This window comes from Mobula hypostoma, chromosome 1, assembly GCF_963921235.1.
Source record: "Mobula hypostoma chromosome 1, sMobHyp1.1, whole genome shotgun sequence".
Taxonomy (NCBI): domain Eukaryota; kingdom Metazoa; phylum Chordata; class Chondrichthyes; order Myliobatiformes; family Myliobatidae; genus Mobula; species Mobula hypostoma.
Genome location: NC_086097.1, coordinates 83,539,562 through 84,038,741, shown reverse-complemented (window position 1 = coordinate 84,038,741; position 499,180 = coordinate 83,539,562). Strand labels below are relative to the sequence as shown.

General features: G+C 42.0%; 4 protein-coding genes and 1 long non-coding RNA gene across 14 annotated transcripts; 1 reads left to right on the top strand and 4 right to left on the bottom strand.

Annotated features, from left to right (window-relative positions):
• Positions 1-42,360: 42,360 nt before the first annotated feature.
• Positions 42,361-52,457, bottom strand: LOC134348494 (serine/arginine-rich splicing factor 5-like). Of its 2 annotated transcripts, none has more exons than XM_063051964.1 (8): positions 52,364-52,457; positions 50,456-50,594; positions 49,514-49,584; positions 49,335-49,439; positions 48,412-48,481; positions 45,836-45,909; positions 44,616-44,726; positions 42,361-43,300 (listed from the first exon to the last, which is right to left on the bottom strand). In XM_063051964.1, the coding sequence occupies exons 2-8, from the start codon at positions 50,576-50,578 to the stop codon at positions 43,006-43,008; spliced, it is 849 nt and encodes a 282-aa protein (XP_062908034.1). In that variant the 5' UTR covers positions 50,579-50,594; positions 52,364-52,457; the 3' UTR covers positions 42,361-43,005. The 2 variants fall into 2 exon arrangements, 1 of the variants encoding a protein (XP_062908034.1); XR_010018436.1 differs by lacking the exon at positions 42,361-43,300 and adding an exon at positions 46,035-46,551 and having other exon boundaries at positions 44,664-44,726.
• Positions 52,458-59,961: 7,504 nt separating this feature from the next.
• LOC134348503 (serine/arginine-rich splicing factor 5-like) lies at positions 59,962-67,184 on the bottom strand. 4 transcript variants are annotated; one of them, XR_010018437.1, is made up of 9 exons: positions 67,033-67,184; positions 64,735-64,862; positions 64,558-64,628; positions 64,376-64,474; positions 63,371-63,440; positions 62,861-62,925; positions 61,610-62,108; positions 61,430-61,503; positions 61,004-61,068 (listed from the first exon to the last, which is right to left on the bottom strand). XR_010018437.1 is itself a non-coding variant. In XM_063051982.1 (8 exons), exons 2-8 carry the CDS (start codon positions 64,855-64,857, stop codon positions 60,287-60,289), a joined length of 819 nt encoding a protein of 272 aa, XP_062908052.1. In that variant the 5' UTR covers positions 64,858-64,862; positions 67,033-67,160; the 3' UTR covers positions 59,962-60,286. The 4 variants fall into 4 exon arrangements, 2 of the variants coding, with proteins under 2 accessions (XP_062908052.1, XP_062908065.1); XM_063051982.1 differs by lacking the exons at positions 61,610-62,108; positions 62,861-62,925 and adding an exon at positions 59,962-60,557 and having other exon boundaries at positions 60,958-61,068; positions 67,033-67,160; XR_010018440.1 differs by lacking the exon at positions 62,861-62,925.
• Positions 67,185-127,526: 60,342 nt separating this feature from the next.
• On the bottom strand, positions 127,527-388,178 carry actn1 (actinin, alpha 1). Of its 6 annotated transcripts, none has more exons than XM_063051909.1 (22): positions 387,933-388,178; positions 282,000-282,114; positions 278,053-278,172; positions 217,362-217,448; positions 212,929-213,016; positions 205,994-206,072; positions 199,795-199,876; positions 195,851-195,936; positions 186,375-186,467; positions 179,927-180,157; positions 174,586-174,733; positions 172,379-172,529; positions 166,752-166,860; positions 162,790-162,930; positions 158,118-158,300; positions 153,629-153,763; positions 151,270-151,449; positions 148,880-149,026; positions 146,275-146,355; positions 145,829-145,894; positions 138,459-138,617; positions 127,527-131,005 (listed from the first exon to the last, which is right to left on the bottom strand). In XM_063051909.1, exons 1-22 carry the CDS (start codon positions 388,041-388,043, stop codon positions 130,847-130,849), a joined length of 2,751 nt encoding a protein of 916 aa, XP_062907979.1. In that variant the 5' UTR covers positions 388,044-388,178; the 3' UTR covers positions 127,527-130,846. The 6 variants fall into 6 exon arrangements, with proteins under 6 accessions (XP_062907979.1, XP_062907996.1, XP_062908014.1 ...); XM_063051901.1 differs by lacking the exon at positions 195,851-195,936 and adding an exon at positions 196,142-196,227 and having other exon boundaries at positions 127,529-131,005; XM_063051926.1 differs by lacking the exon at positions 145,829-145,894 and having other exon boundaries at positions 127,528-131,005.
• Positions 386,980-426,708, top strand: LOC134348489 (uncharacterized). Its single transcript, XR_010018432.1, has 3 exons — positions 386,980-387,033; positions 424,022-424,087; positions 426,431-426,708. It is a non-coding gene; the product is annotated as an uncharacterized LOC134348489 (long non-coding RNA).
• Positions 412,372-485,333, bottom strand: dcaf5 (ddb1 and cul4 associated factor 5). The gene is made up of 9 exons (XM_063051888.1): positions 484,794-485,333; positions 473,429-473,572; positions 464,184-464,220; positions 461,413-461,549; positions 451,347-451,476; positions 441,917-442,130; positions 417,189-417,255; positions 416,405-416,532; positions 412,372-415,122 (listed from the first exon to the last, which is right to left on the bottom strand). The coding sequence occupies exons 1-9, from the start codon at positions 485,035-485,037 to the stop codon at positions 413,254-413,256; spliced, it is 2,970 nt and encodes a 989-aa protein (XP_062907958.1). The 5' UTR covers positions 485,038-485,333; the 3' UTR covers positions 412,372-413,253.
• Between the last annotated feature and the right edge of the window lie 13,847 nt (positions 485,334-499,180).

The window sequence follows — 499,180 nt, the reverse complement described above, 5'->3', positions numbered from 1 at the left end:
CACCCCAGGATGCTCAGAGGAGGACTGAAAGCAAATCATTCACAACCCTAAGGGACTGCCTAACATAATCCCACAGCTTTGCTATCAAAACATAACCACGCTTTATTTCAGGATTTACTAAGTGTTATGATGAGTAAACATGATAGCAGGAGAAGTGTGCTGTTACAAGAAGATGCACCTATTATCTTGGTGTACACCTCAGTCCACTCCTTAACCCAATAACATTATTGTTGATACTTCTCTTGTCTACAATTTTTACATCTTTCCCCTTCAATTTTTCAGAAGTGTTTTCTCACCACCTGTGACGCTGTTGCCTGTTGTTCTTTGTCCCAGTCCCTGAGCTGTCCCCTTTAACTCTCTTTCCTTGTGCCTCTCTCGGTGAAATTTTCACCTGATTTGTCCTTTCCTGACCTACCACTGTCGTCTCTCACTCTTCCTCATCCACCGTGTTGTTGCCTTAATCTCCACTGTTTTCCTAGTTCAGTTTTCTCTTCTATCCTTCATTATGTTTTGTATTCCAAACATTTTCCTCTCTCAATCTAACTTCCTACTGCTTTCTTTATTGATTGCAGTCTTGCCCCTCTCTATTCAGCCCCTAATCTATATGCAATGCTAGAAGCTAAGACTGAAGAGGGATCAGTTTAGATTTCAAAGAGGGAGGGGATTGTGAAAGGATGGGGAAAGGAAAAAAACCAGAGGGTAAACAGAAAAGAGAGAAATAAGAAAAGAGGATGAAAACAAAAGAGTGGGAAGTGATATGTATTGGCTTCACTCAGCTAAGTGGTGCTTAGTGGATGGTGGCAAGGGTCCAGATGTTGAAAACGTCATCATTGTTGAAAAGGGCATTCATTCTCCATTCCCATCAATGAGAGATTGTCCAGTTGTTCATTGACAAGATACAATAACATAGAACCCAGGAACTTGCGAGGGAGAGGCTGTTTTTTTTCTGAACCTTACACTGGTTCTGCTCAGAGGAAGAGGTATTGAGATGACAGGGGCAAACATTTATGTCATGGTCAACCTTTGGTAGGTGGATACTAGCTGAGGCTCTGTACTCCATTGTGAGCTTGTGAAGGGAGGATGGATATATGATTAGCACTGATATCTTCAGCGCAAAAGCCACTCGTTGCCTCTTTTGTTTTGCACCCTTAGATCCTTTAGAGTCATGTCCCACCGGTGACGCCCATACTCTGTGAGCCTGTAAATAAACTCTCAGGGTACCCTGTACAGCTTTATATTACCTTTGTGGTTTAAGTGTCTCTTGTGCATTTTCTCAGTGTTTTTGGCACCCTAATTCTTTAAAAAGAGTCAAGTCAAGTTTATTATCATGTGCACAAGTATGGTGAGATAGAGTACAATGAAGACTTGTTTGCAGTAACGTCACAAGCATATGGATTCAGACTGCACACAAAATATAAATGATCAATAAATTGTGCCATTTAGTGAAAAGAGGACTATGTAAACACAAGAGTTTAGTTAATAAAACAAAGGTAGGTCAAATAATCAAAGGTAGGTCCACAGTAGTGCAAGAAGTGGTCCATAATGTTCCATTGCTGAGGCAGGGTTAGGATTAAATGGGTGGCTTCAAGATCAGAAGGTGGTGAGCTGTTCTTTCTTGCCTGAGTGAGAGAGGGTAGCATCAACTTCTGCTGAAAGGGACTAATCAATCTTTATCTTTTCTGCTCTTTGCCAGTCTGTAACCACCACAATTATGTCAATAGGCTTCTGTTGTGTCACAACAGTTATTGGTACTAAGTGACATATTGCTGAGTGACAACAGCCATGACCCATATTTATTGGAGGCATCTCTTGCTTTTTCTTCAGGGAGGGAGGGTGTAGCCACAGTTTCTTCAACCTCCACCTGGTGATGTTAAAAGACTTGTTTATGCTGTTATTGCTCAGGTGCCATTTCTCATACGTCAGTGCAAAAGCCACTTGTTGCCTCTTTTGTTTTGCAGTCTTAGATCCTTCAGTGTCATGTCCCACCGGTGACGCCCATACTCTGTGAGCCTATGAATAAACTCTCAGGGCACCCTGTACGGCTTTATATTACCTTTGTGGTTTAAGTGTCTGTCATGAATTTTCTCAGTGTTCTTTGGCAAAGCTAACGAGTTTGGACTACACAAGTTGTATGTGCTATGTTGTCTGGTCAGGTTAACAATTCAAAGTTAAGTTTGGGGGCTGATCTGTCATATTAAGACCCTCCCCATTATTCTCAATTAGCCACACAATGTTCATGGACCAACTAAAGGCAAGAAATCCTATGAAATTCCAGAAAGGTTCATAATTTTAGGGAAACAATAGAAAAATATTATTCCTATAAAGATTAGCTTTATTTGTCACATGTACATCAAAAAATACAGTGAAACATGTTGTTTGCATCAGGGATCTACTGGGGGCAAACCACAAGTGTCTCCATGTTTCTAGCACCAACGTAGCATGCCCACAGCTTACTCATACGTCCTTGGAACGTGGGAGAGAAACTGGAGCACCCGGAGGAAACTCACACAGTCATGGGGAGAATGCACAGATTCCTTACAAACAGCAATATGAGATATAAAGTAAAGAGTATCACAATCTCTGTTTCACGCCCTCACAAACTTTCCAATAGGCACCACTGGGTAGCATAATTTAATCAACCATTGATCAGGGATGTTGAGGACTGCCAGTGTCATCTAACTCCAGAAAGTCAGTCTCTGTTTAAGGTTGCATTGTAAAGAAGGAAACATCCCTTTATGCAACATTGGTGTTGGTATTGATTTATTATTGTCATATGTACCAAGATACAGTGAAAAGTTTGTCTCGCACACTGGTATGCAGATCAATCATTACACTGTTAGAGTGAGTTTTTTTTTGGGTAGGTGATTTGTTTACACTTAAATGACTTTGGCCACCAGACTTCTATTTGACTATTTGACAAAGTACTGTGGATTGAGTCCGCAACAATGCGCTTCCTAAAAAGGTGCGAATACCAGATGCTTCTGGCGCCATTGTTTGACCTGATGCTGTAGTTTCGAAGACAGTATTATCTATACATTATAAATATTAATTGTCTTCTATGTTAGCACGTAAAATGCCGAATAAATGTATTGTGAATTTAATTGCATTCCTAAAGGCTGTGGATACCAACCCAGACATGTTGGCGTCGGAAGGAAAGGATGATGTTAGGTGGTGTGATAGTTTGTATGTCGCTTCAATAGGAACATTGTCTATGCATTGTCTATAGCTTTTTAAGTACCGATTGCCTTTGTGTTTAGTATATAAATATCGAGACCTCATTGGGCTAGCAGACCTTTCTAGGGAAAGCGTCTCCATCCGTAGATGCCTGCTGTACCTTGTGTCGAATAAAGAAGCTGCTTTGTATCTACCAGTGACTCTGTCTCTCCAGTGATTTCATCCACGTTACAACAACATCATGCATTGAAGGAGTACAAGATAAAACAATAATAATGCAGATTAAAGTGTAAGAGCTATAGAGAAAGTGCAGTACAGGTAAACAATAAAGTACAAGATCATAATGAAATAGATTTTGAGGTCAATAGTCTAATCGTACAAGAGATCCGTTCAAAAGTTTGATAACAGCTGGATAGAAGCTGTCCTTGATCCTGATAGTACATGATTTCAGGCTTTTGTATTTTCTGTCTGATGGGAGAGGGGAGAAGAGAGATTGTCCAGAGCAGGCGAGTTTTTAATTATGCTGGCTGCTTACTGAGGCAGTGAAATGTATAGACAGAGTCCATGGAGGGGACGCTGATTTCCATGATGTGCTGAGCTGTGTTTTGTAGTTTCTTGCGGTCACATGCAGAGCATTTACCACACCAAGGCATAATACTGTATGTACATCTAGATCGGATTCTTTCTATAGTGCATTGATAAAAATAGGTAAGGGTCAATGGGGACATGCCAAAACTCTTTAGCCTTCTGAGGAAGTAGAATTTTTCATATTGACAATAACCAGAATTTATTCCAGCATTCCAAAATAATAAGGACTTTATCGATCTCGAGTGGGAAATTATTTTGATGAATGCAGAAAATAACACATAAAGGACAAGTTTAAAAAATATATTAGGCTCCCCTTGTGAATATTTCAAAGTACATTTAGACCATAAGACCATAAGATATAGAAGCAGAATCAGGCCATTTGGCCCATTGAGTCTGCTCCGCAATTTCATCATGCTGATCCAATTTTCCTGTCAGCCCCATTCTCCTGCCTTCTTTTTGTATCCCTTCATGCCCTGACCATTCAAGAATCCATCAACCTCTGCCTTAAATATACAAAAAGACTTGGACTCCACAGCTGCCTGTGGCAAAGAATTCCACAGATTCACCACTCTGCCCAAAACTACTCTTAATACTCCAAGTTAGGCCTCACCAGTGCTTTATAAAGTCTCAACATTACATCACAATAGACAATAGGTGCAGGAGTAGGCCATTTGGCCCTTCGAGCCAGCACCGCCATTCACCGTGATTATGGCTGATCATCCACAATCAGTATCCAGTTCCTGCCTTCTCCCCATAACCTTTGATTCTGCTATCTTTAAGAGCTCTGTACATCTCTTTCTTGAAAGCATCCAGAGACTTGGCCTCCACTGCCTTCTGGGGCAGAGCATTCCACATATCCACCACTCTCTGGGTGAAAAAGTTTTTCCTCAACTCCATTCTGAATGGCCTACCCCTTATTCTTAAACTGTGGCCTCTGGTTCTAGACCCACCCATCAGCGGGAACATGCTTTCTGCTTCCAGCGTGTCCAATCCCTTAATAATCTTATATCCTTGCTTTTATATTCTAATTCACTTGATATAAATGCTAACATTGCATTTGCCTTCCTCAACACAGACTGAAACTGCAAATTAACCTATAGGGAATAGAAACATAGAAACATAGAAAATAGGTGCAGGAGTAGGCCATTCGGCCCTTCAAGCCTGCACCGCCATTTATTATGATCATGGCTGATCATCCAACTCAGAACCCCGCCCCAGCCTTCCCTCCATACCCCCTGACCCCTGTAGCCACAAGGGCCATATCTAACTCCCTCTTAAACATAGCCAATGAACTGGCCTCAACAGTTTCCTGTGGCAGAGAATTCCACAGATTCACCACTCTCTGTGTGAAGAAGTTTTTCCTAATCTCGGTCCTAAAAGGCTTCCCCTCTATCCTCAAACTGTGATCCCTCGTTCTGGACCTCCCCAACATCGGGAACAATCTTCCTGCATCTAGCCTGTCCAATCCCTTTAGGATCTTATACGTTTCAATCAGATCCCCCCTCAATCTTCTAAATTCCAACGAGTACAAGCCCAGTTCATCCAGTCTTTCTTCATATGAAAGTCCCGCCATCCCAGGAATCAATCTGGTGAACCTTCTTTCTACTCCCTCTATGGCAAAGATGCCTTTCCTCAGATTAGGGGACCAAAACTGCACACAATACTCCAGGTGTGGTGCACAAGGACTCCCAACTCCCCTTGTGTCACAGTCTGGTCCGTTGACTCCTCATTTCAGTTAATTTCCTTCTCCCCGTGTTCCACTGGGCTCCTTGATGAGGGCACCTGATCCTCATTTGAACTGGCAGCATAAAAACTCTGGTTTACATCTACCCGCTGCTGGTTCGTCACCTCAGCAGGGCGGCTATGCTCATTCCGGGCTGCCGAGAATGAGTTGAGTCGAGTCGAGTCGAGAGCCTGCTGTCCACAGTTCCTGGGTCAAGTCGAGAGCCTGCCATCCAGCTGAGTTTTGCCGGCCGTTTGGTGCTTCATGTGCTACCTGCAGTCGAGATACCAATAGACTGTCGTCGTTGATTTTTGTCGTCTCATGTCTGGCTGAGTATTGCAGGCCATTTGTCGCTACTCCAAGCTGCGATACGAATTGTCTGTCATTGTTTGTTTTTGTCGTCTTGTATTCAGCTGAGTATTACAGGCCGTTTGCTGCTGCTCCAAGCCGCGATATGAATTGTCTGTCATTGTTTGTTTTTGTCGTCTTGTGTCTGGCTGAGTATTGCAGGCCATTTGCGGCTGCTCCAAGCTGCAATATGAATTGTCTGTCATTGTTTGGTTTTGTCGTTCAGTGGCCAAGTCCAAGTCCAGGCTCAGAGTCCAGGTCAAGTCCAAGTCCAGGCTCCAAGTCCAAGTCAACGTTCAAGTCCACGTAAGAATCCTAACCCGCTCTCTGTGCCTGTGTCCTGCACTTGGGTCCACTTCCAATGCCCCTTGTAACAGAACGGACCAGCCAAACACAGACCCACCGGACACAGACACCGTCTTACAAACTCTTGCTAACCAGAGTCCCCTCCTGCCAAACCACCCCCCCCAACCCGCCCGGGTCATCAATAATCCATGCAAGCCTGTTGGATCGCCTGGAGGCTCCCATGGGGGGTGGTGGGGGGGGTGCTACTGTCAAGGTCCGGTCGGTTGACACCTCATTTCAGTTAATTTCATTTTCCCTGTGATCCACTGGGCTCCTTGATTAGGGCACCTGATCCTCATTCAAACCAGCGGCATAAAAACTCCAGCTTACATCTACTCGCTGCTGGTTCGTCACCTCAGCAGGGCGGCTATGCTCATTCTGGGCCCCCGAGAATGAGTCGAGTCGAGAGCCTGCCGTTCGCAGTTCCTGGGTCGAGTCCAGAGCCTGCCGTCCAGCTGAGTTTTACCGGCCATTTGCCGATTCATGTGCTACCTGGAGTCAAGATATGAATGGACTGTCATTGTTGATTTTTGTCGTCTTGTGTCCAGCTGAGTATTGCTGGCCATTTGCCACTGCTCCAAGCCGCGATACGAATTGTCTGTCATTGTTTGGTTTTGTCGCTCGGTGTCCAAGTCCAAGTCCAGGCTCGGTGGCCAAGTCAAGTCCAAGTCCAGGCTCTGGGTCCAAGTCAAGTCCAAGTCCAGGCTCTGAGTCCAAGTCAACGTTCAAGTCCGCATAAGAATCCTAACCCGCTCTCCGTGCCTGTGTCCTGCACTTGGGTCTGCTTCCAATGCCCTTTGTAACACCTTGCATTTCAGTTTTTTGTATTTTCTCTCCATTTAGAAAATAGTCAACCCTTTCATTTCTTCTACCAAAGTACATGACCATATACTTCCCAACACTATATTCCATCCGGCATTTCTTAGTCCATTCTCCTAATCTGTCTAAGTCCGTCTGTACCTCTCTACTTCCTCAAAACTACCTGCCCCTCCACCTATCTTCATATCATCTGCTGACTTTGCAACAAAGTAATCAATTCCACCATCCAAATCATTAACATATAACGTAAAAAGAATCTGTCCCAACACAGACCCCTGTGGAAGACCACTAGTCACTGGTATCCAGTCATAAAAGGCTCCCTTTATTCCCACTCTTTGCTTCCTGCCAGTCAGCCACTGTTTTATCCATGCTAGAATCTTTCCTGTAAGATCATGGGCTCATAGGTTATTAAGCAGCCTCATGTGTGGCACCTTGTCAAAGGCCTTCTGAAAATCCAAGTACACTACATCAGCAGATTCTCCTTTGTGCATCCTGCTTGTTACTTCTTCAAAGAATTCCAGCAGATTTGTCAGGCAAGATTTTCCTTTGGGAAAACCATGCTGACTATGGCCTATTTTATCATGTGCCTCCAAATATCTTGACTTCTCGTCCTTAATAATTGACTTCAACATCTTCACAACCACCACACACATAGATGCTGCCTGGCCTGGTGAGTTCCTCCAGCATTTTGTGTGTGTTGCTTGATTTTACAGCATCCGCAAGTTTTTTCTTGTTTGTGATCTTCCCAACCACTCTCCCTTCTTGAAGAGTGGGGTGACATTTGCAATTTTCCAGGCTTCCGGAACCATTCCAGAATCTAGTGACTCTTGAAAGATCATTACTAATGCCTCCACAATCTCTCCAGCCACCCCTTTCAGAACTCTGGGGTGTACACCATCTGGTGCAGGTGACGTGACTCATCTACCTTCAGACTTTTCAATGTCCCAAGAGTCTTCTCTGTAGTAATGGTAACTTCACACACTTTATGCCCCCTGACTCCTGGACTTCCTTCATACTGCTAGTGGCTTCCACAGTGAAGACTGACACAAAATACTTATTCAGTTTGTCTGCTATTTTGTTGTTCCCTGTTGCTACCTCTCCAGCATTGTTTTCCAGCAGCCTGATATCCACTCTTGCCTTTCCTTTACACTTTATGTATCTGAAGAAACTTTTGGTATCCTCTTTAATATTATTGGCTAGATTACTTTGGTATTTCATCTTTACCTTCTTAATAACTTTTTTAGTTGCCTTCTGTTGGTTTTGAAAATCTTCCCAATCCTATAACTTCCCAGTAATTTTTGCTCTATTATATGCCCTCTCTTTGGCTTTTATGTGGACTTTGACTTCTCTTGTTAGCCATGGTTGTGTCATCTTTTCTTTAGAACTCTTCTTCCTCTTTGGGATGTATATATCCTGTGCCTTCTGACTGCTTCCAGAAATTGCAGCCTTTGGTACTCTGCCATCATCCCTGCCAGTGTTCTTCTCCAATCAATTCTGGCCAACTTCTCTCATGGCTCTGTAATTCCCTTTATTCCATTGTATTACCGATACATCTAACTTTAGTTTCTCCTTCTCAAATTTCAGGGTGAATTTGATCATATTATGATCACTTTCCCCTAAGGGTTCTTTTACTTTAAGCCTATATTATCAAAGTACATATACATTATACAACCTTGAGACTCATCTCCTTACAGGCAGCCACAAAACAAAGAAGCCCAAAAGAACACATTATAAACAAGAAGACCGTCAATTTTTAAAAACAAAGACCATCAAATAGTGTACTACAGGTATGCGCCACTTAATGTCCATTCGGACAATGTCCAATCGCATATACGTCCGTAGTCCCGATCGGAGAACGTGACGTAGCGGACATAACCAATCTCGTGTATCGCATGTCTCTTGAGTGTAGTAGTGTTATCTCTCTGTTTAATTTTCTTTTGAAAATATTACCGTAAAGTGCATCATGGCTTCCAGATGCAGCAAAACCACTCCTTGTGATAGCAGCAGCAAGAGGCAAAGGAAAAGTATTGATTTGGAAGTGAAACAAGAGATTATTAAACAATATGAAGGTGGAAAACCAGTGAATGCTATTGCTCGGGATTTAGGCATGTCGCACTCAACAATCACGACGATCCTGAAAAGCAAAGAAAAAATTATCGAAGATGTTAAAGGATCAGCTTCTCTGAAAACTGCAAGGCTCACAAAAATGTGAGAAGGACTTATATCGGATATGGAGAAATTGCTAATGACATGAATTGAGGACCAAACACAAAACAGAATCCCTCTCAGCACATTGACGATCCCTGCTAGGGCATGGAGCTTGTTCCAAGTGCTTAAAGAAAATGCAGGACCAGACTAAGATATCGATAAATTGTGTGTGATATAGGCTAAGAAATTGTTTACATAAAAGTTTTAAAAGTGAAAAAAAATAAGAAGTTTAAAATGAAATAAAAAATTATAGTGTACGTATGTATGTATTGTAGTGTACAGTATACAGTTTTAGTGTAAGTTCTTGGCTATTTAGTCATACCACACTACAGTACTCCATATAAATTTGCTAAGTATATAATATGGTGTTCACACAACATCCAAATCACATAACGTCTGATTTCACAGAACGTATCATGGACGTTAAGCGATGCGTACCTGTATTATAAAGTTCTCTGCATTATTCAGTTATTATTTTGGAATTTTACCAACACAGCTCCAGATAGTTTCACAAGCCATAATTGTTAACTGAGATTGGAATAATCTTGATAAGCAAGTCAATTTACTAGTGACCTTTGGAGGTAAACTGCCTGATTTCAACTCTTGGCTTTCCTTTGTTTGGTTACCTTGGCCCATTATAACATTCTGTCTCTATCTCTCTATGTTACTAGGAGCAGCTTGAGAGGTTACAGCAAGTGAAAAGGACAGCATCTGATTTGAGATTTTTTTTCTCATTTTCTCGTGTAATGTGGACATTAATGACAGCATGGCTATATGTAACCATTCCTAAATTTTCTTGAGAAACCAATGATGAGTTACCCTTTTGAGCTGCTGCATTTTATAGAAACATAGAAACATAGAAAACCTACAGCACAATACAGGCCCTTCGGCCCACAAAGCTGTGCCGAATATGTCCTTACCTCAGAAATAACACATAGCCCGCTATTTTTTCTGAGCTCCATGTACCTGTCCAGGAGTCTCTTAAAAGACCCTATCATATCTGCCTGCAGGCAATTCCACATACTCACCGCTCTCTGCATAAAAAATTTACCCCTGACATCTCCTCTGTACCTACTTCCAAGCACCTTAAAACTGTGCCCTCGCATGCTAGCCTTTTCAGCTCTGGGGAAAGGCTTCTGACTATCCACATGATCAATGCCTCTCATCATCTTATACACCTCTATCAGGTCACCTCTCATCCTCTGTCACTCCAAGGAGAAAAGGCCGAATTCATGCAACCTATTATCATAAGGCATGCTCTCCAATCCAGGCAACATCCTTGTAAATCTCCTCTGCAGCCTTTCTATGGTTTCCACATCCTTCCTGTAGTGAGGCAACCAGAACTGAGCGCAGTACTCCAAGTGGGGTCTGCCCAGGGTCCTATATAGCTGCAACATTACCTCTTGGCGCTTGAACTCAGTCCCACGATTGATGAAGGCCAATGCACCATATGCTTTCTTAACCACCGAGTCAACCTGCATAGCAGCTTTGAGTGTCCTATGGACTCAGACCCCAAGATCCCTCTGATCTTCTACACTGCCAAGAGTCTGACCATTATTACTATATTCTGTCATCATATCTGACCTACCAAAATGAACTACCTCACACTTATCTGGGCTGAACTCCATCTGCCACTTCTCAGCCCAGTTTTGCATCCTATCAATGTCCCACTGTAACCTCTGACAGCCCTCCACACTATCCACAACACCTCCAACCTTTGTGTCATCAGCAAATTTACTAACCCATCTCTCCACTTCTTCATCCAGGTCATTTATAAAAATCACGAAGAGTAGGGGTCCCAGAACAGATCCCTGAGGCATGCAGGATATGACCCGTCTACAACCACTCTTTTACTCAAGAGGAGAAATACATGAAAAAGGTGTTGGAATTGTGTTAGATGAAGAACATGCAAAATCAATAAAAGGCCATTAGACAATATCAGATTGAATGCAACATGCAAAACCTTTTGACATTAACATCATTCAAGTTTATGCCCCAACAGCAGACAGCAGTGAAGAAAGCATCGATCAATTTTATGACAAACTACAAACAGCGTTAAGACAATGTAAAAGCTCAGAAAATACCATTATTCAAGGTGACTTCATCGCAAAAGTAGGCAAGACCACGGACGAGGACAATATTGGGCATCACGGCATAGGTGAGAGAAATGAGAGGTGAACGACTAGCTACATGGGTCACAGAAAAAGATTATATTGTTCCCGATGTTGGGGAAGTCCAGAACGAGGGGCCACAGTTTGAGGATAGAGGGGAAGCCTTTTAGGACCGAGATTAGGAAAAACTTCTTCACACAGAGAGTGGTGAATCTGTGGAATTCTCTGCCACAGGAAACAGTTGAGGCCAGTTCATTGGCTATATTTAAGAGGGAGTTAGATATGGCCCTTGTGGCTACGGGGGTCAGGGGGTATGGAGGGAAGGCTGGGGCGGGGTTCTGAGTTGGAGGATCAGCCATGATCATAATAAATGGCGGTGCAGGCTCGAAGGGCCGAATGGCCTACTCCTGCACCTATTTTCTATGTTTCTATGTTTCTATAATTGGTAATACCATCTTCAAGCAACACCCGAGAAAACTATGGACGTGGAAGAGCCCAGGGTATAACACCAGAAATCAGATTGATTACGTGTTTATAAGGAGAAGGTATAGAAATGCCCTGAAATCATGCAAGACCTATCTGGTGCAGACTGCTACAGTGATCACGTACCAATAATCAGCGTGATGTACCTGAGACTCAGAAAGCTTAAAAGACCAAGAGTAGAGCCAAAGCTGAATTTGGGACTTCTGAGATAAAAGAGTGACATCAAAGATGAATTCCAAATAACAGTGAAGAACAAATTCGAGGCTCTACAAAACATCACTATTATAGAACAGCGATGGGAAAACCTCAGAGAAAGGATAACACAAGCAGCACAAGAGGTGATTCCCAAACAACAGAAAAAAGCTAAAAAGAAATGGACGGCAGAAGAAATTCTGAACCTTATGGAACAAAGAAGAAAATGTAAGGAAAACAAAAAAGCCTACGTATCCTTGAATGCACAGATAACAACCAAGTGCAAGGAAGCAAAAGAAGAGTAGCTTAAGGACAAATGTGAGTTAATAGAACAATTGCAGAAGACCAACAACAGCAAGCGTATGCACAACAAGATCAAAGAGGTCACAAATCGGAAGAAAAGCAGGGTAACGACAGGATGTATAAAAGCAAAAGATGGCTCTACAATTATGGAAAAAGGAAAAATAATGCAAAGATGGTCAGAATGCATCAAAGACCTATACAACGACAAAGACCGAGAGGACAAGTTTGATATTGGCAACAACAACGAGGGCCCAGCAATACTGAAAGAAGAAGTGGAACATGTTATGAAGAAAATGCAAAATGGGAAATCATCAGGACCAGATAACATTCCGGTTGAACTGTATGAAGCGCTAGAAGATTTTGGTGTAGAGAGATTAACAATCTTATTGAATAGAATATACAACAGTGGCGAAGTACCAGAAGATCTTTTAAAGACAGTATTCATTGCACTGCCAAAGAAACCAGGTGCAACAGAGTGTGGACAACACAGAACAATTAGTTTAATAAGCCACCTCACAAAAATTCTGCTTAGAATCATCATGCTCAGAATAAGAAACAAAATTAAACTAGAGATCAGTGAAGAATAGTGCGGCTTTGTCGAAGGCAAGGGAACATCAAACGCTACTTATATTCTCAGGAATATTATCGAGAGGTCAATAGAAGTACAACAAGACCTATACTTCTGTTTCATTGACTACACAAAAGCCTTTGACACAGTGAAGCACCAAATCATCATGAAAATGCTTAAAGATATTAATATCAACAAAAAAGATCTAAGAATAATCAGGAATCTCCACTGGCAACAAAGTGCAGCCATACGGATAGACAACGAGATTGGTGACTATCAGCCAATAAAGCGAGGGGTCAGACAGGGTTGTGTTCTATCACCAGACCTGTTCTCCCTGTACAGTGAAAACATCATGAGAACCATACAAGACCTACCTGGAAAAATTATAGGAGGATACAATATCAACAACCTCCACTATGCGGATGATACAGTACTGAGTGCAAACAGTGAAGTAAATTTACAGAAACTAGTATCTACCATCAACACAGAGAGTGAAAGACTTGGCCTAACCTTAAACAAAAAGAAAACTGAAGTAATGATAATATCAAAGAAACCTGATATCCCAATCTGTAGGATTGTATTGGGAAATGAAATCCTGAAACAAGTTCGCAACTTCAAGTACCTTAGATCATGGGTAACATCTGATGGCAAATGCAAAACAGACATAAAAACAAGAATAGCAATGGCAAGAACAGCATTTATAGAAATGAGAAACATCCCAACAAACAAGAAAATAGCAATCGACATCCCCTTAGAACTCTCAGCGGCTACGTTTTTCCTATGTTGATGTATGGCTGTGAGTCATGGGCCATCACAAATGCAATGGAAAAAAGAATCAATGCAGCAGAGATGTGGTTCCTCAGAAGAATGCCATGCGTATCATACACGGACAGGATAACCAATGAAGAAGTTCTACAGAGAACAAAAACAAAATGTACATTACTTTAAAAAATCAGAAAACAGCAATCAAAATTCTTTGGACATATCATGCGAAGAGAGACATTAGAACATTTAGTTACAACTGGAAAGCTGGAAGGAAAAAGAAGCAGAGGCAGACAGAGAATGAAAATGATAGATGGAATAACATCATGGTTAGAAACAGGGGAGGCAACAACCACAATTTGGAAGGTCAGGGACAATGATGGATGGAGAGGTATGATCACCCATGCCAAATTGCAAGGCACCTGAATGAATAGTGTACCTTATCCTATGCCTTGCTGAAATCCATATATATCTACTGCTCTTCCTTCACCAATGTGTTTAGTCACATCCTCAAAAAATTCAATCAGGCTCGTAAGGCACAATCTGCCTTTCACAAAGCCATGCTGACTATTCCTAATCATATTATGCCTCTCCAAATATTCATAAATCCTGCCTCTCGGGATCTTCTCCATCAACATAACCACTGAAGTAAGATTCACTGGTCTATAATTTCCTGGGCTACCTCTACTCCCTTTCTTGAATAATGGAACAGCATCCTCAACCCTCCAATCCTCCAGAACCTCTCCCGTCCCCATTGATGATTCAAAGATCATTGCCAGATGCTCAGCAATCTCCTCCTTTGCCTCTCACAGTAGCCTGGGGTACATCTTGTCTGGTCCTGGTGACTTAACCAACTTGATGCTTTCCAAAAGCTCCAGCACATCCTCTTTCTTAATATCTATGTGCTCAAGCTTTTCAGTCCGCTCTAAGTCATCCCTACAATCGCCACAATCCTTTTCTGTACTGAACACTGAAGCAAAGTACTCATTAAGTACCTCCGCTATCTCCTCCAGTTCCATACACACTTTTCAACTGTTACACTTGATTGGTCCTATTCTCTCATGTCTTACCCTCTTGCTCTTCACATACTTGTAGAATGCCTTGGGGTTTTCCTTAATCCTGTCCGCCAAGGCCTTCTCAGGGCTCCTTCTGGCTCTCCTAATTTCTTTCTTAAGCACCTTCCTGCTAACCTTATAATCTTCTAGATCTCTATCATTACCTAGCTTTTTGAACCTTTTGTAAGCTCTTCTTTTCTTCTTGGCTAGATTTACAATCGCCATTGTACACCACGGTTCTTGTACCCTACCATCCTTTCCCTGTCTCATTGGAATGTACCTATGCAGAACTCCACACAAATATCCCCTGAACATTTGCCATATTTCTACCATACATTTCCCTGAGAACATCTGTTCCCAATTTATGCTTCGAAGTTCCTGCCTGATAGCCTCATATTTTCCCTTACTCCAATTGAACGCTTTCCTAACTTGTCTGTTTCTATCCCTCTCCAATGCTATGATAAAGGAGATAGAATTGTGATCACTATCTCCAAAATGCTCTCCAACTGACAGACCGGACACCTGACCAGGTTCATTTCCTAATACCAGATCAAGTACAGCCTCTCCTCTTGTAGGCTTATCTACATATTGCATCAAGAAACCTTCTTGAACACACCTAACAAACTACCCCCCATCTAAACCCCTCGCTCTAGGGACATGCCAATCGATATTTGTTAAAATCTCCCACCACGACAACCCTGTTATTATTACACCTTTCCCCATTCTGTCTCCCTGTCTGCTCCTCAATGTCCCTGTTACTAATGGGTGGTCTATAAAAAACATGCAGTAGAATTATTGACCCCTTCCTGTCCCTAACTTCCACCCACAGAGACTCCGTAGACAATCCCTCCACGTCCTCCTCCTTTTCTGCAGCCATGACACTATCTCTGATCAATAGCGCCTCGCCCCCACCTCTTTTGCCTCCTTCCCTGTCCTTTCTGAAATATCTAAAGCTTGGCACTCGAAGTAACTATTCCTGCCCCTGAGCCATCCAAGTCTTGTAATGGCCATAACATCATAGCTCCAAGTACTGATCCATGCTCTAAGCTCATCCACTTTGTTCATAATACTTCTTGAATTAAAATAAACATATCTCAAACCATCAGTCTGAATGCATCCCTTCTCGATCACCTGCCTATCCTCCCTTTCGCAGTGTCTCCAAGCTTTCTCTATTTGTGAGCCAATCACCTCCTCCTCCTTCTCTTCAGTTTGGTTCCCACTCCTCAGCAATCCTAGTTTAAACTCTCCCCAGTAGCCTTGGCAAACCTCCCCGCCAGGATATTGGTCCCCCTTGGATTCAAGTGCAACCCGTCTTTTTTGTACAGGACACTGCTGCCCCAAAAGAGGTCCCAATGATCCAGAAATCTGAATCCCTGCCCCCTGCTCCGATCCCTCAGCCACATATTTATCCTCCACCTCACTCTATTCCTATACTCTACTACGTGGCCTCCACTGTACTGCTGGGTAGGGAGTTCCATGATTTAGGCACAATGACTATGAAAGAATGGCAATATATGCCTAAGTCAGAATAGTGGGTGACTGAATCAGAAACACACAGATCTACTTGCCCTTTAAATGGTAGTGGATATAGATCTTACCAGGGAGCTATCAAGAAATCCAGACAGGCTGTGGTATGGATTATAGTTTTGGTTTTTGCGATACTTTTGGAATTGGTGTGATAAATCAAAGAATACCAATGAAATTCCAGTTGCAATATCATAACCATTTTGGGACACTAGACCTTAAGAAAGATGTCAAACCATAAAACATGGGAGATTTCAACTTTCCTAATATTGACTGGCATTTCCTTAGCGCAAGGAGTTTAGATGAGGTAGAGTTTGTTAGGTGTGTTCAGGAAGGTTTCCTGACACAATATGTAGATAGGCCAACTAGAGGAGAGGCTGTACTTGAAATGGTATTGAGAAATGAACCTGGTTGGGTGTCTCTCGGTGGAAGAGCATTTTGGAGGTAGTGACCACAACTCTATCTCCTTCACCATAGTGCTGGAGAAGGGTAGGGCAGACAATTTGGAAAAACATTTAATTGAGGTAGGGGAAATATTAGGCAGGAACTTGGGAACATAATTTGGGAGCAGATGTTCTCAGGAATATGCATGGTAGAAATGTGGTAAATGTTCAGGGAACATTTGCATGGAGTTCTGCATAGGTATGTTCCTGTCATGGTCCGGATCGGGGTCCCTTTAAATTTACCTTGTTTATGTTACGATCCAAACCATTGATTCCCTGTTTTCCCGTGTCCCTTGGCTTTGGTGATTAGAGGCAGTTAACGCTCGGCTGAACCAGTAGTTTATAGTCTCCAGCTTTCAGCTGTTCGGCGCAGGAGCGTCTGCAAAGTCATCAAAGGTACAGTGTGCCGATGTCATCTGGCCGGAGCGAGCCTAGTCTCTGCAGAAGCGAGTGCCGGTAATTCGCCCTTCCTCACTGGAGCAACCCTGTCCAGTTACCTCGCCAAAGCGAGCCTGCAAAGTTTCCTCATCAAGGTGGGTCCGTCAGTTAACCCGCTGGAGAGAATCAGGAGCCGCTGTCTACTGTTCCTGGGCCGAGTCGAGAGCTCGGCACTACCCGGAGGTTCCAAGTACCACGTCCTGGCTCCGGCGGCATCCAAGTACCAGGTCCAAGTCCTGGCCCCGGCGGCATCCGAGTACCAAGTCAAGTCCTGGCCCTGGTGGCATCCGAGTACCTAGTCAAGTCTTGGCCCTGGTGGTCTGTGATTCCTGTCCTACCCCCCTGTCTGAATCCCTTCTCTGCCCCTCTCGCCCCTAGCCCTCGTCTGTAGCTCTCGCCTGCACCTCGGTCTAGTTCTATCGCTGGAGCTAGATAGGAACTGTGTTGTTCTTTGGTGTTTGTCTTGTCTTGTCCTTGCCTCCGTAGGGTAAGTCAGACTGTCTTGCTGTTGCTCCGCGGGGGGGTCATGTCTTGTCTTGTCTTGTCTTATCCTCGCCTCCATGGGGTAAGTCAGGCCGTCTTGCTGTTGCTCCGCGGGGGGGTCATGAGTCCCGGCCTTATGTCCTGTTCCCAAGGAGGGGTCCCCAATTTGTGTTCTGTGTATGTGTCCATGGTTACATGTACCTGCTCTCCCGAGACCGAGGCTCTGTGTTCCCATGTTCCTCCTCTCCCTAGCCCATGTCATGTCCATGCCTGGTTCTGGGGTCCGAGCCTGAGGCAAGACCCAGGTACTGGGTCCTTGCCCAGTCTCTGGCTCAGAGTCCATACCCTAGCCTCTTCGTGTCTCCTCTAGTTCTGGGATCCAATTCCAAGTCCTAGCCCAGACCCTTGGCCCAGCCTAGTCATAGTCCTGAGTCCTTGTCCATTTCGCTACTCCTGCTCCTGCCTTGCTCTCCTGGTATCGAACAATAAACTAAATTTAATTAACCTCACAAGATGTGTCTTGCATTTGGGTCCACCCTTCCTCCCAATGCCCCACCACTGTGACAGTTCCATTGAGGCAGGGAAAGGATGGTAGGGTTAAAGATCCATGGTGTACAAATTATGTAGAAAATCTAGTTAAGAAGAAAAGAAAAGTTTACGAAAGTTTCAAGAAACTAGGTACAGTTAGAGCTCTAGAATATTGCAAGCTTGCTGGGGAGGAGCTTAAGAATGTAATTAGAAGAGCCAGAAGGGGTCATGAGAAGGCCTTGGTGAGCAGGATTAAGCAAAACCCCAAGGCATTCTACAAGTATGTGAAAAGCAAGAGGATGAGCTGTGTGAGAAAAGGACCAATTAAGTGCAATAGTGGAAACGTGTGCAAGGAGTTGGAGTAGGTAGTCGAGGTACTTAATGAATACTTTGCTTCAGTATTCACCAGGGAAAAAGACATTGGCAACTGTGGGGATGACTTACAGCGGACTGAAATGCTTGAGCATATAGACATTAAGAAAGACGATATGCTAGAGCTTTTGAAAAGCATTAAGTTAGATAAGTCACCTGGACCTGATGAGATATATCCCAGGTTACTGTGGGAAGCGAGCAAGGAGATTCCTGAGCCTCTAGCAATGATCTTTGTGTCATCAATAGGGACAGGAGAAGTACCGGAGGATTGGGGGACTGCAAATGTTGTTCCCTTGTTCAACAAAAGGAGTAGCGATAACTCAGGAAGTTATAGACCTGTGAGTCTGACTTCAATGGTGGGCAAGTTGTTGGATAAGATCCTGAGAGGCAGGATTTATGAGCATTTGGAGAGACATAATCTGATTAGGGATAGTCAAGGGTAGGTTGTGCCTTACGAGCATGGTTGAATTCTTTGAGGATGTAATAAAACACATTGATGAAGATAGAACAGTGGATGTAGTGTACATGGATTTCAGTAAGGCATTCGATAAGATGCTCCATGCAAGGCTCCTTCAGAAAGTAAGGAGGCATGGGATCAAAGGAGACATTGCTTTATAGATCGAGAATTGGCTTTCCTCACAGAAGGCAAAGGTGGTTGTAGATGGCTTGTATTCTGCCTGGAGATTGGAGACCAGTGGTGTTCCGCAGGGATCTGTTCTGGGACCCCTCCCCTTGGGATTTTTATAGATAACCTGGAAGAAGACGTAGAAGGGTGGGTTAGTAAGTTTGCTGATGACACAGAGGTTGAGGGTGTTGTGGATAGTCTGGAGGGTTGTCAGAGGTAAGATGCAAAACCGGGTTGGGAAGTGGCAGATGGTCTTCAACCTAGATAAGTGTGAGTGGTTCATTTTGGCAGGTCAAATTTGAAGACAGAATATAACATTAATGTTAAGACTCTTGGCAGTGTGGAGGATCTGAGAGATCTTGGGGTCCGTGACAATAGGACACACAAAGCTGCTGCGCATGTTGAAATTGTTGTTAAGAAGGCATATGGTGTGTTAGCATTCATCAACCATGGGACTGAGTTCAAGATCTGTGAGGTAATATTACAACTATATAAGACTTTGTTCAGACCCCACTTGGAGTACTATGTTCAGTTCTGGTCATCTCACTACAGGAAAGATATGGATACTATACAGAGAGTGCAGAGGAGATTTACAAGAATGTTTCCTAGATTGGAGGGCATATCTTATGAAAATTGGTTGAATGTACTTGGCCTTTTCTCGTGGAGTGATAGAGGATGAGAGGTGATCTGATAGAGGTGTATAAGGTGATGAGGGGAATTGATTGTGTGGACAGCCAGAGGCCTTTTCCCAAGGATGAAATGGTTAACACGAGGGGGCATAGTTTTAAAGTGCTTGGAAATAGTTACTGAGGGGATGTCAGGGGTAAAGTTTTTCACACAGAGAGTGGTGGGTGCATGGAATGCACTGCCAGCGGCAGTGGTGGAAGTGGATATAATCGGGACTTTCAAGAGCCTTGATGTTAGATAGGTACATGGAGCTTAGGAAAATAGAAGGCTATGCACTAGGGAAATTCTAGGCAGTCTCTAGAGTAGGTTACATGGTCGGCACAACATTGTGGGCCGAAGGCTCTGTAATGTGCTGTAAATTTCTATGTTCTGTGTAATTCACTAGTTCAAGTTTAATTGTCATTCAACCATACTTGAAAACCCATGAATGCAGTCAGATAAAACAACATCTTTCCAGGGCCAAGGTACAAAACACAGTGCCAACAGTCATACACAGCACAAGGCACATACTGTTTAGCACACATAAGATAGTAAGCACATACTATATAACAAAGCAGTAAGATAGAGTCTTACAAAAAAATATATATAATCCAAATCCCTGAGTCCATGAATGTTGCAGCAGTCTGCAGTCAAACTCCATACATATTGTCTTCTGCTGAGTGAACACTGGAGGGCAGTACTGGCTCCTGCATGGACACAGCACCACACCACCTCCATTGGAGTGCACCGACTCCGACACCTCTCTCCCGAGTGAGTGAACAGGCGACATCACAGCTTTAGGCCTAGTCCTTGCTACTACTGCTCCTCCACCATCCACCAATAAACCAATGAACTGGACTTGCAGCGTTCCGTGTTAACAATATCCAACAGGGTCTTACAGTCACAAAAAAAGCAAATAAGATGATTACTCACTGCTAGACTGCACATCACCTTCACACACTGACTCCTTCAGACTTATCGCCAATGAGCAACTCGCTGATGGTGTAGACCTGCAGTACCTTAAGTTCTTAATATCCAGCTGGGTCTTGCAATCCTAAAAAAATATTTTTAAAAAGACACTAACTCCTTTGGCAGGCCCCCTAGAAGCCGCTGCATCTGAGCATGTCACCATCTTACCAGAAGTCTCTCCAAAACTCACTGTGTTTCTGATCAAGGACTTTGGTTGTATGGAATAAGTAGAGAAACCAGTGTTTAACGGGCATGTTCAGACTCATGGAACTGTTTACTGCAGCAGAAAAGTCTGTACACAGGAGGCTCAGTTTCAGGTAATTGGTGAAGGAGACAGATGTGACTTCTTTAAAACTGCATATTATTATGATGAGAATTGCATCACTTGAACTTACATGTGCAAGAAGATTCAATAATAACTTTCAAAATAGAATTGGATAAATGCCCAGAGGGGAATATTTGTTCACCTAATGAAAAAGGACAGAAGAGAATATGTAGGAGTTTCTATGCACCTGTGAAAAGACCAATGTGAGTAAATGTGTGCCTGCAACCAACATGACTAACGACGACGTCCTGCAGATAGTTCATGAAACTACTTTTTCTACTCCTTCTTCTTTTAATTATACTTCTATTACTAATTTGTGTATGATCAGAGCCTGTAATTTACATTTTGATGACATGATTTTGGGCCGACTGAGCGATCAGGCGCTTTTGCTGTCTCCGAGAGAATATGGCGTGGTTGAGAATGGAGTATGCAGCGTAACAGCGCAGCACAAACCCATGACTGGCTCCATTACCCGCTGATCTCACGAATTAACGTGATGAGCAAGATTGAAATCAACGAGGATGAGAGAAGAAGGCGAGCGGGTGTTCAACATTTGCCCGGTCTCCCTCTACCTCTGGCTTGCTGCAGCTGGAAGAAGGTGCAGGTGTCTTGGGTCTTGGGCAAGATTTGATAGACACAGTTTGTGGCTTGGCCCCATTTTTAGAGGACTCTGCAGTTCATTTTATATGTGTTATAGGTGTCTGTACACCTTTGTTTTTTTGCTATTTTGCGTGATATTGATTGGGGCACTTCAACACGGGCTGGCTCTGCAGTCCGCGGTCAATGAACAACACAGCGCTAAATTAAACTGAATAAACTGAACATTTCTAGATTGTTTCAAGGACCCTGTGGTTTGACATTTAATATTCTGTGTGTTATTTGCTCGCTCTTTGCCATTTGCGCAATTTGTTCCTTTTTGCACGTTGGGCGTTTGATGTTTTCGTTGGATGTGTTTCCTTGTTTCATGGCTGCCTGCAGGAGGACAAATCTATGTATCTATCCATGTATACTGCATGCAAACTTTGATAATAAATATACCTTGAAACTTTGAATCTAGAGGTGGGAGAGTTTAAAGTATAAATAAGGAATAGGCAGAGGAAAATAATCAAAATTTCTGGTTGAAAAAAGTAAGTTTAAAAAATTAATATTGGTGAAGAAACATCATAGGTCAGCACCTCTCATTAATGCCTGTCAAATATGGAAAGGGCTAGATAGAATGGACATGGAGAGGATATTTCCAGAAGAGTGGGGATGTAGTCTTGGGCAAGGGGCACAACCTCAGAATGGAAGAACGTCCCTTTAGAACAGAGATAAGGAGCAATTTATTTAGTCAGAGAGTGGTAAATTTTTGGAATTCATTGTCATAGACAGCTGTGGAAGCCAAATAAATCATTGATTATACTTAGAAAAGAGGTTGTAAGGGTCTTAATTAGTAAGGGTGTGAAAGTTTATGGAGAGAAGGCAGGAGCAAGATTTTGAGAGGGATAATAAATCACCCATGATGGACGACATAGCAGACTCGATGGGCCAAATGGCCTAACTCTTCTCCTGTTGTTTTATGTTTTATATCTTAACATTGTGGTGTGAAGGGCATGTTCTGCACTGTACTATTCTATGTTCTGTTCAAATGAGAGCCAATAAAACTAATCATTCCTAAGGACCCAAAATCAATATCGGAGAGTTTTGAAATAATTGGCAATGGCTCTGGTTATCAGCTTCATTACTTCCATTAATTCTGAAGTGAATCCTGGAGTCTGGAGGATAGAAAATGTGGCTCCACCATATAAGAAAGGAGGGAGAGGGAAAACATGGAGCTACTGACTTCTTAGTTGACATCAGTTGGGAAGATGCTGGGATCTTTCAAAGATGTAATATAAAGAAAAGTAGAAAATTATAATATGATTTAATAGAGTTAAAATGGTCTTATGAAAAGTAAATAGCTTTTAACTGACCTATGGTGTTCTTTGAGGTTGATTTTTTGAATTTGGTCTATTTAGATTTTAAGAAGGCTTTCAATAAGTTCTGTCACAGGAGACTGCTGAACAAAGTTAGAGCCCATGGATTTGAGGGTAATATACTCATGTGGATTTAGATTGTTTAACAGTTAGAAAACAGAGAATAGCTATAAATGGGTCCTTCTATGGTTGCATGTGGGGTATTGCAGAGATTGGTGCTTAGGTCCAGATATTCATGATCTATTATCAATGATTAGGCTCAGGAATCAAACTTTACATTGCCACATTTGCACATTCGCACAGCAGGAATGTAAGTAGTGAAAACAGAGAAGCTAAGAAAACCTGCAACAACTTGGCAGAGAGCACAGTTTGGAGAAAAAATGTTGTTGTCCATTTAAGTGCAAAGATCAGAAATACTGAATTATGTTTAAATAGAGACAAACTGGGAAATGTTAATATTTAAAAGAGCTCAGTATCCTTGTACATTAGTCACTGAAAGCTAACGTGCCAGTGCAATAGGTAAGAAGGATAATGATATGTTAGCCCTTCTGCAAGAAATTTACGTGAAGGTATCTTAGTACAATATTATAGATCCAAAGTGAGAGGTGAGAGTTGTGTGCAGTTTTGATCTCCTCATCGAAAAGAGAGGATGTGCAAAGAAAATTCACATGTTGGCTTCTCAGGTACTGGTCTGTCATAGGAAGAAAGATGAATAAGTACAGCTTCTATTCCTTAGAGTTTAAAAGAAAGATGCATACTAAATTCTTCAAGGGTTCGGTAGGGTGGTTATGATGAGATGTTTCTGCTGGATGAGGAATCTAGATCTTGGGTCGTGTCAAAATGGGAGGTACGCTATTTTGGACAAAATTGAGGTGAGATTTCTTCATTCAAAGGAGGGTAAACTTTTGGAAACCTCTACTCTAGAGGGGGATATGTTCAGTCAATGGTTGCATTATAAACAGAAATGGATGTTAGAGGAACCAAAGGTTAGGGAGGAAAGAGCCGCTGAGGCAGAAAATGAACTGTGATGTTATTGAATAGCGGGACAGTGTGGAGGAGCTGAATGAACTACTTCTGCTACTGATTCTTATGTTTGTGAGAGTGGGAATAATTGGATATCTCTACCTAAGACGTGACTCACGCATGATTGGATGATTAGCCTCTGGTGTTACTTGAACTACTAAGAAGCTTTTTTTTTGTAATATAGCAGAGTAAATCTGCAAGGATGTTGCCAAAACTTGAAGACCTGAGTTATAAGGAAAGGTTGAATAGATTAGGACTTTATTTCCTGCAGCAAGAATGAGGGGAGATTTGAAAGAGGTATACAAAATTATGAGGTGTATAGATAGGGTAAATGCAAGCATGCTTTTTCTACTGAGGTTTGCAGAGACTAGAACTAGAGGTCATAGGATAAGGGTGAAAGATGAAATATTTAAGGGTAATCTCTTTATTCAGATGGAAGCGCGATTGTGGAATCAGCTGCCAACAGCAGTGGTGGGTGTAAGTTCATCTGCAACATTTAAGAGAAGTTTGGGTAAGTACATGGAGGACATGGCCCAGGTGTGTGTCAATGAGTAGAGTAACAGCTTGGCATGGATTAGATGTGCCAAAGAACCTATTTCTGTGTTATGATTCCATTAATATTTGGAGATACAGCAGGTATTAACCCTGATGTAAAAAATAATATTGTCTTCTTTGTGTTTGAAAATAGGTGGTATCTGTTGTGTATTTAACATTTCAGTAATATTTGAGTAATATTCTAAATATATCGTTTGATTAAGCATTGTTTGCTATTTCATAATCCATTACAAGTTTTATGTAAAGGTATGTGAATGGCATACGTCATTAGACCACCATGTCATACGTGCATACTTCACAAAAGTAAAATGAAGTAGCCACATTATTCCCAGGTTCCCATGTTTTTCTTTCAATTAGTTTCTGGAGTTACAAATCATAACAGTGGCATCGAAGAAACTTTAAAGCTATCCCAAGACAATTACCTGTCTGTTGAAGCACAGCGAGAAGCTCGAGTTTTAAAAAATAGTGCAGCACATTTTTTTTCTTCAGAAATGGGAGAGAAATGGTCAAGTTTAAAAAAAGTGTAGACAATGGATAAAATTCACTGGGTCATAAACAGTGAGTACCAGGTGATAATAATCATAATAATAAAAAACGCAGAAGTGGCTAGCTTCATTGGAAAGGTAGATGCATTCGATTACACAACAGATAAATGGCTAATTTATACTGAATGAATTGGGCAGTATTTTGAAGCAAATTAAATAGCCAATGAAAAGTGAATGCCAGTATTACTGAGTGTAATAGATGGAAAAGCATACAGTTTGCTTAGAAATTTAACTGTGCCAACCAAACCAGCCAGAATAAGCTTTGTTGATATCGTGAAAGCAATGCGGGAACATTTAGAACCATGTTGATTTCAGAATGCTTTAGGTTTCATAAGTGGATCAAAAGCAAGGGAAGTCCATTACCGCTTATTGGCTGAATTGAAGAAATTGTCTGAGGACTGTCAGTTCAGTAATGGGCTTAATGATGCACTGAGAGATCAAGTAGTTTGCATATCTTACAAGAAAGCATTCAAATACGGCTCCTAACTGACGCACAACTCACATTTAAAACAGCAGCTGAAATCACTGTATCAATGGAAACAGCAGCTAGAGATGCAATTGAGTTGCAGTCAGGAATGAAAGTGAGCATGAACAGAATTGCAAAGTCTACACATAAACCTACCCAGCTGAATAAGTTGTGTTACCATTGTATTAAGGATTCACATACACCAGACCAATGGAGGTTTAAAGGTGAATCTTATAGAAAATGCCACAAAATAGGATGCATTCAAAGCATGTCGGGCAGACAAAACTAATGGAATGCACAGGGAAAAGAAGGTAAGAAGTTGCAGTTTCAAAAAGAGCACTAATCTGCATGCTGTTGATAAAAAAAACTGACAGTGATGAGAGTAACAAAGGACTAAGTAGCCTTGAGATTTACAACATGAAAACTAACAAGAGATAAGCAATATGGTTTACACCAAAAGTGAACAGCAAGTTGATTAAAATTGAATTGGACACTGGCTTAGCTGATTTGCTCATTCCGTTTGAACGGCATTTCAAAGAATCTGAACTGAAAATATCCAACTAGGAACTTATACTGGAGAAAAGATAACTCCTGTGGGAATGTTATTGGTAACAGTGAAATACAACAACCATCAAGACAACTGGGCTTGTATCTGGTAAAACCAGGAGGGTCGGTATTCTGAGGAGGTGATTGGCTGAGACAACTTAATTGGTGATCCATCCACCACTTTCAATAGAGTAAATTGAAAGCAAACCAAGAAAGGTACTGGATGATGCCACAGCAGTGTTCAAGGATGGCACTGGGAAACTCAAACATATAAAGGGTAACATAGTGTTAAATGAAAATGCCATATGTAAGTTTTACAAAGCCCGGCCGGTTCCTTACACCATCTGTGATAAAGTAGCCGGTGAGCTAAGTCACATGGAGGCTGTAAGAATTCTTTCCATGGTTGAGTGGAACCCAAGAGTAATGTCAGTGATCTCAGTAACCAAGAAGGATAGGTCTGTCAGGATTTGTGGTGATTTTAAGGTCACCATCAACCCAGTTGTGAAAGTGGATCGATACCCTTTGCCCAGGAGAGAGGATATCTTTGCTATCCTTTCTGGAGGGAAACACTTCAGCAAAGTGGATGTAGTTGAAGCCTGCCTGTGGTGGAAGCGGAAGAAGAATCCAAAGTTTTTCTCACCATAAACATTCACATTGGGCTTTATCACTATAACAGGTTTCTTTTCGGAGTATCATCTACACTGCAGTCTGGCAGAAAGCTATGAACCAGGCATTCCGTGTTCCTGGAATGACATCATTATTACCAGTACGGATGACAAGGAACATCTCCAAAATCCCAAGACAGTGTTAAAAAAGATTATGGGTTCTGTGCACAACACGACAAGTGTGAATTCTTTAAACTAAGCATCATTTATTATGGTCAGGTCATTGACAAACAAGGATTACACAAGTGTTTTTCTGGCTTATGATGGCACTGGTGAAGCCTACTGACTACTTATCAGGAGAAAACAAAACAAAGGCTACAAGTAAACACTTTATTAATAACACTTCTTCTGGCAAAATTTCTAGTAAACAATCACCTCAAAAATGGAGGCAAGGTAGAGATGAGGTGAACAAAGGAGAGGTGGAGTTGAGGCAGAGACAAGTGAGTGAGTGCAAGGTCAAGGTAGAGTTGAGGTGAGCAGAGGTGAGGCCCATCCACTGAAACTGAGAGCGAGAAAAGACCCGAGGTTTGGTCGATATAAGCGCCAGGCCAATTTGTAAAGGTCAGGCACAGGCCGAAACATAGAAGCGAGATCCAGGACCAGAGTGTATCGAATCTACGGAGCCTGGGTCCTAGAGTGAGGAACAAACCAATGTTTGTACAACCAGATCAAAAAGGCAGGATGTCGGGACCAGAGCCAAGGGTCAGACCGGTTCTGCTTGCTGCTCCACAATGTTTACTTGGCTCTGCACTGAACTGAGCCTGTGGCCTGCTCCAGCTGCAGTGATGCCTGGCTTCATGTCTGCAGACTCACTTTCATTCTGGGAGCTGCTTGCTTTCTTTTGTTGTTGGTGTGATATTTTTTTCTTTGCACGTTGGGTATCTAACTCTCTTCTTTTTTTTAATGGGGTCTTTTGGGTTTCTTTGTTTTGTGGCTGCCTGTAAGAAGACAAATGTCAATGTTATATAATATATAAATACTTCGATAATAAATGTAACTAAACTTTTGAACTTTGAGAAAATTCAAGCAGTGATGGATACTTCAAGGCCAAAGGACGTGTCACAGTTGCGGTCCTTTTCAGGATTTGTCAGTTACTATAAAAGGTTCCTGCCAAACCTGGCTACTGTGTTCCACACCTTGAACTCATTACTACAGATTGGGAGGAAATGTCAATGGACAAAGCAGTGTGAAGTGGCTTTCCAAAAAGCATAGGAAATGGTGACATCAGAGACTATACTCACACATTATGATCCACACTGACCAGGGAAGCTTGCCTGTGATGCCTCTCCTTATGGTATCGGTGCAGTGATGTCACATGTTATGAGTGATGGAAGTGAACACTCCATAGTCTTTGCATCACATTCCCTTACTGCTGCAGAGAAAAATTACACATAGATTGACAGAGAGGCCTTTTCTGGTTTGGGGTGTAAAACTTTTCAATCAGTATCTGTATGGGAGAGCGTTTACCCTCATTACTGATCATCAACCACTAGTGTTCATTTTCAATCCACTGAGGGATGCCCCACTAGCAGCAACTGCCAAATGCAGAGATGGGCTCCATTTCTTGGAGGACACAATTACAAAATCGAATTCAAGAAGACCACTAATCATGGGAATGCTGGTGATTGTCCTGGTTACCCTTGGAAAAGGAAATACCTGAAAAATTTACAAAAGAAGACACTTCTCTTGACACGTTTTCTCTAATGCAAATCAAAAGTTTCCCTGTTATGGCAGAGATGACCCAGAGGGAAACCAGAAAAGACCCCACACTGTCTCCGGTCTACATGGCCACCCACAATGGCTGGAATGTGCAGCAGAAATTCCAGTTCCCCATTTTTACTAGTGCCAGGATGAACACCCTTGAAGGGGAATGGTCTGTGTGGAGATTGAGAGGTGTTGCACCATCTAAGCTAACAGCTAAAGTGTTGGACGAGCTAGATGCTGGTCATCTAGGAGTGATCAAAGTGAAAGTGGCTTGAAGCTTTGTCTGGTACCCTGGAATAGATCTGCAGATTAAGTACCTTGCCACACACTGTTTGGGATGCCAACATGTCCGGAAGATGCCAAGAGCAGTGTCTCTCCATCCCTGGGAATGACCTGCATTTCTCTGGCAAAGAATTCATATGGATTTTGTGGGACCATTCATGGAAACTAATTTGGTCATAGTGGTGGATGCAGCTACAAAGAGGCCAGAAATGTTCCCAGTAGCCTCCACTACCGCCTTGGACACTGCTGATGTGTTGAGAAGCCTCTTTGTATTGACTGGTGTTCCAGAACACTTAGTCAGTGACAATGGACCACAGTTTGTGGTGGAACAGTTTCAGTCATTCCTGAAAATGAATATTACCTCAGCACCATATCACCCAAATACAAATGGTTTGGCAGAAAGATATGTCCAGAATCTAAAGAACACGCTGCAAGCATTGTCAGCAGAACATACTGCACTAACATTGAATCAGAAACTCGCCAATTTCCTCCTTGCATATCACAATGCAGCACACTCCACAACCAACAACTCACCAGCTATGCTGCTCCTGGGTCACCCCTTGAGCTCACGTTTGGATCTGCTCAAACCCAATCTCAGAAGGAGTATGCAGGACAAATAGCTGAGACAAATTGAAGGCTCCAAAAGCAAGGAGTTTTAATATTTCACTCCTGGACAAGCGGTCCTGGTGAGGGACTATAGGTGATCAAAAGTGTGTACTTGGGAAGGTCAAGGACAGAATTGGACTGGTCTCCTGCACAGAGGAGATGTGTAAGAATCCCAGAGTCAACTCCTACAACCACCACGAAGGAGGCCCCAGAACCTGAGATTGTTTCACAGCCACAAGTCTCACCTGCCAACCAGAGTGACCACATCCCACCACCCCTGTCAGGAAAGACATTGTCGCACAAGAGTAAGAAATCCCCCACAGTGATTTGATCTTTAAGTCAGAATGGGACAATTTACATTTACTATGCTGTGAATGTGTATGTAGTAGTCGTATTATATAATACACTGTGTACAGTATATATATTGTATGTTCATATATAGTTGAGGTGCATTCTATATACTGGGCTGGGGTTTATAGTTAAATAGGGAGGAATGTTGTATATTTAGTATTTCAGCAATATTGTAAATATATTGTTTGATTAAGCATTCTTCGTTGTTTACATAAGTCATTATGGGTTATATTTAAAAGTACATGAATGGCATACCACGTCATAAATGTGCACCTCACTAAGGTTTCCATATTTTTCTTTCAATTAGTTTCTGGAGTTACAAAACATAACAGTACCCGCTTCTTTCCCTCTTACCCTCCCCCCCCTTTGCTTTCCGCAGGGATCACTCCCTACGCGATTCCCTTGTCCATTCGTCCCCCCCACTGATCTCCCTCCTGGCACTTATCCTTGTAAGCGGAACAAGTGCTACACATGCCCTTACACTTCCTCCCTTACCACCATTCAGGGCCCCAAACAGTCCTTCCAGGTGAGGCGACACTTCACCTGTGAGTCGACTGGGGTAATATACTGCGTCCAATACTCCCAATGCGGCCTTCTATATATTGGCGAGACCCGACGCAGACGGCAGACCGCTTTGCTGAACACCTACGCTCTGTCCGCCAGAGAAAGCAGGATCTCCCAGTGGCCACACATTTTAATTCCACATCCCATTCCATTCTGACATGTCTATCCACGGCCTCCTCTACTGTAAAGATGAAGCCACACTCAGGTTGGAGGAACAACACCTTATATTGCGTCTGGGTAGTCTCCAACCTGATGGCATGAACATCGACTTCTCTAACTTCTGCTAATGCCCCACCTCCCCCTCGTACCCCATCTGTTATTTATTTTTATACACACATTCTTTCTCTCACTCTCCTTTTTCTCCCTCTGTCCCTCTGACTATACCCCTTGCCCATCCTCTGGGTTCCCCCCTCCTTGTCTTTCTTCCCGGACCTCCTGTCCCATGATCCTCTCGTATCCCTTTTGCCAATCACCTGTCCAGCTCTTGGCTCCATCCCTCCCCCTCCTGTCTTCTCCTATCATTTTGGATCTCCCCCTCCCCCTCCCACTTTCAAATCTCTTACTAACTCTTCCTTCAGTTAGTCCTGACGAACGGTCTCGGCCTGAAACGTCGACTGTACCTCTTCCTAGAGATTCTGCCTGGCCTGCTGTGTTCACCAGCAACTTTGATGTGTGTTGCTTGAATTTCCAGCATCTGCAGAATTCCTGCTGTTTGCAGTACCTGCTTCAACTCTTTTATAATACTGTTAGATTCACTCAGGTTCGATTATTAATAATGACCATATCAATAGGTTCAATGGGTACATTTAATGTCAGAGAAATGTATACAATATACTTCCTGAAATTCTTCTTCTTTGCAAGCATCCACGAAAACAGAGGAGTGCCCTAAATAATGAATGACAGTTAAATGCTAGAATCCCACAGTCCCTTCTATGTTCAGGCAGCAATCCCCCCTCCCCCACCAGCAAGGCAATGACCCTCCCCTCCCCCACCAGCAAGGCAATGACACCCCCCCCCCACCAGCAAGGCAACGACCCCCCTCCCCCATCAGCACTCTTCACCAAGTACTCAAGCAGGCAACAAAGCATCAATACAGACACAGACTTGCAATACCCCAAAGGCAACTCGTTCACCCGGTAATTTGACATACCACAGGCTCTCTCTCTCTCCTTCACTCAAGTAAAATCGTCGGGTTTATTATCATATGCACAAGTATAAGTATGCACAGGTGCAATGTAAAACATATTTGCAGCAACATCACGGGTACATTACATTAAAGACAAATCATTCAAAAGAAATACATAAATTAAATGTAAATTGTACAAAAGTTATACAAGGAGTTATTTTCTGTACTGATTGCCCTAAGGAAAGATACATAAAGTTAGGCTCTCTTAACTGAGTAATTGATAAAGCATTTAAGGAATGAAATCATCTAACTGTAAATCTCCTTTTGAAAGGGTGACACTCTGTACATTGACACAGCCAGAATAAAGCATGTTGTAGCAGAACAAAGATCCCTAACTTATTAAGCAAGTCAGTGCTAACTTGTATAATTGAGCTGGCAGGCTTAGTAGTACAAACAATAATGACAGGTCCAGGGAATAAGGTTCCCATCACTAACGTCATAGGATTGCAGAAGTCTTTGTAGTTACTACACCCATGGCATTTAAGGCTTGGGTTAACATAACATGAAAAGCAGGACAATGCCTAAATCCTAAATGAACCTTACAAGAAGGCTATGGAATAGCAATGGATGAAAGGAGGTGGGGGGAGGGGATGCAGGAAATTAAAGATGTTTATTACCATTGGATACTGACTCAAGCTGGTCAAGAAGTGATAACTAAATTATTGTAGTTTGGTCAAAAGAATGTTCATCAGTCACGTGTAACCTTATAACTGGATGACTTCTGTCACATGACTATGAAACGTCGACTGTGCTTCTTCCTATGGATGCTGTCTGGCCTGCTGCGTTCCACCAGTATTTTGTGTATGTTGCTTGACCTATCTCACAGATAACTTTGCCTAGGGTATAATAATCATTGTTCACGTTGCGATTCTTGAATCATCCAGGATCTCTGTATGTGAGTGGGTTCTCTACATATGCTCGAATAGACCAGTAAATAAATAAAACTATGTCTCAACATTGCAATGGGAAGTGAAGGGTGACTGAACCCTCACACCTTCTTGTCTTCTTGGTTTATTATACTTGGAATAAATTCCATCCCTCAACTTATCTGTTTAACTATGGAAAACTTCACTCACGGTGAGGAAACTATTTAATGTGCTCAGCTCACGTAGAAGTGTAATCATTTTATTGTATCTTGACTTTGATTGCTGTGAGGCGGGCACCTATGACTATCAAATCCTTTAGTGAAGTCTGTTTATTTGAAGAGTTGCATTCAGGAATTTAAATTGGTCCACATTGGAAGATTCACTTTAAACAGGGACTTATTGTGCATATGTGCACAACCTCGATGTATATGATGTTTATACTGAGGGAAAGTTCAACATACACATGAAGAGCACACCAGAGATTTTGGAACACTTCCCCACATTCAATAACTTAAGAGAAAATGGTGTTGATGTTAGAACCAAACGAAAGGCTGGTTGGGTCACCCTGGAACTTTGAGAGCATTTCCATGCATAGCATTGTAGGAAGATTTTCACTAAGAAAATGCACTGTAGATTCATTGCCTGGATTATGAGCTATCTTATGAAGATATTTAGAAGATATAATGTATTAGAAGAACAAAATGGAGTTATATTCCTTGAAATGTAGTTAGGGAGGTTTCTTGAATTTAAGTATTAAAGACATAGGAAAAATTTGTTAACTTATATTCAGTTTTCAGGAATTGCTAATGAACACTTCAATTGCAAGGCATGTAAAACTGTTCCCCAAACTGCAAATGATCTAAACCCATTACAAATTTAAAATCTGAGACATTTCTGTTAACCAAAGGTATTACACTTTATGGTGGTATATCACAGAATACTCATGATTTAATTGAAAGGTGAATGGGAAGGCTTAAAAGACTGAATAACAAACCGAAGTTGCCAAAAAATGTCATAAATACAAGTGGGTATTTTGTCTTTCACTGTCTAGCGCATAATGCTGAAAACTAGTATTGAATCCACAGTATCATACAGTTTCTGCTACAGAAGTTTATTTTAGGACTGTATTGATAAAACCACATCTAAAAGATGTAACTACCAGATTTAAAAAAATAGCAAAGTAGTCAGACATATTGTATGTAAAAATATAAAAATATGTAAAATGTAAAAATATAATGTATATTATTAATGAAGATGAAAAATAACTTTCCTAACAATAACAAAATCATCTGATGAGTGAAGGTTTCTTTTTAACATAATAGAAAGCTGTGAGATTAATCTTTTAAAGGATTTTCATGTACAGTACCCTCAACTATCAGTTTTGAATCATGTTCATAGGGTATATCTCATAGCTTATCATAGGAGGCTTTTAAGACACAATCAAAAGCTGGAGACTGCAAATACTTTCTTTATACCGCTAGTGATTTTGAGATCACTTGTAAAAGTATGTGAAAATGTTTTAAATAATTTTCCACTTGATTCACATCAGAGCAATGCGAAGCACACTTTTCACCTTAACAAAAGTGCAAATGGCAAGTTTACTTATGTTTGGTCTTCATTTTCCCGATATATATTTTTTATTTTATATTGTGAAACTCCACAATATGTTACCCTCCCAGTGGATAACTGACTTTGCTTCACATTTCAACAGTCAATAAACCAAATTGCAGAGCACCATTACAATTTTAGTTCTACAAAGTTTCTCTGAAGTGTTGTAAAATCCAATTGTGAACCGACATTTCAAAGACTTACTTTTTCTTCTTCTGTAAAAGGTACTTCTTGAAATGTGGCAGTCTTTCTGGTAAATGATAGATCCAAGATGTAACTATACTTAGCTACCAGTAGGAACTTCATCATCAGTCACGGGTATGGTAGCTCCATGAAGTTACATGTGGTAGTTACATGCCCAATGCTTCACCCTATGAAAGTGAGTGGTTTCCACTGCAAAGTTCATCCACTGAGCTGTATTTGATCCATTCTTAGTGAAGCAAGCTACTTTTAGTCAGAACTGTAATACAACAACCTTTTTCACAACTGCTGGACGCAAAAACCTCAGTGAGATCAATAAGTGGGAGAATCCTATTATTATGCCCTTTGGAATGCACTATAAAGGACGAAATTACAAGTATGATAACATTCAACATTATCATCTTCAAGTGTAATCACTACGCTCCGAGACCTAGGCCTTGATACTTCCTTGTGCAACTGGATCCTCAATTTTCTCACTTGCAGACCCCAGTCAGTGCAGATTGGCAACTTCACCTCCTCCACAATCACCCTTAGCACAGGTGCACCATTAGGCTGTGTGCTTAGCCTGTCACTCTACTTACTTTATACTTACGACTGTGTGGTTAAGTATAGCTCCAATGTCACATATATAAGTTTGCTGACACCACCACTGTTGTTGGCTGAATCAAAGGTGGTAATGAATTGGCATATGGGAGGGAGATTGAAAATCTAGTCGAATGGTGCCACAATAGCTTCTCACTCAATGTCAGCAAAAGCAGTCTGGATTACTGACCGGAGAAAGAAACCGAAGGTCGATAAGCCGGTCCTCATTAGGGGATCAGAGGAGGAAGAGGGTCAGTAACTCTCAATTTCTTGGTATTATTGTATCTGAGGATCTGTCCTGAGACCAGCACGTAAGTGCCATAACAATGAAAGCACAACAGCACCTCCACTTTTTCAGAAGTTTGCACAGATTTGGCATGTCATCTACAACTTTGACAAAATTCTATAGATGCACAGTGGAGAGTATCCTGACTGGTTGCATCATGACCTGGTATGGAAACACTAATGCCCAGGAATGGAAAAGCCAACAGAAAGTAATGGACACAGCCCAGTCCATCAGAGGCAAAACCCTTCCCACTATAGATCACATCTACAGGAGCACTGCCATAAGGAAGCAGCATTGATCATCCAGGCTATGCTCTCTTCTCCTTGCTGCTATCTGAAGGACCCACACCATCACGTTCAGGAATGGTTATTATCCTTCAACCACTAGACTCCTGAACCAGCATGGATAATTTTACTCACCTCAACTCTGAAATGATTTCACAACCAAGCGACTCATTTTCAAGGACTACAGCTCATGTTCTCAGTATTATTTAATTACTTTATGTTTAATATACAGTGGACTCTATTGGGCCATCGGGTAATTGGGGCAGCCACTTATTGGGAACAACTCTTCAAGAACAAAGACTAATTGAGAAAATAGCTGTGATTTCCACCATTTGGGACAGGAGACTTTTTCTAACTAGCATCAACAGTGCTGCAATACTATCAAGTACTGTTTGCTGCTTCCCTAGCAACAGATTACCAGTGATCTGAAGGCTCTTCTCAACCACGGAAAGACAGCCGTTAAATCAGGAGACAGGGAGGAATTGAAACATGTGCAGAGGGAGCTAAAGGAAAAGATCAAGGTGGTTAGAGGGGAATACAGGGGAGACCTTGGGCAGAGTAACACACAGGAGATGTGGAGAGGCATGAAGAACATCACTGCCTTCAAATCAGCCTAGCTATAGAGCGTGGGAATGCAGCCGTGAATGGGTGAATGAGTTAAACCAATTCTTCAATAGGTTTGACAATTGCCCTCCTCTTCACACCCCCCCCCCCTCAGCACACCAGCCCAGGCTCCCTCAGAACCAATAGCCCCTCCCTCCAGAACAACACAGGCTACCACTGTCTACATCACCTCCTTGCCCTGCACCTACCATCCACACCTCCACATGCCAACTGCTAATGTCCCAATCTTCACCTCCCCTAGTCCCCGCCTTCCACCAACTCCCCAGTCATCACGGACTCACCGTCACTGCTAAGCAGGTGAAGTGGGCTCTGGGGAAACTCAAACATGGCAATGCCAGATGGTGTGAACCCCTGAGTCCTGAAGGAGTGTGCTGAGCAGCTGTGTGGAGTTCTCCAACGCAGTTTCAATCTGAGTCTCAGCCTGGAAAGGGTCCCAACTGTGTGGAAAACATCATGTGTAGTCCCAGTACACAAGAAGGGCCAACTGAAAGTCTTGAATGACTACCGTCCAGTGGCCCTGACGTCACACGTCATGAAGAGACGGTGGTCCTGGCTCACCTCCAACCCCTGGTCAGATCAGACCTCTATCCCCTACAGTTTGCCTACAAGGAGCACATTGGAGTCGACGATGCTGTCATCTACCTGCTGAACAGAGCCTACTCCCATTTGGATAAGCAGGGCAGCACTGTGAGGATCATGTATTTTTGATTTCTGAAGTGTCTTCAATACCATAAGCCCTCATTGTGGGGTTAAAGCTCCATTCAATGCATTCCATTGTATCCTGGATAATGGACTACCTGACTGGCAGGCCACAGTTTGTGTGGCTTCAGAGCTGTGTGTCGGACATGGCTATAAGCAGCACTGGGCCCCATAGGGGACTCTAGTGGATCCCTTCTTCTTTACCCTGTATATCTCGGACTTAAGATACAACACTGAGTAATGTCATCTGCAGAAATTCTTTCATGACTCAGCAATTGTTGGGTGTATAAAGGGAGGACCGGAGGATGAATACAGGGCCCTGGTGGAGGACTTTGTCAAATGGTGCAAGCTGAATCATCTGCAGAGCAACATCAGTAGCACAAAAGAGATGGTGATAGACTTCAGGAAGTCTAAGCCTTCACTGCTCCCTGTTACTATTGATGGTGAGGATGTGGATGTGATGAGGAATTTCAAGTACCCAGGGGTACACCCAGATGACAGACTTGAGCGGAGCACCAACTCAAAGGCTATGTACAAGAAGGGCCAGAGTTGCCTCTACTTCCTGAGGAAACTGAGATCCTTTGGAGTATGGAGGCCTCTCCTTCACATGTTCACCAGTCTGTTGTTGCCAGTGCAATCCTCTATATGATGATGTGGTGGGGCAATGACATCAACACGGGTGATGCCAAAAGGCTCAATAAACTGATTAGAAAGACTGGCTCTGTTATAGGAGTCAAACTGGACACACTGGAGGCTGTGGTAGAACAAAGGATCCTCTGGCAATTCTGGACAATGTTTCTCATGCTCTGCATGCCACCTTGGCTGAACAGAGCACTTTCAGTAATAGACTAAAACAACTGGGCTGCTCCAACGAGTGATATATGAGATCATTCTTACCCTTGGCAATTAGGCTCTATAATGAGCCAACCTATAGCCGGGGAAGTGATGACTCCCTCCTGTTAGACTGTTACTAACCTCTGTTGAAGCTCTGTTTATCACACCCTGCTATTGCGGAAACCCTGGGCAACACGACCATCACTTCTTACCTGGACAATGTGAATGTGCATCCTTTACTGTATAATATTACAGTAATTCTTGCATAATTCTTATCAGTGTGAACTTGGAAATATTGTAAATCATATAATTTTTGACTTGTACATATTTTTAAGATAACTTTTTTATTCTTTCTTACTTCTCTTCTAATATGTGTATATCTGTACACTTGTAATGCTACTTGACACTGTAATTTCTTTTGTGATCAATAAGCTACCTATCTAAATCTAATGTGCACTTGCTTGGCCATTAGACGCTACGCCATGCTTGTAAGTTTTAACGTAGTGTCAGCTGCAAGTGTTTGTGTTCAAAAACCAGTGAATGTGTCACTGATAGTTGGCGGAAAATAAGCAGTAAGACAATTCAGAACTGTATTGCTCAGTACGGTTTCGAGTATTCACGCCAGAAATGGCTGTAAGTGAAATTAAATATCATACTTCAACAAATTAGGAACTACTTAGAATTTGAAGGTTTTGACAATCATCATGAATGTTACAATGAAGATTTGGAAGATAGAGTGATCAAAAGCATTGTATGAAAGCACTCCATGCTACATTAGGTGTCTGTGCTGATTTTGTTCGTTTACTTTCAAAAGAACACTCAAGGATTGGGGTCATTGGTTGACATTTGCTTAGATGCTAAGAATATGAGTGAGGTACTTAATGAGTACTTTCCTTCAGTATTTACCAAGGAAAAGGGTATGGAGGACCAAGAGATCAGTGCTGAGTGTATTAATAGGTTAGGGTACTTAGAGCTCAAGTATGATGAAGTGTTGGGCCTCCTAATGAGTATTATCATGGGTAAATCCCCAAGGCCTGATTGGATTTTGCCCAGATTATTGAAGGAGGCTGAGACAAGATTGCTGGGCCCTTGACCGGTATCTTTACATCCTCCCTTGCCACAGGTAAGGTCCCGGAGGACTGGCAAGTGGCTAGTATTGCACCTCTATTTAAGAAGGGAATGAGGGGAAATCCTGAGAACTATAGACCAGTGAGTCTCATGTCAGTTGTAGGGGAATTGCAAGAGAAAATTCTTAGGGATAGGATATATGAGCATTTGTAAACCCCTGGCCTAATTAGGGAGAACCAGTGTGGTAGGTCATGCCTTACCAGACTGATTGACAAGGTGATTTGAGAGATTAGTAGGGGTAGGGCGGTGGATGTTGTGTACATGGACTTCAGTAAGGCTTTTGACAAAGTTCCTTTGGGAAGCTAATCCAGAAGATTAAGGTGCATGGGTTCTGCAGCGAATTGGCTGTTTGGATTCAAAACTGGCTTGCACAGAAAAGTCAGGGTAGTGGTCAAAGGGACTTATTTGAGCTGGAGGTCTGTAATTAGTGAAGTTCTGTGGGGATCTGTGCTAGGACCTCTGCTCTTTGTAACGTATATAAATGACCTGGATGAAAATGTGGATGGGTGTGTTAGTAATTTTGCAGGTGATACCAAGATTGGAGAAGTTGTGGATGGTGTAGAAAACTGGCAAAGAATACAGCACAATCTAGACCAGTTGCAGATATGGGCTGAGAAATGGCAGATAGAATTTAACCTAGATAAATGTGAAATGTTGCATCGTGGTAGGGAAAATGCAAGGAGACAGCACACTGTTAAGGGCAAGATCCTTAACAGTGTTGCTGATCAGAGATCTTGGGATCCAAGCTCATAGCTCCTTGACAGTGGCTGCACAGGTCAATAAGGTGGTTAGGTTAAGAAGGCTTAAAGAATCCTTGTTTTATTAGTCAAGACATTGAGTTCAAGTCAGGTTATGATTCAACTCCATAAAACTGGCTAGGCCATAACTGGATTATTGCATACATTTCTGGTTGTCCCATTATATAGGAAGCATGTTGAGGCTTTGGAGACAGTGCATAAGAGATTTACCAGGATGCTGTCTGGTTTAGAGTACATGTGCTACCATAAGAAGCCAGATGAACTTGGGTTGTTTTCTCTGGAGCTTCAGAGGCTGAGGGAAGATCTGATAGAGGTTTACTTTTCACTTGGACAACAAAGATTTTGCTTCCTCGATACCTTTAGGTGTATCTCATGAATTTTAGGCTACTGATCATGAAAATCACCATGAAATTTCCTATCACACGCCATTTTTTAAATAAACAAGTTTATTATTTCAATTCATAATTCAAGTCAATTAAAATGTTGCATACAATGTAAGCTGGAAAGTTTCCTATCTTGTCCAGGCAGCTTGGGCATGCTTAGGCGGCGTGGCTGCTGCATGGCAGGACGGGTTTTAGTAATAATTATTAGGTTTAGGACTATAAGGATGGAATTTGCTATCACCAGGCACAAAAATTTCTATGAAAGATTTTGATATTTGAGATAGATGCTTCCCAGAATAACTGATGCCAAGATTAAGGAAAGCATTTTTCTTGGTCCACAAATCAAACAGGTCATTGATGACTGGCAATTTGAAGAATTTCTAGTGGGACTGGAGAAAATCACATGGAAGACATTCAAGGAAGTTGTTGAAATTTTTCTTGGCATCTACAGAGCACCAAACTACATGCAGCTGGTTGAAAGCATGCTTCAAGCACATAAAACCATGAAATGCAACATGTCACTAAAGATTCATTTTCTTCATTCCCATTTAGACTTCTTCCCTGCAAATCTTGGTGCTGTTAGTGACAAGCATAGTGAAAGGTTTCACCAGGAAATTGCAATCATGGAGAAAAGATACCAGGGAAACTGGAATCTATCAATGCTGGTGAATTATTGTTGGACACTTAAGCGAAAAGACTCAAGACACTGAGTACAAATGAAAATCATTAACAAAGTATTTTTAACTTAGTTGAACTATTGCAAAGCATCAGCGCCATTATGCAATTAAACACATTATAGTCAATAAAAGTTAATTTGTTTCTCCAAATTCCTACATGATACAAGTAGCTTGAAATTAAATTTGTAATTAAATTTGTGTTCATCTTCAAGCAGTCTCTCATAAGCAAAAAAAAATTCTGAGGAAGCAACTCTTCCGAAAAAATTTGTTGTCCAGTGTTGAGAGGTATAGACAGAGTGGACAGAGATTATGTTTCCCAGGTTTGAAACGTCTAATACCAGAGGAGGTGCATTGAAGAGGGAGATGTGAGGGTTGAGTCATGAATGGCTGGAATGCACTGTACGGTATTGTGGTAGAGACAATTGGATAGGCACAAGAATGTAAGGAAGATGGAGGGATATGGACATCATGTAGCTAAGATGAGTTAGTGTTTGGGTATTGATTTGCTTTTTAGCTGATTCAGCACAACACTGGGCCAAAGAGGTTGCTTTTGTGCTGGTACTGTTCTATGTTTAACATGGTAGCACGTATTGGATAAATTCCTCAGTTGGTAATTATTAGTTTAGCTTTTTAGTACTATAGTATACTGTATTTTATTTAAATAATCTTTTACTCAATAATTTGTCTTTAATGCTTTTAATTACTCCCATGAAGCTTTGGCTAATTGGGCCAAAATGTAGTGGTCCCACTAACGAAAATCCACTGATTCTGCATTTTTTCATTAATCCTACTTTTTAAAAATTCCATTGCATTTCTCTTCTGCTGTGAATGTCCACAAGAAAATAAATCTCAAGGTAGTATATGGTGACATACACATACTTTTGATAATAAATTGACTGTAAGAAACTATCCCAGAAAGGTGCAATAGCAAGTGCCATGTGAATTTTACTTCAATTGGTACAAAATATTCAAATGAAGAAATCCTGTAAAAGTAGTCACCCAATCTGTATTTTGACCTCCCAACTATGGAATTTCTTTGGCTTCCTACTTTTCATAAGTCCAAGCCCTCAGCACTCAGAATTGAATTCAGTTTCAGGTAACCAGGCTTTTTCATTGGTCAGAACTGGATCCTTTTGACATTTTCTCATTCAGTTAATGTTGTTCTACTGTCTTTTCATTGATACTGCCGTTACTGCTGAGTATTTCCAGCATTCTCCTTCATTTCAGATTTAAAAGCAACAGCTTTCTTCTCTACAGCTTCATCAAAATCTCCACACTACCATGACTACTTTCCCCCCCACTGTTCTGCAGATGACCAGTTTTGTTTCTCTCTATATAAAAGCTGCCATGTATTTCCAGCTACTAAATTCTTTTATTGACTTTGCCAGAATACCTGCTACAAAGGCAACACTGAAATAATTTTTAAGTTAACCTCAAACACAAATTCTGGACCTCAATTTTAATTCCTTTCCATCTACATACATGTATCATAGAATTTACTAAGCCATAACACAACCAAAAGTGATGGTTCATCAGAGAGAAATCGAAAATGTTTGTACACTTGCAAATGATTATCATGATTGGCCAAAGCAGCTCAAAATATTAGACATCAGTTGAACACAATGATGGTCAGACTCACCCCAAGACCCCTTTTGAAAGATCAAAACTATGTCTAGGTTCACAGCTGTGAAAAGTATCTTGACCCTGGAGTCATACTACACCATATATCAGCTTCCTGGAAGAAAAAGTAGTTACCCAACAGTAGAATCAAATCTTGGGAATTATTGCTGATGTTAAAGCAGCAAATTTACTTCAAACCTGAGTTCTGAAATTGCCTCCATGAGATGTCAATGTTTGGCATTAGTAAATAGAGCAGAAATGCTGCATTGTATCATACAAAACATTAAGGACACATCCTGCAACTCCGCTCTGGAATACCATCTACCTTTATTCTTATTCCATGTTTTTCATGGACATAAAATAGTACAATTTACAATTCTACTGTAAATATATCAATGCTAAAGGCATTAGGGCCAGGTTATTCATAGCATGTAAATTTGCCCATTGCACAAATGCAAAAATTACAGCAAACCAAGGTAGATATTTAATGTACAAAATGGGTGTACACAACACATTCTTTCCCTGTATACTTCAAACACTAAGTGATACATTGAAGATTTGCTGCCAACAGAATTTCTAAAACATCCAGCAATTGGAAAATTATCTCAGACATATGAACCAAGGCAAAAAACTACAGAAACATGTTCACACAATCAATGTAAATGTACAATTCTGTGGGCTATTTGAAGCAATGTGTAAGAAAAAAAATGATGGAATTGTATTCACTATTATAGAAAGGCAAAAAAAAATTAGCTAATGATAGCATGTAAATTACTTTCTCTAAATAAAACTGAATTGCAAGTCAAAAGTACTGTATGTTAAACATATTGTGCCTTTTTAAAATGAAATTTGCAATCCTTTGACAGAAATTCACCGATTCCTACTTGGTTTATAGTTATAGTACACCAATTTTCACTTGGGGTAAGAGTCCAATTTATGAAGTAACAAACGATATTCATTCAGCACTCTCAGCAGAAGGTGATCTGGATCGGGATTTTGACCGTGAACAAGATCGGGATCGAGAATGAGATCTTGGGCGCTCTGCTGACTCTGGGGATTTAGCTGGTGAAGGAGATCGGCCTTTCTGCTCCTTAGCAGGCACAGGTGATCGGCTACGAGAACGCGTTTTACTGCGACTCCTGCTCTTTGATCTACTATAGGACTTGCGGCCTCTGGACCGAGATCGGCTACGTGTTCGGCTACGAGATCGTGATGAACTGCGGCTGCGGGATCTGGACCTGCTCCGAGACCTTAAAAAAAAAAGAAAATTAGAATTGTATGCACCAAGACAGAAGGAATTCAATTCTTAAACACATCAACTCACAAATCAAGGGAAATCTTGAATTTCCAGTTACATTAATTCTTTATCCTACCTCTGAATTTGACATAACACCATTCAAATGAAGCACAGAGAAACATCCGATCATATGACTTGGCACATAACTGCCTTCAGGATTCAACATTCAATTCAGTGGAGAAAGATATTGAGAGTTAAAGATTTTGATAGACAAAGGGTTAACACTGCCTTTTTGAGAATGGAAACCAGTTTGTAGCTCAGTCTGTTATAGATATGGCTTTGGCTTGCAGCAGAGAAGATTCTTAGAACACTTGCAGTTGCTTGTCTTGTAAGAATTAGATTCAAGGATATGAGATAAACTGTTTGTTAATAAAAAATTGTACACAGGACCGAATTTTTAATTTTTGGCTGTTGCTTTAGGTATAGTTTATCACAAGAGAACCGCATGTGAACCTAGCTTATCTTTTCTAATTCACAAGGCTAAATGAACGTTAGCATTAGCAATTTGTACACGCATAAAAGCAGTGCTCTCTAAACCCACTGTTCGAGGTTCCATTCCCCACAATACCATAAATAAAGCTCTTTACTTTGAAGTCCGTGTCTAATTTACTTGTGATCAACTTTAATCAAATTTCCTTAGCAAATTAATTTTCCTAACAGCCTTTCCAGTATGTTGCAGAACTGGACAATTTTGATAACAGGTCCATCTGTAACATTATCTCTTTCCCCATCTCAACAAATGCCACTGACAAGTTTTCCCTATTTCAGAATTCCATCATCTGCAGTATCTATGTTACAGATGTATGATAATCTCTATCCTGTTATTTATCCTCTATTCCTCTCTTACAGAAGTACCTATCAACAAGCCTTCACCACCTTTTCTCAGCTGCCAAGTTCAAAGCCTATCACAAGTTTCCATCCTACCGACATCTTTGTTCCCCAACTTCCCCTCTGCCACATGTTAAAATGTACATGCTTCCCAAATCTGTCTTATTCTGACGCACAATCACCAACCTGAAATTTTAAATCCCCCCGATGCCAAGAATGGTATTACCAAACCACCTACCTGCAATTCAAGACATTCTCTAATACCAAAATATTCAACTCGTTATCAAATATCCTCTTGAAAACTAGTGCTTATTACAAAATCAGCATCTCAAAATGCTAGTTTCCAACCAAAATTTCACAGCACACTCCAAAAGAATGCAATATGGTGTAACCAAACAGGGCTTTCTTTCCAATACCAGACAGCAGTCACCAGCATTTACCTGTATTGTTTACGTTCTTCAATCAGTCGGATCCTCCTTCCGTTAAGTTCTGTCCCAGACAACTTATCAAGTGCATTCTTCAAGTCACTATAGGAGGCAAATTCTACAACTCTGAATGAAAAATGAAATAAGTGAGCAAAAAACTGCTTAACGTATCAGAGAATGTAACTTAAATCAAGTGAAAATTTTAGTATGTGCACAAAATTGCTTCAAAAAATAGCTAAGCTGGGAGGAAGTGAGTAATTGAGGTGGGAGGAGAGCTAAATGGCAACATGCATAGACACCAGGCCAAAAAAAAAGTGAATACATAGCTTCCAAGAGAAGCTAGATCCGAAGTGTCATCGTAAGACTTAAATTTCAATATTTCATATTATAAATAGGAAAGGACCCAACCAGTAACAAAATTCTGATCAAATTAATCTAGTTTTGAAAACAGAACTTTAAAACCAGTCAAGCGATCACTGACATCTGCAGGAAGCAGAAAAAATGTTCAAAACCATACAAAAACTATAAGATAGTAATTCTGAAGTAATTTATATACATATAACTACAGTTCAAATTCTAGGTGTATAAGGTTCATCTGTCATCATCGATGAAGACCTCAACACCATTAGTACTTTTTTTTACGAGGTCGAGTTGCTAGCTCGACACTCAACCCAGCACGGATGGAAAGCGTGCCCGGGAGCGGCTCCACCTTTGCTCCCAGAGTCTGGAGCTGATGTCACTGCGCCACCAGCTGGCTTGATGGTGTCGAGATTTGTATTTAAGTGAGTGAGAGTTGCGCACTCTCTCTTCCCAATTCCCATCTGGATTCAGTGGCAAGACAAGAGTTGAGATGGCTGGAGATGGGACTAGGCGCAGTGGATGACCAGGACATCTTCTGTGTCTTGTTGTGCTCTACACGTTCCACGAAACTTGCAGAGACCGCCTTGACCGTTGGACCTTCCATTGGTCTCCTCCGCTCAATCCGCCAGAGTCTGTCTTCACATGCTGGGATAGACAACGCCCCATCTCACTGAGGGTTTGAGACTGGTTTAGCCAGCTTGTCGACGGTCAGCGGAAAACATTGTTTGCATTATTTTAGCTCTTAAATCAGACTATGAAAATTCCAATTCAATGTTTAATGTGTATGATCGCATTCACTGATTTTATCAACAAAAACTTTTCCTTCTGATCAACAGTTTCATGCTGTTACGATACCAATTCATCTTGTAACTTACCCTTCATTGAGTTTATGTCTGTGTGCATCTGCAAAAGTCACTTCACCGGCCTGTCTCATAAAGTCCTTCAGATCCTAAACAAGATCAGATCAATTATGTAAAAAGCAGCATATTGAAATACTTGTTCTGTTATTTTCCAATATACAAGATTATTGGAAAAATTGTTTAAAAACAATTCTAAATACAAAATTTGTATTACCTTCCTGTACCATTCCCTAGGCTATTCACCCAGCCAAATGCAACAATCACTTGGAGAGGTACCACCACGACCGCAGACAAGATGGTGCTCTTCACCACCCACTTGACCGATGCTATCATTCGATGCGAGCCTTCCCGGACATCACCCCACCTTTAAAGGCAGACGCTGACATAGCCATGGGAACAAACATTGCTACTCTTGCGCCGTACCAAGGACTCCTCACCTCACTCCAATCGAGCTTCCAACCAACCCTACTAGCGAATTTCTCCCACTTCTTTCAACCAAGGACCTCATCTTAGAGAGGGTGCCCAGAACGCTTGACTTTAGGAAGACACCATTTTCGGGGTGCAGCACGGAGCACTGGCATTAACCAAGTGCTCACCATACACAGATCTAGATCACCAAATGACAAACGAAGGAGCGGACTGGCATTTCAACTAGGCCCAAGAGACCAAGCCAAAGCGATTAGGAAAACCAACGGCACTCCTCGTCACAAGGCCCACGACATAACGAGAGGCTGGTAAATAAAGGTTTTAATATTTGGTTAAACTTTGTAAACATTAAGCATAAAAACCAAACAAATGTCATACTTAAGGCTTTCAAGGTTAACAAACAGGTTAAATTGACTGAACTTCCAGAAATCTATCTAAATAGTACTGCAAAGTAAACAGTTCATAAACTCCTCGATACCCCTATTTACTTGCACAAAAGGCAAGCATTTAATTAGCTTCCCCACTAATGCAGATAACAACATGCCCAGTACTTGCCTTCTTTGTGGGCAAGAATCTATTTCCCCTCCCCAGTCACCTGAAAGGAAGTCTTGTGAGAAGTCATGGGCATTAACCCACACCTCACTACAAATACTCCTGTTCCACCTCTTCTCACAATGGGGCTAACAGGATTGACATCACCTCAGACACTCAGCAAATACTCAAATTTAATGGTGCTGGAGCTCTGAGAATAATTCAGGTTCAGGCCTTCCAAAAAAAGTCAGCAAAACTAAACAGAAGATTAAAATTTGCACAATGGAATATGGAATTGCAACAGAAGAGCTTTCAAAAGTTAATACAAGGAATTGCAACAGCTATGACAGAGAGATATGCTGTATTTGACCAAGTCAATTTACAGTAAAGGAATGCAGATCTGCAATCACTAAGCATTGAGTTTGAAATAATATATAGACCAATGAAACAAATATAGATTGAGCACCCCTTATCTGAAATTCCAAAGCCAGAAAACCTCTGAAATCCTAAATTTTGTGTACTGACTTGACATCACAAATGGAAAATTCGACAAGATGCTGGGAAGATTCCCAGGCAATGGTCAGACCTCGGTACCAGATAGTTTTGAGAAACGACCTCATATATGTAATGAACAGAAGTTAAATAAAGATTATCTCAATCGTGTATTTGTTAGTGGATTTGTCAGCGTCAGAGTGAACATACAGTATGCTGACCATGAAACAAGCAACTATCACTACCAACTAAAAATTGAAGATAATTGTGAACATTCAACAGGCAGGTTGCAAAATTGGCAGAAAGAGAAGGCTTCACATTAAAAATTTTTTAAATTTGTGATGATAAAGCATCTGTTGATCACAAGGCAGCAGAGAAATTCATTGACGTGTTTGCCAAGATCGCTTCTGAAGATCTAACAATGTCTGCCATCAGTACACGTATGTGATGAACAAGCGCAAGACAAAGACAACTTACTGGTAGCACATAGAGTCGGGAATGATGCTGATGCCAAACAGCCACTGACTACCCACCTGAGCGGCCAAGCTACCTGCACCTATTAAAAATATTATATGAAACTACGTCAAGATATAGCTATTAAAGCAATGGATTTCGTATTTAGACTTGGAGCCCCATCCCCAAGGTGTCTTATTATATAGAATACATATCTAATATCTGAAGTTATTTCCAATATCTGAAATCTGAAACACTTTCAGCCCCAAGCATTTCAAATAAGGGGTGCTCAACCTGTATCACTACCCACAGCCTTGTTTACAACTCTGTGGCCAACTTCAACTAGCTAAGTAATTAGATGCAGGAAGGGTATAGCAACATCAATTTTTTCCATCTCCAAAGCCAATAGAGCAGTAGCATTTTAGCAGTAGTAAATTGAAGTTCCGCCCCGAATTATCTATGACTATATAACAATTGCTTGCTTGTTATCTTTACCTGTGGATTAATTAGAGTGAATGAGTGATTTGTTAAATGAGTGGGCCTCCAATCTAAGGCGTACCCTTCACTGTAAAGAGTCTTGACCAACCTTGAAAGCCCTATTCATACTTAATTCAAAAGGAATTAGCAGTTTCATTTTACAATTTGTGAGCAGTTTACAACACAAAAGACAACTGTTTTATGTAACATACCTGCCAGCTGACTCGTGAAGATAGATTTTCAACAATCACTCGGTTTTCTGTACGAATTGGAGGCCCATTTCTAAAAGAGAATTGATAAGAGGACGCCACTTATTGAAACTGACTGCTTGTGTCTTGGAGTTAATTTAAAGCAAACAAAATTCTGAAAACAATCAACTCATTGTACAATAGCACAGGCTTAAGCCTGATTTATACTTCTGCATTAACTGGACGCCGCAACCTACGCAAGTGACTTATGCGCATTGTGAGCATTTATACTTGTGTGTTGGGGTGTCTGCGTTGCTCTGCAATTCGCGCACGCGCACACACCTGCCCCCGCAAGGCTTCATGGTCATGGTAGTCTTTCTCAGGGTAAACAAGTGAACGTCTTTTTTCATAAAAGCGAAATGTGTCTTCCATATTTTCAGGGGTCTGTAAAGCTTTATGGAAAGTATTGCAGCCAGAGTTCCTTCCCTGCCCTTCAGTCGCCCAATGGGAAGCTACTGCAGCGTAGGAGGAAATGCGATGCTACCAAGTAGACCAATCGCGCAGTTACATTTTGGGAGAGGTGCGCGTCGCAGCAATGCAGGCTCTCGCATAGGGTTCCGCGTCAGCTTCAGGAGGACCATCAGTGGTTTAAAAATTATCGCTTAACTGTTTATAACTTCTCATACTAAACCACAAACAGTGGAAAGGTTTCACGATCAAGCTTAAGATTTAAAATTTCTAACTATGGGAAACAATCTGCCAGCACAGCCAGCTCCAGAAGTCATTAGAAAACTCATGTACAACCAATCTGTATTCTGTCTGGGTAGCCTCCAACCTGAATGCAAGAACATTGATTTATTGAAGTTCCTATAAGGAGCCTCCCCCCCCACCCCCAATCCCTTCTTGCTCTTATTTAAACTACGCAGAGCACAACACATTGGACTCACCTTCCCCCTCCACTACTACGGGACCACCGTGGACTAAAGCGACCTTGAAATCGTCCACCTCCACGTCCTCCTCTAGGGCGCGCTCTGGCATGTTCAACTGTAACTCTGAAGATATTAAACTATTAGTATTTATAAATATAATTGAAAATACACACAGACAATGACAAATATTTTTATACCTTTCATTGCACAGTTCTTTTCCATCCAGCTCATAAACAGCATCTTCTGCATCTCTGTAATCTTCAAACTCCTAAAAGAGATAAAATCTTTTTTCATTAAAGATCTTATGCAAAGCAGTTCATTATTGCTTTAACTATCTCTCTAGCTAACCTGCTGAGTATTTCTAGCAATACCTTGTTTCAATAGGATCATATACCAGCTTTCCAGGTTGTTTAAGTTATGGAGTAAAATATTTAAAGATGAGATCGCCTGGCTATCCAAAACCACAACGTTAACAGATATTTACAGGTTTAAACAAAAGACCTGTGATGTTGGACAGCAGGCATAAAACAAAACATAAATAAGAATGCAGCTTGGGAGTACTGTGAGAAGTTGAGCATCTGAATGTGCAGTGAAGCAATGTAGCCAGAGTGACAAGATTGGACATGAGCACAGATCATAGAGGATGAGCCAATTATAATTCAACAAAATATGGTATTCACTGAGCTTTTTAATCTAGTATCAAACTGCTGATACAGCCCCCAGAGATTAAACTACTGCACAAGAGAAATGTGGTTTCAGTTTTCACAAAGTTATACCAAGTGGATTTGCGCAATAGGAAATTAACTCCAAAGTCAAAATGTTATTGTACCCCACCATGCCCTAGAACATGGGTTCCAAACCATTTTTTTTTAATGCCATGAACCCTTTCCATTAACTGAGGGGTCCGTGGACCCCAGGTTGGGAACCTCTGCTCTAGAAGGTTGTCAGAGTAGAAAATGGATGAGATTATACATAGATGAGTGAGAATTACATGGGAGTTAAAGAAAGCATGAATGTGTTGAGTCAGATGGGGTTTTTTTGAGCTGAAAATGTGATTTCCATTTCATATACTGTTATTAAAAAGACTACTCTGGGTTAGACAGCAAGATAAATGTTACTTGCAAGAATGAGAAACATACCACAAATCCAAAACCATTCTTCAAATCAATTTCCTTAATTCGCCCATATCCTTTGAAAAACTTCTCCACATTTCTCTCAGTAGCATGAGGGCTCAGTCTCCCGATGAACACACGGCAACTCATCCTGAATAATGAACACCTAGGAAAAAACATGGGAGAAACACAAATTTGTTACGAATTAAAATATTTATACAGCAGTTTTATTTTTCAAGCCATTTAAAAATGGCAATTACTGAAACTTCACCTTCCTTACACAGAAATTGCCACAATAGGTAATATCAATGAAAGAGCAATATCTGATTTCAAATACATTAACACATGACTCTGCTTTTCATCAAGGGAGTACAAAGCCTGGATTAGGAAAATACAGTTTTAAAACATGGTACTAGCAATGCAATTTACTACTAGTGAAACGAATTACTAATGCAAAATGGGATATTTAAGTGTAGTCTGGATGATGTGCTTCTTCGGTGCTTTTGCACACATACTCAACCAGGAAGATATGTCCACTTGATTTCTGACATTACTGAGAAATCGTGGAAAATCTGAGGAAGTTGAGCAAGTTACTTGTGCAAAGATTTTGTTTCTGAAGCTCATCGAAGGTCCTAGGACTCAAAATTGCCTAACAGTCACTGCAAACTTTACTCCAGTGGCTATGCATTCAAGTACTTCGCTTTTATTGTTTGATACATGTCCAGCTTAGTCACATGCTACAAAAGGGGCAGGAGTTGACACGAGATTGACATCCCAACAGTTTGACTTCCATTATTTAGTTTTCGTTTTGATTGCCCTCAACATGAGAGCTACCAATGGTTCTGTTAATCAGAGGTGACGTGATTTACTTATGTCACCTGACAATCATCCCACCACTGAAAACAGACTAGCCCGTTGCCCAAATCAGTCACTAGTTCCGCAAAACACGAGAACTGGAGTAGATAACATCTACTGCTGCATCAGATAACAGCCAGTACCTCGCATGCCAACACTATTTTTTAAAAATAGCTAGAAAACAAGAAGGGGAAAAGCTGCTTAAGAGGAAAATCGCTTCACATCTGCAACTTATGAACGGGAAAAATAAAAGTGACTAGGTCTATTTTTAGACGCAGCATCTGTAGTCTGCATTTTATGTGGTGGAGCAGATTCTATTCGAGTCTTTAAGAAAATGGACAAGAGCACGAAGAAGGAGCGAAGGGCAAAAGTACGGAGCTGCTCTGGCACGAGCGGGCGCGGTCACAACGGGCGGAAAGCGCAGTTACCCGCACGGATCATATTAACACAGAGAACGGAAATAAAAACTACAACAAATCAGCCAAGCTGCTGCCTTCTGTTACAGAATATCCGCTCAGCTCAATCTGCGCCTTATTTTAAAGTCGACGTGGGACTCGGGTGAGGGGGTGGATGGGGAAGAGATAAAGAGAACAACAACGGCCCGGACTCTCACTAGTAGAGTTGAGGGAGTCAGGTGTAGGCAGGGTGGGGAAGGTGGTTTTCACTGGGCTCTTATTGCAGGCTCCACCTCGGAGCCGCCGCCGCGCTCAAAATGGCGGCGGAAGGCCGCGCCGCTTCAACAAACCTGGGCCTTAATCACCGAGCGCATTGGAAAGAGGAAGTCCCGCTCCCGGACACGGGCAGCAGCGGAGGGGAGTGAAGGCTTCTCAACCTTCACCTCACTGGAGCAAGTGGTAACCACAACTGAACACAGCCCCACATTCGCATCGTACACAAGGGCTGAACTCCACCCGCGCAGTAGCCTCGGCCTAAGCCTCTAATGAGCCACACGACTGAGGCTACGGGAGGTAATACCTTACCTTACCTTACCTTCCTTCACCCCACCCCCGTCTCAATCAAAGTAGAAAGAAACCGATTAAATTAATTTCAGATCTAAACACCTATTAGGCCCACTGTTACCTGCTCAGAGCCGCTGCGGGAAATGATGCAGCTTAAATAAAAGTCGACGACAAAATGGAGATCGCAAACTAATCCTCCGTTGAGTCATTTCCGGGGCGGGGCAGGGCAGGATTGCTCAAGTGACGACTTGCATCATCCTTAATTGGTGAGGGGTGGGGATGCAGCGGAACAGAAGCAGAAAGGTGTTATAAGTCACAGTGCAAGTGTAGGTAGACCCATTGCCTCTGCCTGTTCCTGCCCCATTGAGCTTGTGTCCTCATACCTTGACTTCATTCTATCTCCCTTGGTTCAGTCTTTTCCCTTCTACATCCGCGACACTTCTCATCTCCTCATTAACTTTCAATTCCCTGGCCCTGACCGTCTCATTCTCACCACGGATGTCCAGTCCCTATACTCTTCTATCCCCATCAATAAGGCTTTAAGGTTCTCTGCTTCTTTCTCCACTACCAGCTTCCTCCGTTTGGTAGAACTGGCCCACACCCTCAACAATTTTTCCTTAGGCTCCTCACTTTTTCTCCAGACTCGAGGGATAGCCATGGGCCCCATCTATGTCTTTTCGTAGGCTACGTAGAACAGTCCATGTTCCAAGCCATCCCCGGTAATGCTCCCCAATTCTTCCTCCGCTACACCACTACACTGGTGCTGCTATATGCTCCCATGCTGAGCTCATCAATTTCATCAGCTTTGCCTCCAACTTTACCCCACCCTCCAATGCTCACCCTTAAATTCATAGCCAATCTCTGACATCTTCCTTCCCTTTCTCAATCTTTCTATCTTCATCTCTGGAGACGAATTGTTTACCAACATCTTTTATATCCCTATGGTTATCTTGACTATATCTCTTTCCACCCTATCTCCTGTAAAAAAAAGTGCTATATCCTTTTCTCAGTTGCTTCATCTCCACCGCATCTGTTCTCAGGATGTGGCTTTCATTTCCAGAACATCTGAGGTGTCCTCCTCCTTCGAAGAACAGGGTTTCTCTTCCTCCACCATTGAAACTGCCCTCACCCGTGTCTCCTCCATTTATTTACCAAACATCCATGCTCACTCTGTATTCCTGCTGCCTTAACTGTGATAGAATTCTTCTTATCCTTACATACCACCCCATGAACTTCTGCATCCAATTTCTGCTATCTCCAAAGGGATCTTGCCACCAAATACATCTTTACTTCCCCCCCCACCTCCTGCTTTCCACAGGGATTGCTCCCTCCATGGTCCCCTTGTCCATTCATCCCTCCCCACTAATCTCCAAAGCAGCCGAGTTGCTACACCTGCCCTTTTACATCCTTACTTCTATTCAGGGCTCTCAACAGTCCTTCCAGGTGAGGCAACACTTCAGCTGTGAATTTGCTGGGGCTGTCTATTGTATCTGGTCTTCCCATTGCGGCTTCCTCTGCATTGGTGAGCCCTATTGTAAATTGGTGGACTGCTTTGTGGAGCACCTCTGCTCCATTCGCCAAAAGCGGAAACTCCTGGTGGCCAAACATTTTAATTCCTGTTCCAGTCCACAGCCTTCTCTTGTGCCACGATGGGTGGAGGAGTAACACCTTATATTCTATCTAGGATAGCCTCCAACCTGATGGCATGAATATTGATTTCTCCTTCCAGTAAAAAAAAATTGACTCCCTCCTCCCCTCTCCTCCTATTCCCCACTCAAACTTTGTACCTCTTTTCAGCTGCCTATCGACTCCCTCTGGGTGCTCTACTCATTCCCTTTCTCCTGTAGTCCACTGTCCTTTCCTATAAAATTCATTCTTCTCTAGCTGTTTATCTTTCCTACCTACCTGGCTTCACCTATCACCTTCTAGCTATCCTCCTTCTCCCCCCACCTTCTGGCATTTTCCCTGGTCCTTTCCAGTCCTGAAGAGGTGTTCCAGCCCGAAGCATCGACTGTTAATTCCATTCCATAGATGCTGCCTGACCTGAGTTCCTTAAGCATTTTGTGTGTATTGCTTCGGATTTTCAGCATCTGAAAATTTCTTGAATTGAAGATGTTAGTGTGGTTCCTTTAACTTCAGCTGAGTGATGGACACTTGGAGTAAACTCAAATTCATTGCCATGGTGTAAGATGAGTTATAAACACATTCCAAAACTTCGCTTGCAGAAACCTTATAGGTACACAGGTACAGACAGCACTCAATGATACAAGGCAGTAACAAGATAAAGTGCAAAAACAAAAGAGTGCAATTAAAAAAGGTAAGTCACTTCATGACACTGCAAGATTTGGTCTATAGTGATTGTGCAAGTCATTTCAAGAATCCTGATGTTTGTTCTTCAATCAGGTGGTGTGGGTCTATAGGTTTCTGTACATCCTGCCGAATGGACACAAGAAAATAGCAACATCCTCTTAAACATACGCCACCATTCAGTATTATTGTGACAAACTTGGGAGTGGCTTTAACTCCTGTGCTACTCAATCAGTCCTCAATACAGCAAGCTTTTTAAAAAGCTCTCTATTTCTTTAAATAACATCAGATGATCTGGCCACCACAACACTCCGAGGTAGAGAAGCCCAGAGATTGACCACCTTCTGCAAGAAGAAATTCCTATGAACCTCAGTTTTAAACGGCTGTCCCCATACCCTGTAATTATACCCCTTTGTTGGCGACTCTCCCATTGATGAAATAATCTCAACATCTATCCTGTCATGCCACTTTGGAGCTTGTTTGCTTCCATTAAAGTGCAAAAATACATCCCAGGGCAGAGACATTGTTATCCTCTGTGTCCTCTTCACTTCCCAACACTCCACCTTTAATACCTCACACCCTTTCATCCGTTTCCCCTAATCTCTTGGGAGTTCACTGAGATTATTAACTTCTTGTTTCTGCTGTCTGAGGTACCCAGACTCTTTTAAGAAAGCATGGTGGCATCTCTACTTTCTTAGGTATTTGTGAAGATTCTTCTACAATTCATCTGGGTCAAAGGTTACTTGGTTTTACATGCATTTTGTGGGTGCTGTGGTGACTGATGAGTTTATTGTGGATGGATAGGTGGGCAGTCTGGGAAATGGTGCACACCTTGTAATTTCACAGCCTCTGTAAGCTCTTAACAAATAGACTGTGGCGCTCAGTGCAATCTTGAATGCACCTTTTCCATTTTGAACTGTCTCAAGTTGAGGACATCTTTGAAAATGTTCTTGAATAGTTTTTTTGCTGTCTACCTGGTAATCTATTACTCTGATGAAGCTCAAAGTAGATTGCCTGTTTTGAAAATTGGTTCAGATCGGCAACATCTTCTCCATAATCTCCATCAGCACAGGTGCACCACAAGGCAGTATGCTTAGACCCCTATTCTACTCGCTTTATACTTATGACTGTGTGGCTAAGTACAGCTCTAATTACTTTTTCAGATTTGCTGATGATGTTGGAGGCCGAATCAAAGGTAGTGATGAATCAGCATATGAGAGATTGAAAATCTGGCACTTGGTGTCACAACAACCTGTTACTCAATGTCAGCGAGACCAAGGAGCTGATTATTGGATCTTGAACTGGGGGGGGGGGGGGGCGTAAACTTCACTCACCCCATCATTGAAATGTCCCCACAACCTATGACTCACTTACAAGGACTCTTCATCTCATCAATATTTATTGCTTATTTATTTATTTATTCTTTCTTGTATTGTGTTTGCACAGTGGTTGAACAAGACAAATGGTGTTTCATTTGCTCTATTCTAGTTAATATTCTACTATGGATTTATTGAATATGCTGCAAGAAAATGAATCTCAGGGTTGTATATGGTGACAAATGTACTTTGGTAATAAATTTACTCTTTGCACCTCAGATTTTTGAATTTTCTACCCATTTAGAAAATAGAGTATGCTCTTGTTCCTTCTACCAGTGTATGATCATACACTTCCTGATGTTTCATCTACCACTTCTTTGCCCGTTCTCTTCATTGAAGTCCTTCTGCAGACTCCCTGCTTCCTCAGCACTACCTGCCACTCCACTAATCTTTGTATCATCTATAGACTTGGCCACAAAGCCAACAATTTCATCATCCACATCACTGATGTATAACATTAAAAGCAGTCCCAACACGAACACCACTGGTCACTAGCAGCCAACCAGAAAAGGCTTCCTTTATTCCAACTCTTTGCCTGCTGCCAATTCTGCATCCATGTTGTCTTTCCTGTAATACCATGGGTTTTTAAAAATCTTTTTAAACAGCCTTATGTGCTGCACCTTGTCAAAGGCCTTCTGAAAATCAAAGTATACCTAGGTGTGTGCCATACAACCATGGTGTTCCATACAAGCAGCTGAATTCTGTTACTGTAAACCACAGAGAACTACACCATTCTTGGAGTTAAATTTGTACCATTTCCTTATAGTAAAAACGCACTATCTTTATCTTCCCATCCTTGCCTGATGTTTGTGTTCTCCTGTGAGTGGTATTGGTGAAACTTTGTCAGTCTGTAAACTGGAGCTAAAACTATCTCATTGAGAATATTGTTTTTGTGTTTAGCGTCAAGATTTCTTTCGAAACTGTCATTCCTCCACACTCTCAATATGGTGTGGCAACACAAATGCAATGTTACCAGCAGGCATCAGCAATAACTTTACTGGGCCATAATCAACCCAAGAAATCAGCAAATACTGCTTTGAACTTCTCAGCTGTCCACTTCCATGCTGTGATTCAGCAAATTACATAGAGACCTAACAAAGATATAACAGGGAATGTTAGGAATGATATTTTCAGTTGCCTTTAGTACCACACAATCGCAGCCCGAAACTTCAACTGTTTCCTCTTTTTCAGATGCTGCCTGGCTTGCTGAGTTCGTCCAGCATTTTGTGCATATTGCTAACAGCATAAAATGCTGGACAAACTCAGCAGTCAGGGAACGCCGATGGTGAGGAATAAACAATGATACCAGTGTTTACCGTCGACTCAGGACTAAACACTTACAAAAATGTCTAACTTCCCCTCAGTAAAATTAGTTTGTTATGAATTGTCATGGAATATCTTCTATGCAAAGATCATATACAAATAAAAACTGTTAGCTTTGGTCATTCTTAGAAAATCTTGAGATAATCACATCCAGATGCTGAAGCTGTTATGAAACCACCTCACAGCCCTCTAAAGCAGAGCACTGTTTCTGTTTCTTAGTAAAACATAATTGGCATTTTTTTAGCTGAATTACTAATATTTTTGACACATTTTTGAATTGCACGACAGTCTCACTTTCATAAATACTGAAGTGATATTGCTACATGTACAGTCAGGAAAAAAAAAACAAAGAATCAATTTTATAAGATCAAAGAGAAATTCCCCATTGATCAAATCCTTGTTCAATTTCTTTCTCATATCCACTACACAACTTACTTCTCTATACCATTGCCTATGTGCCATCAGAAATTTAGCAACCATAACCATGCCTCCCATCAAACATTTAGTTATAAAGAGGCCCCAGCACTGACACACCTTGGCCATCAAAAAAAGTCTACCATTTCCCTTCAGCTCACCACTCTACCCACTTCAATGTTACTTCACTACTCGTCTGCCAAGCTAATCTTTACTTTTCAATTTGAACTGTTTCTGGGCTACAGTAGTTACTGGAGACAAAGAAAATTGCAATAACATCTCTATAAACACATTCTAAATAGTAAAGTCTAAGGAGCTGGTGGTATACCCAAGGAGAGCCAAGGTACCGGCGACCCGTTTCCATCCAGGGGGTCAACGTGGACATGATGGAGGATTAAATACCTGGGGATACAAATTGACAATAAACTGGACTAGTCAAAGAACACTGAGGCTGTCTACAAGAAGGGTCAGAGCCATCTCTATTTCCTGAGGAGACTGAGGTCCTTTAACATCTGCCGGACGATGCTGAGGATGTTCTACGAGTCTGTGGTGGCCAGTGCGATCGTGTTTGCTGTTGTATGCTGGGGCAGCAGGCTGAGGGTAGCAGACACCAACAGAATCAACAAACTCATTCGTAAGGCCAGTGATGTTGTGGGGATGGAACTGGACTCTCTGATGGTGGTGTCTGAAAAGAGGATGCTGTCTAAGTTGCATGCCATCTTGGACAATGTCTCCCATCCACTACATAATGTACTGGTTGGGCACAGGAGTACATTCAGCCAGAGACTCATTACACCAAGATGCCACACAGAGCGTCATAGGAGGTCATTCCTGCCTGTGGCCATCAAACTTTACAACTCCTCCCTTGGAGGGTCAGACACCCTGAGCCAATAGGCTGGTCCTGGACTTATTTCCTGGCATAATTTACATATTACTATTTAACTATTTATGGTTTTATTACTATTTAATTATTTATGGTGCAACTGTAACAAAAACCAATTTCCCCCGGGATCAATAAAGTATGACTATGACTAAAAAGCCCATAGGAGAGCTGATTTCTACAATCTTTGTTCATTTGATTTAAATAAAAATCTAGTTCAATACTTCACTCCTGAAAATCTGGCATTATGAAAAATACCATGTTTAGTAATTTACATCTTCCTTTTCAAATCAAGCAACTTTGGGCGAAAATCTTCAGGATCAGACTTATTGTCACGGACATGTCATGAAATCTGATGTTTTATGCCAGCAGTGCAGTGCAAGATAAAAGTAAGCACTACACAAAATAATGAGGTAGTGTTCATGGACAGTTCAAAAATCTGACAGCAGAGAAACTATTCCTAAAACATTATGGGTCTTCAGTCTCCTTATTGGCACATACCTTCCCCCCTCAACACCTACCCCTTCAACCCTTCCATATGTAGTTCCTATCCCTTTCTTCCCCCCCCCAAATCCACCCATCCACTGAACCTTTCACATTGGGCCAGTGTGTGCAACACTACCAGACATGCTGAATACAGCACTAGTCCCATTCCCCCCAGTATTCCATCAGACACTTGATTCCTGCTCCAGGATATGCTCCATTGGAAGACCTGCCCAATGCCCAAATTTGTGGCTGTGCTCCGGCATCCATAACTGCCATTAAAGGCATAACAAACATGATTGGTCTAATGCTGAATTAAAAAATAAAACAAAGTAACATGCACACAAGATTCTTGCAACGAAGCCACATTCTCCATGACTGTAGACATCTTAAAGTTCTGCTTCTGGAGCACAGTTTTAGTGACAAAGCTGGAGTGAAGAAAAAAGATTTACTTTTGTGTTTGTAATCTTTTTACAACCCAAATATGTAGAATAAATTTCAGCTTAAACCAGCCTGAGTTTAGTTTCATGCTAAATATTGTTTATAAGTAGCCTAAATGATCCAAAATAGGTTTCCGCAACACACAGCAATCTGATAGGGCAAAGTCAATATTCACTTATCCATCTTCATTTTAGATCACTAATTCAGACCCCAATCTACTACATACTCTGCCCCAACTTCAAACAGGCAAGAATTCACTCAAACGTTTAAAATAGTAAAAAGACACATTTAAACTTGTGAACAAATCAAGAGGACTATAAATCATTATTCTTAGCTACTCCATTCCTAAAATAGAGTACTATTTGGAAGGTAAGTCACTACTGACTTCAGTTTTTTCGTAAATGAAGAACTGAACAAATTTCAGATTCAAGATCTTAGACCATGACATATCAATAAAATATCCACATAGTGGAAAAATGAGTAGTTTCAATGAACTAGGTTTGCAACTTTTATTCAAAGAAAAACATAATGTAATGAAATACACTATTTATCCAAGGAAAAGTGTGGTTTAATACAAATCAAGATACATCTTTAAATTCATTAATTGCACATTTTGGTGGAATAAATGGGCATACACAATTTTTTTGAAGGACTGCATATGTAAACAATACAATTCAAACATACTTTCAAGAATTGCAAGCACTCTGGTCCCAAGCAAACAAATTAAGTTTCATATTTTTTTTAACATGAACTACTTTCTATAACTTTCATTTACTTGGGTATACGTTCACATTAGTTATAACATACCCATCACCATTGCTTAATCTGCACTTGCACCAGAAGGTGACCTTGACAACGACCGAGAACGCGAGCGAGATTGAGAACGTGGCCGCTCCAACGACGCAGGCGATTTGGTTGGTGAAGGCGAACGAACTTTTTGTTCTCTGACCGAGGTACGGGATCTACTGCGAGAACGGGATTTACTGCGGCTTCTACTCTTTGACCTACTGTACGATTTTCGGCTCCTGGAGCGAGAACGACTACGAGACCTGGAGTACGTGCGGCTACGTGAACGTGACCTGCTGCGAGATCTAAGGGAAAAACGGTAACAATTAGTGCTATTTTGCGAAAGTCACTAAAAAAAAATGGGCATTTCAATTGACAACCAGATTATTCCTTGCAGAACTAGTTTTCAAAATATGTCACATCCTGAAAGTCACTATTGAAAAAAATTCTGAATTTGATTCTCTATTTGAAATATCAACTGAACACCGAACAATTCCTTCCTGGCTTTCAATATGATGTTACCTCTGCACTAACAGCTTCACAAGTTTTGCATGCACCCTATTTCTCCAGCAGTACTAATATAAAATCAATTGAAGTATGCCATCCTTCAGTAGCATTTTATGATTGAACTGCTTTAAGTCACTCTGTAAGTTCAAATCTAGTCAACATGGTATTGATATAAGTGAAAACTTGTTCAGCACTTACCTGTGATGTTTAGGTTCTTCAATCAATCTAATCTTTCTTCCATTTATTTCTGTGCCAGACAGTTTATCAATTGCATTCTTCATATCACTGTATGAGGCAAACTCAACCACCCTACGTAAAGAATATAAAATTGTTCAACAAAATTCTACTCGAAATGTAACAGGTAAACAGAACAAACAGCTTATGTTAAACTGCTCAAGTTATGGCTAAAAACTACAATACTATTTGAATATAATACTTTTAAAGATCTTTTAAGCAAGCAGCATAAATGTTGGTACCTTTAATGCCAAAGTGTAATCTAAATTCACTGATAGTTGACAGGTGGTCATCACCAAATGCAACTTTGTTCCTACTTTTGAGATCCATTTGGTAAAATGTTGTTCAACTATGTTCACACATATAATTTTACAAATTCTTCATGCTACCCAGTAATTTGGCTAACACAGAAACTAAGTTCCTTTATTTCACTCACCCTTCATTCATTTTGTGCCGGTGTGCATCTGCAAAGGTAACTTCTCCAGCCTGTCTCATGTAATCCTTCAGATCCTATATAAAATAAAATAAATTAGGTTAGAAAATCACATGCATTACCCATTGTCTTTTATAAAATCACTACAAATGAAACCAAAGCTAATTCATTAAAATTTATTACCTTCCCGCACAATTCCCTAGGCTATTCAACCAGCCAAATGCAAGAGAACTTGCAGAGGTATCATCACGACTGACGACACGATAGTGCTCTTCAGCACCTGCTCCACGTGAGCCCTCCCGGACATCACCCATCCTAAAGGTGGATTTTGGCGGCGCCATGGGAACAGGAATTGCTAAATCTTGTGTTGTTATCAAGAACGCCTCACTCACTCCAAATCGAGCTTCCAAACAAACCTACTAGCGAATTTCTTTCAATCAAGGACCTTAGTTTAGACAGCTCTCACACTTTGACTTTAGGACAATTCGTTACCAGCATTTTCAGAGGCGCAGGAACGAACCCGAGCACTTAAGCTAGTGCCCACCAATGTTGGTCAGACCAGCATAATACAGATCACCAACTGAATGAAACGTAGGACTGGCAATTCAACTAGGCCCACCAAGAGACCAAGCCAGAGCGATTAGGAAAACGTCACTCGTCACAAGGCCAACGATACGAGAGGCTGGTAAATAAAGGTTTTAATATTTGGTTAAAAGGTTTGTACACAATTCAACACAGAACCAAGCAAAAATGTCACACTAATGGCTTTCAAAGACAAATTACTTAAATCACAGAGTCATTGTTAAATATTCTTGAAGCTAGAGTACTTATGAAAATCTTGAAAATGGACTATTTAATAAGTTCAATATTGTACATATTTGTATCAATTTTCCTTGCTACCATTCCTTCCAGGAGTCAAGAATTCAGGCTTAGCTTTGGCTAATTGTCTGCACAAATGAACCTCACTGACCTTAATATTTAAAAACGACCAACCACTATTTCCAAAAAGGAAGTCATGGGCTCTTAACAGTACTATATTAGAGGATTTCAAATAGGTTGGCTTCAGCCAACCTTCGTCGCATTAATAAAGAAAGAAAATGCTAATCTACATTAGAGTTGAACCCTGACACTATTCAACAATTTCTAGTTGGCACATGCATATGGCCGAAACGACATCAAGATTGGCATTGGGTGCAATAATTTCCAAAGCAGAAATGTCCTTTAAATACCCAGCTTTATTTAAGATTCATAGGATTGTGGAGCAGGTGCTCACCGTGGAATCAAATCAAGTATTAAGTCATCAGCTTCAGAAAAATGGAAACTGAAGGACGTCTACAATAAAGGCTCGTTTCACTACAATAAATGTTTACGAATACTTTCACATACAGTTAAAAGGCAAATGTGGGAATGAGTAATTGTATTAAACAAGCACACCTGACAAGATTTTACATAAAAGGCAGGCCGAGGTTTTTGCAGTTTCCTAAAGATCCAAGATACCACTAGGAAGAAAACATAAATAACAGCACCATCTAAAAAAATTGCACCTTTGTGTGCCAATCAATTTGCTTAAAATTAAATTGAATTTTCATTATACACATTAATACCACCCCACTTCCTCCTTCCTCCTCCAAGTCCCCATAAACACACACATGCACACACAAACCCATTTTGCATTAAACTTTGTAATACCATTAACTAATTCCACTCATTTCAAAGGCAAGGCAAATTTGTTACATTTTTGCAGTGCATGCTTTTGCAGATTTTGGCTACCCTGTATGCAGATCTTCGCCAGCAATTTATAATATCATACCTACTTGCTTTACTTCCTGCTTGCAGCTAACCATTAGATCATTTGTCAGATTCATTATTTTTCATCTCAGAACAAATTTTAATTATGACAAATGAATTAACAGAATTAAGGAAGTATAGTTATATGCAACATACCTGCCAACTAACTCTTGAAGACAAATTCTCAACTATCAGTCTGTTGTCTGTGCGAACTGGAGGTCCATTCCTGAAACAAATTACATTAAATGAAATCCAGATCTGTGAAGATTTCCAGGTTTAAAATTTAAAGGCCTAATTACAAGATACAGATGTACTATTTCTACAGTTCAGCATTCAACACCATAAATCCCCCCCAGGCTCGGCAAGAAGCTCAAGAGACCCTGGCCTGCACCCCACACCAGTGCAGCTGGATCCTGGACTTGTCAGATCAGTGGCAGGTGGTAAGGACGGGCACCCCCTATCCCTCAACACAACTGTGTTGCCACGCACAGCTCCAACTAGATCAAATACTCCGAGTTACCATGTTAGTTAATTGGCTGGCTTTTGCACAACTCCTTAAGAAATATGTTACACCACAGCCTGGTCATAACAGCCATTCCAATAAGACTTGCTAAAATCTAAGATTAGGAACAGTGCATTTTCCCCCCTCTTTTAAAATGAAAACAGCAAATTAGTAGAATATTCAATCTTGGCCATTCAGCTAAACCAGCACATGCTGTACTAAAACCTCCTCCTAGCACTGGAACCTTGATTAGTTTCCTCATGTCTGCCACATAAGTGCATCTATTTGTTTCAACACTGAGGCAATGAGCTCCATATTCTCAATCATTGGGTAGATAAAAATAACAAGTATTGGATTTCTATTTTATAATAATGACCACTAGTTTTGTTCTCCAATCAATATTTTTTCATACTTGGAGTGTGAATTGAGGTTGTTTGTATGCCTTTTTTGGAGGCCCAGACTTTCCTCATACATAGGTCATCATATTCTTGGCATCATTCTTATTCCCTCAACCATGCCTCTGTAACTTTATTTAAAGCATATCAGTTGCTACTCTTCCCAAGTTGAGAATGAGGACACTCAATTTCTCATTGGATTGTCTTTATAAACCATCAATGTGTATAAATAGAAAATATGCTGTTCATCTAAGACAGTCTTACCTTGCCTCGCTACGTGGGCGCCGTGGGCTAAAGCGACCCTGGTATCGCCCTCCTCCACGCCCTCCTCTAGGTCGTGCTCTTGCATGTTCAACCGTAACTCTGCAGAAAAATTTTTCGTCAAACTCAACTCATTGTAATGTTAAATAAAAAAGAAAATAATATTCAGGGCAGTTTTCTTTTACCTTTCACTACACAGTTCTTTACCATCCAGTTCATAAACAGCATCATCTGCATCCCTGTGATCCTCAAATTCCTAGGAACAGTATCAGTATTAGTTTTCATATTTTGCAATGATTGAAGCACAAATTAATATACTTAAGTTGTTTTTTAAAAAAAAATCAACTGAAAAGCAATCTTACCACGAACCCAAACCCATTTTTCAGATCAATTTCTTTTATTCGCCCATATCCTTTGAAGAATTTCTCCACATCTCTCTCTCTGGCATGAGGGCTTAATCGACCAATGAATACACGGCAGCTCATTGTATCTGATAATATTCCAAAGAAAAAAATAATCACTACAAAGTAGTTTGAAAGTTGAATGCAGACCAAATCAGATCTACTGTGACATTACTTTCAGTGGAGCAAAAAACAAGCTGCTTTATAATCAAAACGGAGTCATATCATTCATAACAAAAAAAGTTACATAAAGTACACCTTAATTACCATGACAATCAAAAATCGAGTAGAAATTGAGATTAAAATGATCCAGAAGTAGCTGATTGGTAGATGGAAACTATCTCCAGTGAGAAAATCCAATATAAAGTGATGTTACAAAAAAAAACTTGCATGATCAATTAAATGTAAACAACAGGAATTCTGCAGATGCTGGAAATTCAAGCAACATACATCAAAGTTGCTGGTGAACGCAGCAGGCCAAGCAGCATCTATAGGAAGAGGCGCAGTCGACGTTTCAGGCCGAGACCCTTCAGGACGAAGGGTCTCGGCCTGAAACGTCGACTGCGCCTCTTCCTATAGATGCTGCTTGGCCTGCTGCGTTCACCAGCAACTTTGATGTATGTTGCATGATCAATTAGGTAGGTCTTCTTTACAGATTAGTTGTGACCATTCCTAATAGGTTGTTATGGCTTAAAGGAATGAAAAATAACACAGCTTTGGCATTAAGACCCAAAGAACTATATCAAAGACAAAATGACTAGACAGTTGTAATCAAATGAACAACAAAAAAAGCTTGAGGGTTATTCTTATTCCAGTTAGCCAGTGCTTAAAATGTAGATAGAGAGCAGTTAGTAAATACAATAACACAGAGGGTACGTGTTATTGAAACCAGTAGTATGGGAAAGGAGCTCAGGCTGTCATGCAGCAGCATACTCCTAAAAAGGAAACTGGGCCAGGAACATAGAATAGTACAGCACAGTGTGGTGCCGACCCTTAAACGCTGCCTCCCATATAACCCCCCCCCAACCTTAAATTCCTCCATACACCTCAGGAAGGACTGGAAGAAGACAATAGAACTTAGTACAGTTGACAGCAGTGTCAAATTGAGTATCAATGGAGGAATGTGTGAAATTACGGCCAGTAGGCATTAGAAAGCAATGCTTTTACAAACCAAGTACAAAGATGCTTGGTTCCTAATTAACAGAGGAATCAGAAGGATTTAGCTGCTTGGGTCAGATGGGTCCTCGAGTACTTTTTTATGACGTGAGCAACCAGACAAAGACGACCATGACAAAGTTCCAATACCTTTACGTGTAACAATCTGGCTTGAAAAAAAAACAATAGCATGCTGTTGGAACGAAAACCCACGATCAAATTACATATCCACTAGCCTGAGGAGCAATCATTGGACATTAGCTGCTGTGTCATAAGGTCTCAAATCCAAACTCAATTATATCAAACTGCTGAAATGCATGAACGTCCGCACTCAACTCAAAGGCAAAGTAGTACGAACTACTGCCTACAGCTCCAGCAATCCAAGTCTCCAGAGCTTATGCCTTGCCTTCACATTGTCTGCGACCACGAGTTCCTTTACACATCGCAGAGGTGCGAGTTAAGAGGTTCAAATGGACACTATCCATTGCCCTCAGCGCGTAGGCAAGCGTTGATTCCGGGAGCAAAAAGGAATGTGCCCAGAATGAAATCGTTCTCGGTAAAAATCATGCAGAATTATTGTATTTATTGTGGGCCGAAGGCTCGTTTCTATGCTGCCTGACTCTCTCGGAAAGGAATCGAGCAAACTTGGGAGAGGGGATTCTTCTTCTGACTTTTAGTGGCGGTTGGCGGGGGGGGGGGGGGAGGGTTGCACCTGGCCAGCCCGAGCCTCCACAAGGTACTGCGCCTTATTGTGGTTCATCAGCAGTAAGTAAGCCACAACATGAGAAACGGTTAAAACCGCCACCTCCAACCACCTCCCCCACCGAAAAAACTGGACATAAAAACAGCATTTCCCATTCCCAGTTAGATGCCCCACCACCACCATTCATTGGGCCATTTGGTGATGGGACAACATCTGAACGCAGTCGCTGAGCGCCCGAAGTCCCGGAGGCCGACCCTCCCGCCTGCGTTCCCGAGAAGGTGGAGAGGAAGGCCCTCACCGAAGATCTGTTTCTCTGTTCGCATCGACAAAACATCCAACCACCGGTGAGCCCACCCTCGCTCCCTCTGCCCCCCGATAACGGCCAGACCTCCCGACATTACCTACACACACGCTCCGTTCCTGTGACGCAGGCGAAATAAAAACCAGTGCACAAAATGGAGGCCGATGCCCAAGCGGCGGCCAATCACGGAGCGCGATGACGTCACGGGCGGGCGGCTCTTGCTTTCGCGGGCGGGCTGCTGGTGGAAGGGGGTGGTGGAGGGTACTGGATTACACCTCGGGTTTTGTGAGGAATGTTGAAACAAATGTCGATACCCTAGGCTATGTAGTAGTTGGACGATGGGGTTAGGGATGAGTTTGTGGGCCGGTAAGTCCCTTTCCTGTGGCTTCTGTATGCATGGATCGGCGTTCCTAGTGGCACCCCGAGTCTTCCTCCTCCATTTTATATGGTTCATGTTCAAGTTCTCTATTGTCATCTGACTGTCCTAGTGACAACATCTCGGTTGTAGCAGCCTGAGGGAAGAAACTTTTACCCAGTCCCGCAGCCCTATTCCTGATGCTCCTGTACCTCCTTCCTGACGGTAGTGGGTCAAAGAGATTGTGGGATGGGTGGTGGGGATCCTTTTCGGGCTCTTTGTACACAGTCGCTCCCGGTAAATATGGAGGGAGACCCTGCTGGTGATCCTCTTGGCGGCTTTTACTATCTTCTGTAGGGTGACTGTGGTCTTATGCCTTGCACCTTACGTAACACACAATGATAGAGCCGGTTAGGAAACAACAGCAGGCTGTGAGCCAGCCAGAGGTTCCCAGGAGTCAGTGGGGGTTGCCGCTTCATTTTATCAAGGGTTTTGAGCAATTTCTTGGGCCTTTTTCTGTTTGCCCAGTAGTCTTCTCCGATGTCGAGCTTGGAATTGAACGTTGATTTTGAAAAGTTAGTTTGGGCATCTGAACAACGTGTCCTTTCCAACACCAGCCTCAGTGCAGGGGATGTTGGCTTGAAAGAGTTTGATTGTTCTTTCTCAGAACTTGGAGGATTTTGTTGAGTTGAAGAAATTTGGAATGGCCCCATTGACCCTTAGCAATTTTTATTAATGCATCATGCCATAGTATGGCAACTGCTCTGCCTGTAACTTCAAGAAAACATAAAGTTATGCACACAACGCAGCATATCATGGAAACCTGCTTTCCCTCCATGGATTCTGCCTGCACTTGCTGCCTCAATATAGTAGCCAGCATAATCAATGATCTCACCCTCCGAGACGTTCTACCTTCTCACTCTCCCATTGGGCAGAAGGTACATGCCTCAACTACCTCAAAGTTGCTGGTGAACGCAGCAGGCCAAGCAGCATCTATAGGAAGAGGTGCAGTCGACGTTTCAGGCCTCGCAGGGTCTCGGCCTGAAACGTCGACTGCACCTCTTCCTATAGATGCTGCTTGGCCTGCTGCGTTCACCAGCAACTTTGATGTATGTTGCTTGAATTTCCAGCATCTGCAGAATTCCTGTTGTTTGCCTCAACTACACTTCTGTCCTGCTGTTATCAGACTCTTGAATGAACCTCTTGTATAAGATAGACTCAACCTCACAATCTGCCTCTTTATGATATTGCATTTCATTGTTTATGTGCACTGCAATTTATAGCTTTAGCGCTGTAGGAACAGTATGCAAGACAAGACTCATTGTATTTTGGTACATGTGATAATAATAAGCCTATTCTGATTAAACAGGTGAGATTCTGCAGATGTTGGAAATCTGGAGTAGTACATACAAAATGCTGTTGGAACTGAGCAGGAATAATCAGTCGAGGTTAAGTTTAATTGAGCAAGCATGAGCAAATCTTGTTCTCTATTAAGTCCTTTGAATTATAGGCATTTTTGTTTTCAAAGGCATGGTTACTAGTTGTTATTGTAGGGTCAAGTTCTGCGATAAGTAAGTTAAAATAGAAACCAGGAAAACAATGAAAGTGAGTGAATTTAATTATAGTCACACAACATGGAAACAGGTCCCTTGGACCATTGCTTTGCACAAACTATCAAGCACTAACTTGTGTTAATCATACACTAAATACACTACTCTAAACCTATTTTATTTCCTCGTCAGCTTTTCCAGATTCTGCTACATTACTGCCTTTGTGCTGTGGCCAACAAATCTACCAATCTGTATAATCCCTTTAGGATGTGGGATGAAACCAGAGTAGCTGGTGTTGGATCAGCTGGAGCTGCAAGGGAGCAAATCTAACAGCCATTTGCTGCCTTTGTCAGAGAAGACCTATTGGTAAAGTTGAGTACTGACAGTAACAGAAGTTAAGAGCCAGAGGAGATGAAATTGGAAATAAGTGTTAAATTGTGAAGCTACTAAGGAAGGACATGTCTTTTCTGCAGATTATCAAGGTGGTAGCTCTGGAGGAGGGTATGAATATGTGGACGAAAGTCTGTGATCTGACCAGCAATCATAACCTTTAGTGTGAGAACACTGAGAGAACAAGGCCAACTAAGAGCATGGATGAGATTGAGGGAGTAGGAGGGTAGCAATATCAGAGTTGAGTGGTTTAAATAAGTTTCCATAAAGAGCAGTGTATGTGTGTTACAAAAAAAGAGTGGATTCACCCATACAACACTATTTCCTCTAGCTCTTCAATGTGTACAACAGACCTACGTAACCAAAACCCTACCAAAGCATCTGTAGGAAGAGGTGCAGTCGACGTTTCAGGCCGAGACCCTTCGTCAGGACTAACTGAAGGAAGAGTGAGTAAGGGATTTGAAAGTTGGAGGGAGAGGGGGAGATCCAAAATGATAGGAGAAGACAGGAGGGGGAGGGATAGAGCCAAGAGCTGGACAGGTGATAGGCAAAAGGGGATACGAGGGGATCATGAGACAGGAGGTCCGGGAAGAAAGACAAGTGGGGGGGGGGTTTCAAAGAGAGGATCTAAACTTCTTCAGTGTATGCATCACCGGAAGAGGCTTCGCAGTAGTGAATTTAAATGCAAACAACAGGAATTCTGCAGATGCTGGAAATCCAAGCAACACACATCAAAGTTGTTGGTGAACACAGCAGGCCAGGCAGCATCTGTAGGAAGAGGAGCAGTCGACGTTTCAGGCCGAGACCCTTCGTCAGGACTAACTGAAGGAAGTGAGTTTCTTCCTGGACCTCCTGTCCCATGATCCTCTCGTATCCCCTTTTGCCTATCACCTGTCCAGCTCTTGGCTCTATCCCTCCCCCTCCTGTCTTCTCCTATCATTTTGGATCTCCCTCTGCCCCTCCAACTTTCAAATCCCTTACTCACTCTTCCTTCAGTTAGTCCTGACGAAGGGTCTCGGCCTGAAACGTCGACTGCACCTCTTCCTACAGATGCTGCCTGGCCTGCTGCGTTCACCAGCAACTTTGATGTGTGTTGCATGAATTTCCAGCATCTGCAGAATTCCTGTTGTGTGACAAGAATATTATTTTCTCAATATTGCTGATTGGAGCAGATCAATTTAGTGAACACAGGGCATAAAGCTACGAAATTCAACTCAATCTATCCTGACTCCTGAATTGTGCAATATCTAGTCTAGACATTCCCTGTTAACAAATGATACTGTAGCAACTATCAGTCCAGATACTGAAAGATAATGTGTTTCCTATACTGATCATGATGTCGTTTAGATGATCGTAGATTACCTTTTCTAGATTGGTTTGTATATAGCTGATGTAGACCATAAATTTCCTTGATCGTACATAATTTTTGCTAAGTGGCATGGTTACTGGCTCCCACATTTAGCTGATGCAAATGAAAACGGGAATTATAGAATAAAAGAGTTTGAATGGAAGGATTGAAAGTATTGAATTGATAAAGGTTGATGAATCAATATAGTTTAAGAAGTCCTGACGAAGGGTCTCGGCCTGAAACGTCGACTGTACCTCTTCCTAGAGATGCTGCCTGGCCTGCTGCGTTCACCAGCAACTTACACATCCCGTTCCCATTCTGACATGTCTATCCATGGCCTCCTCTACTGTAAAGATGAAGCCACACTCAGGTTGGAGGAACAACACTTTATACTCCGTCTGGGTAGCCTCCAACCTGGTGGCATGAACATCGACTTCTCTAACTTCCGCTAATGCCCCACCTCCCCCTCGTACCCCATCCGTTATTTATTTTTATACACACATTCTTTCTCTCACTCTCCTTTTTCTCCCTCTGTCCCTCTGACTATACCCCTTGCCCATCCTCTGGTTTCCCCCCCTCCTTGTCTTACTCCCCGGACCTCCTGTCCCATGATCCTCTCATATCCCCTTTGCCAATCACCTGTCCAGCTCTTGGCTCCATCCCTCCCCCTCCTACCTTCTCCTATCATTTTGGATCTCCCCTCCCCCTCCCACTTTCAAATCTTTTACTAACTTTTCCTTCAGTTAGTCCTGACGAAGGGTCTGGGCCTGAAACGTCGACTGTACCTCTTCCTAGAGATGCTGCCTGGCCTGCTGCGTTCACCAGCAAATTTGATGTGTGTTGTTAGTTTAAGAATGGTAGTTATAGTGATGAAATATATTTTTACCTACTGCTGTTCCTCTTAACTTGAAAAATCATCACAAAACTCATAGAAGTTCCAAGCAGTCTTTGTTACTACGTCCAAAATTTCTTTCATGTATAAATTAGCATTATTTCCACTCATAAACTGGGGTGTTATTATTGTTAGCCAGCTATTATTTTCCTTTATAATTTTTATTATTAAAAATTAACATTATTTTTCAAGGCCAGTCAAGACATTGCGAAGCTAAGAAAGGCAGGTTCATACAAATGTACACGTGAGTTAGGAACGAGTGACCCATGGCCCTATTTCACCATATGCTAAGATCTTCTCTGATTCAATTCGCTGCTCAGCTCCAGTTACCAAAGTAATTTTTCACTCCCCTTGCTTATCAAATACTTATCCATTACTGCCTTAAAAATCTTCAAATACATTGCTTCAACTGGCCTTTGAAAGAGTTCAGGAAGACTTGCAACCCTATGAGAGAAAATATATCACCTCATCTGTCCTAAGTGGTCATGCCTAGTTTTAGGTTATCCCACAAGAGGAAACATTTTCCACATCCACCTGTCCAAATCCTTTGTTTCAATTAATGTGAATTATTATACCAAAACATTTGATTGAGCAAACATCATTTAAAACCAAATAAAATGAGTCAACAGTGTAATAGGAGAGGGGTAATCACATGATCCCTTGAACCTATTTTGCCATCCATTGGGTTATTTCTGATTTGAGCTTTAACCACCTTTCTGGCCAATTTCCATCACCCTCAACTTTCTGCATTCTAAACATTATCTAAGACTTGAATATAATGAAAATCAGAAATAAAAGAAGAGAATGCCAGAAACAATCAACAGATCTGGTAACGCTTGTGAAAAGCAAAATAGTCAACATTTTGGGTCCAAGTCCCTTCATTAGAATTTGATGGAAAAAGTTAATAGTTCTTAACTCAGAGAAGAAATTACTCAAACTTGGTGCAGGTGTTCAGCCCAAATTCTGAGAATATGTTGCTTGTTTAAGACTCCGTTTTGAGAGAAATAACCTCATATATCTAACATGTCAATTTCCTCTAAATCATGTATTATAATTGTCTTAAACTTTGACTTCTCATAGTTATAGAAAACTACAGTGCAGAAACAGGCCCTTCAGCCCATCTAGTCCATGCTGAACCATTTAAACTGTCTAGCTAGTCCCATCAAACATAGCTCTCCATGTACCTATCCGAATGTCTCTTAAACGTTGAAATTGAAATCACATCCACCACTTGCGCTGGCAGCTCGTTCCACACACTCTCCACCCTCTGAGTGAAGAAGTTCCCCTCATGTTCTCTTTGAACATTTCACCTTTCATCCTTAACCAATCATCTCTATTGTAGTCTCACCCAACCTCAGCAGAAAAAGCATGCTTACATTTACCCTATCTATACCCCTCATAATTTTGTATACCTCTATCAAATCTTCCCTCAATCTTCAACGTTCTAGAAAATAAAGTTGTAACCTATTCAATTTTTCCTGATAACTGAAGTCCTCCAGTTCCAGCAACATCCTATAAATTTTCTCTGTCCCCTTCCAATCTTATTTACATCTTTCCTATACTGCACACAATACTCCAAATTAGGCCTCATCAATGTCTTATACAAATTCAAGATAACATCCCAACTCTTTTACTCAGTACTTTGATCTACAAAGGCCAAAGCTTTCTTTATGACTCCATCAATCTGTGACACCACTTTTAATGAATTATGGAACTGCATTCTCAGATCCCTTTGTTCTACTGAACCCGTCAGTGCCCTACCGCTTACTGTGTAGGACCTGCCCTGGTTTGTCCTCCCAAAGAGCACCACTTCACACTTGTCTGCTTTAAATTCCATATGCCATTTTCAGCCCATTTTTTCAGCTGGTCTAGATCCTGCCGCAAGCTTCGATAATCTTCCTCACTGTTCACTACAGCCCCAATCTTGGTCCACTACATCTTCAAATTTGCTGGTCCAGTGAATCACATTATCACCCAAATCATGTATGTAGATGACAAATAATAACCGACCCAGCACTGATCCCTGCGGCACTCCACTAGTCACAGGCCTCCAGTCAGAGAGGCAACCATCTACTACCACTCTCTGGCATCTCCCACGAAGCCAATGTCTAATACAATTTAGCACCTCATCTTGAATGCCAAGCAACTGAACCATCTTGACCAACCTCCCATGCAGGACCTTGTCAAGTGCCTTGCTGAAGTCCATGTAGACAACATCCATTACCTTGACTTTATCAGCTTTCCTGGTAGCATGTTCAAAAAACGCTGTAAGATTGGTTAGACATAACCTACCACGCACAAAGCCATGCTGACTATCCCTAATGAATTGCTGTCTGTCCATATATATCCTCCAGAATAACTTCCAATAGCTTTCATACTTCTAATGTAGTTCTGCTCAAATTTCACTGAAAATTCCTTTTATATCGGGAAACCATATAGCTTTTTGTTTTATTTTGTGGACATCTGTTTTATTTTTAGCGGACTTTTAATTTATTTCTCATATTTCACTTTTTTCCCATAATTCAGGAAAGAATTTGACAAAATCTGTGCTAAGCAATCCCATTTGTTAACCCACCTGATTTTCTTACCATCCAGCTAAACTATTATGTTCATTTCTGGTCACTTCATTGCAAAAGGGATGTGGAAGATTTAGAGTGGGTGCAGAAGAGATCTACCTAGGATGGTGCCTGGAATTAGAAAGCATGATTTATAAGGTTAGGTTGAGTAAACTAGGATTTTTCTCTTTGGAGAGAAGTTTGTTGAGAGGTTGCTTGATAGAGGTATACAAGAAGATGAGAGGCATAGATTGAGTGGACAGGCAAAGAAGACTTCTCAGGCCAGAATACAATGGGGCATAACTTTAAGGTGTAGGGAGGAAAATATAGTGGGGACGTCAAAGGTATTTTTTTTTACTCACAGTGTTAGGCACATAGAACATGCTGCCAGGGGTGGTGGTAGAGGCAGGTACATTACGAACTTTTAAGGGATTCTTAAATAGACATGTGTTTGAGAAAAAATAAAGGCCTATGTGGGAGGAAATGGTTAAATTGATCTTGGATTAGGTTAAAGGGTCGGCACAATATCGTGGGCTGAAGGGCCTATACTATGCTGTACAGTTCTATGTTCTAAACTATGGATATAGTAGCTGTAATTTATTGATCTATTTCTTTTAAAGCAATGACTCACCTTAGCACTGTATGGAGTGTTGTCTATGTCTGCGCATTGATGTTGTTTACGCATGTGCATTGATCTCTGTCTCTCTCACTGCAATGTGAATTCACCAGTTAAAGCCATCTCCTGCATGCATGCTTTTATTTAATTAATCTGTAGTTGCACAGACAGAACACATTGGTGATGAGTATGAAACTGAATGTCAGAAAATATTACCAACTGCACCCACATGAGATGAGATGAGACAGTGAGAGGAAAGAGTTAAACAGTACAGAGAAAGCCATTACAGACACTAACAAAGGGACATGTGAGTAACTGCAGAGTACACAGTGAAAGGCGCACAACTAGCAAAGTTAAAGTGAAAGTAACATAACGATGGGTTTAGCCGGGGATGTTGATGTATTTGATAGGGCTAATGAAGGCTGGGAGTCTTATATTGAGAGGGTTAAACTGTATTGAAACGCGAAACAATGCGGGTGAGGAAAAGAAAATTTCCACACTTCTTAGCTTAATGGCTGCTAAAATGTGCAGACTCTTACACAACCTGGTAACCCCTAAAAAGCCAGCAAGCAAGACGTTCGATGAAATTGTTACAATTTTACAAAGTCACTTGAGCCCTAAACCGCTGGTAATAGCTGCGAGATTTAGATTATACAAAAGGAACCAGTCAAAGGATAATAGATTTTCTGAATACATTGCAGGACTGAACAAGCTTTTCCAGTACTGTGACTTTAGATATGGACTTTCTGTTGCATTAAGGGACAGGTTTGTTTGTGCCATGCATAGTCAAAGTACTCAGAAGAAACTACTGTCAGAAAGAGACCTAACCTTAGAATGGGCATTGACCATTGCAATATTGTTAGAGACTGCAGCAAAGGATGCAGCAGAACTACAGAAAAGGAGCTTAGAATGTGAAAATATCCCTGAAAGGTGCAAAAAGCCAAAAATGTTATGGATATGGCAAATCCTCCCATTGTGCAAATTATTATTGGTTCAGAGAAAAAGTTTGCAGAAAGTGTCACAGTCAAGGTCAAATAGAGAGAGTGTACAAGGCAGACAAAAAGTACAAACAAAGAGAAGAACTACACCGAGTGAAAAGTTTCAAACCCAAAAGTAAGCAATGCATAAAGTGACCAAAGATGAAATAGAATCAGATAACACAGTGTCTGACAAAGGGGAGCTGTCATGCCTAGAACTGCATAGAATTATTGAAGTAGATGACAAAACCATATGGATCACAAAAGATGTGTCTAGGGTAAAACTGAAAATGGAGCTGCAAGCAGGGTCAGCTTTGTCTATAATTTCAGAGGCTGACCACAACAGACTGTTTTCTCAGCTACCTTTAGAGAATACTTCACTGATGCTAAAGAACTACACAGGTGAAAAAGTGTCCCCCAAAGGCAAACTGAAAGTGAGTGTGATGTACGGAGGCAAAACACTAGTTAGCGCTTAATGTGTAGAAAAGTGGAGGGTCAGCACTTTCCAGACATGAATGGTTGAGAAAAATCCAACTGGACTGGCACACTATCCCGAGACTGTCACAACTGCTTAATGTTAATGAGAAGATGTTTGAGAAGAGGATTGGTAAACTCAAAGGCATGAAGGCCAGAATTGAACTGGATGAAGCAGCAACACAAGGATTCCATAAAGTGTGTCCAGTGCCTTATGCACTACACCCTAAACTGGATGCTGAACTTAGCACCTGGAGACATCTGGAATTCTCACCAAGGTTGAGGGGAGCGATTGGGCCATGCCCATTGTCCCAGTGATCAAGAAAAGGAAGGCTGGAGTCGTTCATATATGTGAGGATACTGTGCAGTATCCCAAGCCATGAATAAAAGACATTTTTGCATCTTTGGCAGGTGGGGAGAGGTCTTCAAAGATTGGCTTGTCACAAGCCTATCTGCCAATGGAGATTGAGGAGTCAAACAGGAAGTTCCTGACAATCAACACTCAGAAGGGACTGTTCCAGTATAATTGTCTCGTCTTTGGTGTCGCATCATCTCCAGAAAATGGCAAACGACAATGGACCAAGTGCTCCAAGATATCCCAGGAACACAATGTTACCTTGATGACATCATTGTGACTGGCAAGAATGATGAAAAGCACCTCCAGAACTTTGGTAAAGTGCTTACCAGGCTGAGTGAGTATGGTCTGCACACAAAGAGAGACAAACGTGAGTTTTTCAAGAATGAAGTCTCATATTAGATAGATAGAGATACTTTATTAATCCCGAGGGAAATTTGGTTTCGTTATAGCTGCACCAACCAAGAATAGAGCGTAAATATAGCAATACAAAAAAACCCCAACAATCAAACACCAAAATGCAAACTATGCCAGATGGAAAATAAGTCCAGGACCAATCTATTGGCTCAGGGTGTCTGACCCTCCATGGGAGGAGCTGCACGTTCGATGGCCACAGGCAGGAACGCCTCCCGTGCCGCCAAGTGTGAACATGTCATTGACAAGCATGGCTTCCATAAGTCACAAGAGAAGACTGGTGCAGTGCTACAGGCAACCAAACTAGAGAATGTGTCACAACTCAGCAAAAAGTACAAAGGGGAAAAGTAAAAGTGGCAGGCCGACAAATCCAGGGCAAGCATTAAAAAGGGCTAAGAGAGTTGTAAAAGAGTGCCTGAAGGCTTTATGTGTCAATGCAAGGAGCATTCGTAATAAGGTGGATGAATTGAAAGTGCAGATTGTTATTAATGATTATGATATAGTTGGGATCACAGAGACATGGCTCCAGGGTGACCAGGGATGGGAGCTCAACGTTCAGGGATATTCAATATTCAGGAGGGATAGACACGAAGGAAGGGGAGGTGGGGTGGCGTTGCTGGTTAAAAAAGAGATTAACGCAATAGAAAGGAAGGACATAAGCCGGGAAGATGTGGAATCGATATGGGTAGAGCTGCGTAACACTAAGGGGCAGAAGACGCTGGTGGGAGTTGTGTACAGGCCACCTAACAGTAGTAGTGAGGTCGGAGATGGTATTAAACAGGAAATTAGAAATGTGTGCAATAAAGGAACAGCAGTTATAATGGGTGACTTCAATCTACATGTAGACTGGGTGAACCAAATTGGTAAAGGTGCTGAGGAAGAGGATTTCTTGGAATGTATGCGGGATGGTTTTTTGAACCAACATGTCGAGGAACCGACTAGAGAGCAGGCTATTCTGGACTGGGTTTTGAGCAATGAGGAAGGGTTAATTAGCGATCTTGTCGTGAGAGGCCCCTTGGGTAAGAGTGACCATAATATGGTGGAATTCTTCATTAACATGGAGAGTGACGTAGTTAATTCAGAAACAAAGGTTCTGAACTTAAAGAGGGGTAACTTTGAAGGTATGAGACATGAATTAGCTAAGATAGACTGGCAAATGACACTTCAAGGATTGACGGTGGATATGCAATGGCAGGCATTTAAAGGTTGCATGGATGAACTACAACAATTGTTCATCCCAGTTTGGCAAAAGAATAAATCAAGGAAGGTAGTGCACCCGTGGCTGACAAGAGAAATTAGGGATAGTATCAATTCCAAAGAAGTAGCATACAAATTAGCCAGAGAAAGTGGCTCACCTGAGGACTGGGAGAAATTCAGAGTTCAGCAGAGGAGGACAAAGGGCTTAATTAGGAAGGGGAAAAAAGATTATGAGAGAAAACTGGCAGAGAACATAAAAACGGACTGTAAAAGCTTTTATAGATATGTAAAAAGGAAAAGACTGATAAAGACAAATGTAGGTCCCCTGCAAACAGAAACAGGTGAATTGATTATGGGGAGCAAGGACATGGCAGACCAATTGAATAATTACTTTGGTTCTGTCTTCACTAAGGAGGACATAAATAATCTTCCAGAAATAGTAAGGGACAGAGGGTCCAGTGAGATGGAGGAACTGAGCGAAATACATGTTAGTAGGGAAGTGGTGTTAGGTAAATTGAAGGGATTGAAGGCAGATAAATCCCCAGGGCCAGATGGTCTGCATCCCAGAGTGCTTAAGGAAGTGGCCCAAGAAATAGTGGATGCATTAGTGATAATTTTTCAAAACTCGTTAGATTCTGGACTAGTTCCTGAGGATTGGAGGGTGGCTAATGTAACCCCACTTTTTAAAAAAGGAGGGAGAGAGAAACCGGGGAATTATAGGCCGGTTAGCCTAACGTCGGTGGTGGGGAAACTGCTGGAGTCAGTTATCAAGGATGTGATAACAGCACATTTGGAAAGCGGTGAAATGATCGGACAAAGTCAGCATGGATTTGTGAAAGGAAAATCATGTCTGACGAATCTCATAGAATTTTTTGAGGATGTAACTAGTAGAGTGGATAGGGGAGAACCAGTGGATGTGGTATATTTGGATTTTCAAAAGGCTTTTGACAAGGTCCCACATAGGAGATTAGTGTGCAAACTTAAAGCACACGGTATTGGGGGTAAGGTATTGGTGTGGGTGGAGAATTGGTTAGCAGACAGGAAGCAAAGAGTGGGAATAAACGGGACCTTTTCAGAATGGCAGGCGGTGACTAGTGGGGTACCGCAAGGCTCAGTGCTGGGACCCCAGTTGTTTACAATATATATTAATGACTTGGATGAGGGAATTAAATGCAGCATCTCCAAGTTTGCGGATGACACGAAGCTGGGTGGCAGTGTTAGCAGTGAGGAGGATGCTAAGAGGATGCAGGGTGACTTGGATAGGTTGGGTGAGTGGGCAAACTCATGGCAGATGCAATTTAATGTGGATAAATGTGAAGTTATCCACTTTGGTGGCAAAAATAGGAAAACAGATTATTATCTGAATGGTGGCCGATTAGGAAAAGGGGAGGTGCAACGAGACCTGGGTGTCATTATACACCAGTCATTGAAAGTGGGCATGCAGGTACAGCAGGCGGTGAAAAAGGCGAACGGTATGCTGGCATTTATAGCGAGAGGATTCAAGTACAGGAGCAGGGAGGTACTACTGCAGTTGTACAAGGCCTTGGTGAGACCACACCTGGAGTATTGTGTGCAGTTTTGGTCCCCTAATCTGAGGAAAGACATCTTTGCCATAGAGGGAGTACAAAGAAGGTTCACCAGATTGATTCCTGGGATGGCAGGTCTTTCATATGAAGAAAGACTGGATGAACTGGGCTTGTACTCGTTGGAATTTAGAAGATTGAGGGGGGATCTGATTGAAACGTATAAGATCCTAAAGGGATTGGACAGGCTAGATGCAGGAAGATTGTTCCCGATGTTGGGGAGGTCTAGAACGAGGGGTCACAGTTTGAGGATAGAGGGGAAGCCTTTTAGGACCGAGGTTAGGAAAAACTTCTTCACACAGAGAGTGGTGAATCTGTGGAATTCTCTGCCACAGCAAACTGTTGAGGCCAGTTCATTAGCTATGTTTAAAAGGAAGTTAGATATGGCCCTTGTGGCTACAGGGGTCAGGGGGTATGGAGGGAAGGCTGGGTTCTGAGTTGGATGATCAGCCATGATCATAATAAATGGCGGTGCAGGCTCGAAGGGCCGAATGGCCTACTCCTGCACCTATTTTCTATGTTTCTATGTAACTCAGATCATACTTGGGCCTTGTAAACTACTACCATTGGTTTCTCCCCAACATTGCTACAGTGCTGCACCCATTGAACACACTGTTGCAAACAGGAGCAAAGTAGGAATGGTCAGAAAGATGTGAAACAACATTAAAAGAAACACAGATAATAATAACATCAGATGAACTGCTCACCCATTATGACACATCCCTGCCCATCAGACTGGTGTGTGATACGTCCCCTTATGGCATTGGCGCTGTTTTGTCACCCACTTTGAAAGATGGATCTGAACATCCGATTGCATTTGCTTCAAAATCACTGATGAGTGCAAAATGCAACTATGCACAGATCGACCAAGAGGGCCTTAGTCTAGTATGGGGAATAAAGAAGTTCCACGGGCAAAAGTTTATGCTAGTGACATAACAGCAGCCCCTTGTGCCCATTTTCAATCCCAGGAAGGAAATTCCAGTGATACAATCATAAGACCGAGGAGCAGAATTAGGCCATTCAGCCCATTAAGTCTGCTCTGCCATCCCATTTTGGCTGATCCTGGATCCCACCCAACCCTATACACCTGTCTTCTCATCATATCCTTTGATGCCCTGACTGATCAGTAAACGAACAACTCTCACCTTAAATATACCCACGGACTTGACATCCACCGCAGTCTGTGGCAGAGCATTCCACAGATTCTACTCTCTGGCTAAAAAAATTCCTCCTTATCTCTTTTCTAAAAGGTCCCCCCTTCAATTTTGAGGCTGTTCCCTTTACTTCTGGGTACCCCCACCATAGAAAACATCCTCTCCCACGTCCACCTTATGTAGTCCTCTCAACAGTCAGTAGGTTTAAATGAAATCCCCACGCAATCTTCTAAATTCCAGTGAGTACAGGCCCAAAGCTGCCAAACGCTCCTCGTATGTCAACCCTTTCATTCCTGGAATCATCCTTGTGAACCTCCTCTGGACTCTCTCCAATGGCAACACATTCTTTCAGAGATATGGGGCCCAAAACTGTTAACAATACTCCAAGTGCAGTCTGACTAGTGTCTTATAAAGCCTCAGCATTATCTCCTTGCTTTTATATTCAATTCCCCTTGAAATAAATGCCAACAAATGATATCGATATGTGTTAACTAGGGGGCCGTGCACAATCCAGATTTGATAGAGACAGCCGTGAGAAGCGCAGAGGAACATCTGGAGTAACTTCTGAAATGCTTGCTTCGCTGCCACTGCTACTGTGCGATCGAGAATCTCCGGAGATGAAGGCCCCAAATCCTCGGCTTTGTGTATCGCCTGTTGCCGGGGCTGGGGTCGAAGTGCTCGGCAGAGATGGTGCTCGGTTGCTCGGTGTTGAAGAGGTGGGTCAGAGGCTCAGAGTTTTTCAGACGGACTCGGAGTCGGACTGTGTTCGAATGCTTCCAGTATGCTGCACAGGCAAGTTGGCGGCGCTGAAGGTTTACCGTCTGCGTCAGATGATGGGACTTTGGAGAGACTTTGAGATTTTTTCTGTGCCATGGTCTGTTCTTATCAAGTTACGGTATTGCTTTGCACTGTTGTAACTAAATGTTATAATTATGTGGTTTTTGTTAGTTTTTAAGTCGGTTTGTCATGTGTTTTCGTGATAACATTTTGGAAAAACATTTTATCATTTCTTAATGAATGCATTACTAAATGACAATAAAAGGGGACTGCATGTCCTCATAATCGTAATCATAACTTTGCATTTGCCTTCTTTACCACAGGCTCAACCTATAAATTAATCTTCTGGGAGCCTTGCACAAGGACTCCTAAATCCATCTGCACCTCTGATGTTTGAACCTGCTCTCCATTTAGATAATAGTCCACACTATTGTTCCTTTTACCAAAATTCATTATCATACATTTCCCAACACTTGTTTTCCATCCATCACTTCTTTGCCCATTTTTCCAATTTGTCTAGATCCGGCGGCAATTGCGTTGCTTCCTCAACACGACCTATCCCTCCACCTGTCTTTGTATAATCTACAAACTTTGCCAACGAAGCTATCAATTCCATCATCGAAATCATTGACAAACGATGTGAAAAGCAGCGGTCCCAATACTGACCCCTGAGGAACACCACTGGTCACTGATGGTCAATCAGAAAAGGCCCCTTTTATTCCCACTCGCTGCCTCCTGCCTGTTAGCCATTTCTCTATCCATGATGTCTGCTACCTAGTTACAACATTGGGCACTGTTTCTAGGAACCACCCTCATGACGTAAAGCTCAAGGGTACCAAACAACACAACAACGTCGACAGCTTGTCACATCTTCCACTGCTGCAAGTCTTCATTCTGTGACCCAGCAGAGGTGTTCCATACACATTGATGGACCAATTGCTGGTAACAAATCTGGAAATACAAAGAGAAACAAGGAATGACCTGACACTGTCAAAAGTCTATCACATTACCATGCAAGGATGGCCAGCTCATGGTCATCCTATGTTCCCAGAGTTCTCAGTGAGATGCAACCAATGTTCGGCATGTCAAGGAATGGTGATGTGCTGGATCTCCTGTTGTTGTTCCATCTAAACTGTGTATCATAGTGTTAGGGAAACTGCATGAAGGACACCTGGGTACAGTCAAAATGAAGAGCCTTGCCCAGAGCAACATGTGACTAGATAAACAGATAGAAGACTTGGCAAAAAGCTGTTTGTGTTGTCAAGAAGTTCAAAATGCATCCCCATAGGGACCCTTATACCTGTGGGAATGGCCAACACCGATATGACAAAGAGTACATATTGACTTAGCTGGGCCATTCATGGACTCCATGTTTCTGATTATTGTGGATGCTCATTTGAAGTGGCCTGAGGTCATACTAATGTAGTCAACCACCTCAGAAAAGACTGTTTCTGCTCTGAAGACTATCTTGAGCAGAAATAGTTTACCTGAATAAATTGTGAGTGACAACGGACCACAATACGGACCTGAAGGCTTTATGTGTCAATGCAAGGAGCATTCGTAATAAGGTGGATGAATTGAAAGTGCAGATTGTTATTAATGATTATGATATAGTTGGGATCACAGAGACATGGCTCCAGGGTGACCAGGGATGGGAGCTCAACGTTCAGGGATATTCAATATTCAGGAGGGATAGACACGAAGGAAGGGGAGGTGGGGTGGCGTTGCTGGTTAAAAAAGAGATTAACGCAATAGAAAGGAAGGACATAAGCCGGGAAGATGTGGAATCGATATGGGTAGAGCTGCGTAACACTAAGGGGCAGAAGACGCTGGTGGGAGTTGTGTACAGGCCGCCTAACAGTAGTAGTGAGGTCGGAGATGGTATTAAACAGGAAATTAGAAATGTGTGCAATAAAGGAACAGCAGTTATAATGGGTGACTTCAATCTACATGTAGACTGGGTGAACCAAATTGGTAAAGGTGCTGAGGAAGAGGATTTCTTGGAATGTATGCGGGATGGTTTTTTGAACCAACATGTCGAGGAACCGACTAGAGAGCAGGCTATTCTGGACTGGGTTTTGAGCAATGAGGAAGGGTTAATTAGCGATCTTGTCGTGAGAGGCCCCTTGGGTAAGAGTGACCATAATATGGTGGAATTCTTCATTAACATGGAGAGTGACGTAGTTAATTCAGAAACAAAGGTTCTGAACTTAAAGAGGGGTAACTTTGAAGGTATGAGACGTGAATTAGCTAAGATAGACTGGCAAATGACACTTCAAGGATTGACGGTGGATATGCAATGGCAGGCATTTAAAGGTTGCATGGATGAACTACAACAATTGTTCATCCCAGTTTGGCAAAAGAATAAATCAAGGAAGGTAGTGCACCCGTGGCTGACAAGAGAAATTAGGGATAGTATCAATTCCAAAGAAGTAGCATACAAATTAGCCAGAGAAAGTGGCTCACCTGAGGACTGGGAGAAATTCAGAGTTCAGCAGAGGAGGACAAAGGGCTTAATTAGGAAGGGGAAAAAAGATTATGAGAGAAAACTGGCAGAGAACATAAAAACAGACTGTAAAAGCTTTTATAGATATGTAAAAAGGAAAAGACTGATAAAGACAAATGTAGGTCCCCTGCAAACAGAAACAGGTGAATTGATTATGGGGAGCAAGGACATGGCAGACCAATTGAATAATTACTTTGGTTCTGTCTTCACTAAGGAGGACATAAATAATCTTCCAGAAATAGTAAGGGACAGAGGGTCCAGTGAGATGGAGGAACTGAGCGAAATACATGTTAGTAGGGAAGTGGTGTTAGGTAAATTGAAGGGATTGAAGGCAGATAAATCCCCAGGGCCAGATGGTCTGCATCCCAGAGTGCTTAAGGAAGTGGCCCAAGAAATAGTGGATGCATTAGTGATAATTTTTCAAAACTCGTTAGATTCTGGACTAGTTCCTGAGGATTGGAGGGTGGCTAATGTAACCCCACTTTTTAAAAAAGGAGGGAGAGAGAAACCGGGGAATTATAGGCCGGTTAGCCTAACGTCGGTGGTGGGGAAACTGCTGGAGTCAGTTATCAAGGATGTGATAACAGCACATTTGGAAAGCGGTGAAATGATCGGACAAAGTCAGCATGGATTTGTGAAAGGAAAATCATGTCTGTCGAATCTCACAGAATTTTTTGAGGATGTAACTAGTAGAGTGGATAGGGGAGAACCAGTGGATGTGGTATATTTGGATTTTCAAAAGGCTTTTGACAAGGTCCCACACAGGAGATTAGTGTGCAAACTTAAAGCACACGGTATTGGGGGTAAGGTATTGGTGTGGGTGGAGAATTGGTTAGCAGACAGGAAGCAAAGAGTGGGAATAAACGGGACCTTTTCAGAATGGCAGGCGGTGACTAGTGGGGTACCGCAAGGCTCAGTGCTGGGACCCCAGTTGTTTACAATATATATTAATGACTTGGATGAGGGAATTAAATGCAGCATCTCCAAGTTTGCAGATGACACAAAGCTGGGTGGCAGTGTTAGCAGTGAGGAGGATGCTAAGAGGATGCAGGGTGACTTGGATAGGTTGGGTGAGTGGGCAAACTCATGGCAGATGCAATTTAATGTGGATAAATGTGAAGTTATCCACTTTGGTGGCAAAAATAGGAAAACAGATTATTATCTGAATGGTGGCCGATTAGGAAAAGGGGAGGTGCAACGAGACCCAGGTGTCATTATACACCAGTCATTGAAAGTGGGCATGCAGGTACAGCAGGCGGTGAAAAAGGCGGATGGTATGCTGGCATTTATAGCGAGAGGATTCGAGTACAGGAGCAGGGAGGTACTACTGCAGTTGTACAAGGCCTTGGTGAGACCACACCTGGAGTATTGTGTGCAGTTTTGGTCCCCTAATCTGAGGAAAGACATCTTTGCCATAGAGGGAGTACAAAGAAGGTTCACCAGATTGATTCCTGGGATGGCAGGTCTTTCATATGAAGAAAGACTGGATGAACTGGGCTTGTACTCGTTGGAATTTAGAAGATTGAGGGGGGATCTGATTGAAACGTATAAGATCCTAAAGGGATTGGACAGGCTAGATGTGGGAAGATTGTTCCCGATGTTGGGGAGGTCTAGAACGAGGGGTCACAGTTTGAGGATAGAGGGGAAGCCTTTTAGGACCGAGGTTAGGAAAAACTTCTTCACACAGAGAGTGGTGAATCTGTGGAATTCTCTGCCACAGCAAACTGTTGAGGCCAGTTCATTAGCTATGTTTAAAAGGAAGTTAGATATGGCCCTTGTGGCTACAGGGGTCAGGGGGTATGGAGGGAAGGCTGGGTTCTGAGTTGGATGATCAGCCATGATCATAATAAATGGCGGTGCAGGCTCGAAGGGCCGAATGGCCTACTCCTGCACCTATTTTCTATGTTTCTATGTTTCTAATACACATCAGAAGCGTTCAGACTATTCATGAGGAAAAATAGCATCGAACATTTCATGTCAGCTCCTCACCACCCAGCAACCAATGGGTTAACTGAAAGGTTTATCCAAACCTTCAAGCAGTCCATTAAAGTGATGAACAAGGAGGACATTTCTCTGCAGCATAAGGTGAGCAACTTCCTTTTTATGTATTGCAACTTTGTTCATGTGATGACAAAAAAACACCTGCAATGCTGTTCTTGAGCGGGAATCTGAGATCTCGCATAAACCCCTGAAACCAGACCTCCCGAGGGAAGTGCGGAATAAACAGTTCAGCCAGTTCCCAAGTGAAGCAGTGAGGAGCTTTGAGGTTGGACAGGAAGTCATAGCACGTGATTACGGAGAAGACAAGTGGCCCTCAGTAGGATAGCTACAAGAACTGGTCCACTAATGTACACAGTGGATGTTGGAGATCAGACATGAAGACGTCATGTGGACTACTGGATGCGCAACTGAAGAACACACCTGAGTTGACTGCACCCAACAAGACAGACATGTGACAGTCACCAGACCTACCTCTCCATGATGTTCATGTCACTAATAGCAACATGACACCTGCAACTGAGAACGTTGTCTTAGACAGGACACCTACCAAACCCATGGCCACTCGACAGATCCAGAGGTGCTATCCTGAAAGGAACAGAGGGCCACCCAAAAGACTGAATCTTTAGTATAGTGAAGTTAGTTATGGATCATTATGGTGAATGCATGTTTCTTTGAATATGGTTTGTAAAAGGGAAGTTGAATATTTTGTACATTCAGTATACAGTTTTATGTAACATTGATCTAAAGGGGGAGGAAGTGTAATGTGTGGATCTATTTCTTTTAGAGCAGCGACTCCCCTTAGCACTTTGCATGGACTGTTTTCTATGCAGGCACATGAATCGCTCTCTCTCTCTCGCTCACTGCAATGTGAAAACACCAATTAAAACCATCTCTGGTGTGTGTGCTTTTATTTAATTGATATGTAGTTGCGCATCACAACAGTAGCCTGTTAGTGTAATAGCCAATATGTTCTTGGGGCATAGGAGGAAACTGACCACCCAGAGAAAACCCAAAACTGCACAAGAATTGTTAAAAAATTCCACACTAATAGCAGTGGCAGTTAGAATTGAACCCTTGTAGCTGGAGATCAAAACTTCAAAGCCCTGTATTATCTATGACAAATTTTCTTATTCTGGTATTTTATTTTCCTTGCTTCTCCTTAATTACTTGTACTACATAAATAACTTTGCTTCTTGTATGAAGACATCCAGATTGTTTGGAACATCACAATTTAAGTAATACTGTGGTTTTCGATTCTTACTTCTAAAGAAGTTTATGTCATATCCCACAGTTCTGTAATTTAGAGATGTAGAAAGGCATAATAGCTTTTTAAAAACATGTTATATTAGGCTGTTGCTTTCAATCCCTTTCAAATGTTTCAAAGGTCATTCACCGATGGAAACATCCTACCCACACTCAACTCTGTAATTTAGTGGGGATTAATAAATTGTTATCTGAATTGAATTTAGTATTTACTTGTTACTTTTCATTGTCTGTTCCTCATATTTTAGCTTTATGTATTTGTCCAGGATAAGATTATTAAAGAGTTACTGGACACTTTTTAGACTTTTACCGGAAGCCTATAGATGTTAAAGCTGCACTTTTCTATTTTTTATTAGACAAATCATTCATGTGACACAAATCTTGAATTTGTTCTGTTTCAATCTTATTAACAAAAGCTCTTTTGAATCTACATGTAGGTTTTGGCCGGGGAATAATTAGTCTAGAAATAAAATTACTCTCTTAAATACAAATTGGTAGTAATTTAGTATGATATATTTTATTTAGCTTCAAAGGAACAAAGTTAAAATCAAAAGAAAGACACTCTAGTCATACATGATGCGCCAACAGTTTCCTGCATATGATTTTCTTAGTATTATTTTAATCAAAGGGAGATTTGGCATCGTGGTAATTACCACTGGATCAGTAATCCGGAGACCCAATTATACACTGGGGACATAAGTTCAAATCCCACCATGGTAGATGGTGAATTTGAATTCAATAAAAATATCTGATGACTGTGAAACCATGTCGATTGTCATAAAAACCCATCTGGTTCACTAATGTTCTTTAGAGGAGGAATCTGGTCTGGCCTATATGTGACTCCAGACCCACAGCAATATGGTTGATTCTTACACGCCCTCTGAAATGGCCTAGCAAGCCATTCAGTTGTATCCAATTCTGAAAAGAAAATAATAGGGAATGAACCCAGACGGATAACCCGGCATCGACCTAGGCACTGGAAATGACAACGGCAAAACCAGCCCTGTAACCCCTGCAAAGTCCTCCTAACTAACATCTGGGGACTTGTGCCAAAGTTGGGAGAGCTGTCTCACAGACTAGTCAAGCAACAGCCCGACATAATTGTACTGACAGAATCATACATTACAGTTAACGTTCCAGACTCCACGATCGCCATTCCTGAGTATGTACTGTCTCACCCGCAGGACAGACCTAGCAGAGGTGGCGGCACAGTGGTCTACAGTAGAGAGGGAGTTGCCCTGGCAACTCTCAACATCAACTCTGGCACCAGGTTAAACATGGGCAAGGAAACCTCTGCTGATTACCACATACCATCCTCCCTGAACTGATGAATCAGTACTTCTCCATGTAGAGCAGCAACTGAGTGTGGCAAAGGCACAGAATGTACTCTGGGTGAGGGACTTCAATGTCCATCACCAACCGTGGCCTGGTAGTACCACCACAGACAGCTGGCTGGGTCCTACAGGACATAGCTACTAGACTGGGACTACAGCAGGTGGTGAGGGAACCAACAAGAGGGAAAAACACACTTGTCCTCATTCTCAGCAACCTGCCTGTCACAGAAACATCTGTCCATGACAGCATTGGTAGAAGTGACCACTGTACAGTATGGTGGAGACTAAATCCTGTCTCCACATTGAAGAAACCCTCCACGGCGTTGTGTGGCACTGCCACTGTGCTAGATGGGATAGACTTTGAACAGATCTAGCAGCCCAAGAATGGGGCGCTGAGGGCCATCAGCAGCAGCAGAATTATACTCAACTACAATCTGCAACCTCATTGCCCAGCATATCCCCCACTCTAACATTACCACCAGGCCAGGGGATCCACCCTGGTTCAACAAAGAGTGCAGGAGGGCAATCTGAGAACAATACCAGGCATGCCTCAGTATGAGGCATCACCCTGGTGAAGCCACAGTACAGGACTACTTGCATGCAAATACCATAAGCAGCAAGAAATAGGCAGACCTAAGTGGTCCTACAAACAACGGATCAGATCTAAGCTCTGTAGTCCTGTCACATCCAACCATGAATGGTGGTGGACAATCAAACACCTCACTGGAGGAGGAGGCTCCACAAATATCCCCATCCTCAATGATAGAGGAGCCCAGCACACCTGTGCAAAAGAGAAGGCTGAGGAATTTTCGACAACCTTCATTCAGAAGTGTTGAGTAGATGATCCGGCTTGGCCTCCTCCAGAAGTCCCCAGCATCCCAGATGTCAGTATGCAGTCAATCTTATTCACTCCATGTGATATCGAGAAATAGCTGAAAGCACTGAATACTGCAAAGGCTATGGACCCAGACAAAATCCTAGCAATAGTCCTGAAGACTTGTGCTCCAGAACTTGCCCCGCCACTAGCCAAGCTGTTCCAGTATAGCTACAACACCAGTATCAATCCGGTAATGTGGAAAATTGCCCAGATATGTCCTGTACGCAAGAAACAGACAAGTCCAACCCAACCAATTACTGCCCTATCAGCCTACTCTCAATCATCAGCACAGTAGTGGAAGGGGTCATCAACAGTACTATCATGCAGCACCTACTCGGCAATAAACTGCTTACGGATGTCCAGTTTGGGTTCCGTCGAGGCCACTCAGCTCCTGACTGCATCACCTCCTTGGTCCAAACATGGACCAAAGAGCTAAATGCCAGATGTGAGGTGAGGATGATAACCTTCGACATCATGGCAGCATTTGATCAAGCATGGCATCAAGGTGCTCTAGATAAAATGGAGTCAATGGGAATTAGGGGGAAACCCTCCGCTGTTTGACACAAAGGAAGATGGGTTGTGGTTGTTGGAGGTCAATCATCTCATCCTCAGGACATCACTACAGAAGTTGCTCAGGGAAGTGTCCTAGGACCAATCGTCTTCAGCTGCTTCATCAATGACCTTCCTTCAGTCATAAGGTCAGAACTGGGGATGTTCGCAGATGACTGAACAATATTCTGCACCATTTGTGATTCCTCAGATAGTGATGCAGTTCATACCCAAATGCAGCAGGACCTGGACGATATCCAGGTTTGGGCTGACAAGTGGCAAGTAACATTCGAGCCACGCAAGTGCCAGGCGATGACCATCTCCAACAAGAGAGACTCTAACCATCGTCCCTTGACATTCAATGGCATCACTGTCCCTGAATCCCCTACTATCAACACTTAGGTGAGTACCAATAGCTACAGGCCACAGCGGCAGAATCAGTTCAGTGCTGAGGTGAATAAAGCCTCACAGAGTAGTGAGGTGAACACTGGTTCATCCTTTGCCCTCAAAGCCTTAATCCTTTAATCTGGATCAGCATTTAAATGAACTAAACATCAGCTTATTTTTCACTCTTGGGCCTGAGCCCCGCCATTTCAATCTGTCCTGAAGTTTCAGTCCGGCCCCAAGTCCACTGCAGCAATGGCCACTGCAACCCTATCTGTATTTCAAGAGTTCAGTTCATGGAACCACAAAAACGCTGGGCTGTACAAATCTCAAATGGGGAAACTAAATATAAATACTCAACAATTTTGATGAAAAGTTGGGGCTGAATTGTTACATCGTTTGGTAATCTGATCTTTCCCAAATGTCACTTAGCACTATTTGAATTACCAATAAATAAAAGTAAAACAAAAGCATCCTTTAGTCTTATGAGACCATGGATCTGCGCCTGGAAAGTCTTCACTCTCCAGGGCACAGGCCTGGGCAAGGTTGTATGGAAGACCGGCAGTTGCCCATGCTGCAAGTCTCCCCTCTCCACGACACCAATGTTGTCCAAGGGAAGGGCATTAGGACCCATACAGCTTGGCACCAGTGTCGTCGCAGAGCAATGTGTGATTAAGTGCCTTGCTCAAGGACACAACATGCGGATGGGGCTTGAACTCACTACCTTACCAATAGTTGTTTGAAAAACAAATTTAGCACCAAAAATTTTAGTCCTCACAGACCATGAATAATTGAAGCTTCTTGGACAACCTTGTTGGTCCAAAAGGACTGCAGTCTACAAATCAGTGAATTTGAATGAATCAAGGACAGCGGAAGGACAATTGTCTTTGTTCTTGCCATGTGCTTGGGAATGGAGGCTGCCATTTTGTGGAACTGTTTTATGTCCTCCATTTTGTGAACTTAAGTCACTAGGCTTGATCAGTGTCTTAAAGTAAACACAATGAATCTCCAGGTAATCTGCTGGAGTAGAGATAATTTCCAAATAAGAAGATAACATGCAGGTTTGTGACTATTGGGGTTTGTGCCTGCCCTGAGAGATTTGAGCTGGTTGCTGATTTCAAACAAAGAGCCATAAATTACCAGTTGTCACTTGCTGGAAAGAGGGCAATAAATGGATGCTGGTTTGGAGCAGAGCCAATAAGAAAGTGTTAAAGGTCAATCAGGTGAATTGGTAAGGAATGAAATTAAAAGCAGATGCTTTGAATGTCAGACATCCCACCCTGCAAAAACTCATTTCAGGGAGATAGCACCATCAATTTGCGGGAAACTCCCAGAACTTCCGGGAGAGGTGGGATGTCTGCAATAGAATAGCTCCTTAGCAGCTAGCCAGCTAGTTTAAATAACGTTAGCTATGCTAATAAATGAATGACACCTGTTAAACTCACCTCAACATGTCTTTTACAGTCTTAACTCATCATGGGCAATAGAAAAGTCACTGTTGCAAACAGTGCAGCGAGCAACACTGTCATTATTTTTTACCCCTATAGGCAGGGGTACACTTTAGTTAGTCTGGGGTGACTAAATTTTGTACTTTCTTTTTTGGAACACTCTGCCATGGCGTGCTCTCTCTCTCGCTCGCTCTCAAAAAATTGATTTCCGGGATATTGTATATAATTTGCGAGCATCAGGGAGCCACTATCAATATGTGGGAGACTCCCGGAACTTCCAGGAGAGGTGGTATGTCTGGAATGTTCTATCAATGATGACCCTATAGGAGATTCAAAATGGGATTATGATGAACATGTGGCCAGCAAAGACACTTTTTAAACTGGTATTATCTTTTCTCTTCTTTGACTGTTTATGGAATGTCAGGAAAACTTAGTAGGTGTGCACACAGATATTTGGAAGAGTAAGTTGACATGTTCTTCTGTTGAGACAATAAAGCTACTTGTCGATACTTCTCTTCCTCCACCAAAATAGTTATATCCTCATGACTTTGAAATAATTTGTCATCCCCATCATTAATAACAACATTTTCAAAGGAATTTGATGATGTCAGAACATCCAATCCATTTGTAAAGGGTACTGACATATCTCACTAGGGGGATAGCCCTAGCAGTCTGTTCCCCTGGTGCTACATAGGCCAGCCTATCTAGGCATCTCCTAATTCTTTGAGACCTCCTTAGCCCATCATCTGCTTCAGATTCTGACAGTCCTTGGGATACTTCTGATCTATATGGCGAGGCCTCCCCTGGTCTATCACTCGTGCCCTCTTGCAACTCGAATCCCTCTGGCACTTGGCTGAGCCCTGCTTCATTCCCTTCGTGGTCTCACTGAAACTCAGCCTGTCTACAGATAGTACCCCCCTCCCTGATTTCACCTGTCTCAGCATGAGGAGGGGTTGGGAATCTCTTCCTCAATCAGTGGGAAGTTAGCAAAAGGCAGCATAGTCGTACTTTATCGATCCCGGGGGAAATTGGTTTTCATTACGGTTGCACCATAAATAATTAAATAGTAATAAAAACATAAATAATTAAATAGTAATATGTAAATTATGCCAGGAAATAAGTCCAGGACCAGCCTATTGGCTCAGGGTGTCTGACCCTCCAAGGGAGGAGTTGTAAAGTTTGATGGCCACAGGCAGGAATGACTTCCTATGACGCTCTGTGTTGCATCTCGGTGGAATGAGTCTCTGGCTGAATATACTCCTGTGCCCAACCAGTACATTATGTAGTGGATGGGAGACATTGTCCAAGATGGCATGCAACTTGGATAGTATCCTCTTTTCAGACACCACCGTAAGAGAGTCCAGTTCCATTCCCACAACATCACTGGCCTTACGAATGAGTTTGTTGATTTTGTTGGTGTCTGCTACCCTCAGCTTGCTGCCCCAGCACACAACAGCAAACATGATCGCACTGGCCACCACAGACTCGTAGAACATCCTCAGCATCATTCGGCAGATGTTAAAGGACCTCACTCTCCTCAGGAAATAGAGACGGCTCTGACCCTTCTTGTAGACAGCCTCAGTGTTCTTTGACCAGTCCAGTTTATTGTCAGTTCGTATCCCCAGGTATTTGTAATCCTCCACCATGTCCACACTGACCCCCTGGATGGAAACAGGGGTCACCGGTACCTTAGCTCTCCTCAGGTCTACCACCAGCTCCTTAGTCTTTTTCACATTAAGCTGCAGATAATTCTGTTCACACCATGTGACAAAGTTTCCTACCATAGCCCTGTACTCAGCCTCATCTCCCTTGCTGATGCATCCAACTATGGTAGAGTTATCAGAAAACTTCTGAAGATGACAAGACTGTGCAGTAGTTGAAGTCCGAGGTGTAAATGGTGAAGAGAAAGGGAGACAAGACAGTCCCCTGTGGAGCCCCAGTGCTGCTGATCACTCTGTTGGACACACAGTGTTGCAAGCACACGTACTGTGGTCTGCCAGTCAGGTAATCAAGAATCCATGATACCAGGGAAGCATCCACCTGCATCACTGTCAGCTTCTCCCCCAGCAGAGCAGGGCGGATGGTGTTGAACGCACTGGAGAAGTCAAAAAACATGACCCTCACCATGCTCGCTGGCTTGTCCAGGTGGGTGTAGACACGGTTCAGCAGGTAGACGATGGCATCCTCAACTCCTAGTCGGGGTTGGTAGGCGAACTGGAGGGGATCTACGTGTGGCCTGACCATAGGCTGGAGCAGCTCCAGAACAAGTCTCTCCAGGGTCTTCATGAGGTGGGAGGTCAATGCCACCGGTCTGTAGTCATTGAGGCCGCTGGGGCGTGGCGTCTTCGGCACAGGGACGAGGCAGGACGTCTTCCACAGTACAGGAACCCTCCGGAGCCTCAGGCTCATGTTGAATACATGGCGAAGTACTCCACATAGCTGAGGGGTATAGGCTTTGAGCACCCTGGTACTGACACCATCCGGTCCTGCAGCTTGCTTGGGTTGAGACATTTCAGCTGTCTTCTCACCTGTTCAGCTGTGAAGCCCACCGTGGTGGTATACCATACCCCCCATTTCCTCATCCTCCGGGTCTGTATCCCATTCAAGGGTGGGGGCCGGTTTAACCTTTCCTGCTGCTGGTCCTTCAGTCTCTCCGCGTTGCTGTAGAGTCCTCTTACTAGGTTTAGGTTCCAGGTCAGGCTCTGGGTCAACCTGCACCTCTTGTCCCAAAGGTGGAAGGTGATTCCGATGGAGTATCTCGACAGGCCCATTCCCATCCTCTGGTTTCACCCGGAAAACTGGTATGTTTGGCTTCTGACTCTCCATTACATGGGGCATAGCTGCCCAGCGGTCAGCCAACTTATGCTTCTAGGTAGCCCCAAATTCCTTATGAGGTCTCGGTCTCCTGGCATGAATTGGGAGAGCCTAACCTTTTGATCATACCTCCTCTTATTACCTTGATTCCGCTTGGCAGCCGCGACCTCAGCTAATTCATAAACCTTTTTCAGCTCCCTACTCATATCAGACGCGTGTTTTAGATAAGTCTTCGCTGGTAGATCTTCCTCACCAGTCCCAAAACAAAGGTCGATGGGCAACCTCGCCTCACGCCCAAACATCAGGTAATATGGCAGGTACCCAGTAGCTTCATTTCGTGTACAGTTGTAGCAGTGGACCAGATGTCCAATATGTTGGCTCCTCTTGTTCTTCTTGCTGATCTCCAAGGTTCCAAACATGTCTAGCAAGGTCTGATTAAACCTGTGGGTGATAAGGCGTAGTCCTCAACTTCTCGACTCCAAGCATGCTCAGTAACTCATGGAGGAGTCTGCTCTCAAAATCCCATCCCTGATCACTATGTATCCACCTAGGGAGGCCATAATAAATGAACTACCTCCCATAACACTTTGGCCACCGTGGATGCCCTCTGATCCTTGCACATATCTGGTGTAGTGATCCATAATGACCAAGACATTCACCATGTTGCTGACATCTATTGACAGGAAATCCATACAGACCAGGTCAAGGTGCCCCACACTCTACAAGTGGGACAACAGAGCGGCCCTCGTAGGCAGCATCTTCTTCCATATGCATCAAATACACGACTTGCAGTATTCTTCAACCTCTGGCTTTTTCAGGGCCAGTAGAACCGATCTCTGAGCAATCCATCAGTCATTTCAACTCCCAAATGTCCAGAATCATGAAGTGACTTCAAAACAATCCTCCAATACTTCTCAGGCAGAACCAGCTGGAAATGCTGAGGCCAGTCCGGAGCCTACGTGACCTGATTTAGGATCTGGTTCCTCAACTCCAACCTGGGCCATTATCTCAGTAATGGGGGCACCGCGGCATGTCTTCTCCACTTGGGCCATGCCTCTCTTTTCGACTGCTGGCCAAATGGTACCAACACCTGGGTCATCTCGCTGATCAGCTGCCACTTCCCCAGGACTCAATTCCGGCAACTGGTTGGTCTTCAGAGAGCAGTCAGGTTACAGTAAGCTTGTGGAATGGTGTCATCAGAAGGCCCCAGTTGATCTACCACTCGATCCTGCCTCTGCCTTCTCTCTCCTTCACCCCCGGGGCAGGAACGCTCTCCCACTCTCTGTCCCTGTCCAGCCCTTCATGTGCACGTTGGGACAAAGCATCAGCATCAACGTTCCTGCTTCCTGGCCGGTACTTCAGGCCGTGGCATCCAATTTTGCCAAGGTCAGGATATAAGTTAGAGAATTGTTGTCCATCCTCACCTCAAACTTGTCACCATAGAAGTAGCTGCTCAACTTATCCATCACAGCCCATTTCAATGCCAGGAACTCCAACTTGTGCGTGGGATAGTTTTTCTCGGAGGGTGACAGACTCCAGCTGACAAATGCAATAGGTCCCAACCCAATGCCCTGATCTTGATACAGGACACCCCCTAAGCCCTCTCTTCTGGCATCTGTATGCAGTACATACGGCTATCGGGGGTCTGCAAAATCCAGTACACACGCCTGTATCAGCAGCACCTTCAGCGACTGAAAGGCCTCTTCACATTTCACATCTCATCTCGCTCCAAAAGGCTCCAAAGGGCTAAGATACACTTTACCCTCCTCTCTTTTTGTCCTCCTCCCTTTCTTCCCCAAAGGAAGGTTACTGCACAGAAGCTGATTTTAAGGGTGACTCACTTTCGCTTAGCCCCTCACGAATCTCCGATAGTAACCACAGAACCCAAGGAATGAGCACAAAGTGCTCACAGTCTGGGCCTTGGCCATGTGGTCACTGCCTTTACCTTAGACGGATTTGTAGCTACCCCAAATCATAAGACTATATGCCCAACATAGCTGACAGAAGTCTTGCAGAACTGGCACTTATCCAATGAAAGTTTTAACCTTTCAGCTTCCAGGTGGCCCAGCACCTTCAGTAGCCTTGCTTCATGTTCTTCCAAGGTGGACCCAAACACTACGAGGTCATCCAAATACACTAATACCTCAAGCAGGTTCATATCCCCTACTGTTTTCTCCATGACACACTGGAAAGTTGCAGGGGCTATCAATCTGTACCTTCTCATTATTCTTCTTGGCCACTACTATTGGGGACCATAAGGGGCTTCTGGACTCAGTGATGATCCCAGCTTCCTTCAGCTTCCGCAAATGCTGCTGAACATCTTCCACCTCTGCAGGGGACAGTCACTGCAACCCTTCTCTGAACGGGGAGTCCTCGGTCACCTAGATAGTGTGGCGAGTGCTCTTGGAGCAACCCACATCAAACTCACCAGTAGAAAAAATATCTTCCAGTTTTAACATCTCCTCTATCAATGTCCTCTTCCAACTCGCAGTCAACTTTCCCTTTTTTGAGGAGAGTTTCTCTCCGGCTTGTCTCACAGGGACACTCGACATTACCGTCACTGGGAAGAGGTGCGCCAGGTGCATCCCCCGCTTGAAGGTGACCTCCCTCTACGTAGTGTTCCTGACAATCACTACCACCCTGTTTGCCTGTACAACCGGGGGCTTCTGCAGTTCGGGCCTCACCAGTACCCCAGCAGGTACGCCCGACTCCTCTTCGTGGTCTTCCAGAGTGAGTGTCCACCAAGAGAGCCTCAGCCTCAGGTATTTTGGGAAATTTGGGGTTTCCCATCACTCTCGCTACTTCCCCAGGCCGTAAAACAATTGGTTTTAACTGGGGGAACCCCACGTTCAAGCTCATTACCTGGCCCAGTGCCGTCACGCCCTTCTCAAAAGCAGCTGGAAACACAGGGTGAACAGACAATGTTTTCAGAAAGCTCTCTCCTTGGAGGCTCCCTTTAGCCTCCTCACAATAGGAATATTTGTCCCCTCAAGAACTGAAACTCCGCCCTTCTCAACGGGGTCCAGCGCTAATGTATCAAGGACCTCAGCCACTTCCGCATCTGCCTCCAAAACTCCAGCTTCACGAACAAATAACAATCAAATGGATAATCAGCCGCACTAAGACCCCAGATCTCTAGCGCACTAAGTGGCATCAATGGTAAATGCATCAAATACTTGTTGTAAAACGAATGGTACAGCAAAGTGACCTGTGACCCTGTGTCAAGTATGGCTCGAGCATAAATACCCTCTATCAGTAGTGATACGCTGATACTTGGAGCTTGGAGTTTTTTGCTTTAGGGTGTTCCTTGATATATTGCTGGGAACATGTTCCCTCCGAGACACCAAGCCGTTCCCTCACTGGGTCTCTTCTAAGTCTCTCTCTGCTTAGGTACCCGGGGGCTCACTCTCCGAGGGGATTTCCATCGTTCACATTCCCACCCGAAGTGTCCCTCTTCACCATAGTTATAACAGACAACACCAGCCGCTCCCCTTCTTGCGGGACCCCAGCTGCTAGCAGTCCTCTGTGTAGTCCGTCCCCTTAGGGAATCCGCCTCCCTATCAGCTCTACTGTACGGGGGGTGGGGGGCCACACTCGCTGATAACAACTGGGTCATCTCAGTTCTCAACTCTGCCACGATATCCTTTACCACTCCACAGGGTTGGCTATCCGTGGTTACTTCAATGCAGGGGGCTACTACAGAGGACTGTACCCTGCTGACAGAGCCCCCCCACCGTGTCTCTGATGCATTCTCCTCCTCTCATACTTCTCTGATCAGCTCAACAAACGAGGGAGGGGGGCATGTCTAACGAGACAGTCGGAGACCCCAAGCGATCAGGTCCTGGGACTGGGCGCCTTTCGCTATTTGGTCCATTCTTAGCTGATCCACCTCAGCTGTCTGAATGGCCTCTGTACGCCGTAAGCAATTTAGCTGCCTCTCTAGCCATAAAATGTAGGCAGAAAGCTTCTCCCCCTTCTCTTGACATATGCTCTGAAACCCCATCATGAGCTCCAGCAGGCTTCCCGTCACACCAAACACCTTCTCCAGCACTTGCATGTAGGCTGCAGAAGTGGCAAAGGGGTTCTGAGCCTTTACGGCTCTCACTGCGTCAGCAACCCCGCCTAGAAAGCTCTCAGCCAATCGCTGTCTTTTTACGTCATCAGAGCACTGCCACTCATCTAACAACTGAGAGGCCTGCTCTGCCCAAGTCTCCTACTCCTCTTCCCCCTCAGGGGTGGGCTTCACTCCAGAGAATATTCTCCGCTTTCGATAACTTGGATCCTCTGCCTGGGCACTGGACCATTTATTCGTCAGGGAGGTAAGGGCTGATAACTCAGAAGTCCCACTCTTCGCTGGGGGACTCATTAGACATTCCAATTCAGACCACTCCTTCCCCTTGCTCCGCAGAAACACAAGCAACCTGTCTTTGAAGTCTCCGCCCCCAGCTACAGGAGACTTGGCTTGCAATTCAGCTCACTCTCCCATACACTCCTCCTCCCGGAAAGTATGGACAGCCCACAGCCCCCCTCTCCCGAGGCCCCAGTAGTGACGGGCAGTCCCACTGCGGTTACGTCAGCGCTAGTCTGGACTAAAACGAAGTCTTCGCCAGCCATTATATCAAACCTGCGCCCCACAATCGCAACTGTTCCTACGGTTTTAACAGTACTTAAGGTTCGAATTAATTTTAATGATGTTCAAATTAACATCAGGGATATGAATGTCTACCCCACTCAACACACACGCATTCGTTACCGCTAACCCCGTGGACTCACACCACCGCTCAAACCTGCAGCACCCATAACTATGTTTCGTAATCACTTTACCGGACAATAGTTTAGCACAGGCTTAAACACACAACCCACTGGATCAATGCTCAGGGCAATCACACAGCATCCAATGAAATTGATCCTGGACGAGCCTCTGCAATGAAACGTTCTGGTTCCATCAGCTGTGTAAGTCGAGGGAAGGCATTCTCTGGCCCCGCCAAACGTGTGAGATTGAGGTGCAAGCCCACCCTGAAACCCCCTGTTTGTACAGATGCTGCGTGATTCGTTACCCTGTTACAAATAAGTGCCACGAAATTACAGACAGTACACTGCATACAATTAAACGATTTAGCTTTATAATTCTTAATTTGACTAATGGGTTAGTAAAGAAAGAACAAAAAAAGAAAAGGGCCCATTTAATGTAACAGTCTAATGTGCACAAGTTGGAGCTCACGGTTTCCCCATCGCCGATCCTCCCTCGATCTCACCCCAGGCTTCGTCGAATCATGGCCCTCTCCAGATTGAATCCTACGACCTCTTCGCTCCAGCATCTTCTCTCTTCATCTCTTTCTAACAAAAGCCTTAGTGTCCCTCGTCAGAGAATCCTCTTAATCTGGCCATCCTAATTGAATGGCACATAATTCTCCTATCTCTTATCTTCATCAGTAACCCAAACATAAACTGAGAAATAAGCAGCTCACACAGAACAGCACAAAATGAAATACAGAACAGCATAACGGTAAAAAAAAGAACCAGGCATTACACAGATTCTCTCTGTGCCTCCCTGATCATTATTATAAGAGGTTTTCCTTGCAGCAACTGGTGCTATTCAAATCTTTCAACTGTATGACAGATATTGATGAGGTTATACTACATTTTTCTGTGATTTTTTAAGCTACCATCATCTGAATGAAACGAAGGAGCTCCAATCATGTTACTCAGGATTCACCAATACTATACAACAGAATAAGATTACCAGTTCAAAACATATAATTGAGGTTACAGTAATGACTGGTAATGCTGTTGAGAAAAACTACTCACCCCTTCATTTTAATTATCCCATCTGATCTACATTTTTAATTCAAGCAACTTCAGTTCCTTATTTAACACAGTTTACTATAAGTATTAACAAGGTGCAAAGACAATTACTAAAAAAGTTGACCTTAATATCAAAACTCAATATTTTTCCAACAGTCAACTATATCTAGCATCCTCCAGAGTTAAAAAGTACTCTATACACTTATACACTGCATTGAAAAGCAAAAAAATAGTGTATTCTTGAGCACTTCAGCATTTTAATCAAGTAGGTTTTATGCATTGTGCATACTTCCTTAAAGAGAACTATATTAAGTGTAATTTGTACATACATTTTTTACTTTCAGTGTGTAGTTTTTTATTAGTGGCTTAAGTTAAACTACGTAATTTTAAGCTCCTCTTTATATTATTCATGGAATAATTCTAATTTTCAATTTGCAAGGAGTGTTATAAAACATGATTGCATGGAAATAAATACAAACATAATTGCCAGGATAATGGCCTGAACATTGCCAGATATAGCAGTTATTAATATATAAAGTTATAATATGTTGTTGAGATAGTTTATGGTAATGATTGGATTATTTTTGTCGTAAGAAAAAAAATTCATGAAGGAAACTAAATTAATATTTCTGCTGTGAGTATTCAGAGAGCCAACACTCATCATTTGATCATTAAATATTTCAGCTGCATAAATTTAACCTCATATTATCCAGGTTTAAATGTATTAATTACACAAAACAATTAATTGGGAAATGTGTTTATTCTAAAATATAGTAAGAACATAAATATGAATGAGCTCTTTCTAAATATTTGTTGGAAATCTTATTCAGCGGCTGATTTTCACTATCTCATGTACCTAATAAAGTGGCCACTGAGTGTATGCTTGGATTTTGGTTTTAGGTGTAATCATTTAATGATTTACCAAATTTATGAACTTTGATACAGGTTTTCTCTTTAGCTGCTTTCTACTATCATCTTCCATTAACTTAGAGCAATGTTACATGCTGGAGCCTCGAGATTTATCAAATTTAAAAGGCACATGTTCAGACCCTACACAACTCCCACCCTTCCTTCCCTACAAGTGTGGAAGCAAAGCCTGATGATGCCATGGCCAAGGCAGTTATGTTTCATGTTTGAACCACTGGCCAAAAGCAGATGAATAAGGAAAGGATTTTCTATTCCACCGATAGATTCCAAGATTCCTTCATCATTGGGGATAGCTACTGTAACAGCTACTCACGCATCTCTTTGATATTTCTCTGAACATATTTAGTTTCAATCTAGCCGGTCTCTCACAGAATCTCGGTGAACAAGTTTTTCTAGTTGAGGTAGATAAATCCATTTAGGTCAGTTTACACAAATATTTAGAAACATGGAAACATAGAAAACCTACAGCACAATACAGGCCCTTTGGCCCACAAAGTTGTGCCAAACATGTCCCGACCTTAGAAATTACTGGGCTTACCTATAGCCCTCTATTTTTCTAAGCTCCAAGTACCTATCCAAAAGTCTCTTAAAAGACCCTATCGTATCCACCTCCACCACTGTTGCTGGCAGCCCATTCCACGCACTCACCACTCTCTGAGTAAAAAACTTACCCCTGACATCTCCTCTGTACCTACTGCCCAGCACCTTAAACCTGTGTCCTCTTGTGGCAACCATTTCAGCCCTGGGAAAAAGCCTCTGCCTCTCATCATCTTATACACCTCTATCAGGTCACCTCTCATCCTCCGTCACTCCAAGGAGAAAAGGCCAAGTTCACTCAACCTGTTCTCATAAGACATGCTCCCCAATTTAGTACCACAGAAATTGATCGGGGAAAGTTAAAGCTAGGCCCCCTTTGGGCTGTGGAGGGCCTCGTACAAGGATTTTATTTTGGAAAAGAACAAGAGCACATCTTTATAGACAATTTTAGATTTTTGAGCTATAAATGGAACATGGAGACATTCTAGTTTATTATAAATCTTTAGATAAAACAATTTATTTGATGGTCTTCTGATGTTTATGCACTTTCAGCTTTTCATTATCAACTCTGTTAGATGGGCCATTGTGAGCCAACAGAGTACGCCCACTCAGAGGAGAAAACAAACAGACATGCCATAGTTAAAGCTCTTCCATAGTCTGATCACAAGGCTAACAAATACTGGATCTTGAGGAGATATGAATCACTTTCCAGGTTGACTGTGGAAATGTGGCAGATGGGGAATAAGCATGAAAACAAAGTTTTATGTGATATCATCTGTTTAGGTTTCTTGTATCTGAATTATTAATAAAATATGATGATCGAAATAAATTCTATGAAACAGACCTAAATGAGGCCACTCTTAGAACGGAGGAACAATATTCCACCTAGGTAGCCTCAAATGTGATGGCATGAACACCTTCCGATAATTTCCCCTCCCCCTTCTCTTTTCTTCTATTTCTCATGCTGTTTCTTACCTCTTCTTCTCACCTGCCTAACACCTTCCCCTGGTGCCCCTCCTTCTTCCCCTTCTCCCACGATCCAATCTCCTCTCCCATCAGATTCCTTCCTCTCCAGCCCTTTACCTTTCCCATCTACCTGGCTTCACCCATCACCTTCTAGCTGTCCTCCTTCCCCTCCCCCTTACCTTTTTTTATCCTGGCATCTTCCCCCTTTCTTTCCAATCCCAAAGAAGGCTCTGTGCCCGAAACGTCAACTGTTTTACTCCTTTCCATAGATGCTGCCTGACCTGCCATGTTCCTCCAGCGTTTTGTGTGTGTGTTGCTCAGGATTGTAACTGTAGCAAGATTTGTGGGCTCCAGAGTGTCTGACTGAGTCAATTTCTGAGTTCTACTCGGTTGATATTATTACTTTGAGGCATTGCCTATCACAACAATAAAACATGGCGGGAATAAGTCACAGGACCACCCTGTCAAATGACCTTAGAGCAGGGGTTACCAATCTGTTTCTATGCCGTGGACCCTTACCATTAGCCAAGAGGTCTGTGGACCCCAGGTAAGAGAATTGTATATTCAGAATGACTTCGGCAGCCATATCTGAAGCTGAATGACTTATTCTCCCTCTGACTCCAATCTAGAAGAACATGATTCCATCACTGGCAGCACTCTGTGATTCCCTCCCTCCGATTCTCAATTTGTGTTCACTTTTATATAGATATTCCTTCACACTACAGAACGAGCATTAGTCATCTGCTTAATATTTCCTTACAGGATTAATTTTAAAGGCGCTATACAAATTGCAATTGTCATATTTAAGTATGCTGGAAATCCAGAGTAACAGACACAAAATGCGGGAGGAACTCAGCAGGTCAGGCAGCATCTACAAAAAAGAATAAACAGTCGATATTTCAGGCTGAGGCCTGATGAAGAATCTTGGCCCAAAACATTCACTGTTTATTCCTCTCCACAGATTCTGAATGCCTCCTCAGTTCCTCCAGCATCTTGTGTGTATTACTCTGGATTTCCAGCATAGGCAAAATCTCTGGTGTTTAATAGTCTGAAGGAAACTGGATTGCTGAACTGCAAGGTCAGATTATTCTGCAACTGTTATATTTTGTCCATGTTAAATGCTCCCTAGCTATCTTCCAACCAGATATTCTGAATGTATACCAGAGTAATGACCATGACCTATCAGTAGATGTAAAACAAAGTTTCGGATACAGAGCATAAGAGATGAGGACTTCAAATCAAAACTGAAACAATTTTTAGTACATTTAGTAACAGACTTTCCCATTTATCAATGAAGAAAAGACATAGTATGCTACACTAATCTGAAAAGTGAACAATTTCTAAAGCAAACTTGGATGGAAGAAAGCCATATTCAACAGTCTCTGTCAAAGAGATCAATTTGTCGTTTTCCAACAGAATAGCCAGAATGGCATAAAGAGCCATTCAGACACCAGGATTGAGTGGGGGCGGACAGCAGAGCATTTCAAGACATATTTGACAATGAATTCTCCATTTGGAGGTGTGTAGGTGGAAACATTCGCTTGAAATGCAGTGGTCAATTGATTAGTGCCAAGTTCTAAGTGTTTTAACCATGTTACAAGGTTCAATAATGTATATGCCTACAACAGACAAAAACGATGGTAAGGATGAATTACATTTGTGACATTTTGCAAATAAATATGAATATATACCTTAGATTCCAGTTAATTGGGTCATTGGTTAATCAGGGCAGCTGCTTATCTGGGGCACTATGCTGTTTAATTGGGGCAGAAGACTGTTGCAAACAGTTTCTAACTAGTGGCAGACGTGTGCACTTGTGTAGCTGTTAAAGACTACACTGTGCATAGAGCAAATAGTTTTTACATAGTATCAGTTATGTGTGCTTTTATTTAAATAACAGTATTCTTTGTCACTAATAGTTGTCAAGCAATAAACAGTAAGACAATTCAGAACTGGTTTGCTCACTGTGGTTTCAAGTGTTCAGGATGGGAGATGCCAGGAAGGGCCAGGAGAGAACTACTTTAACAAGTTAGGAACTACAATGAATTTGAAGGTATTGACAATCATCTTGAATGTTACAATGAAAATGAAGATTTGGAGAATGCAATCGTTGAAAATTGTATGAAGACAGTCCATTATCTTTACGAGGTGTCTGTACTAATTTTGTCCATTTACAGTCAATCAATATTCACAAGAATGATTCCAGGAATGAATGGGTTACCGTATGAGGAACGTCTGGCAGCTCTTGGACTGTATTCCCTGGAGTTCAGGAGAATGAGGAGGGATCTCATAGAAACATTCAGAATGTTAAAAGGACTGAACAGATTACATATGGCAAAGTTATTTCCCATGTTAGAGGATTCTAGGACAAGAAGGCACAACTTCAGGATTGAAGGACGTCCATTTAGAACTGAGATGCAGAGGGTGGTAAATCTGTGTAATTTGTTGCCACGAGGGGTTGTGGAGGCCAAGTCATTGGGTGCATTTAAGGCAGAGATAGATAGGTTCTCGATTAGCCAGGGCATCAAAGGATATGGAGTGAAGGCATGGGAGTGGGGATGACTGGAAGAATAGGGTCAGTCCATGACTGAATGGCGGAGCAGACTCGATGGGCTGAATGGCCTACTTCTGTTCCTATATCTTATGGTCTTATGGTCTTTATAAAAATGGCAGTGTACACTTAGCTCTCACCTGTGGCTCTAAGCAGCTGTTGCACGCGACAGCAGGCACACCCTGCTGCGTTGCTTTGACAGACAGGCTACATCAGGTGAGAGGAGCCGGGAAGCCTTACACCCTGGAGAGATTGGGACATGCCTGTCCTAGGATGTGAAGTCAGCTCTGGTGGACAGGCAGATGAGATCTACAGTGAGTTTCAACAGCCAGGAGTGCAGTTCTGCAACAATCCGTGGAGAGTGAAGGGCATGACAATGCTCAGAAGAATTCATGGTTAACCACTGCAACCAAGGAACTCCAGTTGTGATAACCATTGTTCCACTGGACCTGGATTTCCGGGTCGAGAGAGTGGAACTGCCCCAGTGCAATGGCATTTCCACTTCAAAAACTCTCCCGCACAGGTTTCCTGTCATTGTCGGATACAACCGACAACCTCCAAACCAACTGTTAGGAACTAATACGTAGCTTTATTGTACTGTAATAGTGAAAGTGCTCTAACTTGTTCTATATTTCATTTAATACATAATTTGTTGCTCAGTTGAACAGTAGTTTGTCTTCTTAATATCTTTTTAACTATTTTCATGAAACTTCAGCTAATTGGGGCATTTGCTTAATTGGGCCAAAATGGCGGGAGGAGAAGATGGTGGCACAACGCAGCTCGCAGCGGCCACTCCAGTGGTGGTGTCTGTTATTTGTCAAGTAGGGTGCCATGCACAATCCTGATTTGATGGAGACAGACGTGAGAGCACGGAGGAACATCTGGTGAAACTTCTGAAATGCCTGCTTCGCTGCTGTTGCTACTGTGTGGTCCAGAATCTCTGGAGGGGAAGGCCCCGAGTCCTCGGCTTTGCTTGTTGCTTGGCCGCCGGGGCGGGGTCCAAGCGTTCGGCAGAGGATGGTGCTCGGTGAGGCTGTGTTGGAGGGGCTGGTCAGAGGCTCGAAGTTTGCGGATGGGCTCAGAGTCCATTGCGGTCGGGTGCTTCCAATGGTGCTGCATTGGCAAGTTGGCAGCGCTTGGAGGTTCATGGCAGGGAGAGTTCCTCCCTTCTACCATCTGCGTGAGATGATGAGTCTATAGGGAATTTGAGACCTTTTTTTTTACCGTGCCCATGGTTTGCTCTTTATCAAATTATGGTATTGCTTTGCACTGTTGTAACTATATGTTATAATTATGTGCTTTTGTCAGTTTTAGCCTTGGTTTGTCCTGTGTTTTCCTGTGATATCATTCTGGAGGAACATTGTATCATTTTTTAATGCATGCATTTCTAAATGACAATAAACGAGGACTGAGTGTCCTCATAATCTAAAAAAAATGTCCTGGTCCCAATGTGTCCCAATTAACAGGAATCCACAGTATTTAAAATTTTTAGTTCTGCCTCCTTCAAATATACCGAAAATAAATTTTCACATAAGTTGATAGATTTCAAAGAATCTTCCATTAATAAAAGGGTATACAAGTTTTTATTCTTTGGACTAGTGTAATAAGTAAATACCCACATCTGGAAGTGCACTGACGATTTTGTCCCCCAAAGGTTGGTCAAGGTGTTCCCGAACCAGACACCCTGGATCAATAGTTCAGTGCGAGCAGCACTTACAGCACGACATAGAGCTTACATTGCCGGAGATCAACTAGAGCTCAAGAAAACCAGCTATGATCTGCACAAAGCTATCAAGGCAGGGAAACAACAATATAGGGAGAAGATTGAGTCAAGATTCGCAACAAATAGCACATTGTGGTGAGGGTTGCACACCATCGCAGACTTCAAAGCCAAACGTAGTGGTGCCTCTCTCCCAGATGAGCTCAATCGCTTTTATGCTCAGTTCGATGTCGCTAACTCTGAGCCTCCAAGGAAAGCCACCGCTACAACCTGCAACCTGGTCATCTCTGAGGCTGAGGTACGCAGATGTTTTCAATGAGTGGACAGTCGCAAGGCTGCGGGACCACACGGCATCCCAGGGCGAGTACTCAGGATGTGCGCAGCACAACTGGCAGGTGTGTTTACTGACATTTTTAATCTCTCCCTCTCCCAGTGTAGAGTACCCTCCTGCTTCAAATTATCCACCATTGTCCCTGTACCAAAAAAGACCAAGGTAACATGCCTGAACGACTGGTATCCTGTGGCACTCACCTCAATAATAAGCAAATGCTTTGAGTGGCTGGTCAAGGATTACATCTGCAGCTTGCTGCCACCCAAACTGGACCCCCTACAATTCACCTACCGATGCAAATGATCAACACACCGTCCTTACACATCTGGAGAAGAAGGATGCTTATGTGAGAATGCTGTTCTTGGACTACAGTTCAGCATTCAACACCATAGTTCCATCCAGGCTCGACAAGAAGCTCAGAGACCTCGGCCTTCACCCTGCCTTGTGCAGCTGGATCCTGGACTTCCTGTCAGATCACCAACAGGTGGTAAGAGTGGGCTCCCTCAGCTCCACCCCTCTGACTCTCAATACAGGAACCCCTCAGGGCAGCGTACTGAGTCCCCTCCTTTACTCCCTGTATACCCATGACTGTATCGCTACCCACAGCTCCAATCTGCTAATTAAATTTTCCAACGACACGACATTGATTGGCTTTATCTCAAACAATAATGAGGTGGCCTACAGGGAAGAAGTTATCTCTTTGACACAGTGGTGTCAAGAAAACAGCCTTTCCCTCAATGTCGCAAAAACAAAGTAGCTGGTTGGTGATTACAGGCGGAATGGAGACTGGCTAACCCCTATTGACATCAATGGATCTGGGGTTGAGAGGGTGAGCAGCTTCAAGTTCCTTGGCATCCACATCACCGAGGACCTCACGTGGTCTGTACACACCAGCTGTGTGATGAGAAAGGCACAACAGCGCCTCTTTTACCTCAGATTGTTGAGGAAGTTTGGTATGGGCCCCCAAATCTTAAGAACTTGAGAGCATCCTGATTGCCTGGTATGGGAACTGTACCTCTCTTAATCGCAGGACTCTGCAGAGAGTGGTGCAGACAGCCCAGTGCATCTGTAGTTGTGAACTTCCTATGATTCAGGACATTTACAAGGGCAGGTATGAAAAGAGGGCCCATAGGATCATTGGGGACCCAAGCCATCCCAACCACAATCTATTCCAGCTGCTACCATCCGGGAAGCAGTACCGCAGTATAAAAGCCAGGACCAACAGGCTCCAGGACAGCTTCTTCCACCAGGCCATCAGACTGATGAATTCACGTTGATTTGAGAGTACTCTATATTGCACTGACTGTTCTATTTATTATAAATTACTAAGATTGCACATTGCACATTTAGATGGAGACGTAACGTACAGATTTTTACTCTTCATGTATGTGAAGGATGTAAGAAATAAAGTCAATTCAATTCAAATATGGCAGGATTTTAATATTTTAGATGGAGCTAACTAATCAAAAACTGACTAAGCAACAGATCTAGTCATCACTGCAAGACAAGGTTAACACCTTGTTTCCTGAAACTGAATTGATTTCATGAGAAGTCTTTTGCATTCACAGTATTAAACACGGCTTTCACATAGCTTGTTATGGAGTCAGGACTCACAAGAACTATCATGATGGATTGGTGAACTTTCCCCTTTCAATGCACAACTCTTTCTTATTCAACTCATAAGCTGCACTTTCGACATCTCTACAACCTTCAAATTTTTGGAACAGAAGAACTGATTGTAAATTGCATTGCCAACCAATGTACCGAGTGTGATTCTTGTATGCATGCCAGTGACTCATCATGTCTCTGGCTAAAAATACTTTGCACTTACCACAAAGCCAAAGCCATTTTTAAGTTGATTTTTTAAATGTGTTCATATATCTTAAAACACCTCTCCCCATCCTTTTCTTGGATGCAGAAGCTCAAATGACTGAAGGCAATTCATTTCAGTGAATATGTAGTAGGATCTGCTTATAAATATATTAATCTCACACCAGAATACTGCATTTGCTCAGGAACCAAAGTCATGGTTGGAATTTATATGCCTGTAAAACATACTGCTAAGTATTTGGATCTGACTGAAAAAGGCATTCTTACCGACTAATCTGTTGGATTTAGACACATTCCAACAAGGAAAATTGAATACACCCAACCTTAAAAGGAATCCTATTCACATTCAAATTTAACTTTATTCATGATAATCAGAAACTATTTTTCTGTAAATAGAAACTATTATAACATCAAAAATGAAGATTTGAATGTTCTGCACTGTCTTTGCTGAGTCATTCCAAGTTATGAAAAAAAACTACTAAAACAATTAAAGAAACAAATTTAATGATGCATCTATGCTGGAGTATGTAACACAATAACCCAAGAAAAAAGAGTGTACAATTTTTTGTTACTGTAGAGAAAATTATTGGGAGATTTGAGTTTGAAAGTATTCTACTGCAAATAAATTGGTCACTAAAAAGTGACCTCTAGTGGTAAAGATTAGTTATTGCAATAACAGGAAACTAAACAATTGAGCATTTTACCCAAAAGAAATACTACATTGACATTACAGAAGAATTGTAAATCAAACTACCACAGAACAGATATATTAAAATTTTACTTGGCAGATGATTCAGTAACACTGGTCCTGAGCATTTAAAGCATGAATAGGTCCATCCAAGGCAGATGTATTTCCTGTAATACAATTCCATGTTTACTGCTCTCATTCTAAAGCTAATTTCAGTTTTAGACATCGGCTATAATTGTGACAAATTTTAAGGAAATTATGAACTTCCATTGTGCTAATTTTGATTTATTAATTATTATTTGAAATACGACCTCCAAAGGTCATGATTTGGAGGTTTACATGCCTCAGTGACTGCTGCCTGGAAAGGGCCTTATGCTTTTGGCTCTAGGTAGGGTCACCCATGCCAAACAGGTCAAAGGGTGGTGGTTGTCCATTGTGTCTGATGATGACAGGAAGTCTGTGCGGAAGAGATTTTAAAGTGGAAAAACCGTTGCACTGCGACAGATCCACTCACTCGATCTCAGAAGTCTGGGTCCAGAGGTACGAACGTCACAAACTAGGGTCTTACTCGGTTGCAGTGAATGACCACGGCATCTTCTGTGCCTTGTCATGCCATTCGCTCTTGATGGAGCGTTGCAGTGCCACCTTCCTGGCCGTTGGATCCCGCTGCAGATCTCATCCGCCCTGTCCGCCAGAGCTGACTTCACATACTAGGACAGGCATGTCCCAATCTCACCAGGATATGAGACCACTGGCTATCCCCACCCGGCTTTGCCTGCCTGTTGAAGCAGTGCACTGGGATGTGGACGCTGTTGAATGCAAGCAGCTACTTGGAGCCACAGGTGAGAGCTGAGTATCCGATGGGGACCAAAGGTGAATGAGCTGCCCCAGACCAGACATGGCAAGCCCCTTCATCAGAGGTGCTACCTCTCCCTGGACACTCCATGCACCCCAGCCAAAGGGTAGAGGCCAGACTAAGAACGGTCACGGATCCTCCAGGTTTGGGGGTTCAGCTCAGGGCTAACAACCCTAACTGGTCAAACAAATCTGTCAGGGAAACAGCAATGAAAGATCCTTCTGCATCTTTGAGTGCCAGTATTTCTGAGTCTCTGCCCAGGCTCAGGACATGCATGGTGGGCAGCAGTGAAAACCAAGAGGAAGCTACTGGCTCGATGAAGGAGGGCCTGATCACTGCCACGATGAAGACCAAAACTGGCCAAGAATAGACAGAGATGGAGAACCTTCATTGCTGCCCTAAACGCCAGCAAGCATAATGGGCAGTAAGTAAGTAATTTGGAATATGACCCCACTACAGAGGAAAACATTTGCAAACTTGTAGATGGAGTCAGAGCAGAATTTGGTTACACAGTTGGCAGTGTGCAGGGTGTGGGGTAGAGGCTGAGATGCGCATCATGGGACACCAGTGTTATGGACAATTGTGGCAGAAATGTTACTGCCTATCCTTACTGATTGTGGTCTGTGGGTCAGGAAGTCAAGGATGCAAAGGGAGATGTTGATTCCCAGGTCTATCATATAACAGGTCCATCACATAAATATGATTGCAAAGAGAGAATGACAACTCCTTTACTTCCTGAGGAGTCTGTGGAGATTCAGCACGTCATCAAAAACCTTAGCAAACCTCTATAGATTTGTGCTGGAAAGTGTGCTGACTGGTTGCATTATGGCCTGGTGTGGGGAATGCCAATGCCTTTGAGTGGAAAATCCCACAAAATGTAGTGGACTTGGCCCAGTGCATCACAGGTAAAACACTCCCAATCATTGAGCACATCTATACGAAACGTTGCCGTAGAAAAGCAACATCCGTCATCAAAGATCGTCACCACCCAGGCCATGCTCCTTTCTCACTGCTGTCATCAGGTGGAAGGTACAGGTACCTCAGGACTTGCACCACCAGGTTCAAGAACAGTTACTACCCCTCAGCATCAGGCTCCTGAACAAAAGGGGATAACTACACTCATTCTACTTCTGGTGTTCTGAGGTATGGGCATAGCCAAGCACGCTCATTTCTCTATTGCTAGGAACTTTTGAACTATTCTAGTGGTCTCTTGTATTGTGGCTTTCTGGAGATTTACTGTGATATTGCTGTGTAGCCCTAACTGTTTAATGCTATTTTGAAGTGACTTTACCCCAACCACTTTCAGGGACCCCTGCCATGCAGAACATGCTCTTTTCTCACTGGAAGAAGATACAGGAGCCTCAGGACCCACACCACTAGGTTCACCCAACTTCCCTTGCCCCATCATTGAACTGTTCCCTCAACCTATGGACTCCCTTTCCAGGACTCTTCATCTCAGGTTCCCGATATTTGTTGCTTATTATTTATTATTATTGCATTTTTATTTTTTCTAATCTCAAACAAGCCCAGGTAAAAGCTTCCTAATGCGCTACCTTTCCACTACCTTTTGCTATATTATCTGCCCTCTTGTGGTAAACCATATATGTATGTTGTAACTGGGTTACCTGTCTGGACACACCCCTCTGCTGACTGCTCCCGTGGCTCCTCCCACAGACCCCTGAATAAAGGCGATTGTGCCATTGCTCCTCCTCTCAGTCCAGGGGCAGATACTCAGCATGGTGGAGGTCACATTTTACTGCTAATAAAAGCCTTTCAGTATTTACTCTACTTCCAGTCTTTTGGAGTTATTGATGGTGCATCACCTCTCTTTGGCTTTTATGCATCTCCCTTGTCAGCCACAGTTGTGTCATGCTCCCATTATAATTCTTCATCTTTGGGATGCATTTTTCTTACGCTTTCTGAATTTCCCCCAGAAATACCAGCTAACGCTGCTCTGCTGTCATCCCTGCTAGTGTTCCCTTCTAATCAATTTTGGCCAGCTGCTTTCTCATGCCTCTGTCATTTCCTTTACTCCAATATAATATTGATACATCCGATTTTGGCTTCTCCTCAAAATTCAGGGTGAATTCTATCATATTATGATTGCTGCCTCTGAATGGTTCCTTTTGCTTTAAGCAAATTTGGGTCATTACATAATGTCCAATCCAGAATTGCTGTTCCCCTAATGGGCTCTAAAAAGCCATTCTTTAAGCATTTAATAAATTCTTTCTCTAGGGATCCAGCACCAACTGGATTTTTCCCAATCTACCTGCATATTGAAATCTTCCATGATTATTGCAACATTGCCATTCTTACATGCCTTTTCTATCTCCCATTGTAATTTGTAATCCACATCCTGGCTACTGTACAGCAAACAGTAGCCAGGGTATGGGCTATAAACTACAATGGTAATTGTAGGTGTCTACAGCAGAACTGACCTCAATGGCTCCCTACGCAGCCTTGGATCACCTGGGCAATGCAAATACCTATGTCAGGAAGCTGTTTATTGACGATAGCTCAGCATTTAGCACAATCATTCCTACAATCCTGATCGAAAATCTACAGAACCTTGGCCTCTGTACCTCCCTCTGCAACTGGATCCTTGACTTGCTTACTGGAGAACTACAATCCATGCGGATTGGAAATAACACCTCCACCTCACTGACAATTAACACTGGCACTCCACAGGGATGTGTGCTTAGCCCACTGCTCTGCTCTCTCTACACCCCTGACAGTGTGTCTAGGCATAGCTCAAATGCCATCTATAACTTTGCTGATGATACAAACATTGTTGGCAGAATTTCAGATGGTGATGAAAGGGCGTACAGGAGCAAGATACTGTGTACCAGTTAGTTGGGTGATGTCACAGCAAAAACCTTGCACTCAGTGTCAACAAGACCAAAGAGCTGATTGCGGACTTCAGGAAGGATAAGACAAGGGGTCGCATACCAGTCCTCTTAGAGGGATCAGAAGTGGAGAGAGTGATCAGTTTCAAGTTCCTGGGTGTCAATATCTCTGAGGACCTAAACTGGGTGCAACATATCGCTGCAGCTATAAAGAAGGCAAGGGAGCGGCTTATTTCATTAGGAGTTTGAGGAAATTAGTTTGTCAACTAAAACACGGAAAAACTTCTACGAATTTACTGTGGAGAGCATTCTGACAGGCTGCATCACCGTCTGGTGTTGGGGGTGGGGTGTGTGGCTGCTGCACAAGATCGAAATAAGTTGCAGAAACTTGTAAAATTAGTCAACTCTATCATGGGTACCAGCCTCCGCACTGTCCAAAACATCTTCAAGGTGTGGTGCCTTAGAAAGGTGGCATCCATCATTAAAGATCCCAACCACCCAGGATGTGTCCTCGTCACACTGTTGCTGAAAGGGAGGAGGTACAGTAGCCCGAAGACACACATTCAGTGACTCAGGAACAGCTTCTTCCCCTCCACCAGTTGATTTCTAAATGGACATTGAACCCATGAACTCTACCAAACTACTTTTTTATTTCTGTTATTTTGCACTACTTATTCTAACTGAACTATTTAATAGACACATATACTTAAAGTAACTCTGTTTTTTTTCTAGCCAAAGAGTGGTGAATCTGTGGAATGCTCTGCCACAGACTGTGGTGGAGGCCAATTCCGCGGGTATATTCAAAGTGGAAGTTGACAGATTACTGATTGGTCGGGGCATCAAGAGATATGGTGAGAGGGCAGTGTATGGGCTTGAATGGGATCTGGGATCAGCCATGATGAAATGGTGGTGTGATAGGCTGAATGGCCTAATTCTGTTCCTAAATCTTATGGTCTTATGGTCTTATATTTATTTATCATGTATTTCATTGTACTGTTGCCGTAAAGTTAACAAATTTCATGACATGCCGGTAATATTAAATCCGATTCTGATTCTTTTGGGAGGCCTGTATATAATTCCCATCAGGGTCATTTTACGTTTGCAGTTTCTTAACTCTACCCACAAGGATTCTACGTTTCTGACCCTATGTCACTTTTTTCTAAGGATTTTGTTTATTTTTTTTAACCAATAGAGCCACCCAACAAAGGACGCAACCCCTCAGTGTTCAGAGTACAAAAGCACGGAGACAGATTAAATTAATTGTAAAATATTAACATGAACAAAATATTCCTGAGACTGGAAACCAAAGAGATCTATCTTCTCAACTTCTGGACTGATCTTGCCACTGATGTTGTCTAATATGCGGAGTGGTTCTGTTTATAAATAGTTCCAAATAAGTTATGAATGTTGGACAACTTAATCTTTTAAAGTTTAATGTTTTGTGATATCACACCGGAGGAAATAAAGTATCATTTCTTAATGCATGCATTACTAAATAATAATAAAAGAGGACTACGTGTCTTCATAATCTAAAGATGATGTATTAAAAACAGTGTAACATACATTTTGAAATGTGCACTTTGAAATACCCTTGGCCAATATTCTTGGAGATTAAAAAACTCTACCAGTGGGGATCATTCAGGCAGGTGCTAAAGAGAAGATGTCAATTGCTCTTTGATGCCACAAGAGGAACATATTGACTATTAAAAATTAAAAAAAAAGAAATATACACTTAAATGACAACTATCTAAGTCTGTAGACAAAACCTATAGAAGAAAGAGACAAAAGATTATGAAAAGACAATTAGGCTGGGGCAGAAGTATTCCCCAAAATACAAATTTTGAATCATTTTGTCTATCCTTGCTACTGAAATTTCCTGCAAGTTTATCATAAAGTCTGGATTTAACATTTCATGTTAACTCACTAGTGTTTGCAATTTGGATATTCCTAACAACGGTCTTGAGATTGAGGTACCACTACACTGATCTCATATAATTTCAGATGTCTGTCATGGCTCACCACTATAAATACACCGCAAATATGATTTTTACAGTTGAAGAAGGAACAGTGTTTTGAGTCTTCTAAGCCAAGTAGAAAATAAATGGCTGGGATTTGGAAACTATTAGAAACCATGATGAGTTTGTTGTAATGCACCATGTCTTCCTAGTATTTTTTCCAAAAAAAATTAGTTAATTTATTTCAGCTGGGACAGATGTTAAAGCACAGCAAAAAGGCACAACTTTTCTTCTCTGTTAAAGGATTGAACAAACAAAATAAATGTAAATTGGCATCTTCCTTCTGTTCACTCTCAAATGGTTTAAGGTAAAATACATATTTGTGCCAACGTCAGTGGGGGTAGTTTGCCATTCTGCAACAGTGGACTTGTAGATGAACAATGATGTTCGCTTCCTGACCCATTGATGATCATTACCCAGTTCATTAATGAAGATTACTAACCTGTCATGATGCACATGGATGGGAATGATGAGAAAGGATTTCACCCTAATTTGATTGAATAGACCTGTTCTGGGAGGGGATGTCACCAAAAGAGAACTGGAAAATTAGGACATACATCAAAGTTGCTGGTGAACGCAGCAGGCCAGGCAGCATAATGCTGCCTGGCCTGCTGCGTTCACCAGCAACTTTGATGTATGTTGCTTGAATTTCCAGCATCTGCAGAATTCCTGTTGTTTGGAAAATTAGGACAGCCTCTTTTAAAGAAATTGTTATTGTGGTTCTCTTCTGTTTAGAAGTGGCAGAGTGCGAGCTGTGTGTTTATAGAATGAATTCATGGCCACGCCAATGAGAAGCAGGTCGTCTCAGTTACACTGCTTTTTCAGTGGGAGTCACGTGAGCTGTCATGGAGACAAGGGAAAACAGAGGGCTGTAGGAAACTTTGGAGGGGGAAAGTGTGTGTGTGTGTGTTGTCTGAGAGCATTGTCTGTGAGAACTGCTTCAGCCTTGTGCAGATTTGGCTCAAGCTGCTGCAAGCAGTAGTGTTATCAAGGGCATTGACATTGCAGCATCCTGATCTGCACACAGTGCAGTATTGCAGAGATCAGAGTAAACACGGACTGCGGTGACAAGATCAACAAATGAAAATCAGTGTGGCAGAGTTAGAACTTACAAAAAAAAAGTCCTCGCAGGGATCGACTAATTCCCCTGCAGATCCTGACCTGCTGCACAGTTTGCTGCTAGGACAGAGAAAAAAAAACGAAGGTCAAAGATTGCAACTTTTTGCTCTAATGTTTGCTGGAAAAAGAAGTATTGAACACCATGCACATTGATGACGTCATTAAATGCGCAAATGAGGACTAAGCTGAATTGTCACAAAATGCTGGGGGAGTTCAGCAAGACAGGCAGCATCTGTGGAAAAGAACAAACAGGTTACGTTTCGGGCCGAGACCCTTCATCAGGACTGCAGAGTTCCTCCAATCATTTTGTGTGTATTACTTTGAGTACCAGCATCTGCAGATTTTCTCTTGTTTGTAAGATGAATTGTACCCAGTCCAATACCCAGCCACAATGCATTTCTAAATTAGAGGCACTTTATACCCTGCATGAAATGTATTCATTTTAAATACAAAATAGTTAAGAAGAACAGAAAAAAGTAATATTGAAACCTTTTAAATTCCAATTTTGGTCTTAATAACTAATATATCTAACTGACATGATGCCCAGACTAAATCAGATTTCCTGGTGTCTAACCATTTCTCTGTTCAACTGGCCATCTTCCACATTATTCTAAGTGCTATCAGAAACTCTTTTTCAAGTGATTGATATTAACCAGGCGAGAAGAAAAAATTGATAAAGAAGGTAAATTATTCTTGCCTACTTCAGCTAAAAGTCAGGTTTCGGAAATGAATACTTCCCCTGACCTGGTGGAGTAACTTGAGACTCTTAAATCAGTAAAACGATGAAAAACATACTGTATGACAAATCCAGTCCTGTATTTGAATAACATCATAAGTCACAGCAAAAAAAAGCCAGTTGTTAGTTTGCGACTCAGTTACTTACAATTGTTTCAGTTTGATTGTTCCTATAGAGCTCAACATGAAGTTTAGTCACCCAAGTCAAGATTAAATTGGGATGAGGCTACACATCAGCAAGAGAGTAAATGTTAAAGGTTCTGATTCCAAAGACCTGCAAGAGGCCAAGTGGGGGATCAGCAATTGGTACACATTTCCTCATGCTGGCTGGAAGGCAGACCTCGCATGGACTAGTCAAAATCGCTCTGAATTCAGTGATAAAGTGAGTGACCACATCTGTGTATTGATGATCAGAATATCAGTTGAAGATAAATTGTAAACAGGTCATTTCTTGAAAACTGGTTCTCATTTTACTTAATATCTGCTTCCATAATAATTACTAACAGGCCCATCACATCCAGGCTGACCTTTCTGCCCATCTACATGTTTCCTATTTGTGTACATTAGAAACTTTAGGGATTGTAACATCCAGTCCCATTAATCAAACTGTTTTACATCAAAAGACCATAAGACATAGGAGCAGAATTAGGCCATTTTTTTGAGGTCTTGTCTACTTAAACATCAAATTTAATAATCTAATATTCCTGCTTAGGACTACAGCAGCTGAAATCCACAGTCACAGCCATGAGGACTTTAGTAAGAAGCATCATTTTAAGATGTTTAAAAATTCTATCAATCCACAAAATCGATGGACCCCGGACGCAGGCCCAAGTTGCGAGCGCAATTCCTTTTAAGAAAACGAAAGTCAACAACTTTGATTGAAAAGCACTGGCTAGACTTCCACTCCCGATGATCCTGCTGGTGAATGTACAATCTTTGGAAAATAAGAATGAAATCCTCAGAGCAAGATTGCAGTACCAGAGAGACATCAGGGACTGTTGTGTACTTCACTTCACGGAAACATGGTTATCCCCCGTCATTTTGGATGCAGTGCTGCAGCTTGACAGCTTCACCATTCTCTGCAAAGACAGGACTGCTGAATCTTTTAAAGGAAGAAGAGGTGGAGTATGCTTTATGGTAAACTCATCATGGTGCAAGAACATGGCAGTCATGTCTCTGACCTGCTCACCCGACCTGGGACATCTAGTGGTCAAATGTTGTCCATTTTATCTGCTCAGCCGTTATTCTGGTAGTGGTGTACATTCCACCTCAGGCCAATAGCAGGCAGGCACTGGAGGAGATTAGCACTATGATAAATAGCTATGAAACTGCACACTGTGATGCTTCCCCTATCATTGTGGGGGATTTCAACCCAGCCAGCTTGAAGAAGTCTCTGAACAACTACCACCAACACATCACCTGTGGAACCAGAGAAGCCAGCAGCCGTGCCCACCGTTATACTACCATCAAAAACGCTTACCGTGCCATCCAGGGCCACACTTTGGAAAGAACGTCCGATCACCTGGCTGTACTTCAACTCCCAGCATATAGGCAGAGACTAACAACCACAGCACCAGTGGTAAGAACCAAGAAGGTATGGTCCAGGGAGGTGAATGAGTGCTTTCAGGACTGCTTTGATTTGGTGGACTGGACAATACTTGGGGATTCAGCTTTGAGTCTGAATGAACATGCTACAGTTTTCACCAACTTTATCAACTCCTGTATGGATGAATGTGTGCCTTCAAGAACATACCAGACATATCCAACCAAAAGCATTAGATGAACCAGAAAATTCATGGTCTAGAGGGGAAGACCTGTGGCATTCAAGACCAGCGATCCAAAGCTATACAGTAAGTCCAGGCACAACCTACAGGAGCCCAACTTAAGGGCAAAAAAAACAATTCCAATTGAGGTTAGAGATGGAATCAGATGCATGTTATCTCCGGCAAGCTTTGCAGGCCATTACTTCACATCATGAATGGTTGTGATGTTTCATTCTGAGATGAGTTTGTAGGTTTCTGCAAATAAAACGAAGCAAGGCGTTTTATGTTAAACAAAACTCATAACACATTTTATTGAACTCCCAAAACCTACACACCAAAAGCACGCTAAAAACCTTTTATGTAATAATGTCATGACGTCAGACCAGCCTCTTAAAGCAAAACCCCAACTCAGTGTCGGTGGTTGTGAAGTACATACATTCCTCACAATTACGTTACCTTACAGAGCATCCCCCGCCGGCCTGCAGAATTCACTAAAACCGGCATTGTGAACCTGCCTGGAGTTTGGACAAGCTGCCCGGCTCGAGTCCCATGTCCCATGTTCCATGGGTGGAGCAACTGCAGGTGCCTCTGGCTTGTCCAGAGGTATTTTGACATGCTCATGGTCACGTTATGATGCCAGCGGCTTGGCAGCTGAATGCACCAAATCTTGGTGGGCCAGTTTAAGGTGATCTACTGAAATATGTTCAGGTTTGCCCCCCTGATTTATAATAGAAGTCCTTTCTCCCCGTTCTAAAATGTGGAACAGGCCATTGTAAGGGGACCTAAGGGGATGTTGGTGTGCATCATGGCGGACAAAACCAAACGAGGCGGAATGTAGGTCAACAGGTACCCAAGAGTGCTGTACGCCATGATGGGAGGTAGGAACAGGTGAAAAGGAATTGAATTTACTGAGGAGGGTGGAACATTATTGAGAGGCCAACCAGACAGTTGTGACATCAAGAATGAAATCACTTGGCATTAGCAATGGCTGCCTGTATACCAAGTCAGCCATGGACAACCGCAGATCCTCCTTTCCAGCCAGTCTGAACCGCTGCAGGACCCATGGGAGATGATCCTGCCAATGCTCATCGGTCAGGGAAGCCCTCAGAGCAGCCTTTAAGGAGCTGTGAATCTGTTCACATAGGACACTGGACAGTGGATGATGTATCCTAATGTCGAGGTTCTGGGCCATCGCGGCCCAGGGATCTGAGGTGAATTGGAGGCCACGGTAAGAGGAAATATCAGATGGGGTGCCAAACCAAGCAACCCAGGTGCTGATGAGCCACGTCTGCGGCCATCGTTGATGCTAGAGGGATGACCTCTGGCCACCTGGTGGTATGGTCCAAGAAGGGGTGTGAAACAGTGGGAGGGGGGAAGAGGACCGACAAGGTCTCAGGGACCTCAAAAGGTGCAATGGCACCTGAACATGACAGTTAATTTTTGCCCTCTGGCACTCCACACAGGCTGCAGTCCAATCACACACATCCTTTCTGAGGCCTTGCCAAACAAACTTCAGTGCAACCACTTTCTGTAAGGCCTTCCGGCCTGGATGTGGGAGGCCATGAATGCAGTCTGTCTCCAGTTTGCAGGCACAATGGCCGAGGGCGACCAGTTGAGATATAGCACAGGAGAGAAACCCCAGCTTCCTTAAACTTGATGTCAGCCAACCACAGGCCCATTGACTGCTGTTTGATAAGCCCGGACCTCTGGGTCAGTAACTTGATCAGCTGGATGTCAGCATAATCAACCCCTATGTGTACGGCCGCAATGGCTGGCCGTGAGAGGCAATCAGCCACAGCATTATTTTTCCCCTTGATATATTGTACATCTGTGTGAACTCAGATATGTAGGCCAGGTGGCACAGCTGCTGTGCAGACCAAGGGTCTGATGTTTTGGGGTTTGAGGTCAATGAACGCAGTGGAATGGTGACCTTCTAGAAGAAAATTTAAATGGCGACAGCCAGATAGAGACCAAGAAACTCATGCTCATCTCCTTCTACCTTAGGCCACGAACTTATCAATCACCCCTGATGAATCACTCAAAGACTTGAACTGCATGTGCATGTAACGAGAGCTGTATAGCTCATCTCCTTCTACCTTAGGCCACAAACTTATCAATCACCCCTCGTACATAAGATGATAAGAGGCATAGATACAGTGAACAGCCAGCACTTTTTTTTACCTCCAGGGTGGCAATAGTTAATATGAGAGGGCATAGTTTAATAGGGTGTTGTCAGAGATAGTTTTGAATGTGAAGTGCATGGAACGCACTGTCAGGGGTGGTGATAGAGGCAGATACATTAGGGACACACAAGAGGCTCTTAGGCACATAGATGAAAGAAAAATGGAGGGATATGCGGGAGGGAAGGGTTAGATTGATCTTGGAGTAGGTTAAAAGATCAGCACAACTTTGTGAAGGGCCTGTACTGTTCCATGTTCCATAGGGATGACATACAATATGAATGATTTTTTTTTCGACCATTTAACAAGTAAATGATGAATGAAGAGCATCTCATAATATCAGAATAAATGGAATGTGACTTTTCTGATGCGGTCTTCAAAGTTTTTCTGCAATTGTCTCCCTAGGTCCTGTAGACTCTAGATGAATGAGAGATGCTCATCATATTTATATTTCTAATTAATTTGTAATAAAGGGAATTATTCCCCAAATCCCTGGTTTATATTTACCCTTTAGTCACCATGACTGTAAAATAGATGATCTGGCTATTGCCATGTTGTCAATTGTGGCAAATTGCTTTGCTCCACTTAACTATTGGTCTTTATGTATCAAAGCGAAGGCTACACTTTGAAACTACATTGGGGACTGTGGAATCGGAGTCACAGAATGGTAAAGCAAGGAAACAGGCTCACTAGCCCAACTTGACCATGTTGACCACATTGTCCACCAGAGTTCATCCCATTTGCTTGGTTTTGACCCTTGGTGCCAGAGGTTTTTTTAGACTCAGGTGACTTCTTCCAGTGCATCTGTGAAACAGCGTACTCTTCTTTTCTCATGTCTTTCTTTTCTTTTCAGAGTGGCTGGAGACCGGCCGGAGTCCGTGATTTACAGCTACACAAACTACGGTTCTCCGTGAGCAATGGGTTCTTGGATTCGCCGTGCCGCCTGGCGTTTTGATATCTCCAGGTGCGGCCTGTGGACGATCCGGTTCCTTGCCGATTTCGTCGACTGAAACGTCGTGGGAGACTGGAACTTTGAGGTAGCAGGTGGCGTACGCTGCTGTCGGAAGGAGACCCTGTACTCAAGCAACCCACCCCCCTCTCTTTTTGATGGTGAGCGGCAGCCTGTTGGTCCTCAAGTCGTGGGGCTCGGAGGAAAGATGGAGAAGATAGTAGCATCGAAACAGCGAGCTGCTTGTCTCCCATTCTCTCTTTCTTCCTCGCTAGTGAGCGAGAGCCTGTCTCAGATACTGAGGTGGTAGGATGGTCTATAGTTTTGATGGACTCGAAATCAAAGTCTCTTTGAGGGCTTTTGCCATTGCTTGCATGTTGGGGGTTGGGGGGGGGGTGACTCAATACTTTTGCTGGTGCAAATGAGGGATGGGGAGGGGGAGAGGGAGGGGGAGGGTCAATGCATCTGCTGCTGCTTGGAGGGGGAGGGGGGCTTTGGGGTTCTGTTGTTTCTTTATCATTCATTCTCTGGGTTTTTTCTGTTTTGTGGATATCTGCAAAGACTAAAATTTCAGTTTGTATACTGTACACATTCTCTGATATTAAATTGAACCATTATCCCTCTAATCCTTTCCCATTCATATACCTGTCTAAATGACTTTCAAATAGCATAATTGTACTTGCCGCCATCACTTTCTCTGGCAGTTCATTCCATGTCCCAACCACCCTCTATGTGAAAAAGTTGCTTCTCTGGTCTCCTTTGAACCCTCTCATCTTAAGTCTATGCCCTCTAATTGTAAACTCCCTTATAAAAGGGAGAAGTCTGTGACCATTCATCTTATCTATATACCGTACCTCCTGATTTCATAGACCTCTCTAGGGTCACGGCTCCTATGTGTCATGAAAATATATCTCATGACTATTCACTCTCTCCTTCTGACTTCATCCCTCCAGTCCCGGTAACATCTTTGTGAATCTTTTCTTGTATTCTTTCCAACTTAATGACACCTTTCCTATTGTTGTGCGGCCAGAACTGCACATTGTACTCCAAATGTGGTCTCACCAGTGATTTCTATAGCTGTAACGTGACACCTCACCCCTGCACTCAGTGCCCTGATGGATGAAGTCAAGTGTGCCAAATGCCTCCTTAACCACCCTGTCTACCTAGCTGTGTGACTACTTTCAGGAGCTACTTGCTTGCACTGTTCTGTAACACTCTTTGTACAGCTATGGCTTCTTTCAATAAGATTACTAGTGCAATAAATTTAAGGTGAATTGGCCAAACGCAAAGATCTGAGACATAAAGCTGAAAGCAAAGTTCAGAGTTTATGTTAATGTCTTTAACACTGGATCTTGATAGAAGATGTCATCTTGTGGTGTACACCTGTAGTTAGACTTAGTTTTGCCCACTTCCCTTTAATTTTCTTTGCAGTTTAACTTCCTCAATGTGCCTTACTGATAATAAAATCATGGCAGAAATATGTGATTTCAGGACTTGATGGGGGTAAAGGGTATTTTCTTCACAAAAAATATTTAAGGACTGATCAACAGCAGAACGAGAGAAGTTTATGGGATAAAATTGTGGTAAGTCAAATCGTGCACAGAAAGAGTGGTGGAAATAACATTTGGACTGAGGAAGAAAGGCACTAAATTTTGACATTTTAATATATCTCTAAGACTGAAGAGTACCATAACTTCCCTGATCACATTTTTTATGTCACATCTAATGAGGTGAGTAGACCATGTGCCTTCTTAACCATCTATCTTCCCATAAGGCCACTTTCAGGAATTATTGGATATGTACGGTATGCCAGAGACCCTCTGTTGCTCTGTACTTCCTGTGTGTATGTGTCATTGTGTCTGGTTAGTGTCCCCAAAATGTATCATCACATGCTTATCCGGATCAAATTCTGCCATTAACGTTGTGCTAGGGTATAAGTCTGCTCTCTTCCCATTATCACCAGCACCACTGAATTTAGTGGCATCTTTACTGTGTGCTCCTGAGTTATACTCAACTGGTGAAGGCAAGCAAGTTGTATGCCTTCTTTATCACCCTATCTACTTCTGTTGTCACTTTGCGGGAGCTATGAAATTGCACCCCAGGCTCCTTCTGCACATCAATGCTCCTTAAGGTCCTGATTACTGTAAACTTGCCCCATTCACTTGACCATCCAAAGTGCAATATGTGTCTCTTCCCATACCTCCAACTGATCTGTACCCTGCCATGTCATTTGACAACTTTCTGCACTGTTCATAACTCCAGAAAATTTTGTCTCATCTGCCAACTTACTAATCAGCTCATCTACATTTTCTTCCAGATTGCTTATATACGTCATAAGTAAGAGTTTCCAACATTGATCCCTATAGAACACCACTGGCCGCAGACAACCTGTCAGAGAAAGGCTACTCCACCATTATCATCTTCAATAGTCAAAGCAATTTTAATCCAATCTATCATGTCACCATTGACCCCATATGTCCCAATCTTCTGAATCAGCCTACTATCAAATGTTCTACTGAAATCCATGCAGGCAACACATGCTGCCAACCCTCAACAGTCATCTTCCATCACCTCCTTAAAAAAACTGCATCATATTCATAAGACATGACCTGCCCTCCACAAACCCCAAAAGAACAAAAGCTTTTTCCAAATGTGAGTAAACCCTATTCCTAAGAACCCTCTCCTTTAACTTCCCTACAACTGATCTAAGCCTCATCAGCCTAGAATTTGTGGGATTACACAAAAGAACAACGTTCTCTGAGACCTTGGCTGTGGCTGGAGTGGATTGTGTCAAGGCCCCAACAATCTCTTCCCTTGCCTCTCTTAATAAACTAGAGCAAAACCCATCAGGCCCTGGGTACATACCCACCTTAATGTTCTTCAAAAGCCCCAACACCACATCCTTCTTGACCTCAACATGTCCCAGAATATTACCCTGATAAACACAGATCATCGATGCCCTTCTTCTGGGTGAACACTAATGCAAGTGATACTGGTCAGGGGTTCCAGGGATTTGAGAGGAAATGCAGGAATGTTTAGGTGAGGGAAATAGTCTAGGTCAGTATTACAGCAAGAGTTCCCAGCACTGGGCGGGGTACTGTTGAAACAGAGGTGCCCTATTTAAATGTTGGGCATGTGGCCAAGTGGTTAAGGCGTTCGTCTAGTGATCTGAAGGTCGCCAGTTCGAGCCTTAGCTGAGGTGGCGTGTTTGTGTCCTTGAGCAAGGCACTTAACCACACATTGCTCTATGTCTGTGTGAGGAGTGGCGGGCCACACAGTCTTTTGTTCTGCGCCTTGTAAGGCATGAAAATGCCCGACGCTGGCGTCTGGCCTGAGTCGATGATCCCTCCCTCCCTGCTCCATTTAAATTGTGCACTACTAAAAGGTGATTGGTCCAGGAGCTGCCAATGACAAACACACTTCAAAATCATCAACTTTCCCACAGCAGGGAGTATTAAGAAGGGAATGGTATCATTACATGAAAGTCCAACTTGGAAAAAAACAGAATCTGCACAAGTGCAATTGCAAGACTGAACTCCTGGAGGGTTGTGGTTCCACTCAGAGCAACCGCACTTGTATTCCACTCTGCAGCACAAATCACTGATTTTCTTATGTGTAGTGCAAACTGTTACATCATTTAATTTCTCAGCAGTTTAGACTGAATGATTTTATTGCTGCAGCATGAAAAGAATCTGAAAAGCTTTCATCTTAAATTCACTCAAACAACTGTGCAACAACAAGTTGATGTAAAATTTGGCCCGAAACATCAACTGTACTTTTTTCCATAGAAGCCGCCTGGCCTGCTGCACTCCTCCAGCATTTTGTGTGTGTTACTTGGATTTCCAGCATCTGCAGATTTTCTCTTGTTTGTGATGTAACATTCATACACACTTGTCTCTTTTTTGTATAGGAACTGCCCTCAAAAGGTATTATATTTATAAGATCACTGTGTATTTTATTGGGAGAGGAATATTTCACATACATCTTTATATATTTCTCTTAAAATTGTCTCATATCAGGCACAGAGAGGAGGTGGAAGAGTTCAAGACCTAGTGCTAGACAAGAAACATCTTCCTCAATGTCAACAAGACAATGGAGATGGTTATCATTACAGGAGAACCCAAACCTCTTACATCCCTCTTTACATCAGTGGCACAGCACTGGAAACTGCAAGCAGTTTCAGACTCCTGGGAGTGCAGGCCTAGTACAACCTCTCATAGTCCCAAGAACTCATCCAACACAATCAGGAAAGCTCACCAATGCCTCTACTTTCTGAGGAGGTTGAAGAGAGCTGCACTACGCACATCAATACCCATGACCTTTTACAGGTGTGCAGCAGAGAGCATCCTGCATGGTATGGCGACTGTACCAGGAAGTCTCTACAAAACATAGTCAAACCTGCCCAGTGCATCACCAGCACCTATCTGCCATCGAGGACATGTACACAGAAAGGTGCCGATAAGAGGCCAGCAATATCATGAAGGATCCCTCATGGACTGTTTGTCTCACTCCCATCAGGGAGGAGGCTACATAGTATCCACACCAGGACCACCAGATTCAGAAACAGTTTCCTTCCCCAAACAATGCTGATCAACTCCTCCACCTACTAACCCACCCCACTACCACTACTTTATTATTTCCTGTCAGAGTTACCTTATGTATGGACACTCCTGTACCTAGTGTCACTTTATTCATACACAATCTATCTACGTATATAAGCTATCTTATTCATCTCCACTTCATTTGTTTTTATTATTGTTTTGTTCTTTATCTTAGCGGTTTTTTTTGCTGCATTGGATCTGGAGTAACAATTATTTCATTCTCCTTTATACTTATGTACTGGAAATGACCTTAAGCAACACTGAAAGTGTAAAAACAAAGTTTTGTTGTCAGAACAAAACTCATCACCACAAAATTTCCATATGTTAATTTATTATCAAGATTTTTTTCTATAGCTACATATTAATTTGAAAGATAATCAGTAATAACAGATTCCATTTGGTCAATGACACTTTTTGGAAATTAATGAACACACTTGCATGCATACCAATATTTGTCGTCCATCAATATAACTGCTGGTAAAAGTTTTGGAGGGCCAGTATGGCTTTAGAATTTGTGGGCTGTTGGAACATGTGTTTGGTAGAGGAAGTGGGTACTGAAGCCTGTTAATCCTTGTGCTAGGCGAGCATTGTCAGGGAGTCTGGAAGTGTGCCAATAATATTGATTATGAGCATAGTCTTTGTGTTGGAGGTGGGGTTAGTAGATGATCATCAGGGAGTGGGCCAGTAAGATTGTGCCAGTAATCACAAAGGATTGGTGCACTTGCAAATCACTTTTGTCGCTCTGGAATTTCCAGTATCTGCAGAATGCTTGTGTTTGCAAACCACTATATTTGCACAGTGGAACAATTGATAATGTACAACCAGCCCTGCATTTTCATAAAGCTACTATTTAACATACTATACACAGATTATTTGCAAATACAATATCTTTATTTGTAAGTTTTAAGAACCAGGTACCAATACAAATAGGTATTTTATGCATAAAAGCCACAGTGAAAAATTTCCACATTTTCTTTCAAGGTGAAAATAAATGCAATTTGACAGTAATTTTTAACTTATTTGACCTTCTAAAATATAAAATGTACTTTAGATTAAAATTTAAAGCTACTTTTTAAAATTTGCCAGGAAAAGGGTTTACTTGTGACCAGCGAGTTAACAGTACATGGCATAAAATGGTCATGTGTTAATCTGCACTTAGCTGTAAACGTGTTTGAATCACACATCCGGTTTGGTTGGTGACATCATTTGCTATTTGAAGGCAAGAGAAACACCAAATTTGAGTGGAGCCCATTCAAGCTTATTGCTGAGTGGATTATTCTCCCAGGCTGAATCAATACTATTTTAGATGATTGTCCAGTTGCGTTATAGTGATTCTTCAATTTGCAAACATTTGACTTAAAAATTTCTACTGTAACACTGTTGACTCTTTGAGGTGTGTTTTCGATTACAAATAATTTTCACTGTATGAGTAATCTACTATTTTGTACATTGCAACACATTATACCTTAAAGCATTTTACCCAGCATTTTTGAAATTCCCATTTAAAACATTTTCCTTTTCATGAATCAAAGAATAGCTATACTAATAATTGCTTTTAAATTTTCGTAGTTGTGACACAGCACAGGTGAATATCGCTGATTCTGCTAAACATTTCCCCCTTCTACTTTACTATGGTTCTGGTAATCTAGATGGAAACTCAGTTATAATTTGTTTGTCCTCAATGAATTTTAAAACATCACATTTGTTACAGATTTTTTTCATCTCCAGAATAGAAATCATTTCTAAAGCAACATCCATTTTGGACATATTTTTAATTAAAAATACCCTTGTTTAAATATCGGAAGTCTGAATTAAAGAAATAACTGGGAATAAACAGACTAGTGCTTTAGGTGAAAAAATGTTTCGAGAGATAGGGAAGAAAAAGAACGCAGAGCCTGTCTTCTTATCAGAAGGAACACTTGCAAATTTGGGAATGTTTGTTCTTTGAATACAATGCTAACAGACATGTAAAAAGTAATGAATGGACTTGTGCTTCATATTCAAATAAAACATTAACTTCCTCTTCCCCTCATTTATCAACACCACTGAATCCTCAATCACTTGATGCTTTGAGTTTCTGTAGACCACACACAGGGAAACCATGTAAATTTAGGGGATGGAGTAATGGAGGAGGTAGCATATGTCTACTTAACATATATTAAGATGAATTGACTTGGATTAATAAAGAAAATGAAATATTTCCACTACTCGAGTCTCAAAGGGCATTGAGATATAGTAGGAAATGCTTCTGAATGCAGGAGATTTGCAGCAGCTTGTAATTCTCTTCAGCAATGGGCATCTGAGGCACAGCCAACTGGTGATTTTGGATCTGAATTCCAATAAGTTTTGATTTATAGAATAAGAGGATTTTTGATTTAATTTTTGCTAATTTTTCATTTAAGGGGAAAGACAGGGTTAAGATGCATTACAGGTCAGCCACTGCATGGTTGGACACACAGCCTTCAGAGGCCTCTTCCTAATCCTCTGTAAATCTGTATCCCTTTAATTGATTCATTGAGTTTGTATCCCTATTTTTTATTAATACACCTTCATGCCTTCATTTAAAATTTATTCATCAAGGAAGTCACAGCTGTAGATATTTAGGGCCTGCAAAGGTCAAAGAAGACCATAAGGCGAATAAGACTGGGTTCATTCCCCCTTCCCCCACTTCTCTATTCCTATTCACCTCCCTATTTACACATTCTCTGTATAAATCACTTGCAATTAAAAGAATCCTCGCTACGCTCTCTCAGTCAGCACAAATTCTGTCTGAATCATTCAGTTTCTCCTCACCTCACCCTATCACAGGAAGTCCATTGTTCTCTCCGTTCTTCTCCTTTGCAACTTAAAATCTCTTCATTTCCTAACTGTTCCCCGTTATGATGAAACGTCATCAACCTGAAAAAAATATATTCCTCTCCTCATGCTTGTCACCCAACCTGCTGAGTATTTTCAGCAGTTTCTAATTTTATTTGTTTAATTTTCTGTATCTGCAGCGTTTGGCCCTTCAGTAAGTGTGGATAGCTGTGATGCTGGATAGCTGTTAGAGCACGTGGGCTGCCAACCGGATATACCTGACATTCGGAAAAACTCTTCAAACCACAGTGGAAAGAAATGGTTTGAAAGCCACTACTGCAATCTTATTGCTGCCATTTTTGATGTGAGTACTTGAACCACATTTGGAAAGACACATCCAATGTGCATATTGTAACTGTGGCAGCTTATTTTAAATTAAATATCAAAGCAATGGCACCCATCACATAAAAGGCAGGGATGTTCTTTTTTAAAAAAAAGTCTGAAAATACTTAACATATTTATAAAATAAATCCTTTATTATATGGTGTTATGAGTGAACTTGCTCAATTTTGTGCAACAGTGAGTTACAATGTGACCAGCTTTCATATACATAAAATGTGTACATTAGTAGAAAATCAAGAAATGCAACATTGTGCTTAACTACAGATATCACAACAAAAGTAAATGGTGCATTTTGATTTTTTTTTGGAACGTTTTGAGAAAAATACCTATTTCTATAATAAAATATGTTTTGAAGTTGCCTGAAGAAAAAAATATTTCTTCTGTAAACTGCACTTGCCAGCTCAAGCAGACACTCCGCAATTTCTTTAGTTTAAAGCCAAATAGAGGTGAGCAGACACAGGTTTTGCATACAAAAGATGCAGAGTTAGAGGTCACTTTCACCGTACAGGGCTGTGGAGAAGGACATGTAGTCCAGCGAGCCTGGGACGGCATCCGGTCCAGTGTAGGGCGCCATCCTCGCGATGCAATATTCTGCTTGGTCAGGGGGTAACTCTCGCCGCAGCTCCTCGGCAGTGATGTAGTTCTGAAAGATGAGAAGGAAATACCTGCCTTCAATCGCAATTCCACTTAAAACATGCTGGTGTCTCCCCATTTGTGAGTAATCTTAGCAAAATAATTGCAAAGCTCCAACGTCAAAATTGTGCAGAAAGGAATAAAGTTGGCCCTCAGGATAAGGTCATTAACTAGGGGTAGGCTGATTTCAGTACTGCAAGAGTGGACTTGGTGAAATTGGACTGGGTAAAGATGCTTGTGGGTAAAATGGCAGCTGATAAGCGGAAGTCTTTTGAAAGATTTACTTTTAAAAGTAAGGATTCGGGGCCACCATGGCACTGAGTCTGGCTCTGTGGCTCAGAGGGGAAGGGGGGAGAAGAAGCAAGCTTTGGTAATAGGGAATTCATTAGAGCGGGGAACGGAAAAGAGGTTCTATGCATGAGAACGAGATTCCAGGTTGGTATGTTGCCTCCCAGGTGTCAGAGTCTAGAACATCTCAGTTTGGCTCCTCAGCATTCCTAAGTGAACAGCCAGTGGTCCTGGTCCGTACAGGTACCAATGACATAAGGAGGAAGAGGGAAAAGTTTCTGCAAAGTGATTTCAGGGAGTTAGGTGCTAAGTTAAAGGGCAGGATCTCCAGGGCTGTAACCTCAGGATTGTTACCTGTGCCACATGCTAGTGAGGCCAGAAATAGAAAGATCATACAGTTTAATACATGGCTAAGGAGTTGGTGTAGGAGGGAGAGCTTTAGATGTTTGGATCATTGGGCTCTCTTCTGAGGAAGGTGGGACCCGTACAAAAGAGAGAGTTTGCACCTAAACTGAAGGGGGACTAATATCCTAGTGGGAAAGTTTGTCCAGAGGCGTTTAAGCTAGAGTTTCAGGGGAATGGGAACCAGAGTGCCAGAACTAATCGTGGTGAGATTGTGGAGACAGAAGTTGTTAAGACCTCAGACAAAGTCAGGAATCCAAAGGTTGAGCATGGCGGGGGCTAATGTTCTGAGTTGTGTATCTTTCAGTGCAAAAGATATTGTAGGAAAGGCAGATGAGCTCAGGGCATGAATCAACACATGGAATTATGATATTGTAGCCATTAGTGAGACTTTGTTGCAGGAGGGGCAGGTGATGATGATGACGTCGACTCAGACCTGAGAGGCCAGTGTCTGGCATTTTCATGCCTTACAAGGAGCAGTTCGAAAGGCTGTGAGGGGCGCCACTCCTCGCATAGACATTTCACAGTATTATTTTACGAGGCCGAGTTGCGAGCTCGACATCAACCCAGCGCGGACGGAGAGTGCGCTCGGGAGCGGTCTGTCACTGGATCGAACTCGGGAACCTCCTTTCTTGAGCCCGGCGCTGATCTCACTGCGCCACCAGCCGACCCAGCCGAGGGGCAGGACTGGCAGCTCAATATTCACTATCTAGAGATGATAGAGTGGGAGGGCTGGCCTTACTAGTGGGAAAGTTATTGGAAGGTATTTTAGGGGACCGGATATGTGAGTATTTAGATAGACAAGGACTGATGAAGGATAGTCAGCGTGCCTTTGTGTGTGGTAGGTCGTGTCTAACCGATCGTATAGAGTTTTTCAAGGGAGCCACAAGGAGAGTTGATGATAGCAAGGCACTGGATGTTGTCTTCATGGGCTTCAGCAAGGCATTTGACAAGGTCCAAAATGGGAGACTGGTCAAAAAGGTTCAGTCACTTGGCATTCAAGATGAGCTAGTAAATTGGATTAGACATTGACTTTGCAGGAGATGTCAGAGAGTGGTAGTAGGTGGTTGCCTCTCTGACTGGAGGCCTGTGACTAGTAGAGTGCTGCAGGGATTGGTGCTTGGTCTGTTGTTGTTTGTCGTCTGTATCAATAATCTGGATGATAATGTGGTTAACTGGACCAGCAAATTTGAAGATGACACCAAGATTTGGGGTGTAGAGGATGGAGACGAAGGCTATCAAAGCTTACAGTGGAATCTGGACCAGCTGGAAAAATGGGCTGAAAAATGGCAGATGATATTTAATGTAGACAAGTGTGAGGTGCTGCATTTTGGGAGACTAACCAGGGTAGGTCTTACACTGAAAACAGTAGGGCACTGAGGAGTGTGGTAGGACAAAGGAATCTTGGAATATAGATCCATAATTCACTCCAGCGTGTGGTGAAAACTGCCCAGTGGATTATCTGCACCCAATTGCCCACCATTGAGAACATCTACCATAAACGCTGCCAGGGCAGGGTGAAAAGCATTATCAAGGATGCATCTCACCCTAACCATGGATTTTTTTACTGTCCTTCCATCCAGTAGGCACAGGAAGAGCTTCTTCCCTGAGGCTGTGACACTGCTGAACCTCACATCACACCGCTAAGCAGTATTGCATCTGTATTGTACTGTCTCAAGTACTTTTATATTTGTGTGCTGTAGCACTTTTTTTTATTCACAGTTATTTTGTAAATAACACTATTCTTTGCATTTCTGGTCAGATGCTAAATGCATTTCATTGGCTTTGTATCTGTACTCGGCACAATGCCAATAAAGTTGAACCTAATCTAATCTAATAATTCATTGAAAATGGTGTCACAGGTAGATAGGGTCGTAAAGAAAGCTTTTGGTACATTGCCCTTCATAAATCAAAGTATTGAGTACAGGAGTTGGGATGTTATGTTGAAGTTGTATAAGACATTGGTGAGGCCTAATTTGGAGTACTATGTGTAGTTTTGGTCATTGACTTGCAGGAAAAATGTCAATAAGATTGAAAGAGTACAGAGAAAATTTACAAGGATGTTGCCAGGACTGGATGACCTGAGTTATAAGGAAATATTGAATAGGTTACAACTTTATTCCCTAGAAGGTAGAAGACTGAGGGAAGATTTGATAGAGATATACAAAATCATGAGGGTATAGATAGGGTAAATGCAAGCAGGCTTTTTCCCCTGAGGTTGGTGAGACTACAACTACAGGTCATGGGTTAAGGGTGAAAGGTGAGATGTTTAAGAGGAACATGAGGGGGAACTTCTTCACTCAGAGGGTGGTGAGTGTGTGGAATGGGCTGCCAGCACAAATGGTGAATGTGATTTCAAGTTTAATGTTTAAGAGAAGCTTGGATAGGTACATGGATGGTAGTGGTATGAAGGGCTATGGTCTGGTTGCAGGACCATGGGACTAAGCAGTTTAAATGGTCCAGCATGGACTAGATAGGCTGAATGGACTGATTCTGTGCTGTAGTTTTTTATTACTATGACAATGTTCCAGTAAGGGTGAATGGAAAAGAGGGCAAGATTAGGGAAACTTAGTTGGCTCAGCACATCACAGAAACCAGTTTCCCCTCTTTGGACTCTGTCTAAACCTCTCACTGCTTCAGTAGAATAGCCAGCATAATCAAAGACTCCATCTACCCCAGGCACCTTTTCTACTTACCTCTCCCATTGGACAGAAGATACAAAAGCCTGATACAAAAGCATACCAGCAGGTTCAAGGATAGCTTTTATCCTGCTGACTATTGAATGGTTCCTTCATAAGATAAGATGGAGCTCTTGTACCTCACAATGTATCTCGTTATGATCTTGCACGTTTCTGTCTACCTGCATTGCACTTTATCTGCAGCTGTCATAATTTCTTCTACATTGATATTGTTTTACCTTGTTCTAGTTCAATGCACTGTATAATGATTTGTATGAACAGTATGCAAGCAAGCCTTTCACTGTATCTCACTACATGTGACAACAATAGACCAATTCCAATTCTAGTTATTGAAGGTTTGATTGGCGAAAAGAAGGATGCATATAATAGGTATTGGCAAGCACAATCAAACTGGTTTCTTGAGGACAATGAAGTATGTAGGAAGTACTTAAGAAAGAAATTAGGAAGTGAAAAAGGAGGTAATGAAAACTCCTTGGCAGTAAGACAAGTGAAAATCTACATCATTTTGTAAGCATATTTAGAGCATGAGATTGGTCAGGGAAAGTGTGAGTCCTTTGAGGAACCAAAAGGGTTCCTATGTGTGATGCCAGGGGATGTGGCCATAGTCCTTAATTAATACCTCTCCTCTGTATTCAGTCAGGAAAAAATAATCCATTGTATAGTGAATTCATGGAGGAATACAATGAATATTTGGTTCATGTGGATATTAAGAGGTACCTATTGAAATGTATAAGGGTGAATAAATTCCCAGGGCCAGATAAGATTTTTTTTGAGGTCTCCAAAGAAATTGATAAAGGCAGCATGGTGGATATTAAGTGAGGCATTTGACAAGGTCCCACATAGCAGATTGATCCAGAAAGTTAGAGCATGTGGGATACAAGGTGAGCAAGCTAATTGGATCCAAAAGTAGCCTGGTGATAGAAGGTGAAGTGGAAAATTTTTTCCAAGTCTGTGAATAGTGGTTCACCACAGGAGTTGGTGCTGGGAGCTTTACAGTCTGTGATATATATTATTAACAACTTGGTTATGAATGTAGGAGGTATGTTTAGAAAGTTGCAGATGACATAAAAATTGTCAGTATTGAGGATGTCCAAGGCTACAGCAGGATATATACTCAGTGTACATTTGTGGTCTTCTACTGCTGTAGGCTATCCACTTCAAGACTCAACATGCTGTGCATTTAGAGTTGATCTTCTGCACACCACTGTTGTAACGTGTGGTTATTTGAGTACTGTTGCTTTCCTGTCTGTTTGAATCAATCTGGCCGGTCTCCTCTGACCTCTCTCATTAACAAGGTATTTTCACCCAGAGCCACCGCTCTCTATAAACTCTCTAGACCGCCGTGCATGAAAATCCCAGGAGACCAGCAGTTTCTGTGGTGCTCAAACCACCCCTTCTGGCATCAACAATCATTTCACAGTCAAGGTCATTTAGATCACATTTCTTCCCCTTTCTGATATTTGGTCTGAACAACTGGATCTCTTGACCAAGTCTGCATGCTCTTATGCATTGAGTTGCTGCTACATGCTTGGCTGATTAGATGTTTACGTTAATGAGGTGTTCAGATGTACCTAAAAAAGTTGTCGCTGAGCGTAGATCAGTTGGAAGGAACATTGGTCAGGATTAAATTCTAACTACTAGTGTAAGGTAATGCAATTTGGAAAGTCAAACAGGAGTGGGACACATACAGTAAATGGCAAACTTCTAAGAAATGTTGAGGAACAGAGAGACCAAGGGAGTCCAAGTCCTCAGCTCCCAGAAATGGTAATGCAGGTGAAGAAGGCATATGGCTTGTCTTCCTAGGTTCAGGGCTAGGAATAAGATGTTACTATTAAGTAGTAAGGCTGCATTTGAAATGCAGTTCTGGTCACCATACTATAAGACAGATGTGATTGTGCTGAAGAGAGTGGTAAGAATTGGTGAAGATCTTGTCTGGATCGGAGGACTTTAACGATCGGGAGAGATTGGATCAGTTGTTTATCTCGGAGTGAAGGAGGCTGACTGACAACCGATGAAAGTATTCAAGATTATGAGAGGCCTAGATTGATTAGATTGTCAAAATTTTTGTCCTGTAGTAGAGGTAAGCAAGGGAACAGAGAATAAGGTGAAAGAAAGGAGTATTTTAGGGGACTTCAGGAGTAAGCCTTTTTGTAATGCAGAGCTGGCTGATAGTTGGAGAGGCTGTTGGCATCAGACATGCTACGTCTCTGTCTAAATGTATCTTAAATATAAATATAAATAGGTAATGCATTGAAGTAATGTGGGCAAACAGGCTTGATGTTGATGCAAAAGAAGGCTGGCGTGTACAGGGTGAACTGAGGGCCATGTTTCTGTGCTATTCAACTCTAAATTTTCTTTCAAAATTAATCACACATTTTACTGCCTGAAAAAGGAATTACTTCAGACTGTAAATTACAGAAATGGTAAATGGGCTTCAGTAAATTTGGTTCATCGAGTCTGCTCCACCATTTCACCATGGCTGATCCATTTCCCTCTCAATCCTGCCTTCTCCCCGTAACCTTTCACGCCCTGACTAATAAGAACCATCAACCTCTGCCTTAAATGCACGTAGTAACCTGGCCTCCACAGTCACCTGTGGCAACGAATTCCACTCATACACTACTCTCTGGCTAAAGAAATTCCTCATCTCTGTTGTAAAAGTAGTCCCTCTATTCTGAGGCTGTGTCCTCTGGTTCTAGACTCTCCCACCGAAGGAAACACTTCACATCTAGCACCTTCACCAGTCGATAGGTTTCAATGAGATCCTCCCTCATTTTCTAAATTCCTGCGGGTACAGGCCCAGAACCTTCAATTGCTGCTCGTATGATAACCCTTTCATTCTAAGAATCATTCTAGTGAGCCTCCTCTGAACACTCTCTAACATCAGCACATCCTTTCTTAAATAAGGGGCCCAAAACTGCTCACAATACTCCAAGTGAGGCCATTGCCTTATACAGCCTCAGCATTACATCCTTGCTCTTATATACTAGTTCACTTGAAATAATTGTTAATATTGCATTCGCCTTCCTCACCGCTGATTTGACCTGCAAATTAACTTTTAGGAAATCTTGCACGAAGACTCCCAAATCACTTTGCCATCTCGAATATTTGAATTTTCTATCTGTTAAGAAAATATGCTTTTATTCGTTCTACCAAACTGCACGACCACACACTTTATCCGTGTGTCACCTCTTTGCCCATTCTCCTAATCTAAGTCCCCTGCAGCCTCTCTGCGTCCTCAACGCTACCCGCCCCCTCCGCCTACCTTTGTGTCATCCACAAACCCATCAGTTTCATTATCCAAATCATTGAGAAACACCGTAAAAAGAAAAGGTCCCAACACAGACCCCTGCAAGACAGCACCAGTCACTGCCAGCCAATCCAAAAAGGATCCCTTTATACCCACTCCTTGACAAGCATTACATGATTCACCAGCCTTGCCTTTACATATCCGCTAGATATACTGACTGGCTGGGAAAACTCTAGCTTTTGTATGCTTGCCCGTATTCAACTCAAGTCACAGCATGGAAACAGGCTCTTCAGCCCAATGAATCCATGTTGACCATGAACCACTCATTTACACTGATCCTTATCCACATCTTTTCAAATCTTCCCCCACAATTCTACCACTCACACTCACACACTATGAGCAACTTACTCTGGACAATCACTATCAAACTTCAAGTCCTTGCAGCGCATGGGGAGAAACCACAGACTCATGGGAAGAATGTGCAAACTCACACCCCCTCCCCCTAGAGCAACTTTGATAAGAATTGAACTCAGATCTCCAGGGCTGTGAGTGGCACTTCTACTAGCTGTGCCACTTTACTACCCATCATGCCCTTTACTACCCATCATGCCCTGCACACATATTGATGGTGAAGATGGTATAATTAAACAATTTTCATCAGTAGAATGGCTCCAAAGCCAAGTGCAAAAACTTTAACAACCTCTTCTGAAATCTCACTCTTCGTGTCGCAGGCCAACAGCACAAATATTGATTGTGTGGGGATGGACCGCAGCAAATGAATGAATGGAATTTAGGTTGTATTTGTACTTAGTAGAAGAGCTCACCTTATCGCCAGCCAGAACTTTAAACGAGGCCATGACCTGGTCAGCGGTGTCCGTGTCTGTGGTCTCCCGAGACATGAAGTCCAGGAAGGCCTGGAATGTTACAACACCCATGTTGTTGGGGTCAACGATGTTCATGATGCGTCCAAACTCTGCTTCGCTCTGAAATCATCAACCACAGCAATTGTACCAAAGCCTCTTATGAGTCTAAGAGCATGCACCTATCCACATTCTGACAGCTAAAGTTCAATGTGTGGAATTTGACAGCTAAAGTTCAATGTGTGGAATTTTACAGCTATAGTTTACACTGGCTGAACCTTATTTTCAGCTGAAGATTAGCAGGTGGTAACTTGGACAAATCAAATCTCTCTACACAAGCTTCCTGTAGAAGTGAAGGCTCATCTCTACAAGATTGCGACTGAAACCCATTTGAGGACTTGGTCATATAACGTTTGTTCACTAATTATGTACTGCATTCCTGCACACAGTAAATTTCTAAACTGGATGTAAAAACAACTATTCACCTGGTATACAAATAGTCATTAAAAACTCCTCAAGGACATTATCTTCCCACAAGGTAACCGAGAATTTCTTAACCATTCCACAATGAAAAATCAAAAATAATTAACTGACTATTTAGCTCACTACATCTGCCAGCTTCTTTGAGAAGAAGCAAATTATGTGGCTATATGTTTAGACATTATTTTCTACCTTATTAATCATGTTGTTATGGAGAACACGATATTCCTGCAGAATTAAACCTTTATTGGAACATATAGCATTCCCTAATTATTTAGGTTTGACATTCAGGGGTTTTAAGGGGATTATTAAAGAAAGCGGGGGGGGGGTGGGGTGGAGCGGGAATAAGGTTTTCTGGAGAAAATTCCACCCTATGGTTTTGGCAGATGAAAGCACAGCTGGCAAGTATTAAACAAATGCAGGTATTCACAAAGTCAGAGGAATGGGGGTTGTTCAGCTTCACTGGTGGAGCTGAAGTACTGGGGAGGTTTTATGCTGAACAGTATAGGGAATAAGAAGCTCAGAGCCACATTGAATACGACATTGAGGGTGCAATAAAAACAAATCCTGAATAATTAGCAGGCCAGGCAGCACCCGTGGAGAGAGAAACAGAGCGTAATGCTCCATGTGAATGATCTACACAGGAACTGGAAAAGCAATAAAACAAATGTATTTTAAATTGCAGAGTGGGGGATGGGGAAGAGTAAATATCCTCTCCACTTTACCCCACTTTCATTTCCAATTCTCATACAGGATCATTGACATGTAACAGTAACTCTGACTCTTCCAACCATTAGCGCTGCCTGACTTGCTGAACACTTCCAGCACTAGCAATTCACTTCTTTTCAAACACAGTGGTTGTAGCCTGCTCCTGAGTGAGCTTATGTTGGTGGTGAGTTCCTGATGTAACTCTTTTTTTTATATATAATTTTTATTGAGTTTTCAAGTGATACATGAGAGAAAAAAATATCTACCCTCCCCCCTCCCCTTAACCCTCCCCCTCCTGATATATACTCCTACCTAAAAAGAAAAGAAAAAAAGAAAAAAAAAGGAACTGCCTGAATATTGGAAAGTTTGCACATGCTCCATGAGATAAAAATAAATTTTATATATATTTGTTACTTTCCCCCAAGGAACCAAGATCTTCATCATCGGAGCTATAAATAAGGGCTCCAAATATTCAAAAATGTTACATATTTATCTCTTAAAATCTAAAACATTACTTAGCTTCTCAACTCTCATAGTACCCTGGGGAAATCTCTTTGAACTTCACCATGTTGCTATGTGTTTCCCTCCAAATCATCCAGGCAAAAAGAAAAAAAAGATAGAAGATACAAAAAAAGAAAAAAACAAAATACCCCCCCACTAATGCTGTGAATGAAAAGATATGGGTGGCTATTGCCACGCTTGCACACATGAATAACGTAGCAATTGGACAGTGTTTCTTCCAGCTCCCCCGTAACAAAAAATTATATATATATATAGAAAAAAATTAATATTATTCCCAGCTAATATTCCTCAAATTTTAACCTTTCTTCCCCTCCCTCATATAATTAATAATATATTTATATATTCATCCGCCTAAAAATTCAACAGGCCTAATCCTTGATCCAGTCTTCATCTTCAATCCATCTCGCTCCCCTAAGTTTGTTCTTGTATCTGGTGAATCTTCAAAGAATCTCGCACAAACTCCTCCGCTTTCCGGTAATCGTCAAAAAATCTTTTTTCTCCACCAGGCAAAAATATCTTCAAGGTTGCAGGATAACGCAATATAAATTGATAACCGTGATCCCATAGGGCTTTTTTCACTGGATTAAACTTCTTCCTTCTTTTCAAAAGTTCATAACTTATGTCAGGGTAGAAAAAAATTTTCTTCCCTTCTATCATCAGTGGCCCTTTTCTCTTCTTGGCAGCTTGGGCAGCGGCCTGTAGAATCCTTTCTTTGTCTTGAAATCTTAAGAATTTTATTAAAATTGATCGTGGATATTGGTCATCTTGTGGTTTTGGTCTTAGGGCTCTATGTACGCGCTCAATTTCAATTGATCGGTCTTCCTCTTTCATTTGCAAGGTTTTCGGGATCCATCTTTGAAAAAATTCTATTGGATTATCTCCCTCTATACCTTCTCTAAGACCAACAATTTTAATGTTATTACGTCTACTAAAATTTTCCAACACGTCCACTTTCTCCCAGAGTCGATTTCTTTCCGTGTTCCAGACAAGCACATCATTTTCTGTTTTTTCCACTCTATCGTTAATATGCTCCATTGTTGTTTCCATCTTCTGAAGTTTCTTATCCATTTTATCCTGTCTTTTCATAGCTTTATCATAGCACATCTTCACGTCTCTAAGCTCTGTTCTTAATTTTCTTAATTCAGTCGTTAACTGCAATAAAGCTTCTCTTATGTCTTCATCGTCTCCTTTACTTCCAGTCTCTTCCAGTTCTTCCTCCTCTTCTTCATCTGTATTCTCTGTGATATCCAATTCTGACTGAGTTGCTTTCAGTTGCAGTGGCCGTCGGTTCTCGTAGTTTAAATTGTGTCGATTTGCACATGCGCAATTCCGGCATCTTCTTCCGAGAGACTGCTACCGCCGCCATTGCTCCCTGTTCTTCTACGCCAGAGGTAAAATGCGTCTCCTCTGAAGGAGATCCAACCTGAATCCAAGGCTCCATCGCTGCAGTAGGCCCTTTTTTCTTCCCATATCGCGGCAACTTCACAACAACAGACTTCTTCTGTTGCGGTTTACGAGGCATATCGTAGAGTAGTCTTACGAAGTTTATAAGTAGTTTTCGGAAAGTATTTATTAACTTTACTTTGGTTAAACAGTACTTTGCTGATTTTTTATGGGAGAGCTGGATTTACACGTCTCAATTCCACGTCATCACGTGACGCCCCCCTGATGTAACTCTTGAATGACTTTGCTTGCACTGAACTGCCAAAAGTTGCAACCCTTCCCAGGACTGATGTGAAGCAAGCCACCAGGAAACCATGGTAGAGCTAAGAGGCAGACAGGCTTCAGAAAATGAACTTAACATCACTGGCATTTGTATATAAACTGTCTTTGTGAGAATCATGTTGCCATGAGGCAACATTAAGAGGAAGAGGAAGAGGGGCTGAGATTGCCCCATGCCAGGATAAGGTGCAGCCAGATTGGACATGGAAAAGGAAGTCACATTAAATGAAGGTGGGAAGCTCCCCCAAAGTTGGTTAATGGAGTTGAGGCTTTGGGGAATGATGATGAGAGTTTGCTGTTCAAACTTTTACTTACAGAGCTATTGGATTCTGATATATATTGTTGGAGATATGGGCAATGTGGTTCCTTAAGTTAGTAGAGCTGGGGAGGGGGTAGTGGGGATAAGCTCCCACTAGCTGCTCCCAATGGGGTGCATTTCAAATAGGCTCTGAAAGCAAATCCAGCTCCTGGCCTTCACATGTGGCTTAGCAACTAAGTCCAGCGGAACTGTTTTTACTTGACAGGAGAAGGGGCAAAGGTGGGTTACTGGCACCATAAAATCACTTGCTCCTGGCCAATAGGACTTATCAGCTGTGGTTGGCAGCTCATCTAGGAGAACGAAAACTGATTTGAGACCTCCGCTGCCTTGAGGCTATACCCATTCATGGGGAAGGTTTCATGAGTAAACCCCGAGGAAAAATCCAGAGCTGGAGTCCTTAATGCAGTCCGATGTTGAGTACAAAACCGACTGGCAACTCCTGTGACGCCGCTGGTACCAAACTGACCAAACTACATTTGTCTCTGCTGTTCCTTTGGATTCGTCAGCTGCATGGAGAGGGGGAGCTTGCTGCATGGGCAACACCTTGCTCTCCTTATTGTACTGCCCCGGCTTGCGTATTGACTTCAAGAGCTAGGATGCAACATCTGTGGTCGACCCTGACCAACAAAGGCTAAGGAGATTGGGTTAGGTATAGGGAATGAAGAATTTCTTCTGGAATCCCATGCCAATACCTAACTGCCTGAACTGTGTACACTAAGGCCAACATATTTTTTTTCTGTTAAAAACAGTCTAAGTCTAACATAGAAGCATACATACAAGGGTTTGGATGGAATTGTTGAGTAAAAGTCATTGATCCCACTAAAGTTTAACTAGGACTGTAACTGGGAAGTTGAGTATTTTTCCTTCATAGTCTTGTTCTGCCGTTAAGGTGGATTGAGAACTTGATTCTGTTTTCACCCTTTCTGTCCTCCCAATCAGAAAGATAATACTATAACACACCCAAAAGGTGTTGAGACAGGCATTGTCCAATCCCCAGAATGCTGACAATTATTCTGATAATGTGCAGGCATGTCTGCTTTATTGAAGGTGTAACTGCAGACGAGCTGGAGTTCAGATCAAAGAACAAAGCACAGTTCCCCTTCCTTGAAGGGATGTTGGGGTTGACTTAGCCTCCCAAAATTGGCCTGGTTGAGACCTACAGGGACTGGTCAACGAATGTGGCCTTCCAAATCTCTGGAGGTCAGCTAGGAGTAACCTCGGTCTGCTGTGCCAAGATATCTGCTGTTGATGATCAGTCTCTGCCATACAACGGCTGACTGGGTTGGGCTGAAGTGGAATTAAGGGGGATGCAGAAAGTTCTGTGTCAACATTACTATTATTTGAACTTGTCTAATTGTATTTTAGCATTTTTTTGGAGGGGAAAGCAGATATTACAGCAACAACACTAGAGGTGGTACAAGTTAAAGAACTGAAGAAAGTTGCATGTAAACTCTGCTTCTGTAGATATAACTTTTATCTATGTAGGGGGGATATGACATAATATATCCAATATACAACCTTATGTGAAACAGTGTAAATTATAACAGTAGGATAACTCTGGGCAGCTTTAGAGGAACTAAAATCGAGGATCCATTTGAGTTTGAGATAAATTCAGTGCCCAGAGAGGAAGGGCAACGTTTACCAACAAATTACACCATACAATCCTTATCTGTATTAGTTTAGCAATTAATAAATCAAATAAACTCATGTTTTAATGAGTCCCTAGATAGCGTGAACAATTTTTCTCACTTCCCCTCCAAATTTGCAATATAGTTTGGCTCCTAGTATAAGCACAGGGAAACGTATTCTGCCAGGACTATGTTACACCCCCACTCAAGAGCAAGGAAGAAGTTTTGCCTACTTTAGGAATACCTCAGTATTAAGTTGCTGATATATCCATTATACCCTGCACCATTTATCTCTGGCGGAACACCAACATTACAAAGAAATATTTTTCAAATGAGTGCTTAAAGCAATCTCATATCCAACCTTCCAGCCCCTGTGAAAGAGAGGATGTTGCCAAATTAAGTGCTAATTTATTTACCTTATTCTTTTTAAGGATCTAAATTGCTTTCTTATTCCCAGCTCCAAATAATATCTTAAAGAAAAACAAACTCTACTGAATATTTAACCTTTTCAATCTGTACAATTTGTCTGGATTGCTTTATCCAAAGTTGCTGTTCCCTATGGTTGTCCTTTTATTGTGTGCTAATGGTAGAAACAGCTGAAGCCATTTGGCTTCAAAAGCCTGCTTAGATCAGTTCTGTTTTGCTGTCATTGCTCAATATCCATTAATGCCTTTTGCAAATGTAAATCAATACACCTCCATCATCAAAACCTTGCCAATTTACGTTCTTCCCCACTTAATGATGTCCCATTTAAGCGTCAATGATAAGGAGCTTTCCCCTGGGATTCTCTCTAACCCAGAAATCACATGACAGATTGGGATGGCCAGGAAGAGAGAGGAAGGAAAGGCACAGCGACACTGTAGGCATAATTGTGGCTCAGAGTCCCATACTTTAAAGGGATATAGGAACAAGTGGTAACCATGCATCCTATTGGCCCAGATCTAGGTTGAACTGAATTGTATCTCAACTTTATTTCCTTGCCTTTGCACCATTGCCCCTCAACATTTTTCTCCCAGTGTAAGTCTATCTCATTCATGAAAGCAGGGATCTGGATGATAGCCTTGAAGGGCCAACGTAGCCACCTTCTACCTCACAAAAAAATGGAAGCTGTCGAGGAATCCATTATCTCTTGAAAGCAGATGTTCCAAATTGAAGCTAACTTTGCTGACATTGTAGTAGATCACCCAAAAATTAGATTGGAGAGTCTGGGTTTATTCTCTCACAGGAACACAGGGGGCTGATCTTATTGGAGGTTTCTAAGATTACGAGAAGCATGGTTAGGACAGATAGTCACATGGGTGCCTTGAACTAGAGGGCACAGGTTTGAAGTATGAAGGGAGAAATTTAAAGTAGATCGAGGGGTAAGATTTTCCACATCAGGGGAGATGGTTATTTGCAATGAGCTGTCAGAGAAGCTGGAAAAGGCAGATACAAGTACAATGTTTAAAAGGTATTTAAAAGGCGTAGAGGGAGGTGGGATGAGTGGAGATAATCATCATGATCAGCATGGATACAGTGGACCAATAGGGCCTGTTTCTGTGCTGTACGATTCTAGGATTTTAAAAGCCCTGCAAGGTACCAACAAGATTACCTACAGTGGAGGAGAGGACTTCTCAGACCAGGGACATTTTTTGCAATAACGACTTGGCACATTGCAGTAATCTATGGGAAACTTACTGTATCAATGTGAGCATATTAACTAGTCACTCTTGTAAAATGGAAATCCTCTGGGACAAGGTAGAATTCTCCACCATAGAAAGAAGAGGCAAACTATTGTTAGTGTTAAAAAAAAACAACCCCAAACAAGGAAACCAACAAACTCTGTTTCTGGATAAAGCAAGTCACTAATCCAAACACTTGTACAATGACAAACACCAGTTAACATGAATTAATCAGCCAGCTTCAGAACCGAGTGCTAATAAATTGAAAATAGAAGGAACGGGAAGTCACCATACCAGATTGTAACCCATGGAGATAAGGCAAGCTTTGAAATCATCACTGTCCATCATTCCAGTCCTCTTCTACAGAGAGAGGAGGAAGGAGACACCAACAAGACATAGACACAGTGAAACATCATTAGGCAACAAGGGAGAAGGAGACAGCAAAGTCAAGTGGAAAAACACGTCAACGATGAATCAAAGCAAAAAACACAAGCAGAAACCAAGGGAGATTTAAATGGACGAAAAGCGTACAGAATGTTTCAATTAAGACAGATTCAAAGTTGTAAGCAATTGGAGAAAAGTCAATTGAAAAGGAAGAGAAATTACAAAAGACAATTCATCACAGACACAGAGAAACAATAAGATCAACACAGATAAAAAAAAGAGAAAAAAAAACACAAGTTTAGTTAATTCAGCACACGGGAGTGCATTACTTCACATCATATGCTAGCAATCAATACCTGTGCGTCATTTCCAATATCGTACCCCAAGCTGATGAGGCAGGCTTTGAATTCCTCTGCTCCAAGGGTGCCAGAGTGATCCTGGGTTAGGCATTGCCACGTGGAACGCCATGCATGGTGATGGAGGCAGCAGTTGTTGGGTGAGGGCAGGGGGCGGGGATAGAGTGAATAGTTGTGCGTGCAAGGGGTAAATGGGGAAGGGAAGAGATCATGCAAGTGGAAAGAGGAAACAAAGTGCATAATATTAGATATTGCAACAGTTTAAACATCACGGTTCCAAATGATAAAGCTTCATATCCAGACTACTAGAAAGCTGCTGTGCTCCCCAGTAGGTTTGCCTGACAGGGACCAAAACTAACAATTGACTTCCTTTTAATTACAAGAGATGAATTGGGGAGTTTTCCAAATCAGTTTTATTTTAAGAGTTAGAATACACCAATTGCATATCAATGGTTAGGTTTTCTAATTTTGAGCAAGTTAAAAATTATTATTATCCATACAAGCCAACAGCACTGGAGGCATCTCCAGATAATCCCTCACTTTTGACCTCTCACCACTAAGGACTGGTGCAGTGTACCAGTAGTAGAAAGGCCGTCACAATTATGGGCACATTAGAAATCTTTAAGGTGCTTTCACCCCCTGCTTACAAACCCCATGGAAAGACTGGATGGTGGATTGGTATTGCACCTTCTGAAGTGGTCACAATCCAGATTTTTCAAGCTTTTGTTCAGAGCTGGAAGGGCAGGGAATGGAGGAGTGGGAAGGACATAAAACCCTAACGGAGTTGAACTTTGGAACAATTTAAAGATTGAAGATTAGTTTTATTTGTCACACGTACATTGAAACATACAGTGAAAGGCGTTGTTTTGCGTCAAAGATTGTGCTGGGGGCAGCCTGCAAGTGTCACCCCACTTCTGGTGTCAACATAGCACGCTCAGAATTCATTAACCCTAACCAGGCGTCTTTGGAATGCGGGAGGACACCGGAAGAGCCAGGGAGAATCCTGCTGTCACAGGGAGAACACACAGAGTCCTTACAGACAGAGGCAGGAGCTGAACCCTGGCCGGTGATCACTGGTGCTGTAGAGCACGGTGCTAACCGCTATGCTGCTGTGCCGCCCTTTTGTAATTTGGGATGTCAACGTGGTATAAGCCGCATGAAAACAGGCTATTTAGCCCAATCAGTCCATGCTGGCATGCTTGCTCTACCTGAGCTTGTTCAGGAGACTGAGCAAAAAGAACATGAATTGTAAACAATGATAGTCTCCCCTTCATCCCGTATTACTTCATTATGAAGTAATCCCATATTACTTCAATTATTAAATGATTGTTAATATTGATCCCTGTCATTTTCCTGTCAAATCCACGTCATTAGATAGAAGATTTTTTTTAAAATTCAGAAGTACCTTAAAACAAACAAGTATGAATACAATTTAACAAAGCTGCACATCCAAGAGTGGATGTGTCCTTTGATGCAGTGACACACGGTGCTCAGGATAAGGATATGCAGTGAGAGCAGTTGCATGTGATAGGACAGGCGAGTTTAGCCAGAGGTACGAGGTCAAACATTCAACTCCTTTAAAGCAAGTCTACAGTCAACATGTAAGAAAAACATTCAATATTTATTTTTCAATGCACCATTTTCATTTTCTTTAACAGAACTTTTATTGGACAATTACAATGCAATGTTAAAATTCAGAATATTCAGCACTTCAACATGGAAACCTGATGTTAATAATCCAGGCAGTTTAAAGAGCAGATATAATGATTAGCTGAAAATTAATGTGTGTTATAGAATAAAGATGACTACACCGTTAAGAAACAATCTTACTCTAGCACATATTATCTACTTTTAATGAGGAATAGTATGTTACTCATTGTGCAATTCACTTTGATTTTCTTCCCAGCCCATGCATCACCTCTGAATTTTCACCTCCTGGTGCCAGGCAACCTCCCTTTACCCAGTTGCTATGGAGGGAAGCCATCAATGATATTCCTTCCCTTACAGCCTAGCTTTTTTCCTTCTTTGCAGCACCAGCACTGAAACGCCGCGGAGACCCTAAACCTGGCGTATGCTATCCGATTCTCTGAGGCACAATGCATGGACACGTTCAAGCTACAAGCTGCTAAAGAAGAAATTGCCCCGAATCTCTTGTTAACTGGTGACTTTGTTCCCAAGTGCCACTGGAATGGACATGGAAAATGCAGCTCTGCCCGGCTGAGTAAAGACTGTCACACCGTGGGAATGCTCCTTGGTGATCTCACTGAAGAACAAATAATGTGTCCCAGCCTCTACCTTCAGCTCAGAAGGGAGAGAATTAGCATAGACAAAAGCATGCTGAAGGAACATCCTTTAGCACTAATTAGTTTGTTGCATCTTGTGTCAGAACTGTTAACAGCTCTCCCCACTGCACATAACTTCTCCTGCTTATTAACTGGGTCTCAGGGGCAGCTAGTCACTCCAGTTTTGGTTTCCATGGCAAACATTCCACTCTTAAACCCATCACCCATTTCTTAAATGAATTCTTTACTGTAGTCAAGTAGTCTCGGCCAGAAAAATCGAACGACTATCACTGATAGACACACAAATCAAATTGCTGGCTTACCCTGTCGAAGTGATTGAAGGAGGCCCGGAACTCATTCATCTGATCCTGGCTGATGCCCTTGGCATCCCTGGTCAGGACCTGGTTCTCAATTTCATTGATTGTCCTGGCAATGGTAGTGAGCAGCTGTTCCCAACCCACCCGGATGTGCTGAAACAAAGACAAGGAAGTCAGGGAGGTCAGTGCACTTGCTTAATGCATCCTCCATCGTATCTCCCACACTTGGGTATTCTCTGAGTGCTATTCTCAATGCACCCTTGTTAGACCTGCAACAAAATAAGGAGTTTAGTACCATGCAAGCTAGAACAGCTAGCGTATCTTTAGAAACAGTTGCTAACACGGCGAGAGGAAAACAATGCCGTGGGAGTTCTACTGTGCTCAAAACCACAAACAACATTGCACCCTGAATACTGCCAAGTACAACCATTTCCATTTCAATTGCAATAAATATTCAGGTCAGGTAGCATTCTGTAGAGAAACAGTGAAAATTTCAAGTCAGAATCAGATTTATTCTCATGAACCACTCTGGGCTTTCACCTCTTCTTACCTGCCTATCACCTCCCCTGGGTCCTCTCCTCCTTCCCTTTCTCCTATGGTCCGCTCTCCTCTCCCATCAGATCCTCCTATCCTTCCTCCCCAACTCCTTATGTTTTCCAACCACGTGGCTTCACCTATCACCTTCTGGGTAGCCTCTTTCCACCCCCCCCCCATCTTTTTATTCTGGCATCTTCCCCCTTCTCTCTCAGTCCTGAAGAAGGGCGTCAGCCTGAAACATCGACTATTTATTCATTTCCATAAATGCTGCCTAACCTACTGAGTTCCTCCAGCATTTAGTGTGTGTTGTGAAATTTGATGTTGTAACTATAGTGCAAAATGTAGGCAAAATAATGATATCTAAGACATATCACAAAATGTCTGCTCCTGAAAATGCACACTCAGCATTTTAGGAACAGCTTCTTCCCTTCAGCCATTAAAGTTCTAAATTGTTCATGAACACTACCTCACTATTCTGCAAATCATAAATACATGAGACTCTGCAAATGCTGGAAATCTCGAGCAACACACACTAAATGCTGGAGGAATTCAGCAGGTCAGGCAGCATCTAATTAAATGAATAAACAGTTGACTTCTCAGACCAAGACCTTTCACCATGACTGGAAAGGAAGGGGGAAGATGCCCGAATAAGAAGATGGAAGAAAGAAAGCAAGGTGATAGGTGAAGCCAAGTGGGTAAGGGAGAGGTGAGGGCAGGGGGAATGAAGTAAGAAACTGGGAGGTGATAGATGTAAAAGGCAAAGGGCTGGAGAAGAAGGAATCTAATAGGAGAGGAGAGTAGACCATGGGAGAAAGGGAAAGAGGAGGAGTACCAGGGGGAGGGGATAGATATTGACAACTTTGTCAAACAACTCTGCTCCATCCGCAAAAAGCGGAATTTCTCGGTGGCCAACCATTTTAATTCCTATCCCTATTCCCGTTCCAAAATGTCTGTCCATGACCTCTTCTTCTGCCACGATGAGGTCACTTTGAGGTTGGAGGAGCAATACCTCATATTCCCTTCTAGATAGCCTCCAACCTGATGACATGAACATCTATTTCAACTTTCCTCCCTCCCCATTCCCTCTTCTTCAATTCCCTACACTGGCTCCTCTCTTACTTCTTTTCCTCACCTGCCTATCACCTCCCCCTGGTGCCTTTTGTTTCAGAAAGAGGATGTATCTGTCTGTGGTGACATTCCAAACTAAGATCACACTGTTAATCTCACATAAACAGCTTTGAATCTTCCTGAATATCTGACAACTGTACCGGAATAGTCATCTGCTTAAACAATGCATCGCCTTTAAGAAATGACACTGACCCATTTTAAAAGGGCATAGGTCAAGTGTGGGTGGCCACCGGCTAGAAGTAAAAGAGTGACTGCCTTGAAGCCAAAGTATTCACCAGAGCTTGCACTGTGTGGCTGCCTTATCACGTGACCGGTTTCATTTCCATAAACTCGACTCCTGATGTGGACATTGTCTACAGCATACATGCTGATATTTGAGTCAAATGATTGAGTTTTTGTATTTATGAAGGTCTGCATTGCAGGGTTGAGGAAGAGCTAACCCCTGGCTGTGTTGGAACTCCAGTCAACGGTGGAGAGAAGGCTGGGGGAGCAAACTCCATGCTCAGTGCCTCTACTATTTGAACCTACCACCTGAATCAAGGAAAAGGGAGAACACGAGCCATTTCAACTGTAGACCGCCAACACAAGATAAGACAAAAGTTGTGAGCCAGCAGCGGGAATTCGGAGTTATCTCCAGACATTTAAACAGAAACTACAGCCATTAGCATTAAGAAGAGGGCAGCAGTTAAGCAGAAATCACCGCCTCTTTTGAGTGCATGGAATGCTCTCACCTCCATTGTGTAGTTGGTGTGCTTGTTGTCGAAGATCAGCGCCTCTTGGATGAGCTGATGGTCTCCCTCGAGCTGATCAATCTTTGGTTTGTAGTTGACAATGCTCCTCTCGTACTGCCGCAGGTGGTTCAGCTGATCCTCCAGCGTGCCGTGCATCTCGATGGAAATACGTCCAATCTCCTGTAAGAGTTGACAGAAGGCTGGCCAGTCAGTGTTGGGAGGTGAACTGCTCCACCGCAGGGGCGAGGGGGACAAAGTGACGCAGCTTGAAGAGCCGGTGTCTCATGGTGCCAGAGAACTGGGTTCAGTCCTGATCTCTGGAGAGCTTGCATGTTCTCCATGGCCACATGGGTTCCTCCCATGTCCCAAGGATGTACAGAACTGGCCATAGTAAATTACCCCTAATGTGTAGCTGACTAGTGGTATCTGGGAAGTGGGGAAGAGTGGAGGGGTGGGGAGGTGAGTTGCTAGGAATGTGGGTGGAATTAAAGAAGGTATTATTGCAGGATTAATCTAAGTAGGTGGTTGATAATTGGTGTGTACATAACTTGCTGAAGGGCCTGTTTCTGTGCTGCGTTATTTCTGTGACTTCTCATCAGTATGATGCTCAGAGCTTAAACACGATTATGAAACGGAGGTGCTAAAACTCCATACTTAGGAGCAGACATTTTGTACAGCCACGAGTCTTGTCCAGCCAGGCAGTGCAAAATATTTGTATTTGACCCAGCTGCTGCACCTTTCAGAGACTTACATTTCTCTGCAGTGGAAAACGAGCAGCTTGTGATATAGGGGTTGGGGCAAGGGAGAAGACGGCTGGTGGTCCACAGGACGAGCGTTGGGACTGTGGTTTGGTTAAGGAATGAAAATAATCAGGGTGTCTCCAGAAGGGGTTGGTGGCAAGAGGCTAAGAGGGAGATTGTCCACGGTCATGGCCTAGAGACAGCAACAAGATGTGATGGCGTTGGGGCGGGGGGTGAGTTGGAGTGCAAGGAATTGAAAATAGAAGTAAAACGGGGATCCAAGGAGGGATTTGGGGGAGTTGTTGGATTGGGAAAAAGAACTATTGACGGAAGTTGGTTGTGAACCCACAGAGAGTATGGGCGTCAGGGGCCTGGACCTTGCAGGGATAGGAGCAAGATTAGGAGTCAGTGTGGGCTTGGAACTGAATGGGAGGCTGCCTAGGATCATAGGTAAGCGAGGAACTTACTTTGCAATCTCCCAATCAAGTGATATTAGTGAAGCATTACTGGCCCTGGCCAACTTAGCCTAATTTCTCTCTCAATACTCTTTTAAGACTGGTGTGGGAAATTATGTCACCCCTGATGCTAAGCTGAATTTCTGGAACACTGCAATATGACTTAGAAATGATTGTTATCAGTGACTTGTCAATGGCTTTATGCTGAAAAGGCGAGGTAACGGCACTGAATTTCTAAACTTGCATTTTCATATAGGCAGTGGTCTCCAACCTCCAGGCCGCGAAGCATGCAGGGGTGCAGCAGTAGTCGGAACACACCCAGCACATATTTAAGAAAAAAGCTGAAATAAACAAGCTAATTAATTAGGTGCCGCCCGGCATGTAAATATCGGCCCAGATCAGAGGCGATTGCCGATTTCACTTGCTCTACGCAATCAGCAATCGCCTCTGATCTGGGCTGACATTTACGTGCCGGGTGGCACCGAATTAATTAGCTTGTTTATTTCAGCTTTTTTCTTAAAGATGTGCTGGGTACGTCCCAGCTACTGCTGCACCCCTGCATGCTTCGCGGCCCGATATTGGTCCGCGGCCCGGAGGTTGGGGACCACTGATATAGACAGATGGAAGAGCATATTTCAGAAAAAGGGGGAGACCATTGTACAGTTCTGAAGGGTGAATTGTACAAAATCTCCATGCTTATTTCCCACTCCTCTTCAGAGATACAAAACGTTCAGATGTACTACAGACAAACACTGCATGGGAATCCTGAGGGGATGCTGCAAATGTCAGAATTGCATCTTTTGGATGAGATCATAAACTGAAGCATTCCCCTCTCAATGGGTAGAGAAGATTCCTTGGCACTACGTGAAAAGGAGCAATGAATGATATCATGGTCAATAATTGGCTGTTTAGAATGTGGAGCAGTACAGCACATGAACGGCCCTTTGGCCCATAATGCCTGTGCTGAACACAAGGTCAAATTAAACCACATGGCACATTCTCCTTGCGATCATGTGGATTTTCCCCAGTTACCATGAAAACACAAAGAGATTTGCAGTTGTCAATATCCATCTAATAATACATTCTTTAATCATAAAGCCATCATGTTTCTTAATGGCACTGCCACTAAAAATGCAGCTGTAGTTTAGAGACAGCTAAAATTACCTCCATTTTTGTCTGAATCCAAGGACCAATGACATTGGCCTGTGTAGCAAACTGCTTCCGCAACCTCTCATTGGACTGTTGGCGAGCGTTCTCCTCTATCAGAGCATGGTCCCTTTGTGGCACCAGATGTCGAACCTGAAAGCAAAACACAGGCAAAACTCGACCTTTCAAAGCTCCTTCAGCAGAAAATCCTAAATACGGCCGAAGATAAACCTTTATTTATTTTGCATTAGCTGGGATACTGGTTGTGGGAGAGGGTGTAGCATTTGTAGCTGAATGGAAGTTACCCAATTTTGACTATAATAAACCTATTTTGTATTCTATGCACTGGACCACACACAGTTCTCCAGAGCGAAGTAAGGGCTACTATAATTGGTATTGCAACTTTGGGGAGGAGGATGGGTAGTGAATATCTTCCAGCACCCTTTATTGTGCGTAGCTCAAGTTTAGACACTCTAAGCTTCAGCAGCTATGTTTCACACAACTGTGCAATCAATTAGTATTCATCATTTAGAGTTGATTTATGTGACAGACACTTGCAAGGTACAGGAATGGCATTCTGAGGAACTGCAGGCCTGGAGTCGGAGATGAGAAGGTACGTTTATGCCTTCAAAGGGGACCTTGCTTGACTGAGGTAGAAGCTGTATTATGTAGAAGGGATAGAGTAACTGCAGGATTACACTGCTCCAGAACAATTTTGAGGATAGCCATGCACAATGATGCAGCTGAGAAAACAGCACTGTACGGCTCCAGTGACTATGTGTGTGGAATTTACTTATTTTCCCCGGATGCTCTGATTTCTCCGAAAACTTAATGACATGCAGGCTGGTATATTAATTGGCTGATGTAAATTTTCCCTTGTGCATGGTGAGTGATAGGATCCGGAGGTGTCGTTGAGAATGCGGGGAGAGTAAATGGGATTAGTCTAGGATCAGTGGAGAAAGGTGCTTGACAGTCAGCAGGCGGACTGTTTCTGAACCGCATGGCTCTTTGTCATGTGTTTCAAAGACGTCATGAGCTTGCTTCGGGAACATTGTACTTAAAATTGGTTGCATCTTAAAAATGGCCACCTTCCTGATGAGTAAACTATCATTGTTCACATCTGTAGGTTTTTAGCAGTACTTTAAAAATTAACAGAGTAACCTGCTGTTCACAACGACATTTGAAAGATTCTGTATTTTTGAAAAATATATCGACAATTGTCCCCAACATAATCAGAAGTCTGGTTTGTCTCATAATACAATTTTCAGTGATTTAAAATTGGAATGGCACCAAGTCCAAAACATTCCCATTAGAATTTGCTCATATCTTAATGGATTTGAAGTTGGGGATTCCTGAGCACAGGCTGAAGCTCAGCCTTCCACTCCATTTATGTTCTAGTGCCCACGGTACCTGCCCTGTGCTTGCAGATGTCCACAGATTACGAGCTCTTAGGCTGGGAAATCTATGGCCCATTCAGGCACAAGCCAGTAGTCCAGCCAAGATCAATGAATCGGAATCAGATGTATCATCACTGTCATATGTCATGAAATTTGTTGCTTTGGAACAACGGGAACAAACAATACCACTGGGCTGGAACACTGCAAGATAAGTCCCTGAGTTACTTTGTATCTTCTTATTTGACTGTCACAATCGTGTTGATTTAATTATGTGAACATAGTGTTTTAAAAAGAAGTTATTTTATAATAGTTCATGGACATTCACAATCATTTATCGTCATTGACTGCTCTGACAGCTGGGATAGGACCTCAGTGACAGGGAGTGGCCACTTGCAATTGAAGAGGTCCTGCACTACAGCATCTAGTGCCAGGCTGCACAGGTGTGCTGTGAACTGGTCTTCCAACTGGGATCTTGCTGAACAATACCACAGTCCAAAGACAGGCACCCAGCATTGTTAGATAAATATTCCAATGTTTTCTTGCTGGTGATAAACCTATTTCCAACAGTGTTAATCAAAATTTTCATCATAAATCTTTAAAGGACTTAAAATTTAAAACAATTGTTGTTGTTCCTTTACATGCCTTGTGAAGGTCAGGTGGCAACCTGGCCGTTTCTTTCGCACTTCCTCTGTTTTTTCACGAGGCCGAGTTGCTAGCTCGACGCTCAACCCAGCACAGATGGAAAGTGTACCAGGAGCCGGCTGGATTCGAACCCAGAACCACTCACCTCCAAGTCCGGTGCCGATGCCTCTACACCACCGGCCGGCTATTTAAAACAATATTTACGTTTTAAAACGCTGCTTCACTGCACTGGCTTTATTTTCAGCAACGTGACAATGACTTGGGGTAGAAACCTGGCAGTGATGGGGGTGAACAGATTTTAGAATGGACGCAACGTGTGTTTGAAGTGGAATCTCTAACTGCTGCGTTTGTGGACAAGATCCAGCCTGAATTCTAATTTGGCATATTTATTCTCACCCTCACTATTTTAGTCATTTTTCTTGATCTCTCAGAAGCTGCACAACTGCATTGGTGAACAGAGCTCTTGGTTCTGAAGATCTCCATGTTTCTTAATGGATCAACCAATCTATTCTCCTCCTAACATCGCAACTTGAACGATGTTTGTATTTACAGAGGTACTAAGGCTGCAGGTGGAAATAGGCAGTAAGTCAATTGATTATTTCAGTTAAGAAGACCATAAGAATGGCTGCTGCAACACCTAAAAAGATTAAGAGTACACCAGTATAAAACTGTGGTCAGGGCAGCAAGAGGGCATCATCATCCTGTGTGTCCCCTGACTCACACCCAGTGCTATGGGTTCTGAGAATGTGGTGGGATCCTCAGATCCTGCCCCCCCATGGGGCAGGGGCTGCTTGATGAAGTGGATGGGTGGGTTACCCAGGGTGTGGTGTTCCCCTGCCATGTGTGTTCCTGATGAGCGGACTCTGAACAGTCTTGGGCCAGGGATAAGCAGGGAAAAGGGTGGAGTTGCAATACTTCTCCCCCCAAGGAGACTTACAAAATAATCTTGAATCTTTTTCTCTGGTCATTTGATATATCTCACTGTGACAGACCTTCCACTGCCTGTATGCTGTCTGTTTCAGTAGTCTGGTGAACACCCTACCATGCAATTCAAACCACAAATGAATTGTGACCAAATTATTCAAAGAAGGAATGTGCGTAAGAGAGTTTAGCATGGTTTATTAGGGAGTTGGCAATGGGCTCTCTCTTTTGATGGCTATCTATGCAACAATCCAGAAGATTATAAAAGAAGAACACATACACAGCTGGTAGCAATCTCTCTTACATCTTGTTTAAACGGAGAGATTAAATTCCAAATTTTAAAGTGGAGTTTGAGATTGAATCAGAATGTGAATGAAATGTACCACTGAGGTGCACACAGCATACCGGATCGGAGCCAATTCAAACTGCTGTTTGCACCTGGATTTCTCCCCCTCCATCACCACCCCATAGCCACGCAGAGCCCTTGGGGCATCAGTTCTAGGGCTGCCCTGCAACCGGTGGCCACGTCACTAGATAACGCATCCTTCAGCCCTGCCCTCAGCACCATCTTGACAGCTCACACTGTTAAAGGCTTGTTTTAATCAAAGCTGTTTAAAAAGATTTCAACATCATTTAAATCAACAAATTTAGGATCATAGTAAATTAATTTAAAACATATTAAGAAGTTTCTTTCTTAAGACTAATCAAAAAGAGTAGCTCAACATTAAGGCCAATGATTGGTGCTGCACTGGGCTGCAGTAACTATGACTGGCATAAAGCTGAGGGGCCAGATACGAAGTGCAACACTACATTATGGAATGATGCTGCATCATACTGACAATTAATTACCAAAATACCTCCAGTACAGGTGCCTTCTGGATTTTATTGAGCTGAAGGGCCAGATACAAAGGGCACCAATAAGCTACAGCGTGCTGGTCTGGCTCATACTGATGGTGAACCTCCTGAGAGGCCATGTATGTGTAAAGCTGTTTGCGAGTTGCCTCTGCCTCACAGAATGATGAAACATTAGTACAGCCATTGGACTGCTGTGTTGCTAACCAGCAGTGTGATCCAGCCTGGCCTTTCATTCTGTATATTGTGGCATGAAGATGATTGCAGCCTTCTGAACTGACTTCAGACTGACAGCCTACATATATCTTGTAAGATTGTGTTAGGCTTAAATATTTTATAACTGGATTGGGAAACTTGGATGAAATAAGTTCTGCTGGTGGATCAACAGTTAAAGTCTAAAAGCAATTTAATTTTTATAGACTATTTAGAGTTAGCAATGTATTTGTCTTTTAACATATGGCTGTAATCATACAAAACAAACTTTAACTATGAGTAATTTTGACCCATACAACTGATAAATCCAGCACAAATTCTCCCCTTTTTCATTTTTTTTCCTTCTAGGTTTCTGTTCAAACACATTTGTGTAACAGACTGCAAAATTTGCTAAGAACCTTGCAAACCATGAGACAATGTTTAGCTAATACGTTTTGTTTTAAATGCATAGCTGATAAATTCTGGAAATATTCTTTACTCACCTTTTCCCACTTGCCATTGATATCCTGTGGAGTGATGGTTGTGTAAGGGTTGCTACCTGCCATGTTGACGTGGTAGGTCTGGACAATCTTTGACACCTCATTATGAATCCCTAGGATAGCTTGGCGTTCACGATCTGCCTCAGGGAGAGTTGCTTTAAACTGTTCATGAGCTGTGATCAATCCCTACAGTGCAGAAGAGAGGGGTGTGATGCAAGGTTAGGACACCACAGGCAAGATTATCTGTTTTCCTTAAAACCCAATCTGAACAAGAATGAACAGAATGTTGGAACTTTAAGGAGGATTTTTTTTTTGGAATAGTCTGGTTTCTTCCTGCTAATTATGTGGATTGCTCTGAACCATGGAGACTGGAGGCTGCCAAGCATCATCGCCTGAGTGGAAGAGGAAGGGGAAGCCTTATTTAGGATCTGGACATGCACACTTCCACCACACATCACTGGATCTCTGGTGAGGCTCCTGATTGATGCTTCCCTTCATTTTTCCATTGACTGTGTGGCAGATAGATTAGCACAGACTACACCTGAACCTGGCGTCTTCTGAACTGATTGATGAAAGTCGCCAATTATAAGTCTGAGTCTCAGCTTACAATGGAACTACTTTACACTTAATAAGAAATTTAGCCACTGTAAGGTATCACTGTGACGTAATTATAAATTTCGAGCTGACTGCCACATTCTCTCAGCTATGGCATGCTAAAAATTCACTGGAACTACTAAATGTAGGAAACAATTCACAAGACTTTTCCTAATATAGTAATATATTCCACTAACCTCTGCATGGCTCATTCTGCATTCCTTAGGAAATATTTAATAGATCGTTGAAGCATTTCAAGTTTAAATAATGCTCATTCCTTTCTTTTTAAAATAAAGACTATTTGGAAAAAGTGAAAGCAACATACACATCGTGGCGTATGCAACAATTTGTGATCAGGCTGCCTATCCTGAGGAATTCAGGTCACACCCTTCGGTTTAGGAATTTGAAATCAGTTTTAAAAGGAATGCAAATAAAAAGCTGCCATTCCTGGTGTCCCCTACATGTGACACAGGTTCCACCTCAACTCTCAACCCTCCAGTGAAGTTTCCTCGCATGTTAGACAATTATACCAAGCAAGCAGGAGTACTGTAAGTGGAAGGGCGGTGGAGAGAGAATCCCGGAGTTCTGGAGTAACACTCACATTCTGCAAACAATCTTTATGTAGAAATGCAATATGTGTGACTTAAAAAATAATAATTATCGGCAACACCCATCCCTGGTTGCCCTTGGAGAAAGTGGTAGCAAGCCACTTGATCAGTTGTAGTTGTGATGGTCTGCCCCCCACCCACTTCCATTTGGGAGGGTGGCCCAGGATTTTCATCCACTGATAAAATGCATTTCCAGCTATATGTTTCCAAGATAATCGGTTTGTGACTAGGAAATGGTGCTTCTGTAGTCTGCTTCTCTTGCTGCTATGGGTAGGAAGGGTTTGAGAGTTTGGGAATTAAAAAGAATCTTCAGATGATGGAAATCTGAAATAAAAATAGTAAATGCTGGAAATACCCAGCAGGTCAGGCTGCATCTGAGGGAAGAGAAGCAGAGTTAATGTTACGGACTGGAGATCCTTTCTCAAAACTGAGGGAATACAAGAAGACTGTAAAGGCGCAGGGAGGATGGGGGAGGAGGGACTTCTCTGATATGGAAACCGGGGTGACCCTGAGGACAAGTTCCTCCACTCAGAGAGGTAAAAAAGTGAAAAAAAAAGTGGGTGATAAACAAGCAGAGGCAATATTATAGATGGACAACTGATAGAGAAAGAGAAAATCAAGTTACATAAATAGTTCAAAGTACAATTTATTATCAGAGTACACATGATCCTGCATATGGCACTGAAATTCTTCTTCCTGCGGGCAAATTTATAGATTTACTCAGGAAATCTAAAGATAATAACTAAATGGTTACTGATGGAGACTGTGGAGGAGATGTTTTTGCCAATCTGAAATGACTGGCTTCTGCAAGTGAGGAAATCCAGGATCCAATTGCACAAGGGTGTATTGAGGCCCAGGTCTTGATGCTTACTGATTAGTTTTGAGGGGATGATGGTATTAAATGCCAAGCAATAACTAATAAAGAGCATCCTGATGTATGCATCTTTGCTGTCCAGATGTTCCAGGGTTGTGTGAAGAGCCAATGAGAAGGCATCTGCTGTAGACCTGCTGCTTCGGTAATGAATTGGAGTGGATCTAAATCACGACTCAGACAGGAGCCGATATGCTTCAATACCAGCCTCTCAAAACACTTCATCACTGTGGATGTACGTGCCACTGGCCGATAGCCATTGAGACAGGTTACATGCTCTCTTCAGCACCGGTACGATTGAAGCCTGCTTGAAGCAGATGGGTGCCACACACTGCTGGAGCGAGAGGCTGAAGACATCTGTCAATACACCAGCCAGTAGGTTTGCACAGGTCTTCAGTACTCTGCCAGGTACTCCGTCCGGACCAATGCTTTCCTTGGACTCACCCTCTTGCTCACCCTCTTGAAGGCAGCCCACATGTCATCTTCAGATACTGAGACCAAAGGATCACTGGGAGACATGGAGGTGCACAATGGTTCCTCCCTGTTCTGGTGGCTAAAGTGAGCGTAGGAGGTTATGTTGAGCATCCTTCATTGATTCCAGTCTAGTCCAGAATCTCCACTTCATCCGATAGGTGGCTTTCCAGAGATCATACCTGCACCTCTTGTAGCATTCCTGATCTCCAGACTTGATTGCCTCTGATGTGGTTGTCAGCAGGTTCTGAATTTCGTTGTTTATCCAGGGCTTCCGATTGGGGAAAACCCTGAACAGTTTCATGGGAGCACACTCATCCACAGCTGTCTTAATAAAGTTTGTGACAACTCTGAAGCAGTCATTCAAGTCCTCAGACTGGCTTTTGAACTTGGCCCAATACACTGGCTCAAGGCAATCCTGTCACCGTTCCTCAGCCTCCCGCTACCACCTCTTGGTTGTCTTGATTTCTGGACCCTTGCTCTTTAGGCTCTGTCTGTTCGCAGGTAGCAGGAGTGCAGCCAAACTGCTATCTAATGAACTAGAGGCAATTAGGGAGCTTAAGTTAAAAGAACCCCCAGGAGACAGTGATCACAATATAATTGAGTTCAACTTGAAATTTGATAGGGAGAAAGTAAAGTCTGACATAGTAAAGTCTCATCAACCACTATCCTCTGTCTTCTACAGGCAAGCCAATTCTGAATCCAAATGGCCAAGTCAGTGTGGCTCCCACGCATCTTAGTATTCTGGATGAGTGCACCCTGGGGGACCTCTTCAAATGCCTAACTAAGATCCATGTAGGCAACATTCACTGCTTTACCTTCTGCAATCATTTTTAATGACAGTTTGATTAAAGGAGAATCCACGTGAAGTGGCAGATGTTGTAGGAATAAGAGAGTCAGAAAATCCAGAAATTACGTTGATTTCTTTTGAAGATCAGTCTTGCAGAAGCTCTGTAACTGGGATATTAAAATACACCATGGGGAACATCTCAACCTCACAGAGATTTAGCACTTTCTGACAGCATTATTTCAATCCTCAATACTAAAAGGAGGAAGGCTATGGCAAGGGACCAATTTCCTAGTCTTTCTTGTAATATATGGATACCTGTGAGGAAGGAAATACAAGGTGTTGTATTTCTAATCTGCTTTTCCTGAGTCTGTGGTGGCTCGTGTGCTGCAACCTCAAACCTACCATGTTCTTGAGCCTAAAATTTCAATCAGATCAGGAATGTGAAATTCAAATTAAAAGACAAATTAGATATACCTTCTGACTTATTCAAACACAGAGTCATGTACTATACAATTTTGTCTTTGAGAGAGAATAATTTCCTGAATCTGGAGTCCTAAAGAGGGTTCTCGCCCAAAATGTATTTCTGTTTATTTATTTCCACAGATGCTGTCTGATCTGCTGAGTTCCTTCAGCATTTTGTGTGTGTTGCTTTGGATTTCCAGCATCTACAGACTTTCTTGTGTTAATGATTTGACAGAATTACATTCCAATTAATAAAGAATGTGGTTTTATTGTTCTCCCTTCACCTTGAAAAAAATATTTAGCTTTCAAAATTATTTATGAAAATCCAAAGGCTGATGAGATGGTAAAGTGAAAGCAGACATAAGAACATTCAGTGGGCAATGAAAAGGTTTGACAAACATTACAGATCATTGGAAAGTGAAGTCAAAGATAACCTTGCACCTGATAGGTCATTTTAACAAGAGACAATCTCAATGTACAGATGTGACCACAAAGACGGCATATTATCATGAAAACAATTACTTTTTGCCCAATAATACAAGAATATCGAGCTGATGACGCTTTGGACAAATATTTAGCAGTTTTAATTTTTGTTTTAGTTTAAAGTAAGTTAATATCCAAGCTCTGTAAATTTGTATTGCTTGGGGAAGTGGGAGCTGTTTTCGCCATGGCTCCATTAGACTTATCATGTCTGTTATTAGAGAACTGGCCAGGAACACAATAAAACAGATCTGGTACGTTGTGTCTTAGGTCAGAGACTCTGGCACAGAAATACATAGTTTGTTTTACAGAGCTGCTCAATGCTGGTCTGGAAAAGCACAAATAAACTAACTCAGTAGGCGACCATAATGGGCAGCTAATGCTTTGGTTAATACTCACCTGGATTTCCTCGATAGTGTGAACAATGAACGTGTCCTGTAGATCTTCCATCGCTCCCTCCATCCAGTTATTAAAGGGAGCAGCCCTCTTTGCATATTCTAGATACAATTGGTCAATGGTTTCTAGGAGCTTCTCTGTCCTCTGAAACAAAATCCAAAACATATTCATTGAAAACATGGATTCTGGATTATTTAAGAGAGTGCTCTGGTGTTCAAAATGAGCTTCATTGGTAATTTATCTCCATGGCAATGCAAACTAAGGAATCTATATAGCTATTCTGGCTTCGATACACAGCACTTGTTAATTTTCAGGTTATCCATCTCTCAAAGTTCTGGCTTAAAACATGTATTTCCTGTAAAGTTTTTTTGTACAGCCTTAAACCACCAATATTAAACATGCATATCTCTGATATATGGACATCAGTGGTTAATTGATTTCAGACATACTATACCTTTGACAGGTTCTGTGTTTGAGCTCTCAAACAACTTACCCTTTTATTGCAACTAATATAAAATGTCTCATTTACGATTCACTATGGATTTCCAAAGTGTCTATAAGACCTTAAGATATAGGAGCAGAAGTAGGCCATTTGGCCCATCAAGTCTGCTCTGGCATTCAATCATGAGCTGATCCAATTCTTCCAGTCATCCCCACTCCCCTACCTTCTCCCCATATCCTTTAATGCTCTGGCTAATCAAGAACCTCTCTATTTCTGCCTTAAATACACCCAATGACTTGGCCTCCACAGCCGCTCAAGGCAACGAATTCCACATATTTACCACCCTCTGACTAAAGTAATTTCTCCGCATCTCTTTTCTAAATGGACGTCCTTCAATCCTGAAGTTGTGCCCTCTTGTCCTAGACTCCCCTACCATGGGAAATAACTTTGCCATATCTAATCTGTTCAGGCCTTCTAACATTTGGAATGTTTCTATGAGATCCCCCCTCATTCTCTTGAACTCCAGGGAATACAACCCAAGAGCTGCCAGACATTTTTCATATGGTAACCCTTTCATTCCTGGAATCTTCCCTGAACCCTCACCAATGTCAGTATATCCTTTCTAAAATAAGGAGCCCAAAACTGCACACAGTACTCCAAGTGTGGTCTCACGAGTGCCTCATAGAGCCTCAACATTTCCAGCATCTGCAGATTTTCTCTTGTTTGTGATTAGACTTCATCTTTTTTCTTCAAATCACAAATATATCTTCTCACAGAGCATTCTTATTGAGAGCATAAATCTATGGCTACCTTCCTTAGATGGCAGAAGTTTGCAGGTGTTATTCAAGGGCATTGTTGGCATTAGAATTTCCTTCAGTTTTTCAAGTTCAAAATAGCCTCATCTGAGTCATTACCAAAACAATAGAAATGTTCCAGGTCAGGAAAAGAGCCCTTCACTTAAAATTCAATAAAAACATCCAGCAATTAGATGGGTGTACTTGTACTGTTGCTGCAGAACGGAGTGATGCAGGGCTCTGTTTCTCTTGTAATCAGCTGAGCAATCCCTCCTTTCATCTGCAAGATTCTGTTGGTCTTCGCCTGATCTTACCCTTGAGTTCTGTGTTTTAGCTGCAAACACAAGTTGAGAGCAGCCACAGAAACCTAATAATGTTCAACAGATGATGACTAGCAGTAGGAAACTCTATTGCCTCACTTATCTCTCCGGCACAAGCATTAAACAAACCCTCAGCTGTTCACGAAAGCAAACAAATGAGACGCTCTTGTTCTTCATGAATGTAATTACAGGTCACCCCCACGTAACTAATGGGTTCTGTTTTAACAGATAACTATAAGTGAAAAGATGCACTGAAATTACTCTATACCTTTGCTGCACTGTAATGAAAGGCATCAAATGCACATAGAGTACCATAAACATACAGCACAAATGCTTTACAACACCAGCGACCTGTGTTCAATTCCTGCCACTGTATGTAAATACTTTGTTTGTTCTCCCCTTGACCGTGTGGGTTTCCTCCGGGTGCTCTGGTTTCCTCCCACAGTCCAAAGACGTACCTGTTGGTAGGTTAATTGGTCATTGTAAATTGTCCTGTGATTAGGCTAGAGTTGCTGAGCAACATGGCTCAAAGGGCTGGAAGGGCCTATTGCATGCTGTATCTCAATAAACAAACAAACAAACAAATAGAATGTAGACTCAGGAGAAAGAACGATTACTAAAAGCGGAGAGAGAGAGAAGATAATGGTTCTGCTGTTCATAAGACTTCTGAATGTTCTGAATGCAGTATGGGAGCTCGTTATGATGTAGGAGTACCCATAAATATTCTTCCCATAGTTAACTTGAATATCAGGAAAATTTGAAATGGAAACACTATATCCAGTAGGTTATTGTACACACAAGTTCAAACAATTCAAAGAAGTCTGTGAAATCCTCTATCATAAGACCATAAGACAAAGGAGCAGAAGTAGGCCATTCGGCCCATCGAGTCTGCTCATCTTTGACTCTAACTATCCATGCACATGATTCACCAACGGAGGGCAGTACACAGGAACCCCATGCTCCAGCCAGTCCTCAAGACTCCTCACACAATATTCATAAACACTTTAAGTAGGTTCCTTTTTACACTTAGCAGTGCAAATAATGTAATTGAGCTGAAACTGTAATTGACTAAAGCCAGTCATGTCAGTGTAGACAGAACAACAGAGATTCAAAGCAATTTCTTAATCTGTCTCTATTTTTAGCTCCGACTAGTTTCTCACGCACTTCATAATATAGGTCGGTTTCTCACTTCTAACCAGTAACACCATTGCTCTATCTTCATTTTCTCTCTATTTAAGCATTTCAAAGAACAAAATTAGAATTCAGCTTTTAAAATTGTCCAGTAATGTCCCAGAGAATCATATCAACAAATGTCCAATAACTCTCGTAATCAAATGCACTTTGCTACCTGCCCCCCAAAACCATCACATCACCTTTTAAATGACTGCACTTCTATGCAACCTCCAGAGGAAAACGAAATGGCACTGAATGATATGTGAGAACAAAATATCACTGAATTAATTTTAATCATTGGGTAGCAAATGCCCCAGGCAAGGCTTTCTTAGCTTTCCTGAAGTTACACAATTGATAAAACTAACAAGCAGAAGTAGGTCCTGACACTCCATCTTCATTCCACTTTCCAAGTGGATCATAGCTAATGGCTGTTGCTGATAAGAATACAGGTTTTCCCAACTGAGCCAAGAGTGTTTTCCAGGGCATTTTAGAGGTAGCGATCTTGCTCTGAGGGATGAATACACAGACAGAACTCAGGAATCCCTCCCCAAGAAATGACAGGCACCCCTTGTGGATTTTTAAGCAACCCAGTAGATTCATCATCGCCATTATTGATAGTGGCTTTTTCAATAGATTTATTTAATTCTTTTATTTAAATCCCCCATTCTATATTGGTAGCATCTTCCATAAAAACCCATCCTAACAACCATCTATAAATGTCAGGTTTGACATTTTCAGTCAACTTGCATCATCAGCAGAATTTTCTTGAAGAGACTTGACAGATTTATGCCAACCTTTGTGTTCAGATATTGCTCCTGTCACAATCCATGGGTGACTTCACTCTGGTTCTAAGTTTACACTCTCTTATTTTAGACTCCTCAACCAAATTTGTCAATCAAATCCTATCAAACCTGTGAATCTTCCTAAGCACTTTAATGATATCATGGCTTGATCTTCTATATCTAAGGGAATAAAAGCATTGCTGTCATACTTTAGTTTTCTAAGTCCTGCTATTGCATTGATCCATCTACTCCCTTTTGAGGTAGAGAGGCACGAACAGAATAAAGCAATTTCGATGTGGTCTCAGTTAGATCCTTACATTTCTACTCACTGTCAACATAAAGTCTGGCCTGTACCTCTTGGTATGCTCTGTATTACAGTCACAAACCAGTTTCATGTATATTCTCTGAGCAAACTAAAATCACATCCAAAGGAGCTGACTGAAGATGGAAATACCTCCAAGGCGTCTCTCCTCTTCTGGGTCAGGGCTCCTAGATTGTCCCACTGATCACAGATTTTCTGACACCGCTCATTCACACTTGGAGAATCCCAGTAATCCAGCTCACTGTAAAAGTCAGAGAAAATCTGGCTTATCAATAAAATGTGCATGGTCAACAGAAGCTCTCAACAACCTGCTGGAGAAACGCTGGGCTTTGACCTGAAACATTTTCAATTCCTCCCCCACTCACCCCACTGTGGCTGCTCAACCTGCTGCGTTCCTTCAGGAAATTGTTTGTTGCTCCAGATTCCAGCATCTGCAGTCTTTTGTCTCTCTCACTGTTAGCAACCATCCACACCTCACTTTCCTTACACCCCAGCTCTGAATGTGAAGGACTACTGTATCAGGAACACACCACAACATGGCTCTTGTTGTGGAGTTTCTTCCTGAAGTTGCAAAGGGGAAGGAACCCTATTTACATTGTACCTTTTACAACCAAAGAATAACACAAAGGACGATGCTGTTTTTGAAACTTCATCATTGTTTGAGAACAGGCAAATGCAATAGTCACTTTCCACCCAGCAGTGTCTCACCAAAAAAAAACCAAGTCAAATCCAGGATAAAATTTGATGGCTGAAAGATAAGCAAAGGTTAAGATGTAAAGAATAACTTAATCGTCTTCGAACATTCCCAAGAAAGACAGGGCCTCATTTTACTGCTTCTGACAGTGTAGTGCTCCCTCTGGACATACTAACATAGTAGTATAGATCACACCAAGTCTTCTAAGTAGGGCCTGAATCCATGGCTCTCTCGTTCAGAGAGAGTGTTATCTGGTGAGTCAATGGCTTACTTCAACGCTGGGCAAGCTGCCTCCTTAGTTGAAGCTTTGCCAGTGAACTAGATGCAGATGCTGTGCATATTGCAGCAGAGGCTTGTGTAATCCAAGGAATGCTTGACTTGAAAATTGGTGCCAAGTACAATATTGAGAAGCCAGACAGACCGGTCTCAGGCCAGGAAAACCAATCAGGATTCCTGCACCGAATACTGTCTTGTAACTCAAGTCACAGAACATGTGGACCTTGGATCAGGACCAGAACCAAATCAATCCTCCACTGATGACAGGACAGAACAGATAATTGCTTAAAAAAGGGGTTCAGGCGAATATTCAGCTGATAAAGAATTGACTGAGAGAGGACAAAAATCACCCTCCAGAAACAATATACTCTCATCACTAGGAAGTTGAATGGTTGCTAAAGAAATCCAGAAGACACTACACATGGATTCCAAAACTTTTACCTCTAAATCTATACAAATTAGTTAGCTTCTCAGGTTATAGATTAAAAAATGCTAAGAAATAACATAAATTGGCCCCAGTCTCACTCCTTCAACTTCCTAGTGGCCAGTATGAACAGCTGTAGATATGCAATAATCCTGCCCTAATTCTGACATTTGCTTATACATCTTATTAATGCAAGGAGCATTTGTAATAAGGTGGATGAATTGAAAGTGCAGATTGTTATTAATGATTATGATATAGTTGGGATCACAGAGACATGGCTCCAGGGTGACCAAGGATGGGAGTTCAACGTTCAGGGATATTCAATATTCAGGAGGGATAGACATGAAGGAAGGGGAGGTGGGGAGGTGTTGCTGGTTAAAGAAGAGATTAACGCAATAGAAAGGAAGGACATAAGCCGGGAAGATGTGGAATCGATATGGATAGAGCTGCGTAACACTAAGGGGCAGAAGACGCTGTTGGGAGTTGTGTACAGGCCACCTAACAGTAGTAGTGAGGTCGGAGATGGTATTAAACAGGAAATTAGAAATGTGTGCAATAAAGGAACAGCAGTTATAATGGGTGACTTCAATCTACATGTAGATTGGGTGAACCAAATTGGTAAAGGTGCTGAGGAAGAGGATTTCTTGGAATGTATGCGGGATGGTTTTTTGAACCAACATGTCGAGGAACCAACTAGAGAGCAGGCTATTCTGGACCGGGTTTTGAGCAATGAGGAAGGGTTAATTAGCAATCTTGTCGTGAGAGGCCCCTTGGGTAAGAGTGATCATAATATGGTGGAATTCTTCATTAAGATGGAGAGTGACATAGTTAATTCAGAAACAAAGGTTCTGAACTTAAAGAGGGGTAACTTTGAAGTTATGAGACGTGAATTAGCTAAGATAGACTGGCAAATGACACTTAAAGGATTGACGGTGGATATGCAATGGCAAGCATTTAAAGGTTGCATGGATGAACTACAACAATTGTTCATCCCAGTTTGGCAAAAGAATAAATCAAGGAAGGTAGTGCACCCGTGGCTGACAAGAGAAATTAGGGATAGTATCAATTCCAAAGAAGAAGCATACAAATTAGCCAGAGAAAGTGGCTCACCTGAGGACTGGGAGAAATTCAGAGTTCAGCAGAGGAGGACAAAGGGCTTAATTAGGAAGGGGAAAAAAGATTATGAGAGAAAACTGGCAGGGAACATAAAAACTGACTGTGAAAGCTTTTATAGATATGTAAAAAGGAAAAGACTGGTAAAGACAAATGTAGGTCCCCTACAGACAGAAACAGGTGAATTGATTATGGAGAGCAAGGACATGGCAGACCAATTGAATAATTACTTTGGTTCTGTCTTCACTAAGGAGGACATAAATAATCTTCCAGAAATAGTAGGGGACAGAGGGTCCAGTGAGATGGAGGAACTGAGCGAAATACATGTTAGTAGGGAAGTGGTGTTAGGTAAATTGAAGGGATTGAAGGCAGATAAATCCCCAGGGCCAGATGGTCTGCATCCTAGAGTGCTTAAGGAAGTAGCCTAAGAAATAGTGGATGCATTAGTGATAATTTTTCAAAACTCGTTAGATTCTGGACTAGTTCCTGAGGATTGGAGGGTGGCTAATGTAACCCCACTTTTTAAAAAAGGAGGGAGAGAGAAACCGGGGAATTATAGACCGGTTAGCCTAACGTCGGTGGTGGGGAAACTGCTGGAGTCAGTTATCAAAGATGTGATAACAGCACATTTGGAAAGTGGTGAAATCATCGGACAAAGTCAGCATGGATTTGTGAAAGGAAAATCATGTCTGACGAATCTCTTAGAATTTTTTGAGGATGTAACTAGTAGAGTGGATAGGGGAGAACCAGTGGATGTGGTATATTTGGATTTTCAAAAGGCTTTTGACAAGGTCCCACACAGGAGATTAGTGTGCAAACTTAAAGCACACGGTATTGGGGGTAAGGTATTGATGTGGATGGAGAATTGGTTAGCAGACAAGAAGCAAAGAGTGGGAATAAACGGGACCTTTTCAGAATGGCAGGTGGTGACTAGTGGGGTACCGCAAGGCTCAGTGCTGGGACCCCAGTTGTTTACAATATATATTAATGACTTGGATGAGGGAATTAAATGCAGCATCTCCAAGTTTGCGGATGACACGAAGCTGGGTGGCAGTGTTAGCTGTGAGGAGGATGCTAAGAGGATACAGGGTGACTTGGATAGGTTGGGTGAGTGGGCAAATTCATGGCAGATGCAATTTAATGTGGATAAATGTGAAGTTATCCACTTTGGTGGCAAAAATAGGAAAACAGATTATTATCTGAATGGTGGCCGATTAGGAAAAGGGGAGGTGCAACGAGACCTGGGTGTCATTATACACCAGTCATTGAAAGTGGGCATGCAGGTACAGCAGGCGGTGAAAAAGGCGAATGGTATGCTGGCATTTATAGCGAGAGGATTCGAGTACAGGAGCAGGGAGGTACTACTGCAATTGTACAAGGCCTTGGTGAGACCGCACCTGGAGTATTGTGTGCAGTTTTGGTCCCCTAATCTGAGGAAAGACATTCTTGCCATAGAGGGAGTACAAAGAAGGTTCACCAGATTGATTCCTGGGATGGCAGGACTTTCATATGAAGAAAGACTGGATGAACTGGGCTTGTACTCGTTGGAATTTAGAAGATTGAGGGGGGATCTGATTGAAACATATAAAATCCTAAAGGGATTGGACAGGCTAGATGCAGGAAGATTGTTCCCGATGTTGGGGAAGTCCAGAACGAGGGGTCACAGTTTGAGGATAAAGGGGAAGCCTTTTAGGACCGAGATTAGGAAAAACTTCTTCACACAGAGAGTGGTGAATCTGTGGAATTCTCTGCCACAGGAAACAGTTGAGGCCAGTTCATTGGCTATATTTAAGAGGGAGTTAGATATGGCCCTTGTGGCTACGGGGATCAGGGGGTATGGAGGGAAGGCTGGGGTGGGGTTCTGAGTTGGATGATCAGCCATGATCATAATAAATGGCGGTGCAGGCTCGAAGGGCTGAATGGCCTACTCCTGCACCTATTTTCTATGTTTTTCTATGTTTCTATCTCATTCCCAAGTGGGTCACAATAAATGCTCAATATATAAAACAAGCCATTTTTTGTCAGAGGGCAAAAAACAGGAATGACTCGTTGTCTATGAACTCAAAGCCTCCCCATAACTAGAATCTTATCTGGAGCATTAACCGAGCCTCAAGTAATTCAGGTAAATATCTTAGCTCTGCTCAGCTTGCACTGTACTGCAGGGCTGTAAAGATACCAATAAAAGGCATCTAAGCCCCCATGTCTGATTAACCCATAAAATGCACATCATCAACAAAATGAGGCAATGCGATCTCATTTTGGACTTTGTGAGAGAGGGAAAAGGAGGCAATCAGGCAACATCACGCTGGTGATGTCCTTTTCCTGAGTTCTTGGCTCCATTCTTCCAGCTGTGAAGTTTGCACAGCTGGATTCGAAAACTGCACCTTTCAATTTTCTGAAGTGGAACAATAAGGATTTTACTCCCATTCGTAGAGTCGTTCTCCTCCTCAGCAACATCCATCTGTCACCCTACAGGCGAACCCCCTTAGCTGGCCACCGAGAGGTTTTCAGACAGAGGGCTCTCTCCAAATATGATGGCGTTAAATTGGTCTTTAGTACTTCCACAAACATCATTTACGCAATGGACAGCGTTACTATCACAAAAGATACAGTAATGTGTTTGAGAAAAAAGCCATCAGTCAAACTGAGTTCAAGGCAGCTTGCTGGGACTTAGGATTTGTTTGTGTGCTATCTCCCGCTGGGCAGATTCAATTCCATTTCTTTCTCTAATTTCTCCTTCAGATATTGTGTGCATGAAGTTTGTGGAAGCTTTGGAAACAATACAGAAGAGGCTTACTGCCTGGATTAGAAGGTCTGGGCTATAAGGAGAAGTTGGGCAAACTGTACCACTTTCCCTGGAGCTCTGGAGGCTGAGGGGAGATAGGATATATCTTATAGAATTATGACAGGCACAGAGAAAATAGACAGTCTGAATTGTTTTCCCAGGGTAGAAATATCAAATACTGGTAAAGTGCATTTGAGGTGAAAGTTGGAAAGTTGAAAGAAGATGTGCAAGGCATTTTTTTTTTTAAAAACACAGACTGGCAGGTGCCTGGGATGCACTGTGAGGGAGCAGGCACGTAAGCAGCATTTTAGAGGCTTTTAGACAGACATGAGCATGCAGTGAATGGACTGATATGGATCGTGTACAGACTGAGTTTAAATCAGCATTGTAATCAGCATGGGGAGTGTGGGCTGAAGGGCCTGGTCTTGTGCTATGTTCTAAAATGAGAGTTTTTTTGAAGCACGTACTTCAGCTCCTGGGCAATTGCAGCAATCTGTTCAACGCGGTCCTGATGAGCTGCCAGGTCACTCTCGAAGGCCTCATGCTTTTTCAGTATAGCCTTGACTTCTGACAGGGTGGCGGTCTCAAAATCCTTGGCCATCAGCATTTCCTCCTTCCCTGAAACAGTGAGGTGGACACAGAAAAGAGTGGTCAGAAAAGGTAATCGTCCCATTTAGGAAAGTTGGATCGGCATTGTGGATTGGGAGTTAACAATAACAACAATCAGCTCCACTTCTCTACTCCTCTACTGATGGCCAAAAGGGGTCTGTCTGACATTGTAGTGGTCAGGTGGCATAGTTAGCAGCCAGGTTTCATCGAGCTTGAATCTTGCTATGTTAGCTGGAGAACCTTCATCAAAACACTTGTCCCTCCAAACCTAGGTAAGGAGGCCAAAGTACCCTACCTGCTCTCTTCTCTTAAGAGAGCTAGCTAGATTGTGTTCATCTCTGGTTGTTAGGTATCAGCATTAATCCTTATCCCCCAGTCCAGTTTCATGCTCCAAGGAGCACAGTGTCGTGGGAGGTCCATGTCTATCATTCAGGAACAAGATGTTCAAAGCTTGAGGTGTGTGCCTCACTGGTGGAGCGCCTTTGTTCTGATTATAAAACCAGGCCTGTCCTGTGAGCAAGGAATGGAGACAGAATAACAACTGCACAAAAACCAAACTGTTGGGGGTCAATCACCTCAGGCTCTCATACGCTTCAGGGTAACCAAAGCAAGAGCGGTTTGTAGGAAGCCCTGGGAATAGCTTACTGTCCCGGGAAATTAAGTGAGCCTGTTCTCTTATCCAGTCACCCCACATTTCTGTCACAAGAGATTCTGCAGGTGCTGGAGATCTTGAGCAACACACACAAAATGCTGGAGGAATTTAACAGGTCAGGCAGCATCATCGGTGGAGGGAAATAAAGTCTATATTATAAGCCGAAACCCTTCATCAGGACTCATGTAAAGAATGGCCAGTTTTAAAATTAAATCCTAGCTTTGTTTTGTTCTGGACTGTCCAATCAGAGGAAAAAATTACTGGAACCCAGGAATCGAACCAAGTAGCCCGATTTTGTCATTTAAACACCCAAAATAGATTACACCTTGACTTCCTAAAAATGTGCTCCATTGACATAAGCTGGTTTCATGATTATCCTCTTCACCCTGAAAGTACTTTGAACTATACCTCCTCCAAAGTTGAAAGCTCCTTCCAGAGCTACAATGACCAGAATATGAAGACATTTCTGCAAACAGGAACTGATCAATCAGCTATTCCTTCTAGCAGCCTCCCACAAGGTAGATCAGTGACTAACAAATCAAAAGGCAAGGGTTGTGAACTTTTCAGGAGAAGCTAATAATTTGCAGTGATATATTTCAGTTGTGCTGACTGCACTTGGATGCAATGCCGGACACTCCAAGAGTCATTTGGCAACAAATTGAAATAGTGCCTGTAAAGAGTATTGCAATTAAAATGCAAATATGAAAAGTAATTTTTTTCCTGTTAATAACCTTGTCATGTGGTAAACAGGTCAGGGAGGGGACATAATGAGGGAAGACTATATTGAAGATTTATATCCCATCCTCTGCCCCCAAGTTCTACGACAATCCAAAATCAAGTGCAGATTAGTTAAGAAACATTAACTGAGAACTTGGACCTATTTGTGCTAATTATGCATACAATTTGTTTTGTGTAAATGAGATTGTGCCATTTTCATTCCCGGTCAATTAATGCCTCTTTATGATGTCAATCACAAAGCTAACAAGGTCATAGGTCACACTTCCTTGTTATCCCTCAATGAAACCAGGAGGATGTTGCAGTATAACCATATAACAATTACAGCATGGAAACAGGCCATCTCGGCCCTTCTAGTCCATGCCAAACACTTACCCTATCCTCCCACCGACCTGCACTCAGCATGTTTGGGAATGAGGTGCCAATCAAAGGCTCTACACCATTACATGCCTATTTTAGCTCCTGAATCTCTTTGCCAACACAATCACCCCAATGTTAATGAAGCTTTGCCCAAATTGTCAATATTTTTTCTTATTGTGATGTTATAATAGATGAGACTAACTGCTATGCTTTAGTGCACCAAAGGAACATGTACACCCACGTCCATTCAATTAAATTAGCAGATCCACACATTTGGACTTCATGCCTCTTTGCAGCTCTCAATATTGAAATAATTACCATTGCTCCAGGCCTCGTGGATTGCCGCTTTCTGCCTGAACTTTTCAGCCAGGTGGTCCAGTCGCTCCAGCCTCCTGATCTCATTCAGCAGCCATTCCTCGTATCCTTTCTCAGCTTGCTCCAGTGAGCCCCAGGCATTATTTATATCCTGCAATTACCAAGAACCACAATTAGCTTGCACTCATATTCATCCTATTTTATCTACATCAACCCACTTCCAGAAGGACAAAATCGTGAGGGGCTTAGAGAGGTTGGATGGTCACAGCCTGTTGCCCAGTGTAGAAGAATCCAAAACAAGAGAGCACAGACCTAAGCTGAGATACGGAAGATTTAAAGGGACCATGAGGGGTAGCTTTCCTTCATAGAGGGTGGTGGGTATATGGAGAGAACTGCCCGAGGAGGTGGAAGAGAGGATGACAATTATGACATTTAGTAGATGCTTTGACAGCTTCATGGATAGGAAAGGTTAAAAGGGACAGGGGCCAAACTCAGGCAAATGAGACGAGCGCAGTTAGGCATTTTGGTTGGCATGGACGGAACACCAATTGTTTCCTTTATATCATGGTTCAATGTCTGAGTTTGATAGATTTATAATAATCAGAATGGATACAGGGAGATGAGTCACAGGCTACACGTGACCTTAATGAATGAAAGAACACGTTAAACAGCCTACTGCTATGCTTTGTTCTTATATCCAGAGAATATTTCCAGATTTTGAATGGATTGCAAAAAAATACAAAATCATTTGGACAACACACACAAAATGCTGGAGAAACTCAGCAGACCAGGCAGCGTCTATGGAAAAAAGAGTACAGTCGTTGTTTCGGGTCCAGTCCCTTCTGCAGGACCGGACACTCTGACAGTGTCTGTGTTGCTTGTAAGCAGAATATATAAAAAGAGCTTGAATACAAGGGTGTACACAACTAGAGACTTTTCTATTAGTTAATTGATGCTAGCCTGTAAACACCTAGTCTACTCTGTTCACAGGTCCTCCCCAGCTTACAAACACCTGACTTACTGTATGTGCAGCCTGTACGTATGAATGAGCTTTTGGGAGACCGTGGGAAGGAGTTGCTGGCTTCTACCACCTTCTGCCACATGGCAGAACAACTTAAGCTACAATCAGTTCACAGAAAGAGAACCTCGCCATAATGTGGGGAGGACCTGTACTGAGGTCTGAAGGTGAACATTTGCTGGCCACCAGAACTTAGCTTTGATGGGCTCACTCTGACAATGCAGAAAATAGCAGTTACAATGAAGTATTACTCCAATTAAACAAAGCAAACAAGAGCAACCAAAATTATTTCTCGCTTTGTGTTTGAAGAATGTTAATCTGGAAAAACAATGTTGAATTTAAAAGAGATGCTGCCGGCCTGCTGCGTTTACCAGCAACTTTGATGTGTGTTGCTTGAATTTAAACTTTCTCTCCTACGTTTCCTGACCTTTCAAAAGAGCATCTTGCTCTGAGACCAGGTCAGTGTCAGTTTGAAGCAGACTATTTAATCATGGGTCGAGGTAAGAGAAGGGAAGTGAAGAACACACAGGGCAACTCTTCCATTTTGTATTTCCTTCTCCTTTTGTTGTGGTTTGATGCCTGGTCTCCCCTTCCTCATTAGGGTTTTATATTGGGCAAGGGAGCTTGGTGCAGCTACTTGCTTATGGAGATTGACGTGTCACACATTACCTGGATTGTGGAAAGTCAAGAAAGGATAGGGGGGGGCAGTGGGTGTTGGTGAAGCCTTTTAGCCTGGACAATCTATCTGCTGCTGCTGCATCCTTACTAGCACCAACGGTGGCATTTCTGTAGAGTAGGGCTTGCTGTCCTATGATTGATGTTCAAATGTTAAATACTTATTTGTTAAGACTAATGATATGTAGGTGGCACTGGATCACACCATGAAATATACCATTAGGGTAGCTGGAGCTCTTTTCCAAGCCCCTCTCCCTGTCTGTCCTTTTCTGTTCCCTGTTAAACTTTCTCCCCTTTTCCCAGAGCAAGGCTCCACCGACACCAGGTATCGTCATCCATGAAACAATCTCAACAATGTAAGTTGAATGATGACTTAGATTCTTAAGTCTTTTCCATCAGGTGATGGCTGACCTGTGACTTAACTGCATACCAGCCTCGGCATCACATCCATCAATTCCTTTGATACAAAAATATAGCAAAAGTATTTAAAATTAATAATTGACCAGTCTTCAGTCTTGGAAGTGAGTTCCAAGTTCCTAAGGCTCTGTTTGGACACGTTTCCCAACATCACTACTAAAGGCTTGGTTTTAACTTGTATAGCACACACACCCACCAATCCTAGAGTCTAACAACAGTTTCAGTCTACCCTAACAGTTCTTTCACTGAGTTGAAAACTTTAATTAAATCAATGCTGAAGTTTCTAAGTACCAAGGAATACAACACCAGCTTGTGTTGTCCCTGACTGAAGCAAACCCTGGCCTCGCCCATACTTACAGCTGCACAATCTCTCAGCAGGTGTACGGGATGGAAACCAGCAGCGGCATCCCACACTCATTTGACCCTCTGCAAGGCAGATTGTAGCACATCACAGTGCAGTTATTGCAGACAACTAAACCTAGGCCACCCCTGACTTAAAACTCCGAGATACTCATCCAGTAAACACCTAGGAAGAAAGCTAAAAAGAGATATATTGTAAATTACTGCATCAACGCATTTTAGCACTTAAAAACTAAGTATTATGACCAAAATTCAAATAGCTGCAACAATGGATTATGTTTTCATGCCCTCCAGTGTGGATGTTTATTCACATTTCACGTCTCTACAATTCTCACATTAGAACATACCATAGTACAATATAGGCCCGTTGGCCCATGATGTTGTGCCAACATTTTAACCTACTCCAGGATCAATCTAACCCTTCTCTCCCATACAGTCCTCCATTTTTCATTCATCTATGTGCTTGTCTCAGAGTGTCTTAAATGTTCCTAATGTATTTGCCTCTACCACCACCCCCGGCAGTGCATTCCACACACTTACTATTCTCTGTGTAAAATAACTACTTCTGACATCCCTCCTGCACTTCCTTCCAATTATCCTCTCACAATAGCCAGTGCTGCCCTGGGAAAAAAAAATACTGGCTGTCCACCCTATCTATGCCCCGTCATCTTGTACATCTCTCATCACCTCTTATCCTCCTTTCCCCCAAAGAGTAAAGCACTAGCTCGCTCGACCTTTTCTCGTAAAACATGCTTTCTAATCCAGGCAGTATTCTGGTAAATCTCTTGTGCATTCTCTCTAAAGTTTCCACATCCATCTTATAAAGAGGTGACCAGAACTGAACACAATACTCCAAGTGTGGTCTGAATAGGGTTTTATAGAGGTGCAACATTACCTCACAGCTCTTGAACTCAATCCCCTGACTAATGAAGGCCACCACACAATACACTTTCTTAACCACTCTATCAACTTATGTCTCGACTTTGAGGGATCTTTGGAAGTGAATCCCAGAATCCCTTTGTTTCTCCACACTATTCCTGCCATCAACGTTGTAGTTGGCCTTCAAGTTCAACCTTCCAAAGTGTATCATTTCACACTTCTTCTGACTGAACTCTACCTGCCTCTTCTCAGCCCAGTCCTGTCAATGTCCTCTTGTAACCTACGACAACCTTCTGCACTATCAACACCACCACCGAACTTCGTGTCATCTGTAAACTTACTAACCTACCCTTCCACTTCCTAATGCAAGTCATTTATAACTATCACAAACGGCAGGGGTCCCAGAACATATTCCAACACGAGTCACGAACCTCGAGGCAGACCATGCTCTATCCATTATCACCTCAACTTTTGTGGGTTAGCCAGTTCCGAATCCACACAGCCAATTTTCCCAGGATCCCATGACTTCTGACTATCTGAATGAGCTTACCATGTGGAGCCTTGTCGAGCACCTTCCCAAAATCTGTATACACTTACATCCACCACTCTACCTTCTTCAAATTTATTTTGTCACTTCCCTGAAGAAGTCAGTCAGATTTGTGAGGCCTGACCTGCCCCTCACAGAGCCGCACTGACTATACTCAATCAGATCCAGCTTCTCCAAATGCTCATAAATCCTGTCTCCAAGAATCCTCTTGAATATCTTGTCAATCACTGATGTAACACTCACTGGTCTAATTCCCAGGATAATTCCTACTACCTTTCGACTGCACATTTCAGGGTTAAAACCTACAGCAATAACACAACATCTGCGGCTACTTCCAATTATTAAGTGAAAGAAATGGCTTTTGAAATGCATTGGGAAGGAAAATCATAGAGAGTACAATCGTACTGGGTACCTTTAGCCATCAGGAAGATCTGAGGCAAAATATGAAATGGAATCCAGATTATGATTGAAAGTCATAAAAACACTGATGACAAATATCATAAAGAAAACTAGATTATATATTGATCTGCTGCATAAGTAAGACATTTCATTTCTAAAGGAGTATTCACAATGCTCTCGACACTATCTACTACAGATGGTCCTCAGTGAAATAAAATTTGTACGTTGGTTCATCCACAGATCCTTTCATGCAAAATGAGAGTTATTGTAGTGTGAAACCAAACTTTACATCCATGGGATAAGTTCAGGAAGCCTTCACATACCTTCCTCACTGCCAACAACCCTCTGCCTGGGTACCCTCACTGCCAACAACCCACTGCCAGGCTACCCTCACTGCCAACAACCCACTGCCAGGGTACCCTCACTGCCTACAGGATCTGGGCTCTTAAGATCTAACAACAGCTGACATCAGGCTTCAAGGCCCATCCAAAGCAAGGACCCACTGGGGTCAGGACCTTATCCAGAAACAGGATATCCAGGGACCAGAAACATTGACACCGCATCAGGGTGCAGTTAAATCTTTTGGACATATATCCAGACCCAGGTGTTCTGTCAATAGGCACAGATCCGGCAAGGCACGGTGAATGGGACGGTGAGGTTGCAGTGACGAGCTGCGTACCCAGAGAGGCAACAAAGGGAGCAGTGTAGAGATGGGTGATGGAACAGTGAGAACAAATGACTTTGTATCTTTAAATGAGGTTACAAAGGCCAGCGTTCTGTTGTATGGGGTTGACCCGGTTGCTTGTGAGTGATTCTCAATGGTGACTTGATCTGTGAATCAAGATTCATAACTTGCAGCTGTACAATTAACATCACAATTACGATAAAATCTGGACCAAATACAGACCGAATAAAGTCTGCGTTACAAAAAAACTGGTAAATAAGTGAGAAACTGATGGGAAAAGAAAATGTAAAAGCTCAGGGCCTGTGTGAAGTAGTTACATTGGAATTGCTCTCTCAGGATAGGACTAAAAAGAAGGGACACGTACCGACACCATCTTCCCTTCAGATGGCATGAAGGCTGGTCTGTTGCTGAGTCTTAGCTTGGTCTGCAGTGTGTTGAAGTTGATCTCCAGCTGGCACTTCTCCTGCACCTTGGGTGGCTTGTGGAGCCGGCGGTAATCCCGGAAATCCTCCAGCTTCTGCTGCATGGCTTGCATGGTGTTCTCTGGGGAGCGGTTTTCCAGCCAGGGGATAGTGCGCCGGATCCACTCCAGGAGCTGCAATGCAACTACTATGTCAGCACCTCAGGCAAGCAAGGCTCCACTTCGCCTGCCCCCACATCCCCGCTCCGCTTTACCACCCCATCCCCCCTCCCCTTTACCACCCCATCCCATCCCATCCCCCCTTTACCACCCCATCCCCCCTCCCCTCTACCACCCCATCCCATCCCCCCTTTCCCACCCCATCCCCCCTTTCCCACCCCATCCCCCCTCCCCTCTACCACCCCATCCCCCCTCCCTTTTACCACCCCATCCCATCCCCCCTTTACCACCCCATCCCCCTCCCCTTTACTCCCCCATCCCCCTCCCCTTTACTCCCCAATCCCCCTCCCCTTTACTCCCTCACCCCCCTCTCCTTTACTCCCTCATCCCCCTCCCCTTTACTTCCCCATCTCCCCTCCCCTTTACCACCCCAACCCATCCCCTTTACCACCCCATCTCATCCCCCCTCCCCTTTACTCCCCATCCCCCTCCACTTTACTCCCTCATCCCCCCTCCCCTTTACTTCCCCATCTCCCTTCACCACCCCATCCCATCCCCCCTTCACCACCCCATCCCCCTCCCCTTACCACCCCATCCCTCTCCCCTTTACTCCCCCATCCCCGTCCCCTTTACTCCCCAAACCCCCTCCCCTTTACTCACCCATCCCCCTCCCCTTCCTCACCCCCCTCCCCTTTACTCCCTCATCCCCTGCCCTTTACTTCGCCATCCCCCCTTTACCACCCCAACCCATCCCCTTGCTCTTTATCACCCCATCTCCCCTCCCCTTTACCACCCCAACCCACCCCCGCTTTACCACCCCATCTCATCCCCCCTCCCCTTTACTCCCCATCCCCCTCCACTTTACTCCCTCATCCTTCCTCCCCTTTACTTCCCCCTCCCTTTACCACCCCATCCCATCCCCCTTCACCACCCCATCCCCCCTGCCCTTTACCACCCCATCTCACCCCCCCTTTATCACCCCATCCCCCCTCCCCTTCACCACCCCATCCCCCTCCCCTTTACCACCCCACCCCCTCCCCTTTACCATCCCATCCCCCTCCCCTTTACCATCCCATCCCCCTTCCCCTTTACCACCCCATCCCCCTCCCCTTCACCTGCCCCCACATACCCCCCTTTACCACCCCATTGTCAAAGAGATTGTGGTAAGGCCATTGTCAAAGAGACTCCCCATAATCTCTTTGACCTCCTGCTGTCAGGCAGAAGATACCACAGCATAAGAACCAGAACTGTCAGGCAGGTAACAGCTCCTTCTCAGTCAGACTTCTTAACGTCTTGCTGCCAACCAGCAAACATGTATTGTACACCTATCTGAATATCCTGCCACCTACACCTTCCCCTATTCCCCAACTCATGGACACACCCTCATCCTGCACCGGTCACTTGTCATCTCTCATTGCTGCTGTTTCACATATTTTTACGACTGCTTGCACTATTATAATAGTGCCAGTAACATCTGACAGGTGTCAGATCTCTCAGTGGGAGAGCATTTTGGAGATAGTGATCATAATTCTGTCTCCTTTACAATAACATTGGAGAGAGATAGGAACAGACAAGTTAAAAAAGTGTTTAATTGGAGTAAGGGGAATTTTGAGGTTATCAGGCAGGAAATTGGAGGCTTAAATTGGAAACAGATGTTCTCAGGGAAAAGTACAGAAGAAATGTAGCAAATATTCAGGGGATATTTGTGTGGAGTTCTGTACAGGTACATTCCAATGAGTCGGGGAAGTTATGGTAGGGTACAGGAACCGTGGTGTACAAAGGCTGTTCTAAATCTAGTCAAGAAGAAAAGCTTACAGAAGGTTCAGAGAGCTAGGTAATGTTAGAGATCTAGAAGATTATAAGGCTAATAGGAAGGAGCTTAAGAAAGAAATTAAGAGAGCCATGTAGAATGCCTTGGAGGGGGCCATGAGAAGGCCTTGCTGGGCAGGATTAAGGAAAACTCCAAGGCATTCTACAAGTATGTGAAGAACAAGAGGATAAGACGTGAAAGAATAGGACCTATCAAGTGTGACAGTGGGAAAGCGTGTATGGAACTGGAGGAAATAGCAGAGGTACTTAATAAATACTTTACTTCAGTATTCACTATGGAAAAGGATCTTGGTGCTTGTAGTGATGACTTTCAGCAGACTGAAAAGCTTGAACATGTAGATATTAAGAAAGAGGATGTGCTGCAGCTTTTGGAAAGCATCCAGGACCGGATAAGATGTACCCCAGGCTACCGTGGGAGGCGAGGGAAGAGATTGTTGAGCCTCTGGCGATGATCTTTGCATCATCAATAGGGACGGGAGAGGTTCTGGAGGATTGAAGGGTTGCGGATGTTGTTCCTCTATTCAAGAAAGGGAGTAGAGATAGCCCAGGAAATTATAGACCAGTGAGTCTTACCTCAGTGGTTGGTAAGTTGATGGAGAAGATCCTGAGAGGCAGGATTTATGAACATTTGGAGAGGTATAATATGATTAGGAGTAGTCAGCATGGCTTTGTGAAAGGCAGGTTGTGCCTTACGAGCCTGATTGAATTTTTTGAGGATGTGACTAAATACATTGATGAAGGAAGAGCAGTAGATGTAGTGTATATGGATTTCAGCAAGGCATTTGATAAGGTACCCCATGCAAGACTTATTGAGAAAGTAAAGAGACATGGGATCCTAGGGGACATTGCTTTGTGGATCCAGAACTGGCTTGCCCACAGAAGGCAAACAGTGGTTGTAGACGGGTCATATTCTGCATGGAGGTCGATCACCAGCGGGGTGCCTCAGGGATCTGTTCTGGGACCCTTACTCTTTGTGATTTTTATAAATGACCAGGATGAGGAAGTGGAGGGATGGGTTAGTAAGTTTGCTGATGACACAAAGGTTGGAGGTGTTGTGGATAGTGTGGATGGCTGTCAGAGGTTACAGCGGGACATTGATAGGATGCAAATCTGGGCTGAGAAGTGACGGATGGAGTTCAACCCAGATAAGTGTGAAGTGGTTCATTTTGATAGGTCAAATATGATGGCAGAATATAGATTTAATGGTAAGACTCCTGGCAATGTGGAGGATCAGAGGGATCTTGGGGTCCGAGCCCATAGGACACTCAAAGCAGCTGTGCAGGTTGACTCTGTGGTTAGGAAGGCATACGGTACATTGGCCTTCATCAGTTGCGGAATTGAATTTAGGAGCTGAGAGGTAATGTTGCAGCTATATAGGACCCTGGTCAGACCCCACTTGGAGTACCGTGCTCAGTTCTGGTCGCCTTACTACAGGAAGGATGTGGAAGCCACAGAAAGGGTGCAGAGGAGATTTACAAGGATGCTGCCTGGATTGGGGGAGCATGTCTTATGAGAATAGGTTGAGTGAACTTGGCCTTTTCTCCTTGGAGTGACGGAGGATGAGAGGTGACCTGATAGAGGTGTATAAGATGATGAGAGGCATTGATCATGTGGATAGTCAAAGGCTTTTTCCCAGGGCTGAAATGGTTGCCACAAGAGGACACAGGATTAAGGTGCTGGGGAGTAGGTACAGAGGAGATGTCAGGGGTAAGTTTTTTACTCAGAGAGTGGTGAGTGCGTGGAATGGGCTGCTGGCAACGATGGTGGAGGCGGATACGATAGGGTCTTTTAAGAAACATTTAGATAGGTACATGGAGCTTAAAAAAATAGAAGGCTGTGGGTAAGGCTAGTAATTTCTAAGGTAAGGACATGTTCGGCACAACTATGTGGGCCGAAGTGCTGTAGGTTTTCTATGTCTCTAACATTATACTATCTTATGTAAGCATGCACCTCACACTTTATGTCAACCTGTCGACCTTCGGACCATACCACTCAGGGACCTGTGCTAATATTATTCTGTGACTGTGTGCTGGATCGTAACTATATGTTCTGTGTGTGATGATATGTACTGTGCTTTGCACCCTGGCTCTACAGGAACAATGTTTCGATTAGCTGTATACGGGTGTATGGTTGCATGACCATAAAACTGAACTTGAACTTGAACTCACAACAGCAGGAACCTGCCCTTAACTTTAGTAAATCCAACAGGAATTGTCATAATGGGGTGTTTTGTTCCAGAGTGGTGCAACTGTGTGAATGGTCAGATATAAAGGAACAAAATTAGACGTGACAAAATCTACAGGGTCAAACTTCACGCTGGGCTCATATCTTCTGCAGTATAGATAACTCCACCTGATCGCTATTTAACATTGAATGTCCTATCCACCAGCCCTCTCCCAACACAAACAAACAAACAAACAAACACACACACACACGTTGATCAAACTCAGCTGGCAATTAGCAAGCAAGTTTGGCCGACTCTAGACACTGGCACACTGTGTCTAGGTCCTAACTTCATTATCAGTATCCCCCTTTGTGAAAGCCCAGTGCTCAAGTAGCACTGAGACTCAGGAAAGTTGATCTGTAAAGTTGATCTGTCCAATACAAATGGACTGAGGCCCAGGTCAACAATGCAGAAATGGCACAGGCATTGATAATGCCTGTTCATTTCTGTGTCTTCCACTAACTGCCACCTCGTTACTTCAGCCTATAACATATCAATACTAAAACTTGGGGAAAGTCCTGCCAGCTCTTGGGAGTGTTTGCTGGGATTTGCTACAATGCGAGAATTAAACTGGACCCCCCAGGGGGGCTCGTAACCAGGGAGATGGGAAAGTGACTGACAAAAGCTGAATGTCATAACCTCTCCTCTCCTTCACCTTTTCACACACATTTCTCTTCTCACCACCCACCTATCTGTGCAACTTAAAATGAGCTCATCCCAAACCTTTCTCAAGGTTGGATGGAAAGCCACTGACCTAAAACCTAAACCGTATTTCCACATGTTCTGCCTAACTGCCTGAGCAGTAAGTGTCTTATTTCTGAAAGTAAACCAGCTGGGTAATGGGAAGAGCGAAGCAGAGGGCTTTTGGAAGAAGGTGCTGGGATCTGGTGAAACAAGACCTTGCTTGATTGTTACCTAGGATCAGTGAGCAATGTCCTTTTGGCTTTCATGGTGGGAAAATGGGGTATTACATCTGGATAAAGGACAGGCTTGTTTCCAACACTCACTTGCATTTCCAGAATGCAATGTAGATACCTTCTGAACTTAAGTATATCTAATTCGATGTGCTCAGCCTTGTTCTTAATGCTAGAGAGAGTTTTGTGTAATATTTGGAATGGTTTCGATTTCATTCATATTTCTTTATGACCTAAGAGGCCATTTAGCCCATTGTGCAATTCCATTCTCCCACTAATATTTCCCTGTAATCTACTCTCCCCATGTTTCCATAAACCTCAGTTTCTGCTTCTCACCTATATTCTTGGGGCAATTTACAGTGTCCAATTAACCTACCAATGAACAGGCCTTTGGGATATGTGTGTGTGCATGTGTGTGTGCGCATGCGCATATGGTGAACCCAGTGGAAACCCATGAGGTCATAAGAGCAGCGTACAAACTTCACACAAACAGCACCAGAGAACAGGACCAAACCTGGTTACTGGAACTGTGAGGCAGCAGTTCTACAACCCCTGCTGCTGTGTTACTTTTCCTGTGTCCTGTCACAGCTCCTCCCTATAGCTCAGCGCTACAATACTGAAGATTCATCTTAAACTGCAGCCACCCTCTGTGGGTCACCTACGATAGTTCAGCTTTTGTAGGGAAGTGGAGTTGCTAACCCTTTCTGAGAGAAAATCTTTGGCAAATAACTTTTCCAGCAATCCTTTACACCTGCTTTTCAGAGAAATTCAATTCAAGTATTCCCATTATTAAAAATATAATTAAATAGCCCCTGGGCAAGGAAGGGTCACCAAAACTGAACAGGCAGATGGGTAAAAAGTGGTCTTCTAAAGTGCTATTAAAATCTATCGTGTTTGAAGGCTACAAACACAGTTCTTGTAATCCAGGTGGACAAGATGGACTTTCCAAGGTAAAGGCACCAACCTGGAATGACGCCAGTAGAAAAACCTGAAAATTAAGAATTAATTTCTATGCTTTTGCTAACAGATCGATTATTGTATGTTAGGAATGATTATTTACAGTTTAATTACACTGGCTCACACTAGAAGGGGTTGTGTCATTTGACCATTCAATAAGGAAGAATTCAATACTAGTGCCTGTTGTGGACGGAACATGGCTCACTTGTGGATTAATTTCAGGACCCATTTCGGTTTCAGGGAGACAAACATTTCTACAGCTCTAAAAGTACTGGTCAGTCAACCACAGAAACATCTTTGTGCATACATCACTAGCCAGCTTCTCATAATCCTCCATCAGTTGCTCGTTCTCCTGGTTAACAGCCAGAACTTTGCAGATCCGATTGGCCGCCGTCTCCGCCTGCAGAGAGGAAAACAAAAATCAATCTTGGTTTGCAGAAGGACATAATATTCACATTTCTATCAAATCTCATCAAAATACATACCATCAGGGATCTCCCTCATATCTGGCTTGGTTCTCATGCACAGGACACCATTAAACGAAGAGCGCCATAATGGTATTTTTTTTTTGAAAATTGTTAAGCAGCATAATGAGTTGGTTAAGCTTGTTGAAGCTAATTCTAATCTCGTATCATCCTTGTGCTCTCATCCAACCAGAAAGTAAATTAGTTTGAACTTCAACCATGAGGTTCAATCCATGCATAACCGGCTAAATGTAGCTGAAATTTCAACTCTAACTTCCCCAAAAATAACCAAACCAGCACCAGGGCTGCACAAGTCTAATTCCATTATGGCCTGACTCAGTTCATCTGCATCTAAAACTCTCCTCCATGTTCTTAAGCCTGGAGTTTTCTAATATACTTCTGGCTGACCTTTTCCCTTCCATTTTCCATCAAACCAAAACCGCTCTGCCAAATTGTTTCTCTCTCTGACCTAATTGAAAGCACAATGTGCCTCCTTCATGGTGAACCACATCACTTTATAGGCAGGCAACACCTTGATTTTACGAACAGGTCCCCCTGTGCGCTTCTGATTCTGTCCACTGCTGGCGGCTGTTCTTTCAGTTGAAGTTTCAAATTATGCAGCTTAATTATGCACAGCATCCCTCTCTCTCCCACCAGCCTCTCACTTTCTCTGTAAAAACCTCCTTCAGACATCTTTGGCCATATGCCCAAGCATCTTATGCAACTCACTGTCAAATTTTATTTATCATTGCATCTTTTAAATATCTTGGGACATTTTATGATGTTTAACCTCTGCTTTAAATATTCTCAATGACTTGGCCAACGCAACTGTTTGTGGAAATGAATTCCACAGATTCACCACCCGCTGGCTAAAGAAATTCCTCCTCAGCTCTTTTCTAAATGGACGCCCCTTTATTCTAAGGCTGTGCCCTCTAGTCCTAGACTCACCCACTATAGGAAACATCCTCTCAACACCCACTCTACCTAAGCCTTTCAATATATGATAGGTTTTAATGAGATCTTCCTTCCTAAATTCCAATGCATACAGCCCCAATGCCATCAAGCACTCCCTATACATTAACCCTTTCATTTCTGGATTCATTCTCCTGAATCTCCTCTGGACCCTCTCCAATGTCAGCACAACTTTTCTTAGATAAGGAGCCCAAAACTGCTCACAATACTCTGTGCAGTGTGGTCAATGCCTTATAAAGCCTCAGCATTACATTCTGGTCCTCTTAAAATCAATGCTAACACTGCATTTGACTTCCTTATTATCAACTCAACTTGCAAATTAACCTTTAGGGAATCCTGCACAATGTCTTCCAAGTTCCTTTGCACTTGGGATTTTTGAATTTTCTCCCTGTTTAGAAAATACTTTTTGCCTTCATTCCTTCTGCCAAAATGCACGGCCATACACTTCCCAACACTGTATTCTATCTGCCACTTCTTTGCCCATTCTCCCAATCTGTCAAAGTTCTTCTGCAGACTCCTTGTTTCCTCAACACTACTTGCCCCTCCACCTATCTTCATATCATATGCAAACTTGGCCACATCACCATCAATCCCATCATCAAATCATTGACAGACTTCGCGAAAAGAAATGACCCCAACACTGACCCTTGCAGAACACCACTAGCCAACCAGAAAAGGCTTCTTTTCTACCCACTATCTGCCTGCTGCCGGTCAGCCATCTTTCCTGTAATACCATGGGCTCTGATAATGTTTAGCAGCCTCATGTGTGACACCTTGTCAAAGATCCAGGTAACCAATATCCACTGACTCTCCTTTGTCTATCCTGCCTGTTATTTCCTGAAAGAATTCCAACAGATTTGGCAGCCAAGTTTTTCCCTTAACGAAACCACATTGACTTTGGCCTGTTTATCATGTGCCTCCAAATATCCCTCAACCTCAACCTCAACCTCAATAATGGACTCCAACATCTTCCCAACCACTAAAGTCAGACTAACTATTCTATAATTTCCTTCCTTCTGCCTCCCTCCCTTCTTAAAGAGTGGAGATCCTTGTTAATTGCATTGGATTGCATTATCATTGGTTGTCAAACTCACCAAGGAAAATGATTATTGTGCCAGATGAATGGTTTTCACTGACTCACTTTCTGTATGAGGTGGTGTCACTAGTAAGGTTATCATTTATTGCTGAATTGAAGAGGTCATGGTGAAGCTATTCCACAGTGCTGTAAAGGAGGGAGTTCCCAAACTTAAATCCAGCAATGATGAAGTAATGGTGATATAGTTCCATGCTGGGAACGATGTGGCATTGGGGTGTTCGGATATACTCCTAACTTTGTCCTTCACAGTGGTGGAGATACAGGCTTGGCAAATGCTGTCAGAGCAGCCTAGTTGAGTAACTGCAGTGCATCTTGCAGACGGCACACACTGCAGCCACTTAATGCTGATGGTAGAAGGAACAAATGCTTAGGATGGTTGATATCAATCAAGCAAGAGGTTTTGTCCTGCATGGCGATGACCTTCTCAAGTACTATTGGAGCTCCACACATCCAGGCAAGCGGAAAGCATTCGCTCATTTCAGGCCTGTGGCTGGTAAATAGTGGAAAGAGCTTATGGTGAGAGGAGGTGCATCACTCACTGTTGAAGATCCTGCTACTGTAGCCACAGTATTTGTGTAACTGAAGTGTTACTTGTTAATGGTATCTACACTGTTATGGGCAGTGTAGATCTCATCATTGATAATGCTATTGAATAGCAAGGGTCTACTTGTGTTCAAGATAGTCATAGTCTGGCAATTATTAAGTGCCACAATTCTTTTAGCAATGACACGTAATACTTGAAATAATACTTCGGGGGGGGGGGTAATTATTTGTCTTCAGTTAATTATTTTTCTGTTTGATAAAGACCCCCTAGAACTGTAATGCAAAAATATCTCTAGAATTTAACATTGTTTGTCTACAGTAAATCTTTCTGTACATTTATATGCTTTGGGGAAGAAAAGGGAAAAATTGTGTCTCCTGCAGGGAATTGTGCAATTCTCTCACATGGTGGTTCCTTTTATGTTCTCTTTCAATCAAATCCAGCCAAATACTCAATTAATGCAACCACAAAATGGCAAGAGATGGTGGAACTTCTACTCAATAGTAAAATAGCTTCCTTTATATCATATTCTTGGCTGCCATTTCAAGATCTAGACTCTTCATTTAGAATGGTCACTATGCAGATTTACAACTGACCGTTTAAAAGATTCACATGTACAGTCAATTCAAAACAAAAAATAAGCTGATTCTGTCTGTAGAAACTAGAATTTGCCAGAGTACTTTGTGATGACCAGTCCCTGGGCCCAATTTAAACAGCTCTGAAGCAGGTCTAAGCAGAAAACTCACAATTTTGTGATGAAATTTAACCTCTTGGCTCTCACCACGCAATCATTCTCATTCCTCAACCTCCCAACACACAATGACTTTCACCTTCTATTCAGTTGCCCAGCAACCAAATAGTAATCACCAGCTGATTCTGGGAAATGCTAATATTAGTCTCAGAATGTTTTCGTAATATTGTTTCCAGATACATTAGCCAAAACTCAGATATTGCACCCTTATAAATCACTAATTTGATTTTTGCAATTAAATTACCCTCAATTTTGAAGTGTGGATGAAGAAGCAGGAATTGTATGCTTGGTCACTCCAGGTAGCTTTGAAAGGGACCAAATTCAGCGTTGTGGTTCCCAGCGAAGGAATGTTTCTCACACATCTGGTGATATCAGCCAATCTCACGGTGGGAGCTCTTCTCATTTCTAACGTCAGCTCCAGGCCAGTTAGCAAGGCCCTTAAGATGCCGCTACAATCTTAAACCCAACTTTTTGCCTTAACTACTGAGTGGAAATTTGATCATTTCCACATTGCACCAGTCATTCGTCAATAAGGCATTCACAGTTGTGGGCTGCAGGATTGGGCACAGCAGGTAGATATGCTGGAACTCTCTTCTTCAAAAACAGACCTAACCCAACCTAAAAAAATAACTTTTTGTGAAAGGTTCCCATCGTTGTCATCAGTTATCTGCGACCACTACTCAAAGACAACCAGATTTGGGGTGAAGTGTTTTCAAAGCAGTTGGAGCCCTTCCCCTCCATCTCTTTTTTGGGGGAAAGGGGAAGGGGGAGTGATAAAAGAGCACTCAGCCCCATTTCACATCCAGAAGAAATGAGGCTTTAAACTTCCCGGAGAGGGCTGAAATGTAACCTAATTCTCAGCCAAAGGAATCTCTTTGTAAAGTCACCTACTTCACTACCAATTTGGAACAGTGGTGGGGCAGAGGAGTCAACGAGGCCTCTTAGAATCTCCATATTAAGGTATATTTAGTAATAATTTTGTTCGCATCAGCACTGGAAGAGGTTTTCCCAGTGTTGCTTCAATCAAGTCAATACTTGCTGGCTTTTCAAATGGGCCATTAGTAAAACCAGGAGGACAATACAAAGTATTGGGTTGTGGGGATGGTGGAATGAGAGGCTGTGCAGGTATTGGCAGCTAAATATAGCAATTTGGATTAATGTAGTCTGCTCTGGAGTCTGGACCTCAAACAAACAACTCAGTCATGTCCACATGAACCAGAAGCAGGATCTGGAGATTTGCATCACTAAGGCACTTGGATGATTCCAGAAGAAGCTCCAGAAAGATAATTTTGGAGAAAACAAAGCCTGGATATATAAACTCAGGGAATATACTGTGTGATTGGCAATCGTTTGGCAAGCAAGAAGCATTAATCCTCCTTAACCACATTTTATTTGAACTGGGAGATCACCAAGCATATGAATTAACTGCACTTGCATCTAGGTTTAACTAGGGGGCACCAACACATAGTGGTGAGGGTCAGAATCATTAAGAGAAGCCACCTTCAAAGAGTGTGGTGCTTGAAGAGCATACCTTTGAGGAGACGATGTGCTAAGTGGAGGCGAAGTGATGTCAGATTGCTAGGGTACACCTAGATGGTGGGGATAACATTAACAAATACAAATAATGGCAACCAGAATTGACACAAAGGATTGCTTATTCAATTTCCAAAGGCACCAATAATTTTTGGCTGCTTTTTTTTTGAACAGGAAAGCCATGCTTAGGGAAATGTATGTTAGGAACTATTTAATTTGATGTTAACCACCACTGAGATTTCCCTAGCTTTTGAAGACAAATGGTATATCTCGTCATCTTCCACACAACTTATAAACCATTTGGATTTCAACCAAGAGAATGAAAATTTCAAAAAGCCCATTGAGGTTGTCTGTGGAGTGACACACAGTGTATTGACGCTGACAGCTCCCATTGACTGTTTACCATGGCATTTCTCACACAGGTCAGAGGAGCTCTCATGACAGCTTGTCAACAAAACAAAACGTTCCATTGAAACTTGCCAACGTGTGTTTGTGCAGAAAATCGTTCCGCGAACATCACTGCATTTGAGAACCCGTTTATGGCACAGGCGCAAATGAAAACTGGCCCATTGTGTGCTTGTGGCTACTGACATCCAAAGTTCACTCAGCAATTTTTTCTTAAAGCTTCAGGCGTACGTTGAGTAGTTATGATGAATTAGCACGCGTGCTCAGAATACGACTGTGGAAAAGTAAAACTCCAATAACCTGGCATGCTCAGGACTTTAGTGGTGCCATACTAGCAGATTCTCTAGACTGGAGGTTATTTCTATTAGTGCCCTTACACTCTGTTAGGAATCACAGAGAATGGTAATAACTCTTCCAGAGCAAATTGAAAGGGACAGCAGGAACCCGCACACTGGTAAGTGTATAAGAAGGTTGGGGAAAGGAGCAATGTTCTATTCAAGAGAGCAGGGTCCCAGTGTGTTTGTAGAAGTATGGAAACCAGGGGCCCAGTGGGTGGAAGGTCAGTATAGGGACTGGGTCCTGGATGAGTGGAAAAAGTGCAGGGACCAGGACTGGGGTGAATGGGAATGAAGTGCATTAACTAATACCTGGTGAGCCAGATGCCGATTGGTTGGAATTTCTAAAGAGTCATATGGTAGGCTATTGGAGTTTTACTGTATTCACATACTTCACGGTAGCAACATTCTTTAAATGTATGCAATGCTTGAGATTAATATGCTGGTAACCTCTCAGCTTGCTCAGTCGAGGGCCAGCAGTGCAAATGCTAACAAGCTGAACTGTGAAAATAGCCTCATCTCAGGAAAGCAAGTCTCACACAGTGTGTTATGGAGAAAGAGTACTTGGCACTGCGATGATTAGTCTGGCCGATGAAAGGTTAGTTTGAAGGACCCTTCAAAGTATTAGATATATTTACTTGAGAGTGGCATTGCAACAGTGAGGAGAGAAACTCTTACATGGAGTTAGAACAGAAGGCTCCATCAGATGCACCTCAGCCACTGATGTGCAGGCTGGCAAACGTAGGGGAAGTGCAAGATAAGTGGAAAATCACATGCACTGTCTGAAGAATGAATCACTGCATCAACTTCCAAACACAAGTCATTAAGTGCAAAAGGAAAAGCTCGAACCATATCAGGGTCTGTACCTGCAGAGCATAAGGGACAGGATTGGAGAAGAAAGCTGATCATGAGGCCTGCAATGCTATTATCTGAACAGAAAATGAGCAATGAGAAGAGGGTTCAGAGGAATGGAACACAGATGTTTATATTTGCACAAATTCTGTAAACTGTAGGAAAATTGTTAGCTTAGCAGCATCTGCTTCTTTTTGGTACAATGTGCAGATGCAGGAAAATCACATTTGTGGGCGTTGGACAAAGTGACCTTGGGAACATGCCATTCAAAAGGAACACAGAAATCAAGTTTTATAAACTATCTTGCACGTTACCCAATTGTTCATTTAGAATTTCGGATAAACCTCTCACTTAACATGAACAAATGGAACAGTTTATTGCTTTCCTGTCATTTCCTAAGTTACCTGCTCCCAAACTCAACTACTGTATGTAATCATACACACAGTGAGTTTATTCCATTTGCCCGGGAAATCAGAGAGGAATAAACATGTCTGATTCTGTTGATTGCTACCCGTTCTCCCACAAATTGGATATATATGTTAGCTTCCCATCTTTCTGATCAAGAAATAGAGAGGGAAAATGACCATATAGTCAACTTAAATAAAATCTGGAAATTAAGAAGTTATTACAAATATGTGAGAAGTATAGTTATATTCATGTAACCTTAGTCATCCTGATCATTTTAATAAGTTTCTCCAATGTTTGCCCTCAAGCATGAAGAATCTACACTAAAAAATACATAAAAATTACAACGTACAGTGGCTTAATGCAAGCACATGTGACTCACAAGCTAGACACGACTCAAGGGAAGTATTTGTAAAAAAAAGTTATACATCATCTATAAACTGGGTATTTTAAACCCTAGTTATGTTATTCCACAGCTCCCATTAGAATTGTATACTTTTTCAAGCAAAATGAGTTATATAACAATGAACTGCTGTGCCTTGGAATAACATTATCAAGATGAAAAAACCAAGAAGTGGATAGAATACTTTGCCACAATTAACATTATTAAGAATCTGTAATAAATTAATCCAGATAAGAATCAATGAAACATATTCTCCACAACAATTAATTGCAGATTATATTGTTCTGAGGATCAGCCAAGCCAGGGAAAGTGAAACAAAAGGTATTAGCACAAAGGAAGACAGATAATAGTCTACAAAAGTGAAAGACACACCAGTTAAAGGAACGATTTAGGGAGATGTTAAATTTAGATTTCAACACGGGAGAATGACTGAGGTCGGAAAATAAATTATTGCTGGCTTATGGTGGACCCCTGAATGTTGAAGTCCAGGTTTAAATGTAGCAGGCAATGGAGATGGTGAAAAGGAAGTGCCACAAAAGCAATTAAAAGAGGAAAGAAAGAGAGCTGTTGGCCTAGAGGTTTGAATTTCCTCTTGATAAGTATTTCATTAGGCATTCAGAAGATGTCAAATGAGAAATGCCTTAAACATGCCAAACCATCACAATTTCAGCAAACTGCAGTTCAATTTGTTCAGCAGCACGAGTTGGGTTTTCCAATGTGCCAAGACTGAGGGTTTTGCAGACTCATATGGAAAAATGATTTACTTCACAGAATGCAAGGGAGGGTGGAGGCTAGGGAGGTTCATTACGTATTCAGCAACCAGCTATGGCACTGAAGCCTGGTGATCTTATTGCATTAAGGTTCTGAGAAGCTCCCTCAGGGTAGGGGTGCCAAAAGAATGTTCCCCTCATGGGAAATCTAGACTTGGACACCATCACTTCAGAGTAATGTGTTCTTCACTTAAGGATGAAGTTGTCTTTCCAGCTGTTTATTGTATCTTTGGAAATCTATCTCAGAGTCTGTAGAGGTCACATTATTGTATATAATTCAAGGGGTGTTAGATAGACTTTTGATCTATTAGGAAGTCAAGGGTTATGACAGAGCAGGAAAGTGGATCTGAGGTCAAGATTAGATCATCTATCATCGTATTGAATGGCAGAGCAGGCAGAAGGGTCATCTAGCCCACAATGACACCATTGGAGAATATCTTCATCTGGCAATCCTGTGGTATAACAGTAAAGGAGGACAACTCCGAAATGGGAAGATGTCCAATCATGGATCAGAGTATGTTCTAATCTACACAGTCTCAATTCAGCGAAGCTAATTGCTCCGTAAAACTCCTTGGGAAGAATAGAATCTTTGAGTTAAGTCGTCTTTGAAAAGGAAACCGCCCAGTGACTTATAGTCTTAATTACAGAGAATTTTCCATGGATATCAAACCAATGTGTTGCTAATAAAGACTACCGGGGTCTCTTCAAATATTAAGATTAGAGATTTGAAAAAAGGAAAGTTGAATAAAAGTGTCAGGACCAAATAGTTGCTGTAATCTTCAGGAATAAAGAACTCATAGATTCTCAAATTTATCAGGTTTACTTTCTTCTTTAAGTACTCCTCCGGTGGATGAGTGACAACACTCTCCATTGCGCACCGTACATAACGCGCGCATTAACCCTACCAAATTAAACTCAATGTGACAATGAGGATTGGAGGATGGAGACAAAACGCAACTCGGGCAAAGTGAATAACCTCTAATACTTTATAATATGGAAGAGCAGTGTAGAGAATTTGACTGCCCGATTGATCAGACTAAGTAACCACTTTCTCAAACGACATTGGAGATAAAAGTACTGTGTATGAACCATTAGGTTAAATCTCCAATCAATATCACTTAAAAGATTTTCGATAGCTGGACCACCATAAGCCAGACTTTAAAAAAAATGAAGATGCCGATATTGTCTATGTTGAAAGAGGAATAAGAAAATCTAAATCAAAGGGGAACTCTACAGGGGTGAGGTAGGTTTCTCACCTTCTGCGCACCTGAGAACGCATGGTAGTAACATGAAACATAGGTCATAATGGCCTTTTCATCCGGCCTAAGCGTGTTTACTAAATCTGTACAAGGAAGACAAGAAAAGATTAAGGAAGTAAAGGTAAGCCAAGACACAGTCAGCGAAGAACCACACTGTTCCCATCATGCAACACAGGAGATCATATCAAGAGTGGAAAGTTCACAAATAGCAGCTGCAGAACAGGGAAGAAAAATATATAATTAGCCAGAGAAGCAATTTCTGCTGGAAAATATGGATTCCTGGGATACCTTTTGGGCTCCTGAAAATGCATGGTAGAAGCTAGAGACATAAGTCATGATTGCCTTCTCATCCGGACGAGCTGTACCCACAATGTCTGTCAGGAAACACAGGAAAGGATTTAATTCTTTTTTAAACAACGTAATGCATTCATCCACTGAAAAACCATTTTTTGGGGGGGCGGGAGAACATGCAGATTTAGAGACATTAAACAAAAATGGGAACCATGGCAATGTAGGAATATTACTGTTTCAGAGAGTGGAAGATGAACCACAGTGAGATTTACTTAGATCTGACATGCCTGAAGACTTGTTTAATCTTCAAATAGAGCACAACAGCAGATTAGACTGGAGATCAAAAGTGCTGACAGCCAATTAATTCTGTTTTAGGCTACTCTACTGTACAATCCACTAATGTTGATGCCTGGTGAACAGAATTAGGAGTCATATTATAACAGACTTCTAAAGGAAGGAATACAATAATGTTAATGCATTGGTTACATGATCAACTTACACAAAGGCCAGGCCACATTGACAGAAGGTCAAGCTGTGGAAATTACACTAAAGGATAGATCAGTTAATAAAGCATTGGGACCGAGGTTATCAAGGAATACCCAAACCAGGGAAGAAAGTCAAAGTGGTAAAACATACTGTTTGAGGCAGTAAGATGTTTATCTTGGCATAACTTGTATCAAGAAATGGAAAAAAATTAAACTCTTTGCTACTGAATTTTAACCAAGTAGTGGAAATTGTGGAAACCCATCTGAGCACACAATCCAATTTCACTGCCTTCTATAACAGACAAGAGTTAGGTGCTTTTGTTTCTTCAAATGAACGCCTGAAAGCCACTCCCCATTACGAGTCCTTCCCTGCTTCTGAATGCCCAACTTAGAGGCATATGAGAGTTTGGGAGACTGGGGGTTGGATAACATCGGTGGTTGTGGGGTGTCTTCCGCTGTGTGGGAACTCCGTTCACAGCCACACTTCTGACTTGCAAACTGCTGGGTTATGAACAATCAACAGGAATGTAACCCTACAGTAACTTTGGTAGCAGATGTATCCAATAAATGATAGTGTCTAGGAATGGGCTTCATAAACTGTGCCAAAAAAATTGACATGGATCAGCGAAAAGTTCTGCTAATATTCTAGGTAATTGATAATCCTATCACTGATTTAGGGTAGAAGGTGGTCTTTCTGACAATTATAAGCTTAAAAAATAGATTGAATATGACTTTACCATCATGAAGGGTCATTGATAGCACTACTGCAGTGAAACGCATGTGTGCGCAAAATCAGGAACTTAAAGGTGATCTATTTCGCACTTAATTGCTTACTGTGCTTCAAAGGAGCTCTGAAGTGGTGTTATACTGATGAATTATGCAGGAGCAATAACAGAAAGTTTGATTAATGATCTGGGTCTCCAGTTGTTCTTAATCTATACCAAAGTTTTTGATGAGGGGAACAAGTGTAATCCATCTAAGTTTGCTAATGATACTAAGCTAGGTGTCAGTGTGAGCTACATGGAGGGTGCAGAGAGGGGGATATAGGCAGGTTACATGAATGGGCAAGGAACTGCAGTTGGAATGTAATGTGAAAAATTAGAGAACATCCACTTCAGCAAAAAAATGTAGAAAGGCTGACTTCTATATAGAAATCCAAGTGTTCTTACATACAAATCACTGACCGTTCATATGCACAATCAGCAAGAATTTTAAAGGAGGATTTGAGTACAAATGTCTTGGTGCAAAACCCAGTGTATGGGTTCGAGGTAGGATGTGGCACAGCAGCACCTGGAGGAGGAGAGCTGGTGTGCAACTCCAAAAAGAACAGGAGTCAGATGACTACTCTCAGCAGTATAGACTTGGTTGATCATCACATTGCTCAGCTCATGCAGCAGTCAAAGGGGTGTGAAATGACACGGCTTCCTCATCGCCAAGGCATGAAAACAATAATACATGGTAAATTTGAATTCAGATGGCCCAGTTCTGAATTATCAATGTTTAGGATTTGACAAATGCAAACCTGACCAACCTTACCAGAGTCAAAACATCCAAAATTCAAAAAGAAGCATTACATGTATTTGGTTTACTGGCCGATCCTATCTTACACCAAAACCCAGTTATTTAGCCTTAGGCTTGTGGCTTCTAATCTCATTGAGAAAGTTTTTAGCAGGCTAGCTTCTGTTCCATCTCACTCTCTCAGATTTGAAGCAGCATTCCCAAATTTGGAAGTGGTCTGTGCTGGTCTAACTCTGCAGGAATTTTTCTGAGTTAGAGGCTGTGGAGCAAGTCTAGAAGATGAATTATTTGTTTTACTTTCTCCCCCACCCCACCTCCACCTCAGCTTCCTTCAGCACCATATTAAACCTTTTTGTGACAACTGGGCAAAGGTTCATCCTGATTGATTAGCAAATATACATAGGGTGAAATTTAACCATATTAACTAGGAGAATTCTGTGTTATGCTGAATTCGTTGAAAGCACCCCCAGGGTCACAATGAGGAGGGAGGCAGCAAGAAGGAAATAAAAGTATCAATGTTTCTGCCCTTATACAATTAGGGATCAATTTTTCCAGGAGTGGAGTACGATTGTATTGGGTTGTCCCTGACCTCTGGAAGTTAGGCTGGGCATTTCCTGGTACACATCGCCTTTGCAGCTTCCGTGGGGCTTTCTGTGTCAGGCCTTGTGCAAGGATGTCAATCTTTGTGCAATGCTGCTTTTTCACAACAGAGATTGGACCTGCAGTCCCAGGGTAGACTGTCCTTGGACACTCCCAGGACAACAAGTTGTTTCTAGCTCTACAATGGACTGGGACATGTGCAAAGTTAAATTATTAATTTTTACCCTTGGCACCAATTAACTTGAACTACGTGGATTCCCCCAAATCACACCCTGGTCTTCAGAACATGCCCCAGTTGCATGATCTGCTTTCCCCAAATCCTCAAATCCCCATCATTAAAAATACTAGTCCCTAATGGCACCCATGACCCCTGCTATACAGTCACAGGGATATTGCAACAGCTTCCCGCAGATGGCATCCAAGGGCAAAAATGAACCCAAGTCCCTTGCAGCAGTGCCAACAGCTGTGTCACTGTGTTGGTCCGTCATAAATTTCAATTTATTCAAATTGAAACCCAGAACATGTAATTTGAATATAGCTGATTTCATGGGTAGTTTGCTCTTTGGGGAAAAATGCATAAAATGTTTTTTTAACACCACAAGATGCAGCAAAATCCAGATTCAGTCCTCAGTATGGTGCAGAGTATGATTTAGATTGTAGCCTTTAATGACAGGTGGTGTCTATGGGAATGCGTGCTGAGTGCAATGGCTCAGATCTAAAATCTCAACCTCTTCAGCTGCAAAGTAAATTTTACTAAGCCTGCTAAAATGACTTTCAATTAGATCTTAAATTATACAATGAGGTTTGCTGATTTTAAGTTAATGGAGCATGAAATGAGTTGAAGTACTGAAACAGCAGAAATTCTAAAAGAATCAAACCAAAGGCACCTCTTGGCCTGTTGGAGCTTCAAACAGCTAATTGGTTAATGCTGGAACATTTGGCTACTTGCAAAGTATAATGGCCTTAGCTCAAAGAATTTGTGATAGTTATAAGTCAGTGCAACAAAATTCCTTCGCTGATACGAATTACATTAAAGCCACATCTCACCTTCAGCATCCAACATTTTGGGAATGTCTAGGTACTTTTCCGCCACATCAAAGGCTGTGTTGAGGTTGGTGTAAGGGTCATCCTGGCAAAAAGGCAGACAGAAGTCAATGGGAGATTTCGGTGCTGATGTGCAAATCACATTTTTAACATTGATATCAGACATGAAGTCCACTGCGGCAAAGAGAGCCATAATCTGTTTGTCCATTAAATCCCCGATGGCAATTCCCAATTGGAGTTGTTAGAAAGTGCAGTATTCAATGCTGTCATTGTGATGAGTTTATCCAATTCAGTAAACAGAGATGTCTAAAGTACAGTATCGTACCACAGTCTTGGGCACCCTAGGTTTTTTATATGGTTTCAGATGGTAGGGCATCCACACAGCCCTGATCTCAATATCATTGAGGCTGTCTGGGACTACCTGCAGAGAAAGAAGCAAGCAAGACAGCTAAAGTCTGCAGAAGAACTGTGGCAAGTTCTCCAAGATGCTTGGAACAATCTACAGCTGATTTTCTTATAAAACAGCACGGCAGGATACCTAAGAGAATTGATGTCATTTTAAATGCAAAGGGTGGTCACACCAAATATTGATTTGATTTAATTTTTTACTGTTTACTGCTCTTTAAAGTGAATTTTCTGATATTTTGAAACTTTTCATTTCATTATTTTTGAAAGCATTCTTTGCTTTACAGAATATTTTTACATGTGCCTGGGACTTCTGTGCAGTAATGCATATATAACCATTTTATTTACATTTCCTGGGATGGGAAAAGTGATCACAACTGGGTTAAAGTAAGAGAAAGACAACTGATCAGGAAAAGATGTTACAGAGTTACAGGAAATGGGACTGATTGGAATGGGTAAGTACAGATGTATATGTGACATATGAAACAGTCTCTCCTTTTTGAATCATTCTCAGACCAGAAATTCAAATACATGATCAATACACAGTTGAAGGCACACTTCATATATAAACTCTTAACACTGCTTCCAAATTGGTTTTGACTTGTACAGTGCTCTGATTCTTCGATCTTCTTTCATACTTGACAGTTACTCTGAAGACAGTTCATGAAAATATCAACACTGGAATTCAAAATCTGAAAGTACTGGAGCAAAGTCTGCAGAGTCATCCCCAGTTCTGCCCGCCTGGGGCAGTGGGAAGTATGCTAGAATCTGTACTGCCAGCTGGCTTATTGCTGTACACTGCCTCAGGCAATCTCATGTCAGGACAATACGAGCTGATGAACCAATGAGTAAATCATAGGACCGCCAAAAGAGAAATTTAACAGGGGTGTTCTAAATCATGAGACATGTCAATGCAGCAACTAAAGATAATTCACAATGGAAGCAGTAGGCCAAGGTAAGAAGTGAACTTTTTTCTTTAAATACAGTGAGTGGTGAAGAGCCCACTGTCTGAAATGGATTGTTTCCTTTTTTCCCTTTTTACAGGTCCATTATTTACTACCCTAGAATGATTGGCTTGTTGCGACAACTAAATCAACCACAATGACGTGCACCTGGGCAGACCAGGGCGTCATTGAAATCAATGGGTTTATCAGCAGAATCTTGTCGCCAGTAGAAATAATTAGTTTTTATTTTGAATATAATTATTAAACCTAATTTAAATTCCCCGGGGGCTGTCAATGTTTTGAACTCCATAGCATTAGTACAACATGCATATTAATGAGTTAATTGCCCAATAATAAGGTTCTGTACCCTTACTGATACAGTTATCCATAGTGGTGATTCAGTTACTGCACTCGCTGCATTCAAAATTTGCATGTATGCTTCACTTGGAGAAGGGTGCAGGTCCCTGGGACAAGGGGAAGGATGTAAGATTGGACTGCACTTCCAATAAATTGAGAAAGACCGTGTGCTTAGTGACCTCTATAGCTACCTACATGTTGTTTAAACCTGATATAGTTTTATGCTCCAACAAAGAGCGATGGGTTCTGTCCATCTCAGTGATGACGGAGAATAACCAGTACCTGGAGAAATTAGCTTAAGAACATCAGAACTTGCATTGGTTTTTAAATTGCTTTTAGTACTTGGAAGCAATCAAAACTTCTATTCATGCACCATAGTAATTTAGTGACCCATCTTGTATCTGTTGCTTTTTAGTGCAGAAACTAATTTCTGGTAGCCAATGTGTTAAGGTGAGTCTGACAATAGCTTGTTTTCTATTTCAAAGTAATAAGTAGTTAGGACAATCCACAATGATGCAAGGATTCTCAACTGATAAACAGGCACACTTTACTAGACATCATGTGCTTAACGTCAGTTTTGTCTGATAAGGCGTTTGTGTTTGACAATTTAAATGAAGCATGATGAAAACAAAACTTACAAGCAGAGGTTTCAAATCCTCTCTCTCCAACACATTCTGACTCAAGAACTGACTAACTCAGTTCAGTAAAATGGTCCCAGATGAAACATCACAACATGTGCCAGTCACCGGTCATTATTTGCATTGGTTCAATTCACGATTCCAGGTGAATTCTGATTTCTTGTCAACAGATCACCAATCTGATTGATGCTCTCTATGACCAATAGCATTTTAAAAGACATTAGAAGCTATAATCTGTGGAGAAGTGAGCCAGATTGAGTGTAAATCCCATATTGATAGATGTGAAGGTGTTGCTTTTGGTGTTCTTATAAAGATATAAACTAGTTAACAAATCTTCAAAGTAGAACTGCTTCTTAACAAGAGATGAACAATACATCTGGCCATCCTTTCTGGATTTATTAGGAAAGTGGATAAAATCAGACTCAAAATGTATCATTCCTGATCCATTTTCCAAACCGGAGACCTGACAGCACAGTTCCCATTGTCCTTTCAGTGCTTCACCTCTGGCTCTATTCAAAGTTGCCAGATATTGAAATGCAATTAGTTGTCCCAATTGTGGACACATTCCTAAGTATCACAGGAGCTGTCATGCACCGCCGTTAGTTATTCACCTTCTTCTTATCAGGCTGCCTAACTTTAAATGCCTGGTTGGTGATGGTTGTGGGTCCCATCAAATTATGGCTCCTTATATTTAGGACAGTTGGCTTGGTAGGTGCAGCTCAGAACTTTCAGAGCTTGGATCTGGTAACTGATAGTGGAGAATTTGCTGTGAAGGAGAGAGTCCAAGTTGGTTCAACTCAGTGCTCCTAGCTGTTAGGAGTCATGACCACTAGATTGTACATTTACTCCAAAATATCATGATCCTGTTGGAACTATACTACAACAATTTTTATAACTGACTGGTTACAACATGGCCTGATATGAAAACGCCAATGCCCAGGAACGCAAGTAGCGACAGAGAGTGATGGACTCAGCTATTTCCATCCATGGTCCAGCTCTCTCCAGCAATGAGGACATCTACAAGAAGTGATGTTTTGGGAAGGATACAGACATCATCAAGGACTCCCACTATCCGGGCTATATCCCCGTCACATGACTGCCATCAGGCAGGAGGTACAGGAGATTGAAGATCCACACCCAAGGATTCAGTAACAGCTTTCCCTCACTGCCATCAGGTTTGTGAATTTAATTCTGCCTCAGATTACATTTCCTTCAAGTGACACAAATAAATTTATGCTTTTTTTTTGTTTGTTGTGTCATATAAATTATGTATAATTTATATAAAGTTTATGTAATATATTTTCATCATGTTTGTAGTGTACTGAGCTCCTGCTGCCAGGAGTTAATTTTCATGGCATTTATCCCCGGGTTTACATGACCATGATAATAAACTTGAGCTTCAACAGGGCCAATTTATTGATTCTGTTAATTTTAATGGAGAAATGTGGCTCAAGGGAAATCAGCTGGTTTCAGGTAATTTATTTGTAGTTCATTGTTGGTTTCTTCATTGCTTAATATTTATGATTGCTTGAAATGTATTGCTGTTTTCATTCCCTTTGCCATGTTCAATAGTTGATTTGCTTATCAGTGCTATTGATTTTTTTTGTGGTTCTTTAATGCTTTGCCCATTTTTGAAAGCCAGCAAACTTGAGGGAAGTGCCTGGATGTCTGCCTGAGCATTTCTGGGGCAGAGCCTGTGGTTCTGGAGAAGGCTTTGTGCTCCCCAAGGTAAGTGTGGGCAGTGGAGTGACAAAGGTTGTCAAGGAGCTGTGGAACACTGACTGCTGGTGGGAAGTGTCAAGTGTTGTCGGGGGAACAGAGGAGCAGAGAGTGCGGGTGGGGGAGCAGGGGGTTTTGAAAGTATGGGCAGGGGAATGGTGAGTGATAAGCAAAGGAGTGAGAGTGAGAGAGTCAGATGAAAGAGTAAGAGTGAGAGAGGGTGAGAGAGAGAGAAAGTGTGTGAGTGACTGTGTGTGTGTGTGTGTGTGTGTGTGTGTGTGTGTGTGTGTGTGTGTGTGTGTGTTTCTGTAGTAAGGAACTCTCAAAGTGCACAATAGAAAGCCAAGTGTGTGCAGAGTGCCACCAACACAGGCTGGTCGGAACCATCTACCGGAGCAAACCATGCGGAGAAATTTCTTTAGCCAAAGGGTGGTGAATTTGTGGTATTTGTTGCCACATGCAGCTGTGGAGGCCAGGTTGTTGGATGTATTTAAGGCAGAGATAGATAGGTTCTTGATTGGACATGGCATCAAAGGTTATGGGGAGAAGGCCAGGAACTGGGGTTGAGGAGGAGAAAAAAAGATCAGTCATGATTGAATGGCGGAGTGGATTTGACGAGCCAGATGGCCTAATTCTGCTCCTGTGTCTTCTGGTCTAAATGTGCTACGTATTATATACTGTGCACTGCTGTTTAAGACCTGCATAAAACTACACCTCAAGATTGCCACAAAAGAAACCGAATGTAAAGCCTTATTATCAAAGCACCGCTTCATGAAAAGGCAGAATTTGCTCTTGTATATTTCACGCACTTTGTAAGGTGAAAGCTAAACAAAATGAACAGAAGGTCACACGAGTTGTACCTTGTGTGCAGCAGCACCAACAAAATTAGCTCTACGCCTCCATATGCATCCTCTTCAGTGAAATTATTTAAAAGTTTACAGGGCACTACACTTGCTTCGTGCAATACTTTCACAAACCATGCTAAAACATGTTGTCAGCTCCAATTCCAAAATTCACGTCGGTTTAATTGGGCCAAGCAGATTTTTACTTGCGGCAGGTTCTTGCCTGATGCGAAGCTATTAAAAATATGCTTTTATTTAAATTTGTCTACTCCAGCCTTCAGGTTATTTAAACAGAGTTTAGTGCAGCAGGGAAATGAATCAGTAATGGTAAGAATGTAAGTGTTCCTCTGCAATGCTCCTGCCTTCTCTTCAGCATGCTGCAACATGGTGCCATGTGAGAGTCTGCACAGCAAACAGGCTGACTGGAAAGAAAATACTTTGGACTGAGAGTAGGCTTACTGTGCTGAAGACAGTGAAACGTGATCTGGAGTCAGCATATGGCATTGTGAAGCTGATTATACTTTGATGAACTCCAACTGCCCACACCTAGGTCAGAATAGGATGGGCTTTTAAATGTCTCCTCATTGACATTGCGGTCCACATCTGGTGAACAACTAAATTAAAAACATCACATCGGTCCTGAACCACCAGCTGCCTTTATCTAACAGTGCACCATGTGTTCTAAAGTAAATAATGGATCCGTCATTCTCTTATTTGTTGTTCAGGTGTTATATGACAAGGCTGATCTCTTATTTATCATACTAAGCACCTGGAAATGGTTTTCTGCGGAGAGGTAAAGGGGCAGGCTAACAGCCAAAATGTTTACTGCCACATATTCTCCAGATCTGGAGGTAGGCAAGGGTTGGTAGAGAGTGATAATGAGTGGGTTGCGGTGGTTATAAGTGCAGGAATCATGTGGTGGTGGTTAACTCAAAGCATCACCTTTTATGTTCACGAACACAAGCATTTTTACCGGGGAATTCGCAATAACTGGCTTGGTGTGAAAAGATGGACTTACGGAAGGCTATTAAATAACTGCAGGATCAGAAGCTTCACTGAGGTTGCCCAGTGAACAGATAATATGATCCAGGAAGCAAGGGTTTCTTTCTGTAATGGTTCTTTTCATTTGTCAGGTCAATATTATCATTCCAGATAGTCACTGAGAATTATTTCTCATATCCAAGTACAAATTTACTGTATGAACTTCAGTCAATTGCTCAAACACATAAATATAAATGTAATATTCTACAGTAGTAACTTGCATTTAAAAACCTATGACAGAAACAGTGGTCCTGACCTTTCGCAGTTTTGCATAGTCAATGAGTTCCGGCCGATGTCTATGGATAAGAGCACAGAATCCAAGGCCATCCTTCCAACTGAAAGCAAGATAGACAAGAATATTACACTTTGATACATCAATTCACCAACCTTCTTCAATAAACTTCTCTTCACCTCCTGGGGTAACATATGCATTGATTTAATTCTTCAGCTTTACATCAGATTGGCAGCTTTGCATAGCAGCATTCAACCAAAGTATTAGATGATGTTATGCAGAACCAGCAGCAAGAATATAATTTATTCAATAAACTGTTTATTTGAGGTGTAATGTATAAAAAGCTGTAAGACCAAATGAGTCATCTTTCAAGAAGTTTAGGCTGTCATAGAAATCCACACTGAAATATTATACAATAATATGGTCCAAAATACACTAATACATCATTTTCATTAATATTGTGAGGGCTACTGAGGTGACTTTAAACTAGAATGGTTGGGGGGTGGGAGTCAAATTAAAGAGACTAGGAGAGAGGAGGTTAGTTCACAAATAGAGAAAGCTAGTAGACAGTGTGTGAGGGAGGATAGGCAGGGGACAGAGATCGGGAGCACTCAGACCAAAAATGTAGGGGAGAAGGAAGAAAAAGATAACAAAGTTGTTTACTCCATTAAGGATAAACAGAGAGTAAAAGGTGGAGAGTTTCTTAAATGCATCTATTTTAATGCTAGGAGCATTGTAAGAAAGGTGGATGAGCTTAGAGCATGGATTGACACCTGGAAATATGATGTCGTAGCTATTAGTGAAACATGGTTGCAGGAGGGGTGTGATTGGCAACTAAATATTCCAGGATTTCGTTGCTTTTTTTTAAATATAATTTTTATTAAATTTTCAAAAAGAATACATGAAAAGATAAAATCTACCCACCCGCCCTCCCCCCCCCCCAATATATAGTCCTACCTAAAAAGAAAGAAAGAGAAAAAAAAAGAGCCGCCTGGGTATTGGAAGGTTTCCACATGCTCCATGGGATTCAAAATAAACTTGATATAATTATTCGTTACTTTCCCCAAGTAACCAAAATCTTTATCGGAGCACTTAAATATGCCATCCTATCTTTTGTAAATAAGGGCGCCAAATATTCAAAAATGTTACATATTTATCTCTTAAATTACAAGTAATTTTTTCAAGTGGAATAGAACTAGCCATTTCATTATTCCAACGATCCATACTTAAATACGAATCAGATTTCCAAGTAGATTTCGTTGCTTCAGGTGTGATAGAATAGGAGGGGCAAGGGGGGGAGGTGTTGCATTGCTTGTCAGAGAAAATCTAACAGCGGTGCTCTGGCAGGATAGATTAGTGGACTCGTCTAGAGAGGCTAGGGAGACCCAGGTCTGGGCCGTACCCTCCAAATATCCGGACCTGAATCTTGGTTTTTTTGCACTAACTTACTTTCCATTTATATATTTTCTATTTATGATTTATAATTTAAATTTTTAATATTTACTATCGATTTGTAATCCAGGGAGTGGGAAGCGCAGAATCAAATATCGCTATGATGATTGTACATTCTAGTATCAATTGTTTGGCGACAATAAAGTATAAAGTAAAAAAGTATATTTGGGTGGAATTGAGGAATGGGAAAGGTGTAGTGACGTTTATAGGGGTGTATTATAGACCACCTAATGGGGAGCGAGAATTGGAGGAACAAATTTGTAAGGAGATAGCAAATATTTGTAGTAAGCACAAGGTTGTGATTGTGGGAGATTTTAATTTTCCACACATAGACTGGAAAGCCCATTCTGTAAAAGGGCTGGATGGTTTGGAGTTTGTAAAATGTGTGCAAGATAGGTTTACTCTTAGAACCCATGGCCAAGTGGTTAAGGCATCGGTCTTGTGATCTGAAGGTTGCTAGTTCAAACCTCAGCTGAGGCAGTGCGTTGTGTCCTTGAGCAAGGCACTTAACCACACATTGCTCTGCGACGACACTGGTGCCAAGCTGTCTGGGTCCTAGTGCCCTTCTCTTGGACAACATCAGTGGCGTGGAGAGGGGAGACTTGCAGCATGGGCAACTGCTGGTCTTCCATACAACCTTGCCCAGGCCTGCACCCTGGAAACCTTCCAAGGCGCAAATCCATGGTCTCGTGAGACTAACGGATACCTAAAAAAAAAAAATGGGGACCGAGAATTGGAGGGGAAAATTTGTAAGGAGATAGCAGATATTTGTGGTAAGCACAAGGTTGTGATTGTGGGAGATTTTAATTTTCCACACATAAACTGGGAAGCCTATTCTGTAAAAGGGCTGGATGGTTTGGAGTTTGTAAAATGTGTGCAGGATAGTTTTTTGCAGCAATACATAGAGGTACCAACTAGAGAAGGGGCAGTGTTGCATCTCCTGTTAGGGAATGAGATAGGGCAGGTGATGGAGGTATATGTTGGGGAGCACTTCGGGTCCAGTGATCACAATACCATTAGTTTCAATATAATTATGGAGAAGGATAGGACTGGACCCAGGGTTGAAATTTTTGATTGGAGAAAGGCTAACTTTGAGGAAATGCGAAAGGATTTAGAAGGAGTGGATTGGGACAATTTGTTTTATGGGAAGGATGTAATAGAGAAATGGAGGTCATTTAAAGGTGAAATTTTGAGGGTACAGAATCTTTATGTTCCTGTTAGGTTGAAAGGAAGTTAAAAGTTTGAGAGAGCCATGGTTTTCAAGGGATATTGGAAACTTGGTTCGGAAAAAGAGAGGGATCTACAATAAATATAGGCAGCTTGGAGTTAATGAGGTGCTCGAGGAATATAAAGAATGTAAGAAGAATCTTAAGAAAGAAATTAGAAAAGCTAAAAGAAGATATGAGGCTGCTTTGGCAAGTAAGTTGAAAATAAATCCAAAGGGTTTCTACAGTTATATTAATAGCAAAAGGAGAGTGAGGGATAAAATTGGTCCCTTAGAGAATCAGCGTGGACGGCTATGTGCGGAGCCAAAAGAGATGGGGGAGATTTTGAACAATTTCTTTTCTTCGATATTCACTAAGGAGAAGGATATTGAATTATGTAAGGTAAAGGAAACAAGAAGGGTAGTTATGGAAAGTATGAAGATTAAAGAAGAGGAAGTACTGGTACTTTTAAGGAATATAGAAGTGGATAAGTCTGCGGGTCCGGTCAAGATATTCCCTAGGACCCTGAGGGAAGTTAGTGTGGAAATAGCAGGGGCTCTGACAGAAATATTTCAAATGTCATGAGAAACGGGGATGGTGCCGGAGGATTGGCGTATTGCTCATGTTGTTCCATTGTTTAAAAAGGGTTCTAAGAGTAAACCTAGCAATTATCGGCCTGTGAGTTTGACGTCAGTGGTGGGTAAATTGATGGAAAGTATTCTTAGAGATGGTATATATAATTATCTGGATAGCTAGGGTCTGATTAGGAACAGTCAACAGGGATTTGTGTGTGGAAGATCATGTTTGACAAATCTTATTGAATACTTTGATGAGGTTACTAAGAAAGTTGACGAGGGTAAAGCGGTGGATGTTGTCTATATGGACTTCAGTAAGGCCTTTGACAAGGTTCCACACGGAAGGTTAGTTAGGAAGGTTCAATCGTTAGGCATTAATATTGAAGTAGTAAAATGGATTCAGCAGTGGCTGGATGTGAGACGCCAGAACGTAGTAGTGGATAACTGTGTGTCATATTGGAGGACGGTGTGTAGCGGTGTGCCTTAGGGATCTGTACTGGGTCCAATGTTGTTTGTAATATATATTAATGATCTGGAGGATGGGGTGGTAAATTGGATTAGTAAGTATGCGGATGATACTAAGGTAGGTGGAGCTGTGGATAATGAAGTAGGTTGTCAAAGCTTGCAGAGAGATTTAGGCCAGTTAGAAGAGTGGGCTGAAAGATGGCAGATGGAGCTTAAAGCTGAAAAATGTGAGGCAGATTTGAAGCTGATCACCCCAGCATGTAGGATGGTATCGGATCGGGGAATGCTCACCTAGATTGATAGACAGAAGTCAATCATCATTCAAAACAAAACCAGCCCCTTGTTTGAAGCTGATGATAAGTGATTTATTGGACTGGGAGTTGGTTGACCAGGTGTGCAAGGCAGGGAGATGTGATCTGTATAAAGCCATATGAAACTGATGGAAAACATGCTCTGTCTCTCCACATTGAAACAATGTTGTGGCATTACAGTCATGGCTGGAAGTACCATTGTCGGCCTTCAGAAAGGGATTCCTAATACCCTGCTTGAAAGTTAGGGCATATAAATAGATTGAAACTGCAAGTACGTGGTACTGCTGCACAACAAACTCATTTGCAGGGATATTAAATGAGTCATTGGATTTTACATCAGAAAGCAGAAAATTCATACAGAGAAATCTGCCAAAATTTTCTCCAATGAAAGGACTGTCTGCCTGCATTTCAAAAGATGCCTAATTAAATCTGATTGGAATGATGGATTGCCAGAAATATTAATCCCACAATGTTTTCAAACCAATTATGATAGGAATCAGAAAGAGATTTTTGGAACATAGGAGTGGCTGAGAGATACTAAAAAAAACCCCAGAATTACACATAAATTACACGTATTAACAGAAAGTTGACAGCTTGGAATGAGGCCACTCTGCATGACAAGACCATACTGGCTGCATGCAAGAATAAGTCAGCTACCTCCATTCCCACCCACTCCCCATAACCCTACAAATGTTATCCTTTTAGATACTTACCCTACGCCATTTGGAACACTACAGTTGTTCCAAACCCCAACCCCTCTTGGATGTACTCTTGCCCCTCTTGCATTTTCTGTCAGTGACTTTCATTTTATGTCCCTTAGTTGTGACTCTGCCAATGGGGACATCTTCTTTCAACATTTCTCTCTGTATTCCTAATGGTTTTAAATGCATCTATCAGATTTGTGCACATCCTTCTCTATTTTGAGGAGAACGACCCCATATTCACCAGTTTATCTGCATAACACAGCCCCGCATTCCGGGGATTGATTTATTTATTGAGATACAGTGCGGAATCGGCTCTTTTGGTCTTTTGAGCCGCAATGCTCAGTAACCCCTAATTTAACCCTGGCCTAACCATGCGACAATTTACAATGACTGACTAACCTACTAACCAGTACGTCTTTAGACTGTGGGAGGAAACTGGAGCCCCCAGAGAAATCCCACTCATTCCTTGGGGATGATGTGTAGGCTCCTTACAGATGACGTTGGAATTAACTCTGAACTCTGAGGTGCTGGGCTCTAATAACGCTGCACTATCAAACCTCTCCCAAGCTTTTTATGTCCTCCTAAAATGTGGTGGAAATAGATCACAATACTCCATGTGTGGATGAAACAGTTTAATTATAGAAGCTGCTCAAATTTCTGTATCTTGCTTTCTTATGCCTATGTTTCTGAAGTCTAGTAATCTATATGACTTTTGCCACTTTCTTGACTTCCTCTGCCACTTAGCCTTTGCCTCCATATTTCTGTTCTTGTACTCTTTCAGATTAGTATTCCTTCATTTATTTTATTTGCTCTTCCCACTCTTTCTACTAAAGCATTGCATTTTACATTTCTCAGTATTCAACTTTATCTTCTAGACATTCCATAAGCCTGCCTGCATCGCCTTAATACCATCCTCCTCATAGTTTACCACTCACTCTTCTTTGTGTTATCTGCAGGTTTGGAAATTCCGCCTGAACACCCAACTCCACGTCGTTACTATGCATTAAGAAAACAATAGTATTCCTAACACTGAATCCCAGGGTACTCTGCTGTACACTTCCCTCCGGTTGGAAAAGCAAATTTCTTTCCTATTCTCCATTTCCTGCAGCTCAATCCACTTTCTATCAATGCAATAGTCCCCATTATTTCAGGCCCTATAATTTGATAATAAATCTGTTAATAGCCCATTTAAATATTTTGAATTTGGTATAAAGCACATCCACAACATCTGCGTCATATCAGCTAAATCTCTACCAAGTTAGTTAGCCATGACTTGTCTTCAACAAATCCATACTTGCTTTCCTTATTCAATGCACTCTGGTCCAAGATGAAAACAGGAAACCCTGGAAACACTCAGCAGATCAGGCAGCATCTGTGGAAAGAGAAACAGAGTGAACGTTTCAGGTCAAAGACCCTGACATCCGGTCTACAGCCTGAAACGTTAACTCAGTTTCTCTTTCTTCAGATACTGCCTGGCTTGCCTTTTCCTATTTTTGTCTCATATTTCCTGCATTTTATTTTCATATTGGTCCAAGTGACTGACAATTCTGTCTCTGATTATTGTGTCTAGAACTTTCCCACTACAGAGGTCAAACTAAACGATATTTGTTGGATCTATCCGTATCCCATTTTATTTGAACAACATTATATTTGCAACTTTTCTGTACTTGGGTACAACTCTTGATTCTACAGTTGCTTGCAAGATTATGGTCAGGGCCTTTGTAATTCTCTTTTTTAGTTCTGCAGCAACCTAGGACCGGGTCATATTAAGTGCAGCTAACCTCTGTGGAAACGTCCTTTGTTTAAAATCACTTTCCAATCCAACCAGTCTTTACTACATCTTTCTTTGGTGAGATTCCAGCTCCATCTTCCAGGTGAGGATGTAATAAAGTTCTCAGTTAATATCTCTGCCGTGTCTTCATGAAGAGATTCCTCTTTTGGTTTCAGATGAACTCAGCCCCACCAGCTCCCCTTGCCTTGCCCTGATCATGTTTATTTTTCTATTTATTTATGCTAGTTTCATTTATTTTTGCCTCTGAACTTTCAGTGATTGGCATGGTTTTTAAAATTTTAAATAATGACTAATTAACTCTTTGGTTAATTAGTAATTCTTTAACAAAAGAAAGAACCATGCCCATCACAGTAATGTGGCTTTGGTTATAACATTTAATTACCATCTTAACCTAGTAGTCTTAAAGTTTCCTCCGGAGTTATTTTAACAAAGGACAATCATTTGGACTGCATTACCTGATGTGAAAGTTCTGAATATTGACATTCTTGTAAGGAGCAGTCTTGCGTTGACACCAGAGCAACAGCCCTTCCTTTGCAGATGTCTCTGCAAAAACCAGAGGTAACATTTTAGAACGGCATCACTCTACAAGGATACAGCACAACATTTTCAATAGTACACTGGGAGCAGGGGAGGAAACCAGTTGACAAGAGTATTGAAGACAAAATAAAGCAGTTGAAAGTTACAGTACAACACGCAAACACGACCTTCAGCTCGCTGAGTGCTTTCCATCAATCGCCCATTTGAACTAATCTCACATTAATCACATTTTTTATTCTAACCACATTCCTTTCAGCTCCCCCCAGATTTTACCACTCACCTGTACTATTTACAGCGGCCAATTAACCTTCCCACCCACATGCCTTTGGAATTGTGGAGAGAACGCAGAACACCCAGAGAAAACCCATGCAGGTGAAGGGGAGAAATGTAAACTCCACACACAGAGTAACCAAGGCCATAATTGAAGATGCACCTTTGGCATTGTGACTTGGTAGCTCTACTAGCTGCCCCACAGTGGCATTCCATAGGGTGCAGCATAAAAGACTTATGACTAAGATAAGAATTCATGGAATTAGGAATAATGTATTTACACAGGCAGAGAATTACTTCACCAATGGGAGGCAGGGAGTTGGGATAAATGTGTGTTTCTCTGTGTGTCAGTGATGAGCAGAATGCAACAGGGGTTGGTGCGGAGCCTGCCACTGTTCACGACATACATTAATGATTTAGACTAGGGGACCGAGTGCAGCATCTCCAAGCCTGCTGATGACATTAAGCTGAGTGGAAAAGGAAATTGTGGAGAGTCTGCAGTGGGCAAGGGCCCAGAAAACAGAGTGCAATGTTGCTGAATGTGAAGTCATCCACTTGGGAAGGAAAAATAAAAGATCAGGTTATTGTTTAAACAGTGCAAGTTTGCAGCAAACTGTTGTGCTGAGGTACTTGTGCACGAGTCGCAAAAGGCCGAATTGCAGGTGCAAAAGGTTATCAAGAAGGCAAATGGAATGTTGCCCTTCATTGCTAGAGTGATTGAATTGAAGAACAGGGTCACTCAGTGTCTGCAGTACTATGCTGCAAATGTTGTACGACTCAGTGGCAGCCAGCATTCTATTCTACGCTGTGGTCTGCTGGGGCAGCAGGGGGAGAGCAGCTGACACCAAGAGGATCGATAAGCTCGTCAGGAAGGCTAGTTCTGTTCTTGGGGTGTAACTGGATTCCCTGGTGGTTGTGTCTGAGAGGAGGATGCTGCAGAGCATGCTGGATATTCTCTCTCATCCTGTCCATGACATACTGGCCAAACAGGAGCACATTCAGTAACAGACTGAGTCCACCGAGGCACACTACTGAAAGCCACAGGAGATCCTTTCTCCCCGTGGCTATAAAACCCTACAACTCCTCCTCCTTAAGCATGTAAGCATATGGTTTCATTGCACATCTGTGTTTTGCAATATTACTTTTTAATGCACATTTTGTATTTTTTCATACCTCAATGCTTATATTTTGTATTTTTATATATTTCTGATTGAGCAACCTTGCAACAATAATTTCCTTTGGGATAAATAAAGTTTTATCTTATGCTGCAACTATACAGGGTACTGGTGAGGCTGCACCTGGAGTGCTGTGTGCAGTTCTGGTCCCCTTACTTCTGGAAAGCTATACTAGCTTTGGAGACAGTGCAAAGGAGGTTCACCAGGTTGATTCCAGAGATGAGGAGGTTAGTATGAGGCGAGCTTGACTCACCAGAATTCGGAAGAACAAGAGGAGATATTATAGAAACATACAAAATTAAGCAAGGGCTAAGTGAGACCGTGGGAGGAAAACTTTCCACTTTAGTGAGACTGGAACTAGAGGACATAGCCTCAGGATTCAGGGGAACGGATTAAAATGGAAATAAGGAGGAACTTCTTTTCCTAATCTGCGGAATTCTCTGCCAAGGGAAGCAGTAGAGGATACCTCATTAAGTATATTTAAAGACACAGTTAGATAGGTTTTTGATTAGCATGGGAATTAAAGGTTAAGGGCCTTCTGGACACCGAGGGCAAGAAATCTTCTTGGTAAGGGAAAGCAAGCCCCTCCCACCACAAGCAACATTTTGATGAGTACATTCTGGGCTGAAATGATTTTAATATTGCATTGTAGAAATTTTTTTTTGCCTCTTACAAGCAGCAACAACCAGATCAATAAACTGTGCGGAGGATCACACAGTTCCTCAATCATTCCCTTGTGAAATTACCAATTTAGCAAGGAAATGGGTTTAGGTAATCAGGGGAAGAAATTGTGCTCATAATTATGATTAGTTAATATTATTATTGTATTTATTATTATTTCTAAATGTTGCTGCTGTAACAAAATAATTTCCCACTCAGGATCAATAAAAAATTATTATTAATTACAGACCAGTAAAAGGCATCCATTTGTCTTGCGAGACCATGGATCTGCTCCTGGAAAGTCTTCACTCTCCAGGGCGCAGGCCTGGGCAGGGTTGTATGGGAGACCAGCAGTTGCCCATGCTGCAAGTCTCCCCTCTCCACGACACCAATGTTGTCCAAGGGAAGGGCATTAGGACCCATACAGCTTGGCACCAGTGTCGTCGCAGAGCAATGTGTGATTAAGTGCCTTGCTCAAGGACACAACACGTTCCCTCGGCTGGGGCTCGAACTTACCACCTTCAGGTAGCTTGTCTAACGCCTTAACCACTTGGCCACTTGCCAACACTACAGACCAGTAATAAACCCAATAAAAGGAAGCGTCCATACACATCTCCAATATGAATTGTATGATCATTGTCCTAGAAAAATATAAAGATAGCATTTTTTTCTGGATATTCTGCTCCAGTTAAAATTGTATTTCCTTTAGAATCAAAACCAGATTCATTATCACTGACTTATATGATGTGAAATTTGTTGTTTATTAAAAGGAATCCAAATTTCAAGAAGTTTTAAAACAATCTTTTTTTCACTTTCACATTAACGCTGCTAAAAGACTCTTCAAACTGTTGAAGATGGAATTCAACTCACTGGAAACTGGGCCCATTTAGTCCATATTGACTAATGATGGTGTGGCTCTGATTTCCATTTGTGTGGAATCATTCAGAAGAACCCTAGCCAATTCAGGCCAAAATCGCTGCTTGCAAGTAAGTTTTTCATTGCACCTGTGCATACTTGTACTTGTGGGGTTGGTTATCCATGGTATCCAACAATGACAGGAGCCCTGCGTGAGAAAGTTTTTGAAGTGGGAAAGCTGTTGCACTGGGGGGCAGTTCCACTCTCTTGACCTTGGAAGTGCAGCTCCAGTGGTATGAGTCGTCATCACAACTGGGGTCAACCTCGATTGCAGTGGATGACCATGACGTCTTCTGTGCCTCGTTATGCACTCCACTCCTTACGGAGCTTTGCAGAGCTTTGTACACGTATAAACATACACACACACACACACACACACATATATGAAAATAAACTAGTAAACTAGACTTTGACAGACTCATGGGACATAATGCCAATTTATTTACTACTATATTTCACTGTAATAGCTCCTCATGGGAAGGAATAGAAAGAACTGGACCTTCGTTCTCCCATGGTTAATTGTTTACAACATCAAACCTACATTCCTTGCTTTAGGGAATAATAAGCATGGCACAGGTTAGTAACCAGCTTCCTTATGAAATACATAATCCATATTTTAAATAATCATGTGACATGGGAAGTTTCTTGCCACAGAGGAGCTTTCAGCATGAATATACCATTGGTCCCAAGATGTCATAACTTAGAATTCTGCAATTAAGTTTGCATTAGAGATCATTGTATTTTTTTGAAAACTTTACAAAAATTCTTAAGTTTAAAAACATTAAAAGCTTCTATAAAACACCCAGGTACTATTCTCTTTAGTAGCATTTGTCTCACTGGGCGAATTTTCTCCTGTATCCTTCATTGCTACCCATTGTATTCTACAGACTGTGTTATAATCAGTGGTAAAATAGCAAAGCTATTTATTCTCTTGGTGAAGACAGAATAGAAATAATTTCTATTATAATTCATACACCTCTGCTGAATGCCATGCAATTCTAATTAGTACTTGCAAAAAATCACTGTACAAACACAATACTGAAATTCATGAGCATTGTGTAACAGTAGATGAAAAGTGGAATGAAATTTTCTGTCTTCAATGGATAGAAACTGATTAGGTCTGCCAGAAGGTAGCTTCAATGGTTACCAGGAGTTTTATGACCAACAGCATTTAATTGTATTTGCTCTTCTCCAATTCAGTTAATTGATGGGAAATGGTCACACAAAAGATGTTTTCTGATGAAATAAGCACAGAACATCAACTGCAGCAAAGAGATGCGGAGTCTCCTTTGTTTTGGCTACAAAAGGATTTCAAGATAATTCTTTCTTACCTTCCACTGAGATATCCTGAATGGCAAATCGAAGAATGATTGTCCAGATCATACCAAGTGTCATCTTTGCATTACCATCCACAATTTCTGCAGAAGCAAACAAAGAGAAACAAATCTTCAAATAATTGTTTCCATCATACACCCATGATTTGGTCGATACAAGCACTAGAACAAAAGGAATATTGTGAAAAGTCACTTGCCAATATTCCAAGGAAGGGCAGGGTGGAGTAATTGATGCTGGTGTCCTGGTCAGTATTTAACACTTGAGGATCAAAAAATAAATGAACTTGCCATTATCTGGATGTATAAACTGGCTGCTGTGCTTTTAACACCAGAGCACTTCAAAAGCCCAGCAGCATTCAGGGTATCCTGAAGTCAGGAAAAATGCTACACATCTTTAAAAATTCTAACTTATTATGGAAAAGTCAGTCTGGGTCTGCCACTAAGGCATACTATGTGCACCTATCCACAAGGATTAACTATGGCTAACAGACTCAAGATGCATCAAGTGAGGCCATTCTGTTCAGTCAGTCAACTCAGGTTACAGTTCTCCATTTGCATCCAAACCAGAAACTGGAGCACATAGAATATTCAGATAGAGACCCTCTCTTTCGGGCCAAAGTCCACAGACCTTTGATCTACTTATCAAAAGCGAAAATCTACATCCTCCAGCACCTCAACTTCATCACAGCATCCAACAAGATCATGAACATCTAAAAACAGTGATTTCCAAGTCCTACAAGGCGTTTACATCAGTTTAGAGATTTTATACAATCTAACTGCTCCCTTTGTTCAATAGAATTAAACTCTTGAATGCTCTCTGCAGTTTTCGTCCTTGATTGTACATTTCTTCACTGGTCCAACCTTTTGGCTCCATACACATTCACAGACAGCAAATCCAATCCAAGGAGAGGACAATATTATTGCTGATTGCACAGTTTGGCACTGAAGAGCATGCAGGAAAATCCCCTCATACACAGTGGGGAGGGAGGGAGGGGTAGATGGAACAGTCAAAGGAGAGCTTTTGCCAACAGTTCCCAGTACAAAAGAGCTTTTGGAGAGAAAGAGTTCCAGTTAAAGTAATATGTTTAAAAAAGAACTGGGAAAACATACCCAACCCAAAATCTTCATAAACCTTACATTATGCATCTGAAATAAAGTGCTGAAACAGCTCCTGCTTTGGAGCTAGGGATATTGGTAACATTGGTGCAAGTTGAATTCCATCTTATTGCTTTGCATATCCTATCAGTTGGGGCCTGTTAAATCCATGACAATGAGCAGCCATGGCAACAGTGGAACGACCTTTAACCCTGGACGATGTCAACAGCAGAGGAAGCACTCAAGCATCCATTTCTCTTGGAGATAGTGTGTGTTTGTGTTTGGTTTTATTGGCAATGCTGACGCTGAAATGCTAAAATAATCTGTGTCCTTTCTGTGCTATTCTTAGAGGAAATCACAAGTATAGTTGCCAAGGAATCATGCAGTTAACTAGGAGACATTTTCCTTTTTTAAAGCTACATGCAGCTTTAGTTCAGCATTGGTACTACAAAACCTTTTAGATTATCAAACGTCTACGCTGTAATAGATTGAGTGTTAAACCACCTTCCTGCCTATTTTTCAGCTGTGTGTAAGACCATAAGATATAGGAGTAGAACTGTGTTGATATACTGTGATTTTGTCAGGATTCTTTTTCATTGCATTGTGAATCACATTAATAATGAAATTACTTTTATTATTGATGCATGACCCTAAATAACAGCTATCTAATGCTGGCTCCCAGGTCGCACATTTGAACAGTAAGATCCCCATTTAGAAATTCTCACACACAGCATTTTATTTTGAAGTGCTACGCATGTGAAAGGCAGTTAGGTTGAAAATGATGCTGCCATTCCTGAAATTCATAACCAAGCACTTCCGGCTGTGGATCGAGCCTGTTCCCATGACATGATTTCTGTGCAAGATACACACAGCGAGACGTCATTCTCCACACAATGCTCCTTTTGGGTATCGCTCAGGAAGTCAGGTCATGTAGTTCTGAGGCTTTCTCAGAACTACGACGTTTCAAAAGCACTGTGCCACAGGGAGGTGCCAACCACCTCCCCAAACTCGCACTCAATGCCTGTAAGACCAAGAACTTGACTGCAGACCTCAGGAAGGGGAAGTCGAGAGAGCATGCACCCAGTCCCCATTGTGGGGTCAGCAGTGGAAAGGGTGAACAGCTTCAAGTTCACGTCCCTGGATGTCAACATCTCAGAAAATCTCTCCGGAGCTCAGCGCATCAACATTATCATGAAGACTTCATACTGCATGTTCCACATAGAACATAAAGCAGCATAGGAAGACACTGTCCCACCGATGATCATGCTAAACTAATTAAACCTGTCTGCTTCCACATGATCCATATGCCTCCATTCCCAAGGTATTCATGTACCCACCTAAATTTGTCTTAAATGCCACCATCATGTCTGGTAGTCAAATACAGGCATGTACAACACACCAAGTAAAAGACTTAACCTGCACAACTCTTTAAAACTTTCAAGTTCAACTTCAACTTTATTGTTATCCGACTGTACATATATACAGCCAAACAAAACAAGACCACACTGCACCCACAATACATACATCACACGCAGCACATAAAACAAACTATTACCACAAATAAGTTAATAGAATATAATTCAAAATGTGTGTGTGTGTAGCACAGGTAAACAGCTCACTCTCCTAGTGATGAGACCTCAGTGGTGGCAGGGTATTCATTAGTCTCCTGGCCTGGAGGAAGAAGCTGTGACCCAGTGCGGTAGTCTTCTTCCCAATGCTCCTGTACCTCCTTCCTGATGATAGTGGCTCAGAGATTGTGGGATGGGTGGTGTGGGCCCTTTGTATACAGTGTTTCTGGTAAATTTCACAAATGCGGGGGAGGGAAGGAATGAGACCCTGGTGATCCTGTCAGCAGTTTTACCATCCTCTGTAGGGTCTCGGACATCTGATGCCTCCTCTTCACATTAGAGCCGTGCCATCTCGTACCTGATATTTCCACCCTGAGAAAAAAATTCTGAATACCCACCCTAAACATCTCTCAGGTTTCCTCTCAGCCTGTAACGCTGAGAGGAGTCCTAGAAAACAACTCAAGCTTATCAAACCTCTCCGAATAGCTAATACTCTCTAAACCAGGCAGCCTCCTGGTGAACAACCTCTATAACTTTTTCAGACCATCCACATCCTTCCCAAAACATGGTGACCAGAGCTGCACGCAATACTCCAAATGCAGACCAATCAAAATTTTACACAGCTGCAACATGATTTCCTGACGCAGAGTCCCAAGTGATGAAAATAAGCAAGCCATTTGTGTTTTATTTACAATCCTATGTACTTGTGTAGCCACTTCGAGGGAGCTGTTGGCTTTGACCCCAATCTTCAACTTGTCTGCCCTAGCCAGTCAAAGGCATGCCTCTTCAACCAGTGGGAATGTGGAACAGTTGTTGGGTACAAATCAAAATCAGGAGATGTGTATCAGAGAATTCACTAAACAAAGAGCAAAAGAAATTAAAGTAAATGGAAACTGGAACTGAAGGAGAAAAAGAGATAATGAAGGGAAAAAAAGAATTTAATTTTCATATAATCACCATCAAAACAATTAAACAAATGAGATTTTACACCAAGTAAAGCTAATTGAATTGCCATTGCAAAAAGTTGATTGGCAATTAAGACATTCACAGACACGGGAATAGTGAAGCCCTGAGATTATTTGGGCCAGCTCCACATCTTTCATGTGTTTCAGTGCCATCCCTCGTTGAGACAGAACTTGTGAGTGAGGCGGGCAGCCCTGAGAACAAGGTGCTATTTTCAAAGTCAGATCTGAGTTCATTGTGACAGGCACACGCACACGTAGGCACGGTACAATGAAAATCTTACTTGCAGCAGAATCACAATCACACAGCATCAGATACACAATATTCACAAGAAAATAAACATAAATTACACAATTTTTACATGAAGGGACACAATGAGAAATATTTTTGTAAAGTATATTGTAGTGCAAAGTGGTCGTTATACTGCTATACAGGTAATAATTAGTGTAGTGCGAGTTGGTTCCAGAACCAAATGGTTGAAGGGAAGAAGTTGTTCTTGAATCTGGTAGTGTGGCACTCCTGGAGTCTGCACCTCCTGCTTGATGGTACAGGCAAGGAGGTGGCATGGCTTGGATGATGATAGGTGTTTCCTTTTTGAGGCTGGGTCTCATGTAGATATTACTGATGGTGGGGAGGGACGTGTCTGTGATTTATAGGGCTGAGTCCACCACTCTCTGAGTTCATGCTGCGAAATCCAGCTCAGCATGTAACCAAAAATGGAAGACGACATCAATTGATCTGGTCCGCAAAACTCACAGTCTCCCCCTTTGCCCGAAAAGGACTGGCACCAGGTCACCACTTCTCCCTGTTCCGGAGAGAAAGTGAGTTTCTGTGCTCAAACTCATGGCTAAGGCAGTTTGAGTTGTTCGCAATCCCATATTCAAATTCCACATTTTACCTAAACAATTCTTGCCTCAGCAGGTGGATGCTTTCCTGGTGTCATGGATTCTTGATTACCTGACTGGCAGACCACAGTACGTGTGCTTGCAACACTGTGTGTCCAACAGAGTGATCAGCAGCACTGGGGCTCCACAGGGGACTGTCTTGTCTCCCTTTCTCTTCACCATTTACACCTCGGACTTCAACTACTGCACAGAGTCTTGTCATCTTCAGAAGTTTTCGGATGACTCTGCCATAGTTGGATGCATCAGCAAGGGAGATGAGGCTGAGTACAGGGCTACGGTAGGAAACTTTGTCACATGGTGTGAGCAGAATTATCTGCAGTTTAATGTGAAAAAGACTAAGGAGCTGGTGGTAGACCTGAGGAGAGCTAAGGTACCGGTGACCCCTGTTTCCATCCAGGGGGTCAGTGTGGACATGGTGGTGATTACAAATACCTGGGGATACGAATTGACAATAAACTGGACTGGTCAAAGAACACTGAGGCTGTCTACAAGAAGGCTCAGAGCCCTCTCTATTTCCTGAGGAGACTGAGGTCCTTTAACATCTGCCGGATGATGCTGAGGATGTTCTACGAGTCTGCAGTTGCCAGTGCGATCATGTTTGCTGTTGTGTGCTGGGGCAGCAGGCTGAGGGTAGCAGACACCAACAGAATCAACAAACTCATTCGTAAGGCCAGTGATGTCATGGGGATGGAACTGGACTCTCTGACAGTGGTGTCTGAAAAGAGGATGCTGTCCAAGTTGCATGCCATCTTGGACAATGTCTCCCATCCGCTACAAATGTACTGGTTGGGCACAGGAGTACGTTCAGCCAGAGACTCATTCCACCGAGATGCAACACAGAGCGTCATAGGAAGTCATTCCTGCCTGTGGCCATCAAACTTTACAACTCCTCCCTTGGAGGGTCAGACATCCTGAGCCAATAGGCTGGTCCTGGACTTATTTCCTAGCATAATTTACATATTACTATTTAACTATTTATGGTTTTATTACTATTTATTATTTATGGAGCAACTGTAACGAAAATCCAATTTCCTCCGGGATCAATAAAGTGTGACTATGACTAAACTTGCTGTCCAGTCAGTGCTAATCTGAATGCAAACTCATAACAAGCTAGTTCCAGCGTACGCACATTCTGACCATATAGATTCACTTGTGGAAGTGTGATAGAAACAAGTGTCCATCAAGTAAAAGTAGATACTTATTGGCCCGGGAAGCTAAATAACTAAGGACTACAGGGGAAAAGTAAGGGAATAAAACCCAAGGACCCAGCATTCTCTCAATGGGCTGAGTGAGCTTTTTTTGGGCTGCAAAGATTTTCTGACTTGAGCTGTCTCAGAAATAAAACAAAATTAATAAAACTTCGACCAAAAACCGCATCACCCACATTCAGTTCAAAATTCAGCAGCACCAGAGACTGTTGAGGTTGGATTTCACTGCCATTGAAAATGGCAGCAAACAGATTGCTTTATCTTCACAAACCCATGCTACTCATAATTTAAAGCAGCTACTACATTCAGTTGGTTCTTCGCATTTAGTGAACGCCCATCAGGATTTTTAAAAAATTATTCAGCCAAAAGTTTTAAGTAAGTTTTTAGAAAGATCTTGGGGAGATAATGACAAAAAGAAACACCCACTCCCACAAGTAACCTTCGACGTCCATCTCTCAGATGGCCAAGGCTGGAGGACAAATGTTGATGTGCCTTTTCGTGATGGGATGAATAAGCAACTGCAACGTGTTGGAGATGAGCCACTTGCCTTAGTTCTGCTCTGGAGCACATGAGGGAGGAGGCAGCGGGGGAAAGAGGAAATTAAAAAGAAGCAAAAGAATTTCCTCATGCCATGAGGCAGAATGGCTGTGCGCCGCAGATGATTTGAATTATAAGTAACCTTCTTTGAAGGGGTGCTCGGCACTGTGGGAAGTGTCTTGTGAACAATCATTCTGGAATATCCTCTCATAACAGGTGTATGTTACATTCATCTCCCAGGCCCTAGCAGCTTGGCTGTACTGAGTGGAAGGGCAAGAAAACACACAAATGATGCAAGGTTAGCATCGAACATCCAGGAAAGCTCAGGTAGTACATTGCCACCTACACCTAGTGTGCCTTTTTTTGTTCTAGGGAAGAGAGGACAAATACTGCAAGAGGAAAGTAAGTGTCTTAAATAAAGTTCAAGGCAAAAAAAAACAGGCCCTTCAGCACAGCAGGTCCATCCCACCGTGTCAAACCTGACACTGTGGTGCTACACTGGGAGATCATAGTTCTGAGAGCCTAGATTCAATCCTGTCCTCCATCGGTTCCGTGTGGTGTTTCATCGTTTTCTCTGCAACCATGTGGGAATTCCCTCGTGATCCTTCCATTTTCCTCATCCCAAAGATGTATGGATTGATAGGTTAATTGTCCGCTTTAAGTTGCCCCTACTCTGTAACTGGGGAGACAGGAGAATAAGTGGACATGAGAGAGAGAGAGAGAAGATGAGAAGGAGTTGTGAGGTATAGGGCAAAGGAGAATGCTTGATGAGCCAGATTGACTTGATGGGCTGAACAGCCTGCCTCTCTGACATAAGAAATCATGAAATACGGAAATACAAAATGAAACCACTTCATGGAATCACGGGGCGAAAACGACCTGAGCAATAGGAAATGGATGCCAGGACATTTCCTAGAAATGCCTTTGCAAACACTCACCCACACTCTGCTGTTGTACATCAGGATGTTCTCTCTTCTGCAATGTCTCTTGTTCCTCTATCTACTCCATGTCATTCAGATTGAAGGAGATTTGCATACTGGTTTTCTCCTCCCTTCCACCACATTAACTCTATGGAGCATTCAAGATACTCCAAGATGTGTTATACAATGAAAGTGGGCTGGTATCCCTACAACCCCCCAAAACACTAGAGCCTATGACAATCCCAGAGCACATTATAGCTGCTATTTAGGCCTATTGTTTCATGCAACAATCCTGAATTAAACCGCCGTTAATCAGCGCTTTAAACCTTTTTCTCCCCAGAGATTACTGTAGCCTTAAATAAAAGCTACTAATGAATAACTCCTTCCTCCTCTGCCACCCAATAAAGTTTTATAGCTGAAAGAAAATCTGCTCAGACTCGTACTTTTTCATCTGGTCACTGTGGAGCACTCGCTCAGGCTCCCACTACCATTAACCTGCAGCTTTTGACAGGTTAACTGAGACTTACTGTAAACCCACAACCACCACCCAGCCAGTCAGCTGCTGCTCGATTTGCTTTTACACTGGCCTTGGGAGGGTGTTTGAACTACCAGGCACCTTTGACCTGCAGCCTGCAGCTCTCATGACCCCAGTGCAAATTTGATGGATCTGGGCTCTTTCATCTTGGTGCCAGGAATTAATGAAGCCCAGCCAGTTTACATTAGGGTTGCTGCCAAGCACGTCAGAACTGCAAGTTGTGGAGCTGGTAGAGCAGAAACCCTCTGAAAAGAAACATGACAAAAGGTCTTTAGCCCATCAAGCCTGCTTCACCATTTTGGTCGGTAGTAGCTTCTTTTACATCCAATTCCATACTCTTTTTTTTATTTATCTCCAGGAAATTTTGGGCCTCATACAACAGATAAATTGTAAGGATACAGAAGTAGAATTACAGCATTTGGCCCTTTGAGTCTGCACGCCATTCAATTATGGCAGATTAAACCCCATGTTCCTGCCTTCTCCTCATTACTCTTAACCCTTTTACCAATCAAGAACTCATCAATCTCTGCCTTAAATGCACAAGGACTCCGCTTCCAGCACCCTCTGTTGAAACAAATTCCACACAATCGCAAACTTCTGATTAAATGACTTCTTCCCCAACTTAATTTTAAAGGGATGTCCCTTTATTCTGAGGCTGTAGCGTCAGATCCTAAATGCTCCCACTTAAAGGAAACATTCTCCAGATGCACTTTATCCCGCCATTGTAGTAAGGAAGTTAATGAATCTCCTTTCCAAATAGGTTTAATAGTTGACATCTCCCACTATATCTCCACTAATTCTTTCCTTATCCTTTCATTGTTAACTTGATTAAAACCAAATTGTGGTTACAGAGCCCCATGGTTCTTCCCTCCCTTTCCACATGATGGGTACTTTAGTTATGAGGAAGTGGAAGACTCCAGAGAACCGTGATTATGAATATCTCCAGCTTCCTGGCTGAGCGCAGCAGCGAAGTTTTTCCAATGGAAACATGTCTCTTCCCTGGGGAAAGGGTGTAGGCAGAAATAGCAGATTCTAGGAATAAGAGGGATCTTGCAGTGCTTGTTCCGTGCTCCATGAAGAGAGCTACAGAGATAAGGTGTCTAAGGCAGGACCCACGATGGGTGCCTTTGTTGGCTGAGGCATGGAACAGAAGGGTAAGGAAGTCATGTTGGAATGAAACAGTGATGGGGCCACAAGCAGAACACTGGTGTACAGTTCTGAATGTCACACTACAAGAAGACTATGATAATACCAGCAAGAATGCAGGGGAGATTTAGGAGGATGATCTTAAGGCTAGAGAATAATAGAGTAGAGGAGAAACTATCTAAGATGGGCTTGTTTACCCTGGAACAAAAGAGGCTGAAATGAGATTTAGTGAAAATCTATGAAATTATGAGTGGTCTTATCAGGGTAAATAGAAAGGACTTATTTCTATTTCTCTAAGGAAAAAGGTCAGTAAAGGAACACCGATTTAATCTCAATGATAGAGGGACTACTAGAGTGGAGTTGTGAAAAATATTCTCATACAATATTGTTCTTCTCCCAACAGATGCTGCCTAACCTACTGAGTACCACGATGCTCCAAAAGTCAGGCACACTGGCAGATTTTCCAGACCATTAATACCCAAACACACCCTTCAACATCAAAATTCAATGTCAAGTTTGTTGCCATCTGCAGAAGTACATGTATGCACAGATGCAATGGGAAAACCCACTTGCAGCAGCATCATTGGCATAGGTGCAGGCACATAGCATTTCATTTTTTTACACAGTAATATAAAATTTTTTCCAATCAACCTGCAGAGTTTAAAGGCAGCTGTAAATAGAATTCCGGTGAGTTTCGGCTCACATGTTTCAAATTTCCCCCACCCCCTCCCCCTGACCCAGCTCCAGATGCACGCTGGAGCTAGACGCTGAAACATCAGGATATCCGAATGATCAAGTGCCTTTTTAAAATCAGAGTTTTGTTGTATTTCAGCACTTTGTTATTGCTTCAGGTTTCCAGTATCGGAAAAATATTATTTCAAGCAACATAAAGTGAAGGTCTGTACGTCATGGGATTAAATGATGGGTGGGACCAGCACCTTTCAATATATTCCGGATGGGATTTGATAGTCAAAACTGTGAGCATACATGATCTGGGAATAAGCCATTTCATTAACCTATATTAAGGAACATCCTAGTAAGAAGAATAGCTCTATGAGAAGGAGCCAACATCCATGGTTAACTAGGAAAACTAAAGTTTGTACTGAATTGAAATAAAGAGTTATAAAATGTGGCTCACATTAGTCGTGGCCCTGAAGACTGGGGTTTTTTCATAGTGAGCAAAGGTTAACTTAAAAAATAAACAGACAGGGAGATGTTTACAGATATAAGAGAGAGGAACAAAAATAGACCTCGGTCACTTAGAGGATGAGAATTAATAATGGGGAATAGCGAGGCAGAAGAAAGTCTAAGCAATTAGCCTGCATTGGTCTCCAAAGTAGAAGACATAAAAAAATGTCCCAATATGGGTGGATAATACAAGGAGGAAGGAACTTAAAACAATCTCTATGAATAGACAAAAGCACCAAATAAGCTGATGGTGCTAAAGCCCAGATTACTGATGATGGATTAGCAAGTCATCAGGAAGACACAAAAATACTAAAAAGCGATAGAGACAAGTTAAGTGTGCAGGCAAATTGGAAGGTGGAGTATTGTGTGTGCAGATGTTAGGTAATCCACTTTGGAAAGAATAATGAAATGAAAACAAAGTAATCTGGAGATCTTAGTGCCAGAAACACAGAAAAAAATCAGCTTGCAGGTCCAGAAAGGGCCAAATGGCCTAATTTTGCTCCTATGTCTTATGCTCTTATTAGAAGGAATAAAGCCATAGACTATTTTCTAAATGGGAAGAAAATTCAAAACTCAGAGGTGCAAAAGGACATGGGAGTCCTTGTGCAGGATTCCCGGAAGGCTAACTTGCAGGTTGAGTTGACAGTGAGGAAGGCAAATGCGATTTTAGCATTCATCTGCGGAGGACTAGAATACGAGAGCAAGGATGTAAAGCTGAGGCTTTATAAGGAATTGGTCAGACGGCACTTGGAGTATTGTGAGCGGTTTTGGGCCCCTTATCTAAGGAAGGATGTGCTGGCATTGGAAAAGTTCCAGAGGAAGTTAATGATAATATCTCTGGGAATGAAAGGGTTAACGTATGAGGAGTCTTTGATGGCTCTGAGCCTATACTCGCTGGAGTTTAGAAGAATGTGGGGAGGATCTAATTGAAATCTGTAGAATAGTAAAAATTCTGGATGGAGTGGATGCAGGGATGATGTTTCCTATAGTGGGTGAGTCCAGGACCAGAGGACACAGAGTCAGAATAGAGGAATGTCCATTTGGAACAGAGATGAAGAGGAATTTCTTTAGCCAGATGGTAGTGAATCTGTGGAATTCATTGCCAAGGATGGCCATGGAGGCCAAGTCTTTGCGTCTATTTAAAAAGGTTGATAGGCTCTTGATTATTAAGAGTGTCAAAGGCTATGGAGAGAAGGCTGGAGAATGGGGTTGAGAGAGATAATAGATCAGCCACGATGGGATAGCAGAGTAGATGTGACGGACCTAATGGCCTAATTTTGCTCCTATGTCTTATGATCTAAAGTAATCAGGAAGGCTAATGGAACACTGGCATTCTGACAATTTCTTTCCAGATGCTGCAAATCTGAAGCTATAACAAAGTGTTGAAATACAGAACTGATTAGAAAGGCATCTGATCATTTGGAAATCCTAATGTTTCAGCACCTAGATCCAGTCTGCATCTGGAGCTGAGGTCAGAGGGAAGGTGTGGGGGAAATCTGAAACAGACAAGCTAAAACTCACCGGAGTTCTATTTACAGCCCCTTTTAAACTCAGCAGGGTTGACTGGAAATAAAATTATATTACCGCATAAAAAAATAAAAGACGCCATGTGCCCACACCCATGCCTGTGAAGCTGCATTTTTCATTGCATCTATGCATGCATGTACCTTGCAGATGGTAATAAACTCGACTTTGACTTCCATTCTGAAGTATGGAAGCTTTGTAATGAATTCAGTGTCCATATCAGATTTCACATGGGACGCTACAGCTTTGGTCTCCAGATACTGGAAGCAAAGTCATCAAGGGGCAATATTGATTTTTGGGACAAACTGTCGAGATAGGAAGAGAGACTCAGCAGGTTATGCTACACCAGAGTTTAAGATACTGAGAGGCATTCAGGCCCTCTGTTGGTCAGGGCCGACCATGTACGTTGCATCCCAGCTGTCATACTCAAGCCAGGATGGTACAGTGTGGACAGCAAGCTATTGCCCATGCAGCCAATGAATCCAAAGGAAAGGCAGAAACTGACAAGAGCTTGGCACCAGTGGCATCACAGGAGTTGCCAGTCAGCGTTGAACTCAACGTAGGACTGCTTTTGGGACTCCAGCTCCGGACCTTCCCCTCGGGGGTTTAATCCCAAAGTCATCCCCACGAGTGGGTATAGCGCAAGGCAGTGGAGTTTTGAGATCAGAGCTTTCCTTCTCCTGGGCAAGCTGTCAACCATGTCTGACGAGCCCCGTCTGCCCGAAGTGACTGGTTTTAAGGTGCCAGCAATCTGCCTCTGGCCCTTCTCCTGTCAGAAGAAAAGGTTCTGCCAAGCTTAGCGACTAAGCCGCACGTGAAGGCCAGGAGGTGGACTTGGTTGTCAGAGGCTATTTGAGATGCATGCCATTGGAAGCATTTAATAAACAGTGGGAGATTGTGCCCCCTATAACAGCCTTAAGGAACCAAGGGACATTAACAGGATGAATACTGACAAGATATTTCTCCTAGTGGGGATATCGAGGACTCAGGTACACAGTCATACAACAAATGAATCACCCATTTCAGACAGAGGTGGGGAGCAATTTCTCAGGAAGCACCGAATCGCTGTAATTCCCTTCTCTAGAGATAGAGATATATTCGAAGTGGTAGGTACTTATGCTACAAGAGATGTGAGTGAGAGCACCTAAGCAGTGTTAGGGCCAAGATTAGCTTTGTCATGTTCTTATTGAAGGTTGGAGCGGGCTCAAGTGGCTGACTGGCCTACTTCAGCTTCTTATGCTCATGTGTTCATTGTTGGCCAGCACATACACGGTTTGTTGAATGGCCTCTGTGCATACTACGCCTCTCTACTTAGGCCCCTGCAAAATCAGCTTTGGATAAAATTGCAGTTCAATCATTAACACTCGTTACAGCAAGGCTCAGAGTTCAAAAGTAGAACAGGTGCTTTGCTTAAACCAGAACACTTCAAACCTGGTCCATAATCTATTAACTTGCCTCTTGGGATGAATTTACATAACAAAGTGCACCACAAGTGATTCCAATTTTCCATCTGTTCAGAATTTTCTATTGCAATTGAAACTCCATCCACAGCAGAGTGATGATTCACAGGGAATTGCAGAGTAAGCCACGGAATGCCCATCACTGTAGGCGATTTGAGAACGGGGAAAGCAGCAACACCAGAGCACCAGGGACAGGAAGGAGGTGGCGCTGCTGAGCAGGACTTCAACATGGCTGCTCCACCACCTCACCCACAGATAGAGCCCACATCCAGAGATGCCTCTGAAATTCAAACACAGCTGGCCATGAGGTCAGAGGTCCAGGATCATGGTAACAGGCCCCAGGAGGGCCTCTCTTGCAGTATGCCTCCAAATATACACATTGTCATTCGGGAAGAACAAAGTAGTTGCTACCTGTCTCCGGGAAAAGAGCTCAGCCTTGATCCTGCTGAAGGCCGCAGATGGGCAGTGGTAATTGGTGAAGGCTGCAGCCAGCTGGATATCCAACTCAGAGATAACTGCCGCCTATTCTTGAGAGATTGTTGTCCCTTTTCACACTTGTGGCACATCGGGCAGCGTTTTTGCTGTTTCTGTAGCATTTTGAGCTAGTTCAGTGCTTAGCCCAGCACACATAGGAGCTGGCTGGATTCAAACTCGGGACTATTTGCCTCAAAGTCCGCATATTGGCTGGAATTCATGAGAGGAACATGCTTAGTATCTCCAGATCTTTTGTTGGCCACTCAGCCCATCGGGCTATGCCAGCTACCAATCTCATTTCCCCCATTAGTTTTCCCTATAAATCTACTCTCTCACATTGTGATCAACTCCCCCAAATTCTACCACCCACCTACACACAAGAAGCAATTTACGGTGGTTATTACCCCCCCAAGACAGAACGTCCTTGGGACGCAAAAGGAAACTGGAGCTCACAAGGTCATGGAGAACGTGCAAACTCCACACAGGCAGTCCCAGAGCTTCGGAATGAACCCAGTCCCTGGTGCCTTGAGGTAACAGCTCCACTAGCTGTGCCATTTCATTACTTCTTTGAAGCTGCTGGATATTTTATTTACGTGAAACCCTCAGAGATACAGGTTTACCCCGCCATCCGAAGGTACAGCGTTCCTATGAAACGGTTCATAAGCCAAAATGTCATAAAGCGAAGAAGCAATTACCATTTATCCATATGGAAAAATTTTGTGAGCGTTCGCAGACCCAAAAATAACCTACCAAATCATGCCAAATAACAGATAAAACCTAAAATAACAGTAACATATAGTAAAAGCAGGAATGATGTGATAAATACACAGCCTATAAAATAGAAATACTTCTCTATAACGATTGCCTGCACAGATCGCCATAGTGAAAATCTCACACAAGTGCCGTTGGCAGAAAATCTCACGCAAGCGCTGTTGGCAAGAACACTCTGTCCTGTAACCTTTAAGCTATGAAGCTGCCAAATCATACCAAATAACACGTAAAAATACACAGCCTATATAAAGTAGAAATAATGTATGTACAGTGTAGTATCACTTAAGGGAATCGGGAAGACAGCGCCGAGCACACTGATGATGGTGTGTTAGGCTGAGTCGGAGTTTGGGTGGTGCAGTGGCACCCACCCTCCAGGCCACCGAGCGATACATTGCCGCGAAGCATGCAGGAATGCAGCAGTAGCCGGGAGGCACACAGCACATCTTTACGAAGAAAAGCCAAAATAAACATGCTAATTAATTAGGTGCCGCCCGACACGTAATTGTCGGCCCAGATCAGTGCCGATTTCCAATTGTGTCGTCTCTGATCTGGGCCGACAATTACGTGTCAGCGGCACCTAATTAATTAGCATGTTTATTTCGACTTTTTTCTTAAAGATGTGCTGTGTGCCTCCCGGCTACCGTTGCATTCTCCGCGAATCGGTATCTGTCCATAGACTGGGGGTTGGGGTGGTGGGACACTGGGGTGTCATCTCGTCGTCTGTTTCCATTAGAGCAGGCAGCTCATCTTCTTCTATCTCTGTCCACCTCGACGTCAAAGGTCGAGGTTCGTCGTCTGCTGTGGCTGATGTGGAAGGCTTGCTTGACTGCTGAGCCTCGTGCATTTTTCTATCACACAGTTCTTTGTAAGGACTCAAACCATCCTGAAAATATCCCCTAAACTGATGTACCCTTTCAAAATTAAATTCATACTTTATCATTATTCATTCGGTTTCGATTGTTATCCTTTTTTCTTCCAATTGCATCAGCTCTTCATCTGTCAGTTCTTGGTCATGGGATGCCAAAACCTCTTCAACATCATGTTCGTCAGCTTCCACAAGCCAAACTCACGTTGTCCTTACTTCGTTCACCACGATCAAAACGCTTAGTTATGTCTAGTTATATGCTATGTGTAACACCCTTACGAGCTCTTTCAGGCTTTTCCAATACCTTAGAACTCATCTTGCAAACGGCTGCTCACAGGCACGTGTTTAAGCAATGCAGCTCTGAAACCGGGGGAGAGCGGCTGCTTGGGGCGCGCGCTGCCTTTTATCGCGCCCTTTTTCTTTCGTAACAGAGAAAACACCTTCTGAAAGCGAAAACAGGGTACTAATGTAGGTCTTTTGTAACAGTGAGGTTTTGTAAAGTGAACGTTCGAAAAGCAGGGGACACCTGTATGCACACCATGTACTTCACACCACCACAACTGTGTAAATATTGGTGTAGTGCATCCAGCCTGCAAAAAGGACAAAGCATCCAGCAGTGTCTGGCTTGTTTTACTGTCATAAAATTATATAGCCGAGAAACAGGTCCTTCAGCCCATCTTATCCATGCTGACCAAGATACCAATTCGTCATCTCATTTGCCTGTGCTTGGCCCATATCCTTCGAAACCTTTCCTCTCCATGTACCCGCCTCTCTGGCTTCCTTTGGCAGCTTGGTCCATGCTGTCTGTGTGGAAAAAGTTTCCCCATGGGTCTCTTTTAAGTTCTTCCCCACCCCCTTACATCTACACTCAGTAGCCACTTTATTAGGTACACCGGTGCCCTGCTCATTAATGTGAATATCTAATCAGCCAATCATGTGGCAGCAACTCAGCAGTTCAGTTGTTGTCCAGACCAAACACCAGAATGGGGGAAGAAAAGTTATCTTAGTGCCTGAACATTGAATGATTGTTGACGGCAGTCAGGATGCATGCTGATCTCCTGGGATTTTCATGCACCAGATTTACAGAGAATGGTCTGAAAACCCATTCATGAACATCCAGTGAGCACCAGATCTGAGGGTGAAAATGTCTTGTTAATGAGAGAGCTCAGAGGAGAATGGCCAGGCTGGTTCAAGATGAACAGGAAGGCAACAGTAACTCAAATAGCCACGCATTACAACATTAGTGTGCAATAAGAGTATCTCCGAATGCACAACCTGTCGAACCTTGAAGAGGTGGGCTACAGTAGCAGAAGACTATAAACATACACACAATGGCCACTTTGTTAGATACAAAAGGTATCTAGTGAGGTAGTTACAGAGTGTATGTCCACTAGTTTTAGGCTCCCCTACTCTGGGAAAAAGACTACAACCATTTAGCTCATACTTCCCTCGGCTTTCTAGATCCAGGGAAAATGGCCCAGACTGTCCTTGTAACTCAAGTCCTCTGGTCCTGGTAACATCGCCTTGAATCTTTTCCGCACCCGTTCCAGCTTAACGACATCATTCCTATATCTGGGCAACCAGAAATGCACAAGGTACTCCCAAGCGTGGTCTTACCAATGACATGTACAGTTGCATCCTGACGTCCCAACTTCTATATTCAAAGCCTTGACCGATGAAGACAAACCTGATAAACACCTTCTTTATCACCCTGTGTTGCGACTTTTAGGAAGCAATGTACCTGTGACCCTAGATCTCTGCGTCCCAACAACATTTCCATTTGCTGTGTAAGCCCTGCCTTAGATCAACTTACCAAAATGCCACAAAATGCACTTATCAGTGTTAAATTCTATCTGCTATTCCTTGGCCCACATCCCTGGTTCACCTTGATCCTGTTATACTCTTCCATAACCTTCTTCCTTCAAGATCACACCATCAATTTGTTATCATTCTTTAGCTTACTAACTACACATGTTAACAATATTGTTGCTAAAATCATTAATAAGAAGAACAAACAGCAGCAATCCCTGTGGCACTCCACTGGATACAGGCCTCCAATCTACTGAAAATAACAATCCTACTTTACTAGCCACCCCCCCCCCCCACACCCTGTCTACGCCCACCAAGCTAATGTTGAATCCAGTTGACTAATTCATACTCAATCCCAGAGCAGGCTACCATCGCAGGACCTTGTCAAAGGTCTTGATGAAGTCCATTTAAACTCACATCAATCATGTACGCTAGCTACATAAAATTCAATCAAGTTCGTGACACATGATTCCCATGCACAAAGCCACGGTGACTGTCACTAATTGGCCTTTACTTTTCACTTTGGGTCTGCTCTTGATCCTCTAATACGATCAGAGATTTTATGCAGCATTAATCTCCGAGCATTAATTGTTGCAGAGTTCCTCCTGCTCTCTAACATAATTGTAGAAATGTTGTTTAATCAGCAGAATGGGAGCCGAATCCTTCCCTTCAGCCTAGAGGAGCAGGAAAATACCGTTCATCTCCTTAAGCTGTTTTACTATTCAGTTGTATATTAAGCGTATTCCCCAAGTCTATGTGACTCCCCATACACTCGAAGAACTCAGTTTGAAGCTTTCCTAGAGACCCAACATCAATTTCCACCTCGCTTATTGTAAAGAGGTGCTGCTGATGTTACAAATTAGGGAGGCACATTAATATGGTGGTTATCATAATATGAATACAGTGCCAGCAATTCCCATCTGTAATGAGATTACAAGTTCTCCCTGTGACCACATAGCTTTTCTCCTGGTGCTCTGGTTTCCTCCCATATGCCAAGATGTATCATCTATGAGTTATAGACATGCTATTTTGGCACCGGAAGCATGGTGACACTTGCGTGCTGCCCAGCATGACCACAACCCTCGCTGATTTGATTTGATGCAAATTAGAGCTGCAGCTGGATGACTTTTGGCTCAAAGCAACGCTGGCGGAACTCAGCAGGTCGGGCAGCATCCATGGAAACGATGAGTCGACGTTTCGGGCCGGAACCCTTCGTTAGAACTGTAGAGGGAAGGGGCAGAGGCCCTATAAAGAAGGTCGGGGGAGGGTGGGAAGGAGAAGGCTGGTAGGTTCCAGGTGAAAATCCAGTAAGGGGAACGATAAAGGGGTGGGGGAGGGGAGGCAGGGAGATGATAAGCAGGAAAGGTGAAGAAGGAATAGGGGAAAACACAATGGGTAGTAGAAGGAGGCGGAACCATGAGGGAAGTGGTAGGCAGCTGGGGGAGGGGGCAGACTGACATAGGAATGGAGTGGGGGAGGAGGGAATTCCCGGAAGCTGGAGAATTCTATGTTCATACCAAGGGGCTGGAGACTACCTAGACGGTATATGAGGAGAGGTGATAGACAAGAGCTACAGGGAGGTCGTCAAACCCAAGTTGCAGGAAGTGGATAGCCGGGTGACTGCCAGGAGAGGGAAAGAGAATAGGCAGGTAGTGCAGAGTACCCGTGGCCATTCCCTTTAATAATAAATATACCGTTTTGGATACTGTTGTGGGGGATGACCTACCAGGGCAAGCTGCAGCACCAGTTCTTTGGCACAGTGTCTCAGAACGAAAGGAGGGAGAAGAGGAGTGAATAGTGATAGGGGCAGACAAGAAATTCCGTGGACGTGAAAGAGAACCCAGATAGTATATTGCCTCTGGGCTGCCAGGGAAAGGGAAGTCTCAGATCAGGTCCATAGTATTCTAAAGGTGGGTGGGAGGGGGGCACGTGTGAACAGCCAGAGGTCATGGTACATTTTGGTACCAATAACGTATTTGAGAAAAGGGATGAGATCCTGAAGAGAGAATCGGGTGTTAGGTAGAAAGCTGAAAAGCAAGGCCTCAAGGTTAGTAATCTCTGGATTGCTACCTGTGTCATGCACCTGTGAGGGTAAGAATAGGATATGTCAGAGGAATGTGTGGCTGAGGAATTGGTGCAAGAGGCAGGGCTTCAGATTTTTGGATCATTGGGATTCCTTCTGAGGAAGGTATAACCTGTACAAAAAGGGTGGGTTACATCTGAACTCAAGGGGAACCAATATCTTTGCAGGCAGGTTCGTTAGAGCTGTGGGGAGGATTTGTGTGGGCACGTGGCCAAGTGGTTAAGGCATTGGACTAGCGACCTGAAGGTCGTGAGTTCGAGCCCCAGCCGAGGCAATGTGTTGTGTCCTTGAGCACGGCACTTAATCACACATTGCTCTGCGATGACACCGGCGCTAAGCTGTATGGGTCCTAATGCCCTTCCCTTGGACAACATTGGTGTCATGGCGAGGGGAGACTTGCAGCATGGGTCTTTCATACAACCTTGCCCAGAGTGAAGACTTTCCAGGCGCAGATCCATGGTCTCGCAAGACTAACGGGAAGGACTTAAACCAGTTCCAAAATCTTTTTGGGTTACCGCTACCTTGGTTCCCAGACCACATCCACAGCAGCCCTTTTTCCTTTCTGGCCTTTACATAAAAACTATAAAGAATTTTGATTTACAATGCACAGTGAAAGAAAATATGAACTGCAAATTCAAAGCAGTTGCAAGTAATTGTAAAAACTATTCAAATCTATTTAAAGCTAGTAATACAGCTATTTCTTTATTTAATTGCAGTACAAACAATTTTCATCATCAATTTTAGAATGCATTATAGTGACCAACTATTCACTACTTCATTGCTTTTTCACCTTTCAAGGAGACGGATGGGCTTGGTGCAGTGATATCAGCTTCTCAACAGCAGGCTGAATGTTACTCAGAATGAGTCTCATATCCCATGTTCAGTAATTTGCAGTCTGTTTCATTGCTTTCAAAGACAACGGGTGACTGCACTGAAACCGCGCTCTACTAAATATGATGTTAGAAAAGCAATAAAGAATATCTTGACCTTTTTCCCACAGTGCAGCATAGCATTCAAAGATTTCTTCCTGCAGCCAATGTCAATCGGTTTTTCCTCCACTCTTCCTGTTAATTCTCCATTACAAGTGTTCAGGAATGGATTTATTACCCGATCTGGAATTTGAAACTAGAGAAGATCCTGAAATCTCTCTGTCAAGTCTTTATGCAGCTCACCCAGATGGCCACAGTAAACGCTGGTTTTTCTTTCTCTTCCAACTAATTGGAAATTGGAAAAGGGTGTGACAGCTGAAGTTGCACTTAAATAGGGTTACTTCGGGCAAAAATATGGAAACGACTAATTTGACTTTAATAAGATTCACATCATTTTCTTGCAATCCAAGAGTGATTTCATTAAACTTTGTGAATAATTCTGACAAATAATCAATGTAATTCCTGATATTCTTCAGTTGATTATTGAATGGAGTATTCAAGTCTTCAAAGAATTTTTTCATAGTTTTAAAAAGAACATAAGGGCATCACAGGCAATTTTCTTTTAAGAGCCATCTGACTTGTGTGTGCAATATTAAGCGTTCAAACTGATCATTACTCTCAATACATCCTGGTGTTGTCCTCTTGAATTCGAACTTTTTCAAGAAACAGGGTCCATCCCTGCATTTGTACTGCTGCTGTTAGTGGAACACCCTTCTGTGGGTTGAAAATAGACATCAGTGACTGATGATCAGTAATGAGGTAAACTCTTTCCCATGCAAGTACTGGTTGAAACAGTTTACACATCAAACCAAACTCAAATCTTCTCTGTCAATCTGCGCGTAATTTTTCTCTGCAGCGGCAAAGGAACATGACACAAAGGCTATGGGGTGTTCACTTCCATTACTGATAATATGACATGACTACACCAATACCATAAGGCGAGACGTCGCAGGTAAGTTTCACTGGACGACGTGGATCATAATGTGCGAGTACAGGGTCTGATGTCACCATTTCCTTTGCCGTTTGGAAAGGCTCCTCACATTACTTTGTCAATTGCCAATCTGTAGTAATGAGTTCAGGGTGGAGCACAGAAGCCAGATTTGGCAGGAACCTGTTATGGTAATTGATAAATGTGAAAAGGACCACAACTGTGAAACATCTTTTGGCCTTGAGGCATCCACCACTACTTGAATTTTCTCAGTACGCTTGTGTAAGTCTTGTGCATCAATGGTGTGACCACAGTAAGTGATACTTGGTTCAAAGAATTCATAGTTGTTGTGTTGTGGTCTGAGTCCATAATCTTCCAATCTTTTTAACACTGTCTTGAGATGTTTGGAGATGTTCCTTGTCATCCTTACTGGTAACAGTGATGTCATCCAGGTAACGCTGAATGTCTGGGCTTCCTTCCAGCACCTGGTCCATAGCTTTCTGCCAGACTGCAGCTGCTGTTACGCCAAAATAAAGCCTGTTACAGCGATAAAGCCCTTTGTAAGTGGCTATGGTGAGAAACACTTTGGACTCTTCTTCCATCTTTAGGTAGGCCTCAGCTAAGACCACTTGGCTGACGCATTTTCTTCTGGAAGGGGTTTAAAGATATCCTCTACCCTGGGCAGAGAGTATTGATGTATGTTTAATACTGGGTTGATGGTGACCTTAAATTCATCAGAGATCCTGACAAACCCATCCCTCTTGGCTACTGACACTACAAGTGTTGCCAATGGGCTCCACTCAACCTTGGAAAGAATTCCTTTAGCCTTCATGTGATCTGGCTACTTCGTCACGGAAAGTATAAGGAATTGGACACGCTTTCCAAAACTTGGGTCTGGCATTTTCATTTAACACTTTTACCACTGAGTTTTCCAATGCCGTCCTTGAACACTGTTGTGGCAGCATCCAGTACCTTTCTTAATTTGCTTTCAATTGACTCTGTTGCAGAGGATGTGGCATGCAAATGATGGATGGATCTCCAATCAAGTTGTAGTAGTCTCAGCCAATCACAACCCCACAATGCCTGCCCTTCTGTTTTTACCACATATAAGCCCAATATGGCTTGCTGGTCGTTATAGTACTGGCACTACTGGCACTCGTTTTTCATTGGCTATTTCAATTGCGATTGAATGTGTCTACCATATCTTTCCGATGTAACAAGCCATTTCTGCTTTTTATTAAATTCATAATTATTTTCATCCAGTACTCACTGTTTATGAACCTGTGCTCATACCTAATGCTTGTTAACTGCATTCATTTTTCTGATTTTTTAAAAAAATGACTTGAACGCCTCTCTCCCTTAACTTGTATGTGACTTTCTCCCCTTCCGAAGAAAAGACTCGCTGTAATTCAACAGGTAGGGAGTCATCTTGGGTTCATTTTACAACTTCCTCGTCGCCACTGTTACATTTTGTAATTCCAGAAACTAACTGAAAGAAAAAGCACAGGAGCCTGGAATACTTCTGTACTTCATTTTTCTTCAGTGAGATGCTGTTACATATATGGGTTATGACCAAAGGAAAAATGGCAGGACTTGCTTAGCTCTTTAATGCAAGGGAGTTTATTAGATGCGTTAAAAATCAAACTTACAAAGATAGTGAAAAGATACAGCAAAAAGATATCTACCAGGAAACACGATAATACCTCTGTACTATTATTGATAGTCTAGACTGAACTCCTGGCAGCCCCTATTTCTCCCTTACTGAGGGCAAAGAGCTCCTTTTGTTAGGCACCAGAACATACCACCTTTAATTACCAACATAGTTTACTTAAGACTACACATGAATTAGAATATGATGCACCCCACAATGTAGTTACAATCATATTACATAATAAATAGAAGTAACTATCTTAAATACACTATACAAACATTTACACATCCCCATTACTAAAGAAATGGAATATCCCACTGTTTACGGTGGGAAAAGCTCCGTAAAGCCAACTCAAGCACATCAGCTTGGTTTAGGACCCATCATGAGAATATACCAGGGAAGACGTTGACGTGCACAACAACAGTAGAATGACAAGGCAGCGTGTGTGTGTGTGTAAGTAAGGAGTGAGTGCCTTTGGTTACAGATGCTCATGTATGCCATTCACATAATTTTGACATATAATCCACAATGAATGAGATAAACGAAGGATGCTTAATCAAACAATATATTTACGATATTATTCAAATATTGCTGAAACATTAAATACACCAGCGCTGATAAATGGTGACTCTTCAAGATTCTTTAGTCATTTCCAGTACAAGCGTGAAAGAGAATGAAATAATTGATACTCCCGATCTGATGCAGCACCAAAACAAACGATAATAATAACAGAGTGTGACCCAAAGAAGATGATAGATGAGAGCTTAACATTCAAGAAACATTGTATCGAAAGGAGAGACAGAAGGGATGGGTGGCTGTCTTGGTTAAAAATTGAAATAAAATCCTTAGAAAGAGATGACCCAGGATCAGAAGACGTGGAATTCTTATGTGTAGAGTTAAGAAACTACCAGGATAAAAAGACCCTGATGGGAGTTATATACAGGCTTCCACACAGTAGCCAGGATGTGGAGTACAAAATACAATGGGAGATAGAAAAGTCCTGTAAAGAGGGCAATATTACACCAGTCATGGGGATTTCAATATGGAGGTAGATTGCGAAGATCAGGTTAGTGCTGGATCCCAAGAGAAGGAGTTTGTAGAATGCCTATGAGATGGCTTTTTAGAGCAACTTGTGGTTGAGCTCATTTGGGAAAAGGAAATTCTAGAATGGGTGTTGTGTAATAAGCCAGATCTGATCAGGAAGTTCAAGGTAAAGAAGCCCTTAGGAGTCAGTGATCATAATATGACTGAATTCGCCCTGCAGTTTGAGAGGGCAAAGCTAAAATCAGATGCATCAGTATTACAGTGGACTAAAGGGAATTAGAGAGGCATAAGAGAGGAGTTGGCCAAAGTTGATTGGAAAAGAACACTAGCATGGATGATGGCAGAATAGCAATGGCTGGAGTTTCTGGGATTAATCTGGAAGGGGCAGGATAGGTGAAGGAGTTTTGAAGAATGAGGAAGGGGATCTTATTGAAACCTATCAAATATTTGAAGGCCTAGAGAATGGTTGTGGAGGAGTTGTTTCCTATAGTGGGGAATTCACCGAATAGAAGGATGTTCTGTTAAAACAAAGATGACGAGGAGTTTCCTTATCAGGAGGGTGGTGAATTAGTGGAATTCATTGCCATAGATGGTTGTGGGGGCCAAGACATTGTGTTTATTTAAAGCAGAGGTTGACAGGTTCTTCATTAGTAAAGTTGTCAAAGATTATGGGCAGAAGGCAGGACAATGAGGCTGAGAGGGTTATTAAATCATCTACGACGGAATGGCAGAGAAGACTCGATGGGCAAACAGCTATATTCTGCTCTTATGTCATGGTCTATGGTCAAGCAATGCATTTCACTGTATGCTTCGATGTTTTGATGGGCATGTCACAAACATAAAAGTTGGTATTTAATCTTTACAAAATAAATGCTTAGTTCTAATTTCAAGATCTGTTTTGAACTAGAAAAAAAATTCGGACTGTCAAATCCTTTCAGTTAATTCCCTTAAGAGAGATATGAGAGGGGTAAAAATCTAAACAAATCAAAGCTCTTATGTGTTAGCAACACACATCAAAGTTGCTGGTGAATGCAGCAGGCCAAACAGCATCTATAGGAAGAGGCGCAGTCGACGTTTCAGGCCGAGACCCTTCGTCAGGACCTTCGTCCTGACGAAGGGTCTCAGCCTGAAACGTCGACTGTGCCTCTTCCTATAGATGCTGTTTGGCCTGCTGCATTCACCAGCAACTTTGATGTGTGTTGCTTGAATTTCCAGCATCTGCAGAATTCCTGTTCTTATGTGTTAGTATCTGCTCGTCCATCGTCCAGACAATCTTAACATTCTTCAGGTCTGTGCATCTGGAAATATTTCACATTCCTTCAACTGTAGCATCCTCCTGCACAGACCTGCCACTCACCATCCTGTGTGCCCAGATAGCGTGTGAAGCAGCCACCATTTGGGTTATGAGTTTTAATCTGCAAATGCATTCTAAGGACAATGATAATAACACAATAATCTCTGAAAAGCTTGTTCATGTACTGTATCTAGTGCTCCCGATGTGCCCTCCTCTACATCATTGAGACCGAATGAAAATTGTGGAAAGCTTGGTCCAGCACCTTCACTCCATCTGCAAAAAGCCGGATTTACCAGTGCTGATGAAGGGTTGCAGTCAAAAACGTCGACTATTTATTCTGGTAAATTTCAAGAATCTTTTCAATTCCAATCCTCATTCCCATTCCGACATGTCAGTTCATGGCCACAATGAGGCCACTCTCAGGTTGGAGGAACAATGCATCATATTCCATACAGTCAGCTTCCAACCTGATGGCATGAACATTGATTTCCATAACTTCCAGTAATTTTCCTCTCCCTCTTCCCCCTTCTTCACTTCTCCGCTTACCTCTTCTCTTCTACTCACTTGCATAAGAACTCCCCCTGGCACCCCTCCTCCTTCCCTTTATTCCATGGTCCACTCTCCTCTCCAAATAGATACCTTCTTCTCCAGCCCCTTACCTTTTCTACCTATTACCTCCCAGCTCCTTACTTCACCCCGCCCCCCCCCCATCCACTGTGTTTCCTCTGTCACCTTCTAGCCTGTACTCCTTCCTCTCCCCCCATCTTCTTATTCTGGCTTCTTTCCCCCTTCCTTTCCTATCTTGATGAAGGGTCTCAGCCAAAAACATCGACTGTTTATTCTTCTCCATAGATACCACCTGACCTGCTGTGTTCCTCCAGCATCTTGTGTGTTGAGTCTCATATGATGCTGTCTTTTACCTAGTTCAAACAGGGAGCAAAGATGAATGGCCGCACTGACTGAGAATCTAAAAGGGACGGAGGACTTTGCCAGTCAAGATACTGCAGTACCCTCAGTTCCTGGCAAAGCAACAGTCCTGGGGAGAGAATAGGCTGCTCACAAAGCAGCCACAGCATTATTCAAAAGACCGAGATTTTCATTATTTATCAATTCTTCACTTCACTGTAGTTTTTATGAAGGTCACTGTGGCTTTACTAACAGAGTAAATAATTTCTTAGCCATGTGTTGATTAGCTGCTGGCCTTATTAAATGTTAATCCAGCACTTACTATTGACACAGTGCATAGTGAACTATTCACTTCATTATGTCCAAGAGTTAGAGGGAGAGCAGGTTATGAATGCATGCAGGCACAGGGATCCTGAGCTAACTTGGGATTGAACAGTACATATTCCCATCAGCTCAGTTTTACAAGGTCAACCAACAGCACAGAATGTGAGATATGTACAAAGTCATGTTTTCACTCTTGTAGCCCTGTGTCCATCTGAGAAACTGAAACAAAGCATCAAACAAAATTGTAAATGATCATGTGATCTTATTTTATAAGTTGGCATAGTCTTATACATGAGCTTAGATCAATGTATATAGACTTTTTAATAAGAGTCACATCCAACAATTGTATTTATTTAAATATATGGTCTAATTTAATGAGCGGGTTTTAAAAATTCCATGCCCTCAATTCCTATTACATACACCTGAAGAGAATCAGTGGAAGCATTGTGATGGGAAGATGTCAAGAGGAGGGTCACTGTTTAACAGAGCACTGCCGCTAGAAGTAATGAGTTTTCAAAAGACCCAGCTAAGCCAACTTCCAGAATGACAGGTCAGTTGGACAAGTCTTTCCACAGGTCAAAGATCCAGTCCAACACATTAGTTGTACTATCAACAATTGTCACATCACCAAACAATGCTTGGACCATGATCAGATGAAAGCAATATGGCACATCATCATTCCCCTGTCATGTACAGTTCTAAAACAACTGCCATTTTAGACCCATCTACCATCTTAAACATTGTCTCCACTGCTTTGGGTGACGGGGTAGAGATACAGCTCTACCAAAGGACGTGTGAGGTGCTCCTTCCCTCCACTAGCCTGCAGGTCACCCTTGAGCAAGCTGTAGCACCTGCTTACCCACCCCGCCTCTACCCCAATCAGGGTCATGTAATGCCATGGGAGCAGGTGGTGATGGATGGTCTTATGAGCAGCTGGTACATAAGTCCTGTTACATGAAAATTGAAAAGTATTGATGATGGCTGGGGTCACCCGCCTTGTAAAGAAGACAGCAATGGCAAACCACTTCTATAGAAAAATCCGCCAAGAACAATCATAGAAACATAGAAACATAGAAAATAGGTGCAGGAGTAGGCCATTCGGCCCTTCGAGCCTGCACCGCCATTTATTATGATCATGGCTGATCATCCAACTCAGAACCCAGCCTTCCCTCCATACCCCCTGACCCCTGTAGCCACAAGGGCCATATCTAACTTCCTTTTAAACATAGCTAATGAACTGGCCTCAACAGTTTGCTGTGGCAGAGAATTCCACAGATTCACCACTCTCTGTGTGAAGAAGTTTTTCCTAACCTCGGTCCTAAAAGGCTTCCCCTCTATCCTCAAACTGTGACCCCTCGTTCTAGACCTCCCCAACATCGGGAACAATCTTCCTGCATCTAGCCTGTCCAATCCCTTTAGGATCTTATACGTTTCAATCAGATCCCCCCTCAATCTTCTAAATTCCAACGAGTACAAGCCCAGTTCATCCAGTCTTTCTTCATATGAAAGACCTGCCATCCCAGGAATCAATCTGGTGAACCTTCTTTGTACTCCCTCTATGGCAAAGATGTCTTTCCTCAGATTAGGGGACCAAAACTGCACACAATACTCCAGGTGTGGTCTCACCAAGGCCTTGTACAACTGCAGTAGTACCTCCCTGCTCCTGTACTCGAATCCTCTCGCTATAAATGCCAGCATACCGTTCGCCTTTTTCACCGCCTGCTGTACCTGCATGCCCACTTTCAATGACTGGTGTATAATGACACCCAGGTCTCGTTGCACCTCCCCTTTTCCTAATCGGCCACCATTCAGATAATAATCTGTTTTCCTATTTTTGCCACCAAAGTGGATAACTTCACATTTATCCACATTAAATTGCATCTGCCATGAGTTTGCCCACTCACCCAACCTATCCAAGTCACCCTGCATCCTCTTAGCATCCTCCTCACTGCTAACACTGCCACCCAGCTTCGTGTCATCCGCAAACTTGGAGATGCTGCATTTAATTCCCTCATCCAAGTCATTAATATATATTGTAAACAACTGGGGTCCCAGCACTGAGCCTTGCGGTACCCCACTAGTCACCGCCTGCCATTCTGAAAAGGTCCCGTTTATTCCCACTCTTTGCTTCCTGTCTGCTAACCAATTCTCCACCCACACCAATACCTTACCCCCAATACCGTGTGCTTTAAGTTTGCACACTAATCTCCTATGTGGGACCTTGTCAAAAGCCTTTTGAAAATCCAAATATACCACATCCACTGGTTCTCCCCTATCCACTCTACTAGTTACATCCTCAAAAAATTCTATGAGATTCGTCAGACATGATTTTCCTTTCACAAATCCATGCTGACTTTGTCCGATCATTTCACCGCTTTCCAAATGTGCTGTTATCACATCCTTGATAACTGACTCCAGCAGTTTCCCCACCACCGACGTTAGGCTAACCGGCCTATAATTCCCCGGTTTCTCTCTCCCTCCTTTTTTAAAAAGTGGGGTTACATTAGCCACCCTCCAATCCTCAGGAACTAGTCCAGAATCTAACGAGATTCATAGAAAGACCATGACCACCCACATCATAGGACATGGCACATAATGAATGACCAAACCACCTCTATGTCCAGTGTCTGCCGTGTGTACCACTGACAAAATGCACTGCTGTTGCTCACCTTGGCTAAGTCAAGTCAAGTCAAATTTATTTATAAAGCACATTTAAAAACAACCCATGTTGACCAAATTGCTGAACAAACCATAACAGGTAGCTAAAATCACAAATACAAGAAACACAGATATAAACAACAAGGCACACATCTTATAGGCACAAAATAAACAACACATGAGCCTAGGCACATGCCAAAAATCAGCCACATCAGGAAGGTTCAAACGCTAGTGAATAAAGGTAAGTTTTGAGCCTGGACTTAAAAGAGTCAATGGAGGGGGCAGATCTGATAGGGAGGGGAATGCTGTTCCACAGTCTAGGGGCTACGACAGCAAAGGTGCTACTTCCTCTCAGACTTGTGACACTACCAAGGAGCTCAAGGATGGCAGACAGATAGCAATACCACTTCTTGCAGGTTGCCCTCCAAAGTCATACACCATGCTGATTCAGACATGTGCTGGATCTTCATTGTCCTAAGATTCTTTCCTCAATAACACTGTGGTGTACCTTCCCCAGAAGGACTAGAACAGTCAAGGGAGCTCACCACCATCTAGAGGGCAATAAGGGGTGGGTGATAAATACTAGACTTACCAGCAACGTCCAGTGCCTGAGAGAAAAAAAACAATGGAACTTGCAGGGCACGTCATTGATAGACTCTTACTCTACACAACCCTCTTCTGTCTTGCCCCTCCCTCAGCAATGGATGCTTGCAATAGTGAGAATTGCAGTGAGTTTTCAAGTGGATAGGGAATTGATCAGACAGCATCTTCCAACTGTTTGGTTCAATATCAGCAGTCCTTCATGGGAGAGGGGAAGTCACAATATTGCTTCAGATTCCAGAATTTAATAGTAAACCCACCAATACAACAGACCAACTCATTATAGAAGCTCCATTAATGGCTATATTCTACGTTACACAAACAATTACAATGAATTTTGTTTCCACTATAATTGTGCTATCTTAATGCACAGAACTAAATATCCACTATTCATATATTGTACCTCCTTTCCTAATCATTCATCAATGGTGCATCAAATAAGCTGTGGAAATTATATCATTTTATCTGATATATGCTTATTACTGCTTCAACAATATTTGCAGGTAGAATTTTAATTCTTGGAGGATCATAGCTAAGGTTTGGTAACATTGACAGAATGAACTCACAGGGGTTCAAATATAAAAGAACCACATGAAAGTTGTCGTCTTCATCTAAGTAACTTGAGAATCAGAAGACATCTTAATTTCGAGTTCTTCAATTGGCTACTCAATCCAAGATACAACCACAAGATACTCCTAAGCATACAGTGACTTGCTGAGAACTGTCAAAATACTGGAGCTGAGGTCAAGGCAAGAGTGAATTTTGTATGTTATTTAATGCCTACTACGTGGGGCAACAAAGCCACCAGGTGACACACTGCTTCCTTTGTCCTGATCTACCCAATTGCACAATCACACTGCCCGACCTGGTTGAGAAGCCATAACGTGGTAGATATCCATACCCAGGAAACCACAGGGATTATCTCTGAAGCGTTGAGCCCAATCCAGCTCAAGTGGTTTTCTGTGTCAGTCCAGACTAGACCTCGTACCATTAGCAGAGAAAACACCTTCCTTAAAGAACATCACTAACTGACAACTAGCGAAGCACTCCTACTGACAAAGAGGCTTGAAACTCCCTCCACATACCCACTGTAATCCCAGTGCCTCCTGTAGATCACACTTTAAACTCAACAAACTCAGCTCCTCTTCTCCAAGGCTCACCTCCTGGTTGACCAAACATCAACCATCAACTGGTCTGAGTGTTGGAAGTCCAGGGTTTCATCTTGCAAGGAAAATCCACACAAATACTAGAGAGTCCTGGAATGTGTTCCCCAAGCAGCACTGATTGTGAAATAGTCAGTCCAAATTTAGGCTGTGGCCACCCAGATCACAGCATCAACTAAACTGCTGCTCTGGGAGATGAATCATTGGTGGCAATTTTTAAGATTAATTGAAAAGATAGAAGAAATAGAAAAACAGTGCAAGGTTTTATTAATATTCATAGAGTCCTCAGGTTTGGGTTTTTATTCCTTTTCAAAAAGTCTAGATATTTTTGTTCAACATCTTTTTCTCAGCACTAAATTTGAAATAGATCAACATTGCTATAGGTTATCACTCCTATTGTTATCAGGTTTATACTTTCTTTTATATATCAAAAATATATTTCTTTCATAATAGAAGTTTGTACATTCTCCCCGTGACCACATGGGTTTTCTCCAGGGGCTCCAGTTTCCTCCCACAGTTGCTAGGTTAATTGGTCATTATAAATTGTCCTATGATTAGCTAGGATTAAATCGGGGAACTGCTGGGTGGCACATCTCGTTGGGCTGGAAGGGCCTATTCCATATTCTATGTCAATAAATAAATGAATAATTAAAATATATATACAAAGGAAGAATCATGCCAAAAAAAACCTTTTAAATTCACGGTCAATGCACTCAGTAGTATACAAACTTTTAAAAATAAAAACTAACAAGTGTAGCACAATGCCATTGGTGTGGCCCTCTGCAGTGATACATGCTTGTCGTTGTTTGTAGGGCTTTTCCACCTGTCTCTGCCTCTCCATGTGTGGTAGTGGAAGGAGCCTGGGCTCTGGCCCTTCCCCACTGAGACTTAACACTGGCAGCACCAAGTTTCAGTGCATCCCTCAGCACTTGCTCTTGCTGCCTGGACTTTCCTGATCTGTAGCGTTCCCTGCAGACCTCTTGCTGTGCCGGAAGACCAACGGGTTTTGGGCAGACCAAAGGACACCCTTCAAAGGATGTCTGTCTCTGTGTCCCTGGGAACAGCCATAAATCAAAGAGTCCACTGTTATGCAACTGCTGGGGATGAAGTGAGACTTGGACCTCTGCATCTGTCTCCACATCCTCTTGGCAAAAATAAACAGGTGGGTGACTGTCCCTTCCCCACTGCCAGCAACATATATTGAGGGTGATATGTTGTCTGTACAGGAAGGCTCCCTCCTCACTAACAAAGCTTGGTCTTGGTGCTGTTGATGAGATCTGGTGAAGAGGTGTTCTGCCAGATGGTTAGGCAGATGGCTTAGGGAACCATGTCACAGTACTGGAAGATACAGGGCCAGGCCTATTTTCTGCAACACCAGGGACAGGTAGAACCTTAGCACATATTGACACTTGGTGTCAAGGTACTTCTGGTCCCCACACTACCTGATACAGCCACACAGGAATGTGGTCATCAGGATAAGGGCCATATTGGTTTTGTCCCCATTCCCTGGGGACTTGTGCAATGTGACCCAACTGATTTGCTTCATCTTGGACCTTCCAGATAAGCTGGAAAATCCTTGGGTGATTACTGAGGAAGAGGAGCAGGGAACAGGTTACAGCTGTACCAAGTACAGCTGCCCTGAAAGCAGATCACTCCTGATGACCAAGTTCTTCCCAGTTATTGACAGAGAGTGCTGCTTCTACCAACTCAGTTTTTGTTTTCCATTCCAAATCCTCTCCAATCAGTTCTTGTTACACGATTCAACCCCTCTGAACAGATCCCCAGCACCTTTGGGTGTTTGGAAGCTTCATGCAACTTTGTGAAGATTCGTACTTTCATGCAAACTCAAAATGGTCACAGAAGCCAACTAACCTGTAAGCTGACCGTGGGTCCAAGTAAAGAGTGGAAGGAACATTGTACAGTGATTTGCTATGTAGCATGGAAACAAGACAGGGGAGAGTGCACAGCCCTGCCTGACCCCAGGCCTGATGATGAAACTGGTCAGGCTATCTCCCACCCACTATTTTGGACTGCACTATGGATAGCTGTACAGAGCAGATGAATCCAATTTCTGATCCCCTCCCCAAAACTCATTTTTGGAGAACATGTCCATCACGTACATGTTATTGAAGCACTGCTTCTGGACCAAACTGACGACAACTTTGTCCTGCACAGAGGTGGCTCTATCCCTGAGCACTGCAAGGCTGTCAAAAGATTTCCTGTCTGGAACAGTACAGATTTGGTCTGGGTGGATCACCTGCCTTAGGGCAGACTCGACCCGGTTGGCATTGGCCTTCAACAGGATCGTGCATTCCACATTCAACAGCAGGGTCTCCTGTCCCTGATGACTTCTTTTCCTCCTTCGGCTTGTAATGCTGCCCTTCCTCATGAAGTCTGACATGCTGTCAGCCAGAAGCATAGTGCAGTACATTTCCAGCAGATACGGCCCATTTAGTCCCACAGAGCCTAGCACAATGGGTAGGATCACAGTGGCATAGTGGTTAGCACAATGCTTTACAGTACAGGCGACCCAGGTTCAATTCCCGACACTGCCTGTAAGGAGTTTGTAAGTGACTGCTTGAGTTTTCTTCAGGTGCTCCAATTTCCTCCAACAGCCCAATGACGTACCAGTTGGTAGGTTAATTGGTGTTTGTAAACTGCAAATCAGATTAAATCAGGGGATTCCTGGACAGTGTGGCCTATTCTGTACTGTATCTCAATAAATAAATAAATGAAACAAAATAAAATAAACTCTGCCAGAATGGATTCACTCAGCTAATTCCCTGTAGTGTGTTAAATTTTGATCACCCTGCTATAGGAATGAAGTTATTAAACTGGAAAAGCTCTACAAGAGCGTTTGCCATTGTTTGAAGAATTGCGTTATAGGGAGAGGCTGGACAGGCTATGATTTTATTCTGTGGAGTGTCAGAGACCTAGAGGTGATCTTATAGAGGAGTGTAAAATCATGAGGGGCATAAATAGAATGTATGTACTCAGACTTTCTTGATTGGGGAATCAAGAGGGCATAGATTTTTAGGTGAGAAGGGAATGAATTGTTAGGAAAATGAGGGTTAACTTTTGTTTTTATACATGAGATACATAGAGGACAGTATGTATATTAGAACGAGCTGCCAGAGGAAGTGGCTGAGGCAGCTGCAGTAACAAAAGACAATTGGATAGCTACATGGATTGGAAAGGTTCAGAAGATTATGAGCCAGATGCTGGAAAATGGGACTAGCTTGGTGGGATAACTTGGCCAGCATGGACCATTTGAGCCAAAAGACCTATTTCTGTGTTCTGGTGTACCCTGGTGTTCTCCTTGGTTGTGTTGGAGAGTCAAATAGGGGCATCACAGTTCTCTGTATAATCCCTCTTTAGCCCCTTGATGTTCTCTACAACTTTACATTCAACTTCCACATCCCACTGCCTGCCTTCTGGTCTTCCTGTAGGTGACAGGAAGCTCAAAGGTGACATTGGCATGACACCTGTGGATCTGACCATGACTGCCTTCCATATGATGAGGAAGTCTATTTGGTACTGTGCTGGGCCACCCACTCTGGTTTCAAGTGTGTTGTGGCTGCGCTCTGCCTGCAGGGGTGCTGAAGGCATCGTGCAACTTCGCGTCTTTAACATTTTCCATCGGGAGCCTAGAGCTCCCGTACAGTCACCTGTCAGCACTGCTGGGAGTGCAGCCCCAGGAATGAAGCAGTTCAAGTCACCGACGAGACAACTTGGCAGGGATGTAGCCGGCAGCAGCGGGAGCTGCTGGAGGACAACTAGCCGTTCGCTCAGCACAGGAAAGGCTGGACTAGCTGGAGCAGAGTGTTACGGTGCTTTATATCAGCTGCAAACAGTTGCCCACCCGCCACCACTTTGATTTCAGTGTTTGAGAATTTAGCTCCCCAAAGCAGCATACTCAGAATGGATGTTCATTCCCCACCCCCAACCATACGGACCACCACTGTGAAAACCTCCAATGGATGTGTGGCAGTCCACACTTCCTGCAAGCAAATGAGTTACATCTGCCTTGACCTTGGCGAAGTACTACAAGGTGCGAACACATTTCCTGGTGCTCACACATCACACATCCTCACACTGAGCACGTTTAGAGACGCCAGTTTTATCTCCATCTGTAAGAATGAAAAGGCTTATTCTTGTAATTAATTTTTAAAATTATGGATGAAGTTTATTTTGATTTAAAGAAACATTATTTTGAAATTCAGGGTTCACAAGTACATTGTCAATAATGAGCCCTCTTACTCACATCCTTGGTGAGATGCCTATTTTTGGGCTCAGGTACTGGGAATGGTCTCCCTAGAGTCCTAGAGTATGGCAATGCTAGGGGAGTTCCTGGGGAGGGAGATCAGTCCATGTCCCTGCTCCGATCTGTCTCTGATTGTTTTGCACTCTCCATGTCCAAGGTCTAGGACGTGTCAGATATTGTGCTGAGGGGCAACAGAGTGAAACTTTTCCTTGTCCCTATTTGTCCGCACGTCCCCATCCTCTCATTCCCCTTCTCCTGGACGTCCTGCAATATCTGCCATCCCACCAAGTACTTGAAAGTAACGTCAAAATATCCCTTACCTGGGAAAACCCAGTAGTACATGCCCTTACCCTTAAACCTGTAGCACTCCCAGCAGCAGTTTCTTGACGAAGCGGTCCCTGGTGAAGGGGCTTCCCTCACGGAGGTCCTTCATTGCCATCCTGACAGTGTTTTGAGCCCCCTGCCCTCCCGAGGTGCTTGTCACTGAAGCTACTGAGATGGATCTGGTTGTCTGGAGCTGCTTTAGTTACTGGAAAGAGGTGTTACATCAGTTTCCTAATTAGCATTACGATCCACCCCGATGTCAGCAGGTTAAACTCTGATCAGCTGAATGTCAAGAATCACCACTGTCTTCCTTCTTTTTCAGCATTTGAGTTCTCCTTGATTCTGCTTCGGAGATCAGCCTTCCATCATACCTGTCCTGAGAGACTGGTCCTGGTGATTACTGATTGTCCCCAGTAATTACAAATTGTTCCCAGTAATGCTAATCAAGTTAATACATTCTCACATGGCCATTTTGGATGACACATACTTCATGTTCACAGAGGCATGATGCCTCATCCGAAGACAATGAATGGACTGTTAATCTCAGCATAAAACTATAAGCTCTTCCCCACCCACATGAATATTTTTATATACACATAGTAGTGAAAGGTTCCTAAGATTTTCATAGCCAGGGGTGGTACTGAGGATAAGCTCGCACCACCTATAAAGTGCTCCAAAAGGCGTGCGACTCTAACAGCCTCTGACAACCAAGTCCAACTCTTGGCCTTCACGTGTGGCTTAGCTACTAGGTCCAGCAGAACTGTTCCTACTGACAAGAGAAGGGGCAAAGGCGGACCACTGGTGACTCAAAACCAGTTGCTTCAGGCAGGTGGGGCTCGTCAGCTTTGGATGGCAGCCCATCTACGAGAAGGGAAACTGATTTTAAACCTCCATGCCTTGTGGCCATACCCACCCACGGGAAAGGCTTCGGGAGTAAACCCCGAGGAAGAAATCCGGAGCCAGGGTCCCTGAGGCAGTTTGACGTTGCTTACAACTTCACTCTGGCAACCTCTGCGATGACACTGGTGCCAAGCTGTATCGGCGCTTGCCCTTCCCTTGGACTACATCAATGACGTGCGACGGGGTTCTTCAAATCTTCCCACCCAGGCTTGCGTCCTGGAGAGGACACAGTCCACCAGACGCACAAACTCATGATCCCCTGGGATCGACAGCTGCCTACTAATGAGTGGCAAAGTACAAAAGCAGTGATTTGCATGATGTATAGAATGGAGATGGAAACTGTGATATATCCCTACAGTAGAAAACAGAGGCGACGTGTATGTGAAAAATCGGTCTAATAGAATTGCAAATAACGTGCTTCCTCGAACATTCAGCAGAACATGCAATATTTCATTTTTGGACTCATTCTAACATTTCATACCCCTTCTCAAAGGGCTACAGCTGGAACCATACAATGACAGGCCTGAAGGATTGAAGAAGGTGATGAGGCCAGGAACTACAAATACCACAGGCAGGGAAACCCAAAGGGAATAACTTGTAAACCAATTCAGCCAGATGGGAGGCGGGGTGGAGCTATGTCTCTACCAAAGGAGGTGTAAGGTGCTCTTTCCCTCTGCTGGCCTGCAGGCCACCCTTGGACAGTGGAGTGTGCACCAATTTAGCCACTTGATCAGGTCAAGTGAAACCATGGGAGCAGGTGGTAGATGATTGTACGAGCAGCTGGTGCATATCACAAGTCCTGGTTATGCGACCACCGACGCCAGGCAGAGAGTCTCTGAAGAGTATTGATAATGCCTGGGGTTACCCGTCTTGTAAAGACGCTGCCCGGAAGACAATGCAAACCACTTCTGTAGAAAAATTTGTCAAGAGCAATCAGGGTCACGGAAAGACCATAATCGCCCACGTCATTTCCATCCGTCACATAACGGATGACCACTCCACCGAATTAATACAAAGATGCAGTATGATCATAGCTAAACTGATATCTGCACTCACGACCTGAGTGGCAAGTGTAACTGTAGTTCTGACTTACGGGACACTTGCTCCCAAGATACTGGCACTTGTTACGCTGGGTGTTTGCTGGGGCAGTATTATCATTATTTTAAAGAAATGGAAATCTCACTGATAGAGCAGAGGTAAGAGGGAGGCAGAATTCTGCAGGGAGCAGGGGAAGGAGACCAGGGATCTAGTTGCAAAGTGTCATGGAGATGGCACAGGACTGGATGGTTAGCCAAAGATGAGGAATAGGAATTTGGGACAAGTTGTAAGATCCTGGAACCAGCACAAGTCAGCAAAACCAAGTGTGATGAGTGAGTAGGGTGGACTGCAACGCAGGACGCACATGGCAGCTTCGTACAATTTAGAATTTATGGGAGTGGGAATCTGCCAAGGAGATAAAATGGAGAACTCAGGCCTCTTTGCTTGAAAAAGGGCAAAGCAGGCTGAATTGCACGTAAGTGGTCTCAGTAAAGGAGAGAATAATGCCTTATTGCTTTCTCCTGAGCAAAACAGAGAGCTATGTTTGCAAGTAGTACAAGAGGCCAGCAGCAGAGTCAGAACAATCTGAGGCAAGGGCAATAAGCCAAAAATCTTTAGAGTTCAGATTACCCAAATCTTAATGTCAGAGGGAAAATGGGGAAAGGTCCTCTGAGGCTTCAGAGACAGCCAAACAGGTGTGCAGACAAGCAGCCACAGCTCAAATGGCTTTGGCTGGAACCATGCAATGACAGGCCTGAAGGATTGAGGAAGGTGATGAGGCCTTTGAATACCACAGCCAGAGAAACCAAAAGGGAACAATTATTTATTATGCACTATGGCCTTAATGTGTTATCAAGAAGAGTTCCCCTTTGGTTTGAGCTGGTGTCTCTCAGGGACAAAATTGGATTGCAATGATTTTAAACTAGAAATAGTCAGATGAACACAGATCTAGGGAATAAAATATATATTCAAGGCCTGAGAGAGAGAACGGTTCCTAACTATAGTGGTACTGTGAAGAAAACAGATGAGTTTGAAGTTGGCTTAGAGAGAAATTGGGTATTTGCAAGATCCCACAGATGTGAAAATACCTATGTTAATCATTTTCTATTGGAATGAATTAAAGAGAATGCAGGGAGCCCTCTATTCATTTTTGAAAAGTGGAATTGTTTGCATCCTCCATTATTGGACTTTAATTCTTGTATTTCATCAAAATGTGATACCCCTGGTCTCTGAACACATGGCCTTCTGAACACAATAAATTCTGCAGATACTAAAAATCCAAAGCAACACACACACAAAATGCTGGACGAACTCAGCAGGTCAGGCAGCACCTATGGAAATAAAGGGCCGAGATCCTTCTTCAGGACTAGAAAAGAAGTGGGGAGACACCAGAATAAAAAGCCGGGGGTTGGGTGGAAGGAGGATAGCGCGAAGATGATGGGTGAAGCCAGGTGGGTAGGAAAGGTAAATGGCAGGACAGGAAAGAATCGTTCTGGGGAGGAGTGTGGACCATGGGAGAAGGGGCACCACGAGGAGATGATGGGCAGGTGAGAAGAGGTAAGAGGCCAGAGAGGGGAAAGAAGAAGAGGGGAGGGGGAGGGAAACATTTTTTATCCCAGAAGGAGTAATTGATATTCACACCATCAGGTTGGAGGCTAGCCAGCCCGAATACAAGATGTTCCTCCTTCACCCCCAGGGTGGCCTCATCGTGGCACGTGGACCAACATGTCACAACAGGAATGGGAATCAGAATTAAAGTATTGGGCCAACAGGAAGTTCTGCTTTTGGGGAATGGAGCGGAGGAGCTTTACGACATGGCCTGCTGAGTTTCTTTTTGCTTTCATAATGGTTTTCCCGAGGTCATACCTGGATTTTGTGTAGAGCAATAGATAGCTGGCTCTAAATGCAACAAGTATAGCCCTCAGCTTACTGTCAATCTCCCGATTCATCCATGGCTTCTGGCTTTCATTAATAATCCCATTTATAATGCCATTGCTAAATTATTTACAGTTACTCTTTACCCAGGTGTTAGTGTAATCTTGAAACTGTTTGGCACAGGGTTTCTTTTAAATCAAAAGCTTAAAGGAGGAATTTAACTTTTATACTCTTTGCTGGCTTGCACCTTGCTTGGCAAATCTGTCCGGAAAGCAGCTCGTGGTTAATGACAATGAATACCAGTAAAGCTCTGTTCCTTCTGCAGTCCTCTGTGGTGTTAGTTCTGCACAGAAGCCGGTCCACAATAATAAACTCTTTATTTTAGCAGAATAGGCTACAAACCAAATAGCAATATTCCTCCTGATAACCAAGAATCTAATGGGCAGCTTCTGCTGAGAATAGCGACTTTGCACTTTAATTCCACTGGTCAATGTCAGTTTCCCTAAAGTGATGGTTGGATATATTCTTGTAGCTTATTAGAACGTAGTGGATGAAACTTCACTGCACACGTTACTGAAGAAACCATAGTACGTATACTGTGGACATCGCTGCTCTCTACACAAATGCAGTCCTTTCAAGGATGTTGGGTCAAGTCAGGCCATTTCCTGTATAGGAGACATACATCCGCAGCTAAAGCTATACTTGCCAAATCTGAAATTCCAAACAAATGTGTTGCTCATAATTAAGATTAACAAAGAGATATGTTTTGTTCCTTTTTACCCTTACTCTGGGATTGCCTTGCTTCCTAGAGTAGGTGGGTTAATATGTTCTTTCCTCATGTCCTGGAACGTCCTGCCCAGAAACACCATGAGGACTGCAGCGATTCGAGAAGGCACCTTACAAATACCTCCTTGAGGGCGCTTCGTGGCTGGCAATAAATGCTAGCTGTGCCTCCATTCAAAAATAAATGACAGCACTGCAAAAAACATTGGAAACTCCTTGTGAAAGAGATGGTGGTTCTGAATGTTACAGGCATTGTCCAACCAGCAGACTATAAGAATCAGCATCCCCTTCATCGAAGCCTCCGAGACTGATGGTACACATGTTGCTTCCGCTTATTAAATGTCTGGTAACACAACAAACAAATAAAGACAAGCAACCTTAAATTGGTCTCCTTCTTCATTTTCACAGCATCACTTGCTTGGCAGTACAGACACTTTAGATTAGCCAGGTCAAGGAAATCATACATACCGCACTTTTGCCTTAACCCAAATAATTCATAAAATGCTGTAGGAACTCAGCAGGCCAGGCAGCATCTAGGAAAAGAATTACAGTCGACGTTTCAGAGTCCTGCCAAAGGGATTTGGCCCAAAATGTCGCCTGTGCTCTTTTCCTAGATGCTGCCTGGCCTGCTGAGTTCCTCCAGCATTTTGTTTGTGTTGCTTGGGTTTCCAGCATCTGCAGATTTTCTCTTGTCTGTGCCCAAGTAATTAATGTTTTCTGTATTCTCCGGGGTCAGCATCAATCAACTCCTTTCATATTTACTTGAAATTTTAGAAAGTAAAATCTTTTAATACCTCATTTAAAAGATTCTCTCCCTGACTCTTAAACCACTCTATGACTTCACTCCTTCTCACTTGAATATCTTCTACCCCTACCGTCCTCCGAGTCTGGTCACGTTGAAAGACAGTGAGGAATGGGATTGCTCAGAGCTGCTGGAGACTTGAAGGGCCAAATGACTCCCATTCCCATGCATAATATATACAGTAACTAGTGGTTAGCACAACACTTTACAGTACCAGCGACACGGGTTTACTTCCCACCACTGTCTATCAAGAGTTTCCATGTTCTCCCTGTGACCGCGCAGATTTCCTCCAGGTGCTCCGGTTTCCTCCCACACCGGTTGGTAGGTTAATTGTAAATTGCCCCGTGATTAGGCTGGGGTTAAGCTGGGGGTTGTTGGGCGGTGTGGGTCAAAGGGACAGAAAGGCATATTCCGTGCTGTATCTCAATCAATCAACAGACAGAATGCATCGGCAGATTTTCTCTTGTTTGTCATGCAGATATCCCTGCACTTTTCTGGTCGTTCTTTGTGGATCCATTGCTTTGATCATTTCATTACTAGAAACTGCCTTCACCTGTACAGACACAAAGCTTTGAATTCTCCCCAATTCTCTATCGCCCAAACTTCCTTCTTGAGCCACGAAGAGAAACAGAGAGAGTTCATATAGTGCACCAACATTAAATAATACTTTAAAATAGTTCCCATTTCCGGACAAGATTGTGAGAGAGAATTTCTAGCTGTCAACATGGAAAGCATTCAGATTGTCCCAATCACCTATCAGCCTTCATGACTGTAAGAACTTGTAACTTTATTCAACATTCAAGCCAAGACTCACAGAAGACAAAAAAGGATGGTCCTCACCCACATTTCAGATCACCTCATGATTTTGTTAAAAAAGAAACATCCTGTGCATCCTCTGTTTCACTTAAATATTTTGTACATCTATAATCTGGAAGAGTTCCCACACATGGGGCAGCAAGGAATGCACAGGATTTAACAGAATACATATAGGATATGCAGCTTAACAGTTTATACCAATGTAGAGGGCAGTAGATACTCAACCAACAAGCAGTAGCAGATACAACAATGCACTTAAACAAGTTATGTTGATGTTGAACCTAAAATGTTAATTTGCAGGTTAAGTCTGTGGTGAGGAAGCATTCATTTCAAGAGGACTAGACTATTAAAGTAAGGAAGTAATGTTGAGACTTTACAAATCGCCGGTGATGCCTGACTTAGAATACTGTGAGCATTTTTGGGCCCTTATCTGAGAACAGATGTGCTGAAACTGGAGAGGGTTCACAAAAATGATTCCAGGATTGAATAGCTTGTCATATGAAGAGCATTTGATGGCTCTGGGCCTGTATTCACTAGAATTCAGAAAAATGAGGGGTGTCCTCATTGAAACCTATCAAATGGTGAAAGGCCTTGATAGAGTTGATTGTGGAGAGGATGTTTCCTATGGTGGGAGAGTCTAAGACCAGAGGACATAGCCTTAGAATAGAGGGGCGCCCTTTTAGAACGGAGGATGAGGAGGAATTTCTTTAGCCACAGAGTGGTGAATCTGTGGAATTCCTTGTCACAGGCAGCTGTGGAGACCAAGCCTTTATAGAGGTTCATAAGATTCTTGATTGGTCAGGGCATGAAAGTATACCGAGAGAAGGTAGGAGATTGGGGCTGAGAGAAAAATTGGATCAGCCATAATGAAATGACAGAGCAGGCTCGATGGTAATTCTGCTCCTATATCTAATGGTCTTAAGGTCTAATTTGTCTTTTTCATCGGTGTCTTAGGATTGATGATGAGAGCAGTTACCACTTGACCACCAGCTGCGGCTGATTCAACATGTTGTACCAATGCTCCTGCTCCACAGTATCTTGTCACTCATCCCATTTACACATCCTGCCAGTACTTTCTCTCTCACTTTTACACATGGGAATCCCATTTTCTGCTTGTTGACAATGATGCTCTACTCTGAGAGAAATGTTCTTCCTGAATTCCTTACCGAACTCGTGACTCCGACACTTAGAAGTTGAATCGCTGAGTATCTTCCTTAAGAGCCGCAACAGACAAATACACCACGTGGCCACCTTACTAGGTACACCTGTACACCTGTCCGCTAATGCAAATTTCTAATCAGCCAACAACGTGGCAACAACTCAATGCATAAAAGCATGCAGACATGGTCAAGAGTTTCAGTTATTGTTCAGACCAAATATCAGAACGGGAAAGAGATGTGATCTAAGGGACTTAAACCGTGGAATGATTGTTGGTGACAGACGGGGTGGTTGGCATATCTCAGAATCTGCTGGTCTTTCATGCACAACAGTTTCTAGAGTTTAGAGAGAAAAAACAACAAAAATGCATCCAGTGAGTGACAGTTCTGTGGGAGAAAACACCTTGTTAATGACAGAGGTCAGAGGAGAACAGCCAGACTGGTTCAAACTGACAGGAAGACGATGATAACTCAAATGACCGCACGTTATGACAGTGGTTTGCAGAATGCACAACACATCGAACTATGAAATGGATGGTCTACAAAGTTCAAAGTAAATTTATTACTAAAGTATATATATGTCACCATATACTACTATGAGTTATTTCGTGCACAGTATATACACAGCTTTCACAATGGAATCAATGAAAAAAAAAACATATAGTGGTATGCAAAAGTTTGGGCACCCCTGGTCAAAATTTCTGTTAATGTGAATAGTTAAGTGAGTAGAAGATGAACTGATCTCCAAAAGTCATAAAGTTAAAGATGAAACATTCTTTTCAACATTTTAAGCAAGATTAGTGTATTATTTTTGTTTTGTACAATTTTAGAGTGAAAAAAAGGAAAGGAGCACTATGCAAAAGTTCGGGCACCCCAAGAGATTTGAGCTCTCAGATAACTTTTAACACGGTCTCAGACCTTAGTTAGCTTGTTAGGGCTATGGCTTGTTCACAATCATTGTTAGGAAAGGCCAGGTGATGCAAATTTCAAAGCTTTATAAATACCCTGACTCCTCAAACCTTGTCCCGACAATCAACAGCCATGGGCTCCTCTAAGCCGCTGCCTAGCACTCTGAAAATTTAAATAAATGATGCCCATAAAGCAGGAGAAGGCTATAAGAAGATAGCAAAGCATTTTCAGGTAGTCGTTTCCTCGGTTCATAATGTAATTAAGAAATGGCAATTAACAGGAACGGTGGAGGTCAAGTTGAGGTCTGGAAGGCCAAGAAAACTTTCCGAGAGAACTGCTCGTAGGATTGCTAGAAAGGCAAATCAAAACCCCTGTTTGACTGCAAAAGACCTTCAGGAAGATTTAGCAGACTCTGGAGTGGTGGTGCACTGTTCTACTGTGCAGCGACACCTACATAAATATGACCTTCATGGAAGAGTCATCAGAAGAAAACCTTTCCTGCGTCCTCACCACAAAATTCAGCGTCAAAGGTTTGCAAAGGAACATCTAAACAAGCCTGATGCATTTTGGAAACAAGTCCCGTGGACTGATAAAGTTAAATTAGAACTTTTTGGCCACAATGAGCAAAGGTATGTTTGGAGAAAAAAGGGTGCAGAATTACATGAAAAGAACCCCTCCAACTGTTAAGCACGGGGGTGAATCGAACATGCTTTGGGCTTCTGTTGCAGCCAGTGGCACAGAGAATATTTCATTGGTAGAGGGAAGAATGAATTCAATTAAATACCAGCAAATTCTGGAAGCAAACATCACACCGTCTGTAAAAAAGCTGAAGATGAAAAGAGGATGGCTTCTACAACAGGATAATGATCCTAAACACACCTCAAAATCCACAATGGACTACCTCAAGAGGCGCAAGCTGAAGGTTTTGCCATGGTCCTCACAGTCCTCCGACCTAAACATCATTGAAAATCTGTGGATAGACCTCAAAAGAGCAGTGCATGCAAGACAGCCCAAGAATCTCACAGTACTAGAAGCCTTTTGCAAGGAAAGAATGGGCAAAAATCCCCCAAACAAGAATTGAAAGACCTTAGCTGGCTACAGAAAGCGTTTACAAGCTGTGATACTTGCCAAAGAGGGTGTTACTAAATACTGACCAAGCAGGGTGCCCAAACTTTTGCTTCAGGCCCTTTTCCTTGTTTGTTATTTTGAAACTGTAAAAGATGGAAATAAAAAAGTAATCTTGCTTAAAATATTAAAGAAATGTGTCATCTTTAACTTTATGCTTTTTGGAAATCAGTTCATCTTTTACTCGCTTAGCTATTCACAGTAACAGAAATTTTGACCAGCATGCCCAAACTTTTGCATGCCACTGTATACAACAAAGTTGAACAACGAACATGCGGAACGTAACAAGCTGTGGAACTAGAAGAAAAACAAAAAAACTCCTTAACATAATTAATAAACAAACATGAATAACTAAGCAATAAATATCAAGAATATAAATAAGCAATAAATAACAAGAACGTATCAGGAGTCCTTGAAAGTAAGTCCGTGAGTTGTGGAATCTGTTTCGTATTGGGGTGAGTGGAGTTGTGTGAAGTTTCCCCCTTTGGTTCAAGAGTCTGATGGCTGAGAGGTAATAACTGTTCATGAACCTGGTGGTGTGAGTCCTGAGGCTCCTGTACCTCCCGATGGCAGCAGTGAGAAGAGAGCTTGCCTGGATTGTGGGGGGTCCTTGAAGATGGATGCTGTTTTCCTGTGTCAGTGCTCCTTTTAGACGTGCTCATTGGTGGGGAGGGCTTTACTTGTGATGGACTGGGCTGCGCCTGCTACTTGTTGGCTTTTTTGTTCAAGGGCATTGGTGTGTCCATACCAGGGCATAATGCAACCAATCAGTATAATCTCTACCATACATCTATAGAAGTTTGTCCAAGTTTTAGATGACATGCTGAATCTTAGCAAACTTCTAAGAAAGTAAAGACACTGTCGCGATTTCTTTATAATGGCAGTTAAGGGATGGACCCAGGACAAATCCTCTGAAGTGATAAACCTGAGGAATTTAAAGTTGCTGACCCTCTCCAACTGGGATTCCCTGATGAGGACTGGCTCGTGGACCTCTGGTTTCCTCCTCCTGAAGCCAATAATCAGTTCCTTGGTCTTGTTGCCCTTGAGTGAGAGGTTGTTGTTCTTGTGCCATTCAGCAAGATTTTGAATTTCCCTCCTAAACGCTTGAAACCCCTTTTTACTAGGCGTCTCTAGAAACACGGCTGGTTAGCCCCTCACTAATGGACTCAGCAGTGAGAAACTCCACATGTCTACGATCGATTTGACTTACATCCCACCAGACCAGGAATGCCAGGATGTTTTGACCACCCGCACCGCAATCTGAGCGAATACTTTGTAAACGCTGCCCATCTGCAATTACCTGGTGGCAAGATATAACAGATCTTACACTGCATACAATCATAAAGAAAGTATATTCACAAATTTCAGCTTTTACAATTAGTAGGAAAAAGAAAAGAAAAAAATAAAAAGGGCCTATTACAGTTAACCAAGTCCAAATGTGCACACAAATTGGAGCTCATCTTGAAGTTGACTTGAACTCATGCGCTGGACTCACAGTCTGCACAAAAGCACACACCACCTTCCAAATGTCGCTCAAAATCCACCTTGAACAAACAGGCTCCTCCATGGTTGTGTTGGTCCTTTCTCCTTGAAGAAATTCATCTGCACAAACTACTTTGTGCAACAGGGGTGGCATTCTCAGCCATCTTCCCTCCTGTCTTCTCCCAGCTCCCGCCAGAAAGGCCTGGAGCCACACCAGTGTCCATCACCAAAAACCTCTCTGCCCAGTGTTCTCTAAAATCTTCTCCCAATTCCACCACCCTGATTGGCTGACACAACTTTCCTAAGTTGAACAACATAGCCCCTTATCTTTAGCTCAAACCCAAACATGCCAGAAGCAGAACAGACTGCTCTTACAGAACTGCTAAAATGAAATACCTACAGTATAGCAGCAAAAATCTTAACCAGGGCATTACATGCTGATTTGTCATCAACTTTGATTCGGCCAACAATAGTGGTGTCATCAGCAAACATAAGTATGGCATTTAGAGCTGTACTTGGCCTCACATTCCAAGAATAAAGCAAGTAGAGCAAGGGGCTAAGCACAGAGCCTTGTGGTGCACCTGTGCTGATGATGATTGTAGACGAGATGTTGCCAATCTGAACCTCACAAGGGTTTGTGAGTGAAGAAATTGAGGATCCAATTGAACCAGGAGGTACTGAGGCCTAGGAACTGGATCTTATTGATTAGTTTTGAGGAGATGACAGAGTTGTAGTTAATGAAGAGCATCCTGATGCATGCATCTTCACTGTCCAGATGTTCCAGGGTTGAGTGGAGAGTCAGTGAAATGGTATCTGCTGTCGAATTTTTGTGATAGTACGCCAGGAGCAGATCCAACATGCGTAGCAGAGAAGACCACAAACATACACCTCGGTGGACCGGAGGCATCTAATAAAGTAGTCACTGAGTGCAGTATATTAAGCATTTCTCCACAGTCTGGGGTCCTTCCACCCCTAAAGATGGAGCAGCTGAATGGAGTGGGAATGTTCCATAAACAATGAAAGGATGCATCATCCCAGGGGGCTACTAGTAGCAATGATGTTATTGTTAAAAAGGTGTTAACACCACCAAATGTTTGTTTTGTTTGTAGATATGGCACAGTGACAGGCTCTTCTGACCCACAAGCTCAATCACACCCATGTGACCACACGTCTTTGGAATGTTGGAGGAAACTGGAGCACAGAGAGAAACCCACACAGTCATGGGCAGAATGTACGAATGCCCTACATAGATTTACCATGAATGAGGTTTATTTTTGAAATAAACACAATTTTTGCCTTCCACAGCCAAGACTTCCCCCCCCCCACCCCCGCACCACTCTTGTGTTTTGTTTCTGTGTTTCATTAAGCTTTCTATTGCCAAATTCATCCTGATGGACGTAGAAGGATTGATGTTCCCAAGCAGTAGAGGGACTCCGGTCCGGCCCTCCCTGTACATGGATTACGTTGCTGGCTTCTGCTCAGATCCAGACTCAGTCCACAGCTTGAACTGGCCTCAGAGGTCTGTTTCACTTGGAAGTAAAATGGGGCCTTGTCCTGTGGTTCAACCAATCCTTTTGCTTTCTTCACTGTCAAAGCTGGAACACAAGAGTGAAAGTGAAATGGAACTGGGTGATCAGGGCAATGTGACCCTGGGGTTACAGAACACCTGGTGAAAGCATAGCCTCTACCCCAACCCTGTCCTGCAGTAGTCACCCGAGTAGACTTCCAATCCATGTGGCGATCAAAGAGGGATGTGCTGTACAGTGTGGTAGAACAGACAGGGTAGTAGAGGTGGTGTCTGGTGCACTTGTCTTCCTCAGTCGGTCATTGCGTGTTTGAGTTAGGAAGTCTTGTTGCAATGTATAAACTTTGGTTCGGATGCATTTGGAGAATTGCGTGCAGGAAGGATGTGGAGGTAATACTGGAGGACCTGGTTTTAAGTTGTGAGTTACAGAGGAAGGTGTAAAGGAAATATGTAAGCTAAGTTTATTTTAAACAAAGAGTTCTGTATTTCTAAAGCATGTGACAAGGGTGCTGGTGGAAGCAGTCACAGCAGTTGAGTTTAAGGCGCACTTAGAAAGGCAATAAACAGCAGCACTGGGGCTCCACAGGGGACTGTCTTGTCTCCCTTTCTCTTCACCATTTACACCTCGGACTTCAACTACTGCACAGAGTCTTGTCATCTTCAGAAGTTTTCGGATGACTCTGCCATAGTTGGATGCATCAGCAAGGGAGATGAGGCTGAGTATAGGGCTACGGTAGGAAACTTTGTCACATGGCGTAAGCAGAATTATCTGCAGCTTAATGTGAAAAAGACTAAGGAGCTGGTGGTAGACCTGAGGAGAGCTAAGGTACTGGTGACCCCTGTTTCCATCCAGGGGGGTCAGTGTAGACACGGTGGAGGATTACAAGTACCTGGGGATACGAATTGACAATAAACTGGACTGCTCAAAGAACACTGAGGCTGTCTACAAGAAGGGTCAGAGCCGTCTCTATTTCCCGAGGAGACTGAGGTCCTTTAACATCTGCCAGACGATGCTGAGGATGTTCTACGAGTCTGTGGTGGCCAGTGCTATCATGTTTGCCGTTGCTGGGGCAGTAGGCTGAGGGTGGCAGACACCAACAGAATCAACAAACTCATTCATAAGGCCAGTGATGTTGTGGGGATGGAACTGGACTCTCTCACGGTGGTGTCTGAAAAGAGGATGCAGTCCAAGTTGCATGCCATCTTGGTCAACGTCTCCCATCCACTACATAACATACTGGGTGGGCACAGGAGTACATTCAGCCAGAGACTCATTCCACCGAGATGCAGCACAGAGCGTCATAGGAGGTCATTCCTGCCTGTGGCCATCAAACTTTACAACTCCTCCCTTGGAGGGTCAGACATCCTGAGCCAATAGGCTGGTCCTGGACTTATTTCATAATTTACTGGCATAATTTACATATTACTATTTAACTATTTATGGTTCTATTACTACTTATTATTTATGGAGCAACTGTAACGAAAACCAATTTCCCCCAGGATTAATAAAGTATGACTATGACTAACATGTAATAATTGGGATATTGATCATGTGCTGGCAGTTTAGTTTAGCTTGGTATCGTGGTTGGCAGATACACCATTGTTTATAGGGCCTGTTCCTGTGCTGTACTTTTCTATGTTCCATGTATAGGTCTCCAGCAAGGGGGAGGGGCTAAAAATACATGTGGATGAAGGCAAGGCAGTGGATGTTGTCTACATGGACTTCAGCAGCAAGGCATTTGACAAATGTCCAGCAGGAGAGGTTGGTCAAAAAAATTCAGTCGCTCGGCATTCAAGATAAGGTAGTTAATTGGATTAGACTTTGGCTTAGTGGGAGAAGTCAGAGAGTGGTAGTAAATGGTTGCCTCTCTGACTGGAGGCCTGTGACTAGAGGTGTACCACAGTGCTGGGTCCTTTGTTGTTTGCCATCTATATCAATGATCTGGAAGATCATGTGGTCAACTGCAATTTGTGGATAACAGCAAGATTGGGGGTGTAGTGTACAGCGAGGAAGGTCATCATGGCTTGCAGAGGGATCTGCATCAGATGGAGAAATGGACTGAAAAATGGCAGGTGGAATTTAATGCAGACAAGAGCAAGATTTTGCAGTTTGGTAGGGCCAACCAACACAGTGAAGAGTAGAGCACTGAGGAATGCAGTAGAACACAGGGATCTGGGAATACAGGTTTGTAATTCATTGAAAGTGGCGTCACAGGTAGATAGGGTCGTAACGAAAGCTCTTGGCACATTGGCCTTCATAAATTGAAGTATTGAATAGAGGAGATGGGATGTTATGTTGAAGTTGTATAAGATGTTGGTGAGACCTAATTTGGAGTATTGTGTGCAGTTTTGGTCACCTACTCACAGGAAAGATGTAAACAAGGTTGAAAGATTACAGAGAAAATTTACAAGGATGTTGCCGGGTCTGGAGGACCTGAGTTATAAGAAAAGATTGAATATTCCTTAAAATGTAGAAGATTGTAAGGAGAATTGATAGAGGTATACAAAATTGAGGGGTATAAATAATGTAAGCCGACTTATCCACTGAAGTTAGGTGGTACTACAACTAGAGGTCATGGGTTAAGGGGAACATGAGGGGAAGCTTCTTCACTCAGAGAGTGTGGAATGAGCTGCCAGCACAAGTGGTGCATGTGAGCTCGATTTCAATGTTTAAGAGAAGTTTGCACAGGTTTATAGATGGTAAGGGCGTGGAGGGTTATGGTCCCGGTGCAGGTCATTGGGAGTAGACAGATTAAATGGACTAGATGGGCTGAAGGGCCTGTTTCTGCACTATACTTCTCTATGACTCTACTGTATGTGTACCCTTTTCCTGATGGTCATCTTTATGTGCTGCTGCAGCAACTTGTGCAGATGTAACCGAAGTCACTACCTGCTGAGATTCTCCCTGCTTTTGGTGTTGCAAAGGATGAGCTTGGTCAAACTGCCATAGAATTTTCCACTCATTTCAACTACGCCATGTTGCTTGACCCTCACAGAAAACTATGTGCATGAAAACATCTTGGATCACAAGTTGGTTTGCATGGAGCAACCTCAGTGCCAGGAAAAGGAAACAATGGTTCCCACTGAGAGGTTTGCAAACAGACTGTCAAAAGCACTTGGCAGAGTGCCTTATAAAGCAAGCACTGAGACCTTAGATGGATAGTGATGGGGAGAAATTGGCAAGTCAGTTCCTTCACGCACAGCCTGAACCTTGATCATCCTACATTCTCCACATGACGGTGCAGGTATCAATGATATCATTGCCCATCTCTTTTGAGAATGTGTCTGCCAAGAAGGCCTGGAAATGGATGCATCTGTATATTTGCCAATCTCATTAGCGAGGAGGTACAAGAGTCTTAAGACCCGTATTGAACATTTTAAGGACAGTTTCTTCCCCTCTGCCATCAGATTTGTGAATAGTCCATGAAAATACCTCACTTTTCCTCTTATGCACATTTTACTTAGTTAGTTAGTTATTGATTGATTGATTGCAACTTAATTTTTTGTGTCTTTCATTGTACTGCTGCCACAAAACAGCAAATTTCACAGCATACTGTATGTCAATCATAATAAACCTAATTCTGATTTAGTGGTCCTTATCAAGGTTTACCCAAGCAGTTGCATAATACTTGACTCTGTGCTCTACCAACTGTTCCCAGGGACAGACGGACGGACGGACACACACACACACACACACACACACAAACACACAGTCCAACATCAAATTGCTACTGGAAGGTCATCATCTCAGTAAAAGGCTTTGATCCACCTGATGCCTGCTGGTCTTCTGTGGCAATGATTTCCCCTGATGAGGAATTGCAGGCCAGTGCATTCTAAGATGCAGCACCACAAGTTGAAGGATGCACTGATATTCAGTACAGCCAACTCCCATCACTGTATACTGAAGGCTGGGCCCTCTATAAATAAACTATAAAACCCATCACTGATGTCATGGTTGGGAACGAAAAATTGATGCACTGTTGACATACTGTAAATATTGTCAGTTATTGTAATGATATGCTTGGTGCTGTGACAACAATGCAATGTCCCTCATTGTTTAATCATACATGTTCTGATCAAAATATATTTAGAAGAAGGAAACCAGAATTTGTATATCTTATGCATCTGTGAACGATTCTGTTTGCGTGCCCTCCAGGCAGATCAATCCACACATGTTGAGGTAGTAGAAAGGAAACAGAAGGCAGAACGTAGCGTTTCTTTCCCATGTTAACACAGTGACTTCCCTTGGGTGTGAGTCAGCGCATCTAGGGATCTCCTCTCTTTAAGATTAAGATTAAGGATCACTGACTTCAAAATGAGGCAAGATGGAAAAAACATTTGTTTAATAATGGGTTTCTACAGTAGCAGGTGCTGCAGCTTTGCTGTGTCTTTTTAGACTACGTACAACAAGTCACCCATCTTTGTTTTCACTTTCCCCTCATTTGTCAATCACCCAAAACCTTTGACTTTCAGAATCAAAGTCATACACCACAGAAACAGGCCTTTTGGCCTACTGAGACAATGCCAACCATAAAGTATCTATTCTGTTGAGCCACAAACACTTTGGTGTGTGCCCCAAGGCAAGAGTGATAATAAAACTGCTGTGATAACAAAGAGCTTATGAAAATACACTGCAGTAGGCCCCACTTTTTTTTTTGGACAAGTTGCTCAAATGCACTATCCCACTGGAACTGTGGGATTAAGAAAAGAGGAAAACCAGGAAGGATTTTGCATGCACACTGACTGGGTACAGTATTCCTTAACAGTGTCTAAGCAGAGATGAGCTAATTGGACACAGATGGAGGTCGGATATGGTTTGCAGTACATCAAGTTCCTCTCAGAATGGTTGCTTGGCTGCCTTCCTGAAGAACAGACTGCAAGTTTGCACCTGAAAAACAGACCAGTTGAATCAAGTTATCTGGAAGCAGTCAGTGACTGGGGATCAGCAGTTTTAACACGGAGCAGTGCCTTTGGAAAGGCAGGAGTTGGGAAGGTCTGGCTGAGAAGTGTAGATCATTACATCAAGGCAATGCTTTATTTCAATCTGCACCCTACTGCAGGGTGCTAGATAACGAGCATCCGCAGCCCAGGAACAAGTTCCAGCAAGTTGCAAAATAACAATGAACAAATTCACACTTTTCACACTTTGCTCTAGGCAAAACAAAAGCACATTTGCACAGTCCTCGCCCACTAAGAAATATCAATTAGAATATGTGGCAATGAAATATGTGGAAATAAAATGACCCACCTTCCAGATTCTGGGAATAACCAAGCACATCTGGAACGACTGAACCATTGGCACTAAGCAACCTACAATGATTGGATTCCCTTTTATCTAAGAGCACAAAACACTTCGCAAACCAACAAGGGATCAGCAGGTACTGTAATTCAGAGACTGGCATGTTGAAAACAAATTAGACCCACACAGCAAAGACTTCAATCATTTATAATCTAGCTATTAAAAAGGAAGAGAGGAAAGGAAGGAACAATTTCATACCAACCATTCTGATGGTTCCTCCTTTGAAATTTGTGTACAGACCGTGCTTTTGCTCATTACACCAAAACACCAAATGCCACAACATGTCAAAGAGAGAGAGAGACAATTTGTAAATAATTGATTCAAGGCACTCTGTTATACATTTCTGAGATGTATTTGCATGCTTTAATCTATATTTTAAGCGGAGTGAGTTAAGTAGGATTCTGATACAGTGGATTCAGTAAGATATCAGCCAGAGTCAACAACTTCCTTCTGTTTCCGAGATCTGAAACGGTAATACTTTCTCTTTCCACAGATGCTAACTGATGTGCTGTTTCCAGAATTTTCTGTTTTTATTTCAGATTTCCAGCATCTGCCATTTAAAAAAAAATCATTTAAGTCTTCATCCTGCCTTTCTGCAAATGCTTCCAAGTTCAAGTTCAAGTTGGATTTTAATTGTCATTCAACCATACACGAACACCCATGAATACAGCCAAACAAAACAGTGTTACTCCGGGGCCAAGGAGCAAAATGCAGTATCAGCAGTCGTACACAGCACAAGGCACTATAACACATATAAGATATCAGTAAAATACACAGTCACACAAAAAATATATAGTCCAAGACCCTGAGTCTCTGAATGTTGCAGGAACCTGCAGCCAAACACAATACAGCTTGTCTTCTGCTGGGTGAGTTTATGAGATGAGTATCTCCAGACTGGTTTGGCTTTTCGGATTACACACAAGCAAATTCCAAGAGCAGTGTATTCCAACCCAGTATAATGAATACTGTTACACTGACAACACGAAAAAAGTCAGGTTACGTTCCACCACCTCACTTCATTATCAACACAAAGAGCACTTGGAATACACACATATTCTGTTACAATGCCTCAGTGACTCAAAACCTTCTTTACAGGTACCAGCTTTCAACAATACAAGCTACAAGTACCTTTCAATGTAGGCATCATTAAAGAAGACCATACAGTATAATTTTCCAGCCCTTCAACCAATCCTCCAGTCTCTTTCAAGACCTCCTGCACTATACCTTCCATTTTATATTTAGTTAGTCAGCACGCTTCCCACCATTCTGGGGACAATTATTCTTCCAGGGAAGATGCATGGAAGAACACCTTACCCTAGGATCAGGATTTATCTCGTATCTGCCTGACAACATCACACTAAACTCATGTCTAAGTACACAATTGGAATCCAATAGGGAACACACCCTTCCCCAAAGGCATACAAACTTACTCTGCTCCTCAGAATGGCCAACTCAACCATCCCCCCACCCCCACCAGTTCTTCAAACATTGTCTATTTAAACACCATCGCACTGCGATACGTCCTGACCCCCAGTAATATTTCAACTGTCGTTGCTGCATTGATTAGTGAACTTAGTAAAACTCGTGTCTATACTCCTTGGAAACATCTCCAAGGTGTCAATAAAAAACAACAGCTGGAGGAAGTCTGCACGTCAACTATCATCTGTGAAGGTCAATGTTTCAAGTTGAGACCCCACAGTCCTGAAACATAGACCATTCCTTTGCCTCCACAAATGCAGTTGGACCTGCTGAGTTCTTCCAGCTGTTTCATTTTGCTTTGCTCCAGAACTCAGAATCTGCAGTTTAGTGTCTCCAACGTGTCCCCCTTACTTCAGTGTAGCAAGCACATGCATCTGATTCACAATTTAACACAAAACACCACCCACCCCACTGTACCAAGAGATTACTGTACTGTCAGAGATGGCATCCTTCACAGGTGATGATTAGCCAACATCCTGCTTCCATCCTTGATAAAAGTGAATGATCCCAGAGCACAACTGAGCAAAAAGCAAGAAGCCTCCAATGACATTCACCACCAAAAATGATCACTAGGTCAAATAATTGATGACTGCCTTTCCCCTGCTTTAACTGATCAAAATGATTTGTTTTCCTGACTACAGTTCAGGAATTTTGGAACAGGAAAAATTTTGTATCTTACACGTTCATTCTCTATCACAAGAGAAAGTGGAGGCAAAGATTCATGGGTTACTTTAACTTCCCTAATATTGATTGGCACCTGATTAGTTCCAAGGGCTTGGATAGGGCAGAGTTTGTTAAGTGTGTCCAGGACGGATTCCTGCCACAGTATGTTGACAGGCCGACTAGGGGGAATGCCATAGTAGATCTGGTATTAGGTAACGAACCAGGTCAGGTCACAGATCTCTCAGTGGGTGAGCATCTGGGGGACAATGACCACTGCTCCTTGGCCTTTAGCATTATCATGGAAAAGGATAGAATCAGAGAGGACAGGAATTTTTTTTAATTGGGGAAGGGCAAATTATGAGGCTATAAGGCTAGAACTTGTGGGTGTGAATTGGGATGATGTTTTTGCAGGGAAATGTACTATGGACATGTGGTCGATGTTTAGGGATCTCTTGTAGGATGTTAGGGATAAATTTGTCCCAGTGAGGAAGATAAAGAATGGTAGGGTGAAGGAACCATGGGTGACAAGTGAGGTGGAAAATCTAGTCAGGTGGAAGAAGGCAGCATACATGAGGTTTAGGAAGCAAGGATCAGATGGGTCTATTGAGGAATATAGAGTAGCAAGAAAGGAGCAAGAAGGGGCTGAGAAGAGCAAGAAGGGGGCATGAGAAGGCTTTGGCTAGTAGGGTAAAGGAAAACCCCAAGGCATTCTTCAGTTATGTGAAGAACAAAAGGATGACAGGAGTGAAGGTAGTACTGATTAGAGATAAAGGTGGGAAGATGTGCCTGGAGGCTGTGGAAGTGAGCGAGGTCCTCAATGAATACTTCTCTTCAGTATTCACCAATAAGAGGGAACTTGATGACGGTGAGGACAATATGAGTGAGGTTGATGTTCTGGAGCATGTTGATATTGAGAGAAGAGGAGGTGTTGGAGTTGTTAAAATACATCAGGACGGATAAGTCTCTGGGTCCTGACGGAATATTCCCCAGGCTGCTCCATGAGGCGAAGGAAGAGATTGCTGAGCTTCTGGCTAGGATCTTCATGTCCTCGTTGTCCACGGGAATGGTACCGGAGGATTGGGGGGAGGCGAATGTTGTCCTCTTGTTCAAAAAAGGTAGTAGGATAGTCCGGGTAATTATAGACCAGTGAACCCTAAGTCTGTGGTGGGAAAGCTGTTGGAAAAGATTCTTAGGGATAGGATCTATGGGCATTTAGAGAATCATGGTCCGATCAGGGACAGTCAGCATGGCTTTGCGAAGGGCAGATCATGTCTAACAAGCCTGAACGAGTTCTTTGAGGAGATGACCAAGCATATAGATGAGTGTAGTGCAGTGGATGTGATCTACATGGATTTTAGTAAGGCATTTGACAAGGTTCCACACGGTAGGCTTATTCAGAAAGTCAGAAGGCATGGGATCCAGGGAAGTTTGGCCAGGTGGATTCAGAATTGGCTTGCCTGTAGAAAGCAGAGGGTCGTGGTGGAGGGAGTACATTCGGATTGGAGGGTTGTGACTAGTGGTGTCCCACAAGGATCGGTTCTGGGACCTCTACTTTTCGTGATTTTTATTAACGACCTGGATGTGGGGGTAGAAGGGTGGGTTGGCAAGTTTGCAGACAACACAAAGGTTGGTGGTGTTGTGGATAGTGTAGAGGATTGTCGAAGATTGTAGAGAGACATTGATAGGATGCAGAAGTGGGCTGAGAAGTGGCAGATGGAGTTCAACCCGGAGAAGTGTGAGGTGGTACACTTTGGAAGGACAAATTCCAAGGCAGAGTACAAAGTACAAACATCTGTAAATGGCAGGATACTTGGTAGTGTGGAGGAGCAGAGGGATCTGGGGGTACATGTCCACAGTTCCCTGAAAGTTGCCTCACAGGTAGATAGGGTAGTTAAGAAAACTTAGCTTTCATAAGTGGAGGGATAGAGTTTAAGAGTCGTGAGGTAATGATGCAGCTCTATAAAACTCTGGTTAGGCCACACTTGGGCTTTACTCTTTGGAGAGAAGGAGGATGAGAGGAGACGTGATAAAGGTGTACAAGATATTAAGAGGAATAGATAGAGTGGATAGCCAGCACCTCTTCCCCAGGGCACCGCTGCTCAATACAAGAGGACATGGCTTTAAGGTAAGGGGTGAGAAGTTCAAGGGGGATATAGAGGAAGGTTTTTTACTCAGAGAGTGGTTGGTGCGTGGAATGCACTCCCTGAGTCAGTGGTGGAGGCAGATACACTAGTGAAATTTAAGAGACTACTAGACAGGTATATGGAGGAATATAAGGTGGGGGGGGTTATATGGGAGGCAGGGTTTAAGGGTCAGCACAACATTGTGGGCCGAAGGGCCTGTATTGTGCTGTACTATTCTATGTTCTAAAAAGAGAAATGGATAAAAGTGAATAAAAAGAGGCTATTTTTCACAATCTCATTTGTATTGTGAAGGACCCATCACTGGGGAATGTCAATGCCTACTAGAAAAATTATAGTAACACTAACGAAGCAAAGGGACAGGAGCTTACAAGAGATAGAGACTGGAGAAGAGCCAGTTAAATGTGACATATTGCCATCAGAAACAGACGTTCCAATTGATCATCCCTCAATGGCCTCAATTTGGCAATAGACACGTTGTTCCGGAACAGAAGAGGAAATGGGGGTAAAATAGAACACAAGGGGTCAACCTACATTACTGCTTGTTCAGATGGCGAGGTTACAGGCCTAGCACAGGAAAAATTAAAATGATCCGTTATGGGGAAAACAAACTCAAATGTTTTATACCATGTGAAACTTTCAAAATAAGTCTCAGCATACGAAGACAATGTTTGTATTCACAGCACGCCCTAATTCAAACAATTGCTGAACAGTATGACATTTTTCATTCATTTTCACATTGAAATGCCTGCTGCGTATTGGGTAATTAGATATGTTTTTTAAATAGCTTTCTGTCAAATGATCCTAGTTGACCTACTGCCTCACAACATCAACAACTTGGGTTCACTCCTGACCTCCACTGCCAACTATGTGGAATTGTACTGTTTCGCTAACACATTGCAGGTTTCCCCTGACTGGCCTGCTTTCATCCCACATCCCAAGGTTGAGAAAGTTCATTAGTCACTCTAAATTATCCCTTGCGTGTACAGTCTGGGTCTTATTGATGAGAACAAGGGGAGGGGCAAAAAAGGATTTTTGTCAGATTAATATAATTGGCTGGATAATGGCTCGTGTGGACTTGTTGGGCCAAAATGCTTGCTTCCATGTTCTCTCCATGACTCAATGAAAGACTACTTTTAAAATAGTTAAAAGCATAAATGTAAGTTACTGATGCTTGGTCTAGGGACATTGATGATTGACACTAAAATTGTCAACTTTTGATAGGATCTCATCCCTTTATATCATATGTGGCTTCCACCAAAACACACTGAAACCCAATACAGAACACCTAGCTGTGTGTGCGAAGACCACATTACAGTTTTTCCATTTGAATTTACCAGAACGCTTTTGGGAGATGAATATGGTCAATGTTTTCTCTGTGCATGAGTACCCCACCTCTATTGGTTTGTCATGGGTTGATCCCATACCACGGGTCTCACAGTCATTGCCTAAGCAAACTCTTTATACATATCTGTGGGAGTAAATACCATCAGAATGATAGTCTGTCAGAGCAATGGTCCTTCTACCTTTTAAAATGGATGCTAAGAAATAAGACAAATTTAGAGGGGTTATTAGATATGGGATTAGGAGAAGAAAATGGAGGAAGGTCAGGCGCAGTAATATTGAACGGCAGAGCAGACTAGAGGAACAAAAGGACGACTCCTGCTTCTACTTCTTACAAGGGGTGATTGATAAGTTCGTGGCCTAAGGTAGAAGGAGTCAATTTCAGAAAACCTAGCACATTTATTTTTCCTACATTTACACACTTAGTCCAGCGGTCCTGGAGCATACGGATCCTTTCTTTGTAGAAGTCGGCGCCTTGGACCTCCAGAAAGTGGTCAACAGCAGGGGTGATTGATAAGCTCGTGGCCTAAGGTAGCAGGAGATGAATTAACTTCAAACTTACTGCATAATCACTCAAAGAGTTGAACTGCATGTGCATGTAATGAACTTATCAATCACCCCTGCTGTGGACCACCGGGAGATCCAAGACGCTCTTGTTACATGTTCCTCCTTACATGCAAAGGACCTCCTTTGATCTAAACTGCCTATACCTGATATGCGCCTCCTTCTTCTTAACCATGGCCTCAATATCCCTTGAAGAGCAAGGTTCCCTAAACCTGTTAGCCTTGTCTTTTCTTCTAACAGAAACATACAAATTCTGTACTCTCAATAATTCACTTTGGAAGGCCTTCCACTTAACAAGCATCCCTTTCTCGGGAAACAACCTAATCCAATTCATACCTTCCAGAGCCTTTCTGATGCCATCAAAATTGGTCTTTTCTCCAATTTAGAATCTCAACCCAAGGACCAGTCCTATCCTCTATAATTATCTTGAAACCAATGGAATTATGATCACTAGATCCAAAGCATTCCCCTACACACACTTCTGTCACCTGACCTGTTAATTCAGGACCTTTACATATTGATTAAGGAAACATTCTTGAACACATTTAACAAACTCCATCTGGTCTAGTCCTTGTAATTATGGGAGTCCCAGTCAATATGAGAAAAGTTTAAAATCATCTGCTATCACAGCCTTGTTTCTCTTGCCAATTGTCTGCCATCTCTCATCAAGTTTGCCCTAAATCATGCTGACTTTTGGGAGGTCTATAACATACACCCATTAAGATGGTCTTCGCCTTCTTATTCCTCAGCTCCATCTATCTTTCCTCAGTTTTGCCTCTCTTTGATAACTAATTCCAAATGTTTGTGGCATGATTGGGAGGAGTACAGCAGCAGTTGAAGGCACTCAAAGCTGCAAACTTGTCACAGTCATGGACTGTTCTCCATCTTACTACCACCTAAGGGTTTGCATTTTCTAATCAGCAGGAAATAGCACCAAATGGACATGTCTGGCCCATCCCCGGAGCTGGAGCCACCATGAAAATATCAACAGCAAGTAAAAAGCATCCACACACAGCAGTGGAAATGCAATAACACGCCTGTCTTCTTCCTGTCAAGTAAGGCGATCGTCACAATAACTGTGTTTAAGGTACTAGAACAAGGTGGCAAAGTTCAGGCAGATTAATGTAATACTGTGACATGGTTTATAGAAAACAGTCATTGTGATTCACTTAATCCATTTAAAGTTGGATACAAGCACGGTATGACATCAATGGAGAGAGAGGAATCAGAAACAGAATGAGCCACTCACGATGACAATAACTGGAAATATAAAATACAGTTGTAAGTAGACTCTGTTGCTCACCATGCTATGGGTTCTCAGTGGGTCTAAATTACAGTGGGAGTCAGGTCAGCTTTGGGGAAACATGACTAAAGCAAATTGGTACAACATTTCAGGCAATGACATGCAGATTACACAACTACAAGTACCACCGCTACCACTTTTCCTGGCCGAATCTACCCCAAAGATGAGTTACTGCACAACTGTGCTGAGGTATTGAAAATATTTTTTCTGGAGATTTAGTGCCAAGTTGGAATGACAAGGACTGTACTTGAGCACCTGTAACAATTGCCTGGCGATACTTTTACCGGATATATGTGGCATTCAAGGTGACATCAGAAATCAGGAAAGTGTACTTTTCACATTCCTACCTTCTGCTCCAATGGAAACAAGTTTCACTCCCTTGCTGGCAATAAAATCCAGTGCTTTGTTGACATTGGATATCTTATGTACACGCATCTTTCCTCTTTCTGGTTTGGGCAACCGTTCACCTGTTAATGATATACAAATAACCATGTTACAATATTCTCTTCAACTCACTGAAATGTTTGAACTCTCCCCAATCTCATTACCTCTCTTTACCAAGGACAACCAGTCCAGTGCACACCGCTGTGAAACATGGTTGACAAACACCACTAGGTCAAGGATGTCAGGATGGTAAATTTCATGTGCCTGTACATCAAGTTACAGCAGGGTCCCCAACCTTTTTTGCACTGCGGACCGGCTGATGGGGGGGCGGAGGGGGGGTGTTGTTCAAGTTCAACCGTGCATGACAGGGAATGAGGAAGGGTGCAGCTGACTCACATCGTCTCAAATCGCCAAATCTTATTGTTTCCTCGCGGCCCGGTAGCACATGCTTTGTGGCCCAGTGGCTGGGAACCACTGGGTCACAGTACCCTTTTCCAAACCACTCTCTCTTAATCCTTCCTCCCCATTAGCCCACACCTCAAACAAATAAAGGGACAGTGCAATTTTGCATCCAACAGCTCAGTTGGTAAATTGGTTTACTATTATCACATGTACTGAGAGGCAGTGGAAAAACTTGCATCTATTAATGCAGGTCAATTCATTACAACAGTGCATCAAGGCAGTATCAGGCAAAACAATAACAGACTGAAATAATAAAGTGTTACCATTGCAGAGAAAGTACTCTGCAGGTAGAGAATAAGATGAAAGATCATACGAGGTATATAGTGAAATCAAGCGTCCATCATATCTTACTAGGGAACCGTACAATGTGCGGAGGGGACTTTGAGGGGAATGGTTCCAGGTTCAAATCCAGCCAGATCCTTGCACACTTTCCAGCCGTGCTGGGTTGAGCTCTGAGCTGGCAATTCAGCCTCGTAAAAAACAGACATATGCTAAAGATACAGCAAGGTTGCCCCCCTGATGCATCACAAAGCAGACAGAGGAACGGCAACCGTTCACTAGTCGTACATCAGTGAGACAGAAGGTGTCCTTGAGCCTGGTGGCATGTGTTTTTAGGATTTTATATCTTCTGCTTGATGGGAGTGGGGAGAAGAGAGAATGCCCAGGATGGATGGGTTTTGGATTATGTGTAGGCTGCTTTACTGAGGCAGCATGGAGTATAGACAAAGACCGAGGACAGGTTGGCTTCCATGATGAAACAGCCTCCAGGGCCGACTCTGGTGATGCTACATGCTCAAGATGGCACCAAGCTGAATTGTACATCGAGGTCGTGGCTCAGACTTGATTTTTCAGGTTTGTAGGAATGGTTTTGGGGACAACGTCGGGAGTTAGGGGTGAGGTTAAGATTTGGGGACAGGGATGAGGGGGAGCAGTTAATGAAAAGACATAGGTAGGAGCCAGTGGTCTGAATCCAGGACATAATGTTCCTCCGGGTGATCTCCAGGGATCAGGTCACAAAAAGTTCAAAGTCTTAAGTAAATTTAATACCAAAGTATATATATGTTACCACATACTACCCTGAGATTCAGTTTCTTGTGGGCATTTACAAACAAATGAATCTCAGGGTGTTGAGGATGAAGACCAGCAATCCCCATGGTCAACAACCTGAGAAGTGGGCCCTGAGAAGAAGGGTGGGTAACCCCACCCCCGTGTTGCCGAGTCTCAGGGTGAAAGGTCCACATGAGCAGGAGGCATGAGGGCCAGTGACCCGCCAAGTCAGCGAGTCCCAGAATTAGAAGTCCATGTGAACCTGGTGGTCGAGGCCCCGAGTTCAGACTCCCATGATCAACGAGTCTTGGGGTTGACACCAAAGGTTGAAGCCCAAATGTTGATGACCAATGACAGTGAGTCCAGATGTTGAGGCCCAAAAGTCAGCATGTCTGGAAGTTGGGGACCTGCTGTCTGCAAATCTGGTCCAGGGATTGGAGATTGGAAACCCAGTGTGGCAAGAATCCAAAGTCCAGGGCCAAGGACAGAAGGTCAGAGTCCTGGAGGCAACCCGCCCTGGAGTGTGGAGGCCTGTCTATATGTGTGAGTGGGTGGAAAAGGGACTTGTTTTGCTGCTGTTGTTGCCTATGTTGTTCTGCTGAACATTGCGGGGCTTACTATGTTGGTGCCAGAACACGTGGTGACACCGGTGGGGCTGCCCCCAGCACAACAGGCTTTCTATCTGGATAGTATCATCTGCAAACTTGCAGATGGAGTCAGAGCAGAATACCTGGAAATTCACAAGCTTGTACCCAGACCTTCAAACCAATTATTGTTTCCCTTGTTAAAAATGTCCATCTATCTAAATTAGGAATTAAATAATGTGAATTTGTTCAATATGATGCACAAATGTTACTCTTCCACTGTCCCCTTAGTACATCTCCGTAGTAGGGGTGATTGATAAGTTTGTGGCCTAAGGTAGAAGGAGTCAATTTTAGAAAACCTAGCACATTTATTTTTCAACATATCCCCCTTCTACATTTACACACTTAGTCCAGCGGTCATGGAGCATACGGATCCCTTCTTTGTAGAAGTCGGCGTCTTGGACCTCCAGAAGTGGTCCACAGCAGGGGTGATTGATAAGTTTGTGGCCGAAGGTAGAAGGAGATGAGTTATTAACTTCAAACTTTCTGCATAATCACTCAAAGAGTTGACCTGCACATGCATGTAACGAGAGCTGTATAACTCATCTCCTTCTACTGTAGGCCACTAAGACGTCGACTTCTACAAAGAAGGGATCCGTGTGCTCCACGACCTCTGGACTAAGTGTGTAAATGTAGGAGGGGACTATGTTGAAAAATAAATGTGCTAGGGTTTCTAAAATTGATTCCTTCTACCTTAGGCCACGAACTTATCAATCACCCCTCATACAGCATGTCAGCTGAAATTCAGATCCCAGTGTTACTCATGTAGCAACTGAATCTTCAAAGAAGCTCATTATACTTGAAATATGAATAAAAAGCACCAAAAAGCATCGACTGTATGAACTTTACCTAACACGGCATCAACTGCATGAAGGAGACTAGCTACTGAACAAAGCCATCCGAACTGCACTGAGGATAACTGAGAGCCGTTGTGATGTTCAAATGCCGGTAGCCAGGATTCACACATGTGGAAGTCTATGTTATAAGTCAGGCCACTCGTTAAAAGATTAAGCTAATTGTTAAAACAATATTTGCGCTCCATAGCTTTGTCAAGCTTTGGGCAGAAATCATTCCAATTAATTAAGATCGAAGTAAGCTGCAGGAAGTTCTAAAATTAGTCAGCTCCATCATGGGTACTGGCCTCCAAGATATCCAGAACTTCTTCAAGGAGTGATGCCTCGGGAAGGTGGCGTCCATCATTAAGGACCCCCATCGCCCAGGACATGCCCTCTTCTCATTGTTACCATGAGGAAGGAGGTACAGAAGCCTGAAGGCACACACTCAGTGATTCAGGAACAGCTTCTTCCCCTCTGCCGTCCGATTTCTAAATGGACATTGAACCCGTGAACTCTACCTCACTACTCTCATTATTTCTGTTTTTACACTACTTATTTTAACTTACCATTTAGTATACATATATATGTATAGGACTGTAATTCAGGGTTTTTCCTATATTTATCATGTATTACATTGTACTGTTACCGCACAGTTAACAAATTTCACATGTGCTGGTGATGTACCTGATTCTGATTCTGCATTTGATGCCAGCATGGAATTCCTTGAGTAAAACCCTCTATAAAGCCCGATATAATTTCACTAAGTGATGCAAGGATGTGCTGGTTGAGCAGATGGTCGTTCAATCCCAGTGCAGTTAAGTCAGTGCCTGGATGAACTCAATCAGTATGATTTCAGTGATATTCATGCAGCATAGGCAAGGACACTGACAAAGGCCAAGCGTGAAACAGCAACAAACCTACCTGATATAACTTCCAGAAGAAGCATGAGTTTAAGGCCATCTCGAAAATCTTCCTCAATGTTCTCAATCTGTGTGCCTGCTTTGCGGAGATGGGAGTTACACCAGGCTGTGAAGGTCTGTAAACACAAATGGCACCTCGGAATTAGCAAAGCATTGAATAGAAAACACTATACATGCACAAGGAGAGCGAGTCTGTAATGTGGGTGAGCGAGAAGACCATGTGATTTCTTTCACGTGGAAGTATTGTGAACTCTCTTTCGCCTTTCCCCTTCCTTAATCTCCATGATCATCTTCTCCAACCCAACAAATCTCCAAGATATCCACACTCCTCCACCTGTGGCCTCTTGATCATTCTTAAATTCAATTGCTTCGCCTCTGATATTCCTGCCTCCAGATGCTAAGCTCTAGAATTTCCTCAGCACAAGCAATTCTACAGATGATTAAACAAAACTATTTATTAAGATACAGCTATTTATAAAAATAGAAGTATTTATTAAGATAGGCTCTTCTGGCCATTCAAGCTGCACCGCCCAGCAATCCTCAATTCAACACTAGCCTAATCACTGGACAATTTACAATGACCAAATAACCTACCAACCGGTAGGTCTTTGGAGTGTGGGAGGAAACCAGAGCACCTGGAGGAAACCCACGCGGTCATAGGGAGAGCGTACAAACTCCTGACAGGCAGTGGTGGGAATCCAGAAGAACCAACACAGAAATGCTGGAGGAGCACAGCAGGTCAGTCAGCATCTATGGAGCAGAATGAACAGACAGCATTTTGGGCGTGACCCTTCATCCTCTCCTTAACCCTTTAAAGTGCTCTAAAATCTATCATAAAGCTCTTATGAAGTACATTGGTACATTTAGATATGTTAAGGGTGTTGTGGAAAAACAGGATAGGGCGAGATCTGCACTCTGCATCACATTAAATTGCTACTAATTGTAAAAAAAACACACTTACCTAGTTTCTGTTTGGGAATTAATTATTGTTTATGTTCAGGGCTGCCGGGAGGAAATTTAAAGCAAGAACCAATAACTTGCTTTTGCATCCACAGTATGTTCAGAGCCTCAGAAGTGAAATTATCTGATGACTTTCATTTTAATTCAAGTGCGATGCATTGCTTAATTTGCAATATTGGATAGCTTGGGTCTTTTATGGAAGAACAAAATGCGAATTAAATATCAAGATTAGAAAACTGACAATAGGCCAAAGTTTGTTCAGCTGTGTTTTTGCAAAGTGCCTTGGAATGTTTTCCTGTACTGGGCAATTCCAAGTTGTTGGAGAATAAATTTTATTGCCCGAAGCAATTTAGCAGCCATGCAGCTTGGAATGAATTGTGCTGTTTACTGGGCAAGGCTCACGGGGCAGCAACTAGCACGTTCACGTAATTGAGTTCTGTTAAGGATGCGCAGTACTATTTCAATGGCATTTAGGATAAGGGAAGAAGAACCCATTGTGCAGATGGAAACTTGTGGTTCTGGTGACAGCTACGTTGAACTGTTTGAAGCTAAACACTGCATCAATTAAGGCATGGAGGTTGTGCTGCATCTGGCTCATCCACACAAACCATCAGAGAGACATCCCTGGAGGCTAAGGTTTCAGTTCTCACACATCAACTTAATAAGGCTATGTTCATATCACTTCCAAACAGAGTCTAGTTCATGCAGACCTAGGACTTGTTGTGGGCCAGTCACGTGGAAGGGACTGTTTGCTTAAAGAGCAAGTATGACGTGAGGCGGGTGGAGTAGGCTGTCGTAGGTATACATTAAAAAGCTGATTACGTGTTCCACAAGTGCATTTTTCAAGTGAGGAGGAAGGACTGCAGGATGGAAGGCAGAACAGGGCCAAAGAAGCTTCTAGTCCACTACTTGTGCTGCTTGACATCCTTTGCATTTGGTTCAAAGTTTAATCAAGTACCTATATGTTACCCTATACTACCGTGAGATTCTTTTTCTTGTTGGCATTTACAGGAAAAAAGAAATACAACAGAATTTCACAAAATAACTATACATCAATAAAGACTGGCAAACGAAGGACCAATGTGCAAAAGAAGACAAACTGTGCAAGTAAAACTAATCCTGAGAGCAGAGTTGTAAAGAGTCCCTGAAAGTGAGTGTTTAAGTTGTAAAATCAGTTCAGAATAGTGGTGAATGAAATTGTCTGCACCTAGGTTCAGGAACCTGATGACTGTTAGGTGATAGCTGTTCCTGAACCCAGTGGTGTGTGGGACCTGAGGCTTCTGCACCTCCTGCCTGATAGCAGTAGCAAGAAGAGGGCATGACCTGGAAGGTGCTTTCTTGTGGCAGTGCTCCATGTAAATATACAGGTGTCCCCCGCTTTTCGAATGTTCGCTTTACGACACCTCGCTGTTACCTAAGACCTACATTAGTTACCTGTTTTCGCTGACAGAATGTGTTTTCACTGTTACGAGAAAAGGCAGCATGTGAAAAAAGGCAGCACGCCCCGAGCAGCCAAGCTCCTCCCCGGAACTGCATTCTAGCCAGCATTGCTTAAACACGTGCCTGTGAGCATCTGTGCTTTATGTTGATTTATTTGGAGCATCCGTTAGCAAGATGAGTTCTAAGGTATCAGAAAAGCCTAAAAGAGCTTATAAGGGTGTTACACATAGCGTAAAACTAGACGTAATTAAGCGTTTTGATTGTGGTGAATGAAGTAAGGACAAAGTGAGTTTGGCTTGTGGAAGTTGATGAAGATGATGTTGAAGAGGTTTGGCATCCCATGACCAAGAACTGATAGATGAAGAGCTGATACAATTGGAAGAGGAAAGGATAACAATCGAAACCGAATGCAGTAGCGAACGGACCGAAAGTGAAGTCGTCCAGGAACTGAACGTGAAGCAACTGCGTGTGATTTTCGCTGCAACTGACAACAATGATTGCAGAAAAGTACAACTTTATTTTTGAAAGGATACGTAGGTTTAGGGCATATTTGCAGGATGGTTTGAGTGCTTAGAAAGAACTGTATGATAGAAAAATGTGCGAGGCTAAGCAGTCAAGCATACCGTCGTTTTTCAAGCCTTCCACATCAGCCACAGCAGATGATAAACCTCGACCTTCGACATCAAGGCAGGCAGACACAGAAGAAGATGACCTGCCTGCCCTGATGGAAACAGACGACGATAAGATGGCACCCCAGTGTCCCACCACCCCAAACTCAGACAACTCAGCCTATCACACCATCATCAGTGTGCTCGCTGTCTTCCCGATTCCGGTAAGTGATACTACACTGTACATACATTATTTCTACTTTATATAGGCTGTGTATTTTTATGTGTTATTTGGTATGATTTGGCAGCTTCATGACTTAAAGGTTACTGGAGAGAATGTTTCTGCCGAGAGACCTTGCGTGAGATTTTCGCTACGGTGGACAATGCAATGATTGCAGAAAATAATTTTACTTTATATTGGCTGTGTATTTATCATATCATTCCTGCTTTTACTATATGTTACTGTTATTTTAGGTTTTATCTGTTATTTGGCATGATTTGGTAGGTTATTTTTTGGGTCTGAAAATGCTCACAAATTTTTCCCATATAAATAAATGGCAATTGCTTCTTCACTTTACAACATTCCGGTTTACGAACCGTTTCATAGGAACGCTCTACCTTCAGATGGCGGCGGAAACCTGTACCCAATGGTGGGGAGGGCTTTGCCTGTGATGGACGGGTTGTGCCCCCACTTTCTATAGCTTTTTTCCATTCCCAGGCACTGGCATTCACCCTGACTGTCTCAATTTAAGGCTCAACAACAATGGTCTCTGGCGACTAAATGAGTACATTCCAATTTTATTACATGGGATTTCCTTTAATCTGGTAAAATATTTGAGAGGTTTCCATCATGCAAAAAAGAGTTTGGCATGCCCTGCAAGAGTTACCACCGAATTGTAAGAACTGGATAAGTCCATTCTGCTTTTCATTCCAGCGAAAGGCAGGACTTTTTGGATCATGTCGCTTGTTTCCTCCCCTATTTCTGCAGAAAGAAAACTCCCTTGTCCTCAATTACATTTCAAAACAGGGGCCACTCCAGTGCAAGTTTGCAGGCTGCTGGTGATTCTTTGCTAATAAACATCTTGCCTTTCCTCAGGAGAAAGCCTGCCCTATTGTTCATTTAAATATTCTGTTTCACTGCTCCTGAACACTGGACCCTTCCACAATCTCTTGGCCTTTGGGTACAAAAAAAAACACTGGGATGAAATTACAAGAGAAACCTGTCAACCACTTATGAACCACTTAGAGATAGTGGTATCATATTTTCTCAGCATTATTCATTTCCTTGATAAATAAATAAATATTCATCTAGTAACACAAAGTCAGATCCTGCAATAAAATTGCATGGTCACCATAAATTTTCTGTAGAGGCAGCTATAGGCTTTATCTTTCAGAATAAAGCTACTGCATTATCTGTGTGCCTCAGCTACAACAGGTTCTTAATGCATGCCACTTTCTGTTATCTGTTTCAAACAGCGCTAGACATCAACTTCCTCTTCATATTTATATGACAAATAATATGGTACCAAATTAGGGACTGATACACTATGTGAGTGGCAGGCTCATTGTCTTAACTCCTTGCTCCCTCAACCCATGTTCTGCCCACATCGCTGACTTCATATACACAGCAAAAATAGTAGCCCATTGGAGTTTGCTCCAACATTCAACATGATCATGGCTCTTCATCCAGATTCACAACCCTATTTCCCCGGTCCCTCTAGTCCTTATAAATAAGCATCTAAGTTCTCTTTGAATATATTGAATGATTTATTTTCAATTGCTTTCTATGCTAGAGAATCCATATGTTTACCACTCTTGATGAGAAGAAATTTCTCTTCATCTCAGTCTTATCCCTTATCCTTAGACTGCTAAATCCCCCAGCATTTGGGGAGATACTTCCAGGATCTAAGCTGTCCAGTCATGTTAGAATCTTGTAGAAAACAGACTGGATTTTGGGCAGTACCAAGAATCCCCTCCAAACACCGTAACACTGAATCCAATTACTCAGATCAGCCAAGTATGCTTCCTAACTGCTTGCTTGGATTTTAGGTACAGGTTAGTGGTGACAAAACAATATGTCAAATCAACAGGACACAAAGTCACAGCCATTGAGCTGGTGGTGGCAAATCAAGTGACTAACTGAAATGTTTTAAAGATTAGAGAATCCTCAGGGTTGATACAAAAAAAATCTCTTTCCTATGGTGTAATATCCACAGTGAGGGATACGACGTTGAAATCAGAGCCAAGCAAAAATCAGGAGGCATTTTTACAACAATTAGGCCTATCGAACTTGGTAACTGACTTCCCCTCTGGATGCTGGGACAACTTCAGTAATAAGAGTTTAGTCAGGTAACAGCAGCAAGAGATATGGAATAAAAGGTGAAGAGAAATTCATATCGTCATTACTGTATATAAATAAACAGCAGAGGTGGTTTATGGGGCTGAAAATTAGTGAAAACATTTTTGAAAATCCAAAAAACTGAGGGCTATGGGGAACGGCACAGGAGAGGAGTTAAGGCCTGAAGCAGCTCAATCACAATTGCATTGAATGGCAGAACAGTATTGAGGGGTCCAGTAGTCGACTGCCGATCTTTTTTTTTGTGTGTTCATCAGAATGGCAACACTCTATAAGGGAATATGAACCGACTGTGTCATCAGCTCGCTTGAGCCAGTCTAGGCACGAAGCCAGAAAAGTGTGGTTAACGGGTGCCTGGAAATCACCACAGCTGCTAGTTCAAACAAAAAAAAAGTACCCACAAATTTTGAAAACAGAAAGTGCACTGCTGGGAAAGGTGGAGGTTGCAGATGGGTGGTTGGGCGAGGAAATGATAAAAAAAAATGAGGGAGGAGAAAATGGAGAAGCAGATGCTAAATACATGAACAGGCAGGGAATAGAGAGAAATAGATCATATACAGGTAGAGGGAATTAGTCTGACTTCCACCATTGTCAGTACAGACATGATGGGTTGAAGGGCTTGTTCCTGTGCTCTACTGTTAAACGTGACTCCATATCAAACTTCAGGGACAAGCATGAGAGTAAGGAAATACCACAGGTTCAATGACCGGGGGAAGCAGAGACTAGAGATGGTGCTCATTGGTTCAAGGCGGCGCCAGCAAACAATGCAATGAACAGCAACGTCCTGTGGACAGTTCACAAAACTACTTCTTTTACTTCTTCTTTCAAGTACCACTCTATGACTAAGCTGCGTACGATTGGAACCTATGGTTTACAATATGATGGTGTGGCTTTGGGCCGATAAACAATCTGGTGCTTTATTGTCTCTGAGAGAGTGTGGGGAGCAGTGAAGCTGAGTGCGCAGCCTGGATGCCGGGAAAAGGGGTGAAATCCCGTGCCTGACTCCACTGCGACTGAGGGTCAGAGCAAGGGTGAAATCGACGAGGATGAGAGCGGAGGACAGCATTGTTTGCCCACATTTGACCGGTCTTCCTCTCCTTCTCCTTAGCTGCCATCAAAGGCAAGTGCAATACTCTTGGGATCCACGTTGCAATGACTGATCAGCCAGTCAGCAGACTCATTTTGGGGGCCTTTGAGGTTCGTGTTGCATGTGTTTCTGGATCCTGGTTACTCTCTTTTGTGCTGTTTTTGAGCAGTTTGATCAGCGCAACCAATGCGGACCAGGGTGCTTCAGTGAAGAACGGCCCTGTGGCACGCTGTGGGCTGATAATGCGCCGCGGAACTAAACTAAACATTCCTGAACTCCTGGCTTGAAGTTTGATATTCCATATGTTGTTTGCTCACTTTTTACCATTTGCACAATTTGTTCTTTTCTCGTGCATTGGCTGCTTGATGTTTTCTGGAACAGGTTCCATGGTGTTGCTTTGTTTAGTGACTGCCTGCTGGAGGGCAAATCTCAGAGTTGTATTCTGAATACATACTTTGATAATAAATGTACTTTGGATGTTTGAATGGATGAAATCAAAGCAGGACCCACAAATTTTGATAGAACTCTGCTGTGGGAATAACACCAGTGTTCAGAACAGAACACGTTTATTTTCACTGTGACTATGTCTTTGTGACACAAGGCTCGTACAGTCGGCCCTCCTTATCCGCAAGTCCCGCATGCGTAAATTTAACCAACCGCGAATCGGGAAAACCCAGAAGTTCTCTCTCCAGCACTCGTTGTTCGAGCATTAATCGCCTCGCGTCTCGTTCGTTCGCTACTTTGTTTCTGTGAAAAAATAGCTCCTAAAAAGCAATTATGTGGTCAAAGCAAAGGCTAAGAGTTCCGAAGTGGCCGTAAGGTTGGTCAGGACGAATCAAGCATTCACACAATAAAGCAGAAAGAAGCTGAAGTTCGTGGAAGTGTTAGTGCTTGGGATGGCTGGCTAGCTATGTAAAGCGTTACAGCCTCAAGAACTTAAAGATCATGAGAAGATCGGCACCAGCGTTCCCAGCAGAGCTACAATGGTTGCGTCTGTACTGAACATGTACAGACTTCTTTTCTTGTCATTATTCCCCAAACAATACAGTATAACAACTATTTACATAGCATTTACATTGTATTAGGTATTATCAGTCAACGGAACAGAAACATTGCGGGCAGTGGGTCCTGTGCTGCCCTGGGTCCTAAAGTCCACCCGCACTGAGCCAGGTTAAATAAGGGACTTGAGCACCCGCAGGGGGTCTCGGAACCAATACCTCGCAGATAAGGAGGGCCAACTGTACACAAATTTTTGGAGGAGCAAAGGGCAGTGTACAACACAGCTCTTACTGTAGAAGGGATCTAAGAAATCCAGGGCTTTATAATTGGGGATAGAGTCTATGTGCTTAAGACAGCTTCAGCTAGTGTTCCACCTTTAGGGAAGGACCTGAAGCCTTTGGAAAAGCGCAGAGCAGTTACATGGGAAGACATACTTGGACTACATCAGAAGATAAAATGGAGCTGTTCAAGTTATTCACTAGATCAGAGAAGTACTGGAGGTTTAAACAAGGTGTTTCAAATCATGGAATGTTTAGACAGTTAAAGAGAAACAGCGGCTGAAGGGTTGATAATAAGGATGTGCAAATTAAAGCCATGAGAAAAGAACTGTGAGAATCAGAAGATAAACAGATCTACTTTAAATGGAAAATGGGGATTAGGATTTGGAATGATGAAATCATTCTGAAAAACAGTTTGTATAAATGAAAAACACAAGAGATTCTGCAGATGCTGGAATTCCACAGGGCATTTTGTGTGTGAACTGGGGGATTATTTAGAGAAAAGCAAAAATGAAGGGGAAAGAGGTGGAGTGTGAAATCAGCTGGGTTGCACTTCAAAAGGAGCACGCACGTCTCGATGGGCTGAACTGCCTCCTGGGCTGTAGAAAACTGTGCAAGGTTTAGTCGACTGCAGCAGCATTTTCATATTTTTGTTATGCCAATAAACACCGTAACAGGAAATTTGCTGATGTTCAGATGCAAAGATATCTAAGTGGTTTGTTACCATAGGAATAGAAAAAAAAGACAATTTAAATGCTAAACTTCAACATAATTGAAGAATAAAGCAGCTCTTGGGGGATTAAGTTTCTGAAATGAAGTACCTTCAATCTGTGGCAAACTAGTCCAAATCAGGTTTTCAATTAGGTACCTTAACGCAAGACTCCATTTGCTGAATCAGCGTAATTCACAGCACAAGGTAAATGATCCAGTAGCAAAGACAGCTAACCTTGCAATGTTCAAGGTATACCACCATTGCTGCTGAATGGTGAGACACAAGACTGGACTGGTACACAGAGAGAACAGCACCATCAAGGCATTTGCCCTCAAATTAAACTAGGTTTCAGAGCAGAACAGGGTAAAGGAGCAGAAAGTAAATCTCTTGAAAAGAACAAAGCTGGAGAAGAGGAACAAGAAAATAAATGAGAGGAAGGTTCAAGCTCAAGATGGGTTTGTGGGAGAGGGGAGGCGTGCACCAACAGCAACTGAAGAGACAATGCCCATTTCAGAACTGTCATTGCCTGTGGAGATGGTGAAGTTGCAAGGGGGGGGGGTGCAAAGGGATGACTAGTGCTTAACACTAACCTGCAGCTTTGGGGAACCATTCCAGAGCTTCGGCAGAGATATCGGATGCAAGGATAACAATGTCAGAAATAGGATCATCTCTGCTCATGTTCATTTGAGAGCACAGTGCCCCACTTCGATTGTATTATTTAAGAAAGAATATCTTAACATTGAAGGCAGACTGAAAGTCAGGCTAATACATGGGACGAGAAGGTTGTCCTATCATAAATGGCTAAGTAAGTTGGGTATGTATTCTTTAGAGTTTAAAAGTATATGGGATGATCTCCTTGAAACCCAGGGAGATCTTAAGTAAGCATGATAGTGCTAGATATTGAAATATTGTCACTAGTGGGAGAGTCTCAAACAAGGGAACACAGTTAAATGATGACAGGGTGATCATAGGAGCTTCTTCTTGCTGAAGAGGGTAAATCACTGGAATTCTTTTCCCCAGTGGGCTGCAGGGGCTAGACCATTGGGAACATTAAAGGAGAAAGCAGATAAATTTTTGGGGATGTCAGGAATTGGGGAGTGGCACAGAAAAGACCTTGGGCAGATCAGCCATGATCATATGGAATGGCATGGTAGGCTTGAGACAGTGGGAGTAAAGGTACAACATTGAAGGACAATTATGAATATGGGTTACGGATTTATACAGCTGGAGAAGATTAGGACATAGGTCAGTGAAATGACTAAGCATAAATATTTAAGGTAAAGATCGAAATTGGGAAGTCACTCAGTCAAGAGGAAGAAAAGAGGGCGATATATCCTAGTTACAAATTCTGCCTCAATAACTTTCACTCATTCACACACTATGAAACTGGAGGAGGGCAGGCAAGTTAAACATCTGTGTCTGGGAGGGAGAGAACGTTGACTCAGACCATGGGAGGCCTGCGTCGGGCATTTTCATGCCTTACAAGGCGCAGACTGGAAGTCTGTGTGGGGCGCCACTCCTCACACAGACATAGAGCAATGTGTGGTTAAGTGCCTTGCTCAAGGACACAAACACACTGTCACGGCTAAGGCTCGAACTAGTGACCTTTAGATCACTAGATGAACGCCTTAACCACTTGGCGATGTGCCCAACACCGGTGCTTCATTACACAGCATTTACACTGCTTGCTAAATCCCATACACTTCAGGAAATCATTTACCAACAAAATAGCCCTCCTGAATCATTTTCAATGGCTGAAAGTTCGAAGTAAGTTTATTATCAAAGTACATATATGTCACCATATACTCCACTGAGATTCATTTTCTTGTCAGCATACTCAATAAATCCAATAACCAAAATAGAATCAATGAAAGACTGCACCAACTGGGCAGACAACCAATGTGCAAAAGACAAAAAACTGCGCAAATACAAAAGGAAAGAAATAATAATAATAATAAATAAGCAATGAATATTGAGGACTTGATATGGTATGAGTCTATAGGTTGTGGGAACATTTCAATGCTGCTACTACTACTACTACTACTACGTCGACTCAGGCCTAGGGGGCCGGCGTCCGGCATGATGACTGACACTCCACTTCTCCCTCTCCCTCATCAGTGTGTTCAGTTCATCTACATTAGCCGTGCCGCTGTCTTCTAGAAGCGTGTTGACCATAGTCTTAGGAGGGCACCCAGGGTTCATCCTCCCATGCTTGGGCTCCCATATGATGACTAGGTTGGCAGGTAGCTCGGGCTGGCGATTTCAATGCTGGGGCAAGTGAAGTTATCCCCTTTGGTTCAAGAGCCAGATGAATGAGAGGTAATAACTGTTCCTGAACCTGTGTGAGTCCCGAAGTTCCTATATCTTCTTCCTGATGGCAGCAGCGAGAAGCGAGGAGGACCTGGGTGGCGGGGGTCTTAGATGATGGGTGCTGCTTTCCTGCGCTAACACTCCATGCAGATGTGTTCACAGCAAGGAGTGTTTTACCCATGATGGACTAGGCTGCATCCACCACATTTTGTAGGATTTTCCTTTCAAGGGCATTGGTGGTTCTATACCAGGCTATGGTACAGAGAGTCGATACACTCCACTACACATCTGAAAGGTGGTCAAAGTTTTAGATGTCACATAGAATCATTGCAATCTCCTGAGGAAATAGAGGCACCACCATGCTTTCTTCGTAACTGTACTTGTGTGCTGGGCCCAGGCAGGTCCTCTGAAATTATAACACAGAGGAATTTAAAGTTGCTGACCCTTTCCACCTCTGGTCCCCCGATGACGACTGGCTTATGGACTTCTGGTTTCCTCCTCCTCAGGTCAGTAATCAGCTCCTTGATCTTGCTGACATTGAGTGAGAGGTTGTGTTATTGCACCACTCAGCCAGATTTTCAATCTCCCTCCTACATGCTGATTCATCACCACTTTCAATTCACCCTACAACAGTGGTGTCATCAGCAAACTTAAACCTGGCATTGGAGTTATGCTTAGCCACACAGTTATAGGTGCAAAGCAAGCACGTCAGGGGGCTAAGCACACAGCCTTGTGGTGCACCTGTGCTGATGGAGATTGCGGAGATGTTGTTGCCCATCTGAACTGACTGATGTCTACAAGTGAGGAAACTGAGGATCCAATTGCACAAGGAGGTATTGCGGCCAAGGTCTTTAAAACTTACTGATTAGTTTTGAGGATGATGGTAGTGTTGAATGTCAAGCCATCGTCAAAAAAGAGCATCCTGATGTATGCATCTTTGCTGTCCAGTTGTTCCAGGGTTGGGTGAAGAGCACCTGCTGTGAACCTGTTGTGCTGGTAGGCAGATTGAAATTCAAGTTGCTTCTCGGGTAGGAGTTGATATGTTTCATCACCAACCTCTCTCACTGTGGATGTAAGTGCTACTGGATGATAGTCATTGAGGCAGGCTACCATGTTCTTCTTAGGCATCGGTATAACTTAAGTCTGCTTGAAGCAGTTGGGTACCTCAGACTGTCGAAGTGAAAGGTTAAAGATTTCAGTGGACACACCAGCCAGTCTATCAGCAAAGATCTTTAGTACTCGGCCAGGTAGCCCATCTGGGTCAGATGCTACCTGTGGGTTCATCCTTCTGGAGGATACTCCCACATCGGCCTCAGAGACCGAAATCATAGGATCATCGTGGGCTGTGAGAGTTCATGATGGTCTGATGTCACTTGATTTACCTTCATTAGAAGTGAGAGTATTCAAGCCCTGTTGAGCATCCTTCATTGATTCAAGTTTAATCTGGAGTTGCTTTCTGAAGACCGTACCTGGACCTCTTGCAACTTTCTCGGTTGCCAGACTTGAATGCCTCTGATTTGGCCCTCAGTAGATTGCATTTCTCATGGTTCCGCCAGGGCTTCTAGTTGGGGAAGACTCAGATGACTTTGTGTAGACGCACTTGTCTAGAACTGTTTTTATAAAGTCTTTGACAACCATAGTGTAATCATTCAGCTCCACAGATGAATCGTTGAACACAGTCCAATCCTATAGCCACTCCTCTGCCTCCCATGACCGCCTCTTTGTTGTCCTAATCTCTGGAGCCTTGCTCTTTAGTTTCTGCCTGTATGCAGGTTTAAGAAGAACTGCCAAGAGATCAGATTTCCCTTAGTGTGGTCTGGGTATTGAACAGTAGACATTCCTTATTTTAGTATAAGAGTGGTCTAGTGTGTTGGGACCCCTGGTGCTACAGGTTATATGCTGATGGTAATTGGGCAGGGTTTTCTTCAATCAAGCCTGGTTGCAATCCTTGACTATGATTTGAAATGCATCAGGATGGACTGTTTCTTGTTTGGACATGGCACCTGTTTGGAGTATTGCAAACACTTAATTATTGTCGGCTGCTGGTGGTATTCAAACTGCAGTCGGGATCACGAAGGAGAAGTCCCTTGGTAAAGAGAACAGACAGCATTTGATCATTAGGTGTTCAATGTTGGGGGAACATGAGTTTGACAAAACTGCCACAACAGAGCACTGTAGACAGTTTGTCGTGAAACACACACAAACTTGCCTTTTTTGAATCAGGTCCCTTGTGTGTATTGTGAAGTCTTTGAGCCTGATCGCTGTATCTGGTGTACAATAAGCAAGCCATGTCTCAGTAAAACACAGAACACCACAATTTCTTGTTTTCTTTTGATACGCAAATCCTGCCCTCAGGTGTTCAATTTTGTTCTCCAGCGACTGTACATATGCTAACAAAATGCTGGATAGAGGGGGGGGTCTCATTTCTCTGTGTTTCAGCCTGGCTTAGAAATCCCCCTCTTGCCTCACTTCTGGCCATGGCAATGTACCTTTGTCAAATTGCTGAAAGAAAAATCACATGCTGCAGACTGCAGTGAGGATAATCCGTATCTTTAGAAGTATTGTACGTAACCCACAGAATGTTGCCATGGTTCACCAGTGTCATCTTGCAACAAATCAATATCTGCACAAATCAAGGACAATTGGATTTGGCTTATTAGACTTATAAAAATCTCAGAATTCAAACTCTCAAAAGTAAATGGAAACTTTGACTCAAGCACACATTTCCTACAGAACTGGAGGAGGAAGTTTCAGTTGCTCAGTTGGCTTGGGATTAATGAGAAACTCTTATCTCCGGCTTAGACAGACAGGCTAAGACAGTCCAAGAAAAGCTTTATAAATGTCAGCTGGTGACCAAAGCTTTCTCCTTCCTTTTATTTTTGAAGTTCATCCCCAGGTGACTATTACATGTTTCTTGTCTGTTTGTTTTAAAATAACTTCTTTGGAACATCAACTAGACCTAAATAGAAATGTTATCCTCCTTGTCTAGGATGCAGTCCAGCCATTGTGGTCCACAGTGGTCTTGGAAACCATCCAGCAAGACAGCAGACATAGCAAGTTTCTTTACCAGGAACACCCCAGCATGAAACAAACCTTCGAAATGGGACAGTCAACCAGCTTGGACTGAATCTCTGAGGGCCCAGTGTTTGCATCATCTTGTCCAGGCGCAGAACCAAACTGTAGAGGTGGTCCAAAGATAGGGAAACCAGAACTGATGTGCAACTAGAACCTAAGGAATGGCCCCTGCAGTTAATCAAAGACGGGCTACAGACTTGCTTGCTCCGTACGGACATGGAACGCATACTCATTCCGGGAAGTGGGGTGCCTGGGAGACCACAAGCAAGCTTAAAAACCCTGCATGAGACTGTATGTAAAGAGAAAGGACTCCCTTGACGTCAGACGCAAAGTAGAGCACAATGACACGTCCAGACGGCAGACAAAGGTAAGGAAGTGGAGAGCATATTGGGAGATCCCTTGATGTGGGTGGTGGACTGGAATGGAAAGCATTGCTGAGAGTCAGAACAGCATGCAAAGGGCACGTGACTTACTAATAATTACAGCCCAGTGCAGTTAGCTGGGTTGGGACACAGAACCCAAACCATACACTTTGATAGGATCCCTGAAGTCTTCAGATACAAGCCCCAGTGGTGAGTGGCTTTCTCTTCTCCAACTTGGTCTGTCCCCATGTCCAGCCACAATAGCCAGCATGCCTTCTTCTGCAGTTGGGGACCAACCCAACTAAAGCTGAGTGTGTCCCATACTCTTGAATGGGTCCTAATAGAAGACAGTTAACTCCCCGTGAGAACTGTGGAACTCAGGACATCCTGATGGTGGTCCCTCTCGTCGAAAGGTCATGCACATGCCATCAGGGAGCATGTGTACATGTCTCTCTTCAGGATATGCAGGTGAAGAATCAGGAACAGCTTATGAGTATACCATCGACAGGTAGTCCTCCTCTGTCAGGAAGCTCAGTACCACAGAAATCTGGTGCTTCCACTTGCTCTAGAAGTTATAGAAGATTCTTTTGGATCTTGGCAACAAGAGAAGGGGGCAGGTATGAAGTGAATAGCCTGTAGCACAGCTTCTTGCACTGTTGTGCATAGTTGTATGATTCAGGCTGCTTCATGTAGACCTAGCTACCCTGCCAGCAGCTAAGATGCACCCAAGGAACATATGACCAGATCTCCTGACAGAAAAAAAGTATCAGAGGCACTAAAGTGAAATCTCTGCCATTGAGTGCACTTTTAAATTCATCTCATTTCTTCGATATGTTCTTCGAATTAAGATGGTCTGAACTAACCATATTTTTTACATTAATATTTGGAAATGGAAACTCAAGGTTATATATGGTGGCATATCTGTACTTTGGTAATAAATTTACTTTGAACTTTTGAACTTTAAAATTATACTGCTTAGCTCTTGAAGGATCATATCATTTTTCAATTTTTCCTTAAAAGAAAACTCTAAAAAAAATCTCTGCCAACTCCACAATGCAAGCAATCATTTGTGTTTTGAAATACCAGCATACGTAGGAAGCACAAAGTTGGAACCAGACAACCAAAGCCTTTCAGTTTATGATGATGTGGAATTGCAAACAAGAGTTTAAAATAAAACTCAGCTTTCTGGCTGCCTTGCAGCCACCTTCAGACACACAATTCCAAACACACACACACACACACTTCATAAATGTAACTCCTCCAATTTCTGTACTAGATCAGGAGAAGATAGGAGAGGGAAAAAACACTCAGATAAAGAAATATTTGCTATCTTGTTTATACATAACATTCTGCTAAATTGCCCCAAATTGCTTCCATAACAATTAATTATTTGTCCTAGACTACAGTGGTTTAATGCAAACATTGGACAGAACCCCATTTGTTAAAAAGATTGATACCAGTCAGCTTTTCCCAGCACCACACATTTAGCTGCTTCAGGACCAAAGCTGAATAGCCGTCAGTCTCTCACTGACTCCCCAGGTTTGGGCCAAAACCTACAAACAGAATGCAACTCACACGGAGCAGGACAGAAACTTGGCTTCATGCCAACCCTGCAGGTACAAAGGTAGGTTTTTCACGTCCTTGCCCACAATTTGTGGGTTGTCCGTGATTGTCTTCAACTTCAACACAGGCAGAGATTCATAAAGTTTAGCCTGGAATGCAAATGCAGCCCAAAATCCAGAAGCCGATTCCCTCGGGGAGGGAGTCTCATAACAGTTAGCTTCACAGTCAGCTCGGACTCGAGAATCAATTCTCCTTAATACTTCAGAAGTGATGAATCTTGAATTTCACTTCTCTGTTTAAACTACAAATATCCAGGAGTAATGGACTGAGTAAGTCAGGATTGAATACTCTCGACACTTTCAGAAAGAGGTTGGAAAAGTTCGGGATGTTTCACTCTGAACAGAGGATCATTACAAGACCGGAAATGCGCATTTGCAAAATCGACTCCAAGTTGGCTCTCTCCGAGCAGCCTATTCAGCTACCATCTTTGTGTTGCCTTACAAATTAATTGCTCTGTTCACTGGCCAAATGGCCTTCTTCTACATCACAAAGAAATATGGAAAATATTGCCCTTCAGCTACATCAACAGGTAGTTGGGGTACAGTGCTGTGGCTGAAGTTCACAGTCATGCTGGGTTTCTACCACAACTGTTTGCTGAAGTCTCTTATAAATGCATCTATTTCCATCCAGTTACATTGAATATCTTGAGGGCAATCTCATTGGTGTTGTACAAAATTCCAGTTTGCAATCAGTCGTTGCACATTTTTCCTTGTATTACTCTGTGTTGTGTCTGTACACAACTACATATCAATTAAATGTAGGGCTCTCAGTATACTAGGTGCACTGTTAACTGTTGATCACTTATTACCAAAATGGCTTCTCTGAACTGTTATATTAAAATGGCTTCTCGTAATGTTAACTGCTAAGCAAGGGGTTCTCTGTAACTGCAATGTTTGGGTTATACAGGGAGATAATGGAAATTGTATTCATTTGTTAGCCAACGGAAGTCATGTTCTGTTATCCTGTACGTGTGCTGAGTTGAGGAGCGGGGGCTTTTTCAGGAGGTGAGCAGAGAGGACGGACGTGTGAGGAACAGACGGGGTTCCTGGGCGGCGGACACCGAACCTTGGGGGTTCAGAGGGTGGCCAGAGTCTTGGAAGGACGTTGTGGATGGAATCGGAGGCGATTAAAATATTATGTGCACAAGACTGGTAAGTTACTTATGTGGCGCCATTTCTTGTAGTTGTTTCTACTAACCCAACACCAAAAATTTGCTATAAAGTATAATTATTTACTCGCACTTTGTATATTGTTTCATATTTGTGTCGTGGCTGATCATTGGGCGATTCACACCTTATCCGCACCAAAGCTGTTGGCGGGGTTGACGGCTATTCACCCTAGGCAACAGGGGGTCAGCGGGGCAAAGACCCTTACATAAATAAAAGCACACACAGCAGACGACTTTAACTGGCGTACTCACATTGGGGGGGGGGAAGAGGGGAGAGGGGGAGGGGAGGGGGAGGGGAGGGGGAGGGGAGAGAGAGGGAGAGAGAGGGAGAGAGAGGGAGAGAGAGGGAGAGAGAGGGAGAGAGAGGGGAGAGAGGGAGAGAGAGGGGAGAGAGGGGAGAGAGGGAGAGAGGGAGAGAGAGGGGAGAGAGGGAGGGAGAGAGGGGGAGAGAGGGGGAGAGAGGGGGAGAGGGGGGGAGAGGGGGGGAGAGAGGGAGGGAGAGAGGGAGAGAGAAGGGGAGAGAGGGAGGGAGAGAGGGGGAGAGAGGGGGAGAGAGGGGGAGAGAGGGGGAGAGAGGGGGAGAGAGGGGGAGAGAGGGGGAGAGAGGGGGAGAGAGGGGGAGAGAGGGGGAGAGAGAGGGAGAGAGAGGGAGAGAGAGGGAGAGAGAGGGAGAGAGAGGGAGAGAGAGGGAGAGAGAGGGAGAGAGAGAGAAATGCGCATTGTGTAGACAACAGGTCAATGCACATATGCAAACATCAGATCAATACATAGTTATACGGTGGAGAGGGTCATTACTCTAAAATAAATAGATTCATAGATTACATTCTGCATTTTTTACTCTTTACTTTTAACTTTCTGTTCCTTGGTGCTGGAACTCTCTCTGAAGCAGGACAGCTTCTCTGTGTTTACAACATTCAAGTCATGAATTTTCAACCCCCTATTAAATCTCTTGACCTTCCTTGCTCCAAGCCTCTCTACTTTAACCTTGCAGCTTGTGGTAAACCATGTATATATGTTGTAACTCGGTTACCTGTCTGGACACACCCCTCTGCTGACTGCCCCTGTGGCTCCTCCCACAGAATCCTGTATAAGGGTGTTCGCCTTGCCCCTCCCCCTCAGTCCGGGGGCAGACACTCACTGTGGAGGTCGTATTGTACAGCAAATAAAAGCCTTTCAGTATTTTACTAAAACCTCAGTCTTTTGGAGTAATTGAAGGTGCTTCAATTTTATTCGCTGTACGTTTTAAAACATGGAACAGTCCCTGAGACCAGAAAAATTAGACCTCAATCCGCAAACACCTGAAGCTGGAAACGCTTTCAAACTCTGGCTGGCCTGCTTCGAAGCGTATCTAGAGGAGATTAAAGCGACCAACCCCGTAGCGAAGCGCTGAGTTCTACTCTCCAGGGTCAGTCCACGGGTCTATTTGCTGATCAGAGACCAGCCGAACTACGACGGTGCAATGAACGCACTCAAAAGACAATACCTGCGGCCGATAAACAGCGTCTATGCTCGGCACCGTTTAGCGACACAGCAACAACGGTCCGGGGAATCGAGTGCTGAGTTTGTCCGGGCCCTACAGACACTCGTGCGAGCCTGCATTTGCCAGGAGCTGACTGCGGCGCAGCATGCAGAACTCCTAGTGAGAGACGCCTTCGTCACGGGGACCAGGTCAGTGTACGTGCGCCAGCGGCTGCTGGAAAAGCCGATCTTACCCTAAGTTTGGCGATGGAGCTGGCTGATACGTTGGAGGCCACTCTGCATAACTCCGAGGCTCTCCAGGCACGCGATCCCCCGATGGCCTCGTGGGTGCCGCAGACCCTGCAACCTGCCGGCGAATCTACCTCGGCTGCCGCCAGTCGTGAGTCCACGAAGTGCTACTTCTGCGGACTGGAGAAGCACCCCCGGAAACGCTGCCCGGCCCGACAAGCTACCTGTTCCAGCTGCGGAAAGAAGGGCCACTTCGCCAAGGTCTGTAAGTCAAAACCGCGAGCGGGATTGAGCAGTGCCGCGTGTGAGACGTGGGGGTCGCCATCTTCCCTGCACACTGCCACCACGTGCGAGACATGGGGGCCGCCATCTTCCTTGCACACTGCCATCACTTGCAAGACGTGGGGGTCGCCATCTTGCCTGCCGCCATCTTCCCTGCACGCCACCACCACGTGCGAGACACGGGGGCGGCCATCTTGTCAGCGCCACCTCCCACCGCCTATGACCAATGGGTGCTCACGGGGCACCCCACCACGCCGGACCAAGACAGCGACCCCACCCTGGCTTCCGTGACCCTTGACCAAAGCGCTCCCCACCAGCTCACAAGGTCAATGATGGACATCCTGGTGGAGGGGCACAAGACAAGCTGCCTGTTTGACACAGGCAGCACGGAGAGTTTTATCCACCCGGCCACGGTGCAGCATTGTGGACTCATGATACGGCCGGTAAGTCGGAGGGTCACCATGGCCTCCAGGTCGCATACAACAGACATCCGGGGTGGTTGTGTAGCGACACTAGTGGTGCAGGGCACAGAATATCGGGACTTTATGTTACTGGTCTTGCCTCAATTGTGCTGTTGGGGTTGGACTTCCAGAGCCACCTAAAAAGCGTGACAATGAAGTATGATGGGCCCCTCCCACCAATTACTGTCATAAATCCCCTGTTTTGTAGAGATATGTCATGTACCCCGCTACTGACCACCCACACCCACCGACCCGCACATCCCACCCAACATCATGCCAACTGCCACACTACCGACACCACTTGCGGCCTCTCTACCCTCAGGATCCCTCCCCTACCGCTGTTCGCCAACCTGACCCCTGACTGTAAACCTGTGGCAACTAAAAGCAGAAGGTACAGCGTGGGGGACAGAGCTTTCATTAAGTCGGAGGTGCAGCGGCTGCTCAGGGAGGGGGTCATTGAGGCAAGCACAAGTCCTTGGAGGGCGCAGGTGGTGGTTGTTCGGAACGGGGAGAAGAATAGGTTGGTCGTGGACTACAGCCAGACCATCAATAGGTTCACGCAGCTCGACGCGTACCCTCTACCCCGCATCGCGGATATGGTCAATCAGATAGCACAGTACAAGGTGTACTCGACCATAGACCTAAAATCTGCTTACCATCAGCTCCCCATCCGCCAGGAGGACCGCCCTTACACTGCCTTCGAGGCGGACGGCAGGCTTTATCACTTCCTGCGCGTCCCCTTCAGTGTCACAAATGGTGTATCTGTCTTCCAGAGGGAAATGGACCGGATGATGGACCAGTGCCAACTGAAGGCCACGTTCCCATATCTGGATAACATCACCATCTGCGGTCATGACCAGCAGGATCACGACAACAACCTCCAAAAATTTCTCCAAGCGGCCAAATCTTTCAACCTCACCTATAACAAGGACAAGTGTGTATTTGGGACCACCCGACTTGCTATCCTTGGGTGTGTCATGGAGAATGCAGTCATTGGCCCTGACCCCGACCGTATGCGCCCCTTGTTGGAACTCCCTCTTCCCAATACCCTCGGAGCCCTCAAAAGGTGCCTGGGCTTCTTTTCATATTACACCCAATGGGTCTCTAACTATGCAGACAAGGCCTGCCCCCGGTCAAGTTCACCACATTCCCCCTCTCTGCCGAAGCCCACACGGCCTTCAACCGCCTAAAAGGGGACATTGCCAAAGCAGCAATGCATGCAGTGGATGAGGCCATTCCCTCCCAAGTAGAGAGTGACGCCTCCGACTTTGCGCTGGCTGCTACCCTCAACCAGGCAGGAAGACCAGTGGCGTTCTTCTCCCGTACCCTTTAAGGCCCTGAAATTCGGCACTCCGCGGTGGAGAAAGAGGCCCAGGCCATAGTGGAAGCTATAAGGCACTGGAGGCCCTATCTTGCCGGCAAAAGGTTCACCCTGCTAACTGACCAGCGCTCAGTTGCATTCATGTTTAATAATCAGCAGCGGAGCAAAATTAAAAATGATAAAATTCTGGGGTGGAGAATCGAACTCTCCACCTACAACTATGACATCATGTACAGGCCTGGGAAGCTCAACGAGCCCTCTGATGCCCTATCCCGGGGAACATGCGCCAGCGCGCAGATCGACCGGCTATACGCCCTACATGTAGACCTTTGCCACCCGGGAGTCACCCGGCTTTTCCACTTCGTGAAAGCCCGGAACCTGCCTTACTCCCTTGAGGAGATCAGGATGATGACCAGGGACTGCCAAGTCTGCGCAGAGTGCAAACCGCACTTCTACCGACCCGAAAAGGCACCACTCATCAAGGCCACTCGCCCCTTTGAGCGACTGAGTGTTGACTTTAAGGGCCCCCTTCCCTCCATCGACCGCAACGTGTACTTTCTTAACGTAATTGACGAGTACTCGCGGTTCCCCTTCACCATCCCCTGCCCCGACACCACTACCACTTCAGTTATAAAAGCCCTGCGCAAGCTCTTCACTCTGTTCGGATACCCATGCTATGTCCACATGTGACAGAGGGTCCTCGTTTATGAGTGACGAGCTGCGCCAATATCTACTGACTAGGGGAATTGCAACCAGTAGGACCACGAGCTATAATCCCCGGGGGAATGGACAGGTAGAGAAGGAGAATGGCACAGTGTGGAAAGCCACACTCTTAGCCCTCAGGTCAAAGGGACTGCCGGTCTCCCGCTGGCAGGAGGTCCTTCCCGAGGCACTCCATCCACTCCCTGTTATGCACAGCCACCAATGCCACCCCTCATGAGCGGCTCTTTTCTTTTCCCAGAAAATCGACCACTGGGACCACCCTACCATCTTGGCTGAAGTCCCCGGGGCCAGTGCTGCTCCGGAAACGTGCGAGGGTCAATAAATACTCCCAGATGGTCGAGAGGGTCCACTTACTTCATGCGAACCCCCAGTATGCCTACGTGGTTTTACCTGATGGGCGGGAGGACACGGTCTCCATCTGCGACCTGGCACCCGCAGGAGCTCCGGGCCCCTACCCTGAACACTCCGTGGTGACTATTGACCCCGTACCCACCAATGTATGTACCTACGAGACACCGTGCACCCCAAACCCTATACAGACACCACACGACACTCCCATACCGGGCGCGACGCACACGCACGAGGGATTACCAACGCCTAACGTGCTGGCACCTGAAGTCAGGCCGGAGCCAGCACAACCGCCATCGCTGGTGCAATCACCGCCGGTGCTACGTAGATCACAGCGACGGACTCGACCGCCTGATAGACTTAACCTGTAAATATACTTCTTGTAAATATTGTCAGTCACTTCACCCCGCGGGACTCTTTCTAAAAAAAAAGGAGGGGTGAATGTGGTAAACCATGTATATATGTTGTAACTCGGTTACCTGTCTGGACACACACCTCTGCTGACTGCCCCTGTGGCTCCTCCCACAGAGTCCTGTATAAAGGTGTTCGCCTTGCCCCTCCCCCTCAGTCCGGGGGCAGACACTCACTGTGGAGGTCACATTGTACAGCGAATAAAAGCCTTTCAGTATTTTACCAAACCTCAGCCTTTTGGAGTAATTGAAGGTGCTTCACAGCTGAAATCCATCAGAGCAGCTGACTCACAGCCCCAGCCACCCCAGTTCAATCCCAACTTCTGCACTAATCTGTGGAGTTTGCACGTTCTCCATAGTGACTACACAGGTTTCTCATGGGTGCACCCAGCCTAGAGTCGTACAAGCGCCACAGCAGCAGAGTAGTTAGCACGACGCTGTTACGGGTCAGGGCCTTCTGTAGATCAGAGTTCAATTCCAGTGTCGTCTGTAAGGAGTTTGTACATTCTCCCCGTGAACTGCATGGATTTCCTTTGGTGTTCCGCTCTCCTCCATAGTCCAAAGACGTACCGGTTAGTAGGTCAATTAGTCGTTGTAAATTGTCCTGTGATTAGGCTATTATTAACTAGGTGGGTTGCTGGGCAACAAGGCTCGTTGGGCTGGAAGGGCCTGTTCCACTATTCCACACTATATGTCTAAATAAAATGTATTAAATAAAGTCGATTGGCCACTATAATTGTCCCTAGTAGACAGGCTAATGGTAGAACCAGGTGAGGGTTCATGGGAACTACAGTAGAATAAAATGGGATTAGTATAAATGAGTACTGGATGGTCAGCAGTGGGCCAATTGTCTGTTTCTGTGTTGTATGACTAACTTCCTGGAACTATTCTTCTAAATCCTTTTTGCATTTTCTCTGGGGCCTTCACATCCTTCCCAATTTGTGGTGATTACAACCGGGCACAATTCTTCACTTGTGGCCCAGCCAGAGCTTTACAGGTTCAACAGAACCTCATTGTTTTTTACATTCCAAGTGTAGGATCCTGCATGCTCACAATATGTCCTACCACTTCCGGAGATCTACATACATATGCATCACGCTTCCTGAGGTTAAGAAGTGACCCAATAGGGATCATAAATTTTAAAAGGTTAGCAACGAAAAAGAGAAACATTTCTGTTCAAACCTTCCTGCTGCTCTCCCTCCATCCCCACATATGTTGCTGAGATCTGGAATGTTCCTTAAATTAAAGGACAGTGGAAGCCAGTCACATTGATTACCTTGTAAGGAAGGTAGGTGATTTAAGATTAATTTAAATGGCCTCCCTCTGAGCTTCAGGTTTCTGCGAGTTTCTGCAGCATTTTAACAGGCTAAAGAATTTAACAAGTCCTGGCAATTACCTCCACCACAGAATGAAACCAAGTGTGTCATGAAGTACTCAGCAAGTTTGTTAGATAAACAGTTTTACAGTCAGAAAAAAAACCACAGATCATTAATCTTTGGGCTAAGTGTGCATTTGAGTCATAGATGTGTTTGAAAGACACAATAAGATTGTGCTCCCTCTGCCCTACACAACTGGAAGGAAATAGATGCATTTTTAAAGCAACCTTATCAAGCAGTTTTGCAGTAAATTTGTAATTCCTGCAGTGGACTGTATCCTGACTGGCTGCATCACGGCCTGGTATGGAAGCGCCAATGTCCGAGAATGGAAAAGCCTACAGAAAGTAGTGGCTACAGCCCAGTCCATCCCTATAATTGAGCACATATTAGAGCACTGCGACGAGAAAGCAGGATCCATCAAAGACCCCCACCGTGCAGACTAGGTTCTATTCTTGCTGCTCCCTTCGGGAGGGAGGTACCAGAGCCTTAGGTCCCACACGACCAGGTTCAGGAACAGTTAATAGGCCCTCGGACCACTCACCTCAACACTGACCTGTTTCCACAACCTCTGGACTCACTTTTAAGGACTCTACAACTCGTGTTCACAGTATTATTATTATTATCATCATTTTTGTTTGTATTTGCACAGTTCGTCTTCTTTTGCATATTATTTGTTTGTCAGTCTTTGTGTGAGGTTGTTCATTAATTCTATTGTATTTCTGTGTTCTGTTGTGAATAGCTGCAGGAAAACTAATGTCAGGGTGGTATATGGTGACATAGGTACTTCGATAATAAATTCAATTTGAACTTTCTTGGGGGCTCCAGCCACAACCCAGAGAGAAGCAGTGGGAATTCCTCACTGAAGATCACATCATAGCAACAGGAAATGCATGAAACACTCTGCAAGTCAGGCAGCATCTGCAGAAAGAAACCCTTCAGTGTTGTTTCCCTGAAGCATTAATGGTTGTTTCTCTTTCCACAAATGCTGCCTGACCAGCTGACATTTTCCAACGTTCTCTGTTTCCATTTCAGATCACTGGTATCTACAGTATTAGATTTTCATCAAGGGTTCTGGGGTTGAGAGGGTAAACAGCTTCAAGTTCCTCGGCATCCACATCACTGAGGACCTCACGTGGTCTGTACACACCAGCTGTGTGGTGAAAAAGGCACAACAGCGCCTCTTTCACCTCAGACAGTTGAGGGAGTTTGGTTTGGGCCCCCAAATCCTAAGAACTTTCTACAGGGGCACAATTGAGAGCATCCTGACTGGCTGCATCACTGCCTGGTGTGGAAACTGTACCTCCCTTAATCGCAGGACTCTGCAGAGCATGGTGCGGACAGCCCAGCGCATCTGTAGAATCACTGGGGGCCTAAACTATCCCAACCACGATCTATTCCAGCTGCTACCATCCGGGAAGCAGTACCACAGCATAAGAGCCAGGACCAACAGGCTCCGGGACAGCTTCTTCCACCAGGCCATCAGACTGATGAACTCACGCTGATTTGAGTGTACTCCATATTACACTGACTGTTCCATTTATTATAAATTATTATAACTTACTTCGATTGCACATTGCACATTTAGATGGAAACGTAACGTAAAGATTTTTACTCCTCAAGTATGTGAAAGATGTAAGAAATAAAGTCAGTACAATTCATTCATTCATAACACTTGATTTGACTCTGGAGGAAGAGGTTGGGGGGGGGGGTGCAGTTCGGCAGGCCAGGATTCTGCAGAACTCTTCAGCTGGACACAGTCTCTACAGGCCTCAACCAATGAGGATGCAAGCGGACTGAAAGCAGCAACAAAATCAAAACAACGAGAGAGCATCAGAGTCTGATTTCTGCAGCAGCCTACTCTCATGTACTTGTCCATGAAGATGTTATGAAGAGGTTATGTCAAGATTTTGGAAAGGTGCAAGTGAGTGGAGAATCAACTTTTTCTTCTGCCACGTGGAATTCTTTGCCTCATCTGTGCACCAGGCCCGACAAATTTGATAAAACAATATTAAGTTATTGTTAGCAGGTTGGAATCTTTGAAATGTTGTCAAACCTTTTCATAATTCCTTTCATAAACTGCCCATTTGGCTTCCTTGTCTGCTCCACTTGTTTTCACAACGCCATCTGGGCATTTATATTTTATGTTCAGACTTTTATAACAAAGCATAGATTAACAGTATATTCTGCTTCATTCAAATTCTCACTCAGAGAATCTTTTAACACCCCAAAAGACAGATAATGTTGCTAACTCTGCAGCTCAGTTTACTGAATAACAGAGGACAGTACTGCAGGGAGATGCCTCCACTGGAGGGCCCAGACAGAGGGATTCCTGCACTCTGAGGAACTTCCACACAGTTTGGGGGGGGGGCATGGTCGGCACTGGGCAAATCTCATGGCCCCAACACTGAGAAAGTGGCCCAATTTCAGACAGGATAAAGGTTTTGAACGACAAGGGATAAGTAGATTGTTACTCTGTTCAAAACCAAAATTTTTGGTTGCCTTGGGTAACTGAATTCACGCAGAATTTAAAAGGAGCAGATGTAGAGATGAAAGAAAACCATGCTTATAAAATATCCAGAAATCATCTTTCAATTCCTAATAGAAAGAAAACAGAGCTAAGTACCAAATACAGCCTAAGAACTGTAGATTATTTCAAAGCTAGAAAGTGAGAAATCAATAGGCAAACCTTCCCTAAAATAACCATGTGACAAACAGCAATTTCACTCACCAACATACAAATGCAATGTTTCCACTGTGTCTTTAAGTACAGAGAGGTAACGTGGGGACTCACTTTTAAGAACTCTTCATGTCATGTTCTTGATATTTATTATTTATTATTACTATTAATTATTATATAATTTTATTTTTTCTTTTTGTATTTGCAGCTTGTGGTCTTTTGCACAATATTTGTTTGCCAGTCTTGAGTGAATCTATTGTGTTTCTTTGTAGTTACTGTTAATGCCCACAAGAAAATGAAGCTCAGGGAAGTATATGGTGACATACAGTGCCTATAAAAAGTATTCATCCCCTTGGAAGTTTTCATTTTTGCTTTACAACACTGACACACTGTGGCTTTAATTTGGCTTTTTTGACACAGATCAACAGAAAAAAAGATACTATCATGTCAAAGGGAAAACATCTCTACAAAGGGATCTAAATTAATTATAAATATAGGCATCCGTTAGTCTCGTGAGACCATGGATTTGCACCTTGGAAGGTTTCCAGGGCGTAGGCCTGGGCAAGGTTGCATGGAAGACCGGCAGTTGCCCATGCTGCAAGTCTCCCCTCTCCACGCCACCGATGTTGTCCAAGGGAAGGGCATTAGGACCCATACAGCTTGGCACCGGTGTCGTCGCAGAGCAATGTGTGGTTAAGTGCCTTGCTCAAGGACACAACACGCTGCCTCAGCCAAGGCTCGAAGTAGTGACCTTCAGATCACTAGACCAATGCCCTAACCACTTGGCCATGTGCCAACACAATTATAAATATAAAACACAAAATAATTGATTGCATAAGTATTCACCCCCTTCAAGTCAGTATTTAGTCGATGCACCTTTGGCAGCAATTACATCCTTGAGTCTGTGTGGATATGTCTCTATCAGTTTTGCACATCTGGACATTGCAATTTTTCTCCATTCTTCTTTATAAAACTGCTCAAGCTCTGTCAGATTGCATGAGGATCATGAATGAACAGCCCTTTTCAAGTCCAACCCAAAAATCTCAATTGGATTGAGGTCTGGACTCTGACTTGGCCACTCCAGGACATTAACTTTGTTGTTTTTAAGCCATTCCTGTGCAGCTTTGGCTTTATGCTTAGGGTCATTGTCTTGCTGGAAAACAAATCTTCTCCCAAGTCACAGTTCTCTTGCAGACTGCAGCAGGTTTTCCTCCAAGGCCTGCAGCCCCACAGCATGATGCAGCCACCACCATGCTTCATGGTAGGAATGGTTTTGATGACGTACAGTGTTTCGTTTACGTCAAAATCGCATTTAGACTGATGGCCAAAAAGCTCAATTTTGGTTTCATCACATGATAGAACCTTCTTCCAGCTAACTTCAGAGTCTCCCGCATGACTTCTGACAAACTCTCGCTGTGATTTCATGTGAGTTTTTCTCAACAGTGTCTTTCTCTTGCCACTCTCCCACAAAAATGCAACTGGTGAAGCACCTGGGCAACAGTTGCTGTATGTGCAGTCTCTCCCATCTCAGCCACTGAAGCTTGTAACTCCTCCAGAGTTGCCACAGGTCTCTTGGTGGCCTCCCTCAGTAGTCCCCTTCTTGCATGGTCACTCAGTTTTTGAGGACGGTCTGCTCTAGGCAGATTTACAGCTGTGCCAAATTTTTTCCATTTCTTGATGATTGACTTAAGTGTATTCCAAGGGATATTAACTTGGAAATTTAATTGTATCCATCTCCTGACTTGTGCTTTTCAATAACCTTTTCGTAGTGTTGCTTGGAGTGTTCTTTTGTCTTCATGGTGTAGCTTTTGCCAGGATACTGACTCACCAGCAGTTGGACCTTTCAGATACAAATGTATTTTTACTACAGTCAGTTGAAACACCTTGACTGCACACAGGTCTCCAAAAACAGATCTCCATTTAACTAATTATGTGACTTCTAAAACCAGTTGGCTGCAGCAGTGATGATTTGGTGCGTCATATTAAAGCAGATGAATACTTATGCAATCCATTACTTTGTGTTTTCTATTTGTAATTAATTTAGATCACTTTGTAGAGATCTGTTTTTACTTTGACATGAAAGAGGATTTTTCTGTTGTTCAGAGTCAAAAAAGCCAAATTAAATCCACTGTGATTCAATGTTGTAACACAATAAAACATGAAAACTTTTTATAGGCACTATATATGTATTTTGATATAAAATTACTTTCAACTCACTGACCAGAATGAACATCTTTCAGCTCCCACTTTGGAACTGTGGAACTAATTTCATCCATTTTCATAAACCGTCTCTTTCAGCCTAAGTAGTCTTTTAGGCAGCATGATATCCATTACCTTGAATGAACACGCCCATGACAAGTTGAAGCAGAATAATCACCAGTCATGGTGAACGATAGATGTGTAATTCCTGTAATAACATTTTCCAAATTCTGCAGTTTCCAAGTGGAATGAGATCTTTCCTTCTGTCTGGAACTGTACTGTAACTGCAGTTTAAGGGTGCGGTATAATATGATAGTTCAGTTATAATGTTCACACACCACAGCCATGGCTACAACATTATATAGCCAGACATTAAAGTGCTTTAACTTTTAATTTGAGAAAGGCTGGGCAAAGCTAGTCAAGATTATGGTAGTAGATCAAGCAAGCATTTTTATTCCTGATGCTCTTAAAAGTGTTTTGAGCCACTGTTAGGCGGTTTCCCCAATACCGTGGCTGTTCTGCAAACCAGGTGGGCTGCCTGAGAGTGCATCGTGTTACCAGCAATTTCCACGACAACTAAAATATCCAGTCATCTATGGAGATATGTGGACTGGCCTCAGGAGCAGCAACGGCAACCTTTGATATAAACACTGGATAGATGTCAAAGTCAGTTGTTTATGTTTGGTTGAGTACAGGTTCATCAGGGATCCTTATATGGTTGTAAAAGCATAACTTTCCTCTTACTTCCCCATCCTTCGCCCCCTGACTTCTTAATAGAACTCAATCCTGAGCTAAAACTGGTCAGAGGAAAGAGGGTTACAGCTCAGGAGCATTAAGTTGGGAATTGTTCCCCTTCTGCACTCTCAACTGAAGGAAGAAATTCTCAGCTTATATTGTTTCTGTTTTGTGTTCACTGTTTTTTTTTAAACTCTGGCTTTCTAAGTGGTTTTGATGTTGAAATATAAAAATAATTCTAGCCTCTGAATAACAGTTGATAAATTATAGCCTGGCTACAACAGGTTACAGTAGAGAAAATTAAAAAAAAACACCAGTGTTTTACAAGACAAATTCAGATGCACCTTTCAGGAAAGAATACGAATACTAAAGGAAATTGTAAAGAGTTTTATGGATTTATTTCCATGTCCTTTACTTATCTACAGTAAATCTCTCCCACATGCACGCCATTCCAATAAAGGTCTGTGTAAATACAATTCTGACTATCAACATACAAAGAAAAGTAACTTAAGTACACAGCCTGAGCATGATATGAGAGTATTAAAGATGCCTGATATCACCACCATCATTAAAATGTCAAATTAACTGCCGAAATATCTGGTGAGTCACAACACAAGATTTTAAAAAAACTTTTGGATGACCAGATTTTAGCATCCTGCTCAAGACTTTAAATAGAATTAACTGGAACTCTCAGCAGTTTCTGCTATCATTATACACCCTAACCCCTTAAACCTTGCACTGCAGGTGCAGAACAAGTGAGAGCTAGCCAATGCAGCAGCCAATTCTCTTCCACAATGTCAACATTTGATTTTTTTAAAAATTCAGCAGTGAACATTGACTCCTTGACTGTACCCTCATCCTCTGTGCTATCAAACATTAATCAAATACTCAGAAACTCAAAGCGTAAAGTCGTTTCAAGAGAGTTAAGCAAAGCAAAACACTGCAGATGCTGAAAATCTAAAATTAAACAGAAAAATGTCAAAAACATTTTAAAGGACAGGCAGCCCCAGAGGAGAGTTAAATAGAATCAGTATCTTAGCTTGGGAACCTTTCTTCTGAACTGCTGAGTACCTCTACCATTTTTTTTTAAAAGGAGAGTTATGAACCCATTACTGGCTGAAGACCTTTCAGTAAGGTTGTAAAGAAAAATCAGATGTTTCATTTTTCACCTGTGGAATTGGCATTCAAATTTGGTTCAGGAGAGCAAGGGCAATGAACTCGCCTCACTGGGTTTTTGCGTCATGCTAACCCGTATGAGGATTCTTTAATCTGATTGGCTGCTCATCCTCCAAATGACATTACAGCTCCTGAGTGCCAGGGGACCCTTTGAACTAAACCTGACAGAGGGCAGGCGATGAAAAAGGGGCAATCTTGTGACAGAGATTGCTAATTTTTGTAGTGGGCTTTCTTTGAGGTCAAGAGAATGCAGTCAATTGCTGACAGTTAATGCTGGGCCATTAACCGGCATGTTTGGTGAGGGAGGAGAAAGTTTAATTTCCCTCCGGAACACAATTCATCCTTTGAAGCCATATAAACAGCAGATGCTGGAAGTCTGTAATAATAAACACTCAGCAGGTCTAACAGCTTCTCTGGAAAGAAAAACAGTTAATACTTCAGGTGCAAAACCCTTTGTCAGCATGATCCATTCTCTAATGATGTCAAATGAAGATGGGACAATCTCAGTCATTACAAGTTTCTCAAGATTATTGTACAGATTCAGAATCACTTTTTTGCCAGTTTGGGAAACACACCAGAACTGACTGTGGTTCAGTGCCAAGCATAAAACACAGGACAGGACAGTATCATACCAGACAACAGAATGGCAAGCAGCAACTTACAGGACAATAGTGCAAGCGGCCACAAGCAATCAACAATTAGCAGAAGAGTCACATGCACAAATGTCAGTAATCAGACTTAAATAAATGTGAACATATGAACAGACTAAATAACTATCAACAGAACAAGGAGAGCAGGAAAGGCTAATGGATGTTGTGCATAGACAGTCAGGGTATTACATCTGAGTGAGCTTTGCTGAGAAGCTGGATAGCTGCAGGAAGCTTCAGAGATAACGAGTAGCCCTGGTGGTGATGGACTTGTAGTGTCTCCCTGATGGCAATTTGGTGACTAGGTGGCTGTTAGGTTGGCTGAAGTTACTAGTAACTTTTCTTCACTCTGGCAATGAACAGGGCTTTTAATGCCAGTAGCTAACAGCCAATGGTCTCCTTTGCTGAGTGGCCCACTCATTGCAACATGGAGAGGGAGGAGGTGGCAGAAAACCCAACGGTGAAAATGGTGGTCACAACACTCTCAATGATAGCTGAGTAAAATTCAGCAGGAGTGAAGGTGTTTCCTAAGCTGGCACAGGAAGGACAGTGTCTTCTGGGTTTTTCCAGTGATCAGTGCAACGTGCTTGTTCCACTTCTAAGTGTTGGTAATGGTAGTTCCCAGAAATCTGAATGACTTAATGCCATAGGGACAACAGGCACCTTACAAAGATGCTTTGATGGCAGCAGTTTCCAATGAAACATGAGTCAGTAAGCTGCCAAGCTCACGTCAATCCACCAGGCAAACTGTAATTTGTAAAAGGTTCCTGCTCTCTGTATAACACTGAAAGTATCCCATTCATTTATTGAGCATTGTCCTTCCACAATTAAAAGTATAGAAGATTTTCCACAGACACAATTTAATCATCAAATGAAGGTAGAACTATAAAACTAAGTCCAAATCAAAAACAAATGAAGAAGTGAAAAGTGAGAGGGGATGAGTTTGCACCTGGTGATGCAGGACAGAACTACTTGGGAGCTTGGTAGGTACAGATTCATGTTACAATAAGCAGCAGAAGATAGCATATTCCACATATTTCTGTGTATAAATTGTTGGCTTTGGGGCATTTCAGTTCCCTATTTCTGATACAGATGGGCACATTTCTGTCCTTCTAACGTGGATTGAAATGCAGAAGTCCCAGTTGTAGGATCCAACACTGCCACAAATACTTCTGGTGTCTGTGTGTGTGTGTGTGTGTGTGTGTGTGTGTGTGTGTGTTTGTTTCCCATGCTTTGTTTGAAGCTCATTATATCTTTCTATCACCATGTCTATGCAACCAGGTTCTGGGGCAGCACAGCAAGTATTGCTCTTGCCTTTCAGCTCAGTCGTGTGGGATAAATTCTGACCTCGAGTGTCTGTGTGGAGTTTGCACGCTCCCCCTGTGGGTTTCTCCTAGGTATTCAGGTTCTTTACATGCCGGTCAGCAGGATGCTGGCTACTTTAAAGTACCCCCTATGCAGATGTGTGAGATCAGGGTGGAGATGGTGGGCATGTGGGAGAGAACATGTTACAAAGAACTGTGAGGGAATGGGACTGATGACAGCAGGCACAGACTTCATGGGTCAAATGGTCTCCTTCTATAAAGGGAATACTTAGAAATAAGGTATCATTCCTAAAGTTAATGTTTGCACGTTTCTCTAAGAGAGCCTCTCTGTGCCACTGATCACAATTTAATTATTGTAATAAATCCAATTGTAAGGGAACTTCTAAGAATGCCATATTTCCAGGCTGTGAAGTTCAACCATCTTTCCTTCCACTTTGTGCACCCATTCTCTGGCTCTTCCTTATGCCAACATTGGTGGTTGAAACCACCCCCAATTTCCAGGCATCAGATGAACTAATGATCCATCACCAAGAGAGTACTAGGCTACCCACAGTAATGTGAAACATTAGAGGCCGGAAGGGGTGAGGAAAATGACAGTTTCCAAGATGTATGTGTACCCAAAACAAAAACCACAGGACCTGGGGCTAACTTAATCTTATCAAAGCACTGAGCAGAACATGCTTCTTGCCTAAGTAAAACACCCAGCATAATCGAAGACCACATCCACTCTCTTCTCCACTCTGACAGAGATACAAAAGCCTGAAAGCTTGTACCACCAGCTCAAGCACAGCTTCTATTCCACGGTTACAAGACTCTTGAATGGTTCCCTAATACAACTGACCTCACAATTTACCTCATTATGATCTTCCACCTTATTGTCTACCTGCACTGCACATTCTTTTTAGCTGTTACACTTTATGTTGCGTTCTGTCATTGTTTTACCTTGTTTTACCTCATTGCACTGTGTACGATTTGGTCTGAATGAACAGTATGCAATACAAGCTTTTTGCTGTATCTCAGCACTAATTCCATTCAACTCTGGGAGTTCACTTTGTGGAGAAATAGTTCCCTATCTACGTGGTAACAAATCAGATTATCAGACCACACCAAATCAAATGTATGAAACAGCAGGGATTAAATATATTTGTTGTTAATCATTTGCAGCGCAGTATAACATTTCGATTGCCTCTCCACCCCACCCACTGAACAGTAACTTCTACATGACTTATCATACACATTCCCATGTACTTGTGGACAGGCATTTGCCAATAAGGGGGAAAAAAGGACCAAGGATGTTATCTTCCAGTTGAAACTTTCAGGTCAAAATGCAGTTCAGCAAATCATGATGGAGAACAGAGAGGGGTTCAGAATTAAAGAAATGAATACAGTGGATTCTGGTTAGTTGTGCCATCAGTTAATTGGGACATCTGCTTATCTGGGAAAACTCTTAAAGAACAAAAACTAACCAAAAAATAGTCATCAGGATTCCCTTCATTTATTTGGGACACTTTGCCACTTAACTGGGACAAGAGCTTGTTGCCAAACAGTTTCTAACTAGCATGAGTTGCGTGCACTTGCGTGGCTGTTAGACACTACACCGTATAGAGCAAAGTTTTAAAATAGCGTCAGTTGCACGTGTTTGTATTCAGAAAGCAATGACTTTTGTCACTGATAGTTGGAAAGTAATAAGCAGTTTGACAATTCCAAACTGTTTTGCTCACTGTGGTTCCAGCATTCAGGCTTGGAGATGACAGAAACAGCCGGGAGTGAAAGTGAAACAATTTCACTACTTCAACAAGTTAGGAACTACAAAGACTTTGAAGGTATCGACAATCATCTTGAATGCTACAATGAAAATTAAAATTTGGAAGATGCAATCGTCAAAAGCATTGTATGAAGGCAGTCCATTATCTGCACTAGGTGCCTGTACTGATTTTGTTCATTTACAGTCAATCAAAACAATATGGCAGCATAATCCAAATGAATTCCTCCATCAATGACTATTAGGAACCAATACAATTTTATAGCAATTGTATTCATATTAGTAATTTTAGAAACATAGAAATATAGAAAGCCTACAGCACAATACAGGCCCTTCGGCCCACAAAGCTGTGTTGAACATGTCCTTACCTTAGAACTACCCAGGGTTACCCATAGCCCTCTATTTTTCTAAGCTGCATGTACCTATCCAGGAGTCTCTTAAAAGACCCTATCGTATCCGCCTCCACCACCATCGCCGGCAGCCCATTCCACACACTCACCATTCCCTGTGTAAAAAACTTACCCCTGACATCTTCTCTGTGGCTACCTCCAAGCACCTTAAAACTGTGCCCTCTTGTGTTAGCCACTTCAGCCGTGGGAAAAAGCCTGTGACTATCCACATGATCAATGCCTCTCATCATCTTATACACCTCTGTCGGGTCACCTCTCATCTTCCATCGCTCCAAGGCAAAGTTCACTCAACCTATTCTCATAAGGCATGCTCCCCAATCCAGGCAACATTCTTGTAAATCTCCTCTGCACCCTTTCTATAGTTTTCACATCCTTCCTGTAGTGAGGCGACCAGAACTGAGCACAGTACTCCAAGTGGGGTCTGACCAAGGTCCTATATAGCTGCAACATTACCCCTCGGCTTTTGAACTCAATCCCACGATTGATGAAGGCCAACGTACTGTATGCTTTCTTAACCACACAGTCAACCCTGCGCAGCAACTCTGAGTGTCCTGTGGACTCAGACCCCAACAGCCCTCTGATCCTCCACACTCTCAAGAGTCTTACCATTAATACTATATTCTGCCATCATATTTGACCTACCAAAATGAACCACCTCACACTTTTCTGGGTTGAACTCCATCCGTCACTTCTCAGCCCAGTTTTGCATCCCATCGATGTGCCATTGTAACTTCTGACAGCCCTCCACACTATCCACAGCACCTCCAACCTTTGTGTCATCAGCAAATTTACTAACCCATCCCTCCACTTCCTCATTCAGATCATTTATAAAAATCACAAAGAGAAGGGGTCCCAGAACAGATCCCTGAGGCACACCACTGGTCACTGACCTCCATGCAGAATATGACCCGTCTACAACCACTCTTTGCCTTCTGTATGCAAGCCATTTCTGGATCCACAAAGCAAGGTCCCCTTGGATCCCATGCCTTCTTACTTTCTCAGTAAGCCTTGCTGAAATCCATATACACTACATCTACTGCTCCACCTTCATCAATGTGTTTAGTCACATCCCCAAAAATTTCAATCAGGTTCGTAAGGCACGACCTGCCTTTAACAAAGCCATTCCTTATCATATTATGCCTCTCCAAATGTTCATAAGTCCTGCTTCTCAGGATCTTCTCCATCAATTTACCAACCACTGAAGTAAGGTTCATTGCTCTATAATTTCCAGGGCTACTCTACTCCCTTTCTTGAATAAGGGAACAACATCCGCAACCCTCCAATCCTCCGGAACCTCTCCTGTCCCCATTGGTGATGCAAAGATCATTGCCAGAGGCTCAGCAATCTCCTCCCTCGCCTCCCACAGTAGCCTGGGGTTTTGTATTTCAAAATCTGTTCTGTATTTCATTTAAATACATAATTGCTACTCAGTTAAATGGTAGCTTGTCTTTATTATTCCTTCTTATCTATTTCCATAAAATTTCAGCTAATTGGGGAAGCCACTTAATTGGGCCAAAATTTACAGGTCCCGAAGTATCCCAATTAACCAGAATCCACTGTATATTGTTTACATCCGTGCAATCAGGAGAAAGGAGAAAGGGATAATGGGATTCAATTAATCTACACACTTGACATCGGTATTGTTACTCACTGAATAACTGGGTGCCTCAAACATTATTTATTTCTGTACATATTTCAAGATTATTTAGCATATAAAGCCAAATAGTTCAGAGTAAGCAGGTGCAAACATTTCCAGCAACACGACAATTCATCTTGCAGTCTGTGTAAGGACCCTGTTAAGATAATTCAAGCAACATTCCAAACCCATAAATAAGGGTCTAGAATAGAGACTTTGTACAGAACAAATGTATATCTTTTGTCATTACCTTAATTCACTTCCTCCCATGGCACCAATCGCTCAATAAGAGAGCTGGAAGGTAACTTACGAGTAGTCGTGGTTTCCCTATTTAATGATGTCATTTGTCTCACGCTCTCACAATGCACTGCATGCACATGTATTTACATTTGTAGGTTCAGCTTATGATGAACTGCCTTATTTTGGAAATAAGTTACCCAATTCTGTTTTTGTACAACAGTCTGAAACAACAAACATAGTTTGGAACACGTATCAGACATTTCAACTCAATAGAAAGCAGCATAAGTTGTCTTTAACAATGGAAAGGATTCCCTTGTATAGTAAAACCTGGCTCAGTCTTTCATACGAACAAGTGACAGAACAAAAAAAAAATTCCTCTCAAAGTGTGGTTTAGCTGGCATTTGCAGAACCCTCACTGGTATATCAGTGTACAGGCGTAATTCCCTTCTCCATTCATCACTGCTCCCTCAGCGATTCCCTTGTCCACTCGTCCCTCCCTACTGATCTCCCTCCTGGCACTTACCCCTGAAAGCGGCCTAATTGCTACACCTGCTCATACACCTCCTCCCTCGCCTCCATTCAGGGCCCCAGGCAGTCCTTTCAGGTGAGGCAACACTTCGTCTGCAAATCTGCTGGGCCGTCTATTGTGTCCAGCACCCACAATGCGGCCTCCTCTACATTGGCGAGACCTGCTGTAAATTGGGGGGGTCGCTTCATTGAGCTCCACCACGAGCATGATTTCCCGGTGGCCCAACATCTTAATTCTGATTCCCACTCTCGGTCTGACATGCCAGTCCATGGCTTTCTCTTGTGCCCAAGATGAGGCCACCCTCAGGGTGGAAGAGCAACACCGTATATTCCACCTGTATTGCCTCCAACCTGGTGGCACGAATTCTGATTTCTCCTTCTGTAAGCAATTTCGCCTCCCCACTTCCTCTGTTCCCCACTCTGACCTTTTACCTCTTTTCACCTGCCTATTACTTCTGCTGGGTTGCTTCCTCCTTCCCTTCCTCCTATTGCCCACACTTCTCTCCTATCTGATTCCTTCCTCTCCGGCCCTTGATCTTTCCCACCCACATGACTTCCCCTACCATGGAGGTTTACCGTCTGCGTGAGACGATGGGACTTTCGAGAGACTTTGAGACTTTTACTGTGCCATGGTCTGTTCTTATCAAATTACGGTATTGCTTTGCACTGTTGTAACTATATGTTATAATTATGTGGTTTTTGTTAGTTTTTAAAGTCAGTTTTGTCATGTGTTTTCATGATATCATTCTGGAAAAACATTTCATCATTTCTTAATGCATGCATTACTAAATGACAATAAAAGGGGACTGCGTGTCCTCATAATCATAATCATAATAATACCACCTTCCAGCTAGCCTCCTTTCACTCCCCAAACCTTTTTATTCTGGCATCTTCCCCCTTCCTTCTCAGTCCTGAAGAAGGGTCTCGGCCCAAAACATTGACTGTTTATTGATTTCCATAAACCTGCTGAGTTCCTCTGGCGTTTTGTATGTGTTGAATCATCTTAAAATACCATGCCATATCAAAGTCCATTTGAAATAAATCCTGTAGAGCTAAGGTTATGAGCAAGAAACTGCCTGAATCCTCAACCTGTTCACAGCAGTGATTAATATAAGAGTAGGTACATGGCAAAATAGGATTAGATTATGCTCTTCACCAATGTCTTGGCAGGCAGCATAGCTCAGAATTTCTGGAGCAGAAATATGACTTTGTGATTGCATGTCACAGCTTTACTGGAAATGCCTCCAAATGTCAGATAATCTGCAATCAATTAGCATTACAACAGATTGCAAAACAATCTCCATATTGTTTCATCTGTTCAGTGCAGAAACAAAAACTTCATTGAAAAATGCATCCAAATATATCGTAATGCAACTTTGATCTCTACTGTAGTTCTGGGTGGCCACGGGTAAAATTAAAAGAGGGGCACTGATCAAGCCAGTGGGCAATTCAGCAGAAATGGAGAATATCTTGGATGCAGCCGAGGGGAATCTAGGTAAGCACAGAAGGAAATGGTAGATGGGAGATTTAGAATGGATTTTTGCAATGTAATTCCTTGTTTTTATTAAGTTCACAGAGTAAGCAGAATGTAGTAAATAATACAATAAACACAGCGGCAAGCGCAAAACAACTGAATGGTGCAACATCATGACGAGCACAGGGCAGGCTGGATGACCTGTGTCAGCCCAGTGTATTCAATGGCCTTCCCAGAGTTCAAGTAAAGGGTATCCATCTGCAAAATTTATTTCAGTTTCTCCATCCGGTAAGAACATTTTCCCCTCCCCGCTCCCCTTTTCTTCTATTCCCCATTCTGGCCTCTTACCTCTTCTCACCTGCCTATCACCACACCGCCCCCACCCCCCCCCCCGCCGGTCCCTTCCTCCTTCCCTTTCTCCAATTGTCCACTCTCCTCTCCTATCAGATTCCTTCCTCTTCCACCCACCTGGCTTCACCTGTCACCTTCTAGCTATCCTTCTTCCCCGACCACCCCCCCCGAAAACTTTTTTATTCTAGCATTTTCCCCTTCCTTTCCAGTCCTGACGAAGGGTCTCGGCCCGAAACAGCAACCGTTTATTCATTTCCATAGATGCTGCCTGACCTGCTGAGTTCCTCCTACATTTTGTGTGTATTACTTAGGGTTTCCAACATCCAAAGTATTTCTCATGTTAGTGCTGTCCATTGATTTGGTTCTCATGCTTATGGTCAAGTGAGTGCAACTAAACACTGACCATAAATTCTTCACTCATTAAGCACTGACACCGCATTGAAGCAACATCTAACTGTGTCTACAGTTCTTCTATTGCTATTGCATGAACTGCAGATAAATATCTTGACCCTTTATCCTAAAAATGTTCCCGGCTCAATGGCAGTTGTTAATTATTAATGTTAGAATAAGACAGATTACACTCAACTAAAATACAAGTCAGGCACTCTGGTTTGTTGAATCGAACAACAATGCCTCAGTCAAAAAAGCACAGATATACAGCTGAACTCCTATGTATTAAAACAAAACAAAATAAAGGACTTATTGACAGAGCAGAAAAAGTCTGAAAGCTTCAGCAAGGGTTCAGTTGATGAATGATCGTTGAAGTTATAAATTATCTGCAGAATTCTGCAGGTTCCATCAGGTCTGGTGCTCAGTCAACGATTCAACTAGCCCACTGCTACGCAAGCCCCTCTTTCAGAGAAAGATTTTTTAAAAAGGCCTGGTATGCACAAGGTGCTTGTAAGCAAACTCCGCATAATTTGTTCATCACAAAAATCATGACTGAAAATTTGAGAGGTCTAAACCCCAAAATCTCTGCCACACTTATTTCACGTTAAGTCTCACAGAGAACCCTGTGGGGAAATGTGGGAAGTCACATGCAAGCTCCACAACATTGCTGTCAGCTTGCTGAAGCAGTCTGTGGCCCCAACCATCCTCTGTGCAATGGCTGGGTCCCACCAAGACCAGGTGCCAGAAACTAGTTGGGGTCAAGCATCAACCCAAGGCTTGCAGGTAGATTGCACCTCCCAGATGAAGAGTCAGGCCACATGACTGCCACTTGCAATTGCACACCATGGAGTCCCATGAGGAGGCGGAGGCTGGCTTCATTCTGGATAGCAAAGTCTTTAAGTTAGAAGTAATATTTCAACAACTATGGTTTTATAAAATAGGCCAAACAAACATTGGCAACTATTCAGCTAACAGATCACAGTTCTAATCAATACCAAATACTGAGGGTTAGAAGAGGACTGTGACTCATGCTATGGGGGGAAGGGAGTCACAAACTCCATGTTTCTCATTCTTATTTCATGTTTAACATTCTAGCAAAAGCATGCAAGTCAATCAAAGAGCAGGGTCATATTTGGGCTCAGCTGCAACATTAAACTGAAACAAATAACCTCACACTCAGCACAGATGGCAACATGAGTACTGACCACCTGGGAGATGTACTCATGGGATTTGTCACCTGCAAAGTGACTGTTCATCCTCGACCAGAGATATCACGTCAGAGGATCTCTCCTGAGAACAGCACAAAATGTCATCACAAAGAAGTCATGACAGTGCCTCTTCTTATAAATTTGCGTAGATTCAGAAACAGTAACTGTAACAACAACCAGAAGAATTCTCATCCTGTGACTGGGTTACCTGCCACTGACAAGGAAAATGTGCAGCCAATACACTGAACTAAAATGAAGTAAGTTAGCAAACAGTGATTCTGCAGTGAGGCCAAAGGCTCCACTGTTACCTGTTTGTTGGAAGCATGCGCAGATTTGGCATGTCATCCAAAACTTTGACAAACTTCTATAGATGCACAGTGGAGAGAACCCTCTCTGGTTGTGTCATGGCCTGCTATGGAAAAAAACAATGCCCAAGAATAGAAGCGTCTGCAAAAGGTGGTGGACACTGCTCAGTCCATCACAGGCATAACCCTCCATTTCACTAAGCATATTTACATGGAGTGCTGCCACAAGAAGGCAGCATCCACCATCAAGGACCCCCACCATCCAGGCTATGTTCTCTTTTCACTACTAACGTCAGGCATAAGGTACAGAAGCCTTAGGTTCCACACTCCAGGTTCAGGGGCAGCTGCTACCCTACCACCATCAAACTCCTGAACTGGCATGGATAACTTCATCCACTGCTATTCTGAACTGGTTCCACAACCAACAGACTCGTTTTCAAGGACTATTTATGACTCACGTTCTCAGTATTTTTTTTTAATTTGCGGTTTGTCTTCTTTTATGCATTGCCTGTTTAAGTATACTTTTGTGGCAGTTGTGGTAAGACAAGATTTAAAGAAAACATTCAGGGGAGCTTCTCTGCACTGTGGGGGATGCTGGAGACAGACGAGATAGGAATAATGGAATGATGTGAAACAACCTTAACTGCTAAAAGACAATTGCTTTACAAACTTCAGAATATCATCGGTTACAACAGGAATTCTGCAGATGCTGGAAATTCAAGCAACATACATAAAGGTTGCTGGTGAACGCAGCAGGCCAAGCAGCATCTATAGGAAGAGGCGCAGTCGACGTTTCAGGCCGAGACCCTTCGTCAGGACTAACTGAAGGAAGAGTATCATCGATTGTCAGCTTAAGGTTTTTATTGACTCTTAAAACCAATTCAAACATATACAATTTGCCAAATGGTCAATATCTGTAACAGATAAGCTAATTCTGTATAAAAATAGCAGTTTTCTGTCCTGGTTCAGAACAGTGTGGGTGACAGGGGCCATGCTGTTCTCCTTGTGCACAAGTAAAATAAAGTATGTTTGAGTCAAAAGAGTGTGTTGTACTCTGGGCACAGTTATTTTATTTTATTATTAACGGCAACAGTTTTCATAAATTCTGCTGTATTTCCCACAAGAAAATGAAACATAAAGTAGTATATGGTAACATATGCATACTTGCATACTTTGATAATAAATTTACTTTGAACTTTGAGACGAATTCAAAATCACCAGTTTGATACCTTGAATGTACATCTAAGATTAACGGCCTTTTAATTTCACAACAATGCAAGAATTGTTTTTTTTTTCCCCTTTATTTTCATCATCAACTACTGGACTTCCACTTATATTTTCTACAACAAAGTAAAACTTTATTAGGGTTTTTTTAATTAAAAAGAAGATTTGCTGTTGAGCCTCATAAGGAGATATTAGACAGAAATTTAGTCAAAGAGTTGTACAAATATAGAGCAGCGATTTAGGACCTTCGCAGCCACAGTGGAGTGCCTAAATACAGAGAATTAAAGGACTGCAGAAACGTTGATCAAGGCACACTGTCAAAAATAGCATCAGGTTTGCCAAATGGTACATTTGTCTATTACTGGCACATGTACCAAGGTACAGTGGAAAATGTTTCATCAACACAGATCTTTTAATCATATCATTACAATGAGATAGTGCAAAGGGAAATCAGTAAGTGTGCAGAATAAACTGATACAGAGAGTGGTGTGCAGCGAAACAATAAAGGTGCAAAGGCATGGTGTGGTAGATTGCGAGATCAAGAGACAATGATATTGCGCAAGGGGACTGTTCATTAGTCTTACAACAGCAGGACAGAAGCTGTCCTTGAGAATAGTGGTAGGTGGGAAGAGATAATATCCAGGGTAGGTGGGGTCATTGCGAATGTTGGCTGCTTTTCCGAGACAGTGAGAAGTGTAGGCAGAGTCCAAGGATGGGGAGGCTGGTTTCCCTGATGTGCTGAGATGTGTCCACAACACTCAGCAGTTTCTTGCTGTCTCAAGTAGAGTAGCCAGCATACCAAGCCATGGTGGCGGAAATGTGTAGTTCAGCTTTAGATGCTTGTCAGGAATAGCAATGCGGAAGACAGCCAAAGAATCAAGATTCTTAAGGGGAGTGATGATACCAGACTGTCCCTAATGATACTTCTCCTTTGTCATACATGCAGACTGATAATAAAGAGGCTGCATCGTAGCCAAGACAGGTACTGGATATAAAGCTGGGTGAGTCAGTTATTCCGAAGGTAGTCATAGTTCGGGGGGGGGGGGGTGGTAGTGGTCTAAGTTCCCTCTACCTAATGCTCCTAATGATGTGCCTCTTAACAGCCTAGTCCAGCTCATGACTTTCACGTCTGGCATAGCTACGAAGCCCGGCAAACCCATTTCTGCTGAGAGGAAAATGGGCAAAGGCAGGTTACTGGCACCTTAAAATCAGTTGCTTCAGGCAGACAAGGCTTGGTAGCCATGGTTGGCACCTCATCTAGGAGAAGGAAAACTCTAAGCCCAAACCTCTACCACCTTCGAAGGCTTTGGGAGTACACCCTGAGGAAAAATCTGGCGCTGGAGTCTCTAAGGCAGTTTTATGTTGAGTCCACGGGTGCCAAACTGTATCAGTCTCTGCTGTTTCTTTGGATTCATCAGTTTCTTACAGAGGGATAGCTTGCTGCCTGAGCAACAGTGTCATACTGCCCTGGCTTGTGTAACACACAGACAGCTAGGATGCCTCATCCATGGTCGGCCTTGACCAACGGAGGTCTCACAGGGTACAAAGGGAAACTGATGCTATATTATTACTTTATGTCAATACGAGAGAGCAAGCTGATTAGAATTCCAAGAGGAGAACTAAGGATCCTTAAGGTAAAAGGGATAAACCAGCAGCTAGGATAAATTACCTTTGTGACAATCAGACAGTTTCATTAGTAATTTTGATAATGCAATGGCCAATGTGGAAATTAGATTGGAGAGATCCAATTGAAGGGAACAGACAAAATTGTTGGTGTTTGTACATTGCTGAGAGAAAGGGAGATGGAATCACGACAGAAGTGTGCCAAGGAAAATAGCTACGGGTTGTTATCCTGAGGTAGATATTAATGGTATGCTATAAGGGGAGGGTGAAGAGATATAGTTACCAAGGAGAGGAAAGCATTAGCAATTCAATTTATATGGGGGCCAGGAATTGAAGTAGGTGGTTACCAATTTAGTGGAAATAAGGAGTTGAGAGCCAGTGGTGGGACTCATAGACACAAGTTCATAAAAGCTAGGAAGAGAGGTAAGCAAGAGTGTGGTTCTAGGTCTGTGGAGATCTTGGAGAATGTTGTGCTCAAGGTTTAGGTAAGAGAGGGAATTGGTAGAGAACAGATGGTTGGATAGGCTCAAACAGAGTGGCAAAGGTTTTGTGCTGCTCACCCATTGGTAGAGAGGGTGGAGAAAACTTTAAGAAAGCAGCCTTCAGTAAGGAAAATAAGCTAGTTTCATTTATATATCTCAACATGGTCGAAAAACAAAGAATCATTTAGATAATTGAGAGCTGATCATGTTATTGTTTCCAATGGTCTTGAAAGACTTGACAGCAAACATCTCCATCACTTACCCAAAGTCTGGATCCCCAGAAAGAATGGCAAGGGAGGGGGGTTGGGGTGGTACCATGGAGGAGCAACAGGTATAAGAGAGAATGGGAAACTCAGATCCACTGAGATGGGAACTACAAAACTGCTCGCTTCATATCTGGGCGAAACAAAGTTTGCTGAAGTTTAGTGGGGGAAAAGAAACCAAAGATCCGAAGGAAGGAACTTATACGGACCCTTGAATTTCATTTCACCAGGGAAAATTTCACTTTAGCGGTCACAATGACAGCCAAAGACATCTCATAAATCAATAGCCGTAGACAAATATTTGCAATAAATTAGAAACGCATATTTCTTCAGGCTTTCACAGTCAAATTCCATGACGCTGACTGCAATTTTCTGCCTTGATCAGATAAATATAGTTCTGCAGCATCCAGAAAACAGAATGTGCTTGTTTATATTCATTTGCTGGAACCAACAATTGCAGAAACTGCCATTCACTAGCTGAACAAAGCCTGCATCACATTACTGGTACAGCTCTGCAATAACCAAATAATTACTGGGACACATTTCTTCTATAAGCACTGCAGAGAGCTGAAGGGAACCCAGAGGACCACAGAAAGTCTGAAACAATGTAGGTTTTAATCTGAAATACATACACCAGATGGGATAGTGCCAGAACTATCAAACAACTAAAATCACTGAAGATTTGGTGATTCAGAATTAAGGAAGTAGTCTAGACAGTACCGATCTAGTAGAATGCGAGAAAAAGCTGAGAAATAATTATTTGAACAAGTTACTGGATCTGTTGACTAATTAGATTAGATGACAAGAAACACCGAGTCCTTCTCAGTCATCCAGCAACAGTAATATTAGACCAGACCTAGGCTCAGTAAGGATCTCTGCAGGCTACCTCACCATCAACAGAACTTCAAAATTAAAACAAATATCGAACCAATGCACTCATAGAAAATAATCGTTTTGATTTCTTCCCCCTGCAAGGTACCAATTCCTTTCCCTAGCTTGGGCATTGAAGTCAAGCTCACTTGCACATCCCTCCCTTTAGGTCACATTTAGCTGCTAGAAGTACTGTACTTCAGTAACACACTAGGCCTTATTGTTTGCAATGTTCAGCAGTGCCTCAGCTGTGTAATGTCAGAAGCTGGCTTCCTGATAGGCAATGGTGCATTTACTTAAACCAGACATACTCTGGGAGCTGGACTGGAGCCAGTAATGACATATTTTAATGCATACCTTCATCTCAGCCAATCACGGCAAGATAAATCAGCCTACTAAGGCAAAAATCCATTCATTAGTGTTTATTTTCTGATAGGCAGACAGCCTGGCGAAATGCAATACCAAAGCTATTCTTATTGTCTTAAGTCTAAATTCCTCCTTTTTTTTTATCCATTTTCCAGCCTGATATTTAAAAAGTCTTTCTGATCACACTATTTTCCACATCCCAACACAAAGAAACCTCTGACATTGCTCCAGACTGGAACAGTGAGACCAGCTGGTACGCACGCATGAAGGTGGTGATCAACTATGATTCAATGGCCCACTTGTGCCTGAAGCCTGCAGGTGAGACCCTGCATCCCCAGCCCAGTCTAACTGCAGTTATACTCAGTGTGCTGAAGGTCCCTAGCAACTGAAGTTAACCCTGACAATTCCAAATGTGCAACAGCAGCAGCTTGAGCTAGCAGCTAACCATCATCAATCAAGAACAAGATACGGAAGCAGGAGTAGGAGTAAGCTAATCAGACTCTCTAGTCTGTGTTCCACTCGTTAATTACGTACATCACTACAAATCTTTCGTACAATTGGCCAACCCACCTACTTTTGGATCATCAGCAGGTTTTGCTGCATTACACTTGGGTCCCTTCATATAAATCAAGACCATGGACTGTAAATGGATGAGGTTCCAGCACTGATCCAGGCAGCATACCGGTAGTTACTGATTGCCAATGAGAAAGAGACCTACTTCACCTGACAAATTTTCTGTAAGTTAGCCACTCCCCTATCCATGCTAATGCATCACCTCCAACAGCATGCACTCCTATCTCGTGCAGGAACCTTTCCCCTGACATCTTATTAAACACTTAAAATCAAAATACAGTACATCTTTTTTAAAAAACCACATTGTTACATCCTCCAAAAATTCTGGCAATTGGTCACTCACAATTTCTTTTTCATAAAAGCACATTGATGCCAATTGGCCAACTTCATGATTTTCCTAACTGTCCTGCTCTAACCTGCTTAATAATGGATTCCAGCATTCTCCCCAATGGCTAGGTTAACTGGCCTTGAATTTCCTACTTTTAGTCTCCCTTCTTCTTGGAACAGTAAAGCTACATTTATGGCTTTCCAGTCCTCTAGGATCTCTCCGCCATCTAGGTAATTTTGGCACATTACAAACAATGCATCCATTATCTCGTCAATTACTTCCAATACGACCAGTCTTGAGACCATCAGATCCAGGGGGTGTGTCAGCCTTTAGCCCAGTTTGTTTGTCTGGCACTTTTTCCTCAAGGTGATAGAGCTTCAATGTTTCCTTTCTCTTAATTCCTCATTTACCATTATTATTACAATTTTCCCCCAATGTCTTCTTCCAATAACACTAATCCCAAACAGTTATAGTCAATCTCTGCCATTTTACTCGACCCGATTATTGGTTCCCCTCTGTGGTCCTCCAAGGGATTAACATTTGCTTAGCTACCCTCTTAAGGTTTACTCCCATAATTCAACGTCTTCACTTTATTTTAGTTTCCTTTGCTTATTCCTATAAAGTGTCAAATACTCTACTCTACCACGAACCTTTGTAACACTGTACACCTTTTCTTTCAATTCGACACTATCCAGGACAGCGTTAAACTGAAAAAGTCACAGATACAGTATCTTTCAAGTCAGGTTAGAGATTAACAATAAATGCTGGGCTTGCAGGCAATGTCCACTTACTCTAAAAGAAACTCAGCAGAAAACGCTGACTGCCCCACTCAGCACATTAACACATAGCACCCAGATCAACACAAGGCCGTTCACTGCCGGTCTGCTGCTATTAGCAAAAAATTGCACAGCAGAGTTAATGTTTAAGGGTGGGAATGGTCCAGGTGTCATATTTTCCTAGGTTTCTGTTGCCTAGCTGGCAATTATCTGTTCAGAAAAATGCACAGATCAATGGGTGTGTTAAAAGAACTTTATCTCTGTTTCCTGACACCGTTGTAAAATAAATTCAGCCAAAAACGCACAATTTTCTAACATTGGAAGTCATATTAGTAAATTAAAGAGGCATTAAGAGCAAGTAAATTGAAACTTTTAAAAAAGTGTGGCAATTGGTCCCCTTTTGCAAATAGCCTTAAAGGACAGGGTACTCCATATGGATTCTAACACAAGGGTGCAACTTTTCCTTTTCAACCATACATTTTTATATGTTATGGAAGATTCTGTGGGTAGTGTGATGATTCTTGTATACTAACTTGCCACTTCAACAATCTTTATCTCATGGCTCTAAACACATAACTGATTCTTTTTTTTAAAAAAATTGTTCTTTAATTATTGTGAATTTTGAAGGTTTTGCCCTGCTTCCCAATTGCTTTTAGGTCATTTGATTTATCATTCTCTTCCAACTGGACTAGAGGTTTTCAACTGACATGTTCCAGTCCCCGCAGCAATTTGCATTGATAAAAAGAGTGAAGATTTAGTGATCTTTTAGCCCTTTGATCTAGTTTCTCTAATGATGACTCTACATCTTTTTCATCCATACAAGAGATTGCTATCATCAGCGAGAAATGCTACAAAATACCATGCCTTCTTCCTCCCTAACCGGATTTTTCATTCATTCCCAAGATGTGATGCTCAAATTACATTTTATTTCAAGTCATAATCCATATGGTTTATTTTTGAAAGCGACCTTTTTATAGGCTTATATCTTTATGATTGTAATGAAAAGGTGATAGATAGGAGCTACTGCACATGGAGGTAATCACCCTCAAGTTGCAGGACTCGGGTTCTGGGTGACTGTCAGAAGAGGGAAAAGGAAAAGGCAGTCAGTTCAGCATACCCATGGCCATTCCCTTCAGTAATAAAAATACTGCTTTGGATACTGTTAGGGTGATAAGCTACCAGGGAGAAGCCACAGTGAGCAGGACTCTGGCACTGAGTCCAGCTCTGTGGCTCAGAAAAGAAGGGGGAGAAGAGGAGTGATAGGGTTGCAGAGAGGAGATTCTGTGGATGTGAGAAAGACACCCAGATGGTATATTGCCTCCCAGGTGCCAGGGTCAGGGATGTCTCAGATCAGGTCCAAAGCATTCTAAAGGGTGAACAGCCAGAGATTGTTGGTACAAACAATATAGTTAGGAAATGGTAGGAGGTCCTGATGAGCGAATATCATGAGTTGGATAGAAAGCTGAAAAATAGGGCCTCCAGGGTAGTAATCTCTGGATTGCTCCTGTGCTACCTACCAGTGAGGGCAAGAATAGAATCATTTGGCAGATGATTGAGTGGCTGAGGAACTGGTGCAAGGGACAAGGTTTCAGATTTCTGAATGATTGGGGGCAGGGAAGATATGACCTGTACAAAAATGACAGGTTACACCTGAACCCGAGAGGAACCAATATCCTTGTAGGCAGATTTGCTACAGCTGTTGGGGAGGTTTCAACTGAATCTGGCAGGGTAGGGCTGAGGTTTGGACAGAGGGTGTACAAGTAGATGCAATGTGTAGTGAGACTGTGAGGAAGGACAGGCAGATGATAGGGCAGAATTGCAGTCAGTGGGATGAGTTAAAGTGTAACAGTGGAAGTAAAATTGATAAAGATAATGAATACAAGACTGGAGGTGTTATATTTGAATGCACGCAGGAATGGAAATTAAGATAAATGATCTTATAGTGCAGTTAAAGATTGGTAGGTATGGCTTTTTGGTTGATTCTTATACTGAGCATAGCTATTTTAAGTCACTACTTCCAAACTATTTTCCTCCTTTTCCCATCGGTGATCTTTTATTATTTCATTTCCTGGACTCATACAAATCTTGTATTTCTGGACATGCACAGAAATTTTGGAAAATGGCAGAGGCTAATTTAAAAAAAAGTTGTGTATGAAAATGCAGAAAAGAAGTTCAAAACTGGACACTAAAAAGCTTTCCTCATTTTGGAAGGACATTGATATTAAAGCCATCACTAACTTTTGAGCTTTCCCCAACCCTACAATTGCAGAAGTAATTCATTGGAGCTTACTATAGAATTGTTGCAGTCAAATATCACTGGGTTCTTGTTCTTATGAATCTTTAAAACTTGTTTGCACAATGGGCCACATTCGCACACCTTAGATGTGTTACATAGGCTTCACCCACAACAAACACCTCCTGTGTATCCACTTAAAATACGTTTTGTATCGATAATGGTAGCAATACAAATCCATACTCTGCAACTACCCTATGCTGTCGAACATCTACGAAGCACATATTAAATGAGCGAGCCAAGCACAAGCACGTTATTGTTTAAATAAATCTGCTGCAACAGGGCAGTGCTGAGGCTGTGTTTGTCTCCTATCCTGCAACTTAGAAACATGACCCTGTATAGTCAGCAAATTCACCCTCCATCATGAATGATTCGAGGCCCATGGATGGTCACAGTGAACTGTACCATTGCTCTTCCTCTTCCCCCACCTTAACAAAGGAGTTTGATCAAGGCTTGTGGGGGGGGAGGGAGGAGAAGACGGGAGCATATTAACAACACTCCTATTCCATGACCCTATTGTTGTTGAAAAAGTTATAACCAAGAATACTTGGTTCCCCAGGTGGCAATGTTTTCGAATTTACAATTTGGCTCATAACGTCTTTTTTTCCCTGGGCACACTATTAAACTATGACATCAATGGGTTTGGCAATCTTACCATTGTTCTGAAATTGGAAAAAAAAATTACTACATATCAAAGTTATTTTACTGGCAGCGAAGTACTTTGGGAAAGGCAAGTACTTGGCATATATCTTCCTCCTGAATTTCCTTTCCACCTCAAAGTGAACTTCATCTCTGTCGCATACTGCGAAATTGATTTTCCCCTCACAGGATCTTCCTTCAACCCTGAGAAAATGAGCCACCTATATTTTCACACTTCTTAATTTTTCAATAAATGACCCCGATATCCTGTAGAGCACAAGCCTTTCCTGCAGTCTATTTGATGAGATCATACTCCTTCCCGTTCTTTTAAATAGGAATGCAGTAATGCCAATGTAATCAGGCTTCAAGTTTAGTTCTCTAATAGGCCAAATTATGAAGTTCTATTTGGTAGAGTTCCATTTGGACCTTTCCACCTCTTTGGTTCTGACAAGGAGCAAATTTCTTTACATTTCTCCATTGTCTCTCCTTGCCCTTGCTAAATAGGAAGCAAGTAACTGCTCAGATCTAGTTGCTTTAGTTCCAGATTTACAAAATCTCCTAAACCATAATTTCTGCAATTGAGTTCCTCATCTCAGCCTTCACAGTACCTCTTTCTGGTTGTCCACTTTGGAGTTGTCAGAAACACTGATTCCTCCTGCATTACCTAGTCTCCTTTCCCCAGCACAGCGGACAGTCCCCCTCTTCCATTCCTCCCATCTGAGGGACAGTGAATTCATACAAACAGATGAACTAGGAGCAGGAGGTGGCCATCTTGACCCCTTGAACCTGTACTGCAACTCAATAAGATCACGGCTGAGGTGATTGTTACCATAACTCCATATCCTTGCCTCCTTCTGGGAACAATTTTACCCCTGAACAATCAAGCATCCATTACCACTGCCTTAAAACTATACAAAGGCTCTGCTTCCACCAGACTTTGAGGAATTCCAAGACTCATGATAATCTGAAAGAAAAAGTATCCATTTTAAATGGACATATTCTAGAATGTGCCAGAAGAATCGGAATCAGGATTATTATCACTGTCTCATATGACATGAAATGTGATGTTTTGTGGTGGCAGTACATGCAAGGACATAAAATTACTATAAATTACAAAATAAGTAAATAGTACAGAAAAAATAGGAATAATGAGGTAGCATCCTGGTTTCCTGGACTCTTAGGAGTCCAGTGGTGAAGGGGAGAAAGCTGTTCCTGAATCTTTGTGTGGGCCTTTGGGCTCCCAAAGCTCCTCCATGATGGTAGTAACACAAAGTGGGCATGTCCCAGATGATGAGGGTCCTTACTGATGAATGCTGCCTTCAAGGCTCTGCTTCTTGAAGATGTCCTCGATGGTGGAGCGGGCTGTACACGTGATAGGGGTGGCCGAGTCTACAACCCTCTGCAGCTTCTTGAAGTTCTGTGCATGGGGGCCTCCATGCCAAGCAGTGATGCAACCAGTCAGAATGATCTTCACTACACATCTATAGAAATATGCAGGGCAGCAGTCTATGGTGACATACCAAATCTCCAAAATCTCCTAAAAAAAATTGAGCTGCTGACATGCCTTCTTCATGATTTCATCTATGTGCTAGGCACAGGACAGATCTTCCAAGGGGTAGACACCCAGGAACTGAAAGTTGCTCAACCTTTCCATCACTGACCCCTCGATGAGGACTGGAGTGTGTTCTCCCTAATTTCCCTTCATGAAGTCCACAAACAATTCTTTGGTCTTGCTGCTGCTGAGTGAGAAGTTGTTGTTGTGACCCCACTCAACCAGCCCATCTATATCCATCCTGCACACTTCCTTCTCACTATCTGAGATTTTACCAACACAGTGTTCTCATCTGCAAAGTTATAGAGAGTGTATGAGCTGTTCTTACCAACTAAATAAGCATCCTTTTCATAGCCACCTGCCAAGATGCCTCACGACTTTGTATGTTTCAGCCAAGAAGGACTCAACCAGGAGCCCTTCAGTCCCAATCAGACGAGAAGAAACTAAGGGCTTGAGACCCATTCTGCATATCAGTTACATGAAACAGCCATAGATCACGTTCACAGATATCAACGAACATAACCTGAGGCAGATTACGTTCAGTGATATCTGTGAACATGATGTCCTCCTCTGCCTACTTACAGATATTTAAATACTCAAAATGAATTGAAACTCACTCAGAGGCTCTCCATAGTCTCTGCTCTGACTTGGTTGCCAGCACTTTTGTCTCACTTTCTATTTATTGTCATGTTTCAACACAGAACTTTATGCTAAATCAATTTCCTGAAATAAATTGTTAAACCAAGAGCCTGCCTGCTCAGCCAGGGTCATGCCTGTTTCCTTGGATGGCCATAAAAGATACTTCAGTCCTACTTTGAAAAGAGTTATCGCCCATGATTCAGCCAATATTTACGATATGTGCAAATTGCCTCTGTCTTTCCAAAAGTCCATCTTATCAAATGGTTGAAAAGATGCTGGAAAGTCCTGAAAGGAACAAAGAGGATGAAAGCAATGGTTTCTTCCATTCCATGTTCCGTGCTGAATTTAGAAATTCTGTTGAGCTTACACCATAACTGCATATTTAAGAGGTCACAGGGGTGGCATAACAGGTGGTGGAACAATCTATAGCTGATTTCTGAGTCTCTTGTTGGGAAAGGATAAAGGAACAAGACTTCCTAATCTTGAGCATTCTAGCAAATCCTCTTCATCTTGACACAGTTTCATCAACAATGCCATAGGTCTCTAAAGTTAGAAAGTGATTACATGTCAAAGCTGTTTGGTTAGTGGTATATCAATTCAGTGCAGTAGTTTCCAGTTAATTGCACCATCAGTTAATTGGGGCAGCCACTTATTTGGGGCAATGCTGAAAGAACAAAAACGAATAAAGGAAATAGCCAAGGATCCCGTCGTTTATTTGGGACACTGTGCCACTTAACAGAGAGGAGTGTTGATGAACAGTTTCTTACAAGCATCAGTCGCATGCACTCGTCTGGCAGTTAGACACTACCCCATGCTTGAGTGATTAATTTTTAAATAGCATCAGTTGCATGTATTTCTGTTCAAAAAGCAATTTTTGTCACTGATAGCTGGAGAGAAGTAAGCAATGAGACAATTCAGAACTACGTTATTCATTGTGGTTTCGAGCATTCAGGTTTGGAGATACTAGAACAGCCTGGAGTGAAAATGAAATGATTTCACTACTTCATCAAGTTAGGAAATAATAAGAATTTGAAGGTATCAACAATCATATTGAATGTTACAATGAAAATGAAGATTTGGAGGATGCAATCATTGTAAGCATTGTATGCAGTTTGTTCATTTACAGTCAATCAAAAGAGCAAGGCAGCACACAGCTGGATGAATTCCTCCATTGACAACTATTAGGAACTACACAGTACAGTTTTATAGGACAGCAGTAGCATTGGTAATGTTCTAATTTGTTCTGTATTTCATTTAAATACATAATTTGTTACTCAGTTAAACAGAAGCTTGTCTTTTTGATACCTTTTAAACTATTTCCATGAAACTTCGGCTGACTGGGACAGCCACTTAATTGGACCAATATGTTCTCATCTCAATGTGTCCCAATTAACGGGAATCCACTGTACTTTACATTTCTCCTCCTGAATTCCCTTTCTACCTCACAACTGAACCGTATCTTCACCACATTAGTAGAAAACTTTCCCACTGTAACACTTACTTTCCTATTGAAGACCCCGACCCCAACCCCAACTCCATGCAAATAAAATCCCACCCATACTCTGCAATTTATGGTCACCTGATTAAAAACTCTCAATATCCTGCAAGTTAGAGCCTGTCCTTAAACGTGTTCTAAACAAACATATGTTACTTCCCTTGTCTCATAAATTAGAATGTAGTAATGCCAATACTACTTGATTTCGGGTTGAGTTCCTTAATAGACTACCACAGTATGAAGATTTTTTTTGGTAGACCTCAGTTCTGCCTCTTTCTGCTGCTCTGGTTCTAACACAAAGCAAACTTCTGTATACTTCTGCACTGTCTCTTCTTAACCCTGGGAACAGGGAAGCAACCCACGGCTCAGTACACTGGGTGCCCTGACACAAACAAAAAGCAAAAGAAAACCAGGAATGAAGACTGGCTCTTCATGAGTAGCAACACGTGCAAAGGAAGGCAACTCCCACCCACGTAACAGTCCCCTAGAACAAACCAGCAATTTCAGGAGGACAGAAAGTAAACATGAGGGGGTGATACAATTATCGCTGTACCGTGATAGCAGACTGAATGATAGCAAATTTAACACTCCTATTCAACTGATTTTTCTATTTTAAACATAGAGCAATTCAAAAAATAGGGCCAAAATATGATGTGCAGCATTAGAAGTGAATACTGCTTAAGCATTGCTTGACTGAAATTTCCAGGGGGAGCATTTACATCCGAGACAAATAGCAGATTGGTTTAGGAAAACTTCATCCTATAACCCAACCAGTGCCTACTGCATTCATTTTATGAAGTGAAGTCAAAGTCTTGAGAGCAACCATAAAAATAATTGCTGCCTCCTGGGTGCAACTGTAATTAGCTTACATTAGCACTTTACGAACAAGCCATCAGTTGAACAGCCTTCAAGTAGCCTTATGAATTAGACACTGCACCCACCGGTTACATGTTAACGTAATCAGAGCCCGAGGTGCTTCAGCTGCAATGCATTGACTCGACACTCAGGGCTTCAGACTATCACTGAAATGAACGCTGCTCACCATTCCACATAACTAGGTGTGGATAGTTCATTTTTTTTAAAAACATACTGCTAAGATCCAAATCCAAGTCTGATTCAATCCCTTGTGTTTACAATAGAATAAACACAGATTTCTTGGCAGATGTTCATCTGGGGCCACTTAGACTGGACAGAGTATTGCCAACTATTCAGGGAAACATGTGATTTACTAGTGATGGTCTTTAATTGATCTAGTGGGATTACAACTATGATTAAATTCTTACAATTATCGAATTGGAACAATTTGCATTTCAGTGCTACTTCTCTATAGAGGTAGCTGGAAGAAATGCTGGCAGCTAAGCACACGTGGCAGCGAGTTAGGGCAAGGAATCCCTTCCCTTCAGCACAGTGCCCCTCTCAAACTCACAGCCATGAACTCCTCCCGAAAGCTGCCTTCCTACCTCCTGACCTGGTAACTTTTTTTCACCAATGTTCTGTCTTCCACTAAATCTTTCCCATCTTCACATACAAACCCTTCCAGTTGGATTTCTGACTCTGCCTCAGCACAGAAATGAGGAAGGACAGAATTTTTACAAGCCAAAAATGACAAGTGTCAGAAATCAGGGGCAGCAACTGTGTGCTTTTATTCTCCAGGACTTTTTCCACAGACCACGGTCCTTTATCACTAATCAGATCATTGACAGCACTCTCAGTGGCCAGAATATCTATAGAGGGCAAAGAGAGTGAGGTGGAAAGAAAGAAAGAGCAAAAAAAAATCTGATGTTATGGGACTTGGGGAAGATCACTAGCTGATGTGATACTCTGCACAGATGAATGCTCCTCAGTCATTGAAGGCAAATTGCCACAGGCCAAGTAGTTGATATCAGACTGAGCTACCAGCTATAACCGCAGATTACAAGCAAGGTGTGTAGCTCAATCACTGTCTGCTAATTGTGACATGGCAAAACTGGAAAGAGAAAAAAGTGCAAACGTTAACAAAAAAGGCCACAGGGAGTGCTTAAGAAACAAAGTAGGATCACCTATTCAGCACCTTGAGCCTGCCCTGGCATTCAATACCATGATGAGTAATCTTTTACCTCATCAACACTTTCTAACATTCCTTGATTACCTTCATGTCTAAAAACACTATCACTCACTTTCTTGAGTAGACATTGCCCTTCGGAATTCCACAGACCTACAAATCTCTGAAAGAGGATGATTTAAGATTACATCTGAAACTGACAGATGTTTATTAAGCAGAAGATATTAATCAGAGAATGGAACATTTATATTGTTCAGAAATTACCCATTCTAAGAGATCCTGATCTGTGCAAGTTTACATTGTCTACTCCTATGAAGAAGTTCATAAACTGGAGAAAATCTGCAGAAGCTAAAAATCCAAAGCAAATATGCACAAAATGCTGAATGAACTCAGCAGGTCAGGCTGCATTTATGGAAACGAATAAAACAGTCGACATTTTGGGCTGATACTCCCGATTCCCAGTTTATGATGGTTTTTGGTGAAGCACAACAACGTCTTGCTGGAAGCAAACACAACCATTAACTACTTTTATTTTTTTCTCAAAAATGATTACTGCAACCAATAGCCTGTGACTTCTCTTTTGGAATTGAGTTTTCGAACATCTGTATGACCTGGCATTTTTGTGGTTGTGAACTGAAGTTGCGAAGGTATAGTACGCTTGTAGCATGCCGTTTAGAGGCCGAATCAAGATGGCAGGGCCTGGTTCGGGCCCAAGAACAGAAAATAAGCCAATGTTTGTCCATTGCTGGAGCAGATTTGGAGGCAATTTGAAGGCCTGAGAGCAAGGGAAGAGCCACTATTTGGCTGATTCAAGAGCCAGGTCAGATTGAAAAAGTCACCAGTCAGGTGCGGGCTGAATCGAGCCAATAGGCCCGAGAGTGCATCAAAGTGGCAGGGCCCAGGCCGAATTGAGGTGGCAGGGTACAGGCCGAATTGTGGTGGCAGGGCCCAGGTCCAAGAGGGTGGAATGACCCGAGGTCTGGCCAATTTGAGCACTGGGCCAGATTGAAATGGTCAGGGTGTTGGGTGTTGGCGAGGGATGGTTTGGTGTTCAGCTCACTGTCCTCAAGATTTACTGGTCTCTGCGCTGAACTGAGGCTGTGGCTTGCAACTAGCACAGCCTGGATTGGCTGTGACAGGCTTCATGGCTGTGGACTCATGTTCATGAACTTCAGTTTTGAATGTTATTTGCTTACTTTTATTGTTTACACTTTTTTTCCTTGCACATTTGGTCTATTTTTGTAAGAATGGGTTCTATTGGGTTTCTTTGCTTTGTGGCTGCCTGTAAGGAGGCAAATCTCAAGGTTGTATATACTATACACACTTCAATAATAAATGTACTTTGAACCTTGAAGAAATTGCTTCACAGAAGTGTGGTAATTCTAAAATTAAAGATTTGTTGGGCATCTTTTTAGGAGGAATTACAAAGAGAAGAAATGGCGAGTTCATGCAAAAGATTCCTCCATTAATGCACAAGAGTCCCTCAATTTATGATATTCATAACAACAGAATGTAGACAGCTTGTGGAGCAGGAAGATAAAGAGTATCTTCTAAACTCAATGAACCTTTTTGATGTCAGCCGTGAATGGGGTTGGAAAGGAAGCATTTATTTACTTTATTCTTACACACACACAGACATAGCAGCTAATTAACACACTTCACTTCCCTTCCAATTTAAGAGAAGAAAAACTGTGCAGGAAAAAAAGACACATCTTGCGCAGAATTTTGTGCACAGCACAGTAAGCTATTCCATTGAAGAGAATGCGTTTATGAAGGGTGGCAAATGAAGCAAATGCATTGATTTAACGAACAGACAATAGTTGAATAAATAATAAGGCCACTGAGCTTTGATCCTCAAAAAATATTCTATTGGAGTCTTCAAGCATCTTCCAAACAGATGCTGCATGAAAGAACTGCTGCAACAGCAGTCTTACTGTATGAACTTAATAGACATGTTATTATAACGGTTCAGGTGCTGGCTGCACTAAGCCAAAAGTAGTTGAATTACACAAAGCTAATATATTTATTTTATCAAATACACAAAAATCCTAGCATTTTCAGCTCAACTTTGTTCATGGGAGTCTTCTGAGACCAAAGATTTAAGGAGATTTGACAGCTCGGCCGGCACTGAATGGTTTACACACAATTTGAGGTTTTACGGTATTTATGTAGGCTTGGATAGTGTCTTTACACATTTAGTCCCTTAATACGCAAGGAAGGGCTGCACCAATTGTGCAGAATAAGATGGAGGATTTACGTGCACGCACAACACGAATGCAATCAAGTGGCTGGACCTTTCAGTAAGTGCACAAGAGGCAAGCAAGGGATTGCACTCATTTTAAATAGCAAGCTCACTACAAGTACTTCTTTGTGCAGGAGACAGAGGTGGTAACAGAGTATAGACTGCAAACAATATGCCTGCGTAATTATTTTTATTCCTCAATAGAGGAAGGAGTTGCATTGAGTAAAATGACAGGATAAGAAACAAAGACCAAGATTTGCCAAGATTGAATAAACCTGATTCTGATTCATGAATAAAGCTGTCAATTGGCTGGCACCACACAAAGATTTCAAGCACTACTGGGAGGTAACAATCAACCATAGAATTTTTTTTTAAAAAAGAGGGTCTTCATAATTATGACAAGCAAGTTGGAAATTTGTGCAGATGGGAAATAAACATCACCTCCTCGCTGACTATCAACACTGGCACACCTCAAGGATACAAGCTTAGCCCATGGCCCTACTCTCTCTACACCCACAACTCTGGCTCGGCACGGCTCACTGCTATCTATAAATTTGCCAATGACACAACTATTGTTGGCAGGATTTCAGATGGTGACAAGACGTACAGGAGTGAGACAGCTCAACTGGTTGAATGGTGTCGCAGCAACAACCTCGCACTCAACATCAGTAAGGCCAAGGAACTGAGTGTAGACTTCAGGAAAGAGGAGTCAAGGGAAAACACACCAGTCCAGTGGAAAGGAAAAGCAGTTTCAAGTTCCTGGGTGTCAACATCTGTGAAGATCTATCCTGGGCCCAACATACTGATGCACTTACAAAGAACGTATGATGGCAGCCCTATTTCATTAGAAGTTTGAGGAGACTAGATAAGTCACTTACAAATTGCAACAAAAGTACCATGGAGGGCATTCTAACTGGTAGCATCACCATCGCACAGGATTGGGAAAAGCCGCAGAAAGTTATAAACTTGGCCAGCTCCATCGTGGCCACTAGCCTCCCCATAATCGAGGACACCTTCGAAAGGCAATGCTTGAAAAAGCCCCTCTTCTCACTGCTACCTTCAAGGAGCAGATAGAGGAACCTGAAGACACACAATCAAGGTTTCAGGAACAGCTCCCTCCCCGTCGCCATCAGATTTCTGAATGGACGGTGAACCCGTGACACTAACTACCTCATTATTTTTTCCCTCTGTTTTTACACTTTGTCTTTAATTTAATTTTTATATAGTGTACTTTAGTTTTTTATTATCTATTGCATTGTACTGCTGCTGCAAAACAACAAATTTCACAACATCTACCAGTGATATTAAAGCTGATTTTGAAAGTAGCAAGGCAGAAGGGCACAATTAAACCAGTTGATATTAAACCCTGCTGCGTTGTCACCATTCAGCAGTAGATACAATGCAATGTTTAAGAGGCATTTAGACAAGCAAGTGAACAGGTAGGGGAAGTGGGATGTGGACCACGTGCAGGTTGAGGGGATTAGTTAAATTGGAGTCACAGTCCACACAGCAATGTGGCCAAGGGCCTGTACATGTGCTGAGGTAACCATCGACAACAGATTGTAGGTGCAGAAAGTAATTAATTTTCAACTGTACCAAACCTAAGACAGCAATCGTAAGTTTAAAACCAGATGGAAAATTATAATTCTGCGTTAGAATATTTACTGATCCAATCTCGATCCCAACAATGGAGCAGCAAGCTGTATTGAAGTATAAAGCAACAAAACAAATCACATTTCCAGAATTCCAACAGTCAAAAAAGAATGAACATCATGTGCTTGTATCAAAGTGAACAGAACACAAAACTGATATCCCAAACATTCTTCTGACAGTCATATGTAGTTATTTCAGCTACATATGTGACCCAAAAAACTGTTAGTTGACCCAGATGAATTTGGTTTCAAATGTCACATGCATCACAAAATCAAAATTGGAAGCACCTATATAGAAAAATGCTCTCAAAATCTGCAGCAAATACAATCTAAATCAAAAATCTGAATCTTACGCTTTTGCTTCCTTATGGCAAAAATAACAAGAAGCTCTGTGTCCTAACCGTGTTAAAGTAAGGAGTTGGAATACTTTGGATGAAGCAGGAGAGGTAAGGGAGTATGGGGCACAGTGAACAAAGACAATCACTGTACTGCCTGGACCCTCTGATTAGTCCCCAAAGCAATTCTGCTTTCCCCACTTGTGTCCCTGCAGCTCACTCTCCCTCCCTGGACACTACCTGAAGAAAGATGCATTGTTCAAGCATTGCATCAACACATTTTCAAAAGCTACTTGTTGCTTCTTCACTTTCCATCAGAGAATTTTCCCCAGTGACCTCCTCCCAATATTACTTCACCACCTCTGAAAGTGAAAACAGTTTATACATTTCGCTGCCGTCACAAAGAGCCTTCTCAGCTTGGCTCAGTCCTGCCAGCACACACTTGTGGCTGCAGGCTCCAATGATTTCTCCCCTCAAAGCCCAGGACCTAACCGGAGTCCCTGTAACTGATGTTAAAAGCAAAGATGTCAGCTAGGGTATAATGGGTGGCACAATGGTGCTGCTAATAGAGTTATAGCTCCTGCGAACGGGGGCTCAATTCTCATCTCTGGACCCATCTCTGTGGGCAGTATGATATCCCTGCAGTCTGAACGGTAGCTGAAATGGCCACCATAAATTTGTGGGCAAGGGATAGAATCTGGGGCAACATGTGGGGAGAATAGGTTGCAGGGGAAGACATTAGTGGTAGTGGGTGAAATGAAACTGCTCTGTGAGGCAGCAGAGAATCAGTGGGCTGATAGAAACTACCCACTCAAAGAAATATGGAACCCGTAATGTCCACTGAATGCAGCAGGCAATGGAGAATGGATTTGAAAATCACCTTGGTAGGAAAAAAGCACCAATGTGCATTTGAAATACAGGTCATCACTCAAACACACATAAAACACATGCACGTCCTAACTATAGCCGAGATCAGTACTAATCTTGGCCTCTGAAAATAAGCAGATGGCTGTTCATGGCATTTCCTACTTGAAAAGTAAAGGGGTGCATGAGCCCAATTACCTTAAAAGGTAAAGCTTCCATATCCTATGGATTTTACAGAAAATTCAAACAAATGAAGGAAGATTTAGAGTAGGTTGAGACTGATTTAAGATTTTGTATATAGTATGAAGCCTCAGGCAAGTACATAAATAAACAAAGCCAATCCTACACAGTTAAGTGCCTTCTTGGATATGTCAGGGTATGATAGGATATGATGAAGTCAAACTATCGCCTTCCATTTGGCTCTGTGTTCTTCAGAAAGAAGCAGCTGCGGGTTAGCATCTGCCTCGTCATGTATTTCACCGTGTGCTCGTTGTTCGTCCAAGCTCTTCAGCTTTTCTTCTGTATGGAAGGTGGATCAGTACAGGGAGAGAAAGATCATTCATCGCGGAATTCTCAGAGCCTTGCAGTCCTGTTGCAGAGTTTCCACTTTAATGTTGTCCATCACAATCTTGTACTGTCCTCTAGATCACTACTAAATTCCTTTCACCGCATGCAAGTCCTATCAATAAGTATTACTATTTACCACATGAATATGCCCAGAACTGGCAGTGGCAGGATATTACACATTTCTTATTGTCACTGAAATGAAGAAGGCAGCCAACTGTTGAACAAACAGTGCAATGACGACATACTTGCTTCCCTGAAGAACATTAACTTGTTCAATATTCAAAGTAAATTAGTTATCAAAGTTCTGTACATATATGTAACCCTGAAATTCATTTGCTTGCAGGCACACTCAGTAAATCGAAGAACCATAACAGAATCAATGAAAGACTGCACCCAACAGGGCTGACAAACAACCAATGTGCAAAAGACAACAAGCTGCACAAATACAGCTTGAGGTGTTCTAGAGTGCCATAGTTTAAGCAGTCTCCGTACGTCCCCCCCCCATGGAATGCGTGGGGTTTCTCTGGGTTCTCCGTTTTCCTCTCACAGTCTAACAATGTACCAGGTAGGTTACTTGTTCCTTGATTAGGTGAGGGTTCATTGGGTTTGTAGGGGGTTGCTGGGGTGGTGTGGTTCAGAGGGCTGGAGGGGCCAACTCCAGACTGTATTGCTAAATAAATAAATAAAATTAATGAAAAACAATAAATATTGAGAACGTGAGACAAAGAGTCTTAAAAAGTCAATCCACAGATTGTAGGAACAGTTCAGTAATGGTGCAAGAGAAGTTGAATGAAGTTATTCTCACTGGTTCAATAGTCTGATGGTTGAGGGGTAATAACTTTTCCTGAACTTGGTGGTGAGAGCCCTGAGGCTCCTGTACCTTCTTTCTAATGGCAGCAGCGAGAAGAGAGATTGATTCTCCAAATGACTCCAGAAACCAATGCAGAACTCATTTTCCTTTCCATAACCGAGAACCCATTGATCCAAAGTAACACACTGCCCAATTCTTAGAATAGAGCAGATCAAACCAGAGCCTGCCAGGGACTGGATACAAAACCTACTGACCCTCACAATCTATCAAATCAGTCACTCAACAAGTAGGCCAATGATTCACACTGCTAGAAATTGCAATGAAGGAAGTCACTGTGAAGATGACATTAAGATGCCTGAACCCTTGATAGAATGTGCTATTAAATGGAGAATTGTTTGGTAAGACCTCTATTACATTTTCAGGAGTGGGATGTATTTCTGCGTCGGCTTTTCAGCCAATCTAGATAATGACAGCAGTGTCAGCATTCCACCTGAACAAAATCCAAGCCGGAAAGAACTTAAAAAGTTCCCTTCTGCTAAAGGCAGCTTAGCCACAAGTCTTAGCCCAAATATCCATCTTCCTGAATGGCTTTCTCACATACTGGCCTCATCTAACTAAAGCCAGTCAAAAAGTATTAGATCAAGGGTATCTTAAGTCCTGAAACATGCTGAAAATTTGTGAGAGAGCATAGCCTGAACACTCTGCACACAACACTGATTCAATGTCGCTGAGTATTGCTCCACCAAAGTGCAAGGCTTTTCATGGCATTCCAGTTTTCTTACAGAGCATCTCTTCTGCTACTCTGCTCTGATTTTTTGTACTAACAGTGGCACTGCACCCCAAACTGGTGCTTCACAGCTTCGGTGAGCCAGGTTAAATCCTGAACTATGGTCCTGCAGTTTCCTCCCACACTTCAGAGACATACTGGTGGTCGGTTAATTGTTTGATGTCAATTCCCCAGATATGGTGGCAGGACAGAGTGGAATTGATTGGTGGTCTGCTGGGGTGGTGGGGGGGCGGGGTAGAGTTTAAGTGTGCATGGAATGAGGACAGAATCCAGGGATATGTGGAGAAACAGAATTGATCTATAGCTAGCACAGTCTTGATGGAGCAAATGGCCTCTATGAAATAGCTTTGAGATCAGAATGCAGCTTTACTGTTTATGGAATACACTTCAGATTCACACCCCAACATGCTTATATTTACAATAAAAATAATTCTGGAAATAGGCGAAGAAGTTTCAGTAAATATTCAAGCAGCTTTCTTTTTTTAAGTACATGATCCCAATTTTGATCTGTTCTAATCTCATTACAACATATGGTCAGACAGTAGACTCAAGTTCCATAATAGGGAATAAGCAGCTCCTGCATTTCCATAAGTTTGTAGCAATAGTTAATATTCCAAATATTAATTACACCATGAATGCTTCCAGTGTACAGAAAACCACTTCACTGCTCATTATAAAGAAAAATAATTGATATTTAATACTCTGTAACTAAAAGATTGCAAGCCTGATGTATTCTAAACAGGGCATTCACAAGAGAAATATAGGCTGAAAGAAATCATTAATGATAATCAGGATAAAACAAACGAGGCTCTCTGGCAACGTTCCACCGGTCTGATCGTTTCCTGTTTAAACAAAGGCTGTCAAACAAGAGAGCACACAACCAACTGATCAATAATCAGATCAAAATATGTATAAATGTCACCGATTATACCATCAGGTCATGCTGAAACTATTCTGAGCAGTTCACAAAATGAATTACTTCTGGAGTGCTGGGACTTGTTTTTACATTGGCAATGAAGCCAAGGTTGCACAAACAATACAAGGTCTGAAACTGTGGAGAGTTACCATCTTGTGTTCTACACAAGAATTCAATACATTTCTTCACCATGGGATATAGCACAAACCACATTTATAGGCAATAACACAAAATGAATATTCCATATTCTCAGGGTTCATTCCTGAGAGGAAGCATAGTCTCCAAGACAGTGGGTTGAACCTTACTGTCAAAAGGCAACAATACCAAGGGGAAGTCCACAAATTCAAGGATGACTTGTTCCCTCTACAGTTCTGGGTGAGTTGAGATGACTGAGGAGGCCAGTGAATGGCCCCAGCGATTCTGTTTCAGGAGGTACCTGATGGGATGGTGTGAGAGTGAAGCAAGCGCGCCACGTTTGCGTTGAGTTTGTATTTACTCTCTGTATTTGCCAGCATTTAGCCCTATAAATAAAAGGAGATTTCAGACTCCAAGCAACAAGTCACAAACTTCCTAACTGAATCCAGTCTGCAAACACCATCTGCCACTGTACAGAAAACAGATTTACTGTGATCTCCTGGTACTTGATGCCGGAGAATTTGTTCATAGATCCTGCACCAGGATGTACATGGCAAGAGGTTCATCAATGGATATTCCACAGCCACAAAGAAGACCAAAGCAAGTCACCTCTTTTTTACCTGTTTTTAATTGCATGTGTTTGCAATAAGTATTGAATTAGTGAAATTGAGTATTTTCAGTTTTAAAAATTAATCTTGTATTGCACACACAATGGTGATCAAATGCTTTTCATAGTAAATGATACAGTGTATTTAATATTTCAGTAATATTTGAATAGTATTGTAAATATATTCTTTGATTAATTCTGTTTGTTTACATAATTCAATAAGCTTATATGCAAGAAGTACGTGAATGGCATATGTCATTATTCCACCACATCATATGTGAGCACCTCACTAAAACAAAAGGAAAGAAAAACTGCATAGGCAAATAACCCCGTTCCTGTGTTTTCATTCAATTAATTTCTGGAGTTACAAAACATAACAGTGTTAATGAGGAAGTTTTGAAACAAATCTGAGATGACTACCTATTTGTTGAAGCACAGTATGTTTTTCTTTGGAAGGGAAGGGGGAGATTCAAGTTTTTGAAAGAAGGAAGCAAAGTAAAAATTAGGAAGCAACAAGTATGGCCACTGGTTCATAAACAGTGAGTACAGGGTGATAGTAATAATAAATGTTAGTAAAGCAGAAATGGCTGAATACATTGGAAAGAATGACACATTCAAGTGCACAATAAATAACTGAACGATGTATACTGAACAAATTGAGTAGTATTTTGAAGCAAATGAAATAGCCGATGAAAAATGAATGCCAGTGTTGCTCAGTACAATGGGTGGAAAAGCATATGGTTTTCTTAGAAGTTTAACTGCACTAACCAAGCCAGCTGAAATGAGCTTTGCTGATATTGTGAACGTAATGTAGGAACATTTAGAACTAAAACCACTGTTTTTGCATAACACTTTAGGTTTCATACACAGAATCAAAAGGAAGGGGAGTCCATTTCAGCTTACAAGTTTGAATTGCAGAAATTGTCTGAACATTGCCGGTTCAGTGATGGGCTTCACAATGCACTGAGAGATCATTTAGGTTGTGGAGCATTACAAGAAAGTATTCAAAAATGGCTCCTAACTGAAGCACAACTCACATTTAGAAGAGCAATTGAAATAGCTATATCAATGGAAACAGCAGCCAGTGATACATTTGAGCTACAATGAAAACGAGCATGAACAAAATTGCAATGTCTAAATAGAAACCTGCCTGGCTGAACAAACTGTGTTACCCTTGTGGCAAGGCATCACATACACCAGACCGATGTAGGTTTAAAGGTGAAACTTGCAGAAAATATAACAAAGTAGGGCACATACAAAGCTTGTCAGGCAGACAAAAATAAATGGACTGCACAGAGAAGAGAAAAACCTAAAACGTCATGTTGCAATTTCAAACATAGCACTAATCAGCATCTGTTGATAAAAAATCTGATAATGAGAAGAGTGACACAGGACTGAGTAGCCTTAAGGTTTACAATGTGAAAACTAACAAGAGACAAGCAATATGGCTTACACCAAAATGTTAAGACAGTGTTAAAAAGATTAGAATATTATGGGTTCAGAGCATGAAGCGACAAGTGTGCATTCTTTAAACCAAGCATCACTTACTGTAGTCACATCATTGACGCACAAGGGTGCTGAGAAAATTCAAGCAGTAGTAGATGCCCCAAGGCCAAAGGACATATCATAGTTATGGCGCTTTTCAGGATTTGTCAATGACTATAACAGGTCCCTGTCAAACCTGGCTATTGTGCTCCACTCTTTGAACTCATTACTGATCGGGAGGAAATGGCAATGGACAAAGCAGTATGAGGTGGCTTTCTAAAAGGCAAAGGAAGTGGAGACATCACTGTACTCACAAATTCCAGTTCCCCCCATTTTTACCAGTTCCAGGATGATCATGCCCTTGACAGGGGTTGACTTATGTGATGATTGAGAGTTGTTGTACTACCCAAGCTGAGAACTAAAAAGTTAGACGAGCTACGTGCCGGTCACCGAGGTGTGGTTAAAATGAAAGATTGGCTTGAAGCTTTGACTGGTGGCCTGGGGAAACTTCAGCAGACTGAGAACCTGTTTGGGATGCCAACACATCCAGAAGATTCCTAGAGCAGCACTTCTCCATCCCTGGGAACGGCCTGCATTGCCCTGGCAGAGGATTCAGGTGGATTTTGCTAGACCATTCATGGGCAAAAAATTCTTGTTAGTAGTGGATGTAGCTACAAAGTGGCCAGAAGTGTTCCCAACAGCCCCCACTACAGCCTTGCACACTGCTGATGTGTTGAGAAGCCTCTTCTTAAGGACTGGTGTTCCAAAACACTCAGTCAGTAACAATGGACCACAGCTTGTTGTAGAACAGTTTTAGTCATTCCTGTAAATGAATGGAATAAGACATATTACATCTGTACTGTACCACCCAGCTACAAATGGCTTGGTGGTAAAGTTTTCCTGCGTCTAAAGTACGCACTGTGAGCAATGTCAGCAGAACACACTGCACTGACACTGAATTAGAAGCTTGCCAATTTCCTCCTTACATTTCGCAATGCAACACACTCCGCAACCAACAGCTCACCACCTATGCTGCTCCCGAGTCATCCCTTTGAGCTCACACTTGGATCTCTTCAAACCCAATTTCAGAAACAGTATGCAAGACAAACAACTGAGACAAATTGAGGGCCCCTCAAACAAGCAGGTTCAATGTTTTACTCCTCGACAAGCAGTCCTGGTGAGGGAATACAGAGATGATCAAAAGTCGGTACTTGCAACGATTAAGGATAGAACTAGACCACTCTCCTACACAGTAGAGATTGCGTCTCACGTCATCTGGAGATGACACATTGATTAGTTGAAGACAGCAGAGTCAATTGTTAGAGAAGAAAGGTGTCCAGAGCTGTTAGAAACACTTCCTGCAGTCAGAATCAACTCCTACAGTCACCACAGAGGAGGCCCCAGAACCTGACATTGTTTCACAGCCACAAGTCTCACCTGCCAAGCAGATTAACCCCCACAAGAGTAAGAAATTCTCCACAAGCGATTAAATCATTAGGCCTGAATGGGACAAATAAAAATTTATAATGCTGTGGATGTCTATATTGTAGTTGTATACTTAATGTATATATACAGTGCCTATAAAAAGTATCACCGCCCCCCCCCGGAAGTTTTCATGTTTTATTGTTTGATAACATTGAATCTCAGTGGATTTAATTTAACTCTTTTGACAGAAAAGACTTCTTCGTGTCAAAGTGAAAACAAATTTCTACAAATTGGTCTAAATTCATCACAATTTTCAACACAAAATAAATAATTGATTGCATAATTACTCACCCCCTTCAGGTCAGTATTTAATAGAAGCGCTTTTGGCAGCAATTACAGCCTTGAGTCTGTGTGGATATCCAGATAATGCAATCTTTCCCCACTCTTTACAAAACTGCTCAGACTCTGTCAGATTACATGAGGATCGTAAGTGAACAGCCCTTTTCAAGTCTGGCCACAAATTCTCAATTGGATTGAGGTCTGGACTCTGACTTGACCACTCCAGGACATTAACTTTGTTACTTTTAAGCCATTCCTGTGTAGGTTTGGCTTTATGCTTGGAGTCATTGTCTTGCTAGAAAACAAATCTTCTCCCAAGTTGCAGTTCTCTCGCAGACTGCATTAGGTTTTCCTCCAGGATTTCCCTGTATTTTGTTGCATTCATTTTACCATCTACCTTCTCAAGTTTTCCAGGGCCTGCTGTAGTGAAGCATCCCCACAGCACAATGCAGCCACCACCACACTTCATGGTAGGGATGGTGTGTTTTTGATTGTACGGTATTAGCTTTAGCTTAAGTCTGATGGCCAAAAAGCTCAATTTTGGTTTCATCAGATCATAGAGCCTTTTTCCAGCTGACCTCAGAGTCTCCCACATGCCTTCTAGCAATTTCTAACTGAGATTTCATGTGAGTTTTCTCTTTGCCACTCTCCCATAAAGCTGCAATTGGTGAAGCACCTGGGCAACAGTTGCTGTCTGCACAGTCTCTCCCATCTCAGCCACTGAAGCTTGTAACTCCTCCAGAGTTGTCATAGGTGTCTTAGTGGCCTCCCTCATTCGTCCCCTTCTTGCACAGTCATTCAGTTTTTGAGGACAGCCTACTCTGGGCAGATTTAATGTGCCATATTCTTTCCATTTCTTGATGATTGACTTAACTGTACTCCCAAGGGATATTCAGTGACTTGGAAATTTAATTATATCCATCTCCTGACTTGTGCTTTTCAATAATTTTTTCACAGAGTTGCTTGAAGTGTTCTTCTGTCTTCATGGTGTGGTTTTTGCCCGGATACTGACTCACCAGCAGTTGGACCTTCCAGATGCAGGTGTAATTTTAACTACAATCAATTGAAACACCTTGACTGCACACAGGTCTCCAAAAACAGATCTCCATTTAACTAATTATGTGACTTCTAAAACCAATTGGCTCCAGCAGTGATGATTTGGTGTGTCATATTAAAGGGGGGGGGGGGGGATCGAACGCTTATGCAATCAATTATTTTGTGTTTTATATTTGTAATTAATTTAGATCACTTTGTAGAGATGTATTTTCACTTCAACACAAAAGAGGCTTTATATATAACTAGAGAGCAATTAGTCATATATTTGAGTTGAGATGCATTCTATTTTGAGTTGGAGTTTATAGCTAAGGGAGAAGTGTATACTTAATGTTTCAGTAATATTGTAAATATATTGTTTGATTAAGCATTCTTTGTTTACCTCATTCATTGTGGGTTATATGTCAAAAGTATGTAAATAGCATACGTCATTATGCCACCACATCATATGTGAGCACCTCACTAAAAACAAAGGAAAGAAAAATTAAGTAGGTAAATATCCCAGTTCCTATGTTTTTCTTTCAATTATTTTCTGGAGTTACAAAACATAATAAAACGAGGGTGTTATTCCAACAGCTGGACAGCTTTAACACACAGTGGAGCTGGCGTTCTGATAATCTGTCAGAAGATTTTTTTTTGGGTTCACCTAATGACGCCAACAAGCAATTGAAAGACAAGTTTTGGTTTTGAACCTGCCCAGTGAGATGTGGGCAACTGTTTCCTACCACACATTGCAATAATATAAAGGATAAAATATTGGCATTCCATCTATGATCTCAACTCCATGGCCTGTAATGCCACTGAGGCACTTCAGGGTGGCATAATTAGTAGAGTCACTGGCTCTCAGCTGCAGTGCCCTAGGTTTTTGATGTCTGTGTGGAATTTGCCTGTTCTCCCTGTGACTGTGTGGGTCTTCTCTGGTCAACTCTGTTTCCTCCCACATGCTAAAGTCGTGCAGATCGACGGGCTAACTAAGCACTGTAAATTGCCTGTAATGTGTAGATGGGTGGTAGAATTTAGTGGAATGAAATGCAAGGAAAATAGAAAGGAATTACGGTGGCTTGTATGGAAGGGTCCAAGAAGGTTAAAGGGCCTAATTTCCATAACATATTTATCTATGGCAAAGCAAGAATTTTTACCACAAATACAGACTGGAGCCAATCTTGTTCTATAGGAGTAACTGCTTCCCACCGCTTATACTGGGACAAGACACTCCTACTATATCTATGTTTATTCAGGCTTATTAACCAGGCTGGAGCTTAACAAGTAATCTGCCCTTCATCCAATTGTTAGATTCATCACGTATTGTTATTCACCATTCACAGCCTTTCCAAGTGGTTAATTGCCGCATTTTATCAATATGCAATGTATCTAAAATGAGTCAGATGTACAGAAGATGAACACGGCTTCTGAGGAAGGGATTTTATCAAACTCTGGTCTTAAGGAAGACAATGGAACGTTCTTTCCATTCAACAGAGGGCATTAGCAAATGCTTCCTTTTGCAAATACTCCACACCCATATCCCTTACTATTGGAACTGTACAAGATTTTTTTTAAAAATGTGACACAGAACAGGGCATAATTCATTATGCTAATAAAATTCAGGCAGAACAAAGCTGTCATAGAGCTGTGTTCACTATTCCTTATAAATCCACTGGCTGTCAGCCCCAAAAACTCATTATACTCGTCTTGGTTCAACGTACCAAAAAACCATTAGTGCTCATTCCGAGCAAAAACAGTTAAATTGGAAAATGTGGTTTTAAAATGATCATCTATCATGCACTGCATATGTAGATTAAAAGTAACAGTAACTGTGAAGTGAAGTGAGATTAGTAACCAGCAGATAACCAAACCACAATGACCATACAGAACTTAACACATTCTGCAACACTTGGATTCTATATTATTTGTTAGCATTGCAATTTAGGAAGCAGAAGTACTAAAGTGGAGTACAAGTTTCTCCATAAACACAGGCAGAGGATGAGAATAAAACTATCCCAGCAGTACAGCACCCTTTGTGGTGGGAGGGTGCAATTATAATGCAATAAACTCGTACAACAGTCCCCATTGTAAATAGTGTCACAGAATCACACTACCACAACCATATCATTGAAGCAGTTCACTGCTGCTCTTACCCCTTGATCCCACAATTTACTCCTTTATAAATTATGTATCAAATACTATCTTGCAATTTGATTTTCCTTCCACCAACTTTTCCTTTAATCCTTTCCAAATTGCAGAACTTTGTGTATAGAAGAAATTCTAATCATCTCTTACTGTCACAACTGTCAAAAATGGTGACCTCAACTTTACAAATGGAAGTGTTTCTCTCCATTAACTCTTTCAAAGTGCTTCTTAATTCTTGTTTAATTGACGCTAAATGTTCTCAGCATAAACTTCCTCAGATCCCATAGAACCAAAGACTCTCAACCAGAGTACCATTCTCGGAAAACTCCTCTGCTCCCTCCTCCATGTGACTCCCAGTACTCCATGCAATATTCCAGTTGAGGTCTCACCCTGTTTCACAATGGTTTGCCATATCAACCCTGCTTTTGTATTCTGTACCCAAAATGATGCTACATGCCCCTTGTTTTAAAAAAAATCAGAAGCAGCTTGATCAAGCTTTCATCAATGGATCTTTGCACACAAACCTCAGCCTGCTCTGCCTCTACACCCCATTAAAATATTAGTGACTTATATTGCCCCTCCCCATTGAGCCTTTCATTACACATACTTTAGTAAATTTTACCTTCCATGTGCCTGCATACTTCACATGTTCTTGAGCCCTTCAAGTCTGTTACTAATCACATTGTGTATTATATTTTAAAGCTTTTGAAATGATATCTACTGTATCCAACATATCATTACATGGAGATTTACTGCAGGAAATAATTGAGAGAGGCAGTTGCAAGTAAATATGTTAGCAACAGTCTTCCATGTGGACGTGAAAAGACAAAGGTCAGATATTGGCCTTTTATATTATAAGGAAATATGGAAATAAAGCCAGGATAGGATTTGCATATTTAATTCTGACAGCAAAACTGGGCAACTTTTGATTACAAATTCCTCTATCTGTTTTACCTATGCAGGCTAAAAGCATCATGATTCCATGTCTGACTATAGGATTAATTGCATTGAGAATGTTATTACAAACTGACCAGGTAATGGTGTCGCCATTATAAATTTAGACATTTGAATTTATAAAGGAAAACGGTGAAAAGCAAGGTTTGTATGCCATTGCCATGCACATTTCATACAAGAGAGCACCAAATGTAAATTTAAATTTGTGTGCAGCAAGGCAGTTCATACCTCAATCCAAAATGCTTCCAGTGTGTTAAATCAGAAGCTTTCTTCAAACTGGAATTTAAATTGGTTGCTTATTGGATGCAATATCGTAGGGAAACAGTACTCATTAGGGAGGATTTAATAGAGATCACAAGTTACCATATCCATGAGCAATTATCAGACTGCCCACGTAAGACAAGGCTGTTTCCATTACATAGTCTGCCAATTGCTTTATATGTTTTGAAAGCAGCAGCATATGAAACAATCTTTTAAAGTCAATTTTATGAGGATATTTACTGTTGAAGTCATAGCAACAACTAGTCAAGCAATGCCGGCCTGTTCTAAATTGTAATCAATAAAAACTCTAACCAGTGCAGAAGATTAGACATTCAAAGCAGAATGATTTCAACAGTGCAGGACATTTTTATCCAGAATAATATCCGAGAATTGGATAATTCATCCAAGTGGAGATGGGATTTTAACAGTGGGAAAATTACTGAGCACAATTAACAGAGAAGCACATTGGATACTGTTCTACAAGTTTTAGGACTGCTGTGTTAAATGCAGAGTAACTTCACTGAGGTGAAAGTGTTTCGTGAGGTAGAGACAGGAAGATTTCTTACAGAGGGAGTCGGTAGCCCGACATAATGTATGTTCAATGAGCACTTCAGACTGTGGTTTGGAAAAGACGTCAAAATCTTGGACAGGAGAAGGCCATTTGGCAACTTCATTCCAACAATATTGCTCTGAGAGTTGTTGAAGTAGGGGAAGCCAAAGTCCCATACAAAATCAGCTTTGTAGCTGAGTGCCACATTCCTCAACACTAGGCTGCCAGAAAAGGGGGCCTACGTTCCTAACTTCCAACCCTTGCTCTTCGCTCCACACTCTTGTGACGACAATGCCGCCTGTTTAATAAATTAAACTCATGGTGAATTTGAATAAAGCATACTAGATTTTTTTAAAAAAACAGGTGAATATACTGCAGATAATTCATATTCAAACCTCTGAACCTGAAAAGCTGCAACAGCCTTGCAGCCCTGAAGCCTGATAACCTGAGGTAGTTCGTTCCTTCACCCTGGCCAGCAACATAAAGAAAACAATCAAAAGAAAAATATTTTTACCAGAGCTCAAATTATTTCCATAAAATGAAAGACACAATCTCAAGATATGCTGATTTGAACAGGGGGTGTGGTTAGAGCAATTACTTTACAGTGCTAGCAATCTTCTATATGGGATCGATTCCCATCGCTGTTTGTAAGGAGCTTTGGCCAATTTTTGGGGTGGCACAGTGGTGTAGCGATTAGCGTGATGCATGACCTGGGTTCAATTCCACCACCATCTGAAAGGAGCTTGCAGGTGGGTTTTCTCCAAGTGCTCCGGTTTCCTCCCACATTCTGAATACGGACAGGTTAACAGCTCAATTGGTGACATGGGTGTGATTGGGCAGCACGGGGTTGTGGGCCGGAAAGGCCTGGTACTGTGCTGTATCTCCAATTAAAGAAAATATTGGCCCAATAAAGTGTCATGATGACACAGCAATTAACCATTGCTACCCTATAGGCCCGGGGACTATAGTTCAATCCTGCGCCCTCCCCCCACCCCCCACTGGTGCTGCCTGTGTGGAATTTGCAGGTTATGCCCTTAACTGCAGAGGTACCCCAGATGCACTAGTTTCCTCCCACATATCAAAGGTGTGCTGGTTAGTTGATTAATTAAGACTAGGTGGATAGTTGGAGAACTGCAATGGATGGACACGTGAAAGAGAACACACTACAAGTAATATGTGGGAGACTGGGATTGTTCCATGTGAGAGAACTGGCAGTGACAATTGATTAAAGGGCCTTCTTCAGTGTTCTGAGAAATATGAACTATAAGTTGCTGTGGGATTGCAGAAACATTAACCACTGTGGGATGGTTAAGGCTACTTGTGTCAAGGACAGTCATGGTTAAAGAATTCCTCAAAATGCTCCTTTCTGTTGCCACTGATGGCCTCTCTGTCCTTATCATCTTTTCTGCTTTCTGGGTTGGGATGGTCTTGACTCCACTGAAGAAGAATCCACACGTCGTGATTACCCTGCACTGTTTCTACTACTACCTGTCCTTCAGTCACAAACCACAGCTTTCAGGGGCCTGTAGAGTTGTTGCTTTTGCCTTGAGATGTGGTGAAGCTTCTAATCCAAAAGTACATTGTGTTTGTGGTTAATTATCTCCTGAATTGTCTTTTCATCAAACCAGGTGCTTTCTAGAGTCACTTCCCAGGTAGTTCCAGGATAGTCCAGATGCTGTGGATACAATCATGGTCAAAGATTGTCAAGTTGCCCAGATGGGTGGATCTCACTTTCAACAAGCCTCCCGCAGCTAACCCGCAGGGTAGATGGGCAACCAGAAGCAAGGCCATTCCAACCTCAGTCCTCCAGCCACAGTATGCAGAAGATGTTTGTGGACCGCAGCTCAAATGACAGAGAGAGTCAGCACCAAGGCTTGACTGACATGTTCAATGAAGCATACTCCAGTATACATCCACAGAACAAAGATCCTCTGTCAATCATCCCCTGATGGTATTGCCCTCTGAGCACAGTGTGAGCCTGCCCAATTCCAATGATCTGAAACAGACACTCTATTTTCAGCTCTGCCATCACAAGAGATAACCAGGTGGACAGGATTCAAGCATGGTTTCAAAGCTTCCTTAGAACTATAACATCCTTGCCAAGTCATTGATTATAAGTGACCATGGGAAACAACAAGGAACACAAGGTATAGCATTGAGACATCAGAACTTTTGTTGCATAAATTGTAGAAGGAATGTATTGCATCCCAAACCAACCACCTGCCCATCCCATCAAATATCTCCCTCCTCGTCCTTGGGAGAATCAGCATGTTCCTCAAACAGCCTCATTTCAGACTACCAGAAGCCAGTCATTCTCAAACTCAAGCGACTGTCTATGGCAGACAGTGTAAAAACCTTTATTATGCATTCTGATTTCTATTAACCAACCCAACACAATTTTTGTGTTGCACAGCAACTTCATCATGGTTGTGCAGTAAGCCAACCACTCTTCTTCCATACATTATTTTTGCAGAGCTGTCAAGAAACAAGTAGCATAATTGTCAGAGATAATGTTAAATGCCTCCACTGGAGCTCAGATGACTCTGCTTTGGGGTGTACTTTCGCTAGCTCACTACTCGTCTAATCTTTCACATTTTGTGTTACCTCCTTGTAACTTAGCAGCTTTTCTATGTCCCTTGATCCAACACGTAGTAAGTTATTAATGACAACTGGATATACAATATAATGAATGAGTTTGGGAAAGGTGTGGGATTCAACATTTCTTAAACTTAAAATTGTGAGCACATGCAAAACACATCTATCAATTTATCTTCAACCAAATAAAGTTATTTCCTCCAAGTGGATTACAACCCTGTCATGGTTTGGAGGCTTGCGTGCCTTAATGATCTGGACAGCTATGCTGGCTGGAGTCAGAGCTTCATGCTTTGGCTCTGGTTAGAGTCAACCCAAATAGTCCGAAGGGTAGAGATCAGAGTAAGAGTGATCCGCCGGTCTTCCAGGTTCAGGCTAACAACCCTGACTGGGAAAACAAAATTGTTATGGAAACAGCAATGAAGAATCCTTCTACATCTGTGTGTGACGGTATTCCTGAGTCTCCACCTGGGACTTGCATGACTGACAGTAGTGAAATCCAAGAGGAAGCTACTGACATGATGAAGGAAGCTCTGAACAGCACCAGAGATGAAGGGACCTTCATTGCTGCCCTAAATGCCAGCGGTATAATGGGCCGCAAGTAAGTAAATAGACTTATACGGAAAGACAACCAACACCACTTCAGGACATCTGCAGGAGAATGCTGCAAAGTCATTCACACTTAACCCTACAGTTTGATTACATATCATTTATTTATTGAGATACAATGCAGAATAGGCCCTTCATGAGCAGTACGTGAACAGATGGGGCATAAAAATGTCTCACAATAGGCACCAAAAGCATGATCCTTATTTCAAAAGAAAAACATCCAATATGTTTGGCCTACCACAAAGATTGACTTTAACCATCCAGGTGAGCCATTTTTTTTAAAAATATAGTTTCTATAATGAAAATCGTTCAAGCAGCATGTCTCACTTTCATGCTTACCAAATGCCGATGGACACCAAGTCGGCATTGTTAATCTGATGTCAGTGTTATTAGCGCAAACAAGCTTCATCTTAGCACAAACCCTTCATGAAATACCAGAAGACAGTATAGCCAGTCTTTGAGAACAAGATGTTATAATGGCAAAATGAAGGAGAGTACAGCAAGGCAGCTGGTTATAAAAGGTGGCTCTTCGGATAATGCAGTAATTATTATATCAGAGGTGATAATGCTCTAACATATATAATGCTGGAGTCAATAAACCCCTGCAAATACAGAACCCAAAAAAACAAAGCTTAATATACAAGAGTTTCAGAAACTACAATGCTTCCACAATTAAATCTTCATTAGAATTCAGAACATGTCAAATATTAACCTGTCCGCTCTTTAAGTGTTTTTCTTAAATATGCAAATATATTCTCTTTATATTTTCAAAGCAACTCTCTTGAAGCCGGGGGGGGGGGGGTTAGGGTGTTCATTGGTCATGCCCTCAACATGGTTTCATTAACACTTTTATTTGTCTCAAGTTAACAGAGACCAATGCCCAGCCCCTCTGTTCAGAATCAGCCCAGCTGAAATGAAGCGAGCTCCACTTCCACACCTCAACAGTTAACTAATAAATAAATTCCACCCACTGCAGGAGACATCTCATTTGAATAGTTCTCCCTGACAACAGGACACATCTTGACAATATTTCAGGAAACATAACCGAGTAGAAGTGACAAAGATGGAATTACTTGGGAACACATGTGCAGGAAGCCATTCAGCTTCACAGTCCTGTTCTGCAACTTAATGAGACCATGGCCGACTCCACGCACCATTTCCTCATAATCCTTAATACCTTTGGTTATAAAAAAAACTCTAGTTTAACCAACTGCCATTTCCAAATTGTGGCCACCTGTGTTTGTAAATGTTTCTAAATTACAGCTGAGAGGCTTGGCTCTGATATTTAGACACAACTCCCGGATACTAGATTCTCAGACAGTGTTTCTACATATTTACCCTATCAGTTCACTTGGCAGATTTCAATTTAATCATCCCGTAGCCTTCTGAATTACAGGGCATACAAACCTTGTTCATGCAATCTCCATAAGTTACTTAACCTAAAAATTCATTACCCGTTTGCACTCTCTTCAATGCCAGTACATTGAAGTACAGAATCAAACACAGGTATGGTTGAATTAGGGCTATGAATATTTCTTATGTATTTTCCTTCTAATTATAAAAGTTAGCATACTATTGTCCATTTTGATTATTTTTCTGTATGATTTGCGATCATAGGCTTCCAAGTTTGACTGGATCACTAAACTTTCCCATGTTTTACTCTGTATCAGCACTAATGTCAAATATTACATTTACCTATAAGGAGCTGTGGCTTGACCGTCACAGGAAATATCTCACACTGGCTTGATGCCAGCAAGACAGTTGCAAGAACATGTGACTTTGGATGATACATTTTGACATCAGTATTTGGATTGTAAACGGTTGGGCCAGTTGGCATTGGCTTCGCTCTGCAAATGCTTTCTCGTCTGTCGTTTTTGAGTGAACACTGGATATTCAATGATAATAATGGTTAATACTGTATGTAGTTTAGCATCTCCATGAAAATTCTGTGATAAACTTGGTCAAGTCTTATTATAGGAGAAGACTTATTGATGAACCTAGTGCTACATGCATAGCCTTTAAAACAACCATATACAAGCCAGATATTAAATATTTGTCATTGTTCATGCAGCAACAGATGGACTGAGAGTAAAGCGTGTTTATTGTCCGTCCCTTGATCTTTTATGAATATGCACCAAAGCTTATAATTTGATGTTCATGTTTCTTATATTATATGGGGTACAATAAAAATAATATTTAGAAATAGTGTTATTTTTCAATTGTCATTTTAAAAGGTAATTATGATTTTTTGAACAATTTCTTTAAAATATTTCATTTATTTCAATCCGTTTCTGTTAAACTTTTATTAATAATAAAGCAATCAGTACACATAAGTAAGCAACAGGACTTATCCCTTTTCCTTAAACTCCATAATTATTGTTACTAATACATTTATCAATGATAATCTTTGCTCAAAATGACCATGGCATGCAAGAGAATTTTTTTTAAGAAGATTATTGCCACTTTGGATACAAACCCTCAAAAAGGTTCATTACTCTGATCTAGATATTTCTGAAATATTGACAGAGAACCTGCTTCCACCTTCACCTCAGAAAGTGTGTTCAAAATTGCTACACCCACTGGGTGAAGAAATTCATCTTCATATCCCCTCTAAATCTCCCTCTCCTTATCCTAAACCTCTGCCCATTGCCTGTCCTCCAGTACAATCATGACCTTCAAATGCTGTGGCCAGAAACGCACAGTACTCTGGCCGTGGTCTAACCAAGTTGTACCGTCATCTCCTTTCAATGTAATGCTGTTACCTAGCTAATGAAGGCAAGTATACTGCATGACCATTCTATTGTTAACAGATTGTTCAGGGTCGACCATGGATTTTGCATGCTAGCTGTCTACATGTCAATAACGCAATCTAGGACAGTACGATATGGAGAGCAAGCTATTATCCGTACAGCAGGCTCCCCCTCTCCACACTGCTGATGAATCCAAAGAAACGGCAAAGACCGATACAGTTTGGCACCATCGGCATTGCAGGAGTTGCCAGTCAGTGTTGAACTCAACGGAGGACAGCCCCAGGGGCTCCAGCTCCGGATTTTTCTTCAGGATTTACTTCTGAAGACTTCCCTGTGAATGGATACAGCCACAAGGCAGCAGAGGTTTGAGATCAGAGCTTTCCTTCACCTAGATGCGCCGCCAATCACAGCTGATTAGGCCCGTCTCCTCGAAGCAACTGGCTTTAAGGTGCCAGTATGCTGCCTTTGCCCCTACTCCTCTCAGTAGAAACTATTCCACTGGACTTGGTAGCTAAACCACGGCTGGAGACAACAAGCTGGGCTAGGTTGTCAGAGTCTATTTGAGCTGCACACCACTGGGAGCATTTTAAAGGTAGTGAGAGCTTATCCCCAACAGCTCTGCCCCCTCCCCCAGTTATGACAACCTTAAGCAAAGGGTAACAGGGTGTCAGCAAAAGGGAAATCTAAGTGAGAGACATATTTTTGAAACATTGTGCAGTTGCCATGGAACTTTGGCCAGGCCAAGATGAACTACAAATAAGCTTCAGAGTGCGTGGATAAAGCTAAATAGCAGAAGGTCATTAAAAATATGAAGAGAAATTTTCAGCAATCTCTCACACTTTGTCTTTAAAGCAGAATCAGAATCAGCTTTATTATCACCAGCATGTGTCGTGAAATTTGCTAACTTAGCAGCAGCAGTTCAATGCAATACATAATCTAGCAGAGAGAAAAAAAGAAAATAAAATTAATAAATAAAATAAAAATAATAACAATAATAAACAAGTAAATCAATTACAGTATACATATATTGAATAGATTTTTAAAATATGAAAAAACAGAAATACTCTGTATTAAAAAAAAAGTGAGGTAGTATCCAAAGATTCAATGTCCATTTAGGAATCGGATGGCAGAGGGGAAGAAGCCGTTCCTGAATCACTGAGTGTGTGCCTTCAGGCTTCTGTATCGCCTACCTGATGGTAACAGTGAGAAAAGGGCATACCCTGGGTGCTGGAGGTCCTTAATAATGGATGCTGCCTTTCTGCATATTATCTACCAGAAAATTCTCTCTACAAGGTAGACATTTTACAGTCTTAAATAAGCATTTGTATTCTCCAATTTTTAGCTGGAAGATTCATCTGAATGGAGGGAGCCAGCGAGGACTTCTCACTGCTACAACAAACTACCAGTCTTGGTGCAATCATTCTAACTGGTGCTTAGCATATTCATTAAATGGAATCCATATGGAGATCAGACACACACAAGCACAGTGACTTAAGGCTGAAATATTCACCGTTTCTCTTTCCACAGATGCAACACAACCTGCTGAGTATTTCCCGTATTTTGTGCGCTTTTAAAATATTTTAGATATCTAACATCTGCTGTTGTTTACTTGGATCTTCATGGGAACTACACCATTGTGAAGTACACCCCAGTCAAGGGCTTCGAGGAAGATATTGGAATGGCAAAAGCCTGAGGAGGAATGTGTGGAGAAAGCAAAGAAGTGGGAGGTGGGCAGTTGGGCCATCTTCCACCAGCTTGTTTTTCATGCTTTATGAAGGAAAGGCAGAGAACGCAGAAGTTACGATAGGATGCTAAGAGTTTTTGGCAGGAAATATTTAAGATGGAGGATGAAACAAAATACTAATTTCTGAGGAAGATATGTCCCAAAACTCTGCTATTGGCAAGACATAATGTAGACAAAAAAGTAGAATGCTTCCAAAGCATTTGGTCTCATCCTATCAGACCATGCGTCTCTCCAACTCTCCCCCACCTTTTCTGCTATTGAATACCAAATTGTTTTCTGTCTCCTCAGTAGTGCGGAAGGCTCTGAGACCTGAAATATTAACTGTTTCAGTTTCCACAAATGTTGCCTGACCTGCTGAGCATTTCCAGTATTTTCTGTTTTAATACTCATTTCCAAGAATTTTTATATTGGCTTCAATTTTTAAACTTTCAATGCACAAAACAAAACCAGGTGTCAGCATTTATGCAGACTCATTGCGTTATCTCAGAAATTTGCAGAGAGAAGTCTAGCTAAGGTTCAAAGTAATTCTTGCATTCAACTAAAACCACTGCACCAGCTTCATCTGTTGTATCAGTGACAAACGGCTCTACCTCTAATGTCTCTCTGCTGTCAGACTATTCTTCTAACATTCTGCCCGAAATAGTCAATACCATTCAGTATCTGCCGGTTCGTTTAGAATCACTGCTTGCAAAGGCAAATTACGGAGGTAGAACCATCAACAGGACATCCTTTACTGAAGGCAGGAACTCGAAACTAAACAGCAGAGGCTTGTACAACAATCCGCTAATGCAGATCAGCTGACCCACAGTTCTTAAAAGGTCACTTAAATACATTACATGTACTTCCAAACAATATGTTAAATCCAGTATTACTTCTGTACCCATATGACCGGCTCCTTCTCAGGCTAAAATTACAACATTTACAATCTACTAAAAAGTCTTCTGACCCAAATTCATCCCACCACCAAACCTGTCTCATTATTTAACTGCATCATCCCACTTCCTTTTCAACACCAACCCGTCTATGATGAAAAACTCATTCAGACCTTAGTAACCACCACACATTATTACTCCAGTACTCTTCCCACCTATCTCACACCTTAAGTTGCTCTCATTATACCTAAAATTCTGTTGTCCATTATCGACTTCCAATGGTTTATCTCCTCTAATACATCAAGACTAATTCAAGATTGTTTAATGTCATTTCCAGTACACAAGTGTAGAGGAGAACAAAAGAATTCTTCACTCTGGATCCAATGCAACACAAAAAAAAGGTAAAGAACATATTAATAACAAAACACAGTATGTATACAACACTCTGTAAAAGTCTTAAGCACATATATATAGCTAGGGTGCCTAAGATTTTTGCACAGTACTGATTTGTCAACATGGAGCAGAGAGTGAGTTTGTAAATCTGGAAGGAGCGAAGGATGTTGGGAATGGCGAGGGTGGAGCACTGTGGGAGAGGTGTGGGACAGGTGGCAGAGTGCTGGGCGGTGGGGGGAGGGGGTTGGCACAGGTGCAGACACACTCAGCCCTGAGACACCAGGCAAGGTCATTTGATTCCAAACAATTGGTTTATTGATCATTACAGAATGTCTCTCTGGTGCTACCCGTTCCCTTCCCTCTCCCTTCCCCTTATCCCAATCATGATCCCTTCTCCCTGCCCCCCTTCCCACCCTATTACGAGTCCACAATAGAGACCCATGTCAGAATCAGGCTTATCATCACTCACAAATGTCATAAAATAATTTTTGCAGCATCAGTACAGTGCAATACATAAAATTACTAGATTTTTATGCAGCTGGCTATGTATATTCCTGAGGCTTTTGCACAGTACTGTAAATACATAAGATTTCTTATTATATACATACTGTACATTGATTGTATAGCCATAAATGATAAATTACAAGTATAGTATTCTTATATTCATAATCTTATATTGTAAAATACGTCAATTACTTTGGTATTTCCTTATGAGGTGCCTTTGGATGATTCAAAAAGCTCTTTTTGCTTTACACAGTGCTAAATTCAATTACGCAACCCCACATTGGTAAAATAAGAAAAAAAAAAGCAGAGGCAACTTTAATCGATCGTTTTAAAAAACACATGCGAAGCAGAGTTTTTAAAAAGCACAGTGTTCAGCCTTACTAGATTATGGGGCGTTATTTAAATTATTGATGTGCTGATATACTAAGAAAATCAGCAAGAAATTGTGAGTTCAGTCTATTTGAAGATGTTCAAATGTAATAAGCAAGGGTGTTCATTATAGAATGCAGATTACATTTGGTATATTTGATTATATTTTATTCTATATAATGTTTTGTGTTTACTTACGATTTTTAATTTTGTCTCATTGATTTATCTTTACAGCCTATGTAAAGCACTTTAAGCCTGCATCTTAATGTATGAAGGGTGCTATATAAATAAAGTTATTATTATTGTTACTGAACATTCTACAGCACTTCCGATACCTCTCATATGAAGTGTTCCAGCCCACAATGTAATTATCACAAGCTGTATTTGAAACCAAACTCCATCTTTAGTGGTTTGATTTTTCATGATTTGATACAAGGTTCAAAAGTCAAAAGTCCACAGTTCAAAAACGTACTAAAATAAAACTACACGATGTGGTAGCAAAGGCACCCTGTAGAATGTTTACTACATTCTGCAATAAGCTAATCTTTTTACAAAAAGATTCCTTTCTGACTTGGAAGTGCTGAAGTTCATATCTGGTATTAAAATAGGATTACAATGAGAATCTTGACCCTCCATCTTAGTCACTCCCAGTGGTCTATTCCGCTGATTCTCATCCACACCCAGTTAGTTTCCCATTTCTTTGACAAGTCGGCATTTCTCCTCCAGCTTCAATACCTTTTCCCGCTCTGACCTAGAACCAGTAAATTCACCAGCTCTTTAAACTCCAATAGAAACCATCACCATTTTGTATTTACACATCATCTTTAAAGCAGCAAATTACCTCAAGGCATTTTTCAGTATTATTATCTATTAAAATTAAACACCCAGTTGCCCATGAGATATCAGAATATTTAATTAAATTTTGATCAGAGAGGTACGCTTTAAAGGGCAGCTTAAAAGGAGACAGGATGGTGATTAAATTTGGAAAGGTAATACTACAGCCTATAGTGTGATAGCCGAAGACACTGACTGGTGATGGAGTGAATGTATCTGAGAGACCATCAAAATGCAGGAACCTGAAGGTTCACTGGGATGGAGGAAATTATTGGAGATAATGATGGGCAAGGTCATAAAGGTTCCCAAAAACAACTGCGAGACTTCTAAAAATAAGATGTTATTTAACTTGATATTGACTGAGCAATAAACTTTCACCAGGATGCTACCAAAACCCTGCTGTGCATTGGGGATGTTATTGTCGTTATTTTTCGCTGTGAATGAGGGGGCCAGGGATTGCTATTGTTTTTTTTTGCGGGAGGGGTGGGGATTTGATGCTATTGTCACTGTTTTTTTTGGAAGGGGGTGGTGGATTTTGGGGTATGCAAGTTTTGTTCCTTTTCTTTTTCATGTCAGGGGGTGGAGTTGATGTCTTTCTTTTCATCAACCCCCATGGTCCTGCTGTATTTCATGACTATCTGGAGAAGACAAAGATCAGAGTTGTATTGTACATGTATGTATACTTTGACAATAAATTGAACTTTTGTACCTTTAAAGTCAACATTTTGAAAAGGCAGTTAGAAAGGTGCCTCAATTTAATACTTTTTCTGAGAAGATACCTCTAATAGCTCTTGTATGTGTGTGTATCAGTATGTTCATGAATGCGTTTGTGCCAAGTCGATGCAGCAAAACCTGATCTACAGTCACCTTGGATGTCCTTGAATTGGACCAAGATCTCTCAAATCCATGTGGCATTTGACGTGCAAAGGCAGCCCTACATTAAAGGAAGTTGGGCACTGGCAACTTTGACTTATCAGAATGGACTGGAAGCATGAAATCTTTGACCTTGAAAATCTACCAAAAAAAAAGTGGCAGAATAAATATATTTTAAGGACAATCAAGCAGCCAGAAAGAGAAAATGAAAATATCTTGGATGGTTCAAGGGTGAGCAGAAACTACAGGAGACAGTGAGAGGCAAGGTCACAAGGATATCTGAAAATATGAGTGAGGATTTTAGAGTTGGGCACCGTCCAAATGACAGCCACTGTGGGTCAGCAGGGGCTGACTGGGAGCATCTACTGCACTGGCAGTAGGGTTTCCGATGACCTCCTTCCATCACCCACCCAAGGTTCACACTTATTGCAGTGACACGTTGCCAAGGCACACGCTTTCTGCTGAGATCCTGAGCCAAAAGCCCATCTGGTCCTAGAAATGGATGGAAAAGATGCTGTGCCATTTCTTCCAGCCCTCCTCTCAAAGCAATTCCGCTGATGGCCTGGTGACAAATTCACACCCGAACTCAAACTGGTAATTCACCTCAATAGTCGGCAAGCCTTGCCTCTGCACAGGCGTGCCTGCTGTCTTCAGCAACAGATAAAAGGCAAGTCAACAGCTACATAACTTTTTGGGCCACCCTGAGGATGCAAAAGGCCCTGTATAAAAGCAACCCCTCTGCTGAGCAGAGCATCAAGTTCACAATACCATCAAGAAGCAAAGAGCACAATTTTTATATCGTTCCCGCCCAAAAATTGAACATAGTTAAATCAGAAGAACTGCCTAAAAACAAAGTGAGACAATTTCAGAGGGCCAAGTTGCCATTCAGGTACCTTGGCTTTTCTCTATCTATTTGCATCTCAGTGGGCTGGAAGTGAGTTATGTAGGTTTCCTGAACATGGACTGGGACAGAACACTACTCAGCAGTCCTCTGGATCCTTGGCTTGGTGAGGAAATGTGCGATTCTCCCCTCCCTTCCTTAATTGACTATTCCCAGAACTGTGCAGTATTCATCATCAGAAAAGGTCAAACACCCAATGTTTGCAGAATCCAAAGCCGTACTGTGGGAAAAAAAGCAAATCTTCCCTCGGTAGGAAGAAAATTAAATGAACATTCTCTGGCTTTAAGATGGCCCAGCCAGTAAATAACAGAGTAGGTAGGATAATGAATCTAAGTTGCTTCTTGCCAACACCAGCTCACTGTAAACTTCCACAGAACCCAGGAACTTTTCAAAAAACACAGAGCATTAAAGCATTCAGTTTGAGATAGGCACAAAGTAGTTCATCTACTATGATGATTTGAAGGGCAGCGGAAACTACCGGAGACAATGAGAGGCAAGGTCACAAGGATATATTAAAATGGGCCTTCTTATTATTCAAGAATGAGAGAACTGTGCATGTGTTCTTACCACAAACCCAATAAGAGTAAGTGCCTTCCCTGTAGAATATTGTTAGCTGCTTAGCTGTTGCTTTCTCTACCATTTCAACCTGCACATTAACGTTTAGAGAATCCTGTTCCTCTGATGCTGAATTTGCTCCCTGTTTAGAAAATAGTCTTCGCCTTTACTCCTTCTACCAAAGTGCATAACCAGACACTTGCCCACACTGTCGTCCATCTGCCACTTCTTTGCCCATTCTCCAAATCTGTCCAAGTCCATCAGCAGACCCCTTGCTTCCTCAACACTCTCCACCCCTCCGCCTATCTTCATATTGTCTGCAAACCTGGCCACAAGGCCATCAATTCCATCATCCAAATCACTGACTCATAACGTGAAAAGAAGTGGTCCCAACACTGACTTCAATCTTGCAATTCATCTGGTCTTCAACCGTCTTTGAGTCCTAGTAGACAGTAGTGATAGTCTAGTTGGTCATGCAGAAAGCAAATGTAATTTTGGGCACTCATTTTGAGAGGACTAGAATATAAAAGCAAGTACGTAATGCTGAGGCTTTATAAAGCACTAGTCAGACTGGGAGTATTCTAAGCAGTTTTAGACTCCTTATCTGAGAAAGGATATGCTAGCATTGGAGAGGGTCCAGAGGACACCTACGAGAATAATTTCCTCAACTCTTATGTCAATATACTTTAAGAGATTCTAAAATATGAGAAGCAACAGGTTAAACATCTTTGTTGGTCTCAACCATTCCACAGCCATAAAAAATCTGCCAGATTTATGCAATCGTACTGTCATTCTGTCTCAAAGCTACCAAAACAAGGCAGGTACTGAGATGGACATCTTCCAGGATCATGCTTCTCTACCCACTCCACTCTACTCACCTCACCTCACAATTCCATTCCCTCTCTGTGCTCCTGCAATTTATTCTCTCTAACATTATCAATTTTCTTTTGGTTCTTTTTGTCATCATCAAGAGGACATTTTGCAGTAGTTTACTGCCATTAGCCTGCCAACCCACACATCTTTGGGACGTGGGAGAATGTCAGGGCACCCATAGGAAACGCAGTCACAGAGAAAACAGGCAAACTCTGTAAAGACAGCAACCAAGGGCAGGGGTAAATTCAGTTCTCTGGAGCCATGAGGCAACAGGATGAACTGAGGATTCATCTATAGCAATAAAAATGGATATCTGATTTTAAAAAAACAAAAATATTGCACCACATTGTACCCTCAACAAAAATCATGGATACATTTGCATCAAGCTAATATGACTGTGGGCAGCTACAATAAACAAAGAAAAGAAGGAGAAGTCATTCACTCAATGATTAAATGGCAGCTCTGAATTCATATGCAATCACTTCAGCATAATTGACAACCACTCAAAAATGGAGCAGATTTTACCAGGAGCTGTGAGAAATATGCACAACTTGAGCTGGAGTGGGAAAAAAAAGGCACAGAATCCACGATAAATATCAAACAGATGACAATCATCAGTGTCTGTTCTTTATACAAAGCTGGGCAGTAGTGTGCTATGCAGATGAATGCAGCACAGCTTTAAGGGGGATCGGTACAGGCTCAAGGAAAGGGCAAAGACCAGGCAGATGGAATCTACCATTTAAAAAATGTGAGGTCATCCACTTGAGGAAAAAAAATAATGGAAAAGCAAAGTGCTCTTTTGAGGGGAAAAAAGGTATGTGTTTAGAGAGACCTGGGCATTTTTGCTTAATAACTGCAATTTAATGCACAGGTACAGCAAATGAGTGGAAGTACAAATGGAATATTCTACTTTTGACATCCAAGGATAAACTTGTGATGGAGGAAACCCAGTGAAGGCTCACCCGATTGATACCAGTGATGATGGGAGACTATTTGTCCAATGGAGAAAAGTTAAGCCAATTGGGCTGAAACTATATAAAATTCAGAAGACTAGAAGGACACCGCATTGAGAAAATGGATAATTCTAACAGAGCTTGACAGGATAGAATTAGAAATTATGCTTTTATTGACCAGGGTGTCCAGAACTAAGGGTCGAAGTTCCAGAATAATGAGTCAATCATTCAGGACAGATTTGAAGAAATTTCCTAACCCTGAGAGGGTAGTAATCTGGAATTCTCTACTCAAGAGGATAGGTAAGAAAGAGACGAATACATCATTGGATATTATGGGAATAAAGGAATAAGTAATTAGTTCAGGTAGTTGTTGCTGAGGTTAAATGGCCATACTGAACAGCAGACAGTTCTGAAGGGCCATATAAGCTACTCCCACTACTACTAACGTTCCTCCCAAAGTTCTCATATTTAAATCTCTGGAAGGTATATATCCTTAGGACATCAATTTCTGGAATGGTCCTTCGATCATAACATAGTCTACTGCAACTCAGTCAAACCAGCAAGATTCAAGTTTTGTGATTCAGACTCATAGAGCAGCTGTGATTATTGTCCAGCGTTTGCTTGATCGCCAAAGTGATTTGGACAGTGAATTGTTCATTTCATCAGATATAGGAAAATCTTCTCAGCAGTGCCCTGAAAATTCATTGTTGAGAGAACTGTTTTAATTAACTACCTCAGCAACTCCAGAGGTATTTTAACAACATCTGTGTAAGCTTACTAGCCATCAATCTGATCGTTACTTTCACTACAGTGTATGTACTGGCTGAGGTGGCATTGCAACGTTCATTAGAATTTAGAGGCTGAGACAACACCAAATCAGCGCTTTCAGCCCACCAAGTCTGTGCTGACAATCAAGCCCCATTCACATTAATCCTACCTAACCCATTTTATTCCTCTGGCATTCCTGTCAATTCCCCTGGATACCACACACTGCAGAAACCCTCTGGTCCGGCAACTCCCATGGTCAGAAGCACTGTGAATCCAGCACCAGTATTTCACAGTGTGGCCACTAAGATGGCTGTGTTCACACAACCAACCCACTAAGGTTGTCTATATTTGCATCGAAATTTATTGTTTCAAGCTTTATAATAAATTCAATTATAAATGTAAGTACAATATAACTTTTTAGTTATAGGTTTCATATTATATTTCAAACAATATAAGAAATTAATTGCCTTATTTTTCCATTTTAATTTTTATTCTACCTTTTATGACATAGCAATAAATATACAGAGTGGCCTACACTTAGGATTGAGGCATATATTTAAAGAGGGGTGGAGAGTGGGGTTCTCAGGACAATTTTTGTAGTCCACCACCAGTCCAGTCCCAGGGGTTCCGGGCTAGAGTTTCAACTGTAGGGACAACTTTCAGTGATAAATCAACCCACCGAGTCTCAGAGGACATAGGATGCCTTCAGGGAAAAAACCTAGGGAGTGCACACAAACACCAGGCCTCGTTCCGTTCCGCATTAACAGGCCGTATACTTAAACGTGTAATAAAATAAACAGAAGATGCCATAACTGGCAAAGCTCAGCATCACTGGGGAGAGAGAGGACCAGACTTAATGGCTGAAATGTTTAATCTGTGTCTAACTTGGCACATTACCGACGTGTTTGGTGTTTTAAAGCTCACGCCAAATCTACACCCTTGAGGCAGGAGAAGGGTTGTGGCCAGTTAAAGGGAAAAGCCACCAAGGGCAAGGACGGTGACTTTTGATCAATTCCGAGTCACAAGGCTCAAGACCTGTATAAACTGAAGCTTGAGTGAAGGGCCATTCCAAGAGTCAATACAGTGAGGATGTACACCACCCAGGGACGTGTGTAGGTAGTTAAGTGTCCGTCCAAAAGTCCTCAAGTCACAGAAATAGGAATGGACCATACCACTGGGCCCCTTCTTTATATTCAATATGATCATGGCTAACCTTTCAGCTTAGTGCCTTTCATCTCGTATGCAGGTTTATTATTTGTTTAAAATGGCTAACACTGCATTGTGATGTTTAGCTCCTTGTTTCAGTGTGTGTAAAACACATCGTTCTACATTTGCTAGTTCTCTGTATGCTGGCAAAGTGCGCTGCTTTGCACTAACAAGCTCACATCTTCAGGGAGCGTGATAAAAATATAATCTCCTCCACAAGCTGTTGCTGGAGGAGAAGCAACATACTATTAAAATATTTGTGTCTTGAAGCCGAAAAATAAGGATCATAGGGAATGAGCCAAATGGTGTTGGGTTATGTAACATATGGGCAGAAAATACTTGATAAACCCAGGAGTGAGAAAGAACTAAGTTGGGGGGGGGAGGGGAGGGAGCACGATGTGGGTTTTGATGCTTCATTCAAACACTCCATGCCCTATGGGCACCAAACAGACTGGCTGGCATTGAGAACAGACAATCCATGCCCTATGGGCACCAAATGGACTGGCTGGCATTGAGAACAGACACAAGTCGCCAACCTGTGTGCTCTGTTGAACCCTGCAAATGAAAAGGGTGGAAGGTCAGACCAATAGAACAGTGGAATCAAAAATATTTGGTCCATTATATCTGTGCTGATTGAAAAGATCGAACTAGCTGAGTTCTAACTTCCAGCAGCATGACCTGAACCTTGCAGGTTAAACACACACTAAACAGTGATGAAGGTGTCTGCTTCTACCACTGTTTCAGGCATCATCACACTCTTGCTGAAAAAATTTCATTGACTAATAACTTCAAAATGATTTTTGTGACCTCCCCCCGCCCCACAATGGCAAATAGGTTCTTCCTTTATAATTCAGCCTACTCATAACTTTATAGACCCCAGTTAAATTTCTCCTCAGCCTCCTCTGTTCCAAAGAAGGCAACTCCACTTTGTCACGTATTACCTCACTGCTAAAATTTCCCAGTCTTGGTAACAAGGCCTCTCCGCACCCTTCACAATGCAATCACATCCTTCCTGCAATGTAATGATTAGAACTGTACAAAATACTCTACCAAACCCTAACAAGCAAGAGAAACAAATCTACCACATCCTCTCTGCGCTTACGTTCATTGGCTTGGCTATGGAGAGCATCCCAGGTACTTTCTGAGCAAACTGTATGGACTCTTCCTGCTATTTTGTCAGCTGTGTGGCAAAACCCTAATCACTAGCAACACCATGACCACTTTGCCCTAAAACTGTTCTGTGTTTTCTTGGATAAGTTGTATGTGTTTTCTTGAATAAACTGTACATAATTTATGCAACATACATCAAAGTTGCTGGTGAACGCAGCAGGCCAAGCAGCATCTATAGGAAGAGGCGCAGTCGACGTTTCAGGCCGAGACGACCCTTCGTCAGGACTAACTGAAGGAAGAGTGAGTAAGGGATTTGAAAGCTGGAGGGGGAGGGGGAGATGCAAAATGATAGGAGAAGACAGGAGGGGGAGGGATAGAGCCGAGAGCTGGACAGGTGATAGGCAAAAGGGGATACGAGAGGATCATGGGACAGGAGGTCCGGGAAGAAAGACGGGGGGGGGGGTGACCCAGAGGATGGGCAAGAGGTATATTCAGAGGGACAGAGGGAGAAAAAGGAGAGTGAGAGAAAGAATGTGTGCATAAAAATGAGTAACAGATGGGGTACGAGGGGGAGGTGGGGCCTTAGCGGAAGTTAGAGAAGTCAATGTTCATGCCATCAGGTTGGAGGCTACCCAGACGGAATATAAGGTGTTGTTCCTCCAACCTGAGTGTGGCTTCATCTTTACAGTAGAGGAGGCCGTGGATAGACATGTCAGAATGGGCGCTGCTTCCTGCACGCATGCAGAACTCGCTGACTTTATTAACTTTGCCTCCAACTTTCACCCTGCCCTCAAGTTTACCTGGTCCATTTCCGACACCTCCCTCCCCTTTCTAGATCTTTCTGTCTCTGTCTCTGGAGACAGCTTATCCACTGATGTCTACTATAAGCCTACTGACTCTCACAGCTATCTGGACTATTCCTCTTCTCACCCTGTCTCTTGCAAAAACGCCATCCCCTTCTCGCAATTCCTCCGTCTCCGCCGCATCTGCTCTCAGAATGAGGCTTTCAATTCTAGGACGAGGGAGATGTCTTCATTTTTTAAAGAAAGGGGCTTCCCTTCCTCCACTATCAACTCTGCTCTTAAACGCATCTCCACCATTTCACGTACATCTGCTCTCACTCCATCCTCCCACCACCCCACTAGGAATAGGGTTCCCCTGGTCCTCACCTACCACCCCACCAGCCTCCGGGTCCAACATATTATTCTTCGTAACTTCCGCCACCTCCAACAGGATCCCACCACTAAGCACATCTTTCCCTCCCCCCCTCTCTCTGCATTCCGCAGGGATCGCTCCCTACACAACTCCCTTGTCCATTCGTCCCCCCCATCCCTCCCCACTGATCTCCCTCCTGGCACTTATCCATGTAAGCGGAACAAGTGCTACACATGCCCTTACACTTCCTCCCTTACCACCATTCAGGGCCCCAAACAGTCCTTCCAGGTGAGGCATCACTTCACCTGTGAGTCGACTGGGGTGATATACTGCGTCCGGTGCTCCCGATGTGGCCTTTTATATATTGGTGAGACCCGACGCAGACTGGAAGACCGCTTTGCTGAACATCTACGCTCTGTCCGCCAGAGAAAGCAGGATCTCCCAGTGGCCACACATTTTAATTCCACATCCCATTCCCATTCTGACATGTCTATCCACGGCCTCCTCTACTGTAAAGATGAAGCCACACTCAGGTTGGAGGAACAACACCTTATATTCCGTCTGGGTAGCCTCCAACCTGATGGCATGAACATTGACTTCTCTAACTTCCGCTAAGGCCCCACCTCCCCCTCGTACCCCATCTGTTACTCATTTTTATGCACACATTCTTTCTCTCACTCTCCTTTTTCTCCCTCTGTCCCTCTGAATATACCTCTTGCCCATCCTCTGGGTCACCCCCCCCCGTCTTTCTTCCCGGACCTCCTGTCCCATGATCCTCTCGTATCCCCTTTTGCCTATCACCTATCCAGCTCTCGGCTCTATCCTTCCCCCTCCTGTCTTCTCCTATCATTTTGCATCTCCCCCTCCCCCTCCAGCTTTCAAATCCCTTACTCACTCTTCCTTCAGTTAGTCCTGACGAAGGGTCTCGGCCTGAAACGTCGACTGCGCCTCTTCCTATAGATGCTGCTTGGCCTGCTGCGTTCACCAGCAACTTTGATGTATGTTGTACATAATTTATGTTTATCTTGTGAATGCTGCTTATATAATGCTATGTGCCCATGATGCTGCCACAAGTAAGTTTTTCATTGTATCTGTGCACAAGTATACTTGTACATTTGACAATAAACTCAACTTTGACTTTGAACTCCAGGGTCCCTGTGTTCCTTCACACTGCTCAATGCTTTCCTCATTACCATGTATTTTGTTATAATTTCTGCATCACACTTCTTGGCGTTAAATTCCATTTTCCATACTTTTTAAAACAATAATCAGTTGAAACACACAAGTAAAATCACAATAACACTCTACAATCAAGCTCAACATGTCAGCTTATTTCCAACAGAAAACAGAAATACTGCAGATGCTGGAAATCTGAAATAAAATTAAATGCCAGAGACACTCAGCATGTCAGGCAGCAACTGTGGAAACAGAAACAGATAACAAACCAGGTCAAAGACCCCAAAAGATCGATTTTGGTTCCCTTTCCTGGTGCGGCTGTTATGAACTGGGATATGCCACCTGAATGTTTAGATCAGTGGTTCTCAACAATTTTCTGCTTGTAACCAACTTGAGACTTTCATTTAGGTTTGTGGCCCCACCCTCCATAGTCTCCACTCATTGCTAAGGTTTTCTTTGGTCAACTGTACTAATTATTCTGATATACAGTCAATATTTATGTTTTAACAAGTTGTAGGTATTATTATATTTTAAATACAATGTTACAGGTGTATATGAAAAGTAAAACTTATTTCAAAGCTCTTTATTAATATATATAATATTCTTCTGACCAGCAATGGAAAAGCACTTAATATTATTACTTTGTGTATTTAGTAAGATCCTTGCAACTAATGCAAACTAGCAAGTTTTTGAATATCTGGCTGCAAATTGGTTAAATATTTATGTATGTGTGTTAGCGATACACCACGGAGTAGGCTCTTCCAGCCCCTCGAGCCACCTCAGTGACCCCCAACAAACCTGATTACCCTTAACATCTATTCATTTCTTTTTATTTAGATATTTTAGTACTATTTCATAAAAACTGTAAACTTATCATGGCCCATTCAGGAACTCCTGTGGCCCCTTAGTTCCTTGTTTGTTCACTTGTGACCCCTGTGAATTCTGGCGTGACCCCCTGGTATAGCCCATGTTGAGATCCTCTGGCTTGGAGGTTCAATGGCAGGGAACTGAATGGGCACTCAGCATAGTAGATGTTGGGACTTTCGATGCAGTGGAACTAACTGACAAAGAGCAGCATCAGTACAAAGGGCCACAAGGTCCTCTTGTGTTTTGTGGGATTCATAAAGCTAATACCCTGGCTCCAAGCTTAGCACCAGGTCTTTTCTAATGAACGACCGACAAGAAAACCCTGATGCAAGTGGATAATAAGCTCCATCCTTCTGTCGAGAGCCCAGAGGTGCATATCACAACACTTAGAATGGATGACGGACAATAGGAAATTGGAGGCATAGCCCAAGAGTATCGCAGTGAGGGAACCTTACTGCTGTCAGCAAAATGAAACCTGAGCAATAATGGCAAGCAGAAATGCGACAGCCTCCAACACCTGCTCAAGGGAAACAAAGCTGTGTGCAGCATTTCTACATGATTCAGAGGTTTCCTTCCTTTCCGACTATATCATTAACTGTGTGTTTTACAAGATCTGCCCTTTACAGCAGGCGACAAGCACACATGACAGATAAAAGATACCATCGTCACTCATGTCCATTATCTCTCTACCAGTTCTCCCCTTGCACAGCCAATCGTTGCATTTAACAGCGTGAATTACTGCCCTATCCTCCAGCTCCACTTTTTCAGACTTCTACATCTTCACTTGCTTTGGGTTCAGATCTCTGCTTCCATACTGGTACGAATCATGCAAATTAGTTATTACTGAACCAAACCCTTTTCTCGTCAGGGGGTGGGGGGAGGTGGAATGTAACAGGGAAACTATTCTCACACTGTGTTAATGGAGCTCTGGGTGAAGAGAACCGAGCTGGATCAGGGGTTTTGTTTGTTGCTCATGCCATTGCAGGAGGGCTGACATTACAGTTCGGAAATCCCACTGAGACATCATTGCTTTGAAATCCGCCGCCTGCTATCCATACACCTCTGCCTTATGAACCGCTTGCTATGGAACAGATGTAGACTTAATTGCCCGTGAAAATAGCAGTTACATAGATAGAACTCTATAAGAAAGAAATTAAAAACATAGCCCTTTAACCCAAGAATTGCTGCCGCGTTATATTAAATTCTAGTGCATTTAAAATCTTCCCACTGGATTTTTCACCGTGCTGTTTCCTTTGACATTTGAGAAGGGTTCAATGTTAGCTTTGTGGCATGGTGGGCGGAGCTAAAGATAGCACCCGAGGGCAACTTCTCCCAGCTCATCAGCGAAACAGTTAAATTCTTCCTCTTCTAATGTCCCTATTTTGCTCTTCAGGGGTCCCATAGGGATCTTTGATCTACAGCGGCACTCAAAACTGCGATCCTGCACTTTGGCATTTTCCATTCTCGGAGTTTGCCGATCAGACATGTTTTGGTACGTCCAGGTTTGGCCTGAAGTTGGGTGACTTTGCAGCCTTGCACAGCCCCCGTGGACATGAATTTCCGCCAATGTCGTCAGCTGAAGCATAGTGGGAGCCGGAACAACGAAGACAGTGAGAGTGGTTGTTGGAGGGTAACTGATCTCTCTCTCTCTCTCTCTCACACAAGGGTGAGGGAGAATATGCTGCCAATTCGCGAGTCGGGGAACTCAAAATAAAAAGCAACATTTCAGACTGACTGTAATATCGAAATAGCGACTGTTGTCTCTCTCTCACTGTGGAAGCAGCAACATCTGTCTCTCCCTTGTTAGCGAGTGAGGGAGCCTGTGGGATGTCGAAATGTTGGAGTGACCAGGTAGTTTCTGATAGACTGTGTAGACCATGGTCTCTCTTTGGGGGCTTTGCCATTGCTTGCATGGTGGGTGGTGGGAATGCTGATGCTTCTTGGTAGAATTAAGGGGGGGGAAGGGTTTGATGCTGCTTGTGCATAGAATGGGGTAGGGGGCTTTGGTGTTCTTACATTTTTTTCTGTCATTCATTCTTTGGGATTTTTATTTGGTTTCGAGGATGCCTGAAAAATGTGATAATTTCAGGCTGCACATTGTATACATTCTCTGATATTAAATGGAACTATTGGTGGGCTTGGGTAGTTGTGGGACATATTGCAGATATCTACATCCAGATACTTTTTTTTTGGAGGGTTAAAGTTGGGGAGGTGGAAGTGGTTGAGGGAAGCAACCTATCAGAGTTTCTGTCTGCTATACATCAAGCTACATGTGAAATGGCCTGTGTGAGAAACCTACTTTATGTATTCTAAAGGTCTTCTTTATATAAATTATCTCATAACAAAAACAATCCTATTGGCATCAGTTCAAATTGCACTGGAATCAGCAATGGCCCAGACTCTCTGCTAAGTACCTAGTGGCTCCCACTCACCCACCTTGCTCCTCAACTGGTCTTCCCTTTCACCTGCCAGCTTGTACTGCTACCCCTGCCATCCCCAACACCTTTTTATTCTGGCTTCTACCCTCTTCCTTTTCACTCCTGATGAAGGGTCTCGACCCAAAACGTCAACTGTTTATACCCCTCTATAGATGCTACCTGACCTGCTGAGTTCCTCCAGAATTTTGGGTTGTGTTGCTGAAGATTTCCAGCATCTGCAGAATCTCGTGTCTATCAACTAATGTATTTCAGTTTGGAGTCCCAGTGCATAGAAGAAAATACTACCTTTATTTGCATGTCACCATTATGCAAGTCCAATTTTCCTACTACAATATCTTGTGATGATCTCTGAAGAAAAACTTCCAAACACTCTTTCTCTACCTGAAGGCCCAGAGTACTGTGTATCTTTACAATGCTTCCTGTTGTTTCCTAGTTTCTGTAGGGGGCTTAACCAGCAACAGAAGGCATCGGTCCCAAGTTTGACATTCCCCTCATCTGAATTCATACACACCTGCACTTTTAACATGGTGAAATTTTTTCTGGTCTCTCCCCTCCCGTCACATCTCCCACTCTCGTAAGAGTGCAACTTCAAGTAAAAGTAACGCATACTGTGGCTTAAGGATGGAATCTCTTACTGAGGTTAATTGGTACTATATCTACAACAGCAGCGTAATATAAATTTACACAGGGAAGTTTAAGGTCAGAGGGAGGAGGGTATAAGTAGATTTAAGGGTAAATTTTTCACAGAACAATTGGTATCTGGAAATGAGCTGTAGAGGAGGTGGTGGAAGCAGGAAGAGTAACAACATTTAAGGGATTCTTGAGTGAGCGAGGCTTAGAGAGAAATAGAATTAATGCAGGCCAGTGGAATTAACCTAAAAATAGGCATGATGGTTCGCATAGGTGTGATGGGCCAAATGGGCTATTTCTATGCTATACAATTCTTTAACTACTGTATGACAAAGAGTACTTTACACAACGCTTAATACTGTGCAACAGAGAGGAAATTTCATCCAACTTTCACTGATAATTATCCACCTAGACTCCCACAAGACTTAGCACTCTAAGCAAGCTGCGTACTATATTCAACCTCAAACAGCAGCATGATTCAACTTTTGGCTTCCACCATGATCACTTTCTTTATCAAGTCTAGAGCAGCAAGAGAAAAAAAAATGTTACCATCCATAATACTTCCAGTGAGCACAACAGAATCAGCTATGCAAATTCCATCTTGCCCTCTCCGCTCCATACCTGCAAGCTATCCCATAAACAGATTCCACTGTACATCTCCCATTACGAACTGTTTCTCTGACGACTGATCAACGTGTCTAAACTAATTAGCATCCAAATGCCTATGCTCCAAAACCAGAGAAAATGCATTCAAATCCAACCATACCATTTAAAATAAATCAAATGCTGTTTTGTAGAATCTGTATGCAAAACAGTGGCATGTTAATCATGATCATATGACTGTAAAGTGATGCAGAGGAGAAAAAAAAAATCAGCCTGTTCCCATGATTTTTGATTTCCATTCACCATTCTTCAGGTCAGGAAACCTGTTGCCATGACCTAATCCGCTCTATAAAATACAGAAGAGTACAGTGGCAGCAGGAATTGCTCAAGAAAGGTCAAGCAACATCTCCAGAGAAAAAGTCACTGATTCAGCCTCATGATCTTTTATCAATCTGACCAACGACCAGCTCCAGTGTCAAAACAATGTGTGAACCCTTCACGATGCTTATAAGCTGCTAAGCAGCCCAGGTACTTACTTCTCATTACAACTACTGGTGAACAGTACATTTCAGCCCTGCAGTTCAGGATTTCTTTTTAAATGAGAAAGAAATTGCACATCAGAATGATGCCACATTAAATATCTGTTTCTTCACCATTGCCAGCATCCTTGATGGCTTAAAAAGAAATTGCACTGGAGTCTCTTTCAAACTGCTGAAGGATATTACAATGAGTCAGAGACTAGACTCACATAATGGAGCTCACCGACACTTGCACGCCTCATGTTTGAACTTGACAGCCACGTAGCGGACACATACCACAGTCATAGAGTACATACACTACAGGAAGGATGTGGTGCAATAGAGAGATTCACCAGGATGTTCTCTGGAATGGATAGTTGTAGTCATCGGAAATTGGATCAGCTGGGTTTATTCTGACGTAAATATCAGAGGCTAAAGAGTGACCTGTTAGAGGTTCATACAATTATGAGGTAAAAGTAGATAGGATAAAATCCTTTTCCCAGGGCAGGGGACTCTGGAACCGAAGGCACTGGTTTTAAGGTGAGAAAGTTAAAAGGAGATCCAAGAGGAATTTTTTTCAGTGACAGGAACAAGCTTCCAGAGGAGGGAGTGGAGGAAAATACAAATTACAAAGTTTAAAAGGTGTATGGTACAGGTATTTGGAGAGGAAAGGCATTGAAGTACACATGCCGAAGCTGGTAAGTGAGATTAGTGCTGACAGGTTTCAGGAGCAATATGGATAAGAGGAAAGGGTCATTTTCTGATCCATATGATTCTATGATTCACAACCACTGAGCATTTCAATATCAAACTCTTGAAGTTAATTATCTTTGAAATCTAAGCAAAGCATGAAAGCACTACACTAGGACACAAAGAGAAATGCAATAGCTGTCCAGATGAGCAGATCGTTGGAGTGATGTTCAACAGCATGGATGAAATAGCTGGTTCAAAAAGGGGTCCAAGTCAGAATCAAAGAAACGTAAAAGTCAGGATAGCTGGAGTTGGTTGACAAGGGTGGGACGGAAAAGTTGTCACAATCCCCCACATCAATTTGTGAACTGCACTTGATATGTAATAGTGGACGAGAGCCAGGACAGGGTCAGAGGTGAAGGTTTCAGTCTTCCTGACACTCGACTTCACAGTGACTAGATATACTCTTAAGCCATTTGTTTCTGTGGAAGCACAAAAGGGGAAAGAAAAAAAAAATGAATGAATTGCCCTCATAAATGAAAAGGAAATTCAGATCTTGTGTAACAAAAGCCACAAAATAATCAACCACACTTGCCAAGCCACATTGTCATTTACAATTCCATAATGCAATCTTTGGAATTGTGTCAAAGCATTTCATAGACCCAGCTGAAGTTCAAAATTGATATGATTTTTTAAAGTAGCTCCCTTGAACTTGAAAGACATCTCTTTAAGAAATGCCTCCCACAAGCAAGCTGAAAATGCAATTTGCACCATAAAATGAGTGTTTAATTGCCTGGCAGAGCTCAATACTTTTAAAGGTCAGCAATTTTTCAATATGATCACTTCTCCATTGGTGAATCTCCCAGTTCAGATGCAGCTACACCAATTAACCGTGATTATTTTTCCATAGAGTGGTAAACAAATAGAAAGCATCCAATTCTCACTTGATGAATTGGGAACTGCATAGTGAAATGTTAACATGAAAATAATGTTACCATACCTGCTTGCTGTGCAAAACTCAATTCAAACTTTTATACTGACATTTTATAAACAAAATTGACAACCAATGAACTAACTTTGGAGGGAGTGCATTGCTGTAGTTTGGACAAAGAGAGCAACCAACAATGGCATTTGATGAATGACAACTGTCCTGCTGAAGAAATAAGTTGTTCTCGTGACAATGGGAGGATTCTGCCATTTGATGCCTTGCAATGGACATCAGGCAGTTGGGGCTCAGGTCTCACATCTCATCCGTAAAAAAATGTAGCATTCCCTCAGTACTGTCCTTCACTGAGATATCAATATATTCTCACAGATAACATCCTTATAATGGCAGGTTTGGGAATTCTGACCCTATTGTTAAGGGACCGGATTGAGAGTGATGTGCTACAAGCGAGTTTTTTGTTGCACCTGCACAATACATGAACAGTACAGATATATACACACACACATATATCCCTTTCCTCTCCCTTGTCCTTTTCCCAACAATGGTTTCCTTCTCCCTGCCCCTCTTCCCACTCTCAGTCGACAATCAGAATCAGGTTCATCATCACTCACATGTCATAAATTTTGTGGGTTTTTTGCGGCAGCAGTATCATGCAATACATAAAATTACTACGGTACTATGAAAATAAACAATTTTGACTTTGGTATAGTCAAGGATGCTTTCAGATTTAAGCCTACTCTGTTTTGCCAAGTTTTCTCAATCATGGAAACTAGAGAGCCACCGTGCACCCAACTTGGGGAAGAGTAATTTCCTTTCAGTTTCCAACACAACAATCCTTACTACTTTCTGTCTACCAAATGAGGACAAGATTAAAATTCACCTGTGATTCTTGCCACTAACTAATCAACTGTGACACTCACCATTACAGCCTGCCTCTGATCAGCTACTTGAGGAAGTGCCAGGCTACCAATACCTTTCGAACAATAACCAGGATTTATAGGGACAAAGATAGCAGCAAACGCTTCATAAACTGTTGATGATCAGCTTGTCTGTGAAAATCATCAATCCCAATCTTACCTCAATCCAAAAATCGCCATTGCCCTCTGTAACCCATAGATGTTTTAGTAACTTGAATATTTATCAATTCAAAGTAGAATTTGCTTGAGAGAAAGATAGTTAAAAACATGTTTCATTTTAAGCTCTATTTTTATGACTGTTGTTACAAGTGTGATCTGATTTTGCAGTGTCAACATCTCCAGCACTCTATAATTAACAGTGCCCATCCAGTTAGCAGTCACTCTCCAAAGTCTACTTGCACCCGTCCTTTACTGCTTGTACAGTGCTTCTGTGAGGTGAAGGACACACAGAATAAATAAAAATGCAAGTGTAAGATCGCACTATGTGGTTTAATAGGCAGACGTGGCATCTTTGAAGCACCGTGTAGGTCTGGAAATCCCCAGTTTCGATCCCTTACATGTACTGAATTAACTGATCTCAGAGGTGATTCTGCAGCCAGGCTGGCTCAACCTTAAATGCAGAAGGCATGCAGCATCTCAGAAGCTGCATCACAACACGAGTTGCAATGCACTTGTGCATTGAGGGAAGGGGAGACATCCAGAAGCCGGGGGGGGGGGGGGGGTGGTGGTAAAGCATCCTTAAAGATAAGGAAAAGAACAGCAGCATTAACCCTACCGGAGTAAACTGCCCACCATTTCATAGTCAAAGTGACAAAGTCCACCAGCACATAAACTGCAATTGGGGCCCACAAAGTTACCACTGACCCAACACCCATGTTCACTTCTCACACTTTATTCCCTCACATTCCCCAAAACTCTGGCCTGCTTTTATCACTCACCAATGCACTAGGCACAATCTACAATACACAATTAATCTACCGACCAGCATGGCTTTGGAATACAGGAGGTACTCAGACCACCGAAAAGAAACACACATGCTCACAGGCACAAACCCCCACGGACTGCATCATAAGTTCGGAGTGGATCCAGGTGCCGGGAGCTGTGGGGTAGCAATTGTATTTGCTTCAGCACTGAACCATCCTTAGCTCCTTTACAGTGCAAATGGTGCAAGTCTTATAGGACTCCTAAATTATACAAAATTGTGGACTTGTATATTATTGGCAACAACTTTCAGATCATCAGAGACCATAGTGCAGAGGCAAACCTTTGTAACACGGTGGCATCCTTCCACAGACAAAAGGAGAGAGACTGAAAAGTCAGAATTAGAATCAGGCTTATTATCACTGACGTTGAGAACACAGTACAGGCCCTTCCTTTTAGCCTACTCCAAGATCATTCTAACCCTTGCTTCCTACATAGACCTCCATTTTTCTTTCACCTTTGTGCCTAAGAGACTCTTAAATGTCCCTAATGTATCTGCCTTTACCACCACCTCCAGCAGTGCGCTTCATGTTGGAAAACCGGGCTCTGACATCCCCCCCCCATACTTTCCTCCAATCACTCTTCCGTGGAATTTGATGTTTCGTGGCAACAGCACAGTACAAGACATTAAAAAATACTACATTACCACATAAAATTAAATAAATACAGTGAAAGAGGAATAATAATAGTCTCATGGACAATTCAGAAATCTGATGGCGGAGGGGAAGAGAGAGTACCTAAAATACTGAGTGTGCATTTTCAAGCTCCCATACCTCTTCCCTGATGGTAGTAATATCCTAGATGGTCAGGGTCCTAAATGATGGATGCCACCTTCCTGAGGGAGCTGCTTTTAAAGATGTCCTTGATGGTGGTGATGGAGCTGCTGCATCTACAATCCTCCGCAGTCTCTTTCGATGTTGTGCACTGGAACCTCCATACCCGGTGCTGTATAATGTATGGTAGGACTGTTGCAACACCTTTCCCTAGCAAACTTACAAGCTGCATCATGACTAGCAAACTGTATTTTCAACAGTTTGCTGCTTTCACAATTCCAGGGGATATCCTGGATTCTAACCTCTTCAGGGTAGCCCATGGTACCAAGCCAGCAGTTTGAGTGTATGTGCTGAATTAATATTTATTAAACGCAGTGACTCTATCTAACTCCACCATCTCCTCTGGCAGCGAACTCCAGACATCAAGCATGCTCTGTGGATGAAAGCTTCCCCCTCAATTCCTATTTGAGACTCTCTCCTTGCATCTTAAACCTACACCCTCTTGTTTTTGATATCCCTTCTACGGGGATATTAAAATTTAGCTCTCGACAACGTTGTAATTGGTCATTCTGTGTATTCCAGCTGAATTATTACACTGCTGATTATCATGTGTCTTGTGAAGCAATAAAGCCATATTTTATTAGAACCAGAATAAAGCTGTTAGCATTTGATATCTGGTGTGGAGGAGGAGGAGGGGGAGGGAAAGGAGGTCAAGTCTGTGATGGCACATACAATTTCAAAAGAAGCTAAATCAAAACGAGAGCGCTCAAGTATTGCAAACACATCACAAGTGTGCAAACACAGGTTTAGTTATATGATTCAACATTCCTGCTTTGCACTGAACAGTACACTTGAAAAATATAAAACACTGGAAGATCCTCCGATTTAACTGCTTCCATAAAAGGGCCTGGGAGGTGACTGAGTGTCAAATAATTTTGGTAAAGATGACAAATCAAAGGATAATACTGGGCCAATGACCCATGGAACAAAGATCAAAATAAAAAATCCAAAGCAGATAATCAGAAAATAACCACTACAATCAATATCATACTGAGCCACGATAATGCCCAAAATTTACAAAACAACCCTCACCACCCTGGCCATGAAACCAACCTGTATGCTCAAGTTCCCTGTTCTGTATATCTCCTCATAAAATCAACAGAATCTGACTGTGTGAAACTAAGGAGGAATTTTACATAAATGGACAAGAACAAATTTACATTTCAGGCATGCTTGGATCCTAACTACTTTACAAACTAAAAATGCTTTTCATAATTCCAATTGGATTTTCTTTTCCTGTTCCCATCTGAATACGAATTTGTCTTACCTAATGATCTAAGGGGTGGGGAGGGAAACAGTACCCCAACACATAGCTGATAGTCACTGCCTTCATGACACTGACCACTGTCTATAAGATGCAATGTCCTAGACAACACATCAAGAATTCTTCAATGGCATCCCTCAATCCCCATCAGCAGAAGGGTACAGAAATCTGGGAATGCAGTCACACCTATCTCCAAGTCACACACCCCTCCTGGCTGGAAATAGATTTGCCTTGCCTTCCTCAGCACGGAGTTTCAAAGCTGTAACTTTATAACCAACAGCTTTGAGAGAGTATATTTATCATATGAGCCACAGCAGGAAGACAGCTACACTTAGTGGACTGGCTCTATCAGTGACATGAACACCCCTTTATTAACAAAGTCTAACGGCTTACACCACTTAGTTTTCTGAGGCTCCATCTTTCTATTAGTATTTAAAACCGGGACATCTACAAACAATTTCTTAAGAAGTTAAGCTCCTTTCTTCAAACATTTTAGTCCATTCCTTAGGCCTGATAAACAGAGAAGGAGGAGATTAAGAGAAAAGCCTCAGTCACCTTCACTCAGTAACAATGACAAGAGAGTTTACAAGGATTTACACTCTTATCTGAAGGCAAGCAGTAAAAGAATGTCACTTCTTTGTTAAGTCAGAAATACTCAGACATTTAAAATGATGTATACCTAATACAGTGAAATGACCTAATCCAAGAAACCTCTGGCCAAGACAAATCAAACACTTGCATAGAATGAGTGTTACCATTTTTGGACATGACTGTACAGTATTAACCCAACCCTCATACTTTACAATCTCTTAACAGCTCTAAATATTTCTCAGCGTTGTCTGAAAGGTACCAGAACCTTTTTTTATACCACCTAAATCTACTTTTGTCAGTTTATGGTAAAAGAGGAACCATTTGTAAACTCAGGTCAAGCAAAACAGACTGTGATTCCGAGGTTGAGGGAAAAAAAACCTGAGGCAAATAAAACCACAGCATGTTTCACTTTAACAGAATTGGTCCCAGGCAGTAAATCTAACTATTAACCGCTTCCTACTAGCTAAAGCACAAGGTGCGATTCGAAGATTAAGCTCTATTTGCTTTCTGCCTCATGTCTGACGTTGAAGCGGCCCCGGGAGGAGTTAGACGACTGTCCGGGACTCAGTAACGCCAGGTGAGAGGGGAGAGCGGGACAGCTTCGGCCTCTACAAGTGCCCAGAGCTCCAAACAGTCTGAACTCTGGAGGTGATTAAAATACAGCGCTCGGCTAAATATTCTTCCAGGAAGAAAGGGAGACCGCGCGCGCGTTTATATCCACCGCTACCACCGCCGATGGCGAAATTAACGAGAGTGGATGTCATCGAAACTTTTATTTGATCCTAGTTTAAAGTGAAGAACTGACACTTGGGAAGCCTCTGCTCCGCGGCGTGGTGATCTGAATGTTGCCCAGCCAAGACTGGCTGAGGGTGGAAATCAGATTACAGAGGAGATTACCTGTCTAAGGCCAAACCTGGCTCGTGACACTCCCTACCTTACCTTGGCAATAGAAACAAACCTCCTTCGTTATGAACACCTACTTTTGTCCCTTCAAAACTATTATCTGCCTCTGCGTGTTTGCAAACCCGGGAAGAATATCGGGCACTGCATTGCTCAATAAACTCGTCCAGCGGCCATCTGTTGCACACAGAACTTCAGCACTCCCCTCCAGCAGAACCCACCTACTTTCCAGGAAGCTCCCTAGTCCCTCTCCCATCCCAGACCAGATATGAAAGCGTAATGACTCGGAAAAGATTTGGTGAAAAAGAATTACGAATCACAATCTGCGGCTTTCACGATTACTGTCTGCCCTTTTTCCAAACCCCTCCCCCCATGAGAGTTTATTCATTTACGAGGCGCAAAAACTCGCTCGAATACAGAGTTTATATAATACAAAGCATCAGGTGATTAGCAAAGGCTGTCATTTAACCGAATGGATACGTAAGCAAGGAGGATAATGCTTTGATCCTCTCTATGTGAATACAAACAGCCGACTGTGCAGAGATAAAAGCACCCAGACAACGCACTGTTACTTGCCTTCCTCTGCTGCTTTTCCCAGGCAGGATCCAACAAGAGATCTCTGTCCCAGTCATCCTCCTGCTGCATGTAGTCATCGGACTGCGAGTGATTTGATTCATAATGATCCATGGTTCCGCTGGTGTCTTGCTACAGTCCTGCTTGCAAGGTAGCACTCACTAGAGTACAAACAGCGGCACTCCCCTCCGCTTTCTTTTTCTCTCTCTAAATGCGGCTCTCCCGGCTCCAGTCACACAGAAACCCAGCGCCAACCCCCCCCCCCGCCACGGCCGCGGAAATCCCGCCCCTCCCGCACCCATTGGTTGCCCCGCGCCGTCCGCGCCCACTCCCATTGCAGGAGCGGCCCGTCTGTCACTGCCGCCGATTTGCGCCGGTGGCTTGTGATGTTAGAGGGTGTAGTGGGGTGGGTGGCTGTGTGTGTGTGGTAGTCTGGGGGGGGGGGAGTCTCTCTTGTGTGATCGACAGTTATCATCAGACCGTGCCGGAGAAATAGAGATGTTTGTGATTTATTACAATCATCATTCGCAGCCCTGCACGTTCAGGCAAAGTTAGAAATGCAGCAGAGGCATCTGCTGAAAGTCTGACGCTATTGGAGTTGTCATTTGTTCCATGAAGCGGTACATCCACTCACGCTGTGGATGATGGTGACTGGTCTCAGATGCGTTTCCCCGGTGTGAACACTGCATTTCGCGGAGCAAAAGAGGAAATACGTGCGGCCATTGATTGTCATAATCCTACTGAAGTGAAAATGCATGGCAAATAATCTGCGAACAAAACACGACTGCAAAGGAGGCCGCAAGAGGTTAACTCGGTGGACAAAAATGCGAATTGTGTATTTTGATACCAAGGGAAGCTCGGAGCAAGTGGGAACTGTCTTTCGAGTCTGCTTGTAAACAAGTCCTAGAGTTAACCGCGATCACGTCAGTAATTTGAAAGCATAGGGATAGACGGGGTCTTTGCTTGAATTTAAAAAAACGATCTTTATGGAAGGGGCCATTGGATACATAGATAAATTACACCAATGGAAAAGATCGCGGCATCCCTACCCGTCCCCGTCTCATAACACCTGGATCCGAAAAGGACATGCGGCAATTTACAAAGGTGGTACTGGCTGCATCTTAATGGAGGCACGAGAAAGATTACAGAGGCAGGAAACCTGGAGTAACGTACAAAGCCGGTTGGAGGAACTCAGCAGGTGAGGCAGCATCAATGGATGGAACTGAACAATCGAAGTTTTTGGCCGAGACCCTTCATCAGGATTGAAAATAACGAGGGCAAAGGAGAATAAAAGAGAAGGAGCACGAGATGCCGGGTGACAGATGAATCCAGGTGAGGGGCAGGGGGTACAGTAGGAATCTAACTTGTGGTAACCGTTCTCCCCTATCCATTATTTCCCTTATCCTTCTGCTACATTATCCCCTCTCTTTCAGCGCCCTCGCTGTCATCACCCGCCCATCACCTACACCTGCAAGGTCCACTGTCCTCTCCTATCGGATTCCTCCTTCCGAGGAGAGGTGGTTCGCCTGCCATCTCCCCTTCTTACATCATTCCCATTTTCCTCATCCAAACCCCCTACTTTCCCCTTCACCTATCACCCACCAGCCCGTGCTCCACCCCTTCGCCATCCACTTTGGATTTTTGACTTCTGCCCCATTTCTTTCTAGCCCTGTTGAGCGGCCTCGGCCCGAAATGTACTACCATCGATGCCTCCTGGCCTATTGAGATTCCTCCTGCATTTTTCCGCCTCGTCTTTACTCAAGAAAAAGCTCCTTGGCCTAGAGGAAGTCGTTGAAGATTCCTTGGATTGATTCTTCGGAGGGAGGATTCCAGGCCCTGAAATTAAACGGCCTGGGACTACGTTCGTGGGATGAGCTCAATGAAACGCTGAATTGTTCATCGCTTGATAACAACGCGCAGGTGAAATGGTTTCTCTGTTTGGAGAGCAACCATTTCCGGCTGAGATTAAAGAAAATTCTCTTCACTCAGAAGGCCGTGAATTTTATTAGCGTATTCAAATATATTCAAGGCTGGGGCCCATAGGGTTTTGAGTAGCCAGGTGATGCAAAGATCGTGCAGGAAATTGGTGCTCGGGGCAGATTATCCATGATGACGACACCAGAGACTGCGGGAATCTGGAGCAACAGACGATCTGATGGAGGAACTCTGGGGGCCAAGCTACATCTGCGGGGTTGTGTGTAGGGGAGGGTGTTGACGTTTCAAGTCTAAACCCTGCATGAGTCCCCGCAGCAGATTAGAGCCATGGTGGCATTGAAAGCCCAATGGCCCATGCCTGCTTCTACATTTTTATATGTTCTAATGTAAACTACAATAATCATTATTCGTAGACAGAAACCATATTAACTATATGGTCGTTCCATGAAGAGATTAACGGTTACATCATTGATCTAAAGCCCGTAAAATGATCTATGCATTGAAGTGGGCAGCATCTTTCCCCAGAGAGAAAGTAGCGGTGACGGCAAACTCTAATTCACTGAATATGGTCTCAGACTTCTGACATCAGCTGGGATGGACACGGGGGGCTTGTAATAAACCTCTAGCTTGTTGCTCGCAAACAACAGGAATTCTGCAGATGCTGGAAATTCAAGCAACATACATCAAAGTTGCTAGTGAACGCAGCAGGCCAGGCAGCATCTCTAGGAAGAGGTACAGTCGACGTTTCGGGCCGAGACCCTTCGTCAGGACTGGGGAAGGGTCTCGGCCTGAAACGTCGACTGTACCTCTTCCTAGAGATGCTGCCTGGCCTGCTGCGTTCACTAGCAACTTTGATGAGTGTAACTTGTTGCTCGGCCCGTGTTTCCCCCCGCCCCCAGCTGGAGGTTGGTAATAAAGTTCTAAAACCTCGCATTTTTTTTCTTTGAGTACACTGGAGAGACTGGCCAGCGCTACATTCGGGACCAGGAGACTTGGGGTGACTGCAGTGCAATGGGTAGTACTGCGCTCGGATCGTAACTGCGTAGAATCTGTGCTTTAATTGTGCTTCAAGTATGAAATGGACTGAATACTCATTGCCTTGTCAGATCAATCCAACGTATTCTTTAAATATATATTATCATGCCTCTGTAAAAACAGTGAACACGAAAATATGAGATATTAACGGTGCTCAGAGCGTAATCTTCATGATCGTTTACTGCAGATAATTGTTTCCGAGGTGACGGGGGGGGGGGGGAATGACAAAACTTCCTCACACCTCGCAGCTTTTGCGGCATCAGCTCGTTTGAAAAGTCATTCACATCATCACGAAATGCCTTAGTGGGATTCTCCCACCCAGTTTCTTATTGCATATAGATGCGCGTCCGTATTTGAGGGAGGTCAGGCCTTTTGCATTTAAACAAAATCACTTTTTTCCCTCCTAAAGTCATAAATTCTTTTCTCATGCAGTAAATATCGCGGATTAGGCAAACATCCCCCCCCCCACTTTGTCATTCTCTGTCTCGCTCGCCGCGTTAACCCAGTGACCAAACACATGCATACCACAGATTAATGGCAAACTTCTGTCTGCCGGTGGCACAGAAAAAATGCGAATCAAGACGAGTGCGGGGATCACTGTTACTTCACCCGGGGTTTATTTTGCCATCTAAGGTAGTCTGTCATCTCTCAATATAGGCACAGATTGAGCTGAACCCGCCCCCACAGAACGAGGAGATATAGCCCAGAAAACTCGCTACCATATAAGGAAAAAGTTAAAAGAGGCTGGAGGTGACGTTAAGCAGTTCTAGGATTGAGACAAGACACATTGCGAGGGCTGGGGGAGCTTTAACCCTGCCCTGAGCGACACAATGCAGCGAAGACTGGTGTTAAGCCCCACTTGTGACCAGCTATTCAAGTGCTGGGCACCTAGAAGCCTGTTAGCACTTGTAATCACTGAGCGCAGTTTTATTTACAATGATCGTAGCGTGCAACAACCCGTAAGTCTTAACAGGATTGTGGAAGAACTGCCCCTTTTTATAGTTAGCCGTAGCTCCCTCTCTGGGCTCAATGGGTGAAGTACACCGGCTGCTTCAGGCTTCACAGGGGAAAATGGAAACGGTAAAGTGATGTCAAACGAGTCTATAGCGGAAGCTCTGAAAAGAAACTGCAGCAGCTGGGAGTCTGAAAATCCTAGGTCAGGCAGTATCCGTGGGAAGAGAAACAGCAGTATAACGGCAGCCTCAATTGAAAAAGCCGGGTAGCGTTTGTGAAGACAGAGAGGCTTCTCATTTCAGGCGGATGACAAGTGAGCCGAAATAAAATCAGAGCGCTTTGGAAATTCTCAGCAGTTCAGCCAGCGACAATGGAGAGGAGGTGTTAGTATTTCAGCAGAACTGAAATATTAAGAATTTGGACGTGCTAAGTTCTTAAAGTATGTACGGAGATTCGAGAGTGGTGGTAGGAGGAGAGTACTGGGGAGGGTGAGTGAGTGGATGAATGATGGCAATAAATGACGGAAACTTTGGAGATCCGTACCAGAAGTGGGTACCTTGATGTGGAATAAACAGAAAGTGCCTTGGAAATACTGAACAGGTCAGGGTGCATCTGTGGAAAGAGACACGGAGCTAATGTTTCAGGAAATGTTGACACTGTTTCTCTCCCTGCCGATTGTAGCCTGACACGGCTGCAGAGAGACAATAGACAATAGATGCAGGAGTAGGCCATTCAGCCCTTCGAGCCAGCACCATTCACTGTGATCATGGCTGATCATCCACAATCAGTACCCTTTTCCTGCCTTCTCCCCATATCCCTTCCCTCTGCTATCTTTAAGAGCTCTATTTCTTGAAAGCATCCAGAGAATTGGCCTGAGGCAGAGCATTCCACAGAACCACAACCCTCTGTGTGAAAACGTTTTCCTCAACTCCGTTCTAAATTGTCTACCCCTTATTCTTAAACTGTGGCCTCTGGTTCTGGACTCCCCCAAGTCTCCTGCCTCTAGCTTGTCCAATCCCCTAATAATCTTATATGTTTCAATCAGATCCCCTCTCATCCTTCTGAATTCCAGTGTATACAACCCCAGTTCCTCCAATCTTCCAACATATGACAGTCCCGCCATCCCGGGAATTAACCTCGTGAGCCTACGCTGCACTCGCTCAATTGCTAGAATGTCCTTCTTCAAATTTGGAGACCAAAACTACACACAGTACTCCAGGTGTGGTCTCACCAGGGCCCTGTACAACTGCAGAAGGACCTCTTTGCTCCTATACTCAATTCCCTTTGTTATGAAGGCCAGCATGCCATTAGCTTTCTTCACTGCCTGCTGTACCTGCATGCTTATTTTCAGTGACTGATGAACAAGGACACCTAGATCTCGTTGTACTTCCCCTTTTCCTAACTTGACACCACTCAGATAGTAATCTGCCTTCCTATTCTTGCCACCAAAGTGGATAACCTCACATTTATCCACATTAAACTGCATCTGCCATGCATCTGCCCACTCACCCAGCCTGTCCAAGTCACCCTGCATTCTCATAACATCCTCCTCACGTTTCACACTTCCACCCAGCTTTGTGTGAAAAAGCTTTGAGAGAAAACATTACTTTTTTTAAATTTTAGATTTCCAATATCCACAGTTTTGTTTTGATTTTCACAGAAATCAATATTGGCCCTTTAGATAGGTGAATCGGAGAAGGATGCATGAAAATTTGATGACAGAGGACAAATTCAGTTCCTGGATCTCCAGCTTCTTTTTAAACAACATCTTTGATATTCCTTCATGTGAATCAGAATCAAATTGTCATTAGATTAAGCAGTAGTCAGTGACGCAGTTGTTTGGGCTTCAGCAAATCAGATATTCTGGTATGAGGTTACAACAGGGTTGCATGTCAACACTATTGCTCAGAGAGTCTTGTACTGATATCTTAAATGAGACAGATAAGATTGTGATTCAACCATTTTGTTCTACTCTCCTTGCTAGCCACTCCTTTCCCGATTTTCTGTCTTCATCAACCCTGTTGTTGAGCTCCTTGGTCGGTGGATAGTTTGAAAGATCTAGCCCCTTTCAGGCCTGAGCACTGGTTGCAGCTCTCTTCACACTATCCCTGCAGTAAATAGGAATGGAATGCCTCAGATTTTATCAACCCTTCGACAACTTTCTACCACAAAGCTCAGTGTCCTTGCAGAGTTACAGTTCGACCACAATGAGGAATGCTGGCACCTGTGCCCTGGGTAGACTGACTAAATCAACATGGTGAAAGAACCAAACCTGGTTAACCTCCAGACAGCACTGCTGGCCATCTCTGGAACTCACACACCTCTCCACCATGACAAGGTGGCAAACCTTGGAGAAGAGGGTTATTCTAAACAATATGGAATCCCTTTGTCCCACTTCTTTTAACATTTTGTTATGATGTGATTACTTCAATAGAAATGAGTGGTAAATTTGAAGCAAACCACAAAATCAATGGAAATGAATAATCTGGAAAAAAACATTAGTTTTATTAAACAAAATTATTTTAAAGAGCTCAAATCTAGTATGCGAATGAAACCCAAACTATTCAAATGCAATCCTCTAAAATGAGTTCCTTTCCCTCTTTTCCCGAACACAGTTTTGCCAGGATCATTTTATGTCCATATCGTGGAATCATAACTATTAAAATTACATGATGCTGCATGTGATATCATCTCACTGGCAAGTATTTGGCAAGTAAGGAGATGCTTCAAAACATTCTACAAATAAGTGTTCTACTTTTACAATTTTTCCTCATTAAATCTCTGACCCAGCACCTTATCTCCATCCATCATAGTCCCCGGGAAATACTCTGATCTACCAGACCCACATTCATGTCATACAGTTCAGTGTTTGAATGCTCCAATTAGGTGTACACTCTTTCTACCAGACTGAAATCATCCCAAAGAGCCACAGGTGTCATTTTCTCTAACACCGGTGCAATATCCTTCACTGCTTTGGGATGGTTGGACAATGCCCTTCCGCCATTTGTAGTAATTGCAGACAGGGCATCTCCAACATCTTTCTCTCTCCAGAAGTACGATTGCTTTTGAATGCACTTCCAATAATCAAAGTTCAAAGTAAAATTTATTATCAGAGTAGATACATGTCACCACATACAACCCTGAGATTCTTTTTTTCTATGGGCATACTTAGCAAATCTATAGAACAGTAACTAAACAGGATCAATGGACAATGAACTGTGCAAATGAAAATACAGATAAATAGCAATAAATAATGAGCATGAAATAACAAGATAAAAGAGTCCTTAAAGTAAGACCGTTGGTTGTGGAAACACTGGAAGTAGAATGAGTGTAGTTATCCACTTTTGTTCAAGAGCCTGATGGTTGAGGGCAAGTAACTGTTCTTGAACCTGGTGGTGAGAGTCCTGGGGTACTTATACCTTCTACCTGATGGCAGCAGCAAGAAAAGAGCATGGCCTGGGCGGTGAGGATCTTTGACGATAGATGCTGCCTTTCCACAGCAACATTTCATGTAGACGTGCTCAATGATTGGGAGGGTTTTCCCTGTCATGTACTGGGCTGAATCCACAAACTTTTGTAGGATTTTTTGCTCAAAGGCATTGGTGTTCCCATACCAGGCCATAATGCAGCCAGTCAGCACTTTCTACTACACATCTATAGAGGCTTGCCAAGGTTTTTGATGACATATAGAATCTCCACAGACTCCTGAGGAAGCAGAGGCACTCTTGTGCTTTCTTCTCAATTATATTTATATGATGGGTCAAAACGGGTCCTCTGAGATAGTGACACCCAGGAATTTAAAGTTACTGATCCTCTCCACCTCTGATCCTCCAATGATTACTGGCTCATGGACCTCAGGTTTCCCCTCTCTTGAAGTCTGCAATCAGTTCCTTGGTTCTTTTGACATTGAGTGAGAGGTTGTTGTTATTACACCACACAGCCAACTTTTCAATCTCCCTCCTGTATGCTGATTCATCACCATCTTTCAGCCCACAACAGTGGTTTCATCAGCAAATTTGTATATGGTATTGGAGCTGTACTGAGACACACAGTCATAAGTGTAAGGTGAGTAGAGCAGGGAGCTAAGTACACATCCCTGTGGTGCTCCTGTGTTGATGGAGATTGTGGAGGAGATGTTTTTGCCATTCTGAACTGACTGGGATCTACAATTGAGGAAATCCAGGAGCAAATAGCACAAGGAAGTATCGAAACCCAGGTCTTGGAGTTTACTGATTAGTTTTGAGGGGGATGATGGTGTTAAGTGCTGAGCTGTAATCGATAAAGAACATCCTGATGTATGCATTTTTGCTGTCTAGATGTTCCAGTGTTGTGTGAAGAGCCAATGAAATGGCATCTGCTGTAGAACCATTGCTTTGGCAGGCAAATTGGAGTGGATCCAAGCCGCCACTCAGACAGGAGCCGATGTGCTTCAACATCAGCCTCTCAAAACACTTTATCACTGTGGATGCAAGTGCCACTGGGTGATATTCATTGACACAGGTTACCACGCTCTTCTTAGGCACTGGTACAATTGAAACCTGCTTGAAGCAGGTGAGCACCACACACTGCTGGAACGAGATGAATAGACCAGCCAGTTGGTTGGCACAGGTCTTCAGTACTCAGCTAGGTACTCCATCTGGACCAGATGCTTTCCTTGGATTCACTCTGTTTAAGGCAGTGCATGTCATCTTCAGATACTGAGACCAAAGCATCATCGGGCAACATGAGGGTGTGCGATGGTTCCTCCCTGTTCTGGTGGTCAAAGCAAGCATAGAAGGCATTGAGCTCAGCTGGAAGCGAAGTTCTGCTGTCCCCTCTGTCGCAAGATTTAGCTTCATAGGAGGGTATAGCATCCAAATCCTGCCACAGCTGTTGAGCATCCCTCGTTGATTCCAGTCTAATCCGGATTCACCACTTCGCCTTTGAGATGGCTTTCTGGAGATTGTGCCTGCACCTCTTCTAGCATGCTTGATCTCCAGACTTGAATGCCTCTGATCTGGCTCTAAGTAAATTCTGGATTTCATTGTTCATCAGTGGCTTCTGACTGGGGAAAACCTTGGATGGACACATTCATCTACAGCTGTTTTAATAAAGTCTGTTACAACGCTGGTGTAGTCATTCAGGTCCTCAGACAAGTTCTTGAACACGGCCCAGCCCACTGACACAAGGCCATCCTCTGATGTACCTCTGCCTCCTGCATCCTCCTCTTAGTTGTCGTGATACCTGCAGCCTTGCTTTATAGGCTCTGTCTGTTTGCAGGTAGTGTAGGAGTGCAGCCAAATGATCCTTGTGCCCATCCATATGTCAAGATATCATCTGTAGGCAAAAAGCAGAGCTCAAACACCGTAATGTCTCTCAGTTGCTTCATTTGGAGTGCTTATCTAATTATCAATTTTAAGCAGGTTGAAATATTGAGCAATATGGGTACCAACCCTCTTTCATCATTTGTCTCAGGTTGACCCAACCTGTTAGCAATCAAGATATCCCATTTAACTTTCAGGGGATCCTCTAACCATGTATCTTTTCCAGTACAGAGAAAGCGTACTTCCATCACAATGACCAAAATTCCTAGTGACACCAATTTCACTGGTGTCAGGAGATCAGAGGTTCAAGCCCTGTATCAAGGTGATGAGCATATAGTGGAGGCCAGCTGGTGAAAGGAATATTGTGGTGGTGTTGCATTGTTGGAAGTGCATCTCTTTATTAACTTTAGACCTTTATGGACACAAAGGACTATATGGAAATATCTAAAAGGGGTATTTCTATGAGAGCCAACATTGATTTAAACAATATCTACAAGGTGGTGAGCTAATCACAATTTCATTAATGGTTGTATGAATATGATGCATCTATTTTTATTGCTGCATTTGCCTATGTAACAGCAGAAACTAAGTTTCAAACCGGAGCCGGAAGCAGAGAGATCTTCCGAGCTAGTCCTTTCATCTGTAACCAGTTAACCTCAAAACTCAAATAGTTCAATGCTCTTCTGGCCCTCTCCCCTCATCTCCAACCCATATATTCTTCATGAACTCCAACTCACTCTTCACTCATACCCAGACTAAGCTGGTTTTTTTTAAACCAGGTTCCACCATTGACTCAAACTTAAAATGTTTACCTTCTCAGAATTTTTCATTTTCCTTATTGCCCTATTATTAAAAATTACCACCTTTCTCTGAAAAGTGCATTCTACCATCTCCAATCATTTGCAGCATCCCTTCTGCCTTCAGCAAGTCCCCTATTCTAAGCCCATTAAGCTCTCAACCCCCCCCCCCCCCACTTACTCTACAGACTCAATTAAGACTGGACTTTTGACACCCCTCCAGATTTTTCCTTCTCTGGTACAGCAGCCCTTCTTCATCCTTATGCCTCTGTGGAGTATCTTAGACTGAGTTTCCATATTTAGGAAAATTGCTGCGGTCAGCTTTTACCTCTCATGTACATAAAAATGGCACAGTTACTTCAGAGAGAAATAGGGCACTTACACATTATACCACAGCGGGAGAACTACTGCTTATTACCAAGTAAATGCCAAAATAAGACGTTTGCCAATCATTTAAAAAACTTCTTCAGAAACCTAACTATTTTCTAAATTGCAGTGGCCAGAATTTTCAATGAAACAACTAGTCTTGAGCATTGATTGCTGTAGAAAGGTAATATTCAGCTGTTAATCCAGTCTCCATTATTGAACACACTTTTGAAATAGTTCAGAAAAAAATAAAGAAGAATTGTTGCTCAGAACATACTAGTCAGTGCAAGGAAGCATCTATTTGGTGCAGGACACAAAGAGCAGAGTTACAGATTTATTAAAGGATTCCTTTGTAAGTAATTTGACAAGTGGTCTCTGCTGGGAATAGGAGAGTTCACATTTCATCCAAGGTTCGGCTTTGAACTCAAACTATCTGGGGAATTAAATACACTGCCTCAAGATTGATACTCCAAATATTCTCTTTTGTTTTAAAAAGGCTAAAACAAAACTTTGTATGCTTCCTGAAATAATTTTTCAGTCTGGCATTTTGCACTTAATGTCAGTCTTGACTTGGTAGTGCTCGACTGAGACAGAAGGTTATGAATTCAGGTCCCACTCCCATGCAGCAAAGCTTGTATTTCAAACGGCACTTAAGGGAATGCTGGGATGAGATGAAATTTCTTCAGAGTAGTGTAAACCTTTGAAATGTTCTAGCCCAGGAGAATATAGATGCTCAATTGATCAGCGAGCGCGAGGCTGAGATTAACACCGGGGCAATCAAAGGATACAGGAATTGAGCAGGAATATACTGTATGCGAAGATCAGGATCAATTTATGGAATGGTGAGTGGTCATGACACCCACTCCTGCCTTTAGTGTTCTCATATTCCACTATCAGCTGAAATATTATAGCTTTCTCTCAGGTGTGGGGGAAAAAGGTCACATGGCATTATTTTTCAGAGTGGAGGAGCTCTCACCAAGCATATTCTTCAGCAACTGCAGCTTACAACTCTACAGGACAGTGTACTGTACATTACCAAGAATAATACCGACAGAAAACAACACATTTGTTCATTCACTCATTTATAAGTGTAGAGACATCAGGCTGCATCCCCTTGATGAACAGTGGATGTGTTCACTGATAGAAACCACTTGAAACCAAGCTGTGCATTGGCACCACAGAGATTATATTACTGGAGTAGTAAACCAGAGGCCTTTTCTCATAAACTTTAGTAGGTCAAATATGATGGTAGAATATAGTATTAATGGTAAGACTCTTGGCAGTGTGGAGGATCAGAGGGACCTTGGGGTCCGAGTCCATAGGATGCTCAAAGCAGCTGCATAGGTTGACGCTGTGGTTAAGAAGGCGTATGGTGTATTGGCCTTCATTAATTGTGGAATTGAATTTAGGAGCCGAGAGGTAATGTTGCAGCTATATAGGACCCTGGTCAGACCTCATTTGGAGTACTGTGCTCAGTTCTGGTCACCTCACTACAGGAAGGATGTGGAAGCCATAGAAAGGGTGCAGAGGAGATTTACGAGGATGTTGCCTGGATTGGGGAGCATGCCTTACGAGAATAGGTTGAGTGAAGTTGGCCTTTTCTCCTTGGAGCAACAGAGGATGAGAGATGACCTGATAAAGGTGTATAAGATGATGAGAGGCATTGATCATGTGGATAGTCAGAGCTTTCTCCCAGGGCTGAAATGGTTGCCACAAGAGGATACAGGTTTAAGGTGCTGGGGAGTAGCTACAGAGGAGATGTCAGAGGTAAGTTTTTTACTCAGAGAGTGGTGAGTGCATGGAATGGGCTGCTGGCAATAGTGGTGGAGGCGGATACGATAGGATCTCTTAAGAGACTTTTGGATAGCTTAGAAAAATAGAGGGCTATAGGTAAGCCTAGTAATTTCTAAAGTAGGGACATGTTTGGCACAACTTTGTGGGCCGAAGGGCCTGTATTGTGCTGTAGGTTTTCTATGTTTCTAAATTAGGGAACTTCACTTGCAACTGAGGAATTTAAATTCAGTTAATAAAATGGGAAATTTTAAAGAGAGGAAAAAACAAGCCACTTGTGTAAATGATAGCAAAACCATCAAATTGTTGTTAAAGGCCATATAGTTCATTGAATTCCCTTCAAAAGAGGAAATCTGCCATTCCTAACTGGTCAGGCCCATGTGACTCTGAGCACACCAAGTGGTTGGCTTTCGAATACTCCTGAAATGATCTAGGCCAAGGGCAATAACTACTGTTTACGCCAGTGACATCCAGATCACTAAATATGAAATTGATAAACTCTATTCAGAGAATTCTTGCAGTTGCCTCAAAGACCCAGTACTGTACAACAGAGATCCATTCAGGGTTCGGACCCTCAATATTCATGTAGCAGTCTCAGTGAAAAGTAGTTAGAGACTAGGTTGAGAGGAGCTTTCCTCTAGATTTCAACAGATTCCACTTTAACCGGGGGCTTTGATAATATATTTGATCAAGTACTACTTTGATTTCATGAGCAGTCTCTCCTTCATCTCTGAAATTCAGCTAATTGATTCATGTTTGAACTACAGCCTTGTTGAGGTTTAGAGCCTGGTGGTCCTGGTGAAATCCAAACTGGCCATTGGTGAATAAGTACCTCTTGTTTGTAATGCTGATGGTTGTTGTCGTGACTGTGCTGATGTTCGCATGGTAACCAGCACTGTTGGATTTGTCCTTCGTTTTATGAACAGGTCATACTTTGGCAGTTTTACACATTGACAGGCAGACACCAGAATTGTAACAGTACTGGAATAACTTGGCTGGAAATGCAGTGTTACTGGAGTGCAAGTCTTCAGTACAGCTCGGATGTTGCTTGGTTCCATCTCCTTTTACGTATCCATTGATCTCAGGTGATTCTTGGCAATATGTGAACATAAATCTGATTGGCTGGAGAGTGGCTTGTGCATGCTGGGGATCTGGGAAGGAAGCAGAACTGGATTACATATTCAGTGCTTCAGCATTTTCTTCAGAGTTACCATCAGTGAGGATAGGAGTATTTTTCCAGTTACCTCCTCCCATTTCCTAATTAATTGTCCACCACCAATGATTGGCTCCTTAATGTTGCCATAGCCAGGGGAGAGGGGAGACAGTAATGGGGGAAAAAAACTCCCATCACCTATTAAATGCTCCCAAAAGCATACATCTCAAATAGCCTCTGGTGACTAAGTCCAGCTTTTGTTGCAACGAACAAGGCAAACCCAAACGCAGGACACGGGCACGGAGATTGAGTTAGGAAGCAGACGCAGGTGTGAGCGTTGAACGGCAAACAGGAGGGAGTGCAGGAAAGCAGAAGGCAGGCAGAACTTATCTTGACACGGAGCGTAGAAAGGAAAGCGGCAGACAAAACTTTTCTTAGCACAGAGAGACAGAGTCACACAGGTAAACCTCGGTGGTGAAGTAAAACTTAGAATACTTACCTTGACATGGAGAGACTGAGTTTCACAAATAAATCTCGGTACTGAAGCAAAACTTAGAACACACAATCCTAAGGGGCCGGGAAACGTTAATTACCACACTGGCAAAACCAACGATCTGGCTACTAGTGGGGGCAAAGCCAGGATTCTTATGCTGCAGGTCTTGATGAAAACCAGGTGTGCCGCTACCAAAGGAAATTCGGAGAAAATGGTGAATTAACGGTTGGGACCATGACAGCTTTTGGCTTTCATATGTAAACAACTACACCCGATAGAACAGTTTCACTGGCAGGTGAAGGGGCAAAGGTGGGTTACTGGTGCCTTAAAACCAGTCGCTCCAGGCTGATGGCGCTCATCAGCTGTGGTTGGTGTCTGATCTGGGAGAAGGAAAACTTCCAATTTCAAACCTCCACTGTCTTGTAGCTACACCTATGCATGGGAATGCTTTGACAGTAACCTCCCCCCTCCCCCGCCCACCACAGAAAGAGCTGGAGCCCCCAAGGCAGTCCCACATTGAATTCAACATGGGCCACTGTATCAGTCTCTGCCATTCCTTTGGATTCATCAGCTACGTGGAGAGGGGGAGCTACTGCATGAATAACAGCTTGCTTGCCATACCGTACCGCCCTGGCTCACAAATGACAGCTAGGCTGCAACATCCATGTTTGACAATGACCAATGGAGTGAGGTTGGACAGCAGTCTCTAAACTCACCGGTTGGTTGTGACATTTCTTAGCTATCTATTGCATTCTACATGGCTTCAGTTTCACTCAGCATTTTGTGTATGCTGGACAGTGCCCTTCGCAAACCTTTCTGCACTTCCGGTCAAGCCAGGACACATTAGCCTGATAGTAATGATAGAGTGTGGCAGAAGTCACCACACTTACTAAATCTGGTAATGTACATTGCTCCTTTTGTAGCCACAAGTTCCTCACTTTTGCTAGCTCTGAGCTGCCAAATCTGCTCCAAGTTTATCCCATGGCACCCATATGATAGAAGATGTCCTTGGTGCATGCTAGGTTCAATATGAATTCACTAGTTTTCAAAAGACTTATTTCTCCTTTTCACCTCAGAACCAGAATGCAATATCTTTCATCTGTAAAACTAATTTAGTTTTTCCTCTCTTTGCAGAGGTGCAACCCAAGTAAATGAATATTTCCAGCTTTCTCATTTGTTTCAGATTTCTAACTATTCTGCATTGCACAACTACAACATTGTTTGCTTGTACTTACCCTCTTCCACCTCAACTTATATATCCTGTTGGCAGATGAGCTCAGATTAAGAAGAATTCACCACCCTGAAACATCAACTACGCTTCTAATGGATGTTGTTTGACCTGCTAAGCATCTTCAGAGCATTTACTTTTTAAATAAATACTGTCCAGCTCACCACAGATTCAGAATCAGATCAAGTCCTTTAGCACTTGTACATTGAAACATACAGTGAAATGTGTCATTTGCATTAAAAACCAGCACAACCCAAGGCTGTGCTGGGTGCAGCTTGCAAATGTTGCACACACATTTCTGCGCCAGCAAAGCATACCCACAATGTTCAGCAAAACAACAGAACACAACTAAACAGAAGACAACGAGCAACCAAACAGCAATGTGAAAACAAGCTCATTTCCTCCCTTGCACCCATCCATGCAGACAGACCTCCAACCCCAGGGCAGAACTCGGACTTCCAGACTGGACATTAGACTCATAGACCCAGGGCTTTGGCTTCCAGACTTCCAATTGGCCTTCGTGCTTGGATGTTTGGTATTGGCCTCAGCACTAACCAATGACAGGAGCCCAAACTCGAGGCCTCGAATCCTGACAGGCTGATGATTGGAACCTGAATTCTAGGCCACAAACTCAAGACTTGCCAAGTTGGCATGTTCTTCTCTCAAAATAACACCGTGATCTTTTGTTTCAGAGACAGGTCAGGCAGCATCTAAAGAGTGGAATAAAGAGTCAATATTTTGGGCTGCGACCCATCATCAGGACTCTTCTTCACAAATGCTGCCTGACCTGCTGAGTTCCTCCAGCATTTCATGTTGCTCTGGACTTACAGCATCTGCAGGATCTCATGTTTAGGGATAGTCAGATCGGCTTTGCTGACTTTGGCCCACTTTATCATGCACCTTCATGTACCCCGAAACCTCATCCTTAATAATGGACTCCACATCTTCCCAACCATTGAAGTCAGACTAGCTGACCTATAATTTCCTTTCTTCTGCATTCTTCTCTTAAAGAATGGAGTGACATTTGCAATTTTCCAGTCCTCTGGAACCATTCCAAAATATAACGATTCTTGAAAGATCACAACCTCTTCAGGCACCTCTTTTATAACCCTGGGCTGCAGTCCATCTGGTCTAGATGACTTACCTACCTTCAGATCTTTCAGCCTTTCAAACACCTTTTCCTTAGTAATAGGAACACCAGAGGGTGGGGTGGGAAGGAGAAGGGATATATTATATTACACACATATACATGGATAGGAAAGGTTTAGAAGGGTATGGGTCAAATGAGGGCCAACAGGGCAAACTCAGATGGGCATCTTGGTTGGCATTGGATTAGCTGGGCCCTTTTCCAAGGTGTATGAATAATGTTATAGCTCTAATTTATGTGTTTTGGAATTACTTGAAGGAGCAATCAAACAGATGAGCTGAACACATAAAATATTGCAAAAATACTTCTGCTGAAATTATCTTTATGATTCAAAAGCAAAGATGAGAAAAATATATGTTACTCTACTACTTAATGACAAATAAAACCAGGTACTGTACATATTATTCAGAAACATATAGTTACTCATTTCTACTTGGATGTTCAAATTGGTTTCTGGAGGTTACAGTTTCAGAGTACTCTGCCATCCTACTTTAGGTTGGTATTTAATATTAAATGGTTTTTATACTATTCCAATGATAAATCATATTCTCCAAGAAAAGCAGGTAAATATTAGATTATAAAAAATAGAAGTACACACAAAAATACCTCTGCATGAATAGAAGTTAGAGGAAACTCCCCACTCAGATAATCGTATTATTGGTTGCTACGCTAAAAGTTCAAGTCTCATTCAAACCTGGATAAAAATTGACCACATTAAATTGCTTTGAAGTGTTGCTATTGAATTGAAGGGACTTGAATAGGTAAAGGTGATAATTAATGTCTTGTTTTCTAATAAATGCAGTGATTCAGACATCAACACCAGCCACATCCAGATCTTCTACTACATTTTAGTTTGCACAATGTGTCATTGTCTCTATTTGAATGTGTTGATATCAAAAATCAACTTTTCTGGTTAATTAATAAAAGAATAATGGAAGAATGGTCTTGATACCAATACACTTCTCCACCTCACATTCTTGTCAAAAAGTTACACTTAAGACTGTAAATCCTTTGAATCTTAAGAGAACATACATTATACAACTATATTTTCTTTAACATGATCCTCTATTACTATTTAAACTTTCTTTTGTGTAAATTAGTGTCATTGCTTTGAATCACTGAGCACTGACACTAATTTACACAGAAAAAAAGTTTACAACAGTGATAGAGGATCATGTTAAAGAAAACACCACTGCAATTGTTAAATATATTTTTCTCTTAAGGATTCAAAGCATATACTGTATTCTTAAGCTCAACTTTTTGATGAGAATGTGAGTGAGGTGGAGAAATGTTTTGGTATCAAAGACCATCCATCTATTATTAATTAACCTGAAAATTTAACTTTTTTCAAAAGGCACTTTGTGAATGTATTGATAACAACACATTCAAACAGTGTCATTGACATTTTATACAAATTAAAATGTAATAAAGGCATTGGATGTGGCTAGTGTTGATGTCTGAAATGCTGCATTCATCAGATGTCCAGAGAAGTGTATATTTGTGGGCAGGATGTGTCACACAACCTTCATCTTATAAAGGAACACAGTAGCAGACATTTTTTTTCCTGACTATATTCAGAATTACCTTTTACATCAAATGTTTTAGTAATTTTAGCATTCATTTATTCAAACCAGAAATTTGTCATTGCTGTTTTAAATTGTACATTATTATGATGAGAGTATTGCTGGGTAGTATGTCCACATACAATGAAATGGCTTGTTAAGTATTTAGAAATAGCTAAGAATCAAGCACAATACAAAATATAGCTTCAGTCATCTCGCCCAGTAACAGGACCATTGCACACATCCCTTCTTAGGCAGCCCTCCATCATTGAGGATGTCTTGCTTTCTCTCTAGATCAATTGGTTCTAAGGTGGGCAAAGATGCTCGTGCGGCACTTCCAAGCTGCCAAGTGTGGGGAAGGAGGAGGGTAGTTTGAGAGGTGGTGTGTTCTTTCTGTTATTTATACTCACATCTACTCATATCACTGTGGGTTTGGTCTAGTTAGTTTTACATGGCTGTAACATCTCTCACTCTGCTTCAGTCTCCTTTCTAGAAAGGCTAACCTTTTGTTAGACTTTTATTTCCTGTACTACGACTTGATATTTTAGTGATGTTCGAACATGGCTACCAAATCTCTTTGGACCTCCAGCTTCGAGCTTTTAAACCATTTACAATGTACTCCATGTTATCCTTTTAACTGCACAGTGGATGCCCTCATATTTACCTCCATTGAAACCATTGAATTAGTATAGCCCACTCACTCAATTTCACTGTATTTCCATGTAATTTATTACTGCTTACAGTATCACCCACCTTGGTGCTATTACTAAACGTGCATACATGGCTTTCTATTTCATTATCAAAACTATGTTTTTAAGAAATATAGTGGATAGTTTCAGTCCCATTGCACATCAGAAAACCCATACCAACACAGGATGTTTCCAGGTTAAGAACACCATGACTTATAGACACCCATACCGTCAAATGAGCTCCCATACTTTTAAATTCAGAAGTCTGATGTACATACATGCACTGGTTCCTCTGAATGGACAAAGTAGTTTTCTTTCCCTCTCTCTCCCAGCTTCTATCTTATCAGTTTTATGTGGTTTTTATGCCCTTCATTATAGTAATGTAGAGGTACTGTTATCATATCAAGTAAATTTTGTGTATGTTCCAATTTACGGACAAATTCACTTAAGAACCCCAGTAAAATCCAATGGTCATACAATACTCATAACTTCAGTCAAAGAGCTTAATCAAATTTTCAAAGTTTTACCTCATTACATTTCCCTGCCAAGTCTCCTTTTTCAACTTAAAGATTTCCAAGGTATTTGCTTATTCCAATAAATTTCCTGACATCCAAACTTTGGGACAACTGGAAATTTGCAATAATTTTCATTGTTTATTTGCTTATATTTATTTTAGCTTAATTTCCACAGGATGTAATCTTTTTCTCTAGTTTAAATAGGGATACAAAGTTCCTAACATGCTATGATATCATAATGCTTTTTTTTTAAAACAACAGAGCACATGCACTTCCTCGGCCACATTTTTTTCTAACATAATTTAAAAACTATGTTGAGTTTGACATCTTGTATTGATTGCTTTGTATACTCTACTTCCATAGCTCAAAGTATTTTGTCAGTTTTCTCTATCCATTTCAACTTTCTCTTTTGGTAGGATCAAAACTAGATTCTGTTTTTTAGCATACTTGCCTCAAGAAGGTTTTACACTAATGGTTTCCTCCAAATGAAAAAGAACACTAGTTACAAAAAAGTCTATTAATGGTGTGTCACAACAAATTCTTTATTCAAGATCTCCTGCAATATGACTGCTTCCTGCACCCATGCTAAACTCGTTTATCAAATTTGCCTCCAACTTCCACCCTGTCCTCAAATTTACTTGGTCCAATCTTTCAACATCTTGATCTGTCTCCATCTCTGGAGATATACTATCCACTGACATCCTTTTTCAAACCTACTGAATCCTGATTATTGACTATAATCTTTTCCCACCTTGTCACCTCTAAAAATGCTATTCCCTTCTCTCAGTTCCTGACTGCCACATCTGTTCTGAGGATGAGACTTTTCTTTTAAGAGTATCTAATACTGAGATACTTCCACCCCCACCCAAAGAATGGTGTTTCCCTTCCACCACCATTGATGCTGCCCTCACCCACATCTCCTCCAATTCCCACACTTCAGCTGTTAACCCATCCTCCCACTTCAGCTTTATCAAATAGTTACTGAGAAAGAAAAAAATAAATAAAAGGGCTGATTACAGTTAGACCAGTCTAAATGTGCACATGACCATTGGAGCTTATCTCTACCAAAAGCTGGGTATAACCATTAATAGTGCCGCTGAATTCTCATCACCGATCACCGGTAGAATCTCCCATCTTGGACTCCTTCACCTCACAAAGGACTCCTTGAAATCACATTTTCCCATCGCATTGAATCTTACAGGTGTCTGTCTTCCTGATCTTCTCCCCTCCACATCTCCCATCAAAAGACCACGAACCTCATCACTGTCCATCACAAATCTCCCTCTGCCCAGCTCCTCCAGAACCTTCTTCCGATTCCACCGTCCTGATCAGCTGACACAACATTCCGAAGTTGAACAACATGATTCCTTATCTTTAGCTGGAACCAAAACATTCTACCCACAGGACACACAGCTTTTACAGAAAACTACTAAAATGAAACACCTCACAGCATAGTAGTAGGAATCTTAACCAGGGCATTACACACATCAACAAACAGAAGGGTAATCGACATTATGAGAATTTGGATAGAGACAGCAGGAAGTTGAATGCCCTTGAGTGTATCGAAATCAAAATAATGATCTTGAATTCAAGTCCAGCAGGTAATCAAAACTCACAGATAGGGGTTCCAGCAGCAACGCCAGCTGAATGAAGCAATTCCGCAAAATGGACATGGAAGTCTTAGGAATGGTGCAGATGGGTAATCCAAATCTCAACTGAGTAAATACAAATTGTTTAACTTTCATGCCAGAGTACACACTGATCCACTTTACGCTACTTAAATGAATCAACAAGGGAAACATCGTTAAATAGGACTTCCCTAAAAGAATAACAAGCTGCTATATAAAACACAACAAAAAAAAAGGAAATCAACCTCAATGTACAAACCTTGCTACCCTCTATACAGCCAGAGCTATTTAATCTGGCTCCATAACTAATTACACTTCTGTAATTTAAAATGAATTGGTCTCCTTTACAACCCAATTCTGCGTTTTAAAAAAAGGCATTAAAAAGTTGAACCCTCCGTGTCCCAGAATTTCCCAACAGTAAATGTTATTAATTTAATTAACCTATCTATTTGCAGTAAGGAAGATGCTTGTCAATTTAGAAACTGAACTGCATGACGATTTTCCATTGCAATAATAAAGGTTTGATATCAGCTTTGTTTCAACTTCATTTGCGCTGTAATACAAATTAAACTCATTATTGAATTTTAGCCTGAAGCTTAACACAAGTACCCTTTTACTGGCAAAATATGGATTTTTAGAATACCAGATGATCTGCTGAGCTCATAGGGGAACAAAAACTGAATTCTCACTCTTGAAGATGGAATGCTTTAAGGGCACAAGTCACCTGGACGAGATGAGCTGCACCCTAGGATTCTGAAAGAGGTAGTGGTAGAGATTGTGGAGGCATTACTAATAATCTTTCAAAAATCATTGGACTCTGGTATGGTGCCAGAGGACTAGAAAATTGCAAATGTCACATCACTTTTAGAAAAGGAAAGCAGCAGAAAGGAAATAATAGACCAGATAGCTTGACCTCAGTGGTTGGGAAGATATTGGAGTCAATTGTTAAGATGAGGTTATGGAGTACTTGGTGACACCGGACAAGATAGGACAAAGTCAGCATGGTTTCCCTAAGCAAAAATCTTGCCTAACGAACCCGTTGGAATTCTTTGAAGAGATTACACATGGGATAGATAAAGGGGATGCAGTGGAAGGTATATATTTGGACTTCCAGAAGGCCTTTGACAAGGTGTCACACATGAGGTTGCTTACTTAGTTAAGTGCCCATGGTATTACAGGGAAGTTATTGGCATGGTTAGAGCATTGGTTGATTGGTAGGAGGCAGTGAATGGGAATAAAAGGATCCTTTTCTGGTTGGCTGCCAAGGACTAGTGGTGTTCGGACTTCTTTTTATACTGTATATCAATGATTTAGATGATGGAATAGATGGCTTTGTTGCCAAGTTTGCAAGATGTTACAAAGATTGGTGGAGAGGGAGGAAGTGTTGAGGAAAGAGGTAGACTGCAGAAGGACTTAAGACAGATTAGGAGGATGGGCAAGATAGTGGCAAATTAAATACAATGTTGGAAAATGCACGGTCATGCACTTTGGTGGTAGAAATAAATGTGCAGACTATTTTCTAAACAGGGAGAAAATCCAAAAATCTGAGATGCAAAGGGACTTGGGAGTCCTTATGCAGATACCCTAAAAGTTAACTTGCAGGTAGAGTCAGTGGTGAAGAGGTTACCGTTCATTTCAAGAGATCTAGAATACAGGAGCAGGGATGTGATGCTGAGGCTTTACAAGACACTGGTGAGGCCTCACCTTGAGTATTGTGAACAGTTTTGGGCCCCTCATTTTAAAAAAGATGTGCTGGCATTGGAGAGGGTCCAGAGTAGGTTAACAAGGCTGATTCCAGGAATGAAAGGGTTATCATATGAGGAACGTTTGATGGCCCTGGGTCTGTACTCGCTGGAATTCAGAAGGGAGAGAGGGGAATCTCATTGAAACCTTTTGAAAGGCCTAGGCAGAGTAGATGAGGAAAGGATGTTTCCCATGGTGGGGGAGTCTAGGACAAGGGGGCACAGCCTCAGGATAGATGGGTGTCCATTTAAAACAGAATTGCAAAGGAATTTCTTTAGCCAGAGGGTGGTGAATTTGTGGAATTTATTACAAGCATCTGTGGAGGCCAGGTCGTTGGGTGCATTTAAGGCAGAGCTTGATAGGTTCTTGATTGGACATGGCATCAAAGCCTACAGGGAAAGGGCCGGGGAGTGGGGCTGAGGAGGGGAGAAAAGATCAGCCATAATTGAATGGTGGAGCAGATTCGATGGGCCAAATGGCCTAATTCTGCTCTCAAGTCTTATTTCAAAAACTTTGTAACAATTATTTGTTTTTCCCTTCTCCCTCTTTCCTCAAAAATATTCTTTGCTTGTTTTTTCAAATTTCTCCTGGATAGATTATATGTCACCTTGTTTCTATTTCAGTCATTACTAATTCTTTCCAAATCCCTACACCTTATTGGTTAAGATGTGGGAGTATTAGTGCAGTCATTGATAACCGAACCAGATGACTTGTTTCAATCATCAGTTTGACCCATTGATCCTTAAAGTACAAAATTATGAGTTGAAGGATAAGCAGAAAACTTGTACAAATGGGGCACAGCACAAGATCCCCCATTCTGAGATATTAAATCACTTAACACGGTAGAGATTTTTTAATAGAAACCAACTCTTGCATGGTTAAGCAAAACTCATACCAGGCTTCAGTAAGGAAAATAATTTGAATATTTTTTAGATTGTAAAAAATATTACCATTTTATATTTTTCTGAGCCAATTTACACTTCTTCCAAAAGCTGAAGGTGGTCATTACTCCATTAGTACAAAGCTAGTCTGCCTCAAGTAGAGCCACACTTTACAAGAGCACAGACACTTGGGAACATCATAAACTGCACAATCTATACTATTCCAACTTGGAACTGGCTGGGTTTGAGTGATGTAACTCACTGTGCAATAGCATTCACTAAATACACCAAGGAGAAATCACCACCTTCTCAACAGAAGATAGAGGTGGACTATATACATTGGCCTCAGTGCCACCAACATCTTGCAAATATTTTAAAGAATCAACTTGAGAGGCTAATCCATTACAAAAGCAACCCAAAGATGTCTGCTCTCTTCTCACCTGAACGATGCACACATTTCCAATAGGATCATTACACTGAGATCCTTGATCTTTGGGAGCTTTTATATATATATATATATATATATATTTTTTTTTTTTTTTTTTTGGCAGTACAGACCCCAATTTAAGCACAGCTACCAGACCTCAAACAAAATTAAGTAACCTAGTATAAATCAGAAACTATGGCGGAGATAATTAGTCTGTTTGAATGAAATGGATTTATTATCTGGGCCACCAGAAATAAATTTTAAAACTGATTACTTCAGCAGCATTTAGTGTAAAGACACAGATCAAACAGGTGTGACAATAGGGATACATTTCTTCCATGTCATTAATTTTGGTAAAAATGGCAATCAAGTGGATTGATCTGCAGTGCATATTTTCATTTTTTATTTCAACTATCCTCAAACTGCTGCAAATAAGACTGTTGACTCACCACAACTAATTACTGAATCAAGAGTGCTATAAATACGCAAACTTGTTTTGGGTTTAAACCTTTCATCACCTGTAGCTGGATCCACATTTCCCCAATAATGAAAAGGCATGTTTTTTGACTAGCTCACCTAACCCATTGCCTCCTCCACCCAGCTCCTCACAATGTGTTGTCCTTTCTTCCCTTCTGCAACACACAATTCCCTTTCTGACCATCACCTCAAACCAGCCTTCCAATCTTATCAGCCATTTACAAAGGGCAATTACAGTATTAATCTACTCTCATTGTACAGTTGAAATTTTAAGATATCTTAAGAAAACTTCATTAACACATTTTTTGTCTAAATTTACTCACCTGATCAAATCCACAAGGACTGTGGTTCAAGTTAACAATCCACTATCATCCTTGGATTGCAAAAGAACTGTTTGCCGCCTTAGCTGGAGGAAACAGCACAGAGGCAGGAATACAGCAAGACACAAAGATTGTGAATGGCAATATTTATTTTTCTCAACAGTTAAAGAAAGTGATAGCTAATCAGGTGCCCACTGTGCAGAAGTGTTGTGCTTCAAATAATTGTCCTGAAGAAATTAAAACACAAAACTTTATTCTTGACCACAGCATGTCTAACTTTCCTTCAGCAGATCACTGTGTTCCATGTATATAACCAACATCAAGACATTTTTCTCGAGCCAAACTGTTCACTCCTCTCATGAATAAAAGGCTACCATACAAAAGGTAGTAATTTAAGATAAAAACAAAATACCCTCCAACTATAAAGTGTTAGACTTCAAAAACTCTTCAGTTGTTCAATTGTTACTCTATGGGCTTCAATATTTTAAATTCAGTATCTGCCCACATGTATCAATTTGCTTATCTTTTCCTAGTGGATATGAGGGAAAGTTTTGTAACAATACAATCCAATACAATTTGATACACCAAATGCACCACTAACCCTTGCTTGGCATAATGAATACTTAACAGAAAAATTACAAACCCTTTGGGCCAAAATGGATATTTGAATCCAAAGTTAGAATCACTCCAAATAATTTGTATTTTATATACCATTATCATACACATTCTAAAAATTTCTGTATTAGCATTTCTTCAAGAAATTGAATTATTTACATAATTGTTAACAAAAATTCTCACTCGTTTACAGACCAATGGTTTGTTGAGTTCGAGATAAATGCTTTCAGTGACATTGCAAAGCACTGGCTGGGACAAGTGCAAATCATGTCTTCTGTTTCTTCTCAGTTGGTGAAAACTCAGGATCTAGTTCTTTTCGCAGCCTCTTCAACCCTCCTGAAGACTGGTCAGTCGCTGCTGATGACAAAGCCCCTTGGGGACAATCAAAAATGTTTCGTTTGGCTGCCATGCCATTCTTAGTACATTCTGAATGGTCATTCACCCCAGACTGGGAACACTCTTCTTTGTGGTGCAATGAGGCTACCTGTACACAGTCACCAGGTTCAGACTTGGATGCGTTCACTGAATCTTCCTGCTGGTTTGTGTATTGCTTATCAAATAGACCGTTGTTGTGAACGTTGCAGGGAGCCTCTGAACAGGATTCTTCCACGTCACAAGTCCTGGCTTTGGATTTATCAACATGGTCTCTGCACCATTCATCAAAATTACTTTGTGTTCCAGTTAAATGAATTTCAGGAAAAGGAGTTGTTTGAGAGGATGCAGATCTAATGAATTCCTGACCAGATTCATCACCGGGCACCTGCTGTACATGTTGGGCAGTTGCACATTCCAATGCCTCTGTGTGATCACACAGTTCTTGTGTTTGGTTACCAAATGCTTGACACTGGTTAGTCAGGTTACTGTTATTGCCCACAAGGACCGATTTCCCATTAACCTTTTTGGCCTCATAGTAGTGCTCAGTATAGCTACTTGGGACATCTTCTACAACATGTTCCTGCTCTCCAGACATCATTTCCTTTGAGGTTGGTAAAGTATTGCTTTCATGAATAAGCAGGGTTGGATGCTTACTCTTTGCTTGTAGAGATGTGCTGCTTTCCCCTTTATATTCATCTAAATATCTTTCTACTCTAAATCTCTGATAACATCCTGTTGTACTTTTCCTCGTAGCATCACTTTCTTGGGGTAACATACCTAATGAGCTTCCTTTCTCATTCGTGTGTGCAACATCACTCACAGACAAAAAGGTCATGGAACCTCCTTTTGATTTCAATTGTGACCTGAATGTACTCTGTATTTTGCTGTAGGCTTTATAAACCTTTCTAACCTCAGACTCACTATCTGAGTAAGGAGATATCCTTCCTCTATTATTTTCAAACTCAGCACTGCTCCTTTCTGGTGAAGATGAAGCTGATGAAGAATGGTCACCCTTATGCATTCGAGAATAATTGGCATTATCATCAGTATTATCTTGTTTTACTTTGAATTGTGGAGTATTCTTCTTTTCTCTGTGGAGTTTTTGCTTAGCCCTTAAAGCATTTCTTTGGCGTGTAGACGCACGCCTCCTGCCATTGCTACTGGAACTACTGGAATCATTTGCCTCTGGACTTGGAGATCGAGGCCTTGTCACAGGATCAGTATCTGAACCTGTAGTCACTTGATTAAAGTTGTTTTCTGAGGAATCAGAGTCATTAGAAAGAGTTAGAAGTCGCTCATCTTGATAGCGTCTGAGTGCAGACAATCTTTGTTGACGAGACTGTAAGTCTTCCCTGGTTGTGGAAGAGTTGGAGGGCTTCTGTCGGTCCAGTGTATAGGTTGCCTCGTCAGAATCATCACCTTGCTGAGGTGATAATGGTAAGGAGGCAGAGGATTCAGAATCACTATATCCTGATCGTTCACTGGTCCCTGCATGTAGCTGAAGAATTGTACTCTCACTAAGGTCACTATCAGAATCAGAACTCCAGCCCTCAATCTCTCGCCGTACAAGAGAATCAAAAAAAGCCATCATTCTTGGATCTTCTTGAACCGACTGGTTAGCATAATCATGAGATAGGCCACTTCCGCTGTTTAGGACCAAGCTGATGTATTCTTCATGAGTATAAAGATTACGGGTATCATCTTCCACCTCTCCTTCTAGGTCACCAGCACAATCTGGTTGGAGATATGGACTCCAAACCTGTATTATCAAAGCACAAAAACATTCAATATTTACACCCTTATCAATCACATTGCTATGACAAACATAAAGCAGATGTAATTATTCAGGTTTTGTCATTTAATTACCTGAAGGTAAAATCCATTAGAATTCAAAAGCTATGTAAAAACAAATGACTAATTGTGGAATGATTGCATTTATATTTAAACTTACTTGTGATCGGAGATTGTAATTTATCTTTTCCTAGCTATAGTTGCAAATATAACTGATGTTGTATCTTTTAAATCTCATTCCCCTGTTGTACAGGTGAGTTCACTAAAATCATTATAAAACCACAATGTAAACTCCAATTAAAAATGGAAAGTTTGGACACAAAGGGGGAACAACTGCCACCTTGACCCCAAGCTCAGTGAAGAATTGATAATAGTGGATTATCCAGTTATCCAGCAGGAGATACTGATATATGTTCAAGCATCAAGCTTGGTACTTCAAACATCATGTATCAATGGCACAAAAAAATCTTTTGTATGACTAACTGTCCCTGAAAGTGACATTAGACACCTGGAGAATCACAGGGAGGTACCACAAGGAAGGAGATTACTTGCTTTAAGTCTGAATCTTCTCTTTCAGAATTAATTACATTTAATCCCATTGCCTTCACTTCCCCAAATCTCTGCAATATTTTTTTCCTGAATATTTACTTAATTCCCCTCTGAAGGCTGCTATTGTACCGACATTCACCATGTTTTTCAGCAGTGCATCCCAATGTATGGAAGTTCAAATGCAAAGTTTTACTAGAGCAGCTGAAACTACACAGGAGAGTGGATTAATGGAGCAATGCAAATCAGCAGTTTATGTAAAGAATTGTTGAGGAATTAAGATTACATTAAATGGGAATGCCTACTGTGAATTTCGTCCTCTTCCGTTAATTGATTTCTTATATACAAAATAGTCAATTTCACATATATTATGAAAACACAAGTGAAAAATATTTAAACTCAGACTTCACTCACACAAGAGAGTTACTTTGCTAGAACTTCAGCAAATACAAGGTGGAATTAAATTTTAAGAAGTGTTGAAACTAAATAAATTCTAATACATAGCAATAAATCTGGAATTAAGAACAACTTTGTAAAAAAATAAGGAACATGTAGGACATTGAGGACTTTTTTTGTTTCTGACAGTAAATTGGGTAATGGATATTTCAAACAAATTATACATTGAGCTTTTACAATAACTGCATTGTTAACAGGAAAAATGACATTGGAATTAGTGTTGAATTTTTGCTTGTGATATAATGTACCTTGATAATCTTTTCCACTCCTGATGAGCAGATCATGTACGAATGAGGGTTGAATCGTACTTGATTTACAATGGATCGATGACCTTTAAGCACCATGAATGCACCGTTTACAATTCTGGCAGGGCCACCTGCAAATAGTTCATAATCAAAGTATGACTACGTATCTTGCTTTTAAAATTATCTGAAAAATAATCATTAACAAATATATCTGATACAAATGGCACATTTTTAGACTATGGTACATTAAGTACATTAACTGGATCTACCAATCTCGTGATTTATTGATAACATTATTGAGGTCCAACACACCTCCAACAACTTTTAAAGGGAATTACGATTGCTCAGTTACTCAGCTCTATCAAATTCACTTTAAGCTTCCTTCATTCTTTTTCTTGTCCAGTTTCTAAAATAATGCTCATCCTCTGCAAGTGTGGTGTGCTGAATTCCTTGCTATATCTTCAACAAATAATAAACAACTTTGATAGTTAAATAATTAACGACCAAAAGGAATTCCATGAAACATTCAGATGGATATCCAAACCGCACCCCCCCACCCAAACCACACCTTTCTCTCAACAGCATTGCAGGAATGAACACTGGCTGCTTGATTGTGCCACCAGTTATCCTGTCTACGAGGAGCGTTGACTAAGACTCAAATGTGAGATCCAGAAGCATGTTTTATTGATTATTAAAGTTATTTGGAGCGTGGGCAATGTACATGCATATTGTTTTCTTGGGAGAGAAAACCATCACAGAATTCAGTGCAGGCTGTATGGTAACTCACCTGTCTCTAAACTAGAAGGAATACGCCACATGTAAAGATTGAAGTCATCTGAGCCAGAAAGAACAAACTGAAACAAAATGAAAAGCATCCATTATTCATGTAAATTTCAACCAGGTTGCATATTTTATAAAAAGGTTATTAATAAGATCTCAGATGTCAATGAGGCATTAAGAGTGAGACAGTTTGGATGGCTGAGTGGTGTTGCAACAACACCCAACATCAGCAAGGCCAGGAAGTTGATTGTGGATTTCAGGAAGGTCCAGTAGGGAGAATGTAACCAGTCCTCATTGAGGAGTCAGCAGTGGGTGCCAACATCTTGGAGGATAAAACATGAAGAAAACATGCCAGTGGTTCTGTTGTAATGTGAACATATTCACCTGACAGACAATGAAGCTACTGGATATAGAAGTGTTTTATTCAACAAAATCAAGCAGCAGGCATCATATCGAGACACTCTTGGAGGAAGTGGCCTCCCGACCCAATAATTACCTGACATTTTTACATGCTAAAGATCAAAGAATTTTTAAAGAAAATTATGCAGGACAATTCTTTAGTTACAATGTATATACAATGCTGCCTTTGAATTACATTTAGTTTTCACACACCACCTTCCTCGCACTCACATTCTAGGTACCCAAAATGAATGTTAATCAGCATTGTCTGGTTTGCAATCACCTCCAGTCCACAGCTCCAGGAAAGCTATTGTTCAGGGCTGCATTTTAAATTCAAACTACAATCCATGTTCATTGTCTGAGGATTGGTTGCTGGTGAAGTTAAATACCCTAACTCCAGAATACACCCTAACAGCTCTACTTCGTTAAGAGTCTGAAGGAGATTTGCTATGTCACCAAAGATATGTAAATTTCTATAGGGAGACACTGCAGACCATTCTGACTGGTTGCATCACAGCCTCATATGCAGGCTCCAATGCACAGGATTGTAAGAGACTACAGAGGATGGCAGACAGAACCAGCTCCAATATATGCACAAGGACCCCACCACTGAGGACACCTTTAAGAGGCGGGTGTCTCAAGAAGGTGGCATCCATCATTCAGCATCCGGAAAATGAAAGATGAAGACCCACACTGCATGATTCATAAACAGCTTCTTCCCCTCTGCCATCAAATTTCTAAACACCTATGAACCCAATCTCATTCTTTCTTTGCACTGTTTAATTTATTTTTATAACTATTTATAGTAATTTTTATGTCTCTGCACTGTACTGCTGCTAAATAATTACAAATTGCAGGTCATACCAGTCAGTGATAACAAACTTAATCTGTCATCACTATAATATACATAAATGTGTTTGATGCATAGGTTGAAGAAACATCCATCTTCTGTGCTTCATACTCTATGTACTTTCCAATAAATTTAGCATTAGTAGAGATATTCCTCCTCTGTATTTGGCCCTTTCCAAATTCTTCTGGCTATGATTTGTTTACAAGGAAACCTTCTACAATAAGTGATTGAAACAAATAAGTTTTCTATGTCAGAGAACAAATTTTACAGTCATTCAGCCCTGCAGTATTTCCATTACAAAGAATAAAGCTCATCATAAACTGCAGCAGTTTGCATCAAAGTATTTCCCCTTATAACCAATAGATTTATTGAAATATTGCATTGCATTGCACTACGTATCATGAATTTTACAAAACTATTTTGATCTCTCAGAGTAATTGTGAAATTATTAGGTTCAGCCTTTCTTTATAGAACAAGCCTGCAAGTCAGAAAGGACTAGATGCAATTGCTATTTCTATTTAGCACCACATTATGCAAGTAAAAGCTGAAACATCACTAAAAACAGCCTACTCTAACACATACAAGAGGGAGTATGTCAGTAATCTTAGGGCAAATTTCTGCTTCAGTTTGGAAATATTGCATAGTGATATAGCAATGCCACTCTGATGTTACATTTGCTACTTTGCAATTTGCAGAATCCATGGGATTTTGGAAGATCTTCTTTCAGGCCATTCATTATTTCTGTAATTTTCTGGCTAGACAGTGAGGTGATTTGCAGCCGTTTAGACCCACCCTTTGCCCCCATTAATCTCCTTTGTTTCCTCACAAGTGACATGAATTTACGATTCCACTCCCCCATTAGAAGACCTTTAGTTTGATATTCCTATTAATTTTGCAATTTATTCCACAGAGAAGGCAGATTAAAAAAGTGTATTTAGGGTTTAAAAATATGTTTATTCTTTTATGACTTCATATTTTCATTTCAATGACCTTTGCCTCTCAAAGGACATGCTTTAAATTTTGCTATGTTTTCCCACTTAACATGGTTGTTTATCAGATTTTAGAAATTTTCTCATCTTTTTGTTAATGTATTGTCATTGCCATTTCGAATTAATTTATTGTGCTTCACTTTATCAAATGCTTTTGTGTAGTCGATAAAACCAACTCTTTTTGCACTTGAATAGCTCGTTCTGATAGTATCCTTAACATCAATATCGCGTTTCTTGTACCTTTGTCTTTCACAAAACCACATTGCTCTTAACCTGTCTCAGGTTGTATCTTACTTTTAGCTCATCATCAAAATTCTTAGAAGTCTTAGTGATATTGATTTGATGGTTTGTTTTATCAATTACACAAAAGCATTTGATAAAGTGAAGCACAATAAGTTATTCAAAATATTACAGGAAACTCTGGATCTAGATTCGAAAGACCTCCGCCCAATCAGAAATCTGTACTGGGAACAAACTGCCGCTGTAAGAATAGATGGCGAAGTGAGTCAGTTTACGAAAACCAAGAGAGGCGTTAGACAAGAGTGTGTTTTCTCCCCTGATTTGTTTAATGTGTACAGTGAAACAATATTACAAAAAAAAGAGACATCTTGGGAATCAAAGTTGGTGGTGAAAACATCAATAATTTCAGATATGCGGATGACACTGTGTTAATTGCAAGTACAATGGAAGAACTACAAAACTTAATTGATATAGTTGTTGAAGAAAGTGCAAAAATGGGTCTATCAATTGCAAAAAGACGGAATGTATGGTGATATCCAAAAAGAAGAATCCTATCTGCAGGCTGAGAATAAACGGGGAAGACTTAAAACAAGTACTTTTGGTACTTAGGAAGCTGGGTGACATCAGAAGGCAGGTGCGACATGGACATCAAAAGAAGAACAAGGATGGCTAAAGACACCTTTACGAGAATGAATACTAACCAACACTAAACTAGGCATGACAATCCACCTCAGAGCACTGAAATGTTACATTTATCCAGTTATGTTATATGGCTCAGAATATTGGACAATATCTAGTAACATGAGGAAACGAATTGAAGCAGCAGAGATGTGGTTTCTGAGGAGGATGCAAAGAATATCATGGATGAAATGAATATCTAATGTGGATGTCATGAACAGAGCAAGCACAAAAAAAGAAATAATGTATGAGATCATGAAAAGGCAATGTGACTTCATTGGACACGTGATTAGGAAAGGAGGAGTTAGAATGCACGGTAATTATGGGAAAGATTGAAGGGAAGAAAGCAAGAGGAAGGCAAAGACAAATGATGATGGAGACAGCAGCCAGAGAACTGGAAATGAATACCAATTAATTGATCCACTTGACCCGAAACAGGGGTGTGTGGGCCATGGCTGTCAAAGCTCAAACTGGGCATGGCACCTGATGATGATGATGATGATGATGATTCTCATTGCTATTACATTCTTGGTCTCCAGCACTGTTTCTTAAAACTCTCCCAATTAGGTTTGCCACTTTTCTTGGCATCTCTACAAATCTTTTAATCTAATACCATCCTTAATCTCCTTAATTTAGTCATGAATTGATCATTTTCCCATGCAATGATTCTCTCAATGTAATGTATATTTGTTGAGACACAAAAATATTTTTTGCCATCATTTCTCCAAGTTTTTGAAACTAATTTCCCACTCCACTTTAGTGAAAATGCTGCTCATGCCTAACTGAGACATAGCTTTCTGCCTGAACCAACTTGTCACATTGATATCTGAGCTTCCCTGACCAGAAATTGTTAATTAACATTCACAAAATAAGATCCAGTCAATTTTTAAGATTCAGTCAATTTTTCTAATGTGGCCTTATTATGCATTACTTTTGGAAACTTTTAGGCAATTTGATTTGAAGATTAAAATCCCCTATGATTATTCAAATATCTTTACCATCTCTTATTTCTTGATTCCCTCTCCATTTATTTTAAAGGGCCTTAAACCAGATATTGTTTGGCCCCAGTTATTTATCATTTCTAGCAACAATTATGCTACTTCTTGTTTGGATCAAAGGTACAACATTTCCCATTCATTATTGTTATCAGTGTTAATTTCCTCTCTTTTTTTAGTTCGTCTTTGCTTTCTAAACACCAATTTTAAAAAAATACATTAAAGGAGTTTTTATGGGAAAGGAGCTAGTTTAGGACACCAAAGTAACATTGGAATTGTGGAATACCTAAGGTACATTTAGTTTTGTTCACGCAGAGAAGATAGGAATGGAGGAGCGAGGGGATTATTGGTATTAAAGGAAATAAAAAGCAAGGGGTAATTGAACCCATGTTCTCCATTCCTACACGACTTAGGGATAAAAAAAAAACACAACTAGTAACCATGTTAACCGTGGCATAGTTAAACTAGATTTATAAAATATACTATAATAGCACAATGACAAGATATATTAGTAGTAGAATTTCATCAGAGCTCATTTCCTCATCCAAGCATGGCAAATGTCATGTTTTCTGTATATTGAATAGAAGTCTCATCCAATGTGCAGAAATAAAGGAAATTAATTTTTTTTAAATATCTAATACCAGTCAACATAACAATGGAGCATAAAAGAAAAACATTATTCTACTATTGTGGGTTGTTAACAGGGGGCACCATTAATTACCAAAATGCCTTTAAATTACACTCTGAGAATAATGAAATACTTCATTTGCTAATAAACAGCAACAAGTTATAATAAATGAAATGCATGTGGAACGTTTCACCACAATACCTGCAATAATTTGTACTTACGTTATACTTTATACATAAATAAAACATTAAATTGCTTCACAAAAGCATAATCAAAGATGTATGAGCAAGAGAAGTAAATGGTTAAACAAAGCCTAGATCTAATAGGTCCAGTTTGAGGAGCGTATTAAAGCAGCAGAGGAACCTGACAGGTTTACGGAGGTAATCCAGAGCAGAATGCCCAAGCTAGATGAAAGAGAAAAATACAGAGGAAGCTAGTTTTACAGAGAGATGAAGATTCGAGAAAGGTGAGGGGGTGGCAATGGAAAGCTGAGAATAAGAATGAATTGTTTTTATTTGATCATGTGGGAGCACTGGGACCCCAAAGGAGATGAATGAGGACTTGAGCTAGACATATGCAGCAGCAAAGTTCTGGAAAAAGCTGACATTTGTGGAGAATGAAGGTCAGAAGGTCAGTGAGAAAAATCACAAAATTAATTGCTTTTGGAATTGACACATATGGATGTGGTGTTAAGATGGATAGGATGTCAGGTTGAGTTCTTAATTTGGAGTCATGAAAGACTGCATTATTCAAGGCTGATATAAATGAGATTCAATGTTAATAACATTCTAAAGCTACTAAAGATTTAATCTACTGGTTACATAACCAGTAATAAATATATATATTAAAATCAGGCATCATCTACACAATCTTGTATATAATAGCATAGTAGATTCATCATTACATTTCCCACTTCGCTAAAATATAAACCTGATTATTGTAGTGATAATTACTAATTAATAAGCCACAGAGTTTCTTTGTGATGGGACTAGGAATGCCTCAACACAGTCAATCAAACCAGTATAAAATTCTTCTTTTACAAATGCTAAGTATAGATTAGTTTAAAATAAATATAATTTTGTACTCAGGTAATATTAAGAAATAAATTCAGTTTTTCAAATATACAGTAAATCAATATTGTAAACAGCTTCTAAACTGAAAAGCAAATAATGAAGATCAATGCAATTTGCAACAGGGAGCATGACATGAAATATTGCTAAGCTCACTGCATAATAATTGGACTTCACAGCCTGCTACTTACACTGTTACAACTAGTTCAGAATTCAATATGTATATTTATGAAATTATGTTACAAAACTAGTATTTAATACTAACATACTATCTTCCACCAGCCATTCTGCACCTAGCAATTACCCAGATTTAATTCACAACCAACCTACATTCAGACTGCCACCGTTTAAGAGGACATGCAAGATTCTCTGTACCTAAACCCTAATTTGATACCAAACTCCCCTCTGTCACCAAAATCATCTGCATGAACCTAAATAAAAAAACTGAGCCTCAATCTGGACAGAAACTGCAGCTCATCTTGACTGGACCAACACTATCCACAGTTTTCTTATAAGGCAATCTGACCAGAGGTGTAGGGTGTGACTCGGCAGCATGGTACAGTGACAGCTCTACAATCTGGGCTCAATTCCCACTCTATCTGTGAGGAGTTTGCATATCTTCCCTGTGACTGTGTCTAATGCCGGACAAGCTGTCTCCAACGTATTCTCGATACAAACCATGTTTTGATGTTCATGTGACAAATGACACTGATCATCATCTTCATTCCAGGTATTTATCAAGGAAACCTTCTTGGAACTGTTTTAAATGAATATTGTTTCGTAATGAAGGAGACCAGTACTCCACATAGTACTCCAGAAACAGTCTAATGGTGCCCTCAATAATTACAGCATAACCTCTACTTTTGCATTATAGCCCTCTGCAGCTTTTTTCCTCTTCTGTTCTGACAAAGCATCTTTGACCACAAGTATTAACTGCTTTGCTTTTTACAGATGCTATCTCACCTCTTCAATGTCCTGTCTATTCCATTAGATTAGATAAACCAATTTGTGAGATGGAAAACGAATATGAGAGAGAAAAAAAGGCAAATCAAGCAAGGTAAGTAAATTCAACACAAGAACGGTTTGCTCACACTGGACAGATTTACAATTGAGCTTGTAGAGCTTAAGTGCAAGAATACATTTCTTTTCCTCCAGAATTCCACTCCAGCCTGAATACATATTGGGTAGGAGGCAAACTCAGGAAGATAGAGAATGTTTCAAAAAAAAAGCATTCTTTAATATAAGCAGGCATTAAAAATCAAGCATACAAAATGATTCAACTGCTATTCATCTACTTAAGTCCTTAAACCTGAAAAAAGTTTTGAATCCACGTTCCTTTGTTTAAATGTGTATAAGATTTTAAAACTGAACAAATCTGTATTCCATTCTTTTAAATGAGGCATGAAGAGCAGAAATTGTTTTTCAGAGCAGTGAAAGAAGGTACATTGAAAAATAAATTAATTTATGAAATTAACTCTGAATTACAACCCATCACCAAATGATGAATAAATTGTCACCTTTACTTGGACTGAATTACAAGAGACAAATAATTATAAAACACTAAAATTACATGCAAGACCTCAGCTCTTTTCATTCTGATCATCACCTTATCTCACACTTGTTCTGAGCATGGAACAAAACGTCTTCCAGTCAGACCTTTACTTGAACAGTACCAACTTGCAAATTATGGGAAGAAAGCTGGGTGAAGAAATTCCTTCTTAGAATCAGCAAAACCAAATGTTTCAATTGGCTTCTTTCTGAAATTTTATTATAGGCATTGGCCCAAATCCGGCTTCCAAGCCTTGCCACTCTGGATAAATCCGTGTCATTGATGGTGTCCTCAGCTAAGTTTATGACCTTTTCCTTCTTAAAAATAAGTGGTAAACAAGTCCCCAATATTTCCAATTTTAAATTCTCTGACAATATGTACATTTCTTCATGGTTTCGTTAATTTTCCAGAGCTACAGCACTAGATCAAAATACCCATTCATTTGGACCCCATCAGCAGCTGCATCATCACAATATTAAACTAAATACAAAATGGAAGTTACTTTCGCAACATTCCATCTTTGTTTTCTAGAACATACAACATTATAGCATAGGACAGGCTTCAATGACCTTTTTAAAGTACATTTATTATCAAAGTATGTATACCATATACAACCTTGGAGATTCATCTTCCTGAAGGCACCCACAAAACAAGGAAACAGTAGAATTCACAAGACACCCCACTCCACAAAGACAGCGATACATCCAATGTGTGAAAAAGAACAAATCATACAAACAATAATAAAAGGCAAAAAATCCACAGAACATGAACCCAAAAGTAAGTCCACAGACATATAGCCAGCTCAGTGATGCAAGCAGTCAAGGAGCCTGATGGCTGCGGAGTCAAGTTCAGTACTGAGGCGAGTGCCGATGGTTGCAAGCTGCACAGTCAGTTCAGCATTGATGTAAGCAAAGCCTTTAGGAGTAGTGAGCTGAACACAGTTTAGTCCTCTGCCCTCAGCCTGGCTTGGTGTTTAAACCAGCCAAACATCAGCTCGTTATCTGCTCTCTGGGCTCCGCTGCTTCAGTCCAGCCACAAGGTTCAGTCTGACCCACATTCGCTCCAGTAATGGCTGCCACGGTTGCATCCTCTTTTCCGTTGGTCCAGTTCACCAAATATTTCAGGATACCACAAAACCACCAGGTCACAGAAACATAGAAAACCTACAGCACAATACAGGCCCTTCGGCCCACAGTGCTGTGCTGAACATGTACTTACTTTAGAAATTACCTAGGGTTACCTATAGCTCTCTATTTCTCTAAGCTCCACGTACATATCCAGGAGTCTCTTAAAAGACCCTATCGTATCTGCCTCCACCACCATCGCCGGCAGCCCATTCCACGCACTCACCATTCTCTGTGTAAAAAAGACTTACCCCTGACATCTCCTCTGTACTTACTTCCAAGCACCTTAAAACTGTGCCCTCTCATGTTAGCCATTTCAGCCCTGGGAAAAATCCTCTGACTATCCACACGATCAATGCCTCTCATCATCTTATACACCTTTATCAGGTCACCTCTCATCCTCCGCCGCTCCAAGGAGAAAAGGCCGAGTTCACTCAACCTATTCTCATAGGGCATGCTCCCCAATCCAGGCAACATCCTTGCAAATCTCCTCTGCACCCATTCTATAGTTTCCACATCCTTCCTGTAGTGAGGTGACCAGAACTGAACACCACCTTTGCAGACCTTTAAATCTACTCTAAAATCAACCTACCCCTTCCCTCCCACACAGTCCTTCATTTTTCTATCTTTTGCATCTAGCTTTTATGTCAAAACCTTAATACAGCCCCATGCCAAAAGATGCAAAGAACTTTGTGTGCATTTAATTCCTATCTCATTTCCAATACAGCTTGCTTTGCTCTCAATATTGATTTGAAGATATTTGAAGCAAGGACTTCAGAATGAAAAAGCATGCTTTCGACTTTACTATGGTGTTTACTTAGAACTGAAAACCAAGGGACCAGACAGCATTTAAACAGAGGTTTCATTGCGGATATACTCAGAGATGGAGGCTGCTTAAGCTTATTTCTCAACAATATCGTTTCCACGTTCAAGTGTATTCAGGCTGAAGTTTTGACAACTGGCCAAATGAGATTCAACATTCTGTATAGTCAAAAATAAAGAGAATGTTATCTAATTAACACCATTTGTAATTTATCAAGCTGAACAGTACTGCAATATAGCAAAAACAGACCTGCTGGGCATTTCCACTACATTGTCATTTCAAATTTACATCTTTTTGTAGAATAATGCTTCTATTTCAGACTATTGTTTAATTGCAAGTTAAAGGATAAACCTTTAATTTTTGATCTTGCTTAGTATTATCAAATAGTCAAAACATGAGAAAACATTTAAAAAAACTTGTGTGCTAGAAATTCTTTTGAATAACACTATTTCTTAATGTGCCGCAGAAAATAATTACTTTTGGGAAAATATGAAAAAAATCCTGGTACAGATTAGGATTTCCACTTTGGGTTGTCAGTGTGTTTGACATGCACGAACAGAGAGGGTACTGGGCAGGTGTAACAAACACCACATGCTGTGTACGCTTGTTCTGATGCCATTTGTGCAAAATTCTACACTTCATAGCAGGCCAGTAAATAATAGAAATGCCACGATTAAGTTCAAATCCCACCACGATAGACAGAAAATTTTAATACAATGCAAAATAAATGTAATTAATGTTAATTACTTTCAGTAATAATTGGCATCATTTCCTCGGGCAGTCAGGCATGGAAAATAATGTCAGCATTTCCAGCAACACTTACATCCCAAGTATGAATAAAAAGAAAAGTGAAACAGCCCATGAGCAGGTGGTGGAAACTGACAGCATCACTTCACTCCAGGACTATCCTGATAGCATTCTGAAAGCTCTTGATAGTCAGATAAATTTAGAAACAATGAAAAAATCATTTAAATAATTATATTTAAAAATAATTATAGCAAACACATTCAAATTTAAATTAAAAGTATTATGAATACCAACTAGAATAATGTTATAAAACACTACTTATATTCATTAAGTTTTTAACGATGTCTGTTAGCTTCATTCAAATAAACAGGACTACATTGGATGCATCAACCATAGATGGTGTAAAGCTAAGGAGCCGGTTAAGAAATTCATTTGGTATTTGTTTTAACATGTACTTGAATGTCCCTAAACTCAAGGGCAAAACAAGAGGTCAGATGTACTCGTTTGTTGAAATGCGGAGCAGCTAGGTAGGAATGCACAACAAATCCAGCCTAATGTAATGAGAATTACCTCCGAGTCATGGGGAAATATGAGGTCCAATGCATTGAAAAGAAAGTGGTGCTGTTTCGGTTTCCTTACCTCAGAAAGGATGTATTGCTGGGGAGGGATTCACCACTCTGGGGATGCTGGGAGTGCCACTCAAGACATTAAGGCACTTGATTTGTAATAGAAGATTAGCTTTGTTTGCCACTTGTGCATCAAAGCATACGGTGAAATGCATCATTCGTGTGAGAATGTGCTGGAGCAGCCTACAAAGGTCGCCATGCTTTCAATGCCAACACAACATGCCCAAAACTGATTAACCCCAACTCACAAGTCCTTGAAATGTGGAGTGAAACCAGAGCACCCAGAGGAAACTCACACTGTTACAGAGAGAACATATGAGCTCCTTACAGACAGCAGATGGCACTGTAAAGCGTTACATTAACTGCCACACTACAGTGCCACCCTCCCACTATGCCACCCTGTACCCTTTATTCACCAGAGTTTAGAAGAATGAGAAGGGATTCTTGGGGCTAAAGTTATTGAATGTAGCGCGGATGCTTCTCCAGACTGAGGTATCTAGAAGTGGTCACAGTCATAGATTTAAGACCTGAATAAAGAGAAATGAGAGCAATAAATGTGTGGAATTTGCTACACAGGGGCTGTAGAGGCTAAGTCACCATAAAATTTTCATGTAGATGCAATATCCATCAAAGATTATAATGAGAGCATGGGAATAGATAAATAACATTAATCATATTTAATATCACAGCAGTCTTAAAGGGCTGCATAGTCTATTTAATCTGATTCTGGTGAATGAACAGATCTGATGTGCAGGTTAAAGAGCATGTAAAGCAGTCTACGTTCCCATCAGTCTTATACAGAGAATTTGATCAACAGAGTTCATGCTGTAACATAATCCTAGCTTACAAAATAAATTCTTGTTCAACACAAATCTAGTAAGTTGTAAGGTATCAGAATCCGCAAGCCACAAGCAGTTGCACAGATAAAACATCATGGAAAGTAATTTTGAAGCAAGGCGTATCTTTAAATTTCAATTTTGATAAGCAAACATTTGTTACTTTTACTACTCAGCAGTACTCAGGAATTTCATTAAATTCCAGGAATTTAAAATCCAAATCAAGACCATGACAAACATAATATTTGCAGTTATGCAAGGTTGTCTGTTAAACTACAAATACTTTGCTTTTGAATAGTCTAGTTTCAAGACATGATTGCAATTGTGGGCTAATATTAAGTCTTCTACTCAGATATTACACTCTTGTGACTAGTGGTATGCCTCAGATGTCAGTGTTTGGACTCATATCATTCGTTATTTATATAACTGATTTGGATGTGAATGCACAAGACTTGATCAGCAGGTTCCCAGATGACACAAAATTAGGATGTGTTGTTGATAGTTGGAGAAGGTTATCGTAGATTACAGGGGGATCTTGATCAGTTAAGGAAGAGGGCTAGGGAGCAGCAAATGGATTGCAATTTAGGCAAGTTTGAGGTGATACTGTTTAGAAGGTCCAACCAACATAGCACTTACACTATGAATGGTAGGGCAGATGGAGTCTAATGCAACAGGGAGGTCTGTGAGTACAAGTGTATAGTTCATTGAGAGCAGTGTGGTTTAGCACGCTGGTTTAGCCGAGCATTGAGCAAAGATTGCATTAAACATTTACAAGGATGTTGCCAGGACTGGAGGGCCTGTGTGATAGGGAGAGGTTGGCCAGGCTTGATCTTCATTCCTTCGAACGCAAAAGAACGAGGGACAACATTATAGAAATGTTTAATATTATGAGAGACATAGATATTGTGGATGGTAACAGTTTTTCTTCAGGGTAGGGAAGTCCAAAACTAGAGGGCGAAAACTTAGGGTGCATAAGGAAATATTTTAAAAAGGGACAGTGTGAGGAGGCAATTTTTTCCATGCAGGGGGAGTTAAGAATATGGAACAAGCTGCTAAGAGGAAATGGTTGAGGCAGGTACAGTAGTATCATTTAAGCAGCACTTGGACAGGTATGTTCAGGGATGGAGCTTAGAGAGATGTGGGCTGAGCACACGTAATTGGGACGAGCTGGATGAGTACGATGGTTGACATGGACTCACCGATGAGTACTCTAATGTTTTATGACTCCAAGTGATGCAGTGAATCAGTGTTAAACACTAATGCTGGATGCTTTCAACAAGAACAGGCGGAGGCAAGGCAAGTAGGTAAGTTCATTCCTTATTTCTTATGTAAATCTTGAAAGAATAGTGAGTATGTCTACAGAGCCAGTGTTCTGTTCTGGGTGTCAGATGTGGGATTTCCAGGAGACTTCCAGCCTCCCTGATGGCTACATCTGTGCCAGGTGCATCCAGATGCAGCCCCTTGGAGACCGTGCTAGGGAACCAGAGCTGCAGCTCAGTGACCTTCGGCTTGTCAGGGAAAGTGAAGCCGTGATAGACAGGAGTTACAGGGAGGCAGTCACCCCAAGGCTACAAGCGACAGATAAATGGGTGACTGTCAGGAGAGGGAAGGGAGAACGTAAGATAGTGGAGAGCACCCCTGTGGCCGTCCCTCTCAACAATAAATACTCCATTTTGAGTACTGTTGGGAGTGGTGGGAGAGGACAACCTACCCGGGGGAAAGCAACAGCAGCTGTGGCTCTGGTACTGAGTCTGACCCTGTGGCTCAGAAGGGCAGGGAACTGTAGAGGATGGCAGCAGTAATAGGGGACTCTATAGTCAGGGGGACAGACAGGTGATTCTGTCGGCACCTAAATGAAACACAGATGGTAGGTGGCCAGGGTCTGCAATGTTTCTGAACAAGTCCACAATATCTTGAAAAGGGAGGGTGAGCATCCAGAAGTCCTGGTACATATTGGTACCAAGGTCATACGTAGAAAAAGGGAGGAGCTTCTGAAAAAAGAATACAGGCAGTTAGTAAGGAAGCCAAGAAGCAGGACCTCAAAGGTCCTGTTAGTGACGAGCATGGTGAAAGGTTTCACCAGGACATTGAGGTCATGGAGAAAAGATAGCAGGGCATCTGGAATCCATCAATGCTGGCAAATTATTGTCGGATACTTAAACGAGAAGCCTCAGACACTGAGTACAAATGAAAATCATTAACAAAATATTTTTAACTTAGTTGAACTATTGCAAAGCATCAGCGCCATTATGCAATTAAACACATTATATTCAATAAATGTTAATTTGTTTCTCCAAATTCCTACGTGATACAAGTAGTCTGAAATTATATTTGTGTTCACATAAACAAGAAAAAATTCTGAGGAAGCAACACTTCTGAAAAAAATTTGTTGTCCAGTGTTATTAGAGAGAACAGAATGTTGGGTCTTTCATACCTCTTGACAATCTTAGCAACATTGCATGCAGCTATTGCTAGCTCAGTGCAGACTGGCAAGAGAACGTGGCATCTCCAAGTCTGTGTGGTTGGCCAATACACTGGTAAACACAAGCAACAATCTCAAAAGCCTCAACAGGTCAAGCAGCCTCTCCGGGAGGAAGCAACTGTTGATATTTTGGGTTGAAACTTCACATCAGGTTACAAGTATAATGAGTTTAGAGCTTTGATTTCTTGGCAAAAGGTAATATTGCTTCATGATTGTCACAGCAGTGACTCATGAAAATTACTATTTTGTATTTTCACATAATGTTTACTTCACCATTGTTAAGATTTTGCACCACAAACAGCAGTTGCTTTATAGGCAAAATTTGGACCAAATCGTGTTAACCTGACACCCCCTCCCCCCAAAGGACTATATCCAGACCATACTTTGCAGTCACTGTCAATGCTAGCCCCACAGTTCCCAATAGTGTTACAGTTTTGGCCTTGGTACTGGAACCCAACTATAAGGTGCAGGAGGATACAAGTACCGATTGGGTTGCAAACTGTGGGAACCAAGCAGAACACTCTGATGGCCCCTGGCAAATCACTAATGATAAGAGAAAAGTTGGAAGCAGTAAAAATATTTTCCAACGCAATGTGGAGGAGTAATTAAAAATATTTAAAGCATATACAAAACTGTTATTTAAAAATATATACACCTTATCCTCGTTATATGCATCTTCAGACTATGCAGATTCACAGTTATGCGAGGAACCTATTTCTACCAACGTCCCGTTATATGCGTCCAAAATTCACAGTTATGCGAGGAGCACCGCCTTCCCGCTAATACAAGTCAGGTGCGCGCGCCTCACCATCTCTCTCCCGCCACTCTCGCATTGGTTTTGGCAAGGTGTGTACGTGCGATCTTAAGTGTTGGTTTTACCTACGGTGCAGTGATTTTGTGCTTGAAATATTTAACTATGCCTCCTAAGCGTCCGATGTCATGTCCTGGGCCGTCAGCTGAGTGGCAGAGAACCGCTTTAACACTTGAAAAAAAGTTGGAAATTATAAACAGCGCGGCATCAGCTGAAGGTAACACAGCTCTGGGATGCTACTGCTGGGAACAGAATCTTGCTTTTAAAATTCTTTTGTTGCTTGACAATACGCAAGCCCATCCTAAACATTTGGACAGCATTCATCCTAACACAACAGAGTGTTTCCCGCCGCCTAACACAACATCGCTGGTACAACCACTCGACTGGTGTGATCCACATTCAAGGCGTACATATTTTTTTTACTGCGAACTATCTCTCAGATGCTGTAAGCAACAGACGATTTTGAAAATCCCGGGAGTTTACCAACGGTGAGGAATGGTGGAAGTCGGAACACTTGGCACAAATGGCGATGGACATGGAACCAAATTTAGAACGGAGTCAGCATTTCAGTCGTTCCCTGCTGTCAACCTTTCTCCCCTACAAGCAAATTTATGCTGAAAAACAAAATGCTGCCAAGCAAACAACCCTCACCACTTTATTCAAATTGCTGTAATCTTCTGCTGCCAGCAGTTCTAAGAGTTCTGTGAGTCTTCCTTCACCCCTTGCTGTGCTTGTTATGATCCTGACGACCACAACCATCCACCTTATCTGTGTAAAGCTGTGTTGTGACACCACAACAACCACTCATCTCCCTGAGTGAATACACCTGCCATTGTTGGTGAGTACTGTACACCAGAAGATGTTAACTTTCTATGATTTACTACACTGAATATGACCTTAAATTGATTAAATATAATACAAATGTTGTCTTGTAGTAAGGCCTTTGCGTCGTATTGGTATGAAAATGTGAATAAATTAGAAATAAAACATATTTAGGAAACCCTCTGGAATGCATCCCTATTTTCTCTATTTAAATAGTTATTCACATTATGCGATTTCACATTATGTGTCAACTTCGAGGAACGTATCCCTCGCATACAACAAGGAGAGGGTGTAGCTCAAATTTTAAAACAAAGACATCTAAAGCTACAGAAGGACAAACCAAAGCAGGAAAAGGAGTAGGCCACCTGCTCCCTCAATCCTGCTGCATCATTCAGTATGAGCATGGCTGACCTACCCAGGCCTCAGTTCCTTTCAAATGACTAATATTACACAAAAAAAAAATTCAGTCTCCTCTTTAAATACCTGCAATGATCTAGTCTCTATAATGTTCTGTGGTAGAGAATTCCAGAGATTCATCATCTTTGAGAGAAGTAGTTCCTACACACCTCAGTTTTAAATGTTTGCTGTCTTGTCATTCAAGATTCTCCCACTAATGAAACATCTTGACATCTACGCCCTCGTGCCTACTTAGGATCTTATGCTTCAATAAGATTATCCTTAATTCTTCTAAACTCCAAAGAATATGGATCCAGTTTCTTTAGCTACATTCATGATAGGAAGCTAACTTATCCCAGGAGTTTGCCTTGTGAACCACTCTTGGAATGCCTTCGAGCTTGTGCATCCTTTCTTAAAAAAAAGGGGACAAAAAGTGTGCACAATACTTCAACATGCTGTATAATTGTAACAATACTTTTCTATTTTCAAAATAACTCCTTTGCAATATATCTCCATGTGCCATTTGGCTTACTAACTACTTGCTACACCTGCCTGCTTACTGCTACTGATCCAGCTGTACTCATTCATTTCAAATATGTGGATATGTTTTAAATGAAGGTTGGTTACCCTCATTCAAATGAATGTGACGTGCTAGATGTATGACATTGACTGGCAAAATAGCGAACCACTGGAAACCAAAATGCAGCACAGGAAATTAGAGAAAATGCTGGGGATATGGGGATGGTCAGATGCTGTGTGTGTGAAAATTGAACTAGTATTCCTGACTTTTGCACCGTAGTATGCAGGAATAGAAGTCTAAAATGCATTACACTGCTATCTTGCAGCTTTCTCTGAATCTACCAGCCTCCATCAACACAATCCAGCACATTATGAAGTTTTTAGTGCTGCATTCCACAAGGAAACACTCTGGGCACTTATATCACTACACTGCTCTTTTTCCTTAAGAAGTCCTTAAAACTATTTGGAAATTATGCTATATCATCATGCTATAGCAGAAGTGTAATTAGAAGTGTATTTAAGTCAAGTTTATCAGCCAAGTGAAAACAAAAAATTCAGTTTAAACTGATCCATAAATTTTCAGATGTGTAATTTTAAGTTCAAAACAAAAAAATTGTTTTTCAAGGATATATTCTTGAACCCTTTTAGCATTAACAGCGTCATCAATATATACTGAAATCTTATGAAAGATGAGAAAGCTTATGCAAACACACAAGATTAAACATTAATGTCACTTGTGTAACTATAAAAGACATCAGATAGTAATGATCATATTGAGACAATTCAGTCATAAAAAAACCCCAAAAATGCATACAAATCATTGCTGAACTGTTGCACCCTCTAGTGCCCAGATCATAACATTACATATACAGCGACAGCAAAAGTTTGGGCACCCCAGTCAAAATTTCTGTTACTGTGAATAGTTAAGTGAGTAGAAGATGAACCGATCTCCAAAAGTCATGAAGTTAAAGATGAAACATTCTTTTCAACATTTTAAGCAAGATTAGCGTATTATTTTTGTCTTGTACAATTTTAGAGTGAAAAAAAGGAAAGGAGCACTATGCAAAAGTTTGGGCCCCCCAAGAGATTTGAGCTCTCAGATAACTTTTAACAAGGTCTCAGACCTTAATTAGCTTGTTAGAGCTATGGCTTGTTCACAATCATCGTTAGGAAAGGCCAGGTGATGCAAATTTCAAAGCTTTATAATATATACCCTGACTCCTCAAACCTTGTCCCAACAATCTGCAGCCATGGGCTCCTCTAAGCAGCTGCCTAGCACTCTGAAAATTAAAATAAATGATGCCCACAAAGCAGGAGAAGGCTATAAGAAGATAGCAAAGCATTTTCAGGTAGCCGTTTCCTCAGTTCCTAATGTAATTAAGAAATGGCAGTTAACAAGAACGGTGGAGGTCAAGTTGAGGTCTGGAAGACCAAGAAAACTTTCCGAGAGAACTGCTCATAGGATTGCTAGAAAGGCAAATCAAAACCCTCGTATGACTGCAAAAGACCTTCCGGAAGATTTAGCAGACTCTGGAGTGATGGTGCACGGTTCTACTGTGCAGCAGCATCTGCACAAATATGACCTTCATGGAAGAGTCATCAGAAGAAAACCTTTCCTGTGTCCTCACCACAAAATTCAGTGTCAGAAGTTTGCAAAGGAACATCTAAACAAGCCTGATACACTTTGGAAATAAGTCCTGTTGGCCACAACGAGCAAAGGTATGTTTGCAGAAAAAAGGGTGCAGAATTTCATGAAAAGAACACCTCTCCAACTGTTAAGCACGGGGGTGGATCTATCATGCTTTGGGCTTGTGTTGCAGCCAGTGGCACGGGGAACATTTCACTGGTAGAGAGAAGAATGAATTCAATTAAATACCAGCAAATTCTGGAAGCAAACATCACACCGTCTGTAAAAAAGCTGAAGATGAAAAGAGAATGGCTTCTACAACAGGATAATGATCTTAAACACACTTCATAATCCACAATGGACTACCTCAAGAGACGTAAACTGAAGGTTTTGCGATGGCCCTCATAGTCCGCTGACCTAAATAAACATCATCGAAAATCTGTGGATAGACCTCAAAAGAGCAGTGCATGCAAGACGGCCCAAGAATCTCACAGAACTAGAAGCCTTTTGCAAGGAAGACTGGGCGAAAATCCCCCAAACAAGAATTGAAAGACTCTTAGCTGGCTACAGTAAGTGTTTACAAGCTGTGATACTTGCCAAAGGGGGTGTTACTAAGTACTGACCATGCAGGGTGCCCAAACTTTTGCTTCGGGCCCTTTTCCTTATTATTTTGAAACTATAAAAGACAGAAATAAAATAATAATCTTGCTTAAAATATTAAAGAAATGTGTCATCTTTAACTTTATGCCTTTTGGAAATCAGGTCATCTTTTACTCGCTTAGCTATTCACAGTAACAGAAATCTTGACCAGGGGTGCCCAAACTTTTGCATGCCACTGTATGAATACCATAAAACCATAAGACTTAGCAAGCAGAATTAGGCCACTCAGCTCAGTCCATCGAGTCTGCTTTGCCATTCCATCATGGCTGATTTATTATCCTTCTCAACCCCATTCCCCTGTCTTCTCCCCATAACCTTTGACACTCTGACTAACCAAAAACCTATTAACCCCAGCTTTAAAAATACCCAATGACTTGGTCTCCACAGCTGTCTGCGGCAATGAATTCCATAGATTCACCACTCTCTGGCTAAAGAAATTCCATCTCACCTCTACTATGATTGGACATTCTTCAATTCTGAGGCTGTACCCTCAAGTCTGAGACCAGGGATACGCAACCTTTGCGAGCAAATATTGGGATACTATGCTTATCCAGCCCACCAGCGGTTTTTTCTTATTCTGAGTGTTTCACACGACGACACTGATGGACATGCATAGTGTCTTGTTACACTAGCCCCAGGTTCCATTTTGTTCCAAACCAAACACTGGTATATACAAATAATGGGAAGGCAGGCTACCTTATTAATATGTATTAGATACTCTCTGTGCACGCGCAGGTTTTCAGATGGGATCGCTCAAATTTATAAGGAGAAACAGCATCACTGTGTTTTAACAAGAAATCCACGCTAAATATCCAGATATTTACATGTGCTATGACACTTGTTGAATAACTCACGTTTCGAAATAAAAATCGAAGAAAAAAATTCCAATGGCAATGAATGCAAAATGCAGGAAAGTGCCGAAATTTCCAAGACACTTGGACACTAGATTACTTCTTCATCGTGCAAGCTGGGAAACCAGTTTATCTCATTTGCCTGGAAAATGTTGCTGTGAAGAAGGTGGCAAATATCAGGCAACATTATGAGACCTGCCATAGTGGAAATTTTAACAATTTTACTGGGCAAGCAAGGAAAGATGAAGTTGAGCGAATGAAGGCTAGTTTCAGAACAAACAACATCAAGTTCCACATTGCTTTATCCACTGTTAGCATTAACATTTTCTTTTTTATTATACTTAATTTACCACCATTCAATGCATCATGTTCATACCTTTTATGTTTAAAGATTCTCTGTATCCTTTTAATAGACTCAAAAGATGACTTGATTGAAATAAATTGCAACTAAACTGAGTTCTTTGATTACTAATTGGTATCCTTGGTTAAGCACAAATGATTTTCTAGCATGCGTTATTCATTAAGTTGAGGCAAAACATAACTAGATGTATTTAAATGGATAATTCCCATATTTCAAGTATTTTTTTTAATGGCATTTATCTGGCCCACCGTCCACTCATTAATACGCAATCCGGCCCACAGAGGCAAAAAGGTTGCCAAACCCTGTCCTAGACTCACCCACTGTGGGAAACATCCACATCCAGTCTGTCAAGGCCTTTCAATATTCGATAGGTTTCAATGAGATACCCCACCAGCATTCTACTAAACTCTTTCAAGTACAGGCTCAGAGTCAACAAACGCTCCGCATAAGTCAACCCTTTCATACTCTGGAATTATTCTTGTGGATTGTCTCTGGACTCTCTCCAATACCAGCACATCTTTTCTTAGATAAGGGGTCCAAAACTGCTCTCTTTATTCCCAGTGCGGTCTGATCAATATCATATAAGGCCTTAGCATTACATACTTGCTTTTATATTCTAGTCCTCTTGAAATGAAGCCAACATTGCATTTGCTTTCCTTAGCACCAACCCAACCTGCAAGTTAACATTTAGGGAATCCTGCACAAGGACTCCCAACTCCCTGTGCACCTCTGATTTTTGGATTCTCTCCCCATTTAGAAAATAGTCTACGCCTCTATTCCTTCTACCGAAGTGCATGACCATACACTTCCCTGCACCAGATTCCATTTGCCACTTCTTTTCTCATTCTCCCAGCCCTTCCTGCAGATTCCCTGCTTCATCAACATTACCTGACATCTATATTTGTATCGTCTGCAAACTAGGCCACGATGCCATTAATTACATCATCCAAATCAATGACATATAACATGAAACAAAGTGGTCTCAATACCGAACCCTGTGGAACACCACTTGTCACCAGCAGCCAATCAGAAGAGGGCCTTTTTCTTCTGACTCTTTGCCTCTTGCTGGTCAACCAACCTTCTATCCATGCTAGAATCTTTCCACGGGCTCTCATCTTGTTAAGCAGCCTAACGTGAGGCACCTTGTCAAAGGTCTTCTGAAAATCCAAGTTATAAACAGCCACCGTCTCCTATGTCTATCCTTCCTGTTATTTCCTCAAAGAATTCCAACAGATTTGTCAGGCAAGATTTCCCCTTAAGGAAACCATGCTGGCTTTGACCTATTTTATCATGCATTTCCAAGTACCCTGAAACCTCATGGCATGGCAGCGTAGTGGTTAGCACAACGCTTTACAGTACAGGTGACCTGAATTCAATTCCCAACACTGACTGTAATGACTTTGTACATTCTCCCTATGACTGTGTGGGTTTCCTCCATGTGCTCCAGTTTCCTTCCAGTCCAAAGACATACCAACGGTTGGGTAACTGGTCATTGTAAATTGCACTGTGATTAAGCTAGGGTTAAATTGGGGATTACTGAGTGATGTGGTTCGAAGGGCCTAATCAGAGCTGCACCTCTAAATAAATAAATTACTTCATTAGTATTTTGGACTCCAACATCTTCCCAACCACTGAAGTCAGGCTAACTGGCCAATAACTTCCATTCTTCTGCCTCCCTCCCTTCTTACAGAGTGGAGTGACATTTGCAATTTTCTAGTCCTCTAGAACCATTCCAGAATCTGGTGATTCTTGAAAGAAGGTTGTTAATGCCTCGAGTCCATTCACTCACCGCATAGAGATCTAGTTGAACACTGGTGGAGAACACCATCTCCCAATACACTCATGCACACTGTTTGACATTTCTTGTTTACCTATGCCAGAGTCCATGGACCCTACATCAATCTTATCAGCTACCTCAGAATCCAGAGAATTGAGTGGAAGCAAGCCATTCTGATCCCAAGGAGATCTTGAGAGCACAGTTTTAAATTTTGTAACAGTTTGAGCACATCGAGTAGAATTACAAACTTCTGCAGTTTCAATATTAATTTCACAGATTCTGCCACAGATAGCAATTTCAGGTTACTCATAATTTTCAATAGCACACTTGCCATTATGTAATCAGACCAGAATTGATTCACCACAGCATAGTTAATGATGCGTGGCTTCATTTTAGACCATAAGGCCATAAGACATAGGATCAGGACTAGGCCATTTGACTCATCAATTCCGCTCCACCATTTCATCATGGCTGATTTATTATCCCTCACAACACCATTCTCGCACCTTCTCCCCACACCTTTGATGCCCTTACTAATCAAGAATCTATCAACTTCCACTTTAAATATACCCAATGACTTGACCTCCACAGCCATCTGTAGCAACAAATTCCACAGATTCACCACCCTCTGGCTAAAGAGATCTCTCCTAATCTCTGTTCTAAAGGGACATCCTTGTATTCGGAGGCTGCATGCTCTGATCCTAGACTCACTGACTATAGGAAACATCCTCTCCTCATCCACTCTATCTAGGCCATTCAATATTCAATAGATTTCAATGAGATCCCTTCTCATTCTTCTAAGCTCCTGTGAGTACAGGCCAAGAGCCATCAAATGCTCCTCACACGGTAACACTTTCATTCCTGGAATCATTCTCGTGAACCTCTTCTGGACCCTCTCCAATGCTAGCACATCGTTTATTAAATAAGGGGCCCAAAACTGCTCACAATACTTCAAATGTGGTGTGGCCAATGCTTTATAAAGCTTCAGCGTTATATGTTTGCTTTTACATTCTAGTCCTCTTAAAATTGTATTTGCTTTCCTTCCCATTGACTCTACCTGCAAGTTAACCTTTACTGAATCCTGCACTGACTCCCTCTTTGCACCCCTGATTTCTGAATTTGTCCTCTGCTTAGAAAATAGCCTACGTCTTCATTCCTTCTACCAAAGTACATGACCATACACTTCGCTACACCATATTCCATCTGCCATTTCTTTGCCCATTCTCCTAACCTAAGTCCTTCAGCAGACTCCATACTTCCTCAACACTACCTGTCCATCCACCTTTCTTCATATCATCTGCAAAGTTAGTGACAAAGTCATCAATTCCGTCATCAATTTGTGCAGGTGAAAATGACAAATATGCCCGGCACTCATCTCTGCCCTCAAACAGAAATTGCAGGAAGTGTTAACTTTGACCATCATTTTCAGTTTTCAACAAACTGGAGTAAACTGCACAAGAGACTTGAATAAAAGGACCAAACTGGGACACCAAGGTATTGCCACCTGCATATGTTCATCCCAGTTTCCAACAGTGTATCTGTTATGCAACTGGTGGAATTTTCAGTGCCTAGTAAAGACTTCAGAAATTAACCACATCAAAAGAATAATGGGCCCCTGCCTTGCTTTAAGCCACTTGCTACATGCGACTAGATCTTAGCAGATGTTTAGGGTGGTTGATGCACAGTCCAGCAGAAATATGCCCATCCACCCCTTTCCTCCACATTGTCCCTCTTCTTCACAACTGCCAGTCTACTTGTTCTCACTACCATAGAAACTGTTGCAGCTGTGACACGATTTCTAGGAACTCAGGTGGTAGTCAAGATTTCTGTGGTCAACTACCAATGGGAACCATACAAATTAATGCTATAAATGGGGCAACCCAGCCTTACAATCCCTTTTACAAAACCAGCATACTTTCTGAATTTCACTGTTTTAGGGGGTTTCCAAATGACTGTTAGACAACACCCGTTTTGTATATGAGCAAAGGGAGAAATCTAATTTCCAGGTCTCATTTATCATTTCCCAACAAATGTGTGCAAATTCTGCATTGGAACAAAAATGGTCCCATTATACAGTGCACAGCATTGTTATGAACAAAGTTAGAGCAATCTTTGTTGACAACAGATCATATTCCACAAGTAATATTGGCAAAATAGAAGATGGTACACAAAGAAAAAGGAACTATTACCAGCACATCAAATCAGCAGTCAACAGAGCCCCCATACACTTGCTGAGGTTTACATGCTGTGATTTTTCAATCAGCAGTATAACTCTGTTGTAGGCTTTTAACAGACATATTGTTATATTCACATTTTAATTATTTTTTGCAAAAGTCTAGCTCACAGCTCAAATTTATTAAGGAGCGCATTAAAAATTATACAATTAAATTTAATTAAATCAATCAAGCTTTTTAGCTCATCCATATATATAAAACTCTCACTAGAGGGAGATAAAAATGTAACAAGTTAACCAGACATACCAAACATACTGCCTCAGTGAATACCAACAGCATAGTTTATTCTTGGAATACTCAAGTATGCCTGACATAAAGGAAACAGTCATCTTCACCTCTCTCGAGTGTATCTGAACTTTCACCCCATTTAAAGGTAACATTGAAAAGAAAATTAAACACACAGACATACAATAAATATGCATACACCTCTAAAACTCTTCAACAGATTTTGAAGATAGTGAAATTTTCTTCAAAATGTCATGCATTTATACAAGAACGTAATAGCCAATGTAGTTTATTTGAGCAACTTAACAAATAATTTCATGCAATGTTGAGCTAACCACGATTTACTCCAGTTCACCAACAGAAGAGAATATCATTCACTAAACACTTATCATTTCTTTTAAATAGTTTTCACTTACTTGATCACGGTCTCCTGCAAAGCAACAGCTCTTCATCGTGCAAGAATTAAAATAGCCTTGGTTATCGAACTCAAATACAGACTGTGGTGAGTGAATGTCATATAACACTGGAGGCAGGCGACGCCGCAGTGCTAGTAGCTGGGTCCCACTGCTGTTGAAGCGGACACTCATAGCACTCTGCATGGGAAGTTTCCCACCATAACGAAGCAATGAACTGCAAGGGAAAAAACAGGAGTTACAAAAATACCACAACATGAAACGGACTACTTGGGGATGTATCTGTCATTTCAGTGAAATTATGTACAGCGCAAATCCATCTGCTTTACACAACCACAGAAAAATCAATCCCATTTGTTGAGCAGCACTATTTTACAGTACACAAATAAATTGCACAAATTCTAAATCAAAGTTCCCATCTGATAGGGCATGTAGAAATATTGCCTCAGATTCAGGAACATAGCATACCGGTTGTAACTAATGAACCCTAATCAGAATTAACTTCAAATACCAAATAAGTCCATACTTCACACTTGATTGCACACCAAAGGAGTCCAGAATTTCATGTAGGAGTACCTGAGATAACAGATCTTATTATTCCTTTGTCAAAACGATCGTGTTTTACCTTTAGAGTCCATAGTCATCGCATTAACTTTGGCATGCCCAAAAACTATTTACAGGATTGGAATTTACTTTCAAGGGAATTGGGGATAAAAATTTGATGATAAACTCTGTCGTCAAAACTATTTAAAAGTTACATATGAATGAAAGATTGCTGAACAACAATGTTTTTCCCATTGATACATTTCTTAAGTTGTATTCAGGTTTCCTAATTCTTACAAATTACTGTACCTACTACTTGCTCAGGAAACTTAATATCTGAAAATTGTCTTGACCCAAGGTTATCTGTCAATAAATGCTAAAGATTGTGGAGTATACTAAAAAGCATTTAAAACATAAGACACAACCCACATAGACCACTCTACAAAAACTGCCTACATCCAGTGTCAACTGATTTTCATTAACAGCGATTGACAATGAGGAAAAACAGAAAACTAGACATCTTTATTTCATCTGTTTAATCAAGACATAATATAATTCTGACAATAGACCTACAAAGAAAACCTTTCCAACCAGCAATAAGAAAGCCAAATAACCAATTTCTTAGATGACCTGAAATTTGAGGAAAATCTATGGGAGAGATTTCAGCTGAAGTGGTCATATTTTCATTGCCCAATCAACTTCCTTTCCTTGACAGGATGTTCTACAGAAACTTGTGTATTTGGCTCATTCATGCAACTAATCAGTTGCGTATTTAGATTTTCCAACAATTATAAATGTTGCTCAAGGAAACACAAGAACATGGAGAAATGAGTAATTTAGAAACAAGAACATTTGCTCTAATACAATTCGGAAATGCAGGTAAAAGAAATCAAACTATCGTTAATTCTGAGTTAGTCAAGTTACATTCCTGCTTTCTCCACGTTCCAGGCAATGATCAGGGTCTAATTATATCAGCCCATTAGGAAAGTTTCACTGAATATTAATGCTCTGTCAAGCTTCCAAACGCCCTAATAGCTGTTTAAAGTTAGTCATATTTTCAAAGATCACAGTGAGCTCAAAGTAAATTTATTATAGAAGTGCATATTTGTCACTATATACAACCCTGAGATTAATTTTTTGTGGGCATTCACAGTAAATACAAAGACATTTTTAAAAAGCAATAAATATCAAAGATGATGAGTCCTTGAAAGTGAGTCCATAGGTAGTGGGTGTTGGGATGAGTGAAGTGCGGTGAAGTTATCCCCTCTGTTCAAGAGCCTGATGGTTGAGGGGTAATAACTGTTCCTGAACCTGGTGATGTGGGTTCTGAGGCTCCTGTACCTCATTCCTGATAGCAGAAGCAAGAAGAGAGCATGGCCTGGTCCTTGATGATGTATGATGCTTTTGTAAGACAGCGCTCCATGTAGATGTGCTCAATGGTGGGGAGGGCTTTAATCATGACAGACTGGGCTGTATCCACTACTTTTTGTAGGCTTTTCCATTCAAGGGCATTGGTGTTTTCATACCATGCTATAATACAGCCAGTCAGTATATTCACCACTGTACATCTATAGAAGTTTGTCACAGTTTTAGATGTCACACTGAATCTTCGTAAACTTCTATGAAAGTTGAGGCACTGCTGTGCTTTCTTTATAATGGCACTTATGTGCTGGACCCAGGACAGGTCCTCTGAAATGATAACATCAAGGAATTTAAAGTTGCTGACCCTCTCCACCTCTGATCCCCCGATAAAGACTGGCTTACGAACCTCCGATTTCCTCCTCCTACAGTCAATCATCAGCTCATTGGACTTGTTGCCATTGAGTGAGAGGTTGCTGTTGTGGCACCACTCAGCTAGACTTTCAATCTCCCTCCTATGCTGATGTGTCACCACCTTTGCTTGGCCAACAATAGTGGTGCTGTCAGCAAACTTAAATATGGCATTGGAACTGTGCTTAGCCCCACAGTCCTATAAAGTGAGCAGTTAAGTTAAAGACTGTCCCGAGCCTTGTGGTCCATCAGGCCGGTGCTTATGCCGGTTTCTGCGGCGTGAAGTGACTGAGAGTACGTGAGTCCCAGTAGAGGCAGGGGTTAAACACACAGCCTTGTGGTACACATGTACTGATGATGATTATGGGGGAGATCATGTTGTCAATCTGAACTGACTGCTGTCTGCAGGTGTGGAAATCAAGTTGCACAAGGACATACTAAGGCTTATGTCTTCTGTGACGACAGCAAAAACATGGTTAAAAATACAACTTGAGGAAGACTGATTTTAAAATCATTAGACAGAATCTGGAAAATTGACTAGGGCAGCTACTTGCAGGTAACTATCTTTCAAGTGGGAATCTTTAAAAAAAAATGAAACAGTAAGAGTTCAGCGCGCAAGTATTCTCGCAATGGTGACGGGTAAGGGGAGCAAGTTTGAAAAGAAATTAAAAGCAAACATGTGATAGATGCAGAGCATTGAAAATGTCAGAAGCTCTTCTGGAGTAGAAAGGGTCTAGGGACATTTTGAAAAGAAATAGGAGGACAAAGAAGGGACACACACACTATCACTGACAGATAAGAATAAGATAAATCCCAAGATAATTTAGAAGCACATTAAATGCAAGAGGGATCCCAGAAAAAGGTGGAGCCCATGAGAAACCAAAAGTAAAACCCATATAGATATGGGCTAAATCTTAAATGAACATTTTTTATCTGAATTCATGAAGTAGGAAACACTATGAGTGGAGATTTCAATGGAGATGGTGAAATTGTGAAGTACTTTACAACATCGTTTCTCTTAGTAAGCATAAAAGTGGATAAATCCCAAGGGCCTGATGAAATGCATCCCAGACTGCTATGGCAGGCTAGGGAGGAGAATGGTCACTTCACCCCACTTCACTCATCCCAACACCCACTACCTATGGACTCACTTTCAAGGGCTTATCATCTTTGATATTTATTGTTCTTTAAAAATTTCTTTGTATTTACTGTGAATGCCCACAAGATATAAATAGGGTAAATGTAAGCAGATACATCAAAGTTGCTGGTGAACGCAGCAGGCCAAGCAGCATCTATAGGAAGAGGTGCAGTCGACATTTCAGGCCAAGACCCTGCGTCAGGACTTCGTCGACTGCACCTCTTCCTATAGATGCTGCTTGGCCTGCTGCGTTCACCAGCAACTTTGATGTATGTTGCTTGAATTTCCAGCATCTGCAGAATTCCTGTTAAATGTAAGCAGACTTTTTTCATTAGAGGTTATAGTTTCCGAATGAAAGGTGAAATATTTAAGGGAACCCCAAAGAAATCCTTTACTCCAAGGGTGGTATGAGTATGGAACCAGCTGCCAGAGGAAGTAGTGGATGGGTGTTCAATTTCAATATTTAAAAGAAGTTTGGATAAGTACAGGATGCGAAGGGTAATACAGCCCAGGTGCAGATCGATAGGACTAGGCAGACTAACAACTTGGAATGGACTAGATGAACCAAACGGCTTGTTTCTGTGCTACAGTGCTCTATGATCTGAGTGCAGTGTACAAAACATACACAAAAGATCATTTGGAATACAAATTGTACATGCATTTTCAGTGCTTCCAGTCAAAATGCAACCACTTATTTACTCTCCCAGAAAGCAAAATATAAGACACTGAGTTTAAATCATTCTTTCCTAACTATAATTAAAATTACATCTTAATAAAATATCCATGTCAGAAATATTATTTATTTTATATCATTTTCTATTTAAGAGCTCAAAATGTTTAATAGTCTTTTGAAATGTTAATACATAGAAAATAATCCATTATCAATTTTAGTGAAAGGGAAGTCCAGGATCCTTCTTATGTATTTAAAAGGCAATGTAAAATAATATCAAAAGCTATAAAATTATATCCATTGAGTACAGCTCTCCCTTACCCACTCTCAAGCTCATCACCAAACATATACCTTTAGGAAATATTCAGTTAATAAATTGTGCAGTCACCCAGTTATTTGCCCCTCTCAATTAGTTTCTAGAAATCTCTAATGCATCAATTCAGTAAAGCTCCAAAAGAATCTTCAGCCATGGACAGAGAAAACTTGGGCTGAATTGCTAGAAGCTCAATGGTTAAACCTTTACAAGGAAGGATTTATGAAACAAAAACATATATATTTAGCATACATTCACCTCTTGGAGTTGAAGTTATTAAAATGAAGAATCAGTAAAACAAGATATAAAAACAAGTGAAATTATTGAAATTCGATTTAAAAGACTTGGGCACCTGAGTCTTACTAACACACTTTTCCAATTCGGTACTGCATTATTTATTATCATTTTACAGAAATAGAAAATGCCAACTGTCTTTTTGAAGGTGGCAGTGAGCTAGCTTGTTGAATTATACTTCTCTTCTTCATTTATTTTTCAAAATCTGGGTGCTGCTGGCAAAACCAGGATTATTTCCCACCTCCAATCACCCTGTAAGAGGTTATTAGAAGACCAACTTTTTGCATGGCTGCTATTGCTTGGTGGAAGTAATTCCACAACACTGCCAAGAAGGGCATGGCAGAACTTGGACCTACTGAAGACAAAGGACTAGCAAAATATAGCAAAATCAGGATTTTATGCAAATTGACAGGGTACCTGCAGGTGGTGAAGTTCCATGTACCTATCATTGTCCAAACAGATAACTGATGTCACACGCCTGAGGGGTGCTGTTAGGGTAGCATAAATGCAGTAAATTTTGTAGACGGTACAGACTCCGGTCACTATTTGCTATTGGAAGAGGAAATTAATATTTAGGATGGTTGCTGGTCTGCCAACCAAGCAGACACTGTATCAAATGGCATTGTACTTGTGAAAGTTGTCATAGATATACACTTCCAGACCAGTTAAAATTATTTTATCATCTTGACATGTGGGAGATACAGCTAGAGTAGTGACATTGAACATGAAGGATCAGTGTCAATGGTAAAACTACTTTCAAAGGGCTCAGAGATGTTCTTTTTCTAAAAGCTGGGGTCTTATGACAATCAAACAGTTTTATGCTCACCACTCCTATGAGGCAGTACATTTCAAAGAAAAGGTGAGAATATATGGGTGTTCTTGTTATGATGAGCCTGTAGCAAATATTTGTTGGATTAATTTCTGGGATGGCAGAACTACCCTCTGAAATTCAGTGTTGGCTTTATAAAGCCTCCATTCATTAAGAGTTTAGAAGAATGAGAGGGAATCTTATACATACCTACAAAGTTCATACATGATTAGACAGAATAGATGCAGGAAGGGTGCACCTGATGGCAATGATGTCCAGAAACAGTGGTTAATGTACAAGGATAAGGGGTTATGTCAAACAGAAATGAGATATGGATAAATTTCTTCAACCAGAGAGGCAAACCTGTGGAATTCTCTACTACAGCAAGCAACTTGAAGCAAAATTGTTAAGTATATTCAAGAGGGAATTAAGATATGGGTCTTGGAGCTAGGGGAATCAACATTTATAGAAAGAAAGAAGGAAATACTTAATTTGAATATGAACCACAACCATACTGAAAAGCAGAACAGGCTTGAAGGGCTAAATAGCCCACTCCTGTTTCTTTAGAGAAAGTGATTGCATTACATCAGCAAAACTGTGACTGGAGGAGCTCACTGCAGGAGTGAGATCATTTCTCTGAATTCAAGAAAGATAAAATAATTTCCATTCTCTATGAACTTTGAAGCAGCAGAGAAAATTAGGGGCTGATATATTCAGTTGACAGAAAGCTGATATACTGGATAGTTTAAAAAGAGAATACAGGAGTAGAAGCTTTGTTGCAGTTGAGTACCCTTTTAACACTTGGGTTTAGAAGCAGCACAGATTCCACAGAATGGTACTTAGGCCAATGGGTCATAGTATGTTAACAGATCATTTGACTTAGCCTTTTATTTACTCTGGCAAGGAGGTATCAAAATAAGTTTTGATCAGGTCAGTAAGGAGACCCATTTCCTCTAGAGGTGCCTTAAAATTAGAGATACATCTTTTTCATCTTTTTGGAATAGTCTGTTCAAAGGTAACACTAGGTACTAGTTCTTAAAAGAAAGAGCTGAGCAAACTTAGAACTACTTTCAAAAAAATCTTTGAGGCAAATGAAAAATTCAGAACTGAGGCTGATTTATATTGGACAAGGATATTGCAGAATTTTGCAAGTGGGACTGACTGGCATATTAGTTATGATTGACTAAGTGACCTGATCCTATGCTTACTTGAACTGATATACAAATTTACCTGAAAAGATGATTTATTAATTATTTTTTTTACAGTGAAGTGGAATGATTTAAATTGTTGTGCATTTGAACGTGGAAGAAAAAAAATCTTCTTTCTTCTTTTCCAGACCAAGTCTGTAGGATATTAATACAGATCGGTCAATTATATAAAATTACAAAAACTCCAACCAAAAATTAGGCGTTAAATAAGGAATAGGCTTAGTTTTAATATTGAAAAATCATGCAGAATATATGAAAACAATTATTAATCGTCACCAATTTCAATTCACTAGCATAAAAATTCAGTTGAATCTCATAAAGTTCAAATTAAATTTATTATCAAAGTACATATATTACCCCGAGATTCATTTCAGTAATTTCAATTTGCCTTTCAAAATCCTACAATTTCTTATCGTTCCTTGAAATCAAATCCTCATTTTACAAATATAAAAAACAGAGTTTAATAACTTGCTTTCACTTTTACTTCTGATTTGTAGAACTTGTCAAGGCATTTACTATCCTTTAATCTTTCTCCATTATCATTCCATTGCATTCCATGTGCTGGTATTCTTCTATGGGAATTCATGAATACAGCTGCCGCTAGCTGCAAGCTGCAATCCTCCCAAATGATACCGCTAAGGTTGAAAGAAAGCTGGAGTTACACACACAAGATGCTGCAGCAACTCAGCAGGACAGGCTAGCATCTATTGAAAGGAATAAACAGTTGACATTTCAGGCCCATGTCATTCATCAGTACTGGAAAAGAGGGAAGAAGCCAGAACAAGAAGGTGGGGGAGGGGGAAGTAGTACAAGCTGGATAGTGATAGGTGGAAAAGGTAAAGGACTAAAGAAGGCGAAATCTGATAGGAGAGGAGAATGGACCATGGGAGAAAGGGAAGGACAGGCACCGGGGGAGGTGATAGGCAGGTGAGGAGAAGGGAATAGGTAAGAGGGGAGCCAAAGTGGGGAACTGAAAAGGGAAGGAGGAGGGGGAAAAATTATCAGAAGTTAGAGAAATCGATGTCATTACGCCATCAGTTAGAGGCTACCCAGACAGAATATGAGGCGTTGCTCCTTCAGCCTGAGAGTGGCCCAATCGTGGCAGCAGAGGAGGCCATGGACTGACATATTGGAATGGCGATGGGGATTGGAATTGAAATAGTTAGGGACCAGGAAGTCCTGCATTTTGTAGATGAAGATAAGGTGCCTGACAAAGTGGATTCCCAATCTACGTCGGTTGCATCAATGTAATAATTCACCTAGGAAGGCAATAAATGGCATGACTGCTGTTGGTTTTTTCCATTGTAAAGAGTGGAAGAGAGAAGTGCAAGGGAAGCAGCTTAAAGAATGAGTTCTTCTATTTTGATCACCTCTGTATTTGAAAGAATCTCAGATTTTCAGTATTTGCAGTTCTTTTTAATTTTTCAATCATGTTTTACTTAGAATTATTTAAATGATCCCATTACACCACAGCAAGGGTGCAGTGTTTTATATTTGGTGTCACTGTATTTTTCTACGTTTAATATTCTTTAAAACAGTAATAAAATTTACAAATATTGCCTTCCTAAATTCAATTTGATTATAGTGTAATGAATTTGGGTCTTAAGACAACTCTACAGTTACATACTGTCCATGTCGATACACTAACTAATAGGACATTTTAATTATTACACTGTACCTCCCACATGCTAGTTTCATCATTTTTTAATTAGTGATATGATGCGAAGTAGGCTCTTTGAGCCCTCCAAGCCACGCTGTGCAACCACCAACAAACCTGATTAAACCTAACCTAATCACAGGATAAAATACACTGACCAATTAACTACCCAGTACGTCTTTGGACTGTAGGATGAAACTGGAGCATCTGGGGAAAACCCACACATTCTATGGGGAGCACGTACAGACATCTCACAGAAGGGTGCCAGGACTGAACTTCAGAACACCACCAGCTGTAATAGCATTGCGCTAACCGCTATACTACTGTGGCGTCTATCCAAAGCATTAATTATATCATAGGCAAAGGTTTCTTTTTTTTCACTTCCAAAGGGAATCAGAAATGATTTCACAACACTTAAATTATTCAAACTTAAACATTGAAGATTAATCCATAGCTTATTCTTAATAATAAGTGAAATATCTAATAAATCTGAATTAAGCAACTTATTCAAAAAGTGGGAACTTAATTCTGCAAAATAAAGATAAATTAAGCAGCTGTGACTATTGTTTACAGTTCAAAATAATCTTATTCAGTTTTGAATATTCATGATTTATTACGTTTATGCAGTCTAAGAAAGTCTAAGGTCTAAATCAAATAGAAACGATGAGAAATCTATCTCATATTTAAAACAAAAAATTACAACACCGTCAACATTATTGAAGAGTATATAGAAAAAGTTCATTTCTGAGCTACCTGATGTTTAAGAATGTGATCAAGAACCTATGAATATCACTTGATGGCTTGATAATTAGTATAATACAGTACGATCCACAATTTATTAGGTAAATCATTTGATGAAGAGCCCTGAAATATTGCCATGCAACCTGATTAATTGCTGACAATTCTTAATCAGTATTTTTACTATAATGAATTAAATCAGTTCCACAATTTCCATGACATTCACTTCTCCCAAAATCACGGCAAAGCAAAACCTTGAAAAAAAATACAATACAAATCTGAGAATCAGCTCACCTTCGTGGCTTACGGATGTCCCAAAGACCCACTCCTTCTTTGGAATTTGCAGTGGCCAAGAGTCTGGGTTCCACAGGATTAAACATCACACTGTGAAAGGCTGAAGGGTAATTTGCCAAACAAAACGGTTCTGAAACAAATAAGATGCAATTGAAGGTTAAAAATTTTAGTTAAGGAAAATAAAGTTATAACTGAGGTTTTAATTATAATATTAATTTTTAACACATTGACTTATCATTTATGAAAGTCAAGTGTCACAAGTTACGTTTGTGAAAGTGCCAACCAATAACGTAACATTGAGAAAAATCAATACTCTCGTCTATCACAATATCCAATTAAACTGAGGAATTTGGTTTGTTATTAAAGCTCTAAAGTGGGTACTTTAATGTTAAAAATGGCTTACAACTATGTTAAACAACTTACAAGATGGAGGAAAAAAATGTACTTTGTACTAAATGTCCCTGCTAGCATATGAATTCCTGACCTATGTATAGCTATACATACGAATGAGTGTTTGGGAGTCTGGCAGGTTGGATGTGTTGGCTGCTGCGAGATTGCAGGCATTTTCTGATATGTGGGAACCTGAGCTGTGGTGGCATTTCCAACTTGTGAACTGTTTTGGTTACCAACAGTTCACAGGACTGGAGTCCCTTCATAACCCAAGGTGGGATTGTAAATGTACAAATAAGGCTACCTATTAACCGGGATTCGGATAAATTCTGTTTTAACTCATGAAATTCAAGAATTGATCATTCATGCATTTAAGTGAATGCTCTATATTGTATAGCAATTTAAAGCATGTGTTAGCTGTATAAATGGGAGGGAGGGGTTAAAAATTGCACGTTCCATATTTTGACAAGCTGGAATAAATTTAGTACCGATGTTATTTCCAGACAGCAACTAATGAAAATCAATTTAATAGATCGGTTTTGTCAGTTAACAAATGAAATGAAAAAGTCAGCAAAATTGAATTAATGTGTTACCTAGATTCATGACTCATGCAGAACAATGATTTAATTGTCACGTGGTTTTAAAGTAAGGTATTGTTACCGACTTAACATTTACCATTCGATCATTTATACAGCAGATTTAACTTGTATTCTAAGGGAGCGTAGAAATGCTTCAATATAAATTGGGAGGTTTATGATAAATTCTAAGTTTTGCAAGCTTAGTGACAGAGTGGCACAAGTAAATCAACAACTTTTTGCAATCCACTATTCACTTTGCACATCCTTCCCAGTATAATTAAATCAATCATTCCACACCAATATATTGTGCTTTGATTTGCTAATATGTTTTGTCTACATATTCTGGCTGAATGATAATACCTATATATGCAATTTGAAATGCCGTTTGACCTTCCTCTGGCAATATTATATACAGTACTGGATAATTCAATGTCAGATACACTAATAGGGCAACATAAAAACATCTAATGGCAAAAAGTATTAAAAGAATTGTTGTAATCATGCTTAAATGCAGATTATTTACACTCAGCACATCAGGTTTCATAGAGATTTGAAGAATCCACACATGTCACATCCATAGCGCAGCCAATTCACTAATCAATTCACTGTACATGCTCCAAGATACAGTAAAAATCTGTTTTGCATGCCATTCATACAGAACATTTCAAATCACAAGTACAAAGTGAAAAGCATTAACATAATGCAGTAGATAGTGTTAGTTACAGAGAAAGTAGAAATGTAGTGAAGCTAGACAAATGAAGTGTAAAGGCCATGATGAGGTAGATTGAGAGATCAAGTTCATCTTTACTGTACAAGAGTCTTGTAACATGACAGAACTTGCCCTTGAGCTTGGTGGTGTGTGTTTTAAGTTTTTTAATTTTCTGCGGGGTGGCAGGAATAAGAGCAAATGACCAGAACAAGATGGCTCTTGGGAGTATTTTGTTGCATTCCCAATTCAGACACAGGAGTAATGTTATACTTCATCTTCAAACTATAGCTCTTCAGCATTAATTACCTAAAGTGGATGTACCTTTAATTTTATTTCTATTGTAGTTACTGCATTGTGTAGCAATAAGCAGGAAGCAAAGCCCAAAATGTAATAAATTATTGATTCAAAATACAGGCATTGGTAATCTAATTGGCATTTAAAGTAATAATAGTGTGAAAAGATTATCCATCCAGCTTTAACCCAGGAAACAATATTTCCCTAACTTTGTCAACTAGATGAGGATACCAATTGAACTGACTGAAGCAATCGACTTTAGGTCAGCTTTCCTCAGCAATGGAATAAATTCAGAGTGGGTGAAGGTCATAAGTCCTTAAGACAGGAGCAGAATTAAGCCACTTGGCCCATTGAGTCAGCTCTACCATTCCGTCATGGCTGATTTACAGTATTATCCATCTCAACCCCATTCTACTGCCTTCTCCCTGTAACCTTTGCTGCCTATCAACCTGTTTTAAATATACTCAATGACTTGATCTCCACAGCCATTCATGGCAATCATATCCACAGATTCACCTCCCTCTGACTAACAAAATTCCTTCTCATTTTTTGTTTTAAATGAACATCCCTCTATTCTGAGGCTGTGCCCTCTGGTCCTAGACTCACTTACTATAGGAAACATACTCTCCACATTCATTCTACCTTGGCTTTTCAATATTCAAAAAATGTCAATGAAATCCCCCCTCATTCTTCTAAACTCCAGTGATTACAGGCCCAGAGCCATCAAACGCTCCTCACACGTTAACCCTATCGTTTTCGTGAACCTCCTTGGACCCTCTCCAATGGCAGCACATCTTTTCCTCAATAAGGGGCCTGCTGGTGCCATCTGACCAGTGCCTTATAAAGCCTCAGCATCACATCCTTGCTCTTATATTCCAGTCCTCTTGAAATGAATGCTAATACTGCATTTGCCTTCTCCAAAACCGACTCAACCAGCAAGTTAACCTTAAGGGAATCCTGCACAAAGACTCCCAAGTCCTTTTGCCCCCCTGATTTTTGAATTTTCTCCCCATTTTGAAAAATAGTCTATGCCTTTATTCCTTCTACCAAAGTGCATGGTCATACACTTCCCTACACTATATTCCATCTGCCACTTCTTTGCCCATTCTCCCAATCTGTCCAAGTCCTTCTGCAGACTCCCTGCTTCCTCAACAGTACCTGCCCCTCCACAATCTCTTCAGCTACCTCTTTCACAACCCTGGGGAGTAGTCCATCTGGACCAAGTGACTTCCATACCTTCAGACTTTTCAGCTTTCCAAGCACCTTCTCCTTAGTAATAGCAACTATACACTTCTGTCTTGACACTCTCTAATCTCTGGCATACTGCTAGTGTCTTCCACAGTGAAGAATAACACAAAATACTTATTATGCACGTTCACCATTTCTTTGTCCCACATAACTGCCTCTCTAATACTATTTTCCAGTGGTCCAATATCCACTCTTGCCTTTCTTTTATTCTCAAGATATTTGAAAAATCCTTTGGTATTCTCTTTGATATTATTGGCTAGCTTAGCTTTATATTTCATCTTTTCATCCCTTACGGTTTTTGGCATTTTATGACTATGGTTTATGGCATTTATACAACTCTCAAGAGCTTTAAATGCACTTTCTATATAGGAACATCTCCTAAGATATTTTTCTGGAAAAGCCAGACAAACAACACAATTCTGATCCATCAAGGAGATACTAGGAGTGGCAATTAAATGTTTAAGAAGAGTTTTAAATGAGAAGGGTTACTTACTGATTTAATGTGAAAATCCCCCCCAAATAAAAAATTATTGAAGGAAATGTTGTCTATTATTGACATGGATTTTAATAGGGTAAATTTTTTTTATAGTAGATGCATTCTTCTACTTCTAGTTTAGATTTTCTCACTGGGATATGTTGAACATTCTTGGACCTATTCACTAAATCGTAAACAGCATTCAAGCCAGGTTTCTTCCTTCACATATTCCACCACTGGCATGATCTGAACAGTACTTTTGAGTACAAATAAAACATTGAGCAGAAATTGCACCACAATGCATGCTAGCTGAACAACATTTGTAGCATTGATGAAATGAAGCAGCAAGTCCTACCTATCAAAGTTAATCAATTGCAACTTTGCAATGCAAGTGCAGAGTATGTTTGCTTTTTGGTGAGGGAATGGCGCAAGTGGTGGCAGGAAGAAACAGAAGTGAATTTATAAGCTCCTTAAACTGCCTGTCAACAACACGCTTTGATGCATTTTTTAAAAAAGTAAACTATAATCAACTTAGAGAAGCATTACAATATATTTTAGATTAGAGTTCTCCAGTTCAATTTTTTTCAGGAAGATCACAACCATTGAACCCCTCATGCACACAGTGAATTAGGCGATGCTACATAACAGAAAGGGCTTTATATCTAATAACAGCTGCTGCCAGCCGAAGTTAAAAATTCTTTAACCCTAAACCATAAAAATATTCTTAAGGAAGGAATGGATATTCATTTATCACCAATGCATATCTTTAAAATGTTAATATATTTTCACTCATATTCAGGCTATGATTCTATGAAAACTAATAAAAAAAAGGAGTGAATAAAAGATTGCAATATTAGGAAGACCTTAGGACACGTAAGCAATGATAACAATTAATGTGTCCTGTAGCCAATGTCAGTGTAATGATTGCCGATCAAGGCAGCATCACTTAATCTGCATTTTTTTTGCCCAGCAAGTCTCTGCTGACCATTAAGCACCCTTTTCCTCCCCACATCCCCACCAATATCCCAGATTCTACCAATTAACTACACAGTTGGACAATTTACAGTGGCCAATTAACCTACAAAACTGCACATCTTTTGCATTGGTTAGAAAGCCACACGATCATGGAATTTGCAAACTCTGCCCATGCAGTGCTGGAGGTCGGGACTGAATTCAGATTTGTGCCTAAGTAGTGCACCTCACCTCCCCCTAACTTTGTGCTGAGGCAGAACAAACAGTAAACTATTCAATCAATGTTGCCTTCTCTCTCCACAGCTGAACTACAAGATACAGATAACATTGTCAATATACACACTAAAATGGTAAATAAATTACCATAAACTTATTCATTGAAGTACGTGAGAGGATTGGTTTTGCATTCAACATCCTCAAAACAGTGGTCTATTCATGACGCGCACCCCCCTCCCCAACCTGGTAATAAAGGCTCATGAAATACTTCCCATTCCTCATTCTTAAAGAACCACAAGAACCAGCTCTCAGCATAGGAAGATATTACACTCTTTGTGTCAGTGTAGCCCTTGGCCGCCTGAACATTAAAAACCTCAAATACTCAAAAATGACACAAAATCCTGTGTCTACCAGATTTATTAAATATTTCTGAAATTTTAACAACATATAGTAGACACTTCATGACAATGGATAGCAAAATCCTCCAAAACCACCCTCAAGGAGTTAGCAAACTGATCACAGTATTCTCTTTGAGAACATTCAGAACTCTGAGGCTCTAATCACACTCAATTGACTCAGTTGGGCAGGGCACATCTTTTTCAAGCCTAACAAGAAGCTCTTGAAACAAACACTCTATACATCCTCTGTTATAGGAAGAGGCTACCAGGGAGACAGATGAGAAGATTCAAGGATGTTCTCAGATCCTCCTTCAATAGATGCAACATCTCCAGTGATTCCTATGAATCCCAGGCACAAGCCTGCTCAAACTAGGATAATTGGGGATGGAATTGAGAACCTCAAGTTCTCAGGTCAGAAACACACAGACACCAGAAAACCAACAGAAGCATGTGCAAACACAAGGAAACCTGCAGATGCTGGAAATTCAAGCAACACACACAAAAAATGCTGGTGAACGCAGCAGACCAGGCAGCATCTATAGGAAGAGGTACAGTCGATGTTTTGGGCTGAGACCCTTCGTCAGGACTAACTGAAAGAAGAGATAGTAAGAGATTTGAAAGTGGGAGGGGGAGGGGAGATCCGAAATGATAGGAGAAGACAGGAGGGGGAGGAATGGAGCTAAGAGCTAGAAAGTTGATTGGCAAAAGGGATACGAGGCTGGAGAAGGGAGAGGATCATCGGACGGGAGGCCGAGGGAGAAAGAAAGGAGGGAGGGGAGCCCAGAGGATGGGCAAGGAGTTATAGTGAGAAGGACAGAGGGAGAAAAAAAAGAGAAAAGGGGGGGGAGAGAGAGAGAAGATAGATAGATAGATAAATAAATAAATAAAGGACTGGATACGAAGGGGAGGTGGGTCATTAACATAAGTTAGAGAAGTCAATGTTCATGCCATCAGGTTGGAGACTACCCAGACGGAATATAAGGTGTTGTTCCTCCAACCTGAGTGTGGTTTCATCTTGACAGTAGAGGAGGCCGTGGATAGACATATAAGAATGAGAATGGGACGTGGAATTAAAATGTGTGGCCACTGGAAGATCCTGCTTTCTCTGGCGGACAGACCGTATGTGTTCAGCAAAACGGACTCCCAGCCTGCATTGGGTCTCGCCAATATATAGAAGGCTGCACCGGGAGCACCAGATACAGTATACAGGTTTCCCCCCCTCCACCCCCATCTGAAGGTAGAGCGTTCCTATGAAACGGTTCATAAGCCAGAATGTCATAAAGCAAAGAAGCAATTACCATTTATTTATATGGGAAAAATTTGTGAGCGTTCACAGACCCAAAAATAACCTACCAAATCATGCCAAGTAACACATAAAACCTAAAACAACAGTAATATATAGTAAAAGCAGGAATGATATGATAAATATACAGCCAATATAAAGTAGAAATACTGTACTTTTCTACAATCATTGCTGCACTATTCTCCGTAGCGAAAATCTCACGCAAGTGCTCTCGGCAGAAAATCTCACGCAAGCGCTCTCGGCAGAAAATCTCACGCAAGCGCTCTCGGCAGAAACACTCTCTCTGGTGTGACAAAAGACCCAGTTATCAGAAGATTGATGCCGATAAGAGTACAATGGGGGAACATTCAAAATGCTAATAAGAGAGAGACGAGAGCGATTAATGAAAAGGAGACACAGTTCCGAGTATTGTCAAGACTGGTTGCTTTGAACCTAAACTGTTTGAAGTTTGATGGACAGGCGATACCCCAGCAGGGGGATAAAAGGAACAGGTTCGCTAAGGCAAGAGTACACACACGACGACCACAAGGTAACGAGACCCTGGAAGCGGTGTGCCCCCACAAGTTGGTGGAAGTTTTGGAGGTCTGGTCGCAGAACCAGCCATAGACGCACAGGGCGGAAAGGTGCGGTCGCGCGGGAACCCGGTGTGTGTGTCCGCCCTTGCCTGGGTGCCGGGTTCACCACAGAAGAACGATCGTATCTGGAACGGAGGGGTCACAGTCGGTGACCTCAGAAGACATTACAAAGGGCTCGCCCGAAAGCTAACTGCGAGGAATATCGAAGGTCTGTTTGGAATTCGATTTGAATATTCATTTGTTCTCTCTCTCCCTCCCCAACGGCACAACAGCGATTACTGCGAACTGAACTAAATTGAACTGAACTCTGTGTCATTTGAGACTGATCATTTTACCCCTAGACTCCGATAGAGCTTGATTGATCCTATTATCCTAGTTCTGTGTACATGTGTGTTTATTCATTGCTAACCTGTTGCATTTATATCCTTACTATTAGAGTACTGTGTTGCTTATTTCTTTAATAAAACTTTCTTAGTTCCAGTAATCCAGACTCCAACTAAGTGGTCCATTTCTGCTGGTTTGGCAACCCAGTTACAGGGTACATAACACCAGTAACCTTTAAGCTATGAAGCTGCCAAACCATACCAAATAACGCATAAAAATACACAGCCGATATAAAGTAGAAATAATATATGTACAATGTAGCATCACTTACCGGAATTGGGACAGTGCCGACCACACTGATGATGGTATGTTAGGCTGAGTCGTCAGAGGTTGGAGTGTTACAGTGGTCCCCACCCTCCGGGCAGCAACCCGATACCGATCCGTGAAGAATGCAGTGGTGCAGCGGTAGCTGGAATGCACTCAGCACATCTTTAAGAAAAAAGCCAAAATAAACAAGCTAATTAATTAGGTGCCACTCGGTACGTAAATGTCGGCCCAGATCAGAGGCCACGCAATTGGCAATCGCCACTGATCTGGGCCGACATTTACGTGCCGGACGGCACCTAATTAATTAGCTTGTTTATTTCGGCTTTTTTCTTAAAGACGTGCTGGGTGCATTCTGGCTACCGCTGCATTCTCCGCGAATCGGTATCTGTCCGTGGCCCAGGGGTTGGGACCACTGGCGTGGTGGGACATGGGGGTGTCATCTCATCCTCGATCAGGGCAGGCAGGTCATCTTCTTCTATGTCTGCCTGCCCTGATGGCGAAGGTCGAGGTTCGTCATTTGCTGTGGCTGATGTGGAAGGCTTGAAAAACAACAGTATGCTTGACTGCTAGCCTCGTGCATTTTTCTATCATACAGTTCTTTGCAAAACCATCTCGCAAATATGCCCTAAACCGACGTACTCTTTCAAAATTAAAGTCGTGCTTTATCATTGCAGCGAAAATCTCACGCAGTTGCTTCACGTTCAATTCCTGGATGACCTCACTTTCGGTCCGTTCGCTACTGCATTTGGTTTCAATTGTTATCCTTTCCTCTTCCAATAGCATCGCTCTTCATCTATCAGTTCTTGGTCATAGGATGCCAAAACCTCTTCAACATCATCTTCATCAACTTCCACAAGCCAAACTCACAATGTCCTTACTTCGTTCACCACAATCGAAACGCTTAATTATGTCTAGTTTTACGCTAAGTGTAACACCCTTACGAGCTCTTTCAGGCTTTTCTGATACCTTATTCATTGCTAACCTGTTGCTTTTCTGATTCATCTTGCTAACGAATGCTCAAAATAAATCGACATAAAGCACAGATGCTCACAGGCACGTGTTTTAAGCAATGCCGGCGCGAATGCTGTTCCGAATCCGGGGGAGAGCGGCTGCTTAGGGCGCACGCTGCCTTTTTCGTAACAGTGAAAACACCTTCTGTTAGCGAAAACAGGGAACTAATGTAGGTCTTTCGTAACAGTGAGGTTTCGTAAAGCGAATGTTCGAAAAGCGGGGGACACCTGTATCACCCCAGCCAACTCACAGGTGAAGTGTTGCCGCACCTGGAAGGACTGTCTGGGGCCCTGAATGGTGATGAGGGAGGAAGTGTAAGGGCAAGTGTAGCACTTGTTCCGCTTACAAGGATAAGTGCTGGAAGGGAGGGAGATCGGTGGGAAGGGATGGGGGGATGAATGGACAAGGGAGTCACGTAGGGAGTGATCCCTGCAGAACCCGACGCAGGCTGGGAGACCATTTCACTGAACACCTACGCTCTGTCCGACAGAGAAAGCAGGATCTCCCAGTGGCCACGCATTTTAATTCCACGTCCCATTCCCATTCTGGTATGTCTATCCACAGCCTCCTCTATTGTCAAGATGAAGTCACACTCAGGTTGGAGGAACAACACCTTATAGTCCGCCTGGGTAGCCTCCAACCTGATGGCATGAACACTGACTTCTCTAACTTCCGTTAATGCCGCACCTCCCCTTCGTACCCCATCCCTTATTTATTTATCCCCCCCTTTTTTCTCCCTCTGTCCCTCTCACTATAACTCCTTGCCCATCCTCTGGGCTCCCCTCCCCCTTTCTTTCTCCCTAGGCCTCCCGTCCCATGATCCTCTCCCTTCTCCAGCCTCGTATCCCTTTTGCCAATCAACTTTCCAGCTCTTAGCTCCATTCCTCCCCCTCCTGTCTTCTCCTATCATTTTGGATCTCCCCTCCCCCTCCCACTTTCAAATCTCTTACTATCTCTTTTTTCAGTTAGTCCTGACGAAGGGTCTCGGCCAGAAACGTTGACTGTGCCTCTTCCTATAGATGCTGCCTGGCCTGCTGCGTTCACTAGCATTGTTTGCGAAGGCATGTGCAACCTCATTACTCACCTCCTGCCTGATCTGCAGCAAAGTATGCAGATCCAAAATTTACCTCAACAGTCACCTCAGAACTGCAATTAAAGCAGGTCATCCTTGATCAATATGGAACCTAGGAAGATCTCATTAGGGACCACCACATATTAGTCCAGCTTTATGACACTTCATACGTACCTCCATGGCAGTCCCGTATATCCCAGATAAGAACTCTGCCATCGTCAGACGAACTGGCAAACACATTATCATTCACAGGACTCACAGAAAGGCCATATACAGCATCATCATGTGGGAAAACATTCACAATTTCAGTGCTGAAAAAAATTCAGATATGGAGTGTGTTAAATTTGTGTGATTAATAACCGTAGAAAAACTATTAACTATGGAACAATGGGAAAAGCAGAAAAAAACTAAATTCACCTGACAACCTCATTACCCCGAAAAACAATGTGTAAAAAAGAAATTTGTCACAGCATGGTGGAGGTCATATTGTTAATTGCAATCCTTTCTCCAAGATCCTTTTTCTGTCTAAATTCATTGACTGTGTTACTGCTTTCCAAATCCATGCTCAGCTTCCCAAATCCACTCACATGAAAATATCAATCATTAGTTAGGGCAAGAGAATCATCATCAATTGCTTCTCTTCCTGTGTCTGAAATTGTAATATTGGTGTTCCAAGTATCTAACCAAACCTCTCATCTATTTTCATCTTCATGCTGCATCACAACAACATCCAAAATATAGCTACTGCAGAGTCAGTAATAAGATTCATGTCTACTTTTCCACATCTCTTGATCTCACTACAGTATCTGGACTTTCAGGCTGCTTATCTGATATCCATAATAGGTGGCCAGAAATGTCCTCCAACTAAAACTTGGGAAGACCAAGTCTACTACCAACTGTTCTCATGTCTTACCACTTCTCTACCTGGTAATAGTCTAAAAATCAGACAGATCACAATCTTGGCATCCTATCTGATATTAAGAGGAGCTGCAGACTGCGAACCTTTGTAGCAACTGGTCGTTCACAATAGGAAGACCAGACCTGAATTTGATATTCTGGAAGCAGACTTGCCAGGGTGTATTTAATTGAAGCGAGATGTCCATAAGTCTGTAAAGACATAGGAGCAGAATTAAGCCATTGGGCCTGCTCTGCCATTTCACCATGGCTGATCCCAGATCCCACTCAACCCCATACACCTCCCTTCTCACCATATCCTTAAGATATCCTCATCACTAAGATTTCTGATTTCCACCCTTGTAATATCACTTGACTCAGTACCTGCACCAGCTATCTGCGGCTAAATCTTTCATCCATGAGCATGCAACCTCTAGATATAACCAGTTACTATATTGTAATGAATTAGGCATATGGACACTGCCAATTTGTTTTCCTCACCCCAATCTCTTATTCAAAATTCTGCTGTTCCAGTGTTAACTCACATCTTTCTGCTTTCAAATTAATGTGCTTACTGATGAAGACTAATTTATGTCTTGATATTTAAAATTATCAATTTTCAAATCCCTCGTGGCCATTTTAATTTCCCTCAAACTCTGTACACCTTGAAATATCCATGTTCCATTAAAAATGGCCTAATATTCTCAAATTTAAATAATTCCATTACTCAACTTTGCTTATCTGGTATACTTTCCTTGACTCCCTTTCCCCTTTAAGATGCACTATAACCTGCCTTTCCATCCTCTGTCTTACTATCTTCTTGTATCCCAGCATCAAGTCTTGCTTGACAATGTTCTAAGTACACCAAGATGAATTGCCACATCAAAGCATAAATATTGTTGCAGTACAATTATCTGCTGCACAGGTTATGCATTACTGCTGTAACATTAACCACCATGTACAATCTGAATTTTCAAAAGAACATTCAGTGTTCACTGGACAAATCAGGTTGGATAACACATTCACTTAAAGTTGTCAGGTAATGAGTACACAAATAATACTGCTTGTTATTGCAATCTAAGTTTAGTATTTCAAACCCAGTTTTCCACCATTGCTTTCTCCTGCAAAAAAAAGGCACGACTCAAGCTTTCATAGAAAACCAAGTACACTTGCCCTTATTCAACCAATCACTGGGGTCAATTGCTCAGACCAAACTGAAAGACACAAACTCCTGTCAGATTTCCACTTCAATATCAAATTTCACGTTATTATCATTAGCAGTGTCTACTTAAACCTCCAGCGTATCATTCAGCTCATTCTTGATACCACTGAAACCTACTTTTAGACACCGGCAGCTTCCCAGGATCAATGCAATAATATACAAGATCTTCATAGTTAATGCAAAGCAGGTTCTATTTATGCTTTATACCAGTTCTCAATTTGAATAGCTGCATCTGGGGAAAACATTATTCTGCACTTGCTTCCTTTCATTGACTCCCCATTTTCAAAATCATTGCCCTCAATTACAATTCCATTCAATGACAATTGCTTCTCTCTCTAATCTTCCAGACCCCTGCGACATACACACACACAGTTTCCTCCAGCATTATGTCCCAGTTCCTACATTCACAAGGATGAATATATATGCCTTGCATTAGCTCCCTCTCATGAAGAGTAGTTTGATGAATCAAGACCTTGACATCACACCATGTACAAAATTCAGAATGTCATGGAACTAGCCAAAATGAAGACCTTTATTAAATAAATTTCAAACCAGTAAATACAAAAATTTATCAAAGGCTTTCATGTTCAGATAACATTCCAAATAAGACATGCAAAAATCCCATACCCAATATTACTGCTGCCAAACTGAAAGACCTTTCTTTAAACAGTGTAATACAGTGAACAACACCTATAGTGCATTCAAAACTGAGAACTGTTCTAATAACTTCTGTGAATTGCATGATTTCTCCTTGCATTCAGCCCTTCAATAAAAACCTCTGCCAAGTTATAAATATTATACTATTAGTCAGCATTTCTCTTTGACTTACCTTTCAACATCATGAACAATCACTTGCTCATCATTTCCTATTAAGGGAAATTGAAAACAATTAGCCTTCAAAACAATCACTAAAAATTGCTGTTAACAATATTGCACATTGGCATTGTCAACAAAATTGTCCAAATCTCAGGATCAGCTCTGGAGACACTAACACAGGCACAACAGAAAATGATATTTACCTTCACAACAAAATACCATGTTGTAATACAAATGAATTACTGCACACTAATTATCTAAAGTAATTAAAATAATCATATTGCCTTATAAAGTTAAGTGATAGTACAGAGATTCTATTTATGCAACAGTAAGCTACAAATGCAATTTCTGGTTTGCGGTTTTAGCTGTATTCCAGATGTTCAACTACATAACAATTAGATATCAATATCACTGTGAGAACTTTCTCTTTTTTAAACTCTAGATTTTTCAGAATCAGAATCAGGTTTATTATCACTGGCATGTGATGTGAAATTTGTGAACTTAGCAGCAGCAGTTCAATGCAATACATAATCTAGCAGAGAGAAAAAAATAATAGTAATAAATAAAATAAAACAATAAACAAATCAATTATGTATATTGAATAGATAATTTTAAAAATGTGCAAAGACAGAAATACTGTATATTAAAAGAGTGAGGTAGTGTCCAAAGCTTCTTTTCCAATATTTTTATTAGTTTCTACATAGAAGAATACAGAGTACAAGAAAGTATTTATAAAAGGTCAAAAAAGATTTTAAAAACTACCAATTACATTATATCTATTCATAATAACAATCTCATTACCCTGTATTCATGTAAGTTAATCAATAGTTATATTGAAATATACCAATTACAAAAAAAGTCTAATCCCTACCAAGACCAAAGCTGTTTATTAAGGAGGAAAAAAGATAAAATACCTTCTCATATAATAAAAATTAATAATAGCCAACATCTGAATTTAAACAACGAATTGAAGGTTTTGAAAATAATTCAGAAAAGGTCCCCACAACATTTGAAAGTCTTGACGAGATTCAGAAATTGAACAATGAATCTTCTCTAAATCTAAGCATGACATAACATCGCATAACCATTGAGCATGAGTAGGAGGAAAAACATCTTTCCATTTAAACAAAAGCGTCCTCCTAGCTGTAAGAGAGCTAAAGGCCAAAATATGTAAATCAGATGTCTTCAACTTGATATCTTGTCCTACAACAATACCGAATAAGGCCGTCAGAGGATTAGGCTTAAAATTGACTTTGAAAAGAAAAGAAAAACTTCCTTCCAATATTTCTCAAGACTTGGACAATTCCAAAACATATGAATTAATGAAGCTTCTCCATCTGTCACAGTAGGGAGATATATCCCAATAAAAATGAGATAGGTTATCTTTAGTCATATGGACTCTATGTACCACCTTAAATTGTATGAGGGAATGGCGAGCACATAGCGATGAAGTATTAACCAGTTTAAAAATTTCATTCCAAGTTTCCTCAGATATTGATGTCTGTAAATCTTGTTCCCAGAGATTCTTAATTTTGTTTAAAGGAACATTCCTCATCTCCAGTAACATACCATAAATATTAGATATTGAACCATTATGAAAAGGTGTCAAATTAAAAATTACATCTAGTAAGTTCTTATAGGAAATGTGCATAATTGAGATCTTAGAAAGTCTCTGATTTGTAGATATCTAAAAAAGTGAGTTTTGGGTAAGCTATATTTAGCTGACAATTGCTCAGATGAAAAAAGATTTCCTCCAACAAACAGATCCCAAAAACATTTAATACCCAACCTGTCCCATTCTTTAAAAACTACATCAGTCATGGAGGGCTTTAAAAAAAAATAGAATAAGTGAGACTTGAAAGGGGAAATCTCAATAAACCAAAATGTTTTCTAAATTGATTCCAGATCCTCAGAGTATGCTTAACTATTAAATTATCAGTTAGTTTATTTACAGATAAAGGAAGTGAGGATCCAAGAGAGAAATAATAGAAAATTTATTAACAGAGTTAGCTTCTAAAGAAACCCATACTGGACAGTCTACATGATTAATATAATACAGTCGGCTCTCCCTATCCGCGAGTTCCGCATGCGTGAATTCAACCAACCGCGAATCGAGAAAACCCAGAACTGCTCTTCCAGGATTTGTTGTTCGAACACATACAGACTTTTTTTCTTGTCATTATCCCCTAAACAATGAAGTATAACAACTATTTTACATAGCATTTACATTGTATTAGGTATTATACGTGATCTAGAGATGATTTGAAGTATACTGGAGGATGTGTGTACGTTATCGTGGATCGGGATCGAAAAAAAACCGTAAGTTCTCTTAGTAAGTAAGTCGGAACAGGTACATCCGGTATTATTTAGCGTCAGTTAGTCAAACGTTTGTCTTAGTATATAGTATATATTTTACCTTTCTATGCATATATAACACTTAAGAAACATATGTTTCAGCGCCGGGCTCGGGTACGGAAATTCCCTAGTTCGATCCAGTGACAGACCGCTCCCGAGCGCGCTCTCCATCCGTGCCAGGTTGATGTAGAGGATCAAAAACCAAAACCCCAAAACCCAATAATTAAACCTTAGTAATAATTGTAGCTTCATCGGGGCAGGGCCTTTCTCACTTTATCCTTTAAAATTGTTCCAACTGTTGACCGACTGTAGCCTAATGCTTTTCCAATGACCGATGGCATTTCATCTCTTTCCAATCGCTTTATTATTTCCGCTTTATTTTAAATCGCGATCGTGATTATTTTCCTGAGCAGAAACACTGCGGACTCAGAATTCCACCGCGGGGTCCTAATGTCCGTCGCACTGAGACAGGTTAAATAAGGTCCAGGGTTCTGCTGGGTCCTAAGATCCACTGCGAGATTTTGTGAGTAATACCTCTCCTTAAAATACCACAGATATCATTAGATTCTCGAAAAGCAATGGCAAGGGGTTCTAAAGCTAGATCAAAAAGCAAAGGACTCAATGGACAGCCTTGTCAAGTTCCGTGGTGAAGTTTAAATGGTTTGGAATTTTGAAAATTAGTAAGAACCCGAGCAGAACGAGATATATAAAGTAATTTAATCCACTGAATAAAATCTGGTCCAAAATTAGATTTTTCTAAGGTTTTAAATAAATAATTCCATTCAACCTGATCGAACGCCTTCTCAGCATCTAAGGATATCACACATTCCGATATCACCTGACAAGGAGAGTAAATAACATTTAATACATGGTGTATATTAAAATGGGAATGTTGATTTTTAATAAATCCAGTCTGATCATCAGAAATAATAGAAGGTAAAATATTTTCAATCCTACGAGCCACAACTTTAGAAAGGATTTTAGTATCAACATTGAGTAATGAGATTGGCCTATATGAAGAGCATTCAGTAGGGTCCTTGTTCTTTTTAGGATAAGCGAGATAGAAGTTTCATAGAAAGATTGAGGCAAACTACCCAATTTGAAAGAATCCAAAAAGACTAAGTGTAATTGCGGTATAATCAATGAGGAAAAAGCCTTATAAAATTCTCCAGAAGATCTATCTGGACCCGGAGCCTTCCTCAAGTGTAATGAACATATAGCGATTTCCTCATAAAAAATGGGTTGATCGATCTGTTTGCAATTATCTGCAGAAAGTGCAGTGATATTTAATTGATCTAAAAAATTATTCATTACAGTATTATCTTTAGGGGAATCAGAACTATAACGTTTAGAATAGAATTCTCTAAAGGTATCATTTATTTCAGAGTGATCAGTTGTCCTATCACCATTAGTTTTGCAAATTTCTTTAATTTGTCGTTTAACTACATTAATTTTTAATTGGTTGGCCAATACTTTGCCTGATTTATCTCCGTGAATGTAAAATTGAGTTTTATCTTTAAGAAGTCGAGTTTCAATTGGGTATGTTAACAAAAGATCACGTTTAGTTTTAACTTCAACACGTCTTTTATATAAAACAGGATCTGGAGCTATAGCACATTTTTGATCTCATTGTTTCAATTGATTGGCTAATTCAATTCTTTATTAGCTTTATTCTTAACACTCGTAGTACAAGAGATAATTCGTCCTCTAATATAGGCCTTGAACGTATCCCGTACAATAAGATTAGAAGTCTCTTCCTTTTTATTCTCTTCAAAAAACAAAATAATATGCCTCTCTAGAAATTTTAAAAATTCCTTATCAGATAACAAAGTTGTATTAAAATGCCAAAATCTGTTTGTTTGAGGAAGACCAGGGAGATTTAAAGATAGAAATATAGAAGCATGATCTGAAACAACAATCTCTTTATATTCACAAGAATGAACTGATGAAATCATTTGACTATCAATTAAAAAAAATCAATCCTGGAATATGTATGATGAACATGGGGAGAAAAAAAACAAGTAATCCCTATTTAAAGGATGTAAAAAACAGCAAACACCAACAATACCACACTTCAATAAAAAAAGATTGAATAAAAAAAGCTGATTTATTAAGAGACGCTGGTTTAGAAGATGATCAGTCTAAAATTGGGTCTAGCCAACAGTTAAAATCTCCTCCCATCACCAAAGAATAAAGACTCAGATCTGGTAAAAACAAACAAAAAAAAACGCTCAAAGAATCCTGGATCATCTACATTTGGGGCAAACACATTGGCAAATACTACTAATTTATTATCTAGTTTTCCTGAAACTATAACAAAATGTCCATTAGTATCAGACATTACTTTATGTTGGACAAAGGAAAGTGTATTATCTACAAGAATAGAAACTCCTCCAGATTTGGCCTGAAAAGAAGAATGAAAACAAAGTCCGTTCCAATGGCTAAAAAAACGTACATTATCACATTTGCGTATGTGAGCTTCTTGTAAGAAAATAATAGGGACCTTAAATTTCCTAATACACGCAAAAATCTTATTACATTTAACAGGGTGATTTAACCCTTTCATGTTAAAACTGAGTAAATTAATAGTTTGGTCCATTTTTAATATTATTTAAAGGAAGGGTTAAAATGTAAATTAAAACCAACCCATAAACCTTGAGAAATGGTAACCAAGCAACAAGTTGGCTAAAAATTCGAAAACAGCTTCTGAGAAAAAAAACCATACCGCCGCCCACCTCCCAAAGAAAGACCAACCAATAGAAAATCAGCATCTATAACTATGGACAACCCCTCAAAAAATCTGATGATCACTTCAATTAGTTTCCAAGTTATTTATATTCCAACCTAGACTAAACAGTATCCAAACAAGAAATTCAATTCTCGTATATCAAAAATACGGTATTAAAAATACAGAAAGAAATTGGTTACAAAGGTTTACCAAAAGTAAAAGATACAATTATTCATAAAGAATTAAACATTTAATCTTATATCTTCATGAAAAAACAGACTAAGCAGTTAGCCTTAAAATTTTAAAAATCTTTGTGCTTCAGCATTCAAACAAAACCATTTGAAGGATCCATCTTTAATGAGATTCTCAGTCAAACTGGGTAGCCAAGGGATGGGTTAAAACCCTTGCTAAAAAAATTCCAACAAAGCTTGTTTAAACTTAGCATGTTCCTGCGTAACCTCAATGGAATAATCTTCGAGAATCTTAATATTCCACTCTAGAACCAATCATGCCCCTTCGACGGGATTTGCGAATTAAAAGTTTCTCATTTAATCTTGTGTCTTCATGCAAGGACAAACTAATCAGCTAGCCTTCGGATTTTAAAAACCTTTGTGCTTCAACAGTCAAACGAAACCATTCGAAAGAACCATTTTTAAGTGTGATTCTAAGTCGAGCTGGGTAGCAAAGGGAAGGCTTGAAACCCTTGTTAAAAAGCTCGGACATAACTTCTTTGAATTTAGCACGTTCCTGCATAACCTCAGGTGAGTAATCTTCGACAATTCTAATCTTACAACCATTATAGTCAATCATGCCTCTTCAATGAGATTCGCGAATTAACAGTTCCTTTGTTTTAAATTCATGAAAACAGATTAATACTGATCTTGGTCTATCTTTCTCAGGAGGTCTAAACAAGGGAGACCTGTGAACTCGATCAATCATAGGCAAAGATGCCAAAATTTCCAGAAATAATTCTTGCAAAAAGTTTGCAAAAAATTCCACAGGATGATTACCTTCGATTAATTCTTCGAGACCCAGAACCCATAGGTTGTTTCTTCTACTTCTATTTTCTAGGTTGATAATCTTCTGTCTTAACTTTTCGTCAGACTTCGATTGCTTTTCACAAAGCTTTTGCAATTCATCCACTTCCATTTCCAGAAACGACAAAATTGCTTCATTATTTTTTTATACGTTTATCGTGTTCATTAAGAGTTTGTTGAATAGAATCCAATTTACCATATATTTGTTTAAGTTCAGAGCTGAATTGTTGAAACTTCTTAGAGGCTTCTCGTGTATGACTTTACAGTAAATCCATTATAGAATCCAAAGAAGCAGGGAGATCATCCTTTTTACCTCTGGCACCCCTTGTAGCCATAATGAAAGAATATCACACTTAAAAAAGAAGTTTCAAGGCAGGTTGGAAATAGTAAGACAATTAAAGTTGGAGCAACAGCAGATTGCTGTTACTCCATCAGCCACCACCAGGAAATCTCCCAAAGCTTCAAAGTCTATTTAGGAATCGGATGGCAGAGGGGAAGAAGCTGTTCCTGAATCGCTGAGTGTGTGCCTTTAGGCTTCTGTATCTCCTACCTGATGAGAACAGTGAGAAAAGGGCATGCCCTGGGTGCTGGAGGTCTTTAATAATGGACGCTGCCTTTCTGAGACACCGCTTCCTAAAGATGTCCTGGGTACTTTGTCGGCTAGTGTCCAAGATGGAGCTGACTAGATTTACAACCTTCTGCAGCTTCTTTTGGTCCTGTGCAATAGCCCCTCCATACCAGACAGTTTCCTCAAAAAGTTTCATAAACAACAATCAAGTGCCCAAATCTTTCCAAGAAATGAAGATCTAGACAAAGCCATTCAAGTTTTTTAACGTGTAATGTTATGTAAAGTGTCATGCAGTCACATGATAATGACTTTACGTATAATCCAATCAGAACATTGGCACAGACAAACTACAGTTTGTTCCTAGAGATTGCCGGGGGGGGGGGGGGGGAGAAGAGAGATAGAGACAGAGAGACAGAGATTGATTGAGAAAAGTGAGAGCGGTTTCAGAAATGGTATACTAATATCTTTTACAAACCTACCAACTCTCACAGCTATCTTGAACATACTTTTTCCCACCCTGTCACCAGTAAAAAAATGCCATTCCCTTTTCTCAGTTCCTTTTTCACTGTTGCATCTGTTCTCAGGATGAGGCTTTCCTTTCCAGAACATCAGAGATGTCCTTCCTCTTCAAAGAACTAGGGCTCCCTTCCTCCACCACTGACATTGCCCTCACCCACATCTCTTCCATTTTCCAAACATCCATGTGCCTCCTCATCTAGCACATCATTCTCCACATTGTCTATCTTCAGTGGAATCCTACTACCAAGCAGATCTTTACCTCCCTCCCACTCTCTGCAATGATTGCTCTCCCCATGAGTACCTTGTTCATTCGTCCCTCCCCACTAATCTCTATCTTGGCAATTAACCCCACAATCAAAAGAAGTGCTATCCACCATTCAAGGCCTCAAACAGTCCTTCCAGATGAGGAAACACCTCACCTGCAAATCTGTTGGGGTCACCTGGTACTTCTGATGCAGCCTCCTCCATATTGGTGAGACCTGACGTAAGACCGGGGGACCACTTTGTCGAGCACCTTCAATCCATCCACAGCAAGAAATATTTCCCCATGACCAACTATTTTAATTCTAACCCTCACTCCCATTTTGACATGCTGGTTCACGGCCTCCTCTACTGCCATGATGAGGCCACTCTCAGACTGGAGGAGCAACACTTCATATTCCGTCTGGGTAGCCTCCAACCTTCAAACTGAGGTTCAAAGGCGTTCAAACTGAGCTTGTCAGGTGTGCATTTTTAACTTCTTAAAAATGTTAAAGTACTTTGTTTTAAGAAACTTATCTAATAAAGGCAATAAATTCAGAAAAAGGAAAGACTACATTAAAATAATTGCTTGACAAACATTTTCAGTTTCATTGCCAAATTTACACAAAGTTAACAAGTCTATCACACATTACACTAATAATATTGATTAAAGAAACTATGCTGTACTACACAATGCCTCCGCTAATTTATGCACAATTTACTTCCATTACTGAAAGGCTTCAACTATTGATTCATTGCATACCAATCTGAAATTACAGTACTGTGCAAACATCTTAGGTACCCTAGCTATATATACTGTATTTCTCAATGTGTAAGAGTGAGTTTGTAAATCTGGCGGGAACAAAGGATGTTGGGAATGGCGAGGGTGGAGTGCTGTGGGAGAGGTATGGGGCAGGTGGACAGGGTGATGGGGGTTGGCACGGTTAAGGCATACCCATCCCTGAGATACCAGGGAAGATGATTTGATTCTGAACAACTGGTCATTACAAAATGTCTCTCTGCTGCTTCTCATTCTGTTCCCTTTTCCCAACCATGATTCACCTCACCCAGACCCCTTCCCACTCTCAGTCCACAATACAAACCCATATCAGAATTAGGTTTATCATCATTCACGTACATCATGAAATTATTTTTTTGCAGCTGCAATACAGTACAATAAATAAAATTACTACAGTTGTGCAAAAGTCTTAGACACCCTAGCGATATATATGATTCTAAGACTTTTGCACAATACTGCAAACCAGAGGAATCCATTTCCTGTAGAAATGTGGTTCATGTATGGAATTAGTCTTGAGTTCTCAATTATATATATGTGATCAAATGCTAGCTCTGCAGTAGAACCATAGTGAGTTAAGGATTAGGTCCCATATTTCTACTCAGTGGTTGTTCAAAATTTACTCAAAACTACAGTTTGCTCATGGTGCTGTCTGGTTAGCGTATTATTTTGTACACAAGGCAATCAGATGTTTTGTTCAACAAGTTAGCTTCCCTCATTGATAAGAATTTAAAAAAAACATTTCATTAAACTGTATCTAGTAGAAAAATGCAGATAGGCTTATTCTTGTTAAATAAGCCCAAGAATTATTTTAAACATATTAAGCACAACATTTAGAAGTAATCAAAAATGAACACTATATATCCACAACTTTAATTTCTTAATATGCAAACCAAGCTCATATTTAAAGTGCACATAAATTGTAATATTTTAGAAACCCATGTGATTTTGCTTAATGTTCAAATAAATCATTGTTTAAGTGATAGATTGATATGTTGCCCATATGGTTTCTTACCTCCAGAAAATAGATGGGTATTTGTGCTGTCAAATGCCAAGCAGAAAATGTTGGATAGATGTTCACCTTTCAATTGAGTAGGCTTAGCTTTTGAATGAATAGCTTTATCAACGTGCCACAACAATACACGGCGATCATCTCCACCTGTTATAAACAATATTGCAAATTACTCTTCAGTCATACAATTTTACAATTCACTTTAAATAGTTAAGGTTGTTTATACAAAGTAAATAGAAAGGAAGGTTAGAATGAAATCTTAAGCAAAGTCAAAAGTTTACGAATAAATATCAGAACTCAACATTGGCACTTTTGCAATTACCCTGTGAGTGCAGGCCTTTGCTAGGGAATGGCAGTGCCTGCTCCATGTGCTGTCAGATCGCACAGATCCCACAATCCCTTTCACTACTACATTGGATTTGTTGTAAATTGTTGCATCTCCTGTCTTTGGCTGTACATTTCTTCTCAGGCCAGAGGTCTGCCATGTTAGCGACCTTAAATGCCAGTGATCAATGTTGAGTTTATTGCCAAAGAGAAATCCACAGCCTGGGAAGAACTGTGCAGCAAAATAAAGGAGAAGGGGAGACAGCAGCTTCCATGATATCACATAGGAGATAAAGAGATCACAGCATCTAATCATATGAAGCAGCTGCTGCCAGCCCCCAGCAATGGTCTGCACTTATTGGTCATTAATGAGGTGATACCTGTACATCACAGGATCATGGAATAAAGGACACAGCAATCTGTTCATTACAACTATTCTACAGACCCATTCCAATGCCACAGAAAATTTAATTACTGACAATTTGGTCAAGTTGAAGATTTTTTTAATAGTTGGTGTTACTTTCAAGTGCTAGATTTGGTTATTATGGTTTTCTTTAGTCAAGCAAGTTAGCGTATGAGTTTAGAATTAATTGTTAGTCATTTTGTAATATGTAATGAAGGATTTAGTGGATGAATTTGCAGGGTTTGGTTGCATTTCTTCCTCTGCTTGCACTAAATAAATCAGCACTACCTTCTAAGCCATATTCTATCAGGTTTAACTATGAAATGCTTCAAAGCAAAATATTTGGAGAGACAAATGGAAACAAGAGTATGAATACCCAATTCATGTCACTGTAAGGTATTGAAGCTACAACCTTTTGTCATCATGCTATATAAGCTGATACTAGGTAATGCAAGCCCAGTCCAGAATGTACTTAGCTTGGAAAACAATCACTGTAGCAACTAGCAGCACTGAATCAAACAAACTGCTCCTATACAAAAAAATTTTCACTGAAATCAAAAGGAGGAGTTAGTAGATGTTCTTAACTGGGGCTGGATATGGGAGTTTTGCCATAAAATGATAACATTACAAATGCAGACATCCCACCTCTCCCGGAAGTTCCGGGGGTCTCCCACATATTGATAGTGGCTCCCTGATGCCCAGAAATTATATACAATATCCCGGAAATTGATTTTTTTTGAGAGGGGGAGAGAGAGGGAGAGGGAGAGGGAGAGCAAGTATCCTGATTGGTCTCTCTTCATGCTAAGAATGGTCCCCAACCACCAGGCCGCGAGGAAACAATACGATTTGGTGATATGAAACGATATGAGTCAGCTGCACCTTTCCTCATTTCCTGTCAGGCACTGTTGAACTTGAACGCACGCCAGGTCATTACCCGCACGTCATCCATGTCAGCACGGGAAGAAGATCAACTCCTTGAGCTTGCACATGACGGTGGGCTGAAAAGTATGTTTGACATAACATCTTTGCCGGCATTCTGGATCAAAGTCAAGGCTGAATATCCTGAGATAGCCACAGAAGCACTGAAAACGTTGCTTCCATTTCCAACATCATATCTCTGCGAAGTGGGGTTTTCTGCAATGAATGCAACGAAAACTAAATTGCGGAATAGACTGGACATAAGGAACCCCGTTCGAGTATTGCTGTCTCCCATCACCCCTCGATGGGACCGTCTTGTTGCTGGGAAACAAGCCCAGGGCTCCCACTGATTCAGCGATATTGGTGTTGCAATGATTTTATATGTTCATACGAGGAAAATATGCGTTGTGTGTTTAATATCCAAACATTACTTAAAATGTTATGATGCTATTGACTTATAATTGACTTATCACTATATTCATGCAAGGAAAATATGTGCTGTGTGTTTAATATTAAATTCGTTAGATAAACCCTTTTAGAAACAAAATTGAGTGTATTAGCCACTTATAAGTGACTTATAGTTGACTTGTCACCTATATTCCGGTTGTGATTAACACCACCCTCCCCCGTCGGATGGTCTGCAAGAATATTGTCAATATTAAACCGGTCCGCAGTGCAAAAAAGGTTGGGGACCCCTACTAAGTAGACCTAACAGTTTTCTCTGTGGGCGGGCTTTCCAGTCAACCACAAAAATAATGACAGTGTTGCTCGCTGCACTGTTTGCAACAGTGACTTTTCTATTGTCCATGGTGGGTTAAAATGTAAAAGACATGTTGAGGTGAGTTTAACAGGTGTCATTCGTTCATTAGTGTAGCTAACCTTATTTAAACTAGCTAGCTGGTTGCTAAGGAGCTATGCTATTGATGTCCTATATGATGAGGCCAAACCCCCTGTAGCCTTGCTTAAAGTTGTAATAGAATAAACATGATAATATATAATAAGTACATATTTTAAGTCACATTTTCTGCATCTACCCAACTTGGTTTAAAGATTAGACAAAATCACTATACAAAGTACTACATACACCCTTGGAGGTCGACCATGGCGGGGTGGGGGGAGATATGGGGTTGCGTGGGGCGGGGGTGCTACCTCTCTGAAATGGTGAAATGGTGGTGCTACCTCCCTGAAATGAGTTTTTGCAGGGTGGGATGTCTGCATATGGTAAATCTTCATTCAGAAATGTACTGGTTGATCCTAACAAAGGCTATCCCCAGCTTATGAACATCCAAACTGTAGACATCTATAGGTAAAAGTGAGCTCTTATACTATTATATTCAGAAGTTTGATGTACATACAAACCTTCATTCCTATGAATGGCAAAACTAAATTCTTCCTTTCTTATTAGTTAAGTGTTATTAATGATGTTCATTACAATACTATGGAGGAATGGTTTCCATAGAGTGATTTTCATGTATTTTCTGACATAGACAAAATCTGCTTAAGGACATCTGTAAAAACAGAAACTATTCAATACCTGGGGAAGCCTGTATTTGCAGAACTATCTGTCCAAGGAGCAGAAAATAAATAGAACAAAAATAGCCCTTAGGAAACCCTGAGATTAAGACATGATTTGTTAAAGGCAAACATTGCCTAGCAAAAATTAGGGAGCTCTATCATAAAACAACAGAACATGGAAGATGGTGGCATTTGTAATATATGAATGTGCAAAGTATGTTATAACATAACTGATAGCTGTAAACAATTGCAGCACGTACATAAATTTGACAAAAAGATTATAAAGCAGGCAGCAATGATAAAATGTAACTTTCCCAGATCAGAGGGAAGTGTACCAGAGGTTAGAGCTCGTACTTCTTCATTTAAAAAAATACAACATACAAATCAAGTTTTAAGTTTCAAAGTTTATAGATGGCGCAAAACCTAGAAAAGCGGTCACTTTAGGGAACATATTAATTATTGGTGAAGTGAGACCAGAGGCATTGTGCACAAGTATGAAAAAGCAATATGTCTTTACGAGTTAGGCCTTATCTGGTGCATGTCATAAAAATGATAGGCTGCAGAATAAACTGACAAGAACAGTATCAGATACAAATGCCTTTAGAGTTAGAGAGGGACCAAGCAACAAGGATGATCCCGATAAATGCTCAACACTCCCGGCTCTTAAGTTTAATAGAGAAAAGTAAAAATGAGAGATCTTGTAAGGTTACAAACAGGAGAATGTATTTCCAAACAACAGGAATTCTGCAGATGCTGGAAATTCAAGCAACACACATCAAAGTTGCTGGTGAACGCAACAGGCCAGGCAGCGTCTCTAGGAAGAGGTACAGTCGACGTTTCAGGCCGAGACGAAGTCCTGACGAAGGGTCTCGGCCTGAAACGTCGAATGTATTTCCAATATTACTTGAATTTACAGAAGGCATTTGACAAGGTGCCTTATATGAGGCTGCTAAACAAGAGTCTTACAGGAAAGATACTAAAATGAATAGAAGATTGGCTAACTGACAGGAGGCAATGAGCGTGAACAAAGGGGGCCTTTTATGGTTGGCTGCCAGTGACAATTGGTGTTTCGCAGGGGTTGGTGTTGGGACTGCTTCTTTTCAAATTATATGTCAATGATTTGGATGATGGAATTGATGGCTTTGTGGCCAAATTTGCAGATGATATGAAAATAGGTGGAGGGACAGGTAATGTTGAGGAAACAGGGAGTCTGCAGAAGGACTTGGACAGATTGGGAGAATAGGCAATGAAGTGGAAGATGGAATATAGTGTTGGGAAGTGTATGGTCATGCACTTTGGTAGAAGAAACAAAGGCACAGACTATTTTCAAAATAGAGAGAAAATTCAGAAATCAAGGGTGCAAAGGGATTTGGAGTCCTCATGCTGGAGTCGCTAACCTAAAGGTTAACTTGCAGGTTGAGTTGGTTTTAGGGAAAGCAAATGCAATGTTAGCATTCATTTTGAAATGACTAGAATATAAAAGCAAGGGTGTAATGCTGAGGCTTTATAAAGCATTGGCAAGCAGTTTTACTAGCATCAGTGAGGGTCCAGAGGAGCGTCACCAGAATGATTCTGACAATAGAAGGGTTAATGTATGAGGATTGTTTAATGGCTCTGAGCCAGTACTCGCTGGAGTTTAACAGAATTGGGGGTGAGGGGGCATCTCTTTGAAGCCTATTGAATATTGAAAGATCTAGATAGAGTGGATGTGGACAGGATGTTTCCTATGGTGGTAGAGTTTAGCACCAGAGGGCACAGCCTTAGAATAAAGGAATTCTTTGCTACAGACAGCTGTGGAAGTTGATAGGTTCTTGATTAGTAAAGATTACAGGGAAAAGGCAGGAGAATGGGGTTGAGAGGGATAATAAATCAGTCACGATGGACTGGCAGAGCAGACTCACTGGTATGAATGGTCCAATTCTGCTCCTATGTCTTATGGTCTAATAGAGAGAGTTGAGAATAGATTAAAAAAAGAAAATATTCTGACACACAATTATTGAAACGCAGTCATCAGACACCAAAAATGATCTTGCAATGAATTAGACATATGGACATTAATATATACAGTAAATCTCCATACAAAATTGCTATTCAAGCGTTTGGAAATTCTGAAGCTTCTCGCACTCAAATTAATGTCAGAGGCCCTGGTTCCTGGACTGATCACTGGAGAATTTATTATACCACTGTGTAACAAAAGTCTGTTGTACATTAATTGCAGTAATATCTAACAGTCCAGAAAATCCACCATTCCAGCACCAAAGTGCTCAGCATGTCAGAGTAATGGAGTTTCAATGTAGATAATCTATAATGTCAAACATTCCTAAAAGAGGTTTTAAAATGACAAGCCATGCATACATCCGGAAACAAAAAAGCTAAAACTGTTAATGTAAATTTGATTCATCATACAGAAAATGCAAAGATGGTATAGAATAATAAATTCTTCAAATCTGTCAGTCATTCATCTATATTAATAACTGGGGAGATTATAATTTCGCCTGTGGCTGACAGATAGCTCTTCTTTTAGACAAAAATTATATCTTCAAATCAATTGCCATAATAATCACATCACTCGCTAAACAATGTGCTAATTATAGAACTGAGGAATAGAATTAAATCCATGTTCAGAAATATCCTAAACACCTAAAAATATGTATTAATAATATCTAATCTGCTGCCACTATAAGACAACTTCCAGCATGTTGTTTTAATCCCATACATTTTTTACATCGAGCTTAATTCCAGTTGTAAATTATGCTTTCAAAATAAAGAATATCTTCCATGGTTAAAAGGTACGAACAGAAAGTTATGTAAAACTAATTACTGTACAAGATAACTTTTCAGTATCATTAGTAGATCTATCAACACGTTAGTGCATGCCATTCTTGCCACATCCCCAATGGCTCACCAAACTGGACTTCTTTCCTTTCATTCCTCCTTGGCAGGCTATATTTATCAAAAGTGGTACGCTGATTTGCCTCTGATGCAATTGCTAACTTAGTGTTTAAAAGTTCACAATCATGTAATAATTGTGCAGGAAAAGAGAGAGCATCCTAAGGGTATAAGGGAGAAAAAGTAAGCCAGACTTGGAAGAGCCTCAACTACAGTCTTGCCCTTGACCTACTTCTGGTGTCAGACACACAGTAAAGATGATTTTAAAACAGTATTTAATTTAGATCTCTGGAAGCCATGTCTCACATTCCTTTCATGTTGGCCCTGATTAATTTTAATTGAATGGAGATGAAGTATTAGATAGTTCTGCTGAGTCGAAGGGACTCAACAACAATCTATATTGAACAGCCAAGTTCAGAGAAAGAGGCCTCAGCATAACTTGGAGTGGATGAAACTCAAATAGTTTCACCTCATTGCTGTCTGATCTGTTGCATATTTGCAGCATTTTCTATTCTAGTTCAGATTTCCAGCACATACAGTACTTTGCTTTTCAATGTTAAGATTATGTACAGGAACATTTTCCAGCATCGTTTAGCATTGTGCCAAATAGGAAATATTACAACAAATTTTTTAATTCTAGCTGAAGTTTTTAAAGAAGCATCATAAAAGAGGGTAATCAAGGAGGTTCAAAGAAGAGATTGGGATGGCCCTGTTCAGTTTTGGACAGTTGCCAGCAAGAGAAATAAGTCAGTGGCTATGGAAAAGAATTCTTAATTGGGTTGAATATAATTAGTTTGGTCCTCCAGGTATTTAATTGGAGGAAAGTTTTGCTCATTTAATACTTAACCTCAAACACAGTCTAGAAAGATTAGAGGAGTGGAAAGATTAAACAATGTGCTGATGCACTAGAATTGAATATCAGATTACACGTGAAAGATAAAGCATTTTTGAGTTTCAACTAATTATTCAAAGAATATACCACCACTACAACTAAAGCACTTGCAATGGGGAGAAAGGATAGTACCAATCCACTAAATACAACACAATGAAGAGGGAAGTGAACATTTGAACCAAGACTAGCTTTGGAACACATTCATGCCATCAGCAAAATCACTTGTATGCATCTTCAAAAAACTTGGTTCAATTCTGGCCCTTGCCTCATCTTACCTGCTGAAATCATCAATCATGCAATATCTGCATTTGCATTTACATGAAGCGCTGCCACAAGAAAGCAGCATCCAGCATCAAGGATGCTCACGGTCCAGACCATGCTCTCTTCTCACTACTACTCTCTCAGGCCTTAGGTCCCACATCAACAGCTATTACCCTATTACTGGCCCAGCCACATAAATATTGAGGCAGTGTCAGATATGTACTTTAAGATTGGCTCACCATGAACTCTAAAGCACTTTCAATATTGTAAAGAATTATGATAAACTATTTCCACAGAGCTTCAAACTACCGCACCATAAGTAAAGCAATCTGCTTGACCAGCACCATATCCATTACTATAAATATTTATTCTTTTCACCATTGGTATACTGTGGCTGAGGATGGAGACCACACACAAGCCATACTGCAACAACTTGCCAATATTTAGTCATACGGTAAAGTAATATAGCATGGAAACAGGCCCTTTGGCCCAACTCACCCATGCTGACCAAGCTAATCCCAGGGGTTCCCAACCATTTTTATGCCATGGACCAATACCATGAAGCAAGAGGTCCATACACCCTAGGTTGGAATCCCCTGCTTTGGCCAGTGTTGGCTCATATCCATTAAAACCTATCTTATCCATGTACCTGTCCAAGTGTCTGTAATAATATCTCCCAAATCCATGGCTTCCACCACTAGGAATGGCAAAGATGGCAGCACATTGGAATTCCACCACTTCCGATTGATTCACTTCCACATCTAGATCAAAGTTCTAAAATTCTTGACTTCTTAACACAGTGGGAGCATTTTTATCTCAAGGACTGAGTGGTTTAATATAATGACTGATTGTAACCAACTCAAAGGCAATTAGAAATTAACAATAAGTACTGACTTCACCAAACATCAATAAATATTTTTTTAAAAATTAGTGAACAACTAGGCAATTGAAATTTTGAAATTGACTTAGGTTTTGTTGGATTAGTGATATCAAAGGATATGAACGAAAATCAGAAGTTGCTTTGCAATTCAATTGTGATCTAACTGAATAGACAAGTAACCCTTTATGTTTGTAAGCTTCTTCATCCTTATGAATCAGAGATATCTGTTCCTTTCCAAATACAGCTTCTTGAGCATCTCTGATTTTAATTGCTGCATCTTGGAAGCCATGCCCAACTGCCAAGATAAAAAGCGAGGAAATTCACTCCTTAAATCCCTCCACCTGTATCACAGAGCATTCTGACTGTACTGTGGAGAACACTGTGACTGATCGCATCACTGCCTCCTGTACAGGCTTCAATGCACAGGATCAAATAAGGCTGCAGGGGTTGTAGACTCAGTCAGCCCCATCACGGGTATAAGAATCATCGCCATTGAGGACATCTTCGAAAAGTAGCGTCTCAAGAAGAAACCATTCATCATTAAGGACCCTCACCATCTGAGGCATGCGCTCTTCTCATTACAATCATTAAGGAGGTATAGAAGCCTGAAGAGCCACACTTAAATTTTAGGAATATCTTCTTCTCCTCTTCAGATTCCCAAAAGGACCTAATTATTGACTTCAGGAGGAGAAAACCAGAGGTCCCTGAGCCAGTTCTGATCGGAGGGTAAGAACTGGAGAAAGTCAACAACTTTAAATTCCCTGGTGTTATCATTTTAGAGGACCTGTCCTGGGCCCAGCATGCAAGTGCGATTACAAAGAAAGAACAGCAAGGCTTCCACTTCCTAAGGAGTTTGTGAAAAACTTCTGTAGATCTGTGTGCTGCAGACTATATGTGCTGCATCATAGCCTAGTATGGAAACACCAAAGCCCTTGAATAGCAAGTCCTACAAAAAGTAGTGAATATGGCCCAGTCCACCACGGGTAAAGCTCTCTCCACTACTGACCACATCTACACGCAGGAAAGCAGCATTCACCATCAAGAAGCCCCATCACCCGGGAAATGTTCTCTTCTCACTGCTGCCATCAGGAAGAAAGTACAGGAGCCTCAGGACTTACACCACCAAGTTCAGGAACAGTTATTACCACTCAACCATCAGACTCTCGAACCAAAGGCGATAACTTCACTCAACTTCTCTTGCCCAATCATTGAAATGGTCCCATAACCTATGGCAAACAAGAGAAAGTCTGCGGATTTTGGAAATCCAGGCAGTACAAACAAAATGCTGGAGCATCTCAGCAGGCCAGGCAGCATCTATGGAAAACAGTAAACAGTCCAAGTTTTGGGCTGAGACCCTTCTTCAGGTCCTGATGAAGGGTCTCAGCCCAAAATGTTGACTGTTTACACGTTTCCAGAGATACTGTCTGGCCTGCTGAGTTCCTCCAGCATTTTGTGTGTGTTGCCACAACCTATGGACTCATTTCAAGGACACTTCATCTCATACTCTTGACATTTACTGCTTATTTATTTATTATTATTATTTCTTTTTTTATTTGCAGAGTTTGTCATCTTTTGCACACTGGTTGAATGCACAAGTCGGTGCAGTCTTTCATTAATTCTATTATGGATTTATTGAGTATGTCCACAAGAAAATGAATCTCAAGGTTGGACATGGTGACATACATATACTTGGATTATAAATTTACTTAGAACTCTGAACGCACGAACACTATGACCTCGCTATTCCTCTTTTGCACATTTTTATTGTAACTTTTTTGTAAGGTTTTTATGTCTTGCACTGTACTCCTGTTACAAAACAACTCATTTAAGTGACAATAAACCTGATTCTGATTCTGCCACTCTACCCTTCTCTAAAACTACCTTCTTTTACTAAGTTACAGTTATCTGCCCTTCTAACTCCCCATCAGGCCTAATGTCAAATTCATTTAAGAATACAAACAAGTGAGGTATCTGAATCATTTTCCTACATGTGAAAGCTACATGCACAATTAAAAAACATTGGTTGAATGACGATATAGATTGGAAATATCTGATGATCAAGTCCTGTCTGAATAGATATACTGTTCTGGTTTACCATTCAGATCTACTGTACCTTGTAAAAAAAACATGGTTATGAAATGCCACATTAAAGTCCCCTTTGAGAGAATTAGATTACATTAGCAATTTGTTACCAGGTGAACCATGAGTTCTTTCGCAAAGCTCTGATCCCCTCGTTGTTACTCACACCTTTGCCATCATTTTTAAATGCTTGCTGATCTAAATTGGCTTAACAATGGCTAATTTTATTTTTGAGAATTATTTCATAGTCTCTGCATTTTGAACATCAGCTGGTGCAACAACTCCAGTCTTTGGAGACACAAGAGACTACTGATGATGGAATCTGAAGCAACAAACAATCTGCTGGAGGATCTCAGAAAGTCGAGCAGCATCTGTGGGAGAAAAACAATCCTGATGCTTGACGCAGAGTTCATCCAGTAGATTTTTGTAACATCAGCCTTTCATTACTCATCCCCGTTATTTCTCAAGATCTGTTCATTAGTTGAACATCCTCAGTTTTAATGCTCCATCATTACGGATGTGTCTTTATCTTGGTGCTGGATTTATCTCTACTAACCTCTATGTGCTCTAACTCTTTCCCGATTTGAATGCTCCTATCAAGCACCTCCTACATCAAGCTGTTGACCACCCACCCTTATGTGGTTCAATATCAAATTCTGTCCAATTATGCTCCCACCTTAGCCCTGTGACATTCAAAAGTAAGTTGATATTTGCACTGAACATCTCGGGGCTACTGGCAAACATTGTAATATCGTACAATGAATCCTTTCCCTTTCCGTGTTACCCAGCAGCAATGAATGTAAAATAGATATCCCAGCAGCAATGAATTTAAAAAACAGAATGCCACCAACAAATGCCATTTTCGGCAGCCTCTGCCAGGACCGAACATAAAGTGGGAGATTAACATCTGGAATTTTAAGGAAACAAAAGTGCAACCACTCCAGGAACGGGAAAGGGTGACAGCAAAGTGTGGGAGGCTGGGGTGCGGCCTGCAGCGCTTCTCAGACCACGGCCTCGATTTCTGGTGACCGAGGCGTAGGGGAAGGCAGGCGGCCCCATCCCCCAGCTGTAAAAGTGAGGGGAGTGGAGGTGCTGGAGGGGTGTGTATCCATAACAACAGGGCGCGTCTGTGTAAATAGGCGGCTGTGCGACTCTGTCCCCCTACCCAGCACCGGCCTCTCCCGGCCCACGGCCCCCCACTTCTTACCGGACACCAGCAGCTCGCCAGCGCCGCCGCTGAACTCGATGGCGTTGACGCAGCCGAAGTGGCCGAGCAGGTCCTTCTTGAAGAGGTTTCTACAGCCCGACAGCCGCTGGCGCTGGAAGCCTTCCTTGAGGAAACGGTCGCCGCTCAGCTCCCGGTGGCCCAGGAACCGCAAGAGCGGTCCCGGCCCGGGTCCCGGCTGACAGCGGCCGAGCTCCCGCATCGCGCCGCCTCCAGCTCCGCTCATTCACTGCCACCGCCACTCCCCTTCATCGGCTCGGTTCCCTCCAGACGATTAACGACAGTCCCGGCCCGACATCAACACCACACGCCGCCGCCGCCGCCTCCTCCTCCTCCTCCCCTTCCTTGCTGACCAGCCGCTCCTCACCCCTCTGAACTGGAAGTAGATGATGCCCTTTGCTTCGACACTTATGTAAAATCACAGCTACAATCAAAACTGTTGCCAGGGGGCTCGCATTACACCCCTACCACGACAGAACAAAACCTTTCCCGAGCAAACTGATCACTACTCCCATAAATAACGCCGCCTGCTTCTGTGCAGTCAGAAATGTCAACTTTTGGGGGTGGGACCCAAGCCGTAAGGAAGTGTAAGACAGATCACATGCATCTTGTAAATAACTTGTGTTTTATTATATATTTTTTAAATTACACTTTTTTTAAAAAGAAGTGAATTAGTTATGTTGCTTTTTGCTGTTGCTCAAACACTTCTCATGTTATTTACATCTCCATTGAACCACCATTTGCTTTTTTTTGTCCATAACCCATCTCTCATACAACCCATCTCTCATACATTGCCATCCCTGCTGTCATTTGTTCCCAGACAGAATTTATGGAGGGAGAAAACATTTCCTGATCAAAACACTCAAAATGCTGGAGGAACACAGCATATTAGGCAGAATCCATGGAGGAAAATGGTCAATGGTTTGGTCTGAAACCCTTCAGAGGTCTGGAAAGGAAGGATTCTGCCCCCTTCCTTTCCAGGCTTGATGACGAGTCTTGGTCCAAAACGTTGACTATTCGTTTTCCTCCATACATCCTCTCTGACCCACTAAGTTCATACAGCATTTTGTATGTTGATCTGGATTTCAGAATCCACAACCTCTCTTGTGCCTCCATGTAACATTCCCTGATAGAAGTCATTGCCTGATGAATGTTTCTCCCTCTGCGGATACTGGTTGATTTCCTGCATAGTTCCATAATTTTCTGTTTTATCTTTGGACTTACAGTGCTGCAATTTTTCTTTAATTTTGATCATTTAATCAGTTCTGCATTCCACTTTTACAGACATTTCTTTTTATTTTCATCACCTCCTCCTCTGTGTGCTTAACTCATCTCCTAATCTGGATCCTTCTACCTCTTCTGCCACCCTTCCTTCTAGCTTTTTATGCTGGTTACTTCCCACCTATCTTTCAGTCTAGATATAGGGTCTCCACCCAAAATGTTAACTGTCCACTTCCCTCCATTGATGATACCTGACCTGCTGAGTTTCTTCAGCATGTAATGCGTTGCTCCAGATTGCAGCACCTGCAGTGTCTCATGTCTCTATTTTTTGTTGTCAGCCTGCCTATAAGCTATTAGTGTTTTGTGAATTCTGGTGAAGGGTCACTGATCTGAAAATCTAATGCTTCATGGGTATTATCTGACCTGCTGAACATTTCCATTCTTATCTGTTTTAATCCCAATGAACCATCCTTTAAAACAAGTGTAGTCACTGTTGGCAGTGTTTGTAATTCAGCAGTCAATTTGTGCATACAATGACCAGATGATGTTTTAAAATTAAAACAGAGAATATTATCATTGAGGACTTTCTTTGGTTGAGGTTGACCATGGATGTTTCATCCCAACTGTTTTCGTAATATGGAAGTCAGGGCAGTATGATATGATGAGCAAGCTGTTGCCCATGTAGCAGGCTCCCCGTCTCCATGCAGCTGGTGAATCCAAAGGAATGGCAGAGACTGATACAGTTTGGCATCAGCAGTGTCACAGGAGCGTCTGGGAATGTCAATCATCTGTTTGACTTTACATCCTTTACCATCACCCTTGGGTCAGGGCAGGATCTGTATTTACTACATTTTTATTAATTATTAACATTACTCCAGCTATTCCTGTCATAATAATTGATTAGCCAATATAGCAGAGAGCAAAAGCACACAACTTCAGTGATCTATGTTCAGTCATGACTTCTGGTGCTGTCCGTGTGCTGTAGGTTTCCCCAGGTTGCTACAGGTTCCTCCCATCCACAAAACGGGGTGGTTGGTAGGTTAAAATTGTCCCTTATGTATGGGTGATGGTAAATTCTGAGGAAGAGGTGATGGGAATATGGGGAGAATAAAATGATTTTTAAAAATCAAAAAGCAACAGTGTGGCACAACTTGTAGAGCTGCTGCCTCATTGCACTGGAGACCCAGGTACAATCTCGGCCTACATATTCTCCCTGTGACCATGTACTTTTCCTCTGTGTGCTCTGGTTGCCTCCCTCATATGAAAGATGATATAGGTTAAGGGGTTAATTGGTCACTGTAAATTAACCAGGGTATATAAGTGGAGGGGCAGTTAATAAGAATGTAGAGAAAGTAAAAAAAGAGTTAATGTAAGTGGATTTGGTGGGCTGAATGTCTCCATGACTATTTTGTGTCGGCTTTCACAGTGGAGGACATGTCTAACATGCTGAAGAGAGATGATATGGATGTGATGGGAAGTGAGGACGTTGATATAATAGCTATCACTAAATGCTGAGCAAACTTGGGCTGAAAGACAGACAAGTCCCGTGGTCCTGATGGAATGCATCCTAGGGTCCTGAAAGAAATGCTAGTAGAGGTTATAGTTGAGGATTTATCAAAATTCTCTGGACTCTGGGCAGGTACCGGCAGATTGGAAAAAGGCAAATGTCATGCCACTGTTCAGAAAAGGATGCAGGTAAAAGGCAGGTAGCTATAGGCCAGTTAGTTTAACATCTGTTGTTGAGAAAATGCTTGTACCCATTATTAAAGAAGAAATAGCGAATCTTCTGGAAAGAGGCATCACACAGATGCGGCATGGATGCAGCAAAGACAGGTCCTGTTTGAGAAACTTACTGGAGTTCTTTGAGGATATAACAAGCTTAGTGGATAGAGGGGAAACGGGTGGATACTATTTACTTGGATTTCCAGAAGGCATTCAATAAGGGCCACATAAAAGACCTACCATAAGGATAAATAGAGTTGGGGGTGATGTATTTGCATAAATAGAGAATTAGTTAACCGATAGAAAGCAGAGAGTTGGGATACTTGGGTGTTTCTCTAGTTAGCAATCAGTGGTGAGTGGTGTGCCACAGGGGTCGGTGCTGCTTACGATATACATTAATGACCTGGAAGAGGGGACCGAGTGTAGTGTATCCATGTTTGCTGATGACACTAAATTGAGTGGAAAAGCAAATTGTGCAGAGGATACGGAGAGTCTGCAGAGAGATATAGATAGGTTAAGTGAATGGACAAGGGTCTGGCAGATGGAGCACAATGTTGGTAAATGAGAGGTTATCCATTTTGGAAGGAAAAATGGAAGATCAGATTATTATTTAAATGGTAAAAAATTGCAGCATGCTGCTGTGCAGAGGGACTTGGGAGTGCTTGTACATGAATTCCAAAAGGTTGGTTTGCAGGTGCAGCAGGCTATCAAGAAGGCAAATGGGATGTTGGCCTTCGTTGCTAGAGGGATTGAATTTAAGAGCAGGGAGGCTATGCTGCAACTGTATAGGGTACTGGTGAGGCCTCATCTGGAACACTGCATGCAGTTCTGGTCTCCTCACTTGAGGAAGGATATACTGACTTTTGAGGTGGTGCAGAGGAGGTTCACCAGGTTGATTCCAGAAATGAGGGGGCTAGATTATGAGATTGAGTCGCCTGGGACTGTACTCGCTGGAATTCAGAAGGATGAGAGGAGATCTTATAGAAACATATGAAGTTATGAAAAGGATAGATAGATAGAGGCAAGAAGTTCTTTCCACTGCTAGGTAAGACTAGAACTAGGGGACATAGCCTCAAGATTTGGAAGAGTAAGTTTAGAATGGAGATGAGGAGGAACTGCTTTTCCCAAAGAGTGGTGAATCTGTGGAATTCTCTACCCAAAGAAGCGGTGGAGGCTACCTCAGTAAATATATTTAAGACAAGGTTAGATAGATTTTTGCATAATAGAGGAATTAAGGGTTATGGGGAAAAGACAGGTAGGTGGAAACGAGTCCATGGTCAGATCAGCCATGATCTTATTGAATGGCGGAGCAGGCTCGATGGGCCAGATGGCCTACTCTTGTTCCTATTTCTTATGTTCTTATGACACAATTTAAAATTATGAATCATACCTGTCATCCAAAAAAAGCCAATATTCTATTCATGTTACCTACTGCATCTTGAACTTTTCTTTCCTGCAGTAGCTTTGATGAGGTAGTTTGTCAATGCCTTCTAAATGTCGAATGTTTACTTTATCTAAAGCACTTATTACTTCTCCAAAGAGCTTCAATAAAGTGGTCAAATATGATTTCTCTTTCTCAAAACCATCTTGACTTTACCTAATTATTTTGATTATTTTCTAAGTGCCCCATGCTACTCTAATGCCTGTAATAGCTTTTGTTTGATACATATTAAAGAAAAATAGTCCGTGTTTTTCTACTTGCTGACTTTTTGAATAAAGGAGTTGTATTTGCAATATTCAAAACTATTGGAGATTTCCCCAAATGTGTGAAATTTTGGAAGATCATAATTTTCTTTGAGATTCAATGATAATGTTCATCAGGACTTAGGAACTTGACAACCTGTAGCTCTGTATGCGCAAAATACTCAGTATTGACTCTCTGATGATTACAATTTCCTGAGTTCTTCCTCTTAATTCCCAATTTATCATTATTTCTGGAATGTGGTATCAACTAAAACTAAAATTACCTATTTAATTCATCTGTCATTTTACTATATTGTATTATTAAATCCCTGGACACACTTTCTATGGCCTAAAATTCACTTTATTAATACTTTTCTTTTAAAAAAAATGCACAAAAAAAACTTTTTATCTGCTTTTTACGTTTTTAGCAAACTTTATGTCACACTCTAGTTCTTTTTGTTAATCTTTGACAGACTCTTTTTGCTGTTCAAGTTAAGTTTATTGTCATGTGCACAAGTATGCTGAGGTACAGGTACAATGAAAAACTTGTTTACAGCAGCATTACATACAGGTTTACACAACAAACAGATAAATTATACATAAGTTAAACATAAATTATACAGCATGGTAAAAACAAAATAAAGATCATGCAAACCAAGACATTATTGCAAAAATAAATCACAATCGGTGACAAGTCAAGTGAAGTACAAGAGGTGGCCCAGAGTGTTCCATTGCTGAGGTACGATTTGGGTTACAATGGTTGATTCAAGAACCTGATGCTTATAGTTAAGTTATTTGTGAACCCGGTGCTTTAACACCTCAGGCTTCTGTACCTCCAGCCTGACGATAGCAACAAGAAGAGGGCATGATACACATGCTGAAATCCATGATTATATCCTTGATTATACGTCAGAAATGCATTAACAGAATGTGGAATAGAGTTAGAATACTTTCAACAATATATCTTTAAAAGCCGGTATTTGGTGACATGCCAAATCTCCTTAAGCTTCTAACAAAGTCAAGGTGCTGGTGTACCTTCTTCATGATTGCATCTATGTAATTAACCCAGGACAGGTCATCCAAGATGCTCTTGCACGGGAATTTGAAGCTGTTTACTCTCTCCATCTCTGACCCACCAATGAGAACTGGCATGTTGTCTCCCAACATTCCCTTTCTGAAGTCAATGATTAGCTTCGTCGTTTTGTTGACACTGAATACGTTTGTAATTGCAGCACAATTCAACTGGATGTTATATCTCACTCCCGTACGCTGACTCATCACTGGTCGTGGTTCAGCCAACAACTGTGGTGTCATCAGTGAATTTCAAAGTTCAACAGTTCAAAGTTTAAAGTCAATTTATTATCAAAGTACGTATGTGTCACCATATACTACCCTGAGATTCTTTTTCTTGTGGGCATTCACAGTAGGTGCAATAGAATCAATGAAAAACTACATACAAAGATGGACAAACAACCCATGTGCAAAGGTGAACTGTGAAAATACTAAAAAAATAGTAATAGTAGTAAATACAGTGCCTATAGGAAGTATTCAACCCCTCCCTTTGGAAGTTTTCATGTTTTATTGTTTTACAACTTTGAATCACAGTGGATTTAATTTGGCTTTTTTGACACTGATGAACAGAAAAAGACCGTTTTGGGTCAAAGTGAAAACAGATCTCTAAAAAGTGATCTAAATTAATTTCAAATATAAAACACAAAATAATTGATTGCCCCTCTTTAATATGACACACCAAATCATCACTGGTGCAGCCAATTGGTTTTAGAAGTCACATAATTAGTTAAATGGGAATCATAGTGTGCAGTCAAGGTGTTGCAATTGATTGTAGTAACAATACACCTGTATCTGGAAGGTCCAACTGCTGGTGAGTCAATATCCTGACAAAAACTACACCATGAAGACAAAAGAATACTCTGAGCAACTCCGTGTAAAGGTTATTGAAAAGCGCAAGTCAGGAGATGGATACAAGAAAATTTCCAAGTCACAGAGTATCCCTTGGAGTACAGTTGTCAATCATCAGGAAATGGAAAGAATAAGGCACAGCTGAAAATCTGCCTAGAACAGGCCATCCTCAAAAACTAAGTGAGCATGCAAGAAGGGGACTAGAGAGGGAGGCCACCCAGAGATCTATGACAACTCTGGAGGAGTTACAAGCTTCAGTGGCTGAGATGGGAGAGACTGCACATACAACACCTGTTGCCCAGGTGCTTCACCAATCGCAGTTTTACGTGACAGTGGCAAAGAGAAAGTGAAAAAAATCTCAAATGAAATCTCACCTAGAGTTTGTCAGAAGACACGTGGGAGACTCTGAAGTCACCTGAAAGAAGGTTCTATGGTCTGATGAAACCAAAATTGAGCTTTTTGGCCTTTAGACTGAACGCTGTGTTTGGCGTAAGCAAAACACCCCCATATCATCAAAAAGTATGGAGGTGGCTGCATCATGCTGTGGGGATGCTTCACTGCAGCAGGCCCTGGAAGGCTTGTGAAGGTAGATGGTAAAATGAATACAGCAAAAACAAGGAAATTCTGGAGGAAAACCTGATACAGTCTGCAACAGAACTGCGACTTGTTTCCCCAAGACAATGACCCTAAGCATAAAGCCAAAGCTACACAGGAATGGCTTAAAAACAACAAAGTTAATGTCCTGGAGTGGCCAAGTCAGAGTCCAGACGTCAATCCAATTGAGAAATTCGGGTTGGACTTGAAAAGGGCTGTTCACTCACGATCCCCATGCAATTTGACAGAGTTTGGGCAGTTTTGTGAAGAAGAATGGGAAAAAGTTGCAGTGTCCAGATGTGCAAAGCTGATAGAGACCAATCCACACAGACTCAAAGCTGGAATTGCTGCCAAAAGGGCATCTACTAAGTACTGATTGAAGGTGGTGAATACTTATGAAATCAATTATTTTATGTTTTATATTTGTAATTAAGTTAGATCACTTTGTAGAGATCTGTTTTCACTTTGACCTGAAAGAGTCTTTTTCTGTTGATCAGTGTCAAAAAAGCCAAATTAAATCTACTGTGATTCAATGTTACAAAACAATAAAATATGAAAACTTCCGGGGGGGGGGGGTGAATACTTTTTATAGACACTGTAAATGGTATTGAGAACGTGAGTTGTAGAATCCTTGAGAATGAGTCCATAGGTCGTAGAATCACGCAAACACGAGAAAATCTGCAGATGCTAGAATTTCAAGCAACTCACACAAAAAGCTGGTGGAACACAGCAGGCCAGGCAGCATCTATAGGAAGAAGTACAGTCAATGTTTCGGGCTGAGACCCTTCGTCAGGACTAACTGATTTCAGTTAGATGTAATCATTCATGGTTTGGGTCTCAGGCAGGTAGAGGGAAATCAGATGCCATGGGGATTGGGTGGTATAGAGGTTGACCACACAGTCCTGTGGTCTGTGAGATGGTAGGGTGCTGGCTTCTCTTTTACTGAAGGCAATGGCTAAGTCGTGGTATTCCTGTGGGACTTCAATGAGGTCAGGGTTTTCCTTAGTCTCCACAGATTTACAGGGTGAAATCAATTGAGGTTGCAGGCAGGTGGGTCCCCAACTAGATGACCAGGCAAAGTGAGTGGAGAGCCAGAGGTAACCCAAGCTGAGAGAAACGTTCAGTGAGTCGATCAGGAGAAATTGGATGGATTTGCGATGCTCTCCAATGATCATGTACATAGGCCATGTGTGTGGTGCTCTGACCATTCCAGATCCCAAGGGATGTTCGTCAATGGCCGTGATGCAGAATGGGTGCGAGACAGGCTACACACATGGAGTCCGGTCCAGAAAGTTGCTGGCTGCACCAGAATCCACTAGAGCCTCCTGTATGTATAGAGCCCTCGAGGTGTAGAGGAGGACAGAGATAGTGAGTCAGGCTTTGGTGCTAGAATGAGAGGCCAGGGGAAGCTTACCAGATAAGAGTCCCTCGTCTCTTCCCGGTGGTGCCGTTTCTTGGATGCGCTGGACATTTGATGCATGGGTGGTCGGCTGCTCTGCAGTAGGCACACAAGTTGCTTTTCCATCAATGCTCATACTCTTGGTGGTTAACGAAGCTCTTCCTAAATGCACGTGTTCTGGAGGTGTTGCTGATGGGGGTCCTGCAGCCCGAAGTGGTTCTGGGAATGGAACTGGGGATCCAGCTGATGATCTGGAGGGTGGTTCCATGAGACGCTTGTCTATTCGGTTGGGCCAGATTTATATGGCTTTTGAGGTCAGTGGGCATCTCCAAAGGTACATAGCTCATCTTTCAAGCACTCCAAAAGGCTGTGACAGTAATGGGCCAGCAGCATTTCCGCATTCCACCTGCACCACACTGCAAGGATCCTGAATTCCACGGTGTATTTCAGCACTGAGTGTGTGCTTTGACACAGGCGAAGTATCTGGTCCACTGCTCCCCCTTCCACTTCCCAGATGGTCAAAAACGTAATGCAGCTCAACAGTGAATTCCTCATATGTGGTTTATTGGCCCAGGCCAGAGCTTGTCCAATCAAGAGAGAGATGACGAAGGCACTCTTGGCTCAGTTTGTAGCAGACAACGATGGCTGGAGACTGAAGTGGAAGACACACTGAGACTGGGAGTTGCAGCATTGGGTTGGGGATCCATCAAAGCTTCTGGGCACTGGAATCTGTGCTCAGAGGGAGGTTCACTGTGCGGGGCTGGTGTGTTAAGATGGAGAGTTGGAAGAGAGTGGCGAGCAAATGGTCAGTGGTTTCGTGTAGATTGTGTGCTCATGTCGACAGGCAACCTCCTTCAGACGAGCAAACTCTGCTGGGTCAATGCAGGTTCACTCATCCTGTCAGGGAACATAGAGGAGGCTTCACCCAAACGCAGAGCAGTGGAGATGATTAAGCGATGAGTGATTACTTTAATAATAAACTGCAAAATTACAAGCCACGAGGGCCACAAAATTAAAGAGAAAAGACAATTAACCATGGAAGGCAAGAAGATAACGCCTGAAAGCTTGGAGCAACTGTTGAGGCTGGCTGGTTCAAATGAGTGAACAAGGGTTGTGGATGAGAGCTGAGTTTAAATACACTGCAGGTGACGAGGTGAAAACAAGTGGGCAAGTGACTCCCATTAGCTGAGTGGTGACTGGGAGGAGCCTGCGTGTGCAGGCCTGGCAGTTGACACACAGGGTAGACTTGTAATGAAGGGTAATAATTGTTCCTGAACCTGGTGGTGAAAGACCTTAGGCTCCTGTACTTGCTTTTTGATGGCATGAGAAGTGAACGTGGCTTAGATGGTGCGGATCCTTGATGGTGGATGCTGCTTTCTTGTGGCAGCGCTCCATGTAAATGTGCTCAATGAGGGGGAGTGGTTTTCCTGTGATGCACTGGGCTGTCGCCATTACTTTTTGTTGGCTTTTCTGTTCATGAGAATTGGTGTTTCCCTATCAGGCCACGACGCAACCAGTCAGGGTACTCTCCAGCTTCTGATGGCACTTACCTGCTTGTCCCAAAACAGATCCACTAAAATGATAACATCTAGGATTTTGAAGTTACCCACCTTCTCCACCTCTGATCCCTGGATGAGGACTGGCTCATGGACCAATTATCAGCTCTCTGGTTCAGCAGACTGTGACAGAGCCAGTCTGCGACAAGTGAAATCTTCACCCCCAACTCTCCCAATAGCCCCGTAATTCTCATTATCCCTGTCTGGCAGTGCTGACGTTATGCTTATTGCGTACACATGCCAGGCTTGGATGTTTTTGTTTGTACTTGCACACTCCAGGACAGTGGCATTGCTTGACGTGCCCTGTTTGTTGTGGCTACCATAGTTTCAGGGAGGGGACCTGACTGATGACAGGTGTCTAACAAAGATGCCTGTTTGTGGTGGCACCTGCTCTGAGCTGCCTCTGTGGAAGACTTCATCATAGGGGTGGAGAAGAAGGCTGGCTCCTGGAAAATGGTTAGTTATTGATTGATTTGTTGCACAATGTAATTTTATCTTATTGTGATGAATGTATTTGAGGAGATTTGTGATTGTGAAGAGAGATGTGAATTCCTGCCTTTTGGGTTTTGTACGATTATTCAGGCTCATGATAACTACTCCCCCACATTCCACAGAATGGACTATCCCTTTTCCCTTAAAGTAAGGAGATCCTCAAACACGAGGAAATCTGCAGATGCTGGAAATTCAAGCAACACACACAAAAAATGCTGGTGAACGCAGCAGGCCAGGCAGCATCTCTGGGAAGAGGTACAGTCGACAGTTCGGGCTGAGACCCTTCGTCAGGACTAACTGAAGGAAGAGTTAGTGAGAGATTTGAAAGTGGGAGGGGGAGGGGGAGATGCAAATGATAGGAGAAGACAGGAGTGGGGGGGGGGAAGGGATGGAGCCAAGAGCTGGAAAGTTGATTGGCAAAAGGGATACAAGGCTGGAGAAGGGAGAGGATCAATGGGACGGGAAGCCTAGGGAGAAAGAAAGGGGGAGGGGAGCCCAGAGAATGGAGAGCAGGCAAGGAGATATAGTGAGAGGGAGAAAAGAGAGAGAGAGAGAGAGAGAGAGAGAATGAGAATGAATAAATAAATAAATAAGGGATGGGGTACGAAGGGGAGGTGGGGCATTAATGGAAGTTTGAGATATCAATGTTCATGCCATCAGGTTGGAGGCTACCCAGACGGAATATAAGGTGTTGTTCCTCCAACCTGAGTGTGGCTTCATCTTGACAGTAGAGGAGACCATGGATAGACATGTCAGAATGGGAATGGGATGTGGAATTAAAATGTGTGGCCACTGGGAGATCCTGTTTTCTCTGGCAGACAGAGCATAGGTGTTCAGTGAAATAATCTCCCAGCCTGCATTGGGTCTCGCCAGTATATAGAAGGCCACATCGGGAGCACCGGATGCAGTATATCACCCCAGCCAACCCACAGGTGAAATGTCGCCTCGCCTGGAAGGACTGTCTGGGGCCCTGAATGGTGGTAAGGGAGGAAGTGTAAGGGCATGTATCGCACTTGTTTCGTTAGAAGGATAAGTGCCGGCAGGGAGATCGGTGGGAAGGGATGGGGGGGGGGGAGAATGGACAAGGGAGTCGCGTAGGGAGCGATCCCTGCGGAAAGCAGAAAGAGGGGGGTAGGGAAAGATGTGCTTTGTGGTGGGATCCCGTTGGAGGTGGCAGAAGTTACGGAGAATTATATGTTGGACCCGGAGGCTGGTGAGGTGATAGGTGAGGACAAGGGGAACCCTATTCCTAGTGGGGTGGCGGGAGGATGGAGTGAGAGCAGATGTACGTGAAATGGGAGAGATGCGTTTGAGAGCAGAGTTGATGGTGGAGGAAGGGAAGCCCCTTTCTTTAAAAAAGGAGGACATCTCCTCCAGCCTAGAATGAAAAGCCTCATCCTCAGAGCATATGCGGCGGAGACGGAGGAATTGCAAGAATGGGCTGGCATTTTTGCAAGAGACAGGGTGGGAAGAGGAATAGTCCAGGTAACTGTGAGAGTCTGTAGGCTTATAGTGGACATCAGTAGATAAGCTGTCTTCAGAGATAGAGACCGAAAGATCAAAAAAGGGGAGGGAAGTGTTAGAAATGGACCAGGTAAACTTGGGGGTAAGGTGAAAGTTGGAGGCAAAGTTAATAAAGTCAACGAGCTCAGCATGCATGCAGGAAGCGGCGCCAATGCAGTCGTCGATGTAGAGAAGGAAAAGTGGGGGACAGATACCAGAATAGGCTTGGAACATGGATTGTTCCACAAAGCCAACAAAAAGGAAGGCATAGCTGGGACCCATACAGGTGCCCATGGCTACACCTTTAGTTTGGAGGAAGTGGGAGGAGCCAAAGGAGAAATTATTAATTAATATTAAGGAGTAAGGACTAATTCCGCTAGATGGAGGAGAGTGGTGGTAGAGGGGAACTGGTTAGGTCTAGAATCCAAAAACAAGTGGAGAGCTTTGAGACCTTCCTGGTGGGGGATGGAGGTATAGGGACGGGACATCCATCGTGAAAATAAAGTGGTGGGGGCCAGTGAACTTAAAATCTTTGAAAAAATTCAGAGCATGAGAAGTGTCACGAACATAGGTGGGAAGGGATTGTACGGGGGGGGGGATAAAACAGTGTCGAGGTATGCAGAAATGAGTTCGGTGGGGCAGGAGCAAGCTGAGACAATGGGTTCCAGGACGAAGGCGATGTCCTCCTTTTTTTAAGGAAAGGGGCTTCCCTTCCTCCACCATCAACTCTGCTTTCAAACGCATCTCTCCCATTTCACGCACATCTGCTCTCACCCCATCCTCCAGCCACCCCACTAGGAATAGGGTTCCCCTGGTCCTCACCTACCACTCCACCAGCCTCCGGGTCCAACATATAATTCTCTGTAACTTCCGCCACCTCCAACGGGATCCCACCACCAAGCAGATCTTTCCCTCTCCCCTCTTTCCACAGGGATCGCTCCCTACGTGACTCCCTTGTCCATTCATCACCCCCCATCCCTTCCCTCCGATCTCCCTCCCGACACTTATCCTTGTAAGCGGAACAAAAAGTGCTACATATGCCCTTACACTTCCTCCCTCACCACTATTCAGGGCCCCAGACAGTCCTTCCAGGTGAGGCAATACTTCACCTGTGAGTCGGCTGGGGTGATATTCTGCGTCTGGTACTCCCGATGTGGCCTTCTATATATTGGTGAGACTCGACGGAGGCTGGGAGACCGTTTTGCTGAACACCCACGCTCTGTCCGCCAGAGAAAGCAGGATCTCCCAGTAGCCACACATTTTAATTCCACGTCCCATTCCCATTCTGATATGTCTATCCACGGCCTCCTCTACTGTCAAGATGAAACCACACTCAGGTTGGAGGAACAACACCCTATATTCCTCCTGGGTAGCCTCCAACCTGATAGCATGAACAGTGACTTCTCTAACTTCCATTTGTAAGGGGGTTTCGTCTTTTATGTTACTGCGTAGGCTAATTAAAATAGCTTCTTTGTTATGTTATACTTGGGAATGCTTCTTTGTTATGTTAAACACTGAGAAAGTTCTTGCACTAGCAGCTTGTTTTGAGTTAGAGTGTGATAAGAATATGTTACAAACCATTTGGGATAGTTGTTATGTTTTTGGTGTATTTGAAGATATTGTATGCGCGGGGTTTTGGGGCAGAAGGCGGGAGAGAGAGACAGAGGATGAACCAGGTGCTGTGATGTCTGCTAACGGGGTTGGACCCTGAGCAGAGCGTTCGGCGAGGAGAGGAGACGGAGACGGACTCGTGTGGAGCGTCTGGTCGACCACTGTTGTTGGTCCCAGACGGCCGGTCGAGGTGGTCCGAGGGGTCGCAGGGTGAAGAAGAAGGGTCCTGAGCTCCAACTGTTTGTGCACGAAGAGATTGAACTTTGATAAGTGTGGCGCCTTTTATTTTCCTTTTATATTTTATTCTCTATTAATTATATAGTTCCAGTAATATCTATAAACTGTAAATCATTTAATCGTATCTGGTGTATTGTCTGTTATTTGGGCGGGGTGGGGTACATCACACAGCATCCACACAAACTGATTACTCAGTTTGCCAGGGCCGAGGGCTGTTTCCCTCGACAACAGCGAGCCAAGCAACCCTGAAGCTGGCCGGGGGGGGGGGCTACACGTTAATACCCCACCTCCCCTTGGTACGCCATCCCTTATTTATTTATTATTTTTTTCCCCTTTTCCCTCTCGCTCTTTTTTCTCCATCTGTCTCTTCCACTATAACTCCTTGTCTGCTCTCCATCCTCTGGGCTCCCCTCCCCCTTTCTTTCTCCCTA

Excerpts from the sequence above, each read along its gene's own strand:
- actn1 (XM_063051909.1), bottom strand. The coding sequence starts at position 388,043 with ATGGATCATTATGAATCAAATCACTCGCAGTCCGATGACTACATGCAG. Across the intron at positions 195,937-199,794 it reads CAAAATGTTGGATGCTGAAG|ATTTAGTAAACACGCTTAGG; the intron begins GTGAGATGTGGC and ends TTCCTTGTACAG. Across the intron at positions 146,356-148,879 it reads CCTTCAATCACTTCGACAGG|GATCACTCTGGCACCCTTGG; the intron begins GTAAGCCAGCAA and ends TGCCTAACCCAG.
- LOC134348503 (XM_063051982.1), bottom strand. The coding sequence starts at position 64,857 with ATGAGCTGCCGTGTATTCATTGGTCGATTAAGCCCTCATGCCAGAGAG. Across the intron at positions 63,441-64,375 it reads CGCCCACGTAGCGAGGCAAG|GAATGGACCTCCAGTTCGCA; the intron begins GTAAGACTGTCT and ends AATTTGTTTCAG. Across the intron at positions 61,504-63,370 it reads CTTCAAGAGTTAGTTGGCAG|GATCTGAAGGATTACATGAG; the intron begins GTATGTTGCATA and ends TATTTTATATAG.
- dcaf5 (XM_063051888.1), bottom strand. The coding sequence starts at position 485,037 with ATGAGCGGAGCTGGAGGCGGCGCGATGCGGGAGCTCGGCCGCTGTCAG. Across the intron at positions 461,550-464,183 it reads ATTGTTCATGATGTTGAAAG|CACTGAAATTGTGAATGTTT; the intron begins GTAAGTCAAAGA and ends AATTTTTTTCAG. Across the intron at positions 415,123-416,404 it reads GAGTGGAAAAGATTATCAAG|GTTTGGAGTCCATATCTCCA; the intron begins GTACATTATATC and ends TTGATAATACAG.
- LOC134348494 (XM_063051964.1), bottom strand. The coding sequence starts at position 50,578 with ATGAGTTGCCGTGTGTTCATCGGGAGACTGAGCCCTCATGCTACTGAG. Across the intron at positions 49,585-50,455 it reads AGAATGGTTTTGGATTTGTG|GAGTTTGAAGATTACAGAGA; the intron begins GTATGTTTCTCA and ends TATCTCTTTTAG. Across the intron at positions 43,301-44,615 it reads GAAGAACGTAAACAATACAG|GTCTCGGAGCAGGTCCAGAT; the intron begins GTAAATGCTGGT and ends TTTTTTTTTAAG.